The sequence below is a fragment of the Typha angustifolia genome, chromosome 11 (assembly GCF_048772165.1).
Source record: "Typha angustifolia cultivar Huaian chromosome 11, ASM4877216v1, whole genome shotgun sequence".
NCBI classification, from domain to species: Eukaryota; Viridiplantae; Streptophyta; class Magnoliopsida; order Poales; family Typhaceae; genus Typha; species Typha angustifolia.
Window position 1 is genome coordinate 26,363 of NC_133249.1, and position 479,502 is coordinate 505,864.

Sequence of the window (479,502 nt, forward strand, 5' to 3'; positions counted from 1 at the left end):
TATAATTCATTTTCTATATCAATCAAAACCACCGACATGGATGGAGTTCCAATCCAGTGGTATGGTGACGGTCACATACACTGGATTGATTAGTGACACTAGATACTAATACAGAAGAAGAAGAAAAAAAATCACTAGTTACTCTAAAAGGCCGTTTAAGGCATTAGATATATGTATATACTAGTAATGACCTGGTGGAAGAGGTGGGTTATTAAACGGCTCATGTCGGCCTCCAAGCGAGCCGCGTCCAACCCCAGCATCCACGCCGGCAGACCCGTCTTGACGGGCCGTCGCTTCTCTAAATTTCTTTTTGGTTTCCTAATTCACGTATTTTGCTCGATCCGTACTTCTGTTTGGCGGAGAGTATTTCTTTTGCGAGCTTCCATTTGGCTTCCCAATTTAAAGACGACGGTAACGCACGCAAGTGGAGTGAGCGCCACGCGACACACTACACACGAGTTATTACGTACCCTGATTAGTAGTACTATTAATTAATTAATTAATTAACTAATTAATTAGGCATGCATGCTCGCTCTCCTTCCTAAGTTATAAGTCAGGCCCCCTACATTTGGCTAGGGATAGATAGATAGATAGATAGATAGATAGATAGATAGATAGATAGATATATCCAGACATATATGGAGGGTGCGGAGGGGAAGGGAGCGTGCGTTGGGACACGGGATCGAGGTGAGTGCTTGGAATCTACCGGACCAGCCGCAGAGAGGTGTGTGCTTGGTACCACCAAACAACAGCAGGTCACCTCGCGTGCTTCTCTATCTGCCTTCCCAACCCTTTAAATCCCTCCTCCCTTTCTTTATCTTTACCCAGTAGTTTATTTCCAATGTTTGTCCCTCGATCTTTGAAGCTCGCCTGCACTTTCGCCGACCGCCGGTGCTTCTGTCAGTAGTTAATCTCCTCACCCCATTTTCTTTCCATTAAAAATTACCACCTTTTAATCATACAGTTGCCACATCTAAGGATACTTAATTACTCTTCAAATTTAAAGCTACATATAAAATTGGTAGGCCAAAGGAATAGAAAGGAAGGTAGCAATTTCGAGCAAGCAAGGCGAGAATTTCAGGGTGACACGATAACCCAGCACGAAATGCGATGTCACTGTATATATATATATCCCTGCTACAACCATCTCACTCGTTTTGCTCCATGCTCTACCCTCCTTATTTGTTTCTTCTTTTCTCTGATAAGATTCCAAATGTTTCCCTTCACAGCTCCCTCCTGAGTCAGGGGCTTCACTTCTATCCCCTCTGCCTCGAGCGGAAGTAGAACTTTCTTTAATCAAATCAAGATGGTTGGGAGAGAGGGAGAGAGGGAGAGAGGGAAAGAAAAAGGACGCGTTGGGCTGCTCGATGATGGCCCCACACGTTTTTATGCTTGTTATTATTTGCTCATTTCCTGGGCGTGCTCTGGTTCCGATCCCTACTTCATATGAAAAGGGAATTTTGTCTTTTCGTTGTTGGCTTAGCAGAACAGAGCAGACATATTAATTTCATGCTTGCCGATTCAATTCCTCCTCGACTTATCCTCCTTCCTGCATCTTACTAACTAGGAAATTGGCAATTTAATAGGCTGTAGGCTTCAGCTATGCTAATTGAGTGGGCATATCTGCCTATGGCTATATGTAAAGGCCTACAGCTAAGCCGCTGAACTGGGGCCACGAGATTTAGACCGAAAATGAGATACAATAATTATCGCTCCAATTCCAAGTACCATAGTAATGATCGCGAACTGTTTTTTAATTAATCTCGTTTGCTTTGAGTTTAGAAACCCTCAATTAATTCAGTAACTAAATATTTATTTTATTATTTATATATTTAATTAAATTTATATTTTTAAAAATTAAAATTAAAAAATGAGACTAATTAGCTCTGGGCTCACCCTCAAAGCAAAACAAGACCGGAATAGGCAGATTATTTCGCAGGAATAATCACTAATCAGACATGATCCTACCTCCCCAGATAATTTGCAGCGTATAGGCTGCCCATCGTTTCGGTGGACTCCATTGCCGTGCGCGGGCTGGGCCCGATAGCAAACGGGCGAGTTGGACCAATCCGTAATTAAGACGATGAGTCTGAAGCCCTCCATGCGTCCGTCGCGCTCATCCATGCTCACTCCCAAGTTTCAACACCTCCCCCATCGGAAACGCAAAGCTCCCTCCCTCCCTCCGCGAGCCATGCGTAGCAGTAGTAACAATCATAATAAGAAGAAGATGGGAGGAGAAGGGGGTGGCGGACATGGGGTTGGCGACGCCCTATCCATCGATGCAGGATTCATGGGTGTGGTGGTTGGTGCCCACTTTCGCCCTGTCCAACACCATAGCTTTTGCCTACACCATGTACGTCAACGACTGCCCCGCCGCTCCTTCCATCGTCATCCTCCCCTCCCTCGGCCGTTTCGCCATCGAGCCCTACTCCGTCAACCCTTTCGTTGGGCCCTCCATCCTTAAGTCAGCCCCTTCCGTCTCAATATTTTTAATTTACTCATCTTCTGAATTGTCAACTGTTGCGTTGATTTTATTTCCATATGCTTCCACAAGCAAATAAGATTAGAGGCCGACTAAAGTCTGATTGATTGAATACAGTTGAATAGAGTTTCATGTTTCAGTGAGATGGAACGATGGGAGGAAATGAATACATTTTTTTCCCATTTCCATCTCATGCACATAAACTCTGTAGTAACGTAGTGTCAAGCAATACTCTGTCAGTCTTTGTTCTTTCTAATCCAAAACTATCTGCAATTGCATTGTGCTTTGGACTATACGGTGCAGACGCACATCATGGAGGTTGCAAAGATAAAGACGCAAAATTAAATTTTAATAACCACTTCACTTACTTATCTTTTTTAAGAATCGTCTCATGGAAGATTTATCCTCGATATGGAATTGGTTACATACCTTATTCTACACTTTTAGTTGCATTGCTCCAAACCCCAGTAGTTAATTAGCTTGATCATCTTTTCTGTTCGCAAACACACCCTGCATTATGTAGTGTTAGCCACAAATACAATAACTTCTCCTCAATGGTAACTATTTGTCTGTTTCCATCTTCATTAATTAATCTAGAGAATTGCAGTATAGCATCAAAGACTATTTGCAGATGTTGTGGAAAAACTGCTGACTGTGGTTGTTATTTTTCTAGCTAAATTTTCATGAGTTCAGTTATGAGAAAATTTGATATGAACTTGGAAGTTAATTTGCTAATACATTTCTAAGAGTAAAGAATCACTACCGCACTTTCTTTTTCCCCTCATTGGTTCTAATTTATATGTGTATCTCATGCAGGCTTGACAGATTGGGAGCTCTTAATTACTCAAAAGTGGTAGAGGGGCATGAAGGATGGCGGCTCATTGCTTGTGTGTATGGTTACATGCAGGTGTTATTCACTTGCTTGCTAACATGATGAGCCTTTTGTTCCTTGGTGTTCGCCTTGAGCAGAAATTTGGATTTGGTGGATTTGGTAAGATTTCAAGATTGATTCGTTTAAAGTTAGCTTATTGTGCAATTGTTCAATTTTATTTTTCTGAAATTTTCAGATACTGTTGCAGCTAGGGAAACAATGGTGTAAGAAAGTAATGTCATGGTGCTTATATCAAATTGTGTGTTATTTAGGCTTTAAGCTTCAGAATCTTCCGGAAGATAATAATTCTGACGAGTCCTAAATGGACCAAATAAATATGCTTTGAAATTTATGCTCATATAACTACCCAGTACTTGATGTAAAGAAGCTAACATCTGGCATCGTACTTCTTGGGTTACTGTAATGAATGGCACACCATGCAAGCTTGCTATCTACACCTCTTGGTCTTTTTAATCTTTGTAGCCATATTTGTCCAAGAATTTTGAGACTCAGGTGGAAACATGATATTTTTCTTTTCTCTGAGCTGTTACTGTTTTTCCTTTTGGTGATCCTTGTGTGAATGGTTTATATGGTTTTTCTTTGCAGTAAAAATTGAAATATTGTATATGCTTTCCGGATTTGGAGGTAGCTTGATGTCTTGCTTGTCACTTCGGACAAAAACATCAGTAGGTACATCTGGTGCACTTTTCGGTTTGTTAGGCATTATGCTATCTGAGCTGATTACTAACTGGACAATCTATGCAAACAAGGTGCAAATGTTTTGTCAATTTTTTGCTATTTGGAAAGCTTGATAATGATCGAAAAGCTACTCTCACAGTGTGCAACACTTATGATTGGTCATATTTTTTTATCAATTTGGCCGTTGGAATTGTTCCCCATGTGGACAGTTCTGCACACATTGGTGGCTTCCTTTCTGGATTTCTTCTTGGGTTTATTCTTCTTATTCGTCCCTCAACTTGGTTGGATCAACCGTAAGCACATCCCCCCAGGTTATGCCATAAAACTTGCAAAACCAAAGCACAAAGCACAGCAGCATCTCTTGCAGTTTATAGCTCTTGTCCTCTTAATAACTGGATAACCCTTCCAATGTCATCTTTGTTATGTCCTAGAAGCTTTCTTTTCTACTATTGTCCAGCAGCTCTCATTCAAAAAATACTATTTTTTAAAGAAGTGTGTTAGGTTTTTTATTTATTGACAATTTTGTACAAAATATTCTTCTTTCATGTATTTGAGCTTTACACAAGTCTAGAATATCACTGGTGTGAAGAATTACAAGATCATTGGAGAAAAGCCTCGCGTTCTCATCGCGTTCACAAGCGTGTTCGAACGCGGGCACTGCGTTCACACAGACAGAGAGCCGTGTTCACAAGCGCATTCGAACGCGGGCACTGCATTCACACAGACAGAGAGCCGCGTTCACAAGCGCGTTCGAACGCGGGCACTGCGTTCACACAGACAGAGAGCCGCGTTCACAAACGCGTTCGAACGCGGGTACTGCGTTCACACAGACCGAGAGCAGCGTTCACAAACGCGTTCGAACGCAACCTGAAGAATTCAAGCTGTCGCGTTCGAACGCACTTGGGCCCGTTCGAACGCACCTGAGATTAAGTTAGGCTGTTCGAACGCACTCGGGCCGCGTTCGAACGCACATATGAAGTTTCAATTTATTGGATTTTCGTGAGTACGAATATGACTTGGATTTGGCTCTATCTTGGAGATCATATATAAGGATAGTGTTGCCCTAACCTAAGGGGGTTGAAGAAGATTATTCAAGGAGATTTTTTGGAGGCTACATCGGTTCTTCAACAAACAAGGCCCTTCGTATTTATAAATCTTAATCTTTCGTCTTAAGGGCTATCTAGACGAAAGATCAATCTCGAGGGTTACTAAGATTGGACTTCAATCACAAGAAGCAGTGAATCGTGGGTTCTAGCGATCAAGACTGAGAGGAACAAAGTCGTTTGGATCGACGGGTTGTTTTGTGAGTCAGTCTTGTAACTGCTACTATCATAGTGATTGGTTTTAATCCGAGTTTGGATCCGTGGTTTTTTTCCCGTTTGAGTTTTCCACGTTAAAATCTTGGCGTTCATCTCTACTTTCGTTTTTAATATTTCTTCCGACTTTTACTTAAGTGAACGAGAAGTATCATTGCCTAGAGGTTAGATACATACGTGTGTCTAGGGGTTTTTCAAAGTGTTCTGATACTCTTGCATTCATTTTTTCATTCATGGATATTTGTCAGATTCTTCTTTGATGGGAGCAGTTTACTGTGAGCTATTTCATCTGGTCAGCTGAACCAACAATGGAGATAAAAATTGATTCACTGCTCAACAGTAATAGCATTGATCCGACATTCTGACTTCAATTAGATCCTCCAATGGAGATTAAACTTGAACCTGCACTATATAATAGTAGAATAGTAGCATACAAGTGGTTTTTCATACAATTTACATGTTAGCTTTGGAATGCAAACATTAGAAGATAAAAAAGAGAACTTGATGTAATCCGAAAAGTAGATAATAGAGAAAATCTAGTAAACAGTTAATGGAATAGAAGGGGTTGTTTTATCACCAAAAAAAAAGGGGGTTTACCAAATTGTAAACCAATACTGCTGGAGGGGCTACTCCGCATGAAGAGAACAGTTCGATTGAAGTCTCATCCTATTTTTTGGCATTAATCTACTTCATTAGAGTGTCTTTTACGCCCACTGAAGTTATTCATTTTAAGGGAGTGAATCGGCAATGCTTTTGTCACAATTTTAGATTCTTTATAGACTGTTCTTTGAGTCATATTTGGTCTGTAACATCATGAGTGCAGTCGAGAGACTAGATTGACACATTCTCTTCTATAAAATCACCTAAAGGAGCTTCATTGTTCGTTGAAAAGGTTGTTTGCATCTAAATATTGTCCTGTGCTGAGTGATTCCCAAATTATCTTTTTTGTACTGTCTATTTGTTACGAGAACCTTTTCATCAGTCTTTGTCTTGTTGAAATTTGTTCCTCAAATCCCTATGAGCCTAAAACAACTTGGCACAAAGCAAGTGATTGTCTTTTAACTTGGCGTATAACTAGAAATTGGATGATAATTGTTGGTATTTCCCTTTCGCAGATTTTCTACCTAAGAGGCATGCATTTCATTTCATGTATGCTTTCCCTTATCTAAACATGTTTTACCTTAATACTTAGGGAGCATAATGGTAAGACCTTTTCTTCTTTTAAAATTTTGTTGACAGTTTTATTCATAAGTTTGCTCTGGAGCATCTCAACAATGAGGTATCTCAAGAGTGACTGAAGCAAAAGAAATGATCTTGCTTATAGGTTTTTAGATCCGTTATTTTTGGAGCATAATTCTTAGTTTGTAGCCTTTTCTCTATACTGACACTTGAATTTATTATTTTCAGATTTTTTTTTTAATTGGATTGATTCTGTTATTTTATATTGTCCCAAAGAGACACTGATTATGATGTGTCTTATACAAAACACTTTTCTGGAACTACTGCCATTTCTAAGATTTCAGACAATAACATCAGCCACTGCTTGTAAGATAGTTTGGGTTTATAGATGTTTATTAAAAATTGGCTCAAATTCAGTTTCAACAAAAAATTCAGCAAGTATCAGCATTTCTGTGTCGCACGTTCGAACAGGCCCTAGGAGTGTTCGAACGCGAGCTCCAGACAGAGAGCAGTCTGTGATGCAAGCGTTCGAACAGCCCCAGTTGCGTTCGAACGTGAGCCAACCCGAGAGCAGTTGTTTTTATAGGCATTCGAACGCCGGTCTGCATTTGCACTGGACGCGTTCGAACGTGCCCCCGAAGTGTTCGAACGCGCGGAAAAACCTAATTTGAACCAGCCCTATAAATATAAATGTTGAGTTTTAGAGTTTAGGGTGGGCATTTTGCGAGAGAGAAAAGTTTGTAGGGGAGAGCCACCTTTGTTTAGAAAGATATTAGAGTTGTAATCTCTTTATATTTAAAGATTTGCATAGTAGATTGAAGATTACTTCGCCCGTGGACGTAGGCACATCGTCGAACCACGTAAATCGTGTCTCTCCCTCTTTTCTCTTTATGGTTTGCATTGATTTGTTGTTCATGTTTGTGATTACTTTAGGATATTTGAAGTTCTCTACAATTAGCATCTTGTATTTAGAATTCTCATATTGATATTGATATTAACTTTGCTAATATTTGATTTGTCCCAAATTATTACTATTTCATTTGGATTTATTTGAGGGTGAAGAGTTTTGCTTCCGCTTCCCTCACTCATTTGAGTCATTTACACAACAATGTTACCTTCATTTTGTCTATGGCCATCTGAATGCTTCTTTTATTTGTAAAAATGGCAACGTCTTCAGCACTTCTAGGAGCGAAGAAAAATATGGGCTCGTAATTTCCTAATTTCATTTGCCATCTGGAAGCAAAGTTTATCACGAGAAATCATGTAGATCGCGAATGAGAATGGAAGTTGGCTGGCCTATACTGCCCCCAAAGCATCACAAGAATGAACATAGATTATGTGCACATGCAAGCAAGTGCTACTTAATTTATTTATTTTACTTCTATAATAAATTTACAGTAAATTATGAATGTGATGGTGCAAACAGTAGAAAATCATCTTACCGATTATTTTGTTAAAACTTTGGCATGAAAATATTTAATATGCCGTTCCAAATATATGCTTCGGGTTGGTTTCTTGAGTTTTTTTTCCTATAATAATAGCCAATTATTTTTATATTCGATTTTAGTTCTCTGCCTTCATATCTTGTTTATTTATATCACATTCTTATCGATAAAGGCTAGCGAAACGTGTCTTGTTTATTTATGCCATATTCTTATGGCTAGCTTTCGCGAAGGCTAAAAAATTTTGCTATTAATTTTGTAATCACTCCACCGATAGTAATTCTCTAGTTCAATCATGTTGTCTTCTTATTTATTTTTTTTTAATTATTCATAAGTCCAAGGGCTAGATATATGTTTGATAAAGTGTCAACTCTCTCTAGAGCAGAGTCACTTAAATTCCACTAAATTTTAATCAATATAATATATTACTTAATCTAACTTTCAAGATCGTCGAATAATTACTCCGAACTAAAAGTCTTAATTCTGAGGAAGGCTATTTACAAACTCTAGTAAAATTAGTTTTAGTGTCTTTTCCTATGCTTCGATATATTATTTCACCCTTAATCCTCTAACATACACTTGTCAATTCCTGGATATGATTCATTTTGGTTTTCTATCCTGATAAATTAATTACCTTATAATATGTGCTTTGAGATAGACGGACGCACTATGGTATAGTGGGGTGGCACATCAAATTAGCAATCAAGATTAATTAGGACATTCACTAAATCATGATTAGCCTTATTGTTTATCTGATAGGGAGGAGTCTGGCAGCCTATTGGAGATGCTACTTAATGGAAGTGCTTATCGCCTCTTTTGGGGGGTTGAAAAGAGATGGTGTTGGGAAAGGGAAGGATTGATGATAAGGACGCGTGCCCCAAGTTATATAGAAGTAATATATGAGTAAATGTATGTATTGTTTATGTGTTTGTATGTGGAGTGAGCACCAGCTGAGCTGAGGAGATCCAAAGGGTTCCTGCGATCGCGATAGCGATAGCGATAGCGATTGCGATTTTGCCGTTATGGTGGTGGGTGGGGCTGGGCAACGCAACGCAACGCAACGAGAGAACATGTGCACCTGCCTCCCTCATGGATCCTTCCTTATCAATCTCACCTCCACGTACAAACGAAGATGACCCCCCGAGAGGAAATTCTGTGCTGATGTATCAGAGCCTCATTGGTTTACGAGGTGAAGGTGGCCGGCTATACGAATCCACGTCGGCATGGACGACGGTTTATTAAGTTGGACGACAAATATTAATTATTCCCATGCCACCACTTCATCAGCTAACAGCCTACACATATAGCACACATATTCGCCTCCAACTCCCCGGCCCTACAAATTTATAGCGACATACTCTTTGTCTCTTTGATCACAAACAATTAGCTGACCCCCAACCTGATGCCTTTTACTCTTTTTTCCTTATTCTTTTTCTTTTTTTAACATTAACTTACCACCCCTTTTATTTTATACGCTAATCCTTTTTAGCGATGTTAATTACAGTTCATGGTCTTAAGATTGAGCGATGTTAATAAATTGTCCATGGTCTCTCTACACATTTGGGTCGCTAACTAATTTATCATTCCCGGCCGCAAGAGATAAATTTCTTGCCATGTAGGTAATAATGTAGTCTCATGAGTAAGAAGAAGATCTTCGGAACCCTGTGACGGTTCCGTCTGTCAGCATCAAAAAAGTTATAGTAAATTATGTAAGATCTATATATATATATATACACGATTAAACTCTATACTCATCAAATAAAGATACAGCATACTTCACAATTGACAGGAAAGTAAGTGGCTGGCGTTACTTCGAGTCATTCAGAAAAGTAATCTTTAATTCTAATGTACGTTGAGGGAGCCCTCGGAATATGATAGCACAATGCCATGATCTAATTTACTGCCTAATTGTTTCTGTTTCCCTCTGTTCCGAGGTACATTAGATTAACTTTCCCTTAAAAATTTCAGAAAGAAATAGCTAGGTACTGGATCTTCATCTTTTCCTAGAAAAGAAAAGCTGACTCTTCGCAAAAGCATAGAGATAAATAAATATGCAGAAACAACAACATAACATATTATAGTAATGATAGGCAAAAACAACAGGACAAGCAGCTAACTAAGATGCCTGTGACTGACTCGTACGTGCACAGAAACTAAACATATACTACTCCAATCTTAGTATGCCCGATATATATATCCTCTCGGATAGGAAAGAGCGAGCTACAGTGATTATAAAGAAGAACGAAACAAAGATAAGGATTGGATGGGGTCACTAGCACTTGTCATCCGGGGTTGAGTTGCTCTTTAGAATATTTCCTTGATCAGTAGGGGGTTGTGGTTTACTCCCAGCGGCACATAGAAGATAGACTCCCAGATTGATTGCGCTTAGTGCAGCGAGAAGACCGTAGAAGCAATCGAGTCTGCCTTCATTGATGTTGTCAGCCAGCCATCCCTTGCCATCCTTGGCGGCGGTGACGTTCTTGACAATGGAGACGAGGAAGCTACTAAGGAAGAAACCGAGGGAGAGAGTGGTGAGGAAAAGGCCGGTGCTCATGGTCTTCATGCCCTTCGGCGATCGTGTTATGAAGAAATCGAGCTGTCCCGTGTAGATGAACGCTTCTCCCGCACCCACCAGGAAGAACTGTGGAATCAATATAAACACAGAGATTGGTAGAGTAGTACTACTTGAAGCCACTTGTCCAACCCCAACTTGTCGTGCTACCGAGAGCCTCCTCATTTCTGTAAGTGCTGCTGCTGCCATTCCTATGACCGAGAAGGTCAGGCCGATGCCGATCCTCTGTAGGTTGCTAAACCCTGTAACATATAAGCAATCGAATTAATTATAAGTAGCGTAGTTAGTACGTACGCCATGCCAAATCTAGCTATTACGTACAAATAAATGTATGTATGATGCACGTCGTATTGTATAGTGCAGGCCACTTAAAGAGTATGTACCTTGACTCCCTTTCCATTTTCTGCACAAGGGCATGATCACACGGTCATAGACTGCTAGGCTGATGAGGATGGCTCCGACGAAGAAGACGGTGAGGGATCCCGCTGGAATTTGGAAGCTCCCGATCGATCTCTCCATGGTGGTCGCTTGCTCTACAGAGAAGGTGATCATCTGGGCATAGACGGTCCAGAACATTATCGTCGTAGCCCATACTGGCAGTAACCTTATCATCATCTTCACCTCCTCGATCCTGGTCACCGAGCACAATTTCCAGGGGTTTATTAGGTTATCCGTCTTTCCCTCGTTTATCTGGGTGTCGCCCTCCACCATGATGGCGGCCTTGTCGAGGAAACTGTCGATCGACATGCACAATATAAAAATTAAAATTCATAGATCTCCTATACATGTAGGCCATAAGTTGTATTGCCCTAGCTACCTACGTAGATAGCCCCTCGATGGCTCGCAAGTTCTTACCAGAATTGTTGCGTGTGATGGATTCTGGAGGCCTCCGGGCAGTCTTCATAGAAAAGAGTGACGGTGCTTGGGTAGTGGAGCTTCCTCTTTTTCACGGCAGCTACTAGGACTTGGAGGATATGGACAATGGGGCTGCCTGAGCTTTTCTTGTACCTGTAACTCCTCGTCCCGGAGAGGAAGACTAAGATGGCGATAAGCATGGAGATGCAGCAGATGCCATAGGCCCAGCTCCGGCCCACTTCGTCCTGTATGTAGACCAACACGGTGACAGCTAGGAGGGTGCCGGTGCTGATGAAGAAGAAGAACCTATTGAAGAAGAAGGCCATTTGGTTCTTCTCCTTCTCATCCTTGTCATCAAATTGGTCGGTTCCGAAACCCGACACGCTCGACTTGAGGCCTCCAGTCCCAAGTGCGATCAGGTACAGGCACAAGTATAGAATCCCTAATTGGAAACCACTCGCTCGTTCGCATCTACTGCTCGCACCGCCAGTACTGCATACTGGTGGCCGCAGTTGGGGCAATTTGGTGGATACAGAAAGCAGGCCTGTTCCCTATGTATATTAGAAAAATAAAAATAGATTAACATCAAGAAAATAGATTAACATCAAGAATATACATTATGTATGTATATATATATATATATATATATATATATTAGTACATATATATTAGTGATCATGCATCGCGATCGATGAATCGACTTACTAATGCTTGGACGACCGCGAAGATGGCGATGGTGAGGTATCTTCCTAAGAAGGAATCAGCAAGGAAGCCTCCAAGCAAGCAAAGCAGGAATGAAGTGCCCATGAAGTCCGTCACGATATTTGCCGACTCAGCGCTGGGAAGATGCATCGTGCCACCCAAATACGTCACTAAATTCACAGCGATTCCCATGGTTGACAGCCTCTCGCATATCTCGATCCCTGTGCGTGCTCATGCCCAAATTAATTAACTTAAGTCGATCAGTGCAGGAAATTATTTGAGAAGCAAAATTTAAGTCATACGATCGACAGCTTTCCTATTCTTTTATATTTGATACATGCCCGTGACGTCAAAGTGTCATATATATGTTACTCTATCTATATCTTCGAGGCAATGCATATGCAAGGGGGATAAAAAATCATCTAAGGTGAGCATGCACATTTGGTGGGACGATTGAGCGAGGCATGCATGCACGATCACTATAGTTCCTTGGTGATGATGGTTGCTTGCTTTTCTATTAATGGATCACATGACATAACAATTAAAGGTACTGCCAGATACCAGGTGGCTCCAAAAGCTTAAACTGTTAAAAGTGCAACTGAACTTATGGTTTGTGGTTTCAACACCTGTTACTGAAAAAGTTAAAAAGGTAAAATTTCAACAGTAGTCGATCCCCTACGCCCTCACTAATACGATCGTTGAAATTGATCAATTAACGCATGCATGCGCTGTGAAGCTAGCTAGTATACATGAACATAAACCAAGTTAATTTGAGTGGTCCAAATTAACTACAGAGCAAATTAAATGAAAGGGAGAGGTGAAACCAATAAAAAGACAAATAATCAAATAGCTAACTAGGAATAATATAAGGCATGTCATGCAGACCTAGAATAAGTGCTGCAGGTACCCATCCACCAGTCTTGGACTTGTCAGCAGGGAATCCCTTGTAATCAACTGCGTCTGCCATGGACCAGCTCATCTTCCCCTCCTATATATATATATATATATATATATATGAAAAACACGCATTAGAAAACAGAATATATAAAACTAAATTGGAATATATATAGGTTCAAACTAAGGAATATCCAGGCGATGGCTAGTGGATGATAAAGTTAGAAAATAATTAAGAGAGTGGCACAAACCATGCCGATAAGGGTGGGCTTCAATAGCAAGCTTAGAACCTTAGCAGATATCTAGAGACTGTCCCTGAGTTTGCTCTTCAGGTCACCAAATGCTTCTCCTTTATATAGGCAAATGTTGAGAGCAGTGATCGAACAGTGACCCGCACTACCGAGCAGAAATGTTCACAGCTAGTTAGTTTTGGGAAGATGGTGGAGTCAGTACGTTCGTTTTTTTTTTTCTTTTTTTCTTTCCGTTTTTCTGAAAAGGAAAGTTCAAGGAGTCCAAAATTTTGGGCCTTCTTGTGGGGTTTATTTTCTAAATATATATCTCTAGCTATAGGAGAAAGATATATATGATGGATGAGTTATTGGAGAGGGTGGTCTGGGAGAAAGAAAGAAAAGGAATCTTGGAACATGCCTTGCCCTTGACATATTACACTGTTTAGTTTGCAATGATCAATAGTTCATTATCCATAGGGGCTGTGTGAGCCATAACATGCCTTCGTCTCTTTAAGTGCTCTTGCAGCCCCACAATCAAAAGTATAACCTCCCTTTGCTTCTGCTCCTCATGTTTTACCCCTATCCTCTATTATTAGCTAAAACAACTCAATTGCTCTTCTTTTTTCTCCAGTAGAACTATTGCTTCTTGTCCTGCCTGCTGTGATGGAGAATTTATGGATAGATCCTGGAGTCCGCCATTAGTAGCCTAATTCCAAGTACCTGAAATGTCAAGTTTCAATTGCAGCTTGTTAGCAATACCCTCAGCTAGAATTATTATTTTCCTTCGGTACTTACCACTATGTCACGAATTTTTAGTGGCCTCAAATGGGATAAGATTCAACATTCCACAAATATGTATATATATATATATATATGAAATTCGTGACAATTACAGTTTTAGATTGCTAATGGAAGGTTGATGCATCTTCAGCATAATTTAGTTGCCTAACCTGATGGAACCTAAAATCTGAAAGTTAGAAACCAACCTAGAATATGATTTTACCATTCAAAACCAGTAGGATAATGCAAAAAAATACTACAAGCAAGTAAAACAGGCATACACACACACAGACACACACAAAAATACGTGGAAAAATCCCTTACCAAATAAAAACAATATAATCATGAATATTTTTTCTTTACGATCAAACTAATTATTATATAAGTTGTCAGTTATAAATTTATTAATAGACTGACTGTTGTTGTCCACAATCATATCTAAAGAAATAACTCTCCATCGATGCACCACTTTCTATGATTAGTTCACAACCTCAATTGTTCTTGATGTTAACTACTAGCGTATCTCTTGAAACTCATGAAGCTGAACTTCATTCACTTAATTAATCAAAACTCCTCTGTTGATCTTCACCGAAATGTATCTTGTTTCATGATCTTTCCTTTTTATAGATCCCAAAAGGAAAGCCAAAATTCCGATTCCGATTCCAATTCAACTTCGGACCAAAATAAGTCAAAAACATGCTAGTGTGTATCACGCATCAAACTCTTTTTAAACACAAGTATACTCGTAATTTATTTGAAATTCATTTAATACTCATTCGTATGAGTCTCAAACACCGGCAACTTTGCTTTTCGGGTGAAATATTCAAAAGTTCTTTTAAACAGACTCCGGACACTTTGGGCATTTTAGCTTCTTTTAAAAACATGTGAACACATCTAATATTCGTACAACCTTGCGAACGGTTAGTCTGAAGTTTGAATCCAGTTGCTTCTTTTTTGCTTCCTCATTTCATTTGTCAAGCATTGTACCACAGCTCTTCCCAATTAAAATTAGAAAAGAAAAAGAATATATATATATATATATATATCATGAATTACTCTGTTTTATCAAGCATTGTTGGCAGCCTTTATCCAACAAAGAACAGTTGCCAACTGAACTGACAAGAGAGTTTAGCCCCGTGCATTAGTTCAAATAGATAGATCTTGTATTCTCACTGGTTCATCTAGGGCGACGATCCATCTTGTATTCTCTAGCTCTGTCGATAATTATCTTCTTTCCCCTGAAAGTTCTGAGATCATAAACACCTGATGAGTAGGATGTAATGCACATACATCTATCTTACAGTTTGCGGATGGCCAGTGTACGTGACTGGGAATTTTTATGAGCTGTCGATTTGAGTTCCACAACGACCATATATATATATATATCCAGTGAACTTACTCCGTCTTCCTACCTCTATCTGTAGGAAAAATATTCTCGATAGAGAAAGGACGGCGTCTACAATCTACATCAAGCAACTATGTGATTAGACAAATTTTGAATTCTTGATCTGCAGCAAATTAAATTCAATGTATGCAAATTATAAGTGGCTCTCTGGAGATCTCATGAGGACACTAAAGTGGGTCATTTTCTGTCTCATTGGTGCTCCAAGATACAAAATATGTCAAGGAATCCAACTAAGTAAGTGGAGATTTTTGCCGAGAAAGATAACAGATGATTAAGGTCAACGAGAGACAAGATGGAGCAACAAGCATTATTATTATTTCAAGTGGGAACGAGGAGGTCTTGATCCTTTTCGTCTCCTCACTCAAGGGGATGAAAGGCATCACATTATTGAAGGCATCTCGTAAAGCTGGTCCACACCCATGTGTTTGCTGGTCGCTTCTACGTCTTGTAGGCCTCCAATGAAGACCCTGAGATTGAAAGGGCGAGCTTCTATGTTCCAGTAATATTTTTGTCAACTGCATAAAAGGGAATTTAATTGACAGGTTGACTTATGATGAGCATGACATCTCTGCTGAGGGAAATATTATTTCAGATATATATAGTAAAAAAAAAGGTTAATTACGTTAACAACTCTAAACTATATCTAGATTTTCACGAGAACCCTATAAGCTTTTTTAGATTATAATGTTACCTCTAAATGTTTTAAAAATTTCAATGTCATATTTCCGTTAGTGTATTATTAAAAAAAATTAGACAACTCAACTTACGTGATAGTCATATCGAATCTCATTAACCCGAAAATTACCTAAATGTCATTATAACCTTTATATGACCATTTAATTAAATTAGAATAAAAAGACATATATTAATATAATAGGAAGAGCTTGAGGCATCTTGAAGTCGACCAGGATCCCAAGGGGCAACCACGGGTAGGATCTTGAGGATAGGTAGCCACAGGCAGGAGCTTGAGGTATCGCACAGTCGGATAAGATCTTGAGGAGGAGCTTTCACCAGCGGTGGCCGAGGATGGCAAGGGCAGCCAAAGACATTGAGGATGAGGGTAGATCCCAAGGGGCAACCACGGGTAGGATCTTGAGGATAGGTAGCCACAGGCAGGAGCTTGAGGTATCGCACAGTCGGGTAAGATCTTGAGGAGGAGCTTTCACCAGCGGTGGCCGAGGATGGCAAGGGCAGCCAAAGACATTGAGGATGAGGGTAGATCCCAAGGGGCAACCACGGGTAAGATCTTGAGGAGAGGTAGCCACAGGCAGGAGCTTGAGGTATCGCACAGTCGGGTAAGATCTTGAGGAGGAGCTTTCACCAGCGGTGGCCGAGGATGGCAAGGGCAGCCAAAGACATTGAGGATGAGGGTAGCTAAGGCCGAGGGCGGTTAGGGGGAGGGTGGCCAAGGACGATGGAGCAAAGCAAGCAAGGTCACGCATGGTGGACAACTCGAATTGGACTGAGATTGCAACCGTGGCGATTAGGTGGTCGAGAGTCCTCACACTTATGATAGGGGTGAGGACAGCCAAGGACGACAGTGTGGAGCACTGGAGGTAACTCAGATTAGATCTCGAGGGAATGACGGTGGAAAAGAAGGGAGGGAGAGGAGTGAGGAAAGAGAAGGGAGAGGCACAAATCTCGAGAGAACAACGGTGGGAGTGGGAGGTTAAATTATTTTGAAGGCAATTATATTATTTACCTTTTTTAATTTATTTTTATTTAAAAATTAATAATATAATATAATATATTTATTAAAGGTATAATAGTTATTAAGTGTATACATGTTTGCCCTTATTTAGATCAAAAGTATATATATATATATATATATATATATATATATATATAGAGAGAGAGAGAGAGAGAGAGAGAGAGAGAGAGAGAGAGAGAGAGAGATGATGATGATGACGATGATGATGATGATGATGATGTTCACACTCACACATGCATCAGTGTTAAGACAGATGAAAAGAAAGATGCGATCAAATTAGTGAAGCAAATAGAGGGCGTAGGTAGAAGCTCCCCCAACGCATGCAGCTGCTCAAACAGAACATACCACATGATGAGGAAGTGAGTGGTCGATCCACTTGATCGTGTAACGTTTTATGTACAATAGATCTAGCTAGGGATATATATTCACCCAGCTATACATCACTACCTCCGTCAAATTAAATTAAAACTAGTTATGTATACAAGGATTGAAATCGAGATCAAATTAAATATTAATTCCGATCAACGTAATTGGCCATCACACTCGATTCTCACCGTCGCCACCACCACGGCCACCCAGCTGTCCCTAGACTTTTTAAGGTACATATGACTGCTTCTGTCGTATTCCATAATAATTTTTTGTGTTGTAAATAAGTTAAACGAGAATAACCGACAGACACAACTAATTAGATTACCGCCTTTTGTTATATATATATATATATATATATATGCATGCGTCGGCCTATATATTGCTAACATTGGACCACCAAAATAGAAATATTCTTCTTCCCTTCGATGCTTCCACATAAAAATATATATATATATTCTTATGACGGTAAAATGATAGCAACAAAGACACATTGATCATAACAACCAAAATTCAAATAGTTGAAACTAGCTAACTAGCTGAAAATATCATGCATCAAACCTTCCTTTCAGTCTGACCATAAATAAAAAAATAAAAAGAAGAATAAGAAGAAGAGGAACTACTCAGCATCACTTAATTCGATGATCTCTTTCTTTACCAAGATAGCAATTATGCGACATCAGATGTGTCATTTAATGGCCCAAGCCATTAAATAATTAATTAAGTTTCTCAAGTATGCATATATACCCACATGAAGTACGTGGCTTATCCAACAGTTGGATTTTTGTTTCTAAGCAATAAATATAATTTTATTTATGTAATATGTGTAAAATTTATGTATGAATTTTAGTACAAATTATGAGGTGTGGATGAAAAACATTACAGTGCCAACGAATAATGTCAGTGAACAATGCTTATGAATAATAGGATGTTTGAAAGGTGAACAGTGTGTTCGAATGTATTTAGTAGAGAAATTTTCTTGACAAGATGGTTTTGAACACATTTGGTAGCATTGGAAAGCGTATATAGAATAGAAGCACATAATTCTTCTTATAAGTTCATATTTGCGAACTTATCGAGGAGTGATATAAGAGCTTCAGACCTAATAGTACCCTTTTTTTATTTTTTATTTTTTTTGATAATTAGAGGCCTCACTTTGAAGTCTTGAAGCGGGCACGACTTGAAGAAAATCTACAACAGAAGGTGCTAAAACTAATTTCTGTTCATTCATTCTTCTCATTTTGCAAGATTTTGTCTAAGGGTTATTGAGATAGTAGTGTTGAAACTTAAGAATTGAGTTTAAGAATTGATCATTGGACGCAGTATATATATTATGAATTTGAGTGAGTAAGATCTTATAGATATAATTGTAGGGATCGATAGGCAACTTATAAATTCATTTTGTAATAGCAATGATTGATTTTTTATTTTAATTTTTTTTTTAAAAAAAATTGTGAATTTAGTATTGTCTTTTTTTAATAATAAAAAAAAATTTATCCTACTGATAGCATAGGGTACACATTTTATAAGTCTTTAATTTTCATGGTTGCAAGGATCAAGGCATAATTAAGTTGCCAATTTCTGTAATTTTCTTAAATTATTTCCCTGCTGGCTTCGTTTTCGTTGAGTGGTTAAAGGTCAGATGGCTCGCAGAAGAAACAACCACCGTTGTTTAATTCCATCCAGAGGAACATCAACATTAAGCCGCCATTACTAATTACACACCAAGGACGAGAAAAAAAAAAAAAAGGACGTCTAAATGCATGAACGATCGATATCTACTCTTACGTGCCTATTACTTTCTTCCTTTAATCTCATTCTTGTCCTCCATTATCTACCGTCTCATTCTTTGGAACACATTGGATTGTACAAGGACAGAAGTGGATTAAAAACTTCAGACATATTCAGAGCAATTAATAAAAGGCCAACCAAAAAATAAAGTTTGAAGATAATGACGTCGGTTATAATTTTCATTAGAGATACCTACCTATATAGATATATTCCTTGGAGTTATTGAGCAAAAATATGTCGATAAACTATAAAAGGAAGGAAGGAAGGAAGGAAAACACCACGAATTAGAATGAGTGGAAGTTTGAAGAAATGTGATTTTCAGTTTCAATAAGTGCCAACCAATAATGTCTCCAAACTAAAAGTGACTTTTCGAAAGCCCGTTTGCTGGCTTGACTAATCCCTGATCCAGCCCAAGCTGCAGACCCAACCCGTTTTACCGGCCCAACCCGACACAGAAAATCTAACTGAAGAAAGTGAGGAGCCCTTACTCGAAGATACGGCCCAATTCAGGCCGCAAAAGGCTACGAGTTATTAATCTATATAAATAAGTAATGAAGAACAACAGGTACGGCTGCGAGGGAATAAGAATTATTATATAAATAATTCTTCAATTACAACTAAATTACATGTTACATGCATATTCTTATATGTACTTCTGCCAAGCTGAGCTTATCAATTTGCAAATAAAACCCACTAAATAGGAAACCAACACAATGGGAAAACTCCACGAAGAAATAAAGAAATTGAAGGACCAAATTAAGGATGGAAATTAAACAAGATATATATATATATATATATATATATATATATATATATATATATATATATATATATATATATATATATAGCAGAAGGTAGCTAGTGCGGCAGTAGTCAGAGGCCTCTGGCAAGCATCTGTTGGTAATTCTCCATGGACTGCAGTCGCTGCAGCAGGAGCTGCTGCCTGAACCGCTTGATGAACGCATCCGCGCTCTCGTTAACATCGTCCTTTTTCTCCACCGCCCTCCTCGTCCTTGCCTTCATCTTGTCTCCATTATTGATCACTTCTTGTTCTCGTGTTACCGCCGACGATTGAAGAGGATACATCGTGGTGGTGGTGGTGGTGGTGGTGGTGGTGGTGCCGAGCTTCTCTTTTGCCATCTGATCAAATGTTGCGTCTCTTGCTAATTTGGTCAAGTTGCAATCAAAGGCCACCTAATTTAATTTGTCTTCTTAACCACTCTTTGGTTTTTGGAGGAGATCAAAGTTAGGAGTAAGGAAGGGTAGCAGATGCGTTGGAGAGTTAAAATGTACCTCAGAATGAATGGAGCATTTGGCCAACCATGTTTTGAACATATATACACAGATGATATGTGCGAATATGGATGAAATGGACGACACGACACCTAAGTAAGACTGGAGGGCGTGAGCTGGCGATGAGTTGTAAAGAAATTGTTGGAGACGTACGGGAGTCTCCACTCCATATCCCATGCCAAGTTGGCTGCCACGTAACCTGAAGAAGGAGATTAGTTCGATGGGGGGGGGGGGGGAGTGCGAGGAAGAAGGTGCGTATTGACCGAACCACGTGCCATGGTCGCCAAAAAAAAAAAAAAAAAAAAGTAGAAGTCAAAAGTAAAAGAGGGAGGGAAGCGTGCGGCGGACGTTACGCGGAGTCGGTGTGATTCCATTTCCATCCGCGAATATTGCAATCTTTCGGCAGCCCTGCCCTGCCCACCGAATAACAAACTTTTTATTTTTCCACCCTGTTTGTTGGTCGTCAGTCTAGTTTATTGCATACTTTCAATTCTTCAATATGCCGGCAATATGATAGACATTATTAAGTCATAATTGAGGGGCTGAAGTGTACAGGTTACTCTCCTGGCCATATTTTGGCAACAATAACATCAATTGGGCAAATGACTTACTTGTGAGATAAGAATCAGTACAGTGCTACTGCTGTGGGATCGATGAAATTAAATACCCCAAAATTCAACTATGGTTATTTCCCGTCATAAAATAATCAAATGCTGCAACCTTTATTCTAGCCATGAAGCTGTTGATCTTAAGGTGGTTTGCCTCAATCACAGGCTTGGTTCAAGACCTTAAAAAAGAACTAATAACTGACTTGATAAAAGTATTTATGATGTCCCATTTTGTCATACAAATGTCCAGATCGTCAAACAAACACACAGCATGCATATATATATATATATGGTATAATGTTGGAAACTTGGAACAAATTAGCTTAAATGTCCTTAAACATATCTAAACATAAGATTATATGTTATCGGGAACCATAATACTGTTTGCCGTGGTCCCCAGCACTTGAAAGGCAAGATGGTGGATAAACTAAACCAGAACTGTGTCCTGTCGCCTTCCAACAATAAGCAGCTACTGGGCCTCCAGATTCTAAGGATAAATAGATGTCTTTCAGAAATAATTTCTCACACGGAAAACTGTCGCTGCATGCAAATCTTATTGCATCTTTTGTGGCCGATGTTCCATTGATGCTAATGAAAGAAATATCATCCATTTTAACAGCCATTGTCTGCATTTGTTGATTACCGAAGCATTATAGAGGAAACACTTTGGAGGTGATAATACGTGAAAGTGTAAAGATTTTACCTGGTTTTCACATGGAGTAGTTGAGTCGCAATAATATTGATCAATTATTATCGGGTTTGAAACATTCTTCATCCAGATATTTTGGAAAACTATCTTCTGGGCATAACCACTACCACCCTGATGCAAATGTTACACATACTAAAACTTTCATTGACTAACTCCTTTTTGAACTTCATGATTCGATATAAAAGGGGGGAAATGGTTTACCTGCCACGACTTGATCCTTACACCATTTTGTGTATTGGTAATAAGACATTCATCCACTCGAATATTATGCACTTGATCATACGCTTGTGCTTTCCCCAAGCTTCCAATACTGTTGAGCAAAGAGCAACATAAGTCTATTAATTGAGCACAATACTTGTCTACCTAAAATAATTAAAACAAGTGACTACCTTATACCATGACCAGGTCCACACACAATGTGCCTTATTCGGATGTCCGAAGAATTAGCAACTATGGAGATGCAGTCATCCCCTGAAATAAAAGTAAATAAAAATCAGATAGTATAAAGATATACTTTATGCCTTTCAGAAAGTGAATAATCTGATAACAGAAATCTTGATAAGGTGAACAATAAGCTAAGTGGAAAAACACTATCAAGCAGTGAGGATTCAAAGCTTAATGTTATGCAGATTCAAGATTAAATTCATCATAAGCCAGCTAAATCTTGGTGAGATTTGCACTTGCTTATAAGTAGCAAGCTGGCTTGCAGCAAATTAGCTACAACATCAGTAAGAGCTGCAAGAATCGGTAAGCTCCACGTGCACTTCATTCATGGTTTTAGAAAGCAATTGTTTCAGCAGTCTGTTTGAGAGTTTCAAAAGAAAAAAAAAAATATTCTTTCACTTGGGTTTTATCCAATCCTGCTTCACTCCTTTAGCACGAGCATTAGTATATGGCAGTTTGGTGTGGATAAGCCATGCATTTGTCAAAAGTTTGTTGCAAGACCAATTTTACATTGACATCAATTGATATCTCCATGTGAGTTCTTAAAGATTCATCTACCATATTCCTGTAATTCCTTGATGCGGTAGAACAAGCATGGTATAACTGATGCAAAACAAGTTAACCACTTCATGCAAGATGGATAGCATCAGCTAACTAAGATCAGTATAGAAACCAAACATACGAACAGCAGAACAAGTATGAAAATCAATCACATTCAAAAGTTGAAAGGGAATAAAAACCTTAGCTTTTCCAAATATATGTCACATTTCCATTAAACAATAAAGAAATGTTAGGATCCAATAATAGTTTGAGCATTGAAACTTAAAGGCTAAAGAAGGATATTTCAAACTTAAATAGAAGCCATCATCTTGATGATACTACGGATAACCCTAGAATAAGGTAGAATTAGATAAAACAGAAAACTTTAAGTACTAGATCTGAGTAGAAATTAGCATAGTAGAATAGGTAGAAATGGCCCAAGACCAAAAGTAGACCTGTTCTTATTGTACTATCCTTGACCACAACAGAGACTGATTCATTTAAGTGAATTCCATCAGTGTTCGGGCTGTCAGCAGGCGCAATCACCGTCATATGAGATGCGCGAATGTGAGAAGATGAGAAAAATGCTATATGCATCTTTTGACTATTCGTTACGGTCAAGTTTCTCATAGTAAGATGTTTGCACTGATAGAAAGAAATTGCCTGCATCATAGATGTAACTTCACTTTCACGAGAAGAAGAATGGATCCTAGAAAGACGACATTAAAAAAAGAAATTAAAAATTATCATTTCCAAATAGCTTGAACTTTTAGACGAAACGATTAATAATCATGGTATCACAGCCGTCAGGCCAAGCTGTCATTTAAGATATAAAACCCACACATAATTAATTCAGAACTTCACTTTTTGGGGTGATTAAAATGTCCTAAACCCATGAGAGGGGGAATGCTTAGTTAACAAACAGAAAGACCGTATGATTGTTGCTTGCTATTCCTTTGCCTAAAGGAAATAGGCACTAACCATAGGAGCACTTCGGCATGGCTGCAAATAAAAAACAAAGGCAGCATTCAGAATTTGAAGTTCCACAAGAGCAATAATGCAAATATGCACCCACCCAACAGATAAGCAGATGCATAAAATTAAAAACTGCATTACATTAGTTTTATTTCTCTTGCATGACTGTGCCCACCATTCTTGTCCCATGCCATTGATTGTCCCTCCACCTTCCACCACCATCCAGTTCACCCCAAGGAAATAAATCCACTTTTCAGGGTCTAGCTTATCCCAGATACCAGGATCTGATGGAGCAACAATAGTTCCCCTAATCTATGCAAATGGCAGCTTGGTATAAATAAGCAAGCAAGCAAAAGCAAATGTACTTTGCATTTTCAGAAAAGCATGCAGAAAGGAAGAGTGAAAAATTAAAAAGAAAAAAAAAGGAAAATCTGAAATTACACATACAGAGAAAGCATACCACAAGTTTCATCTTTGCATTACAGGGGCCAGCAAAATTTACTGGCCTAACTAGATATACTTTTCCTGCTGGAATTTCAAGGACTGTTCTAGTTGGTGATGAACAGGAGACGTTCCAAGCATCTAAGAAAGCCTGAAAAAGACATTCATCCGAGATCTCATTTTACAGTATGAACAGGAAAAGTTCAGAAGTTTGAAAAACTAATAATTATGCTAAACATAAAATGGAAGTGTCATTTTGTTTGATGGTCAGGATGAACTGAAATCTCCCCACGGAAAAATTAAAAAATAAAGGCGCGTCTCATTTTAACAGTGGATAAATTTCGTGGTCATTTACTCAGGCTGCTAAATTTTCCTGGTTAACCTTAAATTTCTCTGCCTATAATTGATGTATGGTAGAGTTTGGGTTTAAATATAGGACCAAGAACCAGAATCACCTCACTAGACCATCACGATACAAGCAACATTTCAAAGAGAGGGGCAACAATCTGATCCTTATATTTGACAAGAGCATATGAGCTAGTGTTGAACATTTAGATCTGCCATAAAATGGAGATGTTTGGTTGTTTTGTTTTGTTTGTAAAACATGGATTCTTAGAGCTCGCCAAGTCACTAAAAATGCTGTATCACTTGAAGGAAGGAAGATTGGTGCATGTACCTGGGTGTCATCGGCCCTTCCATTCCCTACCGCCCCAAATTCATCGACCGAGAATGGGGAGGTCGTCCCACCCACGCCGACCAAGAAAGAGATGATGAGGAAGAGGAGGACAGAGAGAGATGGGGATGGGGATGGATTGTCGGATCCCATCTTCTTCTTGATCCAATTCGGTGGATGGACGATACTTGTGGCGGTGTGATCATTGCGGAGGCCCCCCTTAACTATTTATACAAATTATTGCTAGTCCGCGCATTTGGTATGAACCCCCCCGGATGACAGTTAATACGAATACGACATCGCGACTACAAATTGGAAGGAGGAGGAGGAGGAGAAGACGACGACGACGAAGAAGTAGAAGAAACCCCCGTTGTCTCCGACTGCTTGCCCTGCCGCCTACGCGACTGGCAAATAGACGCCACTCGGCTCGATCCAACTAGTCGGCTGCTTCATCTATGGCATGAAATGTTCGGCCTTGTGGACCTTTTCTAAACACGTCATAAAAGGGGGATCACATTTATCAATAGTTAAGGGGGAAGTGATTTTCTGATGCTTATCTACTTGCAACAAAAGGGGGATCACATTTATCAACCTATCAATGTCGAAATTATCACATAACAATATAACATATATTTGTCTTCGCTTCCCCCGTTTGAAAAAGTATAATGAAGTTCATTTTTTCCTTTCATAGAACTATCAGAGCTCTTCTCATTTAAAAATGTAGTAACTGTTACATCATAGAATACATCCTTGTCGTCTATGCATTAACATGAGTTGCATTTATACAGCAGTGATTCTTCAAGTGTAGACTATGGGTATCCTCTGCCATGTTGCAGTAGATAACCTTAAATGAACTCAAATATATCCTACCACGGCATTATGTGTCATACTGGAATTAGAGTACTGTTCGATTAAGAGCCCAGCACTTGACAAGCAAGAAGGTGGATTGACAAAACCTGAACTGAATCCTGATGCCTTCCAACAAGAAGCAGTCACTTCCCCACCAGATTCCGACGACAGGTTAATGTCTTTCAGAAATAAATTCTCACATGGAAAGCTGTCGCTGCACACGAATTTTACTGCATCTTTTGTAGCTGACGTTCCCTTGATGCCAATGAAAGAAATCGCATTCACCTTAACAGCTAATGTCTGCAATTGTTGATTACCAAAACCTTATAGAGAAAACAAGCATTTAAAGATGTAACATTATACATAGTGCCTGGAAGTAAGCCTTTCATACCTGGTTTTGGCATGGAATTGGTGAGTCACAATAGTACTGATCAATGATGATAGGGTTCGAAACATTCCTCATCAGGATGTTTTCAAAAACTATCCTGCGGGCATAACCACTGCCTCCCTGATACAGATGTGACATGTGTATCGAATTTTATTTGACATAATTGATACATTTTACTTTCAACTTCATGTTTTGAACTGATTGAGGGTACCATGTTACCTGCCATGTCTTGATCCTTACGCCATTTTCAGTGTTAGAAATAACACATCCATCCACTCTCACATTGTGCACTTGGTCATATGATTGTGATTTGCCCAAGCTTCCAATGCTGATGAGCAAAGAGAATGATAAGTCTACCAATAATAATATTTGCCCACGTGCGTAATTACGATTAAAGTGGCTACCTTATACCATGACCAGGTCCACACACAATGCGACTTATTTGAACATTTGAAGAATTAGAGACTATAGAGATGCAGTCATCTCCTGCAATGACGTAAATTAGACAATATTAACCATATTAATGATGCCTCCAAGAAAAGAATAATCTGATAGGGAAAGTATTACGTGAGCGGGAAAAGCATTTCTGCAACACTATCAATCATGCACTGTGGATTTTCACCTAGATGGCAATCTTCTTTTAAATGAGCATTCTTAAAGCCTACATCACAGATTCAAGAATAGTCTCATTACAAGTCAACCACTCGTTGTGAGAATTGCACTCGTTATTTAGAAGTGAACCGGCTTGTGGCACATTACCTAAAACTTAAGAGCTAAGAGGAGAGTGGGTCAGCTAGATGTGTACTTTGTTCATAGTGTTAGCATGCGATTTGTTTAGGCACATCCATTTCATATTCTTTAATAGCACACTTCTGTTCTCTCAGGTTTCATCAAATCCTGCTTTAATCTCACTTTTTTTTCATTAGAAGGAAATTCCATTTAGAAAAAAAATTAAACTTACATCCTACTCAAGCATTTAATTGGAACGTGTGCAAAGTCCCTACTCCCTACTAACAATGGTCAAGACTATGCAACCCATTCCAAGAAAGGAGATATTTCTAATCTAGCTCAATTAGCCAGCCAATTGGCAGCTCCTTGAACTTACAAATGTGAACAAGTTTAAACTCTTATAGGTAGTAAGTGAAAGCCTTGCAGCCTTCATATTTCTAATGAACCACAAGACTTCATCCCTCTTCATAGTTCTCTTTAGAACTTAGTGTCCCCTTTCCATTTCACTCCTTTAGCATGAGTACTTGCTGTTTGGTTTTTTTAACCTACATATATGTCAAAAATTTGTAACAAAACTGACTGTACCTTGAAAACAATTACCAATTCAAATTCTTCTATGTATATATATGTATGTATGTGTATGTATGTATGTATGTATGTATGTATGTATGTATGTATACCAAATATAAGCAAAGACTGAATAAGTACGAAAATCAATAGCATTCAAAAGTTATAAAGGAATTACAAGATTAACCTGTCCAAATACATGTCATTTCACTTAATGTTACCTTTCTAGCAAATGAGAATCCATAAGCTTATAATTCATGTAAGAGTACATGCCATCAATAAATGTTAGGATGCAACAACAATTGAATATTGATGTTATTAACTTATTAGCCTTATATTCAAATTTCTGTGCCTTGATGACAATGTCAATAACAGTAGAATAGGATACACAACCTAAAAAGAGCTGAAAAAAGTAACTCTTCAATATGGTGCTAGATGGGTCGCGTGAGTAGAAATCAGCTATTAGAATGGCAATGCTAAATGGTAGGACACAACAAACCTGTTCTTATTGTACTATCCTTCACCAAAACAGAGGTTGATTCACTTATGTGGATCCCATCAGTATTGGGGCTTTCAGCAGGTGCAATCACCTTCAGACGAGACACCCAAATGTGAGAACATGAGGAGAATGCCATATGCATCTGCTGACTGTTCCTTAGAGTCAACTCCTGGATAGTAAGATGTTTGCACTGATGGAAAGTAACAGCCTGCATCATACATGGACCTCAACTTCCACATGAAAAATAATGTATCATAGCAAGAGAGCAAACCACAAGGATGATTCTTGATATCCAATTGCCATTCAAGGAAAAAAAATGCACTAACCTTAGGAGCACGTCTACAGGGCTGCAAAATGGAAGACAAGGGGAGATTCAGATTTCAGTGCTCCATAAACAAAAATATGCAAACACCCATCCACCAAACAGATATCTAGATGCAGATTTATTTCAAAGTACTGAAACATTACATATGTTGCATTTCTCTTGCACGACCGTGCCCACCACTCATGACCCATGCCATCAATAGTCCCTCCACCTTCCACTACCAGCCCGTTCATCCCACGGAAATAAAGCCATTTATTAGGATCAAGCTCATCCCAGATACCAGGATCTGATGGAGCAATGATAGTTCCCCTGATCTATGCAAATGGTATCCTAATGTCAATAAGCAAACAAGCAAAAATAAATGTAGTTGGGGAAATTTGGAAGTTAAAAGGAAGATGAGAAACAAACGAAAAGGGGAACAAACAAAAAGAGGGAAGGCATACCGCAAGTTTCAGTCTTGCTTTACAGGGGCCAGCAAAATTTGTTGGCCTAACCAAATACACCTTTCCTGCTGGAACTTCAAGGATTGTTCTAGTTGGTGAAGAACAAGAGACGTTCCAAGCATCTAAGAAGGCCTGAAATAAGAAGAACCATCTGAAATCTCATTTTACTGCACAAATAGGGAAACTTCAGGAAAGTATGACAAGTATATATTACGTTAGGACGGAAGAGACAAGTGGTATGTACAACAAAACAGAACGCTGGAGTTACTTATATGGGAAATGGATATAACAAATCTACCTATCGAGAGTCGAATTGTAATTCTTCACTATGGATACAATTTTGAGAGAACAAATTTAATAGAATATAATAATGAGTTAATGACGCATTGGGCTCACCAAACACAAACATGAACAAGGAATTCAAATGGAAGCCACAATTAATTTTAATGTTCAAAAAACGAACTGAAAGCTACGGAGTAGTGCTAAGATCCCCTAATGTGAAATCAGGGATACACAGATGAAGAGTTGATCTTATAGTGAATGAATGATCTAATGCTAATGCAGCGGATTAGAGAATGCATTAGTATTTCAATACAGATTAGCCACCACCGCTCTTTTTTCTTCCTTGCAATCGCATGAATGAAATCCACCTTCTTCCTTGGTTATTCTATCCAGTACACTGGTGTTCATTGGTTACAAATATTTGGCTAAAAAGAATAAACCATTATCATTGTTCAAGCGTCTTGCAAATTTGATTATAGGTTGTGTAATAAGTAATGTCGAGTGAAAGCTTAGAGAGGACTGAGATCGACGTTCTTGTTGATGATGACAAGAAAGAAAGATACAAAGAAATGCGTAATCCCTACATTCTTATCGCAATAAACGTGAAGGAAGTTAGAATTGGTGTATGTACCTGGGTGTCGTCGGCACTACCATTGCCGACCGCTCCAAATTCATCCACCGAAAATCGAGAGGTGAATCCCGCGACGCCGGGGAAGAAGGGAGGGATGAGCAGAAAAAGGAGGAGAGATGGAAAAGATGAGGGGGCTAGCATGCCGGCGAGATCGATAGATGGCATCTTAATTCACCGTCTTGCTCAGAGTCGGGAAGGTGTGAGAAATGGGAAGGTTCCTGATGGAATGAAGACAAGACATAAATATGTATGTCCCTCGATGGACGATGGGCCGTACCGTGCAGGTGGAGCAACGGGTGTGAGATGATGGGGAGGGAGCACTAGTAAGTAAATACATTATAGTATAGTAGGATCCAAACCAATAGGATCCGATGATATGATCGATCAGACGACGGGGCACTCAAATTTGGTAAGTATCTTCCAAAGTTTTCCACAACCATGTCCTTTCACTTTGCGCCTGCGCCTGCGCCTGCGCCTCAGGACACATTATAGGGCAGGCAGGCAGGCAGGCAGGCAGCTTCTCGGTCACCCTCAATAATCTTCGTCATTCTTTGTGAGTCGTCCTCCTCTTCGATCCATTTGTGGCTTGTACGCACGCCATCCCGCTTTTCCTGTGGGGCTTCCGATTCTTTTCGGCTTCGGGAGTCCCACATTATTATTAGAGAATAGAGATTCCTTGAATTCTTAATAGTGAAAAATCAAATCAAACAACCTCCTTTTATTCGTCGTCACTTCTTCAAAAGTGAATTTGGTTACATAACGGCATATAATTGCAAGAAGCTCGATTTCTTGTAGATATTAAAATCTATACAAGTGTCTTAGTAAGTATCTAGATTTATATAATTGATTGGATTCTATATCTTCACTTGTCTTACTTATTGAATCCAAATTTATAATATTGTACGTTAGCTCCTCTAATCCTGCTAATTCTATTATAATATAATTAACTCGAGTACAAATTAAAGCTTTCATAATCTCAAGCTTTAAAATACATCTTTATTAGTTAAATACTCTACCACAAACGCTAAAGTATATACAGAAGCAACTCTAGAAATAATAATACTATATATATTATATGACATGAGAGAAAGATCTAAATATCAAAATTGATTGGATTTCTAGTATTATATAACCTATTTAATACGAAATTATAATACGATAGGAATAACAAAGTAATATTAACCTTCTATAAAAATTTAATATTTATTAATTTATTATACAAAAATGGTGCATTATATCATTAAAATGGCCTATTTCAACTCAAAAACTTATACAACATATAAATAACAATTCTAGTAATTCACCGTAACACACGAATCCATACAATAAACTTTGATACGACAAATTGTATTAAACAAAAGTTTAGAACAAATCCATACAACAAATTTTAGTTTTAACCCTCAAATATTATAATCCAATGATAATTAGAACAAAGTTTAAAATTTATAATCAATTATAAAAGTTTGAAATATGCAAAACAGTAATATTGAACCCTCTATTTTAGTCCCAATATCGTGACCCTGTCAAAAAGAACATAAGATAAAAGATAGAAAAAAAGACAAAGTTGAGATTCTCATACTAAACATCAATAAAATATATAAGATATAGACAGTGAAAAACATAATTATAAAAATATCTTGAAAATTTTGAGATACCTAGATTGTCTTGTATATAAGAATTTGAGAAACTATGATATCTCCCAAAAATGGCATAGAAATGTAAGAATATTTATTCTTCCTAGATATTAACATCTATACATGCGCATTATTAAGTATTTAGATTTATGTATTTGACTATTCATCAAAATTTGAAGCTTCACTTACATTAGTCATTGAATTTAAATATGTAATATCTTTCGTTAGCTCCTCTAATACTATCAAATTTTCTATCACAATATGAAAAAATAATTTACAAACTAATTTTTTTTTAATATTTATATAAAAACTAATAAAATATGATTACCTCTAGAAATAAGCAATCTCGAGTATAAATTAAAGCTTCCACGGTCATAATTCATACTTAACAATTATCATTGTTATCAATTCATAGTATTTCTCTTGATCAAATTTAGAAACTTGTAAAGACATGAATCTATCCGATTTGGCAAGACATAATTGACTTATATCTTTAGTTTTAAACTTTCGATATAAAATATATGATGTTTCATATTTTCAGTCATGTACTTACTATTTGATATGTATACAATACAACACAATTTATATTTAGCTTATTTTTGACCCATCTTCTCCAATTGGAATCTCTCTGTACACTTCTCAAACACTAGATTTTTGCTTTCTTTTATGTTTATTACGAGAGTTCACTCCACATATTATGGGAGAAGAAATGTCTTCAAAAATAGTTGTTCTATCTTTAGTGAATATCTCTGTACAATCATGCATAACTAAAATGAGGGTAAAGAAACAGTATTGTGACATAGAAATAAAAGCCACGAAACTAAGTTAAATTAAACTAAAACATTGCAAGAAAATCAATGCAGACAAATAATAGGACTACGGTATGAGAAAAATGTTGCAATAATTAAACAGATCTAAATAAGCAAACGGTAAACAAGTAGAACTAATTAAACAAATCAATACAGTAAAATAATAAATTTTGTGTCACCACCTTTTATGTTGACTCGACTCGGAGTGGTTAGAGAATCAGCAGCAAACCTTTCTTGGAGTTGAGGCGGTAGAAGGGCAGGTAATGTAATTAAACAAATCAAACACTTCAAACATTGTATTAAACAAATCAAACATATCTGACTAGTTCCACCAAGTTTGCTAAGCATAATTAACATTTAAATCAGTCACCACAATAGTGTAGACGACCTGATGCACAGCAATTTTTAGAAAGATGTAATAAAATGCATCACACATTTTGAGTAACATAACATTTGAAGCAACAAATAACTTAAGGAGATAGGACGAAAAGAAAGTCAACTCTTATAATATGAGATATATCCTTTTAACCCTTGGTTTGACAACTTCACAATTTGCTATAACAAGAGGAAGAGGGCAGGCAATGACAGTGGGGGCTCGATAGGCAGCGGCGATGGATGTGAGGAAGAGGGTTTTGATGTGGTGAGGAAGAAGGTTTTGATGTGAGGTGGAGGGTTTCAACAAGAGAGCTAAAGAAGAGGGTTTTTTATTCTAAAGAAAGATTAGAGCGGCAAACAAGCTGAGATAGGCAATGTGGGGGAGACGATGGAGAATGGAGATAGGGCTTTTGGCATGAGGAAGACTATGGTGAATATGAGAGGTAGAAGTGAGGAATTTATGGAGATAGGCGAATATCATAGGGCAATTGAGTGAGTCAATTTAAGGGTGGAATAGTGAGAGGTTGTATGAGAGTTAATTTATATAGTACGGGTTGACAAGTTTATTTAATCTATATATTTAAGCGAGTCAAAATTAGTTAGCTATATAAATCTGAATACGATCTTTATAAATCGGGTTAAATAAGCTAACCCGTTTTGACATAAATTCAATTAGACTGATCTAAACTTAATTAATAAGGAATTATCAGTATTCATACACAAAGGTTGAAGAGCAAGCAGGCAAGTAGCTAATGGTCATCACTCACCGGGCATGTGACGTGTCTCTTCAGTAGATAGATAATAGATAAAACGAGTTCTCCGGTTTTTAATCTATCGTAGAACGGGTTTGGTGATGACGTTTTCCAAATTGATGTAAAGGAATCTATATAATGTTTGAGTATGCGAGGAGATAAGCTTTAGCCGCCCATACAGAGCGATGACATGACATTAGAATGCCATCGTCTTTACTAATGTCTGACAAAGGCGTGACAATGATGAATACATGTATTATTGGGGGGGTGTGACTAGACTAATTATTTAAAGTTGGTTTCAACTAACGGTGGGCACGCGATTACGTAACGTAGTAAGAAAACCTTAAATCTATTTCCGTCTAGAGAGAGAGAGACCGTCCTACTTATTTTTCCTCCCAGTAAATACCAAAGAAGGTGAAAAAACTTCCTAGACTCGCTTGCAGCTATATCCACTCGTAATTAGCCAATCATGGAGAGATAAGACCAACTAAAATTTTAGCCTTACAGCAATGTAATCAGAAAGATAACGAACGTTTTGGCCATTTTTACGATCACATCATGAGTGTACGTAGAGAGATCGAAGAAAGAAACAAGAGGGAAAAAGAAAAAAAAAACAAAAAAAAAAAGGGAATATGAAGGTCGGCGTGCGCGATTGAAGCTTCCTCAATTCCCAAGAAGAAATTGAACAAGAAATTTAAGAGAGTATGTCCAGGATTATAATACAGTATTAAGGTCCGTCCACTCTTATACAAAACTATCTAATCATCTTTTAGAGACGCCATAGATAAGAAAATGAAGAAATCCATCCATCCATCCATAAAAAAGAGTAGAAAACGCGGTGGTCGATAGAAAGAAAACCAGGATCTGTCAGCGGCGCTTGTTGGTCTTTGGATTGGGTGGGTTGTTGTGGTTGGGCTTCCCAAAGAAACCGCAGAAGCCGCAGACAGAAACTCTTGGAGAGGGTGGGTCCAACGCAGGTGAGATCCGACCTACTGTTCGATACCCGCCGCGACCGCCGTTGGATCGGCTGCGCTCCATGGAGGACGCCACCGCACCACCACCTCCGCCCTCCTCCTCACTGCCCTTCTTCCCTTGATTGAGTTCCTCCGATAGAAACCGGTCCTCCCACACCAATCCTGATGAACCTGACCTCCGAAAGGTCTCGCTCGACCGCTGTAGACCTGCCATCTCTCTCTCTCTCTCTCTCTCTCTCTCTCTCTCTCTCTCTCTCTCTCGCTCGCTCTCGCTCTTTATGTGAAGGAGAGGAATTGAATTGGAATTTGGTTTCCTACCAACAGATGGGAATGTTCTGAAGAAGAGGATTGTTCTCTAGAGACGCCGATGAAGAAGATATATATTTGACCGCGTGTGAACAAGGAGAAGGAGAGGGTGGCTGTGGAGAGGCAGAAGGGGCAAGATATAGAGAGAGAGAGAGAGAGAGACATAGACAGAGAGGACTGGAATTGGTGGTCAACTTTTGAGGGTGGAGAGAGAGAGAGAGAGAGAGAGAAGCTTCAGAATTCAGAGGAAAGAAACAATTTATTTGATTGCAAATCATTTACCTGTTCAAACTCCCCCCCTTTCCGCAAATACCAAGCACCTCCTCCTGTCCCTGTCCATTCTTCATTTTTTTTCTTTTTAAAGTTTTCAATTTCTATCTTTTAAGTTATAAACTTCCGTTATCTTTTTGGACTGCCAAGAAGACCATGAACCCCTGACCGCCCTATTCAGCCTTCACAGCATATCTCCAAACCAAACTTTGGAAGGCCTTCTTCTACAGCAGTTATCTCCATATAGGAGAAATTTAATAAATGATCGCGCCTTCGAGTTATCCGCATCCAAGCTTCCAAAGCCCTTTATTAGGCATGCAAGGTCAACCAGCAAAAAATTATTAATTGCGCGCTTACTTGCTGGTTAAATGAGCAGTAGAACTTGCAACAAGCTGCCTTTTAGGTCTAGTCAAGCAAACAATGTTTCTTTTTACTAATTATACGCGATAGTCGACCCCATTAAATGATCTTGACTTTTCTCAATAACACCCATTAGCTGGCCTTGGATGACTCGACGTCACAAGTGGAGGCCACTAGATAAGTTGTTACATTCCTTCATGGTGTGAAAGCCACAAGTCCGCATGATCAAGTTGTTGATGATCAGAGAGGAAGTTGAGATGGAGCTTAAAATACTGGGGCCATGGATATTTGGATGTCTAGTTATTGGATATTTGGATGTCGGATTCGTTGATTTGATTCGACCTGAATCCAGTTCGTCGGTGCTCCAGGATTTGAGATTCTTTGCTAATAAAATATTAACGGGAAATTGATTCGCCCTGCAGCCTAAGTTGCTGTTAATGACTCGGTGGACTGGAATGTGTACGCGACTGAGCCCAACTGGAAAGTGGGTGCACTTACTTTAGGTAGGAACCAGGAAATGCATGCAGTTCCGTTATTTTAGTTAATTGAAGTGGTATAATCCCTAATAAGTTTAAGTACATGACGAAGAGATAGAAAGAAAGTAAGTCTTGATCATATCGCAAACCCGAAGATGGATTGAAACACGGTCGGGTCCTCTCGTCGATCGTCTGGAAAGGGTAGCAACTTCAGTGGCGGTCATATGGATTAATTTAGAGGGGGGGGATATAGAGTCGGGTGAAGCAGAAGTGCTTTGATGGGGATGCTGGGCATTGTGCAGTTCCCCTTCACCAAACTCCACTCCCACTCTTTCCCTTCTCCCCTTCCCCTCCACACCAACATCTCCGAACCCAATTCCCTGAACAAGTACACGCCCTCCTCACTCCCCGCGCACTTCGTGTTCCCCCACTTATAACTGCTCATCTCATCTTTACTACATGTACTCCCCCAAAACCTCCTCTCCATTTCCCTGGGCACCAGCCCCACCACCGCCCATTCGTCCTCCTCCCTGAGCTCCCACACGCGGGCCCTTCTGTCCGCTGCGCCGCCCACTAGGCTGAGCCGGCCGTTGCTCCGGCGGACGAGGGCGGCCCACTCGAGGCTGTCTGCCATGGGCACCTTCACCTCCCTCCACTCCCGCCGCTCCACATGGAAGCCCACCACACTGTACGCGCGCGCCGATGTCATCCAGTAGATGACGCCGTCAGCCGCGTGGACGCTCTCGTTGGGCGTCCACACCGTCAGGCGCACTGCGAACTCCACCGGCATGGATCCCGCCTCTCGCCATGCTCCTGATTGCCTTGAGTCGTACACCTCCATTGTCGGCTGGTACGACGCACCCGAGGCGCCTCCCGCGACGACGACGCAGAAGGAAATTAAAGAGGAGGAGGCGGTGGCGGGAAGGACGACGCCGACGGCGGGGTTGGATCTTGGGGCGAGGAGGTCGGGGAGGGGACGGAACTGGCGGGTGAAGGGGTTGCAAAGGGCGAGGCGGAGGGTCGTAGAGGCGGCGAATTTGCAGAGGAGGAGGCCGCCGCTGAGAGGCGCCACGAGACGGAGCGGCTCGATGGCGAAGTCGAGGGGGAGGGAGTGCCACCGGGCGAGGTCGGGGTCGTGGGCGTAGCAGAAAGAGGGGCCGAGGTTAGAGCGCGCGGCCATGGCCAAGAACCATGGTGGGCTGCGTGGGGGCGTGGGCGGGGGCGGGGGCGGGGCAGGGGAGAGGGCGCACAAGCGCCAGTGACGGCACGTGCACATGGCGCGAGCGAAGGAATCCGGCGGGAGGAAGGAGAAAAGACGGGAGAGGACATCCAGGGGGAGCTCTTCCCACATTGATGTAGAGATCGACTTGCTTCTCCTTGCGGTGACGAGACGAGACGAGACGATGATTTAGATGGTCTGGGAATGGAGAAGATTATTTAGTATATGGGGATTGGGGATTGGCTATTGGAGGTGAATGATTGGTTCCAATCGGGCGATGTGATAGCTGGATGCAGCGAACTTTTTCGATCGAGTGCATGTGGCCCACATGGGACCCTGATATATATATATATATATATATATTTTCATAAAAAGAAATTTTAAAATCTGTCAGAGCTATCATTTTCATTTAGATTAATATTATACTGCTTGATGCTCGCGGGTTACCAACTGTTAGCTAGTCTTTTGTAAAGCAAGATTAAGCCAAAGATCTCTGTGATCTGATCTCCCATTCCATTTGGATATTTCTTTCAATATATAAATATGGCGTCATCGTCAAATTAACAAATTAACATAGCATTTAGTCTCAATTAGTAATAAAATAAAATGGAGACAAGACATGACATCATCAGGTATCAAAAAGGCCATGGGAATGTGTGCCCGATGGATCCAAAGCAAGAACTGCGGTGCGGACTGTGGATAGACATAATTGGACTCGAGCTGCTCAGACCCTGCAAAATCCTGTCAGAACGCAATTTAGGTCAGACTCGACTCGAGTCCAAATAAACTGCACGACCTAAACTAAAAAGCCTAATTCACTATGTTTCTTTTTTTAACGTCTTATATCATATGCTTATTTTGTTAGATATTATTAATAAGTATGTTCCTATTATGAGCAATTTGGTTAGATTAGATCACATCATGAAAATATTAGATTCAATAAATTAAGTCTAGTTATCTTATTTGTTTATTTGATTTAGTTAGAGCTTTAGTAGGTTAGAATTGTATTTAATTAGCTAAATCTAATTTAGCGTGGTTTCGAAAAATATTCGTAAAATATTCTACAGATATCCGAATAATATCGAACTAGTTGAATAAGATCGTTAACCTCCAAATATACAACTTTGGTATTCATAACTTTTCTATATTCGTAATCTATTTGCAACAAAAATCTGAGAAAATAAGAAAGATCGATTTTATTAAATTTGTTTTAGACTTTTTTATTTAATCTCTTGGAATGAAAGATTAATTGACTTTTACCTTGACATCTCTATCAACTAGGCCGCCAACCTTTACATCTCCTTTCTCATCCTTTACAAACCAGCGTCACCTCTTCTATTAGCACGGTCTCATCTAGTTTCCAATCTTCCTCTTCTGTCGATCCCCTTAGTCTTGTTATGCAAGCCTACTTCTCCCCCTTCATCTTCCTATCATAACTGTCTCTATCTCCCGCATAATTTTTACCACAATTATAGACCAATCATAGCATTTAACCATCTATCGCATTTGCATCCGTAAGCCACCGCCACCATCATCTATTGCTGAGCCACCTCCATCTAGACATGATCATCGAGCAGGTCGGGCCAGGTTTGAGCCGGACTTTTCAGATCAACCGGACTTAAATATTTGTTCACGGCCCGACCCACTAATTATTCGGGCCAAGCCGGGTTTGGGACGGACTAAAATAGTCTAATCCGTAACCGTCTGTCAACCCATCAGAGATCGGGTCGAGCTCCGTCTCAATATAGGGAGGGGATTTGGCGGCTCTAGCCTGAGTCATGCATCAATAACTCAAATGTCTATAAACGTTAAAATTTACTAGCTGATCACTTGTCACAAATGCATATTACAGCAAGACCCATAGCCTCACCTTCACCAACTAAACAAGATAAGCATAAGAAAATGGGTCCTTCTACAGAAACAATCCTAAAAATTTTTTATGGATAAATGGGCCTGTCGGCATTCTTTAGCGACGTTGTGATCTCATAATAGATGGATCAGCAAAGGGACCATTAAGCCAACCTTTGGCTATGAATTCATAAGCAGCTTCAGTTAAGTGAATCCCATCCCAACTCCAATGTTTTGTTGGGTCCTCACATGCTGCGGGAACCTGGGTCACTACATTTGTATGTAAGGTTGAAGTTGTATATGCCTTTACCTCCTGCACCACAGGAAGCTTTTGGTAGCTGCTTGTGAAATCCCGCAAATGTAGAGGAGAATGAGTCATTTCCCTGCAAGATACTCATGCCAACTGTAAGTATAAATTAGTGCTCTTAGTTTTCCTACTTTTTAAAGATTTTGATTTAGCCTCCCGATTTGAGCTACTGATATTTTCTTCTTTTAATTATCTGAGAGTGAGTGAGAGACAGAGTTTCGTTGACCAATATACTGTACGTACTACTAGAGAAGATGATTAAAGAACGACCAAGTGGGATCTTTTTTATGATAAAACAAACAAGTTAAATGGAATTGCAACTACTTAGAGGGCTGATCGTTTACCGGGCTCAATGGGTGGGTTGAACTGGCAAGCTTCTGTGCCGGGTCAGACGAACAAAGGGTTAGCTCGTGCCGTCTATTGGTAGTTTTGGCTCGGGCCAGGCTGGATCCAAGTCGGGCTTAGCTTGATTCAAATCAGGCTGGGCCGTTTGATCAGGTCTACCTCCATCAACTACTCGGCCTTCACTCCATCATCACCTCCATCCTATATTTAGAAATTCGTGCCTCCACTCACGGATCTCAAATCCCGTGCAGACTTAAATCCCAACCACTACGAATCGAATCAAGCCGGTTCGTAACATATTAAAATTAGGGTTAATTACTCTAACACTCCCTGAAGTATACTCGATTTTCACAGAGTAAACGTTTTTAAGTTTCAATGTCATTCCTAAACTTTGGGACGAATAAAATAAATAATGACAATGACGAAAAATGCATAATGACCAACTATACCACTAATAAATTAACGATTTTATTAATTTAGAAAAAAATAGTAAATTACCTAAATAATCTCAAACCACGTGTCTCCTTCATCTAACCCACACCAATCACCTCGTCGGAGTATATGGGACGACGCCATTGGGCTCGAGGAAGGCTTGGATGAGGTCAAAGAGCACGGCCTCTTGCTCGGTGTCGTTGCCGGCATAGCTCCCGAATCTAGAATTTAATGAGGTTACTCGACTCCTCGCCGGCATAGATGCGCAAGAGGCCAATCAAGAAGTTGGCGAAGAAGACGAACCCAAACAACTCGGCCACGTCAACCCTTACCCTTGCCCTTAGTGCAAGTGAAAGGTCCTCATCAAGGTTGGTGGACGGATCCGCCGGCATTGCCCCTCGCCGATACTGCTGATAATAAGACATGGGAAGGGGGAGGAGGGCAAGGTGGGGGATCAGCTGTCTTGGTCAGCTGGTGCTTGGCTATCGCAAGCCGACAGCGGGGAGGCGATGTTGGCAGGATGGCAATGGTGAAGAGGCGGTCGGCAATTGTGAAGAACAGAAGTTGGTGATGGTGGATGGGTGAGGAAGATGGTTATTTTTATGATAAGTTAAATTTAATTATATATATATATATATATATATCCTAATTTAGTTAAAGGGTTTATGAGAGTATCTAGGTTATTTTGGGGTTAATTAATTGTCATGTAGACTAACAGAAGAGTCGCATTGAAACTTTCTAAAAATTTAGAGGTGATATTATAATCTAAAAAAATTTAGGAGGTCTTTATACAGAAACTATTAGCGGAATTAACTCTTAAAATTATTTAAAAATTTTACATAGGATACCTATGTACCAGCGGAACTTTTGAAAAGCTATTTTTAAGTTTGCTTTTGCTAAAATGACAGGTCACATGGTAAACTGTTATTGTAGATAAGAAAAACAGCACAGGCCCAAGTGCAGATATATAGAAGTGCAGATATATAGACTATGATAATTTGTAATACTTGCCTTGCCCACTAAACTTTTTGAATTGTAATACGTACTACTACACGAATTACAAAAAATATGTAAAAATGGTAAGGTACATATGTGCATAAGTTTTAAATAAATATAAGACAAACATACGACCAAATACTAAGGACAATGGACATAATAAATATTAACATATATCTAAATATGGTTCTATAATGAGTTGGAAATTAAATAACTTCTTAGAGGATTAGAATTAACTTTGGCACCAAAATAAAATACTTAGATCAATGGCATAATTGTAGCTCCATATCTACTTCTAATTCAGACCTGCAACAATGCTCAGTATAGGTATAGGGCTTGAAAACAAAAGGTGGCAAGTGAAGTCTCTAGCTATCCATCTTAAACTACTCATAGCTAATCTCATCTGATCCCGAGCATTTCCTTCTAATGTGCTATAGCATATGAAACAGAAACTGTGCTTCGAGAATAAAAAATCGAAGTCCTAGATCTTAAGCATAAATCTACTACATATTTTCAGTATTTTGTCTAACAATCAATTTGCATCACTTACACCATGTCATATGAAACTAGATATCCAAATCAGAATTAAAAAGTCAAAATCTTATAACTCCAAACATAAGAAGGAGAAACACAGACAAGCTGACAAACATCAGATTCGCTTGAATAACACAAGCATCATGCATCTTAAGATAGATGACCATTTTAATATGTTCACTTTCTTCTAACTAAGACTTCAAATCTTGGAATTTTAGAAGAACTCATCGAACATGAGAAGAGATATACTTAGAATATGATAAATTTGGATTTCATTTAATGCAGGAAAGCGATTCCCATGTAAAAAGATAGAAAGTTGACAACAAGGTTTCCAAGCCTGAAGAAGAAGAGGGTAAAAGGCCCAATTTTAGAACATGTCCAAACAAACTTGGAAAATCTCCCTGGCTATCTCTATCGGTGGGATACTAATCAAACACATCTATATGCATGAGTTAGAAAATTCTATTCAACTAGACAACGAGATTAATATATACTAAAATTTCTTTTTTGTTAAAAAAAAAAATTATACATATATATATAAGAACCAATATGTGACATAGCTGCTTACCTAGTTAGTTTGCATGTGATAATTTATAGACGAAAAAATAATAAAAACCTAACAAAATTAATACTTAAAATATTTTTAATAATTTAGATAATCTACGTATCCCCCCCAAAAAAAGAGAGAGAATGTGAGTAAAGTTTTTAGATGATACTTACTTTTTTAGTATTTCTGTAAATTTTGAATGTTTTTCTTTTCTATAATTTAAATAATTTTAATTAATTAAAAAATATTTCGGCCGTAGAAACGATCTCGTTTGGTAATATCATTCTAGTACGGTTCACCTCGGAAAGATGTCGATCAATTACACAGCTCTTTCCAGTTTCCAATTTCCAATTTCCATCCTCTCAGGCTCTTTAATTAAGAGGATGAAGTAATTAAGAGATGGAGGAAAATGATAGTAATGAACGAGAGGAATCTTTGACGGTGGGTTAGTTCTTTTGTCTTCTTCCGTAGTTGGGTCGGTAGTAAGCGTGCTTTAATAAATTGCGTCTCTGTATTGTGGGTACGACTCTTTTGTTGAAGTTATGTTTGGGCCGGGGGATTTATGATTGGGAAAAACTTGTCGCAGAAGTGCGGATTGATGATAACGTGGTTTTTGCAACACCGGCAGATGCTAATAAAGTCAGTTTATTTGACGGTCACTCAAGAGATCGAATGTTCGATTGAGTGACCTCATGGTGTTTGATGAAATGGCCGAGAGAAGCCCAGTTGCATAGTCTACTAGCCTTTTAATTGGTTAAAGCTATTTGATTCTTCAAAAGCGTTCGTGGTGTGATCATCTGCTCCTTCCCATACTTAGTTAGCAACTGAAATTTGAAATAATTTTGAATTACATAGTTTAATTCAGTTGTTATGCATTGCAAGCTTCGTTACAACATCTCTGCTATAAATTTGCAACTAGATCTGCTACAAGCTTATCTATAGAGTGCCTGTAAGTTGTAATCTTGCAGCTTACCTGAGACAAACATCAATTTCAATTTTCCTCTCTCTGAGGAGCAGCTGGAAAAGTGGTATATTCATCTCGATTACAATCTTCCCTAATTTCTAATGCATGTTGTTAATTTTAGTCAATTATATCCATATGCCCCATGCTTTTAAGTAGGCTTGTAATGAAATTTGCTGGTCAGTCACTCAAGAAGATCAAATTAAAGCAAGACAGACAGCCTTTTTTTTTTTTTTTTTTTTAAATTTCCCTACATAATAATGTAATGGATGTAAATTGTGAGGAAGAGATTTCTTCTTGTTTTTATTAATAAGACATTTGAACTATGTTATCTTATTCCTTGTATGATAAACTTGATTGTTGCTTATTTATGGACATAGTTTGCCAATTATTCTGTGCATTGGATAAATGTATTGTTAAAAAATAAATGTAATTTGTTTCACGCTTTTAAAATGTTGAAATTGATCCGTCTCCAGAACTGTCATGGATACGGTGTGTTTAAGGGTGTCCACAGTATTTGACAGCATTTAAAAATGTTAGGTAGATGTATTCCTGGCATTTCTACTAAGTATTAGGAAATAAGTTTCTTTTCCAGCACTTCCTAAATATTGGCAAAATGAGCATTGTCTACACTTATAATATATGCCACAAAAAATTATTATATTAGGAAATAAGTCATGTTAATTAATTTGTTCAAAAGCTTGGTGTACTTATGTGTCATTAAATCTTCATTGAAATGATTCTTGATATTTAGAAATGGCAGCTCATGGTGTGTGTGGGCGTACGTACTATAATATATATATATATATATAGCAAGCACTATTCGAAAGAGGGAGAGAGGCGCGATCGAGGATGTACCCCACATGCATGCACGACGCCGCTCGAATCCCACTGGTCGGCCGGCCGGATAGCCTAGTCTGCCGTTAATGATTTAAGAATTTAATTAATGTACGTTCTTGCCGGTTATATTGTTTGCATGCTTGATTAGACTTAAGAGGGCCAGAGTAAAAAGAGTAGGAATCAATCGAACTCCACCTCCTTTATATATATATATATATATATATGCTTTTCTCTTTTAGCATTATCACAAGTAGTCCTCCTTTTTGGGTTGTGGTGCCTAGCTAGCTAGTGAAGTGATCAATATCGCCTTTCCAACCCAAGTCCCCTTCTTCGAATTAAAGCAACTTATAAGTGTTCCTCGAATTTCGAATCTTATCCATTATCTTGTCTCTCTAGCTTGGCGCTTTGGAGTGGTGAGTTGGATATAGTACTCCTCTCACCTCTCTCTCTTTTCTCTCTCCCTCTCCCTCTCCCTCTCCCTCTCCCTCTCCCCCCATTAATCGGTATTGGTAACTGCATTTCTTTCCAACACCCATGAACAGTGATTAATTAAGAGTCCAGACAGCCGCGTGTACGTAATTAAATAAATTACTCTCTAGTTATATCGATCTACATAAATACTGAGTCATAATTCATTAAAATGTTCATCACATATCCGTTTCCAATAACACCAGCTTTAATTTATTAGCTTTGCTGGTTACATAAATATATTCCATTAGACATAAACTCGTAATTAGCATCGCAGTACATGCATAGACCTGGATGCTTCAAAAATATTTAAAAAGGAAACAAAATGCTGAGAAACTAAACGATGCTTCCATTTAGGAATTCATTCATTTCCCTTTTTTCTGGTATCTTGGGCGGGTCTCACATGCATTGTTGGTTAATTTCCTGAAATATGAAGCCAGGTAACATGCATGAGAAGCATGCAAGTAATTAATTAAGGTGTACATGTAGATAGTTATTAAGAGCCAGCTAACTACAATAGAAGTTGTTTAAAAGAAAAGAAATGGTAAGTTACCGTAGTGTCGAGGTGCACTGCATCGAAAGCATTCCGTCCTGATTGCGTAGTTGTGTTCATTGCAACCAAGCCTGTGGAGACAGCATGTGTACATTAAGTAATAAATAGAATGAATGAATGAATGCGTGCATGCATGCTAAGTAGATCCAAAATAGTACGTAATTAAATTAAATTAACCTGGCGCAGATCCAATCCCCGGACTTCCATCCAGTTTGGTGAGCATTAAGGCCAAAACCCCAAGAGTGGGTGACAGTAGAGTTATCGTTCTTGGTGGCTCCACACTTGAAGCAGTTAGCTCGGCTGGCGTAGTTGTGGACGCCGCAGGAGCAGTACCAATCACCCGGCTTCACCTCCCACCCTCCTCCGCTGATGCTCGTGTAGTCCGTCCTCTCTATCCCAAACTTTGGATCTCCGCATCGCTGGCACGACTCACGCTTGCAGAAGTTGAGGTACTGACACGACCTGCAGTTCCAGTCTCCAGGCTTCCTGCTCATCTTCCTTCTATATACCAAACTTAATTACGTGAATGAGGATCGAGATGCTTGGGACGTCCTTGAAGCTAGCTAGCGGTAGTGTTGTGGTTTAGTATAATTTTCTGGGTTGGGTTGGGTTGGGATGAGTTTTTATATATAAGGCTGGCTATATATATATATATATATATATATATATATATATATATACACACACACACACACACACATGTAGACCCATCAAATTGTTCTGCATGGCCCGCCTGATGAGAACAATGAGGAGAAATTAAGTAGCGGATGTTATAGGCGTACTCACATACATATATCTCTTTCAGTGGGAAGCTAGCCATGGAATACATGATTGGAGGAAAGGAATTTTACGTTTTAGGAGTTGAGTTCCAGCCTGCATATTAACTTTATGTGATTCCCGAACATCTTTGTTCTAAAGCCAGCGAAATGTAAGGAAGGTAGTATTTGGGGATTGAATGTTCTACTAGATAGCTAGCTAAACTCATTGGTGTGGGGGCAGATGCTATATGTCCCCAAAAATAGAAGGTTTATGGCGGTCAAATTTAAGGAACTAAGAAGATAATATTGGTGATCAGCCATCTTTTAGTGTATATACATATGGTATAGCATTTTTGCGTTGTCCAAGGAATAAATTCTACGGCTAGCTAGCTAACTAGTTACTTAGTTGACTAAGCAACAAAACAACTTTCTACAAAGATTGGAAAGCAAATACAAGTTGGCACAGTACTCATTGATCATCTAACTTTATGTTAATAATTAAGAAAATGATATATATATATATATATAGGAACTTTCTAGCAATTAATTTAATTGTGGATTTATACTGATATGGACAGATCCATATTGGAATATTTTCTGCATGCTTTTTATAATAAAATATCAGAATTACTATCCTAAATAAATTAATTAAACTTGGCTGGAATGTAGGCCACACCAATTAACCTGATAAATTAATAAAGTTGGTTTTGTGTGTGTGTGTTTTACTCCGGTCCCTGTGTAAGTTGCTGGAGGGGAATCTAACATTAAATATTTAATATGATTATTAATTGGACGTACTATTGCTGATCATAAATATTCGCGCAATCACCCTGGAATATGTTACAGTAGTCCGAGTCACAATATTAGACAGCATGCATGCATGTCGCCATTTTGCCGCATCATTCCGTTCCAGTTGCACGCCCATATGTAGATAGAAAAGAAGATTCACCTCCCCGGAGGTCAACCAGATAATAATAATTGTAGTAATTAAAGATGAGTTAAATAATAATAATAATAATAATAATTGATGATACATGTGGTGCAGCAATTAACCTATCACATACATGCAAAATGCGATGGATGTTAATAAGTTTCAGACAACGTGGCACGTTAATAATGTTGAGATTCTGGCATATGAATTGAAGTCGAGTTGATCGAGACCAGGTGATGGAGCTAGCTTAATTCGTCACGGGCAATTATCGAAGGAGGGCATTTTGGCATCTTGAGCTTTAGAATTAGAACCCACTTGCCGATCGTGACTGCGACCTCAGACCTCAGAGTGGATACGCCTTCCCAAGTAGTTCGTTGGCTAGACACGGTAAAGGTTGACGTGGGGTCGACCCACATATATTTATAAAATTTTATATGGATATGTATGTATATATATAATACCACCTCACCTGCTACCTTATTCGATCTAAGATCGATCAATCACATTACATTTCACTTATTCCAATTTAATATCTCTCTCTCTCTCTCTCTCTCTCTCTCTCTCTCTCTCTCTATATATATATATATGTTACCAACTGCATGCAGTAACATAGGAGGAGGATATCCATCAGACCGATGACCGATAGCTGACCGATGGAAAGAAACGACACGACAAGAAGAAGAAGAAGAGGAAAAAAAAAAAAAAAGATAAGACATACACGTAAAAAGGAGAGAATAATGTTGAGAATAAAAAGAGAGTGGCTCAAATATTAGACGAAGTATGACGTACGTGCACACGAGATTGCATGGGATTAGGCTCAAATTCAATCGCGTTAATAGTTTGAAGCCCAATTGCCTGATTCGTTCGTAATAAGGGCGGGAGTGAATCAACATTGAATTGACATGATTCAACCTGCTAATTATAATATGCCATGATTAGGTAACGGAGGCTGGGTGCGTTCCTAATCTCCCACTCAATCCTATGTACGTGCACCAAAGTCCCAAACATATGTCTAACTAGTGCTATTTAATCTCTTCTATGCATTTCAACATGAGCGCTCGTGACGGTAAAGAAGAAAACGTTACCTATGGTAGCCTAGCAGAGTCGTATAATATTTCTTAGGCTCATTTATAGTGTATTAAGAGTAGGCTGATTTATGACTTTCATCAATTAGTCATTAATTTCACCGCATTCATTACTAGGGGCTGGCTTCATATCCCCCCTTCCGACTAGTATTGTCCGAGGTTTCACTCTTTTATAGAACATGGGAAACCTAAAATTTCGACAAAATTAAAACATACAAATTGTAGCTTGGCAAAATCAACCGTCTCTGATTTCTCTCAGGATTTATTTTCACCTATAAATGAAACTTGCTATATTAGTTTACACACACACACACACAGAGACACAGAGTGTGTGCTAGAGGCATGCATTGATATTGCACGAGTAGCAGCATCTTGCCTGCTTATAGAGATTGCCACAGGAACGTTGTCAAGTAGAAGCAATGTCATAATGAATTCGCATAACACCGCGTTTATTTTTATCAATCAGTACTCCTTACATAGTGCATCGGTATTAAAAGAAAGACACAGAAAGATCTCATCTCGGTCTACAGTAGATCAACAGCCTGGAATTAATTAAGCAGCATTAGGCTTGAATGAGTTCTTTCTTGCAAAAGCCAATATCGTCTTGTCCTGCAACTGTCACTATTCAAGCTTAATTAGGGAACTCCTATGGGATCGATCGAGGGCTTTTAGATTATGAGGTAGGGAGGGGGAGAGAGGTTGCAATTAATAAGCAGTGGGGGTGGGGGGAGTCGATGGTTTTTGGCTGACACTTTAGAGTTTTGATGGATGGATAGCCGCTTGTTTTCCTCTGAGAATTAGCAAGAACAGGAACTGATGATAAATACTATTTCTCCGAAATGCGATTTTCATGCAGCATATCCTTGGGCTTGCAAGTTTGAAATAGCAGTAGTAATAGTAATATAAATAAAATTTAATCTTTTTTGAATCGAAGACCTGCAAACTATTACTTAGTAAAGCATATTGTATCATAAAATAAAGCATAATTAATTAATTTTGGTTTTAATTAATCAATAAGCACCATCAAATAAATAAACGTGTTTACATGAGGTCCACCGTCCACAGAGAGAGAGAGAGAGAGGAGCACCCAAGGAGTTTGTTGGGAGTGGGAGGAATAGTAGGAAATGGTATGTTCCAATAGTAGCGCCTCTTCTCTTTTCTTTTCGGATCCACATTGTTGTTACAAAGTCATCAACAATATTGTTGTGATTTGATTAAGAAAGACTGTAGAGTTACGATGATATCTCGCTTAAAACCATCTCCAATCGATATTGAAAGCCCAGATAAATTGAACTACAACAGCAGGCTGAAAATGAAAAGAACCCAAGCCCAGCCCAAACATAACGTAGCTGCAGTTTTCTCAAAATCTCTGTGAATTATGGAATCCCAATCCCAATCGTCGTATAAATAAATTTGGGTTGGGCGGATGGCCTACGGATACGGATCGAAAATGAGATATGAGGATGCTTCACATAATGATGACACGATAACCCAACCTTTTCAGGTCTCCTACTCGAGCCTCAACGCTATTTACCAAACTAGTTCTTCTTTTCACCAAACCAGTTCGCACAAACTCGCAAGTTAAGTTAAGGAGCTGAACAACGATTAAAAAGATTTATCTATCGTGATTATGATAAAGAATAAAGCTCGCAGGGCAGATGTTTGTTTGTTTGTTTGTCAACAACTATATCATATTGGTATTTGTAATATTGTATACACAGGGTGTAATTGTGGGATAAAAATAAAATAATAATAATAATAATAAGATACACATCTACAAATAATAATAATAATAATAATAAAAGAATTTCCAGCTCCACAATTCCCAATTGGTGTTTTCTGACTCGTCCACCATATTCTTCCAAAGTTTTCTTTTCTTTTCCTTCCCTTTCTCTTCCTCCTCCGTCTTTTTCTTTTTCTCCTAGGGTTCCTCCCCACTCTTGCTGCTGGCTAGCCGCCCAGCACCGCACCCTCCCCCTACCTCACCACCCATCGGCTCCGGAAGCCACTCAGTCGCACGGATCGTTGACCAATACATGTAAGCGATCCTATCAGCTCCCTTCTTCTCCCTTCAATTTGATCTAGATTCGGGGAATTGGCGCCGCGTAAGTTTTACCGGATTAATGCTCTATCTATAGGAGTATTTCAAACTGTAATTGAGGAACTTTGGCGAGACGATTTTGATTATTTCCTTCTCGAGGGGTTTTGGAACATAGGTCCTACTCGGATTAGATATTTGGATTCTACTTTTGGCCGCTTTAATGGCTCGAGATTATGGTTCATCTGTACTTGATGCTTGCAACCATTTATAAGGCTTTTGGATTTGGAGAAGATCACGGATGACTCCCTTCAAGTCGACGTTTTTATGGGTCAAATTTTCTTCTTTTCATTATCCCCAATTATCAGCGGAGATATAGTTAGAATTACGGCAATGATCTCTGTTACTTCTTCTCCTTAAAGTGAAATTCCCTAATTTCCTAGGGTCTGGATCTCTTCTCTGTGGCATTAATTGGATTTTGCTTCTGTGAGAAGATTTTATTTTTTCTATCTGCTTGATGGGCTGATACAACAGTTGATTTGGAAACTTGATTACATAAATTATCTGTCTAACAAAAGTTTGCACTAACATCTCCAAATTCCTTCTTTGGCAATGCTAGCGTTTTGCCCAACCCAGTAGAATATGTCAAAAAAGACAAATCTCTTTATTGCTCTCTATTGGATTGAAGAGACCAATTTAATCCATGTCATCGGGTATCCTATGAATCTTACGGCCATAATGATGTCTTTCTTGTTCGGTAATGGGTAAGGTTCATTTTCTGAGATAATGGCTAATGAGTATCAGTTCTATGCATTTTACTATAGTCATGATCACTGGTCTTGGCTACTTGTTGATTTGTAGAGATTTCATTATATGGGTAAAAACATTTAGATGAAAATCTACTATGCTCCATCTTACTGTGACCGATTACCATAACAAACTCTGGTTGTTATTGTCTAATATTGAGATTCTTAGAAGCTTAGAATATTGTGTTTTATTTTCACTTTTTGTGAAGTTAACTTTACCGAAAATGTTGTCCTTATCTCACTGTCCTTTTTACTTATTCCTCTCCTATCTCAGAATTATAAGATGGCTATGGAAGTCACTCAGTTTCTCTTGAATGCACAATCAGTGGATGGTACTGTTAGGAAGCATGCAGAAGAATGTCTTAAGCAGTTTCAGGAACAAAGCTTTCCTTCTTTTATACTATCTCTCTCCAGTGAATTGGCAAACAATGAAAAACCTGTGGATAGTCGTAAATTAGCAGGCCTGGTTCTTAAGAATGCCTTGGATGCCAAGGAGCAGCACAGGAAAGACGAACTTGTCCAGAGATGGTTGTCATTGGATGTGACTGTGAAGGCTCAAGTCAAAGCATCCTTATTAGAGACCCTTTCTTCTCCAGTTCCTGATGCTAGGTCTACTGCATCCCAAGCCATTGCCAAGATTGCTGGCATCGAGTTGCCGCAGAAGCAGTGGCCTGAGCTTATAGGATCTTTACTCTCAAGCATACACCAGATCCAGCCTCATGTTAAGCAGGCAACACTTGAAACACTTGGTTATTTGTGCGAGGAAGTCTCGCCGCAAGTTCTTGACCAGGACCAAGTAAATAAAATTCTTACTTCTGTGGTTCAAGGCATGAATGCTTCTGAGGCAAGCACTGATGTCAGGCTTGCTGCTACAAGAGCATTATATAATGCGTTAGGATTTGCAGAGGCTAATTTTACAAATGACATGGAAAGAGACTACATCATGAGAGTTGTTTGTGAAGCAACTTTGTCGTCTGAGATGAAGATACGGCAGGCGGCGTTTGAGTGCTTGGTGGCCATCTCATCCGCCTACTATGAAAAACTTGAAACCTACATGCAGGATATATTCAATATAACAGCCAAAGCTGTGCGGGAAGATCAGGAGCCAGTTGCTCTTCAGGCTATTGAGTTTTGGAGTTCAATATGTGATGAGGAGATTGATATTTTAGATGAATATGGAGGTGATTTTACTGCAGATTCTGATATCCCTTGTTTCTATTTTATTAGGAAGGCTCTACCTGCTTTAGTTCCTATGCTGCTTGAGACTCTCCTCAAGCAGGAGGAGGACCAAGATCAGGATGAAGGGGCTTGGAATCTTTCAATGGCAGGAGGGACATGTTTGGGTCTTGTTGCACGGACTGTTGGGGATGACATTGTTCCTCTAGTGATGCCATTCATTGAGGAGAACATTACAAAACCAAATTGGAGGCAAAGAGAGGCGGCAACATATGCATTCGGTTCTGTTCTGGAGGGTCCATCTCCAGACAAGCTTACGCGTATTGTGAATGTTGCCTTGAACTTTATGCTCACTGCATTAACAACAGACCCGAATAACCATGTAAAAGATACTACTGCATGGACTCTCGGAAGAATCTTTGAATTTCTTCATGGATCGACTATGGTGGCACCTATAATAACACCTGCCAACTGTCAGCAGATCCTTACCGTCCTGCTTCACAGCATGAAAGATGTCCCTAATGTAGCTGAAAAGGCTTGTGGTGCTCTCTATTTCCTTGCTCAAGGTTATGAGGATGTTGGTTCAGCATCACCATTGTTTCCTTTCTTTCAGGACATAATTCAAGCTCTTCTCACTGTTACCCACAGGGAAGATGCTGGAGAATCTCGCCTGCGAACTGCAGCCTATGAAACTCTAAATGAAGTTGTGAGGTGCTCAAATGATGAGACAGCTCCTATCATATTGCAGTTGGTGCCAGTAATCATGCTGGAACTTCATCAAACCCTAGAGGCACAGAAGCTATCGTCTGATGAAAGGGAGAAGCAGAACGAGCTGCAGGGGCTTCTATGTGGATGCCTGCAGGTCGTTATCCAGAAATTGGGAGCAAGCGAAACATCAAAGTATGCTTTCATGCCATTTGCAGATCAGATAATGGATCTCTTTCTGAGGGTTTTTGCTTGCCGAAATGCTACGGTACATGAAGAGGCTATGCTTGCTATTGGTGCTTTGGCATATGTTTTAGGGCCAAATTTTGTGAAGTACATGCCAGGATTTTATCAGTATTTGGAGATGGGCCTTCAAAACTTTGAGGAGTATCAGGTCTGTGCTGTTACGGTAGGAGTTGTTGGAGATTTGTGCAGGGCTTTGGAGGACAAAATTTTGCCCTTCTGTGATGGAATCATGACACAACTCCTGAAGGATCTTTCCAGCAATCAGTTGCACAGATCTGTCAAACCACCAATTTTTTCGTGCTTTGGTGATATTGCTTTAGCAATAGGAGATAACTTTGAGAAGTATTTGATCTACGCGATGCCTATGCTTCAAAGTGCAGCAGAACTCTCTGCACATGCTGCGACTGCTGATGATGAAATGCTTGATTACACAAATCAGCTAAGGAATGGAATTTTGGAAGCTTACTCTGGTATATTACAAGGTTTTAAAAGCTCCCCGAAAACCCAGCTACTGATGCCTTATGCACCCCACATCCTTCAGTTTCTTGACACTCTTTATCATGAGAAGGACATGTAAGTCATATAGTAGCACCTTTTTCTTTCTCCATTCTCTTTACATTTTTTGGATGTATCATCAACGTAATATTATTCCTTTTACTGATTTCTCCTATTTCCTTTACCGTGCCAAACAGGGATGATGCAGTGATGAAGACTGCGGTAGGTGTCCTTGGAGATTTGGCTGATACCTTGGGCGGTCATGCTGGTCCTTTAATTAATCAGTCTGTTTCAGGCAAAGACTTTTTGAACGAATGCTTATCATCAGATGATCATTTGATTAAAGAGTCCGCTGATTGGGCTAAGTTAGCCATTACTCGTGCAATTTCTGGTTAATAATGATTTTGTTCCCTTTGGAGTCTGCATATGCATCCAAGTTGTGTCAAGTCAGGTCAGGAATTGCTTTGCATACATGTGTCGGTCATCACCAGTTCTGCACAACGGGTTCATTCTGAGTGCGCTAACTCATGCATCAGCACCTTGAAGTTGGTTTCCTTTCATTCCATGAAGAAGCGGGACAGTGATGGCCTGCCTCTGCTTACTTAGTTGAAGGTCTTTAAGACCTTCATTAATGAGAAAAGCTGGAGGGCCTCTGTATTGTAGGATACACAGCCTGAGGTCTCCCTTTTATGGTTACCTGTGGCCTTTGTACTGTTGTTTTGATGTCAAATCCGCTAAGCGCGGTTTACTGGAGACCTATGATTCCATCCTGTTCCTTCAGGCAGGATTACCTTGGCTGGCCCAGTTGAGTGATACTTGAAAAGCAACACAAGACTCGACTGCCCACTCAGAATCATGTTCATTTGTAGTGCCATGCTCTCTAATAGTTCCTAGCTGGAAACTACATTTCTTTGCCCTGGCACATTTGTTATTTTTTTATTCTCATTTGATACTTCATTTTGGAGTTTTGTCTTGGCTTCCATGGTCTTAAAGGTGGTCTTTATGCAACTCCTGTCTCTTTGTGTACTTCATAGGAGTCGTGATCTTGATTTCATTTATGTATCATCCATATTTAATCAGGTTCTTTTTTTTTTTTTTTTTGGTGTTCTTCAGTTGTCATTTCTAAAGTAAACATTCATATGAAATACAAGTAATTACCAAGAGTGTTGAGCATTCATATACAATAAAGTGCATTTGTGAGATTTTTTTTCCGGGTTACATACTTCTCTTTATTGTAGCTTCTCCTCTTGTATGTGAAAAACCAGAGACTTTAGCAGTCTTTATTCTGGGTGATACTAGTGTGAAAGACAATTGGAAATCTGTTTATTATCAGGTAGAATGTCTCTCTCCTTTCAACTCTATGGTTCAGTTTGCAACCTCACCCACCAGATGAGAATGGAGAATACCTCTTGTGGAATCATCTCTGTTCAGGTCCGTGCTACTGTGTAGTTAATCTATATCGCATAGTCATGCCTTATACTTGCATTTTGCTGCTTTCTTTCTTGGCTGTCGTTGAAGAAATCATTGCTTGCTATATGTATGATAGCCTTGTAAGTATAACCGAAGAAAAAGTTGACTCAGCTTTACCAGTAAACATAAGGGAAAGGTAGTTTGGCTTGTGGCTTATAGCAATGTGCGATTTCTGTTTAGCTGCAGTGCAAGAAGAAGGAATCTTGCACAATTTAATTCTATGTAACTGTGCTTATCTCCCTGATTTTCTCATGCAACTACAAAAGTGCAAGAAACCATCAATAGGAGGGAAGTGTCCAATTTTTAAATCTTGTATTATTTGATGCCCAGGAGTTTGGTCATTCCTTTTCATGTACTAAACTACTAATCACTACTAAACAAACTAATGTTCTTCAATTGCCATTTCATTCAAGCTTTCAAGCTAGAAACAGTGCTAAGTCAGAGCAGTGCAAGTAGACTTTTTTTCATTTTGTTTTTTATCATCCTATGAGGTAGCTTTTGGTTGGAGGAGGCAAGACTTCTCAAGTAATTGAAGCTAGTGCATGACATGGTAGTGGGCTAAGCAATTTCTGCAGGGGTATGATGAATTGTGGACCATGTCCAAGTCTCCAACTATTCTTCAGCTGCCATGACTCGGCATGAAAGGATCTGAAGCTCTTAGAGGACCAGCAAGCCTCCTGAAGAGAACCAGCAGCTGAGACATCTTTTTATTTTTTATTCTTCCACTGTTATTTCTTTTCTAACAAGCCAACAATGTCCAAATTTGTGCAGGGCAGATCCTAAGAGGTGAGGATGGATATAGACCTGTGTATATACCAAAGAAGGTATTAGCATATTATGATCATAAATCTTCACGGTGGTTACTTATACAAGGCCAGCACACCCTTTAGTACATGTTTTATACATTGACAATGTTAGTTTATAACTATGATATATGTTGATATTCATGATAGCTGCAATCCACAATATGGAGAACTGGTGAATTAGTAGATTGCTGAGACACAGTATTTTCTTCAATAATCTGTTCAGCCTTTGCCACTTTTTTGTTAAAGCTCTTCCTGTGTGTGACTTTCTTTCTGCAAATTCTTTCAGTTTAAAGGCAATTACTAGCTGTATAAGTTTTCCCTGTTATGATTTTCTTGATCCCATGTGTATGCATCTTACAAATGTCACTCCCCTATAGTTGAAAATGTTCCTTTTCTTTTGTTTCTCTGCAGTAGCATTTTCTTGTTAATCGATCCTCTTTATTTGTATGTTGTATCCTGCTGCGTGATGCTTGACGTGTCAATCTCATGCAGTGGACCACAGGTTTATGTCTATCACTACCAAGCCGAATGGGATAAGACAAGACATAATTTTTGTAACTCTCGGAAGCAAACAGGATAGGTGTATCCACCTGAAAGCAAACTGACTATGAGAGTGAGCTGAGCAGGGCTCGGTTATTAGAGGCACTCTGCCATTCGCAGACGCTCATGAGAAAAGCTGAGCTGGCATCCTAGAAAGCTAATGACGATAAGGAACACGTTGTCAAGCTCTTGTTTAGGCAGGCCTCACATCTATTTGCTTACAAGCAGTGGTTACAAATGTTGCAACTAGAGTCTGTCTCCAGTTGAAGATAAACAAACATCAGATTGCATCGCTCTTCCCAGTCCTTCCTTGGATGCCATTGATGGATAAATCATATGTTAGAGATGGGGGAAACCCAGTGAGGAGGAAAGGTAAGAAGAGCAGCATCCAGCATCGGCATGATATGCGGTTGGATTGGGGATTGCTGGTGCAGGGTTGCTTCTGAGCTGGTTGGTAGCCAAGTTATAGGTCTGAGTCTACGACTAAGATGGACGCTTTTGATTGATACGGCATGATATGCGAGTGGAATGAAAAGAAAAGATTCATGTTGTCCACTTTTGTTGTATATATGGAGCATCTGGTGTACAAAATTTTTTTGTATGTGTGCTTAGATTACTAGCTCCACATCGGTAACTATTTTACATCCAGGATGATACAACTTCTGATCATATTTTTCTCGTCTCTAGTGGATCCAGGATTGAAGACTGGGCTCGACTGTGAGTCCAAACTTTTGTTGATAGATCCGCGTTCACTATGATGGACTTAGAAGCGAGGTGAGGCCATAGCCCATTCTTTCTACAAACACGTGGTTGCATGCTTGCTTTCCTCTATAAATTATTCCTAAGGTAGTGCCTTAATTTGAGTAAATGAGAGTTTTAATATCCTGCATCCTGTTCTCAAGTATACCCAGAACTTATAGGAACAGCAACAATATTTTCAAGATCAATATTCATACTAAATGGTTCAAAACGAAAAGCTGCCGAGACTCGGAGCTGGCCCCGGGTGTTGTCGTCTCGTCCTTCGCACTTTTGCTTCGAAGCAGGCCATCAAATTAATCCAACTTCCGCAATTAATATGTTTTTTTCCACTCAGTTATTGATGTCTAATTTGCATGCATGTTCCTCCTCATCTCGCATACTGATTGATCTATGGATTATTTCCGTGTTTAAAACAACTTGTACTCTATAATTCACTATAAATTCCTCACAAATTTATTAATTTTCAGCTTCATACGTGTGATGTCGATGTACAAAAGATGCCACGAGAAAAAAAAAACAAAATTTGAGGGGGGGTAGGGGGTGGGGGGTGGAGAACAATAAGACGGGAAAAGGGGAAATGGTTACTTATTTGCAGAGCAACTGCTTCATTGGAACGGAAAACTGACTGGTTAATATAAATAGGAAAAAATGAAGCTACAGAACAGCGAATATCAGGATAGTAGTTTACAAGAGACACATGCAATCCTATCCCAATAACATGGCTTTTATGGTGTAAAAAACAAAAAGGGGGGCAACTTCGGGAGACAGGAAAAGCAATCTACAATATATATTACTAGAATCATTATGCTTTTGGTAGAAATCAAGAGGGCTTCCTTCTACTGCCTATACCCTTAGGACTTCTAGAACTACCTTGATCTGTTGAAACATGCGTGTCCTTTTGCAGTACACCACCATGGAAGCCCTGAGATGGCAACCGTCGAGGAGATTCCTTTTTCATCTCACCTACTCCGCTACGGACTTCAGATTCGAGTAGTTTGGCTTCCTCCATAAGCATGGCTAACTGTTTAATAAGAGTATAAGTATTAGAACCTGCGAAACGTACTCAAAATTATAAGGTACACACTAGCCCAATTACCCGAACTTCATTTTCCTTGAGACGGTCTTGAAGTGAAGCTACTGCAGGGCTTAAACTGGGAAATAAGTACAAAAGGTACTTTCAGAAAAAAAAAAAATCATTCATATTAAAGAAGACAGAGAAGATAGCCCGTCCTCACCAGTACTCCATTAACTTGCATAGAGAAGCCTGGTACATAGATGAGTGATGAATAAAGGTAAGGGGGTGAATCTTTCCATCACTGTCAAGAAAATGGCAAAACGGATTATTTGGAAAAACAAGCATGTGATTAAGTTACAAGCTCATTAATATGTAGCATATATAGCAAGTCCTGCTACCGCATATTCAGGTGCATGGCTTGGTTATATGCTGATCGCTCCTCTTCAAAAAGCACATGCTGCATGTCGGTGAAAGAAGTCAATGGAGATTCAAGCTTTAGCAAATATCTGGTCGGCAAAACATGAAGAGGCACCTCCTTTCTTACATACTCTGCGCCACTATCACCAAACTATAGTAGATAAGCATATAAGACCAACAAATTACTATGTGATTGTTCTCAAGTATTTGCAACAGATTTTGTATAAATATTAGCAGACAAAAAATAACTGGATGTAAAATAATAGTGCTAAAAAATTGGTAGTGGAGAGCTTTATGGTACCTCACTTCCATATTGGAACGGTGCAAGGCCTCCTGCATGCTTGGGGTCATATCGGCAGCATCCATATTAACAGCATTGTTATAGATGTTCTCAGGATTGTAAACAACAAGAGAGTTTTCTCCTGTTTGTTGCTTTCCCCTGTGACTGGCATCAGCATGAGAAAAGAACTCCTCCAAGTCTGAAGATCTCCCACCGAGCTAACAAAATATGGTTTGAGCCACATTAGCATAATACTTCTTAAACAGGGATTACATTATCTAAAGAAAAGGTATATCATCTAGTCTGCACCACAAAAAAAAAACTTAATACGCAAAATCCCGCAAAATTACATTGTTCTTTTCAATCTAAAATATCTGTCCTTCCCTGCGCCTCTGCAGTATAGCACTAACAAAAATTCTCCCAACTTAGCAAGCTTATTTCTGCCTTCTTGAAATTGTCTAAAGTTCAAAAAGATCTACACAAAATACAAGAAAGTATAAAGCCGTAAAGCACCTATAGAAGAAATATTTCAGAAGAAATATTTCAGAAGAACTACTCAAACAAACAATTACAATTTTACCCCCCAAAAAAATTGAATAAAAATTTTATCCACTGTAAATTTAGACAATCAAAAGAGCAAAATTCAAAGCTATTCAACAAGAAAATATGTGGCCCTGTCCAGCTGTTTGTGCTGATAGAAACTTAATTGAGATCATCACATGTTATCTAGATGTTGTCTCCAGGCGGATAAGCATGTAAGCTGTGAAACATCCGGATCATCAAAATAATGACAAAGTGTAGAAAAATCATAATACTGACTTTAAAATACCTAAGTATCAAAGGTTGAGTTGCTGCCTAATAGGCATAGAGAGGAGCTGAAGGATTTTATGAAAACAGATTCATGAAATGAATGATGACCTTACCTTCATAGGTCTGGTTGCTGTGTCCTGTTCATTGCTTTCAGTTAATGCAGATCCTGATGTTGACAACACATTTTCTGAGGAACTCCATGATGATTCAACCTCTATAATTGGATTATTACTGACAGGAGAAACAAGTCTCTGTTTCCCATCAAGAGATTGGAAAGCTATGACCTGAATTCTTCCAACCTGTAAGAACTCCAAAACTTCTATTCAGCTACAGAACATCTATTTGTTTTATGGCAATTGTTAGGAGTATAGGAAAAGAAAAACCTTCCGAGCATCTGCATTGAAACATGAAAAAATCAGCCCAATGAAGCCGGGATCCAATAGCTGATACATTGCCTGGGTACGAACATCTGCAAATTATAGGTCATTAAGGCCAAAGAGTAGTACCTCATTGAATTAAATAATGACCGTGTCTTATGGCATGATAAATAATCATGAACTGTAAACAGATATTAATACGCAGCCACTGCATGTAGGTAATCCACAATATGATTTTCAATAGATAGGTCAATGGCCCATGGAGATACTATTAGGGGTGTAAACGAGCTGAGCCTAAGTGAGTCGGCTCCAGCTTAGCACAGCTCAAAATTAATTTCGAGCTTTGTAACTTTGCTTAGGCTCGGCTCAGCTCAACTTGAGCCGGGCTAGGCAAAGCCCGAGCCGAGCTCGAGCCTGAATTGAGCAAATTATCAAGCCTTATTCAAGCCAAGCCAAACCAAGCTAGATCAAGCTCGAGCCCGAGCCGAGCCACAAATAAACTGTAAGAGGATGACAACAAGGCGGCGGCTTAAGGAAGAAGACGTGCACGGGGCGGTGGCTTGAGGAGGAGGAGGAGCCCAGCCAGCGGTGGAGAAGGACGTGGCGATTGGTTGAGGAGGACGAGGCGGCGGCTTGAGGAGGAAGACGAGCACGGGACGACAGCTTTGAGAAGGAGGTGGGCCAATGGTAGAGGAGGAGGCAACGGGCCGACGGTGGAGGAGGATCGAAGCGACCGAGAGAGTGAGGATTGAGGGAGAGCTAAGGAGATTTGAGCGGCTGCATTTGGTTATCGGGAATTGGGACTTGGGAGTTGAGGCTAAAGTTTATAATTTGATAATCCCTTATATATCGAGTCTATCGAGCCAAGCCTAAGCGAACCGACTCTAGCTTAGGCTCGGTTTAAAATTGATTTGAGCTTTCTAATCCAATTCGAGATCGGCTCAGCTTTAGCCAAGCCAAGCTGAATTCAAGCTTCAATCGAGCTAGCCCAAGCTGAGCCCAATCTGCTCATTTATTTTAACAGCCCTAGATACTATACTAATATCCAGTCACAAAAAGAAATAATGGGACAAACTATAATTTGCATAGATGTGATGGACACAGATAAGAGATATCTAAGCCCATCAAAAATTAAAAAATTGCCATATACCAAATTTTAGCAAATAAAAAAAAAACTGTCTTGTCATCTTACCTACATGAGAAGGAAGAACTGTAATATGAGGATGTGAGTGGTACCATCCGATAACCCTAGTTGTCCTCCCTGTGGTGAGTGTCATTCTGTGCTAATGCGTTAAGTTTGAGGTCCAAGTTTGAAACTACATTTTACTGTTATGATAAGAAATAGAAATTTCAAAAATCAAGATTATGGATATCTCTGCTTGTGCTGAAGCTGCAGCCAACAACTCCGGATTAGTCTCCACTCGATCTTTTCGACGATCAGACCGCATCTGAGGGGATGCTCCCCAGATTAGGGCAATTGAATTACCCCCATTGAGGTGCTGCAAGATTGACAATGTCATGATACAAGTTATTTTCAGTTTAGTCATCTTTGATTTTACAACACATATATTGAACAATAATGGTCTAAAGGAAAATAAACAATCAAGTATTAAATGAAAACCTTCACATTCACTAAGAATAGCCTAATGCAATATGACAGAAGTAAACCATGTGAGTATAACTTCAAGAAAAGGCAGTAAATATGAAAAAAAGAAGAAAAGAAAACAGTAGTTGCAATTATGCGACCAGAAAATCTCATATCATGAGTTTCAATAATTAAGCAGAAAATGTAAAAACTTCATCTGGAAAACTGGTAATCTTGTACACCAACTGAACAGTTCCTCTTCAATCAATAAACCTGACACTAAAATATTTGATGTTAGCACAGCCAGCTGCACACCATTTATTGTCTAGCAACTTTAATGACTTCACTCTACGTTGAATGTATTGAGGTATCCAATATGTTATTATTGTACCCTTGCATTCTATCTCATGCCTAGTTCTCATAAATTTGAGGAAATGCAAGCCAAAAATAGTAAACGCTCCTCGAGAACTTGAATATAACCAGGCAAACCCAATAAGTCCATCATTTTATTATCTTCTGCAGAACGAAATAAACATCAGAATTTGATCATAATATCAACCAAGCATCTTCATCAGATTCTTAAATATATAATCTCTACTCTGAATGAAATTGACTCCCAGCTGCTATTCGTGTGGCAACAATAAATTTTGGTGTGAGAAAGATGACTGGTGAAAGGATGCAAACAAGATGAACCAAGAGAAATACCAGAATGCTCAGGCTTGCTTCTAGAAATTAAAATTTCAAAACCAACCAGGTCAAGCTGGTATTTCAGTTCAACCTTTGCTTCTTCGCTGATCGACGAGTAAGTAATGGAAACTCTGTTCCTTTACATCGGACATCTTAGCTGAAGGCAATGTCCTGATGTTATCTCACATCCTTGTTCCCTTATCATCTACTCCCTCACCTATTCATCTCGATTGTTCTTTTGTCCTCCTACTTACCATGAATTAGAACTTCACAGGCAAAAAAAATAAAAAATAAATAAAATAAATAAAAACTAGAAAATAAAAGGCTAACCGGTGGAGAGCAATAGAAAAGACACTTGAATAACTAAGATTATTGACAACAGAAACCAAAATGAAAAATATTTGAATAGACAAAACTGGAAGAACGGACATTTAAAATGTAAAAAAAGAAAAAGAAGAAGAAGAAGAAGAAGAAAAAGGTCATCTTTCACTTATGAAAAGGAATTTACGGTGATCGTTTTACACAAGTTGTCTCGCTTACAAACTTTGTCCAGAATTAAATGGATAAATAGTGCCCAATTGCAACTTCTCTTACAGTAAGTTAATATAGTAAAAGAAACAGCCATTAGACTAACAATCACTGACGCGCAACCCTAGGAAAGAAGTCTTAGTTCTCCAGCAGCAACTCGAAATAAGCAACATTGAACTCCTCGAAACTCACCGGAATTAAAAATAAAAGAAGATCAAAGCAAAGACATCACTTAGAACCAAGTTCCGTGAACAACTCAATACAAACCAAGTACCATTCTTCCAGCTCCATTATTTGAAGGAAAAGAAAGAAAGAAAGACAGAAATTAAGGGAAATTCCCCAGCAGCAAAAACCCTCAGACAGCGTCAAAACCGGAAGATGATCCGAAAAAATAAATCGATCAACAACAAAATTCATGGCAAAATTCGATCTTTCGATGTCCAGAGAAGAAAGAAATAGTAATCCACCTGGATGTCACCGAGCAGAAGGCCCATGATCTCCTCCGTCTCCGTAGTCAAAGCATGGGCGAGGCATGTGAGCCAGACCTCCTCCGACATCTTCACCGACGTGAGAGACATCGCTCCTCCACTTTTCTCTCCTCCTTCCCAGACAATAGACCTCGAGATGAGATGGTCTTGGTATCCAAGCAAGAAGACGGTGGTGTGCGTTTGTCGACTCCGAGATGGCTCCGTTAGATCGTGTTGGTGAGAGAGAGGGGACGCTTTTGCGGCCTTTTCTACCGACCTCTACACAGTAAGTATCCACCAACATGTACCCAGCTATGATTAAGGGCTTAGATTGGACTCAGGCCTGAAAGCCCAACGCCCTCAAATTTATTTGCCTGATGCTCCACGGAGGCCCAAAAGGAACGAGAATATAAAACAACTCCACCCTTGCCTTGTATTCTAGTTATTGTTTTTTTTAAATAAAAAAATTAGGACCTAGTAGTATCCTAATAATATATTAAAAAATATATATTATATACGATATTATTCCAAATGTAAGTTTACAAAGCGCTTGGTTCACCCCCCATGGCTCCATTCGCATTTAATTTTGCATTGCCCTCATGTCATCACTCTTCGCACTCTTAAGGAAGAGGAGGTTGGTGTAGCTGTGCTGGCCAAGATAAATATAACCATGAATTAGTTTGGGTCTTAGGGGAGTAGTTTAGTTTACTTTACTTGTTGGGTTCTGTTCGAATAAATATAAACAACTTAAGAATAGTGCTTAAGTTGTTAGCATAAGTAGGTTAGTTATCCTTTATTTCAGGAAAACTGTTTATGTACCGGAAACTGAAAGGAAAAGGAGAAGAAATAATATGATGATTTCTATTTGAAAGGAGGCTATGACTACCTCGAATTAGTCAACACTATACACCGCAGGCCGGAATGCCTCGCACTCCATACGAAATAATGGAATTTGCTCGCTCGTTAGCTCTTGTTGTTGTCGTTCCTTGAGAAGATGTACGTAGCTTAGTTTGTTATATATATTGTCAGTTCTTAAAGAAGATGCAGCTTAGTTTTGTTATTGTCAATTCTTTAGATACAAGGAGGTCACAGTGCAGTGCACTACGATCTAGTTAAGATCACATTGTTGATCAGCAGAAAAAAAAAATCCGACCAAGTTCCCGCAACCGAATAGTATATCCATAAAAGAAACAAAGTTCTTCCTTACTATATTATGCAGGCAACCATCAAGATCCCTGTTTTATTAGACATGAAAGCTCCTCTGGAATTAAACTAAAAGCTAGGAGCTGAACTAACAGGACCGACAACAACAGATACGATGAAAAGAAACCCACACGAACACCAAACTGCAAGCAGATGTAGAAATTACTCTAGTACGCACGCATGCTAACAAATCAAATCCATGCATGGACTAGTAATAAAAGGACCACTCTACTGATCATCCTAGTCCCTTCCATAGCCAGTATCCTTGTTTTCCCCCATTCCAAAAGTGCTCTTAACAGCTTCCTTTGCTCCTTGCGCTGCACTCTTCACTTGCTCGCTAGCCTATAACGTGCATCAACATTTCAGTAAGTAAACAATTTGCTCCCAAGGATACAAAATAAAAGCATGCAAAGACATGCAAAAAAAAAAAAAAGAAATATAAAATCGACCGATCCATCACCATCGTGCATGCATGAAAAAAAGAAGAAGAAGAAAAGAATTAGACTCACCTGCTGCAAGACGGTGCCGGTCTTCTCTTTGCCGGCTTGAGCTGTTTCTTTGGTAGACTGCGTGGCCTGGGAGGCCTTGTCCTTGGCAGCCTCCGTTTTCTCACCGAGGAAGCTCCCGGTCTTCTCCTTCCCTTCCTGAGTTCGATCCTTTGCGGCTTGGCTTGTCTCCGAGGCCTTTTGCTTGGTGGCATCAGCTGCCTCTCTCCCTTTCCCCATCATCTGACCTGTCTTCTCCTGCATTATCAACATATACATTACACCGTCGATTATATACTACGATAAATGCACGCACGTACGGTAATCGATTAAGAGTCGATTAGAAACCAAGACAAAGGGAAAGTGAGAGTGACCTCAGCTCGTCCTTTGGTCTCGCCCCCCTCGTACCTAGCCTGATCGTGGGACGCCATCTCTTTTCCTTGTTAACTCTCTCTCTCTCTCTCTCTCTCTCTCTCTCTCTCTCTCTCTCTCTCTCTCTCTCTCTCTCTCTCTCGCTTTTAACTTCTTCTTTTCTAAGCTCCTCAGTCAACTTCAGTGCACTGCAAGAAGAACGAACCGGAGTAGGCTCTTTTTATAGACTTCAGCAGTGACCGGAACATTCGACGCGTGTCCACAGGCTCCTTGTGTTTGGTTGACACGTACGTGACGGGTGTCCTGACACATTTAGCGATCCAAGGTGTTGGTGTGCTCGTACCCATCCCGCCGATGAAACTATACTCTTGTGTCAAACTTAATATATACATTTGACATATAAGAAGATAAACTGGCTGTAATATATAAGATATGTGATTTTAGTCTATCTATATTTTTTTTCTTTTTATCTATTTTCTAACATTTAGATTGAGAACTTAACTCGATCTCTTCTTGATATTATATTTTTTTAAGAATAAAAAGTTTAAAAAATTGATTAGACTGCAAGCATTAACAAACGAATCGATCCGATTTTTCCACTCATAGATGGAAAAATGAGACCGAATTTTACGGCCTTCGTACTTCATGTTGGGCCACACTTTTGGGCCCGAGAGCCGACCCCTTTGAAAATTGAAACATGGATAGACACGAAATCTAGAAATAATAAATAAGACGAATAGGAGGGTTCCAGCTCATTCATTATCTGTTGTTACGTGTTAACAACTGGATCTGCGTGGAGTGGAGTGATGCATATATACCTCCATTTCTCCGCCACAAAAGCCCCTCCCCTCGTGGTTTCCGCCACAACCTGGCATGAGATGATCTCGCAGTCAGCGTGGCAGTTGGACACCCGTACACATGTCGTGGTGCCATGTAGTTGTAGTGAATTGTACATGAAAAGTATCAAACAGGTGCCCTTTGACCTTTGCCATGTTCATCAATGTACATATGCAATACTTTCATTTCTAGAAGGGAGGCCACCCTGTAGGCTGTAGCTCAGCGTGAATTCGAATTCAACGCCGCTTTGCAGACCCCCTCGATCGCTTTTATACCCATCTTTAATCTACCCTCTTCGTGCAACTCATTGCATAGGGATTTAATTAATAGGATTCTTTACGCCATCAAGAGGAAAATTAAACAGAGAGAGATGAGAAGTGGTGGAGCGGCGGTGGCTGCGGCGGCGTCTGCGGTTACGGTTACTGCTGCCGCTTCTTATACCACCGTGCTCGCAGACCCAAATCACCAGACCCAACACCACGTCCAGGTACAAGTTACTCTTGTATATTCAATCCTAGTTTTGAGAAACAAACTTCTTTTCTTTTGACTTGTATTCATTTCTCTCTTCTTTCTTTTTAACTTTGTTTTTAGGAGGGAGGGACTGCTGAACCCAAAAATAAGCAACGGCAGTCTTCTCAGGCGGATCGGTTCGCACCAAGATTCGACGGTTTGCGATTCATCCAGACCCTTGTCACTGCTCACCGATAGAGGAGGATGATGGATGTATACACATGGAGTTCGCTTCTTCTTCTTCTACTTCTACTCTCTCTCTCTCTCTCTCTCTCTCTCTCTCCCCCGGCCCCCTCCCTCACACACACACACACACACATGTACTATGATACCGATCTTGTGGGTGCGAGAAGAAGAGGGCTAGGCCGATATCCTGATGCACCGTCAAAATTTATTAGCCATCATTGTAACTATACTTGGTTTAATGCCAAATGAACAAGTAATTATATATTATTTGGTAAACGTTGTGCATACCTATGCTGTTGGATATGACATCGTTGTCATTTCTGAGTCGAATATATTTTGTCATTGTTTACTGGCTGGCAAAAACTGCGTGCTCTTGTTTTGTAACGTTTCCACATTGTTGTTACAAAATGTATCGATCGTCCAGGATGTTATTGTGATTTAGTTTAGAAAGAATGTTGAGTTACAATTATATCACTTATATTTAGAGGTGATCATGGTTCCGGCCGGCCATGTTAGAATAGTCTAACGTGTGTTACCGGGCGGACAAATGTTACCGTTCGTCAGCCCCATGCCCGTGAAAGAATGGGCTGGCTAGGCAGACCGTAATGGGTCAATAGCGATGGAAACCTTCCTTTTATGTTTTATTAAACCTTGTACTAATATTGTTGTAAATGGAAAGATATATATATATATATATATATATATATATATATATATATATATATAAACAAAATAAACAAAATGACTAAATTGGGTCAGCCAGGCATAAGTGGGTTGGGTCATATGATTACTAGTACCAGCATCTCTGGTGAAGCCATCTCCAATTAAGTTTAAAATATATAGAAAGCCCAAAATGTTAAGAATCCAAGCCCAAATATAACGTAGCCACGGTATTCTCGGATCCCATTAAATGCCCTGTAAATCATGAAAACCATGAGAATCCCATCGTCGTATAAATAATGATGAAGATGTCACATGCATGGGTTCGGCCGCTTACAGTTACAAAATCGGATATGACGACACATTACTCGCTCTTTTAAGTCCAATGGGTTTGATATTGGACGACCTAAATAAAGTCTCCTACTACTACTACTACTACTACTACTAGAGCCTCAAAGCTATTTACCAAAAAGTAGTACTCCAAATTGACCAGACTAGTTCGCACAAACTCTAAATATTCTAGTCAAGGAGCTCAACGACGATATTAACATTTCTCCTTATTATCATAATAATGAACTTATAGTACCGTTTTGGCAACCACAGCAGAGCGGATGTTATCCTCCTCTTCTTCTTCTTTTATAATTTTTATTTTTAAAATTCTTAAAACTTTAATAATAGTAAAATTGGGTACTTGAAATACGTTTATTTTTTTTATATTAAATAAATATATATTTATTTATAATAAAAATGTATATATATATATACAAATATGAATATGTACAAAATATTATTTTTTATATATAAAAAAAAATAGTGTAAATGATAAGATACGCATCCGCATATCGTAAAATACCATTTCGGGCTCCACTATTGGTATACTGCCGCGTCCACCATATTCTTCCGAGTTTCTTTTTTTTGTTTTTTAAAAAAATAATAATAATTTCCCTTTCTCTTCCTCCCCTGTCTTTGTGTGTGTGTGTTTTTTTTTTCACTCCTAGGGTTCCTCTACACTCTTGCTGCTGGCTAGCCGGTCAGCACCCTCCCTGACCGTCCATCGGCTCCGGACACCGCTCAGTCGCCCAGATCGTTGACAAATACATGTAAGCTATCCTTAAAGCTCCCTCTCTTTTTTTTTGTCTCCTCAATTTGGTCTAGCTTCGAGGAATTTAGCCGCCTTCTCTTACTGGGGCCACGAATGTTTTAGCGGATTAATGCTCTATGTCTAGGAGTTTCTCAATCAGTAAATTGACTATTTTGTTGATTTTTCTTCTGGAGGGGTTTTGGAACATAGGTACTAGTCGGATTAGCCATTTGGATTATTTGTGGCCGATTTAATGGCTCGAGATCATGGTTCATCTGTATTTGATGCTTTCAACCAGTTCTAAGGCTTTTGGATTTGGAGATGGTCATGTTCCCACGGATGACTCCCTTTAAGTCGACGTTTTTTGTGGGTCAAATTTTCTTCTTTCCATTATCCCCAATTTTCAGAAGAGATATAATTAGAATTACGACATTGATCTCTGTTCTCCTTAAAGTGAAATTTCGTAATTTCCTAATGCTGGATCTCTTCTCTGTCGCATTAATTGGATTTTGCTTCTGTGAGAATATTTATTTTTCAATCTGCTTGATGGGCGGATAGGATAGTTGATTTGGAAATCTGAATACATAAATAATCTGTCTAGCGAAAGGTTGCACTAACATCTCCAAATTCCTTCTTTGGCAATGTTAAAGTGTTGCCCAACCCAGCAGATTATGTCAAAAAAGACAAATCTCCTCATCGCTTTTTGTTCGATTGAAAGAGACCGATTAAATCCATGTCCTCAGGTATCCTATGAATCTTACAGCATAATGATGCCTTTCTTGTTCCTTAACGGACAAGGTTCATTTTGTGAGATAATGACTAATGAACAGTTCTATGCATTTTATTATAGTCATGATCACTGGTCTTGGCTACTTGTTGGCTTCATTGATTTGTGGAGATTCCGTTATATGGGTAAAAATGTACTATGATTTATCTTTACATAACAGATTACTGTAACAAACAACCACTATTGAGATTCTTAAGAGGCTTAGAATAATGTGTTATTTGATTATTTCACTTTTTAGGCACTTAGCTGCACCAAAGTTGTTATCCTTACCTCACTGTCCTTTCTTTATCTCAGAATTATAAGATAGCTATGGAAGTCACTCAGGTTCTCTTGAATGCACAATCATTGGATGGGACTGTTAGGAAGCACGCAGAAGAAAGTCTTAAGCAGTTTCAGGAACAAAGCTTTCCATCTTTTATACTCTCTCTCTCTGGTGAATTGGCGAACAATGAAAAACCTGCGGATAGTCGTAAATTAGCAGGCTTGGTTCTTAAGAACGCCTTGGTTGCTAAGGAGCAGCACAGGAAAGATGAACTTGTCCAGAGATGGTTGTCATTGGATGTGACTGTGAAGGCTCAAGTCAAAGCATCCTTATTGCAGACCCTTTCTTCTCCAGTTTCTGATGCTAGGTCTACTGCATCCCAAGCCATTGCCAAGATTGCTGGCATCGAGTTGCCGCAGAAGCAGTGGCCTGAACTTATAGGCTCTTTACTCTCAAGCATACACCAGATCCAGCCTCATGTTAAGCAGGCCACACTTGAAACACTTGGTTATTTGTGTGAGGAAGTCTCTCCGCAAGTTCTTGACCAGGACCAAGTAAATAAAATTCTTACAGCTGTAGTTCAAGGTATGAATGCTTCTGAGACAAGCACTGATGTCAGGCTTGCTGCTACACAAGCATTATATAATGCGTTAGGATTTGCAGAGGCCAATTTTTCAAATGATATGGAGAGAGACTACATCATGAGAGTTGTTTGCGAAGCAACTCTGTCGCCTGAGATGAAAATACGACAGGCAGCATTTGAGTGTTTGGTGGCCATCTCATCCACCTACTACGAGAAGCTTGAATCCTACATGCAGGATATATTCAATATAACAGCCAAAGCTGTGCGGGAAGATCAGGAGCCAGTTGCTCTTCAGGCTATCGAGTTTTGGAGTTCAATATGTGATGAGGAGATTGATACTTTAGATGAATATGGAGGTGATTTTACTGCAGATTCTGATGTCCCTTGTTTCTATTTTATTAAGAAGGCTCTTCCTGCTTTAGTTCCTATGCTGCTTGAGACTCTCCTCAAGCAGGAGGAGGACCAAGATCAGGATGAAGGGGCTTGGAATCTTTCAATGGCAGGAGGAACATGCTTGGGTCTTGTTGCACGAACTGTTGGGGATGACATTGTTCCTCTAGTGATGCCATTCATTGAGGAGAACATTACAAAACCAAATTGGAGGCAAAGAGAGGCGGCAACATATGCATTCGGTTCTGTTCTGGAGGGTCCATCTCCAGACAAGCTTACGCCTATTGTGAATGTTGCCTTGAACTTTATGCTCACTGCTTTAACAACAGACCCGAATAACCATGTAAAAGATACTACCGCATGGACTCTCGGAAGAATCTTTGAATTTCTTCATGGCTCGACTATGGTGGCACCTATAATAACACCTGCCAACTGTCAGCAGATCCTTACCGTCCTGCTTCACAGCATGAAAGATGTCCCTAATGTAGCTGAAAAGGCTTGTGGTGCTCTCTATTTCCTTGCTCAAGGTTATGAGGATGTTGGTTCAGCATCACCATTGTTTCCATTCTTTCAGGACATAATTCAAGCTCTTCTCACTGTTACCCACAGGGAAGATGCTGGAGAATCTCGCCTGCGAACTGCAGCCTATGAAACTCTAAATGAAGTTGTGAGGTGCTCAAATGATGAGACAGCTCCTATTATATTGCAGTTGGTGCCAGTAATCATGCTGGAACTTCATCAAACCCTAGAGGCACAGAAGCTATCGTCTGATGAAAGGGAGAAGCAGAACGAGCTGCAGGGGCTTCTATGTGGATGCCTGCAGGTCGTTATCCAGAAATTGGGAGCAAGCGAGACATCAAAGTATGCTTTCATGCCGTTTGCAGATCAGATAATGGATCTCTTTCTGAAAGTTTTTGCTTGCCGAAATGCTACGGTACATGAAGAGGCTATGCTTGCTATTGGCGCTTTGGCATATGTTTTAGGGCCAAATTTTGTGAAGTACATGCCAGGATTTTATCAATATTTGGAAATGGGCCTTCAAAACTTTGAGGAGTATCAGGTCTGTGCTGTTACGGTAGGAGTTGTTGGAGATTTGTGCAGGGCTTTGGAGGACAAAATTTTGCCCTTCTGTGATGGAATCATGACACAACTCCTGAAGGATCTTTCCAGCAATCAGTTGCACAGATCTGTCAAACCACCTATTTTTTCGTGCTTTGGTGATATTGCATTGGCAATAGGAGATAACTTTGAGAAGTATTTGATCTACGCGATGCCTATGCTTCAAAGTGCAGCAGAACTCTCTGCACATGCTGCGACTGCTGATGACGAAATGCTTGATTACACAAATCAGCTAAGGAATGGAATTTTGGAAGCTTACTCTGGTATTTTACAAGGTTTTAAAAGCTCCCCGAAAACCCAGCTACTGATGCCATATGCAACCCACATCCTTCAGTTTCTTGACACTCTTTATCATGAGAAGGACATGTAAATCATATACTCACACCTTTTTCTTTCTCCATTCTCTTTACATTTTTTGGATGTGTCATCAATGTAATATTACTCCTTTTACTGACTTCTTTTATTCCCTTTACCATGCCAAACAGGGATGATGCAGTGATGAAGACTGCGGTAGGTGTCCTTGGAGATTTGGCTGATACCTTGGGCGGTCATGTTGGTCCTTTAATTAATCAATCTGTTTCAAGCAAAGACTTTTTGGACCAATGCTTATCATCAGATGATCATTTGATTAAAGAGTCTGCTGATTGGGCTAAGTTAGCCATTACTCGTGCAATTTCTGGTTAATAATGATTCTTATCCCTTTGGAGTCTGCATATGCATCCAAGTTGTGTCAAGTCAGGTCAGGAATTGCTTTGCATACATGTGTCGGTCATCACAGTTGTGCACAAAGGGTTCATTCTGAGTGGGCTAAGTCATGCATCAGCACCTTGAAGTTGGTTTCCTTTCACTCTATGAAGAAGCGGGACAGTAATGGCCTGCCTTTGCTTACTTAGTTGAAGGTCTTTAAGACCTTCATTACTGAGAAAAGCTGGAGGGCCTCTGTATTGTAGGATACACAGCCTGAGGTCTCCCTTTTATGGTTACCTGTGGCTTTTGTACTGTTGTTTTGATGTCAGATCCGCTAAACGCGGTTTATTGGAGACCTATGATTCTATCCTGTTTCTTCAGGCAGGATTACCTTGGCTGTCCCTGTTGAGTGACACTTGAAATGCAGCACAAGACTCGATTGCCCACTCGGAATCATGTTCATTTCTAGTGCTATGCCCTCTAATAGTTCCTAGCTGGAAACTACATTTCTTTGCTGAGGCGCACTGATTATTTTTTTACTCTCATTTTGATATTTAATTTTGGGGTTTTGTCTTGTCTCCCATGGTCTTAAAGGTGGTCTTTATGCAACTCCTGCCGCTTCGTCTATTTCATAGGAGTCGTGATCTCACTTTCATTTATGTATCATCCATATGTAATCAGGTTCTATATTTTGCTTTATTCAGTTGTCATTTCTACGGTCGTAAGCAAGAATATGAAATATAAGTGCATTACCAAGAGCGTTGGGCATTCAAATATAATAAAGTGCATCTGTGAGAAATATTTTTTTTTTCTAGGTTACGTACTTCTCTTTATTGTAGCTTTCCCCTCTTGTATGTGAAAATCAGAGACTTTACCATTCTTTGTTCTGGGTGATACTAGTGTGAAAGTAGGAAGTCTGTTTATTATCAGGTAGGATGTCTTTGTATCTCCTTTCAACTTGATGGTTCAGTTTGCAACCTCACTTTCCAGACCTGAAATGAAGAGGAAGAATACCTCTTGTTGAATCATCTCTGTTCAGGTCCATGCTACTGCATAGTTAATCTATTATCTTTGTTGCATAGTCATGTACTTAATACTTGCATTTTGCTGCTTTTTTTTTTTTAATTTTAATTTTTTATCCTCGTGGCTGTCATTGAAGAAATTGTTGCTTGCTATATGTATGATAGCCTTGTAAGTTTAACCGAAGAAAAAGCTTTTAAGTCAGCTTTACCAGTAAGGAAAAGGGAAGAGTAGTTTGGCTTATGGCTTATAGCTTATAGCAATGTGCGGCATCTGTTTAGCCCGAGTGTAAGAGGAAGAAGAAGTCTTGCGCAGTGAACGGTTCTGTGATTTATCACGATGTGTTTTTGACTTTTCTTGCTGTGAATACAAATTTCAGGGTGTAATTTATAAATTCCTATTTATTTTATTTTTGATAAAGATTCCAATGGTACTGATTTTCTCCTCTGATTTAGAACAGAATATATATATATATATTTATTTAAAGAAAAAAAGAAAGAAATCTCGTGATCAAGCTCCATAGTCCCATGTTGGCTGAGTTTCAAATTTTAATTATTTTAAATGATAAATTTTATAGATTAACAACTGCGATTGTAAGTTAAAACTGTCTACTAGAATTGGAGACTAAAAACTGCATTAGAAAGCTTAAGTCATCCATCGCTCGGGTTTGAAAAGGAGGAAAGAAAAATTGCAGGACCATCACCAATTACTAGGCTTAGTTTTGAAATCCTGGGGTGACTAATCTGTCGCCGGGGACTGCTACCCTGACCACCAATACTAACAAGTTGCTGTAGGGTCGAGGTGAGTGGGGGTGGGTGTGGGGGCTTGTGATGTAGAGTAAGTATAATGAAGTAGGTAGGTATGCCTCCGGGGGGGGGGGGGGAGGAAGGGGGGGTGTTTTTGGTTTTGTTTTGGTTTGTTCTTTCTGTGTCATCCTCCATTCTTATTGTAGTTGGTATATGTCGATGATTCCTTTGTAATAGAAGATGATAGATGGTCTCCATTTGTGTGGAAAAAAAAAAAGAAAAAGAAAAATGGTCGCTACTGTTTGGTAGTAGGATTTGATGTCTGGGAAACACTCAAAACACCTCATACGTGAACGTGACCGACCTTTCCCCTTTCTTCTTTATAGATCTCTCTTCTCTCGGTAAAAATTGTGGGGTTGTTGTCAGTCTGCACTTCGTTTTCGTGCATCATGAGATTATGGTTTGCACCAAAGTGCAGATCAATATCCTTGCGGATATCATCACCATCTAAAAGCTTGTATTAGGATGTAATGGTAGAGACATATGTTTTAAATATACTTTTGACAAAGATGAAATGCTGTACGGCGTACGTCATCCGTACTTCTCCTCGGTCTCAACATGCGCTTAAGCGTGGCCGAGGAGTACTGCCGTGCATGATAAAAACTACCAATGATGTGAACTTTGAATTTGACATTCCACATCTCTGCTCCTTTTTTTTTTTTTTTTTTCAGTTGACTATTCAATATTTGCACACAGTCAGCAATGTAATTTGTCAACGGAGTTGGTGTTCTGGATTATGAGAGCCAGCCAAGTGGGTGGAATCATTAATTCCTAGGCCCTAATATGATTTGCCTACGTTTACCAAAATTCTGGGTTTCATTCATTGTCGTAAAAGCAGCTCTGTGATGCTGAAGTAATTAAAACAGATGAAGGTAAGAAAAGAGTCATGATGGCATACATACATGTTCCTCTCTCTTGCTGCTGTATACTGACCTAATAATGCTACTACAGCTGATCAAAGGCAGTCCGAAGTCCTTTCTTACATTGTTCATGGCAAGTGTAAATAGGAGGTCAACTTCATGAGGGCCGGGTGGTGCTGCGGTGGTTGCCACCATATATGAATGGTTCTGATTCTAGAAGCACTGCACACTGCAGTGGTGGCGAGTGGTCAGCTCCACAAATTTCCCTTTGAAAGAAACAGTGCGTGCAGCCACACCGGCCGGGAAGTAGTAAACAAAGATTAAAAAAAAAGAAAAAGAGGAAACGAATGGATATGAATAAAAAGGTATTAGACCGGAAGCTCTAAGAAGATATCAAACAGTATCCAGCACAAAACCATCTTCCAGTTAGTTGCCTTTGACTGGCATTGGGTGCACTGTTACATCCAGTTCTTTTTAAGACTGCCTTTTGCATTTCCAAAATTCCTTTTACCATGTAATAATTAGTGGATACACCACCGCTGCTAATAAACTTGCTCACGTATTACTCCATGTAGTTACTTCTTTCGTTATGTGAGAGAGAGTAACCATTATTAGGAGGGAAGTGTCCATTGTTTAAATCTTGTATTATTTGAAGCCTTGGGAGTTTGGCCATTCCTTTTCACATACTAAACTACTAATCACTACTAATTTTTCAAACTAATTATATTAATCGATTGTCATTTCATTCAAGTTTTTTTTTTTTTTTTTGCTAGAAACAGTGCTGAGTAAATTAGAGCAGTGCAAGAAGACTTTCTTCCTCTTTTTTCGTTTTGCTTTTATCATCTTATGAAGTAGCTTTTGGTTGGATAAGAGGCAAGTAAGACTTCTCTAGTAACTGAAGTTAGTGCATGAATGGTAGTGGGCTAAGCAATTTCTGAAGAGGCATGATGAATTGTGGACCATACCCAAGTCTCCAACTACGCTTCAGCTGCCATGACTCAACATAAAAGGATCCGAAGCTCTCAGAGGACCAGCAAGCCTCCTCAAGAGATCCAGCAGCAATAGCATCAACCATGAGAAGGCTTGCAGTCGCTCTTGGCATTATTCTCCTGATCCTTCTCTTTGAGACATCTTCATGTATGAGACATCTTTTCATTTTTATCCTTCCACTGTTATTTCTTTCCTAACAAGCCAACAATCTCCAAATTTGTGCAGGGCAGATCCTAAGAGGTGAGGATGGATATAGACCTGCATATATACCGAAGAAGGTACGTGCACATTATCATCATAAATCTTCACTGTGCTTACTTATATAGGGCGGCCAGCTCACCCTTCTTTTATGTTTATAATTCGTTGGTTCCTAAAAGATCGTTGAGATAATGCCTCATGTCTCATCATACCAAAGATTGGTTGAATTCTCTTACTTTTGGTCACCTTTAATGCTGGATGTTGATATTTAGTGGTTCCACTCCTCTAGTAACAATACTTTGTTAGTGAATTAGTAGAACAAACTAACAATTCCGTAGCTTTCTTGTTTTGTTTCTCTTTTGTGTGTGTGTGTGTGTGTGTGTTTATATATATTTTGTGTGAAGAAATCCTCTTCTTGACAGAAATAACGAATGTATATAGTACTCTGATATATCACGCATATTATATGCACTGCATTCTAAGGTGTTTTTCCCCTCGGTAAAATTCTGCTATTCATGATGTTTTGCATGCAGATCCTTAGCAGAAAGGCTTTGGTGGAGGTTCAGGACTACGACTATGGAGTATATAATAATAAACATGACCACCGAAAAGGAAAGCTAGGAATTGGTGGCAGGAAGTTATAGATCACCAGCCTTTTCTCCATACGTCTCTCAAAGGGAAAAGAGAGAGAGAGAGAGAGAGAGAGAGAGAGAGAGAGAGAGAGAGAGAGAGAGAGAGAGAGCATTTGAAGTTTGGAGGGGCCAGAGAGAGAGGCAAATAAGTCTCTTCCTAGTATCCATAACGTTATATTCCCATTTGGTTTAATAAACAAATCTTGTGTCTACATAGTGGGTTGTAATAGAATGCAGGGCAGAGGTTCTGATTCTAGAGTGATACCTACCTTTTATGAGCTTCAATATGTCTTTTGAGTCCACGGATATAGCATTCGCGTGCTTCTTAGAAAGCAAAACTAGTGCTTCGTCACAGATAATTTTGTACCTTTTCCTCTTTTTATAGATCATTTTGCACTTCCATGAAACCCTCTTTTCTTTCCTTGTTAAAGTTGAGAAGCGAAACCAGTCTGTCTGCCTATGTCAAAATATATTCTGTCAAATTATACTGTAGATATATATATATATATATATATATATTGCTTCAAATTCGCAGTAATTGCATGCACAGAAGATAGCGAATATAAAAGAAGATATAGACTTAGAAGGCTGGCACTTGAGCCTCCCAAGGATAATGGTCCAACAACTTTTACAAGGAAACTTATCCTCAGAAGTAGTGGCCTCCTTTATCAGGAATTCTATCAAATGGATGGTGGGATCAGTAAACCGCAGAGTAAGACTCCTTAGCGAGGAAGGAACTCAACTATGGATACTTTCCTAAGTAATTTTATTTTATCAGTAGAAACAAAGGACCAAAAAAAAAAGGGGTACATGGGAGTATTGACATCTTACAAGCTTATCTCATGCTAAAACCACTGAGCAGCTCGTTGGAGTGCACATCTCTTTCTTATATGCAAAATATGTAAAAACCTTATATAGAATTCAGTAGTTTTCCTCCAACACCTATTAGAATCAATTCATAGTCAATAATCAACTTAATCTAAGTAAAGCCACCATGCCGAATAAATTTGAATTAAGTTCAAAATCTTAAATGAAAAAAGAATCTCTGAAGGAGCCACATTTTCTGCCAATATTTACAGATTACAACCTATTAGTTGAGCTCTGAATCAGGCTTTAGATACATCCTGCATTAGCATCCATCTAATGCATCAGATGGAGCTTACAAAGCAAGACGTCTTCTTCCTGCCACCGATGACTAGCAAAACAAGAGATTGCTAACACACCCCTAAGGAGTAAGACCAAGTCCTATTTTTTTATTCATAACGAATCTAACAACAAGAAACAAAGATGCAGTGAAGGTTCATTTGTAAAATATGTTATCTTGAGTCAAACTCTAAGCTTGCCAAATATTTTGAAGCTCAAAAGCACAGGCAGATGTATCTAACTGCACCACTGACAAAGTGAAACTGAGATGAGTTATTCAGAACCCTTCTTTTAAATAATTAGGCCCAGGCTTAAAGGGATCAGGCTCCATGTAAGCTTCTGAGCGATGGAACCCAGCTTCATTCATGCGATTGCTGAGCACGTGTAGTATAGCTTTCTTTGACCCATACTCATCCCTGTTGTTCTCAATATACGAAGTGGCCTCTGCAGCCACCTCATTCACAAAAGCAAATCTATTCTCTTCGGATAGCATTAGCTTTTCGATGTCCATAGATATTATCTTTCCATTTTCCCTGATCTTTCTAACTTGTTCTTCCAGGAAAGGGATACGATCCATCTTATAACGTAATTTGTCATCCTTCTTTGTCTGGAAGAGAAAGTACAATAGTCAGATGGCGGTAAATGTATTTCTCACCTCCTCTTAATTGTAAGTCCAGTGAACTGGGCAATAAAATGGCATGGACTTCATTTACTAGATTTACAATTGAAGAAAAACAAAAAATCATCCCATGAAGGTAAGTTATATGGTAAATGAAAAACTGAACAATCTTCAGATGACACCTTTGCTTTATACTTAACTATCAGGCTCAACATATGTTATAACCCAAAGACAGAATTCTTAGAACCACCGCCCTCTCTCTTGAGCAATGGTTAATTGAGCAAGCGAGGGGCCTACTGGAACCTAAAGCTCGACTGGTGTGCAAGAAACTTGAGAAATTCAAACTTCATGTGAGAAAAAACAGCCCACCTAAGATATAACAAAACTACAAAAATCTACACATAAGGAACTTAGCTTCACAACTAAACATTTTGAGGCTCCTTTATAATCGAGAGTGTGGTTACATTTAACATGGACTGTGAACCAAATAACTGTGGATAATACTCTTTAAGTTCATCATTCGCAGCAACAAAAAAAAATGGAAGTAAATGGTGCAGGTTAATCACCTTGGATTTCATTATTAGAAGAAAACAATCAGGAAACCTAATGCAGATTGAACCAATTCATGTGAACTGTAAGGTACACCACTCTATAGAGAGAAAGGCTAGTGTGCGATGCAGCAACAGATGACGATAGGTATGCAACAGGTGATGAATTAGTCCAAAGAATATAATCCCCATTATGTTTAAGTGATTTCTAGGAGCTTTAAGTTAGTTATATCGTGCATTTAGATAACAACATTTAGTAAGTTAAACATTTATAGATTGAAAAGAGAGAACAGAAAAATTGAGGATGAGAAGCAGCAAATCAAATAAGTAATACCAGTCTCCTTCGACGCCATATCCGCCGCCCGCTCCCACCTTCTCCCTCCTGAAACCCCCCAAAAAAATTAGAGAATAGGAAAGAGAGAGAAAGGGAGGGAAAGAGCATCAATCGGCAAATTAACCTGAGACTTAGCGGAGATCCCACTCCTACTGCTGCTCCGACAGAGACGGCAGTTACTTGGCTCCACCTTCTGCAAGAAAGAAGATGAGGGCGGAAAAAATGGGTTAGTTTGCAAGGGCCGGGCGGAGGAAAAAGGTAGACAAGATAAAACGGAAGAGCTGGTTACCGCCGGCAGAGAGACAGAGTATCGGATAAGATGGTGCGCAGCGAGAGCCATTACGCTCACTTTTGATGACGACTCGGATTTTAGTAGAGAAAACTTGAAGTTGTTCTTCTTCTTTTGTGAATGAACTACGAGAGAAAATTCACAGAAAAATGGGCCTGCCCGCCAAGCCCGGCCCACTATTAGTAGTCTTGTGTATGCTAAATTTAATTAGAACCAAACAAATCTGGGTTAGTTCATCATGTTTCGCAAGGAGACGACACTTTTAAAACCTTTGGCTTCTTTCCCGCCAGTTTCATCAAAGCATTAGCACGTAAATAAGTCTTAAAATTTCCTCTTCGTCTTTTTCAGTGCTCTTCCTCTTGTTCTTGATTGCTTATTGCGGGCTCTTAGTCCGCACGTAAAGCTAATTGCTAATTGAATCGAACGCACTAGCAGTACACCATCAACTCTTCTTCCTTTTCAATGCTCTCGACAATATTGTTGTTTCTACTAGTAATGCGTGGGGCTATGGAGCTGACTGAATTTGAAATCAAGTTTACTGTCGGCACAACACGCTTTCTCTTTGAAGAAAGCCCAAAGACCACAGGTTTAGTGCCCCTAGGTTTTATGCTGCTTATATTATTATTATTGATTAAAAAAAAAAAAAACACTTACACTCTGATTTGGAGTTCAAAACTAAGTACTAAAAGAAAGAAAGAAAGAAAGGAAAAAAAAAAAAAAAGAGGAGAGAGAAAGAGAGGATAGATGAAGCTAGAAGTTAAAAGTGCCGTCACGGCTCTCTGATTATTTTTTTAATACCACGTTTACCACTGTCACATAATCTGATAGCCCCTCGGCACCTCGGAATGGATTAATAGATTGGAATGGGAGCAATGGGCTAACTGTTGGATCCGCCACATTAATTGGAAGAATTAATTAATAAATAAGTGAAGGAAGAAGAGGTCCACATCGTCACTATCTTAAAATTACCGACAGCCAGACACCTCATCCGGGTAGCTATCATTCGCCCACCGAAAGTTTACCACTCGATCACCAAACGTATAATATTAATACGCCATCTATCAAATTTTTTTTTTCTTAAATCAGTAATCACATGGATTTGTTATATTATCTATATAATAGTACTGGGATTCGAGCTACGTATAAAGTACTAGTGCCTGCGATTATTAATCCTCGAAACCATCTCGCTATCTATTGATTGATTACTGACCGTCTGATCTCCTCTGATTGGCCCATTTGCTTGATTTATATAAAGCTTAGGTTGGCTGTATATGTAGTCTGATGGATGACACGTGGGACCCCTGCGTTTGTCCTCATCTCCCGCCCAACGCAAGCAGCTCTCCCACTTCCTCGTTTCCCCACTTTCACGCAATTAACTAAACAATGAAGACAAAATAAGTGAATCGATTTTCTTTTTGAGTTATTCAGCATCCTAACTTATTCCTCGGATAACTTATCGAGTTATTCAGCATCTTATCCTCGCAAGTTGGTGAGTGTACCCCACATCTTGCACATAGAGCACGACAGATCGACGCGTGCACTTTTCGTGTATTGCCGCGATACGGATAAATGATTAAAAACCGTGATGTATTTTGTACATTTATCCGCTTACTTTTTCCTTGCCTCTTTTATCTAATCAAATAAAAATAGTAAAGATTTGGGAAACTCTCGTAAGACAGCGATCGATCTACCTTCATTCGTATCGTCTCTTTTACCTCCTCTTTCTCTCTTTCTTTCTCTTCCTCTCTCGGAATTAGATTTGGTCATCGATCTCATCTTCTAGAGGCACCGCTGATCCAAGGCGTCTCTCTTCGTTGCCTTTACCAGGTATATTTCTTTCCTCCGATCCAGATCACTCAATCTCTGGTTGGATTCGCATCTCTTCTTATCCTTGTGGTTTAGACTTTGAGATATCATTTCTTTTCCTATCTCTGTGCTGTCTTAGTTCAATTAGCGATTTCGTAGCTTATTTGGATCGGTAAACGGTTGTTCTGTTTGGATGCCTGAAATTGCAGTAGGAGCAGTTTGTTCTTATGTGCTATTATTTCTCACAGCAAGTGGGTTTCGATCCTTTGTGGGATGGGAATGTTTGCTTTTACGCAATCTCTTCGATGATAGTATCTTGTTGGTTAACCAGGAATGTTGAGACATATTTATTAGCACATGATACTGAGATGATTCTGAGAAGGGTGATTCTGATAAAGTGGATGCATCTTTGGTATGGGAGGAGAAGAGCAGCACTTTATACAAGTAGTTCAATTCTCTATGTATAATCCTTGGATTTGAATGCTATCTTGATGTTAGAGTTGTTGTTGTTCTCATGATTTATTTGTCGCGCAAATTTTTTGATTTAACATTGTAATTTGAACTTATTATATTTTTCAGATAAGCTTAATACGTAAAAGGACTTGATTGCTACCATCTATGTTCTTCAACTGATCTAATCATGGTTGGAAGTTTCAGTTTGGTTGGTTTCGATTTTGAACTCTGAAAGAGACAAAACATTTCAGTCAAATACATATGGGTTGCCCAGAGCAGTACGGAAACAAGCTTGAAAGTTGAAACAATAACCTTGCTGATTTCAGCCTTGAACAATGAGTTCCAGCCTTGTTTTTGGACTGTTCTCAATTGAAACCGATCTGTTTTAGGTGGAACTTGGAACCATGGTCTAGTGTATTTGACTGATTTAGGTCATATTTCAGAAACTTTCTTCATAGGTTATATTACATCTCTCTCCTACAAATTGTTACTTAATATTCTCTTGGCTTGTTAATTAATTACTATTTCTCGTGGATATTCTCTGATTTCCTTTCTGATTGACTACTTTGAACAGTTTTGGGAAATGAGGGAGTAATGGCTGCTGCAGAAGCCAGGGCTGCTTGGCAGCGTGCTGCTAATCGTTGCCTAGTTCAGGAAGATGCAAAGAGAGCTCCAAAGCTAGCTTGCTGTCCGTCATCATCTGCGCAACAACATGATATTAACAAAGGGAATGCTTCAAATGCTCAAGATCATCCTATCCCGAGTTTCATGCCTTTGAATTGGAAGCCTATGAATTCCAATTTGCCACCTGAGACAAAATGGTGGCTCCAATTGCAGCCCAATTTTAGATATCAGAAGGATTTTGTGTGTGAGCACCTGAATTTCTTGGATGACAAGGTTGATGATAAGGTGGAAAGTGCAGTATCAGAGTCTAAGCTTTCTGGGGAACCAATAAGCGAGGCCATTCTTGAGCAACCATGCACTGTGTCAACAGCTTTTATGAATCATTGTTCTGAAAAGAAAGTCGACAAATTGGAGACTATACCCAGTTATTCCCAGAATCCACAAATGCACAGGTTAGATATAAGAAATCATCATTACAAGGATGAGAAACCTATGGACCGGAATTCAATAAGTCCATTTATTTCAAATAAGACGGAGAAGGCTTCTGTGGAAATGGATTCACCTTGGACAAGATGTAATGGTTGTGAACCATGGTGGCGAATTGCTGACAAGAATGAGTTGGCTTCACTGGTAGCACAGAAATCACTGGAGCATATTGAGAATTGTGACCTCCCCCGACCTACCCAGACAATACATTTCCGTAGAGATCCATTGTCTGGTTTTGAGATGATTGATGCTGCTAACATGATATTCTCGTCATCCTTTAGTTTGCGTCCTGGATTCTGTGACCCCGTTGATTACCCAGAGGATGATTATAAATCTGGAAGTACAGATGAGAAAAAATGGTCTTCTGGAAGAGGAGATTGGTTGATGTATGATAATGAGATACTATACAGGTAATAATTATATAAAGTTAATTTATTACTTACCTTTGTGATCCTTGGATTTTGCACTTTTTTCAATCATTTTGCTGAGTAATCTGATCATGTGAAGTACTTCTTTTGTTTGAAATAATCAGTGCAGTGCTGCTCGATCTAAACATTTGGAGGATGCTACTTTAGTACATTGACAATGTAGTCTATAACTATGATATATGTTGATATTCATGATAGCTGCCATCCACAATATGGAGAACTGGTGAATTAGTAGATTGCTGATACTCAGTATTTTCTTCAATAATCTGTTCAGCCTTTGCCACTTTTTTTGTTAAAGCTCTTCCTGTGTGTGACTATTTGTTTCTGCAAATTCTTTCAGTTTAAAGGCCATTACTAGCTGTATAACTTTTCCCTGTTATGATTTTCTTGATCCCATGTGTATGCATCGTAAAAATGTCGCACTCCCCTATAGTTGAAAACGTTCTTTTTTCTTTTGTTTCTCTGCAGTAGCATCTTCTTGTTAATCAAACCTCTTTATTTGTATGTTGTATCCTGCTGCTTGATGCTTGACGTGGCAATCTCTTGCAGTGGACCACAGGTTTATGTCAATACCGGAAATGATCCACCTGAAAGCAAACTGACATATGAGAGTGAGCCAAGCAGGGATCGGTTATTAGAAGCACTCTGCCATTCGCAGACGCGTGCGAGAAAAGCTGAGATGGCAGCCCAGAAAGCTAATGATGAAAAGGAACACGTTGTCAAGCTCTTGTTTAGGCAGGCCTCACATCTATTTGCTTACAAGCAGTGGTTACAAATGTTGCAGCTAGAGAGTCTGTGTCTCCAGTTGAAGATAAACGAACATCAGATTGCATCGCTGTTCCCGGTCCTTCCTTGGATGCCATTGAAAGATAAATCATATGTTAGAGATGGGAGAAACCCAGTGAGGAGGAAAGGTAAGAAGCAGAAGAGCAGCATCAGCATCGGCATCGGCAAGTATGCTATGTTCTTTGCTGTTGGATTGGGGATTGCTGGTGCAGGGTTGCTTCTGGGCTGGACCCTGGGCTGGTTGCTAGCCAAGTTATAGGTCCGAGTCTACGACTAAGACCGACACTTTTGATTGATACGGCGTGGATGTCGTTAAGTGTTACTGATGCGAGTGGAAGGAAAAGAAAAGATTCAAGTTGTCCACTTTTGTTGTATATACGGAGCATCTGGTGTACAAAATTCTTTTTATGTGTGTGCTTAAGATTGCTAGCTCCACATCAGTAACTATTTTACATCCAGGACGATGCAGCTTCTGATCATTTCTTATCTCTAGTGGATCCAGGTTTGAATACTGGGCTCGATCCAGCCCAACTGAGAGTCCAAACTTTTGTTGATAGATCCGCCGTGTTCACTGTGGTGGACTTAGGGCCCAGGTGTGGCCATAGCCTATTCGTCTTGCGTGCTTGCTTTCCTCCTTGATTCATTCCTTAAAATAGTGCCTTTAATTAGACTAGCCCAGCAAAAATACGACCCGCCATTGGAGGTTGTCGTGGTTATCATAATTAACGATTGTCCTAGTAGACCGTGGGCCTTATGGTGCATAAAATAGCCTCGTGGAAAATGTGGACCAAATCGGATCAGGACCGCTTTTCTCTAATTATATTATGAACAAGTTAACAACACAATACTCTTTATCTACTTTCTTTGACACAGAAATAATAAAGAACCGACAATTTGGTTGTGTTTAGACTTTAGACCCACCGGATAATGATGGTTCTCTTGTTAGAGGGCCTGGAAGTATTGCTGCCTTCTAAATCTCCAATTTGGTTGACTAGCCACCTTTCGGTACGCAATAGCTAATTATATAGGGTTTGATCACATAGTATTATTGCAGAAAAATACTAAATGAAATTGATAAGATATATGTGACGACCCATTTGTCATCCATCCTATTAATTGTGGAGAGATGTCTGTAGCTAATTAATATTGAGATAATTCGTCTCCTCTGCAGTCCCCATATTTGATCCAATCCATCCAGAAGATGACGTGGATCATACCCACCCTACATCCATCCCCGTGTCCATCAGCATCCGCATCCACATCCACATCCACATCCACATCCACATCCACATTTCCCCGCATGCTTTTAAACAATTACACGCCGCGCGTCCTTTGCCTCAGATCAGAGACAAAGACGCACATCTTTTCTCATCTTTTGCCGTGTAAATGTAACGCGAATAGCCTTCCTTTCTCCTTATTAGTACTTTCCACTGCCTACCTCCATTTCCGCGCGGCGATCTCTCGACTCGATTTGCTATCTAGTAGAAGTCGGTGACTAATTCCCTGATATCAGGAAAATGCCTTTCTGCGATGTGAGCCAACGCGAGAAAAGTGGAGAGAAATCGGAAGGAGAAATCAATGAAATGAGGATTTTTTACAGGAGATATGGCCGTGGGAGCACCAAAGTCCTCCTCATAATAGGTATTAGGTAGATTTTGTTGTTTTAGGTTCAATTATCTGTGCTAGCTTTTTATTGTCTGTGGTTGTATAAGGATTGGATTTTTACTTGTGGGATACTTCGTTCTGGTGCAGGATTGGCGGGGACGCATGATTCTTGGGGTCCTCAGATAAAAGGTTTGACGGGAACGCTAGAGCCCAACGAGGAGGAATCGCCGGCATCCGTCGGTGGGGGAGTGGACGGCACCGATGAGGAGGACGACGGGATAGAAGTGTGTTGCTTTGATAATCGTGGAATGGGTCAGAGCACTGTGCCCACCAAGAAATCGGAGTACACGTGAGTCCTTTCTCTTATGTAGTTATGTTTCATCGATCGCGCGTTGTTCCTTTTCTTTTTCTGATCTTTTTTCCTAATATAAAAGCAACCCAATTTTAATAGAAATGCACTGTTTTTGTTTTGGATTTTTGAAAAAGAAAGTAACAATTCTTTGGTGGTTGTTGGATTCGGATTATATCCACTTCCACCAATTGATTTCCCTATTTTTCTCAAAAGATTTCATTCAAAACAAGTGGACCCAGATAAGCAGTTTCCGGAAGTTCTAATTTCGATAAATGAAATGGAGTTATCATGGTTATGTACACTTTTTTATGTAATGAATTATGCTTTGCAGAACAACAACCATGGCAAGGGATTCCTTGGCTCTGTTGAATCATCTAGGCTGGAAAAAAGCTCATGTCTTTGGTCACTCCATGGGTAAGTGGCATTCTTCCTCCCTCCATTTCTCGTGGGTTCCTTCCTTTCTACTTTTTTCTGATATTATTTTGGATGATAATTGAAGTGCCAGTAAGCTTAGTGATAATATTCTGTTGCTAAATGTGTTACCACTTGGAGTTCTTCTATATATATCTATACATAAGAATGGAACGATTCTCTGGATTTAAGAAAGTCTTTGGCATCTGTAATCCGATGTTAACTTGCTATCATATTTGTTGGAAGCAGGCGCAATGATAGCTTGCAAGTTGGCAGCAATGGCGCCTGACAGGTTATGCTCCTTGGCATTGCTTAATGTAACTGGAGGTGGCTTTGAGTGCTTCCCAAAGGTACTGTCTAAAGTTCTTTCTTACTTGCTTCTATGGTATGAATTACACCTGCTGAAATCCTGGAGCGCATATGCTTCAATGAAATTATTGCTCGTCCTTTTTACGCGCTGAGGGCAAGGATTTAGTCCTCGACTTCTGCTTACTTTATCACACTGTACATGTCCGGAAACAATGTGAATTGGTGTGGCAAATGTGAACTTTCGGCTTTTGAATAATATACTCGGCTAGTGGCAGTTGCCTTCCTAGACAGTGTAACATGCTCTTTAGCTTTATTTTCGTGCTTTCAGTTGGTGGTTGGCCCGGCCCTGCTCTTTGTTGAAAGCTAATGTAATGTGAAGGGAATTTAGTCTACTTGGAAGGGCTCCGCTATGAGTGGGACAAGGAATCTTGGTGAAGCATACATTGCTTTGGGCCTGTTTGTAGTAGTCAGTTGCTTTTTGCAATCCTCGATTGGAGATTCTTGCTGATGATTCCTTTTTGATAACTGAATGCCTGGAACTATTAGATTGCACTTCTGTATGGTGTTGCCTCATTCTATCCGTGTAAGTTCCATTGGATCTCATCGACCACCAAGTTTAGAAATCATTTTTAAGGTGGCCAGTTAGGACTAGTTCCATCAGAGTTACCAATAAAATATTGTCGCATGTACTGTGGACGGTTACAGCTATGAAAACCTGGATGTAGGGTCTGGCTGTCAAAGATTATGTGATTGTGTGGTTTAAGAATAGCCACATTTTCTAGTGGATATACAACATTACCCAATCATGTTTTTTATTCGATTCATAAATGTTGGATATGCTCAAGTATACTTGGATATTATTCATATAGTCGAGGGGGAGAGAGAAATATATTCGTGGCTCCCATATATTTGGACCACCACCATTCTATGAGTATCTTTCGAACAACATGATGAGTGCTGATACATTTCCTTCTTCTGATCGAATATATTCTTAATAAAAGGGCCCCTAGGGGACATTTTTATATGCAGAAAAGTACATCTAGTTATTGGAAATGTTAAGGTGAACTCAGAAGTGCATAGAACCATCATTTATTAAGGTTTTATCTCTGCGACTTGAATATCTTTTCTGGTTTAACTGTAAAAAATATTTTATCTCCACATTATTCTTCTTGCAGATTGATCGCCAGATGATATCTCTTGCATTTCGTTTCTTAAGGGCAAAGACTCCAGAAGAAAGAGCTATTGTTGACTTGGAAACCCACTACACAAAGGTTAGAAAGAAATCATAACTATTGACTTCTTTTGTAGGAGAATTAAGAAGTTAGTAATATCTAAATCACTCTTTTATTTTAGTTATTTAGAAGAAATTAATGCCAAGGTTTTCTACTATGTAACATATGCAGGAATATCTTGATGAATATGTTGGATCATGTACAAGAAGGAAGATCCTTTATCTAGTAAGTGACATTCTTTTTATGGTTTAACATTTTAAGCAAGTTGCTTGATTCCTACAGATGCTAAATTTTTCTCCCTCCCATTGTTACCATCTTCGTCTTCTGATATTGTGAATCTGGTTGTAACTAAGTTCTACTTTATATGAGATTAGTCTAGTTTGCACCAGTTGTCTTTTAAAAATAAGTTATGTTGCCTAATTTTACTGTAATTGCTGCCGAACCATGTTCTCAATCTTATATATAAGAACAATCCTTAGACAAAACAAATGGGCAAGATCAATAAAGTTCTGTAATTTTAGACTACAGTAAGTGTTTGGGGTAAAATTTAAATCTGATACACTGTTGCAGCTTTCTTCTAGAAGTCCTCTAATACTAAAAATCTAAAACAATAGGTTCGCGTAGGATGCTAGATTTATTCCTTCCATGACAGAAATTTAGATGTTTCAGCGTTCTCTCAAAAACCAATGCTGTGATAACTATGAAATAAATCTTGTGTCAAATGCTTTTCCAAGAGGACTAGCTTCATCTTGTTTAATTTCAATTTCTCTGTAAATTGCTTCATTTAATTATGTTATCCATGCTTCAGGAGTATGTAAAAGGCATATCAGCCTCTGGGATGCAATCTACCTGTGGTTTTGAAGGCCAAATTAGTGCGTGCTGGACGCACAGAATGACAAGTAAAGAACTTGAGGCCATTCGTTTAGCAGGCTTTCCAGTTTCAGTTATTCATGGAAGGTTAGCATTTATGCACTCTTTCTCAGGCATAGACACTACCTGAAACTTGATCAGATGGTGATAATTTAGAGATTTATTTAACAATTGACAGGTATGATATCATTGCTCAATTATGTCATGCAAGGAGACTTGCAGAGAAACTGCACCCTGTGGCGAGAATGGTAGAACTTCATGGTGCGCATTTAGTAAGCCATGAAAGGGCAGACGAGGTAAGAATGAATCAAATAATGAAATCATAGAGGAGTAAAATGAAAAAAAAAAATGTCTGCATTCAACTTATCTGTATGAATTTATTGGATAGTGTAATCAGTTCGTAACAGATATCCATGTTCATGGTCCATCTGGCCGGATCAAGAGATGGCTCATTGCCCTTTGCCTTCTCGACGAGAACCATTGCATTGGTGCAAAAGCAAGAAATGGAATGTTTAAGACATATTAGATCTTATACACAAGTTGTATGAAAAAAACAAGATTATTTGTTCATCCACATGCTTATTCCAGCAAATCTTTCATTGGAAGATAGGAACTTGTTATGATTTCATATTGGGGATTATAAACAAGAATGCTGTATCTGCAGGTTAATCTAGCTCTTCTAGAGTTAGTAAGGGCCTCAAGATCTGTGCATAAAGTAGAAGAGTGGTCACATTTGGCAGAGAGAGAAACTGGTAAGCAAATTGCACTGGTTCATTAATCCAATCCAGAATGTTGTTCTATTTGGTAGTATACGCGGTGGCATCGCTAGTTCTGCCCTAGAAATGACTCACCTATCATGTTAACCAGGGTGGCTCATTATGGGGATTTCAATGTTCCTAAGAAATAGGAACAGTGAGGGAGCAAGTGGCCTTGTAACTGCTTATAACTTATTAGGGAAGCTACAACTAAGCTTTATTTACTTCATAGGGGTATTTGTGTTGGGATTTGAGCAAGTGAGGAATATGATGAGAATCATGAAGCCGGTCAGAGTTGCAGCTGTCGATTCATAGAAGGTAAATCTTGTATATGTTTCTTTCTTTCTTTCTTTCTTTTTTTTTTTTTTTAAGTTGGCATTTACAGACTGTTGGATCTTGCAGGCGAACAATGCCTTGAGGTCATGATTTGCGTCCCTAATCCTCCTATTTGCCAAGGATCTCCTCTCCTCTCTTCTCCTCTCCGTAGAATAGCAAAGGAAAGAAACAAACATACCGCTGAATTGATAAAAGCATGTCCGGGCAAAAAATGTGCCCGAGACCACCATTGTGTTACTGTCAGGAGGACGTATCAATGGTCTAAGCCAACTAATTCTGTTGTATGGTTGATTGGTTGGTCGCTGTATGTTCCTGTGGAATGGAAGTTAAAGATTTGTCTTTGATCTGAATGCTCTGTCTCTTTCTCTCTGGAGTTAACTAGAATATTACCTAATAAGTTCACTGCTTTCAAGATGATGATGCACTAAGGGAATAATTTTAGGGCAACTAATGGGCTAGTGGTGAGTAAACCAAGAAACTAATATACACGTAACTGTTATCATCTGGCACGGAGTCGGTCGTTCCCTTGAAAAATTTCACCACATATTAATCTCTAGTAAGATAACGATAGCCGTCTTAACACGCCAAGGCAGGGGCATCTTACAACGCCCAAACGCCTTCAATTTATAAGTTGTAGTACAAGGTGCGCTCAGGAATCAGGATACCCCTGGCAATCTAACGGAAACTCTTTGCTAGTATAATTATTCAGTTGGATTGGATGTCTCTCTTCGATATTCTTGTCACAAGAGACGACGATTCCTAGTCTCAGAACAAGCTTAGAAAGAACCAGTTCCGTTGGGTTCTACGGAGCAGAATTTTCAACCGTAGAATACTATCAACCACAACTACAGGAAAGTAATTCATGAAGATCACCAATATGAAAGAAAATAAATAGAAGAAAAGCAAGGGAGGATTACAAAAATCAAACAGAGTAAGTCAGTTACCTGAGCCTCTTCTTTTCTTTTTCTTGCTTGTTTGTTTCTCTTCCTTGGGGAAAATTAATTAGTTTTGGAATTCTGGGAAGACGAAGCCCATGGGAGAAAGAAATAGGGAGCCAAGGAGAGAAGGCGTATAGATGTGTGCCTGTTGTTGTAAGAGTTGATCCCTTGTTCAAATAAATAATATTCCTGCTGATGGGATATTCTGCAAAATATTCTTCTGGTCCGCTGGCCCAAATTGAGGTTCTAAAACCTCTAAGCCCAGTGCGTTTTCGCCTTTGGCAATGGGCTGAGCCTAATCTGCACCGTTGATCATTTAATAAGGCGAGCGACGTAAATTAAACGAATGCCATCTGATTAGCTTCCGTTCTTCTACACGGACAAGAGAAGAGAAGAGAAGAGAAGAGGAGAGAAGAGAAGAGAAGGGGGATCGCCGGAGCTGAGATAGAGAGATCGAGATGGGCGTCATGGATAAGCTAAAGATATTCGTCGTCCAGGAGCCGGTCGTGGCCGCCTCTTGCCTCATCGCTGGTTTTGGTACTCTATTTCTTTCCTCCCATCTCACTCTTCTCGCTCGCCTCGCCCAAACCCTAATTTGCTTTCGTTATTTATTTATACAGTCTTTAAACACGTACTCCTTTTCCGATTGAAATCCCTAATTATTAGTTAGATTAGATCCAATGCGAATTTCGCCAGCCTTTATGCGCTCAGTAACTCTTATCTCTATGATACTTGCAATACGGTCTTACTTTCTTTCGCTCCTACATATCTTCTCTTTATGAATATTGAATTAATTCAAAGCTTAAATCTTTGGCCCTATGCATATTGTCCTTCTACTGAAAACGCTTTTCCTACGCCCTCTTTCTTCTCAAAGCGTTTGTCTGAGGAGGTAGTAGAAGGGATATTATAAGCTGTAAGCTCTCCCTCATAGCTTAATGTAGATTACTAGGTTTATATGAATGCTGACCATTGTTGTGGTATTCATATTTCATTCATAAACTCTTACTGTGATAGAAGATTTCTTATCTGCTCATTATATTATGTGGACTTATTTATAGGACATCAATTTCCATTTTTATACCATTCGTAAGCTGCAGGTTATATAATTATCTTTGAATAAGAAGCAAAAGGAAATTATTCTATCGTACCTGGAAGATCCTCTGTTTGCAAATATTGGGCATAAATATCTCGAATTAAAGAAGCTATCTCCTTTCTTTTTCTTCAACTATCTTCATTTTGCATTGACCATACATTAAAGTTACTAACTTACTGCGCTATGATTAATGTCAGACATATTGCACACTACATTCTCAGAATTTAAGCTTCTCATAAGATAGTAATTACCATCTAGACAAACGACCTATTTTTGAACTTCCTCTATTCCCTTATGGTTGTGTTCATGGAAGTTGGAACTTCTTGTACACATCAAAAGGCATCAAAAGGCAATATCTGCCAAAGTTTCTGCCTTGTACTCCAACAACTCTATTCTGTTAAATCTTTCAGTAACTCAAGAGTTTCAAGTTTTGAACTTTGTACGAATGGTTGCTTTGAAGTATTGATTGTTTGCATTTGTGTTATATTTCATAGTATATTATGATAGTACATAAAGATTTGTTTCTCAGAACTTCTTAAGAGGATTTCCGTTATATTGTATTTTTTGCGCAATCTCAGGTCTCTTCCTTCCAGCTGTTGTCAGGCCTATCTTGGATTCATTTGAAACAGCCAAGCAAGTTCCACAACCTGCTCTAAGTGATGTATGTATAATTTCTCAGTGTAATCCTTTTACAACATCAAGAATAGTCCATGTCCATGCTCTTTTCTCCTTTGGATTGTTTGCAATAACCTCCCACAAAAAACCAAAAAAAAAAAAAACTGCTCATCAGGGATGAAGCAGTCATTTCAACATCTTACATAATTCAACTGGCTTCCTGTTGAAAAGAAAAGGTTGAAATAACTCTAGATTTATAATTTGATAGTTGAGATAAATATGCGTGGTGAGTGATACCTATAGTTTTGTCAAGAAATAAGTGACTTGATTATCTCTATAATGTCATATTGGTTGATAGCAGTGTACATAAAGAAGTGTTTATCAAATATAAATTTGCATGGTGGCATGCCTGACCTTATATCGAGATGGTTTTGCTGACGTGATTGACTTCATTATTCTAAAATGTCTTTGTTCTATGAAGGTCTGGGAAAATAATATTGGTCTGGTGCTTGTTAATATGTGTCAATTTGCGCCTTCCCTGTACTGATAATCAATTACGGGACTAGATTTTGAAAGGCGATCCAAAGCTTATGTTCAATTTTCACCATTGTTGCAGGTAGTTGCTGGTGTGACTGGCAAGAAAAGGGAGTGATCTAGATTTGTGTTGGCATTCTGGTGGCACGTCATTTGTTTGCATCTTTTCTGTTTCCCTTCTGAGACATTATTGTCGCCAACATAATTTGGTCGTGCTATCTTGAAATCAGGTTTAGACAATGTGGTTCCCTTCCCGTCAATGATGACAAAGTTGTTGGCAAAAATAATTCCATAGTGTACCTGGTTCAGTTTAAGCAAAGAATTGACTGTAAAATAAGAGGATATATTCTGTTCATTTTCTTTTTACTGCATTTGATTAAGGGGGTAGAGGTTCTCTCCTCTGACCACTTAGCAATGCTACCAACTATTTATTACAGCTTTTTCAGTAGTAAAGACAAACCTTTACATTTGTGATGCTTCTTTGTGGCACTCAGAAAGTTCAATCAGAGATGGGCATACCTACTAGAGCACTTGTGAAATATTATACCAGGTTGGTTTTATTCATTAGTCGATATCTTAGTTCACATTACACTAGTAGAAAGCCCATTAAGCCCATTGGTGACAGACACAGTTTTCTCATAATGGCTTGGTGAGTCGGATAGATGGTTCGACTTTTTTTTTTGTTTTTGTACAAGAATACTTAAAAGGTGTTTCTTCTACAGTTTCTGACCATGTACGTATAAAGATATAATAAGCATACTGAAGTCTCATGTTACTAGCGGTGGCATACATCAAGTCCAACCATCGGTATTTTCATCAAGGTGGTCGTCGTTTCAAGAATCTTGAGTTTTGCGCTCCCTCCTCCATGGAACCACTTGCTTCATGCTTTCGCAGAGTCTTGCCTGTGACCAGACCAGAGGGACATGAGCTAGTTACGTTAATAATAGTTCACGACGAGCATCAACTTATACAAGTAATACTAATGTATCTAAGTAGTTCACTGTTTGCAAAGGCACAATAAAGAAGAGAACATCCGATAGCGTACGGCTTTGGCGTATTATTGAACACCACGGTTTTATGGATGATGGACGACAGCTAGTCAATGCTAGAAATATAATATATATATAGTTTGGTTTTAGCATTTAAATTCCTCACGTCTTCTCCGATCAAGAGTCAAGTCATTCATGATGCACAGGTTTTTGGTTGGTACAGCCTACAGCGTAAGTCAAATCTCTACGACTTTTCTTTCGAAATATCTTGTCATTTGAGAGATTGCAGTGGGATGTAATTGACTGTTAAGCCATATGACTAAGCAGTATATGAAAATAATTAATCTCGCAAATTAATTAAGAAAACCAGAGTCTGGATTTCATGCATGTAATATTGTCCGCATATTTTAGGTATACAGTGGCCAGTTGATTGGTAAAGGAATACATAATTATATGTCGATCGTGCGATAAGGTTGACTGATGAAAACATCCATAGTTGTATTCTATCTACTGAGAAGGAAGATGTGATCTCATCATGGAAGATAAAGTCATTGGTACCAATCTGGTTAACTTCCTTATAGGTAATTAATTAAGCAGGACATATCATTATCAACATCCTCTTATTCCAGAGTAATTTCTAACAACGTGCTTGACTAGTTAATAGGCCTATCGTATTCGTACTTCTATGGGAATTTATTAGAATAAAATTAACAAAACAAAACAAAAGCACTAGAAATGTCGTGCGGATTGCGGAGCAGAGAAGTTAAAGACTTACCCACAATTGAGAAGTGCCGTCGAGAGAGACACTTAATGCGAGGCTTCTACTGCTTCTAAACCTCTTGAGTCTCACTTTCCTCTCCTCTTCCTCACTCCTCCCCACGTCTCCATCACCACTATTATAACAAGAGTGAGAAGACACAGAGGAGGGATTAGGAAAAGAAGGCGAGGCACCATCCAAACTCGCCTCCCACTTCCCATCTCTCCTCACTTTCCTCCTCCGCCAAAACCACACCGCCTTCTCCTTCTTCCTTCCGCTCACTCCAACATGAGGCTCCTCCTCCGCATGGGCGAACGAGTAGCACCCAGATAAGGAGTAGGGCCCATCAAGGACGGTGGTGGGCGAGTCCACGTCGTCGGTCTTCCCCGCCATCCTAGGGGGCAGGTCCAAGACCCGGGAGCGGAACGGGCTCGGAGTACTGTGCCTGCGAACCAAGTCCTGCGCACGAATCCCAGACTCCTCCTTGGGTTTTCCTGGTGCCTCCTCCCACACGAAGGGGATGGAAACCGGAAGCCTTAGAGGTGGCGTCGCCAAACCAGGAGGATCCGGCCTCTGCCTTGGAAGAGAGTAGAAGGAGATCTTTGGGGGTGTAGCGTTTGTTTCCATGGAAGTCGTCGTTCTAAGTCACGCAATAGAAATAGTTGCTGTTGGGTTGTTCTTTAAATAGACCCAGAGAGAGAGAGAGAGAGAGAGAGAGAGAGAGAGAGAGAGATTTGACACTGGGACCCAATATATAAAGTAAAAGACCGAGAAAGGAGTTATACGCAAGACGTATGTACGCATGAACGGCGCTCCCTCTCTTCAACCAATCACTGGTGCTTACAATGTGACATTAATTTCTTAATGTCACTGCTCACGAGAAAGGCCGGCCCATGCTATTGCCTTTCTAATTACTCTAACCCACAAACTATGTGAAAGCCCTCGAGGAGCGTTTTAATTGGTCAGGTTTGATATGGGTAATATATGACAAACATTTTCATATATTAATTGAAATCATAACGAACTATGAACTATCTATCTATCTATCTACGATGAAAGTTGAGCTTTCTGTTATAGCAGGAGACAAGCCCAATTAGATAAGCCAAAAGACACAAATTTGCCATTTGCAGTGCTGCAACCAATGTGCTTGCTTTGGTGATGATGGTTGGCAAGAGCGCATCATAGCATGATGGGCTGCCTACTGGGGTTTGCATCAATGTTATGTGGCTGGCTGATCCCGTGATACTACTTTCTTTTTTTACATGCTCCTTAACGGATCCGGAGCCCGAAACAGAATCCCATACTTTATAAAAAGTTAGCTTGTGGTTTTATTAAATGTCGGAATTCGAATTCATTGGTTTTCGGTCGCTCGCTCGCTCCCGCGCCTTCCACTCCCAGTGTTGCTTCTTCTCCTTCTCCTCTTCTTTACATCGGCTTTCTAGGGTTTTCCACTGATCGGTCTCGTTCTGGGCTCCCGCCGACGGACTAATGGAAGATGAAAGCGATGCCCTTCCGAATCCTTGCATAATCAGGTAATCTTTGATTCAAAGTCGACTCCCCAAATCTCTCCTGTTTCATGTACTAAAGAATTATTTTCCTTTTTTTGTTAATAGGTCAACCCCTTCTTCTTTTTTCCTTATGCTGGTACTGGTCTTCTTGGGGAAATTTTCTAGTTATTTGAACAATTTTAGCCAGACTGCTTAGCGTCTCTCTATTTGAACAATTTCCTCAGAGGAGGGAACCGACTCTCTAATTATTCAAGTTAATCATTTGAGCAAGTGTGCTAGATATACTCCGTTCTGCCTACTAGTTCAGAGTCCAGGTGGGATGAGATAGACAGAAATGTCTGTATCATCTGTGATGGCTGCGGGTTGAAGACATCTAATTCAGTGGTCATTCTGGCGTTATTGAAGCCAAATGATGGCAGTCTAACTCCAACATACGTAGTATTGAAATCTCTCTGGATTTGGGAAGCATGCCAACGATTTTAGTTTAGATACATGTGCAATCTCTGCAAGACTAGCAAACACTTGATGCATTACTTAGAATGTTAAGGCTATGCTCCGACAATTGTATGTCTCCAACTCTCCCCACTCTTAACATATTTGGATTACTCTATGTCAAGATTGTGCTCTCTTCTTCTATGGGAGACTTAATGTTCAAGATTCAAAAAGGAAATATTACTCTTAAAATTTTAGTTTCATGAAAGATTGTACCTTTTTGTGACGCACTATTTTGTGATAAACTACAAATCCGTTGCAATACATATTATTTGTGACACACTTTTCTGCTTGGAGCTTGTTATCAGTTGAATTCTTAGAGTTACAAAAGGCAGATTGAGACCCCAAAATGGGCTTCTATGAATATTAAGTTTTGGCGTCACTGAGCATCATCGTGATGTTAATTTTTGGCTCAAATTCAAATTTCAGTATTTTTGCAGGCTTGATGTGCCAGTGCGTTCGAACAGGGTTTGGGGGCGTTCGAACGCAGTTTCCAGACAGAAACTGGGTGATGCAAGCGTTCGAACGCGAATCTGAACCCGAGAGCAAGCTTGATGCAGGCATTCGAACAGGGCTTTGGTATTCGAATGCTAGTCTGCATTTGTACTAGGTGCATTTAAATGCGCCCCGCAGGCGTTCAAACGCTCCGCGGAAATCTCTAACTTGAACCAGTCCTAGAAATAGAAATTTTGAGTTTTAGGGCTCAGTGTGAGCATTTTGTAAGAGAGAAAAACTTTTAGGGGAGAGCCACCGTTGTTTAGAGTGAAATAAGAGTTGTAAACTCTTTGTATTTAGTGATTTGCATAGTGGATTGAAGATTGTTTCGCCCGTGGATGTAGACATATCGCCGAACCACGTAAACCGTGTCTCTCCTTCTTTCTATTTATGGTTTGCATATATTTGGTGTTCATATTTATGATTACCTTGGATTTTTGAAGTTCTCTATAACTAGCATCTTGTATTTGGAGTTCTCATATTGATATTGATATTAGCTTTGCTAATATTTAGTTTACCCTAAATTATTACTATTCCATTTGGATTTATTTGAGGGTGAAAAGTTTTGCTTCCGCTTCCCTCACTCGTTTAGGTATTTGCACAACACATGATAGTTTGCTCGCTAACTATTCAACCGACAAAATCTGATCATGAAAAAGAAGAGAAAAACTTTGTAATGTGAAATAACGTAAATTTTAACATTAGGGAATTAACAAAAACGAAGATTGTCTTTCTGCTCAGGAAAAGAACAGTCTATAAAAATGACATCAGTCGGGAAGTTATTACCTTATTCAGACTCTTATGCAGCAGGATTTCTATGGATTTCACTTTTTGTTAATCTATAAGAAACAAACCTATCTGTTCCTTTTTTAATGACTTCACAATTTTTCCATACTTCCAGGTATCATAGTATCTTGGAGATTGACTGAAGGAATTTCACAGGATGACAAGATTCCGATTGTCAAGACAAGTCAGCCAATTCCATTTATGTAGATGGTACAAGTTCATTATTGAAGAACTAAGAATGGTTGTTTAATGTCGATGTTAGCATTTATTGCATTTTGTAATGTCAACTTTGCATAGCATGGTGATGCCTTTTCAATTTCACAGGAATGCTTTTCCCCTTGGAGGAGTTGGAATTTTTACCTGATGCGGCTAAGCATTTCTGAGCGAGGAGGGGAAGATACATTTGCAACTCACATGGTATATAAAAAAGGTATCTTTTACCGTAACTGTCTTACAGAGGCTTTCTGCATGTTTCATGGATGTGTTTTTTGATGCATAACTATTTTTATGATAATAAATTTATGGATCTCCTGGTGTTTGTTTCATGACCATCCCTCTTTTAAGTACTGTGAAGCGGGTGTGATCAAAAGCATGCTTGTAGGATATATGGTTCTGTAGTTTTTTTTTCTGAGAAAGCTATCTTAGGTTTCCAGCAGGGTTTAATATATTTTTGCCTCATTGGATCCAACTTGGTGTTCTTATGGAATTAAGCAGATCAAACAATAACTGATGTTTATCCAACTCATAGGTTAGGAGATATAGAAGGAGTATGAAGGAAATGTAGAGATAAAAGTTGAGAAGTAGTTAAACTTTTTTAAAGCCGACAATTTCTTCTGGATAGGATTGTCGTTGCCTTCCTCGGCATTTAGAAATGTCATATAGAAGCTTAGCCCGTAAAAATGATGAGTAATTTTATTATTCTTGATACAAGACTGATGAATGTATTCATTGGATGAGCAGCTTCGATTTGAGATACGATTAATATCACGTACAACAGAAAGAAGTTGACTGACAAATCCACCACTTTGATTATGAAGTTCATCATGCTTGTGGCACCAGATTTTCAATATTTATTTTTTCTGTTCTTCCTGTTGCACGTCAACTCTGTCTCATGTCTAAAAGCTTTACTCCCTAAAGTCCATTCTTTATATTTTATGATTTCCTCATTTCTTATCTCGCTAAAATGCCCAATCTCAGAATAGTAATATGCTCTGTATTCTTTCTGGATTTTCAACCACCCGATAAACGAATTGATGTCAAGATATGAAACGGATTTTCTATTTCTTTACACTATCATGCATTTGTCATTCACCTATTTTCACAATGTATGTGTTTAACATGCATGCTGAATAATCATTGAACGAGAGAGTCCACAAAGAGTAATTTTGTTTTCATCATAAGTTAGAATTGCCAGATGCAGTGATTTATTTTGTTTGATCATGCTTTTGCTTAGTGCATCTTGTTAAGTTAATTAAAAATGCATCTCTAGATTTTTATGCATATTAATTTATTTAAGTACATCTGCTAATTGATAGCTTTAACTTGGAAATAGTCTGTAATTCTTTTCCTGCTCCGTCGTATTCTTTAATCCACATTTGAACATTCTAACTTCATAAGCTTCTTCAGGGATAACTTTTAATCAGTCAGTTTCGTTGATCTTTGTTTTTAGAATTACAAGAAGTCAGTTTCAATCCTCGAGCCTACCAAATACACTCATAACTATGAGTTCCAATATCCAGTTAGCTTCGAGCCCAAGGTTGCTTGTCATTAACCTAAACAAACCCCAGACCGTGAACCGATCTCAAAATTCGCATTCGAGAGTTTTAACTCATAAGTTGCATTACTGAAGTGATTCATGACTACCGAGGGGTAAAAATTAGTCAGATTAATTCTGATTCGCTCCGCTATCCGATCTACTATTTGATTCTATTCGGATACGGATAGAATTTTTTTTAAAAAAAATTCGAATACGAATTTAGTTACGGGTGAGATATAATTTTTGAATCCGAATATGAATATTAAATATCCATTTATCCATATTTTTTTAATAGTTTATTATTTTTAGTTTACTTATTTAAATAGTGAATATTAATATTATTACTAATAATATATTATATATTATTTATAGATATTAATTCCTCTAAATTTATATTTATTTGATAAATAAAAAATTATTTTTTATAAAATTTTTATATTTTTATGTTAATTATGTTTAAATAAATAATCATAATTCGTTTAAAATTCGTAGTTTCATTTAGTTACGATATAATTTAAAATTGATCTATCTATTCGTCTAATATTAATATCGAAATTTATATTTAAATTAAAAATATAAATTCAGATACCGATGGAGTATTATCGGATATGTATCCTATCCGTCCTCACCCCTAAATCTAATGCGTCGTCCTTTTGGTACACTATCATCGAGAAGAACACTATACCAAGCCCACGCGATTGGAGACCAGTCTCATGGTTAGGTGGCCCAACGCAACGTGTCCCGCTTTTGAATATATATCATCAGAACATGAAGCCCATCTCTTCACTACCGGACAAGTCCAGACGCTGCAGTTGCTAGATACACGTCTAATGGGACCCACTCCACCTCCCGTGACACGGACCAACCAACAGCACTCCCCCACTGGGCCCACCCCCACCCAAACCAAAATATAACGAGCGCCTTTGCTCCGTCCATCAAGCCGAACCGGACACGTGTAAGCCAAGTGTCCAACACACCTCCAAGTGGTCCCACAGTGATGGAATCCATCCCGAGTCAAGTAGAACCAACCTTCTAGAAACAACCCCCTCCCCCCCGGTCCACCTCGCCCACTTCCCTCCCCACGAAGTAATCACTTTTATTTTTTCTCTCTAATCCGCACTATTCCTCACTCTCTTTTATACCTAATAATTATTCATTTATCCGGCCGTCGTTTTCTCCTCCATTATGGTCTCCGGTTACGACGCGTTCCTACCCTCCCTTGACATCTGCACGCGCTTTCTCTCTTGTGCACCTTCTCGGCCATTTCCTCACCTCGGCAGTTATATACCCCCCCACCTCTCCATCTTATTCGACATACATCATCTACATAGACAGTAACAGAGAGAGAGAGAGTCTGAAATCTTCACGAGAGGAAGAAATGGAGGGAATCTACAATAAGGAGCAATCATCTTTCTGGCAGTTCAGCGATCAGCTCCGTCTTCAGACCACCAACTTCTCCAACCTCTCTATCGGAGATAGCATCTGGAGCGACTCTTCAGTCAAAAAGAACGAGGAGCGCCGCAACTATGAGAACCCAATCTCCGCTCCGATTTCTGATCTCGGCGCCGGCTTCGGGTTGAAGACCGGATTCGGGCCTCAGAAGCTCGCCTTCGGCACCAGCAACAACGCCGACAGGTATAACACCAATTCCAAGAATATCGGTGTCGGTGGCGGAATAAAGAATGGGAATTATTTTAACAACAACAACAACAACAACAACTTCAACAACAACAATATTAATACTATCGATGGTAATGGAGAGATCAAAAATTACTTCAACAAGGCGATCAACAAGCCTGCCTATGGGAATAGTAAGAAGTACAGCAACGGAAATAACAACGATGGAAGCGGGAAGAAGAAGAATACCAGTAGCAGCAACAAGAATAACAGTAATGATAATAACAACGCGGCAGTAGATAAGAGGTTTAAGACGCTGCCGCCATCGGAGGCCCTGCCGAGGAATGAAATGGTGGGGGGTTACATCTTTGTATGTAACAACGACACCATGGAGGAGAATCTTAAAAGGCAGTTATTTGGTATGTCTTCATTTCTCTCTGCAGCTTCTCTTTTATTGAAACTAGATATTTTCTTTAATTCATTTTGTGGGCTTTACGTACCACACTGTTGAGATTTTCTCTATATTCTTTTGGTAGGGTATAGTTAAGGTAGAGATAAGAATTAGTGGGATCTAATAGGAGGAATATGGATTGAGTGTTGAAGTCATTTGAATACAAATCAGATAGCCTTGCTTTTTATTTTATTTGCAGTACAATCATTTCTACTCTAAAACAGAGTTAAGGATTTAGCTAAAATTTATCTTTTCTCTGCTCAAAAGTTTCTTCTTTCTTGTTCTTAACTGTGGAATTCTGGCCCGAAAACAACTTTAGGGATAAGGATATGATTTTCTCTTCTTCTTTTTTTCACTGATGAAATTTGAAGAGTTGCTACTGAAAACAATACTAGATTTAAGGATTATGCCCATATAATTACAGCTGCTACTCGTTGACACCGTCGATGTATATAGTGAGTACTGATCTTTTTAATTTATTTTTATCTTTAATTGATGTTAGGTCTGCCGCCAAGATACAGGGATTCTGTCCGAGCAATAACGCCTGGATTGCCCCTTTTCCTCTACAATTACTCTACACATCAGCTCCATGGAATTTTTGAGGTATGACATGCATCCTATTTCTGATCATTTCTTATAGATCTAGTTTCCAAAAATATCTGTGGTCTTTGCTGAGATAATTTACTTTGAAATGAAATAAATGTTTGATGTCATCTTGGTGTGCAGGCAGCTAGCTTTGGAGGAACCAACATCGATCCAACAGCTTGGGAGGACAAGAAATGCCCTGGCGAGTCCCGTTTCCCATCTCAGGTATGAATCCCTTCACATAATTTTTATTTTGTTCTTCAGGTTTGGCTGTCATATTGTTGAACTTGTCCAATATTTCTTGGCCTATTTGAATATGCTTAGCTTATCAGAGTAACTTGGTCGAAGTTTTGGTAGTTCTTTGGCCAACTTGAGTTTTAAGACCATGACTTGCTGATTAATTTGTTGGCAAAATTTACTGGTGTTCCTAACTTTGAAAATGTTCATACGCAACCTCAAAGACCTTCTGGATCATACCCGTGTAGGATTTGTTTATAGTTATCATCAGCATCGTCGACATTATTATTTGTTTTTATGTGCGGTTGTTGGATGAAGTCTTTCGTCGTTACTTTTAATGTAGCTCTCTGTGGATTTCTTGTCCTGGTGTGAAGCATGTATACACTACCTTCTAATTTCCCTTGGGTAGTAGGTTTTTATTTAGAGCTCCAAAGGGGATTCAAATATCTAAATTTAGAGCTCGGTCTGCTTTAATGGGGCTCCAAATTATATTGCTCTAAATTTGGAGTTTTAGAGGGACTTTTACAGCCCACCTCTATTTTTTTTTTGTTATCCCACCTCTAAATTACTGTTGTACTTTTTAAAATAAAAAATTACCCTTCAAATATATACATTTTTTTAGATTTGATCTATATCATTTTTTTTATTTACTAATTTTATAGTCTTAGTATATATTTAGTTTTACTAATTAAGTTTTAATAAAAAAAATATTACTATTGATAATGTCTTGTCAAGATTTTCAAAATAGATCTAATATTTACTTATTTTAAAAAAAAATTAAATTATTCGGAATGGTCTTTCCTACCTATCTTTCTTCGCAGCAAATTATCATCAATTGTTCTCTCTCTTTTGGCTTTACCTTATTTTAATTTTACGTATGTGCATAGTTTAAGTTTTCGCCTGATTCATAGAGGAATATTTTAGTTGCTTTTGGCGGATTGCTTTTAATTTTAAATTAAATAATAATTGATAGGTGTTCCAAAATATTAAATTATTATTCACTAATAGACAGTGCACCGGCTCTGAAAATGTGTCAATTGAGATGCTCTTTTGGCATTAGTTGAAATTAATTTGGAGGCGCCCAGCGGCCAGAGTTACCTAGTTGAAAGGCCTTGTATTAAGTATGGTTGGTTGAGATGATTGTCCTTGTTTATGACAAGTCAACCAGTACCTCCAACTTCCACCACTTGATGGTGGATTAATTACTCCGTTTTCTTATCTTTTTGATGGGGACTTGCAACAACCATGCATATTACCTTAAATTTATTGGCTTGCACGTTACATAAATATTGGTTCAGATTACCATCAGTCACTCTTGCTTATTTCATCTGCTTTTATTATTATCCTTGATTAGGTGAGAGTGGTGACCAGAAAGATCTGTGATCCTTTAGAGGAGGATGCTTTCCGCCCCATTCTTCATCACTATGATGGCCCAAAGTTCCGACTGGAGCTCAACGTTCCTGAGGTATATAGCTGAACACTTCCTGTCCATTTGGAGTTGGAATCTTTTACTAAGAAACCTTCATAGCTAATGGAGGATGTTTAATTTCTATCTGCAGGCTCTAGCACTTCTAGATATATTCGCAGAAAACAATGCTTGAGAAGGGGGCATAGTTGGAGTTGGATACTTAATTAGCTGCAGAACTACTTAATTGTCATCAAGATTACATAGGGAGAGAGAATATACGTGTATATATTCTTCACAGTAGTGTTGAATAAGTTGGGTTCTTTCTTTTTCTTTACCAGTTGAGTTGGGTTGGGTTGGGTTGGGTTTGACTGGGTGGTACAATGTTGCAGAACCCTAATGTTGGTGACCTGTGCGTGCATCAGTTTTTGAGGTGCTACTTTACTTACTTTGCTATATATATATATATATATTATTTGTATAAGCGGGGGGCCCGGGGGGTAGTTTACTTAGCCTTAAATTATGATGGAACTCGGATAACTCGGTTTTCTTACCGAGTCGTATGTATTTGTATTTGAATGAAAGTATCAAGTGCCACGAATTCACCAAACAGAGTTAGTTGAATTTCGATTCTTGGTCCTTTGTTGTGCAGCTAATATTAAAATAGAGTAAAGCTATTATGCTTATTTAACAAAATATTCTACAAACATTTATTTTATTTTTAAATTTTCTCCATCTGATGTGGCTATATATTATCCGGACGAAGAATGATTGTATAGCATTACTAAATTTATGGGCCAAAAAGGCCCGCCAGTAGTCGAAGCAGTTGATTAAATTAAAGCCCAAGGTGCTTCAAGCCCTGTGAGCATAAAACGTTGGGTCCAACTTTATTACAAGATCACGAGAAGATGTCGGATTCGCCTAAACGGAATTAGATTTGCCGTCAAATCACAACTGGACAAGTAAAGGAAGATTCATCTTGAGAATGTTTTATGAAACATTGAAACCTTAACTAACCAAACCATACCTAACCCCAGCCCCTCGTTTTGGAACAGTTTCCCAACCAAAGTGGTTTGTCCTTCTCCTTCGTGTTGTCCTCCTTTCCTTTTCTTCTCTGCCACGTTTCCCAATCTTTCTCCGTCCTGATTCCATAGCTAGGGGGGCCATTTCTCACTCTATGATTAAGATCTTTGAACACGCCATATGTGATAGAAAAGAGAAAACAAGACCCCCCTCGCCCCCCCCCCCCCCCCCCCCCCCCCCAAAAAAAAGTGTGTATATATATATCTGCGTGGAAAGCAAGACCCCCCTCCCCCCCCCCAAAAAAAGTGTGTATATATATATATATATAGTAATGAGACAAGCAAAGATATATTTAACGTTGCTAAACAGAAAGAAAGAAAGAAAAAAAGAAACAACAGTTCATTGTAAAAAAGTAATCTCGTTAACCAAATTAAGCAATGAGAAATTAAGGTTGGAGTGTTAGCCGTACGTCCTTCATATATACGAATTGGACATTGGGACGCCGGGTGTGGTGTCAGTTTAGCACGTTGAAGAAACACACACGAAGAAATCATTTTGTCGAATTAACCTTACGAAATGAAACCCCAAGTGGGATGTGGCCTTCATTTTTGCCTTTGCCTTTGCCTTTTTGCCTTTTTTGGTACGTAACTTAACGTAACGTAGCACTAGCACACTACTGATCGACTAGTGTTGGTGCCCCAGGCCCAGGCCCAGGGATCACGCACGCCCGCGACATAACTAAATTGAAACAGCTTCCTTTTTTGGGGGAGATTTTGGAGGTGACATTGTGACATCTCTCTCTCTCTTTCTCTCTCTCACCAACACAACACTACTACTAATGGATCCATCTATATCTCTTTCTACAGTTACTTTTCCCCCAAACAGCTCAAGGGCACATGTGATCGAGAGTTGGAATTTTAAGTCGTCCGTTACTTAATTAATATGAGTGCATGGCATGCGTACAAGTTGAGAAATTTTTTTTATCATTAAAAAAAATAAATCAGAGGAAAATCAAGTATCCTGCCATTAAAATGCTTACTTAGATAGGTCAACTAAAATTTGATCTCGAAATCTTCGAGGTGTGATCACGTGTCTCGTGGTGTATATAGCTGAACAGTTGAAAACAATTCCAAGACATTCATCCATCCATCCATCCATCCATCAGTCTCAATTAGTAGTGCTCACAGCTCACGCATGGCGCGTGGAAGGCGTGAGCATTGATTCCTGCTCTGCAGGATATAAGTCGAAAACGTGAATAGGGAAGACTACAGACCCTTAAATATTTATTAATCGATTGGGAGAGTAGTAGGATTATTAATTATTCCACTGTCTTCCATTAAATGGAGGCGGTCTCATCCACGTTCCTCCTCTCCCATTACAAGACTGCTCTGGACCAAACCGAATGCCAATGAAATATCTAAACAGATTCTTCCTTTATACATTATAATTATGACACGACCTTAGACCATAAACGTTAATATATCGATTGATAGGGTATCTAATGTGACATGGATAAAGCTTCAATTTGTAGAGCTAGCATGTACGTTACAGTTTAGGATTAATTTGAGGATAAAAAAGAATAGCAAGTCATGTATACGGAAGACATTTGTATATTAAGGAAGAAGCTATTCTCGTGTGGCGTTGAATAAGAAGTCGATTGTCTCCCTTTTAGTGGGAGCGGGAGCCGGAAGGGAAGAAATAAATGCGAACTACCCATTCACGTGCGTAGGAAGGTAAGAATTAATTAAAGATCAACAAGATTAGATATCTAACTTAAGAGAGACAATTGTGGCCGAATCGTGGGAGACGAACATTAAAGCAAACATTTAATTAATTGTACTAAATTGGACTGAAAAAGTAAGTAGTGTAACTTGCATTTTCTTATCATTTATTCTCTCACATACTAATAATGTTGTCACACGTTAGCCACAAAAGCAAAGTGACATAAGTTACATACATACCTTTCAGAAAATCAATAATGGTGTGGTGGTGCATGAACTAGGAAAAAGAGAAACGTGGTACAACATTTCGACTGTAGTCTGTGTCCATTGTCCTTGTTTTGGCTTCAAACTTTGATGCCAATGCCCAATAGCAATAAGCAATAGCCTTATAGCCCCCCGGTCCCGGAACATAAATCCCGTACTAACACACACCAAATAGGAGTCGAAGACAGCGAAAGTCCTACTTGCTTCCAAAAGCCCAAAGCCCAAAACCCCAAAGCCCATTCTATTTGACTCACTCCCTCCCTCCCTCCCTCCCTATCTCGAATCTCGATCCTCTCGTGAGCTCAGGTGGACCCGTACGCGTAGTCGTACTCGAACACGCGTTTATGGCACCAAATCGTGGCCGACTTCCTCCACCAACCCCTCAGGCCTTAGGCCCCCTTAGGGTTCGTTGGATCCCCCTCGTCTCAATCCGTACTTGATAACAAAACCACGAGGTTTCCTCTCTCCTCCCTCCCCTCAACCCTACACCAAAATTCTCGTAACTAATTGTGCCAAACTTTGATCCCGTTCGTTTGCGTATAAAATTTTGGGAAATGGGAGAGCTTTGAGTCCCGTTTCTATAGGGATGAGGACTTCGATTGGTCTAGACGAGTTCTGGTCGGAGGAGGAGCGAGCCATGGCGGTGGCCGTCCTCGGACCCCGCGCCTTTGACTACCTCTCCAACCGCCACGTGTCGTCCGAAGGCCTCGTCGCCGCCGGAGACGACGCCGACCTTCAGACCAAACTCCAGGACCTAGTGGAAAGGCCGGGCCTTTCCTGGACCTACGCCATCTTTTGGCAGATCTCGCGGTCCAAGTCGGGCGACGTCGTCCTCGGGTGGGGAGATGGCCACTGCCGCGAGCCTCTCGACGGCGACGAGTTTGATGATGGCGACGACGAAGTCCACCAGAGGATGAGGAAGAGGGTCCTTCAGAAGCTCCACCTGCTCTACGGCGGCGCCGACGAGGAGAACTACGCTTTGCGGCTCGACCGCGTCACGGATGCTGAGATGTACTTCTTGGCCTCCATGTACTTCTCATTCCCCAAAGGGTTGGGTGCTCCTGGGAAAGCGTTGGTTTCCGGGAAGCACATCTGGGTCTCGGAGGCCGCGACGTCGGAGTTCTGCGTCCGGGCTTACCTTGCGAGCTCCGCCGGCTTGCGCACGGTCGTGCTCGTGCCGTTGGAGCACGGGGTTCTCGAATTGGGATCGGTTGATCGGGTAGTCGAGGGTTTGGAATCTCTGCAGATGATCAGATCCGTCTTCTCCCACGGCGCGTGCGCAAAGATTTTTGGGAAGGAATTTAGCATTGGCATTCCGTCGAACACTTGGAAGGGTGTGAATTGGAATCATACCCACAACCCGAATACTCTCCAACATAAGTTTGGTGACGAATTGGTCAATGAGAAGCCTCGAATTAACCAGTTGGAGCCTCCGAAACCTCAAAAACCAGCTCCAGCACCAGCACCACCTAGGCACATAGATTTCACTGTAACTCCCATTGGTAGAATGGACGCAGAGCAGTTGGAGCCACAACAGCGCAAGGAAGAGAAGCCGGTTGCAGTGGTGGAGGAGCGGAAACCGAGGAAGAGGGGCCGGAAGCCCGCCAATGGGCGGGAGGAGCCCCTCAACCACGTCGAAGCGGAGCGGCAGAGGAGGGAGAAGCTCAACCAAAGGTTCTACGCCCTCAGGGCGGTGGTGCCGCACATCTCGAAGATGGACAAGGCGTCCCTTCTCGGAGACGCCATTACTTACATCGAAGAGCTACAGAACAAGATCAAGGAGATGGAATCAGAAAGGAAGCAGTGGGTGCCGGAATCTGCGATGGTGGATCGCAAGAGGCGGCTGCCGCAGTGCCCCGAAATCCATGTGCAAGCCATGCGAGACGACGAGGTGGTCGTTCGAGTTAATACTCCATTGGACACCCACCCTCTATTCAACGTTCTAAAGGCTTTCAAGGACTCACAAATCAATGTGGTGGATTCCAAGGTCTCGGCGAGCAATGGCACAGTCTTACAAACATTTGTTGTCAAGTCTATGATGGGATGCGAGCAGTTGTCGAGAGAGACGCTGCTCGCCGCAATCTCCCGAGAGATGAGCACGTCCCAATGATCAACTGAGGAGGTATAGGTCAAGTAGCTGAAGAGGTTAGAGATGGAAAATTTTCAGCAGCACTAGTTGTGAGTTTTTCGTTCTTTCTTTCTTTCTTTCTTCATGATGATAGTTCTAAAAATTATCATAAAATCTCTATGCTAAAAGTCTTATCCTCAAGTCTGATCTTTACTCAACGTGAGGAATTAAGGATTTTTGTTCCCCCCCCCCCCCCTGTTTCTTTTTTTATTTTATTTTATTTTAATCTTCCGTTCAAGGTATCCGATGACCAAATTGACGGGAGAAACTCTTCTATCGAATAGCAATATTCGCAGTCCTCTATCAGCTCCCTTAATGCTGGGTTATTACCTTAAAAGTTTCTAGTGTAAAGTTTGTTTCAACGATCGATTGATTAATTATTCCGTGCTTTCTTCTACAAATGGTGAGCTGTGTTGATGCATAGCAGAAAAAGTTGATTGCTTGTACCAATTTCATGTTATCCTTGCAACCGAAGTTATGAGTAGCAGGAGGTGTTAAATGGCAGTCCGATCCATGAGCAAGTGGGAGGAAATTTCTGGTCGCATAGGGGGAAATTGCCATAGTAATTACGTGTGGAAAACGACTAGAATTTTTTCTTTTTTCTTTTTTTTTTTAAAAAAAATTATTTTGCTGTTGTTGTTTCTTTGTCACGAAGGTTTCAGCTGCTTCTCTATCCTGAGGCATTTTAAGGCATCTGCACATGATTTCTTCCAGTCTTTGTGGACTTTTGTGTAGTTTGCCTTGACTTCAAGTCCTGCCACCTCACATAGATTCAGACATGCAATTAATTCACATGACATGAATGCGGAGAATTAATTATTGAACGAAATGAAAGCACCCGTGGCCTTCAACTTATCCAACTCTTGATCCTCCAAGCACGCAAGCATATAATAAAATAATTAATAAATAATTGAGGCACATCTCCATCCGTTAGTTTTTCAGAGAAGAAAGATTCCTGCTAAATTTCTATATCAATCAAGAGGCTATATACAAAGTACATCTGGCAGATGGACAGCTAGGAATGTCAAGTTGAACTTTGTTAAGCATAGAGAGTACAATCTATATACATCGTTCACTTTCTACAGCAACTGAGAATGTTTAAATCAATCTTTTTACCACATTCCTTTCACGACCAAGACCAAAAGCGCCCTATTTTGACAAAAGTAGCAAATCTCATCATCGATTCTATGATGACCACATTAAGTTCAAACATAGCGGCAAGCTCAATACTAGGACCAATAAAAGACAATATCCTCAAAAAAAAGTCAACTGTATACACTAGACCATTTTGTTACCTTTCACATTTGCTCAACCGCAGGAGAGCAGCAATTGACACTCCGATGTCGTCCAGATGGAATATCTTCCTAGGAAGATCAGTCAGAAATTCACAATCACGTACGCCCAAAAGATTTCACAATCGATTGTAACAGATTACAACTTGTCTTTCAGGTCAGGTCAATTCTGCCAACATTTCGATAACTCAATTGCCCAACATAAAGATAAGGCAGTTCATTAGTTGTAAGTGTTTACAATTCTATGGGTGGAAAAGAACAGAGCAAGATGTATGTATATCTACAAAAACTCCAGCAAGGCCATCATATAAGTAGCTAGCTCTTGATACAAAAATATCAACCAATCTGGAACGTGCTATAAAAACTTCTCCACAAGAAGAAGCTTTCAAAATGTGCCCAAGTAACACTACTTAGTCTGATCCTTCTAGTTTCTTAATTGCGTCTTCTATTGCGGGGACAGCATCCCGAAAGGCCTCCCACTGATCAACTGTCAGACTTATCCCTGCAGGTGGACGCCAAGTCACACAAAATAAGGAAAATTAGAAGAAAAAAGGAGAAATTAAGACAAGTGTAAGGTATGGCATCATGATGATGAAAGGTGCAAAAACATTGTGAACAGGCAACTGCAACTCAAATTAGGACAAGAGAATGCCAAAGAAGTCCAAAGCCCAACATTGCTTGCAAATGAATAAGATATAGCTCTTCTTCAAAAGAGCTACAGCAAGAACCAGCATTGCCATTCCACTGGATTCACCAAAACAAGAATTCAGCAACTGCAAATTAAATAATCCGGTTTCATCTTGAAATATAAAAACATAGGCATGAAAAAACAATAAGAAACCGAAAAAACTACTGCAATGAGTATGATTGATTATAATAATGCGCATCTTTACACAGCAAGAATCAAACAAAACTTGACCCAAAAACAAACGGATACGTTAATCTCCATGGAGGTCAAGTATATTTCAACAGTATGTAAAGATTACTGGCAAACAAGGATTTAGCAGATGAGCAGGACAGGATAAAAGTAGTTCAAGATTAAATGAAAGAAGGTTACAAATCAACAAGATTCTCAGTGAAGGAAAGTGCACCCATGCAGCAACCAATATCAAAGGGCTAGAAATGCAAGACTAGAATCCTGAACCTGGGTTTGTCATGTTGAGGAGGAAGAAGAGGGAAATATCTGCTGATGCGGCATTAAAATCTAAGCATTTCTACCAGAAGAGGACTGCATAGATATATTTCAGCCGCCATTTTTATGGTTTAAGATGAATAGAAAAAAAAAATCAAAGGCAAAAATTATAAGAGTAGAAAAGCTGAGAGAAAAAAAAGAAGGGGTAAAATTTGACAGTAATCTCACAAAAAGGACTGGCTTCCAGTAAGCTAATTATCTACTTGTTGTGAAAATATACTCAGAAGGCAATCAAACCTTTATTGATTTGCTCTTTCGGCATTACTCAATCCTTCTGTTGACACTTATTACTACCACGATACATGATCTCCAATCCTTCTGGTGACACCCTTTACTATGTAATCTATCACTAGAAATTTATGCAGTACTTTCATACAGCTTCCTGCTAGGTTTCAGTAGTTCTCATTCCTACTGTGTACCTTTGAACATACTCTGAGCACCAAACCTCACAGTTCTCCTCTGGTAACTGATCAAATGCGAATATATGTCCACTGCTTCCTTGTCACTTCTAGGAAGAGTGACAACTGATAACCTTTTTCATACTCTCATTGCAACTCCAAGTCCAGAATTTAGCACGCATGTGCCTCATAGCTCCAAATAAAATTTCCCATTTGTTAGTGCTCACTGCTCAGACAGGTCACAGGGAGAGAGACAACAATGTTGGATAGTATTCTGGAGATCAGATATTACAATTTAGATAATCTTAGTCCTTGGGTTGTGGTATTGCCCAAACTATAAGAAGCAGCTAGAACTGAACATCTGGATTTGGATTGATAACAATTCTGCTCACCTACCTATCAACTGCTTAAGCAATGTAATAAGCCAATTTCTTTGGTGGATTTCTTATCAAGTTTCAGTCGGGGGCACGATTTCTACTATAGCAATCTCAGACTATCACAAGTTTTGAAGAATCTTTGTAATCAAAAGGGGTAAAGGACTAGCATATCCAATAAGAGAATGGGAAGCCAAAATGGCATTGTATCTGGAATTAGCTATTGTATATCCCCAAAACAATATCCCAGAAAACCATATGACAAGAAATACATGTCCAAAGGACCAGAATATCTAAGGTCGTCTGAACAGTAAAGGGATCAGCAATTCGGAATCAGATGCAACCCAACAATGCAAAACAAACGATACGTGAAAAGTTAGAGATCAAACAGGGATTACCCTTAGAGGAAGGCAATTGCTTGCCGTCCTTCTCGTAGAACTCCCGAATCGAGACCAGCATCTTCCCCCTGAACTCTTGAAGGGTCACCCTCCTCTTATTCGACAGCTGCAACAACAGAAACGATGAAAAACCTAAAACCCTAAAATTACCAAACTAAACTAGGGTTTTAAAGGTCGGAATCCGTCACTGACACGGCAGATGATAAGATCGCCATCGTCATCGTACTCCTTCTTCCGCCCGCGGCCCCCTTTGGTGTTCTCCTCCTCTTCCTCTTCCTCTTCTTCCTCCTCTTTCTCCTCTTCCTCCCTTTCGTTTCCTTGCGGCTGTTCCTCTCGTCGTTCGACTTCTTCATTGGTCCTGGAGAGGAGGAAGGACTCGACGACGCCGCGCACGAAGCGCTTGCGTTCGGGGAGGGAGAGGTCGATGCCGAGCTTCTCGGCCGCCATGGTGCGGACCTTGTACTCGGTCGCCGCCTCCATGTCCGCCTCTTTAAGGATCTCCACCACCGTCGCCTCGATCCTTCTCTGCATCTCCGTATCCATTTCCAGGCCTTCCTCTTTCCCTAGATTCAGTATCCAAATTTGAGAGAAGTCGAGGGCGTCGCGACTGCTTTTACTTATTTTGTTCTCCTTTTTCTATACTTTGTACAGAAGTTGCACTACTTAGTTCGGAATATGACTTTGTAATGACAATTAAACTATAATATCTTCTGCATATAATATAAATATTATTTATTAAAATTATATCTTATAATATATACTAAATTAATTACTAATTTATTCTTAATATCTGTCATATTAACATACTTTATATAATTATAATAATATTTATTTTAAAGTACGAGCGAACATAAAAATAATAATTATAATTATTTTTTAAAAAAATAACTTTATTTTCATAATAATAATAAATAAATTTCCTTGTGGTTTTGAAAAAGGAAAAATTACACGGATTATGTGATAAGGCTCATAACTCATAACAGTAGATATGGGTCTAAATAGTGGTCACGTCTAAGTCTTACAGTTAAGGGGTGTCAAGCTTTCCAACATTTATGGCTCGTAGTATCCTGACTAGAACTATAATAATTTTTTTAAAATTGATTTAATATAGGTATTTTAAGTTTATTACACGTCCAAACCACATTAGAATAGGTCTTCTTTATATCTGGATCAAACGGGAACACACAGAAGAGCTTATTATGAAATTATAACAGAACAACTTTGGAACACACAGAACAGGAATGAATGAATGAATGAATACACATCAATCTCTAAAGACGTAGAGCGAGCCAATTCCATTGGTCGGGTTCCACCTCTTTTCCAATATTTAGCCAATCGCCACGTAGGTACACCGTATAGAAATACATGCATACATGTGGGCATGTATTTTGTACCCCACGGTGATGTGTGATGTGTGATGTGATGTGCTCTCGGCCCAGGTTGACTTGACTGGGCTAAATGGGCCCCCCCTGATAAAAGCATGCGGGCCTCCATCTGGCGTCGTGGTATCATCCTTTTCCAAAACTGCCCTCCATCAAATCGTCACGCTTCTTCAGGAGAAGTCCAGGAACAATCAGCCGCCGTATTGCTTTAAGGAAAGGACAGTTTCGTCATACTAAAAAGGGGCCGGTCCTCCTTATCTATTGTCATCTATCGTCGCCTTCTAGTTAATTTCTCATGGCAAGAAACCCAAAAGGTCGTCGCATCGGATCGCGCCACAGCGAAATTTCCAACCTCCGCTCCCCTCTTTCCTTCTCGTTTCATCCATCGAACAAGTTCACTATTATTTTAATCACATAGCGAGGAATTAGAAGATCTCGATCTATTGGTTGAATCGAATAGCAGGATGCATGCCAAGTCGAAGATCTCGGGGATGCTCCCCAAGGGCTTCAAGGCCGACAAATGGTAATAATTATCGATTCCTTTTTATTCTCTTAACCTCTGTTGGTTTGTTTCAGTCGATGATCGATGTCTTGATCCCTTTGATCGGGAATTTTTTTCACGTTTTTCTTTTGCCATTTGCCTTTCGAATTTGGTACATTTTTTTTAGCTGTTTGATTGTGGCAGCAAGACTTCTCTGAAGCTGGGGATGGCTCGTTTGAAGCTTATGAAGAATAAGAAAGACATCCAGGTAAAGCAGATGAGGCGGGAGGTGGCGCAGCTTCTGGAAACAGGGCAAGATCAAACCGCGCGGATCAGGGTTTGTATTAATATTTTGATCCTCTTGATGAAATAGAATGAAGTTATTTATCTACTTTATTAGTTCGTGATTGATATTTGAGTTTGGACAATTTCACATATTTTTGTTTGGTCCTTCAGGTATGATCGTTTTATTATCTTTTCCAATAAAGTTCTCAGGTTTGCATCTCCGCATTATAATAACTTCTTGACCATTAAATTATCATAGTATCTAAGGCTTTAGGTAAGTTTTCCGCTCTCGGGATATCAGAGGATCTATCACTGTAGCATCTTAAATTGGTCTTATAGTTGGTTAGTATTGTTAATATCTCTAAATTGACATTGAAAGTTCGGTACTTGATCAAGTCCTTCCTAGTATGTCGGAATGAGAAAACAGGAAAGTACTCATGATGATATTACATCAAAAAGGAATTATATGATTAGTTTCTACCAAGCCTTGGGAAAGCAGCACTCTCCGCATATCAAGTTCTGTGTCATTAAAAATATCATTCTGGATAAGAGTTTACTCTAGAAGATTTTAGCTGGAAAAGTATTTATGAGTATGTATGTTATAAAAAGAGATTTATCAGTATAGATTATAGAATATGTTTCTTATAAATAAAATTATAACCAATATCAATGAACTAAGATACAAACTAGTTATTCAGTTCATATTCATTTGAAACATATCATTTTCAGCATTTCTAGGATGTTAAGTACTCTTTTCAGAAGAACAAGGAAACCTAAATTCACACATAGTATGCTAGAAGTTATTGAAAATAAGAACCACATTAGAACTCTTAATTTGATGGGCTAACCTTTTGATTTTAGACTGCATTTTTCATGTGCTTGTATTATTGAGGTTATTCCTCTCCTTAGGTGACCTCACCTTGTTAGTCTTGTAAGTCTTAGTTATTCTCATACTTAAGAAATCATTTTCCCTTGTGCACATAATCATGTTAATTTGGGCACCTTCTACATTGATATTCGCTGGTTGTGTGTTTAATTTTCTGATAATCTTATACCATAGTTCTTTCTTATTTATCATGTATGACCAACAAGTTTGGTGCAATTTGGATCAGCATTGGATGATCGATCGCATTAATGATGTTCTCATTTGATTACTAGATGGAGTCTGTTACTATCACCCTTCAAGATCAGAAGGAAGAATCTATCAATATTTAGACTTGCTGTTTTTTTTACTATTGTTACTGTTTCTTTTCAGGTTGAACATGTTATCAGGGAAGAGAAGGTGATATCAGCCTACGAGTTGATTGAGTTATACAGTGAACTTATTGTGGCGCGCTTGCCCATAATTGCATCGCAGAAGTATGTAACACTTAAATTTCCAGTAGTATCATATTTTAATTACTTGTACTGCACTTCATCAATTGTTTTCTCTGGATGTTTATACAAAGACCAAATTTATGCTCTAATTTCTATACTAGCTTTGGGCATACAATACATTGACACAATATTGGGTGTTCTAGGCTATTTATATTTTAATATTTTTTTATATAAATACATATTTCTTATAATTCATCTATTTCATAACTTATTTTCTCAAGAAAATATTCTCTTAAGATACAATTGAAACTTGAAAGGGTCTGATTAGGTTAGCCCAGCAACCAAATAACTATAGGAAATTGTTTCTGTTCTTTTAAAAATATGCTTCAGCCCTCTTTATTCCGCCCCCTGCCTGCATCAAATATTGACAGGCTGTAACATCCGCCCTGCTAGGCTTGCGCAGGCCAAATAATTCTTAGTCTTCCTCTTCTGTTTTCTCATCTTATTTCTCATGTGCTGGATTCTTAGTTAAAGAACATTGGATTTATGGTTTACTTGTTTTTATTATGTGTTAGTGATGATTGAGTTATGATAAACAGGCAACCGGATATTTATTTGAGGGATGTGAAAGATATCTCTTTTCCTTCGTTGTAAGGCTTAGGTCAAAGAGTGACTGTGAAAATTTTATGAGTTCGTTAATGGGAATATAGTAAGGATAATTTCACTTAAGTCCCTACAATGCTGGAACGTGATCTATCTCCAGTCAATTACACGAGTGTTGTTCATTTGAGTTGTAATTTGGAATTTTAATATTCTACAAAGGATAGATTTATCTCTTAGTCTTAAGTTGTAACTGACCAAAAATTTTAGGAGATTACTAGCTTTGTCCATGATGTCACATCAGATAATCTTGATCTGGAAAAGGATATATGATGACAGTTTTGTCTTATTATTTGCTACTTTGCTACCAATAATTATGTTCAACTTTGTGAACTGCAAAAGACCAAGAACACAATAACAAGCTCCATGTACTGACTGAAGTACTGATCTTTAGTATATACTTCCCCAAATTTTTGGTACATAGTCTAATGGGGATGAGGGTTCTGAGATTCATGAAATTATGTGTATGTACATCGCTTCATTGTAGAAATATGTTTTCAGTTATTCTCACTTGAGTGTTGTATCAGCATAGTTGTTCATTTTGGCATGTTCCTCATATCTGTATATTTTATCTTCTCTAGATTCTTGTAAAAGATTCTTGATTCCTATAGTTTATTTATGACAATTTTCATATCTTTTAATCTGGCTTGTAGGAATTGCCCAATTGACCTGAAAGAAGCAATATGTAGTGTAATATTTGCATCTGCAAGATGTTCAGACATACCCGAACTTATGGATGTCCGCAAGCATTTTTCAGCCAAGTATGGAAAGGAATTCATGACTGCTGCTCTCGAAGTTCGGCCAGATTGTGGTGTCAGCCATATGGTAATATATTGCACATACAAAATCCTCTTCTTTGAGTATGAGGAAAAAAAAATTGTTACATTAATAATGAAAAATAGTTTGTAATTTCAGGTTTTCTGACATTGTCCTTTGTTTCATAATATTTGTTTATTGATAGATCATTGAGAAATTGTCAGCAAGAGCACCTGATCTCGAGACAAAATTTAAAATCTTGACTGCAATTGCTCAAGAGCATAATGTTGAATGGGATTCAAAAGCATTTGAGGAGCAAATTCGGAAGCCCAATGATGAGCTGCTGGTAATATTATAGATTTGTAAACTTTTCTGTTGTTTAGCAGCTTCAATCCCAACATGAAATGTGATCTAAGCTTATTGAATCTGTGATTAAGCAGAAAGGCCCTAGTACTTTTACTGGCACTGGAAAGATGACTATGGAACCCTTTACGTTTCAGACTTCACCTGCTCCTGCGAAGACTGAATGGACTGAGACAATCCCTCGGAATGAAGTGGCCTCAAAACCAACTTCTCAATATTCCTTTTCTGATGAAAAATTAAAAGCTCCTGAAACTTTACCTCACAATTTTTCATCTGATTCAAAATCCCCAGGTAACATGAAGTTGTGAAGTGCATTAATAATACTTAATATTCTTGAAGCTTAGTTTTGACTTTTGACATTATATATTCATAAGCAGAAATCAAGTCTGGAGAGGATGAGGTCAAGCTCTCACACTCTGAGGAAAGATTTTCATCAAATAGAACAACTTGGGATATGGAGTTCAAGGATGCAACTTCGGCTGCACAGGCAGCAGCAGAATCTGCAGAAAGGGCTAGCATGGCTGCCAGGGCTGCTGCTGAACTTGCAAGTCGTGGTAAATATTCTGAACAGCATTCTACTGGATCACAGAAACCATCTACATCTAGTTCTAGAAATGGACACGGGGATGAAAGTGAAAGGAAAAGCTCTGACATATCAAAGTTAGACATACATAATCCACAAGTGATACAAAGTAGCAATAGCAAAGATGCTGAAAGTACAGTTAGTGGTCATGCAAGCATTGGGAATTTATCACCCGCTAGGTCTCTTTCTCCAACTCATTCAAGAGGGTCTTCAACTGGTGATGATGTGTCAGAAGACAATTTTGAAGAACCTGTCAGCAAGACACATAATTTTGTTGAGAAGAGTTCCTCTGAGGCAGAGTTTGCAGTTAATAATTATAGAGATAGTTTTAGTGGTGCAGTGGGCATAAAGAACTATAACAACTCATTTACTTCCCATGATACCAGTAAACCTGATGAGGACATCATTTGGGATGATCATAAGGATACTACTTTAGATGATTATTCTACTGCAGCTTTTGATAGATATGATTATGATTCCGATGAACATTCATTGTTTGGAAGAAGTACCAAAATAAATTTATTTGATTCTTCTCCGCCAGCAGAAAGAGAACAACCTTCTGGTTTCGAAGACAATTCTAGTTTCCTAATGAGTAAGGATTGGAGTTCGAAACAGCTCAGAAGTGAATCTCTGGGTAAAGGCAGACCTTCATCTCCATTTTTGGCTAGAGAAACCCATCCATCTGAGGTTTCAGAACGAATCTCAGTCTCCTTACAGTCACAGCTTAATGATGCTCCACCAACCTATGACTCAGATGGTCTCAACTCTGAGAATGAGGACGAAATAGACAAAGCTATGCACGCAGAAGATATGACATCTAACAGTTTCCCGCAGATTCAGAGAAGCTCTTCTTCATCTGGACCCCATCATCTCTTTGATGAGAATAAAGAAATAAAAGAAGCTTGGGGAAATTATCCTTTTCCCTCTGATGTTAATGAAGAACTTACGGAAGCTGAATCAAGTTCTGCTGACAAATCTTGGAAAAGATCTTCTTTCAGTGTTCATAATACCCAACAATCTCAAAGAGATAGTATGGCTCTTAGAAGCCCGGACAATTCAGGCAGAGGGAAAATCTCAAGCTTCACAGAAGAAGATCCAGAGTCATGGCAATCAAAAGATTTGTCAGAGGAATCAGAAGCAAGGGACAAGTATGAAATGCAATCACTAGCATTTGGCAGTATAGTTTCTAGAAATTCTAATGATACAAATGAAAGTGAGCGTGGCTTGAACTTTGATAGATTAACCGGTGGTTTTAAAAGTCGAGGTTATGTCCGTCCACCTTATGTAAAGGGGCATTCTAATGATGCATTGTCTAAAGGAATATCAGATGATACTTTTGGCATCGAGAAACCAATTTCTTCAAATATGGATGAGGCCCATGTGGATGTTGGCCTAAATGAAGGAAAACTATATCAAGAACAGCATTTGGAATTTTCCACACCAAAATCAGAAACTTCAAGAAAAGATTTTGACAAGGCTGATGGGTTATTGTCACGCCGTACAGTGGGGAGTGGTATTTCCAGAGGTAAAGTTTCACTCCGTTCAAGTAGATCCAGAGAAGATAATCCCTCCATCATCCAGAATTCAGCTGTATCTCAGTACGATAAGACTTCAGAGAGTTCAGTTAGTCTAGCTCATGAATCATCGATCCAGAGGCAACATCGGAAAGATTATGAGTCTATTCCATTAGAACAAACTCGAGAATCTTCCACCTTTGCTGGAAAATCTACTGTTTCCTCCTTAACGGATAGTTCTAATAGTTATGTGAGTCAGAGGCAGGAGTTTCATGATGAGAAGCGAGGTGGAAAAGCAGCGAAGGAAACAAGCTCAAGAATGCCGAGGAGTAATGTCGATTTCGATGGCAATGAGGAAGAGGATTTGGAACCGCGCCATACCTTGGGAAGAAGAGGGGGTAGAGATACAAAACTTTCACGAAGGACAAAGGATGTGCCATCAGACGCCAGAAAAGGCAGTCTTCGTAGAAATATATATAGCTCTGAAATGGAAACTGCTGGAGAAATGGAAAGTAAGCCCAGCCAATCAAAGGATCCTTCAGTTGATTCCTCTTCTAGTAGAGAAGTCCGCCTTGCCAGAAATTTAGATAAGAAAGATATATCCATTCAATCCAACTTATCGACTGGACAACCTTTGGCAAAACCTTCAGAAAGTGAACCGTCAGCATTCAGCACAAGTTTGAAGTCACCAGAAGGTGGTACTACTCGGGTTCTCAATCGTGAAGATGATGGAAACTCAAAGACATCATCAAGCTCAATAGCAGGATCGACATCACGAGAAGGTTCCTTCAAAAGTGCCTCTCATGTTCACCCTAAACTTCCTGACTATGATTCCTTTGCTGCTCATTTCCAGTCGCTTCGAAAAAGTCGGGGCTGAGTATAGAGATCCGGTGGTTTGAATAGTGCACATAACTGCCACTTATATAAGTAAGTCATTTTTTTATTTGTATGTTACTTCCTAGTTATCATGCCTATATGTGCAATAGTATACTGTCTGTTCCAGATAATAGTTTAAACGATTAAATGTTCCATAGCACCTATATGTGCCTGCCACTAGTTCATACGTCTGTATTCTTGACATGTTTAAATCGAATAATCGTTCATATTTCTGTGTTCTTGACCTTTGTAAACCGAATAATTTGTCATACGATGGACAAGACATCTTTGTTAAATTTGCCATAACCGAACAAAACTTGTTATACAATGGACAAGAGATCTTTTCTGTGATTTGATGCGGTAAGCACGGAGGAAACAGTGAATCTGTGGATGTCAGCAATGCCCACTCAGTTACTGTGATCCAACACAACAAGCAAACTTGTAGCAAAGCCAAGTGAGTACATATTAATTTAAAGGTTGCGGTGGGTCGCAGTGGGATGGATGTGTTCTCCTCTCAGAGTGAAAGCTTAGGAGAAACCAGAGGTTTTATTCCTCTATATTTCTTTTACCCTTTACTCTCCATATTTCTTTTGATTTCTCGACGTTGTTGCAGCTGCGACCTGCGTCTGCGAGAGAATATAGAAGAACTCTCTCTCTCTCTCTCTCTTTCTCTATTCATATATCGTAGGGAAAAGGATATGAATCTTCAGCGAAGTACAGTATGTGGTTGGTCTGCAACTCGTATATGAAAAAAGTGGCTGCATGAAGTGAAGGTAGATGGTCTCCCTCAACTTTGGTTTCTCTAGGATTCTTGGTGTAACTTTATTTGTTTAACATGTTTTTTTTTTTAACTCCTACCCATTTATTTATATTTGGAAGAATCAATTTAAAGCGTCTTGGAAGTTTGAATCGCAACTGCCTCCTAAGATGCAAATCCCAGCCCAATTTCCAGAGGCAGAGCAGCAAGTGAAGTGCCCGCGATGCGAGTCCACCAACACAAAGTTCAGCTATTACAACAACTACAACCTCTCCCAACCCCGCCACTACTGCAAGAATTGCCGCCGTTACTGGACGAAAGGCGGCACCCTCCGCAACATCCCCATCCGCGGAGGCGTCCGCAAGAACTCGCGCCGCTCTTCTTCTTCTTCCTCCAATTCTACCAATCCTATACACCAAACTCCTAATTCCGCTTCCACGAACCCTGATAGTAAGAAAACTGGATCCTTGCAACTTTCTGAGGCTGAGACCGTCTCCTTCCTCTACCCCTGCGTCGACCAAGACGACCGCCTGCTTGATCTCACTGGTGGCTTTAGCTCACTGCTTGACTTGGGTGGGGTTGGGAGTTTTGGGGATTTATTCGATAGCGTCCGTTCCGGTGGATTGGAGAACCCGATACCAGAGTTGGAGAGCTTCGTGGGATTTCAAGGGGATTCCAGTTGTTGGATTACTGGACCTTTCAGTGGGAATTAAAAAAGAAAAAGAAAAAAGAAGCAGCTTCTGAGAACAATTACAAAGGTAAGATGACACATTTCCGAGTTTTTATTGGATAAGTTTCTGAATTGCTTTCCTCATGTGTGGAGGAAAAAGAGCAATTCTTCGGTAGTGATTTAGGAAGAAAAAGCGGACGTCATTTCTATTGTTGTAACAGTTGTCTGTACTCGAAAATCTCTGACCAATCTATTGGAGGAATGGGAATGGGAGTGCGCTCAGTGGACGGCGGTGAGTCACTGTAGTTTTTGACTACGGCGAGCAATTATTGGACAAGTGGCTACAATAGCATTATTGGACAAGTGGCTATAAAATGGCATACTGTCATTTCAACAATCGCATCAATGCTGCTATGACAACATCTACCGTAGATCAAGTTTTAAACTAACGACAAAGGTCCTGTTCATCCCACAAACCACGGGGAACGTTCTAAGGAATCATTTTAAGAGAAGCTGATATGACCAGCCAACCAGTAAGGAAGAAGTATCCCTGTACAGAAGAATGCACAAGAAGAATAAAGCGGGAACTTGAATATGAAAAGAAAAACCATAAGACCAGAGAACAGATTAATTAAAAACTATAGGTTAATTCATATATCCTGAAACATTTATCATGTTTGTAGATGCTCAGCCTACATAGAACATTTAGTGTAACACCAATCAACACATAAGCAATAAGAGTGAATATGATCATCCATCAACTACAGAAGCTAAAACAATATCTTCCAAGATGTCTGTCACTACCATCTAAGACTAGTAAGCCAAATCAGCAGTGCACCCTTCTGAATTCCTCAGGAACCTCCAAAATCTTTGCTCGGATCTTCAAGAAGGCACTGGGGCAAAACATCAAAGTATGCTGTCAGGATCCAAGAATATTGAATTGCAAGTACGCAAGAAAGAAGTAAAATAGGAAAAAACACGTAGCAGTAATAATACCTCTATAAAATAAATGCATTGATAGTAATAAATAATCCTATTCATCATAATAGGTCAATGCTGTGACAGAGGGGAACAATAGATTTTATGCCACAAGAATATCCGCTAACATGGCACGTGATAGTTGAACATAAATCCAGGCTAGTTTAGGTACAGTAGATTTATGGTCAGAATCTTAATCTTAATCTTGCAGCACCTATTGCTTACCAGTTCCTTCAACAGTTTTACACACCTCACACAGAATAGTCTTCATTTACACTGGTCACGAATCTCGAGGAAGATTATTATGAATCAAACAGATAGAATTATCTTTATCCAGGGATTCAAATAACTAACACAAATAGTTCAGTAACATGCAAGATGTTTACCGTAGTTTTGTTAGGACTGATTATTTAAGTCAAGCACTTATCAAACACATTGAGCACGTAATATCACAGTAACTTACTGTATGTAGAAGTATCAATTTGCTCTGGCAGCTCTTTTATGTCAACCTCAAACCTTTCTTGCACCTTTACACGTTGACAATATGCACATAAGACAATTGTCATAATTTTTTTTTTAAAAAAACAGACAGATACTACAATCAATAAAACATACCTGATTAAGGACGTCTGAATCAGACGCGGATGACACAAAAGTGATAGCAAGTCCCTTGGTTCCAAAGCGACCAGCCCGTCCAACCTGCAAATCAGTTATGGTAATGAAGCAGGTAAAGTGGCAGAATTTGATGAATTCCTAAATAAGATGAAATTGGAGGAGGAGCACAACCCTGTGCAAGTAGGTATCAGCAGAATCTGGCATATCATAATTTATTACAATGTTGACGCGCTCGATATCAATCCCCCGGCCAACCAAATCAGTAGCTACAAGGATTCTTTTGTGCCCTTCCTTGAAGTTTTTGTACCTTGTCAACCTGCAAGACAAAGAAAAGACAGCAAGATAAGTTAGTATGACTTAACAAGCAGGAATTTAGAAAACTAAGAATGAAATAACATACAAGTGGTTCAGAATTGCCTGATTTTACATGATAAATGCAGTTCGATACTTCAATATACACCATGATTCCAATAATTAGATACTACTTATATATAAGTTAAACTATGAATGCTCCGTCATATAATAACTGCTTCACAAGTGAGAAATCTATAAATTGCAAGAGCATAGGTAAATGATATACATATATAGAAAGCAAATGATTTTCAGGAAATAAGATTTAAACATTAATATCAGCATAATAATTGGCAAAGGTACATAGCCAAATCAATTCATAGGTTACATTACTCCAGAAATAAAAATTAAAGACAGCCTGATTATGAGAAAATTTTATCATGAGAGCAGCAAGGCCAAACAAGAAAATAGCAGTGGAGCATAGAAACTAGCACCGATGCTAAAAACAAGGATCAAGCCAATTCTGTTTCCAATTAGTGAAACACCGCATTAATTATATGTACATAATGGAAATGACAAAATTTTGAAAACAGGTTTAATTATATCAGACCCTTCAATAAAAATTGCAAAATAAATTAATGTATCCAGCAACTCTCAATAACTCAAAAAGACCGCACACACACACACACACACACACACAAAAAAAAGAGCCATAGTATCCAGTTCAACCAGAAGGTACCCAAGCAATGGATGACCATGGAATTAAATATTGTCAGATACAAACACATCACAAACCTTTCTTCTTGTGACATTCCAGAGTGAATGCAGATTGATGGAAAGTTGCACTCATAAAGTAACTTGTTAAGCTCCGCTGCTCTGTTGACACTTTTGACAAAAATCACAACTTGATTGAAGTCCAAAGCATCCAAAAGATCATTCAATTTCCGGTTCTTCTCCAACTCGCTCAATTTGATGTAGTGCTACAACCATGCGATCATAAGAAAGAACGCTAACCCATTCAGCCAGCAATAGACAGGACACACCAGAGCTTTACCTGAACTAGACCATGCAGGGTCAGCTTTGCCTCATCATCAACATAAATTTCCATTGGCTGAAAGGGAACAAATGTCAGATTAAAGAAGATTAGGGTCCTGCCTCCAAGCTAACCGTATCCAGTATCCAAAAATGATGCATGAACCCCACATCTTTTGATTGAAATTTATAGCCTCGTCAATGAACTTGAATTTTCCTCATTGACTTTTCACACTGATAAAACACCCTAGTCATAACTCATAACAACCTTTATGCAACAGTTCTGCCCACACTTGATTCCTGATTAAAGATTTCTACTTGATCATCATAACAATGAGGATGATGGAATGTAGAGCCAGAATCTCAACCAAGAATGACTACGGTCCACAAAAGCAGCAGAATATTTGATGAGAACATCAATGGTACACAAATCCCAGTACTAAAATAATTAAGTAGCTACTTAGTCCCCCACCCATTCCCCCAAACAGAAAAAAGAAGAAAAGCAAGCCTGAAACACATGCACATTCCCCACCACCCCCACACACAAAAAAAGAAAAAGAATAATCCTTCGGATATAAGACAGTAAGCCCAGATCACCACCCCCATCAATGCTTGCCCAGAAGAAAAAGGGAAAGAATAAAGAGAGAAGGGCCAGCAAACCCTTGACACCAAGGTTTGCTGGTATCAACCTGCACTGCTAGCTTAGATCATAAGCATCTCAGTTCAACAGATATTAGAATAGGATGGACTTCTAAATTTGAGCTAACAGCAGGACATTACATCTTGCATAAATCTCTTGCAAACAGGGCGAATCTCCTTGCTGAGTGTTGCTGAAAACATCATGACTTGCTTCTCATGAGGTGTCATTTTAAATATCTCCTGCACATCTCTCCGCATGTCTACAGAAATGACAAGAATGTGAAAATTCTTGAATAGATTAATAAGGGGAAAAAAGAATGAGACGAGTAAGAAGTAGAATAGAAACAAAAAGTGATACATAATCAGTGAGTTATAAAACAGCAAAATAAGAGCATACCAAGTGACTCGAGCATTTTATCACATTCATCAAGAATGAAGTGCCTCACATTCTTCAAGGAAAGATCTTTATCTCTAGCTAATGCTAGTATCCTTCCTGGAGTACCAACTACAATATGAGGGCACTCATTCTTCAGTATATCCTTATGCTTTGAAATGTGAACCCCCCCATAGAAGACAGCAATTTTAGTGTCTGGCAAGTATGTACTGAACCTCTCGAACTCATGGCATATCTACACAGTAATAAATAGATAAATATGAAAACTCTCGAGTAAGCTAACATCACGTTATAAAATTACATAGTACCAGAATATCCTTGAAGTAAGATAAAGATTCGAATAAAAGGCATACCTGGTAAGCTAATTCCCTAGTGTGGCATAAAACAAGTGCAGCAACTTGGCCAGCAAGAGGCTCAATCTGTTGAAGAGTTGAAAGAACAAATACAGCTGTTTTCCCCATTCCAGACTTTGCTTGGCAGATCACATCCATTCCAAGAATAGCTTGAGGGATGCATTCATGTTGTACTGATGTAGAACCAAACAAAATTGGAGTGGTACCCCCGGTAAGTAAAAAAGCTTCTGCGTCCTTTTAATTGAAAGGTTTACCATATTGTCCTCCAAAATCAGGAATGTGGAAGTAATGATTACCTGCATATTTACAGATGGTTTATCATTTTTGTCCAAATGAACTTCAATGATAACGAGACTGCTACTGCTAAAAATAAATGCTGAGTCACAAAGCAATCAACCTAACCAGAAAGGAAAGCATAAGATTTGAACTGAACATTTCTAGTTACATTGGAAAAGCATGGGATTAACATCTTCATAGGCTCAATCATTGCATGACAGATATGCAATGAGATAACATACCATATATACCAGATCATAAAATCAAATTGATATTTCATCTTGTCAGAGAAAGACATCTTCCTCATTGGAACAAATTCTAATGAATCTTATGTAGGGGTGAAAACGGGTCGGATTAAGTCCGACCCGACCCGCTATCCGATCCGGATCGGATCGGATACGGATAAAAAAATTCTATCTGATTCGGATCCGGATACAAATACGGATAGGGGTGTAATAAAATGTCCGGATCCGGATCCGAATACGGATAGTCTATTAGAAAAAATTCGGATTCGGATACGGATACGGATATAGCTAATGTTATCGGTTTCGGATCCGGATAACGGATATCCGTTTAACCGATTATATAAATACCCTAACCCTTCCCTCTCCATCTCTTATCCAATCGGTAGCCGCCTCCACCTCCACAACCCAAAATATCTCCTCGCCATCACCGATCACCATCTTCGTCGCCATCACCTCTCCGGCCTTCCCGTTGTCATCGCCACTCCGTCGCGGCGTCACCAAGCTCTGCCTCCTATGGCCCTCCCTCCTCGAGCTTGGCGTCACCAAGCTTCGCCTCCTGCAGTCCTCCCTCCTCGAGCTCGTCATCACCAAGGGTCCATTGCAGCACTATTGGCTTGGAACTCCATTGCGAGCAAGGGTCTGTTGCACTATTACTCTGGCTACTACAGTTTTCTAGCGATCTCCCATTACAATAGTTGCAATCTGCAATCTGTGTGCTAGAGATGGTATGAAAATTATTTCTCGTTATCTGATATACTCATATACTGCTTTATTACTGGATCAATGATTTACACTATTACTTGTTGATTGTTGAATTTGACGCGATCAAATTAGATTCTAGGAGAGATCTTAGAGAAGCAGGCTTGAGATGGCATCTGGAAGATATGAAATAATTTTCTGTCATGATAAATAGCATCTTTCTTAAGCTCAGACATTATAGATGTTATTGGGTATTACCTTTAAGTTCTAACCGGATATTCATGAAAACAAACAACAAAATATTCTTAAATTATATAAGCAATATTCCACCTTTTTGTGTGCTGTCAGGTGTGGCTGACATAGTGGGAAGACGATTTGGAAGGGAAAAGCTCCCATACAACCCTAATAAGTCCTATATCGACACCATAGCGATGTTACTTGCTGGTTTCATAGCATCAGTTGGGTAAGCAAACAGACTAAGCAGATCATTTATTTCACTGCAGCTGCTTTTAAGACCTGAGATTTCAACAACTGACATTTGATACATGGCTTCAAATTAGGAGAAAATGGCAGCTATGTAGCGCCCATACAAATGGCAGATTGACCTCAAGGGTTAAAAGAACTAGTGAGGCAAATCTCTCCAGATTGACTTTAGAAGATCGTCAATGTTTGTGTTTTCTACTTTGCCTCCAGATTCTCTTTGGAGGCTGTGCAGAAATGAAGAATATATATGTTAGAAGAACAAATTGCATGATTTCTTCTCTATTACGTCTTTTTAAAGAATTCATATATGTTGTTTTTGTCACAACCATTTATTTTCTTATTGTTCTTATCACTGTGTCCAGTAAACATTGCATTCTTTTCTATGGTTTAAAAGGGCATGTATCTTTAGCTTAGAAATCAAGTCTGAAGGGAAGTGTGCTTTGACTTGTTGTCAAAGTTTTCTTTGCTATTTTAGGTGCAAGGGAAGTGTGATTTGACTCTTTGTAATTGAAGCTTTCTCTTGTTATCAAAGTTTTCTTTTTGAAATAGTCTTTGTGTTAATTGTGTCCAAAATAAAGGTTATAATTTGTTTATGATCTCATTTATATCTATTTATGATCCGATTTGTATCCGTTTAAAATTCGATCCATATTAGGAAATTATCCGATCAAAATCCGAAAAATTATCCGATCCGTATCCGAAAATTATCCGTATCCGTTTAGTTAGGATACGGTTTTAAATTTTGCTATCCGTCTAATATCCGTATCTGAATCCGTATCCGAACAAAAAATATGGATTCGGATATGAGTTGAATACTATCCGGTCCGTATCCAATCCGTTTTCACCCCTAATCTTATGTGATCTCCCACTCAATAATGAGAGATCAACAGGGAAAAATGCCAAGAGAGACTAAACCATAGTAACATGATTCATTACAAGTCTCAGATGACCTACAAATGAAAGCAATGTAGCCAACCAAGTATATACTAAAACAATACTTCAATTTGCAAAACAATTTATATGGTTCATTCACCCAAAAGCAACAATAACTATTTAATATTTATTAGCCATGAATATTTACTCTCGTGATCATACTCAATATAATTATGTCCTTAAAAAATGCTTGCCTTCAGAAGGATGCTCAAACCCTGAATCAACGATTGCACGAAGTAGCTCTGGCTTTAATAGGAAGTCTCTGAAACCAGAACTGTGAATTCCGACATAGCCCCTGGCACAATAAATGAAGGTAGTTCAGATGGTTTCGTCAAACTGGAAAAATGATATGTCACAAAAACTTGCAGGACTTGCTGCATGCATGACATGCAAGTATATTGACAATTGAACCCATTAAGCAATTGCTCTAACCAAACAAACACTAATGAAATATAATACGGCAAAACATATCCATAACAAAAGAACTGTGCGAGGGCACCAAAAAAAAAAACACCTATGTTTACAAAGTAATAACATGTGTACAGGGAAGCAATACCAACAGTCTATAACGAATCAAACTAATACTATCCAAAAACAGTAGAACGGGGCAAAGATGGAACGCCTAGACACTCATATATATAGACCTTATTTGAATCTATAGATAACAAACTGCAACCTGAGCAATCAAACAGTGCTAAAAGGATCAAAGCAAATGAATCAAACAGGGGTAAAGGAGCAAATCAAATGAATCAAACAGGTAGAATCTTACTTTTTCGCGACTTCACCGCCAGTCTTGGCCGCGACACCGTCGGGAGCCTTCTCCTCGTCCTCTTCGTAGTCGAGAAGCTCCTCCTCGTAAGTTTCGTTGTCCTTTGCCTCTCCCATTCTACATCGCAGAAGAGAATTAGATCACAGTAAACATGCCAAAAAAAATGTTCTTCGAAAGAAGTAAAAAAAAAACTCAAACTCAAAAACGACAGACGAGAAGGAGATCACCGAGTGGTCACCTGTTAAGTCCGGATACCACAATTAAGGTCTGAAGGGTGATTCGAAGCGTCTGCAAGAAAAACTAATGGTAAAAGGCGGAGCCAAAACTAGGGTTTCAAGCAGAGATGGGAATGGAAGCAATAGAGGAGAGATCGGGGACCTTGGGCTAGAATTCGGACACGAAGCGAAAGGGCGGAAGGGATTGAAATTGGGGCTAGGGCTACAGATTATTATTTAAAGGCGAAATCTATAATTCAAACAAACGCGATCCCATCGATATAACTATGATCTTAATTCCGCCGTTGGATCGGTAGTCCTCACTGGATCGCAGTGTATAATCTTTGATTGTGATTGCCCGCCCACTTGTACCAATATGGCATCTCGTGCATCCATCTTTATTCGTATTGGCAAAATTACCGAGTCCATTTTTGCTTAAATCCTTGAATACATATAGTTATTATATCTACATCAATTCTATTACTATTATTCTATAAGATATAATAAATTTATAACATTCCAAAATCCTAGCTAAACAATGAGTAAATTATAAAATCAATCTTTATTTTGTTACAAATTTCACCAAAGATGAACTCTAACTTTGAATCCATTATCTTAGTCATAGACACCGCATCATCCTAAAAACATTCCTTTTCTTTATAAGTGCTGCATCATCCTAAAATTGGAACCTTGGTACTACGAGAAAAGCAAGTCATATTATTATGTTACTAACATACATGTTTCAGTCTTGAGTGCACACACATATATATATATATACACGTCAAATTGAAGTATATCCTATCAATTTATCCAACTTAGTAGCAGTGGAGGTATAATTATGGTTTCGATGTGGGCTAATCCTATGTAAGTTCGTAGCTTTCACTTGGTCGACAATGGCAGTATTATAGATAAAAAAAACTCAACAAAAAAGTTTGGAAGGCCAAAAGCTTTTTAATTGAGCTAACTATGGCAAAAACACAGACTCAATGGGGTCAGAGTCCAAATGGTTTCATTGGCACCGCGGGAAGGCCTAACACGTATAGATATACGAATCACTATAGCATAATAAAAAGAAAAAATAATAGTGACGGATCAAGAAAGTGACGACAACCACGACAACTAATGATACTGCGATGATCACACTTAAATAAATGAGATGGATTATATCTGATATGTGGCAATAAGATGTGAAGGGATTGAGTAGAAGTTATGCCGGAGGATAAGTTTGGCGAGATATTAGCATCATTAGGGAGGAGGAGGAGGTTGTGGAGGTCGTATATGGATGTGGATGGAGGAGAAGAGTGGGGCTAGATCCGATGGTGATGAGCATGACTTGGAGGCATAGCAACGACAGAGAAGATTAATGATGACAATTGCATCAGATGAGCAGTGATAAAAGGCTCAGATTCGTCGAAGACCTTAAAAAGAAGGATGAGACAATGACAACAATAATGGAGAAAAGGGGCAAAACCTCGTAGGGAATGGAAAAAGGCCATTGTCTCTTTCTCTCTGCTTAACAACTTGGTGGGGAAAGGGAGAAGGGCAAGCCAAGCCACCGACCATTTATGGGAAAGAGTAGGAGAGAGAAGATAGTTTTGGTAGAGCTGACTCCACTAAGATTTAAGGGTGTTTTGATGACGAGGAAAAGTCAAAGTATGCTTATTTTTTATATGTAATCCTAGAATGTGAGCACGATGGATATGTTAATGAGTTAATATATATATATTAAATATCGGAAACAGCGTTTGGATGGAGCGGCCCAAATTGTTCGGCCCACCGAATCCCTGCTCTCATCACTGTTGAATTGTGGATCCACAATGGTAGAAGACGAACACCAAATCCACCGCGGTAGATTGGGGCTGCATCGCTCGGTAGCGTCCTGCCTAATCGCTTCTTACCACAAACCCCACCAAGCCTACCTGCGCCTTTTTTGCTATCTTCCCCCATCACTTTCTCTCCCATTCGGATTCTGGAAGTGTACGATCTCCTCCTCCTCCTCCTCCCCCTCTAACTCGACGCTTTTGCCTTTCCCTAATTCCACCGTGAGCCCCCTTTTCTTCGATCCAATTTCTTGCCGCTAATCTTTAATTATAGCTTCGTCTGGGGTCTCTTGACCGTAGGAAGCTTTATTTTAGCCACTAGGAGATAGCTCAGCTCTGAAACAACAAGACGTTAGGTTGGCCGTGACGCAGATTGAAAGTCTAGGGCACGTTCTTTGATTACATAAGAGCGGTAAATTGTGTCTTTGGTGGGTTTGATGCTGATAAATCTATCTTTCGGCGCATGAAATGGTGTTCTTTCGTGTTCTATTTTGTGCAACTTGCACTCAGCACCGCAGATGACAGCCGTAGTGTGGGGTTTGTTCAAGCTTCTCGCTGGATTTGGTCTTGGGGGGTTCTCGTTGGGGCTCTGTTTCATTCAGTAGCATGGTTATCAAACTTGTATTTATTTCAGCTGAAGGAGATTGGAGGCCGTTCAGTTTGAAGGAAGCGTGAGAATCTTGCTGTGTGGTTGCATGTCTTAGTCTGGATGTTGGCATCAGGGAGGGGTATAGAGATGAACTCCACAATGGATGAGATTAATCTCCTTCGCCAGGCCCAGCGCCATCACTTGGTGGTTAGGGGGATAGGGGAAGAAATTGATTTGGAGATAGGGCCTGGGGATGATGACCCTTCATTTTCCAGCACCACCCTTGTCGGTGTACCTGCACAAGACTCTGGTGCTCCTGAAGAACAAGAAGACCATAAGCACCTTCTTTTAGCCTCACACACAGCTAATGAAGACCAACAAGACCTTTTGAAGCTGCCTCAGGCAAAGAAAAAGAAGAAAGTGGTGAAAAAGTGGCGAGAGGAGTGGGCGGACACTTACAAATGGGCTTATGTAGATGTACATGAAAACACAAGTAGGATATTTTGCTCAGTTTGTAAAGAATATGGCAGGAAGCATAGGAGAAATCCATATGGGAACGAGGGAAGTAGAAATATGCAGATGAGTGCGTTGGAAGAACACAACAATAGCTTGCTTCATAAGGAAGCCCTTAGGCTTCAGATGGCATCTAAGGACAAAAGTCAGCCCGTCATTGAGAGGCCTGTTTATGTAAAAGGTTAGTGTGTTGTCCTATGCATGGGACATGACTTCTTTCGCATTCTCTTGCTTGATGCCGCCATGGTGCCTCTGCATCTACTGACATATCATTTAGAAGGTTTTACAAGTTAAACAGTAATTTTGGTGAAAAATATTTTATTGCACTTCTGAGCACATATACAAGAAGGGTCAACTTTGCTTTTAAGTACACCAAGTCATTGAGAGAGGCATTTGATTAAGTTGTTGCTCTGCAGTTCATGAAGATAATTTTTAGAGCTTTGACTATGAGTTTTTTTTTCCCCAAATGATATGACTTGTCATCTTATGTACATGCTAGAGATGGAAAACTTCATTCCTTTAGTATTTGTCAAATTAATTTGGACCTAGTTTGCATCTTGTATAGTATCAACAGTCATGAGGTATACTCGTTCTTTATGAGTCCATCATCTTTTTGCATATATAAGTACATTCTACACAGATGGCACATATATTTTGTTTGATAGATGACTACCTTGACATACACAAACTGTTGATCAGATCTTGAGAATGAACCTATAAGTCATTCATTTAGGATGTTGAGCTATGGGTGAGGAATTATGATTGGACTCACACCAGATGCTCAATATTTGATGGAAGGAGGTAACTAGATATTCTCTAATTCATTTCTTACTATCTTTCAATCTCCCCAGGTTAAACCAAGAATCGGTGGATTTTGTTTAGAATTTAGACATTAATAGGAGACCTTTTGGGAACCTAGGAGGACACATAGAAATGTTCGAAACCTTTGTTATTTTGCACTTTCACATTCATCATTCATCATTGCTTGCATCTTATCAGGAATTAAAGAAAATATTGGATACTTGAAGTCTCCAACTTCAGTGCAACCGAAGTACTCAATCGTTCAGCACTGCTTATCAGGAATTAACAATGTTATGACTTAGTTTCTTTCATATTTCATCGTCAAAGATAATTTATCCTATAAGTATCCTGAACTTCCGGGTTTTAGTTGGTTTCAGAGTTGTTCTTATCAATTGATTTGCACAATTATTATGCCAATTGTTGTACTAAATTTTAATCTGTTGTTTTTTTTTGTTGTGACAAAACATTTAAGCATTAATGTCAAAAACTGCTGCTTCAATTCTTGAATCTGTTCTGAGGAGGGATCCTCATGAAGTTGAATTCATACAGTCTGTGCAAGAAGTGGTTCATTCATTAGAATCTGTGTTGGTGAAGAACAACCAGTAAGTTCTCTCTCCCTTGCTTCCACCCCCACCCCCCCCCCCCCAAAACCTAAATGATTTTTTGATACACTGTAGAAGTATAAAATTGATGGGATTTTTCCCATTTGAAGTAAAATATGTTTGTCATATCTCAAGTCAAATCAGTGTTTTGCCTAACTTTTCAGGTATATTCACATCTTGGAGCGGTTGTTAGAACCTGAGCGGTCAATTGTATTTAGAGTGCCATGGGTTGACGATCGGGGTGAAACACATGTAAACCGAGGCTTCCGTGTACAATTTAGCCAAGTGGTGGGTCCCTGTAGGGGTGGCCTTCGTTTTCATCCATCCATGAACTTAAGTATTGCCAAGTTTCTTGGTTTTGAGCAGGTACATTAACTTTTGCTTCATCCGTATATGCCCAGCATGCTGCTCTTTAGTATTGCAACTAGTGTTAAGCTTTGTGAAGAAATGGACAGATGCATAATCTAGAACAGAATTATCAGAAATATCTGATTCCTTGATGATTCTTTTCATAGGACTAAAGTAAAGGAACTTGGTTCATGCTTGTATATTTGTATGTTCTTCTGATTAAGCTTTCATTTAGACGACACTTTTGTTCTAGTACCATAGCTTATATTAAGTATTTAACAATTGGATTAATAGGTGAAATGCAATATCTCCCTCATCCCTTAAGTGATGACTTTACTATTTTGGTTGGCATATATTTCACTAGTTCCCTATTTGAAAGTCAATCAGGTTTCATTCTTTATATTCCATCTTCTTCTTCTTCAAGTTTTGTACTTCTAAAAAAGAACTTCTGGATCTTGCCTCCCTAGACCTCATGAGCCTAAATTGCAATTCTAAGTCTAGACATCAAAGACTCACAGAATTCATGATAATCCCCTCTCTTGCCTAGTGTGATATTATCCAAAAATTTGACCCCAGGGAGGTTCAACTGTTCAATGCCAGGTTGACAGTCAATTGCATGAAATTGCCACTTTTCGAGAAATCTTCTCACAGTTGTGGGGCCAGAATTTTTGGGAAGGGGCAAACTATAAAGTCATATTAACTCACTCAGATAAAAAATAGTTATATTTAAATTATTCAAAAACAGTAAAAAATATTATTATTGCAAACCAAGTTTAATGTTCAATAATAATTTTCAAGTATAAAAATGTAAAATAACTTATCTTTGTAATTTTTTCTAAATTTAGAGTTCTTTCTGCGATATTTTATTAAGTTTCACTAAATAGATATACTAATTTTCAATACAGGATCTGAAAGGTATAAATTTTATGTAATTTTCTTAATTTAACTATATAAATTAGTAATTCTAAGATTTAAATTTTTTATTAATAAGCATCTATTTGATTTTTATTTGTAGGTTGGTCCTTTAGGATTTGATTAAATTTAAAATTATGTTTGAATTGAACCCCACTTTTAAATACATTTAAAAATTTAAAGGAACCCACTTGGAGAGTTAGAACTTAGAAGAGTCATGTTATGCGACTTGCTTTTTTTTTTTTTTTTGTCTGTTGTAACTAATTATGCAACTAATTTAATTAAGATATATTGATAAGTAAAAATGGTAAAATTAGTATTTGCTTGAGCGAAAATACTATGGACTGAGTGGGGGCAATTGCACCCCTCCTTGAATCCCTCCCTTCGCCCCTGCCTTCTGAAACTTGAGTTGTGCTCTGGCCGGCTTATATATTTGGGAAAAGGCTTTGGGGAGGATGGTGATATATCCTCCTTTTGCTGTAAAATTATTGTTCTGATGAAAGTATCGGTATCTCCAATACTCTGCCCTTTTCTGTTGTTTTAGTTGGAGCCTAGGGAAAGAGAGTTAAGATGAAATTGGTAGCATAGGCAGAAGGATCATCAAATGCTCTTATTCTATTTCCAAGGCACTACTGATCCTTGATAATCATGTACAAGGTGCTTTTCAGCAATCTTGTATTTGCTGTTTCCATGACAACCTTTTGATGAGTGATACTTATACTTATTGTCCTCTATGTTGGCTTTTGTTTGTTATTTTCCTTTTTACGAGAGCCGTCTATTGTTGAATTCTTGCTTTACCAGACTTTGAAGAATGCTCTATCACTCTATAAACTTGGAGGTGCTGGGGGAGGAAGTGATTTTGATCCAAAGGGAAAAAGTGAAAATGAGGTATTGGCTATTAGCACGCCTTTTTTTCTTGGGACAAAATCACACCATTTATTTGGCAGGAAAATTTAACAAGGATATTAAATACTGCCAGATCATGCGCTTTTGTCAAAGTTTCATGGATGAGCTGTACAGATACTTGGGCCCTGATCAGGTATAGAATTATTTTGTTTTCATCTATGGGCTGTCAAATCATAGTCTATTCATTAATGCCTTTCTATGAAGTGGCCTACTTGTTAAACAATTTTGGAAATAAGGCTCTAATGTTCTGATGTCATGTTCATGCAGGATCTTCCTGCTGAGGATATAGGTGTTGGTCCTAGGGAAATGGGTTATCTTTTTGGACAATATAGACGCCTTGCTGGACATTTCCAGGTATATTGGCCATCACTGGGAGAAGCAATAAAACTATTAAACTCATATAGACCATTATTCTGAAGAAGTGCAGTACTTTCTTAGTAATTCTCACTTATGATTACCAGACCGTTGACAGATTAAGAAACTAACCAAGTAGTTCAATTTCTAGTAGCAAATTGGCAGAAAAAGAGGCAAGAATTAAAATTTTCTTCCAATGTATTCACTTATAAATGCATGTAACTACAAAGTATACCTATTGCTACTATTTATGTCTTATTACAAGTAAATAATTTTGTCTCTTATCTTCAGATTTTGTTTTTATGCTTATGCAGGGAAGTTTTACAGGACCAAAGATATTCTGGTCAGGTTCTAGCCTTCGGACTGAAGCTACTGGATATGGACTGGTATGTTACTTTTTGAACAATTGTAGAGTTCTGGATCTTTATACTTTAACTGACTCTTTTAGTCCTTTAGTTTTACTGACCCAGAAATTAAGGTTTCTGTTATTCTTCTCTGGTTAGGCTAATTGTCTGGATTGTAATAATAGTATAATACCTTTCAAAAATTTCTTATTTTTGTGTATACCTCAGTAAATATTTTTATTTTCTTTTATACACCTCAACCCGTTCTTTCTTGCATGATTGTCTCTCTAAATTTGTTATTTGTATGTATCTCCTCATAACAACTGTTTTTTGCATTGATATCCATGGGTGCATCATTTTTTTTAGTGGATACCTCTCAAATCAGGTTGTGCTAATCAACAATCAGATATTTGAATTATTTCAATTAAAAGGATTAAAATAGAAAAATGCATTGAAGGGTTTACAATACAAATACTGAATTAAACATCTTCCCTCTCATTTTGTCCTTTTACTTCCACAGGTATTTTTTGCACGTCTTATACTGGCAGAGATGAACAAGGAACTCAAAGGATTGAGGTTTATATATTCTGACACCTTACTTTTAGGAGATAAATATCAAATTGCATATCTATAACGTTGATTAGAGGCGTACATAATTATCTGTCATAATGAAGAGTTGGATAACAACGAACAACTATGTCCAATGAACCTTAGGGAATGATTATTCAAACATTGATAAGAGGCATACAATTAATACATAAATAGAGTAATAAGAATCTGACATATGCTATTTAGGCAACTTCACTACTTAGGTGTCTTGGTGACTCCTCCGGCTAGGCACCTAGGTGTCAACGTGTATACTAATTGCAAGCTTATATATCATTGTGTTTGATGTGGGTGTCTTTTCTTTTTTGATTGTTACGAACAATTTAGTAATAGTAATTTCATCTTCTAAAAACATCATCACAGTCAGTAAGTACTATTAATTTAAATGATGCATTAACCTATCATTATCCATCTCTTGCAAAATTAGGGTACTGGTACATCTTAATTTCAGATTTCTCTATTACTAGTTATTATTCTTCTTGTACAGATGTGTAGTAAGTGGTGCAGGGAAGATAGCAATGCATGTCTTGGAGAAGCTTCTTTCCTGCGGTGCCATCCCGGTGACTATATCAGGTAATACTTGTTGCTTGACAGTGGTTCCCTTGCTTGTGAAGAAAGTTTTCATGGACTTATGTGGATCTGCTAGCAATTCGAAGTGTTACCACTTGCCACTTCTAATCGGTTCATGAGAGCAATATTTTCTTAATTTGGTTGTGATCATTTAAGGCCTCGTATATTTCAAGAATAAGGTTAATTCTAGAATATATATTCCTCTTTATTATTCTCAAAATTTTTTTTTATTCTAGAAATAATTATTTGTGTTCACTTTTTTTTTTTTGGAATAAGAGTATAAGAATTATTTTTAATGTGATATAAAGTAAAGAAAAAGATGAGAAAACATATTTTATTTTATTTTTATAAAATTACCATAAATATTTTTTGATTTGATATAAAGTATTGATGTGATAGATATCAATGGTGAATTAGTAATTATGTTAGTGTGTAATATAAAATGTAATTTTGATGAATAGTGTTTGTATTTTATAATTGAATTATTCTGGTATTTAGCTGTTATTCTAGAATAAAGAGTTTTAGAAAGTTATTAGTATTTTCATTTTTGAAATTTGCGGTGTGCCTTTTGACAATGAGACTTGCTTATAAAGGTTAGAGACCTTTTGCATATCTTGTCTTCAGACTTCTGTCTTGGATTTAGCCTTCTGTTAGTTGTGAATCTGTGGGGCGCTCTATCTTCTTCGTAAGGTAGGGCTACCTTTCTCCTAAATCTGAGTTCAACAGCAATAAGAGAAGAGAAAAGATGCAGCCAGAATTAGAATAGAACTCTCTCTTCTATTCCCTAGCTACACAACTTTATTACAAGGTCCTAATACAGGGAAATCGGAGTCCTTTACAATGAGGGACATGTCTCTTTATATAGAGGTGAATGTGGTATATGTTGGAGGTGTGAAAAGGACGGGGGAGGGGGGATCAGAATTCTTTAAGTTATCCCCGAGTTTTGGGCCCAAAAGATTAGAGGGCTGCACTCATGGCTGCTGCAAGTGGCAAAGTGGCTCCTTCTTAAAGTCAAATACATTTGTTCCCCTCAATTCCTAGCTCAAAACAACCTAGCAAAGTCAAAGAAGGCTGTTATAAGTGGGTTTGTCCACCAACAGTCCAGCTAATTAGCCCAAGGCATGAGTGTCCCCTGGTCAACAAAAATTGCAAAGTTCTCAAGTTGTAAGCCAACAACCCTCAAGGCTGCTGCTAGTGTAGGATGGCATGGAGGTCAAGGAAAACTGCTCTCCACTCCTCAAATCTCAACTATTGTTCTGCTATGCTAGAGTACTTCAGCACATAAGCTGAAGTGTCCAGTACATAAAACGTGGTGTCGTTCCAAATTATATTGGCGTTCCTGATGTCCAATTTTGTCACAGCCAAGTTTGCCTCGGTACATCTTAAGACATTTTGGTCTAATTTTGAATGGGTTGTGATATTCTCTCCCATCTAAGGAACATCTTGGCTGCTAGGGGTGTGAGCTCAGATCAAGGTTGAATTGAAATTAATTTCAAGCCTAATTATAGAACAAGTTTTGTTTGAAATACTTACTCAAGCTTCCTTCGAGCCAATTTTAAGCTCGAGCCTAAAGAGCCAATCAATAAGCAAATTTTAAGCTTGAACCAATTCAAACTTATAGTGAGCCTAATGAGGCTTGATTTAGGCTTGAATCAAGGTTGAAATAAGGCGTGGTTCAATTGCGAAGGTATAAGATCCAATATAGTAACATTATGAGCCTTTAGATCTTAATCTAAAGGTTCATAACTTCATATTAGTCATATGCATTATATTAATCTCATGCATAAATGATTATTGGCCCGATCCTTGCTCGAACAAGTTGTAGTGCGTTGCTTTATTGCGCCTTTGGTGTGCAATTTCCAGCAGCGACTGTGTTTACTTTGGCCATAAATGTCTTGCCTTCTTGGCTTTGTGGCTGTCCTTCGTGAGGATCTTTTGCAAGCCACCCAACTAGAATAAATGACCACCGCCTATTGCCATAGATGATCAAAGCTTGGCTGGTTTTGAACCCGCACTATCGCTTGGTATTGTATCTTTGCTGGGAAGCACGGATACCCCATATGGGGTAACTAGCCATATTTGATACGTATCGAATATGAATACAGGCTAGATACGTATCCAATACGTTTTGAAAGTATCCTAAATTAAAATAATTAATTTTTATTTCGTATATGGGGTGGATACGGTGGGATACATTTTAGATACATTTTGGGATACGTTTTAGATACATTTTGGGTTTATTTGAGTAATTGCACGGGTTTAATTTTATAAGCCATTAAGCTATTAACTTACTCCCCTACCCCCTTTTGTTTTTCTTCTTGTCTCAAATATTTTGTGCCCTAGCCCACACCGTTCTCCCCCTCTCTTGACCACGATGACAATCCCTGTTTTCCCATCTCTCTCGACTAACCAATCGACGTTGACACCGTTCACTCAACACTCGACACTCAGCAACGACAATCTTCCTCTCACTCTCATGCCGGTATTTTTTTTTTCTTAATTTCTTCTCTAAATTTTTTTCATTTGATTTCTTCCACTTTTCCCTTCTCAAATTTTGTTTTTAGTTTCATTCCTAGTTTTTTTCTTCTTTTCTCAGTTTTTTCTCCCTTATTCTCTAAAATTGTGTAGATTTTCTTCTCTGGATTTTTCTTCTTTGTCTTATTTACAGTTTAATTAATTTTGATATTGTTACTGGAGTATTATACAATTAAGTATGGTTACTTAAGTATTACATGATTAAGTATGGTTACTTAATTTTGATATGGTTACTTAAATATTACAGTTTAATTAATTCTCTCTCACTCAGTTTTTTCAGATACTCATTTACTTTAGTATTACATGATTACTTTGTCTAATTGTCTTTGATATCTACTACTACTCATTTTTGTTATTAAATGCTTATGTAGATAAGAGGTTTATTGAAATATTGAATGCAATGTTATGCGTAGATTGTCATTAGAATATAAATTTCTTTTTGCACATACATATGTATAGGTTATTAGTAGGATATAATTTTTTATATATAATTTATTTATTATCGTATCCTAGACGTATCATATCCTTTATTTTGAAAATTTGCTGTATCCTCGTATACAGATCCTTATTTCATAGTGTCTTTAGTGGTTGATGAGGCTTGCATCCAATAGTGCTCTATACGTCCTCCATATCTCCTTGAACTTTGGAGGTGTTGTTTTATAAAGTGTCCTTGCTGTTGGTTGCTCACCGAGCTTTGCCTCGATGCCATGACTCCTTTGGCCCGTGTCCTTGAACTCTCTAAGGACATCGACATCTTTCACTGGGATAATCATCTTCTCAAGGCTTCTGTTTTTGAAGTTGTGGGTAGCAAGGTGCATGGCCTCACCTTGACTCGCCATCTTAGTTGTAGGGCTAACAACACCTTCGCCTTCATTTTGAGGAGATGAGTTTCGTTGGTTCGCATTATGCATGACGTGCATTATCCATGATATTTACTGCTCAAGGTGCACCATGAGCACAACTTTGGCAGCAATTGGGAATTCTAAGCTAAGGATCAACTAGAACTTGTTGAGGCTTTGCTGACTTCGACGTCTTTGGCCATGCTCACGACTAAACGAGCATCAGAGTTCACTGAATTCACACGGTTGTCCTTCTTATCTAGCTTGAGGCCAAGCCACTTGGTTTTTGTGTTGAACATGAAGTTGTGGGTTGCGGCGATGTCAATCATCTCTCGAGTGGCTACACCGTTTACTGTCATGCAGATGTACATAAGTCCCTTTCACTCAAAGTGCTTGCCATCGTAGGTTTGTCCCTAGATGGTGTTGACACATCGGATTTCTTCAACTGCCAACTCTTCTACGCTATCCTCATCCAAGATTTGGACAATGCTCAGCTTGTTGCGTCTTAGTCAACATGCCCATAATTTTTCCCACAAACATAATAAGAAATCTACTTGCTTTAGGGCCGATATGTTGACTCTCAGTTGCATCCCCTAAAGGTTTCATTGGCACTTTCCTTGCGGATATCTATACTACTGTTGCCATGGCTAAATTTTGACAATTTTGGTTTATTAAGGTGGTTGCTACTTCTCTCGTACTCGGGCAGCTTTTCAGCGGTGGGGATAGTAATGTTGAGATTGTTGATGCCTTGGGCTACCAACTCTTTATGCAACTACTTCTGCAGCCCATTGAGGAAGAACGCATGGTTGTCCTTCAACATGTAAGGGATTGATAAAATCAAATGAGTGAACTCTTTCACTTAGTTGGTGAGAGTCAAACTATGCTTCATTCTAAGAAATCGATGTTTCCAAGGAAAAATTGCATTTTGAGCTCACGCTTCAAGTTTTTCCCTAAGTTGATATGGCAAATACCTTTGATTTTCACTAATGCCACCACAGTATGGCAATCGCCAATGAAATATATGGATGCGGTCCGGACCTCCTTGCCCTCCTCAAACCGCAATGCCTTGAGGTATAGCTCCATGCTCCAAAAGAAGTTCTCAACCTTTTTTAGATCAAGACTCCTTTGAACCATTGCGGTTTGGGGTATGCGCCCTAGGTGCATCCTTTGTGACAACACCTCTATGCGTGACAACCCTTGCAAGGAGAGTAACTCTAACTTGAGAATGTCAACCTCGTCGACTTTGGGATTACAGCTCCTCAAAGTAAATTGCCTTAGCAATTGGTTCATCACTTCGTAAAGCAAGCTCTACCTTGATGTTGTGAAAAGAGGTGTTGAATGTGCCCATGGCAGCTTGGACACTTTCCTTCATAGCTCGCATGTGCTTTTCAAAGCTGATATAGCAGTCGTCCAGCAGCTTTAGCCAATTGTCCACACGTCCAAGGCTATTAGCAAGTGAGGACACACGAGTCTTTAGGAGCACAACATCTCTGTAGGGCCCTTGCTCTTGCCACACTTGGAAGAATTTCTTTGATTTATTTAGGAACAACATCAACAATGGCAGTTTCGAAGGACGGCAGCATCGCAACAACAGATCACAGCGACTCTGATACAACTTGTCGCAGACTTAGCAGCTGCGAGTCCGTGCAATGCTATACCTTCTTCTCAAAGTAAGGTTAGCCTTCTCCTAATTTTGAGTGCGACTACAAGAGAAGAGAAATATATAGCAGGAATTAGAATAGAACTCTCTCTTTAATCCTTTAGCTCTCAGCTTATACAAGTTTATTACAAAGCTCTAATACACAAAAATCAGAGTCCTATACAATGAGGCACACATGCTTTTACATAGAGGTGAAGGTGGAATATGTTGGAGGTGTGAAATTGACAAGGGAGGCTCAACACATGGTGGCTGTCCTGCTGTCTAGAATTCTGCATGCTGTCCCCTCAGTTCTGCGCCCAAAGGAGTACAGACTACACTCATGGCTGCTGCAAGTGGCAAGGTGGCTCCCTCTTAAAATCAAATATGGCTTCTCTCCTCAACTTCCAGCTCCGCAGCAACCTAGCAAAGTCAAAGAAGGCTGCTGCAAATGGCTATGTCCACCAGCAGTGCTGCAATAGTCCAGCAGCCAAACAGCCGAAGACATGAGTATCCCATGGTTAACAAAGGCTGTAAGATTCTCAAATTGTAAGCTGGCAAGGCCCTCAAGGCTACTGTTAGAATAGGATGGTTTGGAGTCAGGGAAAACTGCTCTCCACCCTCCAAATCCCAGCCGCTGTCTTGACGCACTCTAGAATATTTCAGCCCATAACTTGTAGTGTCCACTGCAGATAATGTGGTGTCCTTCCAAACTATTTTGGTGTCCTCCAATTTAATTATAACCAAGTTTAGGCCTTGGTGCATCTTAGACACTTGGCTTTTGGTTGAATTTTGAATGGGCTGTGATACCCGTCTAGCTTGGAACATGGACTCAGTCGATGTGCTTTATTAGTTATTATCTCTTCACAATGAAACTCTTGCTCATTTTGTTTAGGAATGGAGTCAGCAGGTTTTAGTGTCCAGTTGTTCACAGTGACAGGACGAAATATGAACGTGAGTATTGTTGGCTTATTTACAGAAGATGCTGGTTTAGTGTTCACATTTGAGATTGTAAATCCTGAACATGAGGATGCTTAAGTTGACAGCCAATTAAAGGTACTATAAAGAATCGTGGATGAGGATTAAAAAGACTAAAGGATATTGTGGGGATGTCTGTTCCCATATTTCTTCAGATCAAGTTAGTAGGATACATCACGGCTAGAAAGATCACTGATTTTAGAAAGGATGATCTAAGGTCTGAAGTTGTTTATTTGTTGCAATTTGGAATGGATTAAGATGTGCTGTTTGGAATTATTGCAAAGATCAGCAAGAGATGATGAGATAGGGAGAGGGAGAGGAGGAAGGGAGAGCAAATTTTCTACTAACTGCCTCATGACCTTCATCTTACACAAAGGAGAAAAAGAAGCTGTGACATGTTCATTATGCAATCTTTTCATACATCTGGAAAACCTATGGGGTCAGCATCAGTAAGTGGATCAATTTAATGGAAAAATCAATTGATATCTTTCTCACAAATTCAAGCATGTGCTACCCAATGGCACGACATGCCAATCAAATGCCTGTTTCCCAGGTGATGGGGACTCAATTTTGAATGATTAACTGTGAACTTTAGAGAAATTCATGTGACGTGCCCATGTTTTATACTTTTATCTTTAATGAGTAATGACAAAAAGAAAATTGTTATTGTATAACTTGTTTAACTTGGCTTTCTGAAAGTAAATAATTTATAGACTACTTCCTTCTGGGCAAGAAGAAATTGTGTCACATTTGATGCTATTAAATGTATTAGTAAGATGAATCTCATGCTTGTACAGATTCCAAGGGCTATTTATTTGACGAAGATGGATTTGATTATGTGAAACTTTCTCTTCTTAGGGACATAAAGATGCAACAAAAGAGCTTGAGGTGCATAAAATTTGTGTATCACATTTTTCCTACCATGTTCACTTGCAGAATTTAAAAACCATTTCATGTTGTTTACAGAGAATATTTAAAATCTTATACCCGGGCTAAGTATGCTGAGGATGCAAAACCTTGGAATGAACAGTGTGATATCGCATTCCCTTGTGCTTCGCAGAATGAGATCGACCAACCTGAGGCCCTTGCCCTTGTCAGTTCTGGTTGCCGTGTGCTGATAGAAGGTGTTTGTGCTAGATATTATTGTCTAAAGCATAATATATTTGGCTATCCATTAAGTATTTATTTTCAATGAGCAGGTTCAAATATGCCATGTACCCCTCAAGCAGTTGACGTTTTGAGAAAGGCCAAAGTATTGGTTGCTCCAGCTAAGGCAGCTACTGCTGGAGGGGTAATGTACTACTAATGCTTTCGTCATGTGATTACCTGTGAGCAATATATGATGCATGTATTGGGTTTCTTTGCAAAATGTGATACTATACTTGTGGAAAAGAACTTATGTTACCTTGATGCAATTGAGTGATATAAATGTCTTCATGCTTTATCTGACTAACAACACAACCTTTATGTCATGATGTGTTTCTTCTCATCCCAGCAGTGCATCCTGTCATTAAATTAAGAACTACCTTTCATCTAGATGAAGACTCGAGATATACTCGCTAGAGATTCTTATTACGTTTACATTCTATCTATGTATTGTCTTCTCTTTTAATTGGTGGCAGGTTGCAGTTGGGGAACTTGAACTCAACCATGAGTACAATTTGATGCAGTGGTCACCTGAGGATTTTGAGACCAAATTACAGGTAGCTTCTGTCTTATTCTTTTACCTTGTCTTTAGCTCTCCCTCAAAACTTAATATAGAAGGCTACATGAGAATATTTGTAATGGATGGATTTATCACAGTCCTGATAATAAATATGCTTTACTGGTTTGTATCAATTAGATTAGGGCTACACTTGACATAAAAAATATTAAGATACTATTTCTGCTACAGTTATGTTGACTTTACCTTAAATGAGTTTATTAGATTATATTGAGACCTTCTAATGCAAGTTCCATACTATTGAAGATGACTGCAACTTAAAGGTTAAAATGCCCTTTTTTCCCTTCTTTTTAGGATAAGGTAAAAAAGTTGCTACATAACAAAAGATAGGTACGATGGATCTTTACCATGCACCAAGTATTCCCAAGTTTAGCAATTTTTGTTACTAGTCTGGTACATACATATGTGATATGTCCTTTGGATCTATACTTCATAGTATATTGTAATTTGTCTATGTTTTTCAAAGCACCTAATTTGGTGTTACAGAGAGCTCAGCGGGCCTATATCTGCCATGGGTTTCTTAGCAGAGGCCGCACCACTGCACCGGTTGCCTTGAGCCTAAAGGCAGGCCTCTAGTGTATACTAGTATCTAATATTTATGCTGCTAAATGTCATATTCTACGAGCAGTTCACCTACTAGCTATTTGTGCTGATGGTTGCTTGCTGTAAAAGATTTTGGCTCATAGTGTCACCTGTAGTGAGATCAAACGTCATAAGTGGAGGCCAAGGCAACATTGTTGGTAAGAAAGGCCCTGATGTGTGGCCGCTACTATTGCAGCCACCATAAACTTATCTTAGAATACTAGATCCATGTTAAAACTTTGGTGTTTGGATTCTTGAGCAGAATGAGCTTCATTACTTTTTTCCCTTGTTCTCTTATATCGTATTCATATCAATCAAGGATGGTTGTGCCATAGGCATGGACCGTGCCGCAAGATAGGGAGAGAATAAAATAAGGGAGATTATTGACCTTCTACCCTTCACTGCTCGCCATCAACCTTACTGTTGATCTTGTCATCACCGCTCGTCGTCACCACGACACTAGACACCTCGCACCCATGTCACGGGCGGGTGCGAGTGGCGAGCAACAACGACGAGGTCGATAGCGAGTGGCGGAGTTGTTACGAGAGATGCCGTGCGGCACCCCTCATGCCACGTGTCTGTCGGCACGACCTTTGATATCAATAGTTTGAAGTTTTATTGTTAGTTTCATTGGTAGTGATTCTTTAGCATTATATTAGACTGTTATCTTCATTTATAACCTATTAAGCAGCCTCTTTAATTTCACATGTTCAATCAATTTAAGTTTCAAGGTAATTTCTCGTACTAATCATTTTCTTTTTTTCTATGATTGGGACAGGATACAATGAAACAAACTTATGAGAGATCACTTAAAGCTGCGAGTGACTATGGGTTTTTAAAAGATAATCCAGAGTAAGTTTTTGCCAGATTATAATATGTGATCGCTTCATACTTTTTCTGTGCCCCATTGTTTATAATCCCATAAGCTGTTCCCTCTGGATTAGCATAGAAATCATCTGCTTTTATTGCTTCAGCTGCTGCTCTTCCAATAGGTAGATCTTCATTACTGCTATTATTCATGCAAAACAACCGACCTTTGTGGATACTTGTTGAATTTTTTTTCCTCCGAAATTGTAAGATTATCTTGTTTCCTTTGTCTCAGTATTAAAAGCTAGTTCCTGGTGGTATTCGTGCAGAGCTTTGGTGCATGGTGGAAACATATGTGCTTTCCTTAATCTTGCGCAGGCTATGACTGATCAAGGATGTGTGTGACAAGACCAGCAAGATTACTTTAGAAATTAAAGTGGGATATACAGATGATTCAAATATGGAGCTGCAACTGGTGCTGCATGTCAAGTACACCTACGAATACTCGGCACCATTGGTCAAGTCCGAAGACATCCTTTGTGAAGAAACCATTTTGCAATGGAAAATATTACAGTGGAGTAGCTTTGATTTGTTGTAACATAGAAAATTAAGGCTTAAATATATATATATATATATATATATATATATATATGCTGCAGAAGCAAACTACTAATTATTCTGCTGTTGGTGGTGTAATTAGTTAGTTCTCTTGTTCATTATTGTGAAGAACATAGATGCGATTGAGAATAAAAATGTGTCATTCTTTATCCACGTATACAATTGCTTGGTCGACAGATTGCTCGATTCTTTTTCATCCTTTTTTGTGCTTTCCTTTTATTTTTTTAAAATTCGAAATACTTTCTCTTTGTGAGAAAAATAAAATCCCAAAGTAAATAAATTGGTAGCTTATCATTTCTTTCTGTTCCAATTCTCTCGTCTTTTTAGGAGTCCTTTGCATCTCGATAAAATGTAGACATTTGAAAGTCATCACTACTCACATGTTGAGTTGAACTGTTTCATCTGCGGTAAGGCAGATATAAACCAAAAGAAGGTGAAGGTGGACAGACACAAACAAAAGATTATAAAAACAAATCGCAAGATTTTACATCTCTCCGTCCCTTTTCCCCCTTTTTATTTTCCTATTCCTACCCCCTTCATCCATTTTTCTTCTACACTCTCTGTCTAAATATTTTCATGGACAATGGAGTCCATCCCACTCCTAACCCCCCCAACCAAGCCCGCCTTCTCTCTCTCACCTGCTTTGTTCCACGGGAGGCGCATATCTCTACTCTCTTCCACACGCTCGTATAGTCGTATCTCTCTCTAGTCTCTCCCCCTCCCCTTAAAATCTTTTTTTTTTTTTTAATAAAAAATTTATCGCTCAAGATTTAAGCTCGTTTCTCCGTAAGTTCATACTGTCCGTGCGTTTCCTTCTGTCATCACTAATTTGTGCGCCGATCTTTTCTACGAATTCTTTGAAGTCTCGCTTGAAACTTCACTCTTTCTTACTTGGATATCTTTGCTTTCTTGCGCACGGGAAGGCCAAGGCTTTATCCTCGAGCAGTTGGGGTGGGAAGTGGGAACCAGTAGTAGTTGATGGGTAGTTGTTGCGGAGACAGGGCTTGATGAGCATCGATGCGTCAGTTGGTAGATTGGTTTGGGTCCGCCGCCCGAATGGATCGTGGTGGCCCGGCAGGATACTTGGACCGGAGGAGATGTCAGCGAAACGTTCGAATAGCCGGAGAGTGGGGACTCCTGTTAAGCTTCTCGGAAGAGAAGATGGGAACATGTGAGTGTGCTCTCTTTCCCTTCAATATCGTCCTCATTTCCTCTATTCATACGTTCACTTGGTATGCTGTCAATGCTTAATTTTGAGGTTTTTATTGTTGCTCATAGTGTTGTTTCTAAGATAAATGCAAAGATGAGTTGATAATTTTTGTCCTGGGAAAAAAGATTGCTCTGTCAGAACAGTGAATTATATACATTGATTGATGAGATGGATCATACTACTGTCATTATGAGTTCCTTTTATTCACTTTGGTATCTTTACTAGGGTGGACATATCTTAGTAGCTTACTTTGAATCCTTTTATGTTGTTTGTTCTTTCAAATGGTTGGTGTTGTTGAGATGAAATGCGAGGACCCAAGGCGAGTTGTTTTTCTAGTTAGGGAGAGAGGCAGGGAGAAATGATTTTTTTCCTTTCTTTCCAATCTCACAATGTGAGCTTTCATTTGACCACCGCAATTCTTGAACAATGTGGTGGGTTAGTAGTCCCAGATAACAGGAAACCATCAAAATACCTGGGTCACCCAAATTATCTTGACAATTTCTATCCAGGACAAGTTCACAGGACAACTTGGAGAGTGTCCACAGAGAAATTATACAAGGCTCATGGTATTGTTCCCTTTAGGTGTCACTAATGAAATCTTTCAACATCTTATATTTAGGATGGTCTTAGAATTTAAAAAGCTTCCATCTAGAGATAATTTGTTAAAAGAATGTCAAAATTTTTTTTGCATAGGAAACAAAACTAGAACTTATTTTCTTGAAGTGAAATTTGCAATCTTTTAAAGTATTATTTCCTTTTGAAAAATAACAAGTACCTTGATTTAGTCTTTTTCTCTCTACTCTAAATAATGATAGTTTGTAAGCATTGGTCACCATGTCTATTTCCATATTAAGTAGTGAGGATGCATGGATCTTTGTTCGTCATTTCACATCTTTATCTTTTTTATTATCCTTAAATATTTGTATTGAATCTTTTGAAAGTTGCCACTTTTTTAATTTTCATCCTATTGCCTCCGACACAATATTAATATTTTAAGATGCCATGTCATGTCATGATGTCATTTACAATCTTGCTATTGGGTATCCTCACTCTGCTCTTTGTTTCAATTCCATGTAGTATGAGCTGTCTCATATTGTGCATATTTGTAGTGGAAACATGTAATTCGTTTTTTCTCCAATGGTCTACTTAACATGTAAATCATCTTTCAAAGAGTTACTCCCTTCCTATTAATTTTTGAGTTTGAACTGTCCACATGTTCTTGAACACTATTGGCTGCTCATAAGTTCTGCTCCGACTTTCATTTGCCCTCAAATCTTGTACTTTGATGCTGCATAGCCAGTAAAATTTCATCTGACTGCTGGTCTACTTACAATCAGTGATTGGTATAACCTTGAAAAGTCCAAGCGCATCAAAGCATTCCGCTGCGGTGAGTTTGATGAGTGCATAGAAAAGGCCAAGGCTTCTGCCATTCGTACAAATAAAAAATCATCCAATGAAGGGATATACGTTCACAAAGAAGACGCTATTCTTCATGCCCTTGAACTAGAAAAGGCTCATGTTTTCGAGGAGAATGAGATTGGTGTAGAGATGAACAATTTAAGGGGCACTTATTGCAGCGCGTTGTCCATGCGATTGAGAAACACGCGTGGGGCCAACAGAAAACCTGGTCATGCTGCCAGGAAGCTTAGCATACTTGAAGAGAACTCAGTTCAGGAGTTGTCTCAATCTGCGGTATCATTTGAACAACTGAATAATCCAACTACTACTGGCATGCATTTTATGTCAAAAAGGAGATTGAATAGCCAGAATGATTTTGAGGATGATGCAAGTCAGGGAATAAAGCATATGAAGGATCTTCAGGAAATAGAATCAGAGATGGTATCTAAAATGAAGAAAAGTATAGATGTCTGCAGACAAGAGTCTCAGGAGCCGACGCCATTTGATACAGCTCCACCCAGTGGGCTGAAAGTTGCTTGTGGTTTATCAAGCTCCAGTCGATTAAACAGCAGCAAACAGTTATGCTCATCTCTGAAAAGAAAACGATCTGATCTGACCCAAGCTTATGAGAATTTGAAAAGGAAGCACCATTGCCGCCCTCTAGCTGAGCTATGCAAGGGTACCAGAGTTATAATTCCATCATATGGTCATTGGACTGGTTCATTTTCAGGACAGAGTGCTGAACAAGATAGGGCATTCAAAACAACCTTCAAGAAGGCAGAGTATCCAACAGGCACTGTTACCAGTCCTGATTGTTCAGGCACTTCCTGGGAGGAGGCTTTATGTGGGAAGACCTGTACTGCTGTAAACCATGGCATCCATTCTCACTCTGAAATGGACTCTGAACTTTCTAGCATGTCTGAGTTTGTTGACAATGATTGTTCAGATAGCTTCTTTAACGTTCCTCTTGTTACGGGAGATATTATAGATGGAGGTAGGCTTGTAAACTTCTCTTTTATATGCTATATGATGTTCATTTTCCAAGTGAAGCTGCTTAATTGTCTCAAAGAAATTTAGTGTCGCGTAAATATATTTAAATAGTTTTGTTATGATCTTATATTCAATTGTAACATTAAATTTGTTCTCCTATTCTTACAACAGATTGATGTGTCCTTAGGTTTCGTATATCATATCTTGCTGATTTGCAGCTAATTTTTGCCAGATTTTACACACATGGTGGAAATTTATGCATCTAGAGAGCATCAGTCCTTTGCAGCTGAGAACAAATACAAGCATGGTAGCCAAGATGGAGTAAATTTACAGTATATTGAAGGGCTCGGTGAGAGTGGTTCCATTTGCTCTGCAGCTCTAGCTAATCAAGATGATCAGAGGATGAAGAGAAGTGCCTTGAAGCAGGAAAATAATATATCAACTACTATGATATCAATTAAAAATACTTCTTCAGAAAGCTTTCTTGTTGGGGGTGAGCGAACCAATGCATGCAGCTTTGACACTAAAATCTGTAATGGTCCTTTTGATGAGTCCCTGGAATGTGAGAAGCATAGTATTTTGGTAAAATCTAAGTCGCTATCAGAACTAGGCGACTTTTCCCAAGTGGCGACAAAGCCTACCGATTTGGCTTGTTCAAGTGTTGTTGGTCAGAGCTCTTCCAGTGAACTAGAACATGACGAGTCATCTGAAGCTGTAAACAAGCTATCTAACTCGTTATCACGATCAAAGGATAAGGGAGCATCATTTGCAGTAGAGTTGCCTATCAACAGTATGCTCAAGCGGTCACTGCCATACCAGCAAGTTCATCATACAATTTGTAGTAAATACCAGGTTTTGGAGCATCTGGATAGCATGTCTGTAGGTTCCACTTTCTATGATATTGATTTATGTGTGCAAGGGAGTTATCAGGGTCTGCATGTACCGCTTGTTTCTCTCATGAGTAAACTGAATGGTAAAGCCATTGTAGGTCATCCTGTTTCTGTTGAGGTTCTGTCGGATGGATTTTGTCATTCACTGGTGTGTAAAAATGATAATCAACCTGCTACCAGTAATTGTGGCCGAATGCTAAAAAGAATGGGTATGATATATAAGTGTCAGCCAACTGCAGCCCAATCAAACTTCAGTGTTAGAGGAAGCAACTCTGTTCAGAAAATTGCCAAAGCGTCTTTTAAAAAGAAATCTTCACAAGATAAGAAATCAGGTTCTTCTCCCAGAAAAATTCGAAGGTTATCGTCAATAACTGTTGATTGGAGAGAGAGGGAAGAAGATGGAAAACCAGTGGTGCAAAAGAAGGGTGGACCTGCTATTGCAAGTATCCCACTCAGACTTGTTTTCAGTAGAATCAACGAGGCATTAAGCTGTCCTGTCAAATGCTAGTGAACTTAAAGGATATTTAGGCAAAAAAATTCTTCAAAATTGTCTCAACTGATGTAGTGTCTCCCTTGGAATTTCGTAGTTGTTTGTGCTGTAAATCTTTCCCCGATGTTAATGATGGTATATTTTTATATCTTCTGTGTCAGCTTGTTTCCACCATTTGAAGTAGGGAATTGCTGTTCTTTTTACACCTTTCATTGCTTGGACGGAGAGCCTAGTTTGATGTCTTCCAAAAGCTTTTATGATGTGGAAGTAAGCTTTCCTGGCTAGGCGATATAAAAGTTTGATATATTAACAAGTACTAAAATCTCTCTTTTGTTCAGCTTAGATTTGTAAACTTACTCTATGTTCGTGATATATATAAAATTCCATTACATTTATTTACATAGTTTTGAGTGATATATAATAGAAAATTCCGTGAGTTTATTGATTTTGAATCTGCTAGCGGGACTGATGGATATGCTTTAAAAGGTGAGGAAAAAAATACTAAGCAAGATATTAGTAGTCCATATTTAAGCGTTTTCTATATCATATCATCATCGCCACATAAATATAGCTGAGAGCCCCCGGCCCAAATATCCAGTGGGCCTTTGGCCCATACCAGCTTGCCCAGGGTTATTCTCGTCATTCTACTCGATTAAGTAGTCTGGCAAATCTTTAGGGTTTTTTTTTCCTTTCAGCTGGGCTATAAAAAGAGGTGATCTGGTGTTCTTCGAGCCCTCGCACGCTGCCGGAGACGAGAAGAAAGGTGATCCTTTCGTCGCCTCCACTTCGGTAAAAGATCAAACTCTAGGTCTTCTTTTTTTCCCCCTCTTCTCTCTTCGTTTTTTAGGCGATATTAGTTGTGCTACCGGCTGTAGTAGTTCTTCAGCACTTTGAGTTGTTTCATTGATCTCCTCTGCTCGGTGTTTCGATCCGTTCTTGCTTGATCTGAGATCAAATCGATTGGAACACTCTCCTTTTACGTTTATTCGTGTCCGTTGTTGTGATGTATCCGTTCTCCTGTAATCTGATTGCTAACTTGCTGCAGTCGAGATGGCTACCGTCCCTAGCCCACTCATCTGGGAGATCGTGAAGAAGAATAACGCTTTCCTCGTCAAGCAGTTTGGTAACGGCAACGCCATGGTTCAGTTCAGCAAAGAGCCGAACAATCTCTATAATGTCAACTCGTACAAGTATTCTGGTAAAAGAATTTGAATTTTTTTTATTTAATCTTTGCCATGTTTGGTTCCAATTTTGTTGTATCAACGTTTCATGACGTCCAATCTGAAAAATCTATAGGTTTGGCGAACAAAAAGACGGTGACCATTCAGGCCGGAGGAAAAGACCTCTCTGTGGTTCTCGCCACAACTAAGACGAAGAAGCAGAACAAACCTTTTAGTCTGTATCACAAGTCCGTCATGAAGAAGGAATTCCGCAAAATGGCCAAGGCAGTGAAGAACCAGGTATCAGCATTGGAAACCTCAAAAATGTTAATTGTTGCTTTTCTTTGGGGTTTTCTGGATGGATGTCTATATTTTCTTGTGATGAGTCCGTGTTGATAAATTAGTTTTGAGCTGAACATTTCTGCTGTCGACAAATAAATGAACATTGGATGAAGCCAGCATATAGGGTGATGGCTGCTGGGTCAGAGTTTTTTTCCATTTCATATAAGTATTGGCACAATCAATATAGTATATACTGCATATATTGTGAAGGAATCTCATTAAATGGGGAAAGATGCCCGCTACTCTTATAGACTAAAAACTTAACATTTTAAATGCACCTTTGGTACTTCCCAATTGACCACCTGCCTAATTGGCCCATGTTATGTGACATGGGGATGCTCTCTCTTCTTGTTTTCCCTTTCCTTTCAGTAGATGCTGTTTATGTAATTCAATTCAGTATCGATCTTGTTGAAGTATTATTAGATGGGTTTCCTTTTCAAATATTTGCATGTGTTCAGAAAACCCTGCTATGATGAGCTGCTAACATGTAAGAAGATCCTTTCAACAGATGGGGTCTTCAATGAAATATGTTTTGTTACGCTTGGCTTCTGAGCTTTGTTTTCGGGCTTCAAAATATTATTGTTTAAACCTTCCTTCCTGCAAGGTTTTTTGATGAATATGAGTTTGTTTATAGTAACTTTTCATAGTTAAAGATTTATTGCAAGTGTACATTAATGTCCCATCTGTTTCCTCAAGTTTTATCATGCTATGATGAGCTGTTAACATGTAAGGAGATCCCTTCAGCTGATAGGATCTTCAGTGAAATACACTTGTTACGCTTGGCTTCTGAGCTGTGTTTTTGGAATTTAAAATATAATTGTTTAAACCTCTTTTTTCTTGCAAGGCTTTTGGATGAGTGTGAGTTTGTTTATAATTCATAGTTGAAGATTTGTTGCAAGTATACATTGATGTCCCATCTGCTTCCTCAAAAATGTTCATGCTATGATGAGCTGCTAACATATAAGAAGATCCTTTCAACAGATGGGTTCTTCAATGAAATATATTTTGTTACGCTTGGCTTCTGAGCTGTGTTTTTGGGTTTCAAAATATTATTGTTTAAACCTTTCTTCCTGCAAGGTTTTTGGATGAATATGAGTTTGTTTATAGTTACTTTTCATAGTCAAAGATTTGTTGCAAGTGTACATTAATGTCCCATCTGCTTCCTCAAGTTTTATCATGCTATGATGAGCTGTTAACATGTAAGGAGATCCCTTCAGCTGATAGGATCTTCAGTGAAATACACTTGTTACGCTTGGCTTCTGAGTCTGTGCTTTTGGAATTTAAATTATAATTGTTTAAACCTCACTTTTTCCTGCAAGGCTTTTGGATGAGTGCGAGAGTTAGTTTATAATTCTTTCCATAGTCGAAGATTTGTTGCAAGTATACATTAATGTCCCATCTGCTTCCTCAAATTTTATCATGCTATGATGAGCTGTTAACATGTAAGGAGATCCCTTCAGCTGATAGGATCTTCAGTGAAATACACTTGTTACGCTTGGCTTCTGAGTCTGCGCTTTTGGAATTTAAGATATAATTGTTTAAACCTCACTTTTTCCTGCACGGCTTTTGGATGAGTGCGAGAGTTAGTTTATAATTCTTTCCATAGTCGAAGATTTGTTGCAAGTATACATTAATGTCCCATCTGCTTCCTCAAGTTTTATCATGCTATGATGAGCTGTTAACATGTAAGAAGATCCCTTCAGCTGATAGGATCTTCAGTGAAATACACTTGTTACGCTTGGCTTCTGAGTCTGTGCTTTTGGAATTTAAGATATAATTGTTTAAACCTCACTTTTTCCTGCACGGCTTTTGGATGAGTGCGAGAGTTTGTTTATAATTCTTTCCATAGTCGAAGATTTGTTGCAAGTATACATTAATGTCCCATCTGCTTCCTCAAAAATGATCATGCTATGATGAGCTGTTAACATGTAAGGAGATACCTTCAGCTGATAGGGTCTTTGGTGAAATACACTTGTTACGCTTGGCTTCTGAGCTGTATCAGACGTCAAAATCTAATTATTTAAAACTATTTCTTCCTGCAAGTTTTTCAGATAAATACAAGTTTGTTTTTAATAACTGAAGATTTGGTGCAAATGTACATAAATGTCCCATCTGCTCCATCTGCTTTTCATATTTTATCATGCTACGATGAGTTGTTAACATGTAAGGAGATGCCTTCAGCTGATAGGATCTTGAATGAAATACACTTGTTACACTTGTCTTATGACCTGTGTTTTTGAAATTCTAAAAAGCATATTGGATGAATTTCAATTTGTTTGTATCACCTTTTGATAGGCAATTGTATTTTGCAAGTACTATACTTTCAAGGTTTTTGATCAATCTCCTCTCTGCTTCTTCAAATTCCTGCTTTTGCTAACCTCATCGATGGCACACTTAATCACAACTACTCAATGATTTTTCATATCTTCTGATCGGTGTAAATTTCACTTTGCATTTCTTTCCTGAGGTACTACCCCCCTTTGATTCCATTTGAACCACAACCAGAAGTTTTAACTGTTCTTTCTAGAATGTGTATTATGCATTAAAGAGTTGTTGCATGTTCATATTTGTATGCTGGAATTATCTAATGGTGTCATTTTTCTCACCTACAGGTTACCGACAACTACTACAGGCCAGATCTGACCAAAGCAGCTCTTGCAAGGCTAAGTGCTGTACATCGTAGCCTTAAGGTTTCCAAGTCTGGTGCGAAGAAGAGGAACAGGCAGGCTTAAACTATAATAGGACATAAGATTAGTCAATGGTGGTCTCCAGAAGTTTCTTTACTTTGTCTGTCATTTCATCCTAAGGCGATTTACTTGTGTCCCTGTGGAAGTTTAAGACTATTTTATTTTTTTAATATCCTTCCTGTGTTATTTTCAAAAGATTTTGATAATGTAGTTTTTATATAGTATTTTTGACAGATTAGTTGTTGAAGCGTAATGATGGGTAACTGTCTTATTCTCTTATCATGGAACCGAAAGATTGAAATATTATTTCAATTTTTAGTCTTAAAGGTTCGTTCACATTAAGTGAAAGTCTCCTCTCAGTTCGTCAGTGAATGTAGCACGACGATTGGGGCATGTATTTTACGTATGAAGGTGAGGCCGCATATGTTTTACAGTTCGGATAAGTTTTTCAGTAAACCATTGCATTGGCAACGTATTGTTACACCCTGGCTAGGTAATTTGAAGAATGCTACTGAATGGGACAAATGGCTACCATTTCGGATATTTCAATGTTCACCGGGGCAGGGAGGAAAAGGGCGCAGTATATATTCATAAAGCAACAGCTGCTTTCAGTACTGAAATTCAATAGGGAACAATAATTTCAGTTAAAGCAAATTGAATTTAAAAGAGCTATCATTCCACTAACAAAGATGGTATTGGTATTAATCATCACCTTCAGAGAATAAAATACTTCAGAGTGGACAACCTAATTGCATGACACAGTAATCAACTACGTCGTTTTCAATAACCTGTTAAACAACGATTCTTCTTGCCTTGCATTCAAACCAGTTGGCTTATATGTTTAAATCCACAGTAAATCCTGAATAGTCTAAAAGGTTTTAGTTTATACACAACGGATGCAATTGCTTTGAGCACCGAAAATTCCATGGAGCAACAGGAGCATTTCCACGGATTGACATGTGGCTCAGCAGAAGCTGTATCAAGAGCAGCAGCTGCTTTTCTGTGCAACTGGTTGACCTCGCATCTGCACGGTGGCAGGTCTGTTGGTATTCATGGCTGGTTGACTCGCCATCCTACAACCATGTTCATCACGGTGTTCAGTTGAAAAGGTAACAAGAATGTAAAACGAGCATGACAATTCACAAATGACTACATATCCGGTTATATCTTTGACATGCTTCTAAGACAGTACAACTGTACAACAACCAAAGATATATTAAAAAAAACTAGGAAGCATGTCCTTTGGATTCTACCCTGACAAATCTAAAAGCAAATGGCAGCTTACCTGTTCTTTATCTCTGCTGCCATGGTCATGAATGCCTTCTCCACGTTGGTAGAATCCTTGGCACTGGTCTCCAAGAACGGTATCCCAATCTCATCAGCAAATGCCTGTTAAGAGTCAAATTTGAGTAATGTTACCTAAGAGAATCTTAGAGAAGTCAACATAGTGTATATTGATATTTCCAGCAAGCATAAGTAAAACAACGAAAGTTGCGAACAAATTACCTTGCCAGTTTCATAGGAGACTGCTCTATTAGCAGACAGATCACATTTATTTCCGACCAAAAGCTTGTTCACATTTTCACTAGCATACCTATCAATCTCATTCAGCCATTGCTTGACATTGTTGAAACTTTCCTGATCCGTAACATCATAAACAACCTACAACAAAGATGGACTATCAAGTCAGAATGCATACAATTAACAAAAAATAGAACTAGATAACAAAGTCCATGTTGAGAGCTCACAATTATGCCATGGGCACCACGATAGTAGCTACTTGTGATTGTCCTAAAACGCTCTTGTCCAGCAGTATCCCACTGCAAAGAAAAGAAAAGTGAACATCACATTTTAACATTACATATAACTTGATCATAATCTTAAGCAAAGATGTGACTTACAATTTGAAGCTTTATAGTTTTTCCGTCCTGTTCCACTGTGCGAATTTTCTATAAGATGAAAGAAAATGAGAGAGAGAGAGAGAGAGAGAGAGAGAGAGAGAGAGAGGGAGAGAGAGAGAGAGAGAGACAATGTCGGGATTGCTGATATACTTACAAAGTCAACACCAATGGTACTGATATAGCTCTCTAGATATGAATCATCCTACACATAGAGTGAGAACATAAGCCTCCACCACATATATCTCATGTAGAGGAACACATAGAGATCAACAAATTAAATAACTAGACAAGATCCTGATATAAGCACTGCAAAACAGAACCCAAATTCCATTATCACCAAGTGATTGTTCCTGTTACTGAGGTTCTATAAGTCCATTATTGGAGCTTTTCTTTCAAGGATTTTTTCTAAAAAATTCAGTTACTGATATCTAGGTGTTCCAGGTAAGAAATGGCATGAATGCAAGGTGAGGCAAAGCATCTTAAAATGCAATATTATTTCCTGCAAATGGGAACTTGTCAATACATCACCATCATTTCAAAGAACTAGCAATAAGATATTATTATCCAATTGAGGTGTTGTCACTTCAGAGTATTCCCACAGGAGAATGTTTCTGCCTGCTAAGCTGGATGGTAGCAACTAGCAAGTCTAACAAATCAGTAATAAAAATGATACCCCAATCCAATTACGTAGATCTAAAGGTTAGATGACCAACAGGTCATTTTGAGCCCTTATTTACTTATATGCAAGTACGAAAATAAATGCCACATTCCCTGATTTTCTTCCACCAATATATATATATATATATATATATATATATATTTCCATAGCCAATAAGATTTCAAAAGGAAGAAAAAACTAAAGTATAAAAAGTCTCCATGAATGAATTAAAATGAAGAACGATATTTCTTAGACTAAGGGTGCCTGGACTGAAATGCCACAATATGCACTCAAAAAATTTCCATCTTACCACAGAATGATCTGCAAATAAGAGCTTCAAATGTAAATCAACAGAAAAGAACTATAAGAAATTATTCCCATTATGTCCCAACCTTCTTGGTTGATGTTTCACAAAATGATTGCTTATAAATGTTTGTGAATGTGTTAGAAGTAGATCAATTATACTAAACAAAAGGATAGGGAGCTGAAATGTTCTTAAGACAATAAAATGTGAAAACAGAAAGAGTTCTTGGGAAATTGAAGTGACAGTAAGGAGGAGGGGTTTGCACCGCAAATCTTAATAGAAGACATGACTTTCCAACTCCAGAATCTCCAATAAGTAGCAACTTGAAAAGGTAGTCACTACAAGAAACAAAAAATTGTCAGAGGTGTGAGCAAAAAACTTAAATTATTACAAAAATATTAACATAAAATGCCATAGAATATCCCCGATACGAAAATTAAATAAAGAATTATATTGGAGTATTTCAAGTACTTTGTGAAAAAACACATAATTAAGCAAGAGTATACCGGAAAAATAATCACAGATTTATCAAGGCAAAGTATGAAAAGATATTCACATCAGCATAGCAAATCAAAAGGAAAACAAAAGAATCGACTAAAATAGAGCAACATAGAGCATAGAAAACAGAACCATCCATAGACAAGACGAATATCCTGACAACATTTTAGTTGCAGAATGTCCAAAAAACATGATTAAGAAATGCTCTAAAGTGCATTTTCCTAAAACTCACAAAGAGAAAATTGAAATTGCATAATATATTTTCATTCTTGTGTCTCTAAAGCTACTTATGATACGAACTTTCAAGGCTCATACGAGGAATTGCAATCATGATGACAAAGTTGTTTGCCTTAAAGATATACTTGTTTGATAATCAAACATAATAAACAAGTTCAATCATCCAGGTACTGGAATCATACTAGTTTTGTGCTAATCAATTACTGGCCTCAAAGGAAATAAAGTTCATCTATGGCAAGGTACTGTTGTAGACAAGAAGGTGATTAGAATTATAACTTGAATACAGAAGGACTCTCATAGTGATTTGAGCTCTCATACTATTCCCCAAGTCCTAGAATCTTTAACATGTGAAATGCATAACTGATATACTTTGTAAAGTTAAAAAAAACAACCTAGAACTAATCGTTAGGCTCATGAACAAGTGATAATAAGTTGCCACAATGGGCCTACACTGTGATTTACCAAAAAAAAAGCATCAAGATAGCTCGGGAAATGATCCTACAATCACTTCAGCACTTCATAATTTTCTCAGGTAAAAGACGTAAACAGATGACCAAATTGCTGGCTATACTCGTACAGTAAGAAACTAAGAATAGCATCTGCATCGACTTTAAGTTTACAGATCTACTTTGAACCATGCATCTTCTAGGTAGTAAAAGATAATGCTATGCTCCTCGAAACGCTACAATCAAATTACTTCAAGCCATCAGAAAATAGTCAAGAATATCGCAATCGCATCAAGCTCTTATAGAGAGTAACTAGTCGACTCACAATCGCAGGAACCCCCATAAGAGCAAACAAAGAATGGCAACATAGAAAAATTTGGGGAAAACGAGGGAAAGTGATAGCAAGATCTAGAGAAACGATCGGATGGGAAAAAACAAACAAACAAACATGCAGCTACAAATCGATCAAAGACGAGACGAATCGGGCAAATAACAGCTAGCAAATGAAAACCCTAGGTGATCGAAAGCGATCGGAGATGTAATAAGAAGAGGAAAGGAAGCTCACTATTCTGGATTCATGGCGGGGGCGAAGCTGGATTAGAAGAATTGTTCGAACCCTCACGATTAGCGAGCGAGAAGGATGGAGAATCCGAACAAGGGCAGAGGAGAGGAGAGGAGAGGAGAAGAGATGTCTGGCCTTTTTTATATAAAAGAGGGAGGGTCTGGTCTCACTATAACAATTAAATATTCAATAAATAGGTCAAGTCTCCTCGAATGCTTCGTCACCGGACACGATTGAGGGAGAGTCCCGGTGGAGTCATCTTTTGGTTGTTCCACTATCACACGCGTTATCTTTTATTTTTTCTAGCACAATTATACTAAATAATATATCATATAAATGATTCATACAGTCGTACAAATCACAGTGTGAAGTATAAATACAGATAAGAATCCGGATTGCTCAGAATAATAACACCCAAACCGTATGACTTATCCGTCCCATTTCACCCTTGTTATCGAGAAGGCTGAATAGTTATAGACGACGGACCGACGATTACTTGGAAACGAAGCCTCGGAGACGTTCTAAGAAACATAGCTAATCCATGCGTGCGGATAACCTCCTCTTATCAGCGTAATAAGTACTCAAGTCAAACTATTCCCCCCCCCCCCCCCCCCCCCCCCCCCCCCCCTCCTTGGAATGGAATTGTACGCAGTTAGAACAGTTTTTAACCTCGTCGTCCAGTTTCGTAACTAATCTCACAACCGACCGACCACGCTGCCCAAGGAGATTAGCTCGATCATGTCAGATGAGAACAAGCTTGCACGGCCGCCGCCGGACGACACCGTGGACGAGACAGCTCGCTTCAACCGATGCTTTTCAGGCCTCAACTTCACCATGGAATCCCGTCAGTTGAAGGATCTGGACCCGGAGAAGCTAAAGAAGGAGATCAAGAGGTGGGCAAAGGCCGTCGTCGCCTTCACCGCTCGCCAGCTCAGCTTCGGCTCGAGGGAGAAGGGCGCGCGGGGCGCCGAGTCCAGCAGCAGAGGAGGAACCGACGGACGGAAAGAATAAGCTGGACGACATTTTTTTCGCCTCCTTCCAACAAACTACGTATTATTCATTTGTTCCACAATTTATGTAAATAATGAGTTCGTTGCCATTGTTGATATGTATACTTCACATTTGCGTTACCGCTGTACCTTATACAACACTATTTGCGCAACAAAACGAAAACGAACGTCCACAGGAAGAACAAACTATGCTGGCTCTACGACTACTCTACAAAACTGCCAAACCCAACTGTACCCCCATCATCAGAACTACGCCTAGTGATAGAACTATCATAGGAACATTATATGATACATATATATCTCTCTCTCTCTATAGTCTAATCCCATTTCCTGTCCAAACTGGATATACTTTTCAAGAGTTGCTTAGAACACACGTCCCGCGCCTGAGCTACGTTCCTCACTCGATTTGCTCTGACCCATGCAGGCTCCTGCCGATGAATCAATCGTGAATCAGATTAATTTCTTTCAAGAAAAGAAACAATAACAGATGCAATAAAAACTTTTATCTTGAGTCACCTCAGGTACAAAATGAGAGAATCCAAATTTGATGAGGAGGAGAACGTGTTCCATTATAAGGATTGCTGCAAGCCCAGGCTCAATTCTCCACTTTCCCTCTTGATCGTACAAGCAAACGAGCAGTATGCAGTTGGTGCAGATTGCCATTACGATAAGAAACTGATGCACAGACATATTAAAGTTCATCAGATATATGCATCACATGGAGTAGTTATCAGTTAGTATTTGCCATACACATAGCAGACTGACTTGTAAAAGTGGAACTTAGATGATGCACAATATCTATATTTACATCATAAGCAACAATGCACCTTCCGACTATTTTGAAGTGCATTTAGCACACAAATAAAAGGAACTTCACAACTTATATTATTTGTTTCCTATTGCATGCAAACATTACTGCATATTGGATTAATTGGAAAGTGTATAGCTGCTATATCAATATACATGTATCGCTTCCATAAGAAACACATGATGGAACAATCAAATCATGTGAGTCCGAAAGACTAATGTAGTACTTCGACAACTACTTTGGTTCCAATCATCTGACGAACTCTAATGGCAGCAGGAACAGGAGCAGGAGCATATGGCACCAAATTACAAGTAAATGTTTAAGTTCTCTATATGCTGTGTTGAGTCATCCTATTTTTCTCCCAAAAATATCTCTGTATTAAGTTCTGAAACTTCTCAGATGTAGAATTTAGATATTCCAAGAAAATCAAATTAACCTGAAATATGTTCAACCAAGCTCCAATGGTGGCAGCAGCACGCGGAACAGGCCTCCGCAACATAACAAGAAGCTTTAGTGCATCCGTTCTTATTTCAGTGACATTGTTCTGGCATGATAACAAGGGCAATATATTTATACAGGAAATAACTCATTCAAAGTAGTAAGTAAACATTCACATTTATGAGAACAACAACTAAAGAAATTGATACCAGAGCAGCAAAGCAGAATATGAGAGGGAATGCACAAGCGAACATCATAATCATTCCAAACTGAAGAGCCAACTCCAGAAAGTCTGTACCACACGCAATACTTAACATAGTTTAGACCACTCATATGTACAATCAATGGGAGTATATGGATTATAGACAATTTGATTCTAGTTATAATTAGGGAGCATTCATAAAAGTACATATCAAGAGTCGTTACCGTCAAATAAACCATCGTCAAGCTCCTCTCCAATACTTGCAGCGTAAGAAGGTTTCAAATACTCTTTCTCCACTCTAGTAGACAAGCGGACTGGCTTTCCTACTGATGATCCTCTCTCATGCTTTTTCTTGCTAGATGCAAAACATAGATTAGATTTCTCCCCCTATTCTGAGAAGAACATAATAAATCCAAAACACAAAACTTACTGAACAGCTTTGTATTTCTTATAGCTGTACTTGAGATAGGGGATGGAATTTTCTATCAGATTTTCCAATACCTAAGGACTAAGATATCTATTAGAGAATAAAGTTCGGAAAAGGCCATAATATATAATCAAAGAAACTCTTTTTACATGCCTGAGAAACAATAAGACGCTGAATCAGGACTTGACGAAGAGTTGAAAAGTTACGGTGCAACAGTGCATGATAAAACAACCCAATGTATGACTGCATGAAATAAAGACCGAAGACCTACAAAAAGATAATGATATTTAGCCAGGTATATACAACCAAAAACATGGTTTCATGACAGTAAACAGAGTTCACCTTGTAAACCAAGCTAGCAGCACTAGATTCCTCGCCTTGGTTGTTTTCATATTTAATAAGAGTGACAGATAATTTGCCACCAATCCTTGTGTAGTATTGAATTGCAAAAAGATAACCTGCTGTCAGGACGTACCTGTAACACAACGTAAAAGCTCAAAATACCAAACTGCATGTTGTGTTGACAAAAATGAGAACTCCTGGGGAACTATAGGTCCTATGAACCAATTGACCAGATGATTAATCAAAATAATAATCAGAGTTAGATTGCAGAACCATTAGGGAGTTCTGTGATCTCAACATCTCAAGATAACACAGATTCAAGCAAGATTCTTACCTCAACACCTCTGTCTCTGTGATCTCATATAAATGAGCATAAGCCAATTCAAATGGCAATTGGAGGCAAATGATAGCCAGCACAACAATCACATTGTTTCTGATTCTGAGTAGTAGTCCGAGCCACTCGTCTCTCTGTAATTTACTTTTCTCTATCATCTTATATATGTCAAATTTCTTTTCCACATCTGTGTCCATACGAGTAAAAGAACTCATTTCAGTGCCTATAGCTTTGTATTCTGAGAGAGTATAGTTTATACCCCATCTGCCCAAAAAAAAAAAAGGAAAGGAGAAAATACATATACACAAGTTATTTTAGATCAGAAAACTCATTATTCCTACATCAGAATCTAATAAATGGAGTATAATGCTACCTGGCTAGAAGTGCTGAATTCTTTCGCTTCCAAAATTGGAAAAAGAACACAGCCCATGAGATAATAAAGATAAAGAAAGCAGGAAGAACGAATAACTGCAAGGGTCTGAACCACAAAACAGGCCATAGAATGCATTAGTCCCAATAAATTTCATTCACATAAAAATAACTAAGTCGTTCAAAAAAATGATCGAGCAGTATATGTCTCACCCAAAATCAATAAGCTGCATAGCAAGTCCAAATGCAGCTGGAAAAAACAGCCAACGAGTGTACATTCCAAGAAAAGAAAAGTACGTTGCAATCTGCAGGATTCAAGCAAAGAAGAAAATTGGATGGACATAAGAGGGTAACAATAGCAATATAAATTAAGACAAACTACTGAAACTAAGGTTGCATAAATTAAGACAAACCTTTGTCCCAAAGTATGAGTAAATTTCGTCTATTGGCTGCCATGTGAAGTCCAAATAGTTAAAAGCCCAATTTCTCAGAAGTTGCTTCCTCTTGACTTCATCTGCATGACCGAGTCTTTGTAACAGACTGCGAAAACAATTACATAGATAGTGGGGAGCTACAAGTTAATATACCATGCAGTGGAAAGACTTCTTTCACAAATCCTTCAGCTTCCATCCTTCTTAATACAGACTCATTTCTTTCCACTTGAAACTCTTCACCGTCGAACTTTAACATTAATTCAGAATCTGTCTTATTCACCTGCATAACTCCATGTACAGTTCTTGTTATTAAAGCATTGAAATCAACAATTTATGCACTCATTTATTTTCAGTAACTTAGCAAATTGTATAAGCCTTCATACTAGCACGCAGTTGGAACACTCTCTAATCTAAACATGTCACTCCAAATGAAGCAACATATTTGTGCCCTGCCCATGGAATGAGCTCCACCACTTTACTTCTACTTATACTTTTTTCCCTTCAAACTAATATTTAAGTAACCAGATACTGAAGCATTTTTGACAATGTCCAATCAAATCCAGGCAAAAAATAGGAGAGCATTTATTGCAAATCTTTATATCTAAATGTCCTCCAACAAATCCTATTTCAAATCAGGTGAGATCCAAAATTTAGGCTGATAGCGTAGAAGTTCACAAATCATGGTCTTGAAAGATCAAGATGTTATTACTTAAAAAGGCACATTAGTGATTTCTATAGGTCAGACTAAACTGGTACTTTGTGCAAAAAATAGTGTACAAGTGTAAATGCATATAATCTTGCAATGTAGATATTCTACAGAATATGAAATACAAGGGGTGAATTTTTCACCAAGGACACATTAGAGGGGGAAATCTTAATTTCATATGCTGATTCTTCTAAACTGTACCAAAGCTAATTATAGAACTTACTATCAATCATCATCAAGTCTGTGCGTGTCAATGATGGTTTAATATTTTCATGACAGGCCATAAAAGAAACTAAGATGTATAACCTACGAATTAAGTGCACTGCCCAATGTATTTCTTCAGCACAAAAAGAGCAGCAGGGACCAGTAACTTACAATCCCATATATCAAGTAGTGGAATAAATTAAACCGCTCACACCAGCTAAACAGGGATCCATCTGGCTGTCTCACAAATGCTGCAACCTGATCCCACTCGAACTGTAACTCCATACCTAAGGTATAATCAAGAGAAGTACATAAATGAAAAGGTGATATTGAATTTTTTTTTTCCTCCAAAAAAGGAAGATCTAGGCAATTACCAATGTAGGTCAATTTCTTCATTTGCAACTCCGCAGCAGCTCTTCCTAGAGTTTCTATAGGTGCTGCCAGCTGAAAAAAATAATAATAGCAAGTGAATAAATGGAGATAATAAGAGGAGTCTACAAACTAAAATGGTTCAGCCTGCAGATACTTATTGTTCCTGATAAGTGAGATCTTCCAATATCTCAGCATTCATCAAAAGAGCAACTTATCAAATTCTTCCCACAACATGGGCAAGCTACAGCAACCATAATGACTACAAACCAGCACACTGACGGCAGGGCCCACAACAACCAAGATAAGAAAAGAAAAAGTTTCAACTGGTTATGCTTCAACAAATTACAGCCAACTATCCTTATTAGTAAGTTCCTTGCAAATGTAAGGGTTACTGCATCCTTTTCTATGCTCCACCAATTTTCTTTATTTGTTAAGGTGATCATATAAGTCTCCCAACAGCAATGTTGGACCCTCTATATCCTAGTCAAAGAGCCCATGTGGAGAACTGGACTTTCCAATTTAAAATTTTGGGTAAAGATTGACAACCCAACTTGCCATATTTAAAGATAATCTTCAAATTGGAGAAGGAAATGAAAACAAAAAAGGTTTCCAGGACATAGGACTAACAATAAACTGAGTATAATTTCATCAATGTTTTATCAAGACTATCTACAACCTAATTTTGCAATTCAGCAAAATCAAACATTTGAGCAAATTGAAATGTTTGCCTCTAGGGTGAAGCAGAAAAGTGAGTATCCAATTGAAGAAAGGAATTAAACTTCAAAAAAGAATCAACAATCAATTTTTCTGCTTAAACAAAAGAAGTCATTACAAAGAATTAAAGCAATTAAAATTTAAAACCTTTATAAATTCAGCTGGAACTCCAATTACTCTTTCAACTATTAGTCCAGCCTTCTTTAAATCCTGAACCAGGAACTCCACACAGTCATCACAGCTCCTATACCCCTCGTCCCTCCTCTTGGGAACAACTATGACCACCTCGAAACTGGTCTTCTCTACTTGCTCATTCATTTCAACCCAGATTGTCAAACAAACCAAAGAATCAGAAAAGGTGGCTTTAATAGCAAGAAATGAGTATCATCCTACAGGATAAAAAAAAAAATTCAATGGTGGACAGAAGAGAGAATCGGTTGTTACAGCAGCTCAAGAAAAAAGGGGAAAGAAGCCCCCTTCTAGGAAAGCCGAGAGCTGGAGAAGAGAAAAGAAATGAGGCATAAGGTTGGAAAGGAGAACATTAAAACTGAAAGATAGGGTGTTTCTGCTTTTGAATAATGCATGCAAATAAATACACCTTTTAGGAAATACTCAATAAGAACCACAGATTAAAATAAAATCTGCTGCACTTTTGACAGCTAAAAAAAATGCCTTGTGGAAGGCCATTACTCATTGTGGAAGACCTCACAAAACAAACTTCAAATTACATGTTTAATATTTTTTAACATAGCTTTCCATTTTGTAACACGGTAACTGTTGGTGATGAACGAACCTGGCAACGTTCATCAAAATAGTTACACCCAGAATAAAGAAATAATGGTAATGAACTTGGTGCAAGTACAGCTGTACCTTTTTTTAAGTCTTATCCACGACCTAATTTTGTAAACCCACAAGATCAGAAATTTGAAGAAATCCAAATGGTTGCCTATCGGCCGATGCAGAGATCTCAGCATGACATTTTTAATAACTACATCATTTAGTCAAAACTAACGAATAAGATATTTCTTCGAGGACATAAAATTGATGGCAGAGGGAAATTTCACAAGCACTCAACACCAATTTTCTTCTAAATCAACAGAAACAATTAAAAGAATAAAAAAAGTTCAAACCTTTATGAACTCAGCCGGTACCCCGACTACCCTTTCGACTATCAATCCAGCCTTTTCCAACTCCCGAACAAGGAAATCGACGCAGTCATTACAGCCTCCATATCCCTCCTTCTCCTTCCTCTTCGGGACGACTATCGCCATCTCGAAGCCGGTCTCCTCCCCTCGCTCACTCATCTCAACTCTCAGATCAACGAAGAAGCCGGCGAACCAAAGTGCAGCTTTGACTGGTACCCGCTCGATCGCGAATCGGACAGTATATCGCCAGTTACGGAGTCGAGAGGATGGAAAGATGCCTCCTTTCTGGAAAGCACAGAAGTAGGAAAGGGGAAACGGAACGGAGAAATGGGAATAGATGGAACCGTGCCCCGCCGAGAGGGATGAGAGAAGGGAGAAGGGAGGAGTGGAGAAAGCAACGAGAGCGGTCGTAAGAGGCGTGGATTTCGACACATGGGGGCAAGAGCCACCTGTCGGGCGTTCGGATCTCCTCGCGAGGGAACAAAATTTTCAATTTAGCTAGAGACCAAGGCAGTTGGGTTTATCCAGAGCCAGAGCCAGAGTCCGAGTCAGTTGCTCCTCAGAGAAACTTGGACCGTATTACATTGCCAACTTAACTAGTCCATATCCTCTTCACATTATCCTTACGATTTATTTAATTCACATTTAAAATACTATTACTGTTCGTCGTGCAGACCCAGACCCATCCTTTTCATATATATTGTTGTGATTTTGCTGGCCGAAAGAAAGAATTGAAAGCCTCGAAGGTGATCTTCTTTTCTGTCTACACGTTCGCTTCTCAATTGTGCATCTTTTTAAATCGCTTTTCAGGTCGAGAGGGAATACAATCTATAGAATAAAAAAAGTTTTTCGTCTATCCTCATTGTTTCCATGAGTCGCATCGAAGATGTAAGAAACCAACCCTTCTATTATGTACCATGAGAGAAGACATACTTTTTTTTGTCTACTATAACCATCATAAGTTTCAATCTATCTTAGATGTTCTTCACGCATGCTAAGGTTTCCGCAGTCTCCAAAGCTGACTTTACTTCAAGGCTCCGACGAGTCTGAGTAACTGCTCGACCTGGGTTGTGACTCCGACTCAGTCCCCCCAAGCATATTATATGACATTATTTATGTCATGATAAGGACTTCCACTTCAAGTTTTTGGGTTAGTTCCCACTTTTAAAGGGAGGAAGGAGGAATGGATTTGAGGATCTTGGTTTTCCTAACCAAAGCGTTGTTGCATTTCTATGTGAACTGGGATAATCCTATTTACTAGAAAATTAAGGATGTGTATAGAATTCTATTAATTTTATCGAGTAGAAGCCAAGGGGAGTTAACGAATAGACTGCTTCCATCTCAGTTGCATTATTAATCGGGTTAACAATTGGTTGGCAAATCACGATCACGATGTCTTTGTGACATTGTTATGGGATGTGACAGGATAACAAAACCATGGTTTTAATATAAATACATTTTCTAAAAATCAAAAGAAAAAAGAAAATTTCACCCTCGGATCTCGGCAAGAGTAATAGTCCGACGTGTCACGACTCTCGTCCTGGCAACTCGGCTGGTGATTGGCTCCGTCCACGTGAGCGGGTCCCGCAGAGCAGGGTGGACCGCGGGCGGGCGGGCGGAGGCAGCTCCGCAACCAACTATCCAAAGCCCTAAGCTCATACTCCCACTACGGAGTTTAAGTAAGTAATTAAAAAAAAATAAAAAAAGACGAAGAGGAAAAAGGAAAGTACACTATGAAGACGGCCTTCAAAGGAGACGAGACGACCTCCCGTTTAACACTTTGCGGTCGCCTGGCCACTAAAAGAAAACCCCACTATCTTCCAAAAAGAGCAAGAGAAGGAAAAACTTAAAAGTGAAAAGAAAAGAAAGAAAAAAAAGAAGAGGACGGAAAGAGTAAGGTGGAGTAAATTGTAAAAATTTGGGAGCGATCTCGGAGAGGAGAGGAGAGGAGAGAGGGGAGGAGTTCGCGATGGATTTATTGCCGACGTCGGAGAGCCCAACGCTGGGTCGGCGCGTGGGGTTCCGATCGCTGAAGCTTGTGAGTGTGGCAATGGAGGAGCCGCTTCCCGAGGAGCCCGTAGGAGTTGCCTATGGCGTCCTCGAGAATGGCTTAACCTACTACGTCCGTACTAACCCTAAGCCTCGGATGCGGGCTGCCCTTGCCCTTGCCGTCAAGGTCGGGTGAGTCCACCCACATCTCTCTCTCTCTCTCCCCCCTGATCTCGTGCCTTTCATTACCGAGTAATTTGGAATTTGGCCCTTCGGCTAAAAATTAGGGAAATTTGAGCTCGATTTAGTCGATTTCTAAACTATTATACTGTTTTATCGAAGATTTCTGTGATGAGACTGTCTGCTGTTATGTAGTGTCAATGAATTGGATCTCTCATGGCTTGGAGACTTCGTGAGGTCTTCGTGATTTTTTTTCTATTGAAAGAGTTAGGCTTAAAGAATTATCTAGATAAGTACTCGACTGACGTATTGAGTGACCACGGCTATCTTTAGGATGGTCATGTGCAGTTCTTAACTGGAATCTCAATAAGATGTTATTGCTAAAGAAGTTAGTTTGCTTGAGCAACTATTTAGAATCGTGCCGATTATACTTATTATCTATCCAAATTTGTACGAAATCACAACAGCATCTGTAGTTAGTAGAAGCAGCTACATAGGTTACACCTCGTAAAGCTAAAAGCCTAAAAGGTGACAAATAAGGGAAGAGAGGGACATTAGGAAGCTACATCTGTGCTATTGGAAAATCTTATATTCTAATGAAATTGTCCTGGTCGAACTGAACCTAATCCAATTTCATTATTTTGCAAAATATGAGAATCTGAAACTAGGTTATCTTTCTCTATCAGACTATTAGTAATCAGGCTTGCTATTGGCACAATCTTTTCCTTACCTGTATGTTGTAATCTTCTAGCAGTACTGCAGTAGTGTAGTGCAGAACACTATGATTGAGTCAATTTTACAACCCCTAGCAAGAGTTGCATTCTGTCATCAATCCTACTGTAGGATTCACTGTCTGCTTTCTGGATGTGCTAAAGAAATCATTTGGATGTCGTTTTGACAGCTCAGTTTTAGAAGAGGAGGAGGAGCGTGGGGTTGCTCACATTGTTGAGCACCTTGCTTTTAGTGCTACAAAGAAATATACGAATCATGATATTGTTAAGTTTCTCGAAAGCATCGGGGCTGAGTTTGGTGCCTGCCAGAATGCACTAACTTCTTCTGATGAGACCATTTATGAATTGCTTGTTCCTGTGGACAAGCCTGACCTCTTATCACAGGCCATATCCATTCTGGCCGAGTTCAGCTCTGAGGTAGAGTATCTCCCTGGGTCAATCTATCCGTTCCACAATTTCACTTGTACTTCTCCAGTCTAATAGATTTTTTGCATGATCTAGGTCCGAGTCTCAGCAGAAGATATAGAAAAAGAGCGTGGAGCTGTTCTGGAAGAATACAGAGGTGGTCGTACTGCTGCAGGGCGAATGCAGGATGCTCACTGGGTTCTAATGTTTGAAGGTTCAAAGGTACTGTTGAGTGTTGATCTTGCTCATTATATTAATACCGGTAATTTGGTTGGTTCATAGAATTCTGTTTTTGCAAATAAGGAATGGCTATGACTGAATTTGTGGCATACTTTTCCACTGCTTTGTAACTTCCCATCCAGTTCTTGTTCCTAGTAGCTTTCTGTGGGTTCTTTCCAACTTATATTTCCTTATCACCTAGTTTACAGGAACCGTCAATCCTATCTTCTCATCTACCTGTTTGGCTTTGTGGATCTGGACTATGAACTATTTGTTTTGAATGTTCTGTGACCGGATGGATGGGTGTGCATGAGTGTTACTTTCATACATGCATCCAAATTCCTCTATGCACATCAAACTCTGTACACACAGATTTACACATGTGAACCATGGTTTTAAGTTTCAATTTTGACCCCTAGAAAAGATGAATATTTTAGGCCAAAAGAGAATGGTTTTAGCCTATTATAGTCCAAAATCCAAATTAAATATCCAAATCAGGAATCTTGATAGTTTTGGCTTTATTTAATATTTTTTAACTTTAGTTTTCATTAAATATTAACCATTATTGTTCTGTGTCTCAAGTGAAACTTTAAACCATGATGCAAACATGTAGGCACATTCAAGTTCATGCTCACATATATGCTGTCGTGCAGATATACATGTACATGCTTTCGTACTACTATATGCATGTAGGTGGGTAGTAGAGATATGTGCAACCACCCTGTTCCCATGCATGCTTGCATGCAAATGCACATGTGTGCAACACTTTCATATAGAGAAGCAACAATGGACTTGTCGATCCCTGGCCGGCACGACACTCTTTTGACACATTTTTAATAAAAAATTTAGTATATTTAGAGATACTTTTGGGTCTTTGACATGCCAATCCTTAGTTTTCAGTTTGAATATATGTATTAAAGCATATTTAGATTATTTTTGTAGTTGACATATTTTATTAAAAATATAGTAATAGTTAAATAGAAATATTATTCAACACATAATATGATTAAGTACATTAATTAATTAATAATTGTTTAATAAGTAAAACTAATACGTAATGGAATGAACAATAATGGAGAGGATCAAAGATTTTATTTGTTTTCAAAAGAAAAACATGAGAATATTATGTCAAATATTGTCGATGACACTGTTTTTAAAGGTGGTCGGGTCGGCGAGGCTTGCTAATGGTGGGCAAGTTGCCATTCCTTTTCCTCTTTTTCTTCTTTTCTCTCTTTCTATCTTAGGAATCCATTTCTTTATTTTTCTCTCTCTACTTTGGGAACTCACCATTTTTTTTCAAAGCATTGTGGATTCCCAACGTAGAGAAGAATCTATTTCTGCCTTAGAAACCCATTTATCATTTTCTCTCTCTCTCTTCTTTGGAAACTCACCACTTCATTTTCCAAAGCATTGTGGGTTCCCAATGTATAGATGAGAAATGATGAGATAAATTGTTGTGTGTGTGTGTGCGTGCATGCAAACACACGACTGTGTGTACATATACATATAGTTAATTTGTGATATTTTATTGTTATAGTTGTAAATTACTCTTAAAAATATTATATATGCTATATTAATATATAATATATACCATATATAATTATCTTTTATATTTAGTCTTTTTAAAAGTGCTAGACCGTCTTGGCGCCCGCCTCATGTGTCGCTCCAATCATTTCAGCAATAAATTTGTATTGTCGAGGAGGATCTATTACGATCCTACCACGAGAGTCGAATCAGTTAGTTTGAGTTGAGTTTAGTTAGTTGATTTTGTTTATTACTTTTAAATTTAAATTAAAGCGAATAATCCGCGGATGTAAGTCCAATAAGGCAAATTGAATTCGACCCGCTATGAATTTATTCTTATAAATTAGAGTGTCATGAGTTATTTATCATCGTGAAATGAATATCGAGTTAAGTTATTTTTAATTGTTATCCGTTTATTTTCCTAGGAGTAGATTTAACTTAGAATTCTAATTCTTCTTCCAAACTCTAGCCACTATCTACCTCCATAAGCCACTCACCTCTACGGCCGACCTCTACTATCCACAGTTGTCTGCCACCTTTCGACAATTGCTGGAATGTCGGTATTCTTTTTTTTTTTTCTGTTCAGTTTGATCTTTCTCTACTGTTTCATTAATATCTTTTCACCCCGACTTTAGAATCATTTTATTTAGAAATTATTAGTTCCGTGACTTCTGAGGTTATCACTCATAAAAATTTTAGAATTTTCTTATAGATGGATCTTTTTAGATTTAGTTTGTAATATCTCTCTCCTTATCAAGCAATGAGTCATACTAATTTTTAATAGTATGTATCCACTTCATTATTGATTTTCTCATATTGAAAAAAAACTTGTCCGTGGGTCAAAATTCTCCCTCATTTCTCTCATAATTCTCAGTTATCTATTGTAAACATAACCTCATATTATAGTAGACATGTACTAATTTCTCCAAGCATGCATATGAAAGATTATTTTTGGTTTTGGTATGAACCAGTGCAAAAAGTAACCAATTATGCTCACATCCACTAGATGAGATCATCTAGCATAAGATACGAACAATAAACTTCTTAAGATTGGGAGCTCAATGTGATATATCATGTTTGTCATATGATAAAAAAGGGTCTCATAGAATATTTTAGGTTTACCACTCTAATAAATTCATTTCGTATTAATAAAATATTTTCAGATTAATAAAATCTATTTTAGACCTCATGCGAAACCAACATGGGTAGGCATGGAGGTGTGCCACTGGCACGTCCCATGTCAAGTGCCATGTCACCATCCACATAGGGTGTGCTTGTTGACACGACCTTCCTTATGCAGAAGCACCATAGGATGCCGGGAACCCGAGTGTTGTTTTATTCTGACCAATTAGTCAGACTTAAACTATCAATGGTGACTCCATTTGGCATGTAAATGATTACTTTCATGCTAAATTTTTGTTGTTTGAATGGAGTGCATATGTGTGTGGCCATGTTGCTCCTTTGGGGACTGCTTTTTTCGATCTTGTGAGTTTTGGAGTTAGCATAGCATTTCTATTTTCTGCAGAAACTAATTAGTGATAAGATAATTACTGTGTAAACTTTAACTGTTTGCTCTGCTCCAGTATGCAGAACGCCTGCCAATTGGGTTGGAGAAGGTGATAAGAACAGTTACTCATGAAACTGTTAAGCAATTTTACCAGAAGTGGTATTCTTTGAGCAACATGGCAGTCGTTGCAGTGGGGGATTTTTCTGACGTGCAGGTTATTTTGTAGACAGTGATGCTATTCAAACATTATTCCTTTCTTTTCTTTAGGCAATTTTCCTTTCAAGATGGAACTCAGTAAAACAGCTATATAGTGTTGTATTCATTATCATTGCTGTTATTGCACCTACTTTTATTTTTTAACCTATTACTCAATGTTGCCTGCAGAGTGTTGTTGAGTTAATAAGGTCTCATTTTGGGCGGAAAGTTCCACTTAGCGCCTCTCCCCTTGTAATGCCAGATTTTCCTGTTCCATCACACGAAGAACCTCGCTTCTCCTGCTTTGTTGAATCTGAAGCTGCTGGGGTAGGTTTCCCCTGGATTGGTATCTTTATTGATGGTTGTTAGCATTAAATAACAAACATCCTTAGGGCCTTAGGCACTGAAAGCATGCTCCAATAAATATACGTGTAGGCAACTTACAAGCATGTATCAGTCCATATACATTAAGCAAATGTACACAGAACTGGATGACACATAGATTTTATTTATATTTACATCTCTGTGTTGCTAAAAACAGTCTGCCGTCATGGTTAGCTGCAAGATGCCTGTGAGCGAAATGAGAACAGTGAGAGATTACAGGGATTCACTAGCAGAGGCAATGTTCCATTGCGCTTTAAACCAAAGGTTCTTCAAAATTTCTCGCAGAAAAGACCCCCCATACTTTTCTTGCTCGTCAGCCGCAGATACTCTTGTTCGCCCTGTAAAGGCTTATATCATGACCTCAAGTTGCAGAGAAAGAGGGACAGTTGAGGCCCTTGAGTCAATGCTGATGGAGGTACTCTCAAACTTTGACATCTTTTATGAAATAAAGATCCTTTTTCCAGAATTCCAGCTTAAGTTCTGGGTGACTATTTATGATTCATGAGTAATTTGATTTCTTCCCATCTGTAGATGTCGGCTTTCTCCTTGCCAATTGACTGTGTAGCTTTTCAGGTTGCCAGGGTTAGGCTTCATGGTTTCTCAGACCGTGAAGTATCCATTGTACGTGCTTTGATGATGTCAGAGATTGAATCTGCATATTTAGAGCGTGACCAAATGCAGTCGACAAATCTGCGAGATGAGTATCTTCAGGTACTTCAGAATCTTGTACTGCATAACCTTCCTTTCAAGTGCTATATGTCAGTTATTTTTTAATATAATTTTTCCATCTGGCAGATGTTATTTTTTTTTTTCAGTTTAGCATGTGCTGCGTGAAGTCTCTGTGAATTGTCTGGTCTTGATACTAACTGTTTCTTGTCGAGATTCAATCTGGTTTATTTGTAAACAATGTTTGTTTGCACCTTTAGCTATACAATTGTTTTTCGTGATGATTTTCTATTGAACTATTGACTGCCACTTAACTGCTGGGAGACATAAAGTGATTTAGCTAGGGGAGAAGGTAGTATAATATTTCCGTAATGGAGGAAATGTTTTATATATCTTAGTTAATTGGTCAATATTTCCAGTGAGCTTTTCTATTCACTTGTATAATTTGTTGAACCATTGGAAATGACTTCAAGTCTTGAAAGAGATTATGTAGGTCTGATAGATCTCAATTCCATGTATATGTAAATTCCATTTTCATTTTACACTAGATAAGCCTGGTGTTCGTAAAACAGTTTTATCTAGCTTTGCCTCGAGTTTCCTACTACAGGCATTCATCTTGAATAATATTTGTTCTTTTTTTTTTGTAGCATTTTTTTCGTAAGGAACCCATTGTCGGCATCGAGTATGAAGCACAGATACAAAAAACACTCCTGCCTCGTAAGTTCTAATATGCAATTTTAATGAGCTTCTTGCTTCAATGTAATTCATGCAATATTAATACTTAATAGATGAAGATATCGTTTCCTAGTAAATCACATTATTTATATTCTGCCTTGATGGGCTCTTCTTTTTGTATCTTTAGACAAAGATAATTTCCTATTTCATGTGGTTACTGCCTTATCATCATGAAGTTACATTTAATGTCTAAAAGAATTGACAGGCTTAACAAAATAACATGTTGCTGAACTGTAAATGTGCTTATTGTACTTTTATTTGCATGATATGATACATTTCTTCAAACACTTGATGCATATACACTTTCTTCTGTTTTCTGTTCTTTCTACTTTTCCTATCAAAGATTGATGCTTTGACAATCCTGGCTGATATTTATATTATATAAATATGGCGGTACTGCCACTATCTTCTCATTTATGTTGATTTTCTCTGTTTTATAGCTTAAATTGGCTGTATTCTACATTTTCTTCTTTTGTCCTGTATCTGATTCTTGGGTTTGATGTATACAGAAATTTCTCCAGCAGAGTTGTCAGAATTTGCTGCAAATTTCTGTACAACATGCAGCTGTGTAATAAAGATAGTTGAACCTCGAGCTCGTGCTACCTTAGAGGATCTAAAAGCTGTCGTATCAAAAGTCAATGCCCTGGAGGAGGACAGAAGGATTCCTCCTTGGGATGATGAACATGTACCTGAGGAAATTGTTGGGGACAAGCCAAATCTAGGGTAATTGTTGACTGTAGCTGTTTCATTTGTCATGACATTCTTTTCCCTTCTCTTTGTCCTCTTCCTCTGTTGACTCTATTTTTTGGCCCTTCATTAGTTTTGTCACTTTACTCAAGCTCTTGGGTTTATGGATCCCTCCGCAGATATCCACATTGCTTTACTGTTCCATGCAACATATCTTGTTTTCTTTCTTTATTTGTTCTCTTATAATAGGGTTTTCACACTGTTCCATTGCATATTTGCTTTATGAGTTGCCAAGCTAGTGGTTTAGTAGCTTGACTTTGTTCCTGACTCCCTGTTCAACTATTACTTCATCTTAGATCTGAACTGTAAATATATGATTTGTTTATTTGCAATGAGTTATATAACTCTTTCCTTTCATAATTATTTATTTTACATTGAACCTGTGACTATAATTTCCATTCCACATCTTTGATTGGGCATCTCGATTCAATTCAGAGCTACTTTAGAAGGGAAGCTTCAGATCAGCTATAATATACGTAATTGTTTATCCAGGATCATCGTACAACAGGATGAATACCCAAGTATTGGCGCCACTGAGTTGGTTCTGTCCAATGGCATGAGGATCTGCTATAAATCAACGGACTTCCTTGATGATCAGGTAGTTTGATTAATTTTAACTGAGAATAGAGTATGTTTAGGCTCTTCTAGTTTTTACAAATGATCTTTGGGTCATAAATTAGATATTGCGTCACTTTATTGCACATAATATTTGTTGCATAACTAGTGATGGTTGTGCCAAGGTATATTTATTCTAGAAGTCAATATTGGCCAAATTTTTTAATGTATCTATCCATACTCAAATTCTGGTTACTGTACGACAGACAAGAAGACAATGATCATGGATAGAATCAAAAGACAACTGCAAGAAATAGATTGCTGGATTATGAGAATCAATAAAACCTTAATTGGTTGTCTCTTGTTGTGGCTGCTATTAATTGCAGATATAAATTTTGGAATGAATTTTCTGTTGTAATTCATGGATAAAAAGAACTATTTTACTTGGTTCAAATGCATGTAATTATTCCATTGAAATCTGCAAACTGAAAGAAAATGTTGATTTGTTTGTAGATACCATGTTATAATTAAGAGAATTATGAGCATCTAGAAATATTAGTGGCACTAATGTGGCTGTCAGGAGCCATCAATAGAAAATAAAAGGCTATCGTATCCCCTTTATAGAAATTTGCCTCTTATGGAGAAATAGAAAATGGTGTTTGGCTCATAAATTGTTTGGATAACCACTTATGTGGATTCCTTCCCTTAAAACTACCTGTAAGATTCAAGGTTGCATGCTTTGATAGTTCAACCTTTTATAATCACATCTTTTTTAATCCTAGTATCTTACAGAAATGACCAAAGTGTCTGAAACTCTTCTGTTAGTTTTTGAGTAGTTTTCATGTAGTATCAGTTTTTGTTGCATTGGAGCAAATATGGATTGTGGGTACATCCTTTTTCTTTCTCTTTTCATGATGTAATAGATTGCCATATCGCTCTGTGCTTTAGTTGACAAATGATGGTTCCAAGAATGTCCTGTCATCTAGATGTGTAAATCACTTAAATCTACTATGTTGCTCATAAATTTCAAGAACTTGTTCATATTCTTTTAGAATCTGTATTGAAATTTTGGACCTATATATCCAGTCTACTTAAGTTCTCCTGACTTTTGACAGGTGATCTTTACTGGGTATGCTTATGGTGGATTATCTGAATTGTCAGAAGATGAATATATTTCATGCTCCATGGGATCAACCATATCTTCAGAAATTGGTGTATTTGGATATAAACCTTCTGTTCTCATGGATATGCTTGCTGGCAAGAGAGCTGAGGTCAGTACAAAAGTTGGGGCCTACATGAGGACCTTTTCTGGTGATTGCTCACCTTCTGATCTGGAAACTGCCCTCCAGGTTCGTCTTGCACAAAATTTCCAATCTAATGACGTCAGGGAAAGCAAAAAAAAACAAAAAACAAAAAACAAAAAACTCACTAGTTAGCATTGTAGCAGTAATTTGTCTTAAAGATAGTACCATCTTGTAGAAGCAAAGTGGATGCGATATGCTTTTGTAGTTTAGAAAATTGCTATAAATAATCAAAAGATTAATAGGTAATCACCAAAAAAATTCTTCTTTTCATACATATCTGTAAGTTATTTTTGAATGGACATAGTCAAATATCGGTGTCAGGATTAAGAATGAACTGACTAGATAATCACTAAAATCTTTTCATATATATATATATATCTGTAAGGATATCTTTGAATGGACATAGTCATGTATCAGTGTCAGGATTAAGAATGAATTGACTAGATAATCACTATTATTGCAAAAGGCATGACAATGAAATCACATTATTGCTGGAAACAACTTAATTAGTGTAAATGCAGATTTATATATGCTGATCTTCATTATATATGAAAACATGCAGCTAGTTTACCAACTATTTACTACAAATGTGGAACCAAGGGATGAAGAAGTGAAGATAGTAATGCAAATGGCAGAGGAAGCAATTTGTGCACAAGAAAGGGACCCATACACAGCATTTGCAAATCGTGTACGAGAACTCAATTATGGGAACTCTTATTTTTTCAGGGTATGCTTGGTTATTTTACTTTTCTTTTTCTTTCTAGTACAAAGTATTATTCATTCTGACAACTTCCATGATGCAGCCAATCCGAATCAGTGACCTGAAGAAGGTGGATCCAATCCAGGCATGTGAATATTTTAACAAATGCTTCAAGGATCCTTCCACCTTCACTGTGGTGATAGTTGGGAATATTGATCCAACTGTATCACTTCCTCTGATTCAACAATACTTGGTAAGGTTTCTATCACTTAGCCTTCCTCACATGGAGTACCTTATACTTTCTGACCTGATTTTCCCTGTGCAGGGTGGCATACCAAGGCCCACAGAATCAGTTCTACAGTTTAATCGCGATGATCTAAAAGGCTTGCCATTCAAGTTTCCAGCAACTATTGTTAGGTTGATGCTCCAATAATTGATTCTCAGATTTTTATGGTGCTATGATTTGCCTTTGCACTTCTATACATGCTAGTGTGAATGTGCTTGTTTACATGTTTGCTCAGTGTATGGTCATTCCAATAGGCAATAATGCAATTGTTTTCCCTTTTGATCTTTCCTGCATGTTTATAGGCAAGTTTAGATTATCCTCATGAAATAGTTTTTTTATGTGCAGAGAAGTTGTCCGCAGCCCTATGGTTGAAGCTCAGTGCTCTGTCCAACTAGCCTTTCCTGTTATGTTGAAGAATACATCAATGGTGTGTATTTGTTGCATGAAAATGCGTATTTTAGTCAATATGGTTTCATCAGTTTGACGTGTTCCTTGTTATGCTTAAAAAATTGCAAGATGGAAGAGATTCACTATGTTGGATTTCTCAGTAAACTTTTGGAGACAAAAATTATGCAAGTTCTTCGCTTCAAACATGGGCAGGTGAACCTCTTGCTGTTGGCTACTTGACTTCCTCTATTCATCTGAGCATAACTTGAAGTTGCAATACTTATTAGTTATTACATTGACTCTATTTTTTATACTTTTAACTTTGTGAACTTAATGAACACTTCAGATATATTCAGTTAATGTTTCTGTTTTCCTGGGTGGGAACAAACCTTCAAGAAGTGGAGATGTCCGTGGGGACATAAGTGTAAATTTCTCATGCGATCCTGACATTTCGTCTAAACTTGTAAGTTCTCTATTTACATCTACCAATTAAATCATTACTTCATTAGCAAACTCATTTTCTAGATATTGCATCCTACAGTGTTTCCTTTGTACTCTTATGATATAAGAAACTCCTTCAGGTTGATATTGCATTGGAAGAAATATCATATCTTCAAGATCAAGGTCCATCTAATCAGGATGTCTTGAGTATTTTGGAAATTGAACAACGAGCACATGAAAATGGATTGCAGGTTTATTTTTGTAACTTTGTGATGACAAAGTTATCTGGATATTTGTACGTCATAGTTTATTAACTGAGAAAATTCATAGCATTGACATTCTTGAGGTCTTGCAGGAAAACTACTACTGGTTAGATAGGATTTTGCGCAGCTATCAGTCAAGAGCTTATAATGGAGATGTTAGCGTCTCCTTCAAGGTATATATATTATTTTATTATGTGATACAGTGATAGTGATGCATAAAATTTGCCTATGACTGCACCACTTGTAGTCTTATTTAGTAGTAACATCATGACCTTCCTAGATGGCCTTGGATTTAGTTAGTTGTGCTGGACTTTCCGCACTTTGATAGCAGTGGTGAATATTTATTTCTAGATCTAATTATAGTTCTTTTTTAAAACTTTTCCCTCTTTTCTCATGCAGATTCAAGATGAAGGGCGGTCTAAAGTTAGGAAAGATTTGACACCACAGGCGATGCAACAGGCTTTACAAAGAGTATTGCCTGCTCCATGCAGAAAGCAATATACTGTAGTCATTCTTATGCCGCAGTTATCCTACCTAAAGTTCGTGAAGTCCTTGTTTCTGTCGAGGTCCAGTGGAATTAGCCGAGATGCAAAGGTCAGATATTCTTTTTTTTTCAATCGTCATATCCTTTCCCCCTTATTTGTACACTGTGTGCTATTGCAGACTTATTTAAATTTTCTTACAATGTGAAGCTTTTAGTTTTTACCATTTTCATCAACATACATGATTATTCTTTTATTGCTTTAAAAAATGGGTGGATAGTTATGTCTGGTCTGCAAGTGAAAAATAATAAACATATATTAGAAATCAAGAGAAAAAGTAGATCATAAGACTCTCTGATTCGAATATTCCACCAGAAATATAAATTCCATGTCAGTAAGTAGGGATAACTAATGACTAGCATCCAAGCTCCTTTATATGAAACTAAAATTTCATCTTCTTAAGCATTGTAGCTTAAACCATGTAAGTCCTTTCATCACTAAAATGAATAAAGTAGCATTTACCATGTAGATGCACCTGACTCTGTTTTATCATGGCTCTCTGTTCTGTCTGTTAAGATGTGGTACAGCCTTGAGGCTAATAATATATGCCTCCATCAGCTGCTAGCGATCCATGCGTCACTTCCAGTACCGTCATGATCATCCAATGCTAGATTGATGGAACAAATTGATGTATCTTGCAAGCCCTGCTGTTTTGGCTATCAGGCCAGCGTGGTAGCCCCGTATCTTTGTAGTATGTCATTATGAAGATAGCAAGCCACACCTTATATCATTCAGTATTTGGGTCATCCTTCATCCTTCCTAGCTGTAAACAATAAGTACAAAATAAATATGATTTTGGGCAGCTATTAAGATAGCGGCTTCTAATATCTTGGAAACCTGACTCACAAATCGCTGAAAATTATGTACCTATTTTATGTTTCTAGCTTGTTGTTTCTCAACCTTTGATGTGGTGTTTTAGATTTTGGCCGGAGCAGCAGGAGCAGTTGTTTTAGCAGTCACTTTATGGAGATATTCACGAAGTACTCTGACATCATAAGGCATCATTCTACTTGTGAATTTTGAGAAGCATTTTTTAAGAGCTCTTTGAAGATTTGACTGATTAGCAGTATATTGAGAATGGAGATTCAAGGTGATTGATTCAGCCCTGTTTCTGAGACAAGCTGTACTCATCTTGATCACTTAACATGATCCTATCATCGAAAGGAAATATAGCTGCAAGTTGATATTCACCGACTCAAAGAATTTGAATATGTATATTTTATTCTGGATATACAAAATTATCATGTATAATGTGGTCAGATTTGTTTTTTGACCTTGTTTGTAATATGAAGCACTAAACAGAGTTGAGTACCGGTTTGATGGCCTAGAGGTTAGTACCGCAAGCCAGTGTCGCTTGAAGAGTTACAGTGTACGTAACCTTACTTTGTAGAACTTTACTTACAATGAATGGATAGAAATGATTAACAGTTATAAATGTCTTATTTTTCAGACCTCTCTCAGACCAGTGATGACACATCCTTGGTTACTTGTTGCGAGTTAAATCATTCGAAATTACCATTGCAATACAGGGGCTGGGCTCTTCACAATGTGGGTTTGAACAGGACCTGTAGTTTTATATGCTTTCTCTGATGAATCGATTATATATTGCTAAAATCCTGGCAAAACAAAACAACAACAACAACAACAACAACGATTAGATAAAACGTCTCCTATCTTCTTGCAGTATATGCTTCGCAATTTGCCATTTGTCATTCGCTGTTTGCAGACAACCATCGTGTCTCATGCAGAGTAGTTTCGTGCTTCCACTTCCAAAGTGGATTTTCGACACTCAAGATTGCATTGCATCGATGTGTAATTTTAGCATGTTCACAATTAATTTTAGGTACAACTACAACTAAGCAATCCAAAAGTAAATGAGCTCAGTAATAATAACAGTCGTGCTCAAAATGGCGTTACAACAAAAAGCTCATTTCACATTCCTTGACTTCTTCTACCCTATTATTATTATTATTATTATTATTATTATTATTATTTATGGATCGGGATAACCCCCCGGCGGCCACCAACTAGGATTAGGGATCACGATACCTCTCATGGCGAGTACCTCCAATATATCCATATCAACCAACTTATCATCGCGCTTCTCAGAGTCAGAGAGCATCTCGACGGCATCGCCAAGAGTAGCCGGGTAGGCTCCAGCATTGGCCTCAGATCCCGACCTCGCATTCACACCCTCCGGTAGCAACTTACTTGGGATCGAAGCCGCCAGCTTTCTAGTCCCTGAAGCAGATCCGGAAGCAGCAGCCCTCGAATTCCCAAGGATATCTTGAAGCATCTCTAGAGATTGATCTGGCTTCCGTCGTTGGCTAATGTCGCCCAACCCTAATATCTCGTCACTTCTCGGTCTCTTCCTAGAATCACCAGGAGGAGCATCGTCGTCGTCGTCGTCGGAGGAGGAGGATGAGAGTAGGGGAGCGGCAGGGGGGTGGGGGTTAGGGTCGAGGAAGGGGGCATTGAGAAGGATTTGCTCTTGGGAGGCGGTAATCTCACCGCATTCGTCGTCTTCCATAGCGAAGGGGTCGCTCATCTCGCACAGGATGACGACTTATGCAAACGATTGATTGCCTCTTAGGCCCATTACTGGTCCTAAATCCCGCCCATCTTCTCAGCCATTATATGAGCTATTCTTCCATGGATATAATGGTTGATATACTTACTATAATTTTATTTTAAAATATATAACATCTTTTTACATGTATATAATATATTCTTCTAAAAATCTTATTTTATATAATATATATATATATATATATATATATATATATATATATATACCCTTCTAAGTAAGTGATTATTTAACGAATTCTTTTGCAAGTAGAATCTCAAATTTTTATTTATTTACGTGTGTATCGTTTTAGATTTCATATATACCTAATATATATATTATAATAAAGTTATTAATATCTTTTTACAGTTAAATTAAATTATATCTCCTCGATTGTGTTTTAATTACTTACATACATCTCTCATTAGTTTAAAATTAATTTAAACTAAAGTTTAATAACACATAGAGATATAAAGAATAAAATTAAAATTATCTAGTATTAAATGATATTACTTATAATTAAGGCCTAATTATATCTATCATGTTTAAAGTCTAATAGAGAAAATTTTTAGAGAAAAGAATCACGTTGGCTCATGCGTGTATCATCATTTGCTATCATCCATTTGCTTTATTCGCCGTTTGCTTTGATTTTCGTGCTTTCCGGAGCATCTTTTTTTTTTTGTTCCTGCCTCCCAAGTCTCGATTCTCTCTGTGACTTACAATTAAATTCCTTTTGACGATATTATTCTGTAGCTTACTTGATCGTGAATTTATTCCTTTTGAAAAAGGGATATAAAGTCTATGGAGAATGTACAAATTATCCAAGATAATAAGTTAAACATCAAATTACATACTTTAAACACGCAAGCAGATACGCATAACAAACGCTACTAAAAGGAATAAATTCACATACCAATCCATCCATCACTCCCAGAGACAAAGGCACGCACAAACCTCTCTGACAAACTTTTTCTTACATCCAGAGGCATATTAACCAAATGAGTAAATGACACACACCATAATATATATTTCCCTAGAAACAAGCACAAAACTCAGTCCTCTTGGTTTTCCTAGAAGCAAAATCCACAATAATATCTTCTTACGTCCTATTTAAGAGCCCTCTTCGAATAGTCCCCTGCTGGTTGCTCTTGAAAGTAAGCGAACGGATAACATGCAAACCACCGCGATACTACGGGGGCACAGTGCACACTTCTACGGTGGTCAAGAACTCATTTGGGCATTTCAGTTGGATCTACGAAGAACAGAATGACATCAATGCTTCAAACTACAAGCATGATTTAAATACAAAGTAGTGCATAATAAGGCAGATCTGATATCTCACATTCCCCCCCAACTAATAATTAGTATGCTATAGGAAACTAACACATTTTCCTATAGGAAATTAACAATAGTAATGCTGATAATGATAACAGTATGTAACAGTACTACAAGCAGCATTAGCAGCAGTAGTAAGTAGTTTCTTACCGCTCCATCTATTTACAAGATGCTTCTGGTGCACATTTTTCTAATGCAGCGGAACATATTTCATTACATTGAGTTCAAACTTGTGTTTAAGATTAAGCAAAGGGAAAGATGATGCTAAATTGCTCATAATAAGATCCAAAGAGTGCAACCTCTTCAATGAAAGCAAAGGCATGCCTACCTTGATAGTTTCGTCGCCCTTAATATCTGTAAGCGTTTTGGTAACCGGCTTTCCATTCTCGTGATACTTAATCACAATTGAGTCGATGCACTTACCATATGTCGTAGTTATCTCTCGAACTCCATTATGGCTACCATCATCCCAAGCGCTTCCTCTATTGCCTCCCCGTGAACGTACCGTCACTATTTTGCTTGATGCAATAATCAACTTCTGAGATTGCTGTACCAAAATAAAGAAAAGAAAGAGAGATCATGAAATCACAATAATCATGACTTCTCTTTTCTGAGCCAAAAGACACTATTATTCTTTTAAAAGTTACTATCAAACCCTTCCCCCATACCATAATAGCAGTAGGCAGACTCCACAAGAAGATGGGTAGAATAGGAGAGGAATGGAGAAAGAAATCAGAACCCAGGAATTATATAGGCACGATGAGCATAAAAGTGGATAAGGGAATCAAACACTCAACCCCATAGACAAGAAGACATATGTGCCTTCCGGCTTTTCCAAGAGCAAGAATATATTCTACTCCTGTTCTTTGGAATAACTGGCCACAGGTAACTATTGGCTTTTAAAAAAGACAAACATCTAAATGCTAGAAAAGCTTTCCTTCCCATGGATTGAGCTTTTGCAATTGATGAAATATGGTGACCTGATCGTTCAAAGTACTTAGATTCGTCCATTACTTAAAAAAAAAATCTAGTTACAAGAAAATTGAAGAAAAATGCTAAAATTCCTAGTACTCACTTTGAAGGATTATTTCCTTATTCCTTGGCTTATAGGTTTCGTCGATATCATTTTCAGCTTAGATTAGATTTCTGCTATGACCTGTTTTGGACCGAAAGAGATGCGGATTTTCAGAAGCAAATTCCTTGAGAATGAGTCCACACAGTAGTGAATAGCCTTGCCCTGACATCCATTCTAGTAATTGCAAAAGAAGCTCCTTCATGGCGAGTACCTCCAATAAATCCATATCAGCCAACGTATCGTCGAGTTTCTCAGAGTCAGAGAGCATCTCGACGGCATCGCCAAGATTAGCCGGGAAGGCTCCAGCATTGGCCTCAGATCCCGACCTCGCATTCACACCCTCCGATGGCAACTTACTTGGGATCGAAGACGCCAGCTTTGTAGTCCCTGGAGCAGACCCGGAAGCAGCAGTGTTGGAATTCCCAAAGATATCTCGAAGCATCTCTAGAGATTGATCTGGCTACCGTCGTTGGCTACTGTCGCCAAACCCTAATCTCCCGTCACGTCTCGGTCTCTTCGTAGATTCTCCAGGAGCATCATCATAATCATCGTCGCCGGAGGAGGAGAAGGGTAGGGAAGCGGCAGGGGGTAAGAAGAGCCATTCGCTTTATTCGCTTTGCTCTGAGTTTGGTGATTTCCCGGAGCATCTCTTTTATTCTCTCTGTGACCTACTACTACTAGTAAATTCCTTTTGAAAATATTATGCTGTAAGCTTTAAGGAGAATGTACAAATCATCCATCCTTCTTGATCGACCAAAGATAGATGGCTTTCTATTACTTTACTCTGACAAGATAATAAGTTAGTTAAATATCGAATAACATTCTTTAAACACGCAATCAGATATGCCCACAGCAAACACTACTAAAAGGAATAAATTCACATATCAATCCATCACTCGGAAGCATTTCCTAGCTTAAAGTAACTCTCTCCCAGAGCCCAGAGAGGCAAAGGCATGCACAAAACTCTCTTGACAAACTTTATCTTACATCCAGAAGCATATTAACCAAATGAGTAAATGACATCCACCATAATCTTTCCCTTGCTCAGTCCTCTTGGTTTTCCTAGAAGCAAAATTCACAAAATATCTTACAAAGTCCTATCAAAGAGCCTTCTGAGTCTTAGCATCGACAGGAGATTCATGTTGCCCATATCGACGGCCTAGTGACTTGTACGCCATACTCCCTAACTTGTGAAGCTTATATTGCACTGTATCATAGATATTTGCCGTTCGTAGAGGTGACAAGTGCAAGCCGATAGCATCTAGGTACCAGCCACTTCTCCCGCAGAAGCCAACGATTGTTCCACCATCCATGGGAAATGAGAATGGTGTGCCCTCTTCCGTTCCAAAAGGCCCAAAAATCCCCTGGTTGCTCTTGAAAGTAAGCGAACGGATAACAGGCGAACCACCACGTACTACGGGGGCGTAGTGGCCACTGATGGTGGTCAAGAACTCATCTGGGTACTTCAGTTCGATCTACGAAGAACAGAATGATATCATTGCTTCAAACTACAACCTAGAGTAATGCATAACAAGGCAGATATGATATCTCATATTTCTCCAGCTACTAATTAGTATACTATAGTAAACTAGCATTAAACAATATTGACAAATGTTGTGTCATATCTCACTTAATAACAGTACTTAGTCTTAACAATAGTAATGCTGATAATGATAACAGTATGTAACAGTACTACAAGCAGCTTTAGCAGCAGTAATAAGTGATTTCTTACCGCTTGATCTATTTACAAGATGTTTCTGGTGCACATTTTTCTAAAGCAGCGGAACAAATTTCATTACATTGAGTTCAAACTTGTGTTTAAGATTAAGCAAAGGGAGAGATGATGCTAAATTGCTCATAAAAATATCCAAAGAGTGCAACCTCTTCAATGGAAAGCATGCTTACCTGGATAGTATGGTTGCCCCCAATGCCCCCATGCTTTTCGGCCAAAACCGGCTTCCCATTCTTGTCATACTCAATCATAATTGAGTCGATGCACTTACCATAAGTCATAGTTATCTTTCGAACGCCATTATAGCTACCATCATCCCAAGTGCTTCCTCCATTGCCTCCCCATGGACCTACCTTCACTGTTTTGCTTGATGCAATAATCTTCTTCTGAGATTGCTGTACCAAAAAAAGAAAAGAGAGATCATGAAATTACAATTATAACTGACTTCTTTTTTCTGAGCCAAAAGACAATTTCTCTTTAACAGTTACTATCAAACCTTCCATACCATAATAGCAGTAAGCAGCCTCCACAAGAAAATCGGTATAATAGGCGAGGAATGGAGAAAGAAATCAAAATCTAGGAATTATATAGGCATGATGAGCATACAAGCGGATAAGGGAATCAAACACTCAACCCCATTGACAACAAGACATGTGCCTTCCGGCTTTTCCAAAAGCAAGAATATATTCTACTCCTGTGCTTTTGCAATTGATTGGCTTTTAAACAAGAAAAATATCTAAAAGCTAGAAAAGCTTTCCTTCCTACGGATTGAGCTTTCGCAATTGATGAAATCTGGTGACCTGATTGTTCAAATGGCTTAAATTCATCCATTACAAAAAAAAAAAAAAAAAAAAAATCCAGTTACAAGAAAAATGGTGAAACATGCTAAAATTCCAAGTACTCACTTTGAAGGATTATTTCCTTATTCCTTGGCTTATAGGTTTCCTCGATATCATTTTCTGCTTAGATAAGATTTCTGCTATGAGCTGTTTTGGACCAAAGAGATGCGAATTTTTCAGAAGCAAATTCCTTGACAATGAGTCCACACAATAGCCCTGCCCTGACATCCACTCTAGTAATTGCAAGAGGAGCTCCTTCTTATCAGGCTTCCTTATGTACCTTGAAATTGCTGTACGGAATATATCCTGCAAAGAGGGAGGAGTTTGTAAGCACAAGGAAAAGGACTTAGCTTGCAAGCAACGAGATATTATGGGTATACACAATCCTAAAAGATGTACACTACAGTAAGATTGTGGTTGAAGGGGGAGGAGAGATTGACAGGAGTGGGAGTCAGACAAATGGAAAATCAGGGACCATCATCACTTTGCAAATATGATACTGGGTATTATCAGCAATATTTCAACAAGTCACTTGAACCTTACACTTAAAAGTTACAAACAGATTTGCTTCCAAAATGTCCTGCTCTTTTTTTTTTTTTTTTTGGTTAGATAAGAACTAATATATTTAGATACTACAGCTGACAATTAAACCAGTCAGAAGAGAGCAAAAACAAGGAAACTTTGGCCTCCTACATATATTGAAACATCCTCTGCACAGGAGAAGAGGGATTTAAAAAAAAAAAGCAAAACATGCCATAGATTAAGCAGATGATCTGTGGCGAGATGCATCCATAAAATATAGAAGACATCAAATGCAAGGCCTTGCAGATCCAATTGGCTTCCCCACTTATTGAACTTCAGCTACATGACTTAACCGAAATAACCTAATAAATTGGCTATTTAAATTTAAATAAAAAAAGGACGAAGAAGCTAAATACGGCATCTTAGCTCAGTTCAATAAAAGAACTTATTTATGAAGCATATATATCTAGTTGCAGGTCAATGGCTGAACCATCAATAAACTGTCTGGGACTAATTAAAATACCACATTTCAAACATGATTCTGAAAATGCTCTATAAAATGTCCCTAAGTTCTTCAAAAGCTAGAGGGCTTATTAAGTGCTACTAAAAGAAGCATACATGATACATGACTAAGTTGGCTACACATTATAGGTCTGAGAAGATGAACCATCAAAGTAACTTCCTTTTGTATTCATGTTGTAAAAGAGTAACTAGAATTTAGAAGAAACATCTAAAGCAAACAGTATTCAGATCAAGTACCAATATTTGACTTGTAATTTGTTTACTGAAATTTGAAAGGCCACTCAAAACAATATTACCACTTTAAAACTGGTAAGTGAATAAAGAGAAAACTTGAGCGTGAAATAGTCATACCGAGTCAATTTTATGTCCAGAACGGTGAAATGCTTTCAAAACATCGTTTATCATATTTATGTTGCCAGATTTCATAAATGAGATACAGAACTTCTCCAAAGAGTGCATCGAGATGACCTCCATGTTATCCTGTAGCATTAATAGTGCCTGACTGTAACACAAATGAATTTGAAGTAAAAAGTATTTGCAGGCAGGATGACGTACCTTCATCACTACATAAGCATCTTTGAGAAATCCCGCTGCAACTAGGATTTCTAGCATCCTTTCATGAAGGGATTTACATATGGTCCTCTTACTATATCTCAACATATTGTAAACAGAAAATGCTTCTGATGTAAAACCAGCTTCTCCTAATTGTAAGATTAACGAAGAGCATAGATCCTGCAGATAAATAGTAATGTAAACTTTGTTACATGGTACCAGGTAATATAGATGATACTAATACTTGGCTGATGGAGGATAACCAAATAAAATAGGTTCAAAATTGCCCATGCCAACCTGATGATAATATGACAAACTAACACATGCTATTTAACATGGGGGCATGAAGCTCTATGCCCACCATGTTGATCGACGCATATCATGTTAATGGCAAACATACACTTCCAGTTCAAGTTGTATGAAAATCATTCTTCAAAACAAAAACCCTTAACTCTAATCTTTTAATTTATCTGGCACTAAGCAAATGATATGATCATCGTAAGCTCTTAACAATCATACCCCTTCACTAGCAAATATAGAAACAGTGATCCTATCAAGTTTGACCTGTCATAAGAAGTTCATCTTCCCACCTAAGAGAAGTACTACTAATGTAAATTTTCTCCATGTGATGATAGGTGACAAGTATAACAAGGAGCTAATGGAATTCTGCAGACGAAGTCTCATTATACTTTACATTTTGCCAAATATTGCATGAGCAAGGACATGAGGCTTGGAAAATTTCTCATGTTTGACAACAGTAAACACTTTCATGTTAGAGAAATTAGACAGATAGATAAACCTTCTTAGGTACCTACATCTTAACTAGCATGCTGCAACATTTATTATCATGATTCCATGACCAACTGAACCATGATATTTTAATTCAGAATTGCCAGCATGTGGTGCTAACTGCTAAGAGAAATCAAAGCTTACCTCATTCAGTTGATGGCCATTACTATGCATATCTTCAGTTGTTTTATATGCAAGGTGGTACAGCTTCTCTTTACAGAAATACTTAATTAGTATATGAAATGTGTTCCAATCTGGAGAAATGGTCAGCTCATCCATTTTTCTTAACATTTTCATCACATTTTCCATATCCCCTGCATTGCAGTAAGCCCTAAGCAAGGTATTTAGCATAACCAAATCATATTTCCCATAGCTGGCTTCAAATTCCTGCGCAAGTTGCTTTGCTTCTTGAAGTGAGCCACTTCGACATAATGCTGAAATCATGATACTGTAGGAATATCCATCTGCAAAAACCATGAACATATAAAATTAACTCTTGTTATATCTTTATATGTCCAACATGAATCATTAAGAAGCAACAAATGATTGCCATTTTAACAGCCACTGTAAGGGAAACCAATGACTAGACAAACTATAACTGCTAGTATGTATATTTTTCAGAGGGATGGTTCACTAGGCAAGATACTACAAATTCTTTTCAAGGTTCTTGTTCTCCTCCATCAGCTGATCTTTCTCATATTGTAGATAATTCTTTTCCTTAAGAAATCTCCTAATTCTTATCATTTTTAGCATGATTTGATGCTATAAATCCTTTTTAAGGATTACAAACTTTAATTGATTATTAAAGTGGTCAGCTACAGTTTAATTAAGCATCATTGAGAGTGCACATGCAGTTTTCAATGGTAGGCAAGTTTGGGAGGATGGAAGGGAGGGAGCAACCAAAGAAAGGTTGACATGTATAACTTCATAAGCTTCAACTGAGTTTGCAATAACTAAATGAATTTAGATGGATTTAAGATATCTAGAAGATAGCTCACCAGACTTTACACCTTTTTCCTTCATGTCAGTAAATAATAACTTCGCATCCCGTATATGCCCTGCCTTAGCAAGACTGTCTATCAATAAACAATATGGCATCTACAGAGACAATTGCATTCTGTTAGAAGAAAAGAAGAAAGGAAGTAAATAAACAAAAAAAAGACATGCCTAAGCACATCAAAAATCTGTTCAGAGGTAAAAAAATCAAAAAGAAGAGATGATGCATCCAGGCCAATGAAATATATGTTGATATGATTTAAGGAAGATATATAAGAGAATCGATGATGCCATTTATGGAAACTCGCAATCAGATCCATGTCGACTGCAGGTTGGACTTTGTTCAGCTGCATGTGTGCAGGTCATATCTAGGCATTGTTGGACCTTGGAAGGTCAACAATGTCTCTCTCAAAAGCAGGAGAAAAGAAAAAACACTATTTCTGAGAACCAATGACTAGAATTGAGATACTATTGCTGATGTCTGATATACCTCATCTTCAGCATATCCCAAAGCCTCTAATTCAGCAAAGAGTTCCTTTGACTTTTCAAACAGGCCACCTCTAGCATACACTTTCAGTAAAGTTGTCAAGATAACCTGCAGATATGTGCAGTTTAATCTATAAAGATATATGATAATATTCCATGTTGTCCTCTAAACAGAAGAATTGCATAAAAACAGTCATGGAAATATTTGGATGAAATATCAGCAAGAGAAGTTAGTTCTAACTTCTAGTAATTCCTTATCCTGCTAAATTGTAGAGCAATTAATATATCTGTTTTGAAAGGCAATGATTAGTCATAGTCTTTTTGCATACAAATGCCAAAGTTTTGGCAGCAAGAATTGAGGAAGAGAATGAAAGTTTAGTCACACTCATAAGTCATAACATATACATGAGATACTGCTTGTAGATAAGATCAGAAAACACATTTTGTAGTCAATGATCATTATTCCTTCTATTACAAGCATTATTCTGGTGTTGATTCTATTAATCAAATTGCCTTTCTGGAAAAATAAAATCGACTTCTATTGTCGTAAATCATAATACCACATAAAAAAATATATAGATTAAAAAAAAAACAAATGTAACATAAGAATAACTAGAATGGGAGTATTATCACTCAAGTCAAGAGGAACAACCAGCAGGATTCATTCTAAAGATAATAGTAGAAATTAGGAAAAAAAAACCTAAAAAGCTCAGAGATATATTTTGTTCTAAAAAACTAGTAGAAAAATTCATGTTGAAAAATGCTTCAAATTATAGAACCACGGAATCAGAGATTCTAAAGATAAGGACCTCAAACAGGAAAGTTACTTTAGCCCCTAAAACATTTTGAAATTGTTGATATACTCTAAAATGTGAAGGTTGCACTTAAGCCAGCTCCTTTAAGGTTTTTTGTAATAATTCTAGTTTAGACACATGGAAAGAAAGCTCCATAGACAAACCAAAATGAACCACATATCAAATACATTTCCCCAAAGCTGATTTTGCGAGGATGGACCTTTTAAAAGTAAAGACTGCATAGGTAAAAGAGGATTTTTTGTTTTGATATAAAGAAATATCAGTGTTTCACATTTAGTTGATAGAAACAAATCATAAACCAAATCAAGGGATGACTGACAGGTAAGATAAAACAAACCTTATTGGGTACTAAGCCTGAAGATTGCATATCGTCTACCAACTTCTCAGCCTTCAAATGATTCCTTTCTATTGCATATACATTTAGCAGAGAGCTGTAGTGAAACAAATTAGGACTGTAACCTTCATTCTTCATTTGCTGGAAATACATCTCTGCCTCTTCAGATAAGTTATTAGATGCACAGATGGCCAGCAGATTGCCATAGATTACGCTATCCATGCGCAATCCTTTACTCTTAATTTCCTGCACCAACTCCATTGCCCTAGAGTAGCCACACTTCAGCTTATTGCAACCTGCTAAAAGCTAAAGTACAAAGAGGAGGAAAAGAAAAAAAGAAGAAGATGCAAATTAGGATGCACATGGAGTTTGGAACTTCGACCAACAAATGTACAAATCATGAAAGCAAGAAACATACAGTACTATAAGTAACCAAATCTGGTGATAGACCATCATCTTTCATCTGATCAAAAAACTGGTAACTGCTTTCATGCCTTCCATTTCTCACCATACAACCCAAGAAAGAATTACAAACAGAGACATTAACTTTCATCGACCTATCAGGGATACTCTCGTACACTTGTAAAGCCTTTTTAGGATTTCGGCTGATACCGATATATTTGAAGAAAGAGCTATAAGATACAAAATTAAGGTTCTCATTCCGTTGCATCCATTCGAATAGCTGAAACAGAGAAGATACAAATGATATTAGAATTCACATAGTAAATGCCTAATTAAGTAGTATCTAATTCCATCAAAAAATCTCAAAGGATAAATGTGCATTATAGTGGGTTCAGTCATGAGAATATTTGATTATTGACATATTGATCATATGTCTACCAATGAATCCAAAGAGTGAATTTACTGTAAAAGGTTTTATCTTAGCAACAGTTAATATATTCAAATAATACGGCTTAGCATACTAATTGATTTAATATTCACCCTCTAAGATATTGTTTGGTTGAGATGCAGATCTTCATCCGATCAACTAGAAAGTATGACAAAATTTACAGTCAAGTCTAGCTCAAAGTACAAAAATCTAGTTTCCGCTTCAGTCCCAGGAATCCCAACACAAATCAAATGTTCCAGAGCTCTTGGCAACTTCTACTTTCTGCGTTTTCAGATCTGATATTCAATGTAAAAGAAAAACAATAAAAATAAATATAAAATCTGAAAGACTAATATACTAAAAGTACAAAATAGATGACAGAACTAAAATTATCCTCAAACATCATCCTATATAGCATCTTCCTCAAACATCATCACAATTAAACTTACAAACTAAAATTATTCACAGAATTTCAGAATTAGGTTACACTATAGCATCTTCCTCAAACATCATCACAGTTAAAATTACTAACTTAAATTATTCTGTCCTCATATCGCAAAGAAAGGTAACAGCAATTGACTCACTCCATTCCAAACTGCATAAACTACGATTTCCACTTTACAAACCTGAGACATTTCACTCCATCTCCTTGACTCCCCAAAATGGCGTAAGATTATATTATAATCTTCCAATTGCAATATTCCTTCTACTCTGCATGCATACCAAAAAAGACGTTAACTCATGGACATCGATCTATTCATTTTAGCGCAGCAGCAATCCAGCAAAATGGAAGGCAAGTTCGTGAAACGAGCCTGGAGAGAGCAGAATACAAGTCGGTCGAAGCTTCTTTGACTTTGACAATGGCGGCTCTCCTCGCAGAGAGTTTGAAAGATTTGGAGGAGGAGGAAGAGGATAGGTGAGATTTTTCTAGGGTTTCGGAGAGGGACGAGACACGAAAGCTGTTCTTGTGAGGTCTCCGGTCTCCTAAGCCGGCGCCAATGGAGGAAGAGGGAGTGAGACCTGTAGAAGGAAGCGAGAAAAAGGCGGAGCTGGCGGCGGAGTACGAGACCGCGAGAGACTCCATCTTCGCGTTTGGAAACCGTTATCCGGTGGCGCTCCTGCTTATAAAATCGGGATTGGGTCGAGTTGGTGTTACCTCTGGTGAGATGACCGATTTGTGGGCTGGACTGGGCTTTTTCAGAGCCCTTTTAGGCTGATCCAGAACCGTTTATTGCTACGTTTGGTCCGCCGCTGTAGCTTTAACCCAACGTCCATTCATACCTACCCGCTTACATAAATAAACGCAAAAGAATATATAAAGCCGTCCTCTTTCCTCTCCGCCTCGTTTCTCCCCCCACCTGAGCTCGCGTCCCCGTAACGGAGCTCGTTATCTACAGCTCGCCGATCCGATTCGATTCGGAAGCATGGCCCATTTGCACGGCGGCGCGATTCTTCTCCTTCTCCTCCTGATCTTAATCGCCGAGTCCCGCCTAGATCCCACCATCCGGCTGCCGTCCGATCGCGAGGTCCCGCGGATCAACCGCGATGATGACGATGCCGTGGGGACACGATGGGCTGTTCTCATCGCCGGGTCGTCCGGATATGGAAATTACCGGCATCAGGTAATTTACTCTCTCGTCTATTTTTAATTTGTTTAAGCTTTACGTTAGATTCGTTTTAGGCGTTGCTATTTTACCTTCCCCTTTCTATTTGTTCATCGAAGTTCTTGTAGCATCGATTAAAGGAGTTTGAAATTTATGTTGTTAATATGTGATCTTGCTTCTTTGTTCATGTGTACGTGCTTACTCTTTCCCATGTTTTGTTATTTTTAAATTAATTCTGCCTCGCAAGCTCAAAGTGCCATTTGATGCATTATATATGTATGAGACTGCACCTTCTCCAGATCCCGTTATGTATGTTATATCAAGTCTTTGATGGTCGAACTTCATTGTGTCGAGATGGGTTGGTTTCTACGTGAACTTAACAAGTGCTCATTGTATTGCTTTCCTTTCTCAAATGTTTTCTCCAGGCCACAAAAGGAAAAGAAACAAAAGCCCTTGCCTTCTAATTGTTACTGCTGAAGTAGAACTCATATTCTATTATAGCTAATTCAAAAAAAAAAAAAATCGTCCTGAGCTGATTTAAAGTTTGAGTTTTTATCTCTCTCCATCTTGTGAGGACCGTTTTTGTAACTGCAGATGTACTCAGTGGCTGTAGAATTATCAATTTCCTTTCAAGTTTTAACATAAAGTTTGTAGTGCTACTATTACTCTCTTATGTAGATTGATAATCTTTTTTCATGTGGAACATCTGTAGGCCGATGTTTGTCATGCATATCAAGTCATGAAGAATGGTGGTTTGAAAGACCAGAATATCATTGTTTTCATGTATGATGATATTGCTTATAATGAAGACAATCCTAGACCTGGAGTCATCATCAATCATCCACATGGTGAAAATGTCTACACAGGAGTTCCCAAGGTTTTCTCCTCACCCAATATTTGGAGCAATTGTCTTTTAGCATTATTGTCTCTTCACCCATGGTTTGGTGGCTCTTCGCAGGATTATGTTGGAGAGGATGTTAATGTTAACAACTTTTTTGCTGTTCTCCTTGGGAATAAGACTGCTCTTACTGGAGGAAGTGGAAAGGTTGTTGATAGTGGTCCAGATGACCATATCTTTATATTCTACTCCGATCATGGTGGACCTGGGGTTCTCGGTTAGTGGTTAATTTTCCAATTGCAGTTGTTCATTTGTAATTCGAATAAGTTCTTACATCATCATAATAGAACAAAACTTTCCTTCTAGAGTTTCTTATCAGTTTGGTATTTGGAATCATTAGTTCAAATCCTATAAGAGAACTTATTTGGTACCAAAGTCAATCCAATGGTATCTAATAAGTTTTTCTACCCATCTCCTTTTTTCATTGTATAAGATTAAACTTGATTGTCTACCATTGGCAGAATCAAAATCTGGTGTATATAAATAACTTCTACATTATGAGCTTGCTGATGTTTCAATTCTCAATCTTTCATTTTTCTTTTGGACTTATATTGCACTTATGCTCGACTAAAGTGTTTTCTTTGAAATATGACCCTGAGTGTTTGATCCTTTGCATCTTAAATCTTTGCTAGGTATGCCGACCTTTCCTTACCTTTATGCTAATGACCTGATCGCGGTTCTAAAGAAGAAACATGCTTCTGGAACCTATAAAAGCATGGTACTGCCTATTTGTATTATTAGTTGCTATTGTGCTCTTGCAGGTTTTTAAGGTAATAATTTAACAATTTAATATACTTTTTTTTCAGGTTTTCTATCTTGAGGCTTGCGAATCTGGCAGTATATTTGAAGGTCTTCTCCCAGAAGATATAAATATTTATGCAACCACAGCATCAAATGCTGTGGAGAGCAGTTGGGGAACTTATTGTCCTGGGGAATACCCAAGCCCTCCTCGTGAGTACTATACCTGTTTGGGGGATTTGTATAGTGTTTCTTGGATGGAAGACAGGTACAAGTTTCTCAAGTTTGATAAGAAAAGACTCATAATTTCATGCTACCATATTACAAAGAGTGAAGTTCACAATATTTTTAAATGGATTTTGCAATAGTATAGTACATCACTTAATTTCAAGAGAGAACAAGTTTATTATCTTGGATTTTGTTTGAAATGTTGTATTGATATATATATTATTATGTTTGCCATGATGAGATGATCATTTATTGTTGTCGGCGGGTACACAGACATGCACATGATGGATGTTTGAGTACATACTTACATAGAGACACACATGCTTGTATGGAAGTATATATTTGTATCTTTGATAGATTGTCAATAAACTATCTAGTTTTATTTTGGACAAATTGGGACAGTATTGAGTAGAGACTGAAGCAGCGGAAGTAAGAGAACAAGTTGAGCTGCAAGAAATTCATTTTCAAATAGTAATATCTTGTTCCATTAGTCAGTTTAATGAGGTTTCAAACCAACTTACCTTTTCAGTTGTTTGTCTATTATTAAACATATTTTTAGGATTCTTCATGGTTCAATCTGTTGCATGAGTTCATGATACATATTTTTAGTTATATCATGGTCCCATTGATGTACTTTTCAGCACATTACCCTTTTGGAGTTATGCATATGAATAATTATATAGATGTACCATAAATTCTTGAATTTTTGGTCTGTAGATTAATATATTTTTGTGGACAGTGATGTACACAATATGCGGACTGAGAGTCTAAATCAGCAGTACCAATTAGTAAGTGTTCCATACTGTGAATTTCTCCTTGTTTCTTCTGCAATCTGCATGGATTGATTTGTGGATCTTAACTTTTCTAATGGTTTTTTCAGGTCAAAAGCAGGACAGAAATTCATTATCCAGATATTGTTGGTTCACATGTTATGCAGTATGGGGATCTAGATCTCAACACCCAACATCTATTCTTGTACATTGGTTCAAATCCAGCTAATGATAATGCTACTTCCGTTGATGGCAACTCATTGCCATCATTTTCAAGAGCTGTTAACCAACGGGATGCAGATCTAATTTACTTGTGGCAAAAGGTTAATCCTAAGTCCTCTGCTAAGTTGTGTTCACAATTGAGGTTTTACTATTGTCTTGTGCATTAGTATTTTTCCCCGTTTGTTTCTTGATAAATAATCTGTTCAAATATACCCTTCTAGTTTGTTTGAATATATCCCTTCTGTTTTTGTGCTGCATTTGATCCTCCACAACTGATCTTTACCTTTCATACAAGTTCCGGAGATCACCTGAAGGTTCTTCGAAGAAACTTGATGCTCAGAAGCAATTGCTTGAAGTTATGGCTCATAGGTCGCATGTAGACAGTAGCATTGAACTCATCGGAAATCTTCTATTTGGTTCTGAGAAAGGCTCAGAGGTGCTAAGCACTATTCGACCAGCTGGCCAACCTTTGGTTGATGATTGGGATTGCCTTAAATCAATGGTAAGCAACTAAGGACCTCTACTGGGTTGTGTTTCTCTTTTTTGAGTCCTTTTCTCCTTTGTACTTTGTGTTATCATATTTTTTACTTCTTACATATTTTTTATAATAGTGACAAGATCTCGATGCCCTAATTTTCTGTTAATATGTCTTGTTAGAAGACATTTCTGCCAGCCATGCTGTGCTGGTTGCCTGCTTGTAGAGGCCTGTGCCACAGATTCAGCAACCTTTACCTTCAAAATCTACGTTTTTGAATTTGCTGCATCGTGTGATCAAGGTTGATATTTGATCAACATCTAGTTGTTGCAAGAGGTTTGAACTGTAAATGAGTCGTCAGATTATTGTGTCTATGGTGGTAATAGCCGTAAGTGAATCATAATCTTACTTTTCACATATTAGAGCATCTTTTATTCATCACAAAATTACAAGTGACGGTCAAAATATCAGCACCTTGTGATAGACATTTAACTTTTTCTTCACCCATCACAACAACCGGTTCATTCTACATAAAACTTCCTACTTTCTAGTCTTCCCAAGAAAGTCTCTGTGAATATTCTAATTCAGTCTTTGTTTGCATACTCCTGATGTTTGACATGCTACTATTTCCTGCTACTGCCCTTTATTATTCAACTCTCCACATATACCTTGTCTTTCTGTGCAGGTACGGAGTTTTGAAACACGGTGTGGATCATTGGCACAGTATGGCATGAAACACATGCGATCCATTGCAAATATCTGCAATGCAGGTGTTCGAGAAGAGACCATGGCTGGGGTCTCTGCTCAAGCTTGCATGAGTTTCCCTTCTAACCGCTGGAGTTCTCTCCATAAGGGCTTTAGTGCCTGAAGCTACCATGAAACAACTGTATCATCTCAGCATTTCTGACCAGTATATGTTGGAGCTGCCTACCTGTGCTCTGCTGAATGTAGATATAATAGCCAAAGAGCTTGAAAAATATCCATTATCAGATTTGCCCATTTCACGATATGAATCTTGTAAATAATTAACACCATCGGTGGCCATTTGTTGCTGAATCTATCATGATGTGTAATGTAATTCTATGTTATATCGTTCCTTGTCAACATAGTTGAGCTGGAGCTAACATTAGAATGTGCTCCAAGATGTTAATGACTATGATTTCCTATGTGCTCTAAATGTAAAACTATATAGATATGGGTGTAAATGAGCTGAGCCTGGGCAAGCCGGCACCAGTCAACCTTTTCATTTAGGCTCGTGGAGCTGAGTTAAGTTTGACCCAAGTCAAACTGTGCATGGGCCTAAATAGAATTTATTTTCAAATCAAACTCAAGCCGAACTGGGCAAAGTCAGAGTCAAGTCTAAAATTAGACTAATTCTTTAAATCGAGCATAGATCATAGTTATATATACTTACTTATATATAATATTAATAAGTAATTCTCAGTGCTTGCTCAGTCTTAGTTTCGACTCTTAATTTAATTTAACACTATAAATTTATTTAGGCCCGAGTAGCTAGTTTATTTTGACACCCCTACATATATAGCTCCTTCAAGTGGATGCATTCCTCAAATTTGAGTGGTGAAAATTTTATTGTCTGAAGATTGAGATAAAATTAGCAGCTGATTGAGGACTGCAATTTGATATGATATTAAAGCAACTCAGAATTAGGAATTGGAGGAATGTTTGTACTTTAACTTGGGTCGTCTCCTTAGAGGATTGCAAATTATGTGGGGGTAGCTATTAGCTAGCTTTGTGATTTGTGATTGCAGCAAGTATACCACCGCATGCACCAAGCCAGGAAAGACAGCTATGCTGAGTCTTCATGTGCCCAAAACAAGACAACCCACATCGATACAGGTCATTCATTTCAACCCCTTTGTCTAAAATTATTTCGGCAGTTGGCTCACACATGTGATGCACACTCCATGAGTGAGGTGCACAAAAAGATCTAAAGATATAAGAAATACAGACAGTAATCCCTTTTCTCTTTTATCTCGGGAGTAATCCAAACAACTTAGGAGCAAGCACATATGCAAGTCTTGCTTCCACTGAGACAAGAGCAGACAGTGACATCAGAATACTCTAATCCCCGTCTCTTTAATTGCAAAAAGGTAGTTGTATTGTTAAGCTAAGTTTGACAGCTCTTTGTGACCCCAGGTGCAACTAACTACTCTTTTGTTTCTTCTTTGTGATGATTAAAGCATATTGGATAAGACGTTTTTTTTTTTTTTTTTTTCCCTTGGACATCCTAACTTCTAATAGTCTGGCCCCTGCCTGTGCTTTGCTGTGAGATTCTTAAATTCTTGGTTTCTTTTTAGCAAAGAGCTTTTGACATAATAGCAATGCACAGGTTGGGTATTTCTTATGAACAGATGTAATGTTATAGCATGTTACTTAACTTCAACGGAGTAAGCAAGTATTTGGTTTACTAATTAATACAGAGTAACGTTCACACGTGGCGTATCCTTGTGTTGAATAAATGACCAATTGACCTCGTCGTTCGTCTCTTTGGTGCTGCCTCCTCTTCTTCCGCGTGTCGAAACGTCGCTGACGACGGTTCCAACTAATCGAGACAAGGATACGCCAGCCGATGCAAAGTGGACTACGGCGCCAGGATCGCCACTATACTTGCCAACCATTACTTGTACACGATATTTCCAGGAAGGCACGGTGCGAAACGTCTGGCTCTCGTCTTTCGCTGGCACGTGAGGGTAAATCGGGAATTTCACACAGCAAGAACCAATTCAATTTCGGCAACGCGTGCACCGTAATATATACATAAATAATATTTTCTTTCTTTCTTGTTCTCATATCAACATCTCCACCAGTCATATTGAGAAGAAGATGTCAAACATCTAGATATCTTCTTCACATCGAGTTAGAAATGCACTATTTACAAAATATATATATATATATATATATATATATATATTTTTTTTTTTTTTTTCGAGTCAAAGAGTCTTTTTAATTTTTCAGTCTTATTAATTTTTTTTTCTTCTTTGCAATGATTCATGAAGTGAGGTTCAATTAAAAGAATAGAAGATACTAACTAATACAGTATATGAACGCCGCGCTTCGTTCCACATCCAGCTGTCGCGGGAGCCTACCAGCTGTCATCCCGGGCAGCTGCCCGTTCTCCCATCCCTGCCCGACTATTCCTTCTCCTATAAATACATCTACTCCTACTATGTTCGGCCCACCTCGCCATCTCTCTCTCTCTGTACATCTCTCTCTCTCTCTCTCTCTCTTCCAAGCTCGCACGAACCAACAACAGCAATGGCCGGCTACGGAAGAAAGGCTCTAGCGATCTGCGCCGTGGCGGCCGTGGCCGTCGCCTCCCTAGTCGAGGTAGCCTCCGCAGCGGACGCCCCAGCCCCCAGCCCCACCTCTGCAGCCGGAGTCTCCTCTCCTCCTCTCGCCGCCGCCCTCCTCGCCTCCGCCGCTGCTCTCTTTCTCGGATCTCTCCGCCACTGATGGATCTGACGGTCCCGAGCGTTTCTGCTCCCGATTTGGTTGTACACCTTAGTATATGCGCTTCTTTTTAGTTCCCTATTTGTTCTTTTACAGCATTGTTTGAGATCGGATCTCGGGTGGGGCTCTTAGTGCCTCGATTGGGGATAGATCTGGATCTGTGTCTTCGAAAAAATAAAGATGTGTACATCTGGTCCGTTTGAGTATGTAGATATGGTATTTCTACTTCATCGATTCACATTGTTTGGTACTATTTTTTAACTGCATCTTTTGTCTTCTCTTTTTCTTCTATTTTGCCTCTATTTTGTTCTCCTTATCGTGTCGTTGAATGATCTTGTGATAAATGTTTGCAAGATAGTTTTGAGAGCTATGGACTAGCGGATGATTAATCTGGTAACCGCTACGATGTAGCGCCGTAAAGATGGGTACTCTAACCAACTACTAACCTCGAAATATTTAGATCGCCTTGATCTAATCCAATTAACCTTTAAAGAATATTCTGCTACACAATTGAGATTCTGTTAAAGAAGAATGAGAAGCTCTTTAAATTTCAGTTGACGAGACCTGCAACTTCACATGAATAAAGGAGTAATTCCAGACTCCCCGGTTCCATCAACTTTCATAGTTGGTGGTGCAGCTTCCTTAACAATAATTATGTCGTTGTTTAATTGCGAGATCTCGTCCTGCTTCGTTGCCAATAGCAACCCGTCGTTCCTAGTGGGACCTATCATTGCTTTATCTCATCTGTAACAGACTGTCAATTATGCTCATTATTTGAGAAAGGTTTGGACGAAAATGCTGCATGTTGGGCCGTTCTGCTCCTCTCAAATATGTTCATCAACAGACGGAACTTCTTATCTCAAGCCTAAGTTCAAAGCCCACAGCTCTCAGCTTGATTAAAATCACTATACTATACAATGTGCTACATGTTCCTTTATAATTCATAATCAAGTCATGAATGAAATATTGAACCAACAATCGAACTGAAACCATAGTATCAGACGTGGTTTTTTACATCCCTATTACTGGTTCGTAGATCATGCAAGCAAGCAAGAAACAGAGACGTGAGGGAGAGTAAAAAAACCAATCACATGATTCCATGGACCACATTAAGTTCGCTGTGGCCTGTGGGGGAGATAGATTATAGATATGAAGCAGGAGCATGTGTTGTGGTCTCTGTTGCTCGTTTCGGTTTCTAATTAAAATAAACCAACTCTTGGTTGGCAATTTGTTAGTAATATCTTAGCCTTCCTCTCCAATAGCAAGTTGAAGTTGAATTGAATCAAACATTCCCTTTCTATGAAAGCTTCGGAAGTCGGAACATACACGCACACACACAGCGTGTCATATAAAATTTATATAAATTTAATGTAGTGGGGGATATTTGGCAGCCTTAATTAGCTGTCAGATGCGATGTTTCAACAGCTAGCCAATTGCCAATTGCCAAATATATTGACTTCATTCATATTTCATAGGCATTACAATTACATTAACCAGGACTTTAAAAGCAGAAGACTTTACATATTAATAACAAGAATGTAAAAAGGTGTTACTCTCATGACAGATGTGAATAAAGAACCTCTTATTATACATAGATTTATCCTTGTTGAGTAGAGGGACGACCATCCAATTACTGTTCATCAAACCTATAAAATATTAAAAAGAAAATAAAAAAAGAAAAGGGATTACTCCTCAAGCGTTTTTCCATGAATTAATAATAATTAATATCTGTCGCCAAATAATCGCCAGACTGTTAATTACCGCCAGCTGTCGGTCCAACAACAAAACCAGCCAGTCCTCTCCATCTTTTCTCCTCTCTTCTCCTCTATATATAAACCACCTTCTCCTCCTCTCCTATTAAGCTCCTCTCTTTCGCCCAAATCCTTCCGAAACCTAGTGAGAGAGAGAGAGAGAGAGAGAGTAAAATGGCCGCATTCGATTCCAGGGCTTTCTCCGTCCTCCTCATGGCTGTCCTCTCCGTCGCTTCTCTTTCCAACGGAGCCTTCGCCGCCGACGCTCCAGCTCCGAGCCCCACCTCTGGGGCGATGTCTCTATCCTCTCCCATCTACAGCGCTCTAATCTGCTCCGCCGTGGCGCTCCTCTTCGCGTCGCTTCGCCGGCACTGATGGATCCGACGCCTCCGGTCGCAGATCTCATCCTTCGCTCTCGGATCCGACGGCGTGTGTTCATCTTCCCCCTAGGCGTTACCTATATACTATTCCCGAGTGCGTGCATTGTTTGGATCTTTTCTTTATGATCGTATAATATTATTTGGTTTGTACGAGATCTTTTTTTTTTACATGCCATTCTATTGTTTCTGCTTCTTTTGATTAATTGGTTCTTATAATTTTGGTGCCAAGTTCTTCTATCCGTTTGTGATGGCCATCTTCTTAGTAAGAGATTTAATGGCAGTTTGGTAATTTGATGATGTTAGTGTGGTGGGGACACTGACATGTCACGTGCATGGTTGGACATGGTCCCACACATGTACTAAAAGCTACAATCTGATCCCAATAATATCCCATGTTCATGTTCTGGTTGGTTACAACTATACATACATACATACCCAATAATATTCTGCAACTTTAGTTAGTACTTGGTTCTGGCTCTCATGCTTTTGTGGATTGATAATGGCATCTGATCATGATCACAAATATATATATTTAGTATATATATATATATATATATCCACCTCTCTCATTTTTCTGCGCAATTATCTGGGTTATTGCCCCTGGAATGAATGACAGTGTGAATACCAATACATAAAAATCATGGTAGGTCGTGTGTATCATTTCCAGTTTGCGGAACCCAAAGTAAATTAATTAACATTCTCATATGTAAATTATGCAGAGTTAATAATTGTCTAATATGTTTGAAAGTTATATTTAATATGTGATGGGAAACTAAGCTCGCTCAGGTCCACAAAAGATTACTTTTTATCATGGGCATCATGATGGTGATATTATGAGGTTTATATATATATTTATCAAAATGGGTCTTCTTATAAACTTATTTACCATACGTCTTTTACGTATGGAAGTAAAAGGCGGCCAAAAAGCTCTCAGCAATACGTTGAATAGACCTTTTACAGAGATTGCTTCCATGTTCATCTCATGATCAACAACTATACACTGACAAGCCTCGTCGCGATAGCTTATCAACATAAATATACACACCATTGAAACAAAATGGCTAAATGTTTAACAGATCAGAAGAGGCCCTCAATGGCAACCTGAAAGATCTACCCAAAGAGAAAGATGCTTTCTTAGAATGAATGCCAGAATCGACTAACCAGAGCTTGCTTCTCATGTTACTAGAATATACAGTAAATAAGGCTTCCTGATGACCAACTCAAAGACACAGCAGAAGCAATCTCAACGTAGCCTTTAAATTCATTTGAAACTCCATCCATTGGTTCACCAGAAAATTTTCTCTGAAAGGAAAAAGAAAATTCTAGAGTTCATCATGGGTATTCTCCTTGGAAGAAGGAGAATAGTGTTCAAGAAGATATTGCATGGCCAGAGATGCATGAAGGGCTGCACCATAGGGGAGCGCTTCTTCGTTGACTGTGAAATATGGGGAATGTGAAGGACGCAGAGGTCCGCGGGTCTCATTTTTCATCCCCACGAAGTAGTAGTATGCAGATGGGACAACTTCAGAGAAGAAAGCAAAGTCTTCCGCTCCCATAGTCGGCTTCCTATCTCTGATGTTTTCAGACCCCAGCATTTCTCCTGCAACCTTCTGGAAGTATTCATGGAGATCTTTGTTATTGATCGTTGCAGGGAAGAAAGGCCGCTCCTTGGTGAGGAAGTCCACAATAGCATTGCACCTCTGCACGTATGCTTGTGCGAGAATAACCTGTCATAGTCAGAGAACAAGTATCAGTATGTGCACATGGAATAACACAAACACCAACCTAGCTTTTTTCTCATTTTCTCTCAAAACATGGGAATACCGAGTGAAAAGGACATTTTCGTCAACAAGATAGAAAATTTTGAGCATACTCTTTATGATTTAACATGAGGTAGCTTTTTGCAAATGTACCTAAAGGTCCTAAACAAGGAGTAGTCCATTTGCAAATATTAAGAGAGAAAACATTTCAAATATTAGGTAGTGATATGGAAAAAAAAATGTCATAACCGACAGTCAATTTGATTTTTGGGGAGAACCTTCATGCGTTAACTTGTCATACAGTCATACGATAGAGTACAACATGATCAAGGTGCAAACTCATAGATTTTGCATGTCAAAGTTGATAAGTAGTCTTCATTAATTAACAGATTTAGTCATTCACTTTGTTAATTCTCTTCAGCTGGTTGACAATGCAAATCACTGCACACTCAAACTGGCCAAACTATCTGATGGTTAGAACAAAGCCCTGTAGAAATGAACCCACATTCAACATGTTGCATGAATTGTATGCCACAACATCATACCTCCTCAATTCGTTGCTTTAGTTGAGAAAAGCTTTCTTTTGAGAAGGCTCGGAAAGTGCCACCAATAGTAACAGAATCAGGAATTACATTAAATGCTCCACCTCCTTGAAATTTTGCTACTGTTACTACCTGCAATAAAACCATGATACCACTTTCTCTAACCATATAGTGTGAACAAAGAGACAACTCAAAATTTGTAAACATTCCTCAAAAAGCAGACAGATTTTACAACCGACTTTTAGCATGATAACAGCCCTCTAGATAACAGTAATAATGCTGTGCGACCAGAAATTGATCCCTATGATTGAAAAATAAGATTAAATCAAGAAACACAGTACAATTTGCACTACTTTTATGTTTCGCTAAATCAGAGATCAAGTAGGAACAATTCAATTTCTAACTAGAGCTCTTGATACACATGCTGCTCTGAAGACAAGCTAAATGGATGCTAAAAGAGAAACAGAGATGCATTAAGGTAATCTTTGCTGGTGGACAGACTTATCCTATCATTCAGTCTTCTGGTGATGCAGTACACACTCAGCTCTGACTTTCGTTTTTTGTTCATTTGGCCTTTTTCACATCATTTAGTACAAGCAGATCAGATGAAATGACAACCTTATCAGCAGTAATGATAGAGATGTCTCCTAGATAAGATACGCATGTGCTGATTTCCAGAAGATATGAATTTCTAAAAGTGAGAAGTGCACAGTGTTCCACAGTATGAAAATAACAAAAAGAAAATAATAAAATAAAATACCTGAGAATCTAGTGGGTCAGCTTCACGGGAAACAAGATGCTGCAAGCTTACAATCACATTAGATGCAGCTATGATTGGATCTATAGTGTGCTGAGGAATAGCAGCATGACCTCCCTTTCCACTTATTACTGCCTCAAAGAACCCACTCGCAGCCATAATAGGACCTGGTCTCGATGCCACCATACCAGTAGGTAAATCACCAGTTATATGAAACCCAAAAATAGCATCGACTTTCTCAACAACTCCACTTTCTACCATTTTCTTTGCCCCACCACCTCCTTCCTCAGCTGGTTGGAAAAGAAGGAGCACTGTTCCCTATTTAGATCATTAAAAGAGAAACAATTTTAGGGCAAATCAGAAGAACAGTGAAATACTCTATTAGAAGATTAAAGTGGAGGATAAATCACATTCAAATAAAAAGTATATCTTAGAAGCTAGAATGACGAATGATAAATAGATAATTCCTACTCTAAAAGTAGCATATCTTTGCAAGACAACACATGAAAAAGGAGATCATTATATTTGTGCAATTCTTTCATAAGAGAAGACTATTTAACTGTAGAAAAGGTAAAACTTTATCTATTATAGTGATCCAAAACACAAAAACTAAAGGTTATGTTATTGGCAGAGTCTCAGCAAGAGAGGCCAGTGGAAAAGGCAACAGAGGTGAATAGGGAAACACGGGGCATTCATTAAAATATTCATGGGGCAATGGGTGAGAGACAAAGACAGAGAGAGAGTTATTGATTGTTTGTACAGATGAGATAATTTTGGAGAGTTAAAATGGATATATAGGAAGTGTACCTACATTACTGTCATTTGCAATCTAAAGCCCTAATGCAACATAATATATCACTCGGTAATGCCTCAAACTCCATAATATATATTTAGAGAATAGCATGCCCATTATGAATAAAGAATTTCAAAAAAAGAAACAACAATCTTTATCTGCTGTAAGTTGATTGATTTTAATGTCATTTCCCAAGTTGGACATGCGGAGATGGCACCATCACAATACCAAAATATTTTCACAGACAAGCAACTTAATTGCCCTTGTTATAACCCAATTGAAATTTACTGTAATCTTCTCATTTCTTTCTCCATACTCCACAGTTGATAGTTATGTCAACTGTAGATACTTTGATAGCAGATAAGATCCAACCTTGGTCATTTTATAGTTTATAACATGTGTACAGAGAAAAGGAACAAGGGAGATAATTCATTTATTTTTTGTATTTCACACAACACTACTTAGTTTATTAATCCCATTGCTGTTTTGGTTAATTCACCATTTTCTTTTGCTCATTTTATTTTTCTCTGATTCATCTCTTCATTTCATTTTATCTAATTTTTAAATGTTTCTTCATGCAAATTTCATTTCCACTTTATTTTAGCTTCTATATAAATCTATCATCACAAAAAAGAGATTCTAGAAAGGTGATAATAGTTTACTTTTCCCACTATGGAACTCCAATGCTAGCGATACAGACTTCCAAGAAATAAAGTAGTCTGTTTGGTACAATAATCTCGACAAATCACTTATCTTCAATCAGCCAATAATTGGATCAAGCCAATATATGAGCATTCTACTGAATGGATGAATACTCTATGCAGAAATTTGCATGTGGAGAAGGATTCATGAACTGTTAGCACTTGACTGCCTAGTTATTTTTACTAAAGAGACCCTATGCAATTGCAGGAATTGCTGTGGAACAATAGTAAAATAATCTGCAGGCAGGACGATACATTTTATCAATAAATCATGGAAAATAGTTTTTAGTCTATGAATAAATTGAAATTTGCTTCTTAGAAATAAATTACACTTCAATTGCCATGTCCTTCTCAACAAATAAGTTGAAGATAAGATTGTGGCAAGGAGAAAAGCAAAAAGGTGGAAATTGTTCAAAATGATATGTAGCATTAGTTTCCATCAGAGTTCAATACTAATATTATGCATGTAGAAATCTTCAGTGAACAAACAATGCATTTGATCTCAATACAAATTAAACCCAAAGCAAGTCCTAATCCTTACCTTTTCTCCTTACACCATAGAACCTTTCTTTTTTAACGTATCTTAAAACAGACAGGCTAACGACCATGAACAAGAAACGTGATAAGATTTCTGGCTGTGAGAGGAAGGAATTATCAGTAGCCAGGGCTAGGAAGTTCCATTAAGCACTGTTATACGGGTGATGATGGATATCGAGCTACTTGCATAAAAGTAAAGGGAAACAGGTTCATTCACAGGACGTGTCTTTAGGATGTTGCATCATGAAAACACTCATCATTACAGATCAATCAGATAAAGATCATGAAATTTATGCTAATTTATGCAAGTGGGTAGCTCACATTCTTGAAAGCTGACAATATTGCAACATTTTACAAAATTCAGAAACCATCAAAACGAAATTGAATGAGATCCCAATATTTACAAAATTCAGAAACGGCTAAAGAATACCAGACCTGCAGCTCATCATGATGCTCCTGAAGAATCTTAGCAGCACCTAACAACATTGCAACATGAGCATCATGGCCACATGCATGCATCTTTCCAGGGACTTTGCTCTTGTGCTCCCACTCCACATTCTCCTATCCATTGCAGCAAAGTCGGAACTTAATAATGAACATGACCAAGAATGTAATATTCAGAACAAAAAGTGCTCAAATTGTGGCAAAGTTCTTAGTCCATAATAAATTTGAACAATAAATCAACCAAACAAATTTTAGGAGAAGCAAGAGGAAAGTTAATTGACCAAACAATAAAATTAAAAATCTATGATAGATGACCAGAACCACTTTGAGTGGGCAAAAATTCAGACAACGTCGTACTAGGTTTCAGACCAAAACTGTGATCAAAATCCATCTAAGACAGACTTAAAACCCACTCCTTCGAAAAAGAAGAAGAAGAAGAAATAAGTCTTATAGCAAAATCCATCGTAAATAACTTTTTTTTAATTTTTTATTAAATTTCCTTGGAAAGTCTGACCTGCATCGCGAGGGCATCCATATCAGCCCTCAAAGCAACAAAGGGTGGCTTCCCGGATCCGATAATCCCCACGACACCTGTGACGGCGACCGGGTACTCATAAGCGATGCCCATCGCATCCAACTCCTTCCTTATAAGCTCGCTCGTCTGGAATTCCTCGTAACCCAGCTCGGGATTCTCGTGGATCCTTCTCCTTATGCCCACCATCCAATCGAAGAGCTCTGATTCCTTAGCCCGTTGGAGCAATCCACCGGAATTCAGCATCGATGAGCGAGATATGGGAAGGGAGAGTAATAGGTGAAGAAGAACGAGAAGCGAAGCTACCCATTTGGAAAAACCCATGGGGGATCTCAGAATTGGATCCCTCCTCTCTTGTGGCATTCTTTCTTCGAAGAGGGAAGAAGAGAGTGGATTTAGAGGACTTCTTATATCCGAAAAATTACATTTTACCCCCGATTTCATTTGTGTCTCTTGTGGTTATATTTACATTAAATTTTATTTATTTTATTATATTTAATAAGTAGAATTTGAAGATATTTATTAGAGATAAGATTATAAATAATTAAATAAATACATATCTAAGATAATTTAATTTATAATATTTTTAAATAATAAAAATATTATAAAATATATAGATTTGTTATTATATAATTAAAAATAATAATTTTAGTTTAGATATAATTATGGGGGAGTAAAATTGAATAAAATTATAAAAGGTGAAATGAATTTAAAAGATAGTGAGTGTCCTTATATATATTTGTGTGGATTTTGGCGAGGACCGGACATCCGACACGAAGGCAGTGACGGCGTGCCGCACGTGACAGAATGCAACTATTCATTCATTTCTCTTTTACTTTAGAAAAAAGTAATATAACCTTTCAATAATAATTTGGAACACGGGTCGGGTCGGGTCGGGTCAGCGAACGTGTAGAGAGGGGAGGACACTCCGATATCTCTCCGTTATATTTCTGGCTTCTCCGTTTCTTCGTCGTCCTCAAAAGCTTTCCTTTCGTTGTTCGCTACCTGGTGCCGTAATCGTAAGAATCGGATCCTTTAGATGTCGATTTCGTTCTACTTGTTCGATTATTTCACGAATTTTTCTTTGATTTCTCTAATTTAATTTGATTTCTTTGAACGAATTGTTGCTTTAGTTGAGATGTTTATGCCGTCCCCGTAATTGAGATCCGTTGCGTGTAATTAGGGCTTACCTGAGATCGTTGATCTCTAGGTTTAGGTTTTGGAAGCGGAATTCGTTGGAGAAGTATCCGATTTCCCTCTTCTCCCTGCAGAGGTGCTGATTTCCTCCATATTCTTGAGTTTAATTCGAAATCGTTGGAGAGACACGATGAGCGAAGTTTTTGAAGGGTACGAGCGCCAGTACTGTGAGATCTCCGCATCTCTCTCGCGGAAATGCTCATCAGCGGCAGTTTCTGAGGGAGGTGAGATGATTTTGTTCTACACGTGCTTTTATCTAATTTTTCATGCCGTCAATCTAATACAGATCTATCAATCTTTTTTTCTTTTTCTTTTTTCTCTCAGAGCAAAGGAAGCAGAAGGTTTCTGCAATCAAATCCGGATTAGAGGATGCGGAAGCTCTGGTAGAATTAACTTGACAATTTTATAGCGAGCATTGGTTAGGTTAGGTTAGGTAGGATGATCTTTACGTGATTTTTGTGTGTCATTTCTAGATTCGCAAGATGGATCTCGAGGCTAGAAGCTTGCAACCTAGCGTGAAGGCTGGATTGCTGGCGAAGTTGAGGGAGTATAAGTCTGATCTGAACAACTTGAAGAGTGAGCTTAAAAGGATTACAACTACTAATCCTAACCAGGCGACAAGAGAGGAGTTGTTGGAATCGGGAATGGCAGATACACTGGCGGTAAGCTGAGGCCCTCTTTTCTCCCATGGCACAGATATACCTATAATTGTCTTCTTCTTTGCTTGCAGTTGTCCGAAATGTTTTGGGAACCTCTCATAATACATAATCAGATCTAGTGCTGACATGTTGTATCCTACCCTTTGTAATAGTTGCATTGAGCAGTAGAGAGGATTGATGGACAATATCATATAAGTTTATCTCTTGAAAGCTAACTAAGCTAGTGATTCTCCTCCTCGTGGTCCATCCTTTGAAAGCTAATTAAGCTAGTCATTAGGTACATTTGTTCTGCTAATGTTTGAGCATTTTAAATACTCCTTCACAGTATAGTCTTCATTTCCATTACATGGGTTGTCTGAAGTGGTTTACCTGTTAGCGAGATCCTTTGGCTGTCTTAGATAATGTGTACTCATAAGTCTCTACTAAAATCGTATATTGAATACTGCGAGAAATATTTTTCTTTGCCGGACCACGTAGTGCAATGACTCTCCTCTTACTTTTGCATTGAGAAATTCATGTGGAATAATTTACATCCTCCTCACACGGCAACCTAGTCTAGTAATGTGGATATTCTAGTTTCAGTTGTTTCTTCAGATACAAATGGAATTTATGACAACCAAGAACATTTTTTGTCCTATATACTAAGATATGTTGCCATCATCTCAAATATTGTCTACCCTATGTCTTCTCTGTCCTTGCTAACAGTGGTAATTTTACATACTCCTAATAGCAGCAATGCTGTAGAAGGATTTTTCAAGGTGCTGTCTCATCCTCCTATAGTACTTTCTGACGTAATATAGATGCTTGCTAATGCTTTACTGCTGAGTTGGGAACTTATTCCTTTTCCTTATTTGTTTCATGCTATTGGTCATTGTATGGTGCAGGTGACTACTGATCAAAGGGGAAGATTGCTAATGTCAACAGAAAGATTGAATCAATCAACTGATAGAATTAAAGAGTCTCGAAGAACTATATTGGAGACAGAAGAACTTGGTGTATCAATTCTTCAGGACCTGCATCAACAACGGCAGTCGCTCTTACATGCTCATAATACAGTATATTCATTTCTTTTCCTTAGTAGTAGTTAGTTGTTTACACTAGGCCGCAAGCTTTTTGAGTTTCCTGATATTCCATTTTGGATATTTGACACTGTGGGAAAGGTGTCATTGGAGAATTAGCTTTGTAAACTAGAGTTTGGGGTTATGTTAAGCATTGATAGAATCGATCTTAGTTGATCTGGTTAAAAAAGGATGAAGAGTTTTAGTAAATCAATCATAGCCCACATCTCAGTCTTATTTGACGAGATGAGCATGGAAGCTTCATCCAAAAAGTATAGTTTGAAAATAGTGATTTTCTATTTGAAGTTGGTTGAACTAGAAATGTGTGATTTAATAATATTAATAATAGGTGCTTCCAGGTTACAAGTTTCAAAGGTCCACAGCTCCTAGTGCAGAATCATTAGTCTAACATGATATCCTGACATTGGTCTGATTGTTTGATATTATGTTCTTATTGGTTGCATGTGTCGTTAATTGCTTCTCTTTTTAATTTTCAGCTACATGGGGTGGACGATAACATCGGCAAGAGCAAAAGAATCCTATCAGCCATGTCAAGAAGAATGGACAGGAACAAGTGGATTATTGGGAGTGTAATCGTGGCCCTGGTATTGGCCATTTTTCTGATACTGTACTATAAGCTTGCTCATTAAGCACTGGTGCAGAAGAGACGCAAGTCACAAGTATATCTATTTCTCTATTTTGTGGATTGAATGTCAATGAATGCTGTATGTTTTGACCTTAAATTTTTCTTTCTTATCATCTTTTCATTTCTTTTGCTGCAAGTAAGACCATTTGTTATTTTGAAAGAAACAACTGCGTGCTTGACTCATAGCCTGGAAGGCTGGAACGGATGTTCTGTAGCCCCCTGTTTCATTGCAAAAAAATTGCGCCTACTGTTGTTAAAATAGTTTTGCAGATGAACCATTTGGAACCCAATTCTCTCATTAACTTCACAAAATGGCTCACTAAGCGCACTAACTTTTTTAACGACATAATATCGACTGTCACCTAGTAAGCTAACAGAATTTGCCAGATATTTATTTAGTGTTTTTCCGATCTTTCACTTCACCTTTGAAAGTGCTCATCTCCAGCTAGAAGTCCCCCCTTGCCTGCTTTGATTCTGTCTTAATAACCTTTTTAATCAAATATTAAGCAAAAGCAACCGATGGTAATAAAATTCATGCCCATGTAAGCATGGATTGCTTACTCCACGATAATTACAATACCCAAAACTTACGTTTATCATTATTAAAGAGAAAGGAAGAGTAACTGCCCAGACGAGTTGGGCTCCTTTTCTTTCCGGATTCGAAAAAGAAAAATTGGGCTTTTAGCAAAGGTGATGGTAGTACTACTACAGGCCTTCAAATTATTGGGCTTCACCAATCAGGCTGGCCCATTTACAGCTGCACAAGTATTAATTGTGTTGCGCCGGAACGCAGGCTAGGAGAAAAAACGCTTGGATGCGTGTGTAAGTTTCTTTCCGCGAGCTCTTCGACAACGCCTCCTTCTCCTCCTCCTCCCTTCTCCCCCTCGTTTCATCCGATCTCCGCAGCGCAAGCTCGTCAGGGTTTAGGGTGCGTATCAGGCACCTCCGTCGCCAGATCTTTGTTTCTCTCCTTTGATCGGCACTTGATCTGTGTTTCCGTTGCCTTTTTCTCCCAAGAATTTTATGATCATTTATTTAAAGAGATCCGCAATTTTCTTCTATTAGTGATTCTTCCAGATTTTTTTTTTTTTTTGAAAAAAAAATTATGCGATCGGTTTACTTTGTTTGTGTATCATTCTTGTTTCTCCCGATTATGTGCATTGTACTGTTTAGATTACTAGATTCCGTGCTGCTTATTTTCGATTGGTTCCTCCGCAAAAGATGGATCTGTATGTTATAGAGGCGCGTTTGTTGGAAAATTTTACCTGAGGACGAAATTCTAAAAAAGCTTTTGCTACGGTGATTTGTATGAAACATGAAATATTCCGACCAAAGCATGGCAGCGCTCAAATCATGCTGGTGATGAGATGCTCGAATTTCATAGCTAAATCATGATTAGTGCGCATGTGTGTTCTTTTGAGGAAGATGCAGATTATCTATAGTTGAATATCTAGAATTTCTGTCCTTGTGTCAAACATAGGTTTGATCTAATGCTACGAGCATGTAGAGAGTCTCCAATTTGCTAATTACAACAAAGAAAGCATTGCCGTATATCCACTCTTTCTATTGATAGCGAGCTTGTTACGTTTAGAATTACCGTTAGATGATATGTCATCCTTTAGAGTTGGCTTAGGCGTATGCCTTCTTTATCTGCTCATGTTAACATTCGAGATAATTTAATGGCTGTCATGCCTTCCATGGTGAAAAGTTTCATGCTTTCTCTCTACAGACGATTGAAGCAAAGATGGTGGCGAATGGCGATTTACCACCGAGGGGAAGTGCGGCAGCTGCTGCAGGCCTGCGGAGGCGGAGGACGACTGGTGGCAGCGGTGCGGCGGCAGGTGCAAACACGATGCTCCAGTTCTACACCGACGAGACTGCGGGGCGCAAGATGTCCCCCAACACAGTCCTCATAATGAGCATAGGCTTCATTGCCGTTGTCGCAGTTTTGCACGTCTTTGGTAAGCTCTACCGAGGCCCTCAGTAGGTGGTCGGAGATTCCGATGGTAGAGCTGCAAGACTTACTTTGATTTTCTCTCATATTCACTCAAATCAGTTCAAACTTCAAACCGCAGGGTGTAAACTGATGGAATTTTTTTTGGTTCCGGTTGTTAACAGCTAAATTATCCCCTTTTGGCTGAACTATATAGTAGCAATCTACTAGTTCTTTTTCTCTGTGTCGGTTTATGTGTTGCTTAGTATCAAATTCGCTATTATGGCTGCAGGTGTTTTGCTAGGATAAAAATTCCTAAATGCCGTTCAAGTCCGTCATCTCCAGTCTCTGGTGCAGCACAGTCGTTATCCAACAGTTCCACGTATTGTCAGAGTCTGTGGAAAAGGTAAAGTTCTTGACAAATGGAACGCCAATCGTTGATTTGGTATGAGTCATTTTCTTCACACAGAAGCCAGAAAAAGCTAAGACAGCATAGCACGCATCGTATCCCGATCCCACAGAAGATGACCTGAGAAGAACAGCCGAATTCCGAGTAAAGTATAAGAACAATGGTTCATCTGCCCCTCTATAAAACATGCAAAGGTACAATACATTCTATGTTATCATGCCTGGACCTCATTTCTATGACTAGAGTCGTCCTGAGAGTGAATAAAAGGAAGAGATTGAATTGTAGTGCAAAGGTAAAGAGCAATTGAAAGTATATGGGCAAGAGAAAAGCATTTACATAAAAAATTTGGGTTAGTTTTTTCTCCATATACAGAGACATGTGAATATTTACTGCAACAACTCCTGAACAACAAGTCACTGGAACAATCTCAAATCTTACTTGTGTAAGTTTTTCCTGTACATCATGGCCATTCCCAGCTTGCGTATGCAAGTTTTCCTGTATATCATGGCCATAACCCAAACAACATTCTTCAATTTGTATATAAGATTGCTTCTATATGGCAGGGAAAAGCATACATAATTCTTCTCAGCATATAGAGAAAAAAAAAGCTACATAATATCACATCCATACATTTCAAATGATATATTTACAAATAAGTGGCATAAGTTCAGTAGACTTACCTATCTATACTACTAAGGAACCGGAGAAGGGTCAGGAACTCGAGCTGGCATTTGCTTGCTTCAGCTAAGCTGATGGCTGGCTCTAACCGCGTAAGATTAAACAGCCACATGCCAAGTGAAATTTGAATCACAAGTCATGTTGTTGCCTTTCTCTCTGTATTGACCGGAAGATCCTAGCTGCCGACTCTGTGGCAGACCTCGCATTATGAGGAACAACCTTAATCACGCGAGTCTGGTTGTCTCTGTCGCTATCCAGAGGGTGAGTTGAGCCATCTGTAGCTGGGGCCACAGGAAAGAGGGACAGTGAATCTCTCCCTTCAACTTGTGGCTTCTCTGAAGGACTACTTGCAGTGCTTCCTTGTATCTCACTTTCTCTTAATGCCTGAGACCTCTGAGGATGTCCTGAGAATGCATCCTTCTTTGGACGCGACATGTTACATGAGCTCCAAGAGTGCTGCTTGGCTTGCCCACTAGGCCGCGAACCACCCAGCCAGCACATTTCTTCAACTGCTGAGGCTGAGATAACTGGGTTCGATGGAATACCATAAGGGGGAAAATAGTTTGGAGCCATTCCAGGCGTACTAGGAAGAACACCCATATTTTGTGGCTGAGATGACACACTGTAAGCTGAATTTGTGAAGTCTCCAGCTGCTGGAGGTAGACTTATACAACCTCCATAAAAAGGAGACAGAAAACTACCATTTGGAGGACAAGAACCAGTATACGGCTTGTAGACAAGTCCTTCAGAAGGTGACAAAACAGGCATCAACCACTGGTTTGCAGCTGGTTGGAGACACCAAGAACCTTGTGTGTTCTCGGAAGCCATAGGAACAGGTGGTGGTGGGTTTCCGGAATAGGATCCATTTGTTCTAACATTATTATGACGACTTTGTTTGAGTCCATCCTCACAAGAGGGGAGAGGTCTGCTTCCTTCCGTGTGATCCTTTGGCCATTCTGTTTTCTGCTTGGGTTTCTGGGCATCATCTTCCTGTTGAATCTGTGGCTGAGATTCAAGATTACATTCAGGTGGAGGGTTCTTAGCTAGGGTTGAAGATTCCTTAAGATAAGGATTGCCTTCGAGGAGTAGATCTGGTGATGCTGCAATCAACTTCTGAACCTGTTAAAAGGAAAAAAACAGAGAAGCTTAAGTAGGCAATATAGCCTATGCACATGAAATAGCATTTGCCAGCAACACAACCACACTTCTGACATCTTTGAATCACCTTAATTAATCTATGCAGCTCGAACACTTGTAATGCAAAAACCCTCTGTTGGCTGCATGAGAGAGAAATTTAAAACTCTAAGATATAAATAAGAAAATGTGGCAAAGAACCACCACAAAAGAAAGCAGAGTAAGAACTAAAAGAAACTGAATCAAAATGAGTCATTATCAACAATATCATCACAATTTATACATTCTCCAGAAATATGGATAGCTAGAATACTGCTCAATGTATGACTCAACCAAATCATAAAATATCTCATATTTATGACTCATTACAACAGACGGTGGCAGTCTATAATAAAATAAAATATATCAGACAAGATAGGGAAAGCTTTACATGAAATGTGGAAAGACAAAATATCCTTAACAGAAAACAGATCAGTCATCAGAGGTGTTGAATAAACAGAGCAAAATGCAGGAAAAGTGCAGCTAAAGGAAGGATCAGAAGGAATGAAAAACAGCTCAACAAACAAATGTTCAATATATGGATACAAGATATCAGTACATTTTGAGAGTTACTACTCCACTGCTAGAAGTTCAACTACTACTTAATCAGCAAAAACAACATATAACAAAATCAAGAGAAGCAAATGCTGTTGATGTTACTGTTTATACAGCAGAAAATGCAAGAAATGAACATTAGCATTGCACTTACTTGACAATAGCTCTCCTTGCTTTCCAGAATTGTTTTGGACCAATTACTCCAACAATATCGTCTGGAGATATCTCCGACCCTGTTACTGAGTCCACCATCAAGGAGTCAGATGATTCATCCTTTTGTTCTTCATCTCCCAAATCATGCCGGCGAATTTCTTTATCATCACCTCCTCGGCAGCAGCTATCAGCAAAAAACAGAGTTTTATCACTTCTCTTGATAGATGCCTTCAAACATGACTCATTTCTCATCCTTGCAGCACTGCAATCTGTTCCAGCAATTATGTCGTTTGAATTGTTTGGTTCACTTAGACCACCATTAGCACGATATTCTTGATACAGCCCTAAAGCTCCATCCCCTGATATTTCGGAAGCATCTCTAGTACTTGCATACTCTCTATCTAAAGAAACTTTATGAAGGCCTGACTGTTTTTGCAACTTTTCCCCAGGTTCTGTATTCAATACAGACTTCTCTATAGCTTCTTTAATTCCTGAACTTTCTGCAGGCTCTTTTTCCCCATCCTTTGTATGAGAATTTCTAGACTTTACAACCGAAGGATTAATTCCTACCAACAAGTTCTCATTAGAATCTGAGCACTGGATTGAAGATTTAACTATGGTGGAGCAACCTTTCTGAGAACTCTTGGTAGATACTGAAGTTAATTTTTCTTGCCCCACAACAGGTAAATCTTTATTGGATTGAGAAGAATCTCTTGGTTGAGCGAATGTAGGAACCCTAAAGTCATCCTCATCACCGAACTTTTTCACAGAAGAGTTCTTTAAGTTGGAAACCTGGGGTGGTCGGGAACTGCAGTCACTAACTGATCCTGCAATGGTCCTTCTATCACTGATATACTTAATGGGTCTTCTTTCAAACTCCATTCTTGATGCACTGAGATTCACCCCATCAGAGGAACAACTATTATTCTTCTCAGAAGCATGAATAGAAGTGTGATGAGTCACAAAAAATGGAGAAAGAGCAGTCCTCTCATGCCCACAACCCTAAAGCCAGACAATTTGTCAAACCAGAGAATATTAAACCTAATAAATGTTTGTATGTCCTATGTATTCAGGGACTCCCACAAAAAAAATCATATTTACTGAAACTGTAACTACAAGATATCAGGATACATAATGTCTGTGATAAGAAAGTGTAGTTAAAATAAGAAAATAGTTGAAACTCGGATTCATAGGCTGATTACTGAAAAGCGATATATCAACTATATATGCCGCAACCTAACGGAAAGAAACATGTTACCGTTAAAAAGTAACAAGGAACATCCAAAATCAAGCTTTTGGAATAATCCAACCCTTGCTAAGATTCTATTATATACGAACAACTCCCATAAGCAGCAAGATTCCCTCACAATCTCTCAAACAAAATAGACCAAGCATAATATTTTATTATAGAAGCAGAAATAAGCTGCTTGTGATTCTAAATTCATGGAGAATTGGGCAAAGAAGAAGAATTCAAACGACAACCTGACCCGAAGATGTGGAAGGGACCGAGTTGCTGGCGTTGGGCAGAGGAAGAGGCAACATAGAAGAAGCCTTGGAATTCAACCTCTGAGAAGGGATGCTGAACTGCTCATAGAGAGCCATCTTGTTCCGGGGAGGAGGTCGAGGACCTCCTTTATCAGCATCGTTCACATGGAGCCGCGGAAACAGAGGGCCTATCATCGTATCCTCCTCTTTTACCCCTTGCATCTCGCTAAGCTTTCACAAATCTTACTACAAAACCGGACTAGGAAATCCCAAAAGTGGAATAAGCTCAACTTAGAACTCATTCATTCCCGTACCACAACAGCGAACTCCCAACTCCGATAATCTCACCAAAAGCTTATCCACTCATATATTCTAATTACAGGCAAATCCAATTACTCCTTTCCGAGTACTATAAAGAAATAACAGCAGTGATGGAAGATTAAAAAAAAAAAACCCCCCCACACAAAAGAGTCAAAGTTTCACGCTCTTGCGCCAATACCCACCTCGAAAAATCCAAGCTTTCGCCCGAAAGCACCACGAAATCCCGATAACAACCAAAACCCAGTAACCAAAAGTCTGATCCTTCTATGCAATCGAGGATCTAATTGGATACGAGAGAGAAGAGAGAGGAGAGAGGGTGCGGGGAATCGAAGGGTAAAGGACCAAGGGTGGACATATGACGAAGCCCCCTCTGGGATTTTGAGAAGATGGGAGAGATTCGGGAAAGGGGGAAAAAGGCAAGCCTTTGGCCTTTAGGATCCTATCATCAGGGAATCCTCATCGGCTGAGGAAATAAAGAGCAAAAAAGTGCCATGGAGGAGTGGGCCATGGAAGACCACAAAAGAGTGCCATTAGGATTAGGGTTTCTTGTCTTAATTAAAATTGTCTGACCTATTGGATAATCTTTCTTATCAATTTAATCTCACCTTGAAATTGCTTACGTTAAGCCACAAATTGGTTTTTTCTTTTGTATGTAATAGCTTAAACATCAAGCTTTGTCTCAAATTATTTTAACCGAAATAAATCACTTTTTAAATTTGTAAATCTATTCCACTGTAGCTTATTTTATTTTTAGATAAAAACATCAGCAAGTTTATTGCTTATATCTACAAAGTTATAAGATAAAATATTAATATTATTAGTTGTTTATATATATCAAATGCTGATCATATTAGTGTTTTACGTCTAACAAAAAAAAATGTTGAATTTATCAATATTTTTTTTGATAAATTTATTATTTTAATGATAGCTATAGAATGATAGTTTTTGGTTTTAAAATATATATATATACATATATATTTGGAAGAAACTAGTTTGGTCAAAAACTCACATCTGGGCTAGGGCTACTATCCCTGTCAATAATTCAATATTTGGATCCTACAGCTTCACCACTGTGCAACATAGGAGTCATAAATTAGTGGTAATTTGGTTCAAGCTAATATTGTTAAATACGTGTGATTAGAGAGAAAAAACTTAACAAATGAGGCAGATATAACGTTAGGTGAGATCTGATATATCTTGTGGTAGTTAAGGTATGTCACCAAGATATTTTCTTTTAGGGCCTAACGAAGATTGAACTCAAAACACACTGAAACAACGTGTTCGATCGACTGGAGAAAGCAATAATGTGATAGATTCAAACTGCAAAAGAAACTAAACTTTGGCATGATGCATGGAGGAGTGATGGTGTCAATCAAGATATGAAAAGATGGGCTCAAAGTAAGGGTGCAGAAAAGAAGCCCAATAAGACTTCACACACAGAGAGTAAAACTAGCATGTGCATACTAGCTAGTAGTGGTGGATTTAGGCCCACATAACGATCACTGTCACGGTAGTTGGAAGTGATCGATCCTTACACAAGCCTACTAACTGCTTCTATATCAAGTTGTACCTCTCCAATCCTAACACAAGCCCACCAAAACAAACTGCCTCTTTCTTCTTCCTTTTCTGTTAATCGTACTTCATCTTTTGTTTTGTATTTCTCAGTACACATACGGTGGCGTATATTTTGGGTATAGGTAAGGAGCCTCATGCAATCGAACAAGCTTGGAGTAAAGATTGTGCCCAAGGAACCAGCTTGGAGTTCATTGGAGCATAAGCTTTTTATATATATATATATAGAGAGAGAGAGAGAGAGAGAGTAAAGGAAAAAGAAATATTAAAAAAAAAAGTAGGCACATCACACATGACATATAAGAAAGAGGTAAGAAGATAAGAGGGCCTCGGCCACTTGGCCAATCCACTACTACTACTACTACTACTACTACTACTACTACTACTATTACTACTACATCATCATCATCATCATCATCATCATCATCAAACAAGCAAGTCAGTTACATCTATCTATCCACATCCTCGAAAATTTCTATTCTATTTCTTTAACCTTTCTTAATGACAAAAAAAGTTTGTTACATAGTGAGGTTGAGATGAAAGTGTACTAGAGAGTTGCCTTGCCTGCCTCTCTTTCCTGCTTTCCTCCATGTGGTATGTGGTGGTGGCTTACTTCATCTCTTGGTGGTCTTCTCAAGGGCACGCTTTGGCTCGAATTAAGGGGACATTGCTCTCTGCCACACATGGGTCAGGCCCAAAGGGAATGTCTTTGGCATTGGGCAACCCAAAGTGGTGCCCTTTAACTAAAGGAAAGCACCCTTGGTTTTTGAGGTCCCTGCACAAGATGCTGCACCACCCAAGGAAAAGAGAGCCTGCACAAGAAAAGGAGCTTTGAGGTAGTGTGATCTCTTCCAAAAGCCACTCCAAAGCCTCGGGCTCTTAATCATATGTGACATGATTCCCCCTTGCTCATTCTTGGTTAAAGGGCCTTGTTATGCTCCCTATGACCCCTAAAGGGACTCATCATGAAGCCTATGATATGGTCTCTCTATCTCTCTCTCTCTCTCTCTTTTTTCCTTTTTTTGGGGGTTACGAACTTACGATTCTTGCATGGCAAAGGACATAAAAGCTAGCGAGAAAATAAAAAGAAGAAGAAGAAGAAGAAGAAGAGGAGGAGGAGGGGTTCGGATTATGGTTTAAAGTCTTAATGATGAAGGAGATGATGATAGTACTGTTGGAAGAAAGGTTTTGCTTTATGAACATGAAAAGGAACTCTTTGCATTGTGAAAAGGTGGATAAGATTTTTTTAAAAAAAAAAGGAGGAGGAACACTACCATTTGATCAAAAGGTTAAACCTTTTTCTTTCCTCTCTCTCTCTATTCTAGTCTTTGGAATTAGGGTTTTGGGTTATCTAAAAGTATGCCATGTGGGTGCCCCTAAAAACCCAACCTAATGATGCTTTGAATGATATGGCCTGTGGGTTTTTCAGGGGACTTAGTAATACCAATTCCCCTTTTGGTGTTAGGGTTTTCGGTGAAGGGTCTGCATGGGAAAAGTTTGGCTAAAAGATGTTGGAAATGGAGGTGTGGCAGTACTGCTCATGGAGTGAAGCCTGCTTCCTAGGGTTTCCAAGGCCCTGACCTGTGACTTGAGGAACCTGAGATAGTTGGCAGCCTCATCTAGCATGGACGCAGTGTCCATGTTTTTCCCTCCAGGGACCAGCCTTTGTAGAACCCTCAACCTCTCGCTTATCCTTTCCCTCCTATGCCTTGCAGCCACAGTCTGTGGGTCACTTGATATCTTCACATTCTTTCTCTTTGGCTTCTCCACTGCCTCCTCCTTCCCAAGATTCACTGGCCTCAGAGCTGCAGCCCTGTAGATCATCTCCTTCACCTGTGCGATGGCCTCCATGTCGGGCTCATAGTTGCTCTCTTGACAGAAGTCGATGCTCGAACAACAACCCGAATCCTTTTCAGCTGTTTTGAACCTCTTCGGCTTCGACGTGCTACCGAAAACGATCTGGAATCCTCCATCCATTGTCGAAGAACTCGATTGAGCAAGACTGCTGCATGCTTGGGTGATCTTATCTCCTGTGCATGCATGCTCCTCCTCCTCCTCCTCCTCCTCCTCCTCCTCCACCACCACCTTCCTCTTAGAACTGAGCCTTGTGCTTGAGTACTCAAGCTGTGGAGGTTCTGGGTTTGAAGAGCTTTGTGAGGCTACCTCGTCACGATTCAACTGATTTAATTGATCAAAAGAGCTATGGTTGTCGGATTCCCCCGAAGAGATATTACCGCTGTAACTAATCAATTTACACAAGTTTTCACTGCTCTCAAAGATAGTCGAGGTGCCGTCTTCGTTGCCAGCCATGCCCTTGACAATCTGCGGCACCTCCTTTGATATGCTAGAATTATCGAGTAGAACGCCATGTGGGTTCATGACCATGGGTCTGCTGATACATGGAAGCGAAGAGCATAATTGAGAAGAAAGAGAATCCCCTAGTGTGGTGCCTGTTCCTGGTCTCATCATAACTACTGAATCAGCTGCCAACTTTATTGCTTCCTGGTACTGCAAGAAATCCAGATCCAGGATGTTGCTTATTGAATCCAAAGCAGGAGCAAGCATTTCCTCCATCTGACAAACTGTATCAAAATCTGGACTTGTCTTGCATGCCTGAATGTCTTGGACATCGAAGCTTTTGGTGGAGAAAGCTTCGTCAACCTTCCCGCTTATGCCGCCGTAATATTCGTTGGATTCCAGCATATTGTCGTATTGGCCGCTCCATATACATGGTGGAAATGGCATAGAACTTTCAGTTTGGACGACTGTTGGATAATTCCAACCCAGACTATCCATTGCAGCTTGTTCTTTTATGGCTGCATGTCAAATTCGAACAATGAAAACAAGTAGAAAACTCACTATGTGAACTTTTTAACATTTGCTTTAATCGATATCATAGTATTGGACACAAAAAAAAAAGAAAAAGAAAAAAACTCAAGAGAAATATTTATCATTAATAAAACCCGTAGGAAATTAAGTTATATTGAATCATCTATTTTCCTGAGAGAGAAGTTGTAGTATCTGAGCATATAATACAAGTTAGGGTCATACCTTCTGCAACCAGCTGAGGAGAAGCTAAAGCACCCAATCAAAGGTATCCTCTTCAAAGTATCTCAACCCCCTCCAGCAGAGTTATTGACAATGGCCACTAATGCATTGATATCATTCCTCAGAGTACACCACGGAATTTACCGCAAAGAGGAGGAAAACTGCCGTCACTAATGCGTGTTTAGCAACAGTTCCTTTGCAACACTGTAACAAGAGACAAGCCATTGAGATTTCATGACAACAAATCACTTGCCTATAGATAGATAAGTCACAATATGTAGGAAAAGAAAGAAGAGTTCATGAGAGGTGTAAGAATACCTTTGGTTTGTGAAGGTAGAAGTGATGCTTTCTGATCACTGGGTTCTTCCTAGAAAGTGAGCTTATAAAGAGGAGGGAAGAAGAGATGGTCCTTACTGATAGTTGTACATGGGCTCTTTTTAAAATGGCTAGCCGTGTTGGAATTTAAATGATAAGGCTTTTTTAAATCAACTGGTGGGGTAGGGGAGGAGACTTGAGCAGATGGGCAGCATATGAGACTTCTGAAGGGGATTTGCAATAAAATAAGGTGGGAAAAGGCTCTGCAACTCTTTTGGTTTCTTCTGCTTATTCCATGCGCCCTGCCAACTTTCCTTAGGCTGCAGTCAGAAAAGATAGGTGAGAGCTTGAGCACCACCCTCTCTTGTCTATAATTATGTTGTTAATCATAGCTTAATCCCTAGCTACAATTTGTCTCCATGGTGGTGCTGCCAGATGTGAGGACAGTTGGTATTTGACAGTCCTAGATCTCTGTAACCCCATCTAAGTTTGCTTGTTCTAATCTTGCTACCGACAACTTCATACAGTAATAATGAGATGATGTGAGACTTCAAACAGTTTTCTTTGCATGCATGCACTTATGCATACTTGCATACAATGAACTGATGCACATTTATGCTGCTTGCATGCACATTCATACACACCAACAGTAGAGAGAGAGAGAGAGAGAGAGAGAGTTTGGATTATGTTGAATAGCATAGAAACTTTAGTGGTTTTCTTCAGAATAATATAACAATAAAGCAACAAAAAATTACTGAAAAAGATGGGGATGCGCCAGTGGGCCAAACAAGCTAGTTTGGACTTTGGACTATTGTGTTAAATAGTAACAAAAGTTGGTGTCATATGGTTAAATACGATGGAACAATACTATGGAACAACTGAGCATGTGAGATTTTGTGCACATGGACATATTAATATATGTGCTCTTTGGTGTATATATATTCCAACAAAGAATAATATATCTGCTAAAAAATACTCTGAAGATTGGGGATTGTGATATTAAGGAACGGTCTACAGTGATAAGCTACAAATATTGGTATACTAATGGTCCGGAGCTTTTAAAATTCTAGAGAGAGATCAAGAGAGCAAGTTGTTCCAGAATATTTGCATTTTCCCTGTTTCTTTAATTTAAATATTTATGGCTGGCTACATGGATAACTGGGGCTTTCACATGCTTACCACCATCACAGCTCACTGTAATGGTTGCAAACCCAACTGCTTGAAAGGAGGCAGACTGGTTCCTTCTCATCCATAAATCTATGCTAGAAAGTAAAAAAAATATATTCAGTTTGTTGCATACTACTTTTTTTTTTTTCCTTTTCTCCATCTTATCTCTTGCTACTTGTAGAGCTTTGGAACCAAGTTGGTGTATCATACCTCACTTTGTCGAATGGCTCCATATATCAAGCATCCAAAGGTCGACATTTAACTTCAACCAACTGCTTGAAAGCCTAGAGAAGACAAACAGGTCAGAAAAAAAACAAGAAAAGAAAAGAAATTTAGTGTGAACACTGTTATGCCCTTACCTCATCATCTTATCTTGCATGCTCTATATAGTGTATAACATTGTCAAACTTTAAAAAAACAAGAAGTCCAATACCTTTACCACCAACATAACCAAAACTCACCAAGTTGCACCGAGTATGACTCACGCCTTACTTGACATTCAATTCTTTTTTTTTTTTTAAAAAAAAATTAAATTAAATTTGAGATTCCATTCAATTTCATTAGGGCAGGGCAGAGCAGGCCATTGTGACTGGTCACTTACCTCCCGGTGAGACGGTGACCCCACCGTGGATAAGGGTAAGAGCCGTATTCCCGTGTGAGGACGCCAAGTACCAACCAGATTTGGGGACCACAAGTGGCCGCGCCCGTGTAGGCCGTGGGCCCCAGTCAAAATTCAATCATTGGGCAGTCCAGAATTGGGTTTAAATCTAGAGGTGGCTTTCTCACACTTCTGTTGGAGAAGTTTTAGCTGTTATCTCTTAACCGGGTCGGATCGGCTCGTGGTCCCGAACCGGATCGTCGAAACGGGTAGTGGGTCCGACGCTTTGGCTCCATTATTTGGGGGGCCCCGGGTGCCTCGTCGTCTCGTGGGCTTGGGTCCTTTGGGTATCGCGGTGGCCGACGTGTCGACATCCCATTGGAGAAGGGAGTGAGCAGAGACATCCTTCCACGTGGGGCAAGGACCTGATCCGGGACCAATCGGATATTTTCCTTCGCTGAGAGTGGAGCTTTGTGATCGACTACTTTCTCTGCATACAATTCATTCAGGGAATTTAAATTCCAAAAAGTTGGTGAATGGGTGATACGCATAATAAAAGCTTGGAGGTCAAGATGTCAATAATAATAGATGTTAAGTGGGGACCTAACAATTATTCCAAGGAGTAGGAGCTCCCTATTAGCAGTATCGTATTCCAGATGTATGACAATAAAAAGAAACAGAAACAGCTCAAGGAATGGGAAATTGTTATATATGCTGCATTGCATATATATATATATATATATATATATATATAGAAGTCTAATGTTATGAATTCATGTGAAATTATCATGTTCTATAGAAGAATTTAAGCTGAAATAGAATGATAGAACTAAATCTTATATACTTCTTGTTTTTTTTTTTTAAATAAAAAAAAAATATATATATATACAAAATCTGACATGTTCCAACAATTATCATTATTACTTTTACACTAAAACACCTACTATCCATGTTTATTCTATCAGCATTATAGTAAGTAAAATTTAAGACATGTAATCATGAAATATACCGTGGCCGTTTCTAATAATTGAATGGCCAATTGTGTTGATTTTGAGATCTACTTGTAAGACTCAATACTGAAAAGTTGGAGACACGTATGCATATTTTTTAACCATAAACTTAATAACACTGACTGTAAGTGGCATGAACAAGTCTAGCGAAATCAATCAACATTGGATGGAAAAACGACACCTTCGTGTTGCGACATGTTCATAACAGTCCAGATAGAGATAGAGAGATTGAGACAGAAGTAATTGCTTACATTTAAAAATTTGGCATTACCCTGCATATTTGGCTGGTTGTGACAGCTATGTATACCATTTGTTTTGGTGGTAAATCTCTGCTTTGTTTTCCTCTCAGCCTTGGAAAATTTGAGGGAATAACATTGTAGAGTCCATTTTCAATTGTTCCTAGGATGACTTATTCGTACATATCACATTTGTGGAGTACTCTTCTCTTAACATCCAACTGGAATGACATCGATTTCCCAAATTTCTGTTTCACCATGGGGACACCCCAAGACCTCACAGAGCTTTCGGCAGATCACCAGCAACCATCGCCATCGCCATCACATGGCAATCGCTTTCGCCATCTAGCCCCCAGTCTATCAATGCTGAGCCACTTGTTCATGCATTTTTTTCCACTTTGTAGCATTTTGTCACATTCAACTACACCAGCTCCTACAGAGGGAGGGGAGGAGAGAGGGGTCCATCTCTCTTTTATCTCTCATTCTAATCCATAGTCTGAATTGATCCACCAACCTCCAACCTATTGATGTGATAAGTACAATGGCTTGGTCCTAGGAATGAAAAGCATATGCATCCCACCGATGTTTTCTCAATTCCAAAACAAGAAAGTGCAGAGCGGAGGTTTACCACCAAATAGATACTGATAGAACTGTCACTCCTAGTAAAAGCGAAAAAAGGGAAGGAAAAAAAAAGAGAGATATATATATATATATGCTTATAATCTTCAGCAGGTATAAAAAAAAAAGGAATCATATGCAGAACTGGCAGGCAATTAAAAGTATTCAAGGTAGGAAAGCAGGAAGTAAACAGTAAACAGTAACGCCATAAATAGCTTGCACCTTTCATTATAGTTTTGCAGAGGGAATTGGAATTGCAATTGCAGCAACAGATTGACGCAATAAGAGGAGAGATCCATCAGTGAGTGAGATTGGTGGTCCATCCGGGGAATGCATCACATCACACGATGGGGGGCCACATTACTGGCACCAAGTCTTGAGATTTGGAATGCAACCCAATCAGTGAATGGTGGGTCCTCTTCTCTTTAATGCCCTGTGGCAGCAGAGCAGATTCAAGCAAAACAGATCATTCGCATCCATCAGGACCCAACATTTAGAGTCGGTACGTATTATTATTCCTCTAACTACGTTTTTTTTTACCAACCAATCCCTGATTACTTCAAACAAACAGGAACAGTTCAGTACATAGTAGTTACTTTCCAGTCTAGATTTTACACCTGCATGAGGACAAAAATGTAGCTAGTCTTACTATAGAAGTTGAGCTTGTATGCTTGTCCACAAAAGATTGATCAATCTGTGTTACTCCATTCTCATGGTATTTTCCAGTAACTAAGTGTAAACAATATCTGCATACAAATGTACCTTATAGTTCCAAATTAACTATCAACCATGACCTATTGGCAAGCATGCAGACTTCTCTACAATATCTGCATACAAATGTACCTTATAGTTCCAAATTAACTATCAACCATGACCTATTGGCAAGCATGCAGACTTCTCTATGAGAAACGTCCGACTTTATCAACATAGGAGAATCACTTACAAGAGTTGAGGAGCCATGTCAAACTTTCTGGAAAGCTATTATTTTTTGTCCATCAGTTCAAGATATCCCATAGAAGGCATGCAAGGAGAACTAGAGCATTGGATCTGGTGCTTGGTTCAAAATAATGGTGACTAAGATTCTTATATAGCAAGGATTGTCTGAACACCCAGCAATTTTCATCTAAGATTGTCAGTTACAGGTCCAATGATGAAGCCTACAAGTGAAGGCAAATGATGACAGGAAGTGAGTGTAAGCATATGGAATTTACAGTATATGTCTCCTTATTTTGTTGAATAAGATCCCATCTTCTGATAAATTCAACAATTCTAGTCCTTCTACCTTCCTTACTACCTACCTGTTACAGATGGAACTCATGGACAAGCAATCAGTGTAATAACTATAAATAATAACTATAAATATTGTAAAGATGCTATGGGGAACAACACTTCCAAGTTCAGCTTTAGTCATCTTATGTTCCAGTTCACTTACTTGATACCAAGTGACATATGATGGCAATAGTCTATAACCCAGGAATGAAGAGCAATGAGGCCTGCTAGACTTTTATTTTCATTTGCAACAAGTTCACATAAAAGACCAAAAGAAGTACCTTTTATATATCACCTTCCTATTTGCAAGAAGGTACATATATAGTTAAAGGGTTTAACATTATGCTAGAGCTACCAAAATTTGAATGAGCTTTTGGATTGATGTACATCCCACACATTGTAAAAGACACGCTTATAGAAGCTCGTACAACATATACTTACATTCCCATCTTGAATAAACTAGTGGGGACCATCTGTAATATGAACAAGGAGAAAGGACAAACGTCAATAGTACTATATGTTTCCTAGTTATCATGTCTCAGAAAAGTATGAATAGACCATAATTTATTACCAAGTATTCATCCTCTTTAAAGCAATAGGCATCGATACAAGAACTATATGACATAGAGTTCCTAAATGCAAATGAACGCATATAGCAGTAACAAAGGGTGAACAACATGATGAACAAAATGGCAAAAATACAAGGATCAGTGCGATTGTGTATGAAAAATTAATCCACAATTGACAAATAGCAATGCTATAAAAAGCTCGTGTTGTACAGATTGTATTGACCAGCTATCAAGACTGTGAGCAGGATTGAATACAACATGATACTAGAAACAGTGAACTTCTCTTCGTCTTGCAAAAGTTGATAAGAAATATTTCATTGTAACACAACTGATATGTATGATCAGAATGAGGACTAAAGTGATATACATAAAATGCTCCCTTAGTATTCTCCACAAAGCACACAAAACATGTGTCATTGGATTATATTATTTTAAGAAGAAAGCAAAGTGCCACTGTAGAACATCCTCAAATCAAGGCCGTGATTTATGTAGTAGCTCAGTGATACATTACAACATTGATAGTAACCAAAGCCAGTGTGTTAGCCAACTTGATCAACTTCCACTAATGTTTGATGACAATGGTAGCTTCTCAGAAATCATGCCACATATTGGTCATGAACAGGAATAGCAATGATCAGCTGTTCAACATTGATATGGGTTTTGCTGCGGTTATAGATGCAAACTGAATCATTTTTCATCACTAAATTGCTACAAGAAATTAGTTTAATCTTTTGCCTTATTATTCTGTAAACCCTGTGTTCAAATCATTATGAAAAACACTGACATCTTATCTAAATGAAATCCTATCGATAATTTCATATTTTTAATTCAACTTAGTACAAGACAATAAGCATCAACTTGCTTCAAGATTCACAGAGTAAACATCAGTCAAGCGTATTTATGTACATATACATAAACTTGTATGCTCAAACATTATACTTTGTAATAAACTAATAATATTCATATAAAGGCATCTAAAGGAAGTTGTTGATACATACATTTTTATTTCTGCTATAAGTACTATGTAAGTATCTATGTACATATACATGTATATTCTTTTGTCGGTGTCATGCATACTTTGTGTGGTCACATACTCTGGACGAGGACTTGATGGGCATTCCGAGTTTTTCAATGATGCTGGGATACAGGCATGCAACCATCTGTTGCTAAGTGCTAATGACAACAAGCCGACTACACGAGCAAGATGATTAAGAAAGATACCATTTGCAATTGTTGGATTATGGTCCATTCTCCAAATTTCTTCTTATTAAACTTGTAAAGGTTTCTTTAATGAGTATAGAAACTCCAAATAGTTTTCATAGCGGCTTGTAAGCATACACATAATTATTCAACTTTATTTAGTCGAAAAGATCCAAGACAATATGAGTCGTTCTATAAGATCCTAACTAGATAGGAATATTGAAACATGGGATGACAGCAAACTATCAGTAACAAGAGTAATACTTAGAAAATGCAGTACGCAATCCTCACGTTAGAAGAAAATCAATGAAACAATCAGTTTACCTGCACGATATGAAAAGCACCATATACTACATGGGAGGTCGATATCATCACAGTCAATCAACTACTAACTACATATCAACTGAGAGTCCGTCCACAAGGAACAAGCTGGAACTTGGGATGACAAAGGATGCATTTGATACGGAATACATTTGCACTAGAGAAAATACGAAACAACCATATTAAGAACTAATAAAGTTTTGCTGCAATAAGATAATTAAAAGCAGAACGACGACTATTTGCAAACCTTTATAACTTCACATAGATGCCCTAATTTACTTTTCTGATAGTTATCTCTCTCTTTGATGCAACAGTTGGGAAGACAAACAAGAACAATAAAGATGTTATTGCTGTTTTTTATTGATGCAGATGACAATCTAATGTAATTTTGCAACTCATGGTCAGTTCAAGATCAATGGGAGAACAAAACTAATCCACAATTGGGAGCAAGATTAGAATGAAAGCGGCAATCCTTCGTGCAATTGAGAAATTGGAGTTAGAAAGCAATGAAAAAGGAAAAGAAAAATAATAAGAAATAAAAACCAGAGGAGGGAGGAGGAGGAGGAGGAGAAATGGTGAGCACCTGAAAACATCGGCAAATAAGTGCGAGTCAGGCGAAGTGGATTGGAATCTTTAAACAATTGGGTCATGTTGGGCCCATTCGATCAAGCCCAATGGGCTCAGGTTGGGTTATGATCGGCATACAAGTTAGACACGTGTCTTCTCGTTTGTAGGCTTACAACAACAAACTGTATGCTACACCATGCAGCAGATCCGTTCTCCGGCACTAAAAGCTTTTAAACTATTGGGGGCGGCCAGAGCCAGAGGGAAGTAAAAGCTCGCCTCCTCCGCCTCTCAACTCTTCGTCTTCTTCTTCCCTCTCCAAAACCTTAATCTACGATCCTTGGAGTATTCCTTTTCGATTCGTCTCCTAGATTCGATATCTTTGCGTCTTACCCTCTCCTCCATGGCCTCTTCCCCTCCTGGATCCCCCACCGACGACGAAAACCCTAAACCCGATTCGAATCACACGGATCCGAATCCGACTGCGATCGATGCCCTGGCTCGCCAGATCCAAGAGAGCCTCGCCGTCGGCAATCGCCACCGCTTCTGGGAGACCCAACCCGTGGGCCAATTCAAGGATCTCGGCGACTCCTCCCTTCCCGAAGGCCCCATCGAAGCCCCCACCCCTCTCTCCGAGGTTAAACCCGAACCGTACAACCTCCCGTCGCTCTACGAGTGGTCCACGTGCGACATGGACGACGAGGGCACGTGCGCCGAGGTCTACGCCCTCCTCACCAACAACTACGTCGAGGACGACGAGAACATGTTCCGGTTCAACTACTCCAAGGAGTTCCTCCGCTGGGCGCTTCGCCCTCCTGGCTACTTCAGATCTTGGCACATCGGTGTGCGTGTGAAGGCTTCGAGAAAGCTCGTAGCTTTCATCACCGGCGTGCCGGCGAGGATCCGGGTGAGGGAAGACGTCGTCTTGATGGCGGAGATCAACTTCCTTTGCGTCCACAAGAAGTTGCGATCGAAGCGGCTAGCCCCAGTAATGATCAAGGAGGTCACCAGGAGGGTACATTTGGAGAACATTTGGCAGGCGGCGTACACGGCGGGGATCGTCCTCCCGACTCCAGTCGCCACCTGCCGTTATTGGCACCGGTCGTTGAACCCCAAGAAGCTGATCGACGTTGGATTCTCCCGGCTCGGGCCGCGCATGACGATGAGTCGCACGATCCGGCTCTACAAGCTGCCGGACTCGACCACCACACCTGGATTCAGGAAAATGGAGGCTAATGATGTGGCGGCAGTAACCCGGCTGCTGAGGGAGTATTTGGGCCAGTTCGCGGTGGCGCCGGACTTCGACGAGCATGACGTCGAGCATTGGCTTCTGCCGCAGGAGAATGTGATCGATAGCTTCTTGGTGGAGAGCCCCGAGACCCACGAGATCACTGATTTCTGCAGCTTTTATACTCTTCCTTCTTCCATTCTGAATAACCCGAACTACTCACTTCTGAAGGCCGCCTACTCTTACTACAACGTGTCGATGAAGACTCCTCTTCTCCAGCTGATGAACGACATGCTAATAGTAGCGAAACAGAAGGATTACGATGTCTTCAATGCGCTTGACGTCATGCAGAATGAGTCCTTCCTGAAAGAATTGAAGTTTGGCCCTGGAGATGGGCAGCTACATTATTACTTGTACAACTATCGGATCAGGAACGCCTTGAAACCGGCAGAGCTTGGTCTGGTGCTCCTTTAGGTTGCTCTTCCGGTTACAGTTTCCTCTTTTTTGTGTGAGCTTCTTGCTTGGTCAGTTTTGTCAGTTGGGTTTTTAATTTTTATTGCAGTAGCTCAGATTTCATGTTCGTCTTGCAGTTTGTGGAAGTTCTCATTCTTGTTGGCACCCATTGGAACCAGCATGATAGGGGTCTCTTGATTTTGTAGCAAGTTCTGGTCTAGGATCTGTTCTCGAAAATTACGATTTTGACGGAGGACTAGTGTAATTTGTGCTGCGATAAAGCCGTGAACTTTTTCATTGCCGCTGCTAATTTCAAATTAGATGCAACACTTTCTTTGTCTGATGCAATCTTTGGTTACTATAATATCTCCCGGCTGTTCCTGCTTTCTTTTCTGTCTTCTTGATTACTTTCCTATATGCAGAACATAAGCCGTTGATGTATGATCACAACATACAAATTGTTGTTTTGGGCTTTTCTTTTTATTTGCTTCAATTAACAGTTTTTTCTGTAAGAGAATTCAGCAAACATATCAGTGTTTGGATGAATGTTGATCTCCATCGAAGTTCTGCAATGTTTAGGAGTGCTGTGGATAATGTTGAATTTATTTGGAATGGCTTCAAGCCGAATGATGTAAGCTTTGATTTGATATTATCTCGTTGATCTATGTTCCTTTTGTTTTGTCACTTAGCTTGCATGCGAGTAAATGAATCTAACATCTTATGTTGATTTCTAACGCGGATCATGCGCTACCAAGAGAACACAATGACCAACTTTATGTTGACGAAGCTCCAGTTCTCATTGTTCTATAAGATGTATGTTTTGTTAAAATTTCCTTCACATTTTCATTTCATGGCTGTCTCTTACAATCTTCTTCATCTCCTTTTTACTGCTGGTTTATATTAAGTATTTAATTAGTTAGTCTTATTTTTTAGCTTTAAGCTTTGGAAGAGTAAATTTGATTCGATATGAAAAAAAATAAGAAGTTATTTAGTTATTAAACTAATTTAGAGATCTCTGAACCAATTCAAAGAGGTTCCCAAAATTCAAAAGAGTGCTTAGGAGTACTGTGGATCGGATCGCTTTTATTTGGCCATTTTGGTAGCATGCAATTAATGGATTGTTATTCGTGACATGTTCTCGTGTCGGTTTTCAGTGTGGGTATTGCCAGTTCTTATTATGGATATTCCTGCTAAGTTTGTAACAAGAGTAATGAAATTTATACATATATAAATCCTGGCTTTGTAAATTGTAATCTCTGCCGTTGTTTATTTCATCATTGTGTAAACATCAACGAGAGGTTAAGTACTATAATCAGTATACCAATAACTAAATTAATACATTAAACTACAGGGGCTTTAGAACCTACTGACCCATGCTTAAGCTACCATTGATCTCAAACAGTTAGGTCCGCAACCAGCTAATCAGCTATACTTAATTCAAAACGTACAATACATAGTTTATAATTGACAAATCGGGTCATTTAATATCTGAGAAGTAACTAGTAAGAATGTAAATACTCCATTAATGGAGATGCAGAAATTAGCCAACAGATATACAACAGCATTAGCAGATGTCTACACAACTGCAGATTGAATACAATTCGAACAAAAAATGATATGATTGCCTTTTCCTCTTCTAAATTAATTCAGCCTTCTAAAATGTAGGTATAAGCTAAGGAGCAAGAGAGAACCACCACCAGACAAAAGCTTGAACACCAGACATGGTAAAGCTCGCTCCCTGTTATTGAATCATCAAGACATAAGTTAGCATAGAAGGTTTACTCTTTGTCACCAAACAAAGGTCAGGGAATGTGCCATTCTTCCAAGATCAACATATTTGTCAACAAAGCTATTTGAGACTTGAGAAAGATTAATAACAACTTAACAAGCACATAGGAGGGAAAAAAGAAACACAAGGAGCGATGACGGACCAAGATTCTCTTTTATCAAAGGCTGATTACTACAGCTGATAACTCATTTTTGTACAATGTTTTCTGAAATAAAACTTCAATAACAAAGCGAAGGATATATAAGAGATAAAGATTGTCTTTTGGTTTACTGAAAGCAACCATTCCGACTTCTAATTATAGACTTTCCTGTTGCCCCGATGCCTTTATAGAAGGCACAACACAAAGCTACCACTAGCACCTAAAAAGAATTAATATTGCAAAATGAGATCCACAGAAATTTTAATCAGGCATTATTGCTATGCCTATTGTTTCCATCAGTTAAACCACTGAGCAAATAAAAGAGGACCACCCCCAAGTTAAAGTAATAGTGAAAAGGAAGCACTTCAAAGGAATGTTACATTAAGAATGTATAAATTTCAGCATTATCATCTAGAATGTATAAATTTCAGCATTATCATCTAAGAATTTTCCTAATAATATAGGATTAAGTGGAGCACAACTAAAAGATGGGAATACCACAAAAGATCTGACCGATTTTACTTCTGCAATCAGTGGCTTTAATATTCTAAAGTCAAGCCCCTACTAAGACAAATCAGGAAAGAGGACATCCCATGGAGGATATATTGTCAGTTGGTGGGCAAAGTAATCCAACATAAGAGATTACAGTTCTATTAAAAAATAGAGAGACTGTAAAACACCAGGGTGGAGCCACCATCTCTGTCAGTATAAAGTATTTGATACTTCAAGAGCTTGTGGGTCTTCAACATCACCAACTATACCATTTTGACGAAAATACAACTTTTAAATTCACAATACCACAACTGACCGTTTGGAATGAGAAGCTTTACAAAAAAAAAGTTTCATAATAACACAGAAGAGTGACTAAATTTACCCATCAAATTATGCAAGAAGCATGTCGCCTTCAAAAATTACAGAAAGGAGCATCTTGTAATCTTGAAGCTTTGAAGTTGATAGCACGTTAAACCACAGATTGATGAGATAATGAAGTAAAATGGCAGAACATAGCCTTTGTATACTGATGAAATAGTATGAGTAAAAAGAATGACCTACATGATTAAATGAAAATGGAGAATTATGTTACCGAGGGTAAAAGTGTATGACAGCTTGGATTTACTGGACTAATCACCATGGTATATCTTAGCATGCCCACGGAAAAAGGTTGTCTTTCCAATATAATCGCACTGATTGTAGTCAATCTGCCTTATTACATCACTTTATTAGACAAACTTCTCCTTTTCTGATTATTTAAGAACGGAAGGGATCAACGAGAATGACAGATATGCAGTACAGCAGAAAAAAGAACTCTATTGATTGCTTAATGCATATCAGGTAGCAACTTGATCAAATGATTGTTCCAAACACAGATTTGACACCATACAGATAAATATTTAAAATACTGAAACCAGGCGAACAAACTGGTATAATACAATCTCTATGATATCTATTAACCAACAATAACATTCTTAACTATAAGGAAAAGGAACAGATGAATACAAACAAGAAACTGAGAGAATGGAACAAATTACACCAAGGAAATATCAGAGTTGGAAGATACTTGATCAAATCGATCAAAAACCAGAAGAAAGTCCACAACCTCGATAACGTGATCGGTTAAGAGAGATGCGTGCGAAGAACCCAAATATCTGATCAAATCAATCAAATCTCCCAAAAAGGTAATCTAATTGAGATCAAACAAAATAAGTATCAGTTCCAATACCATCAGAAATCGGCGAGAGCGATCACCACCAGCCATAGACGACATCGTAGTACCTATCCTTGAGCCATCTAAAGCTCTTCCGGAACGATCCCTTCACCTTCCCCTCCACGGAATAGGCTTTGTAAGACGCAACCCTCTTCTTCCTCTGAAACTCTGCGTCGCCCAAGACCCAACCTTTCTTCGAAGACTTCGCCTTCTTGACCTCTCTTGGGACGTAGTCCGAGTACTCGTAGGAGGACGAGGAGGTATAGGATGTGCTATAAGACCTCAGAGGAGGAGGAGGAGGATGGGTAGCCGTGCGGCCGTATACCTCGATCTGCATGCGGTCATCCGCATATGATCTCGATCTGAATCCGTCCATAGATAAACAAAAGGCGAAAATCTTTGCGTCTCTTCTTCTCTTCTCTTCTCTCCTCTCGCTTTTGGTCGTTTGATTTTGGGGAAAGGAAAGAGAGAGGGAGAGACGGGTGGACTTGGAACAGGACAAGGGAGTTTCTCGAGATAGGATTAGTGGAGGAGGACTAGGACGCGTACATTGGACATTGCTACGTACGGAGGAAAATACACAGAATGTTTGCATATAACCCCCTTCATTAAACAAAATTTACTATCTAAAATATCACAGCAAATTCGTTTTACACCTCTATTTTGTTCGGCTCCAATATATATAATAGCACAGTTTTGTTTTGGCCTCTTTGGTTATATATAATAATCGTTTGCTCGAATAATTTTTTTATTTTATTTTTTAAAGTGTGTTGAATGAATAATATATTTGGGTATTAGTTGATTTTATGTTGGTTGAATAGAATAAATTATGTATACTTTGGTCTCAGATTAATTAGAATGGTTTCATATGGACCAAACACGGAGAGAAGTTTTGGTCCTTACACAAGTAAAAGTCGTAGGATTGTCTATCATGGGTTGCAATCAATAATCAAGTAGCTTAAAATCAGATTCTGATGCCGCTGATTTAAATTTCAAAAAACGTCTGAGTATAATCAAGCATTTAATTTTAGCCATTTAATGACAAAATAAATTAATTCCATTATGTACTCTCTCTCTCTCTCTCTCTCCCTCTCCCCCTGGTTGGTTTGTTGGAATTGGAATTAGTCAATTAATTCCACCAACCGAAGTAGTTTAATTTGGAGGGGAATAGTCCAAAACAAAACAAAAAAAATTCCAATGATACTACTTTATAGGGTGTGAAATATAAATTTGCCTTAATTTTTCATCCAAATCCGAGAAACATGATGTATGCCAAAACGGGTAGTGGGTGTTGGGATCCATATCCACCCAAATTTCACCCGCTCCGACAGCAGTTGGTGATGGAGACGTGGACAGCCAGCGTAGTTATTAGATACGTATTGGAGAGGGACGGAAATCAAATTCCCAAATTTTTTAAAGCGTGAGGGCCAAAAATTAGAACAAAAGGCCATTGATAAATAAGTGATAACCATCAAAGCTAAAAATAAAAAATTAAAAAATAAAAATAAAAGCTCTCGCCTTTACCACCACCACCACCCCCCTCCCCCCACTAACCTCTTAAAAATACGCAAGCTTTGGAGAAGAAAGCGAACGCAAGAAAGTAGGAATAGAAGAGGAGAAGAGGGGAATATAGGAAGGAATCGGGGAAGAGGAGGTGCGCGATGTGGGAATCGATTTGTTTGACTCTGTTAGCCACCGCGGGAAACAACATCGGCAAGGTTTTACAGAAGAAGGGAACCATCATCCTCCCTCCCCTCTCCTTCAAGCTAAAGGTCTCACCTTTCTCTCTTCGATTCCTTTAGATTTATTCGATGCTGATCGATTCTTTGTTGATCCGATGATGTGTGGTTACTTCTGTGTTGGGGATTGACATTTGACAATTTTAGAGCATTGATTATAGATCCGATAATATATTAGTACTATGAAAGAATTACGATATTTATGTTACTGCATGACACCTAATGTTAGAAGTTTTTTTGATTGTAGATTCCATGTTAATCTGGAGGCTTGTGATGATTTAGTCATTCCATGAGAGCTCACTACTTGTTTAAAATATCTCAAAAAATTCGTCTTCTTATTCTTAGCAATTTTTGACACCATAACACTTTCCTTTCTGAAATTTCTCTTCTTTTCTACTGGCCTAATTTGTAGGAAAAAAAAATTATTCATGAGAATTACAATGGTTCTTTCTTCGTAATAAAGACCTAATCTTAGATTTTAGAATGATATGGTGCAATGCTACTTAAAAGATTTATCAAGTTCCTTCTTTTCAAGCTGTTGCGTGAATGCAATTAATGATTTATTAATGGGATTAACTACTTGAAGGTCCTACAATGTCCATACTTTGCAACATGTTTATGAGAAGTACTGCTGATTCAAATTCATTATTCGATGTTCAGGTAGTCAGAGCATATGCTTTCAACAAATTGTGGATCGTAGGTTTCCTTTTGGATATATCTGGTGCTGTATTGATGTTGAGGGCATTATCTCTAGCTCCGGTGAGTAAGCTTGGTATTTACTTAAGTAGATATCTTAAGTTTGGCATCTTCTTTTGTGGTTGTGTACCAAGTAACTAGTTTCTCCTAGATGTAAGTTGTATTGCATGCTTTCCACATCACATCTTGTTTCTCTTACACATTTTGACAGGTCTCTGTTATACAACCCGTTTCTGGTTGTGGGCTTGCTATACTCTCCGTGTTCTCACATTTTTATCTTAGGGAGGTAATGAATGCTGTTGATTGGGTGGCCATCACATTAGCTGGTATTGGAACAATAGGTAATGTGTGTGAATTATATTTTATTCCTTTGCTTTTAACTTTTGCTGATTTCTAATCTAGTATGGTTATATTACTGCATTTTGGCAATTATATTGTATTAAATAGAGGTTCTTTATTCTTATTACAGGAGTCGGTGTTGGAGGCGAGGAACAAAATGCTTCTGAAATTTCTCTTTTCTGCATACCTTGGCTAGTTTTTTCAGTTGCCATCTTGTTTGTAGGTACCATGCTCTGTGCTGCATTTGACAATTGTTGGTCTGTTTCCTAATTAGTAAGAGCAAAGTATCTTTGTCCTTATTTTATTACCTAGAGTCCTTCCAATTTCTAATGGAGTTCATTGGCTGTCATATGTGGATTTCCAACCTTATGACTTACTTGTAGCAATGTTCATCATGCCTCCTTGATTACTGTGTTGATCACTTAAGCCTTGTTCATAAGTGGAATATGGTTGAAATAGGAATAATAAATTATATTTGTTATTACCAAAATAAGAAATTTATTCTATGAATAATAATTCCTATGTTTATTTGTATTATGAAATAAGAGTGTAATAATTATTTTTGATGTGATATAAACTGATTAAAAAGATGAAAAATATATATATATATATATATTATTATTTTTTTTTTTTTAATAAATTTATAATAAATACCCTTTGATTTGATATAAGTAAATTGATGAGATGAATATCACGAATATATTGGTAATTATTTTAATATGTGGTATAAGATGTAATTTTAAGTAATAGTATTTGTATTCTAGAATGTAATTATTAAGATGTTTAATTGTTATTCTAGAATAAATAGTTATATTCTAAAATAAAGAAAAAATTATTCCTAAAGTGAACGAGAGCTTACTTCCTTGCCCCTATTTAGAATGAGACAGACTCAGATGGTATCCTTGGATATATCTTTTTATTGGTGCTCCAAGAATATGGTCTTTATTGAGTATTTATACTAACTGTGTCCTTGCATTAATTAACTCTTGCCCTGAGAGTCTAAGACAAATAATAGATGATAATTAAGTTATTTTAGATGAAATTTCACATCACTCTCTTTGTTTATATTTCTAAGATAGATTAGAGACTAGATTATGCAGGTCTACTTATATATTGCCGCTATTGAAGCATTATCAAATAATACAACAGGCTTGTAATATCTCTTCTTCTTTTTTTCTTAATGGTTTGAACTGGCTCTGTGTTTTCCGATGGATCCCCTAATAGAAGTTCTAACAAGGGATAAATCAAGTTGGGAACACATGGACTTATATCTTTGAATTGTGGCTTCAGTGTGTTTTACTTTGAATCTGATATCTAATGATAATTTCTGGTGATGCATGTGGCAATTCAGGCTCTCTTGAATGTTTGGCTACATATTTATAAAGGTCAAAGGCGTGAACAAGAGCTGGTGAGTGTTGTCATGCTATTAAATATATTAATATATTCTGTAACATTTCCTGCATGTTGCAACTCTTGACAGAAATATCCTATATAGGTGAATTCTGAAGTTGTTGAGGAGCTTATATTTGGTTTGGAATCAGGCATTTTATTTGGGTAAATTTATACTGATCCTAACTGTTTGCCATATATCACTATTTGGGTCACTTAGCATTAAAAATATATCTCTCTATCTCTTAATTTTCTTTTTCATTGATCCTATTCGGCTCATGTCAAATGCGTTTTTTTTTTTTTATAATTGAAGAAATGATCACTTTTCTTAGTCCTATTTTCTACCTAATAGGAAGAGCTGTATACATCAAAGCTTCTGCATCTCCTTGTGTTGGACAAGCTTGTATGAATCCAATGATATATTCTCACTTTAAATATGAATTAGTAACAAATTAGTATTTATGTAAATTTGCTAGGCAACAAGACAATATTCTAACTGAACTTGTGAGATATTGCTATCCATAATGGAACAGATTCTTTGCCATTTTTGTTATAAATTCAACTAGAATAGACATTTACCTAGCAAATTTGAACAAATTAGTATTTATGTAAATTTGCTAGGCAACAAGACAATATTCTAACTGAACTTGTGAGATATTGCTATCCATAATGGAACAGATTCTTTGCCATTTTTGTTATAAATTCAACTAGAATAGACATTTACCAGCTCTGATGTCAAGCATCTATTGATTTATAATACCTGCTAAGAAGGTATTCTTATGCTTTCCCCTCTCTGATAGAAGTAGGACTGATAAGGAGGTGTTAGATGTTCATGACTTCATGTGTATCTGCTTTTGATTACAGGATGGCATCTGTAATATCAAAGATGGGCTTTTTATTCTCAGAGAAGGGCTTCTCGAAGCTTGTGGTTCCTGTATGCATCTCAATTAGCATATGCTGTAGTGCCACAGGATTTGTTTATCAGGTACTTCGATATATTGGTCTCTTTAGTTCTGTAGACTCTCATGCCTGTAAAAAGTTGTGTACTATTTAACTTATTTCAACATTTGATATCAGTCAAAAACATTACTAAAATAGTCGCATGATATTGCTCCAAAATGCTAAGATTACTGTTGATGTTGTTCAAAGCACCATGAAGTGTAAATTGTCACTGCAGAATAGGAGATAGTAGTTCAAGGAAAAAAAGAGTTGATAAAATAATCTCTTTGGGTCGACTGCTATTGTAATTATCTAGGAGAAGAGAGTGATTCTAAAAATTTAGATTACACATTTTAGCCTATGAGGCTAGTTAGCACAGATAGGTTATAGTTGTTGGTATGGTGCAATAGGTTGGGTGAAGTTGGCTTTAAGCTGGTTCAAGAAGACTCTCAGCAAAAACCTGATCCATTTATGATTGTGTATCAGAAGAACTAAGTTGGACAAATTTATTTAAATGCAATAAGAGTGAAAAAGAGAGAACATTGTTCACCTCTCAATTGACCATGTGGTGGTTGGGAAACCTGCGTCAATCTGTTTATGGTCAAGTTAGTATAAATGCACATAACTGACCCATCTCCATTTCCATTTCTGACAGTGCTTTGGGAGTTGGTCAATCCAGGTTTGAGATTGACAAACATAATTGTTGGCTAAGTGAAGATTCGTGATCCTTATATTTTCTTTATGCATGGAATGTTATACTAAGAATTCTTCTACTGAATTTACAATCCAAAAAGGTCTTGAGCAACAATTTTTCTAAAATACTTACCTTTTAGGAACTATCTTTCTTCTCAAACTCATCCTGATCATTTTGTAATTCACATGTGGTTCATATGTTAAATGAGCAAAGCATATGGTAGTATTATGTGCATAAGTTGGCATTGGTTGCATTGTTAGTTAGATTTCAGAAAACCACAACAACCAGCCTGAAGGGATCTTTTAGTGAAGGACAGTTCAGCATGAGACTTCAAATAAGTAGTCGTTCTATCATTCCCTTGTCAGTTTAGTGTTTTTAAATCTTCCAAGTTTTCTTAATTGAAAAATTGGAAGTTAAATACTTGTTCATGTATTAGATCAATATAAGAATGTTGCACATCAACTTGGATTTTCAATTTAAATTTTGATCTTAGCTGAAATATTGAAGCATTTGGATTCTTTTGGCAGACTCGGGGCCTGAAGCATGGAAGAGCTATTGTGGTATCAACATGCGCGGCTGTGGCATCTATCATCACTGGTGTTCTAGCTGGTATGCTTGCACTTGGTGAACGTATGCCTTCAGCTCCTACAGCTCGGTTTTCCCTCCTGCTTGGATGGTAATATCGCCAATTCAGTTAGTTTATTCTGATTCACAGTACTTTTTCTTAGGGAGCTCTCTTTTAACCTTGCTCATTTTTTACAAGTCTTCTGTCAGATATTCAGAGTTCACATCTGTTGCCATAATTAAATGATATAATGGTAGCTAGTACCCACAAGCATGACTAATTGCTATTTGTGCACGTAGTTTGCAGGCTCAGATGCCAAAACTGCATGACCCATTCTGTATGTGACTCAGGCTTCTGCTGCATACAACAGTAGGACACACAAGTTTGGTTTCTATAGAATGTAGCCTATCCATGTTTTAAAATCCTCATTTTCTTAATTATCTGACTGTTGCACGTGTGATCAAGACATTGGTTCTTTTGGTTTTTAATTTTTTTGCTTACAGTGGTTGTAGGTTTTGTCCAATGATGGACGTCAGAAACCCTCCTTGAAGTATGCTGTTGAGTGGAAATAAAATGCATAACTTCATCTGTTATCTGCAGGTTCTTCATCATTGTTGGTGTAGTTCTTCTTGTTAGTTCTGGTCGATTGATTGCACTTCTACCTAGACCTTTGCAGCGATTGGTAAGAAGCAACATCAGCAACATTGAGAGAACTCACAACATTCGGCGGTCTGGCTCAGTCCGCGTAAAGGATTCTAGCCCAAGCACAATAGTCCATGCATCAACATTGCATCATCTTATTACATCTTCATCAAAAGAGAAGGCATAGAGAAACCATAACAAGATCTTTGTCTCTAGAAATATGCTGAGATGCAACCCATTGCAGCACGTTAGACATGCTGGCAATCCAGATTGATAGAGATTAAAATTTTACTCGGTTCAACTATTCAGATAGTGCTGTAACTTAATGTCCCTCATTCTTTACAAGATCGTGTCCAGACTGGTTTGATAAGGAGAGATCCATTTTCTTACATCTCTATACCAGTTTCTTGAGACATGCAAGATTTTCTGCACTGCTGACCAAAGTCTTGCGACAGACAATTTCCTATTCCTTCAGCGGCCCAAGATTTCATTGCTATGTACAAAATTCAGCATTGTCTGAATGTTGATTGAAACTTTGCTTTGGGAGGCAGCATTAAGTTTCATTATCAAGTTATGTTGGGCATCTTCTTTATACCATTTACAGGATCATTCTGCTCTTATTTTGGCACCTGGTGTGTATTGGATGTTTGAATTGTTAATGAATACTTCGTGCTTGTCATTTTAGGATCAATTCACATTGAGTTATCCTGCATTCTTTTTGGAAACACAGTTGAATAAATCTATTTCAAGTTGTAGTTTAAATGCAGTGGGTTATATACAAAGTCTTCTAGGATTAAACCATCGAACGACCAATCGGATGTTATCTTGTCTGTGAGAATCTTGGTCTATCTTGCAAAGATATTCTTCTAGATGGAGAGATGCAATTTATCTCCACCTCCTGCTGATTTGTTTGATAAGATATCGGCCTAATCCTCATCACTATTAGCTGGTCATAAAAGTCAACTCCCCCCTCAAAAAAAAATCCATGGATCAAACTTTTTCCTTTATATTTATCCTGGTACATGCTGGCTATATTTCTGCCATATGTTCAAGCTCAAAATTATACGTCAATCAAAGTAAAAGAATTATGTTATCCAGCAATCTGTCCTTCAAACAGTAAACGGAGAAAAAGTCAACGCTCACGTAGAAAAGTTTCCAAAGACATTGACTAGTTCTACAGATAAAGAAGAAACAGCACATGACTCTCTTCTTGCTGTGAAGGCAATTAAAAATGTTTATTACTAGAATATCTTATTAGAGATAGATCCCTCCCCCACCCCCCCAAAAAAAAGTCTATTAGGTAGTATAAAATAGTATACGAGTTTCATATGAGCTGGTTTATGTTGTAAATACGCGTTTATCCATTGATTCCGGCAGTCTTTTGCAAATCTACTTGCAGAAAGGAGTTAATTTGCAATTTCGTTCAGCAGAGGAGGTTTACGTAATAAAATAAAGTAAAGGTAGTAATATGTAAAAGAGTTACAAAATTAATTAATTAATTATTATTATTATTATTTTTCCGTAAAGTAGCTTTCAGCTAATTGGATATTCTAGAGAGAGAGAGAGAGAGAGAGTTCGGATTGAGTGGGCGGGATAAGTTCCCGCTCTCACCTCGTGACATCTCTCTATCTAACCTAATCTAGAGAGAGATTGATTAAAGAAATGGAACTTTTCATTCTACACCCTATGTGGTGCGAAGTGAAAAATAAAATGTGTAGATAATAAAACTAGAGAGAGAAAGAGAGAGAGAGGGGGCAAGTAAAGAAGAGCGTTGTGTGCTATCGAAACCGCTGTTTTAAGTTTGGATTGAAGCGTGTGTCAATAGATATCGTGGCCTCTTCCTCCTCTTCTCTTGTTCTTTTTCCATTTCTTTTTTCTTTTCTTCGTTGGAGTCCTCTAGAGGAGTAGGAGGAAAATTCTCCCTTTTTTCGTTTTCTCGAAACCCTGCATTCCGATCTCTGTTCCTCCTCGGATTCGTCTCAGTTATTTAATCGATCTCCTTTTGCTCTGGTCTGTGGTGAATAGTGGGGGCCTCGTGAGATCGGAGTGGGTTTTGGATTTTTTAAAAGTCTTCGATTCTGATTGCCGTGATGGAGCCTCGCGTGGGCAACAAGTTCCGGCTCGGTCGCAAGATCGGGAGCGGCTCTTTTGGGGAGATCTATCTAGGTTTGTGCTGATTTTAGTGATAATTTTATTTGGTAAGTGAAAGCTTCGATTTTTTTGAGGGGTTTTAACAGTGGTTGGCTGTCGTTTCCTCTAGGTACTAATATTCAGACAAATGAAGAGGTCGCGATTAAACTTGTAAGTATCATTACCTTAGGAGATATGATATGGCTGTGCTATAGCCTATTCATTTAGGCATTGATTGCTTTAGGTAATTTGGCTAATTATGGTTCCGCAGGTATGGTCGTTTACCTTTGTGTTAAATGTGTCAACTAACTTTGTGCTGTTATCATCTTTACTTCTTTTTCTTGTTATTGGATTATTCTTGAGATTGAGATGCTTATCTTTAGGTCATGGTTAAGTTAAATTTGTTACTTAAGGGAAGTTATGTTGTTTCGTTATACAGGAAGGAACTGGTCTAATCGCCCCCTAGGTTTTATTTAGTATACTGTGGTAGATCTTGATCCTTTTTCTTTTCTTGGCTCCCTGTCATACTTACACATCTGTGTAGAAATGTATGATCCGTTAGTTAGCGAGGAAAATGCTTTTAGTAGGAGGGATTCTGGTGCAGCAGGTTTTTGTTTTAAAGTTTTAACTTTTAAGATTCTGTTCTGAGTCTGTGAGAGGCTACATTTCCATAGACTTTTATTTGTGAATGTTTTGATCTGTGTATGGCTGTGTTATTGGTATGGATTAATGATAAGCTTTGCTGTTTCTCTGTCTGTGCAATATGCTTGGACATGTGTCTGTTATTTCTTGAAATTTGCGTACATTTGCTTCTGCATGAGCCTGCATTTTCAAGATCCTGTGTTCCTTGTGGATGCTTTAATCTGGGAATGGCTCTGCTATGCATTTTCTGATATTACTATAATAAGTTTGATGCCTATCTGCTTGTTTAGAAGAGTAATGCGCTGCTTCTCTCTTTCAGGAAAATGTGAAGACAAAGCATCCTCAGCTGCTATATGAATCAAAGCTGTACAGGATTCTACAAGGAGGAAGTAAGAAAGTCTTTCCTCCCCTTTATGTCATGGCAAAGAAGATCTATTATTAGATGCTTACCCTATCTTTTTCTTTTCCTTGTTTTGGCAGCTGGAATTCCAAATGTGAGATGGTTTGGTGTTGAAGGGGACTATAATGTCCTAGTGATGGATTTGTTGGGGCCAAGTCTTGAAGATCTTTTCAACTTTTGTAACAGAAAGCTGTCTTTAAAGACTGTTCTGATGCTTGCTGATCAGATGGTATGATGTTACATATGATGTACTTGATGTGGCTTACTATGAACTTACAGAAAGGGTCTTTACAGCACATGAGATTTCTGCCAAAGCAGGGTCTAGGGAAGGAGGATGTCTTAGCTTTACCCTTATTTCTTAGGCTGTCATGCATCCACCTTAGCATTTGTTCTTTGAGTTTTCATCTTGAGTTTGGTTGTTATGATAGTTTTCTGCACTGATTTTCCGTCCTTTACTAGATCAACCGAGTGGAGTTTGTTCATTCTAAGTCCTTTCTTCACCGAGATATCAAGCCAGATAATTTTCTTATGGGTCTTGGAAGGCGAGCTAATCAGGTTACCATCAAGATTTCCTTAATATATTTCTTCTATGTGCTCTCATATTTCGTCAAGTCTAAATTTGGCTTCTGTTTGTTATTTTTGAACTTTTTTCTAGGTTTACATCATAGATTTTGGCCTTGCCAAGAAGTATAGGGATACTTCAACACACCAGCACATTCCATATAGGTAACTTCGGGTTATGTCCATAATTATGAACTGTCTTCTTTGGCTTGTGTCCTGAACATGTGAAACGGATGATGAATTTACATTGATTTGATGTTATCTTTCGATGCAATACTAAACAATAGGATGCTAGTGCATGGTGCAGACTTTTAAGCATATAATTGAAAAAAGAACGTCTATCAAGATTTGCCTTTTATAATTCTATTTCCTTGGAGGCTCAAGGAGTCTTTAGTTGTGCCATGCCATTACCTTCTTTTTAAAGTGTATTGCTTCCAGGAAGTGAAAAATGAACCTCTTTTGCAATATCTTCTTTTTTGCAACTTAGGGATTAAAAGAATTCAAATTTAAACCTTTTGTGCAGTATTGTTTGGTTGTCTTTTTTCCTCTTTCACCTTCCATGAAGTATATCCTGAACCGAGGAGGACATATGAAGGTTCAATATCTATCACAAGTCTCAAGTCAAAGGCTTGTTCATTAGAGCATTTATTGTATAGACGAGCTATAGGTAGACTAGCAAACTTGCTGAAGTGGTTTAACTAATATGCAGAATGGTAAATTCGTTATGCTTATAATTCTAGTATCAGGGTTTGCATTCTCTTGCGCTACCAACAGGACACTTTGTTTCGGAGTTAATATTTTGCAAAACATTGTTAGAATTCATGTATCTTTGTAATTATGATAGTTCAATATGTATTGCCTGCCTTCTTGTGGAATCTACTTCATAAGCACTATGTAAATAGTGAATTCATGCCAATACTTTATCAGTTGAAATTATCCTACTTAGGACAATCATAAATTCAGTAGTTCATAAACTGACTGTTTGATGCATACACATCTTTGGGACCTCTTTTTCAGTCATTCATGGATCATTAGTCTAATTCAGTTGAAACCAGCTAGTTGATTTCTACTTTGATTGTTGGTGTCCTATAATACTTGCTTGGACAAAATAACAGAAATTATTGTACTAAGACCCAGTCATGCTATTGAATAAACAAGTTTTTTTTTTTTTGTTTCTTGTGCCTTCGGTGATGTGTTTTGCAATGGAAGTACTAGTTTGGCAGAGGATTGATGAATCTTTGTGCATCTTCTAACATCTTCACCAACCTAATGCAGAGAAAACAAAAATTTGACTGGCACAGCAAGATATGCAAGTGTCAACACCCATCTTGGCATCGGTAAGTGAAAAAAAAACATCAATATGCAATTTCTGAATCAATTTTCTTGAATATTTGTCAAACTAAAGTCATCAAATCACTATGTTCTTGTTTGTTTTTCACTATCTGCTTTGTGTGTTCTGATGCTTTTACTAGATCCTTGGTTTTCTTATTCAGTTTTGACTTTATTTTATTTTGGGTGCTAAGAACAAAGCAGGAGGGATGATTTAGAATCTCTTGGATATGTACTCATGTACTTCTTAAGAGGAAGGTTTGTATCTCATTTGACTCTTTTTTTCCTCCTGAGTCCTATGCCTTAGGCCAAGTTACGTGTTTGTTGTTATCAGCCTTCCATGGCAGGGTCTAAAAGCTGGAACAAAGAAACAGAAGTATGAAAAAATTAGTGAAAGAAAAGTTGCAACATCTATTGAGGTAATCTTTTAGTGTTCCAAGGATAAGGCTTCGTATATCTTTCCAATTTCATGTCTGATATGGAAAGTTCTATATAATTTGTGCTTTCATTTCATATAATTTTCAGGCTTTATGTCGTGGATATCCCGTTGAATTTGCTTCATACTTCCATTACTGTCGTTCTCTGCGATTTGATGATAAGCCAGATTATCAATACCTTAAAAGATTGTTTCGAGATCTTTTCATCCGTGAGGGTCGGTTTTCTATCTATATTTCACTTTGAAAGTTGTACAGGATGTTCAGATTATTGACTGTCGTAACCGTTGTATTTCTGATTGCAGGATTTCAGTTTGATTATGTGTTTGACTGGACTATTTTGAAGTATCAGCAGTCACAAATTGCTAATGTTCCTCCACGTGGCCTTGTTAGTCAATAATTTCTACTCTTTTTTTTTATCATTTTACTGAATATAGTTGCACTTGAAGCTGCTAACATCCCCTTATTGCAGGGTCATGGTGCTGGCACAAGCTCTGGCTTGGCTCCTGCTATGGTGAATGAGAGACAATCGGGTACCGATTCACACTTTTCTGGCAATTGTCATATTGCTTTTTAAATTTTTATTTGGTTTATGCTCTAGGCAATCGTTTTAGTTTTTCTAATGGAAGACAGATCAAACTTCTAATGCAAGATTTCTTTATGTCCTTCAATAATTATGCATAATTTTCTGATTAGTTACTGGATACATGGCCTTAAGGCTGTTGACGACTTATATGGCCCTTGGCTGTTAGACATTGGCGTCATGTTCTGTTATGGGATTTCTGTTTTTTCCCATGTGATGATTTGTGCTGCTGAATAAATTGTTTTAGGTGGTGAGGAAGCAAGGATGAGTGGTTGGTCAGCAACGGACCCTTCCTATCGACGATTACCACCTCAAGCTGTAAATTCAAGCAGTTTGCCGAGGCAGAAGACTCCCATAGGGAATGATTCCTCTGTTGCTAAAGATGCTATGGTGAGTCTTTAGGTCAATTCTGCCTGTACTCAGCCTCCCATTTCTGGATTATTGATCACATATTTTGATCTATTATTGAGGTTCTTTATTTGAAGCATTTTCCTTCCAAAGGAAGTTTGTACGTTATCTATCAGTGAAAAGTGCATTTCAAATGAGAATAATATAATTTAGATCTAGTTCAAGCCTGATATAGACTGTTGAGCGCAGCACTTGCGTACCTTCTTCGAAGTATTCTATATTTTGGACCTTTTGATTCTTCTCTTGCCATCTTCGAATTTTGACTTGTGGTGTGACACATGCTTTTAGGTCTAGGTTCTATGTTTATGCTGATACTAAAATTTTCAGTTTTTTACCTTCAGTGATGATTTCTCATACTTGAGTGATGGCTATTTTGTTAATTTTTTTAATTGTTCGTATGAAGGGTAGAGAGTACAGAGCAATTAAGGCCTTTGCTTTATCAAACTAAGATTTTAGGATCCTACATATTGTCTCGTACCAGTCATTTCTTTTGTTCAAGGCTTCAAGCTGGCCTGCTGGTTTTCTTGTAGTTTGTGAAATTTATTGCACATTTGATCCATCATCTGTATTTCTGTTTCTTTGCCAATTAGTGTGCATGAACGTAATAGAAAAGCATCTCTGAAATTGTGATGAAAGTTATGATTCAGCGAAACTAAAGCTAGCATTTGATATTTGATGTAATGCATATGGCGCTTTATAAAAAAAGCCAGTATCTGTTAGCATGAAAATTCCTGACTCTGTAAGCTTTTATCATGTAGTTATCCAGTTCAACGTTTTTGGGACGGTCAAGTGGATCCTCAAGGCGAGCTGTAGTTTCTAGCAGCCGAGACATCACAGGCAGTGAGTTAGACGCATCACGTACTCGTACAACAGATGCAAGTCCTGGGACGCTTCGCAAAGTTTCAGGTCCTCAGAGAAGCTCACCAGCTGGTTATCCTGAGCCGAAGCAATCCTCTTCTGGCAGGCATTCATCTAACATCAAGAACTACGAGTCAACTCTTAAAGGTATTGAAGGCCTTAGCTTTGACACGGATGAGAGAAATCAATACTAGCTTAAGTGAGCAGTTGAAATATGTGCTATTTGCACTATGTATAAAAGAAATGTAAGTTGGAGGCTGAGTTTGCTTAGGCTATCTTTCCCCATGACTTGAATCACCGAAGATTCTGAACTGGAGAGAGGTGAAGCACTGGTTTGCTGAAGGTAATCAGCACGGTAAGATAAGGGTGGGTCTGAGGAGCCTCTACTTTTTTTGAACTCTCATGGCTATTATAAGGCTGTTTGTACATGTGATTGTAGCCATGTTCGAGGCTCCTCTTTCGTGTCCTCGGTGTCTGCTATTCAATTATATTTCTTGGATGTTCTTTTGGCTCCACATTTACATCGAATGTTATCTTGATGATGAGACCAGCTCACTGAATCCATTTGGTTTGTATTTAACAAATGATTAGGATCTTTGTACTCGTGAGCTTGACTGCGTTTACTGAGCAATTCACTTTTGCCTATCTACAAAGGAAGCACTTATGTCGAGCTCCATCCTAATGCAACTTCCTGCTCTTAGTGCAATTTATAGGTTTGTTTTGGCTGGGAACGACTTTCTTATTTCAGTCCATAGCATGGCAACATTAATATGTTCCCTTCATGGTTAAATGTGTAAGAAATGCAAGAAATTTCCAGCCATTCTTATTCCAGTCCATAGCAGGATTGTGAACAGGCTCAATGAGTTTCTCAGCCATGCAAGAAAATGTGGAAGAAAGACGTGATGTTGATGTCAACTCTAGCAGTTGTGCACTTGCTCTAATCTACTCAATCTCAAATATTTTCATGTGATTGTGATTGTCCAATTTGATACTTATCTGACACACAAAGAAAGACCCAAACCAAACTCAGTAAGATGGATGAAGATATAAATTCTTTGCTCATATATATATATATAAAAGATGGTTAAAAGGGTTTATAAATATACTTGAATTCAGATTCCAACAGCATTAGTTTAATTGAAATATTCTTAAATTCTCGCTTCTTTTAAAAAATTATATATATATAATTAATAACTTAGCCAAATTCAAGCAGCTTGTTAGATATCCACTCTTACCTATCATCAACTTGACCTAACATGACATGCTCAACAACTCCTCGCCTTCTTTTTTTTTTTTATTCTTTCCCCTTCCTTGACGTAAGGTAGCATGCCAAAGACCGACTTTATTCAGTTCATATCTCCAACTTCACCTATTTTTCTGTAGGCAATTGCATTAGTTAATTTAGGATGGCTATCAAATCCTACTCACCCACTCTATAAAGCAATCCATCCACATTATATTATGCTCTTCTTTTGCAAAACTTTTATAATGAAACCTAATTTTTCTAACTCTATTATTTAGTTTCCATCACTTTCTTTGATGACAATGATCTCTATCGGCCTTTGTCTTATATAATTTTAAACAAAAGAATATATCCACATCTGCCTATCATCATAGTTACGCTGTCCATAGTTAACCAATATCAACAAACTGGAGGCCATTTGATCTCCTAATGACTCGTTCTTTATCATCCACCAGCAGTTCAGACTAACATAATAATACTCACCAATTTGTTCATCTTATTCTACTATTTTTGGAGAAAAAATAAAATAAAAATTAGTGGGTACAGCAGAAAAATACTGGATGCAAATGATCATTACTCATCTAGTTACAACAAATTTATGGCATATGGGCACAGCTACGAATTGACAACTTGGCTTCAGCTACTTGCTATTTCATTTAACCAGTGCCTGTTAGATAGCATGCTAATAATTCCAGATTTCATACAGAAATATTCATTTAAAGGAATACAATACTTTAATCCCATTTAGAACATTCATCAAAATAATCATGCATAGAAGAAGGAAAAAAAAAAAGATCATGAGAACTGTCGGCATACAAAGGTTGGCAACCTCACCACAAGAATGGCATCTTCTGTTCTTATAATTTAACAGCACTCTCAAATCGCCAACTACTTGCCTTTGCACTGTAAATAATGTTCTTATATGCTCATAATTGATGCATCACATGACTCATCACCCTATATATCAATGCAAACTGATGTATACATTGAATCCCTTCCAAGCACCATTTGACTGACTGATAGAGATACTTCCCTCAAAGAAAGGTATTCTCATACTTAAGGTCATCTGAATCTCTCAATTTAATATCGCAGTTTGTCATAAACTAAGGCTTCATGAATTAATATTAATTATGCAACTTAACAAAGGTTCATGAACATGCTCTTCTGAGGCTCAAATGTTATGAACATGAAACTATTCATAGGCTGACAAGAAAGCAATCTTCTATTTATCTTGATATCATTAGGTAGTTGTCACATCTAATTGTGTGTCCCTGCAATACATAACAGAGTTTCTAGCTAACTGCTAGAGATTGAGTTCATGCAAAAAGGTTCAAACAATACTATATGATATACAAACACGGATTAAACTGTATTCACATCCTGTTCATGGCATTATCAACAAAAAGTACGCCAAGAATTCTTAGTTCTTCACAAAATGTGCACTGTGATTTTTATTAAGAGATATGAACTGATAGAAGAAAAGACACCCTGCAAACAATTAAGGCAAATTGCACAGATTCCTGCAAAGGGAAAAGAAGAATCAAAGTAACAATGTCAGCGAGGAACTTTATGTCAGGATGAACTTGGTGATTTTGTGTAACCAAGATGTGCAATCTCCCAGTTCTTGCGTGGAGCAACCTCTTTGTGCGCTGGAGTGAATTGCTGAAGCTCAAACAAAAGAATGAGAAAAGTTAATGAAACAAGAATGTAATTTATCTACTGCTACAATTCTGAGATCTAAGATAAGCAAGGAAAAAGTCATGATAGAGATAATAGATGAGGTTCACATCATATAATTAACAATAAATTGGATAGGTAACCTCCATCTTTATTAGCAAATCTCTTGCATTTGGGGCTGAAACCACTATGTCTCTACAAGCAGGCTTTATAAAACCTTCCGCCACACCATTATCGAATAGCGCAAGCAAAGAATTGTAGTAACCATCAATATTTAGCAACCCAACCTGTGCAGAAATGAGCAACATTATTCAATTTTTTTTTGTTAGGAGATCCATATTTCTCATGAAAATTAAATCGTTACTGACTGGTTTGTCATGAATTCCCAGTTGTGACCATGTTATCATCTCCAGCAACTCTTCCATTGTTCCATATCCTCCTAAAGTAATTCAAAACTGGAAAAGTAAGTTTCGTTGCATCGAACTAGATGCATGTGATGGGAGAGCAATAAATTTACCAGGAAGAGCAATGAAAGCATCCGCCTGCCGTGCCATTTCAGCTTTTCGCTCATGCATGTCAGAAACAGCCTTTACTTCGCCCACACTTTCACCTGATATCTGAAAAACATACCCTAACATTATTTATGTGGACAACTATATGACAGAAAAGAAGTCCAATCACCGATAAAGAATTTGCTCTTCCCACTACAAGCAATCCACAAACTGTGTGTAAGTATGGTCTATAATCCCTCTTGTAATTTGTTAGTACGAAGCAAAGGATACAACATATAGCATAAACTTAGAATATACAAAAATAAAAAGGTACAGAAAGAAGATATATAAGGTCCCAACTTAGACCTACTACAAATTGTAAACACAAGAGGTGACCTCCTATAGAAGAGATCACAATAGTTCAGATGTTACCATATCTTAGCATTTAAAAGAGTAATGTGTTTGTGCTCAGACATTCTTTTGCCTTTTCATGGTACTTAAGGATACAGAACGAGATGTAATCCATCTTCTACCAAGCTCCAGTAATAAGATTATTACAAGTTACAACCTTCAACTTTGTGGCAAAGATATTTATGGCATAATCAAGCCTTGAATATCAATAAGACTAGGAAAAGGTGATACAACTCTAAAAACTTTAATCGACAAGGATATATGACTATGTCAAGCACGAACAAAATCAATTAGAAGGAAAAGAAGAAAAGGATCAGACATAATTGCATACCTCAAGAGGCATGAGAGCTGTGGGAATCACCCTACAGGAGATTGGTAAGAAAATTCATTAGAGAAGACAAACAGAGAAAAGAGAATTATAAGACATGCAGAGAGAAGAACGAGTTTAGGTCTAGTGCCTACCCAAGAACATGACACCCTCCATCATGAACTGTTTGGGAGATCAAGCCCATCAATCCTACGCTCCCGCCACCGTAAACCAAATCTATTTTTCTCCTCACCTGCAGAATCCATTCAAACATGCAGCAATGCTACCGTATAAATAAATATTCTCTTCTTCTTTTTCTTGTTCTTGTTCTTCTTTTATTTTTTATTTTAAAAGAAAGAAGAAAACCACTTCTATATCCACTATCCAATCTATCCACCAGAGCACGGCAAACCAAAATTTTCGAAATCCAGGTCCTAGTACATAGTTGCATTCTCTCCGAGATAAGATTTTTAAGGGAACCCAACTCTGAAAACTCAAAAAAATTTGACACCCAGATGGAGAAAGATGTGAGAAACGCACCAGTTCGTGACCCAAATCAAAAGCTGCATCACTGAAGACCTTTCGATAACCCGAGTTGCTTCCACAAAAGACGCAGATCCTCTTGAACTTGCTCGAAGTCACGCCGTCCATCGTTTCCTCCCTCCAAGATCACGCCTTTAGTTTTACGAACTAAGACGCGAGGAAGAAAGAAGCCAATTTCGTACCCTTTTCTACTTCTCTTGTTCGAATCAAGATAGAATCAAATGAATCCAGAACTTTAGTAGAAGGCCAACATCTCTCTTTCTCCCAGTCTCATAAAAAATCTATTCTTTAATGTGCAATCTCTTTCAGAGCAGGAGAAAGAAACAAAAAGTTATCAGAAAGGAAGACCACCGAAAGAAGAATGAAGCCTCACCCACGCTGCCTCTTTTTCCACTCGGCAGCCAATTCCATTTATTTATCCAACCCTGGTGACCACTATCTGCGCCGTACGATGCGCAATCCCACCCTATCTTGGTCTCCATTTAGACTATTTATAGATAGGTAGGCCTTCTATGAACGTTTCGATCAAATCTTATGCATGTATTATGAAAGAAGAATAATTTGATGTGTTATTAGCCAATTACTGTTTAAAAGATTCGTTGCCTAATATTCTTCTTGGTTGGTTTATCCATACTGGAATCACTTGTAGTGCAAATTTTGTGAAACTAAAAATAATCTTTAGAAGGTGGTAGTATAGTAGTAGCGAGGGGACCCATCTGCTCCAAGTCCATCCAGCCTCCCTCCTAAGAACTTTTCTTAAAACATATTGTTGTAATGATTCCACAAACATTAAGCCATCACTACCTGTAAATATACCAAACATATCATGAATAGCTCAGAGGACAAGAATAGATGTTGCAAAGCTTACAATCGGATAAGAGTCTAGAGCAAAGCAAAATGACCTTCTGCCGACACTGTTCAGAAATTGGCGTTAATTTTTGAGGTTAATAATGTTCTACTTCACAAGCATTGTTGTTTAATGTTTATGGCTGGATAGAGAAGCATCATCATCATCATCTGGCATAGAACAAAATGTGAATTGTTGCAGAAGCAATTCTTGTGAATGGATGCAGATTAAAAAAGAAGAAGTTTTGCAACAAACCCAAAAGCTGACAGACAATAGGATTCTATCCCTTTCCCTTATTTTGTCCTTGGGTCCTTCATATATTTTACTCATAGGTATATTTTCTTTCTTTTTTTTGTTTCGTTTGTTGTCATAGAATGTGATCGCGGATGTAAACGTGAAATTAACCACAGTAGGCGGCAATCAGAATTCACACATTTTGATTAAAACAAACAACTCTGTATATGATACAACAAGCAGAATGGTTAAAAGCTAAGATGTACTGTTGACACGAATCACGCATTAGGTTACAACCTCAACAACAAGACGTTGGGCAAGACATACAGAACAGAGAGAACTCACACACTGCAAATTAAGTTTCATACCACCAAACTGCAACATGCCTTCTTGCTTTTAGAACAAAGAAGATGATCTCTCATCGTAGTAACAGTTCTCCTTGTCCAAACTTCTCGTCAAGCTCTTAGAAACGGCGTTTGATCTTTTAGAAGAAACTAAATGATTTGAACCAGCAGCACTGCTCTTCTTGTAGTACTGCATATCACCAGATGCCTGTCTTTGAATTGCTGCCTTCTGCCTTGCCTTGACCGATTTCGTCAAGTTCATATAATTGGGCCCATTGTGACAGCCGTCAGCAGTTCGTTCTAATGCGAAAAGAGTGGAGCCAGATAAGGGAGTCGACGTGCAGACAGAGGGCGAAGAAGGAGAGGTCTCATCGTACTGAAACTCAGAAGAGGAAGGTGATTGAATTCCGCATCGGTTTCGATTAAGCACAAGAGGAGGTTTTGCTGAAACCCGAGTGGTAACATGGTTTCTTCGAACTTTTACTGAGCTGACATAAGAGTGTTTGGAGCTCGTCTCATGGAGGTCTTCGCAGCTCTTTGCATAATGGGTGTCAGGAGATTCATCAGTCTGGCTTTGTTCCATAAGCCTGTTCTCCCAAGGTTTCGTTGCCATCCAGCGTTCCAGCCAACTCGAGTTCAAATTGCTCGCGTGGATATCGTGATGCTTATTAAAAGGAGAACTGGATCTTGAGTTCTGAGCTGATCTCCATTGCTTAAACAAGCATTGAAAAGGAGAAAGTTTATCAATACTAAGGAAAAGAAGAAGAAAAAACTATGTACTTAGTTCTAGCATACGACTAGACCCCCATACCTGCTGAGAAAGAGAGTAAGCAATTGCCCTTTCTCTCTTTATAGCACCCTCTTGTCTCATTTGTAACTTTGCTTTCACTTCGCCAAGAGTACCCTGACGATCGCACCAACCTTCCTGGAAAAAACCAACCACTCGTTCAATTTATTAACGCAGTCAGCCAGATGCAAACCAAAATCAATGTTTGTTGTCAAGGGATATCAATCTAAAATTTTCAAGTTCTTTGTTCCCATGGTTTTTAACGAGTTCTATTCCAAATTGTCTTCTGCAAAGCAACATCAGCTATATGAATTATTAGACTCCAGGAAATAAATCTATCACGGCGAACAAGTTCTGCTTCAAAGCTTAAGAAAGAATTGTCTAGAAAAAAAAAAATCTAAGCTTTTGTCCTTTGTAATTAGTTCATCTCTTTTGAAACTATGATTCATGATGTAAAAGTGATCTCAGTCTTCCAAGGCAGGCATGCATAGCCTCCTAACATACTAGCTCTGTATTTATAATTAATAAGCAAGCAGGATGGGATAGGATAAGATAGGATACCTCTGCTTCCTTCACAGGATCCATGTTGCTGCGCCGGTCTTCGAGCATTCTCTGCACAGCTTGCCCCTCGGTGGACAATCTCACACGCCGCGCCCGCACACGCGCCTGCACCCGGACTAGCGCCTGCATGCATTTGAGCGTGACCGCCGCCTGCTTCCGCACCTGCCGGCCTCGCACTAAAGCCTGAAGCCTCACAATTCCTCTTAGAGCCCTTAGAGCTCTCCTTGCCTAAATGTTACAAAATTCACAATTTCTTTGAAACATCCAGACAACCAAATTCAAAGGAAAAGGAAAAGAAAAAGGATGTGTGTATACATTACAAACAAATGTAGCTAGCTAGTAGAAGAGAAAGAATTTGTACCAAGAAGCCCCGGAAGGCTGTTTGTATACGGATAGCAGCCCATTCCTGCCTCACCACCTTAAAATTCTTTGGGGGAGCACGGACGACGGTAGCCATTGCCGCGTTGAAGGCATCAGCCGACACCGAGGAAGTATCAGAAGCCTCCGACGCCGACTTGTAGCTTCCTCCACCTCTAGATCCCGAGGAGCTCAACCATAGCTTCCACTTCCGACTCTTGCTATTTCCACTACTACCACCACTTACCCTCTCCTTCTAGTAAAAAAAAGAAGAAGAACATTGAAGGCACGGAGAAGGTAAGAAACTGGAAATTAGTGAGAGAAATGAATTGGGTTGATTACTTGATCGTCCTTCTCGGATTTTTTGAGGCCTATGAGTGACTTAATCCACTTCCCTGATCCGCCCATCTCGCCAAAAACGCCTGTTTGTTTTATGACAGATCCAAACCTTGGGCTCTCTTTCTGGTGCTCGGGAAGAGATGGGGGGCCTCTCAAAATCGGAAAAAAACACACAATGGGAGGAGAGATTTCTCAGAGCAAAAGAACAAGCTTTGATGTGACTGCAATTCGAAGGGAGACAAAGAAGAGTTTTTTGAGGTAGTTGAGCAGTGGAGAGAGAAAGAGAGATGCGTTAATAGGAGGAAGTGGCGCAGTACTGCACGACGCTTGTAGCCGTTCGAGATTTGAATTTTGAAAGGGAGAGAGGGGCAACGGGCAAGGAAAAGGCCACGTCCCGCTCACCCTCTCCTCGCTTTGTTGGATATCGTGTTCGGCATCTGTCCCTGGTTTTTTGTAAAATCTCGATTCTACCCCACTGAAAGTGCCAGGAGGAGTGGAGTGGAGTAGTGATTAACAAATAGTTTGGTTGGTTACATGCACGCCGTCTCGTTGCCCACCAAAGAGTATCACCGTTCTGATACGCCATCAGATCAGATGTTCCCCACTCTTGCTCCACCTTTTATGGCATGTGTGTTTCTGTAGCTCTCTCTCTCTCATATTCTGCAATTAATTTGTTTAAGAAGGGAGACGAAGTCTTTTACCTACATAGAAACTTCTACAGTAGTTAACACAAAATTAATGATGTGGCAATCTGCTGTGTTTCTGCATGATGATTCATCTATTGGTTATGTACATGATGAACATGTGACACAAAATTTATCCTACAGATAAGAATATAGCATAATTTCATTTTCTTTTATTTAAATGATCGCCGTTCATTACATTATTGTTATATCCACATAAAAAGAATGGCTGCATTCCATACATTACCATGCATTTAGTGGTATCTAAACAAAAGAAATGAACGATGTTTAAGATCCTTCAACAGATTACTAACAAAATAAATCAATAAATGAGACAAAAGAAAAGGTTGGATGAAATGGTGAATCTTGTGTTTCTTCCCGTAGCTTCCCCAACCGAAGAGTGATTTGCTATATTGGTTGCAGTCTTTGGTTTCAGAGGTCAGAAGTCACCCGTTTCTGCTGCTATGTCTCGATTAAGAAAGGTTTTCGGGCATGAGAAATGCCCTCTGATTCAGATATGCCCTCAAATCACCACCTCTTTTTGGTATTGGGAAGAGTAAGAGAGACAGTTGGGGTAGGAATACCCATGTACTGGAGCCTGGGCGATAGCCTAACTTTGGGGCTTGGGCGCGGAGATGGGATCGGAACTTTGGTTCCCCTTGGTGAAGGAACAACCCTGGGCGAGAGGTTGACTTGTTCGAGAGCTTTGAATTGGAGATCGGGCGGGTAATCCCGGACGCATCCAATGCGAGCCCCAATTCCACTAGTCCATTTGCATGATAGGCGTCTACCCATTGCAAGTCTTGCTGCATTCTCCAAGCTGCTATTAATAGCAATATCTTGCTCTGCAATGACCTCAGTAGGTGCTTCGGCTTCTCCAATCTCGAGCACAGTTTCAACCTTTGGAGCCTCAGTCACCTTCTCTATCTCCACTGCTGGCTCACTCTGTTTCTTCTTGAATGATGGGTATTCATCATCATCAACTGAACATCTCTGGAAGAAAAATAGCTAAATGTTGGTCAGGAAGGTCATGCCTTGGTGGCAAACCACAGCATGGTATTTAGCTACTTAACGGAGATTAATAGGAACATGGTCAGCGAGATAAGAACTATAAATCTGGGATGTTAAACATGATCCTTAGTCAAGCAACTGAATGACTCTAAGAAAGAACAAATTTACCTTCACATTGCTGAGGTCTACATTGTAGTCCTCAAGGAAGCTAATGAATTCCCTGAAGTTCTCTTCAGTTGGGAGATAATGACCACTATATGGCCATATAGCCTACAAAAATAAGCAAATAAGTGAATAACTACCGTTATGGACAAAAGAAGCACGCACCCCGGAGACAGAAAATAATAAGATGATACAAAAATTTACTCTATATTGCAGGTGATATGCATTCATATATACCTTGAGAACACCTTCATTAGCAACCAATCTTCCAGCAGCTGTTGTTGCTCCACCAGCCAGGAAACTTGAGTGCTGAAATCTTCCTTTATTTTTCTGCTCATAAGAAAAGAAACACTTAAGATGCATTTTGGACATTAGATTACAACACTGCAACAGTAACATTGTGGATAAATGTGGACCTGCCCCACGTATAATGTTCTTGATGTGCTGAGAACAAATATCCACTTAGACTCTTGAGTAGTATTCACAAGAGTATCACTTTGTTTATATACAAGTTTCCCATTCTCTACAATTACTTCATAGGCCTCTCTTTCTTTCTGCAGCGAAGGAAAAGAAAACATACATCAGAACTAATCACTTCAATGAAACCCATGATACAAAAGATTTCATATTTGAATGCCAATGTGTTTTGTACTATGGAACTAATATTAACTCAGGAAACTGGAAATTTTATCGGGAAAGGTGCCTACCGGTCCAAGATATTTGATGAATTGGTGCTGAAGTTTGCTTCTTGGGCACTTTTCAAGGTTTATTTCTCTGCCATCTCCGACATCCAACCTTCATATCCACCATAGGAGAAGATAAACAACACGCACTTAAATATGTAGTTGTTTGACATAGAAGGAAAACAACAGTTTTAAAGTTATTTACCAGTAGAAGAATGGTTCTGTGCTTTTGCTATCAGACCAGATATCATAATAGAAATGTAAATTGTGTCCATAGCGATGGCGTGGATCAATCTGTATAGCATAACAAAGAGAGGAAAAAAGGACAACGATCAGAGAATTCTGTCTCATAAACTGGTTGCATGCAATAGCCACTCTTTTCATGATAAACTCCTGAGCTGTAAGCTTTCTAACTATCAGCATAGGCAAGAAATAAAACAAAGTCGAAGAGAGACAACTTACAGCTTCGAGCCAGTGCTGGAGTGCTAGTTTTTGAGCCTTTTCATCTTTGGACAAACCTTTACCAACCTAGAAAAAAGAAGAAAACAGGCATTATTGACCAAAGGCAGAGACAAATTCTATAGCCTATACAGTTGGAGATTTACTCTGTACATACCTTGGCTGCCTTGGTCCTTGCCCTTGACCAACGAGAAACTGCAGTCTCTGGTTTCTCAACATCAAAAAATGATACAGAGCTAAGCTTTAGAGATGCAAAATCCAATGCTTTCCACCTAAAAGATTGGTGCCACAAAGTCTATTAGTTAAGCTTAAGTCTTTTAAATACAAATGGAACTGGTGGTTAAGTTTGAGACGAACCAAAGTTCCTCAACCACGACAGCACAATCTGCCAGATTTCTTCGGGTCCGATAACTCTTGTAGACCTTCTGCAGCTTAGTGGCTGCTGCATCAAGCACAGGCCTAGGTGAAGAATACTCGAGAAGGCGCTGTGAAGGACTCAGATCAGACATAGTCTCGTTCACTGTCATTTTGAGAGCAAGTGGATCTGACGTAGTATCATCCATTACTTGACTCCCCGACAAATCATTAGTTTCATGCATAATAGGTCCTGGTTGCCAGTTTTTGAAGCTTATTGACCTCCCGATGACTGCGCCATCAGACCCAACCATCTTTGGTGGTGAATTATTTGTCTCCAGGCTAAGTGCTTGGAACGCCATATTAACATCTTTCTCACCAGAGGTAACTGTTTCCCTTAACATACCATCAACTAGGGTCAAACCAAAAACTCTTCTTCTCATGGATTCAACGAGGCCTATGAGAGCAAGGGGAACCACAACCAAAAAAATGAGATTATTTTCCAATTGTGAATTGTAAAGAAGTATAGTCTGCGAGAAAGATTCATAAGACCAAAGATAAAATAAGGCCATGATGCCGTGGATAAGGAACAAATTGTATGAATCTCCTTTTATAAAGATAGCAAGCTACAACCAGAAATCAGATGCTGCAAGGATAAGATCTCTAATAGTAAGATATAATTAACTGTTTTGCACCTCTAATATGGCAGCTGCTATTCACTGTTTGATCATTCTATCCAGCTGGAGAAAATGGAGGAAAGGGACGGTAGGTATTTAAAGCAATGTGGCACAAAGGATATGATTAAATAAATCAGAGTGCACTAAAACTTTCGAATATATTCGGTCTTCTATATTGAGTTGAATGCAACCTTAGAGTTTATTGGTCAACTATGTGAATCCTCCAATCCAATTTAGTCTCGACTACTCAAGTTAACTCAAAAGTTGACCCCCCTTAAAAAAATCTTATTAAGATCTTCATTGATTGGTTTATATAGATTAATTCTTGACTTACAAATGAAGATAAAGAAGACTAATTCAAAGCAATTCAAGGTACATCTATGCATTCAAAAAACTAAACCCACAACTACTTATATCCTCATGATTAAAGCCAAGCAAAGACAAGTAAAACCCCAATGGAACGAAGCAAAAGAAGAAATCTATCTAGTCAGTACATAATCAATCCAAGAAAGAACCCCAAGAGCTCTGGGTAAGAGAAAAGCTTCAAACTGGCTTCCAAAATCCAGCAAACATCTTACAGCCACCACAAAATCCAGAAACTACTACAAAAGAAGAGCTTTCTTATCAGTACCTAAATCAATCCAAGGAAGAAACTCAAGAGATCGGGCAGATAGAAAAGCTTCAAACTGGCTTCAGAAATCTACCAGACAACACAACTACCACAAAATCCAGAAACCACTTCTCCGGCTTTATAGACTCGCTTTGGTTGTCCTTTCCGGATATCAATCGGATGGAAGCTGCAATTTTAGGGGAAAAAATGAGCTTTTTGGTCTTCTGGCAGGCGGTATGGATTTGGAGGTTTCCCAAAGCCACCACGAGCCGTCGTCCTTCTCCCAACGACCAAGACTGAGGATAGATTGGAACAGCACCTTCCCGGAAACCAGTCACTGGTCAGCAGTAATGGCGCTAGATTTATTTATTTTACACTGGAGACTCCAAGTTGACCAATTTAATTATAGGCAACGGCCACAAGATTTTCATAAAAGCCCCCCGATGATTATTATTTTGTAACTACCATATATGTAAAACTAAATTACATATCCAGCTAAACCGAGCCAGGCTAAATCTCGCGCAGCTCTAGCTCTAGCTAGACCTTCTCTAGAACTTTATTTAAAATTAAACCCTAGTCGAGCTCGAGCTCGAGCGGTTTTCTTCTGAATTTGTATTAGGTTCTTTCTCTTCTATTCTTAGAATAATAATATGGTGGATGAGACGAGGGCAGATATCGAATATGAGGTGGTAGTGCAGCCACATGTTCTATATGTACGTAAGCAATCTGAGTTGGTGGAAGGAATGGATTGGATTGAAAGAGACGATCGAAGACTCAGAGGTTTGCTGAGATCAAAGAGGGGGCCGGTCAAAGATACAAAGAGAGAGCTGCGGATTAGAGCAAACAAAACCGCTTTCAAAGTAGCCGAGATAGTTTATGTCGTGGTCTGTTTCCATGGGTAAGCGTATCAACGCTGTGGATGAAAAAGATCAGGAGGAGTAAAACAAATAAGAGCGCTTCCATTCGTACCAATCGGATATAATAAAAATAAAATATATTATCTAATAATTAAATATATTATCTTGTATATTATTTTTTATCTTAATATTTTATCAAGTAAAAAATTTATTTATCCTTACATTTTATCTCTTTGATTATTTTTATTTTTTAAATATATCTCTAGTTAGTTTAAGATTGATTTAAATTAAATTTTAATAGATAGATATAGAGAATTATATTTAAATTAGAATTTATCTCCAAACAGTTAAATTTAAATTATTTAATATTAAATAATATCTTATGTAATTAAGGTATGATTATATTTAAGAGAGAAAGATTAATGAAAGAAAAGAATGCGTAATTACAAAGTTAGATACACGTAATTAAATATATATTTTTTTTAAGTAATGTAGTTTTGATACCAGAAAATTTATACCGAATATGAAAACGAGTTATTATAGCCGTTGGATTAAGATTATAATTTTTAAAGAGGTATTAAAATATTTGTTAATAAATAAATATTTCTCTTTCATTTGGTTAAATGTAATAGAGTACTAATTAAAATGTAGCAGGTGGGCTTTGGGACTCAGGTAAAGGTTTCTTCCTTCCCAGTCCGAATAAAGCTACAGGATTAGCACGAATATCTTTACGGCAATCTAATTAGTTTATCGTAACAAATATGAAAATAGTTGATATCACGTATCAAATACGCACCGAATAAGTTGTTCCGAACAATTTTGAAGGGATATTCTTATTCCAGTCCTAGTGGCGTAAAAGACAAATTAGGAGCAGAAATGTTCCTCTACGGCTGTCCGCAGAAATTAATAGCTGCCGGCCGCCAACGATGATATTACACGTCCCGGCGAATCCGATGGAAGCGGAGCATCAGAAATTGAGAATTCTGGGAGATTATTTTATGCGAGCTTTCCGCATAATGTTTTTCAAAGTAGCTCCATCTTACACGCTTGCTCTTTTAAATGCGGGAGAGAGAGAGAGAGAGGATTCGAGGAAGAAGAGTGGAGAGACGAACTCAAAGGGAAGCCGTCAAAAGAGGCGGAAGAAGAGGAGGCAGCAAATATTCGAGACGAAATCATCAACTAATCCTTCTTCTCTTCGCTGACGCGCGCTTTCCTCTTGTTGATTTGTCTTCGATCTCTTCTTACCTTTGCTCTCTTTTACGGCTTAATCCCATATGGTTATCGGTGGAATCGTGGTGGATCCATGGGAATGATCGAAATTTCTAGTCTATCCGGGTTGTTCTGATCACTTGACGCGGATCTCTGCCTCTGTTTGATGTATCTTCTCCTCTCCGGGGTCGATTCGGATACGAAGAAGGCCCCCCACACTCTTGGGATCCAGCCCTCGCTGGAATTCTCTTTCTTCCACCGAAAAGGCCTCGCCGTTTGCCTTCCCATAGATAGATGGGATAAGGAGTTTGCCAAATTGCTCGCGGAGTGACTAGGATTCCGTTTTGGAAGGCCTACCTGTGCTCCGTTCCGGTGTTGGATTGTTTATTGCTAGTGTAAAATATAAAGGTTCAAAATTCAGATTTTTAGTGGATTTGGAGAGATGGTTTCTTCGCAAGGATCGACGCTGACTTCAGCAGCGGATGTTAATGTTTGCGTGGTGGATGTGTTGCCCGTATACGTTAAGGAATTGATTGCTGGAGGAGCTGCGGGAGCATTTTCTAAGACGGCCGTGGCGCCATTAGAACGGGTTAAGATACTATTGCAGGTTTGTGTTTAGTAGTCGTTGTTTTGTTTTGTTTTTTATTTTTTATTTTTGCCAAGTTCTTTATCCGTGATTTCTTTTCTTATTAATTGAAAGTAATGATTCTAAGTATTTCCGCATTACAACACAATTACTGCATCGAATTTATGTCAGCTCACGTTCTCTGTTTTGTAAGGCTAAGAAGATACTTCTTTTCTTGTATTATTTTAGACAAAACCTGAAGGGTTTAAGTCTCTTGGAATTCTCCAATCCTTGAAGAAGCTGAAACAACGTGATGGCATTTTGGGCTTCTACAAGTAAGTTATGGCTAATGAATGCACAAAGTTAGCATAACAAACCATGCAATATTTATTATTGACCTCTATTTCTTTCTTCTTTTAGAGGAAATGGCGCTAGTGTACTTCGGATTGTTCCTTATGCAGCATTACACTTCATGACATATGAGAGGTATAGATGTTGGATCTTGAATAATTATACTTCCTTGGGGACTGGAGCTATTGTAGATCTTTTAGCTGGCTCAGCTGCTGGTGGGACTGCTGTTTTATGTACATATCCCTTGGATTTGGCTCGGACAAAGCTTGCATACCAGGTATATACTTCTCTCTTAACATATATTTCTTATTTGGGCAGTCTCAGCTTGTTCCTCAGGTTATGTTGTCGCATTGGAGCTCAACCTTTTGTCTTGCATCATCATGTGCAGTTAAGATTATTGTCTGTTTCAGTAGCTGATATAATGGCCAGATATGGACTTCCTATACTGAGTGAGTGGTAGGGCACATTGACATTTGATGCATTGAATAGAGTGGTAGAGTGATGTGCGTCGATCATTTCCTCTTTTCAAGATATTTATCTTTGTATTTTCCATTTCAATCATTTAATTGTAGTCATTTACTTAGATGATGAAAATTCTTCTTGACTCTTGCTCACAGGTTAGAAGCCCTGGCCAACTTGGTAGTGGGTTGAGTTTTGAAGTTCAGCCAGCATATGGTGGGATAAAAGATGTTTTTCGGTCAGTTTATCTGCAAGGTGGTGTACGTTCTCTATATCGTGGAGTAGGTATGGTTCCTTCTCCTGTCATACATTTTTTCCTCTATAAAATAAAACTAATTGCTATAAAATTTTCTTTCTCTTGTTCTAGCACTAAGAGAATCTCTGTAATTTTCACATTTTTTTTGTTGTTCCGTGAGCATCAATTTCACTTAGCACTTTGTATTATCTGCTTACTAAGTGTAGGAAATGTTTGGCCTATTCCGGATCAACCTTTGAGCAGATTCGTTTGCCCTAAGTTGTGATGTAATATGCTTTGTTTCAAGGCAATGGCCCTCAACTATGACATTGCTAACCAACGAATATATTTTGTGGTTGTTTGAGAATGAAGGCATCTGGTTATTACAATTTGTCAAGTTATCACATCTATACAATCAAAAGGTTGTCCATATTATTTAGGTAGGGGTGGGAGTGGGGGAGCTTTGGGAGTATGGTATGCTTGCGGTAGAATATGAATAGTTGAGAAGAATTCAGAGGAAGACGGATCTTTTCCTGAAAACTGATGTAGGACGTTTGTTTTCATCTGGTACCAGAAGTTGGCATGACTTGCTCATTATTTCACATCTTTCCAGTTTCTTTAGTTTCTTGTAAGTCATACCAGCAAAACGATGTACATGATCTCTAGTAGCTTTCTGTCTCCTGCATTGCAATCTTGTCATTGTGATTCATTAATCACACAGCATGATCTTTTACTCTACAGAGGGTGGAGGATATAGTATCTGATGCAACTGAATTTGAAGCACATGCAGTCGTTACATTTCATACGGTTTAGATTTCTCATCTTATGCTGCCCATTCAGGCCCAACACTTATTGGCATCCTTCCTTATGCTGGTCTGAAGTTTTACATATATGAAGAGCTGAAGACCCAAGTACCTGAAGAGTACAAGAAATCTGTCATATTGCGTCTCTCTTGTGGGGCTTTAGCTGGTCTTTTTGGGCAGACTCTCACTTACCCATTGGATGTTGTCAGGAGACAGATGCAGGTATTTTAGCTCTTCTCTATATCTATTTTGTTTGGTTAATCGATGCCGCTGGCAATACTGTTGTACTTGTTGGATCACTCAACTGAATTTAATTAAGTTTTGGACTTATTAGGTTCAAAGTCAGCAAGCTCTAAATCAACTCAGTGGTCCTCACATCACTGGAACAGCGCAAGGGCTCTCTACCATCATCCACACACAGGGATGGAGGCAACTCTTTGCTGGCCTGAGCCTCAACTATGTCAAGGTAATGTTGTACAATAACTGACATAATTGGAGAAATATTGAACAAGCCAATGTGATAATAAGTGTAATAAGCTTGAAATTATTTCAAGCAGCAAGGCATGGCGGTGTTTCATAAAATTTCTTGATATTTGCAGGTGATTCCTTCAGTGGCCATTGGTTTTACAGCATATGACACGATGAAGTCTTTGCTGCAGGTACCTCCTCGAGAGAAGACTGCTTCAGCCCCTGCTACCGTTGCATGAAATCAATGTATAGCTAGCTAACTTTCTACAGAAAGGATTCTCCTATAACACTTTGTTTCTTTTCTGGAATGGAATGGATAATTCTCATTGCTCTGTCATTTAAGACAAGCATTATTCCATTGGTTGTTTCGAGACCCAGTTTTTTGAGAAAATTTGTTTCGAGACCCAGTCGATTGTGAGGATTGGTAGATTGTTTCCAGCTTTTGGATATTTCATGGTACTTCATGATCTTGGCAGGCACTTTTCCATCGTAAATCTATACTATGTGAGTATTGCCAACTTTTTAAGTATAGAAAGAAATGCTGAAACTTTGGAGGTCTTTAGTGGTTGCGACTGCCATTTAAGAAAAACATATAATTATAAATAGTTTAAACTCAATATTAAAAATAAATATGTTTATCAAAATAAGATTAAATCTAAAAATATATAATTATAAATAGCTTAAGTTCAACTCGAGCCGAGCCAAACCGAGCCCGAGCCTAAAATAAACCTATTATCGAGCTTTATGCAAGCCAAGACGAATCGAGTCCAACCCAAGCCACAACAATGACAACATATTATGCTGAAGTTTGACATGTTAATCCATGTAAGTAGAACAAAAGCTAATTTAATTAAGGGTCCCAACGGAGGAGGCCTGCTGACAGTTGGAGGAGGAGGACTGAAGGCCAAGCTTGCCGAGCTTGCTAAGTTGATGATGGAGAAGGAGAAGGACTGAAGGCCAAGCTTGCTGAGCTTGCCGACTGTTGGAGGAAGAGGAGGAGGCGAGCTTGCTGACAATGGAGGATTAAGGAGGAGGAGAACCGAAGGAGGCCTAGCCTGTTGATGGTGGAGGAGGAGGCTTGCTGATAGTCAAAGAAAGTCGACAAAGGAGGAGGATCGGAGGAGGCCGCCAAAGGGGACCGGAGGAGGCTTGCCGATGATTTAAGAAGAGCGACCATGAGAAATTGAGATTTGAGAATTTCAGAGAAGGTTTAAGGATTTACACTAGTTTTATATTGAGCTTATCAAGCCCAGTTTGAGCGAGCCGGCTCAGATTAGGCTCGACTCGGCTCGAAATAAATTTCAAGTAAAAAATTTAGGCTTAAGGCTTGACTTAAGACAAGCCGCTCAGTAAGTCTACAACTATGTAAATCTAAGAAAAGAGTAAACTACTTTCTTATAAGACTTAAAATAATAATATATCCTAAAAAAAAACACACACACACACACAACAGTATATAACCTTAATATTTGTGGGCTTGTAAGTTTTTTCTAAAAGAAATTAACTATTATTCAAAGCAAAATTTTAATAATAATATTTTAATATTAATATACTTCAAAATTAAAAGTTAAAAGATTAGTTTTATTAATATATCATTAATTCTCTCCAAAACTATATATTATACTCTTCTTTTTCTATCGCATCAAAAGATTATATAATCACACTCTAATCTAGTTTATAATTAAATACCTAAATATTTTAGACTAATTTGAGCTAGTTAAAATGAGGCTAAGAAATGAGTCTATAGGTCGGCTAAAGGAATAAATCCGACTCGTTTTCACTTTCACCTCGATCTCTTTCCCCTGCTAGTGATCTAGGTAAGGTTTTCTTCCTCGAAATCAATACCTTAGGGTTACTCCGGTTTAGTGCATTCCAACCATGTCGGTGTCCGCCGGCGTTAGCGACGCGGCGATCGCCGTCCGCGACAAGCTCCGGGGCAAGATCGGGCAGACCAAGGTCAAGCGTTATTGGCCTGGAAAAGCTCCCGAGTGGGCCGAGGACGCCGACGAGGACGGCGACATCCGCACCGCACGTGCTGCCGCCCTCGAGAAGGCCTTCCCTTCGGGCAACGACTCAGGTGGCCTCCCCCCTAAGGACGACCGCCGCCTCCGCCGGCTAGCGGAGACCCGGGCAGAGAACAAGGAGGAGCTGCGCGCCGATCACCGTCGTATCCGACAGGCCGAGATCATCTCCGCCGAAGAAGATGAGAGCAACAACAGGCTGGAAGGCCTCGAATTGGAGGAGGAGGATGAGGAAGCGTTGGAGGAGCGGAGGAGGAGGATTCGAGAGAAACTGCTTCAGAAAGAGCAAGAAGAGGCCGCTCTATTCCCGGAGGTGGAGGAGGAGGAGGAGGCCGAGGAGGAGGAAGAGGAAGAATCGGAATACGAAACGGATTCCGAGGAGGAGCAGATGGGAATTGCCATGGTGAAGCCGGTCTTTATCCCTAAATCACAGCGGGATACAATTGCGGAGCGCGAGCGGTTAGAGGAGGAGGAACGGCAGCTTGAAGAGCTAGTGAAGAGGCGGATGGAGGAGCGCAAGGTCGAGACAAAGCAGATCGTGGTGGAGGAGATCCGGAAGGACGAGGAAATCATGAAGAATCTGGAGGCGGAGGCGAATATTGCGGATGTTGACACAGATGATGAGCTGAATGAGGCGGAGGAGTATGAGGCATGGAAGGTTCGAGAGATTGCGAGGATTAAGAGGGATAGAGAGGACAGGGAGGCAAGGTTGAAGGAGAAGGAGGAGATCGAGAAGGTTAGGAATATGACAGAGGAGGAGAGGAGAGAATGGGAGAGGAAGAATCCGAAGCCGCTCCCTGCTCCTAAGCAAAAGTGGAGGTTTATGCAGAAGTATTATCATAAAGGTGCATTCTTTCAGTCGGAGTCTGATGACCATGCGGCAACTGCTGGTTCAGATGACATTTACCATCGTGATTTCTCAGCACCAACCGGGGAAGATAACATGGATAAGACTATCTTGCCTAAGGTCATGCAAGTCAAGCACTTTGGTCGCAGTGGAAGGACCAAGTGGACTCATCTTGTTAATGAGGATACGACCGATTGGAACACACCGTATGTTTACCTCGATCCTTTTATGATGCATTTGCACTCATTTGGTGGCGATAAGCATTCGCATATGTTCCATGGTTCTTTTTCAGCAGCACTTGCATTCTTTAACATCATCTGAAAATTTTTGAATACTCATTCTTATAGTAACTTATTCTGAGGATGCATATTAAGGCAATTGTCCAGAATAAAATAACTTGTAACCACCAAGGAGAAAAAGGTTTCAGATCTAATTATGTAAATTTATCTCTTAATAGTTGCAAAAATCATATTGATGATTCTTTTCTTTTTTCCCAAGTTCAAATGTAGTTCAACAAAAGCTTTAGACTTTCTCCTAATCTTGCTGTTATTGCACAGTTGGACGATGAATGGTCCCCTTCGAGCAAAGTACAATGCGAAGATGGCAGGCATGAATGCACCGATAGCAAAACCAAAAGGAAGCAAGAAGTTGAAGGATTGGGAGACGAAGTAACTTGGTTTCAAACTTTTTATTGCGCGTCCTATTCTCTGGTTGAGTTGTGCTTATCCAACTCTGAGATGCTTCTCCAGAATGCTTGGCAGCATCACAACTCTTAGTTGCATAAAATATGCATATGCAGGATGTTAGAACAGTATTCACATGATATGTAATCTGTATTATGCTATATTTGCTGTTATGTTTTGATATCTCTGCGGTTAAGACTGTATCAATCAACATGGTAGTGATTACCCGCCTGTTACAGTGTCATGCAAATAATATGGACAATGAATTTGAGATTTTTTGGATTACTGTATCAGGAAATTTCTTATATTTGGTCTCTGTTGAAGCATCAGATAATTTAGTACCACCAATTCAAATCATAACTCTCCACTATCATTTATTTCTTTGTTTCAGTTTGGCATTGTTTCTGGTCTAATCCTCTATAATTCAGACTATAACTACTTCAATTTGTTATAATAAAATGTTTTATGTGCTACATTCACATTATAATTTTAGATGTACTGGTCTTTGTACTTTGTTGTCGTTGCATTCATACCTTACAATCCTCTGTATGATGTCTCCTATCTCTTTGTTTCCTACCTTTTAATTACATATTCTCTATTGCTGGGGAAATCTGAACTCTTCTGATCACTGGTTCTCTTTTTCTAGTACTATTATAGGTTGTTAATGCTAGTTCCTTATAATACTCCTTTTAGTTTTCTTGTGCCTCGCCCTCGAATGGGCTCTGGGAAAGGCAACTACTTGATTGAGCTTGTAGCTATTAGGCCATTTGCCTTCCCATAGATAGATGGATAAGTAGTTTGCCAAATTGCTCACAGAGTGACTATCATTCCGTTTTGGATGGCCTAGTTTAGCTCATTTCTGTGTTCAATTGTTATTGGTAGTATAAAATATAAAGGTTCAAACGTCAGATTTTTACTGAATTTGGAGATATCGACAATGACATCAGCAGTGGCGGCAGAGGATGTCAGTGTTTGCATGGTTGATGTGTTGCTCGTGTACGTTAAGAAATTGATTGCTGGAGGAGCTGCGATAGTGTTCTCTAAGACAGCCATGGCGCCATCTGAATGGGTCAAGATAATATTGCAGGTTTATGTTTAGTATTCATAGTTTTGTTTTTTTGCCACATTTCTTTGTCTGTTATTTCTTTTCTCATTGATTAAAAGTGATGATTCTAATTTTTCACATTACAACGCACATTATTGCATCGAATTGATGTCAGCACAAAGGCCTTAGGAATTTGACTTACATTAAGTATTTATGCTTTCGTCTGTTCAATATACGTTCTTTGTTTTGTAAGGGCTAAGAAGATCATCCTTTTCTTGTATTATTTTAGATAAAACTCAAAGGGTTTGAATCCCTTGGAATTCTCCAATCCTTGAAGAAGCTGAACAACGTGAGGGTATTTTGATTTTCTACAAGTAAGTTATGGCTAATGAATGTACAGTGTTAGCATAACAAGCCATGCAATATTTAGTATTGACTTCTATTTTCTTCTTTTCTTTGTTTCTTTCTTTATTCTGTTAATGGAAATGGTGCTAGTGTGCTTTGGATTGTTCCTTATGCAGCACTAAACTACATGACGTATGAGAGGTAGAGATTTTGGATCTTGAATAACTATACTTCATTGGGGACTGGGCCTATTGTAGATCTTTTAGCTGGCTCAGCTGCTGGTGGAACTGCTGTTATGTACATTTCCCTTGGATTTGGCTCAGACAAAGCTTGCTTACCTGGTATATACTTCTACCTTACATAGCAGTCTTATCATGTTATGTTTTAGCATTGGCCTTCGACCTTTGTCTTGCATCTTGTTCAGTTAAGATCATTATGTTTAAGTAGGTGATATAATTGCTAGACATGGGCTTCATATACTGATAGAGATAGGGCACATATGCATTTTATGCATTTATTAGGTGACATGCGTTGGTCTTCTCCTCTTTTCAAGATATTTATCTTTGTACTTATTGTTTTAATGCTTTCAATTTAGGCATTTACTTAGAGGATGAAAATTCTTCTTGACTCTTTGATCACAGGTTAGAAACCCTGGCCAACTTGATAGTGGGTTGAGTTTTGAAGTCCAGACAGCATATGGTGGGATAAAACATGGTTTTAGGTCAGTTTATCTCGAAGGTGGAATACATTTTCTATATCATGGTTTTAGGTCAGTGTTTGCCCTAAGTTGTGATGTAATATTCTTTTTAGGCAATGATATCCTTCAGCTATGACATTGCTCACCAATGAACATATTTTGTGCTTTGAAGGCATCTGGTCATTACAATTAGCCAAGTGCCACATCTATACAAACAAAAGGTTGCCTATATTATTTGGGTAGGGTTTGGAGTTGGAGGGCTTTGGGAGTATGCTATGCTTGCAGTAGAATATGAATTGTTGAAAAGGATTCCAAGGAAGATGGATCTTCCTCTGAAAACTGATGTAAGCCATTTTCTTCCATCTGTTATCAGAAGTTGACACGACTTGCTCATTATTTCAAATCTTTCCAGTTCCTGAGTTTCTTGCAAGACATACCAACAGAACGATGTAGATGATCTCTAGTAGCTTCCTTGTCCTGCATTGCAGTCTCATCTTTTGGCATCATCACTAATAACATGATCTTTCACAGAATGTGGAGCATATAGTATTTGATGTGATTGTAGTTGCAGCACATGCAGCCCATACGTTTCATATTGCTTAAATTTCTCATCTAATGCTGCCCGTTCCAGTCCAACACTTGTTTACCTGAATACTACAAGACATCTGTTTGGACAGACTCACTTATCCATTGGATGTTGTCAGGAGACATATGCAGGTAAATAAGCTCTTCCCTATACCTCTTGTGTTTGGTTAATGCCGCTGGCAGTACTGTTGTACTAGTCAAACCACGAACTTATCAGGTTCAATTTCAGCAAGCTCTAAATCAATGCAGTGATCCTATACTTCAAGGTAATGTTGTAACATAACTGTTATTAGACATGTGCAATTAGAGAAATACTGAACAAGCCAATGTGAAAATAAGTGTAATAAGCTTGTAATTATTTCAAGCAGCAGGCGTGGAGGAGTTTTATAATTTCTCGATATATGCAAGTGGTTCCTTCAGTGGCCGTTGGTTTTACAGCATATGGCATGATGGAGTCTTTGTTGCTGAGCACCACCTCGAAAAAAATACTGTTTCAGCCCCTGCTGCTGCATAAAGCAGTGATCATTGAGCAAAATATATATAGCTAATATTCCACGGAAAGGATTCTTCTATTATTATTCTTTTTTCTTTTTTGTAATGGATTATTTTCATTGCTGTCATTTTAAGACATTGGTTTTTTTTTTGTGAGGATCTGAAAATTGTTTCCAGCTTTGGATATTTCTTGGTACTTAATGATCTTGGTAGGCACTATTCCATCATAAATCCATACTATGTGATATGGAGGTTATTGTGGCCTCCTGTTGCTTAATTGATTCAATATTAGACACCTTTTTAAGGAGAAAGCGGCATACTACTTTATGGTCACCCTTTGTGCTAGAACTTCTCAGCTCAGATTCTGGTAGTATTGTCTCAGTTTTGCCGTGTGCTTGCTTGCTTTGCTTGTCCAGCTTATTGAACAGCTTAGTGTATATATAGAGAGAACTTTGATGATTGAACTTAAGAACAGCCATGATAAGAGGGAGATGGTAGAGAGAAGATAAACTTTTCAAGGTAAAATATTGGGTCAGATCTAGTTTATTGTGGAAATATAGATTAAATGGAACCGAAAATTTCATCCAAAAAAAAAAAAATTGTAACCGAAAATCCAAAATCAAAAGGAAAAATAAAACTGAAACAAGGATATAGTTAACTTTCATATTATGCCAATTGAGTTGAAAAAGACCTCATTCAACTAATACTTCGTAGTTCTTATTATTCCTATGACATTCGCATACCAAACTTTTTCTGAGATTCGTATGTCACTAATTATGGTCTAATATAGTTGGACAGAGAGAGAGAGAGAGAGAGAGAGAGGGGATAAAAGAAACCCAACTGACTATTTCAACAACCCCAACCTTTTTTTTAGGATTAGCTAGTAAAAAAGTACATCCTTATATAGCTCTAAGGCAGGAATTAGTTTCCAAACTTAGCAGAAACCAACCTTCCATCCTCTTTACTTCCCTATAAATCGAACTCCAACGTTTAGGTAAATACAGCACCTAAATCTAAGACAAGGGAGGAGGCACCACAAGAAGAGAGATGGTCCACGGGAGGGTAGCAATAGCCTTTGTCTTCCTAGTTTCGATTCTCTCCTCTGCAGAACGCATGGAGGTTCGTCAAAACTGCTTCTGTGAGTGCATGAAGAGTTGCATTCCTCTCGTCATCGCAACCGAGGAGCAATGCACGACGGAGTGCGACACAGCTTGCGCGGAAGCAGGATTTCCTGGGAAACCCCAAGGAGGACTAGAGTTCTGTAAGAAGCTAGAGAGCTAGCAAGAAGAACATCTTTGCTTTGATTCGTTATTCTAGTTCTCTGACATCACAATTTTGAAATGTATTCCAACACCATAGAATCTTACCTGTTACTAGACATATTTGCAAGTCAGACTCCTACATTTTCATGAACATATTTACCACAAAAAAAAATCATATACTTCACAAAGAATTGCTGATCCTGCAAAGCTGCCATGCAAAAGTTGGAGATATACCTTGTGCCATGGCAATTGCATGAATTAACAAACAACACTGGCAATTTCCAACATAAAGAGCAATAGCTGCTTAAATTTCGATGCGAAGAAAATCACATACAGAGATCAACAAGTCAAGAAAGAGAGTACAGTTCTAGCAAAGCAATATTAACTGTTAAAGAGCACAAATTAGATTTTTATACATCGGAATCTTTTCGTCTATAATAGAGTAACAATCTGAGTCCCAATGAGTCTCGTAAGACAAAATGTTTTGCAATCAGACAACAAACTCATTCCACAAATAGCAAGTAATTCCATCAGAAATTAATCTCTTCCCATTCATGACGGAGCAGAAGCTGTTAAAAATTTCTTGCAGAAAATCCCTGAAATCCCATTATCTCTTTGACTATGGCTAATGATCAGGCCCTTTTTTCGGATGAATCGCTTCCACAAGGGCTTCGATCTCTTCCTTGGCTCTTTCAAACATGTTTGGACCTTTAACTTTGTCAACAGGTGTATTCTCATCGATGTCATCGCTTGTGCCATGAGTTTCCCTCTCATGGATCTTCTCCTCTGCAATGCAATCCATAAGCAGTCAAATAAAGGATTGAAAAATCCATAAACTAATGAGGAAGATTGTCAGACTACCATCTCATGAATTAAAAAAGGCACTACCAAAATATTCAGAACCTGATTGCAGATCATCTGTAGTAACATGTAAAAGAAAATTGAAATTAGAATTAGAGACCTAGGCCATCCAAGTTTTCCAATATGTTGCAAGGGAATTGAAACTGGAACAAGCTTGTAGATGAAAACTAGGACTAACAACCTATTGTGTATTCTCATTAGTAAGTGCCAAACTTGATGTTACTAAGTTCTACTACCTAAGCACACACAACTCTCATACATTTACTAGAGAGTAAAGAAGAATGGATCACTGTAAAAATTGGAATACGCTTTCAAATCTCATTAGAACAGAGAAAATTACCATCTTTCTTTTCATGATTGTGCTCTTTCTTTGAGTGGAAAGTCTCGACAAGAGCCTCGATCTCTTCCTTGGCTCTTTCAAATACGTTTGGGGCTTTTACTTGATCGGTCGGTGTGCTCTCATCAATGTCATCACTCCTACCATGAGTCTCCCTATCATGAGTTTGCTCCTGATTCATAATTGCTTCAGTTTCTTCTTTCGCCCTCATTCACTTCGCTATCTGACAGACAAACAACTGAAGGAATCTAGTCTATCGGAAATGAAGATTTGAAGAAAGTACGAAAAAGAAACGGAAATCCACCGCACTCATGTAATCGTTCTTCGAAAAACCCAATAACGATTATTACCATGAGATATTGAGAAAAAGACAGAGATCATTCGAAGAAAGAGTAGTATGGGGTTCTAATTCTTTTGGACAGCGATGGAGAAAGAAATAGTTCCGGATGAGGATAAGCTTACCTTGTTCCAATTCGTTTTCTAGTAGCGAGAGAGGGTGGCAATTACCAAAAAGGGGATCTAACTAGTAAATAGAGATTTTTTAAATTAAATTAAATTAAATTAACGCAAACAAAAGCTTAAATACGGGGGGGGGGGGCTTGGCCACGTAAGCTCGTAGAAGGGCCCGATAAGGCCCAATTAGAGCATAATGGATCACTATTCGGCCTTGGAGGTAATATAATCCGCACGGCCCATTAACGCACTAACCTACTCCTTGGAGAGTAATCGGTATCTACTTTAATAATTTTGAGATAGAGAGAGAGGGAAGCACGTCCTCAACTTGTGAGTGGTATTTGCTGACATGGTTGGGACCCAATGCCAATATAATTTATATTATAGGATCAAGGTTTGGCCCATTCAAAGAAAGTCTAAGTCTCATAGCAATCTAAGTTGCCATGCTTTGAGAAACCATTACTTAGTTCGACGTGATCATTGAAATGACTTTAACACAATCATTACTTTCTTTGTTAGAAGGAGAGATCGAATTAAGCAAAACACAGGGTGTTAAATCTAATTATCCTTACCCCCCCTTTTCTCTATTAATAATGGTTGCAAAGTTAATCGCTTTGCGTTTGCTACCCCATATTATTATACTTGGGTGAAAGAAATCCATCAGCTGAATAAAAATAAAAATAAATCAATCTTATACTAAATCTCTCTTGACTCTCTCCCTCTCCTCTTTATTATTCTCTCTCGCGGTTGCTTCCTCTCCTCTTCTCCTTCGCATTCCTTTGTGATTTTGCCTGTGATGACGACGAGTTCGGATTCGAAAGAGAGCAAGAAATTGCCCCCTTCCCTCGTCGCCAATCTCCAGACCGTCTTGATCGGAAGAAGAGGCGGCGCGGAAGCAGATGAGAAGGAGGAGGCCGGCGATCCTAAGCCATTCGAGGAGGAGGACGCCCAGGTTTCCTCTTCCTCCGCTGACTCCACTGAGCTCGACTCCAAGAAGCCCGTAGTTCTTGTTACCAATGGCGACGGGATAGGATCGCCGGGGCTGACCTCGCTCGTCGAGGCCCTTGTCCGCGGTGGGCAGTGCGATGTCAACGTTTGCGCTCCCGAATCGTGAGGGCTCTTCTCTTTAACGGAAAAAATCTTCCATTTACTTGTATTAGTTTTCTTTTTTTTCGTCTTCTGTTATGTTTTTAATCGAAGTCTGGGATCTTGGTTTCTTTCTACTGCTGGACAATGGACTTTGTGATCTGAGTTTCTTCTGTTTGATTCTGCGGAGAAGGGGTTGAAGTTTGAGTTTGTCCCCTTGCCTTCTTCCCTCCTTTTCGTGTGGGATTTGTTGCTTATTTATGTTGTGGTTCATTGTAGTTTGAGTTATGCTTAACGATGTTATAGGATATTAGTGGTTGTTTCTCATTTATTGTTTTAATTGAAAGGAACAAGTCTACTTCTGGTCATTCCGTGACAGCTTATCAGACCGTTGCAGTGACCTCTGCAGAGATTGCTGGTGCTAGAGCTTTTGAGGTGTCTGGTAAGATCCATTTTGGTGTCTGTAGGTTTTATTTGTCATGCTTGTTTCTCTCATTCATATTTATCTTCTGTTGTCTGTACTTATAAGACGATTTTATCTAGCCAAAATGGTTCTTCTTATTGATGGCCGTTACAAATTCTTTTGTATAAACAGGAACTCCTGCTGACTGTGTTTCATTAGCGTTATCTGGGGCATTGTTTTCTTGGTCCAGGCCAGCTCTGGTATGTTCTCGGCCTCGAATTACTATAGAGGTTGGAGTTAATTACTACATTCTGTTTTTGTGATCTACAGTTCTTTTAATCTTGGCTTCAGGTCATTAGTGGAGTAAACAAGGGAGCAAATTGTGGTCGTCAGATGTATGTGCTCAGTAATTTTACCGTCATGTTCATGGCTTTAGTCCATTAACTATGTTTCGTCTTTTATTTAGTTGATCAGAGGTGCTAAATGGTCTGCACTCTTATTAATATGCATGCTTAATTCATATTTGGCTTTAAATATCTTGAAGTATAATTGTGTTGTCTTTTGTGTTATTAAAATCTGCACCTTCTCATGTATATTATATAGCTTCTATTCGGGGGCTATAGCTGGTGCTAGAGAGGCTTTAATGCATGGCATACCTTCACTTACAATCTCTTTGAATTGGTAAATCATACTGGTCAACCCTTTGTATTGGTCAATTCTCATAATCTTTCCTTGTTCAAATGATGCCGATATTTATTGATGGTGGAAACTAGGAAGAAGGATGAAAGCCAAGAAAGCAATTTTGAGGATGCAGTCAATGCTTGTATACCATTAATACATGCAGCAATTAGGGATATTGAAAAAGGACTTTTCCCTAAAAGCTGCTTGCTGAACATTGGAATTCCTTGCTCCCCTTCATCAAATAAGGTTTGCATCTTCATTATAGATTCATCGAGTTCTAATTCTAGGAACTTAGCGTTTTCATCATTGTGCGAATTAGTGATTTGACTGTGTTTTTTGTCAGCAAATTTTATGACATTACTCTTCTTTTTCTTCTTGTGATGCATCCTTTTGCGTGTAAGAATATTCGGTTATCAGGACAGTAAGTGTAACCACTCATTCAGATGCACATGGATATAGGCTTTTCACATATGTATCACATCTGTAGATATTATAGAAATAGTATGTTTTGCCAAACAACGATAGCACCAGGCCCTATAGCTACATAATTATGTTTCCTCTGAGTTTTTTTTTTTTTAAAAAATTGTCATAACGTTGAAAGTTGGTTAATGTTGGGCGCATAGATATCTTGGATTGCTTAGTATTGATCTGACAAGCGATGCTTGTATTCCTACGAATTTATTAAGTTAGCATGACATCTCTCCATGCAATGTGCAAATCTCTTGATCCTCCTTTTGTGTTATCTTAATTAGCCAATTTAGTTTTATTGTTGATTTAGATTTATTTTTTTATCCTCTTTGGCAGGGCTTCAAGTTGACCAGACAGAGCCTGTGGAGATCTCCTCCATGCTGGCAAGCTGTATCAGCAAACAGGCATCCTTCTGCTGGTCAGTTCATGTCTATGCATCAAAGCCTAGGTGTTCAGCTTGCACAGCTTGGTCGGGATGCATCTGCAGCTGTTAGTATCCTACCATACTCTATGGCTTGTATGCACATTTTAAGTTAGGTTATTGAGCTTTCATAAGCAGTTCAGTTCTGAAGTTGAAATTTTCCTTTCAGGGAGCAGCACGTCGTATTAATGCTCAAAAGAAACTTGTTGAAATTGAATCAGTTGCAGCAGCTGGAAAACAAGAGACCCGAGAAGTGGTGAAGAAGTTCTTTCGTCTAGAGGTACTTACTATTTCAAACTTGTTGATTTAAATGATACATTAGTATGTTAATAGGCTTTGCTGTGAGGGAAAGCTGATCAAGAATTTATAGGTCATATTTAGGTTTTTTATTCAATAATGCATATATCACCTATAACTTGTATATGGCTTTGTTTTTCCCTTGGAGAATATACACATTGACTGATGGTGTCAATTCACTATGTTGTCTTTTAAAGCTTCCTCTTATGGGATCAAGTTTATGAAATTATTTTGAATTCTTCTGTTTACATTTTACACATCAATTAGATTTTGATTGTCTGGACTTCATTTTTTTCCCCTTTTATTTTGATCTGTAGTTTCTTGAAAAGGAGCATGAAAATTTAGATGAGGATCATGACTTTAGAGCTTTGCAGGACGGCTTTGTAAGCTCTCCCATCCTTTCCCTGCCTCCTCCTGGGTTTTTTATGCTTCTAGCCAGCTGAATATTCTTTTCTTTGATGCTTTGCAGATATCTGTCACTCCTCTAAATTTGCAATTACATGAGGAGTCTGACATCCAAGCCTCGGCCTCGGGTTGGCTTTGCTCAGTGTTAACAGGAGGTGAAGAAGCTCCATGAAGTTGACTAACATTGTTGTTTTAACATGTATACTTTGATAGGTGGGGTGTTTTTCATTTATTTATTTTTTTTCTTTTCCCCAGTTTGGGTTGTTCTCTCCATTCTGTTTGTTAATTGTTGACTGTTCTTTGTACCAAAAGAAACCCATGCTTGGCCCCCCTTTTTAATCTTATCGGCGGCAGCATGTGGCGAAAGTATGCAGCCACCCTGCCCCTTGGTTGTGATTTCTTGTTTGAATAAACATCCTCAATGTGAAATTCGATTTGCAAGGGACCTGTGCTTTATTTGATTGTTTTATAGTTTGAGATGGTGGTTTCATGATAACTTATCCTTGGTTCTGATAAGTTGTCCTGACTTTAAATTTCTGGAGAGTGAAACTGCATCCTCACGGGCAGCCGCTTAGTTTCCTCGCATTGTAAAGATTTGTTTTTCTTCTGTCCTTGCAATACTATTATTATTATTATGAGTAAATTCCTGTTCCTCTTAATCTGATAAATTACTTCTAGGCTTGCAGTTTAGCTTTTCCATGAATTAGAATGATTGTTAGCTTCATTCCTCAGGGATATATTTTTCTATTTGATTGAGAGAAAACTCGGGCAAAAGCTACTCTTTGAACTCCATGGAGTAAAACAAAGGCCTTTTTTGTCTTCAGGTACATCACTCACTTTTTAACCCTCTTTTGCCATACCTAGTTTTACTTTTCTCAGATGTCTCCTCTATCTTATATCTTAACACTATTTCTTGTTAAATATGTCTACTGATTGCTATGGTTTAGCTTCCCTTATTGTTTCATGAACCAAGTGAAGTTGTCAACGGCGGTCTTTAGTCCTCTCATTGTCTTTTAGTTTTTTTCCTTTTCTGAGTAATTACGCTATTGTCTTTTAATTGGACTTTGGCATATTATGTTTAGCTCCCATTATTGTTCATGAACAGTAAATAAACTAAACATGATTGGCATTGTTTATGTTTCTTTGCATTAAACATGTGTTAAGGCAGAAAAAGAAACCGTATCTTACAAAAGGCATGTAATATAATTTAGGGACTTTTAATATAATTGTCAGCCAACTTTGAAAAATAATATTTAGTTAGTTAAATCTAACTAATCATGATTAAAACACACTTCATCCAAATAAGACTATATTCCATTTGCTTAAATTATGAAAATGTGTTTAAAAGCTATCCTAACATTATACACAATATATCATAGGTGAAAATATATATCCTATTTTATGTGAAATAAAAATTGTTGATAAATGTTTTACACTCTAAAAAAAAGTTTAGTCATTTTATATATATTTATAAACTGTAATGATAATTTTTAGGAACTATTGAAAATTAATCATACCGGTGGTAGTTCTAAAAGAATCAGAGAATTTTAGTGTCAATTCTGAATATTTTAGAGAAAATTATAGTAGATTATGCTAATTTGAAAATTTTCAGTGATAATTATGTAATTTTGTTTATAATTTAATTTCCTGATAAGGTAAATACACAGGTAATCCGTTTTCACAGTAATACGCTTATATATGTGTTAACTTTTCTCTCACATAGGCTCATAATTTAATGTTCGTAAATAATAACATGTTAAATTGTCACATATCGAAACTGTATGTCGAAATTAAATGCATAGAATTATCTAATATTGTATGTTATCTTTGAGCGTCGTATTTGCACCGATGTATTTATTGTGTCAATTGGACGGCCGGGTTAGGATTATGGCCAAAAAGGAATGCATTTCTCTTGCAGCAGTAGGGGACAAAACTATTTATATTATGGTTACATGTTACACTGACAGCATACTGAACTCTCCTTCTCTCTCTAGAGTAGTAGTTCTTTCCTCGGTAGTAGGATGGGAGGAGTGGCCTTTTCCCTCACTCACCACTACCACTAGGAGTGAAAATAGATCGGATGATTTTTTGATCCGGACATATTATGATATTTTTTTAAAAATAATTATATAAAATATAAGAGTTTAAAAAGATAATATTTTTACATTTTAAATACATATAAATTACAAAATCAACCTCTACCAACAATACAAAATACATCATTAGTAATAATATTAATATTCAACATTAAATAAGCAAACTAAAATGATAAATCATTCAAATAAATATATGATATTTGTATTCGTATCCAAATATTATATCCAATTTGTATCTAGATCTGTACCAGAGTTTTTACTCAGTACCTAAATTCGTATCAGGGTCTTTTTCGAAAAGTTTACTCGAATCTAGATCTGTACTCTGAGTCAAATAGAAACTTTTTTCTCCAAATTTGATCTGAATCTGTACTCAGAGTCAAATAAATGTTGTCCTCTCCCTTTCCATCTACTTCCTCCGGTTCATCTTCCACAGGTTCCTATGAGTTTCTTACACTTCCTTGCTGTCAGTCAAGCCTGCCCATAGTGTTTAGTTTTATTCCTTCCTTCTCGCCATGGCTCCTCCTTCGTTGCCATATGCGATAGAGGTGGTGTTGGGTCCAAGCAAGAGTGGGTTTTTGGCAATGGGTTATAGGCACTGCATGTCCCACTTTCATATGGTTTTTATTGAAACCACAAGGCTTTGACCCTTATATATAATTGTGTTTGCTTTTATTGAGTTTGTTGAAGATCTTTTAGCTGGTTGAGTATCTCATCGTGCTTCTTCTGTAGTGATGCCGATGATGATCAACTGGGAACCTCGTCTCCAAGATAATTTTCTTCTCCTGGTGATTTTGGTTGTCATTTATCTGATACTTCACTTTATTATCGTTGTGTTTAACTAAGTGTTGTGAGCTTGTGTCCAGGATAGACGACCTATCTACCCTCCAATTTGTATATCAAATTATAATGGAAAGTTGAAGATTAATGCATTGATCAATGCACAGACCTTCCCTCTCTCTCTCTAAAAAATAAAAAATAAAAAATAAAAAATAAAAAATAAAAAATAAAAAATACTTTCATTTGAAAGTAAAAGCCTAGAATTATCTCATACTGCTTTTAATTTAGTTTTTAAACTCGAGAGCATGGGTCTGTTCAGGCGCGTTGTTGTACGGTCCAAATTGTGCTAGAGAAAAGGAAAACAAAGAATCTTAGAATTTCAAATGACAATCAATGTATGCATTGGCAGTTTGACACGCATCTGATGATGTACTACTACTTTACTACACTGCATAGAATCATCCCAAGAGCCGAGCCCGAGCCGGCAAGGCAAACAATTAACATTTTAAAAATTAAAAAATTAAAAAGAAGAAATTATTGATTTGGGAAATATGCGTTTATATAAAATTGTAATGGGTTGCGATGAGTGTGGATCAGCTTGTCTGCTGTTTTGTCCATATCCTACTCGGCGGTAGAATAACAGCAGAAGATGACAGACAGTCACAGATGCAATTCTAAAACTATTAAAAACCTATACTTTATTTTTTTAATCTCTCCCAGCCCCCACAAACTCTCATCAACAACATGATGGCTTCAAAAAGCTGCAATCCTTCCCCCAGTTCCTCACTACTTCTTTACCCATTATGTTTCTATTCTATGCCTGCCCTGCCTGCCTGCCTTCCTTCCTCTAATCTACTCTAAATTTTAATCTTATTATCACCTCCTCCTGTTATTCTATTGCTATTTCCATGTAGTACTATTTGATATCCCGGGAGTACTTTGGGATAAACAAAGTTATTCGGTCGTACTACTTTATCCTTGGATAAGTAGAGCAATCAAACCGACCATATGCTTATCCTGAAAAAAACTCCATTGTATTTGAATGACCAATTACGGATCAGATAAAAATCTTATTCTACTCTTCAAGCTTATACTATTATTATGGGATAGCGAAATAAACGGGGCCCTTAGATGTGACATATTCTAAATAGAATTATGGATTGAGATTGGGATTGAGAACAACTGCGCAATGTAGTTGCACAATCCACGTCGTAATCAACTTTAAATAAAAGTAAACAATGAGAAGAAGAAGAAAAAAATAAAGCATTCAATTATTCAATGCAATGGAGTAGTATTTGTATACAAGAGTTGGTATGCAAACTACATTAAAGAACTGGTGAAATCTAACACTCTGGCAATCGTCTGTATATATATATATATATATATATTGGGTTGGCGGAAAAAGAAGATAAATGAATAAAAAAAAATTGATACCTTTTCAAATTGGCTTCAAAAAGAAGAGCATGAACACGTCAGATGTTGAGTTCAATCAATGAACCAATCATGTCTATGAAGACATGATTGTGGAAAGCTGAGTAGCAGAAGTGATATCTTTTTGCCATTTCTCCCTCTCAAGAATTCACCACTCCTTTTCTTTTCTGTAACTGTTCTTTTTCTTTTTCAATTTACCCCTTGCAGGACAGAGTCACCTTCAATTAAACAACAGTTTCATCACAGTGTACGAACTCATTATACTATTTACCAACTCGGAGCATTAAAGTTGTCTCTTTGTAGACATTACAGTAGCTTGGATTAGATACCCCTTGTAAAACGAGAGAGAGAGAGAGAGAGAGAGAGAGAGGGGTGGGGAGAAATGTAAATTTCCAAATATGATATAGAACAGAGGAAAAGACAGAAAGTGCAACATGAGAGATAGTGTGGGTATTGAATATGAGTGGACAATTGCACACTTGCAAGCTTCCCTCATCCACAGACACCCCTCTCTCTCTCATCCTTTTTCTTTCCTTTTTTTTTTTTTTTACTTATAAATGCTATGTTATTTTATCCTATTTTGTCTTGGTTGGCTTCTTTTATCCTCACTGGTGATGTGAGCTCTATTGCCATTCGGTTCTTCTTTTGTTCTCTTCTTTTCTTTACCTTCTCATATGGGTCTCAGGTTGAACCTATGGAGAATGGAAAGGCACTTGTCTTATAACAAGTTGCTGTAGGTTTTGAAGTAGTTCCACTTGCTGCTAGTCTTATTGGGTTTCAACTTGATATACAACTTTTTTTTTTTTTACTTTCCACTTATCAGCGGTGAGATGATCAAACTGTGTGTTCTTGTATTAACCTTTGAGTAGAATTGTGGGCTCCCATCATGATAGATGCATGGTGTTGTTAGGTAGTGCTTCCAGAGTCAAGCTTTTGATATAGTTTGGTTCTTTTCCATCAGTTTCTCCCCTTTGTTCCATTCATTAGTAGTCTTGTGGAAGGGGTTGGGAATTCAACACCACCAAGTTGTGGAAGAGATAGAGAGAGAGAGAGAGAGAGAGCATGTCTAACCTCACTTCAGCATCTGGTATTTCCACTCTCTCTTCAAACCCACAAGCCTCTTTTGCCTCTCCAAATCCAGTTCCAGCTAAGAAGAAGAGGAACCTCCCAGGGAACCCAGGTCCCAAGAAATGTTAAATTTCTCTTATTATAATTTTTTTTTCTATACCTAAAGTTCGTTGTTATTTTGGTTTGTTTAATTTTTGGTTTTGGAACACAGACCCAGATGCAGAAGTGATAGCACTTTCCCCTAAGACTCTCATGGCAACCAACAGGTTTGTGTGTGAGATCTGCAACAAAGGGTTTCAGAGGGATCAGAACCTGCAGCTCCATAGGAGGGGCCACAACCTGCCATGGAAGCTGAAGCAGAGGACAAACAAGGAGGTGAGGAAGAAGGTGTACATCTGCCCAGAGGTGTCTTGTGTGCACCATGAGCCCTCTAGAGCACTTGGAGACCTCACTGGGATCAAGAAGCACTTCTCGAGGAAGCATGGGGAGAAGAAGTGGAAGTGTGACAAGTGCTCCAAGAAGTATGCTGTCCAATCTGATTGGAAAGCCCACACCAAGATTTGTGGCACAAGGGAGTATAGGTGTGATTGTGGAACTCTTTTCTCAAGGTAATAATTTATCTTAAAACATCTTCCCACAAATTTCAAATTTAAAGAAGAAGCTTGAGAACAAACAACAAATACACCATGTGACTGCAGATAAAGTATTTAAGTTTCCTTTTTATTATCCTTTTGGACTGTTGTGAGCTTTTTGAGAGGGATATCCTCATATCCTCTCCTTATTGCTGCTGCTTTACTCTCTTTTTTTTTTTTTTATAAATATTTATATATGTTTCAAGTTTTCTTCATCTTCTTCTTCTTCTTCTTCTGTTGTTCATTGTGTTGTCTTTGCTGGGTATTGCAGGAGGGACAGCTTTATCACCCACAGAGCTTTCTGTGATGCATTGGCAGAAGAGAGTGCAAAGACTACTACTATGTCAGAAGCAGCAGCTATTGGAAACCCAAATCCTCTCCCCTTCTCTCAGCCCACACAATCACATGACTTCTCCTTACAACCACAGTACTCTAACTTGGTGACCACTACTGAGGCTACTAATAATACCACCAACAACACAAGCAACAGCCATGGCCTTCAAGAGCAGCAGCAGCAGTACTTGCCCATGAAACCAGAAGTCCCTTCAATATCCACCTCTCTCAACCACGCAGACATGTCTCTTCTCTCCATCTACTCCACAAGGTTGAACCCTGACCACTTCCCACCACTAGAGCACGGCCAGTCTCCACATGCCTCTTCCCACTTGTCAGCCACCGCATTGCTCCAGAAGGCAGCTCTGATGGGTGCAACTATGAGTAGGGCACCATACCATAGCCAGATGGTAGGAGCTCATACTAGCTCAAGTGCTACTGGTGGGTTTGGGTTAGGATTGAGTTCAGATCGTGAGGTTGGTGGTGGGAGTGCCCTTGGATTCCCGGACATGATGGTGTCACCTCTCTCTTCAGCTTCTTGTATCGAGAGGTCACTGGAAGGGGAGGTGAATGGAGTAGGGAACATGACAAGAAGCCATGGGAGGAATGAGGAGAGAGGAGGTGGGGGTGATGATTTGACAAGAGATTTCTTGGGTCTAAGAGCCTTCTCACACAGGGAGATTCTTAACATGGCAGGGTTGGATTCTTGCATGAATCCCTCTACCTGTGACCAGCCTTAAACAAAAGGAGGAACTACTGTTCCATGGGTGCTTTACTCCATGGCAACAGGTATGAATGGCCTTTCCTTTTTGGACTTCTTATACAAAAACCAAAAAGAGGTTCATTGTTCATTGTGCCTCTCTCTCTCTCTCTCTCCAGAAGGGACGGTAGTATCTTTCCACACCTCCAATAATTTATATGTAGAGTAGCAATAAATTGCAAATAAATTTTATTGGCACTTGTATATTCTAATAATCTGGCAACTTTCTTTTGGTTGAAGATAGGAATTTTTTATATGTCATAAAGTCAATAATAGCTAGCTCAAATTGTCCTTCAAGCTACTTAACTTAGAAGGGTTTTAGGTTAATATTAGTGTTTTATTATGCTTAATTAATTCTTACTTTGTCTTAGCTTGCTATAAAATGGTGTGCTGTTGAGATCATTATCCATTCCCAGTTTCTTATTTTCAAATCATATGAGATGAATCCGTAAACTAATTTGTCTAGCTTCTTGCTCCACTATTTAATACATAAGCTACTGACACTAATCTTCCAATTGCCTAAATTAATAACTGGAAATTATTCAATGCCGGTATGTTTTTAATTCTTGGTTAAATAAAATATGGTCTTCTTGTATTCACATTTATTCTAAGAAATATACTAGTCTCGTTTATTTAGATGAAGCATTCTTGTCTTTAACTTGGGACCATTTATCTCGGATATGGTGCAACAACTATAATCTAAATGTTTCATCTTTTTTGTTGCGAGTGGAATGTATTCATTATCTACTATAAAAATCCAGCTGCTATAATAGAGAAATCCAACATCTAATATTTATGTTCTTTATTCCTCCCAAGCATGATTTGTTGAAGAAATTATTACTGATGCCAATTGAGTTTTTGCTTTCCTCGTCTCCATTTATAGCTGAAAAATAAAATCATGGTTGAGGTTCAAGTTGCAATCTACAAAAAGCTTTAAGAAAGCTTTGAGTCATTCCCACATGCAGATGTCCAATGTGTATCCTGGAGGAGATTACTTGCATTCCTGGACTACTTCTTTTAGGTATTTTCTAGGTAGGTCTTACTCCATCACATCCCTTAAAAGCACTTCAAATCTTTTTGTATTCAGTTCTCTGTCGATTTAATGTTTATAATATGGTTTCTTTTAAGTCTTTAGAGATTTTAGATAGTCTTCCTTTTTGTTCGGATTACTTAGTATTAATATAACTTATATACTCTATGATCAACATTTGAGGTGTTCATTGGTATGGCCTGCTCTGGTCCTTACTACAAATAGTGATCAAACAGACTGTGAAAGGAGTCTTTGTATAGGGATCTGAAAAGGAGCAGGACCACGAACTTGCATTCAGAAGTTAATGAGAGAAGAGAGAGAGAGAGAGAGAAAACTAGATAAGTTTAACCTATTGTTGCTGTGCTTGTATTCAACCTGACTTAAGTAGATGGAAGATATGTCAGCAACTAATAATGGTCAAAATCCTGGCTCCTATTCAAAAGCCTTTTTGTTATGTATTGGATCATAGGGACACAAACAATGCATGACAACATTGACAAGGGGATTGTAGATGAGGAAGGTGGACTGAGAGATGAATCACAAGGTGCAAATGGTCAAACCCAATTCTGGATACAAAATTCATGGTGTTCACACCAGAAGGATCTAAAATTCGTTAGACTTAAATGAGTAGTTACTATCATCGTAGCTCGGAATTGACTACCGTTAGGATGCAATGCTTTCAAGCAAACAATAATGCTGAGGGACACAAACAATAATGTACCTTAAATAGTATTTCCTAGATGCATTAATATGATACAAGTTAAAGTGGTGGGTATTAATCAAGCTATGTATGCAATAGTAATTCGTTGATCTATGATAAGAGAGATAATAGACAATTAGAAATTCCAACTTGGATAGACACATAGTACTGTTGGCATAGTGTTTAAAGGAGGATTTGGTCCAGGCCTTGTAGACCTAACATGTCTCCAATTTCAAAAGCCTTAGCTAGCTAGCCAGCACTATCCAATTCCCCAACTCTTGAATATTCCCTTGGTGGGGGTGGGGGTGGGGGTGGGGGTGGGCCTTTGGACAAGGAAAGTTTAACAAGAATGTTGCTGCTTGTTTAAGAATGTAATTTTCACATTTAAGATCTTTCTAAAACCTTAAAATTAATTTCATCAGGTTAAGATATATTTATGTGTACGTACAAGGAAAATAATAGGTTTAAGCCCATCAATTTATAGCATGAATTGCTGCAATGAATACAAAACAGCTAGCCAATGTAAATTTATCTTTGATGCAGTGACCTTATATTTGAGGAATAAAAGGAGCCTAGGATTCTCTCTGGTCTGAGGGACCCCTTTTTGTTTTGTCTCATGCTACCTAATCCCATCTCCTCCTGACGAGCTTACATGGAAAAGCTGCTAAGGCTTTTAGCCAATTATTTATGCCATTCTTCTTGTGTGGGGTTATACTTGGGAGAGATTCTACTTCATCCGAGCTGTAAAGCCTTCTGCGCGTATTGGTGATGGGGAATTAGAGCTGTGGATGTTTTGACTCTCCAAAAGCTTTGTCGGACTGCAATCACTGCTACCTCTCGAATTTCAAATCTCTGTATAAAAAAAAGTCAACAGCAAGGGCAAAGTCATCATCAAAGAGGAGACGGGTCTTTCTCAAATGTTTCTAAACAAGGAATAAAAGAGGTGCAAAATAAGTGTATGATGCAATTTTCTTTTATGTATTATTAAGTGGTCCTAATCAACTTAGCAGTAATATTATCATTGCGTTGATATACAAGTTTAATATTACCTGCTTACTACCTTGATACATCTCCCATGGTTGTGCCCATGGTCTTCCTCCTCCTCCTTCCATGTCTCCAATCCTGGATTGAAGAGGAGGATGAGTAAGTAGTAAGTAAGACGCACGTAGAACGCTGCATGGTCGTCATCAGTAATACGAGCGCGCGTGGATGGATATCATTATGAGGACGAGTACAAACTAATTGGATATCTTGTCCGGTAGTAGTTGATCGGATAAAAGACATGCGACGTGGATAAGACTAAGCATCGATATATAGTATGGCCATGCATAAGAGCTTGAACAAGTAGATGATAACAAGAGAGAAGATGACTTTGATACGCAGTTATCCGATAATTAATAATTTCATTGATTTATAAGATATGTAACCCGGTTTGGTTGTGGAACGAGTATTTAACTTATTCCAGAATAGAGAGGTTTATCCTAGTACGCCAACCAAACATTAATTTATCTTCCATACTAGTTAATTAATACTCATCTCCTCTTCCATCCAATATTTTATATTTACTTACAAAATCTAATTACTATCATATCTTTAGAAAATATTACTTTAATCAACTATAATTTCATTCAGATTGACATTTTATCCATACATTATAAAAGATATTTCAGTCATTTATTAAAATATCTCTACTTTAATAATTAGAGCATGATAACCAAACACTATAATAATTTGTACTAATATAAACTTTGTTAAGCATATTTAAAATTTGAGCATTCCTAAACTAGTTTGAAATCCTTCCACAATCAAACACCTCCTAAAAGAATTAGGAGTGATTTGGGTGAGCTCTAGATTTCATGAGCAGAGGACGTTCAGTTTGAGAGTCATGCAAGCTTAAAAAGCAAGTGGCCCCAAATAGTGCTCGACTTTGGAAAGCGAGATGGCAATGGTACAATCAGTGAGAACTGAAAGGTCTATGATGACAGCCAAGTAGGAAAAGGAGACGGGACGAATAATTTGATAGACAAGACGATGATGATATCCTCAGGATAAATGTTCAACTAAGAACAGAGAAAATTCTAAATACCGAGCAAATAAAACAACACTATGATAACTGATCACGTTAAATGACAAATTGCAAATCCAAAATACGTTAGTTTAATAAGATAAATTAAACAACTCCTCTTACAACAAAATATGAAGAAACCAAAACCATTACAGAATTATACAAATGAAGTCGTATAATTACCCATCCAGAATAGTGTACATATGTGCAATCAGCAGGTGATCCTCTCAGTACTCAATGAGTAAAAGAAGGTAATTTAACATGTGACTACCAACTGAAAACTGGAAGTAATTGGCTGATGGAATTTGGAGCGACAGAATTTTTGGCCTGTCAAGGAGAAATTGTGCATCTTAAAATCAAACTTCATAGAATTAACAGCAGTCATCAAAAGTTCAACAGTAAATGACTGGATAAAATAAAATAAGAGAATCTCACCTTGCTTAATTAGGTGAAGGTTAAAATAGCCAACAGACTTTTTAATTGCCTATGATGCAGAAATCATTAAAAAGAATGTGTGCCTCTATCTGTGATGTTCTTATCCTCCTACCTGCGAGCAATGGATTTCCAGTAATAATGCATGCAAAAGCAACTCTTTTTCCCCCAAAACGACATCAGCTGAAAAGTTCACCTAAGCATATTAACGGAATTCATCGTGAAAATAATCATCATCTTCTTCTTCTTCGCTGAAAATTGTGCTATAAAATGCATACGGGTGATCGATCATCTCCTTCAAGCTTAAGCGCCCATCTTTATCTGAATCAGCCTGCAGTAATGTGAAAGGCTCTTTGAATCATTCAAAAAAGATAATAAAGCTTCATACCTAGGATATAACAGATGGGTACATTCTCTGTCATACTTATCTAGTCTACAAGTAGAGGATATGGGAAACTAGCTTAGAGGATGCCTAAATACACGTCTCAGTTTCTATGCTCATCCCAAGTGTACTTCTATTATATTTGAGAGCACTAATTATCCTAAAGGTAAGAAAATAAAACACAAAAGAATAAAAAGGTAAAGTTTTTCATGTATATAAAATGTATCCAAACTTTTGCGAGAAATGATGGTTACCTTATTCTCCTAGCTAAAATAGGTTAAAAAAGTGAAGGCGTGCATCTGAGTGTGAAAGCTTTATATTATTAATAAGCCTCAAACCACATGCTCTTTGTTAACAACTAACTGATTACAAGTACCATGACTTCCATAATGCGGAGGATAAATTAAGAAAAGGAGACGTTTAATTGCTACTGATTTCAGACTCAAGATAAAAAAAAAAAATTGTAGCATTTGGAACTAATAAATGGAAAAGACATAATGAAAGACATGCTATGATTAATATAAAATAAGACAAATATAAAAAGATTCTCCATGTAGCACATTTGATATTTGACTTTTGAGTGAAGAGTAATTACTTACGCTTTGAGAAAGAAGGAAATGTGTGATGACATACATAATGCTAAAGCCACATAGTTTATAATGTTGCAAAGAATCTACAATTATTATGAGCAAAGTTATAGAAAAGTTAATTTACTCATACCACTGAGATTACGTAATCAGCTTGCTGCTTCGCATAAGTGCGCTCTGTTGGATGAAGTTTGTCAATTACAGGTTTGAGTTCATCTTCTGATATAAATCTGAAAGACAAAGGAACCAATAATAAATGCTCAATATAAGTTTCTTCAGTTGAGCTTGATGAAGCAGCTCTAGATGTATACCCGTCATTGTCCAGGTCAAGTTGTGTAAATAACTTCTTTCCATGTACCACTGTTGCAGCATCGGAATAATTGAAAACTTCATTATAATCCCGCATGGAGTCATACAATCCACTAAGGTATTCTTGGAAATTTAGCTTGCCATCTCCATCCTTATCCCTTTCCCTAAATGAAAAGTATAAAACACAGTAAATAATTACACTTGAGTGTTCCTTTTAGAATTACCAAAAGGCACATAACCCTAAAGAAAAAGATCATGATAATAGTATATTTCGTCATTGAAAGAATCGAGCCCTAACAAGGGTTTCAACATTATAACATGTTCGATAGAAAAAGTTATATACACTGTGCACAAATTCTTTTAATTGTACTCAGTCCCCTATCTCTCTACCTAGTGGATAGAGGTATATGACAGAAGTAATAATTTGGTGAGAAGAGTGTTACTAGCAATGAAACTTTACTATGAAGTTAAACTCCAGTCTACCTTATAGCAAGAGTAAACTATCCATTTGTATGACACAACTAAGTACCTTGTAAGTAAGGGATATTGAAGCCACAGAGGACACAACATTACCATATATAGTAACAGCCAGGGCAATCTTTCTTTCTTTAAAAATATGGCAGAACATCTTGAACTGTCTCATCTTTCACAACATAGCCAAGAGCCCAAGAGCTCTACCTCTTAGATTTCCTTATTTTAAATATCTAGAGAAAGTACTAAAAGTTCTGGCCATAAACAAGCCACAAGTGAGAAATCAGTGGTCCAACTTTGCAAATTCCCTGCATCATCTTTGAATGAACTCCTAATACCGATCTTACAATGACAAAAATATATTGGCAACGCACAAATATATTCTGTGTTGGTAAGTACTTGTAGAATCTTTTGTGTGAGGAAATGTTTGAAGATACAGCATTCTTAAGTACAATGATTAGTTATACAAAACATGTCAAAATCAGAAATTAAAAGTTGTCCAAGATCAAACATGAAAAGAAAGAGAAAAAGAAAATGATAGCTAGAAACCAATGGTGGATAATTGAAATGTGCATCTTTCCCTATCTGTGCAAAGACAAATTACCAGAAGATGCATATATGTTTCCTTTCAGCTTTATCCAGCAAAGGTCAAACAAGTAACAGTTCAGTGAGATTACATGTAATGCATTGTTATATAGTTCTGAGACAGGAATAAGCAACTGACTGCTCCAAAATAAGCATCGCTATTTTGGTGGATCTTTATACTATATTCCAGCAAGATGTGGGATAAATGGATAATGATACTTGACAAAGAGGCAGGCCAACATTTTAACATTTTAGATGTATCAATTTAGAAAATAAGTAACAGGATCCTAAAAGATGACAAAAATCTCCAAATGTTCCAAGCAGGATTTGAATAATAAACCCAATGTAGTTAGATAACATGCTGCGGCGCTGGAAAAGATATAGATTTAATATGCCAGTCAAATAAGAAAAATCAAAATATTGAAATAAAAGGAAGAATAGAAAAGAAGCGAATGCACCTTATTTCTACTTTACACAACCATTGGATCAGCTTCAGGTTACCACTCTCTGCTGGATGAAGGAAGCTGGAGATACGTCACCAAATAATTAGTGGACAAGACAAAGATGAGATTTTGATATCTATAAAGTAAATACCTACTCGTTAAATTCTGTTATATTCAGGCGACCATTCCCATCGATATCTGAAGCATTGAAATGGTCCTCCATCCACCAACCCAATTTATCAGAATTGCCTGGTGAAACATTAAAGCTCAAGACTAAGATATGTTTTTCAGGCACATAAAAAAAAAGTATACAAGTATACTTAACACTTAACAACAGGATTACAATATCCTATCGGACCCCAAACATTGTAACTCCAATCAATTCATGCTAAAGAGGTGCCTTTGCAACCCCCCCAACCCCCACCCCCCAACCCCAGCTGAACAAAAGAGTTCTTGTAAAGAAACAAGAAATTTAACTCTAGATTAACGTTATATATATAACGAGCTAAGCTAAGCATAATTTAAAATGTAAGCAAAAGTTATAAAAGAGCTCCATTAATTTACTCCGGATTACAGCAAGAAAGCATCATTTCTAGAGAAAATTCCTCAACTTAAATTGCCCGCTGCTATCAATACATTAATTAAGGAATTCCTAAAGAAAATATGCCAAAAGATCTAGATCTCACCGACCGTGCGATCCAAGAGCCCAGCTTGGGGGCTCGTACTCCTGGAAGGAAACGAATCCATCCCTATCCTTATCATAGAGCTCCATTTCGCGCTGGGTCCGATGCATCGATTCCCTCGCCGCCTGATGGAGATTCCACTCGGTCAACTCCTCGGAGGAGATAAATCCATCGGCCGGGGAAACATCGATCTTAGGAAAGAGCAGGATCACGCGGCCTGTGACGTTGAATCGCTCCTCGTCGTTGATGTAATCCTCCGCCTCCACGAAATCCTCCCATTCGGTCAAGTTCGGCTTCCTCTCGCCGGAATTAGGGAGGTTGAAGTGCTCCGTCTCCCACGCTTTGTCCTCTAAACGGCGCTCGAGGTCAGCGATGAGAGGGTCGAAGGGGATCGAGGAGGAGGGAGAAGAGGAGAAGTTGGAGCGGAGCTTTAGGCGGCGGGGGCTGCGGTTGCGGTGGTGGGGAGTTCTAGGTGAGAAGGAGGAGAGGAGAAGGAGGAGGAGGAGAGCTAAGGTTACGCAGACGAGAAGGGTGAAGGTTGACGAGGACTGCGCCATCTCGAGCTCGAGCTCGAGCAGGGAGAGAGACACAGAGAGAGAGAGAACCCGGAGGACGCGGAGTAGAATATCACAATCTCACCGCGGAGGATCTGAATAGGTAGAGAGGAGCGAGGTTACCGTGACGTGTGGGGGTTCTCTATAGCCAATTGGGAGAGACCACGTCATCCTTTTAAGTTCTAACGAGGATGGCAATATTGGTCCTCTCGGCGCACGTCGTTCGATCTTCCCCTTTGACTTTTCTTTTAGATACAAATATATAATACGTTTATTATAAATTTCTAAATAAGAACATGCTTCTTCGTTTATTAAATAGGGTACAGACTCATGAATGAGTGCGAGAAGCACAAGTTATTATAACTTATACGAGTTATTCACATTATATATTTTTTATATTATAAACAAATTAGTTAGATCATAAATAAATTATTATGTAACCGGTTACGATATAAATGGATTAAATATAACTAATTTAATAATTGGGTTTATACGAGTGACTCAATTCACAATCCGAAATCAATTAAATTAAACTCAGATCTATTTAAAAGTTAAATCATCAGATCGAACCAATTTTTATCACTCGCAGCTAAATAGCTTAGTTTTATAATAAAACAAACTGAAAATATATTTACCTTTCTTTCTGTCTTAGTAGACAGAAAGATCATTGTATGATCAAAATGCATACCCCACTACAGTAACCGTGTATAGATTGCACGTAGTTCCTTCTCTTCTGATCAAAACATAGTGGATTATGGTGGCGGAGCATAACAATTTTCACAAAAAACTTTCATCATCGTAGCTCTCTTAATGACAATTAAACTTATAGGACACCACTGACTGAGCTCAATTGAGCAACGAATTAGAGTAAAAAAAAAACTCTATCCGATACTGTCATGCGCTCCTTCATAGTATCTCTACTCCTTTGAATAATAGTTTGGATGTGAAAAACATCAAAAGAGATTCGGATTTAAAGAAGTGGTGGAGCCATAATACCAGTCTAATAAGTGCATAAAAATTACCCTTCATGATATTAAAATGCTAACTAAATAAGTATATTACTTTTATTTTAAAAAGTTAAATAAAAATAATAAGCATACATTGTTATATTACTTTAAATTGACGCAAGCATTGACGTCAAGCGGCGATTGGATCCAACGTTTTACATGTTGCGTGAAATTAGTGCAACCGATCTGAATGGAGATGGGCCTAGGCCGGTTAGCTGATGGGATTTGGTGCAGGAGCGGATATGAATTTGATGTTATTAACTCTTGAAAACTTAGGTTTTCATAATTTCTACCACACACGCAAGCTTGACAATTTTTCTAAACTTCATTCTAGCAATAAAATATAATTTTGATCGATAGTTTATCATTTTATAAAGTCAAATATTAATTTAAAATAACCTATCTATACAACTAAAAATATATTTATCTTTTAATAATTAAATTAATAGTTTTAATATTATAAGAGCATTTTTATGTGCGTTACATATCACATTGTTATGCTTTAGAAGAGGAACCATTGAGTTCTAATCGAATTAGGAACATCATCCTTATATCCTTATTTGGAGTTTCCAAGTTAGAGAATTTGAATTGTTTTAAAATTCTATTTGGATTTACATGCCACCCTTTATTTAGATGTTTGGGAATGAATGACTATTAATTTAATTTATTTAATCAATATATTACTTGATTTCTGCCATATATATATATATATATATATATCAATTGTAAAGGACACTATAGAAAAATAGGAAATAAACTTCTACATATATCTCAACAACAAAGTCAGATAAAATTCATTTTAAATTCTATTAATTTGTGAAATAGTGAAATTCATTTCTAAATAAAATTAATCAAATATGTATCCAATAAAATCAATTGATATCTATTTTGAGTTTTGTTCCAGACAGCCTGTTTCCTAGCATTGCAGGTTAAAAATATTGTCCTCCCCAGTCCCTCCCCATACATATTGACTCTCTCCACGTGGACGGAAGATGGTACTGCCACGTTTTAATCATGCATATTTAACAAAATAGGTAATCTAAGCACTTCACGCATGTATATGCATGGTATTTGTCACTCATCCTAGATTAAAATAATGCATCAAATATATAGATAACAGACTAATAGCAGTGTCATTATAATTATGGCATGTTGAATTAATCAGACACATTACAAATACATACTCATCATCATAAGCAGCAGATATTATCATTTTAGACTACCATAAGCTGTCTAAATTATTGGTCTTTCAGGATAATTCATAGACAATACAAAACAATAGTATAAGCTTTTATATGTAGTTCCTTCTCTCTTGATCAAAATTTGCTTGAGCTAAACCATGAGGTATTTGACTTCAGCTCCCCAGGATGTCTATCCGCTGCTTGTTCAAGATTTTGTCCAACAGAGTGGAGGGACAGAGATCAGCACTAGATTTCAACACTGCAATCACACTTGGAGATGCAAGATATCATGTTTTCAGAGGAGCCTTCTTCTCTCTGTCAGATATACGGGCCGGCGCATTCGAATGCGACTTGAACCGACCTCTTCCCCCATCCTCCTTTTCCTGAGAGGATGTAGAACACAGTTAGTTTCTCTAACGCAACTAAGCATTCAGTCAACACAAAAGTTCCAGAGCCTCAGTGACTGAGAGATGTGGACTAAAGAGGGCTGTAAAAGGTCTTCAGCATCTAACAGAAATTATTAAGCTGTATAGTTCTCACATGAATATATGGTAAATTACAAATGATTCAAAGGGTTATCAGAAAAGGTTAAGCACATGAGGCGAAGAAAATCACCTTTTTCTTTACTATCTGAACGACATCCTCATCGTGAAGAACATGTTGAAGACCACAATGTTGTGGGTAGTGCCTTGCACTAGTTCCCCATACAAGTACATATTTCACATCTTTAACTAAGCTCCTGTGTATATGATTACAGAAGTCTTCCACTGAGCAGCCACCCCTATCCTGATAAGATCACAAAAACAAAATGCCAATCAGCAATAATAAAGCAAGAAAGAGTTCCATTCATATTCCACAGAGAACAAGTATTAAAAATAAAAGAACACAACTTACAGTAGAAAGAACTACTGGATCTGTAAAATCAGGTTGTTGGCCCTGAGGCTTTGTATAAACTCTAACAAGCCCCATCTCCTCCCACATTTTCGCTAGTAATCTGTCTAAATTCAACTGTAACATAGCAATAAAAATAAATACTTCCAGCTCCAATTAGACAAAAGGAAAAAAAAAATCTGTGTAGAAAGTAGAAACCAGTGGATTGGTAATCAGATCCAGTTACTAAGATATTTTTTGCTTTTGTCTGTTTACAAATTATGGGCTTTTGCCTGTGTAATTAATAAAGGTAGGCAAATCCCAGTGATAAGATATAACTACTAGAAGAGGTACAGGATAAAAGAAATAGAAAATTCTCAAAACTTGCCTTCAAATTGCAGCTGATGACAACTGAATTGGGCTGACGGGCAAGTTTGTCCACATCATCAATACCAATGACATCAATCTTGTTATAAACATAAATGCACTTCATGTACTTGCGGTTCCCCTCAATGACATCAATGAGATCATCCACAGTAGCATCCTCACGAAATAGAACCTACAAGCATGGGAATAATAAGTTCAGAAACAATAACAGTGTTGAGACATTATCAGAGTACATGAATATTATTACCATTCCAACAAAAACACGCATATTCAGAGTAGACACCAGATTACCAGTCTTACTTAAGCAACAGGGCAGGTGCAATAGACAATAACTTTGTATAAGGGAAAGATCATCCACCAATTATTGTGTATAAATATTACCATAAAGATGGCCTGATCCACCAATAGTATGCTCAAATTAATTTCTCATTCTTTCTTAACGGAGAATACATTGCTGCAAACTCTTGAGACAAATGACATGACAAAATCAATGACAAGGATACCTCTGCATTGTGTATCTTGTACTCATGCAATATCTGGTAGCAAAGCTTCTCATCAACATGTGTCAGAGTAAGTGTGCTGTTAAAGGAAATCCCTCCAGTCTTTTTCTTTTTGAAATATATCTGCAGGTAAAAATGAACATATATGATACAAAAAAGGACTTTCAAAATTATCAAAACAATCCGAGTATAATATACCAAAAATGAAACAAGTAAGCAAGAGACAAATCCAATTAAAAAAAATGACAATGTAAAACAATGATAGCAAATAATGAAGATAACAATACATAATGCTACAAGGAACCACAAACAGTTTCAACACAATTATTTCCAGAAGGGTGAGAAGTTGGGTTCAACCCATGAGTTAGTTCTAAGTACTTCACAATTCTCAGGAGAAGGGCTCAAATATCTGTTTAAAATTGTCTTTGGCATTAGGTAAACAAAAGACGTGTAAAGTATTAAAATTAATATTTACTTGCAAGAAATTGGGTAGTCCATGTTGAATACAATCATAAAATTATAACAAATCTAGCTACCAAAACTGAAGTTGTGAAGGCATTTGAAATACAGTAAACAGATAACCATACCTGGGGTGGCCTCTTGTTCAGACGCAATCCAACTGCTTCCAGTTCTTTTGTTAGTATTTGGCGATGTCCCTCACTCTGAAAACATCTCAGAATGTCAAGCGTGTATAAGATAGAGAAACTAGAAAGTATATAATGAGAATCCACAAAGAGCATACTCAAAAAACATGTATTTAGCAGCTAAACCCTTGGGCTATAGGCCATCAAGCAATTACAAAATATGTATAAGGAACTGAATAGTAGAACAAAGAATTTGAGTCTATACTATGTGTAGCTTTTCTTGACTAGAACATTTGATTTATATTGCACGGCCCTCGTATTACCATTCAGATCCTATCCCAGCATTGTGGCCATACAAATGAAAATTGCACAGCCCTCGTATTACTACTGTCAGACTTTGAATCACAGTGCACCCGAAAAGATGTGTCATGGGCAATTGTGCACTCTGCTAATAGGGTGTCAAACTTTCCATAGATATTAATTGGTGTGACCAATACAATAAGGACCAAGCAATATAAAAAAAGACAATCAATTGCACAAGTACTAAAGGAAAAGGAGCATGGCAACACAGATTAAACTTACTTTTGAGGCATCAAGAACCATCAACACAATATCTGATGACTTCGAAACAGCAATAACCTGAAAAGAGAGCAGTTATTAGACTCAATAGAAGAAGACAAAAACACTTAGATCACTACTAGTGAATTTGTGATCATCCTCTACTTTGTCTTCAATAATAAGGGCTTCATTAGTCAACTACAGGGTATGAGCCTACAACATCATGAACAAATACTTCAATGATCGATTATCACCATTTTCACTAATCTAGGCCTAATTTTTTGAATTATCTTTAATTTTGGATTATCACTCCTCTCCTCGTGTTATTTGGTATATTATTTAAACTAACTCAAGGGGTTGAAAAAAAAAAACCTACATCGGTTAATCTGTCAATGTCATGATACTTTATCAGCACAGCAATTCATGCTAAAGAGTTAATTCATAAAGATCCCAAAACAAATTACAGAGAACAGTAACAGCCATTATTCCCATCAAAATGAATCATGGGACTAAGACAAAATGGCACATTGTACTATACCTGTCTACCACGACCCTTGCCTTCAGAAGCTCCTTCAATAATTCCAGGAAGATCGAGAAGTTGGATTTTAGTGTCATTGTAGTTAATAATGCCAGGAATGCAGGTAAGTGTTGTGAACTCATATGATGCAGCTTCAGAGTGTGTTCCTGTTAATAAAGTAAGAAGTGTTGACTTCCCCACACTGTCAAAAGAAAGAAACATAACCAGCTTAGTGAGAACAAGATCTCAGTGCATGGAAATAGAAAGTTACCTAATAAACCCATTAAGAAGTTGGCAATGATTGACATTTACCCTAAATATTATACAAGCATTCCATTCAAGTTGACCATTTGTTAATTAATAAATTCTAACAATGAGCTTACATGTCAAGCATCATTTTACAGAATGTCTAAGAAATCCAATTTCTCGGAGATAACCTCATGTTCATGGATCTACAAAGTACTAGAATTTCTATCAGGAAACTTTATCCTCTCTAATTAGATAGGTAAGAGATTGTGACAAACCTAGGAAATCCAATTAATGCAACCCGGCCATGACCAAACTTTGTAACTTCAAAACCCTCTCCAGCTCCACTAGAACCCTGAATAACAACAACAAGGTTCACCATTAGATCAGTGCTTTAAGATCACTGTGGTATTTTCAACAAAAAAGAATTCATCATCATAACTGTTAATGCCCACTTATACTCCCACCATAAATATATTTATGCATGAATTTTCATATATATATATATATATATATATATATATATGAGAAGGCTCGGCAATTGTGCAAGTACCTTTGGAGGCTCTAATAATTGTGTTCTCAGCTTTGCTATTTTTGCCTTCAGTTGTCCAAGATGGTACTCTGTATGACAATTAAAAATAGAAGGGAAAGTAATTTCAACAAACAATTTTTACAGACAGTCAAGGAGAACCCAAGAAGGATATAAGAATCTTCATGGAAGGAACAATGAACAGAGATTAAAAAAATTAAAAATTAAAAAGATGAAAATGACCTGTGGCTTTATTCTTCTGAGTTCGAGCCATCTCAGCTTCAATCTCTTTAATCTTCTCAATGATACCCATCTTTATTTTGTATTAAATACAACTGACTGGACAAATGAAAGAAGTTAGTTTACAAATTGGCCTATCTCATATTGAAAAGCCTAAAGGGAGTCACTGTTAGAACAAAAATAAATGCAGAACACATATAAGAAAGATAGGAACCTGTAAAGGTTATAGAAAAGGTAAAATCTTGAAAAACCAAATGAATGGAGTCAATGGACTCTGTAGCAACAATATTATGTTATCAAGTATTTAAATGCTTAACTTGACACCCACATGTCATGCTAACTAGAATCTCTACTTCCTAACATAAGAAATTCCATCAAAACCCATCAAGTTGTAAGACTTGCAAGAACCATACTTAGAAGATTAACAAGTATTAAATTTGCAGGACAATACTGCATTTTATTCCTTTGTTGATGCTCTATAGATGTTCAAAAATAGTCAACTTCTGTCCTTGACATAACTTTTACAAAAATTACCTTATAACTTAACTTTAATATAGGCATACAGAACTAAAGCATGTCACTGATGTTCAAAGAGATCTCTCTTCTTTTTCTTTTTTTTTTTACTTTGCAGACTAATTTTTTAAGGAGTATCTTCCTCAAAAACAACTACAGCGTATAATATAGCATCTTATGCCATTTAGAATTTATAGTCTCGGCGATCACCAAACCAATGTGTTTTCTTTCTTCGTGATCCCCTGATCAGTGATCCCAAATGGAATCCTATCTTCCTTCATGAGACAACTATTAAATCTTCTCTACAACCACTATAACTAAATAAACTCTAAAAATTTGAAGGAAAAGGGAATAAACCAATCAAAATCCTTTCTTTTCCATTCTCTTTACAGAGCCCAATTCTGACCTCTCGCAGCCTTACTTATCCAATCTTCTTATCCCCGCTCACTTGATGACTAATCTGATTAACATACCTTCTACTATTCATAGAATTTGCTACCAACGAGCAATTTTAGACAGATCAGTTCTTCTCCCCCATCAAAAGAGTTAAGAGAGAAAATAAAAAGGACGAAATCAAGCACATCCTCCTCATCCGAATGCAGGAGGATAACAAATCAGGAACAGGATCGAAAGCAGTAAAAGACGATAAAAGAGGGAGAGACAGATCCTAGGATTTCGCACTTACTTAAAAAGTAGCAAGACAAAAGAGAGATCGCCGCCGGGTAGTGAGAGTAATCGAGGGAAACGAGAGCGGAGACGGCAGCACAAGCCGTAAGCCGCAGACTAGCGTGGAGAGATCGGGGATGACGACCCGAGGCTTTTTAACTTTACCACTTAAAGGCGGCCCAACTAGAACCAAACTCTGGGCCTATCGGGCTCCTATCGGCACTTTATTCTTGGATAGAATGTTTGGACCCGTCTCCATTGGTTATTTCTGGGCCTATCTTAATTTTATATAAGGGTATATATGCAAATAAGATATATTAGAAAAGTATACATATAGATATATACTAAGGTTGGAATAAAAAATGGACCATCGCTGTAGCCCAATAATCTATCTGTTCGATTCTCATGTCAACAACTGTTGTTGGTATTTAAGCGCTAGGGGGGGAAACGGTCAAACGGAGCATTTAACATGATTTATGTTAAACAACTTGGACAGCAATGACAGTTCTCAAGTACATAGCCACCAAAATGATAAAGAGAAGAAACGAAGAAAAATTGCATTGCAATCACCAAGGTAAGTAACTGAGAAATTGCAACAGATTCTGAAGGAAAAACTTTTCTCATTTGAGCAAAAAATAAGGTTACAGGACTTCTATGAAGTCGAGGAAAGGATAACTGCACAAACCATTAGCACATTCTAAATACAAAGTCAGTAGTGGTAGGGATCAAAAGAAAAACGACTTGATTAAGTATCAGCTTCTATTCAGTTCCAACTATATCTAAGCAGCTAAAGAATCAAGCTCCAGCAATGGTGTTATCTGAATCCAATCGAACTCGGTCTTCCAATATTCGACCTTTGCTTGCTCTGAAGCCAATTTGAAGGAAAATCAAAGTCCTACAAAGAAATATCATCCACTACCACTAAAACCTGTTTCAAATCTTTGTTCAGCTCCACGTTCACTCGAGCTTCCTGTTGACAAGCCTCTCCCTCTATCCCAAAATTGCTCACCTCTACCTGTTCTCAGAGGGCCCGAGCTTGAATACCTTCGGAAAGAACCAGAGACATCCCTCGTAAATCTTGCTGATGCACTGAGCATATCGGACACAGATAGCACCCTACCTAGCTCTCCATCCAAACCTGTACTGATCCTTATCTCCATGTCCTCTCGATGTGACTCTTCTCGGCTGCCACTTTCTGATCCTTTATTCTCGTTGCCCTCATTGCACACCAGTTTTAAGGCTTGAACAACCTCACCCATAAATGGGCGTTGATCAACTTCAGGCTGAACACACATAGAAGCAATGGCTGCCACTTTAGCCACGCTGTCAAATGGAACAGCAGTGCCGAAAGATGGATCTATAATCATCTCCAAATCATCCTTATTTGTGAGAAATGAACGAGCCCAAGTGACTAGAATTTCTTGCCCTGGAGGCCGCAACATATCTACTGGTTTCCGCCCGGTGAGGAGCTCGAGAAGGACAACACCATAACTGTAAACATCGCTCTTGACAAGAAGATGCCCTGTCATTGCATATTCAGGAGCAACATAGCTAAGAAAAGAAAAGTGTGACTAGGTCAGTCAAAACATCAAAATAATCAATAAGGAGCAAGAGAAGAATCATGTTTTGAATACATACCCAAAAGTCCCCATAACACGGGTTGAAATGTGCTCATTTCCCTCTCCAAGAGCTGCTCTGGCAAGGCCAAAATCAGAAACTTTAGGAGTGAAGTCATGCTCCAACAAGATGTTGCTGGACTTGAAATCACGATGTATAACACGAGGACTCGAGTCTTCGTGCAGATAAGCTAGAGCCCGAGCTGCACCAAGTGCAATCTTAAGCCTGGCATCCCAATCAAGTGGAGCAGTTTCCTTGTCAGGTCCTGATAAGAAATCACTATCAAATTAGCTTGGAGAAGAAGCTGGCAATTAGCAAAATATTTATAACAAAAAAGATGTGAAGTCCACAGCCAGAAATTGGTGAATTAAACCACTGATGACCTACAGTCCAAACACCAAAAGTTCCCAAAACTAAAAGATTTTGACTTACTGAAAACATGGATAGAATGACAAATTTTTATGACGAAAACCAAGCCCATTGAAAAGAAGTTGATCTATCGTTTTTACTTCAGGACCAAGGAGAATCCAGCTTGCAGTTGAGTGCTCTCTTAAATGGAAGCATTTTTTAGCAGCAGTCAAAAAGGAATTATTGTATTATAAACAAAAGTTTTAATGGCAATAAAGTACCAGGGTCTAGTTCCTACCATACAGATGAGATTCCACGCTGCCGTTTGGAACAAGTTCATAGACCAGACAGCGGATATGTTCCTCTGTGCATATACCTATCAACTTAACCAAGTTTCTGTGATGCAAACGGCTCAGCATCTCAACCTCTGCCAAGAATTCTCGGCCACCCTGCCGATCATCCCTTTTAAGAACCTTTATTGCCACCTGTTTTCCGTGCTCAAGAATACCTTCATACACACGTCCAAAACCACCTTCACCAATTACTTTGGAATCATCAAATTTGTTTGTAGCTCTTTCCATTTCAGTCAGGCTAAATGTTTTTGCTGTTCCTGTATATGTTGCAATGCTTGAATTGAAGGATGCTGATGCTGAACTAGGCCTGCTTCCAGAAACCACGGCTGCAGCGCCTGTAAATTTTGTGACAGAATTAGAAAAAAAATTGTCATCAAAGAGTTCAGCAATTTAAGGGTTGGTAATGCAGCTCATGCTGTGCTTTCTATTATGTTATCAAACAAGACATTGAGACCCTGAAACCGTAGCTGGAAAAGAAATTTACTGCAAAGAGTTCAAACACCACTTTTTACAATATCTCTAATGGCACTTTAAGATCTAGCATCGATAAGCAGATAATATTTCCTTTTTGCATGGAAAAGAAAAGGAAGACCAAATGGACTCCATGTGTCTGTGGAATCTCCACATTTATGCAAGATTAAATATAGCCAACGCATGATTAGAATATCTCTACCTGATGCCTTCGCCAATGGTAGAGCTGGTGAAGGCAGTTTGGAATGATTTCTAAAATTCACCAGTATAAACCATGCAGCTCCAACTGACAGAACCAATGCAAAAATTGCTGACAGAAGAATAATTACTACTATGCCACTCTGTTTTTCTTTTCCTTTTCTCACGTCAGCAGCAAAAGGATGCAAGGATGAGTTGTTACCAAATGCCCCATCATCGCCAGTTAGGTATCCGGGTGGTGTAGGTGGTGAAGGCGGAAGGCCTGCATAGTTGACAATATTCAGGAATTGACAAGAAAAATAGGAATTTTGTACTTTTGTAAATGTTTTCTCAAAAGATTAGTACAGAACTTCCTCTCTGACCTGGGTAGAGAACATATAGTACATCACAATCCCCAAAATATAAGGGGTTTATGAAAACCTGTTTGTGCCAAAACTTCTGATAAACCAAAATTGCCATGGTAGGGGCAAACTCTTTTTCTAGTGGCACGAGATCAATGAGGACAATTGTCTTCTCAGGCTCCTCATTGGCAGAATTTGCTCCCATTATGCGGACCTGACTCTGTTTCATGAGTACTCCAGATGCAATTTCTCGGGCAAGCTCAGAGACTAAAGGAAAGAACGTGTACAGTGCAACACTTAGACGAAGCCCAACTTTTATTGGCCGCACACAAGTACACGTTGATCCTGGAAGGCTATTTGTCAGAGGATCTGTGCACGGTAATTGCATACAATCTGCACATAAACCAAAACTATATAGAGAGAGCACTTATATAATGAGAAATAGACTTGAAGAATGAAATCAATTTTTCGGTATTCCCATATTTTTGCTATTTATAATCAGAATATTCAAAATTTAAGGGGAAAAGAAAAAAAGACATGCTACTCCCTTCATACCGAGATTAGGAGGTGGTGGTGGTAATCCAAGAATTGCTTTTGGTGATGGTGCTCTGGCCTTATTTGAGGCAGACCCATAGGGAGGGAGCACAGGTGATAGAATGGGCCCTGTCAACATGAGAATGATGTATCAGGAATTAAGATGAATACCTCCACAAAACATTATAAAATAAGGAAAGCTTTAGAGTTTATACGCTTATTTTGTGTTGATGGCAATGACATTGATGGAGAAGGAGAATGGACTCCTTTAGTATTTCCTGAATGAGATGGAGCCTGGGAAACTGAAGGGCCTATTAAGAGGAGACGTTCAGAATTTAGAAAGAATATATTTGTAAATTGTTTTACAAGTTACTACCTTGAACATAGGGTGGCAGAGCATCACGCTTTTGCCTGTTCTTAGGAGACACTCCTGGAGCTTGTGATGAAGCTAGAGACAGTAATACAACCTTTGATTAACTCATAAAAGGGAGCTAGAACTTATCACAAACTGTCAATGAGATATCTAAGTATCTAACCAGGAGAAAATGACGGTAAAGGAGATGGATCGGATGGAGCATAAGCAGGGCTTCTTTTTCCTTTTCCCCCTTTCGTCCGGTGAAATGAAACTGCTGGAGCAGGTGAAGGTGTACGAAGTGTTCTTGCAGGAGATAAGCGGGGTGAACTGAAAGGCACTCGTGTAGCTTCTGCCGGATTCTGAGCTTTATGTGGAGCAGGGCTTACCACAGGGAAAGAACCTGCATGGAAACACAGTTTGCCTATCACTACTGCTGATTTCTCATCATAATGTTTTGACTGACAATAACATACCTGTCACATGTGAAGAATTTGCAGGAGATAAATGGCTGGGCATTTCCTTTGGAGATGACGGTGCAGCAACTGGAGCGTTAGATGTCTTCACATGGATGACAGGAGAAATAGTTGGTGGTTTAGAAGGCCCTGCATATCATATATTATTATCATGACAGCATTATCAACACAAAGGAAGTAAGTCAAGATTTCTCAGAAAGAAGCATACCTTCAAAAGATGATTCGTAAGCTGGAGATAAATGGGAAGAATGTTTGTCTGGAGGCGCAGCATCTGGTATCCCAAACCTATCCCCATTGATTGCAGGAGAAGTATTTGATGTTGGAGAGATAGCAGGCGCTGCCATTTTATGTTACGAGATCTGCACAGTCAGAAAAGAAGAGGAAGCCATAGACTTGGTCTGCTGAAGTTTAATACCTTTTGGATGTGCATTTTCCTTTGGAGATAATGCTTGGTGCAACTTCTTTGGAGATGCAGCAATTGGCATCCCATACTTATGCCTATCAATAGCTGGAGAAATGTCTGATGTTGGAGAAAGAGCATCGCCTGCAATGGTCCTATCAAACCATCAAGTAGGCTATTCAACTTCTTCTACTATGATGTACTAAGGAGAAGAGTACCTCTTGGCTTTGAATTATTTACTGGGAATAAATGGCTAGGGGATTCATTTGGAGATGTAGCAGCTGGTGCACCATCACTATTAATTGGAGAACTAATGGGTATCGGAGGAAATGCTCTACCTGCGACAGCCTTGAGCAATTAAACTTTGAAAGCAGTGGAACTTAGCATGACTGTCAATATTATAGGGCACAAGCATATTGCTGCTGAAATGCTTACTCTGGAAATTGCTACTATCCTGAGCAAATGGTGTCATAGGTGGAGCGGTAACAGAAACAGCTGGAAGAGTTGCAGGAGGCTGAAGTGGAAGAGATGGTGAAACTGGTGAAGAAATCAAAATGAGATAAGGCAATTGTTGACAGATGATCAAATGATTATATTATTACTAGTCATGCCTTTTGTATGCGGTGTTATGACTGAAGGATTACTATGAGGTGCTTCCCCATGAGAAGAGCCAGGCACTCTGTTTCCAGTCCGTGCAGATGGAGAAATCATATAGGAAGGAGAAACATCACGGCCTGCAACATTGATCAAATTCATTCTGAACTTATTGAATTGACATTTAAGATTACCAAGTAATAGAGGAAAAGAATTTACCTATCCAACTAGGAACGCTTGGCACTGGACTTTGCACAGATGGAGATACTATTCTTGCTGGTTTCTTTTTAATACGATCAGGTGGAGCAGCAGGCAGCATTGATGGTATTACAGCTTGGACACTTGGCGATAGTTCAGCACTGGGAGCCAATCCAGTAGGAGGATAATGAACAGGTCCTAATATATAGCATTAAACTTAATCCAGTTCTCCTAGATTTCAAGGAAATTTTTTTCTGCATCACAAAATTAACTAAGATTACCTTTAGAGTTCATTATTGGACTAGGTGCATATCCATCTTGTGGTTTTGTAAGATATGTTGGACTGGATGCTCTCCCTTTGATATGAGGAAGTACAGGGGATATGTCCGGAGAAGGCAATATATCAAACCCTGCATGGGATCCCAAAATATTATATCGTCCCTCTACAAGGAGCCCGAAATAAGTGGAGAACTGATTTTAAGGACAAACCAAAGATCCTTGCTGGTGGAAGAAATGATGGAGCCAGAATTTTTGATTGATGGAATATCATATTCATGTCATTTGTTGGAGTCCCAGATGTTACAGATAGCAGAGTTCTTCGAGGAAACGAAGGTAAATGTGTTGTTTTCTGAGACGCTGCTGGAGAACATGAAAAGTTATTAGTACTATTATAATCTCAGTTCATATTATACCACACAAAAAAAAAAAAAACTGAGCCTGGGCATGATTTTTAACCAGTGCCAAAACAGGGATACTGAATCAACCATTTCTCACTACTTAATGGAGTTGAGAGTACATAATATAGCCTAGCTCGGATGTATCACAGCCTAGTTACAGTGAATAATATCTTATCCCTGTCCGTAGTTGTAGCTCATGAAATCAAAAGATAAATACAAAAAATTTCTACTATACATGGAGAAAATTTGTAGGTAATTGTGCACTCTTAGTGATAGAAATTAGAAGGTGAAGTTGAGGCATTTAATATAACCTTAACTACCATGAATTTCATTTTCTAATCAAATAACAATGTCAACGGATCAATCACATATAACGAAATTATCCACATTGGTTTCGCAAGCTTAAATATGGTAGGTGAGGCTTGCTCCTCTGATCCAAGAGATCATGGGTTCAATTGCTTCCTTGGACACCACGTAGGCTTGAGCCTTATGCGAACAAACAACAAAAGCATTCATCTATATCACTTAGAAATGAAATTATCAGAAGGTTCGTGCTTATCATTGAGATCGCAATCTGAACTAATTTCTTTCAAAAACAAATGAGACGAGGCATACAATATGATTCTCAATTCTAACATCTACCCAAACAGTCATCAATAGTCAACAATCTTAGCATGTAATTGCATAGCAAACACGAAGCGAGTTGAACAAAATCAAGCTATCAACTTTTGCCTACCTTTAGGATGACGGATCGTCAAAAGGAGCAGCAAGATGCCAAGAACACATAGGCAAGGAATCTTCCACCCCCGCCGCCCCATCTTACTGACTTCCTCTCGCTAAGAGAAACCAAGAGGCGAGTATTTTACTACCTATTCATGAAATCCACCCTCTATCCTTTCCTCCACCCCAACTTAACCGTATCAGATGAGCCAAAGAACCCGGAAAAGATGGCAAACGACGCACCCACAAAGAATAAGACATGGGCAAGCGCTAAAGGAGACAAATTTAAGCAAATCCATGTCCGCAAAGATCGATTGATGTCCAGAAACAGAAGCGAACAACCAACAGATCATCAAAACTGGTGAAAATAAGAGTACCCATAAGAGCTACCATGGTGATGAAGCTCTCAAGGGGGAGAGAGAGAGAGAGAGAGAGAGAGAGAGGTTGGCAGAGAGACGGGGACAGTAGTATAGGTAGCGTTTCACTGCAGTATTTTGATTAGGAAGAAAAGATTCGTAGAGGAATAAATAAATGGAGGTGTGAAGTGCAAAAGAAATTAAATAGAGACTAGTTGTTGGGATTTGCGAGGTTTAATTTGCAACTATTCTGACATTGGTTTCTTTCGTTTGCGTGCAACTTGGGCTGAGTTTGAAAACGGAAAGTGATGTTTGGTTAGAGGCCAATACAGCGTAGTATAAGTATTACGACGAATATATATATATATTTTTAAAATCCCTCCTAGTTCTAACTAGTTTTTTTTTTAAAAAAAATAAATAAATAAATTAAAACTCGATCCTTATTTTCTGAAATATTTAATTTCAAATCGCACCCATGTAGTATATCCTAATAATAATAATAAATCACTCCTTCCAGGTGGTAATAGAAAACATACTTAAATAATTCTACCTACTTAAACAGGCCCAACTCCCAAGATCCAAGGACAGGATGGTTCATCAGTTATGTGTTCGGTGGAGTTACATAAAAGTTTGAGGTGGACGGTTAACAGTACACAAAGCTCACAAGATTACCCTCTCAATAATCCCTCTTATCTATCTACTAACCTTTTAAAGATCCGATCCTTCATCGTGTGGTTGGTGGATTTGAGTTCTTTTTTTAACTCTTTTTTTCTCTCCTCAACTTTCTAGTGCGTTCTAATCGTGAGTCAGCGTGTAAATCACGTGGCGGATGAGCTCTAGTAAAAATAAAAATATATTTCACTTTTTATTACACACCTGTAACCGACGCGTGCGTTGATATAAATATTTTAATCCGACGCTCGTAAAAAAATCCAATTCCACCACCTCTGATCTTATCTTTAACACGATGAGGATGAAAAATATATATAAATTCTTCGGTCAGAATGGGGTTGGTCTCTCCCCCCCCTCATTATGAGTGTGCGAAATAATGTGGGCCACCGTCGGTGAGCTTTCGAGCACTCACTCATACCATGCTTTGTGTCACTATCGAAAGTACCCGAAAAGGCCTACCTCCTGCTTTCCTAATTAGTAGTGCGATCAAACCACTAACAAATTGCACTATTGGTACCGGCATTCTGACTCGAACTCCTTAATCCTAAGCTCCCCAATTATTTATTTATTTTATTTATTTTTATTGAGAAATCTTTCACTGTCTCCGAATCCAGTTAAACTCATCCGACCATTGTTATGTATTGTTCTTGATTTTGACGGACACTGGGATTGGTTTCCAAAAATATTTTGGCGTCCTCTTCATCTGAGGAAGTAGGAATAATTTATGTACTAGACGAATTATATAAAGTAGAGATTCTGATGCTCTTTTCGTGTGGACCATTTCTTTGTTTTGACTTGCAAGGGAGGGAACAAAGAGGACGAGTGTTCCTTATCAAATTGCATTGGAGATCACGCCCACTAATGAGCAAGTGGAAACTTGAGGTATCCATGTGTACCTGCACCTAATCCTATGATTAGCTAACAAATTTAGGTTCCAGTTCCCATGACATAGCTCGCATTATAAAAGCTTATGTTTTACTCTCAAAATAGCGCTAAGCTAATCTAAGGTTAATACAGTGATTAAGATCTCATGGGCTCGGATGCAGAGAGAGTTCGATTCGGGCCAGGCTTTGAGTTTAATATTGGGTTAGGCCCAGGAGTCCGATAATATTAATAGCGGGTGCGGAGGTAACATTATTTTAACCCTCATTGAACCCGACCCGTTACCAGCCCTAGACTTCGGAGTGAAGAGTGGCAGACGCGTCGCTCTACTTCGTCTCCCGCCCATGGCTTCTCCTCCTCCTCCTCCTCGAATCCTCCTCTGCGGCGATGTCGTTGGCCGTCTCCGCCACCTATTCAAACGAGTCAACGCGGTCTCTCTTCTCTCTCTCTTTATATATCTATTGGGATTTTTAGTCTAATGGAGTCGGAACCCTAATCGTTCTTCCTAAATCTGTTCTTCTTCAGGTGAACCAATCTACCGGACCATTCGATGCGCTACTCTGCGTCGGGCAGTTCTTCCCTGACACTTCGGACCGCCTCGACGAGCTCTCCGAGTTCCTCGAGGGACGCGCGGCCGTTCCGATTCCGACTTACTTCACCGGCGACTACGGCATCGGCGCACCGCGCTTCCTCTCCCCGGCCGCCAAGCTCGCCGCCTCCCGCGGATTCAAGACCGATGGGATCGAGGTCTGCCCTAATCTCTATTGGTTGAAGGGCAGCGGCAAGTTCGCACTGAAAGGTCTTCCTCTCTACCTCATTATGCGTCTTGGGTAGCCTAATTTACTAAATAGTCCGTTCTTTTGTCATATTTAGTCTTAGGATTCGATCATTGCAGGGTTGTCGGTGGTGTATTTATCCGGGAAGAGTTCGAGTGGATTGGATGGGAGTGGTGGGTACAATGTGGATGATGTAGACGCTCTGCGAGCTCTCGCAGAAGAGCCGGGGATAGTAGATTTGTTCTTGAGATATCCTTTTGCATCAACCCTCGAAGGGGGGGGAAAAAGAAAGAAATAATTTTGATCATTGTTATTACTGTTGTTTTTTGTTTCCTTGACTAATTGCTACTAATGAATGGCCACTTGGGTTGGCAAATGGAGCTAATACTTCTGAAGCTCCGGCTGAAGTTATGGATCCTTCAGGGTGTAATCCTATCATAGCAGAGTTAGCTGCAGAGATTAAGCCCCGGTGAGCTGTTCAAACTTTCATGTCAATGTATCTTTTTCCCATGTTATTCCCCTGAGCAATAGTTTTGGTTATGATTAGTATTTTCTATATCCAACAATGGTCTTAACTGACTAAATTTCTTAATGAAATAAAATTGAAGCTCATAAATTTGGAGAGATTTATTCTTATCTGAATTCTTGGGTCATTGCTATGACCCCTTTGGCCAACAATGGAGGACGTATGGAGCGATGAATATTAGATAAAGGGTTTCACTGCAATGAGGAGGCAGGCATAGAATTGTGAGAAGGAGAAGGATGTCGATATGATCCAATTCTGTGTCATTCAGACTGTGCCAGTTGGCACAGCATTTCATGCCCATCTGGGTTTGTTCTTTTGATTATATTTACAGAGACATCTTTACTAGATATCCATGTACTGCTACTTGCTCTCCTCATATGCCATATATAATCACCTATATCTGATAGGAGGACAGTGGATGACAATGTTGAAATGATATGCGGTTGTTCTTCTGCACAGGTATCACATAGCAGGTACCAAAGGCATATTTTATGCACGTGAACCTTATTCTAACAGCGAGGCTGCACATGTAACCCGTTTTATTGGACTGGCTACAGTAGGAAACAAAGATAAGCAGGTGCATCTTATTTATTTATTTACACAAGTAAATATTCGTATAGGTTTGTTATTTTGTGTATATACACATAGATCCGCACGAAAAACTGTTTGTATCTGTACTCATGCATGCATGTCAATTCTTCTGCTTTGTGTATTATCCTTTGATGGCCATAGCTGTTGATGCAAAAGAGTACCTATGTGTTACAATTACTTGAACAACTTATCATGTGGCATAAGTATAAAATAAGTTTTAAATGTAACTTTGTTTTGGTAATCATGTTCCGAGATTCTCTTTTGCTTGATATTGCTTAGGCATTAATATGACTATTGCTGTATCTTACATGCTTCCCAGAGATTTATTCATGCCCTTTCTCCTACTCCAGCATCTACAATGTCAACATCAGAGATTTGCACAAGGCCACCAAACACCACCTTGTCACCATATAAGGATTTAGCAAAAATGGCTCATGTCGGGGAAGCCACCAAAAGATCGGCCACTGGTGATGACGCACAGTATTGGCGTTACGATGTTTCACAAAAACGACAAAGGCAAGGTGGAGCAGATGGGCAAAAATTGTGCTTCAGTTTTACCTCCTCAGGATCTTGTTCTCGAGGGGATAAGTGCCACTTTAGACATGAGGCTGATGCTAGGGAGCATTATCTAAAAAATGTTTGTTTCGATTTTCTCAACAAAGGAAAATGTGAAAGGGGTCCTGATTGCAAATTTGTTCACAGCCTTTCTGAGGATGGAGCTAGTTTATCAAGGGATTCAAGATCTCAAAGGCTAGTAGAGTACTCTGTGATCTCTATTTTTCTCTTCACTTGTTTTGCACCTGACGCTTTGGTACTTTATTTTGCACAATTTTAAGCATGTATATTGGTAACATGGTTCTTCTCATGAATTTAGATTATACCTTTATTGGTGATGCTCTTTCAGAGATTGATTTAATCATATTTTCATATTGTTCAGTGATCAAAGGCGTTCTGGAAGAAATTGTTGGTTCTGCTTATCAAGCCCAAATGTTGAGTCACATCTCATACTCAGTATAGGAGAAAGTTACTATTGTGCACTTGCTAAGGGTCCACTTGTCCAAAACCATGTATTGTTGCTGCCAATTGAGCACTGTCCAAATACCCTTATGATGTCCTCTGAATCAGAAGCAGAACTTGGAATGTACAAACAGGCTCTTAGTACATATTTCAAGAACCAAAGTAAAGCAGTTGTATACTTTGAGTGGGTTTTTCAACACAGTCCTCATGCTAACCTTCAGGTAGGAATGATTTTGCCTTGTTGAAATTAGGACTTTATATTGACATATCATATGTAATCTATTTATATATTTTCCTGTTTACTCTTATATCATTTAACACAGGTTCCTGACCATTGTGTGTGTCTGTGTGTCTGTGTGTCTGTGTCTGTGTCTGTGTCTGTGTCTGTGTCTGTGTCTGCGTGTGTTATACATGTGCTTTCAACAGTTTCAAAAGTTCAAGGCTGATATGTGTGAACGCACTTTGTATTTATGTATGTCTATAGTGCTAAGATTCTCTTCATTCTTACATGTGAATACTGAGCATGATCTAAGTCGATTGCTGAGTTTATAATTCGGTTGGTATTGCTGGTGTATGTTGCAAAATTTCCCTCTCTTTGAACAGTATTCTTATTTACTGTTGTTCAGGTTATTCCTATTCCATCATCTAAAGCATCCAGTGTCCAAAAGATTTTCAATTTAGCTGCCAAGAGATTAGGATTTGAATTTTCCGTGCTGAACGCAGGTTAGCTTTTCACAATATCAATAATACTTGACAAAATGTTGTTTTTTAATTTGCAATAACTAATGATCCTTTTATTCACAGATGAAGATTCTACTCAAGGTAGAAAACTGTTGAGATCTCAGTACAATGGCAAATCAAATTTGTTTTATGTCGAAGTTCCTGAAGGTAAAATACTCCTGCATACTGTTGATGACAACGAGAAGTTTCCAGTCCAATTTGGGCGCGAGGTATGTTATAGATCCGCTCTTGTTTCTCATTGTATTTAATTGTCATAGAAACCATCAACTTGTTTGTAATTTTTAGGTGCAATGTGTGTTCTTGCTTTTGTGCTTAACTCTTGCTGCCTGGTTTGAAAACTTGCAGGTCTTGGCGGGCTTGTCAAATATGCCAGATCGAGCTGATTGGAGAAATTGCAAGGTTAGCAAGGAAGAAGAAGTTCAAATGGTGGAAGCTTTCAAGCAAGGATTTGGGGAATTTGATCCAGCTCGATAATCACAGACAAGCATTGCTTTCTTACTGATGGTTTATGTGATGATACTCTCGGGGACACTAATTAAGCATAATGATGCATCAGTATCAATGTTCTTACACACGAGAAACTCTGCATCTGGGGTCAGACATGCTGCTGTAGCATGGGCCGGTAATTATTATAGCTGGTTGTTTTGATTGATGAGTAATTATTTTCATGATCTGTACTGTGTATTGACTGCTGATGCAGATGCTGCAGCAAGCTCCAATCCCTGGTATGACCGGATTAAAGGGATAGTTGTATATTTTTGTAGTCCAATATTGAAAGATGGAGTTAATTAGAATGTTATTGACCAACAGATGGAGTTAATAAATTCTTTCCATTAGTAAAAATTTATCTTTTGGACGGTGTGATGGTTTGTATGCTAAATCTGAATCCAAAATGACAAATTTAATCAAACGATCAATTATTCACTAGCAAACTGATGCAGCTCGTCATCTAACAACAATAAACCTATAAACGTGTTGAATATTACTGCATGTCTGGCGTACGTTGGTTATATAGGGATAGGGTAGGGGAGACAAACAAAAACTAGGCATGCATGGGATAATTCCACGGGTGCTCTGGAATTTGAAATTTTGACTCTTTCCGCCATCGCACGACAGTAACAGACCACAACATGCAATCCACACACGTGTGATAACAGTCCCAACAACCCAAGAAAGGAAATAGAAATAGGAAGAGAAAAAAGAAATGGAAGAGAAAAAGAAACATACCCCTCTCCCTCTCTCCTCCGACGAATCCGTAATGCCACGATCTCACGTATGACTGTTTCCTTTATCGGATCCGGATCTTCTTTAATCGTCTATCTCTCTCCCCCTTCCTCTTTTAGCTCGTCCCCCTTCCTACGAGCCAGCCGAGCGCGCAGCGATCGATAACTCCCCCCAACGAAGGCCCGCCGGAACCGCAGGCCCACCAACCTCGCCCCATCGCCCAATCAAACATGAACTCAAGCATGGCCACTACAACTACCACCACCTCCTCCTCCTCCTCCCCTCATATCATTTCCACCACCACCACCACCACCATTTCCCCCTCCAATCCAGTTCCTCGAAGGTCTTCCTCTTCCAATTCCTCCTCCTCGTCTTCCTCCTCGACATCCCAGACTACGACCCAGGCTTGTGCCGTGTGCAAGTACCAACGCCGCAAGTGCAACCCGGATTGCCCACTCGCCCCTTACTTCCCCGCCGACCAGCAGCGCCAGTTCCTCAATGCGCACCGTCTCTTCGGCGTCCGAAACATCCTCAACATCATCAAGCCCCTTGAGCCCGTGCAGCGCGCCGAAGCCATGCGGTCCATCATCTTCCAGTCTAACGCCCGCGCGTATGACCCCGTTGGTGGATGCTATCGTATCATCCTCGAGCTCGAGCGACAGCTAGAACTCGGCTACGCCGAACTGGCATACGTGCAGCACCAGCTCTCCATCTGTCGTGCACAGGCGCATGCAGCATTGAATCCCGGTGGTGCATCGGATCTTGACAGCACCAGCTCCGCTCTCCTCCTTGCGAGCAGTGATGATGTCGTCGTCGATGCCATGTACAGCGACCAGCAAACCAATTCCGTTCTTCCATTGCATGACAACCCGCAGCAACACCAGCAATACTATGACTATTTCTATTATCAAGGCACAGACGGCGATGACGCGAACAATAACAACAACAACAACAATTGCAACAGCGATAACAACAGCATTAACAACAACAACAATGACAATTGCAATAATATTGGGATGGATATTGAGGCGTCCGACTCGTCCATGTTAGGTCTCCAACTGCAACAACACTGCAAGGTGGAAGAGGAGGATGACATGAAGCCTCTCGTCGATGTATTCGAAGTGAGGCAGGCTCTTGAGATGGGAGACGACGACGACGACGAACAGTCGAAGAATGCCGGAGCTCCGGTAGAATCTTTGCATTGCAGGTTAGGTTTAGGGTTCTCTTCCTTCTGATGTGGTTATTATTTAATCATCCATTAATATAGAATTTAGGACTGCCATGGGACTTCTTATTGTTTTTGTACAACGAGGTTGGAGATGATCATTCTGTTGATCGATCATAAATGGAGTTATTGTACTATAACTGGTATCTTAAATCATAAGATTGCCTGCAAATTATTCAACAATCCTTTTATTTGTTATTCATTTATTAGTGTTATTTGCAAACCTGATTTCAGTTTCGGATTTTTTGAATTCTTTTAAGTATGATTTCATTTTTATCCTCGGACTATGTAATGGCACAAGAATTACTAAAAAAACCTCATGCCATAGATGAAATCGAGAAAATGACTAAATTACCCCTTAATTTGAAAAGATGGGATAATTAAGTGGCTTAGATAATATAATATACATTTTTTCAAATTACTTCATTGCACTCCTCTCTTCCCTCTATCCCGTGTACCTCGCCATCAAACTATCGTCCACCTTCGCCGCCCCCACCCTTGCTTCTTCTGCACCCCTTCGCCTCTCTTTCTCTCCTCTCTATGCTTCTTTTGTTTCTTTTGAGAGGTAGTGGTACAAGTAGTGCGGGATTTGGAGTTAATTTACAAGCAGGATTTGGTGGCGGCGGCGGAGAAGGAGTCAGTGGTGGAAGTGGTCATGGATGAGAATTTGGAGGTGGAGGTGGTGTAGGTAGAGTTTAGAGTTAGGGGTGGTGGATGTTTCCATGGTGGTGGACTCGGAGGTGGAGATGGAAGTGGTGGAGGATTTAGCGCTAGTGAAGGAATAGGTGGTGTTGGTGCTGTAGGAGGGGAGTAAGAGGAGGATTGGTGGCGATGGTAGAGGAGTAGATGGTGTAAGGTGGTCATGAAGGAGGGTATGGTGGTGGGCTCGAGGTGGAGGTGGAAGTAGTGGAGGATTTGGAGCTGGTGGCGGTGGTGGTGTTATAGGAGGAAGAGTAGGAGGAGGAGGATTTGGTGATGGCGGTGCCAGTTGGTGGTCGAAGGTGGTTATGGAAGAGGGTTCAAAGCAAGAGGTGGTATAGGTAGGGGGTGGAGTTGGGGGTGGTGTTGGTAGACTCAGAGATGGTGTAGGAAGGAGGATTTGATGGTGGCGATGGAGGAGTAGTCGGTGGTGGAAGTGGTGTAGGTAGGGGGTGGAGTTGGAAGTGGTGGTGGTGGTGGTGGTGGTGGACTCAGAGGTGGAGGTGGACTCAGAGGTGGAGGTGGAAGTGGTGGAAGATTTGGAGCTGGTGGAGGAGTATGCGATGGTGGTGCTACAGAAGGAGGAGTAGTATGAGGAGGATGATCTGGTGGTGGCGATGGTAGAGGAGTCGACGGTGGAAGTGGTCATGGAGGAGGGTTTGGAACTGGAGGTGATGTTGGGGGTTGTGGAGGTTTCGGTTGTGGCGACGGAGAAGTCAATGGTGGAAGGGGTCATGGAGGAGGATGTGGTGTCAGTGGAGTTGGTGGTGGTGGTGCAAGAGGGGATGGAGGAAGAGGAAAATGATCTAGCAGCTACGGCAATGGTGGTGGAAGTGGGCAGGGTTGAGGGTTTAATGGCGAAGGCGGTGTAGGAGGAAGTGTGGACGATGGTGGTCTGGGTGGAGGGGTCAGTGACGGTGTTAGAAGAGAATTTGGTGTTTGATAAAGAGTATTTTTATTATCTTGACTTAGCTAAGAGGCATTTTTATTATATTACATGACAACTTATTGTCGGAATATGTAACAGAACTCTACAGAAGGAATTTAAAGAGTCACAATTATGTACCAAAATAAAATTTAAAGGGTCATTAAAAAAATAATAGTTTAAGAAGTGAAAAATAGAATTATAATTTTTTAATTGTTAAGCTATAAGTAACTTATAGAGTGAGAATAATTTTAGTAGGATCACTGTCTTCTTGATATGCTAATGTTAATTTTGTTATTCCTATCACATTTTGAGGATATCGAGTCTGCCTAATAAAAGTTGGATATCTTTCCCATTATTTTATTTCCTTTTTCGCTTATTTATTTAAACAAATCACAGATTGGGAAGACATACATAGCAGAACTAATTATGCTTTTCCTACTAAGCAAGTTTAAATCCTGTTGCATAATCCAAGATTGGGAAGACCAAATTAGCACCAGAATTAAGGCTTGCTCAGCATCAGCTCAAAGCATAAATATAACATTTGATAATATTTATATATGTATTAATATACATTATATATAAATATATCTATGATATGATTGAATTAGTTATCTCGTTGGCCCACATAAATTTCAAAGTAAGAAATAATAAATTTAGATATATTAATTATAATAATCTTAATTACTCAAAAAAATTTATTTTTTATTTTCTATATTTTATATTTGTTAAATGATTGGTGTATTTAAAAAATTATATTTTTTATTTTTCTTATTAAACACTTTTATATAACTTATTCTATTATTTTGTTTTTTTTTAAATTTTGATTATTTTAAATTGAACATGATATAATTTAAGTTTGCAATGATTAATAATAATTTAAAACAGTAATTGACCTTACTATTTTTCTTTACTAAGGATAATAATGTAATTTATTTAGTCATCACATATATAATTTTGTATAAATCAAATAATATATTAAAATTATAATATAAGATAAATTCTCTCTTGAAATAAGCCTAGGGATGACTTATTCCTCTTATTTGATAGTATAAGTATCCTAAGTTTAATAAAATTCTCTCCAACAAACTGAGCATCCTCCTCTTGCTCTTTATCCTTTGACCTCTGATGGCCCCTCCTCCTTCTCCACTAACATCAGTCTCGTGATCCTTTTCCTCATTCAACTCCTCGTCCTCGTCCTTCTTCGTCTCCTCCTCTTTCATCAGCAAGTCGCCTCCATTTCCTCCTCTTTCTTCGATAAGTTGTCGCCTCCTACTTTTTTTTTTGGTAAGTTGCTATCTCCTAATGCGCTTTCTTTTCCTCCGATTAAGCTCTAACTAAACTTGAGTTGAATTGAGTCAAATCCAAATATTAAACTCAACTAGTTTAATATTAAAATTAATTTCAAGCTAAGCTCAACTAGTTTACACCCCTAAGGCTGACCATCGATTAAATCTAATCAGTGCTATCTCCGTCAAGCATTGAGTGGTCATATTTTTAGAAATTTCTTAAAAATTTATGTAGCACAGTAAGTGATTTACACCCCTATAATAACACAAGGCAAATTATAACTATTTTACCTCTCACCAAGTTTAATTAAAAAAATATATTTTTATAGAATTAGCATTGATAATTTTTAAACTATCATAATTATCATTACATTTTTTAAAAATATTAGAACTGCTATTAGATATTTTTTTGACTCGTTTAAAATTGTCATTTAGTTATTTTTTATAAAATATTTCTAATAGATTCTTATTAAATTTAGCAAACATATCTAAATGACTAGCATAGCCTCCATTATAAAGTAATTTTTTTTAATAATGTTTATATCACATAAAATAAAATATGTTTCATTGTATTGGGTATGATATTGGATAACTCGTAAACTATTTAAAATAATTTAGGCAAGAGTAAAATATTCTTTTTAATTTCTTTCGTTGTATTGCAGTCGTGATTAATTAAATTTAACTAAATGATTTGATGATAATTATGATATTTAGAAGAATGAAGTGGCAATTATGAAATTTAAAGAATTTAGGTGGCAATTATGTAAAAGTCTTCAAATGTGATCGATTAAAATCAGTAGAAAAGAAAAAGAAAAAGAAAAAGAAAAGAGAAAAAGGAGAGACTGATGAATGATGATTACAAGGGCCCTAGAAGTGAGTTATTTAGTTGGGCCATTGAATGGCCCATTAATAAACCCATTACGTAGGTAATTTAACGCACAAAAAGCTTCCTAGTCCTGGCCCAGTAAACCGACACCTGCCTGTAGTGTACGTCCATTATACTGCAGTCTGTCTAGTCCAAGTTCAAAAAGTTGGGAAGTCCCGACTCGGTAGTTCCTCCGCAAGGCAAGCTTAAGCTAGCCGAGTAGAGAGAGCGAGAGAGAGGAGAGATGAGGGAGAGAGGTGGGAGAACGACGGTGGACGAGAGGTACACGCAGTGGAAATCCCTCGTTCCCGTCCTCTACGACTGGCTCGCGAATCACAACCTCGTCTGGCCTTCTCTCTCTTGCCGGTAACTCTTCTGCCTCCTCCTCGTCCTTTCTAGGGTTTTAGCCACGGTTCCATCGGAAGTAAGCAAGCATTTCTACGGTTTTTGGCGATGCTAGCTTCGCCTTTGTCCAAAAGGGAGCTCACCCTGGTGTTCGCTTACTCGATTTCTAGGGTTTTAGCCAGGATTTTTGTTTTTGTCGGTCGATAAGTTTTTAGGGTTTTAGTGCTTGATATGCATTTGGTTTACTTGTTGTTGCTTTTGGAAAAGGTGGGGTCCGCAGCTTGAGCAGGCGACGTACAAGAATCGCCAGCGTCTGTACCTCTCAGAGCAGGTAACCCACCTTACTCTTCAGGATCCTCCACTGTTGTTTGTTGAGAAAACTTTGGCTTAGAAGACTGCTTAGTATGAAATGATTCGGTTTGCTTGTAGAAATGTACGGAAATCTAAGTTTTTTGTTGTTGTTGTTGGAAAAAAGGAAAAGGTAAAGTCGTCCGTGATGACACGGCGGTTTAATTTGTCCGTGAAGGGGGAAGACCCTTCCATAATTCACAGACCACGTGACTTGTTCCGTGCACCAAAATTTGATGGATATTTGTTAAGGAAAATTAAATAGAGATGCATTTGTGGAAATACATTTTATACATAACTTGCTCATGATTTTGGACAAGATACATTTATTTTATACAGGGCTTCACTGATATTTTTCTTTTTACATAACCATGCTATCTCCAATAATTTGAATCCCTCCACTCCTATTGGGTTTGGAACCGGACTAAATTATTGCCATTGTGAATGGTTTTAAGAATTATTTACATGTTCTGCTCTCATATGTGTCTTGATCATCTCTTCTATAAATTTCTTCACTTTTGATGGTAGATGTGACCTTCAAAATGAGATAATTTTTGGTTGCATTATACCTACTTAAGAAACACTTGATCCACTAACAGATGTGTCTTATGCACATATTTGATATTCATCATGCTGCTACAACCTTTTAAAGTTTCTTATTGTTAAATTTGAAAGGCAACTAACCTCGGAATAACTCCATTTTTTTTTTTTGGGGTACTCTCTCCAGACTGATGGTAGTGTTCCCAATACTCTTGTTATAGCAAATTGTGAAGTTGTCAAACCAAGAGTTGCAGCTGCAGAGCATATATCTCAGGTTATAAAAATTAACTACCTTTTTGTCCTATCTCCTGAGTTATCTTTTGCTTCAAACATCATGTTACTCAAAATCTGTGATGCATTTTATTACATCTTTCTGGAAATTGCTGTCTATTAGGATATCTACACTATTGTGGTGGACTGATTAGATGTTAATTGTATTTAGCAAACTTGGTGGAACTAGTCAGATGTTACTTTTTCTTTTTGAGCTTCCTGAAACTAGTTCAGTGTTGAGTTTTTCTTAGTGAATTTGCTGTGTATGGTGACATCTAAATATCATGGTGGTAACATAAAACTTGGTTTAATATATTGCAGTTCAATGAAGAAGCACGATCTCCTTTTGTGAAGAAGTACAAAACTATTATACATCCTGGAGAGGTATGGCATTATAATTTCTTCATTTTCCTTCTTGTTGTAGGTGTTGTTCCCTCCCCCCACTAAAAGCTATCTGTTCAATTGCAAGACTGTTCTAATCCCTTAATGACTGATGGCGGGCTGTCACTAATTAAGAAAATAAAGTGCCTGCCCAGCTGTTTATGCTCTAGGATATTTTTTCATTATGAAACCTGATCTATGGGCAGATGTAGCTTATGCAGACATTTTATCTGGTTGGAGGTAAATCTATAATTTATTTGGCTAAGTTTATTCTGGGGCCCTGATGGTATTATACATGGCTGTTGGCTGATTAAATGTTTCTTTCTTCTTTAGTTGTGTACTCCTTAGTTCCTCTTTTGGTTTGTAAGTTTTGTCTACTTTCACAAGTTGACTCGGTCACTTGCTCGGTACTCTTTTATTTGCTAATAAAAGAACTCGTAGTGAAGTTTGAGGTAGATTTCTTGTGGTAAAGTTTGCAAGTTTCTGATATCTTATGCACTATTTATTTCTTATACTATGCAGGTCAACAGAATCAGGGAGCTTCCTCAAAATAGTAAAATAGTGGCAACACATACTGACAGTCCTGATGTATATCTCTGGCATTTTGCTATTAGTTTTAGCTGCTTGTTTATGTTGAGGATTTGAATAAGGTAGTGATACCTGGTTCATATGGCTGGTATGCAGGTACTTATTTGGGATGTTGAGGCGCAACCCAATCGGCATGCTGTGCTTGGAGCTGCAGAGTCTCGTCCAGATCTGGTTCTTTGCTCCTAAATTACTTCGACTATGCATTTCTGGATGTTATTTGATAAGAATACGATAGTTAATGCTTGTTGCACACAATTTCTTTGTGGAGAATCCGTGCATGAAATAAGATCTTAGTGCCTGATAGTATATATCAAAAGTTTTGGTTAAAATTTTCAATATGAGCCCTGTTACAAAGCTTAAGAATGTTTAATTTATTGCAGATATTGACAGGCCATCAAGAAAATGCAGAGTTTGCTCTTGCCATGTGTCCGACAGAACCATTTGTACTTTCTGGAGGTTCGAAAATTGCATGACAACAAAATACACATCTGTGTATTTATGCTCTCTCCAGTCTTTTCCTGTCTGAGACTTGTCTCTTTTGTTATGTTTGCCTTTTGGATGGAGTATTTAGTGCCATAACATGAATTGTGCTGCTCCAGTGTCAAGGTGTTGATGTGTCAGTTTAGTGAACTATATTGTTTTACTGCAATAATTTAATTGAAATCTTAGATCAGAACACTTTATCTAGGGACTGGCTGATTTTGTGATAAGGTGCTCTAATAATATGCAAAACTAATTTTAGATAGAGCAACATTTTATGCATCCATGTCAAGAGTTGCTATTACATTTTCCGCATGCTTGATTTCTCTGCAAAAGCTCGCCACCATTTGTTATGGATGGTTTATTTGCTGAAAACTTGAACTTCACTATTTAGATTGTAATTTTCTTTCGTCTTTGTAGGTAAGGACAAATCAGTCGTCTTGTGGAGCATACAGGATCATATTTCTTCGATAATGGACTCAGCCTCCAAATCTCCCGGGTCACCTGGGAGCTCAGGCAGTAAGGCTGCTGCAAAATCTGGTAATGAAAAAAGTTCAGACAGTCCTACAATTGGACCTCGAGGTGTGTATCATGGGCATGAGGATACCGTTGAAGATGTGCAATTCTGTCCTTCTAGGTGACTAAGTTGTTACAGTTTTGACTGATCATGTTCTTCAAATAACTATGGATACAGTGCTAGTATTTACTTGATTCCTTGCAATGTGTCCTTTTCTATCATTGTTATATTGTACCTCATTGGATATTTTCCTTGTGGCATCTGCAAGATTATTATTAGTTAGTTTGTCATGAAAAGTTCTTGACTTTGGTCAGTCGTTATCATAATTTGTGATGCACCTTTGCGTTTCAAATTCTGTTTCTGATATTCTGTTCATTGTGTTGTTGTGTAGTCCACAGGAATTCTGTAGCGTGGGTGATGATTCCTGCCTCATTCTTTGGGATGCCCGAGTTGGTACTAGTCCTGTTGTCAAGGTTTTGTTCTTCACATACATACTGATTCATGAAAATTATAATTTATCTAATTGTATAAAGAGCGATATCGTGAATTTTTGGTTAATGTGATTTTATGGCAACAATCATTGTCTCTGTTTCTATTAGAATTATTATGCATTTATTGGCTTCTTTCTTTCTTTAATTCATTCTATTTCTGCACTTTTTAAGCTTTTAAAGTACTGCTTTCTTTGTATCTTCAGGTTGAGAAGGCTCACAGTGCTGATCTTCACTGTGTTGACTGGAATCCCCATGATGATAACCTTATTTTGACTGGGTATTTGATTTGACATTTATTTGTTCTATGATTAGTTGGTCTGGCTGCTCATGAGATTCTATTATCTTCAGGCATTTTGTACTTTTATCCAAAGTGATTTTCATATGGCCTGCTTTCTTGGAAAAAGGGACCTAAATTATACTTATCCTGTTTTCTTATCTTGTCATTGCATCTTCATTCAGATCTGCAGATAATTCTGTCCGTATGTTTGACCGCCGAAATCTAACTACTGATGGTGTTGGATCCCCCATTTTTAAATTTGAAGGCCACAAAGCTGCTGTTCTGTGTGTGCAGGCATGTTAGATACTAAATCTTATAATTTTACCATACTCTTTTAGCTTTTTTTTTAACAAATTCCATATCAGCTGAATAATCAACATTTTTCCCTCTGTAACAATTTCAATATTTCTTCCAGTGGTCTCCTGACAAAACTTCTGTTTTTGGAAGTGCTGCTGAAGATGGTTTTCTAAACGTTTGGGATCATGAAAAGGTATGAGCTTGTCTCACTGGTACATTACAGCAGTCTTGTTAAGGAGTAAACTTATGAACCTCTGTGCACCTGCTGATTAAGAAATCATGCTTATTTGTGTGCGTCCTGGATGAGATTTTAATGAACTATTCTAGATATATCTTGACTAATATGATATATGAATTCATAATAGAATAATTTTCTGAATGAGATTCCAGTTGTGATTCTCTGTGCTGCCCAAGCCTAGATGGCTAACTCTGATTTTTTCTATGTTATTCACTCCGAAACTTCTTTTGGTAGGAGCATGTGTTACATCGAACAGTGGGTCACAAAGACTTTCTATAAATTACTTTTGTGTGAAGTTGGAACATATTCACGTGCGGTCTCTCGTTTCCAGCTTAGTGTTTTTTTTTTTGAATTGCTACATCAAATATGCAATATTCATTGTTCTAAGTTAAGCTCATCTAAATTAGGTGGGGAAGAAGAAGGAACACGTTGGAACAAGGATGCCCAATTCACCGCCAGGTTTATTCTTTCAGCATGCAGGCCACAGGTTTGTGTTATGTTTACATGTGGAAGCTGAGATTTGCATTATGTAAACTGTTTAGCTGCTATCTTTATTTCTTGTTATTCTACGTTGCTGACTGCTCTTCAAGAGCAGGCTATAAAGTATGGGATACTTGTTAGGTCAATTTTGGAAGCAAAGTGAGATCAGCTATCAAATTGTTCCAATTCATTTCGCTTCTTAGATCTGCATAAATTAAATCAGCCAATTCAAGCAGTTTTATTTTCTTTCTTTAGTACTTCCTCTATTTCAATCTTCCTCGATATCATATCTGAACTGTTTTAAGATTGCATTCACCTTAGTTAGAAACATCTGGTATAGTTTTGAACTTTTGATACATCCATCTAGCTATACTCCACTAGAGGAGAATCCAATCAGATTTGTTGATCCAACCAGTCTTTTAGTTCAAAATTTAGTGGCTGATAGGATAATTTTCATATATGTTGAGGCAGTGGGCCAGTTGGTATGAGTAAATAACTTCAACATCTTTTCATGGAATTGTTGGTATCTTTTGTAGACCAGATCAACAGGTCACAATTTTAGATGAAGGGATGATCCTCTTTATGTGACGACATATTTGACTTAATTCATAAGCTATTGCTTATAACCATGTTAATCTTGGTCTTTACATGCTCATGCAGAGATAAAGTTGTAGACTTCCACTGGAATTCATCTGATCCATGGACTATTGTTAGTGTATCTGATGATGGTGAGAGTACTGGCGGCGGCGGCACATTGCAGGTAAATGTTCTTAGATTGATTACTCTACACCTCCCATCCCCACCCCAAATTCTCTGGCATGTACTTTTCTATTAGTTTTGACTTTTTGAATAAGTGAATGTTGCTTTAAACTTTTGGAATTCACTGGAAGAACCCACACTCGAGGGCAGGCTTCCAATTAAAGGGGCCAAAGAAAGGTGGAGAGTGTTAGAAGGCCCAATCTTCTGCCATAATCTAGAGAAGCACATTCTCCCTCAAAATGCATGCTTTTACTATGTTTATTATGTCTCTGTCTGTGTGGACTCATGTTAGCTACTAGATTAAAAGGAGTCCAGACAGAGAACCAATAGATCCAAAACTGCTTTATAGAGTTGGAAAGTATTTTCGTTATTGTGAAATAATCGTTCAGTTAATTCATTTTCTGTTAATTAATGCAGATATGGCGAATGAGCGATTTAATCTATAGACCAGAAGAAGAGGTCATAGCGGAGCTGGAGAAGTTCAAATCCCACTTGACTACATGCGCCCCCAAGACTTAAAATCTTTGCTAGTTCATGGTCTTTGTAAACCTCTATCAGCCTAAGCAGCTGTCAAAACTGTGTGGTGTTCCACCTCCTTTAGAGCTTGCAGATACCTTCAGAGAACCGTGTTTGTGATAGACGGGGTGTTTGCCCCTTGCTTATTAGCTAAATCATTGTTAGTATTTTGACCTTCTAACCACCCACGATTGCTGCTTATTAGCCTGGGTTGATGTTGGAATTATGGCGAAGAAAACCTACTTCAGGTATTTGATCATTAGGTTGTTTCCCTGCTTTAATGATCTCGTCCACGATATCGATCTTCCAATGCTTATTCACGCTTATTCTACGACTGCCATCTCTCTTAGTCTTAGCATAGCATATTTTTGACATTAAGATTATATGAGAGCTATATGAGTGCATTATGGTTCTTGATTCTTTAGTGGCATTTACAATCACGCAATTTACCTGCTGACTGACTCTTCCTGACAGAGATTGATTGATGTGGCAGCCGACGAGTAAAAAGCTTAATCGAGCTGCTAGGAGGAAAGCTGCCTTTACGTTATACAATCACGACCTTCACCTTGATTTAAGCACACAGAGAAGGTATAGTAGATGAAAAGCTATCTAAATATCAAACAATATTGTTAGTTGTTACATGCGGAAGAACTCAATTTTCTATTCTAATCCCAATGTTAACTGGCCAAACGAAGACAACAAAATTTAAATCGTCAACTTCCAAATCTTAACCCTAAGCTTCCCGTTGCACTTGGCATCTTTAGAGGAATCTACGGCCGTCCCATTACCGACAGCCGCATCGAATCCGCTGCAAGAAACCCTGATCCCGAGCCGGATCGACTTGAACCCTCCCATCTTTACCCCGGCCTTTGTGTCGATCACGATCTCCAAGGGGAATCTCTTCCTCTTCCTGAGAGTCGACGCCTCCCCGGAATCCAAGCTCTTCCCCGAGCTCGAAATCGCCCCCTCGATCACCGTAGTGTCCTCAGCTTCGTGGACGAATCCGGGAATAGATCCCTCCCCGATCCCGACCCCGTCGGCGAAGGCCGAGACCGCGATGTCGCCGTAGACGAACGCGATCTTGCGGTTAGGGTTTCGGGACGTGATGTTGAAGTCGAGGCGCGAGGTGAGGAGATCGGTGGCGGTGAGATTGAGAGCGGAGAGGCGGAGGGAGGTGACGGTGAAGGTGGGAAGCTTGGGGTGGAAGATCATGTAGATGACCCCGGCGGCGATAGCGGCGAGGAAGACGAGGAGGACGAAGAAAAAGGTGACCCAGAGGCAGCATATGCAGCAGCAGCTGCGGCGGCGGCGCCTGCGGGGGGGAGGTAGAGGATACCGGCGTCCGCCGCCGCCGTTTACGGCTGGCGGAGGAGGATTATTAGGGTTAGGGATTGGCTTAGAAGAAGAGGGGTAAGCTCGATCTCCCATTTCTCTCACTTTACTTTCTCTCTGACTTCACGAAGGAGACGGTAAGAAGAATCTAGTAGGCATTTATCTCGCGTTAATTATTGAGGAAGAGCCACTAATAGCGCGAAAGAAATATTCCTTTCGAAATCGAGTTACTGGTGTGAGTGTAGAGACTAGAGACTGATGGTGCGGATGGCGGGCGATCCATCGTCAGAGTCACATCCAGCGGACGGGAGGAATAGATTAGATTTTGAGATTCCAGCGTACAGTTGAGATCGATCTGTCGAGGAGAACTTTAGCGGTCCCGAGTTAAAGCCGTCAATAATTGATTACGTGATGTGACATTCACGAGAGTAATTTGGAATCAATTATTGAATCGATACGTATAACTACTTTTTCTTTTTCTTTTCTCTTAATGGACCGATGCGATCTAAACCATCTCAGTTATTTCTGGCACTATCTTATTCTCCTTGGAGCTTTATCTCAGCATATGGGATAAATAATCGCTGTAGCAAAGAAAGGTTTTTTTTAGTCCCTCTTCAGCTCTCTCTCTCTCTCTCTCTCTCTCTCTAAATTGGGTGATTGACCAAATTAATCTATATTCTAAATTTAATTTACCAAGATTGATCTGTCTCTTAAACTTATCACCAAAAGCAGTCTATTTTACTATAATAATAACTAAAACACTAAACTCACAAAAGTTTATATTTTGAATTTACTAATTTAGCGTTTTTACTAAATTATTTGTAGGAATACGTTTAGGTTATTTTTTTAACTGCTTAAATTAAAATTTTACTTTTATATAAAAATAATTAATTCATTAGTGTTTCTATTCTAAAAAGTAAAACGCTTGTGAGTTTAAATTTGGAAAATAATATACATTAATAATTAAAATTTTGAAACTCCTCTAAATTTGTACATATGTGAGAAGAGGACTCTGTTCGGATTTGCTCCGTTCCTGTCGGTTCACAACTCCAAATCATGTAGAATTAGTATTTCCCGTCCACCAAAATGTACATCACCATGTTTGTCACTTGCAGGAAATTGTGGAGTTTAACTACTTTCAAGTGGGGTCTCATCCAATCGCTCGCCTGTCTTGTTTGCTGGCTTCAAATGTCCTACTAGACTAGGATACACTTGGCCTCCTCTGGCGTAAGTTGAAGTTTCTTTGACATAATAATTCGGCAAGTTGACTAAAACCACCAAATGCCATTACAGCATTACTTAAGCTTATTCAAAACGACGATCGGATTCCACTCTCTCGAATTATAATAAAACAGGTAGAATTGACGACAACTTTCATACAAAGGTCTACGTGTGAAGAGAACAGTTTCGTTCTTTTCACTTGCGCGACACGAGATCCATTGGACCCATGCATTGGCCACACAAGATACAAAAGATAAGAGAAATGCTACACGGCTTTGTAGGAAGCTTCACTGCACATCACATCAACTAAACAAATCAAATTTATATATATATATAAAGTCACCTAACATAGTAACATGGAGGGAAAATTCACTCATCTTTAGTACCTGCTGAATTAAGTATTATTTAAAAAATAAAATGATACTATATACGTCGAGGTACAGAATCTTACTACTACATGTTCAGGTGACTGTGGTGATGTCATATCTAAGTGTTAGACAATCCAAGAAAGCTGTTCCTGGAGCTAGCTAAATGACACGTTTTCCATGCCTGCACCTACGAGAGACTCCCAAGGCATGGGCATCCACACTTCCAGCTTTCACAGCAGTTGTTGACTATATAAAAGAAAAAAACTAAAAAGAAGAAGAAGAAAAGAAGAGATTAGGCAGGCAACAGAGAGAAGTAGAAGTTCGTACAGCAATCATCATAAATGGTGGCTAATTACTTTCCTAGCGTTGTAAACACATATTAATTATATCTACTCCTCTTACATAAACAGTAAAGACTAAAGCTATATAAATGTGAACGCTCGACTTCCAAGACGCTGCACTAGTCATCCAAGTCAACAAACCCATAGACGTATGTTACTTGAACGCTAACCTTGCATCATTGATGATATACGTTAAATTAGAGATAAGGTTAACGACTCTAATCCTGCCAACTAATTAAATTTTTTATTTTTAATTTTTTAAATTAGACGCCGTCCAGAGAAAACGTAAAATGTTTAAAGTTTTTTTTTTGTTTTTAATTTAATTTTATGGGAAAAATGTAAGCTTAGCATGTGATGCTGCATTGACAGGTGGTCCACGAATAGAAGATGTATTAAAATATAGTCTTACATCAGCTGCGCCATCCCCCTGCCCATTTTGTCGCATGTCACATGGTGCTGCCACGTCATGGTATGAACCCCACTGGAGCACCTGTTCAGTTATATAATCACCGCATGCCAATATCCTTTCGTTCCTCCTTCCCCAATCCAGGCCCTTCCCTTATTTCATCTCTTCTCTGCTCTTCTCTTTTCGCTTCTGCGACTCCACGGAAGGCGAGATGCTGGAGGACACGTGGCAGACGATCTGGGAGTTTGCGCGGGGCTGGCTTACCCCGACCGTCCTTTTCGTGGTCCTCAACATCGTGATCGGGACCATCGCGCTTAGTTCTCGGGGGGATCGCGCGCATCACGGCCAGCACGATCTTCGAGACGACCGTGGAGCGGAGGAGCACCGTCCGATAGCTCCCGCCTCCTCCTCCGTCCTCGAGCGCCTCCGGTCTGTAAGCCTCTACCGCTTCCGATCCGGTGACTACCCCTTCGTAGCTGCAGATCCGATCCCGGAGACCGTCGCCGACAAGCACGAGCCCAACGGTGCCGGTGAGGCGGAGGAGCACCGCCCGATGCCTCGCACCTCCTCATCCATCCTCGAGCGCCTCCGCTCTGCAAGCCTCTACCGCTTCCGGTCCGGCGATTATCCCTTCGAAGCTGCAGATCCGATCCCGGAGACCGTCGCCGACACGCACGAGCCCGACGGTGCCGGTGAGGCGGAGGAGCACCACCCGATGCCTCGCACCTCCTCATCCGTCCTCGAGCGCCTCCGCTCTGCAACCCTCTACCGCTTCCGATCCGGCGACTACCTCTCTGATGCCGCCGCAGTCGACGATCAGATACCGGAGCCCGCCGACTCCGTCCAGGCCAAGGAGCACCGTCCGTTGCCTCGCACCTCCTCCTCCGTCTTCGAGCGGCTCCGCTCTTTCAACCTCTACAGATTCCGATCCGGCGACTACCTCTCGGATGATCCGACACCGGAGACCGACCCCGCAGCCGGTGGGGTCAAGGAGCACCACTATGGGCGGAGCAAATCAGAGTCCCAGCCGACGCCGCCCGTGGCGGACGGGAGGATTAAGAAGACGGCGAGCAGTAGCTCGGCGTTCGTGGGGGAGGACGAGGAGGTGGACGCAAGGGCGGATGACTTCATAAATAGGTTTAAGCAGCAGCTTAAGCTGCAAAGGCTTAACTCCCTCTTGAATTATACGGAGATGCTTAACCGTGGGAAATGAGCTATTTTATTGTAACTCTCCTTTAATTACTCTCTTTATTATTATTATTATTATTATTATTAATTTTTCTTTCTGTTCTTCTTCTTTGAATGCTAAATTATGTTGGTGTAGTTTTCTCAATAATTCCCTTCAAAAGAAAATTAAGAATAAAAATAAAAGAAGAAGAAGAAGATCATTTAGCGACTCACCGAAACTTATGTGGCTGGAAGTACACTTTGTTTATGCCGAGGTCGGTAGTAATGATAGGAGAGATATGATTGAGATGCTAACTTCAATTTATGACCGGAACTTTGCTCGGAAAGTTTTGCTTTCTTGAAGCGATCAAAGGTGGTGCTGCTTTAGTGCTTTTACATGTGAGAAAGCCACGTGGCGCAGTTTAAGTTGCTCATAGGTAGTACTATAACTAATATATACATAATTTCATTAATACTCCTATTTCTTCAATCTTTTTTTAATCCTATACACGTACCTCTGAAATAAAAGGATTTTGGATTTAGAGGACCATATAGTTTCTATTCGGATTTTTTTTAAAGAAAAATTCAGAGAGACTCGTATGTGGTAGTAAAAATATTTAAAGAGTGCGTATTAAAAACAATATTAATTTATGAGTCTAAATGAAAATGTCCTGCTTGCTAATATACTATGGAACGTCGGGCCAGATCGAGTTCGCTCTAGTGAGAAGCTTTTGGGCTTGTCTCGGCCCAATAGCCAATCCAATAGAACACTCGAATCTCGAACCGTCTATATATAGAGAGTAAGAGAGACACCGGGAGAGACGTAAACGTTACGGCCCCGAGAGCGATGGATCGCTCATCGGCTGCAGGTCTTCTCCGAGCGAGTTGGTGAGTATTGCCTGGAAGTCGTTTGATTCAATTTCTGAGAGGAACTCTTCTCATGCTACCCTAGAATGGAGGTCTTTTTTAGCCTTTTCATTTTGGTAGCAGAATTAGGGGAAGTAAATGCTAATTTCTAGTCGTTTGTTTTGTGTGAGATATCGATGCATCGTGTGTGGTCTGAATCAGTGATAGTCTAACCATGCAATTGCTGGAGGAATGCAAGTATTTATAATATTATGCCGTTGGAGTTGCCATCTTAACCATGTTGCTTGATTTGTTATAATTTCAAGTTCGGATACTTGTTAAGCTATTATTGAAATTTTATGCGCTATAATTTACTGGTATCTTGCTATGAACTACACGTGACCTCCTGATTGTAATCTTTTACTGATCTATTTAAATGAGGATAAATTTCGAAGACCATGGTGGATAATCTCTTCTGCTATAGGGGCATATCGAGTTGAATTATCAAGTTGTATGTATGAAAGCGCTCACTTCGAGTTTGATTCATCATCCAAGCATAGCGTAAAGAAATGAAAGATGAGTTTAAACCCTTCCTTGTTTATAAGTTTCATTTTAACCACCAAAACTGACTGAAACCATAGCGTAATTGTACATATTTGCTCTGAAATAAAAAATTGTTGGACTAATGAAATGCTAATGGCTGATGAGAAATTTCAGATTGGTTGGTTAAAAACTCGAAATTGATCTGCTGTAGCTGAAATGAAAATATTTTGATCAAAAGTGCTGACCTTGTTCCTAGGTTAGGGGTAGGTCATATGTAATGTTAAAGTGATCACAAGTGATGCACTGACGGGTAACACCTTTGGTTTAGCTTTTGCTTCTTCTAACTTTCTGTTTCTTACTTTAATACAGAAATGTTCTATTTTTCCTCGATGTATGCTTGCAAGAAGATAATCTATTGCATCAAGGCACTACTACTAACAAGTAATAAAACTTAACCGGTCCTGTTTATTGTTTTATACTTACACAAATTATAATTTAGTTTGTCTAGACTTCTATGTGATTAGAAAAGTGCTTCGCCAGGTTCAATTGGCCATTATGGGTCATGCTTTTAATTAGTAAGAACTGGGATCAGTTTGAGGATTCGGATGGTTAAAGTTTTTTAAAAGAGACTTTGCTTAACCTGTGAGATTAGCCTGAGAATGAAACAAATATAGCACACTGCTATCAATACCCGCTAAGATGCTTTACACCCTTTATAAATATTACCCTAGCTGGTACAGAGAAATTGATCTTTATTGTGGTATTAACATGATTCTCTGCTTATTTTTCAGGCAGTTTATTTCTATTAGATATTTCCAGATTATGAGGCATGTCTTGTGATGGGCATGAGTTGAGTGCTATGACCAAGATTGTGCAAGCAATGTGCAATGCCATATTATACGAACCCAGTATAAGGAGGTGTTCCTTTCATAAGAACTACTATATGACATTACAAGTACTTTCATCTTCTAAAATCTTTTCTGAATCATACCTTTACTGCATATATTTTAGCAAGTACTTATTTTTTGCATATGACAAGAATGAAAAGGAAGAAAGTGATCTTGCTCTTCAGGATTACTATTGCATTTGATATCCGGAAGAATCAAAGTGTACTTTTAGACATTTGTATCATGTGTCATTGACACATCGTTAAGTTTTGGATAAAGGTAATGGTGATTTAAGGCGTATTCCTCTTTGAAAATAGTAGATACTTAATATCTTTAGTTGCATTGCTTAGGAACTTATTTAGTTGTATTGGTCAGGAAATGTTAATTTCACACTATGTATATCTGTTGGTTGGAGGATAAGTTGCGGCTGAAGGTGCTGAGAGGATATTTGGAACTTGTTAGATAAACCTGAAAAAGATGATACAATTGAAATGATGTGTTGGTAAGCGAAATGTTTCTGTTAAATGTTGGCGATTTATGCCAAATTACATGCATTTGCATATTTTAGAAATTATGATCCTTTGCATCCAGGATATGTTTCACGGAAATGTTCTATGTTGGTTTGTTATTATTCTGTTGCATATCTATGAACACTTGCAGACATAGCATGTTGATGTCGCCGTACTGGTATTGTAGTCTTAGGCTCTTAGTAATCTGTGTATTAATTCGCAGTAGGTCTGATTAGAGGTGACAGATGATCAGTCATCTTGACAATATTGCAGATGGGCACCACAATAGATGTAGTTATTTGGAGGTGGTTTTGTCAATTGGCAGGAGAATTCTAGACTCAGTAAGGATCTTCTTTAGGTCCGTATCTGATTAACATACATTGACTCAATGTCCTTTATAACATGGTAATATAGTGGTCAAAGATATTTATTCTTTCTTAGAGGCAAGCTCATAGTCAGACAACAGTGGGAAAGATATATTTTTATTGAGCTAGTGCCTAGTGTCCATAAAACACTGTTACAAAGAATGCTGTTAATACGAGAGGCAAACGTTTTCTTCTTTATTGATAGTTTTATTACACACTTCATTGGCAATGCCCAAAATAGTGAAATACTGTTTAGAATAAGTGATCCAAGTCCTAGATAATTTAGACATAAATGTCCTGCGGGTAGCAACATGTAGGAGAATATCTTCTGGGATTCATTAATGCTCTCTAGTACAGAATCAGAAATGTTTTCTATACTTATTAGCTAGGTTGCCATTTTTACATTATGCTTTTTATGACTGCAGCTTCTTGGTATCCACCTTCAGAGAATAGTTCAATATATCCAATGCAGCACTGGATTCTTTTGGCAGTGGTGTACACGTCAAAACGTACAAGACTGCACACTCGATTCTGATTTTGTTTGGGCTAATTTCAAGTAAGTACACGACAATTCATCTGGTGCCCTATTATCCTATATGACATTGTCATTTAGTGGCCAAGATATTTTATCCTTTGTGTAGAGACGGACACATAAGCAAAGATAGGCAAAGATATGATTCTCGTAGAACAGTGTCCAACGCAATCTGCTTATATATGTAGCTAATGTCCAAGAGGTGGACGTAGTTTTCATTCGTCAATTTTAATTTGGACCAAATAACGTACGCTAATCTTTTTTTTTTTTTTTTTTAACATCTTCCTTTGTCGAATCAATAATTTTCTCCTCTATACCTCAACATCCTCATTAATTTGATTAAGGCTTTCTATTTTCTCTCTCCCACTTCTGTGTGTGTGTGTGTGTGTGTGTGTGTGTGTGTCTGATAACGACGCTAACCAAAGTGACAGAAAGAAGGACATCATAACAAAGTAATAAAGATCATGTCTCTCCTTTGCTGTGAGACATCTTTCCTTGCTTTCCTTGTCCCGATATTATTGACATGACAGTAAATCTATCTATATATATAGAATATTATGACAAAATATTTAGAAATAAGGGTAGGGTGGCACACATCATTTATCACATGTATCTTCTAATTTTCTCGGCATGCTTAGACGTCAAGATGAACCGGTGAGATGTTGATGCATCACCTCTCTTGTAATTTCTTTTTAAAAAGTTAACCGACATATCTCTTCTCTTGAGCAGTTAAAAGGAGTGATACAGCAGAGTACTTCGGTTCAACTTTTAGAGTCATCATTTCCCTTCCTATCGATCCTCTGTAAAAGTAAAACCATTCCTTTTTCTCTGCTGTACAGTTGTCTGAGTCATTGCTTCTTGATTCGTTCTCCAAAGAAGTGGCAAGAACTCCATCTTGGAAACAGGCAGCATAATTTTTCTAAACAGTTTCATACTATTCTGCAACACATACTCGACGGAGGCCTAATCAAACTGGTGGTCATTTGGTGGGGGCATTCCAATCTCCGACAATATGATGCTTTGATTGAGCTTTAGAATGCTTTGCTCTATATAAATTTCGGCGTCCCGAATCTTCTCACTTCCCATAATGATAGGAATCTTTAGCTTTTCTACGCATACATCCGACATGCGATATATTTCGGCGCTCCAAATCTTCCTCTCTCTCTCTTTTTTTCTTTTTCCTCCTTTAATGACTGGAATCTTTAGCTTTCTCACTAGAACAAACATATAATACAATGCAATCATAATAATGCATACAATGTCACACCAAGTGTCACATTTGATACCAAAGTGCATACCTCTCCCATAACTGAGGGCCCAAAAGTTGTAATCCTAATTGACAAAGTATTCTCTTGGATGTCAAGTTTGATCCGGTGATGCATGCCACCTTTGTATATGTGTCACTAGGGTAGTAGCTTGAGATGCCATATATATATTATAGGCTCTGGAATCTATGCCAGTAGACAGGATTGGATTGGAAAGGGTTTGGGCGAAGGGAGATGGCAGACCTGTTCAGATTTGGGCCATCACTTGTATTGCTTTTGGCACACTTTTTACAGCTGTGAAGTGTTTAGTGTTGATTGGTTTGCTAAACTGTGAGCCAGCTTAATAAATAGTAGGATCCTTTCTAGAGCTTATAGGTTGCAGGAATTTGCTGCACTCTGGTGACGTGGTTAGACACGTTGATAAACGAAAGGTCCTCTTCATTTTTTTTTAAGAATTGGAGCAACCAATAGGGTTCCTCCACTTTTTCTAAACCCTACTGTACCCACTGCCGGCCTTTATAATGTTTTCTCTCGTTAAGTACCTTAGATTTTCCTACATGGGCACGTAAGTACGTTTGACACTTGGATGCTTATATGGAACATATCATATATAGTCAATGGTGGCAAGTAGACAAATTAAAAGAATTGGTGTATATATATATATATATATATATATATATATATACATATGTAAATCGATGGATTTATTTATAAAATTCTCTTTATGATTGGCCCGTTTAAATCTTGCCTGATCTCAGCGTGTTGTAGGTTGTGGCTGCCCCCACATCACGTGGCTGATGGCAAGTAAAGCTAAACTACAATAATGGAGGGCTGGGCTTCATGGATCCATTGCTTATGTCAGATTGATCGATCATGCCTATAAACAACCAAAACAAGCGGCGCTATCTATATTAACCAACCGGTAGGAGTAGTAGGAGTAGTAGGCGTAGTAGTAGGATTTAGGAAGAAGAAAGAATATCATCTCATATCAACCAAAAGATTGGTATGCAGAAAAAGAAAAAGAAAGAAGTTTGATGACCATTTACCCTTTATCTTTTAACTTAATAGTTCTGATGAAAAAGAAGCCATGCGACTCAGAGTCCATCCCTTCAGTCATACAATGGATGGTGAAACTGACAATGTTATATGTGTGGTATTACTTTATACCCTGTGTGATAGGATTGGCCAGATATATAACGTCAAATGAGTTCAAAGCATGGACAACAAATATAGATCATTTATGTAAGCAAATATTTGGGAATCTGAGCAGAGATACCAAGGCTGTAAGAAGCCGGTTAATGCGGGATCTGCGGTGTACTATAATCTAATATTCTATATAGTTAGATTAGATAGGAGTGGGCATGTGTACAAGATGCGGTTTTAAAGTAATGGCAAACGTGCATGTCTAGTAATCAACGGAGGTAATACAAAATCATTTGAGCAGTAGAGTAGGCTATTATCTTAAGCTTACTACCGAGAAAAACAATATTATCACTGTTGGGCGTTGGCACACAGGACGAGGAAGTCGGAAGAAATCACAGAAGCAAGGGGCTGTCGTGCCTACAGCAAACAAGATATGATGGCAGGAAGAAGATTTAAACTTAAACAAAATGACCCCAATATTTTAAAAGATAGAATAGAGTAATTCGTGAAAGCAAATTATCCCCTTGTATTCTCTCCCCTACCCTCCCCTTCACTTCCCCCACAACCTCACTCACAACATCACTGGTAAAAATTCGCAACACGTGGAGACTAGGAGTTGCTGCCGTTGCTGTTGCTGTTACTGTTACTGTTGCTGTTGCCGTTGCTAATAGTGCAGCCATAGTATTGGAGCAGCCTATTGGCCTCCCTGATCCCGCTAAAATACGCCCCGTGTGTCGTCGAGTAATGCGTCCGGTGTGTCGCCTCCCCAGCAAATAGTATCTGCAAAGGAGCCACGCCATCTTCTTTGCCGCCACGTGGGAGGGGCTCGGCCATCAGATCGAGATCGTCCCCGCTTGATCCGACGGCCACGTAGCTGTAGGAACCTAAGAAGAGCGGGTCCGTCCCCCACTGGCTCCTCTTCACCCTCGCGATTTTCCCGCCCCACTTCGCACCGGTCCCGCCTCCGTTGCACCGTTGATCCGGCTTTGCGATTCGCGCTGGAACCGACGGCGGTAGGAAGGCGTCGATCGTGGCGTGGACCCCCCGGATGACCTCCTCGTCGTCGTCCAACGCCTCGAGCTGCATCGCCTCCTTTCCCACAAACCAGGCGAGCAGCACGCGCGAGCCGCCGTAGATGGGGCAGATCGACTGCGTCCTCCTGATCCACCGCGGTATCTTCGCCACGTGTCCCTCCTTCCCGAACGCCATCTGCAGGAAGGGGAACTCCTCCGCCTCTGCCTCTGCCTCCATCTCCATGAAGAGTTTATTGACGAGACCGAACCCGAGCCTCCCGATGGCGTCGAGCTTGAAGGCCGGGAGAGCGGGATAGAACTCGATCCCCCCGGCCTTGAGCACCCCGAGCGACACCGTCAGGATCACGTGATCCGCCGCCACGTCCTCTCCGCCAACGAAGTGGAGCCGGACGGGGCCGCCCCCATCGGGGAGCCACTCGATGCGGCGGAGACGCTGCCCGAGACGGATAATCCCGGCCGGGAGGGCGGCGGCGAGGTGCTCGACGATGCGCGAGTAGCCCTTTGCGATCGTGATCTGGTCGCCAGGGAAGTCTCGGTACTCGCTCTCGGCAGCGAGGTCGAGGTCCGCGAGGTCATCCGCCGATGTGCACGTGCGCTCCTGGCACTCGTGCATCGCGAACACCGCCTCCTCTAACGCCTCGAGATTCCATGGATCGCCGGCGCCGTTTATGTCCCCTCCGCTGGCTCGGGAGGCGCGATACTCTTGTAGGCCTCGGCGGAGGAAAGGGCCGACGCCGAGTCTACCGTCAGTGGCGGTCTCGGCCTCGCCGGATCTCGCGGCGTCCATGAGGCGGCGGTAGAGGGAGGTGACGGGATCCACGACGGCAGCCGGATCGACGACCCCACCGCCCTCGGCGACAGTGACCGGATCCGACGGGAATCCGTCCATCCGCTCCCACGGACGCGAGTCCTCGACCAGAGCACCGATCTCCCCCGCGAGGGCGTAGACCGGGCTGCCTTCGATGCCATGGATCCACGTGGCGCCCATCTCTACGCGGTCTCCAGCAAAATCAGCTGTCAGGATCCGTCCCCCGATCCGCTCACCAGCATCCACGACGCTTAGGTCGAAGAGCCCTCCTGCCGACGAGGTGAAGAGGCGGTGCGCCGCGGTAAGTCCCGCCATTCCCGCCCCCACTATTACGATTCTAGGCTTCTTTACCACCATATCTAAACTCTTAGAGAAGAAGAAGAAGAAGAGAGAGATTACTAGATTAGTATTGGGGGTGGGGGTTGGGGGGGGGGGAGGGGGGATTATAAAGAGGAGGGAAGGGAAGGAAGGGAAGGGAAGGGAAGGGAAGGGAAGGGGGTTAGCAGAGAGAGTAGCAATGGAGAAGAATAGCAATAGTGGGTAGCTAGGAAATAATACTGGAAATCGAATAAGGACGAGGCTCTCCTTTTCCTAGGCTCTCCTTTTTTTCGAGCTCCACAAACTATGTGATAGCGTACGTATTACTACGTCTATTAGCTGACTACTTATCTTGGCTTATCTTTTAGATTCTTAGTAGCATTAGCATTTGTATTAATAAATGGCGATGCAGACAGATATATTTGTGTATATGAATTATATCTGCTCTTTCTCGTGCTTAGTTGCTTCGCTGTCGATTCATGACGCGAAGTGGACCCATCTGTCTGATTTCCTTCTCACTTCCATATCACTACTCAATAATGCTCACATGCGTATCTGCCCTTCTCAAATCTGTACAAGAGAGAGAGATAGATAGATAGATAGATTGAGAGAAGCTGTGCCTTGATATGTCATGAAGAGTATATGTCATCCAAGGTTACAATCCTACTATTGGTTTGCTTCTCTTTTTTACTCTTATTTGTTTTTTTGGCTTCCTCTGCTCTAATAATGCTAACACAAGCGCCATCTTAACCAGCTAAAGCGATATCACACGTTTGTCTCTCTCTGTTTTTGAGATTATAGTTCAGTTTGTTTTATACTTTGCATTAGATAAAGGATACTTTCAACTTTTTCCCTTTTTCTTTTTTAAAAAAAAGAAATAATAATAAAACACAGATAAGATGGCCTTATTGGGCATGCGAAAGAAGATGGTACATTGAGAGCAGTAGCTGTCTTTCTGAATTACTCTTCGCTTTGATAGATCAGCAAGTGCATTACTAAGAAAGTATGGCATTAATGAGTCGACTTAGGAGTCTAATTTCTTTTATCCGGAAATGAAATGTGGTATTCTTTCCTTTTATTGCGCGATCGTACACTCAACAATCTTGTCTAGGTGTCTAAAGGAATCTCACAGTACTTTACCCCTTAAATTAACTTATCTTGTACACTATTTTTTGCAACTTGTTAGTCTCACTAAGAAGTTTTAAATTGTTACCTAATTGTTGCTATATGAATCAGTCAAAGTATCATGTCATTATCATTGATGAGCTTGTACCTAAACAATGCCAGTCATCTATTTTGGGTCTATCAGTCTGTTTCCTCTAGATCTTCAATATACGGTTTACCTGTTTTGCAATTCTGTGGGTAGAAGTATCGAAATAACTTCATTCTTCTTGTATAGAGTTTCTCCTTAACATACGTGCTTTTGATATACTAGGCATTGGTTTAACAAATTGAGCAGGTTTAACTCCTGGATCCTTACATCCAGCCAGGCAATATTAACTTACTAAATTAAACTCTACTCTGCCCCTAGATTCTGCAATTGTTGCACTACTCACATTTGTGTTTGAACACACTTACTTAATTCATGTTTCATTTTCTCCTTACTTAGACTTGAAAACCAGATTATCTTCAGCAGGAACTAAATGCTAAAAGTGCAATATTTTACAGGGAGAGCAGTAGTAGAAAACAAGGAAGAAGAGGGAAACAAGGGCCCAGATCATCCTGACATATGATTGCAGAGGTCCAGATCCTGACTCATACTGGATATTTTGAATCCATGGGTCCAACCATAATCCTGAGCTCCTTTGATGCCACGTCAGTCACAGCTGCGACTGGCAACCACCACCACCAATTTGCACATTGATACTTCTCCAATCACTTCATGACTTGGATTTCCAAGTTATTAGAGGTATCGTCAACTACACTTGTCCTCTCATATTCCAAAAGAATTTGCATTGTCGTAGCCAAACTATATGATCACAATGGGCCCGGCTACTGCGAAGGCATTAGGACCAATCTACTAATTTTTGTTCTTGTGAATTAATTTAATTTAGGACCAATCTATTGAGATTTGAGAACCTTAGGCCACTTACTCCTGCTATGCCCACTTGTGGATCTGGAACTGGATTCACATGCATGTAACACTGATTCCGATCCAGAGACTCGTAAGAGAAAAAAGAGTAAAGAGTCTTCTTCCATAGTCGAACGGTGCCTTGTCTGCTGTAGATAACTCTAATTATCTCATCCATCTTTCACAATTTTTGTGTTGAATGGATTTTTATCTGTAAAATGTTAATCGCATCATCTGCAACTATTTGAATGAATGATCAGTGGACTGTGGATGATTCAAGTGCAGAATATTTTGAGCCAATAAACATTTTTTAAAACCATTCTATTTTCTCTTGCATGGCTCCATCTTTTCAGGAAATATTATCTTTGGAAAGAACTCTTCGTCTTCTTCGAGACCAGAGCTGGCCCTTGGAGCAGGCGCCGAGCCTATCAGATGCCAACAATGAAGCAAGTTAATAATATATGGTGATCACTCTCTCTCTCTCTCTCTTTCATAAACTCCCTTTGGGTTATATAAGAAATATTTAGCAACAGTGGGCTGCTCTTTGCAAACCTGGACTGGAATATAGCTTTGGTTCATCGAAGAATCAAGAGTGCCAGCTAGGCATGCATTTATGCTCAAAAGCCCTCCTCACATACCCACGTCAGCAAGTAAGTAAAAAAAAGAAGAAACAAAGAAAGAAATAACGTACGTGGATCCGGTATGAGTCTTTACACATGCAGCAAAGTAAGAAAAGTAAAATAGTACGTCCACAGTACCAAAAGGATCGTATGGTGGGCCAGGGAGCACAGTTGGCGGATTCCTATTTAAATGCTGGGGCCCATAAGGATTTTATTAGCAGCTGTCACCCCCCGTGTACTCACTGTCTCACACGAACACACGTGAGGCAAGGAGGAGGTTTAATCTACTTAATAGTTAAGTGGCACGTACTGTTAAACCTTTGGCCTGGCCTGCCCTTGCTTGATGACTTTAGGCTTCCTTAATCGAGGCTCTTTGATCTGTATGCAATAAAAAATAAAGACAAATTGCCTGTTGTTTAACCACCCATGGTTTGAGTAGTCTCTTTCCCACCTTGTGTTGGGCTTTTCATATGGAAGCATTTATATGTGATTAGAGCAGTCCAATGGTGTGGTGCAGCAATAATTTATATGACACAAGGACTTCCTTCCATCAGAGCAAGGACTGGTCCTCCTGCAAACTTGCTCTATTTTCTAACGATTACGAATTACCCCAATATTATGATGCTGTAGACTACCATAAGTGTGGAAAAAGAAAAGAAAATACTCCTATTGCTGGAGCATTGGGAGTTGGATGGGGCCCCATTTTATTCTGTTAATGGGCTCGAACATTGTAGGCCGAGTTTTGGGTGTAATTAATTCCGAGGAGTTTTGTCATGATAAAAGGATGACACTTGGAACTTGTGTGCACTGACTTAATTGCAAAGATTTGCATATCATTATTTCAATTTAAGTCGATGATGTAGATTAATGATATAACCAAAATTAACAATACTTTTAACATAACGAATAAGGGCAAGAGGTGCTGCTGCTGTACTTTATAACTAAAGTACAAACTTTGTGTGGCTGCATCGATCGTGTCTTAAGGTTTTCCTATCAGTATAGTGAGACCACTGTGCCGGTAAACTATCAGAATAGTATAAAAGTTATTCCACCAGTTATCCCATGATTGCCGAATTAGTTAAGCCCTCTCTCTACTGAACGTTATCCATGTGAGATAATAAAAGGTAGGATGGCAGCAGCAGTGGATGTTTGGGCGGTGGATCCGTAGACAATCGAGTTGTCCCTCTGGCTAACTTTCGGCTACAATTGCATTATGTATAAAGCACTTCCTTTTTGGACTGCTGAATAAGACCAAAGTTGTTGGCCACCGTCGCGTCACCTAATTGGAAAAAATATTAAATATTAATGCTGTGAAATTTAATATCTTTGGTCTACTTTGGAAAAAAATATTAACGAAATTGAAAAGAATTGACACATAAGATTAGTGACTCCCTTTGACCATATAAACTATACCGGATAACCGTGCGGATAATCGAACGGATCTTATCCCCGTTATATCGACTATCGTCGAATTGCGCCCTCCCGAGTCCCAAATTATAGGAGAATAAAAGAGGTGAGGCGAATAATGAGAATAAGCGAGACAAATATGGAATAAGTCAGGAGTCAGGACAGGTGGGCGGTTCGTGGGTCCCGCCTCCGGTGGCTCGGTCGGTGCGGCTGTAGGTCCTACTCCTCTCTCCTTTTTTCGAAAAGAGAAAATGAAAGAGTTAAATAGGAGGGCCTACCTACGTAGAGCAATACGTATTTTCACCCCCCTCCTCCCCACCCCCTAACTTTCTTTAATATTTATTATTATTATTACCTTTTCTGTTTACTTGTTTATTTTTATTTTTATTTTTTACGGCTTGGTATTTGATTTGTATTAGTTTAAAGTTGGGGAACGATGGCGATCCTGGATCGGTCCTTCTCGCTTTCCCCTATCGCTCTCTCCTCCTTCCGCTGCCATTAGAAGAATTCCAAGCGAGAGGGCTCCCGTCGACGATCTCTCCACTCTACCAATCGATTCAGTTCTCTGCCCCTGTCCTCGGTACGTCTTCGATTTTCGATCCTTTCTGGTACCTAGATTGCTGTTTTTTTTTGGATAGCTTTGAAGTTGGATTGAGGCACGATTCTTTAGTTTTTGCATCGATCGGATGGTCAGGAACTCGGTTTTTCTCCAGGTTGATGAGATTCCTTATGGTTTGCATTAGGTTTATAGGTTAATCGTATATGATTTGTTTGTTATGTTGATCTTGAACTGGCTGGTTAATTAGATACGACCAGAGGATCCGCGGGAGAAGTTTCTGGTTATGGGGATCAGAATAACCCTAGAAATGCATGCTTAAGTTGCATTTTTAGTTGAGTAGTTTTATTTAATTTTCTCCTTGGATAGAAAAGGCACTTAAAAAATCAGAGGAATAGCGCATGCATGTATTGACAGAGATCTTGTTGATCTTTAGAGTCTCAGTGTTGTTATACCTCTGTAGAGAAGGATGTCCTGGCCTCCGCAAAGGTGTTTGACCTAATTCATATGGATTCAAGTTCATAAGCATGCGACTTATAGTTCAGAGGGTTTGATTCTTACAGAAATGGGTGATGGTGTTTGCTCTACCCAACTCATTGATGGAGATGGTGTATTCAATGTTGCGGGCATTGAGGACTTCATGAAGGCTGTGAAATTGGCAGAATGTGGGCTCTCCTATGCAGTTGTCTCTATAATGGGGCCACAAAGTAGCGGTATGCATTTTAACTCTTGAGTCATATTTGTGTTCAATCATTTGCTATTTCCTTTTTCCACCCTGTTGTCTTTTCTCCTTTTGATCCTACAATTTGGTTACTTGGATTAACGTGATCAATCCATCTGTAACTGCACTCTTGCTTAGAATTGTGAGGTATGATGAAAACAAATAAACAATTCAGACTTGACAAAACCAAGGGAAAGTTCATATTCTTTTGTTAGTATCATTGTAGTAGTTTTTTTGTTTATTTATGTAACTCTAAAGAAGGTTTGGTATGTTGTATAACGTTGTAGGCTTGTAACTAAACTACTAGTGGCTTAGATGCTCGTTCCGTTACAGAAGGGAAGATTCCAACCAACTATTGTCTTTACCTAGAATTATATTGGCCAAATTGCTTCTGCTCTTCATTCCACATTTGCTTTTACACCGAGAACATGTGAAAATCGACATTTTGCTTTAGTAATATTTCATTTCCTTAACAGGAAAGAGCACTCTTTTGAATCATCTTTTTGGTACAAACTTTAGGGAGATGGATGCTTTCAGGGGAAGGCAAGTTATGACTTTGGATTTAGATTATATTCGATGAACATTGTCAAATTACTCCATTCATGTTGATTACTTCTATGATATTGAGTCTTTTTCTTTAGATCGCAAACTACCAAAGGAATCTGGTTGGCAAAGTGCAATGGTATTGACCCATCTACACTTGTGATGGATTTGGAGGGTACTGATGGAAGAGAACGAGGAGAGGTAATCCTTTCTCACAGCATGCTGTCTTGTTTTAAATTACCTCTAGAAAGTTGCAGTTAGGCTTTTTATTTGAGCATCATTTCTTATGTTTATCACAGCATGCTATCTCCCTTTTCTTCTCCTGTTGAATCTCTAGAACTATCTTCATTGATGCTCTTGAACCTTCCTGCACATTCTTTATTTGTCGTCAGGATGATACAGCCTTTGAGAAACAGAGCGCTCTTTTTGCTTTAGCAGTTTCGGACATTGTTCTGATAAATATGTAAGTATGTTTTCTGTTGACGTAGGATTTTTTTTTTCTTTCCATATTATAGATATATCTGGTTTGTGGATATTTTACTTGTGTAATTGGGCAATTTGTTCCTTGATATAGGTGGTGTCATGATATTGGCAGAGAACAGGCTGCAAACAAGCCTCTTCTGAAGACGGTATTTCAGGTTAGTCAGAGTAGGTGTGCCTGCAACTGCATAAGAAAGTGGTCCCCACCTTTTACTCTAATCTGTTACTTTGTTTATCATAAACAGGTCATGATGCGCTTGTTTAGTCCTCGCAAAACAACATTGTTATTTGTCATACGTGATAAAACCAAGGTAATATCTCTTCCATCCTTACAGCTCAATCTAATTTAAGAAGCTTGATCTCCTACTACTGAAGTAACTGAACCACCATCATCACCACCTGAGAAGTTCCTTGATCTAATGGTCTACCTTGAATGCTACTTATTAACAATTATTTATTACTTTTCTTTCCTATGTAGACACCTTTGGAAAATCTGGAACCTGTTCTCAGGGAAGATATTCAAAAGGTAAATGTTCTCTAATGATTTCTTGCTCATTATGTCTTGCATTGTTCTTTTTCCTTTTCAAGCTGGATTTGTTTGTGTTTGGCAGATATGGAATGGGGTGCCTAAGCCAGAAGCTCACAAAGAAACTCCACTTAGTGAATTTTTCAATGTAATGCTATCATACACCAGAAATTCAATATTATATTTAGTTTTATTTCATTGTGCTTGAAAAGTATTATTTATTTTTCGGATGATATTAATGACAGGTAGATGTCGTTGCTCTCTCAAGTTACGAAGAGAAAGAAGAGCTATTTAAAGAACAGGTCTGTAACTCTGTATGGTAAATGTGGAAATAAAGATACTGTGATCTGAACAGAAGAAAAGGCGACTTACAACTGACTGTAGTTACTAGAAAATAAGTCCAAACTAAACAACCTCAGAAATTCTCCAGTTAGAAATATGATCATGCAAATTAATCCATGTTATTTGGTATCATGTGCATCACATCGTGTGCATTTTGGAGCCGTTGAAATTTTCCAACAAGTTCACCTCATATCTCAATATATATTTCAACAAATCTCAGGTCTCAAGATCTTAATCAATCTTTGTCATACGACCTTTTCTTCTAGCTCTTAGGGCTTGAGCTTGTTATTATTATAACTAAATTACTTGATCTGTTCTACTTTTACTGAAGGTTGCAAGCTTAAGACAAAGATTTTTTCATTCCATCGCTCCTGGCGGCCTTGCCGGAGATCGGCGGGGGGTTGTTCCTGCTTCAGGGTTTTCATTTAGTGGACAACAAATTTGGAAGATTATCAAGGAGAATAAGGATCTTGATCTACCTGCACACAAGGTGAGTTAACTTTTAGATTTTACTTCATTATTGTAATCTGCAATTGATGCTGGGAATCTTTTTTATTCTTACTAAATACTAATCACAGGTTATGGTTGCAACTGTACGTTGTGAAGAAATTGCTAATGAAAAATTTGCTAATTTAAGTGTTGATGAGGTAATTAAAGTCCATCCTTTAATCTCTTGTATAGTTTACCATTGTACTTGTGACCTTATTAATTCTCTGTAAGTCTTTCTACATTGATAGGATTGGCGACAACTTGAAGAGGATGTTCAACATGATATAGTACCAGGATTTGGAAAGAAGCTTAGCATCATTTTGGACAAATGCTTATCTGGGTAAATTATCAAGGATAAAAAATATGTAGGATGCAGTGATAAGAGTGCTTTTCTTGACCCTTATAGTTCGGTTTTTAGCTTGTAGTCATGTGTCTATGCTAATTTGAATTTACTAGAGAATACATTTAAAGAATTTTTTTGTACTCTATAATATCATGAAATAGAAGTTTCTCTATATATTGTTTGGCTTGCCAATAAGATCTTAAATTTTACTCCTTTTGCAGGTATGATATGGAAGCTATTTATTTTGATGAAGGTGTTAGAACTTCAAAGAGGCAACAACTTGAGTCCAAACTTCTGCAGGTTTACCATATTCCATTTGAGATTTTTTTGCCTTTACACTGGATGGATAGCATTAATGTTACTTAAAGCATGAAGTTCTTTGAGATTGAAACTAGATGTGCTATCTAGAGTATGAAGCATTGCTTCTTTGTGCACCATGTAAGCATATCATCCCATTGAATTGTAGAAAGAATAAATTTTTTTATAGCTTTATTGAAAGTGTGATGCTTGTGATCTCGTATAATGACTATAGTCTGTAAGCTATATAGGTTTACAGAAATTTCTTGTACAACTAATTTTAATACTTCTTTTTATTCTCCATCAAGTTCTAGCCTCTCCCTTGAGATCCAGTGGAATTGTCACATTGCAAGTGCCATATAGGAGCTACTTAAAAAGTTTATAGTTTAAATTCTCCTGTTGCATCTCACATCATTGCATCATGTGGTTCAGAAATATAAGGGCTCATGCATTATAAGACCTAAATTTTGTTAGTTCTCTTGTTGACTGCATTTACTCTGTTCCTAGATGGTGAATCCTGCTTATCAATCCTTGTTGGGACATTTGCGGACCAAAACTCTGGATGATTTTAAGGAAGCTTTTGATAAAGCTCTCAGCAGAGGAGAAGGGTTTGCAGTTTCTGCTCTTGATTGCACTCAGTTTTTCATGTCAAAATTTGACAACAGCTGTAAAGGTATATCGTTAGTACTATATCCCTCCTTCCACAGAATGAAGTAAAACAATTTGATTATCACCATTATCTTTGTGATTAGTTGATTAAGATCTATGGTGTTTATCTTTATGTTTATGGTGTTACTTTTGACATAATCTTATACCATCATCTTTCAATCAGGTAATGAAGCATGCATAGCCATAAAATGGCTGACATGTGTTCATGCTCCTTGTAGCTAAAAACTTCTCTCAGCAATCCCTTTTCCAGGACAGTTTGCATTTTTGTTTCTATTTCATATTCCAGTTGCTGCTGTATTGGCAGCCTTCGCTAAAACAATCTAATCAACTTTTTCTCTCTGAAAGGACTATCCTGCTCAGGTTCTTATAATGTGAGTACTTAATTCTTGATCTTATGGTATACGTGAACAATCATTTGACTAAGCTAGGGTATGAAACCTTTATGGATTGATGAAAATAACATGTGATCAATTCTGGAGGAAATCTACTCCTTTTTACTGTTCTTGTTTGAAGGACTTTTTTTTTGGTGTGTTTTTGTCTTATTGTTTTGACATATCTTCGATCCCTCTATTGCTGCTCTTTTAAGGCCATTTGCCACAAGAATTGTTGCTGAATTTGCTGATGCTTCTGTTAACAGATGCAGCTATTCAACAAGCAAATTGGGACCCCTCCAAATTTAGGGATAAGCTTCGGCGTGATATAGATGGACATATAACAGCAGTTCGTGCCACAAAACTTTCTGAACTTACCGCCCAATATGAGGTCTGCTAGTATTCTCTCATCATTAATGTTTTTAAATTGATGATGGTACAAATTAATTCAAGCAGGAAGCTATCTTAGTATGTGTAGATTGTTTATCATCCTGCTGCATCTCTTTTAATGCTATCAATAGTTGGGAATTAATGGTATGCACTTCCAGGGACAACTGAATAAAGCTCTTGCTGAGCCCGTGGAAGCTCTTTTAGATTCAGCAGGAGATGATACCTGGCCTGCAATAAGGAAACTTCTTCAGCGGGAGACTAGAGTATCTGTCTCTGGACTTGCTTCAGCCCTTGTAGCTTTTGAACTTGATCAGACAACTGTTGATAAAATGCTCGCAAAATTAGAGGAGTATGCTAAAAGTGTTGTTGAATCAAAGGCAAAAGAAGAAGCTGGTAGGGTTTTAATCCGTATGAAGGACAGGTACTGCATGCTGGAGATAGTTTTTGGATAATTATGTTCCTCTACTTAGAACTAGACTAAATGTATGAATTAATACAGGTTTGCGACATTGTTTAGCCGTGACTCTGACTCCATGCCAAGAGTCTGGACAGGAAAGGAAGATATAAGATCAATTACAAAAACTGCTCGTTCTTCTGTATGCCATGATAATTGACCTTTTTCTTTTGATAATATGATGTTGATTCTGTTAATACTCGAGATATTCAAGTACAAATCTTCTTTTGTTCCAGTCATTGAAGCTGTTATCTGTAATGGCTGCAATTCGTTTGGATGATGATAGTGACAATATTGAGAACACTCTCTCACTTGCTTTGGTGGATAATGCAAATGTTGGCGCTTCAAATAAGAGCATCCAATCATTTGACCCTCTGGCTTCAAGCTCGTGGGAGGAGGTGATTGTTCTGAAAATCTGCTTTGATAGAATTCAGGCATTTATTCTCAAAAATCTTTATCAGTAATTTAATCTTGAAAGCAAGCAACCGATGAAAGTTCTATAACTAGTAACAAAGCTTAGATATTAAATTTATATGACAAGAACAATCAAGTCCTTAGTCCCATCTATTTTGGGTGCTGATATCATTCAGGTTGTGTTCTTGCATAGACAATGTAATGTATTGATTTTTGCAACTCACCTACTTCTTATGCTTTTGTTGCTCATAACTGTTGGACAGTGGGCTGGTTGAGTTTTATAATAATAACTAGCTGGTTTAATTTCAATCATAGTTATTCATATGGAAGCAATGGATGCTCTCTTCTTTTGGAACACATCATTAATTATTTTCTCAGATAGTTTTTTTTGTATAAATATTGTATACAGGTTTCTGCAACAAAAACTTTAATTACACCAGTCCAGTGCAAATCATTGTGGAGGCAATTTAAGTCAGAAACTGAGTACACTGTCAGTCAGGCAATTGCTGCTCAGGCATGTTAACTTTCACTCTTTAACACCATTTATAGAGATTGAATAGAATACTTTGCATGCTAGAGTAGTTTGAGATTACATCTCTTAGCATTTTTTATGAGAACCTGGCCTTACCTAGATTGTTGGATGAAGTATCAGCAAAACATGACCATACCATGTACTTTTGTCTTTCTCAGGAGGCCCACAAGCGGAACAACAACTGGTTGCCCCCTCCATGGGCAATTGCTGCTATTCTTGTCCTGGGTTTCAATGAATTCATGACGCTGCTAAGGTAATTTACTCAATACATAGCTGCATTTATGCAAATGCGAATTTACTGTCTGACTTAAACCTGTGTTTGCCCTCATGTAACAGGAACCCGTTTTACCTTGCTGTCATATTTGTTACTTTTCTTGTGGGCAAAGCCCTTTGGGTACAATTGGACATCTCCGGAGAATTCCAGAACGGCGCTGTGAGTGCAAAGCTACAGAATTTTAATTCTGTTCTTTCTCGAATTATAGCAGAAAATTCTTTTAGGCCTGATATCTTAATTCCTTAATTACCATCAATTCAGCTTCCTGGGCTCCTCTCCTTGTCCACGAAGTTTCTCCCAACAGTAATGAATATCCTCAAGAAGTTAGCAGACGAAGGACAACGGCCTGCAGCTCCAGAGCCCCAGAGGAACCCAGAATTGGATTCTAAAAGCTTCAGAAATGGTGTATATAGCAGTGCAACGTCAAATGCTTCATCGAATATGTCCTCCTCAGAGAGTGGGGTTGAGTATTCAAGCCCGTCAACACAATGAGGAGCATGAAGAGTAGTTCTCTTATAGATATCCAATTTGTTATACATGGGTTTTGGTCAGCTCTGATCAAATCCAATATCAAATGCCTTTGTTTAGTGAGATGCCCATTAGCCTTCGCAGGACTGAACCTAAGGATGTAACTGTATAATGTGATTCAGCATACGGTTCACCTGCTTGTATGAGAGATTTCGGATTTCGAGCTAGCTTGACCTTTTCTTATTTATAGAGTTTGCCAGAGGTTTGGGAATAATGACTTTTGTTTCACAATTTGTATTATTATTATTTTTTTCACTCTTTCCATTCTTCTCTTTGGCTGTTTCACTTGTTTACCTCTTTGGTAATGGATGTATAGCAGACTGATTTGAAAATTTCAAGCAGCATATATATCGTTTACTTCCATTTATTTGAACTTAGCTTCGACTCCATTTATTCTTTTATTAATATCTGATCCACTCCAGATTCCTGCAAAACTAAGAAGATTGTGGACTAAAATTTGCTATACAGCTCCCAAAATCCGAATCCGTTGACCTCCTCCTGTGTCTGGAGACGTCGTTGACATGTATACAACCATTAAAAAAGGTCAACAAAGTAAACAAAAGGGGCCTTTTTGGACACTTGGCAGACTATGATAAGCTACGAAGTTGGTTAAATAGCTTCAAACTTCTACTTTAACTGCTTCTATTGCAGCCAATCAGAGGCATTTGATCGCAGCAAGTTCCTACGATCTCCCGAGTCCAGTATCAAATCTCTCGTACTTAAATCCAGCAAAATGGTCCATTCGTGACAGTTGTCGACGTGTTGTAAGTTTTAACCCGAGCCGCTCCGTTTTGGATATTTTATGATTTTATCGAGTTTTTGACAAACTAGACCTCCATTTTTTGTTTTTATCAGAATAGATTATTTTTCAAATATATTTTAATTTACAGTCGCGCTAATAAAAATATTAAATTAATTAGTATTTTTAAAAATATTAATTAGCTAAGTATTTTTATCTTCAGATATTTTTTTTTTCTTTACTACTGAAAAATTAAGTTACAAAAATTTATAATCATTTTATGACCGGATAAAAATATTAAACTGATTAATATTTTTACTTTAAAATAAAATTATTAATTAGTTTAATAATTTTATTAGGGCTATAGTAAATTAAATCTTATTTAGTAATAAATTTGAGAATTAATCTATTTAGGTAAAAATAAATTGGACGAGAGCTAGTTTTTTCAAAACCTCTATTTTATCAAAAAAAAAAAAAAATGGTTAACCATCAATCAAGGCCGTCCGTTGTGTAGACCAACTACGATTCACCAAATGAGCGGATGAGATTACTCTCTCTCTGTTGAGCGGTGATCGGAGTTTGTAAATAAATGAACATGTAAGGTAATTTATAAAAGGGCGCGATTAGTTTCGATTTTTCCATCTGTCGCCTCCCTCGTCGATCTCTGATCCCTTTCACTCAGATAGAATCCAAGGCAAGCTTTTTCCCGGCGCCTTCCTCTCCGTGGAGCTCTCTCCTGCTTCGATTTGGTACGCTGTGCATCTTAAGCGACGTAATCTATCATTTGCTTGCGAGATTGCTTTTGTCTCGATTTGTTTGATTTATATATGAGAGTGATCAGAGAAGATCGCTTGATTCTTTGCTAGATCATTTGATCAAAAGGTAGGAGAGAAATGTATACTAGGGAAGGGAAGCTGCTATTGATCTAGCATTTATTTCCGGTATTAGATTATTATTTCCTTCTCAGGTCCAGATCGTTAAGAAGATAGCTCATCTATTCGATCTTTAGACGACATTTATGATCCTTATTGTTATTGGTTCGTCCTGGTGTTTCTATATTAGATTCATTTCGTAGATCTGTGTGCATTTTGGAAATGATGGATTTTTAGGTCCCTTCTATTGATTGTACTTTGTATCATAACTTCTCTTCCATCTTGTGAAAGACTTTGATCACTGTAAGCACTAAAATTTTAAGTTGGGCTTTCTCTCCGGTTCTTATTCGCTTATCTTATTAATTAGATTTGATATTTGTGTATTAGTTTATATATGATGTAATGATTTGCTATTAGCTGTTGTTTTGTTGCCCTTATCTTAGGCTTTTATTGAGTATGGTTGTGGAAAAGAGTAGTTCTGACATGGAGGAAGGATCGCTGGAGATTGGCATGGGTACGTAGTTCCATTACCAACATGACATAGTTATCTATGTTGTTCTTGTCTCTCATCTTGTGATAATATTTTCAGATTCATCTTTGCAATGCTTAATACTTGGGAAGGAGAATTCAGTGTTGCTAGCTTCCATGAGCATTTATAAATTTCAGCTCAAAGATGATCGCTTGAAATTTCATTGATCTTCTAGATTTTATCTATTTTTCCTTTGTCTCATTCTATTGGATACTATGTGTTTTGTTGCTAGTGGTTCTGCTTGGTGAACAGTGATATTGCTCTGTAGTTCAGAAATAGCTTATTTAGGGTACATTGAGAAATATCATTTTTCCTTTTCTTCTTTAGCAGTTAGCTCTTCTTTGGAAGGCATTGAGACTTCTGTGTGCTCTGCTGTATTTCTCACGATTAAGTTATATCTGGCTCCAAATTTCTCAGCATCTTTCTTCGTTTTCAATGCCAATATTATCTATCAAGCTTTGTAGCTTTTCCCTTTAATTGTGTGCAATATGTACAATATGTGCTACATTCCATACTTCCATTTTTCGTTGCACGTTGTACTGTATAATTTGATCTATTTAGGACCAATCTTTTGTGATAGTAGTGTAGAGTCGTAAAAGTATGTTGGTTTGAAATTTTGGTCCTTTTCTTTCATATCTTGCAGAATATAGGACCGTTTCTGGTGTTGCTGGCCCTCTGGTCATCTTGGAAAAAGTGAAGGTATGTGACCTTATAATCAACCATCTTTGCAACAATGTTGGTTATACTTTTACATCTTACTAATGATTTGACTTAAAAAAATGCATTTTCAGGGTCCTAAATATCAAGAAATTGTCAATATAAGACTAGGAGATGGCACAACTAGGCGTGGTCAAGTGCTGGAAGTTGATGGGGAGAAAGCTGTTGTTCAAGTAATTAGTCGTTTCTCCGTTATGCTAGCTTTTATTAATGAAGCAAATGTTTCTATTATTTTTTCTACCTCCATTTCAATTCTGCAATTTGGTTTCTACATAGACAATGTTGTCTTGGGGCATAACACTTGCTCCTTTTTGTCGAACGACAAATCTCTGAATTGTCTGGGTATTATCTTCTCTTCTTAATTCGATGCATGCGATAGATCTAGTGCGTCCTCTTTTTGTCTTTCTTTTTGCATCACCTGGAATGAAGACTTAGATTCTGTAATCAGATAATTTGATGTTTGGACTTGAGATTATGAATCACAGGATTCATTTTAGTCCATGATGTCTATAGCTGTATCAAGCACTTAATTTTCATATTGGTAATAGTGCATCAATGATAAGTGTCTCTATATCTTTAATTCATTTAGTTCCTCGTAATTTTTTAAAAATTTTGCTCTCTTTCATGCTTGGTCTGACATGCCTCCCGGATGTCTGCAATTTTCTCCCATAAATTTATGTTCTTGACTTACACATTTCACTTCTGTCATCTTTCATCAATAATAATTCTTTTTATATCCGTTCTCGATTGAGTCATTTCTATCTCGATTGAGTCATTTCTATCTTTAATTCATTCAGTTTCTTGTAATTTTGTAAAGTTCACGTTTAGTCTGACATGCCTGTCAAATTTTTGCATTTCTCCCCATAGGATTTATGTCCTTGACTTCCATGTTTCATTGCTGTCATCTTATTATGTATAATTTGGGTATGGTCTATTGTTTGTTGGCAGGTTTTTGAAGGAACATCAGGTATTGATAACAAATATACAACAGTGCAATTCACTGGGGAGGTAATCGGTCTACTCTTTGACAATATTGTTGCTAATTTACAGTCGTGTCTGCTCTCATATTTAAGCATGTGCTCACTCTCTTCTAGGTAGTTGTGTTTCACTTTCTTTGGATAATTTTCTTTTCAACTCAAGCAATTTATTTTTGTCACAGAAAGATTATGTCCTTCAAGCCATTGGCGAAGTTTGAATAGAAAAAAAAAATGGTTTAGTTTAGAAGGAAAGATAATGAAAGCTGCCTCTTTATTGCTAGGGAACCGAAGATGGGAATCTAGACTAGAAGCAACAGTTTATTCTATAGATTTAGGATAAAAAAAGACAATTTGAGTTCTTGCTTTAGTGGAAAGTTTCAGTAATTTTTGTGACCTGAAGTTGAAAATTGGTGTCTTTCAAATATAGTGTCTTTTTCTTGCTATTAATGATTTTGTAATGCTTATATGCAGGTTCTGAAAACCCCTGTTTCATTGGATATGCTTGGACGCATTTTTAATGGTTCTGGGAAACCTATAGACAATGGGCCACCTATACTGCCCGAGGCATACTTGGATATTTCTGGTGTGTTAGGAACTGAAGATGCTTATGTGCCAATAGTGTTGTTATTTTTTGACCCAGAGTACATAATTGTGATGTATGTGACTGGTTCTTATGATTCTGTTGCAGGAAGTTCTATCAATCCCAGTGAGAGGACTTATCCTGAAGAGATGATTCAGACGGGGATATCTACCATTGATGTTATGAACTCTATTGCTCGAGGGCAGAAGATTCCTCTTTTTTCAGCTGCTGGGCTTCCACATAATGAAATTGCCGCTCAGATTTGCCGTCAGGCTGGTCTTGTGAAGCGATTAGAGAAGTCTGACAATCTCTTGGGGGTATATGAACCTACCTTTTTTGTTTTTAATATTTTGTTATGGCTGATTCTAGCTTCTTATCATTTTGTTGCTTCTGGGTATGTTGAACATGAGGAATTTCTTGGTACTCTATGCTGCATTATCTACTTAGCATCAAATTACTATGCACCCAGGACTTTTTTGGTCATGTTGTTCTTCCGTTTTCCTTTTTTGTTTCTTTGCATTAATTTGCATCAAATCTACTTTGTAGTTTCTCAAAATTTTTGTATGGCAGTTGTTTAGTAAAATTTCTTACCGTAAACTTGAATAGGTAGTCTAATATGCTTTTCACTTTTCCTTTTTCTTTATGAAATGTTACTATTTTTAGTTGTGCTTAACCTGGTCCATGACACACCCTCACATGTAGTTGCTTACCAAATACATGTTAAGCCACACTCTGCCTGCCTGCAATACTATGTACTATGTCCCCTTCTGGAAATTTAGTTCAAGCAAATTATTCATATCAGGAGTAGAACCAGTAGTATTTTCCTTACATCCCTTGATAATTTATTTGGTCTTATTTGCACTTAAATGGAATTACAATTTGATTTTAGGGTCAATGAGAATGCTAGATTTCTCCTAATTGATAGTCCATGTCAATGCCTTATATATCATCTAGGTAAGCTGTCTGGGAGAACCAGATGAGCATCTGCCTTGATCTGGATATTGTTCGTAATGCTATGCTCCACTTGCAAATCTTGACCGATATCTTAGGGCTAATTCTTCAGTGTGTTTCATTATATCCACTTCATGCATACATTTCATAATTCAAGACCACATTTTAGTCTACTGCATTTGCACTTTGCAGGTGACTTCATGTAATTTTTAATTTTCTTAGAAGTGTCATATTTGACAAGTTATGGTTTGGACCATGTGCATTGCTTGTTTCTTAGTCTAGGAAAGGGACCGAGGGAAAGCAAGGGCCCTACTATTGACTCCTAAATCCTCAGTTCAAGCTGACTATCCTATTTGAATCAGCAGGACAGGGAAGAGGACAATTTTGCTATTGTTTTTGCAGCTATGGGAGTAAACATGGAAACAGCTCAGTTTTTTAAACGTGATTTTGAAGAAAATGGTTCTATGGAGAGAGTGACACTATTTCTGAATCTGGTATTTTACTAGACCTGCCCTTTGTCATTTGATTATTTTCTAAAGTCATGCCATTTATTTGTCTGTTTATTAGGAATCTGGATTCATGGTTGAAAATAAATGAGCATTTAAAGTTATGTATGTTCCATTGATTTTTCTATTCCTCTTTCTTGCAGGCAAATGACCCTACTATTGAGCGTATCATCACCCCTCGAATTGCTCTCACTACCGCAGAGTACTTAGCTTATGAATGTGGGAAGCATGTTCTTGTCATCCTAACTGATATGAGCTCATATGCTGATGCACTTCGTGAAGTAAGGACTTTTTCTTTTTCTTAGTTGGACGTACTTTATGAGATGTTGTAATATATGTGAGTACAGTAGTGGTAGGTCTGTCTTGACAAGCTATCAGTTATAACTTCCTCTGCCACTTAATTGATTCTCACATTATTATGCTCACTGCCTATGCGGATGCTTGAACTTAAAATAAAATTCAGCTAAACCTGAAGGATTTCAGATAATGTGACAATGCTTTCTGTGGCTGCACTTGCTAATCTAAGGAGTACATCATCTTTATAGGAGACCTGTGGTATGTGTAGCCAAGTGCTGCTTGAAATGGATTTGGGCCTCACTTCTACAATCAAGCTCGGTCATGCAGGAGCAATAATTGGCTGGAACAAAGCTTGTTCTCAAGCCAGCCCAAGCTCTATCTTGATCTTATCTCAATTGCATTTCAGAAAAAGAAAAATCAAATTTGGCCTTTTTTTTAGCTATATTAACTCTGACTCATGTTTAATTGAAGCTTGAATCAAGCAGATATAACTACATTTGCCTAAATACTTGATATTAGTATAGGACTTGAAATTGAAATATTACCATAATTAACATATATACACATAAATTTTCAAGTTGGTCATAGTGTCATACATCATATATCAAGTACTACATATTAAATTTAAAATTTGAATAATATAACTTTATGGAGATTAAAAATATGCATTTTCAGTGTTGTCTAGCTGAGCTTGATTACAGTTAGGTCTTCTTGAGTTTATCACATCTATTCTCCTTTCAGGTTTCGGCTGCTCGAGAAGAAGTGCCAGGTAGGCGTGGTTATCCTGGCTACATGTATACTGATCTGGCAACAATATATGAACGAGCTGGTCGTATAGAAGGAAGAAAAGGATCAATCACTCAGATACCTATTTTAACTATGCCAAACGACGGTAAGTTTTAATGTTCTCTTTGCAAAATATTAATGTACTGTAGCCTGTTTCCAACAGATAGTATGTTCATCAAAATACTGACTGATGCTTTTTTTGTTTATGAAATTGTTATTTTGTCGATATTCAGTGAAATATCAATTAGTGGATGTTTGAGACATTTCTTATTGCTGATAAGTTTTTGCCGGGGCATGTTTTTATGATGGGGTAGTTATCTGAGATTCCGAACCTCTCAATGCCATTTTTGTCCTTCTACATATCTTTCTATTGTATTTGAGTAAGCGTAAGGTCCTTAATTTCATTTCTTTTTTACTCAATTGTCTTACGCTGCCGAACAGATATTACACATCCCACTCCAGATCTTACCGGTTATATCACTGAGGGTCAAATATACATTGACAGGCAACTCCACAATCGACAGGTAATGCATAATTTGTTTTTTAGTATTATCATTAATGCTCAAAGAAGTTGCAAATTGCAAATAAATATGCTAGTTTTCCAAACTTTTTACCATTTTGTTCTCTTAGCAGTGCATATATAAAGAGTAGCTTCAGAATTGACAATACATTTTACTTTATGCTTTGTAGCTATTATGTTTGTTTGTACTTTTTTCTTGTGAATTCTGAACCTTAAATATATCTAAACAGATCTACCCACCCATCAATGTCCTTCCATCACTCTCACGACTTATGAAGGTGAGTTTCTCAATTTCAAGGGCTTATTTTTTTTTTCCCCTCAATTTAAGAAGTTCCTTTCCCAGACAAAGTGGATGGCTGTTTAAAGGTATAAGCATATAGATCATTCTCTTCACTGGTTAATTCCTTGCAGAGCGCTATAGGAGAGGGCATGACTCGCCGTGATCATGCTGATGTGTCTAACCAGGTCAGTTGCTGTATATAGTCTCTGCTACAAGTAACAGAGATCTGTTCTTGAGACGATGAACTTGTTCTGTTTGTGCTTCAGCTTTATGCCAATTATGCTATCGGGAAGGATGTTCAGGCAATGAAAGCAGTTGTTGGCGAGGAAGCACTTTCATCCGAAGATTTGGTCTCTTTACTCTCTCTCTCTCTCTCTCTCTCTCTCATTCATACAGTATGCATATACTGATATACATGAACGTGCACATGCAAATGGTTTATTATGAATAGACATGCACTAACCTCTCTCAATGCCTCCCAAGCATTTTTTTTAGCTTTTTTTGTTTTTTCCTTCTCTTTAACTGAAGTTGTTTAAATGACAGCTCTACCTGGAGTTCTTGGACAAGTTCGAAAGGAAGTTTGTCACTCAAGGAGCATACGATACACGCAACATCTTCCAATCGCTCGATCTTGCATGGACATTGCTTCGCATCTTTCCACGCGAGCTTCTTCATCGTATTCCTGCAAAGACTCTAGATCAGTACTACAGTCGAGATGCATCCCATTAAGATGCCAATGAAGCACCCTGTTGCAAAGTCCATGGGAGGGAGCCAAAGCGAATAAAGTGATGGTTATTTATCAAACCCAGAGTCGAGTTGAGTTGAGTTTTTCTTTTCTTTTCTTTTTCAATTGAGGTTATCTATCCCTCTTGCTGGGCGAATTTGGTTACATGATCTCTTTGGCTCTTGTTATATCTGTAATTTTAGACATCATTGTCTACAAAAGTTGGTTGGTCATTACGTAGTAGACATTCTTATGGATTCATTCTTGTGGACAAATAAGTCAAGGGAAGACTCTTTTATTTGTTCATCCTTGATAAAATTTTGGTCTGTTTCTCCCCCATGGACAAAAAATTACTCTTCTTTGTTCTCAGGAATACACTTTAATTTTTGTCCGACAGGCGACGGGCAAGAAAAAAAGAAGCCAGAGAGTCTCATCGCGTCACATTAAAATCCCATGATTTGATCATGTTAAATGTTTAACAGCACTTTAGTATAGTTTAATATGATATGGTATTGATATTTCCAATTAGGGTTCTGCCATTTAATGTTAGACCAGACCACCATAGCCTCCTTGCTTAACACCAGCATAAGAAGAAGAAGTAGAAGACGAAGCGAGAGAACGAAGAACGAATCCGCGATGCTTCACGTCGCTCGGAAGCTATCACTTCCGAGATCAACTAATAAGCTCTACCGCCTCCCTCTTTACTTATCTACTTCTCCACCACCATCACCACCCCCATATCTTCCACCTCCTACTTCTCCATCCCCACTTCCTCTCCTCCGTCCCTTCTCTTCTCATTCACCTTCCTCTCCTCCTCCTCCTCCTCCTCCTCTCTCTCTTCTCCGCGGCGGATGCTATGACTCCTCTGATTCCAACCTCCCTTCTCTTCCCCTCTGCCCCGGCTGCGGCGTCCACATGCAAGACTCTGACCCCACACTTCCCGGTTTCTTCTCCCCTCCTTCTCCCAAATCACCCGACTACCGTGCCCGTCTCGACCTCATCGACGACGACGACGATGCTCACCTCTCCCTCTCCCTCAAATCTGGTCTCTTTCCCCTCCAAAAGCCAGAACAGGACGACTCCAAACCTTCTCGTCCTCCTTTAGTTTGCGCTCGCTGCCACTCTCTTCGCCACTACGGCCAAGTAAAGAACCCCTCCGCCGAGAACCTCCTCCCAGATTTCGACTTCGACCGCGCCGTCGCACCCAAAATGGCCTCCCCATCCGGACCCCGCAACGTCGTCCTTATGGTCGTCGACGCCGCCGACTTCGACGGCTCCTTCCCCCGCAAGGTCGCTCGCCTCGTCTCCGCATCCATCGACGCCCACTCCGCCAATTGGAAACGAAACGAGCCGGCGAACGTCCCCCGAGTCGTCCTCGTCGTTTCCAAAGTCGACCTCCTCCCGCCGTCCTCCATCTCGCCGGATTGGCTCGAGGAGTGGGCGAGGAAGCGGGCGCGGGTCGGTGGGGTGATTAAAATCGCCGGGGTGCACCTGGTGAGCGCGGCGAAGAATTGGGGCGTGAGGGAGCTGGTGGAGCACGTGAGGGAGCTCGCAGGAGCGAGGGGAAACGTGTGGGCGGTTGGAGCGCAGAATGCGGGGAAGTCGACGTTGATTAACGCAATGGGGAGGTGCTCAGTGGGGAATGTGAGCCACTTGACTGAGGCGCCGGTGCCGGGAACGACATTAGGGATTGTAAGGGTGGAGGGCGTCCTTGGTGGGCAGGTGAAGCTGTTCGATACGCCGGGGATTCTGCATCCTTACCAGATCACGACGAGGTTGACGAGGGAGGAGCAGAAGCTGGTGAATATGAGCAAGGAATTGAGGCCGAGAACTTACAGGATCAAGGTTGGTTTTACTAATTGCTTTTGTTATGCTTTCAGTTCATATTTTTCTATGTTTATTTGTAAAACACCAAGTAGTTTGCAGCCTAAGGTTACACATTGAAGGTTCATCTCTGTCTGCCTGTAACATGTATTACTCCTCTCATAGTTGTTTACTGCTTACATATTTTAATTCGTCAACTCTGCCTTTTCTTTCATAAGCATATATCTTTGAGTTGCAGTCAGATGTGCTTAGATAAATAGAGGGGTTTATCATAGAGGTTATGTTCTTGGAGGATTTGGTGTTATCATGCATGATCTAGAAGAGCAATTTAAATACACAGAAGGAAAAATATGTTATGTCATGCATCTTTGGTGTTTCTGAGGAGAGTTTAAAGTACTTTTTATGGACTACTAGATGGGAAGAGGGTCCAAAAATATGTAGACATGGGCCACTCGATGGGGATATCATGATATGAGCTTAAAATTGATTATGTGGGGAACGCCGGAGTAGCCATCTAGTTCAAGCGAAGTTCTTGCTTATGTGATTCTGGATTACTTGATTGGGGTGAACTTGGTGTCATGCAGCAAAAATGCTGATTAGGGAATTCGGCTTCCGTATAGTAATTGGTAAAAAAAATTCCATTCCATTATATTAATGAACATTCCCAAGTGTCCCATCATCTTAAAGAACATCCTTGTATGATGCGGAATAAGCAGAGAAAAGTGTTAAATATCTGCTTTCATGTTGTATGCTCTGTTTTGCTGATTTTGTCAGGGAATAATACCTGTAGATAAGTTGAGAATAGGTTGGAAGTTGGAACATGCCTTCTATGACACAATCAAGGCATGAACAATGAGAGACTAGGTTCTATGCAACTCATTGAATTGAGTCCATAAATTTCTGCAGCTATGAAACAAAATTTTCTTTTTCCATCACGAGGTGATTTCTTAGTACCCCACTTACGACAGGTTAATTTCCTGAAGGGAAAATATGGGGACATGTCCAGTGCACCTCTAGACTCCTCTGCAGAATTTCCTTCCCATATTCCTCCTTTGGCTTCCTTACCAAAATCTTGAGCAAGAGAGCAGCTTGTTGCATATGGACCTTCTGTTATTGTAGAGTTCCTTCGAGATAACCATCTCAAATATTTTGCATGACTGCAACACAATCTATTATCAGAAAGCAACTTAAAATCATGTAGAACAAAGAATTTGCTTGTTGTTTTTTTTTCTAGATGTGCTCACATGTATCAACTCACTTGTTCACAGGTGGGACATTCTGTTCATATTGGTGGTCTGATGAGGCTAGATGTCGAGGAATCATCGGCAGATACAATCTACGTTACAGTATGGGCATCACCGCTTCTTCCGCTTCACATGGGGAAGGCAGAAAATGCCTCCTCAATGATAGAAAAACATTTTGGCTTGCAGCTGCAGGTATCCTTTCTTTTCTTGCTCGACTTCACAAACTTTTCCATATTCATTTTGCCAGATTATATATTTCTTTATTATGCTGGGTGGAGCTTATGCATTTACTATGACATATACTGCAGCCACCTATTGGTGAAAACCGGGTCAATGAGCTTGGCAAATGGGTAAGAAGGGAATTTACTGTTACTGGGAACAGTTGGGATGCAAGTTCTGTTGATATAGCAGCTGCAGGTCTTGGGTGGTTTGCCATTGGGCTAAAGGGAGATGCTGTTTTAGGTATTTGGACATATGACTGTGTCGATGTTGTACTACGGAACTCTCTCATCCCTAAAAGAGCATCGATATTTGAAGAAGCAGGATTCACCGTGTCAAAGATAGTCTCACAAGCCGATAGATCATCAAGTAAGCTGAAATGCGGTAAAAACGAGAAGAAAAAGGTTGTTAGCAATTCATGATCAGCTTCCCCACCTTCAATTAAAGATGATGTAGTTATGGGTGCTTAATTATCCAGTTTGGAGTCTAAAAATTGATGTTGCGTGGAGCAGCTATTCTGCTACTTCTCAGAAGTGATTGATTACTATCCTGAATCAAATTGTGAGATTGGAGGGCCACAGACACTAGATAAATCTCGGTGTTGGTTATTTAGATACTTCTCAATGGAAGAGACTTGAGCAGTTGACAAACTCCCGGGTACTAAAACCCTAGAGTATATATGGTAGGCATCTTTAAGCATGCCTTCTCTTTGTTTATAGAAGAATTTTGATTCATCGGAGACTGTTTGGACATAACAATAAATTTAGTTTCTTATTTCTAAGAGATTTTCTTTGTAAGAGAAGCTAATGAATGATAAGTTTTAGATTACTCATATAATTATTTTTGACCAGGACTAAGGACAAGTCTGTATGGATTTTACCCTCTGGAACTTTTTATTGAAAGAGAAAAGAAGAATTAAATTCAAAAGAGGAAGGCTTCAACTGTTATCTAATTGGGGGCACGCATATAAAATTATAAATCCAAACCCATTTCTATTGGGGATCCTTCTTCACTAATAATAAAATAGGCATTTTGTAGAGTATGACGGCGGCCTGTATGTGATGGATTAGCTAACTCTAATTTTAATTAACTATAAAGCGTTTTTTAATAATAGATTTCTTACAAAGAAAGCCAAGGGGGGTCAACATGACCTGGCACTACTCTTTTTACTTGGTCGTAGTAGATAATCCACGAGTGCTAATTTTATTTTACCCATAGATTCAGAAACTAAGGAACAATAAATTAGACCATAAACTGTCCATTTTGTTCGTTGTTGTTTACTTCATCTATTTCTGGTTTAATAAGGAAAACTAACGAGTAATAATTTGTGAATTCACCCATATGCCAATAGAAAAGAGTAAACCTAATCTTTTATTATACTTCAATACTTTCTCCCTCTCCCTACTTTTATAAGATTCCAATTGATCCAACCAAATCTGAAACTTCCAAAACATACGAGAAATTACTCGTCCCATGTCCATATCTACATCACAAAAAGAGAAAAAGAGAAGATAACCCGACAGAATCCAAAGGTTTTTTTGGAGCTCTTCGATCTTTCAAACTCGCTTTTGCTCTTTTGTCGGTCCGACCGGTCCAAAATCAAAGTACATTAGAGCAGAAAAAAAAATAAAAAAATTATATATATATATACGTGATATTTGAGCTCAAATCATATGCATATATAACGCTCTAGTAAACAAAATGATTAGCTAGATCTATTTATCTTGAACCGAAATTAGTATTCCTTAAGAAACATCATTATCCATCCATTAGCATTAGGGACCTCAAATTTGTTGGTTACTTTATGCCTCCGCGTTTGACTGTTCAAACTGCTCATGTGCGTCCAACTTTGACCAACCATCTATTTCTATGGCTACTAACCCACCACTGTTCCATTCATTGTACTCCCCACTTGCAGTACAATTAAGCAGAAGAACAAGTAAGCACGCCATTATATTAACCAAACTCCACCGCATCTTATTACTTATCACTTAAAAACCTCTCCCCCTCCAACTATAGTGGCGTCTCTTTCTCTTGTCTCTTATCCCCAGTGCTTACGGTCGCATATTCTATAATCTGTGTCTTGCTCCTTTATGTTTGATCACTTGGCACAACCAGTTGTTCGTTTTAATCCTCATGGATGGATGGTATTACTTCAATGAAAGTGAGAAAGATTGCGCTCAGAGACCGTTCGAATGCGACTGGGGAAACTTGTATAGCATGGATAATGAGTATGTGATGTATGAATTTTGAATTAATTGGGAGAGAGAGAGAGAGTGTGTGTGTGTTTTTATTGACTGGCTTTGGTTTCATTTCCAACTTGTAGCTCTGGATCTGCATATGGCCAAGGCTACACACGCTTTGAGCTTGGAGATGCTAATCTCATGAATCCAGCTGCAAATCCAATGGAGCAGCAGTTCTATCAGGTGATGATGAGTAGAAGTGATTTTCAATAAATTTATGTTGGATTTGATTTTGTTATTGCAGGAAGCTGGAATTCAGATTGATGAATAGTAATATTCAGTTATATCTTTTAGTGTAACTGATCAATGGTGAGCTTTCTGTGTTTCAGAAAGAAGTACAGACCAAAGGATGCAATAGTACTGGATCAATCGGATTTAGGACGCCAATGACAACTAATGTAATTCACTATGGCTGTCGATAGTTTCACTTCCTTATTAGCTCAATTATGCTTTTGATCTCTTTCTGAATATATTGCTGAATTATTACAGCAGATGGTTGCACAAAAGATTTCTCAACCTTCGTCTTCGTTGTCTTCGATCCAATCGCTTTCGGATGGTAGTTCAGACTATTCATCTAAGCTTGGTAATATCAAAGCAAATTCTTATATGGAGCTCAACAATTTGAAGAAGACTACTTCAAAAGCAGTGACTCAACACCTGGACGCTGTCCACAAAGTAAACCACAATGTCTTTCAATTACCTTCTCTGGAGAGCGATAGCGATGTGGCAATCACAAGAGCGATGATGGCCGTCATCTCATCGACTTCATCTTCTTCCTCTTCTTCCCCTTCTGTGGTCTCAAATCCAAACAATGAGGCTCAAGTCCATGGAGCTCAGGCATTTCGTCGAGCAGTAGCATTCGGACCTTATACCTCATCCTTCGTCGCGAAATTTGAACCTAAGAAGGACTTGTGTAGCCAGAAGATGATGAAAATGTCGATCGCCATGTTGAGAAGAATCGATTCATTATCTTCTGAGACAAGAATGCAGGAAAGACAACCAGCTAACAACCAGTTGCACCATGTTATATCTGAACGCAGACGGCGACAGAAGCTTAATGCAAGTTTTCAGGAACTGAGGATGCTACTCCCCCATGGATCTAAGGTATGAAATTGGTAGAAAAACTCACCTTTCTTATCTGAAACAGTAAACAGTAAGGATCAAGGCAGTCCTTCTGTTATGTTGTTAAGCAATTCAACTAGTTAGCTCCATGAAAATTAGTTGATCAATCTACATTTACTTTGCTGATCTTTTGTTGTTCTCTCTTTTCTTCTTAACTTACTTCAGAAAGACAAGACTTCAGTGCTCATCAATGCAAAGAACTACTTAAGTACTCTGGAAGCACAAATCTATGAGCTCCAAGAGAAGAACAGCAAGCTAGAGAAACTTCTGCATCCTTCAAACCAAATTAAGGATGCCAATGGCACAAGCGGAGGCATACAACTTCAAATACTCAAAGCCTCTGCACCGTCGCCAGAATTGCAACACATTAATGTGAGAATAACAGTCAGAGTAGAATGTGATATCATTGAATTGATTCTCCACATACTTGAATGCCTTCAGAGGATCACAGCTCTTAGCTTATTATCAGTAGAAGCTCAAACATATTCTCCTCAGATGAGCTTATTTGCAAGAGCAAGCATAAAGATACAAATTAAGGTATGTATACTACACATATTCATACTAAGCAAATATACTCTTTCCTGTTTGTACTTGATTTGTGACCAACTATATTTTCAATATAGAAACTAGTTATATTTTCTCCTCTCCTTATCCCTTGCTCAATCCAAACATCTCAACCTCTTGACAAGATATTTTTTTTTTATAGTAGAGACTAATTCATGGCAGTTATCTCCTCCGAGAAGGATATAATGTAATTAAAATGATAGCTGACGACTGGTTCAGCTGATCAGCCATGCGGTCACTATTGACCTTGCCCTTGTAGAATTATTTTGAATTATTTAACAAGAACAGCAAATTAAAGCAAAGTCTAGAGCATGCTCAAGAAATTAGCTCTATTCTGATGCAATGCCTGCAAACTAGAAAACCTATTCAGCCACCAAAGATGACTTGTTCCACAATATATTCCATGCTATGAAGTCCCTTGACTAACAAAAGTAAATAATCTATTGTGGTAGATGAACTTTTCAAAATAAAAGAAGAGAAGGTGTTCTTTTCTTGGATTTGAAGTGTAAAATTAATCTATTGTATTGCTGTTGATGACCAGGACTGCGATTGGAATGAGGCTCTATTCGAAGAAGCAATGAACAGCGCAATTGATGGCATGAATCTTAACTCTCCCTTAAGCTCAGGGATAAGCCATCCATTCTGACTACTTCAAATGCTTGAAGAGAGTAGGTGTACAACTACATAGCCGCATTTGATCCATTGCCTTCAAAGATAGTGAAAGCTTGAGAAGAAGACAATATCCTGAGAATCTTAAACAGACACATCTGGAATGAGTTGGGGGTTGTTCAGTTGTTCTGAACCATTTGCTTCAACTATATTGGATGGGTATTAATGGTGGCTGGTAGTTGTTTAAGCCCACAGACATTCCCATATCAGTGTAAAGATAAGAGATGTATTTAGATGCAGTAATGTATTATACTTTACAGAATTGCAGTAGATATAGTAGGTATAATGCTCTTCTCCTTGTCAAAATTTGATACAGCCATCATGGTTGATGCTGAAATTCCTATAAAATCTCAAACTCTATAAAGCAAGATAATTGGAAGCATAATAACAAGGTACGCATCGCCAACAAATTCTTCAAAAGTGACAGAAAAAAGAAGCAGGACGCATGTTTATCAAAATGTCAAATGCTTGTTGACAATACCAATACAACACCAGCCAACTATCAAAGAGTGGCTTCTATGAGAAAAATAGACATACATAAAGCCGAAGACTTTTAGAACTTCATAACTACATGATGTCCACCATTCTTTTCCATATTAACAAGAGCAGAAGTCAGAAGCCTTCCATGAACTTCAACAACCCTATGAGACCTATCACTTTTCAGGAGGAAGCGCGTCTCCATTCATCACCCTCCAAGGGCCCCAATAGAATTTGGGCCTCATGAGAGGCACTGCTTCACCTGGATGATCTTCCCAGTATTTTTCCTGTTCAACAATGATCATCAAGGTTAGGGCCTCATTGTACCTGAAACATTTGTTTTGTCCCCAAATTCTTGAGAATAGTTGGTAAGAATCCACTAAGAGATGAAACATTTGTTAAATATTGTACTTATTGCTCCATAAAAAGCTGAAAAATGAAACAAAAGACGAGTAAAACAAGATCAGTAGGCTTCCATCAAATAGCAGTCAATTTAATTAGGATGAAGTATTGGAGCCTTAGTCTCGACCAAATGAACACAAAATGCACATTCTAAGCTACTTACAAGGAGAAAAATGGAGGAATATAAATTTCATAGCAAAGGCATTCCATTAGTTGCTTATCCCTTCTTAAGGTTATTCTAGCTTGCCATAATTCTTTCAATGATTTTGCATCTGCTTTAGAAACTGACCAATAAGAAAACTCATCCCTTACAATAAGAGAATAGGCTGAGTCATAAATATAAGCCTATCATGAGTAGTTACTCAAAACTTGGACACGGTGTGGGGGCATAAGTTGGTTGACAGGCATAAAAGTTATACCTAGAGAATATCAGAGCCCTTAGCATTAGATCAAACCATGACATCTGTTTTCTATACTCGGAACTTATGAGCCACAAGCATGTCATCACCTTGAATTCTTGACCTCCTAACTTCAAAGCCATGTCCTACTAAGAGTTAGTTACCAAAATTCTCCATGAAGGGTATAAGCAAGCGAATCACAATCCATGCCAATCTCTCCAATAACAACTCAATCATCTCCATCCAGAACTTATATCTGCTCTTTATATACACTAAACCACCATAATCATTTCAAAAAATATCACAAGCATTTCTTTAGCTTTAGGTTCACAAGTATAAGCCAGCTGTTCCTTCAAACTTCCACTTAGCCACCCTCAATCCACACAATTGATTGCTACAACATTCATTACTGTACAAAAAGAGTGTGCTCTTACAAACACACAAATGTTTTATCTCTCACTTCAAATAGATTTAAAAATAAAATAGTTAAAATCGTCCCTACTGTCAAAATTTATACTTTTTTTGTGTGAAAATCTTGTACTCTCAGTACTTCAAAATATCGAAATGAAGAATCTTAGGCATTATGTCAAACATCCGAGAGGCGGAAAGACTTAAAAGTGAAAAAGAAGCCAACGTTCCAGTTAAAGCGGATCAAAGACAAGCATCGTTAAGATTGAATAGAAATCCTAATTGAGGAAGAATAGGATTAGAGCAAGAGAAGTGAGGCCAACGAGTGATTACTTTATAGAGTTGCTCGGTTACTGCAGATCCCACGACCCCAGTGTAGAAGGCGGCGACGTATATGGATATGAGAGGCGTGAAAGATTTGGGGCGGCGATAGGGCTCAACCATATCCCAGAGAACGGTCTTCTCCCACTTGTAGAACTGTCGATCCGCGTACCATCTCCAGAATCTACTCGTCATCCCTTCCAAATCGAACACAGACTCAATTTTCCTACACAACCTCCTCCCCAAGAGGATTTGAGAGATTTACCGATGGATACACAGCAAATAGGCGGTCTTGCGATATAGTTCAAAGACGCGTCAGCGAGAGAGCGGGCGAGAGGGTTTTGGTGGCCCTGGGTGTTGCATAGACACTGTGATTGTTTATTAATTAGCCTCAATTCACCATAATAATTGGGCCGTGGTCCATCCAATATGGGAAAAAGAAAGCAGGCCATGGGCTAAAGATAAAAATATTTTATAAATTACCCAAAATTAAAAAAAAAAGTGACAATTGTGCGTTTGTAGTTCTCAGATTAAGGCATATAAGGATGGGAGATTAATACTAAATTTTGTTTTCTTTCTCTTATCCAATCTCCCGTGGATGAGAACCTACAATTTTTAAGAGATGCTTATTCTTTTTTCAGAAAAAAGGAAAAAGAAAGAAAGAAAAAAGAGATGCTTACTTAGTATATGTTTAGCTAAATTTGAAGCTCTGGTTTCAGCTTTTGAAAGCTGTTACGCATTTCTACAGTCATTTGGCAGGCAGGCATTCATTCTCTACGTCGAATTGCAAATTTGCAACAGAAAAGACAAAAGTGAAAAGACGACGGCAATCCATCATCCATTCTCCATCAACAAGGCAACAATGGTGCTTCCCACTGCGGCTCAAGAGACGCCGTCCTCACCAAACTCGACATACCACTCTCTGCTTCCGTCTCCTTCCTCTGCCCCCGGGACCACCTCATCTGCCCTCCTCATCGCCGCGTGTGCCAGGACTGCCGCCGCACTAATGGCGCTGGCCACGACGAACTCCACTACGGCACCTGCGAAGAGTAGCCCGATAAGCGTGGAGACGCTTAGCGCGAAGACCGGGATCCAGCCGTCGCCGTCGCCGTCCTCGTCGCGGTAGAGATAAAGAAGAATCCACGACACCGCCATGCATAAGAACAAGGCAAGGTAAGAGGGCTTCCACCACACGAGGTGGAAGAGGACGGTGAGGAGGAAGACAACGGCGTAATTGACGGCGAAGTAGCCGACGTTGATCCTGACCCGGAGGAGCGTGTCGGCGAGGTTGGCTGGTAGGGCGAAGGCGCGAAGGCGGAGCATTTCGAGCCATGGGCGTGTAGCGGCGAGGGTAGATCTCGCGCGTCGCTCGGCTTGAAAGAAGCAATCCAGGGCGGTCGAGCCAAAGATCGCGTTCCAGAACGTCGCCATGGTCGTCGAGAGGTTTGATGGTGGAAGGAGGAGGGGGAAGCAAAGCGGAAGAATTAGAAGTGAGAGAGAAGATCCCCGATTTACCGTAGCAAAGAACATCCTGCTGCTTTAAGATTCGAGAATTTGATGATTGACGCGTAACGTAAGGCGTCGTCTCTTCTGACATAAAATTAACACGATGTTAATCAAACCTATACATTTGCAATAAAAACAGTGTCCAAAATGGTCAGAAAAAAAGCCAGGAATTTACCAATGGCTGGAAAAGAAGACGGGGATTAAAGTTACAAACTATTACAGAAAACGGAAGATTAACTTGGAGAGATAACATAAAGAGCTCAAGCCCACTCGAAGTTAACAGAATACAACTTGGTTAGCTATCAACGAACTGAGCATAAATAATATTACAGAATGAGGGAACCACATACACTGCCATCTTTCCTAGCAGAAGGCAAACTTTCCATGTCTGAGAACCTCAGATGGAACAATTATCATCCAGAGGAATGCGATTTGAATGTTCTAGGATTTGTATCCTTCTGCTCGCTGTCTTCCACCTTTCAATGCTTTACTCTATTTATCCCAATCATCTTCCCTACTGCTAAACTGAGACTGCTGGGGGAGGGGACCGTAAATTGAAGCAAACTTCGACAAACACTTTGTCCTGATGGCGTAATGGTGTTGAGTATTTCTGCTAATAGCAGCGGTTGACAGCTTAGATGTGTCGATAGCCCAGGCAGGATGGACATACTCGACAGTCCTATCTGAACTTGAATTTGCATATAGAAAGTTCATCAGCAAGTCCTCACAATTGAAGGACTGGTGCACAAAGTCTCTCCCTTCTCTTGCCTCTTCACTCCAGTATTTGTTGAATGCAAATTCACTGTCCATGAAAGCAGCACCTGTGAGTATGACGTTATACCCGTTCTTCCCCCTGGCATATTTCTCATTCCTGTACTTCAAAGGACTTCCGTCTATCAAACGTGGATAGAAGCCTACAATGCGCTCAGGATGCTCACGCCAGACCCTAAAACCTTTCTCAATGTCATTGCAAGTCATCATAATATCGTCATCCAGTTCAAGAACAGCTCTGGTCTTAATCAAAGGATCCACCTTGAATCGATTATTTAGAGAGTTAACCTCCTCCACACGTATCCTTACCGGCACAGCAGAATCAAACTCATCCAGATTTGGAGGGTTACCTTTGTTCCAAACAACAACAATCTCTCTTACAGACTCACATCGAGAGTAGTGCTTGATATATAGTTTCAGATTCCAAAGTCTGGCTTCATATGTCATTGTAACCATTGTAAATTGAGAATATTGCCCCCTATATGCATATGCCTCTTCAGCACCATTCCCTCCAAATAGGAAATGTACAGCCATGCAGATACTAACAACGCTTATAAAAGCAAGAAAGCACAAGACCAGCACTCCCGAGCAATTTTTAGGATTTATCCTGCTTCTGATGGAAGAACCATATCTATTCATGCCAGACAAATATCTTCGGACTTTCCAGTTAAAGTGGGGATGAGACCGAAACCATGGTGATTCATTTCTCCTAGTCGGAGTAACACAAAATCTTGGAGTAAGAAAACAGTTCAAGGCACCAATGACAAATCCCAGGAACATGATCAGCAAAATGACCAGCAGGAAGTTTGTGCAAGCAAAGAGGAGACGCCTTGACGAGTCACCAGAAAAAACACGATCCCCATCCATTACTGCAATCCAATCACCAGATGAGAGTTGCTGTGTATCCAAGTGATGATATCTGATGCCATTCCAAGCATTTCGGCCTTTCTTGGACTTTACAATCCCAAGATCAACCGGAACCTCTATGTACTCTTCCTTGTTTAGCTTTTCAACTTTGTACATTTTGATCCTTCTGCCATAAGTACCACTACAGTCCTGGCCTGGACGATAGAGCGACCCTCCATATATAAAAAGTCTTCCACCACTTCGAGCTCCTAAGCTTTTATCAGATCTATATATTGGGTTTCCTTTATGCTGATTCCAGGGGCCAAGAGGTGAACGACTATACCATATTTCAAGCTCCGCATTCTTCTCGGAACCAAACTGGCTAAAATCTGATGCGAACAGCCAGTAGTAGCCTTCGTATTGGATTAGGGATGCATCAACAAGTGGTTTCTTTATAAGAACATTCTCCAAAGTCCACTCAAGAGGAAATTTAGTTGCTCGATACAGTCGAAGCTCTCCCTTTTTACTGCCCTCTGGCATCATATAAATCTAAGAGAAAAAAAAAGAGTAAAAGTATGATGATTCCAATTTTCTGAATATATTATGGCCATTTTAATAGTGAAATTTAAGCTAAATAGACCAGTTCCTCTTTCTTACCTGATTCTGGTAATTAAAGACAAATGGATAAGACAAGTGCCATTGCTCGTCTAAAGCAATACCAAGAAATTCCCATGTGGCACCTTGATCAACGCTTCTTGCAACACCAATATCACCTTGCATTGAAGTAGTACTTTTTGTCTCAAAGAATAGGTACATATTGTAGTCCTAAAAAAAATTCACAATATTGGATTTATCTGGTGTTCACGTGACATGGAAAATTTTAAATTCAAGCATGTGGCTATTAGAAAAGGTCAAGGAATATAAAAATAGCATACAAGAGGAAACAAATTACTCTGCGATATCTGCAACTTATAGTTTATGCATAAATAAAGCATGTTGATGTACGAATCCTTGTTTGTTGAACATATATTACTATTCTCAAGTTCTTTCTTATATTGGTTTTTCAATTTCCAAATACTTTAACGAATTAATTTGCTACTGTAAGCTTGACCAAATTCGACTTGCATTTGATGGTGTAAATACAGCCGACAACTTTGCATTATTTCACATTAAGAATGCATTTATTCTCCAATAAACAGAAAAAGGTAGTTGGTGTAGCTAATGGAGGATATGCAAGAAAGAAGATAAGTAGGCGGCTATCTAAGTTCCATAAATCTTCTTCTCCTAACAATATGAGTTCGGCTAGAGCACAACTCAAATATGAGAAGGTGCCAAGAGATAACCATACGCAAAGATAAGAACACACCAAAAGATGGCCACAACTCAGAGATGAGCAAGCCAACTAGTGTGATACCGACTCTGAAAGAACATATGAGTAAGGAATTTACAAGGAAGAAACCATTGAAACATAAATACAATTGTTTTCCATCTTATCTAGTAAATTTTTGCATTGGCTAACCAATTCTAGGCATAATTCTGACTTTCTTAGTGATCACCTTATGAACTAGAACTAGACCGAGATAAATTTTAACGATTCTAAACTTCAGTAACACCACTGTGTCTGCAGTATGCTTCAGAAGTACTGAGCTGAAAAATAACTTGAATTTGTAGTTTTGTGCTTGCTCTTAAAGAGCAATATGGATGAATCAGACAGGCATATAGAGATTTTCATTCTTTTGTTGCCTCAAACCATTAGTTGCTGTGTGCCTAAGCAAGCTTGATGTTAAGATGACCTATTTTGTAACATTTTTTACTGTACACTGAAAATAAAAATTTACAGTGTCTTAGTACAAATTTGAACCATATTCTTTCATTTGAGTTTACTTTCATGTATCACAGTGTTGAAATCAAAACCAACTAACTAAAAACCTCTTCAAGGCCAAGCAACCTTTTAGAGCTGGCTAACAATAAATTACCTATACTATGACTGCTATCAATGTATGGCATTATGTGTAACCAAACTCCACTGCACAAGAACAAACAGTTTCTTGACGGTCCCCATTAGTTCTCCTTGACTGAATATAGATAAGTACTCACATAGATGTTTCAGTCTTCCAGACACAGTTCAGAAACTAAATAATCTCTCCAAGTAAGCTACCAGTCAAGCATCCAAACCAAACGATAGAAACAAGAAAGTTTTCTCTAACACACCCAATCTAGCACTTAATTGGAAAACAAAACAAGGCATCACTTTCACTCGATAAAGAAAGAGACTGAGAGGGCTAAAAAGCAGCAGAACCAACCTGAATATAAAGAAATGGATCCGCCACGAAATTGCTCGGATAACCAGCCTTCGATGGAGACGCACAAGTTAGCACAGGATTAGCCACCGGCCACGCCGAACTGTTCCCGTTACTCCTATTCTCCTGCCGCCTCAACGAATCACGCACGCACGCAAACATATAAATTGGTTCCAGATAGCTAAAACTCAAATTCAAAATTCGATTTTGACGACTAATCTTACCAATTCAATGGGAGAAAGCGAGAAGGGACTCTTCCCGTAGTATATCCCGATCGACCAAGACCCCTCGCTATCCGGCCGGCACCCGAAGATGGGCGAATCGGAGTGGCGAAAGGCCGAGACAACGACCCAGAAGTACGCTAATCCGACGAGGGACGAGACGACCAAGGATCCGAGAAGAAACGATAGGAAGGAAGGGGATCGAGCCAACATTCTCAAGGGACCCCACCTCCACCGCGATCGGCACCAGTGAGCCATAGCGGTGCATCCCAAAACCCTAGACCCGAAGGGCTTCACACCCTTCTCCCCCATCTCGGAGGAGGTAGCTTCGCATCCGCCTCCGGTTTGCCCCTTGTCCGGATCTAGGAGAGGCGTCAATGGGGAGTTCCTCGAATAGAATATCCCAAAGAAATCATATGCTGGATAAAAATATATATAAGCGATGGAAGATGCGACGACGGAGAAGATCACGCCTTCCTTAGATGCGGCCGGTCGATGTGGGATTTAATCTACGCTTTAAGAAATGAGAGCGGATTCCGATGGAGATGGCCGCCGATTTTTTTAATATATCCCTTCGATTCTCGCAGTGGTGGTAGTAGTACGCAAAAAGAGGTTAGAGTTAAAAAGGGTAACTAATAACTAATAAAATAGATTCTTTTCCATTAGTGATAACTTGTGATGCTAAGTAGAGACCTATTCTTTAATCGAGATCGCGAAGAGGGTTAGAAATTGGTTTTTAATTCAGCGAAATTTATAAGAACATATATAACGAATATTAGAATTTAGTTAAGCAATTTCTATTGTTACATTGACCCTGACATGAAAAAAAATATAGCTTATCCGGAATGAGTATAAGTTTCCTTTTATAATAATAGAGCACTGTTCTCAACAACCCGCATCGTGTTATTTATTGCGCTCTCTCTCTCTCTCTCTCTCTCTCTCTCTCTCTCGGAGGGGGGGGGGGGGGGGGGGGGGGGGGGGGAAGGCAACAGCTACTTCTCATGGCTTCTCCTTCTGCTCCTTTCCTAACTCCTCCTTATATCTCCCGTACATCATTACAAGCATCTAATGCCGCTCCGCTTCCCCTCCGCTTCCCCAGGATTACCATCCTCTTCTTCTGCTCCCTCGTCCTCTTCACCTGCCTCTCCCTCGCCTTCGCGTTCACCTTCGCCTTCCTCTTCTTCTCCAACCTGTCCTCCATTTCTACTGCGAACCCACTTCTCCCTTCCTCTCGACCTCTCTCCAATCTCTCTCGCCCCGTCGTGCTCTTGATCTCATCCGATGGATTCCGATTTGGGTACCAATTTAAAGCACCAACCCCCAATATCCGCCGTCTGATCTCTAATGGCACCGAAGCCGAGGAGGGTCTCATTCCGGTCTTCCCCACCTCCACTTTCCCTAACCATTACTCCATTGTCACAGGTCTGTACCCTTCTTACCACGGCATTATTTACAATTACTTCGTTGATCCGGTTTCGGGAGAGCAATTCACGACGCGGAGCCACGAGCCCAAGTGGTGGCTCGGCGAGCCCCTCTGGGAGACGGTCGTCGCCCAAGGATTCAATGCCGCCGCTTACTTCTGGCCGGGCTCTGAGGTAATTAAAGGTCCCTGGACTTGCCCACCTAATGTTTGTCCAAAATACAATTTCTCGGTTCCGTTCGAGGAGCGAGTCGATACAGTTTTGGGGTACTTTGATCTCCCTAAGGATGAGATCCCTGTTTTTATTGCCCTCTACTTTGAGGACCCAGATAGCCAGGGACATGTAGTTGGTCCTGATGATCCCAAAATTACTGATGCAGTAGTGAGAATTGATAAAATGATTGGGAGATTAATTGATGGGCTGGAAGAAAGAGGGATTTTTGAGGATGTTAGCATTATTCTATTGGGTGATCATGGAATGGTTGGGACGTGTGATAAAAAGTTGATCTTTCTTGATGATTTATCTCCGTGGATACAAATTCCATCGAGTTGGGTCCGATCTTACAGTCCTTTGCTTTCCATTCAGCCACCTCCTGATATGTCTTTGTCAGAGGTTGTGGCTAAAATGAACGAAGGGCTGACTTCAGGCAAAGTCAATAATGGAGAATATCTGAAAATATTCCTTAAGGAGGATTTGCCAGACCGGCTACATTATTCTGATAGCTACCGAATTCCATCAATTATCGGTTTGGTTGGTGAAGGGTACACCGTGGAGCAGAGAAGAACAGAGAGGAAGGAGTGTGGAGGAGCCCATGGTTATGATAATGCATTCTTTTCAATGAGGACCATATTTGTGGCTCATGGGCCTCAATTTGACAGGGGCCGGAAAATCCCATCTTTTGAGAATGTTGAGATTTACAACCTGATCACTTCCGTTTTGAAGTTAAAGGGAGCTCCAAATAATGGGTCAGCATCATTTCCAAATTCTATTCTTCTACCAAGTGCTTAATACGTGGTCAGTCTTCTGAAGGAAAGTATGAGACCTTGGCAGGTGAATTTCTATATATTAGAAGCTTATGATCCTTCAGTTATCTTTTATTGTATAAATAAGTAATTCTTCATTTTACCTGATTATAGTTGAAAATATTTCCAAACTGTCAGTTTGCCAATATTTTTAATCAGTTATAAACTATTTGATCCCCACCTAGTGCTATGTACATGTACTAATAGTAATGAATGTGATGAACAAGTTCACCTTTCTTTTTCTTTTTTTTTCTCCTTTCTATTTTGATATGGTTTTGAAGATTTAAGGGATGAAGCAACATAGGTGATACGAATTGGGTTAGATCAGATTGCATAATGAGACATTGAGCTCGATGGATCGATCCTATTTATTTTTTAATTAATTCATGCTTATGTAAGCCCCTAGTACAAATCTAGTTAAGTCCTGTAAGTTACTAAAACAAGTTCAGTTAAGTTATGTAAGTTATAAGGCAATTCGAGTTGTATAAACCTTTAGAGCTAGTTTAAGACAAATTCTAATTCGAGTTGTATAAGCTTTTAGAGCTAGTTTAAGGTAAATCCTAGTTCGAGCCATATAAGCTTTTAGAGCTAGTTTGAGTATGACTCATTATATCCGACCTCTCTATATAAAAATATTGGCCTTCTTTGTTAGGCATCCAAGTATTTAAGTATTGAGAAATAATTGAGTTTAATTATTTTATTATTATCGTATTTTCTGTTTTATCGTAGCCGTTAGATTGTTTTTATTTTTCTATGAGTTGTAGTTTAAGTCATAGTGTGAGTTATCTAAGTTTCTAGGACTAGTCTGAGTATGATTCATTATGCCCAACCTTTACATATATAAGGACTGAGCGTTTTTTAGGCATTCTGATCTCCCCCCAGATGAACCATATAGCCAAGAGAAACCATGAACTAGAATCGAAGAGCTTGCCCCATCCATGAGTAAATATGTCATAGTAGCCTCATTAGACAAGTATCCAAGCATTGAAATAATTGAATTTAGTTATTTTATTATTATTGTATTTTTTATTTTACCGTAGTCATTAGATCATTTTTATATTTATAGGAGTGGATTATAACTGTAGAACCCCTCTAAATTTTCAAACTCTAGCTACTAGTTTTCTCCAATAGTCATTCCACCTTATGACCGTCAATCAACACCATTGGTTGTCCGCCACCCTCCAACAACTGTCGCAACGTTAGATATTTACCAATATGTCCTATTTAGATCTTCCTCTACTATTTCATTTATATCTTATCATCTCGATCTCCGATTCATGTGAAACTAGATCCATTATAATCCTAATTTCTAAGGCTGCCACCATATAAATTTTCATAATTTTTTTTTATCCAGATTGGTCCAGGCCTGGTTCGTAACAATGCAAGTATGCCAAATGATTTCTAATCAATAGAGATAGGCCAACTTTATCATGTATTTTTGTTGACTATCTATCATGCTGAGTAATGATAGCATAGACTTCTTTTGTAGACATTGCCTCTTGGTCTCTTCACTGGTCTAGTAATTCTTCATTCCTTGTTGATTGTTCTGCCCCAATAACATTTGCATGCCAAAATTGAAGTACATCCTCAAAGATCGTAATCAATTATGTCATTTAATAGTAGAGTATTTTTTATTTGGTGATCAGATGGTGAGTGTCTGCACTGTCATTAAGCCTTCTTGTATATCAGCATTTATTAGGATGTCTTAGATTTCCCTAACACAGCCCAATAAGCTAGTTTTGCCTAGAAAAGATTAAAGAGCTCCATTCTTATCTCTTCTTCTTCCATACATATACACATACACATGATAATTATTCTAATATTTTCCAGAATGTTAGATCAGAAGATATGTTCTAGACTTCTAGTCTTAACTGATATAATATACATATAAAGTGTAGCACTTCTAGATTCTTGATCCTGATATTAAATAGGATTATCTAAACCAATATCTTGAGTTATTATTGATTTCCAACAGAATAAAAAGCTGTTGAAGTCAAGTTATTACTTGATGTATGTGTCAGTTAATGAAATAACATTTTTTCTCCATTAATATCATTAAAATTATGTGTATCCTTACATTTCTCATGTGCATCCACCTGGCAAATTGCATCCAAAAACTATCGCAAAGTAGTTTGACTCCATCTTTGTTTAACTCATACCTCGGCAACTTTTCTTCAAGCCATATCTCTGGCTGTTTTGAGAACCTTCCCTTTGGCAACTACAGTTTAAGTTTGCATTAAATATTGCAACCTTTCTGAGTCAAATTTTGATCTACCAATCCTTTTCTTATATAATTATGATGATTTCTTCGGTTCACTTGTTATACATGGATGTTATTGTAGAGTAGGAGAAAGTCTATGGTTATGAAGTTTGAGACACACAATGGATAATTAGTATTATTTTTTTGGATGTCTTATTATTTCTATGAATTAGTTAATTTTGGTTGCTTTTTAAAGTAGTGTTCATGAACTATAAAACTACTAATATTAATCTCCCGAATCATTTATGCTGTTATGATCTTTCTGGTGCATGACATAATAATATTTTTAGTAAGTTACATCATACAGCATTCAAGTCTGCCATGCACTTTCCTGTTGTGCATCTAGTATCTCAAAACTCGCATTACTTATTTAGTTCTTGAAACTGTTAATGCAGTTTTTAAAGCTCCCTGGCTAATACTATTCTTGACACGCACTTTCTATTGCACAGAAAATATTGGGCTTCTTTATTATGATGGATAACATGGTAGCTATTGGATATACAACCGTCCATTTTGATTGTGATACAATAAAAGTATGCAACTCTTTTCGAGCTTTCACTGGCTGCATCTGCCTGTTTTTCGTAACTCCTGCTTATAGATTGTGTTGCATAGATTACTTAGCTATGCAATTTATCATCCAATTACTGATAACTATGAAAAAAATTTATATAGCTCTTGTCCAGTCCATATTTCCCCATCTGCTCATCATGTGAATGTACTTTTCCTGTTAAACGTGGATCAGACTTATTACATCATGGGTTACTTAATTCTCTGTCGCAGGTGGTGTTCTTGGACGTGTACCTAAGAAAGTTATTGAGAAGAAATCTCCCAACCAAAGAGAACTCCTCAGGCTTGTCATTCTCAGATGGTTGGTGAGGTTGGACTAAGATCTCTTTCCTACTCTGTTTTGATAAGAGATTGAAGAACTCCTTCCAACTCTTCAAGTAGAAGATTGTTGGAGTTGAACTGATGCAAACTTGAAGGTTAGGTTGTGAATCCTACTCCCGACTGTTACACAATTGGGCAGTGATTTGTGAGTGGGATCATCTTTTCTCTATTGTTATTCTACTAGATCTTTTCAACTTCCACGATATTTCTCTTGGTATTTGAATCTAAAAGTTAATGTCACGGTGACAGTGGAAGAATAAATTAATATCAAGTAAATTGTGACTAAATAACAGAGTAGCCTTCATTCACGTAGTGATCGAAATTAATAATGCAAGAATACCACCTCCTGCTAGGAAATCTCCAACTTGACGGCCTTGTTACGTAGTAAAAGAAGTCCATTAGACTAATCACGTAGTCAAACGACGGAATTAATTGTATGTGGAATATCTAAGCACGGTTAGATGGAATCCGGCCACGGGGAATACCCACGTGACTACCCTTAATGAGGATAAATCTAAACGACTCGTTCGAAGTTGCCACTTGATTGTTAATCTAAAAATGAACGTATGGATTACATTTTGAGGTGGGTGGAACAGCGATTCGGACATCCACAGATTCCCAGAGATTCTGGTTGGGTAGATGAAGTGAACCTACCGCAGTGGGCAGTTGTTTTCGATGGCCCACCACTCGGATCTGCTCGAGATTAACTTGTCTGAGGATTTTTTCTCGTCCTCCAAAAATTCCTGAGGCCTGAGATACCGATAAGCCGACGAGTCCAATCCCGGCCTTCCCTTCCTCCCAACGCTCTCGCTGTCTCACTCCCTCCACTTAAAATTTAGAATTTTTCTTTCTATTTTTCTTTCTTTCAAGAAGCTCTTCTCCTCCGTCCAAACTCCATCCTCTGCCTCAGTAGACGACATTCTGGATTTGTATCACGGAGAGCTCTCCTAAAATCCACTCTCTCACTGATGACTGCATCACCTCCAAGTGTCTAACTTCTCCCCCAGTGGTTTGTGCTTGCTTTAAAGTTCGTGCATCCCATCTCACCCACCCACCCACCCACCCACCAACCCATTGTTTAAGTACGTTCTACGAATATATTGTAATATATATATACTAGCAGGAGTAATCTCTCTACTCTCGCTCATAACCCAAATATAGCATTTGCCGCAAACAAAGGAGGAGGAGGAGGAGAGAGAGAGAGAGAGAGAGAGAGAGGGGTAGGAGTTAGTATCTCCCTCTTCTTCCTTTCTTTCGAATCCTTCTCCCTCGTGAGACCGGAGCAATGGAGCGAGCTCGACGCCTCGCCAGCCGCGCTATCCTCCGCCGCCTGATATCCGAGTCCAAGCAATCCCAACCCCTCCCCGCCGTCTCCCGCCAAATCACCACCCTCGCCTCCTCCTCCCTCTTCCACCACCGCCCCCCTTCTCCTCCCTCTTCCTCCACCCAGACCCGCTCTATCTCAGTCTCCTCCCTCCTCCCCTCCGACACCTTCCCCCGCCGCCACAACTCTGCCACCCCCTCCGACCAATCCGACATGGCCACCGCCTGCGGGTTCCCCTCCCTCGACTCCCTCATCGACGCCACCGTCCCCAAATCTATCCGCATCCCTTCCATGACCTTCTCCGACGCCTTCGACTCCGGCTTCACCGAATCCCAGATGATCGCCCACATGCAACGACTCGCCTCCATGAACAAGCTATTCAAGTCCTTCATCGGCATGGGCTACTACGACACCCACGTCCCCGCCGTCATCCTCCGCAACATCATGGAGAATCCCGGGTGGTACACCCAGTACACCCCTTACCAAGCCGAGATCGCCCAGGGCCGCCTCGAATCCCTCCTTAACTTCCAGACCATGATCACCGACCTCACCGCTCTCCCCATGTCCAACGCCTCCCTCCTCGACGAAGGCACCGCCGCCGCCGAGGCCATGGCCATGTGCAACAACATCCACAAATCCAAGAAAAAGACCTTCTTGATCGCCTCCAACTGCCATCCCCAAACCATTGACATCTGCAAGACCCGCGCCGATGGGTTCGACCTCCAGGTCGTCGTCGCCGACTTGAAGGACTTCAATTACAAATCCGGCGATGTGTGCGGTGTCCTGGTCCAGTATCCCGGGACCGAAGGCGAGGTCTTGGATTACGAGGAATTCGTTAAGAACGCGCATGCCCACGGGGTCAAGGTCGTCATGGCGACGGATCTGTTGGCTTTGACGGTGCTCAAGCCGCCAGGAGAGATCGGGGCCGACATAGTCGTCGGATCGGCGCAGCGGTTCGGGGTGCCGATGGGGTACGGAGGACCCCACGCCGCGTTCCTCGCCACTTCGCAAGAGTACAAGAGGATGATGCCGGGGAGAATTATCGGGTTAAGTGTCGATTCCACCGGGAAGCCTGCGCTTCGGATGGCGATGCAGACGAGGGAGCAGCACATCAGGAGGGACAAGGCCACCAGCAACATCTGCACAGCTCAGGTATGGAATTTGTTTGCTGAATTGCCCGATTGATTTCTCACCAGATGCAATTCGATTGAATGAGCCCAAGGATTGTACTTTTTTACCTTCTTAGGCGTTGCTTGCGAATATGGCGGGGATGTTTGCAGTGTACCATGGCCCTGAAGGCCTCAAGGCCATTGCCGATCGTGTTCACGGTCTCGCTGGTACTTTTGCTCACGGGTTGAAGAAGCTAGGAACGGTGACCGTACAAGAACTTCCTTTCTTTGATACCGTGAAGGTGAAGTGTGCTGACTCAAAGGCAATTGCGGAAGAGGCTTACAAAAATGAAATGAATCTGCGAGTTGTTGACTCAAACACCGTAAGTAATTTTTGCCTTGTAACATTCTTATTGGAACTCTTTTGAGTCGTATTAAAGTATGATTCTTTCAAGTTATATCTTTCAGATAACTGTTGCTTTTGATGAGACTACGACCTTGGAAGATGTTGATAAGCTGTTCAAAGTGTTCGCTGGTGGTAAGCCTGTAAGTGTCTGATGTTGAAAATTCTCTGCTTTGGAACACAATTGTACTCGCCACTTACCTGCTGTTTTGAGCAAAGCTTACATTCTGCCTGAATCGATTTTGAAACTTTCAGGTTGCCTTCACAGCTGAATCTCTAGCACCGGAGGTTCAGAGCACAATCCCCAGTGGACTTGTCAGAGAGAGCCCATATTTGACTCATTCAATCTTCAACTCGTAAGACCATTCTGCTTAACCTGATGAAGGTCAGTCTCAATCGTAGGAGCACTTACAACTGCGTTTTCTACTTTCCAGGTACCACACTGAGCATGAACTGCTCCGCTATCTTCACAAATTACAAGCCAAAGATCTTTCACTATGTCACAGTATGATTCCTCTGGGATCTTGTACAATGAAATTGAATGCTACTGTCGAAATGATGCCTGTAACTTGGCCCAACTTTGCTGGTTTACACCCATTTGCCCCTACTGAACAGACTCAGGGTTATCAGGTTAGAGGAGTCCTCTTTTCTTAAGCATGAACACATTTAGTCTCTTTAGTTCGAAGATTTGGGCACTCAAACAGGCCACCTTTTGTGTTCTTCTTTAAGGAAATGTTCAACAACTTGGGCGACCTCCTGTGCGAAATCACAGGATTTGATTCTTTCTCATTGCAACCAAATGCTGGTGCTGCTGGAGAGTATGCAGGGCTCATGGTTATCCGTGCTTACCATATGGTAGGTCTTGTGAAAGTTCAGTTCCTTTCAAGATTCAAGTGTTTCTATATCTTGTCGGGGATACTTACAAATCTATTTTGAGAGGAATTGTAGGCAAGAGGAGACAACCACCGGAATGTCTGCATCATACCTGTCTCGGCTCATGGGACAAACCCTGCAAGTGCAGCTATGTGCGGAATGAAAATTGTTGCTGTAGGAACTGATTCAAAGGGGAACATTAACATTGAAGAGTTAAGAAAAGCTGCTGAAGCAAATAAGGACAGCTTATCTGCTCTCATGGTATATATGTCTGCACTTTGAGAGTTTATGCTATTCCTATCCATCATCATACATTACAATTTTCCATAAGCACCATGTCCCATGGGAAAGTCCCAGGCTATTTTTACCACATGAAATTATTGAATATTGATTAATTACTTATTGCCCAGGTCACTTACCCTTCAACCCATGGAGTATATGAAGAAGGGATTGATGAAATATGCAAAATTATTCATGACAATGGTGGGCAAGTCTACATGGATGGAGCTAACATGAATGCTCAGGTCAGTGCCATGAAAATATCAAGTGGTTTTGGTAATTTTTATCTCATGCATGTATAGGAAATAACTCATCAGCCATTTGCAAGATGTAGGAAAGTAAATTGCTTCGTAACCCATGCTTCTAATAGTTCATATTGTGGAAGATACCCCAGATGTTATTATCATGAAATTGTTCAAGTAGTTGATCTGCTATGTTGTCCAATGAAAATATGCTGACTTGAGTTTTCTGATTGGTCCTTCAGAATCCCTCTTTGCCACTGGTTATTTTTTCATACATCAAGAAAATTCTTGTTATTTTATTGATGAAGTACTCATGTTATCTATTGACAATATATCTTGTAATTTTTTTCATTTAATCTACAAAGCCTCCTCTTTTGATGTACCGATGTGTGGTAATGATATTGAGATGACATAGATTATATGAGGTTTTTTTTTTTCCCAATGAAGAATGTATTATGCTGTATCCATGTCATGGCACATTGTAGTGTAGTACCATTATTCATGAGACTGAACCTGTGAATTAGATCTTGCAACTTTCTTTATTTTTCCCTCCTTTTTTTATGCTAACAAGAATTTCATCTCATCTTATATACAGGTTGGGTTAACCAGCCCTGGCTTTATTGGAGCAGATGTTTGCCATCTTAATCTCCATAAGACATTTTGCATTCCACATGGTGGAGGTGGTCCAGGCATGGGTCCTATTGGTGTTAAGAAGCATTTGGCACCATTTTTACCATCTCATCCAGTGGTAAGAAACCCACTAATGACTAACATAAGGAAAAGGCATTAACATTTGCAGTTTCCAGTTTTAAGCAAACTAATTCCCATTCTCTTAGGTGTCTACTGGTGGGATACCTGCCCCTGAGAAAAGCCAGCCGCTTGGTACTATATCTGCGGCACCTTGGGGTTCTGCACTGATTTTGCCAATTTCATACACATACATTGCTATGATGGGTTCTAAAGGGCTAACAGAAGCTTCAAAGATAGCTATCTTGAATGCGAATTATATGGCAAAGCGTCTAGAGGTACTTGTGCAGTTGTCCTTCTCTTCTTTTTTTCGTGCTCATTTGCCCTGCTCTGCCTTGTTGATGATGTGCTATTGTACTAAAGTTGCATGGACTCTGCCAACTAGATTTTTGTTGAGGACTGAGAAATATTAATATCGATTGATTGCAAACCATATCTGTCTGCCATCATCAAAATAGCAATCCCTGTACCTCGACAGAACCATTTTTCAGCCTGGGATTAAGACACTAGGATAAACAAGGCTTTAAAATGAAATATTTATCTGTCTGCATCTTAGATAACTAGAGAGGTAACCAAGGTCTTTTTGTACAAACTAGAGGGAAGAGATACTACCTTATATTTAAATGGAGGATTATCATTACCCAAAAAAATAGGGCCACTCCATTAAATCCATGCACTTCAATGAGAATTGATCAGTTCATTATAATTGAAAGTTCATATCTGGACTCTGGTTAGTGGATATACTAGTATTTCCTTTTAACTTTCCTGTGGTTTTGCAGAATCATTATCCTGTTCTTTTCCGTGGAGTCAATGGAACTGTCGCCCATGAGTTCATCATCGACTTAAGAGGGTTTAAGGTGCTTCATATGCAAAATTTTGCTGCCCTTTTTTCTTTCTTTTTCCTTCATTTGCTAGCTGTTAGACTAATTGTGCTCATTTATTCCCTCATTTCTTCCTTCACTTAGCAGTCATCATATTGGCTTATCTTCTATTTTACTGCAGACTACAGCTGGTATAGAACCTGAAGATGTTGCGAAGCGTCTCATGGATTATGGATTCCATGCACCAACAATGTCATGGCCAGTGCCAGGCACACTCATGATTGAACCCACAGAAAGTGAAAGCAAAGTATTGTCACTAAGCATATTCTGTCATCTCCCATTCAGCCATTCCACAAATTTAAAAAGTTAACATCATTTCCCCTCTACAGGCTGAACTAGATAGGTTTTGTGATGCCCTCATCTCTATCAGGGAAGAAATCGCACAGATTGAGAACGGTAAAGCAGATATTCATAATAATGTCCTCAAGGTAAATAAGACCATGATGGTTTGCCTCACCATAGTCCATTACTTTCCCCAACAAATATCTCTTCATTGATAGCATAGCTAATTCTCAAACTATAAGATATGTGTTTACTTTTTCATGAACTAGAGAGGTTAAACATATGGAAACTTTTATGCAGGGCGCTCCTCATCCACCATCTTTGGTGATGAGTGATTCATGGACAAAACCATATTCCAGGGAGTATGCTGCATTCCCTGCAGCGTGGCTCCGAGGCTCCAAGTTCTGGCCAACCACAGGTATTACATGCCACTTACTTTATAATGTCATAATCTCTCTAGGAAATCTTTGCAAGCAGATTTCTTAGGAATCTAAACTCCTTTGGGATTTATGTTATCAGGCCGTGTGGACAATGTGTACGGGGATCGCAATCTCATCTGCACTCTTCTCCCTGTGTCACAAATGGCTGAAGAAGCTGCAGCTGCTACAGCATAGACTGTCCTAATGCAAACATCAGCGATATTTACAGCTTGTTACTTGGCAAAGCATTCTCTCATCTTTCTTTAAAACTGTATATAACACAACCTTTGGCAGCTCTCTCTCTCTCTCTCCCCCTAATTATTCAAGTAGCTGCCGGCACTCTGCTGTATTGTTACACTGTTGCTTATTGCAACTATGTGAAATCCGTAATTATCCAACATATTTCCTGCTTAACTTTTATTATACAGCAATCTTATATGTTTGTATGATTCCCATTTATTCCTCACGAATCAACCATATTGAACTTGGGATATTTCGAATAAGGGCCCGTTTTGGTTGTTTAAAATTGGAATAGGAGATTTATTCGAGGTTAAAGAAAATAATTCTTTTAAATTCTAATGTAGTGTTTGATACCAAAAAGACGGATAAGTGTGATAATAAAAATATGGGATAAGATGATGTTTTATAATAACAAAAATAAATGATAAAAACTATTAATTTAATTTTATTGCTACTTCTCTTGTTTAATGAAAATAGATTTCTATTAGTTTTTCATAGAGAAAGATAAGAAATAGGTTTATATTTAATGTACATGATAATAACTATTATACATTTTATAATTCTTGGCCAAAAAAATAGTTTAACTTAATTTATCATAATTTATACAATATAAATACTTTTACAAGTAGCACCACAAATAGAGATAAGATATCTCGTATTAAAATATTTTTCACGTAAACATCTTTGAATATATTGCTAAGCATATCATAGTTATATTAAATTACTCAATTTGAATCTAAATTACAATATGTTACCCGTCACAGTGCATAAATAAATGAGAGCAAATTGGTTATCTATATTTTAAAATAAGTGGTTGAGTTATTTAAAAAGAAATATTCTCAATTAAAACATGAAATAGAGATATATAGAATTCTCGTTTCTAAAATCTCAACTCATTCATTAGGCATATTTATGATTAACATCCTACAATTTCACGATTTTATGAATCGATCCCTTCCTTTTTGCAACTATGACCTGAAATGTCGATTATCTCGACTTTATTTTATGAATGATTAACCGATCAATAACGTCTCAAATATTAAATCGTTTAAAAAATTTGCAAGCTTACCTCATAACATGTATGTATAGCATAGCGTATTAAACAAGGATTAGATCATGGATTATTAAATCGTTAAAATAACATGTGTGTAGTATAGAGTAGCATATATAAGTATGCTTAGATTTTGGATTGGTATGAGTTATGATTACAGAGTAGCTTTCTAAAAGACGTGGAGAACTTTTTAAGACCGTGGAAGGGTGCGGGTGCGGGTGGGGGTGGGGGGGAATAAGGAAAAAGGTAGCGATATTTTTGTTTCTGTGGGAAGGTGGGCGATGGGAATTTCGCCGTCTTCTTCGTATTCCATCGTAAGTTTATTCCCACTCCTTCCTATTCGCGGTATTATTACTGGTTCGGATTCTAATTTATTCGCAAATGTTTGTCCTCTTCTCCGGTGAAGAGTTCGAGTACGAGCTCTCTGACGGCGGGGGAGAGGCTGTGCGCGGTGTGCTTACCGCTGGTTGCGGTCGTCGAGGCGCTCGTGTTCGCCGTGGCGAATTGCTGCGAGCGCCGCCCGCCACGTGTACTTCGCCCACGCAAGAAGACGTTCCTCGAGCTCGCCAGGCTCGCCGACGACTCCAAATGCTGTAATTGCTTCCCCTTTCGGCCTTTATCCTCCTCGTGATCTGGTATCCCTCTTCTACAAAATTTGGTTAGATTTATGATGGTGTTATTTTTTTCGATTTGGGGGAAGTCACTGTGAACGAGGTGGAGGCGCTCTACGAGCTCTACAAGAAGCTGAGTTGCTCCGTCGTTGATGATGGTCTCATCCACAAGGTATTGGCGGCTGTGCATCTATCTCTTACATCTGTGGTCCCCGTGCTATTATTAGAATTGAATGAAGCCTAAAAAGACGTCACATTTTCTTTTCTTTTCTACTTTGGTGGTTTTGTTGGGCATAAAAGATTCTTAATATTATTTTGTTGTGTACTCAATTTGAAATCTTCGATAGCAATTATAATAGCAAGTGAAGAATTTTGTACCTTTGAACATTCTTGAGTTGCATGGAGCGAGGCCGGATCCATTTTTCCCTTCTTCTTATTTTCTGCCACACTCTTTGGTCACTGCGTGTTCATTTTCAAAATTACAGTAGCTCACATAGCCAATGTCGGATTCATCGTATTCTGGGCAAGATTAAGCAATTGAAGTAGCAATTCATGCAAAGATTTGGCTCTCAGTTTTCTGAACTTATGATCTCTTGCTATTTGTCACGATGTTGGCTGGCTTTTCTTGTTTATTTTTTTGGTTTGACCCATGCGTCACTGTTTAGGGACTGCTTGGTACCTGCAATATGAAATGCAGCATCTTGATAGCTGTTTCCTATCCAAGGTGTTTGCTGATAATATACTTTACAAGTATATGACAGAAATATTCAGAAGGGAACTAGAGCTTCGCTTGTGTGCTACTAGTATATTTGTTTATTGTAGTGACCATGGTTCAAATTTTTTTCTATCTTTTTAGGAAGAGCTTCAATTGGCACTGTTCAAGGCCCCAAATGGAAAGAATCTTTTTCTTGATAGAGTAAGTCCAAAACTATGGTTTCTAAATTAAATGTTTGTCACAGTTATTCTCTAAGAAAAAGAAGGAAACAGTTTTTGGTTTGATCATCAATTTTTGTTTTGTTGTGTTTGTACTTGGTAGATGCTTTACTATTCTGTAACTTTTGTGCTTGAAACATGCCATATACCTTTTAATAAAGCAGCAATATTATTTCCTGACAAACATGGCATCATATGTTGCTCCTACAGTAAGTGTATGCAAATATTGCAGACACACACGCCTAAACTCTTATTTTTCCTAATGCTATTGTTCTTTACATTATTGCCCCAGAATCTTGCTAGTTTCCCTCTATATGATGCATATGATGTTGCCTTTTGTAGTTTTTTCTTCTTTTTGATCACAAGAAGAATGGTGTTATTGAATTTGAAGAGTTTATACTTGCATTGAGCGTCTTCCATCCATATGCTCCCTTGGAGGATAAAATCAATTGTAAGTACTTATGGCATTTGAAACCGATTTGGTATGAATTCACCTTTGATATACAATATTTTATTCCCTTTTGGATTTCTTTCAGTTGCATTCAGGTTGTATGATTTGAGGCAAACTGGGTACATTGAGCGTGAAGAAGTAAGTTGTTAATTATTTTCTGCAGATATTATTTTTTACATATATTTGTTGATCATACAAATAATTCTGATGTATGATTTTATTTTTGATACTGATGTGAGTTCTTTCTTTATATAAATAGGAATATTAAGAGTCATGCCTGGTTAATTTGTATCTTATTGTTATTCATGGTTCTTAGAGTGCTAGCTAGCACAGCTTCTTACCCTGATGTTTCTTCTATAATTTACTTTTTCTCTGCAGGTAACTCATCTGATTTTTGCAGTCAAATTTCAAGCTTTCTCATTCTGTATTCGTTTTCTTTCTTAGGTTAAGCAAATGGTGACTGTTTCAGACGTGAAACTGTCAGATGACATTCTTGAAGCCATAATAGACAAGGCTTGCTCTTTTTCTGTTCTCACTGCTCTTCATCTCATTTTTTCCCATATTTTCTGAAAGTCTGTATGGTTTTATTCATTCTATTGCAGACATTTAGAGAAGCTGATGTCGACAATGATGGAAAAATAAACAAAAAAGAATGGAAACATTTTGTATTGAGGAACCCTTCTCTTCTAAAGAATATGACAATACCTTATCTGAAGTAAGAAGCTGTTTTATCCTTCTTGAATCTATTTATGCTTGCTGTTAAACCTCCAGAACTAACACACACAACACTTTTACTGAATGATGATCAACTGGTATAGCTTATGATGCTCTATGCTCTATAATATTCCTTCAGACTTCACTAGTTAGCGGAAAAGTGTATATTAGTCATCCATTATAAGAGATACTAATGGGTCTGCTAACAGAATACTCCTTGTTCTAGAAGGTCCTTGTCACTTATGTAGAAACAATGTCACTAACTTCCCTGTTGCCCGATTTCACCTCACAGGGATGTCACGACAGCATTCCCTAGTTTTGTTTTCAACACGGAGGTCGAAGACTAAAAAAAGAAGGTGTCACATTCTTGGATGACAGTGGAATTGTCAACCATGCAGGAAACAACTAGAGAAGCAAAACTATGATGTTTCCTCCACAATGGAAAGCTATTTATTGAATTCAGACTGCTGCCATGCCCATATCTCTCCTCAAAATCTACTTCCTCTGTGAACTACAAGTGAGAACAGTTTGGCACTGAATTGGTTCCTTGACTACGTATTAGCTTTGCCATCACATCCGTTGTAATCTTCAACTGAAATATTCTTTTGAGTTTGCCACTTATATCAGTAAGGAACTGAAAAAATTGTATTTAGACTCCACTTTCATATGACCATACTGCTCTAAGATTTCTCAGAATCTTGAACCTTGAGAATTCTAAAGGTGTCACTGGTGATATTGGTTTACCTTTTTAAGGCTATGTTGAGAGCTGTGGTGAAAAAGGAGAAACAATGTACCGTGTATTTAAACTTATTCGTCTGCAAAGGGCGTAGAATAAAGAAGCAAAGACAGCTCCTTTATTTCTTCAACTCTTTGTGAAACTTCTTATTAGTTCATTATATATTATTAGTAGCTGTAGTTAAGTAATTTCATTGTTGTCAGTAAATTTGAAGCTGCAAAAGATGGCTCATGCACTGTAACCTTTAACCACGAAAAGATGCGATCTTAGGATCATCATCTTTTATCCCTGTGTCATACAACATTACTAGTATACAAGCAAGCCAGATATTGATTTTAAAACCTCTAATTTATCATTTCAGGGATTATATCTCAGGTTTGCAGCACTTCTGCAGGGTTATCTATTAGCCAAAGAGGAAAAGGAGAAAAAAAAAAAAAGAACCTCAGAGTTGAGGTGCTAAATTATTATTTAAAAAAACTACTTTTTTTATGCATAAGAATGAACTGCTTATTTCATTGAACAATGTATTTGTATGAATCTGCATTGGTTGAAGAGAGCTCAATAAGAAGTTGTATTCAAGTGTTCAGAAATATACCCCACCTCAATATAAATTGGTACGGTAGCTACTACAAATTCCCTTTAAAAGCTACTTGATGAAGTCCAACAACACCAAGACCAAATCGAAGCTAACTCATATCTTCTCCACCATTGCTCTTCCCAATTTACCTTTCAGCATTTATTAGAACAGCTCTAATAGCCAGATACACCAACATCATTAAAGTTGGCTACATCAAAAACTATTTTTTGGAAACTTTTAAGTCGATCAGGTAACACAGTCAATCTTTTAACACATGAAGGATGATATCTTAACATCTCCACACAATTATAATCCACGGTGAAGACAGCATAATGGAAACTAGAGTATGATAATGCAGGTATATGCCCTTTAATGTATCTCCATATCTTACAATGGGCTGATATATATCCATATCTTACAATGGGCATCACAAAACTCTGTTAGTTAAGCAGGAATCATGGGAAAAAGATAAATTTATCCTGAAACCTTTAACTCTCTCACAGAGAGAGAGAGAGAGAGTGAGAGAGAAAGAGAGAGACAGATGCTGTTAGTAAGTCTTGTGAATGTGGAACAGATGTACAGAGGATGGGCATGATCTGAATTTGGGCAGATATAAGATGGATCTAGTTGGTTTTACATAGCACAAGCCTCTTTTGGAGAAATAATGGGCCCCTGTTACATGGAGAACGGTGTCTTGTAGCCAGAGCCAGGAGACACTCACAAAAGCTTCATCTTTTCTGGACTGGCTCAATCATTGATCATTGCACCTTGCAGATTGTAAGATACAAAATCTTTATTTTTTAAATCATCATGCTAATCATTATCATCATCATCTTCGTCTTCTTCTTCTTCTTCTTCTTCCTCTCTCTCTCTCTCTCTCTCTCTCTCTCTCTCTCTCTCTCTCTCTCTCTCTCTTCTCAGAGCATGGAGAGGATTATACACAGAATCTGTGCTTCTAATTACAAATTTAGTTTTCTTCCATAATAAAATTTCATCTTCTGATAAACAGCTGAATGAGAATTAATCCTAATTCAATCATTTAACGCGCATTTCTTCGTTTTGTTCTTCAAGCTAAGGACAGCGAAAGATTCGACGCATTATCGTAATGTTTAAAACGTAACGTTGTTTTTATCTAGTAAAGACAACACCTTTTGCTTTCATATATTCCTCATCTTGTCTCAATAAATACGCATACACATTCACGAAGAGTCAAAATGTGTAACTATGTCAGCATGAAAAGATTTTCCACAAGTATACTAATATTCAAGTGGGTTATATCTAAAACCCCACAAAAATAAACAAAAAATTCGGTTTTTGTAATTAAAGTCTTTTGCCCCTTCCAGATCTGAAACTGTTTATGTTATGCAACTTGCTCACGTTAGTCCTGGTTGAATAATACATACTATGCACCACCATTTGCTGAAAAAGTTGTCTCTCTTCTAACATTTCTTATCGACCATATCATGACAAGTGATCAGTTATAGAGAATTATAAATTGCTAAAAAGATGCTACAAAACGAACGACACGGAGAAGATAAAAGAAGAGAGATATGGACACTGTTAAAATTTCTTACTGCAAAGTTGTTTGATTGGGCTATAGTTTACAGAGCTCACGAGTAGAGTCATTTAACTAATTTGGCTATATGCACTTGGAGCTACATGGACCTCTCTTTAACGTCACTTCCCTTTCAAACAGTGAGAGCTTCTATTTCCTGCATAGCAAAAGCAAAAGCTAGGAGGGGATGCCAAGGAAGACAAACCAAACTAGTTTTGGATTGGTAAATGGATAACTGAGGATCTTATTCTTCCAATGAATTTTTGGTGTCAATGGAAGATGTTATCATGGTTTGGTTAATTTCTATGCACAGATCAAGTGGGAGGCTGTTCATGAATTAAGTGTAACTAAGCAGGTGAATTAAATAAAAGATTACATGCATGGAAGGACCACTCTCTCCTGTAATTTTGACTGTAGAGGTTACTACTGGTCAGCTCGGGAAGCTCAGAGTCAAGGGGACTGTTACTGTTCACTTGCCTGCTTAAAAGCTAAACAGTGATTTCCCTCAAACAGAGAGAGAGAGAGAGAGAGAGAGAGAGAGATAGAGAGATAGAGAGAGGGCTGCATGGAAGATATGCATATAAATATATAGGCAGTGTCCACATCTCAATAGATATTGTTTACTTTTTGCAATAATTAAAGATTTGTACATTGAGCCGTTTGGCATCAAAGTCCCTTTGCTTTGCTTGTTAGCCATCCAATTGTTGTTATGTGATCTCTCTCTCTCTCTCCCTCTCTCTCCCTCTCTCTCCATGTGTTATAGAAGCATGTGAATGCCTTGCAAAGCCTTTCTAGTTTTCTTGTTTCCACATACCACTTTGCACAGCATGGTCCATGATAGTTGGAGTCTTTAGCATTTTCTCTCCCCTTTCCCCTCCCTATCCCTATATCTATTGGTCCTTACTTTGTTTGATAGGGCTGGTCTCTCTCTCTCTCTCTCTCTTTCCTACACAAACACAACCACTCTCTTTTCCCCCATGACTCCAACTACTGAATACCAATTCTTCCTTCAAGATCAAAATCATATAGCAATCTCCACTCCACAGACTGAAGCTTATTCTTTCTCACTCCCTTTTAACATTCGACATGATCGAGATGGGAATGCTACACCTCAACATGATCATGTTCATGATCAACAACATCAGCAGCAGCAGAAGAATAAGGTGAGGAATATGGCAGACCATATTTGATTCATGTTCAACTAGTCATGTGTCGCTGATTCTTAATTCTATCCTCTTCTTTTTATGAAGCCTGACGACACCTCGCCGTCGAGTGTTATCTTAGATGATCACTGCATCAGAAAAGATGTGAACGTATCGCGTAAATGGGTGTCTTCGAAGATGCGGTGGATGAGGAAGAGGATGATTTCTGATGAACTCGTCACGAGTAGAACAAGACGAAGTGGGCAAGCTCTTCAAGATCAACAACAGCAAAGCAAAGACAGCAGTGGAAACTCCCTCAATGGTATCATTCGAGTCTGCTCAGATTGCAATACAACAAGGACTCCGTTATGGAGGAGCGGTCCTCGAGGACCCAAGGTACTCACTCATCTACTATATATGAGTTGCTACATATAATAAATAGATCATAACTAAACTCTACTTACACTCTACATCTCACCTTCTTCGTTGTGCTTATGGTGCAGTCACTATGTAATGCATGTGGGATAAGGCAAAGAAAAGCGAGACGAGCAATGGCAGCAGCGGCGGCGGCGGCGGCGGCGGCGGCGGTAAGCGGTTCGCTGATCTCATCAGAAGCACCTAGAGATGCAAAAATGGAGAGAAGAGAAGAGACTAATGATGTCCTTCCGTTTAAGAAGAGGTGCAAAATAACCATGGCTAAGAGTGCTCAAAAGAAGGTTCCATCCAAAGATACTGTTATAAGTATGAGTAACCACTCTGCCTGTCATCAAGTATTCCCACAGGATGAGAAGAATGCAGCAATCTTGCTAATGGCTCTATCTTGTGGATCATGGTTAAGCACTTTGGTATGAACAAGCTTAGCCAATTGTACTGTTATGAGTGCTAGCAATTAGTCTTCGAAGCGAAGAAACGAGTAATGAATAATCAAGAGAGGCAATCTCTCTGAGTAATAAAATATCCTTGCATGCAAGTAACTTTTACTTTGTTGTTCCAATAAATGTCACATTCCTTAATTAACTCTTGGATTTCTTCGATGATATACATATTTTCTGACGCATAACCACCAAAGCATTCTTGATCTCACAAAGGTTTATCATACTTCAAACTGATAGTTTTCCTCTATTTACTGCTCTTGATCGTGAGTTGCTAATTGCAGAAGAAGCTGAGGCATATCGCAACAAAGCGTGAGCTAAGCTCTCCTAATTGTGATCAGCATATCTCACCAACCAACAAGACATGTCCAAAGAAGACCTAATAAAAAATCTGGGGTATTCTTGTTTACATATACAAGATTAATCGAATTCCAAGTGAAGAAAGTAACAAAGGATATATATATATATATATATATATATATATATATATATATATATATATATATAGTTGTACTTGTAATTTTTTAAATAAGAAGTAACATTTGGTAAATAGGAAGCCCATTATCTGCCCCTGTGGCTGTAGTTGCAGATAGCGTTGTCGAGAAGCTGCAAGAGATGAATGGACTAGGTAATCTGCTACTCCAAATGTCAAACACATTTAGAGTTGCTAATAAATGTTAATGAGGATCCACATAGCTATCATAGACCACTGGATCTTAATCTCCTAATCATCTCCTTCAATCACAAAATACAGACAGTTAGATGAACAAGTGGATGTTGCAAAACTCAAAATCATGAACAAGAATAGGATTCCTATGCCAAATGATAATAGGCTCATTTTCCACCTTAAGATGGCCATCACCAGTCACAATCATCATAAATGTATGGTGTCCATAGAGTACCTCATTTATCACCACTGGTTGGCTACCAAGAGTGACACAACAAATGGGTGCAAAAACGTTCGTCTTCCGGCTGTCACAAAGGTAGGCACCAGGGCAGTACTCAATTATCCTATTATTGTTATCTGAATTTGGTGAGATGAATTTATATGAAAAAAAAAAAATCCCTCTGATGTAGAAAGGACTTCTAGCTGACCTCTTAGTTTACTCTTATTATCTTCATGCTGTAGCTTGTACGGATTTGCAACAAGTGAAGCACCTCAGCATTGAACACATGCAATCAAGAAGGTCTATGAGTTCTCAAAAAACAAGCTAAAAGGAACGAAACCAAAATTTAAGTATGAGAGTGCCAATTAACCCTCTGACGAAGACTCCTTTGCTGAAATTGCAAAAAAGATGTCCCTCGTCTGCTTGTTTGTCAGTGGAAGAAGAGCTTCAGATTGAAAATATATTGCTCCAGAGAGCACACATGAAAGAGGCTGCTGGCGAGTCACGAGCATCATAAAGTAGACTCATCCCAAGCTGCAAAATTGTTGACAAAAAGAGGCTACAAATGTAAAAGAGCAAGAAATTGACTCTCTTTGTATACAAGCATGCGAGTTTGTATTGCATGCAACCAACAGCCCAGTTCTATGTGAAAAATTGAGACTCTAAAATAATACTGCAGCTAGTAGGAGCAACATGAAGGGCCTTTCAATTCTTCAAATGATGTCTTGCACTGGAAGAGTCAATCATAGAACTAGATGGAGTGCGCATTGCTCTACCATGTAAATGTTATTGTAGTGCACCTGTAAGGTTATTCAAGATAAAATACATCATTTTTCTACCCTTCATATACATACATATAGACTGTACTCAGGAAAAGAAATCCAACTCTCGAAGTAAGAGGTCTAAATGTTATTGCTGGTCTCATGTCCTGACATGTAAAGCTATTTAAGTGTATAGCCAAAGCTGTTCGAAGCATTTCCTTTCATTTCTTACAAATTATTCATGCTGGTAAAGAAAATGGTCGGGCTTGTTAAGGTAAACATCTATAAGATAAGAAAAGAAAAGAAAAACATAAAAAGCGGATACCTTCCTTCATATGTTCATGGCTTCTAGCCATCCTTTTATCTTGTATTGATCATGAACTGATTAGAAATAATAGCAGTAGTAATAATTATACTACCACTACTATATAACTGATAGGGAATCACGTTGGTGTCTTAGAACCAATAAATTAAGTTATTTCTGGAATTGCCAGGATATCAGATTTCTACTGCAAAAATTCAGGGCAAAGGTCATTTAAAACTTAGAAGTATGTACTGGAACATAGGTACAATATCATGATCAACCTCTCAACAACGTTAACCCTTTCTAAAATTGTGGTCCAACATAGCATTTTTAATGCATGGGTCTTTTATCTTGTGGTCCCTAAAATAAAAGGATGCGTCTAAAAGTTCTGATTCAAGAAAACAATAAAATTCCACATTATTGTAGTGCAGATGTAAAATTGTAGAGGAAGATTATGCACAGGATTAGGTCGAGTATTTGTTTAGAGATCATGAGTGAATTTCCGGCCTGAGGAAGTTTTTAAGAGTGTCATCCAGGTGGAAAATCCTTGAAAAAAATGTGCCGTTGAATGTCTACTTCTGCTTCATATGGATTTTATACTAACAACTAGAGAGAGAAGGATAATGAAAATTATGAGCTAATATAAGTGGGCCTCTCTGTAATCACAGCTGTGATGTGGAAATAATGAAGGCAGAGCAGCAGAAGTAAAGACGAGCATAAGAAATTAAGAATTTGTCTGTATAGCTTACTCCAAATGGCATGTCACATGCTTCACCCTCTCACTTGGGTAAGAAGGGTCATGGACCTCATACAATGCTACCTGGGACCACAGGTGCATGCCTTTATATCCATGAATGCAACTTGTACTTGGTAATAATTTAACTCCTGCTGGGAACTTGCAATATCTATTCACCATTATACCTGTGGATATGTGAAGCCACACTTACTGGAAAGAGGAGTTAGCTAGGAATCAAATGTCACTAAGCTGCAGAGAAACCCTTAAAAATGAATCTCTCATTAGCTAATAAAATATTGTTGCATGTAGCCAAATCACAAACGTGATGAATCTCTCACCACTCAATAAAATATTGCTGCATGTAGACAAAACCACAAAAGTGGGCATAGCAGTGACTCCCAAGCCTGGAAGGGCTCCCAACCTAAATTTGCAATCCCTATTTAATACATAAAGGCAGCAAGCTGCCATTTGGAAATAGCATCTGACTCCCGGATATCCAGTGGCAAATAAAATGGTCCGAAGCATGAATTATTATTACTAGTGGTTATAGAAGAACAATTACAGTAAATGATTCTGCATATCTAACAAATGGTGCAAGCCAATTCAACATAGAGCGTGACAATCCACCAGGACTACATTGCCATTATCACATTTGCAAGCAAGACTCAGGAGAGTGAGCCTGTGACAAGATATATATATATATATATATATATATATATATATACATACAAATATACAGTAAACAAATATCATTGCATGAGAATGGCAGAACATACAAGGAACAATCAACTAGAATTGCCAAAATTCTTCGACTTTTAAAGAATTTATATAGATATTGTAGATATATGTCAAACAAGTAAGACATTTCCCTGTACAATGGTATGTATGTACAACATTGTAATAAACTATTGCCCACTGGAAGTACCTTATAGGACTTCATAATCTGGGAGCATGAATTTACAAAGATAAGGTGACCTGAAGAACAAAAGAGTAACTGATGATTGCTAAATGCATGTTTGAAAAGAAATACCTGCTTCCTGTTTCTTTAAGTAGTTAATTAAGGAATGGAAAGTTTAAATTTCTCCTCAATGGTTTATGACAAATCAGGTTCACCACAGAAAGCATCAGGCTCAAATGACCTTGCTGAGGCATCACTGTACACTCCAGCTACAGCTCGTTCCCTGACATCCTCTGGCGAATCCCTTGGGCTCTCAGTGTTGACAAAAAGGAGAACACAAACCACCAAGGATACAGCCAGACCTACTAATGTGAGCTTGACTCTGTTTAGCACAGGCTTTACCTGAGGTATAAGAAACAAATAAGGCACAACAGGATGCTGGAAAATTGAATAAACAGATACATATTATTAAGACATTCATTTAGATCTACATAATACATGATGTAACATCTTTTATTAATGCTAGGTTTCAGAATACTGAAAATAAAAATTAGCTACCGTATAGTGCAGGATTCTACTTTACCCATCTACATATATAAGAAAAAGTGTTTGGTAATATAAAAGAATCATTTATCCTACATTGTAATGGAAAAACTTACAGAAAACGAACCCAGAAGCCGATCGCGGGCTAGAACTTCAGGGGTTTTCACCCATATCTGTCACGAATAAAGCACCATGTCAATGTCCAATGATTATGTTTTTTCCCAAGATTTATACATTATATCCCAGTTTGTACTGCAAAAACACAATATATCTCTTCTCTGAGAATATCTTTGGCTCTAATGAGAATATGTCAACTTATAGGACTCGAGGACCATTAGGGAAAGAAAAGCATTTTTCTCTCAGTAGTTAGACCAGCTATGGGTGGGTTGGTTATATACTGCGAACCTTTTGGTATATATTGCCTCCTAATTATAGATCAGATCAATCGGACGAGAAACTCAATTCCACACTGCTGCTGAGTCGAGGAGCTAATTAACAAATTAAATTATACAAATCAACAGACCGAACAACAATACATGTGAAACTTGCACTCATGACCGACTGGAACTCTAAGGAATTCAGCTGATTCTTAAGCTGTGGGATGAGGAAGGTTCAAGTTGAATAAAAGGATAACAAAGTCAAAAGGTAGAAACCAGGATGAGAATGCAATATCAAAAATATGTTGGGTATGGTTGATTTTTTTTATTTTTTTGAGTGAATAAAAGTTTACACTCTCAATCATGGATACTATGCCGACTAGCACGAATCGATACATATTGTGCTAGTGAATTATCGGCACCGATATAGATGGAGTACCTTGATACTCCATGGCTACTCAAGTTGATGTGTGCCACTACAAATTGAGTATATATTATTTTAAGAAAACCAAATTTGGAGTTTCTTTCATTCACTGTTAGCCCTTGTTAACTTGTGGAATAGGAATAACCTTATTCAAAAATAAAACTCATTATTCTAGTGTAGTAATTAAACAACTTAACTAAACTTCTTATGGTATATTAATTCATCGTTCTTTCTCATCTTATTCCATACAACTTTTAAAAAATAATTTAATAATAACCATAATTACTATTTTATCCTTAGATTAGACATCACTTAATTACATATCACATCAGTTATAGTTGAAATTCTTTCACTCTTTCCTCTTTCTCTTGTCTTGAAAAACAGTTAGGTCACATAAATATACGATTATATTCGTACTATAAAGCAGTACAAAGAACATAAGTTCACATTGCTATGCACTATATAGTTATATGCTTGCACTGTCATACATTATATGACTATATGTCTTCATTGCCACGTACTACATAATTATATATCTACACTGTTACACACTACATGATTACATCCACACTACCACGCACTACATGACTATATGTCTATATTACCATACATTATATAACTATATGTTTGCACTACCACGTATTTATAACTCTGCATTTGTAATAAAGCATACTAGCTCGACATGACTCTCACTAGTGATATGTACCATGCTGAGATAAGGGTGGCACACCCTATGTCACTAGCATGACAATCTTTTCTCTTAGCACCTATTTGCAAATTAAAACATTTGATATGTTGATCCATTTTTTCTAGAGTTAGCAAATGGAAGGTGATTAATGGAAGATTCTTGACAATCTTTAGGTTCTGATGAGAATTAAACAAATTAATTGCATAGAAAAAAAGGATGACCAATTTATATCAAATTTCATAAGTATTAGTCATTCAATGAATACTTTAATTCAACTGACCCTCAAATTATTCCCACTGTATTATGCTCAGGCAACTAGCTTAAATGAGTGTGCTGAAGAGAACAACCCTGGTACAGGTTAACTCAGTACAGGATATAATACAATTGGAGAGAAAATGACCTTGTGAATTTAACAAGCCTATATTGAAATTCTACTTTATTACTCATCTTCCTATTTTATCTATATTATCTGCCAAATTCTAAGCTCAGCATCCATCTGATTGGAGATGAGTTGATAGTAGTCGTACTTTACTTATGCCGGCTATAGGGTCTTATTGGCACTATTTTAGATGATGGAATAGAAGAATGCCTCACCATCTTAGTGAGCAAGCAGCACATGTGTCTGGCAAATCATGCTTAATCACCCATTTACTCATCCAGAAGCTCAGCTCATGTGGACTAATACATAGTACCTTGGTGCATAAAGGCTAAAAGGATCTTTAGTTGGTATGGAATATTGTTAACAAGAATGACCAAATGGTTTAATTGCTCATTTGTGTTACAACATCTCCATCTCCATGGCAAGTTCGCAACCAATCATATCCCAATCGTTTAGTCATTTCACGAATAAAATTTAAGCTGATACATTTGACTTCCTGCTACTTTAGAAATCGAAATTAATAGCGGGAATTTATCAAATTATACTGGAGCAGATCATAACATGAAAAGAAAGTGCAGGAGAATCTTACTTGGCCATCGTACCATCCCGTCTCCTCATCTGCAACAAGCAAAAACAACTATAAATTAACCAAATAATTTAAAAGAAAAAGATTACACATGTTGATATCATACACTCCACCGTGGCACTGAGCAAACGATTGCCAACGTAGGCCCACCCGAGGTACATCCGCAGCACAACGAGCGTGACGGCAACGAGCCCGGTGGACACGGAGCCCAGGCTTAACCGGAGGCCATCTGCCTGTGGATCGGCGATGACTCTGGTGCCGAAGGCAGCGACGGGGAATCCGACGAAGAGGGCGAAGGCTGCGCCGGTGGCGACGAGGCGAGAACTATAAAGCCGGATGTCGGCGGCGGCCCAGGAGAATGGGACGGAGGTGGAAAGAGATTGGTATTCGTTTATGGGCTGCTGCTCCGACGGAACCGGGCACTCCGTCTCCGGCGGGCTACCGTTGCGGAAGGAGGATGAGGAAGCAGAGAAGGGAGAGAGGGACTTCTTCTTTGTCGTCGACGATCTAGGATTAGGGTTAAGAGAGAGGAGTTTAGTGGTCGGGAGAGGGGAGAGGAAGAGAGAGGAGAAGGAAGAAGCCATGGAAGGAAGGAGGAGCAGAGAATCCGATCCAACGGACAACCTATATATAAGGTTCCATTTTGTTCACTCTTTTTACTCTCCGATGAATCTACCGAGGCAAATACCACTCTAAAGAGTTCCAACTCTACGGCCCAAAACGGCCCAAATGATTAGAAGATCAAGCTTAGTACTATTATCTCACTCGTACGGCTGAGATATATTGTCTAACAGAATCGACGGCTGATCACTCTACTTCTAGAGGTGGGACCCACGGAGCAGTAGTTGATTGAATTTAAAACTGCCGAAGCGTGGATTGGTGTGTCCACTGTACCAGGTTCATGCATCTTCCCCTCTTTTTCTCTTCCCTCTCGTCTCCTCCACCGTCACCATTGCCTCTGTTGCTGTCTTCGATGGCAAAGCCCTAATGGAATTGATGTGACTCTATCAGCTTATACGAAGGTTACTAGGTTACTTCTCAAATTGGTCGTTTGATATGGTGCTTGTTGGTATATGTAGCTTTTGGGTGGATTAGATGGTACGTGTTTTTATTTGTTTAGGAAGCGTGGTTGGATCGGAGGAAGGGGGCATAGTTGCGGTTCTTTGGTAAGTAGTGAATCGGAAGTTTTTATCTGTCGTGAGGTGTTTGATTTTATCTCTTAAAGAGGCTTTTCCATGTTTCTGGACCATATGACTGTGGATTCATTGTGAACAAATTGGTTTGGTAATGTTGGTATTCGATGTTCTTGGTTGCTTTAGTTCTCATTTACTAGGATACCTTTCCTTGTGCTTGTGGCGGCATTGGAGTCTAAATAGTGTTGTCAAATCCCTACAAATTGGTAATAGTACTAAAATTGAGTTGAGATTCCTGATAGACATGCTGCACTGTAATCTTGTTTATGTTAGAATCTATTTTTATTTTCTATTAAAGATGCTTTTTTTAAAAAGACTTTTGTCCCTTACATGAGTTGAATCATGGGCAACGTTCAAATTCATTTGTTTTCTCCATCGAAGTTCGTCAACTGACCCAAAATCTCTAGTCTTATTTGAACGGCTTCCTATTATGAGAACTGTTTGATGAAATACTAAAACCTGCAAATTATCTACAAAAGGCTCCATCCTTCAAATTGATAACTGCTTCCTATCTGCTGATTTCTGGATTTTGTTTCATTTGTGTGGATTCTTTTCTCTTGTGGATATAGAAGCACAACTTTTGGAGTTTAGGAAAATTTGACAGAAATGTTTCTTCTGTCAGAAGAAGTCTGTTTGATGTCGTATAGCTCAATGGTATTAAATGGAACAATCTGAAGAAAGGTAGATGTCCCTAAGAGTACTTACTCTGATGGAGCTTGAAGCTGCTGTTGATAGCAGAGATGCCAATTCTGATCAAGGGATGCACGGGAATCTCTGGCCACTTGATGAAGTAGATCCAAAGAGGGCAAAATACCCTTGCTGCATAGTGTGGACTCCTCTTCCGGTAGTTTCATGGTTGGCTCCTTATATAGGCCATGTTGGAATTTGCCGGGAGGATGGAACAGTTCTGGATTTTGCAGGTTCAAATTTTGTGAACATAGATAGTTTTGCATATGGTGCAGTTGCCAGATATCTTCAACTTGACAGGAAGAAGGTATAAGTCATTTCAAAGTTTACAATTTTATAGGAAATCAAAATAATTCGTGCTTTATTCAAATTTAGAGTTTCTTTATTATACCTTCTCCTATACTGTGCATGTTTGCAAAATAGTCAAAAAGAAAAAAAAAATCTGTAGTCTGCAAGAAATCATTTAGCAAATCAACTTTACTCCATTGCAGAAGTCAAGTAACAGATTCTCTCTCTCTCTCTCTCTCTCTCTCTCTCTCTCTCTCTCTCTCTCTCTCTCTCTCTCTATATATATATATATATATATATATATAAATGGATGTATGCATTTAAGTCGTCTGTTTATGGGTGCTTATACATGTTTATATGTTTGGCTTGATATATTCTCTTCTGGATGCAGAAGGCTGTATAACAATTCTTTTTTTTTTTCTTCCTTGTCAAATAAAAGTTTTCTTTCCCTTATTAAAATGATTGGAATGTTTTCTTTTAGAAATTTGCTTTTCTCTTTATGTTAATCTTTGAAGTCTGGAGCTTCTTTGATTTTTGTTAGCAATAAGGGGATATCTCTATTTATTCTTAAAAACCTTTTGTTGGATGTCTGCACAGTGCTGCTTTCCTCCAAATCTAGGTGCGCATGTCTGTGAACAATCCTACAAGCATGCAGAACAAGGGACAGCGATTTCATGGGATGATGCTCTGCGATCGAGCATGCAGCATTTCCAGCACAAGTACTACAACCTCTTCACCTGTAACTGCCACTCGTTCGTCGCCAACTGCCTGAACCAGCTTGCGTACGACAGATCTCTAGGATGGAATATGGTGAATTTGGCCCCTCTCATCCTGTGGAGGGGGAAATGGGTGGATTGGATGTCGGTTTTTCGAGCATTCTCTCCTTTCGTCACAGTGCTATGTATTGGAATTCTGATGGCTGGTTGGCCTTTCCTAATTGGAATGGCAGTATTCTCCTTTCTTTTGCTCGGTTGGTTTCTTTGTGGGATATATTGTGTTAAAGGTCTGATCGTTTGACTCCAAGGTCAGTCCGAAGTTTGCTTTTATATGCAAGAATTATGGATGAAATCGTGGTGCTCAGTACTTTGGTATTCTGTATATTGTTTGATTTCAATCTGGCAAATTCTTATTATGTTCTGAGCTTGATGTTTGTATAAGACTTTCATCTTTAGGAACAATGTGAGTCTTCTTGTAGCATACTAGTATCCGATTTCTGAACTTTACTCAGTAGTGTTAAACAAGTTATATTATTGACACTGCTGCAGTGGTGCCCCATTGGGCCATTCCAGACCAGCATCCGCAATATCGAACATAAAACATTTTCCTGCCACTTTTATAGAACAAGAGCTTTTTTCTTTGGTAGAAAAAGCAAAAGTATTACCTCAAAAGAGAGCACCAAAGTATGGTAGGTATTCGAAAGGATGCTCTCAGTGTCCCTATACAAAATGCTATGTAAAGAACTGAGAAAATAGTCAACCTAAAAGGATGAAAAACTTTGAACTCTGCCCAGATCTTTGAACCAATTTGTAGCCTGATTAGTCTCTCTAAAGCAGTAGAGAATGGTTAGATGCTGGAAATTAGACATAGGACATTGGTAAGGTACTTGGAGTCAACCTCAAATGAGATTTTTTGAAAGCCAAGCTAGTTGGCTTTGAGGAGAGCTAAGGATCTGAGACACGGATGCTAGTAGCAGCAGGAACAGCAGGCAACCTGCCCTATCCTTGCCGATAAACCCAACCCCTGCCTTTAGATCACGATAGGAGGACCGATAGGAGTTTACCTTGATATCCTCTCCTTCACGCGGCTTCCAATGAGTTGCAAAACCAAGAGACGTTTTCAAGAAAGAGTATCATGTACATCATCTATCTGTTAGTAAATGGAAGGGGGAAAAAATCGAATCTTCTGTTACAAAATGATTCAGCCGTATCCTGTACCTTGGGACTAGCTCTCTGTAGGGTCAAATTGTTATAACCGCAGAATCCATCCCAGTTAATGAGCATTTCCACCTAATCTTACAGAATGATCCTGCTGTATCCTGTACCATGAAGCCTAGCTCCTTATGAGTTCAAAATGTGGTAAAAAAGAACTTTCTGTTAGAATCCACCCCAGTCCATGAGCTTTTTCACCTCATCATACAAAACCAATATAGCCGCTGCTCCAGTACCTCTAAGCATATTAGATACCGCCCCACGGTAGAATGAAGTCATCCCCTCCATCCTATATATCTTCTTCCAGCAATCTAAGGTGCTACCGTAAACCGGCTTCTCCATTCCAGATTGCATCATCATCCTCCTCCGCACTGTATCCAGTGGATAAGAAACAAATCCTGCCATAGTGGTGACTGCCTGTGCTGCCATCCACCGCTTCCACAACGCTGAGTCCTCTGATATCAGAACATCTTTAACAGTGTCAAAACCTCCAAAATACAAGCCACGATGGACAACCATCCCATGGAGCGACGCAGGTAAACCTCTATAGATACCCTGAATGCCATCTGTCCTGTAGATTGTTCGGAGGAAGTGGTTAATGCCCCTGAATTGGCGGGAGTCAGTCCTGCCGATGTCAGCTGCTAGGCGAGTATGAGCGATGTCAAGTGGGTAAATGATGACTAGAGTCGTACAACCTGCTGCAGCCCCTGCCATGAAGTTGGTGGCTGCAACTGACGTGAATCCATTGCCTGCCGATGTCTCTCCACCTTTTAACATGGTCCTGTACAGATCCTGCAAGAACAATGCAATGTACTTACAGCTTATAGGCAATGACAGCTTGCAGTATACACCAAGATATCTAATTAATTTTCTTTGTGATAAGTTGGATCCACTAGATAGTCCCATTAGTTAACATCAGAAGTTCACACATATAAGATGAACCTTGAGACATGACAAGAGTCTAAGCCAAAACAAAATGTGAAGCCACAGCAACAAACATGCTTAGTTCATAGTTGGGCTTCATCATGCATCATACATTTCCTGTCACCGAGCCTTCTAATAGGATGTGGGATGAGTAAAATGTTGATAACTTGCTAAAATTTGTACCATACATTTGGGAAGAAACCTTAGAATAACATCAATCATAAAAAAATAAAATGTGAAGATCGTTTTCTAAAGCATGACATATATACCTATATAATCTGTGATCCTATTTATTTCATTGTTAAAAAATCAAATGATGGGCTTCCAATATATAAACTAAACGAATTTTTTAGAGATCTGGGTACCTCCTGAAAATAATACCATATCTCATTCCAAAACTTTCCAGACATTTCCAATTACATCTAATGCATATACTTGACCAAAGAGTTCAATAAAATTGTTTTTGAGCTAAGGAATTTTTACATGACCAAAGTTGTTAATCTTCTGATTTCACACATTTCCTCAGTAGGCAACTTCAACTAACAATTCCTTCCACTTTAAGTTTCTGAAGTAAAACAGGGAAGTCTCCAGTTGAATGACTTGGTGAATCTTTTTCAACCCACTGATACATCACTGAAGCAGCCACCTTATTAAGAACTCTAATAGCAATCAAAACATTCAGAGGATTAGGCATGCAAGTATCTTTTCTCCTTACCAGCATATACATACTTTTGGTACAAAGGACAGGAAAATGAAAGGTATCAAATTAAGAGAAGGATTTTATAAAGTTCCTAAATTTAAAAAAGACCAAGGGGCTGTAATATATTGCAGTTCCGAATAGGGCCTCAAAAGAATCAGATACACATAAAAAACCTCTGTAGAATAGAAGATATGTCATCTGCAGCAGCCTCTACAGGAAAAAATACCCGATTTTCCACCTTGAATCATGCAAGTTCTTTTAGTAAAGACAACCTCGTACTCCAAAATAAATGAATATGCGGGACAAAGAGAGCGGGATAACAAATAAACATAGGAACAATTAAATGAATATCAAAATCCCAGACAAAAAGGAACTGCCAATACAAGGTCTCCATATAAATGCACTATGCTGCTAAGTTCAAACTTCCTAAATATGAACACAGTATAGTTTCAAACTTTCAATAATTAAACCTGGCAAAAGCATTGGTGTATCTCTAACACCAAAAACAAAACATCAACTGTAGAACACAACCCTAATCAAAATACCAGTAGTCATCCTAAATGACCTGAACAACCTATCGACCTTGTTCCCAACTTGCTTTGTAGTACTTCAATTTTATACTCACTATTATAATGAACAAGAATCTTTATTTTATTCTTTCAAAGACATAACAGATTTTCATAATGTAGCTAAAACAAAAAAATATTTCCCCGATCCAAATCAGCGATCTAAGAAGGCAATAAACAAATAGAGAATCTCTTCTAATTATAGTAGGTCAACCAGAACACCACTTACAAAGTGAATGGATGTCTGGCATGTTTCTTATTGGTGCTAAAGCATCATACTGTTTTGCTTAAAGAAATATAAATATGTGATTACCAACATTAAGTTCATGATGAGAACTCATTTTTAGAGCAGTGACCGTAGACAAATTGTGGATAACTTAGGCCATGAACTTTCACACATATCAAACTCGCATGGAAAACCCTCCATTAAATGCCAAAATATTGTCAGTCAAGTTGGATTCTTGAGCTGTTTAAGTTTGTGCAAGATCTAACAGCATCGCATACATCTTAACCGAAACAATAGAAAACTAATCTGAAAATACGACATTCTACTTTCCCTTCCGCTTATCGTCTACAATTTACATACCGATCCAATCCAACTTATTAAGGAAACCACATCCAAACGAAAATTTCGTCAAACATAGCGCATCATTAGCAAGAACCGAAACAAGAAAGTGGCCGTTAGGGCATTAATCGCAAGCAAGCATCACCTTAAGGGAGAAGTTGAGCGCGACTGAGGGGTAGTAACGGAGGACGCTGGTTCCATTCCCGCGCCACAGAGAGAGCACGCCCTCGTCCCGAACGGTGCGGGCAACGCAGTCGATGAACCCCCGGAAGCGGCGGCGGCGGCCGAGGAGCGCGGCGTTTCCTTCCTGCGTCTGGAGGAGGAGCTTCGCCCTCTCGATCGGCGCCACCACCGTGTGTACAATCCCTCCCATCACCGCTCCCGCCACTAGATCCCTCTCGAACTCCCCCAACAACCACTTCTTCCCTCCTGCGCCGCCTGTCCTACTACTCATTTCCTCCATTCTTTCCGCTCTTCTTGGATTTCTTCTTTCCGCTCTTCTCTCGCTAAGGAAAGGGAAGCAGGGAAGAAATAAAGTGAGATTTCCAAGTATGGGCGGGGGTTTATTGCAATTTGGGTGTAACGAATCGAGCGGCACGCGACTCGGGGATGGCGGTCCGCCAGCCAGTGCTCAGTTACTGCTTACCCATATACGAATCACACTTGCCACTCGCGAAGACGAACTTACAACTTTAAGATTCGGGGATTGGGCTCTTTGGACTTCGGACTTCGGACTCATCATCACCAATATATATATATATATATATATATATATATAGATACTAGTAAATGAGCAGACATGTGAGTAGACATAAGTTGTCAGTATCTTACGTCTATTGGTACGAATGGCTCTGGATGGGTTTCAAGTGAGGAAAGGATTTATCCCATGCTTAGGCAAGTACAAAAAGTTAGCAAGGAAGGGATAAAGTACAGCAACCCAAAACAGAAGAAAAGTGGAGAGAAGCTTTTTAGTTTCAATCTTGTGCCAGCTACTAGTTTGGATGAGGTACGTCTCTTATTCGTTGCGTCCAAGATATAAATGAGAGAAAAAACTTGGTATTGTAACACAGCAGTGGCCGTGGTCCTGTCTATACGTATGCCCATGGCTTGTAAAGTCCTCTCTTCCTATCCTATCTGTGCATTCAATATCTCCCTCGAAATTGAAATTCGACGTGGATGCTTCAACTAATCTGAACCATTTATTTTAACACTGAAATGACGAAAATACTAATTAAGACTACTAAATATAAAGGATGGCTTGTCATATCAAAACATTATCCATAAGCAAGTTAATCTTGTCATTCACAATTCGTTCAGATTTACACCAAGTTGTTTTCACATATGTTGGGAAACTAAGTTCAATCTTTATCTGGTAAAAGTCTTGCTCACACTTTGAAAATGCATCATCAACTCTAATTCTGCCATAACAAGAACAATGAGCAAACCCTACATATATTTGGCCCTTCACAGGGGAAGCTGCTTTTATCCAGGAATCTCAACCAGAACATGACCTAATATCATTGTACATAAAAGTAGCTGGTTAAGTAAAATAAACGCTAAGAAAAACAAGCGCCTGTTAGGATGTAATCTGGCATGTACTAATAATCTTCCTCCCATTAAGTTGTACATTATAAAAGGTGCTTAATGTTTGAATTCGATATGAGGCCTATAACAGTGCTGAGCAACCTTTTCTGCTCAGAAAAGCACATGCAATCAATATGGGTGAAACCTGCGCCCACGGCTAGTGTCATTGCCTCTCCGTCCCCCACTGGAGCTGCCGCCCCGATTACCACCTTGCTGCGATGCGCCTATGGTTGCCCCAGGTTGCTGCCTGCAAATTTTATAAGTTTATGTAAATGTTATGGAAGTGGTAACTTTCTGTTTTCCACCAATAATACAAATTATAAGACTGGAGCTACTGTACACTGTCAAGTGCAAACAACAGCAGTACTCCATAAACAACTGGATCAAAACAAAGTTTGCATTTAACAGAAGCTGAGAAGAAATGTGTTTGATAGATCCAGCAAATAAAGGAATAAAAAACCAATAGCATTTCAAAAGTCACCAGAACCGACTATAAGTACCGCTCTGTAACCATTGACTAGTATTTGCACCGTTGCGTAGGTGACTTTGAGGTATCGTTCTTGTTTAATACAAATTCCACATATCAAATTGTTCAGTTTTATTTAATGCAAAATCCACATTCAAAATTTTCAGGATAGCTAATAGCTTAGAGGCCTTAAACATTCCCTGAACATGTTTTTTGGGCTTTTTGCCCATTTTCTGTATGTTGAACTAATATAATCTCGTCGCACATCTTTCTTAGTTTATCTTAATAGGGTTTAATCAATATAACAAAAATAAATATGTTCTATCATACTTACAGTACATAACCAAGTCTTCCATCAGGTAATATCATCGGCACCATTGCCATGGCAGCAGGACTCTGGCCCCTTCCATAGATCATGGGCTGCAAGAATCAATATAATAATAGAACAAAAAAGTGATAAGCAATTTGCCAAGAACAAGTATTAGCATTGGACTAAAACAAAGCAATAATCTGAGTTTATAAGCAAGAAGAAGAAACTACTATACTTGTCCAAGTCCTGGAGCTAGGGCACCATAACCACCTCCCATTACACCATATCCAATACTAGTTGGATAATTTGGCAGCAAAGGGCCTTTTTGAGCATTAGACCCTGATTCAACCTTCTTATCTGATGGAGGCTTTGCCAGAGAACAATCAAGAACATCGCCTATCCAGAAATATGGAGCCAAGATTAGGATGTGCTATAAAAAATCTAGAGCCAAACAAAACAAAGGATGTAGAATAGCAAGCACTAAAACTCACCATCAATTTCATATCTCTCAGTGTCCTTAATTGCTTTCATAGCCATTGAGCGCTCCTTAAAATGCACAAAACCATACCTCTTCTGATGTCCAGACTTCGCAGGTGGCAACACCACCTTAGTGATTTCTCCATGGTGTTCGAACAGCTTTTCCAGCTGATCTTCAGTCACATTCTGAGGCAGATTCTTCACATAAATTGCCTTTACCTAGAATATGTTGATCAGCAGAAGGGCATGTCACAAGGTGCTTAAGTGAGGTACAATGTCATACAAACAAAGGTATTAACTAAAACCTGAGAACTCGAAGAAGAATCGTCATTCCTGGGGTCAGCCCAGCTCACTGTGGGGGAATTAGAATCAAGCTTGAATTTTGGCATAGACATCTTCTTTCTTGAGTATTCAGCACATGATTGGTTGTAATATTCAATAAATGCATAGCCACGATTCCGGCTAGAATTTTTTGGATCCTGTAGTTATAAGCAAGAATCATATAGCAGAACACTTACAGGAAAGTATACGCATGCGTTAACAGAAAGTATATGCATGCGTTAACAATTTAATGTGATACCAACATAACAACTATCATCAACAACTTACATGTTTGTGAATCAGGTTTTAGTAACAAAAATAGTACATAAGAAACAGAAATAAAGCAGATTCTAAAATACCTTCATCAAGTGCACATTGGTAACTCCTGGACCAACCTTCATCACAGCCTTCTTCAAATCATCCTCCATCCAATTTTTAGGAATATTACCAATGAATAGTCGATGTTTTGCTTGAGATGATGAGCACTTAATCTTCTTCCTCTGCCAAACATTGCCCACGCATAATGAAATTCAGCATAAGAAATCCCAAGATAAAAAGTGAACTTAAGAACATCAAAGTAAATATATAATTTTTCAGAAAAGAAGCAACTATTACAGTTATTACCATAAATTCAGTATTATTCAAATCTTCAATAGCCTTGGCAGCCAGATCTTTAGTTCTGAAAGTAACAAAGGCATAACATTTGTTGTCCGATGAATCCTTACTTTTCATCATCCTAACCTGTCATTTTCAATAGCTATTAAATAGTTTATCCAAACCGCAGAAACAATCTATGGCATGAGAAGAGGGCCAACTCACCTCAGTTACCTCACCAACAGACTCGCAGAAACATTTTAAGTCTTCTGCCAATGCATCACGAGGAAGGCCGCCGATATAAACTTCTGAACCATGAGGAGGAAGAGCAAGGAGTTCAGCATGCTTTTTCCTTTCATCCTCATCCATTTCATCATCTTTCATCAGATCATCTTTGACATTAGCAATTCCATCAACATCAGCGGCAGTCTCTTCTTCCTCCTCATGCTCCTCTTCTTCCTCCTCTTCAATGACTTCCTCTTCTTCCTCTTCTATTTCCTCGACTTCTTCCTCAACTTCTTCATACTCAACCTCTTCTTCCATCATCTCCTCATGTTCATCATTAGGGACTTGGTCCTCAGGCACAAAAGGCTTTACAGGTTCAGCTGGCTTTGCAGCTGCTGCAGTTGCTCTCGTCCTCGGCATTTTATGAATCTAAAAGAAGCTTGCAAGGCAACTGTGTTCAAAGCACAGCAGCCAGAAGCAATTCGAGAGGAACCATGAAATAAAGAAAGGGGGAAAAAACAGAAAGGCCAAAAGGAGTTGAAAAGTAAGAATCTCAATTCAAGCCAAGCCATGGTATGGCAACGGAGTTTCAACGTGGAATGGGAAACAATAGTATTAATAAAAAAAAGAGACAAGCAAGAGAAAGTATCTCAACTCAAAATGACATCAAGAGGATGATGCAAAAGTCATGAAGAATTTCCTGATATTAGATACCAAACTGAAGTCCGACATGTAACTGCTGGTTTAATTGCAAAACTACTTATGTTCCCAATCAATGAATCAGAGAAGAAAAGAAGACAAACAGAGAAAAATGTCAATGTGAGATGCAAGCAAAGCACACTAGCTAGAAGAAAGAATAAATTCTGCAACCAAATCTGCAATTTGGCAGGATAAAATAATTGGTTCACTTCCATCAAAAAACAATGTTAACTTGCTAAATTAAATAATGATGTAAAATTAGCATAATATTCTTACAGAATGATACTTCCATAGCAAGGGAATGTCAATGAATAGGATTACACGCACAATACTGGTAGAAAGAGAAATTTTTAATTAATCACAGTTATGTGCTTTCAGACAAATCAAAATAACAACATATCCATCACATAAAATACTAAGAGTTTCAAAAAAAGTGTCACCCTCTGCTTATAAGTTATCAGAAGTTCAATATATAACTGAAATATAAACTAGGATGTTTTCAAAAGCACTGAAACTATTTTAAAGTGGATCAATAGTTCCATCTTAGTACATGTTGAACAAAATTAAGATGGATCAATAGTTTTGTCTCAGTAAGTACTGAATAAAGTTCAGATAATTATTTTAACCTCAAGATTGATCAAAGCCTGAAGTCAATTAGCTAATTTATAACTGATGACCTTAGTTATAAACTAGACATTGCTGACATTAAGACCAAAATCAAGATAATTTAACTTAAATCAAGATAGTAATTTATAGTTATAAAAAGCAACTCATCTTTAATCCATTGAAGCAAGGAATTCTAAACTGGGTAACCGATAACAACCATGTCCCATCAGTAAAAACCCATGTCCAAACATTTTGGGTACGATCATCTAATTTCCTACAGTAACTGACCCAAAGCCCTTCAACAACTTCTTTACTCTACTTAAGGTGAATCAGAAATATTAGCAGCCTTCACCTTCTGAAGAATCACATACATTTCCAGTTACTTTGGCTATACACCAGGTTTCTTAAAATCCACGGGTGAAAGAAACAATGCCATTTGGCTACCATTATAATTAAGCATACAAAATGCATGTTCCTGCTTTGTAGTTGCAAGCAAACGAGAAGTATCCTATAACTTTAACAACTAGATCATCGAGAACTTGAATAGTAGATGATTCGAAGTCTATACGATGAATCCTCCGAAAATAAGAGGTGTTGTGGTGTAATACCTTCCTATCGTTACCGGTGAGGTTGGTGACGAAGAGGTCGAGGAGGAAGGAGGCGGGGCTTGGTGATGATGGCGGAGAGGCGATGGCGGCGGAGGGCCGGAGAGGTGATGGCGGATGGAATGGTTTTTCACTTTTTAGTGGAGGCAGCGGATGAAATGCGAATTGGGGAAAGAGAAGGGGTAGATATGGGTAGGGTTAGTGTTAGTGGGTTGGGTTGAGTTGGGTTGGGCTGTGCAATGTTATGCAGTAAAACGGATGTCCGTTTATCCGGATCCGGATCCGACAGAATTAATAGTACAATGAATTTTTATTAAAATACTATCCTCGGATTCAAATTTGGATCCGAACTTTTCTAAGAACATATCTGTATTCAAATTGGATAGGACTTTTTTTATTCGTATCCGATCTAGATCGAATAGTAAGTTGGGTTAAACTTAATCCGACTCATTTTCACCCTATTTAAAAGTAATTATATAACTATCATTCCTTATAACTTCCATCCTTAAAAAAATAAACCTCTATTAAGAATTTTGTTAAAAAAATTAAAAAAAGTTAACTAACCAATTAGATGGATAAAATGCTTTTACTATTTATTTTTCTCTCCTATTAGAGTGGATTTTTGAAGAATTAGAGATAATTAGTTTAGAGTTTTATTATCCTAGACCACTAGAGAAGAAGAAAAAGGGATGCATTTTTATCTATCGATTAAGTAAGTCAAAATTTTAAAATTATTTATATAAAAATTTCTAAATAAATATTTATTTGAAGGGCGTCAAGATATAAATAACCCTTATTTAATATCAAAATATCGAGTGGATCTTTTTGCAAGAAAAACTTTGATTTTGGGCATACTTAGATTTAATATGTTATCACGTAGCAGGAAAGGTCGAGTAACATGCTGGTTAAATAGTCTCATAGTCGTTTATTAGACTAATTCAGCGATAACCATACTACGAGTTGACCCACGTCAAGAAAAATATTGCAGCAATCTTGTTTTAATAGTAAGGCAAGACTTCCCTTACGTGGAGACGCTGCTTGTCTCATATAATAACTCTTTGCCTTCAAATGGGTATGGTTCTCATGAAATCAACGGCGAGCATTGAACATCACAAGGACAGGCTCGTTGTAAGTGCAAACTGCAATGGCTGCCTTGAAACTTAATAGTTCAAGTATAAACAATGGTGGAAACTACTAGGAAGCAATCTACCAGATGATTTTTCTTGCTCCGATGAGACAAGAGTTTGAAAGAAAAGTTAACAAAGATATGGTACTTCCCTAGAAACTACTTGCCAGCATCAATAGGATTGATATTGCCTCGATTGCAGGTGAAAACAAAGAGTTATACATTATGATTGAAGTAATAATAGTAATCCAAGCTAGTACAATACGTACGTATCCCAATTACGGAAGACATCATTTCTTAGCGTAAACTTCAATAGAAATTTATTCTTCTCCCATTGAAGAGGCATCTCCCACCTGTGGTAATTACACTACTTGTCATAACAAGGAATGCTCGAGAAGAATAATAAATTGGTTCAGATACATTTTTTGCCATTTGAATAAGGATTGAGGATATGAAGTGTTTCAACAACAAGCTTTCTCTACTTGATTTTCTGTATAGTGAAAAGGGGGGGAAAAAGGAGGACTAGTGACGAGGTTTAACGTTATGGAACTAATGATGGCAATAATATGTTATTCACAGAAAACTGACCAGCGACAACTGAGAATGTTAACTTATAGATGACAAAGAACACGATCTACATGTCACCAAGAAACTCATAATCTCGAAAACAACTTTTCAACTTTGCGTCTAGGTGATAATACCTGATTAGATTTTAAGAAGTCCAGCACTAGTGAAGCCATTTCTTGCTGATGTGCAGTATAGCAATGGTTGGCACCCTCAACAATATGCAATTTGTGGTTAGGTATGAGCTTGGCAAACTCCAAGGCATCTTGTACTGGTATAATTTCATCTTCTGAGCCATGAACTGTTAAGACCCTATGAGGTATGGAGTGACTGATGTAATAAGTAAAACAGTCTTAAAGATATAGAAAATACATCAAACTATGATTACAAATGAAGGAAACAGAAAAAAAAGAAATCAGATGAGAAACTGAAGCGGGAGGTGCAAACTTAGCTCACTTATCAGGAGTAGAATAATAAATAGTTGCCAGATTGACTTTGCACTTGCATGATCGTAATCATCATATATTGAGGTTCTACCAGTTTATTAATTAATAAGAAAATCAATGAAGGTTGGTTCAACTTTATTGTTTCAAAAACCATACCAACCTACGATGTTTGCTTGACCAAAGACCAAAGCCGTCGAGCCTGTACTACAGGTGATATAATTGGACAAGGTACAGTAATCTGTCCATAAGAGATCGACACTTAAAGCAACAAATAGAAGAGTGATTTTCAGGCTTGAAACTCATAAAATGCCTGGATGCAGAAAATGAGAAAAAAAAAACCAGAATCTAGTGAGTTGTCAGCTTAAACATATACTATAAATTTACTATGCATGCTATCTGTACCAAAATGATCATGAGATCTTCTATTTAACTGAAAGGGAGAGATCACAATGTAAGCTGTCATGCCATGTAGGCAATGTTGTTCAAATATGTCAGGCAAAGAAGTACGGCTTAACACCAAGGTATAACAATTTATGGAGATTACTAGATAATAGCTCTTTACATTGACTATGGAAATACAGGAATAATCGCACCAGCATGAAAGGATGAAACTTGGTTCACAGCAGTATTTAAATGTACTTAACCTGCATTCTTTGTTAATAGAAAGGCTTGCCGCATGCATATCCGTGTTCAATCGATCCATTAAACTATCTTCTGTCACCCGGTATTCAGTTTTTCCTGGGATATAGACTTGTAGTTAAATATTATTCAATATGTGCAATAAACCTAACCTTACGGCTGCATCAGGCATGATTAGTGAAATGAAATCTCAATCATCAAGATTATGAACTAATTGTTTACCTTCAAATGACTATTCAATCCCTGTCTGATATTAACAAAAGACAAGTACTTTAACCAACAAAACTATATAATATAAGGCATCTTAATATACCTATAGCTTACACTTCCCATTTATTAAACCATATCCGCCCAGAAGACTCAAATTAAGAAACTAAATATCATCAAATTATTGAGAAGTAGAAGGCTTTAAAATAGTATATAGATAACATCTGTACTTCCAAATCCACTAAAAGGTTAATTTACCATTTATAGCTTATACCTGTTTTGTCTTTGACATCAATAAAACCATCTCTTTTTATTCTCTGCATAAACTCCTTCCCTAAGCGACCTTCAATACCTCCATCTAAGGCAAAGCGACCAGAAAGATTGATGACAATAGGTACATCATGGTACATGGATGCATATAGGAGCACCACATTCCCTCCTAGAAAAAGACTTGCTTAGTAAGATCCCTCAGAACTTTCAAATATCCAATACAGATATATAACAGATAACAGGTCAAATGTCTAAAAAATTTCACCAAGAACTAAGCAGAAGACAATTATAACAGAAACTAAATCGTCTACCTTTGCTGTGTCCAACAATAGCAGTTATTTCATATTTCTGCTCAGAGAAATGTGAGATCACAGAACGCAAGTCATCAGCCTCTCTACGGTAGTTGCCATATTGGAATTCACCCTCACTTTCCCTGGAAAATCAAATTATCACTAGTACACTCAGATATCACCACAGTAGCATGTGCAGTACCTCTCTGGAACATAGCATCTGAGTACATTCAATGTGGAAAGCATATTAAGTTGTACAAGAAAAGCCAGCATAAACAACGTGAATATATATATATATATATATATATATATATATATATATATATATATTTCCATAATTACATGTTGAATCATAGATACTACATCTCAGACTCAGAAATTGACAAAATAAGAAAAAAAAAATTGGCAAGCACAGAAACTTGTACATGACAATCAAGAGAAACACTTTGAGGTTAGAACGGACAAAATTTTAGGTCACGTGTAGCAATGGTCCTAGATAAAGTGTAACAAAAGTCTGAGTAATATGACGATTCAATATAAAGCATAATTACTGACGAATATTAATGGTAAACTTCAATGAACAAGACTTTCGAGAGTTCGCTCACCCATTTCCGGCAAAATCAAATCGAAAGACGCTGATCCCTTCTCTTGTTAATGCAGCAGTAAGATTAAGCATGATGTTATCATCCTGGATATAGCAGTATTCACAAATGCAAGATGGTTATTGAGAAGTATCCAACTTCACATTAAATGGAACATATTCAGCTTCTTAATAGTTAATACAAATGAAAGGTCAGAGTTATTTGTGAGGATAAAAGTGATAGATTCAGCCTAAACACCTGCCTAACAAGAGTCTCAATTAGAAAAACATGGAAGTTCCTAAACACCTGCCTAACAAGAGTCTCAATTAGAAAAATATGGAAGTTCATGCGATTTTGACTGACAATAGTCCATGGAAAGAAAAGCTATTTTGATTTAGATAAGGCATAACATAATACGTTAAACTAACATCTAAGTTATTACTGGAAAATAGTTAACATCTGAAGCTATTACTGGAAAATAGTTAAATAAGGTTACCTTGGAAGCTCGGAATCCATGGCATATGATCACAAGCTTCTTTGAACCAACTTGATGTAACATACCAGCAAGTTTTTCTCCATACTTATTAACTATTTGAATTCTTTCCTCAGAAACAACTGAAAGACGCATTCATGATGTTACATGGAAAAAGATAGATGAAAGATAGAATCTGTGAAGAGGACATTGAGAAATAATGATTGGATGCAGAACTACTCTGAAAGACTTTGCATATTTGTAGATCCATAAAATAACTGTATTATTGGATATTCGGCATGATTACATAACATAAAAAAAATATGGACAAATATTTTGATGCATCAAACAACTAGCAGTAAATATGAACAAAATAAGCAATTCCCAACCTTCTCCCATTGTTGAGGATACGTCCAATTCTATAATGCTCAAATATATTTGAAATCAGTGTTGTGCAAATTAAATCTCTAAGCAGACTAAGCTCCATTAAAAGGATAATTCACTTAGCATTTAGCAGTCACTATGGTGAATATCAAAAATACAATAGAAAATTTTGGCCACATAAAGCAGACAACCATAACAGCATTTGAGAGAATGAAATAAGTGATGCCATGAAACAATAAGTAATTCCACTACGCACACACAAGGAATGAAGATATTGAGAATAAGAAAATAACATATTCCAGTATAGCCCGAATTTTATGCCATAACAAAAGCACAGCAATATGCCTCTTGGATGATGGAAGACATTAACGATCAAGGCATTCCAATTTGCAACTTACTCAAATAAGGGCAAAATTTAAGACATCTTCCAGAATTTTCTTAATCCACATATCTGGTAACACTTACATATATCTATAAACCTACTACATCTCCCACCAACAGTTCATTATTTGAAGTACCTACCGCGGACTATGTCGATCAACAAAAGTTAGAGGGAAGCAAGCATCCTCGTGGTTTAAACCTATCGACATGAAGAGTAAATCCTTCCTAAATTCCATTTAGACTAACCCTGATAAATCCCACCCCGGATCATTCTTACTACTCATATACCGAATCCGTCGAATAGTGATATCATCGAATAATTTTACATGCAAAAACCTAGAAATTGCGACAAAAATATATTAATTCCATGATTACTAGCCAAAAAAAAAGAAGAAGAGCAGATCAAATGTAATCAAAAGAAGGATAGCAAAGATAGAAAACTTACCCGGAACTCCTGCGGATTTCTCGGACGTAAGGGGTTGCGCCATTGCCAGCCGAAAGGAAGTTCTCGATCGCTGCTCTGCACTTCACTTCCGTCTTCTCTCTCGACTCGACTCGACTCCGCTCTGCTATCCCTCTTTTATATCCACGGTCCAACCGTAACGGAGTTGGCTTCATTTGGAATGGGTTATTTTTGTTTGGAGTCCGATAAGCATAGTCTGATCAGTAGGAGGAGGAAGGGGGGGGGGGTCTAATCGAGCCAATCTTGGACGTGCATAGGTCTAAGTAATCTCACTAATTCAAGTCTAGATCAAACTTTGAATTATATCATACTTAATTTAAACTTAAATCAAACATAAAATAAAATAAAAAATATATAAAATGATAAAATTATCTATTATTTTATGATAGAATCGTAATTTAAAACTAAACTATACGAAATCAAAATATATAATAACCCACTTAAGTAAATTTTTTATATATCTTTTCTTTTAATGCGATTGTTTAGCATGACATAGACAGTTGGTTGTTGATGGATCTAAGTGTATAAAAAATATTTTGTATTAATTATCTATTAAATCGATTAAAGAGATATGAATATATTTAAATTAAAATCTCAATTTATTTGGAATTCTATTTTTCAACAAAACAAAAAAAAAGAATAAATTTGGATTTTTAATATATTATAGACAAAATATATTTATATATTCATTATAATTTGAGAGAAATGTTTGAAGTAGTTATCTTATCAAATTTGAAACATATATAGATTGGAATCTAATGGAGAAAAGATACGTGCTCATGTAATTACTTCTCAATGACTTTTGTTCTTAAATTGGTCATTAAAGTGGCACTAGAAATAGATTAAAGAAAAAAAAATAAAAGAGAGATAGAAACCTTTCTCTAATATCAAAGGATTTATTTTTATTATCAAAGGACAATTTTATTTGCAGATAAAACTTTTGTGAGCTTGCTGTCCATGAATCAAAACCAAATAAATAATTAAATTTTCCATCCGTAAGTTTTGGATGAATTCTGCACGCTTAGCTCTGGCACTGCTCTTAGCCGTCGGCCGCGATTCCCGAGCACAATTTTGTACGCTCTGACATCCAGAAATGCCATTTTAGATTCCAGGAGAAGCGAAGCGTACGGACTACGGAGGCGACGGGTCCGAAGAAGCCGGATGGCGCCGGAAAGAAGCTGCGAGGCCCTTCTCTTCCTCCTTACACTAGTCGCTCTCATCTCCTACTCCGCCTCCTTCTCCTTCCATCGCGGCCATGGCTCCTCGGTACGCTCCTCGCAACTACTCTTGTCTTTTCCATAGATCTTCACATGCGGCAGCTTAAGCACCTCTAGATCTTAGCTCGTTGTTCACTTTAGCTTGAGCTGGTTGGTGAATGCTACTTATCTTGTTATGCGAAGGATCAGGTCAGCAGCGATCGGAGGTTCTGGATCGCGGATGACAAGTTTTGGAAGGATGGACACCCATTTCAGATCATTGGGGGTGATATGCACTATTTCCGAATTGTTCCTGAGGTATTGCGTTTGATCGTATATTTAAAAGAGTTCTTGTCGCTTCTGCATTAGTAGCCAATTTATTCAATCCATTTGTTATGTTTGACTTTTTTGTTTTAAAAAAAACACTCGCCAGTATTGGAGAGATCGGCTTTTAAGAGCCAAGGCACTGGGATTGAACACTATCCAAACGTATGTACCTTGGAATTTACACGAGCCACAGCCACAGAGTTGGGATTTTGAGGGTATTGCTGATATTGAATCATATCTGAAGCTTGCGCAGGAATTAGGTTTCCTTGTTATGCTCCGCGCAGGCCCTTACATATGTGCAGGTGATTCATACCTCTCTCAAGTATCATTTGTGATTAGCATCGGCAGTTACGTATTTCCTACATTTTATGGTCTCTTTGTAGCAGAAATTAAAGTCGAGAAGGTCGTAAGGAAGAATCACATAAATCTTTTTCACTAGTTCTTCATCTGACACTCTTTACATATTTTCTTGCCAATCAAATCTAGTTAGGCTTGCAATTGAAACCTTCAAACTAATGATATGATAGGAAGATCTACCTTATATGTTGCAATCCGCACTAGGCAGTGAGCTTCCATACACATGAAAGTATCTAGACAAAGAGGGAAGTTGTCTTTCTACCCAAGGGGTAGGAAAGCAGAATGTCAACTGAATCTTAGTTCCATGATAATGTTTACTAATGAGCTTTTGATTGTTATTCCCGTCAATTTCTGTAATTTTTTCTTATATAAAAAGTCTATTAAGAAGTGAGAACTATCATGCAAGGTATCTATCTACTGATTCTTGCATGTTTGGTAGTTGATTCTCTTTTAGTTACTGATTTTTGTTAATTTTAACCTACCTCATCTATCTCTTATTTTGTTATATTCCAAATTATCATGTCACTTGGATGAAGAATGGGACTTGGGAGGGTTTCCTGCTTGGTTACTTGCTGTACAGCCAGCTCTTAGACTACGATCATCAGATTCTACCTTCCTTTCCCTGGTAGGTTCTTCTTTATTAGATAACAAATTTATGCTTTCCTGCATGAGTATTCAAACTACGTTGGCTCTGACATATGGCCTTTATTCCAAACCAAACATGCAATAACTTATGCTCTCCGGGTTCTAAATTAATTCTGGATATGGTTCTTGTTAGGATAAGGTCAGCCTGCAATAGGTTGACCCCTGGTCCCTGTTCTCCTCTTTAGCTCATGTAGTGCAAGGATGTTTCATTCCTCATTTTCTCTATATGTTTTTCAGTAGGGATAGATTTGGTCCTTAATTCTTTCAATATATCACTTGCTAGGAAAAAGAACAAAAAGGGCAGATGGTTCACCTACTAGTCATGCCATTTAATCATTACTTATTTTGATCGGTGCATACTAGTAAAATTATGGGAGAATGAAAGTGTGGACTTCTTCTCTTTGGTAACTATAGGAGCACTCTGTGATTCAACTTTATTGAGCTCTACAGGTAGAAAGATGGTGGGATGTATTACTTCCTAAAGTAGCACCCCTGTTATATGAGAATGGCGGTCCTATCATTATGGTTCAGGCAAGTTGATTTACTGTTTTTTTTTTCTATTGGCTGCTGCCTCCATTCTTTGCTTTTAATACTTAATTCTGTACATCTACCCATATAATGGTTCACTGTTTCTCATTTCTAGACCATCTATGTGAAGAGATATAATCTTGGATAAACTTTTGTAGGTTGAAAATGAGTTTGGATCTTATGGAGATGACAAGAATTATCTTCATTTCCTAGTGCAATTGGCTAGAAGGCACCTTGGAAATAACACAATCCTGTATGTTGTTTCTTATATAGTTTTACCTGCAAAAATTCATCTTGCATTTGCATGAAATGTTAATTATGCTGGTTTAGTTTCTCTTGAGCTACCTCCACCATATATCATCCTTTCTGATGTCGTAGTGAATTAAATTGGTTCCCGGTTTGATTGCTCTTCTTTATGTTACCTTGCGACTCTGTTCACCAGTTGGCCATCTGCTTCGATCTCATGTTGCAGGTATACTACTGATGGCGGCTCTCAAGATACTTTAGAAAAAGGAACTATTCCTGAAGAGGGTGTTTTCTCAGGTGATGATTCTGGTGGGAAGACATACAGAATTTCATAAAACATATTATAAAAAAAGTCAAAAATAAACAATGTTACTTATGTAGTCAGATGCAAATTTTGGTTTCTAACCCTCTCAAGTTCTTGATTTATATGATAATTGAGATATGTTGAAGCATTTTCCTCAACCACGATACATGGTAAAGGAATAAATTCAAGTACTGCAAAGTGGGACGAGGGAGTATAATACTTCTTTTTTTCAATATTCTAGAGTACCCCAATCCCTAGGAAACTTTACTAGCTATCTGTAAGGCATTGTTACAACTTACAAACTTGTGACTTATAAGAAGTTCGAAAGAGTTACATGCTTCACTGCTGAGAACAATTTCATCAGCTTAAACAATATGTAGGCCAAGTTGGATTTCAACACTTTTAATTGTGTTCAAGTAAATAATCAATATCTGAATTGGTGTTGTTTCAAGAAAGATTGCCTTTGTTGGTTCAAGCTACCCTTTCAAGGCATCAGGTGAGGATTATAGTATGGACCCTACTTGGAAGAATTCGTGCTCCAATTTGCCATCTAATTTGTTCACGTCTGAAGAATTTAGGTACAGATACGTAATAAATGAAATCTGAACACATGCGAGATTGAAACTTAAAGCACTGACGGAGTTCCCATCCGAACACTTCTAGATAATCTGGAAAGTCCGAATTGAAGCTTACAAACTTTTAAGCTTCTCTTGGCTTCTTTTTCCCTTGGTGTCATTAGCGTAGTCTGGTTATTGTACAAAATTTTATTCTGATCTGAACCACATCAGTGATGCAATAGTTTGGCAGAAGTGGGGCAATTATTGCCTTTCTGGACATGTGCTGATCATCAAGCATTAATTGTTGACTGGGGTTAACAGTTTTAAGATATGCCACTATGATATATATGAAAATTTGATGATACATATAACAAAATAATAATAATAATAATATGCATTAAGAATCACATGTGCCATTATGAACATGTATTCACCAATTTGCCTTTCTCCTTAGACAACCGTTATGGCTCATATGCAGCTGTTGATTTTTCAACTGGTGATGATCCATGGCCTATATTTGAGTTACAGAAGAGTTATAACTTGCCAGGAAAATCACCTCCTCTATCAGCGTCAGTAGACTATTCCTTTTCCTTTGACATGATACTCTAGAGTCTATACTTGTGCTAACTGTAATTCCTTTGCAGAGAATTTTACACTGGATGGCTTACACACTGGGGAGAACAGATCGCACATACTGATGGCAATTATACAGCTGAAGCTCTTAGAAAGATTTTGTCTCGAAATGGTTCTGCTGTACTCTATGTCTGTTTTCATCGAAGTTCTGAAACTGCATTTCATTAGTTATATATATTTTCTATCTCAATTAGGGGTTATATCTTCAGATGGCTCATGGAGGGACCAACTTTGGCTTTTTCAATGGAGCAAACACTGGTCAATTTGAATCTGATTACAAAGCTGATCTTACTTCTTACGATTACGTGAGTAATGCCTATCATATTTTTCTTTGCTTTTCCAAATTCTAACTTAAGTAACTGTGTTATATTGAGTTATTCTTTTGCAACCAGGATGCACCAATTAAGGAGTTTGGTGATGTGGATAATACAAAATTTAAAGGCATGTTCGTACCAATTTTTTAACTCTCATCCTTCATATGCATGTGATTAATTACTCCATCTCTATGAAAAGAACAATTTGAAGCTAGATGGGGATAGGAACATCCGGACATGTCCATCACGTCAGGGGGTTTCTTCTTTGTTAGTTTTCTTTTCCTTTCTTTGGGAATTCTTTGTTAGCTGTTAAATGACATGGGAAGTTGGTTAACCTGTCCACTCTAATCATTTCTCTTGATCACATGAGGTAGTATGGTCTAGTCTGATCTTCATGACATTGTATGAGCAACATATAAATATGCGATCAGTATCTGAGATTAACTATTCTTGGAAATTTTCATCTTGAAGATAAAAATCAGGTCATTTGTAATTGATAAAATACATTGTTATGCAGCTCTAAGAAGAGTAATTCATGAACATTCTGGGGTTTCTCTTCATCCAGTTCCTTCCAAAATCAAAAGAGCAAGATATGGACCTGTGAAGGTAAACAGGATTGCCTCATTGTTTGAGGTCCTTAATTTCCTATGTGATCCGATAAAGGTGGTTGAAACTGAACAGCCTATTGCAATGGAGTTAGTGGGCCAGGTAGAACCAACTCTCCATGTAGTTTAGTCACATTTTAACTGCCATTAGTTGTTTCTTCTCTTCTAGTTCTTGACCAGTTGGTGTGTTTAATATTTTCCAGTAACTGCTGCTTTTCTTGTAGTTCAGATGTTTGGATTTTTATTGTATGCCTCAGAATACCCAGAAAAGAAAGACAAAAGTATTATTTCCATTCCAAAGGTCTGGTTTGCAGTTTCATGTTGTTAGTTGTTACTTCCTAATCTGTAGTTTAATAACTGATTTAAATGTGAACTCTATTGAAGGTACATGATAGAGCTCAAGTGTTTGTATCTTGTTCGCTTGATGGTAACAGAAGTCCCAGATATGTTGGCATCATAGAGAGATGGTCACCTAAATCACTAGAAATCCCTAATTTAGCTTGTTCATCTAATGTCAGCTTATTTATTCTGGTAATAACGTCTTTCCTCTACTGCTGATGACTTACTTAGTTGACCTCTATTTCTTCTAAATTTAACATAAATAGTCCAATATATGCTTATAAACTTTTCTCTTCCTGTACAGGTGGAAAATTTGGGCCGTGTTAATTATGGGCCATATACATATGATAGGAAGGTAATCCCACAAGTAACACGAACTTTGCTGACATTCTAAGAGTCATTGATTCTTCTAAAGCATTATGCATCCCCAAATTACAACTTGTCTGATTTTCTAAGCCTGGAAATTTTGCATAATGCTGATATCGCAGATTTGATTCTTTATTTCCAGTTTCGTTCTATAATTAATGATATATATGAATTTTGTAATTCATGCACTAGTCTTCAATATTCAGGGAATACTATCTTCTGTTACAGTGGACAATATTATCCTCTACCGCTGGAAATTGTATCCAATTTCATTTCATGGATTGGACAATCTTTTGAAATTCAGTCTAATTAGGCAACTTCCTAATGCTAGAGCCAATAAGATGTCCATTCCTATTGGTCTGCAAAATCAACTTGGAAGGTTCAGATATTCTTCGAAAGGTAAGTCACAGAGCAATCACCTTTTATTTGAATATGTTGATAAGTAGTTGGAAAAAGAAAAGGCCCTCATGCAGTTGAGCTAGATAATACTTCTTTCCTCTGTTTTGTTTCTCATGCAATTGAGCTAGATAAATCTGATCTATATATGCATAAAGAGATGTTGAATTTCATGTGTGGTACTGCATGACTTTCTAGAGACTTTATAGTCATACAGATATCAGACCTGTCGGTGTTTTGTGCAATAACTGAACAGGTATGTAACAACTTTTTTTAATTTTTGGCAAAAATATGACATCTAGCCACCAAAAGAACTTTCAGCAAAGCTTCCTTAATGTTATGGAAAAGTTAATCCAGAAAGGCAAAGTGGTCGATTTTTTATCCATATAAATATGTTTAGTGGTAAATCCTCTCCTATAGCTCATCATTTTGTCGGACTATTAGCAGGTAAGGGCAAAGTTGACATCTTCAAAAGGAGAGTAAACGTTTTGAAATACTCAATAATGGAATAGTAATTTCTCAAGGGATATTGCTGTGATCTTCCAAATATTAGGATAGTGACTTTGGATACACTTATGATAGTTGGCAACTTCACTTCCAATTTCATATCTCGCTATAGAGAGTGCATTTCCCTCAGCCGTGACAATATCACATCACAACATGCTAAGAGCCTACATGAATGATAACATATCAGTTCCTGTAGACGAAACCTTCTTAAACACTGTTCTGAGTAGTGTCCATGTGCTTGTTTATGTGCCCGCATAAAATTTCATAAGATTTGTTTTGACCCTCATAGTTATCATCTGACTTAGATAATAGCTTACATGTATCATTTTAGAAAATGATGTTTTTTTCACACAATAAACAGTTAGAAATCTTGTGGTTCTGCTTGATTGCCATAAAAGCATATGACGCTCAGTTTTGATTCTAGATTCATCTTTCAACAAGACGCTTACGATAATAACTATATTATTGCAGAGAGCATCTCAGATCAACCAGTAATTTATGAAGGCCATTTCCATATTGACTCAGCGAATGACATTAAGGACACATTCATGTCCTTCCGTGGTTGGACTAAAGGGGTCGCTTTTGTGAACAACTTCAATATTGGAAGATTCTGGCCGGTACAATGCTAACTTGATTGATGAAAACATTTACTTATAATTTATGTTTCTTCTTTCTTTCTGGAGAAGCAATACCTTTTTCCTTTTCTGCATTAATTTCAATAAGAACCGGATGAATTTGCAGCTCATCGGACCACAATGCACTCTCTATGTTCCCGCACCAATCCTTCGGAATGGGGAAAATGTTATTGTATGTACAGCATCTCTGCGTACTTATAAAGAAATTTTTTTCTCTGTACATAATTTTACTAGCATCTTTTCAGCTGGGTTCGTTAGAGTTGTAGTCATCTTGTACTTTATTATCTTCTTTTACCTAATTCAGAAACAACCTTACCATGCCCCCAGGTCATACTGGAGTTGCATTCCCCCAATCCTGAGCTCACAATCAGCTTGGTAGAGGATCCAGACTTCACTTGCGGCAAAAAACAACATTGAAAACGATCTCATTGCACTTCATTCAGAGACAACTGTGCTGCAAGGTATGCTTGGCAAGCTTAAAACATTCAAATATGTTCTTCAAGTATGCAAGGCGTGCTTCTCAATGAAGTCAAGCGATGTAAATTTCTAGGCACCTATTTGAAAACAGGGATAATATTTTGCACGCAAAGATAGTTAAACTGTCAGAATGTGTAACATTAAGAGGACATCTTGAAAAGGGCATTGTAAGGAAAATACATTTGTTAGTTTGGTTTAGTGATCATATATCTTCTACGAGTCTATATTTCAGTAGTGACCATGCGAATTTCCCTAGAAGCTGACATGTTTTTTTTTACTTCTTCGGCCTTACGACAACATTTATCCATTTCTGCCAGAGCTTTGCCACTCGCTAGCTACTTACTCTGAACGAAATTTACCTTACGAGTGTTGCAGCTTGCAAAAATTCTTTCTTGAGTTTTAAGACTAATAATATCAAAATGTCATCAGTGGATGAAGTATCTTTGGTTCTATATAAAAGTGGATAAAGCCTAAGGTTTTCATGTGTAAGAAGGGCCAGCATAGTCACCACGCGGAATCCAAATGCACCTGCATGGCTCCATTCTAGTTTAAGGAGATCCATTCTAGTTTAAGGAGATCCATCGTAGTGGATGGCTTCGATACGCCAGAAACTAATACGAATGCGACGATAAAAGAAAAAAAAAAGAAACATGATACCCAGTAACCGTAACTTCTAGCCCTACAATTTTGAGATGGAGGGTGTGCCGGCTTTAGCTCGCAAGGATATATTGACCTGCTCGGAGACTACATCACGAGAGGTGGCTCAAAACTTGACGAGAGATAAAGATATATTGATGAACTATACAAAATACAAGGACTGTTATTATAGGACGGACCTTCCTATATAAAAGTTTTCCCCGTGGCCAGAAATGGATATAACACATTCTTAAATTAGCAATATGCAGAAAAATGACATGCTTCACGTAAAATATCAAAATAAAAAGAAAGGTTTAGTATGCTCCTCTGCGACTTCTCACCCTCACCGCAATCTTTTTTTTACACAAAATTTCATACTTATGCAGTCATCTGCTTTCTGGCGTATACAACATACATCGGGTCAGAGCGGCCAGGATTTGGAGATATGTCGACAGACTGCAAGAAAATTTAACAACCAGCCAGTTACAAAAACATTACGTCCTGTTGATTAATTACTTTGGTTTCATGCTCAAACAAGAAACTGATAAAGCATACCACAGGTGGTTCAAAACCTCCAGCATAATGGAAGTATGAACCCACGATCAAAGCATGATCAGTGTCACCAGTTGATGTCCAGATAGATATGGCCTTTGTGAAAAAGCAGCGATTTGAGAAACTATTAAGAACAAAAGACACAGAAAGTTAGAATATCTAATGCTTTTTTAAGGAGGCCTTGTGACAGCACTATGTCAACCCAAAAATAACAAAAAAAATGAGCACAGAAAAACAAGAGGAACTGGATTTCTTCTTGCTTCTCACAATAATAATAATCTTAGACATTGGCATCAAAGAAACCAACCAAGTACTCATCCTGCTGCAAGCTGGTCGAGTTTACTATTATGCATTTTCACATTGAACTGTTTTTGGTGCATAAACTTACCTAGCGAATTAACAAATCCATCCGCTGGTTCAGAATTTCATCTACTTTCTCTTGCAAGGGAGCTCATAAAATAGGGCAAAATAAATTCAAAACTAACAAGACTACAAGCTACTCCACTTGAACTCAAACAATTGCAATAGTAAACATGGCTTGAGAACCATAAGAGTAACTTCTCCAGTTTAATGGGCCTACAAGATATCTATGCAGTTGACAAAAACCCTTGTATAAAATCTTAGAAGGTAACAACAGTTACAGTGTTGCATAGGAAAAATATGGTTCTGAAGACAAATGATGACTAAATTTAATAGGACATGCAACTCATATTGTCCTCTCCACTTAAAGTGCTTTCCATTGATAATAAAATATCAAGTTCAGTCAATAAGAGTATAACTGTCTGCTGAATTTTCTCAAGTTCAGGTAGAGCAAGAAATGTATTAATCACCTCTTACGTCAGGATAACATTATTCAAGATAAAGAAATAATGCGCACTTACGAGGAAAGATATGAGAAGAGAAAAGATGCTCACAAGGAAGAGAAAAGAAAGAAATGAACACCATACCTCATTATAGCTACACCTGCTGGTTTAAGTATTCGTTGCATCTCCTTGAAAACGTCAATTGGCTTGGTCAAGTAATCTACACTGACCTACAAAAACCATTTGACAATCCAAATACTGTAGAGCTGAAAAGGGACTTTGTATATACTAAGTACAAATAGGAGTCACAGTACATACCACATTAGTAATTACATCAAAACTATTATCATCAAATGGAAGTTTGGGGTTCACATTTAGATCTTGCACGACATACTCTGTCAAAACCTGAAAATATACATTGTAATAACATCATAACCATTTTCATAATTACTAAGAAAAGAAAAGTACAAACATCGTCATCTCATAACATATGGTATGGTACAAGAAAATATCAGATAGTAGATCATTATTAGTAATGCTGACACATCTTGTAAAGTTGCAATAACACCTAAGCTCTGAAATAAAAATATATATTTGCAAATTCAGTGACAATGCACTTCAAGACAAGTAAACTGCTCTCAGAATGAAGGGCTACTAGATTTGCACCTAATATTAGCCTAGCAGGCAAGAAATTGATTATGAAAAAAAAACTACAATCAGGGATGCTCCCTAATCTATTTCTAAAAAGAAGGATGCATCCACAATACCGGGTTTCGCTTGAGTTCTTCTTCGTTCATACCCATCCCTACAATTCTCTCCTGTTTGTATCCTGCTGGAAAATGGCTCACCTGCACATAGTAGACAGAACAGAACACTTCACCAATCAACGTTGGAAAATAAGGACTGCTTGTGAGAGAAAACAACTACAAGACAACAACAACATAAAGCAGCATACCCAACTGCTACATAGATCCAGTAGAGACACCCCTGGAGAATTGCTGGGAGGAAAAACGTTCGAATAATATTGGGTAAGTGCTCTAATTGCAGGATCATCTATATGTGTAACAAAACGAGGTTCTGAGTAGAAGTATGTATCTGGCGATCTGTCAAACAAGCAAAATCATGACGGTTTAGTTCTATCTTTCTCCAATAAAACACTGAAATATAACTTTGATGAATACTTGCAATTTAAAAAGTGAGAAATAACGCATCACAAAATGGAACTCGAGCCAACATATTGTGATGATCACATGCGAGAAAGAAACTAAGAAATCGAGACAGCGTCCGAGAAGGGAAAGCGTGAATACTCATCGAAGCGGCTGAAATCCTCGTCCTTGAACGGAAACTTCTCCGGCCACTGCACATTCTTCAATACCTAAACCAACAACCACCAACTTCGCCAGAAATCCTTAACAAATTTTGAGAAGCAAGAAGAAGAGTTCTCGCACGCAACCTGTTCGACGGGAGAAACCCCCTGCTGCGGCCGAGCGGAAGCAACGAAAGAACGACCCCCGCCGCTTCCGGAAGCCATCCGAGCGAAGTTCTCGAGGAGAGAGGCGCCGAGGCCGAGGAATATTCGCCGAGGCGCCGCCCGAGATCCACCGGCGGAGGATAGAGAGAGTATTCTACGGCGCGTCCTCTGCAGGCTAATAAGAAGTGGCGGTGGAGCGAGGGCGGTCATGGCGATGGCGGTGGTGGGAACCGATCGGAATCGGAGGGGATAGAGAAAGGATCATCCTTTCTAGGTTTCTCTATTTCTTTTTTTTTGGCGGGATCAAGAGAGTCGTGGCGATTCGCGCGTCACAAGAAAAGGAGATCCGCGTTAATGGATTTAAGATGAGGCCCAAAACTGATCCATTCTGGATCCAAAACCCAATAAGCCAACGTCGGTTTATTGGGCTTCATGGGCTTTACTAATTTTATACAATCTTAATAATATAAATTTGTATGATATATATATATAGATGAACAAAGAATAAGTGGATCTTTTAGTTGCAAGAGAATATAGTTCTTTTTTGGTGTAGTAGTTGTAGTGTTTCTGTCAGTTTGAATCGTTTCTTTTTGGAGCACCAAATTCCACATGAATCTCGTGCGTTCCGTATGTACTCTCATCTACCACTGTGTTAATTATATAGATTAGGATTGGAGTGGGCATGTTAATAAATTGCTTTCAGAGTTCCTAACCGACCTAATTTGGTAGCGATGCTTGCAATCACTTCTGGCCGTAAAATAATATGTATATATTGCTTTCAGGGCTTCCAAATTATTGCTTCTTAATATCAATCAAGGTAATGACTGGAAACTTGAGAAGGATCCCCACCGAGTGCTTCCCATGGAATTGAAAGTGTTGAATTAAAATAAGGAGACAAAGCATGTGGGCTACTGCTTTCTAAATTATAATGGATCCAAAACACCACTACTAAAATATATATTTGTTGGTAGCCATAACTAAGCTGCACCGTCGTTATGACAGTGATGTAGATTTGATTGACTTGGTAACGATGATAAGATGCGTGAGTATGTTAACATAGAATCAAGTCATATATAAATTAGAGAGATGTATTTGGAAAAGTCATGCGGAATAAAAACACATCAAATAAACTACTTATCCAGCAGCTAATAATTCAATACTTTCTATGGGCAAAGCTTATATTTTTCACAGGTGCACAACTTGAAAGTTGAAAATATTATTCAGAGAATAATTTAAGAGAGCGATTTCTGATAGAAACTACTCAGCCATGAGAAAGACATGAGGTGAGGTATCGTATCTTCATCCAAAATTTTCAGCCATGAGAAGTTGAAGCCCACAAGCTAAAACTCTTCTTAACTTAACTAGGTCGAGTCACAATAATGGTGGCGGATTCTCATCAGTGTCTTTGTGCCATTAGACTGTAGTTCTTATTATTTTAGAGAAGTTAACAAACATACTGAGTAGTAAGCTTTTCTTAGAAGGAAGCAAGGTTTATCCTTAATAATTTGAAGCTTTTTTAAGCTTAATTTCTCGCTATTTTTTCCTTTAAAAAAAAAAAAAAAAAAGAAGATAAAATGCAAGTTGAGATTAAAGTATTATTTGGATCACCAGCAGCAGGCAGAAGTCCAACTACCACATAAATCGCAGAATTTTATTTAACAGCATCGATAACATTATCCATGGCTCCGTGGAGATCTTATCCCAGCCGTCCATTCTCGATTCATAATTTATACCACGTCCGACGGACGGTAGCGATACACACTCAGATGGGCCCCGGGGGCCACGGCGGCCAAGAAGATCCTGGCCGTCGATTCGTGTGACACGATCGCCTTGTCCTTCTCCACCAGCGCCGCCGCCACCACCTCCTCCTCTCCCCCGGCCGCAACCATCGCCACCATCGCTGCCTGCACCGGCGATAAGCTAGGGTTGTACGCAGCCGACTCGGCGTACGACCCTGCGTATACCCTCCCTTTCCTGTCCCCGACGGCGAACCCCGCCGCGCACGCGCTGTACGGCGCGTGCGCGGCCCTCGCAGCAGCCTCCGCCGCCGTCCTCAGGCGCCGGTCCATCCCCACCGCCTCGCCCCCGTTGCACTTGGCATCTCCGCCGTTCGCCTCAGGGATCGCGCCGAGGTCGTTGTCGTGGATCTCGAGGAGGAGGGGGACGCCCTTGTGGAGGAGGTCTGGGGGGCCGAAGGGGCGGGGGAGGAGGGATGAGATGGTGCGGAACGCGGCGTTGGGGCCGTCGGCTGTGACCAGAATCCGGATCTCCGGGGCACCACGGACTTCCTGGAGGAACTGGCGGCAGTGACCGCAGGGGACGGAGGACACCGCGATGCACCGCATCCCGGCCTCGCCGGCGGCAGCGGCGTTGCTTATAAGGAACTGCTCCGCGTGGACCGAGTGGTTCAAAGGGAGCCCCTCGAATTCGAGATTCACGCCGACGTAGATCCGGCCGCTGAGTCCCAATCCGACGGCTCCCACGGGGAACCTCGAGATCGGCGCCCTCACCAATCTCATCGCCGCCGGGACGAGGGAGGGCAACAGATCCTCCACCGTCGCCGCTCCGGATTCCCTCGCCATCTTCTCCGCATCCTCCGCTTCGATCACGAAGCCGGAAAGCGATATCTCGGCCGTCGATTTGGTAACCTTCTCTTCTCCCATATCGTATCCTATCTCTCGTTTTGTATCCGTAATTATTCCTCAAAGCGTGGAAGCAGGGGTGTGGGGGGGTTGATTTGGAGGCGTGAGGGGATATTTAAAGGTTTCGAAAGGTGAGACCTTTTATTTAAATATGAATAAATAAATTATTATTATTTTTTAAATAATAAAAAAAGGAGCTATTTAAAGGTTTCGAAAGGTGAGACCTTTTATTTCATTTAAATATGAATAAATAAATTATTATTATTTTTAAATAAATAATAAAAAAAGGAGCTTCTTTTTCTTTGATCCTTCCTCATCCTCTCCAACTGTGGGAGAGGATGGCAAATAATTGAATTGTTTGTCACGTTGATGTCTATAAATAATCCCAAATTGGACATGCATACAAGAGAGTGCTCATAATATCTTTTTTTTTTTTTTTGAATAGCTAGCTATATTAGGTTGACCTATCCGCCTGCCGGGATAACGACCTCCTTCAAAACAAGGTTACATAATTCAATGGGGAGAGGGTCCGTCGGCCCAAGCCGAACAGCCCCCAAACCCCGCTTACCACATTTGGTCGCCCAGTCGGCCACTTTATTCCGCTCTCGCCTTACATGACTCAGGCGATAATTTACAAAAGAGCTAAGTAAAGCGATACACTCAGCAACTAATCCCCTAATTTCCCACGGACAGCTGACTCTTTTCTGCATGATCCGAACTAACTCCAATGAGTCGGATTCAACTTCCACCTTGGTGTAGCTCGCCGCAAACCGCAGTCCCAACCGGAGGGCGTGCCCCTCGGTTCGTAGCGACGACTCGTCGGCGGACGATTCCCACGCTGCCGCTACCAGGGTACCGTCCGCAGCCCTTATTATAGCTCCTACCCCACCAAGACGATCCACCCCGGAGAACACACCGTCCACGTTGACCTTGATCCACCCCTCCGCTGGGTGTGTCCACCTTGTCACCTACGGCCTCTCCAGAGTGGACCGTGGCCGACCTTGCTTTGCATAGTCCTTAGCAAGTTGGACAGCTCGCCGGACTAGCATGTCAACATGCATCTCAGTGTCGCCAAAAACCCTAGCGTTACGCAGCTTCCAAAGCATCCACAACGTGGACGCTATTATTGCCTTGCAGTCCAGGGTCTCCTCTGGGTCAGCGTTCCAGGACGTGGTGATCCAGTCTTCTGTCATCATGGCTGGCCACTCGTCACCCCATCCTTGGCTTGTTGCCAGCGCTCACCAGATCTCTTTCGCAACCCTGCATGTGAAGAAAAGGTGCGCTATACTTTCTCGATGTATCTCACACATGGCGCAATTCTCGTCTGGGCCGACTTGCATCGCGTAGGCGCGCCCGCATTGTCAGCCTCCCCCATAACAGCTTCCATGCAAACAGGCGAACTCTCGGGGCCACCCGCAGTCGCCAAAAGTCAATCCATCCTGCCCAACTGTCTTGACCCCTCGAGTTGATGAAGGCGTAGATGGATTTGGCCTTGGGCTCTCCCGCTCGCTCCAGCCACCAGATCCACCTATTCGGCCCGGCCGCCTCCGTCAGCTCCGTGGTGCCAATCTAGAAAGCCAGGACAAGTCCGGCTTCCCCCACAGTGCTCATAATATCTTTTTTTTAATGGTTGTCTATATTAGGCTGGCCTATCCTCCTGCGGGGATAACGGCCTCCTCCAAAACGAGGTTACATAAATCCACGGGGAGAGGGTTCGTCGGCCCCAGCCGGACAGCCCCCAGACCCCGCTTACCACATTTGGCCGCCCAGTCGGCCACTTTATTCGCCTCTCGCCTTACATGACTCAGGCGACAACTTACAAAAGAGCTGAGTAAAGCGATGCACTCAACAACTAGACCCCTAATTTCCCACGGGCAGCTGACTCTTTTCTGCATGATCCGAACTAACTCCAAAGAGTCGGATTCAACTTCCACCTTGGCCTAGCCTGCCGCAAGTCGCAGTCCCAACCGGAGGGCGTGCCCCTCGGTTCGTAGCGACGACTCACCCGCAGACGGTTCCCACGCTACTGCAACCAGGGTACCGTCCGCAGCCCTTATTACAGCTCCTGCTCCTCCAAGACGATCCCTCCCGGAGAACGCACCGTCCACATTGACCTTTATCCACCCCTCCGCTGGGTGTGTCCACCTTGCCACCTGTTGCCTCTCCAGAGTGGGCCTTGGCAGACCTTGCGTTGCATAGTCCTTAGCAAGTTGGACAGCTCGCCGGACCAGCATGTCAGCATGCATCCCCGCGCCTCCAAAGACCCTAGCGTTACGCAGCTTCCAAAGCAACCACAGTGTGGACGCTATTTTTGCCTTACAGTCCTGGTTTCCCTCCTGGTCAGCGTTCCATGACGTGGTGATCCAGTCTACTGTCAGCTTGGATGGCCACTCGTCACCCCATCCTTGGTTTGTTGCCAGCGCTTGCGAGATTTCTTTTGCAACCCTACACCTGAAGAAAAAGTGCTCTATACTCTCTCGATGTATCCCACACATGGCGCAGTTCTCGTCCGGGCCAACACGCATCGCATAGAGACGCTCACGCGTCGTCAGCCTCCCCCATAGCAGCTTCCATGCAAATAGGCGAACTCTCGGAGCCACTCGCAGTCGCCAGAGTTCAGTCCATCCTGCCCAACTGTCTTGACTCCTCGGGTTGATGAAGGCGTAGATGGATTTGGCCTTGGGTTCTCCAGCTCGCTCCGGCCACCAGATCCACCTATCCGACCCAGTCTTCTCCGTCAGCTCCGTGGTGCCAATCTGGAAAGCCAGGTCCATTCCAGCTTCCCCCACCAGCCGGTCCGCCTGTCCCCTAGAGATCGCTGACAAGCAATTCTTTGTTCATCAACCTCGGGTGTATTTGCCGTGGCTGACGGTTCCATGGTACCTCAGTTAGCCAAGGTTCACTAGCCGCCTTGGTCGTTCTTCCGTTGCCTATCAGCTTGCGACACCCGCCTCGAATAGTGACCGCTGTGCTAACCAACGCTCACCACACCCATGATGCCCTAGCTGGAACGCTAGGGCTCCAGGGGTTAAGCTCCCCGTACTTGGCTCTCAGTAGCTTCACCCACGGGCTTTCCTGCCGATTCAAGACTTTGAATACGAGTTTCGCGAGGAGCGCTGCCCTTGCCTCCTTCAACTTCCTTATCGCCAAGCCCCCTTCCGCCTTCGAGCTCGTCACCGTGTTCCAGTTCTGGAGGTGGATACCTCTGCTTGCCCCGCTCTCCCATAGGAAGGACCAGGCTTTCTTTTCTATCGCCTGGAGGATAGTATCCGACAGCCACGTGCATCCCAACCAGTACGTCGGGATAGCCATGATCGTGGCGTTTATCAGGGTTAGCTTTCCTGCAGTGGAGAGAACCCCTCGTTTCCACCCGGCAAGTTTCTTGCCCACTCGGTCCACCAGCGCCTGATGTTCCCGGACTCTTACCCGGCGGTCCGAGATGAGCACACCCAGGTAGGTAAACGGCATGGTCGCCGGTTGGATTCCCAGGCAGTTGTAGAGCAGCCTCTCCCTCTCCTTATCAATCCACCGGGGGAGGAGAAGCTGTGACTTCTCTAGGTTCACCTTTTGGTTGGTTAACTTGGTGTAGTCCGCAAGACACTCTTGGATACTTAGCGCATTCGACTCAGTCGCTTGTACCGTGATGAGGAGGTCGTCGGCATACAACAGGTGAGTGAGCTGGGCCTTTCCTTCCCGGTATCCCGTTAGCTAACCACGCTCCACTCTATCGTTAATCAGGCTGGATAGGTTCTGAGATATCAAGATGAACAGGTACGGGGAGAGGGGGTCTCCTTGTCGGAGCCTTTTAAAAGGTTGAAGCCACTGAGTCGGGGTTCCATTAATAAGGAAAGCAAAAGCCGGGGAGGAGATACAGGCCTCTATCCACGCGCACCACCGAGACGGAAACCCCATTCTCTAGAGCGTCTCCATTACCGCCTCCCAGGAAACCCTGTTATACGCCTTCTCCATATCTAACTTGAGCATCATGATCGGCGCCGAGGTTCTGTTGGTGGTCATCGAATGCACCACTTCTTGCGTTGCCAGGGTGTTGTCAACTATGTTCCTTCCCGCCACGAAAGCCGCCTGCTCCGATCCCACCAGCTTGGGGAGGAGGCTCTTCATCCGGTCAACCAGTAGCTTCGCGATGATCTTGTAGCTGACGTTACACAACGATATTGGCCAGAAGTCCTTCACTCTGGTAGGGTTTGCTGTCTTCGAAACCAGCGTGATGTAGGTTCTGCCCCATTGTGGCGGCATGCTGGCTTGGGAGAAGAAATGATTGACGGCGTCACAAAGGCCTTCCCCGATCTCCTCCCACCGCTTGACGTACACCTCTGCTGGAATGCCGTCAGGTCCCGGCGCCTTCCCCCTAGGCAGACTCCACAGCGCGCTTTTGATTTCCTCCCTAGAGATGGGCCTGACTAGATGTTCGGCCTCCTCTTCCGAGATCCTCTTAACCTGTGGTCAAGGCCGATTGATGTCCATCTGCTCAGTGTATTCCCCCCCCCCCCCCCCCCCCATAACTGGTTGTATGAGGTTCTGAAGGCTTCTGCCACCTCCGCCTCGCTACTGACCCACCTCCTGTCCTCACTGAAAATGCCAGTGATACGGTTGCGATGCTGGCGGATGGTAGCTGTGAGGTGGAAAAATTTAGTGTTCCTGTCGTCGTTTTGCACCCACTTAAGTCACGCCCTTTGCAGCCATTTGATGTTTATTTGTCTTCTAAGCGCAGACTTGAGGTTATAGAGGCATCGCAGGCGGCACAGCCCGGGCTCGTCCAGTCCCACCTCCGCATCAATCTTCTCGAGATCCTCCAGCTCTTCTTTGGCTTCCTTTAGTCTGGCTTCGATATCTCCCACCTTTTTCTTCTTCCACCTCCTCATTGCATTCTGCAGCAAATCCAGATTATGGGAGAAGAGCTGCATGGGGTCCTCTCTCCTCCGGTTCCTCCAGACCTCGGCGGCGATGGTCGCGTTGGCTTCGTACTCAAGCCAGTAGAGCTCGTACCGGAAGGGTTGAGCCTGATGAGGTCGCTCTGAGAGGAGGGATAGTAAGAGAGGCGCGTGGTTCGAAGCAGAGCGATCGAGGTGCTTGACCTGGCTTGAAGGGTGCAGTTTGAGCCACCTGGAGTTGGCCAGCACCCGGTCTAACCGGACCCATATACGTCGGCTGTCTACTTGGTTATTGCACCAGGTGTATGGTAGTCCTGAGAACCCAAGATCACATAGCCCTGCCGAGTCGACGAAGGTCGCGAATGCCTGCGTCTTAGGACCCAGCTCCACCATTCCGAAACTCTTTTTCTCGTTCGCATGGAGGTATGCATTGAAATCGCCAGCCACCACCCAAGGGCTGCCGATGCTAGAGAGCTGTAATAGCTCCTCCCACAGGCTCTACTGCTCCGCTAGGTGATTACTGGCATAGACCGCTGTCAGCCTCCAAGTTTCTCCGGTCACCGGGGTGATTATGAAGTGAGCTGCGTAGCGAGACAATGCCACAACATCCACGCAACCTAGTTTGGCCTTCCAAAGAAGAATAAGTCCTCCAGATACTCCCACCACCGGAACTGCGAACCAGGACCAGCAGCGTACTAGAGCTTTTGCCACTATCGTCACCTTATCCCAATCAACATGAGACTCGAGTAGCACCATAACCTCTGGTTGGTGTTCTCTGTTTAGATCTCTACATCTGTCAAGGACTTCCTTCCTCATTGCTCCTCTACAATTCCAGATAAGGGCCTTGTTCATTGGGTAACTTGTGGGTTGGGAGCGATACGTGCTCAGTTCGCCCTCCCCCGTTTGGAGGAGGGTAGCTGGTCGACACCTTCCGCGTTGGCTTCACTGGTTCCTTCCACCTCCATGTCCTTGGTGCCCCAACGCTGAGAGTTGCGTGGGTAGACGGCAACCATCTGTAAGTTGGTCTCTTTTGTCTCCATGTGCTGTATCAGCTCTCCTCCCTGGGCAGCCATTAAAGTGTGCCTGACAGCCCGGACTACACCTGCATGGCTCTTCGCCTGTTGAGTGTCGCAGGCGCTAGTTATCCTAGTACCCGATGCTGCCAGCCCTCCCTGGAAGATTTCAGCTGGGTACAGGTTGCTGGGCTTGCCTTTTGCACCATTGCTTTTTAGCGTTCGCACATACGCCGAGCGGGGCGTCCCATCCCTTTCGGACCCGAGTTTGATGGTGAGCCCGTTGATGTTTGCCGTGGCTGTCGAGGTCGCGGTTCCTTCCCCAGAGCTGACACTTGCTGCGCCTTGTGCCTCTCCCTCTTGTTGCATTAAAACCTCCATTGACGTGTCGGGTTGTGGTTGGCTCGCCTCTCCCCTCGTTACTACGTTTGCATGGCCGCCTGACTTGTCAGCTGCTAGCGTGTCCACTTGGTGTTGGGCCGGCCCGCTACCACTCCCCGTGACTTGATCCCTCTTGTCTTCCGTACCCCCTGCTTTAGCTTTCCCTTTAGTATTGATAGGTAGCCTGGCACCCTGGTGCTGTGGGTCCCGCGGATCAGTCGGGGTACGTCGTTGGTTCTCATTCCCTCCAGTCCATGCATGGGTTTTTCCTACGTTAGTGGTGGTGTACTTCGCCGCCTTCTGGTGGTGGTTTTGTCGTTGGCCACCGTGTGCTCCGCCCACTCCGGGCGTCTGCTTAGGTCCGTCGGTTTGCGAAGGTGGCCTCTGAGCTTTCCAGTCCGGGACTTTGGCCTGCCCTATAGCACGGTTTGGTGTCGCCGGAGTGTGGTGTACCTGCCTCCTTGGTTTACGTTGGACCTTGACCCACGGCCCATAGATGGGCCCTTCCTCGGGGTCTGCTTCCATAGCCCGAGCCTCACCGGCTGCCTTCTCCTGCTTATCTTCCTCTTCTGGGCTCTTGGGACATCTCGAGCCCTCTTGTCTAGGGGTAAGGCATGCTTCCTCCATGTGCCCAATCCTACCGCACCGGTAGCATAATGTCGGGATATCCTCATAGATCGCTACTTGCTCCAGTTCATCCTCCTTCGGGCCAAGCCATACCACCGTTTTGAGCGGATTGGCCAGATCTATCTCGACGCAGACTCGGGCGAAGCGGCTACGAGTGTGGTCTAAGGTGGTTTCATCGACCCTTAAAGGCTTCCCGAAATACGCAGCCACCGGGATGAGGGCTTCCAGCTCCCAGTACTCCTCCTTTGGGAGGTTGGGCAGTTGGAGCCAGATTGGCGCAGTCATAAACGCCTCAGCGGTCGGCCGGAAGTTGTTTCGCCACGGGATTAAGTTGAGCACCCTTCCCGTGATCGTCCAAGGCCCATTGCTCAGGGCATACATTATGTCCTCCTCGTTATCAAACCTGAAGACGTAGTAGCCCTCCTCCATGTCTGAAACGGAGAACCCGTTAATCCCCCTCCATAGCATGGCAAGGGTTCCCTTAAGCCTATCCAGAGATATGCCTCTGCCTAAAAACCTCCCGAATAAGGTCCTCCGCCACTTTCCCCGGCACCGCTCCAACACCTCCGGGCCGATGATGACACAGTCGTTGGCCTGCTTTTTGAGCTTGGCCAGAACCTCCTCAGGTATTCGCCCTTTGCCGTCCCGGGTGCTGCCTAGTCCAGCAGCTACCGATGCCCGGGATCGCATTAGAGGTTCCCCTCGATTTTTTGCTGGTTTCGACGCCGTGGCTCTTCGCAGTAGAACGTCCTCCTCCCCCCCCCCCCCCCCGCGCTGGGGAAGGAGGCTGCAACTAGACTCCTTCGCAAGCGCTCATGAGCACGAACTCAAGCTTTTGGATGTGGATTCAGTGCTCATAATATCTTTGTTTTTTTTTTTTTGACTGCAAAGAGCTGAGGTCAGCTATTTATTGATATTCTGCCGCCACGTTTCTGCGTCGACAGTTAAAAGCTTACATATTTCCGGAGGAGCGTTGGCTTAGTCGCTCCACCTGGCAGTAACCCGAGGCCACGCTGGCCCTCGCTGCTGCCCAGTCAGCGACCGAGTTGGCTTCTCTCCCCACATGGGATAACCTGACCTCACCAAAGCCATTGGCTAGCTTCGCACATTCGCGCGCCAGGTTATGGATGCGCCATGGGTTACTTTGGTACTCCAGTCCTTTGTTTGCCAAAGATGATTGATCAGAACCAATAAAGTTTGTACAAACTATTGTGCAACCTAGTTGACTGCACGAAAGCTGTCGAAAAGTGGATTAGAGTTGAAAGTTCTTTCTAGGATATGGTTGATATGTTTGATTAGATAATGATGATAGAAAGTTTTGTACATTAGGATTGTGTGTGCTTTCCAACTAAGATGGCTGAAAAAGGACTCCTCATCATTCAAATTGTGGTTTACATGGGATTTGCACTAAGCTTGGAAAAAAGAAGTCCATGCCATGCAAGCAAGCACATTGTATGGTTGCTTGTCCAAGTAGGAAAAGGAACTAGATTCTCTGGTACCATTATTGGGGGATTCTTGAGGTTGTTGAGCTACTTTGTGTGGTGAATGGAGGGATCAGAACAACTCATCTTTCCCTCATCTAAACTTCAATTGGGGAGCAATACCTACCGTATTATGTACTACCAGCTATAAATCTAATATTGTTTGGATGAAGTACATCTTGAATCTATGTGTTCTTCTCGTATGATCTCTGCATGTGAACAAGTTTGACTTATCTCTTTGATTCTATTATGTAACAGGGATGCATTGCTGTGTAGAAAATTCTCTTTCTGTTAATTTGCATAAGGTAGCTAAGAATCTAGTTAATATATATATTGCTTTCAACCTTTGCATCTAAACTTTGGTGGGGAACAGTAAGCCATGAAAGTTTGTGATCTCTATTTGATTTGGTGACTCTTAGGACTTGAAGTATCTAATTCTGTTTATGTGCTCTTAAAATGTCATCCATGAAAAGTAATACCCTGTAACAGTGAAGATATAGCGATGCTGATTAACATCAGATCAACTTGCAGTATGCTTGATACGAGGTTTCTCTGTACATGAGTTGCACTCATCTCTATTGTCTCCAGAGCCATTATGATTAGGGGGGCCAGCAAGGAATTATTGAAGTAGGGAGATGGATTGTTATAGAAAATATGGCCTGTGTCCAGCTATAAACCAGTTTCCTCATTATAGATTTATAGTAGAGGTGACAACGACGTTGTCATTTGTGTGCTTCTAGCTAAATGTCTCATGAACCTTTTGAGTAAGTCATCTGAAATAAGCATTATATTAATATCACAATTGAGAGCAAACGTACACAGATAATAGCTTGACAGGGTAGGGTGTTTCTTTGATTGAAGAGATATTATCATATATTTTATTTGATAGAAGGATTTCTCTGTTTGAATGTTTACCTTGAATACTATGTGTCCAGTTCTATACAATTAGCAATGAGAATATGTGAGGTGAAATATTGTTTACTCTAACCATGCAGTTACTGGCACATTTATGCCTAATATTCAGCTAAAATTTTGATTCTACAGCCCTGTAGGGACTTACACAATATATACATTTGAGTCATTTTCTGTTTGTGCTTCTAGATTGTACTTCCATCAGATATGTACTGGAGCCACTTTGATTTAGGTAAACCCACTGATTTTCCACTTGCAAGTGCTGAATCAAAAGGGTGGTTTTGTAGGAAGGGGCCACATTAAAGAATGTATAGTCTTTTATAAAGTAAAGCTACGTTTGACAGGAAGTGGATGGATTGGTTCTTGATGATTGTAAAGAAGTATGAAGAAATTAAGGTGAGTCAGATATGATCGTGAAACGAGCATACATTTTTAATAGATCTGTGAATAATAAAGAGGTTAATGTGAAGGACTTTTCTGATGACAGTTCTCCCATTATTAGTGTTGCTGAATTACTTTTCTGATGAAAATAGTTTGAGAAAATGGCAAGGTAGGTTGCATTCAATAATTTGTCATATTGATCATGAGTTCATGACTGTTCTTAGGTCAATAACAAGGTCAAGTCGGCAAGTTCCAGTGTTTCCAACAGTTCTCGCACTATTAGTGTCGTAAAAGTGATGGATGGGATACAGTAATCCTTCTCCAGCTAGAGTGTGGAATTGAAGAAAGTATGTTTCCCATTATTAGATTGCTGATAATATGATCAGCAAACTGGCAATTCAAATTGATTTTTAGGACTGATTCCAGCGAGCTTAAATTGGCACTTGGTGCCGGTTTTTGGTGGAAGGAAATCTATCATTAGTTTCAGTTCTCCTGAAACAACCAATTACCTGCATCTGCTGCAAATTGCCCATTTTCTGAGAAATTATACCCAGCTTACAGTTATTATTCTGCATATCAAACGTGCTGATTTCCTTTCGTGCACTGTTCGTCGGTCGTTCATTATCGATATTCTAGTTCCAGGTGCTTACTCTTGATCTGCTGGAAGCCTTGGGGACCATATCAAAGATATCCATTAGACTGCTGGCAGAAGGATGAGAACTCACAGAGGGCAATAAAGAGTTGTTTTTAGGCCTGTTGATCACAGGATATGCTTGGCTAAAGTGTAGCTAGTTTACCTTTATCACATTGCGATTAATTTCCCAGAAAGTAAAGTGAGATCCAGTTTTCCCCACAAGCAAGTTCATTAATCAGATGGTACTAAAAGTTTACCTTCATTGATTTGGTATTCATAGATTATACTCTCTTAACTTTGTGAATGTTACTTTTTCTAAGTCGTATCTGACTTCTGCCATAGCAGTAATATGTGTATCAGTGCTCACGTTTATATACAAGGAAAAGGCAATTCTTGTACTGCATTCAAGGCGATAGTATCCCTTGATACCCCCCTTTCTCTTTATAGGAGGCCTTGTATTCATAGTGGAAAGATGAGACCACATATTGTAAAGCCCAGTGTGGTAGTAGTCACCTTGTCTTGCCAATTTGCCATAACATGTTCAATAGCAGGCCTGCAGTTTGAATGGGATTTATAAACACAGTAACCCAACAGAAAGATAAACAAAAATAAAGAAAAAGCTCACTAAAATCCATAATTCTTTATTTATGTATTTATTATTTTGTATGGCAAGTGTTATCTTTGCAAACAATCTGGAAAATTTTGAAAAATATCAAGGGGAAAAAAAAAAACATTCGAGTGTATAGAAAATTTATGATGCCAAGACCATGGAGCAACGGGTCCGGATCTCCCCGGCCGACCCGGTAAGTGGCGAGAGCCCGGAAAGTTTAACCATGGCGCGCCCGAAGTCGTCACGAAAATTCCGCTCTCCGTCTTTCGGCGCCGAGTACTCCCGCACCCATTTCACCGTGCGGCCGGCCGTAAGCTGCTGATCCGCTCGCATTATTCCTCTCCCTCCTAGTAGACTCCAGTAGTAATGGCTCCCGAATCCCATTTCCTGCTTCCAACCTCTATAGTACCCCGTTTCTATCCCAGCTTCTTCCCCTCCGCCGCACACCGCTCTCATCTCCGCCACCATATCCAGATCGATCGACCCGTCCGGTTGACCCGTGCCGTCGTAGTCGTAGAGCCGGTCGCGGAAGAAGCGGCAGTGGACTTTTCCTATGCTGTGAGCCCCTGTGGATGATGGATGAAGGTGAGATCTTGGAGACTGGAGGAGTGAGAATGGAGTGTAAAGGTGGGATCGTGGAGGGGTTTCTGCGTTGGGTCTCGGTGGATGTACCTAAGAGGGCGACGGTTAGTTTATCGTTGAAGCCGCGCGTGGCGAAGTTGGAGAGAGTCTTGGCGTAGGAGTCGTTCGGTGCGGGGATTTGGATCTGGGCGTCGTGGTAGAAGCTTTGGGTGCTATCTCTTCTTCCCGTGAGAACTGGGTAGTACGGGCCTCCCGCCTTAATCCAAAGGTAATAAAATACCTAATGAAGAAGGGAGGGATGAGATAGATATAGAATAGGGTTTTGGATTGGTACCAGGAGGAGGGCTTCTCTTGCTGCGATGACCAAGATATCGGCACAAGAAACGGTGGCGTGGCAAGCGGCCTCGACCCTGGACTTGATCTCTTCGATGGCATCGAACCCCCTCAGGGTTTGGTTCGGAATCGCGTCTTTCTCGGACATGGAGCCATTGATCCGATCCAAGAGCACCGACGCATCGCATCCCTTCCAAAGATAACACCAAACCCATTGCATCTCAGATCAAGAAAACGGAGGAGAAAGCTCAAAAGGTCGAGAATTTAGTACGTGAACGAAGCAGTCGTGGAAGAGGAGGCGGATGACGGCAGGGGCGACGGTTGAGTTGCGGAGGTGTAGATCTCTCATGGCGTACTTAACGACCAATTCCACCCGAGGGCACGTATCCCGGTAGAAATCGTACACCAACCCCGGCCCCGGGCCCGGGCCCGGCCCCGAAGTCGATGAGTAAGAGAAGTTGGAGGACATTTTCCCGTCTTCTTCTTGGAGTCGCCGTGGCGTCTCGATTCGAAAATCCGAAGAGGAAGCGGAAGTCTTCTTGGTGGTCCCTTCTCCGCCAAGATCGACGAATGAAACGAGCAAGGAGACAGCGAGAAGCGTCGCCCCCCATCTCAAAACCCCATCCATAGCTTCTTCTTATTCTTCTTCTTGGAGCTCTCTAAGAACAGTGGGGGTTTTTTAAATGGAAAGAAGCGGCAACTCGAGTCGAGGCACTTGGCGCGCGCTTTCTACCTAGATTCTGGAAGTCACTTTCTTGGGCTAAAATTCTGAGCCCAGTAACTCTTTTCATGGACCAGAGCAATCATAATTCTTTTTTTTTTTTCATTTTTTCTTATGTAGATATATATACAAAAGCAAAAAAAACAAAAAAAAAGTTAAAAAAACAAAAGTAAATAGAAAAGGCGTTTCTAGAAATGAAACTGACTAAATCCCGTAACGACAATTTGGGGAACCAATTTATCCACCTTTTTAACTGCAGGTGGCGTGAAGTAGGTGAGTGTGCTCGTGTGACAAATGTGAACATGCTAAATGCTAATGCATGCAAACTTTCTACGTGCCATCGGGCTCTCAATTAAAGGAGATACCGTGCGTTACGATATCCATATCTGCACTCCGATACCCATCCGGACGGTGCATTTACGCCGTTATCCTCTCTTACGTAACGGACTGGTCGGTTACTGGTTGAGCAGTTGGACTGTTCCGCGCACGAACCACCGTGCTCGGCGTTTGCTCGTCCGCCACGTCGCCCGTTCGTGCGTGTAGCTCCCGTCGCGCGTTTACGAGAGGCCAACACCGGATCGGCGTCGCGCGAAACAAGATGCTTCGTGGCTGCGATTGGCGTAGCTCCCTGGTCGAGTGGCTCGGGAAAGGAAGCCATCCAAAGAGGAGGCGTAGAGCTTTCAACGGCCTAGATGCTTCCACGTGTGGGCGTTACACCGACCCTTTTTTGATTTGCATGGAACCGGCGGTGACCCGAACGAGGCCAAAGGAAAAAAAAGAAAAAAGAAAGAAACGCAGCAACCAGCAAACGACGCCGTGGCGAGCTTGGAAAAGACTCTTTTGACCTTTCATCTCTCACTCCTTCACTTACCAGTCCTCGTCCGGCCAAAAGCTGAAGTTACTCGCGGTAAGCTCACCACACCGATAGAGTGATGGCGCAACATCCCATATCCTTTTAGTTATATAAGAGCTCATATATAAGAAATATCTGTAAGTATGAATATATTAACTCAGTAGTTCAGACTAACATAGAATACTCTTAACATTGATAATCAACTCTCCCTTTTTTTTAGTATACAAGTAAAATTAATAAAGGTCTTTATACAATATTACTATTTATTGTTTGTCATTCTTTTCTAATATGTCGGTTCTATTTATCATATGTTTTATCGTGAGTACTTGATAAAATGCATAGCACAATTATTTTTGAATAAAAATTCTACAGTTACGTGTCTTTGATCAAGAATTTAATTGCCACGTAGAGAAACGTTTTGCTACGTGGAACGATCATTACACCTGATATAAAAAATGACGAACTTTATAAGAAGAGGTAGAAAGAGAGAGAGAGAGAGAGAATAGAGAGAGAATGTTTGAATATGCCATTACTTGAAAATACTATTATATTTCTCTACTTCTTCTTCCCTCGTAATAAGAGAGTTCAGTGCTCGACGCTACTTCCCACCTCTCTCTCGATTCTTTTTCTATTCTCCTCACCGTCAATCTCTATTTTCTTCTTTAGCAACTACAAATGAAGCTCTTGCCAACCACTAATTGATCAAGTTAAGACGTGTTACTCAGCATACACGGTATCACAATTTTATACTTAAACCTCGTTTTAAATTGTCAATATTTAATAGAATTAGCCTTCATTATCATAGTCATGCAATTATTTTTTCTTTCCTTACTATATATCATTATTTAATTTTTATTCCCTCTCATAACAAATCAGCTCTCATTATTCATCAACACTTAAATTTCTTTTCATACAAATATCTCTCTTACTCTATCTATACAAATACACACAATCTATAATGTCACTCTTCATTTTCTTTCCTAAGATATAATTTATCAATAATTAAACATAAATTCTACCCTGTTGCATTCAACATTAAACTTCAATCCTCCTACCTTACTAATTTGTTATAAAACTAGACCACAATTGACAATTGTTCATGACTTCCAATACTCCCTTACATGAATCTTATTCTTAATATATATATACTGTGGATACGGTGACCACACCCACACCCATATTTTGTTCCAGTTAACTCTCAGAAGGGACTCTCCCGGCATAATACCAAACCTTCTACCCCTCCTCTTCTTCCCGGCTTTTATTCCTATAAACCAAACCCCCCCCCCCCCTCTCACTCACTGGCGATGAGGATAGAGAGAGAAAGTAGAGAGAGAGAGAGAGAGAGATAGAATCACTCACTCACTCACTTCACTCACTCGCTCACTGACTCTCGTAGTTGAGATAGAAAAAAAGAGGCCATTGATTCCCGGGGCAGCGAAGTCAGAGCCCTTTCAACACCTGGCGGCTCCCTCCTCGCATAACTCCACCACTCCCACAACGGCCTCTACCTCACTCTCTTTATCGCTCACCCCCCCAATGCTCTATATATACTCCTCCTCCCTCCTCGTAGAACTCGCTCCAATTCCTAACCCTTACCCCCCTCAACTCCCCCTACCATGGCCGGAATGAGCAAAAGCGCTGCTTCTTCTTCTTCCTCCTCCTCCTCCTCCGCAGCCGCCGGAGACCTTCGCGTCGCAGCTGGCTTTCCCGCCAGCCGCAAGCGCAGGTCCTCCGTGAGGTCCCGCCGCCACAAGCCGCGCGTGAGCACTCGCCGCCGATTCCTTTTTCGTTTCTTTCCTCTTTGGTTTACTTCATTCGATTCGTGACCTAAATTGGATGCACCCGAGCGATTTCTAGATGGTGCTCTGGTGATCGAGAGGGTGGAAAGATTATTCGTTCAGGTTGATGGGCCGTAAGAGCGACGGGCTTGTCGATCTGATGGCCGTTGGATCGTGTTTGGCTCGTCGATCTGGACCATCCGATCGATCGGGCCATACCGTGAATTTTGCCTAATCCTTGGGCAGAATTGGTAGCTAGCTGAATATTCGATTGTTGCGTTGTTTGATTGCATATTTAAGCTCTCCACTTGTTTCTTTAACATTTTAAGCCCGTTCCTTCACCAATTGTAGTTGATGGGCTTCCACAGGAACTATATAGTATGTTCGCTTAGATTTCTTCTGATTCTGTGACTATATCTGCTTTAGAGGTCGAATTATTGCTATGACTTGAGTAATCTAGCTTGTTATGATTGCTTAATCCTGTCTAGAATTAATAGATTTGTTGTTCATGTGCTGATAAGTTGGATTTGTGGATTGCAAGATTTGCAGTAAAAAGGAGAATCGAGCAGTTGGATTTTTGATCATATTGTCATCATGGTGGCAGCTTGACCTTATCGCTGTCGTTATCGGCGAAATACATTCTTTTTTTACGTCGAATGGTTCAGATTACAGCTTAGCTATTTTTAGTAATCATGAGGGTGTAGAGTTTTGGTAAACAGTCAGAACTCTACTTTGGTAGTTGAATTCAATGTTCTGACATTTTAAGGTAGCTCTTTTTTATGGCTTTGTTGTCTCAAATTAACAGGTTGGTTGGATTTTCATGCTGCCATCATGGTGGCAGCTTGCTATCTATCGGATAACGGTTTAACGGTTTAGAACTGGGTTTGTCGTTATCGTTATTGGACACATTTATCTAATATCAAATAATTGCATCCAAGAATTTCACATCAGAAAGCAGTATAGTGAGATTAATCAACCACTTATTTTATTGCTGACTGATTCTGAATCTTCTGTTAGCAGGAAACTGCTCTGGATTTAAGTAGGCCTGCCCCTGATCCTGATGTAAGGTTTATTTGCCAAAGGTCCACATTAAATTAATTTCATGCACCAATGTTACTTGATATATTCTTGCGATATTTATTGCAGCAAGCTGTGGATGGCTTGAGGTTTATCCTTCAGAAGGAGCTCAGGAACAGTGATGTCAGTGCACTCGGTCGGATCGTTCTTCCAAAGGTCAGCTCTGTAAACTTTTAACTCTTAAATCAAAAGCTCTGCAAGCCTGCAATTTTTTCCATCTTCATAACTTCCAGCATTAGTTGTGCAATTTCTGATTATTTGCTTTTTGAGCATTTATATTTTCAGAAGGAGGCTGAGGCCCAACTTCCAGGCCTTACAACTAGGGATGGTATAAACATAACCATGCATGATTTGGTGAACTGCCAAGTCTGGACTTTTAAGTACAGGTTTTGCTGCCTATAACCTCTGCATAATGTCTTGTTACATATAACTTGCAGAATTATTTATCTGACTTCACACATTTCTTTGCCTATGAGTTTCTAACTTTATACTCTAGTTTTTGTAAAAATATTAGAAAACTGAAAGCACCCGAAGCTAGCAAACTGATACATGGATCATTTTCCGATTATTAAAGAGTGTTCACATGAAATAATCCTGTAACTCTGATATAGGATAAGTTAATTGTAACTTCCAAGTTAGTGTCTTTCTCTTAAATTTTGGAAATTATGATATCTTTCTATTATTTTTATTTTTGCTATCATGTGAGAAAAGACTTATTCCTGGCACCATCTGTAATGCAATCTCCAACTTCTTTCTTTTGCCAATAACAGATACTGGCCTAACAACAAGAGCAGGATGTACATACTTGAGAATACTGGTGAGAGCACTTGCCTGTGAAAAAATTGTCAATGCTAGATCGATGCTCTTCTTAATCTTGCTTTATGTCTAACTGTCTCAGGGGACTATGTCAAGGCTCATGGTCTTCAACTTGGCGATTTTATCATGATATACAAGGATGACAATAAGGACCAATTTGTATGCCTTCTCCTTTAGTCTATTTATACTTTATACTCGGTCATATTGTTCAATTAACTCTCGGTTTAATTCTTGTCGACAATCTGATAAATAGTTAATTCGCGCAAAGAAGACAACTAATGAGGAAGCGACCGCTGCCTCAGCGGATGACGATGGGATCTTCGACTCCATTGTGCCCGATATTGTAGTAGGCAGCGCGAGGTACTCTGAACTCTTTCTGCCATTGGCAGATTGTATGAACACCGCATACGGTCTCAGCTTCGCCTTCGCTGCAGACCTCTGCATGAATTCCCCGGATGACAACCTGGAGGAACCCCCCCTTTGCTGGAGCGTGTCAATTGACAATCTCTAGTGACAGCCATGGAATAGGCTCTCTATCATATACAAGCTGTTGTTGTTGTTATTGTTGTTGTTGTTGTTGTTGTTGTTGTGCCGTCGAATAATTCCAGCTGAGAGATAATATACATAGAACTATGTATATTTATAAGTGAACTTTGTATATGTGAAATGCAAGGCAACTATGTTCTAATTTAATGGAATTTTAGTTCTTGGATGTTAATATTGTGTGCACCTCCTTCTACTACTCCCCATCAATTAGGTTCGCACATTGAACAAAATGGATGAAGAAGAAGCATTGGATGCTAATATAGCACGTGAAAGTCACTGGGCTGGCTGAAAACAATGACTACTTCCCCTTTGCTAGGGATTATGTGAAAGCTTATAAATTTCAGGATGAATTTAGTTTTGATAAGGCTAATAAATTTTCATGTCGGTTAATCATAGGATCTACTCTAATTAATTATTATAAGAATAATAATATTTATGCAAAATTCTGGAGCCCAATTCGGAAGTCAAAACTATGTAATTTGGGGTATAAATTTTGGTGCAATTAGCGGTGCCATTTCCTTTCTCTAACAGCAAACAGCAAATACCTCGTGTAACCAAAGGTGTACCCAAAGCGCCTTCTTTCCCAACGTCCTCTCTATTACGAAGAGGAATCCCATAGCAAAGCGAGTCTTTTACCTTCATAATCTCCATCGCCATCTCGAAATCGTGGTGGCAATTAAGGAATAATAAAAATCCCCACCTTTTCCCCGATCGGAGATCTCTCGCATCTCCCCCATGGCGACCAGATACTTGATCGTATGCCTCCCCGCCCAGAGCTCCGCCTCCGCTCTCTGGAACCGTCTCCGCGAATCCATGTCCAAGAGCGCCTTCGATACCGCCCTCTACCGAGTAATTCACCGCAATCGAATCCTCTTTTCCCTTCTTTGATTTCTAGTCTCTCGAGCTCTGATCCGATCTAGGGCTTTGGTTTCTGCAGTTCAATATTCCCGATCTGCGAGTCGGAACCCTCGATTCTCTGCTCGCGCTCAGTGATGATCTCGTCAAGGTGCGATTTTGATCTAATTTTGCGCTTCGATCGTTTGAATTATTTCGATTTGGTGTTGATTTTTCGGTGGGGAAATCGCAGTCCAATGCGTTTATCGAAGGAGTGTCGCATAAGATTCGGCGGCAGATTGAGGAGCTCGAGAGGGCTTCGGGTGTTGAAGGAGGCGCGTTGACGGTGGATGGAGTTCCTGTGGAAACCTACATCACGAGGTAATAATTACTAGATAGCGACTTTTGATTCCTTGTGATGCTTCTAGTGGTTAGTAGATAAATATTTTGCTTACACGAGTGGATGGGTTGTTTGATGGGGTTGCAGGTTTGTGTGGGATGAAGCCAAGTACCCGACCATGTCGTCTCTGAGGGAGATCGCTGACAACATTCATGTCCAAGTAGCAAAAATCGAGGATGACATGAAGGTCAGTGTACTAGTTCTCCTGTAATTCTCCATCTTTGTGAATCTATAGAGGTGTGTGAAATTTGTGTGATCTGATTGCTGCTGTTGCATCAATCACTGAATAGATAGCATGCAAATACTTCACGAAAATCAAAACAAATACAGTAGTGAGATTCATTGTGGTAACATGGATTGCTTGCACATTTGCTGGCTCGATTGGTACTGAGTGGCTCGCTTAGACTTGGTACCCATAGGGAGCTGTTTGACTTCTAATTTGAACTTTACGTTAGTCCTCTAGTTAAATGTAAGAGATTCAATGCAATACATAAGCAATTCTCTGTGGAAGATTTGGATTAAGCATTGTTTTAATCCTACCAATAATCAACTTTATAGCACCATGCATAACAGATGTCAAAGCTAACCATGTTCCATTCTTAGATGGATGCAACTAAAAGAGGCAAAGTGACTGAGAATGTTGTAGACAGTGGTGATGTACATGTAATAAAGCAGTGGAATCAACAGAATCGTCTTTTAGAATTTGTAATGTTGAGCATGGTTCGTTAGTTGCCATTCTCGACATTAAGTAATCAAGATATTTCACAATCATAAAAACATATATGGGAAAAGTTCATATTTATGGGAGTTTTATATGTTAACCATGTCAGGACATGAAACTTTGCAAAATTTTGATTGCCATTTAAATAATTCTTATGCAGGTTCGTGTTGCAGAGTATAACAACGTTCGAAGTCAGCTTAATATAATAAATAGAAAGCAAACTGGAAGGTATGATTTGCAGATTGGTCTTTTTAAATGTCTCTTACATATTTGCGTTTATGGGTAAATGGATCAGATCTGCCAAAGTATTTGGTACAAATTACCATTTTTTTTCCTTATTGTTTTTCTTTTTTTGGTTGTTCCCCATTCTCTTTCCTTTGAGAACACTTCCTTTTGTAACTGAGTTATAAGTTCCTTTTTAACTGTAACAGCTTAGCTGTACGCGACCTTTCCAACTTGGTCAATCCAGAGGATATCGTGACGTCAGAACATCTAGTGACCCTTCTTGCCATTGTTCCCAAATACTCTCAGAAAGACTGGTTATCAAGCTATGAAACACTGACAACCTATGTGGTAAAGTATTCTGCTGCTTATGGCTTTGTAGTATGTGCAAATTTCTAGCTATGGAATCGTGAATGTTTTTCACTGTCTTCTTTTACTAGACTCTGCTCTTCTGTTGGTAACTTCATTTCTTCTTCCAGAAGTGCCATCAAGTACATATATTAATCAAATGATAGATTATTTTAATCTTATTTATGAGATACTGAACACATCCAGGTGCTTTTATGAGCAGTCATGACCAGTAAGTTACCTCTTATCTGATCTTCCCTGAGCGTCTTCTAGCACTAAAAGTTTCCTCCCTTTTATACTACCACTGTTCGCTCTTTAAGCATTGGAGGCCACAGTAATGGTAGATATGCAATGGATTCAAGTATTCAACATACTTTGAAATTGCAAGTTCAGAATAGAATTGCCTGTATCTGTCAAGTGGAGCTTTCCCAAGATCATTTTTCTTACTGCATGTATGCTGAAATGTGGAAAGGTGTGCTTATGGTTAACATTAAGATGATTCTTTCATCAGTTATGTCCTAAATTTGTATGCATGGTTATCAAGATATACTCATTAAATTGTGTCTGGAATACTGATAGCTCATTGTTGCTTTTAATGTTTCTTAGCGCTGAATCTTAAGATGCACTTGTGTAGGTACCTAGGTCAACAAAAAAGCTATACGAGGACAATGAGTATGCTCTTTACACTGTAACACTCTTTGCTAGAGTTGCTGACAACTTCAAGATGAGTGCACATGAAAAGGGATTTCAGGTAAAATTCTTTTGTGTTGTATGTCATAATATGAATTCCTTGTTGGCATTTTCCTTATGTATACCAAGGTTGTGTCTCACAAGCTTTTGTTCTTGCCTACTCTGTAACAGATAACTTTTTATTGATGGATCTTACACAATGTTTCTGTTCTTCAGATTCGTGAGTTTGAATATAGCCCAGAAGGGCAAGAAAGTCGAAAACAAGAGATGGAGAAGCTAATGCAAGACCAGGAAAATATGAGGACCTCCCTTCTACAGTGGTGTTATGCTAGTTATGGGGAGGTATATTACTTATGATATTCTTAGTGAAACATAATATGTCAGATGCTTAATATTACTTTTTTATTTTACCTCGCTTTTGCAAATTACAATTTGTTGGGTGGAGGAAATGTGTCGGAAGTTGGAACATGGTGTAAAAATTAATTGAGCATAAGGGATATCGATCATTTTGTGGAAGCAGTTCATACTTGCAAACCACTGAGCCATGGAACCAATGGATCAGATAAAAAGGGTTTATTATAGATTTGACAACTACTTAGAAATTAAATTCTTAAAGAATGTAAGGAGAATTGACTAGGAGTTGGATAGTCAGAAGTTGGAACGGACTTCAGTACAATCTCCTCTGATTTTTGGATGATTCACAAGTTGTACACTTGGAGAGAGTTCGCCAAAAGACAACTTTCAGTAGCACTAGGTCTATAATTTGCAGGCTTATAGTTGTGGAAAAAGCTGATGCAAAATTGCCTTTCACTCCAGGGCATAGCTTATATAAATGTTCTGTAGCTGAAGATTAGCTCATTTTGTTTTCATCTACAATGCAGGTTTTCAGTTCCTGGATGCACTTCTGTGCTATACGTGTCTTTACAGAAAGCATTCTCAGATATGGTTTGCCGCCATCATTCTTGGTATTAAGACTTCTCCATGCCTTTCTGATGATCACCTTGTTGTGCACAGTGACAGAATGCATTATTCTATTTAAATTACTTTCAGGCTGCCGTCTTAGCACCTGCAGTTAAGAGTGAGAAGAAAGTACGGGCTATTCTTGAAGAGTTTTGTGGCAATGCTAATAGGTAATGATCTGGTTCAGTAATAACTTTCGTTAGCTCTGCAAACTGGGATTATCCTCAATGTTAAATTCACCCTCTCCTATCATGTGCCTTGTTCCCCTGGCATTTAACGTTATCTTTAGAATATCATTGTGACATTGGAGATTACTGATGTACTATTTTAGTGGTTTTACTTGTTTTGCTTTCTATTATGACTGTGATATACTCATTGAATATCCTGTACTTTCAGCACTTTCTGGAAATCTGAAGATGAGGTAGGCATCGCTGGTCTAGGTGGAGAAACTGAGAATTATCCCTATGTGTCGTTCACAATAAATATCGTTTGATATCGTTATGATCGATTTACTTGTGCTCAACAAAGGCTTTTGGGTAATTCATAGCCTGCAATACCATCCAGAGATTCCTGGTGTATATTAGATCACATGTCCAATTCTTTTTTATGTATGTTATAAATTCAGAATTTTGTTTCCCTATCTCATGATCAATAATGTACTCTTTTGAAATTGGATGTCATACTCTATCCTTTGAGGAAACAATTGGACCTCTTTCTCGTGATACCTCCGAACTTATTATGCTTTCTTGTGGATTGCTTGAAGTAAGTTTGGTAATTTGAGAATTTTCTTCTGACAATTTAGTCCCTCTATAGGGTCGTGCATTTTACCCCTCTTGAGTTCCTGGGGTTCAGACTTTCTTCATTAAAGAGGCAATCTTTTTAACTTTATTCTTCTAAAATGAATTCAAGAGAAACATCGTTGTTGTAGAGGAATTGTGAAATTATTATTTTCATTGAAAAATTCTGGGAACCGTAGCCTTGCTTTTTTTCCTGAACTACAGGCAAATATTGGAGGTTTTTGAATAGATAAATAAATTTTGGATCTGTTTATTTATCTTTAATGGGAGGATGAGATGTTGAGAACTATATGAGAGTGACTTCTAAATTCCATTCTTCGAAAGATTAGGCATTAACATCAACAGAAATAACAAGCGAAAATGAGCAACCTTGTCAACACAATGTAGTCTTAAACCATGTAGATTTCCAGATATACCACAGTATGAACTAGAGAAAGCCACACTTCATTTATTTAGAGAGATATGTCCAGTAACATAAAACCAAAATTATCTTCATGTTATGTGTTAATGGAGCATTCCAGGCTGGTGATCTCACTGGCTCTCTTGGGGTCATTGCAGTAGTTGTAAGTTATGTAATTATTCTGCACCAATGCTATCTCATTCTTCTCCTCATTGCTGAGTACATGGTTCATCCAAGAAGAACTATCACTGCCACAAGATGTAGCTGAGATATTTCCAAGCCAAACACAAGCCTCAGCCTTATAATCGCGGTAATGCGTAATAAATGGTGCTTTGTTCCAATCAACTTTGCCAATCCAGTTTGATCCATCCCACAGGCTTGCTTGGATCTTCATGAGCTGATTCTGTGGATAATCAAAAGAAGAACTATTCGGTTTCTTGAAAACCCTAATCGGTGAGCCATCGACGTACCATCTTCAAAGAAAAATGAACAAAATTTTTTTCTTTAGCTTCTCTTTTCTTGATTTATAAGTGATCAGATTGAAATTAAGGAAGTAGTGTGTGTAAAGAAGCTCACATTACTTGTTGTGGATTCCACAAGAAAGAGTATGTATGGAAGTCTGCAGTAGGATCGAACCAGAAGTGAAATTGTTTCTCTCTGCCACCTTCTCCATTAATGTAAATGTTGGTGTGCAGTTTGTATAATTCTGCACTCGTGCTACCCAAGAACTCAAAGTCTATCTCATCCCTATTCTGCAATTGAGACGAGAGCTGCAGGGAGAGAATACATAGAACATTTCTATTAGTCCTCTCTATAGTATGAGAACAAACATGAATTAGTCCGTTACTGGAGAGGTTGTTTCTATTTCTTAAAAAAAAAAAAAAAAAAAACTTGACGTACGTAAAAGGATGTGATTGTGCCTGCGGAGTTTCCAGGTATAAGTTTGATCTGCACATCAAATCTACCGAAAAGAAAGTCGCTCTTCGATTCGACTCCTGAGCCAGAGAATTTATCCATCATAAACTGGAGTTCTTCTCCACCCCCAAGTATCGTCGCATGCCCCCCGCCCCAGGTGACTGTGAAATCAGAGCTAAAATTTGCTGCAGTCAATAGAACAGTATCAAATAGAGCAAGAAGCATTAGTGACAGTGATGCTACTAGTCTCAGAGACATATTTGAGGACTATTAATAAGCTCTATTTGAATTGATATGAAACAATTGTTCTGGTTTACAACTGAGATGGTAGACTTTTTTATAACTGAACTGAATGGAATGTGGGCCTCTATTGTCAAAGGGCAGATACCATTTGGTTTTCTAATCTTAGGAAAGAAACATTGAAGGGAGATGGAGGTCAACTTAATTTTAGGAAAAAGAGAAAGGTGGTGGCTAATTCTCTTTGTTCATAATTATCAATTGTAATGTTCTCATTCTGAAAGGGCCCTGATTCGAGAAGCAACTCTCTTTTTTCAGTAAATAATTACGCTATGAAATTGATTCAGAAAAAAGGAGTGCCTCTTTTTCCATGAAAAGTACATGATATGAGAATGCAATGCTTTGTTAGTATGTCATTTACCACAGATAATATATTCTGCTGACTCTAACAGACGTATAATATTCCGCAATGCGAAGAATGGAATTTTTTTTTTCTCACCCTGTTTATTTTTAATCTTGACATAGTTGAAGTAAGAGTATAACCCTTCCTAATAAAGTAATTTATATGCGACAACTTTGGAGATCGATATGACATTTCTAAGCAGATATTTCACTTTTTTGCAAGAAATAAATCAATCTAACAACTTAGGAAGAAGGTGGTTGATGTGCCTATCGGAAATATTATGCTGACTGCATTGCAAATTGAGGCCTGAATCACTGGCAACTTACTGTGCTGATACATAATGGATATATAACTAGGTGCTGATACATGTAATTGCTGGACTAAAACAGTACAGAATTCAGAGGCAAATATAATTGGTTATGATCAAAACCACCAACATAAGAAGCAGGACACGGTACAAAGCATATAGAATCCATTACAGAAAAGGAGTCCAAATATATATACAGTGCATGAGAAGGTATATTCTTTTGAAGCAATAGAATATAGATACATTAGGTGCAAGAACACCGGCCAAACAAGTTACAACAAATGCCAACACAATCTCAAGTTTATGCAAGGTAAAGAGATATGTGCTTCTTGTTGAATTCTATGTGCTTTCCTGAATCTGTGAGTGAAAAAGAAGAAGAAATTCAGCAAACATTTCATTCCAAATTTAAGATATTAGAGATATTGTATCTGAGACCTCACTTTTTCTCATTCATACATCTGGCAAAAGGAAATGAACTACAGGCGATTCGAAGATCTCCAATGGCACCATGCATGATCTCGACGAACCTGCAGTACTATCCCAGTAGGCAAAATTGTCAAACCTTATCTTGTAATCTGTTAAAAAGATCACATAGCATCTCAAAAATAGTTACAATATTCTTTATTTGAGATTAAACATTCTATACATCAATCTTACAAGAAATATAAACAATTTAATTTCAGAAAACAACTACTAATTCAACTGCTGAATACACAAGACTTACATACACACTTGATAGAGAGTAGGTATATAATCAATCCTACACTATATAAAAGGGAGCAATTAATACATGGATTTAATAGAGAAAGAGAGAGAGAGAGAGAGAGAGAGCTTGTGGTGGCTGACAGAGAGAGAAGTGAGCACACATAGCTTCAAGCATGGACTGTCCTCCTCATGCAAGAAAACCACCATGGGTGCTCACTCTCTTCTGTCAACATCCATTCTTACTTCAACTTCTTCAACTCCGCAAATCTTTTCTCCAAACTAAGGAAACTTATGCTTAGATCTCTGAAGCCATATAGAAATTAAAGCCCAAGTGATGTTCAAAGTGCTTGTCTTGTGAGAAATGGAGAGGGATGGATGGCTTATATAGCAGCAGGGGGAAATGAATTAACGTGAGGGGGAGTTCTGGTTTTTCACATAGTTGCCACTGAAAACTTTCAAAATATCATTATATATATATATATATAATAATAATAATCCCCACTAGAATTTTTTTACTGTTTCAAAATTGTCATTATAATTAGTTTCTATTTTCTATATATATATATATATGTGTGATTGTATATATTATACCACTAAAATTTCTTCTCTGTTAAAAATGTCCTCTAGAACTGGTAATTTATGCCTTATATTTGGCCAATAACCATTCTATATTCTCTTCATATATAAAAGAGATATGGTCGACAACGGCTTCCACTTCATCAAATAATAATGTCGTAAGTGTTCATTATTTTGCTATATTAAATTGCGAGATAAATCATAGTAGAATATAATGAGAGGAAAGAGAAAGGAATTGTTGACGAGAACAATCGGTGCCCCGCTTAGATTAGCAAGGCCTCAAAGTGGATTAAAGGATATCACCTTTACATTAAAATATAAAACCATAAAGCTAAACGAAAGATAATTCTCAACACATATGCTTCCAAAAAGAAGTTAAAAATGCTAACAAGAGAACAAACCAACGCTAAAGGAGGGAGAATAACATCACCTCTTACGTGGGCATCTTGTTCATAGTGGTTAATTAATCAAATAAGGAAGAAGAGTTGAAATATGTCGGCTTGTGGTTTGGTGCCATGCTTGCGATCTGCGCAGTGTGAGGAGATATGGTTGACTTTCCTTTTATGGGCATCTCTGGTTGAGTTTTAAATTTAGGGATGAAAAGTTTCCACTTATTGTCAGAGATTATTTGGGAAAGGTGGAGAATTAGCCCTTTTGGGAGTGGACAATGAGGAGACGGAGATCTGATTCCGGGGTATTAGAAATGGAGGTGAAAATGAGTCAAAAGAACGATTAGCCATAACATAAATTTGGTTGCCACTCATGTTCATCTTTTGCAAGGTGCACCTATGAAGTTTGCCATTAACTTTTATATGGTTTAGTTACAAATTATGGATGCGAAATTACAAAAAGATTCTACATCACAAGGGATATGATCGCATTTTTTCTACATTTGTCTAGCGACAAAAGAATAGCACTGAAACATCTCTTCGGCAAATCAAAGCAATGTATTATCCAGCGTTCGAAGTGGAGGTCTCGAGGGATGTTGTAGTTGTCGATGACTTGCGAATTGAGATTCACTTTGAGATTCACTGAGTACATATATCTCCAGCATTCTGGTTATGTAGCATATGCGAATGATCCAGCGAGGCCAAGATTCTTTATCATCATACCTGTCGTAAGTTTAATCCGACTAAGATGAGAACATTTTGGAACAAAGACAACCGACAAAGACATTTGCTTAACTAGGTAAGCTACTCGTTGGATTCAGCAATGAGAACGAAATCAGCTCAATATACCCTCAAATTAAAAAACTAAGACCAGAGTTTCTTACCTCATATTAGTACATGTCCTGTTCTTTCATGATGTTAAGCATCCACACACCAGCAACATGCCTTTAATTACAGTACTGCAAGATCATTCATTACCACACCAAAGGAAACCTTGTCATCAACTATCAGCCAGAGTCTGTTGGTGGATATCAGGATGCTCAAAGTTACAGAATGTACCACGAATCCAGCGCCTGACATGGCATCATGAAATTGCATAATATGCTGAAGTGTAGGTCTATTAACTGATTAAAAGAGAGTGGGCAAGATTCTCATGTAATGTTACATAAAATTTCCCATACCGATTCATGACTACGTTCCTCAAGTGATTCACAATCTGCTTGCAGTATACATTGATTTCAACAGTCTTGAAGCCATTTCTTTCAAACAATGTTGATAGCAAATCATTGGAGAAGTAGAAAGCACACTGGAACCACCATATTGAAGCATTAAAAAAGGAATGCAGCTGCAATATATTTAGGAAAAAAAGCCAGATCAAGTAAGATCACCCACAGTGCCATCACCCCTTGCATAGAAGTTTTCGCTAATAATCTGATTTTTTTCAGCAAGTTTCTCCTGTAAATTTGATTAGCACTTTGTTTCATGCTAAGAGCACAGAGAGAATAGCCTATCCTTACATTCTTACATGAGCAAAATATAAATTAATATGCAGAAAGGAATTGCTTTAGAAATACAATAAAGCACATCAACCAATTATGCTAATTCATGGGCATTTGCCAAGCAGTTGTCAAAGTACTTACCTGAGCAAAGTCTCCCATTGCATAATCCCGAAAAAGCAGATAACCATTAGGCTGTAAACTGACAAAATCCATGAGATTGTATTTTTGTAATGAATAAATATGTGAAATGAACTTTTCTGTCGCAATAACACAGGAGATTCACCTTAAGAACTTTTTTAATGTTTTGTAATACCAAAGGCATCTTTACTGGGGGAACTGCAGATAACATAAAAATCTGGTGAAATGTCAAATGGTCATCCCATACACAACAGACATCAAGCCAAATAAAGTCTTAAGGAAAAGGAGAACTATTTAGAATAGGAGCAACATATGGACAGACATATATTCAGACAAGCAGAAGAAATGTATGGAACTTGTGGACCGTTAAATTACCATTGTGACAACATCCACTGACGCCGGCTTTATATGCTCACAAAGGTTGTCCATTGTAACATCACAAACGAAAGCGTTCACCTGATCAGATCTTAAATTTCCATTCTCCTATGGGATTTTAAGAAAGTGCAGGATTGCATCAATATATTATCTACCAGGCTATATCAGATATATAAACTAGATAACTCATATTTTCTTGTTAATTCCTTAGTCAATAGAATGATGTTCTTCTGTAGAAGAGAGAATGACAGATTTTCTAACAAATAAATACAACATAGATGATCACATCAACTCCTAGTTACTTCTATTGTCTCAATTAAATAATCAGGTCAGAAATTTGGAGATCTTAACATCTCAAGAGATTGGGCAGGCAATGAATTGTGGATTATATAGCTTAAATTAGTTATTGACACAAAGGTGGAGAATCAATTCGAAGTAGCTAGGACTTGTCTTTTCTAGGGCTCAGCTGGATTGTAGCATCCACATGCTTTAGGTTACCTAATATGTTGATACACAATACAAAAGTTACATCCAAATCCAAAAAAAGAACCAATTGATTTCTGATCCCAAGTAACCAAAGTTATGAGGAAATAGTAGAAGTACATTAGGAGATACCTTAAGAAGCTCAATTGCATGTGGCGAGAAATCACAAGCATGAACAAGGATTTCGGGAAATGCAACCAGAAGTGGGAAAAGAGTGTTGCCTGCTCCACAGCCAACCTGGGAACAAATTAACTAATAAAATCGAGGACGAGCCTAACTCAATAGTGATGAAAATTCTGCAAACACTTGCACTTTACTGTTTTTCAATCAATAATTCTCTCCTGATCTAGAAACATATTTGTTGCCAAAGCTCTTTGGCAATTTGTTATGCTGCATTTAGAAATACCAGGCTAATTAACGCTATCACCAATATCACATTAAAATGGACCAAAAAAGACACTTTTATAACCGCATGTTTCAAAGACTGTTGGTATTTCTGGATCTACTCAAAATAGGTTGAAACTATTAGAAATATAGATATAAGAAACAAAGATCAATTTCCCTATATATATAAGCAAAAAAATTTATATCATTTTCCATCACTGACCTCCAATACAATCTTCGGACCAAGAGGAGCTTCTCTATTCTCACTGGGCGACTGGAATTAACAGTGAAATAGAAAAGAAAATTTTGGTAAAACCTCACCTCAAAACACAACAATCTAAAAACTAACAAAAAAATTTGATCATTTTGGGAGAAGAGCTACACTCACAGAGAAGTAGCGACCCCAGTCCTTCTCCAGGTAGTGCCGATCCTTGAAGAACTGGAACCAGAGATTTCTTTATCAAATAAAGAGATGAGAAGAAAAAAGCGGGAGACGAAGAGGCGAACCTTGTTGTGGTGGCGCTTGTAGAAGTCGTTCCAATACTTGCTAGGGTTTCTCTCGTACTTACGGAGCTCTGGTCTTCGGGGAAGAGAGGAATGGCTCGAAGAAGAGAGGAAGAGAGACTGAGGTCGGGACGTGATGCCACTGATATGGAGAGGAGGTCGCATAAGATGGAAGCAACGGCGGTGGAGGAGGAGGGAAGAGGAAATCATGAGGAAGGGGGGGGTTCGGAATTGAAGAGAGAAGAGAAGATGGGGTTCGGAATTCGGATACAATAAGGCGTGCGACATATATAATAAATCACTTCGACAGGGGTGCAAATGAAAAATGTTGGCATGAATTGATATTAAACTAATCACAAACTCTTAATAAGAAGAACTAATCTGACGCAGTGGAGTAGAATCATGGACGATGAATACGACCATTCTTAACTTCAAAAGGAAATAAAAACGGAATTGTAATCGCTGTTTGACTTGTCCAAAATTGTGTGCATTTCTGAATTAACTTGCTCCGTTGACTAATTTTGTTAGAAGATTTTTTTTTCTTTTTTTAGCTCTTAATTTTCGGATACTTTCTTTTAGGTTTTGTTGTCCAAGAATACTGAATCGGATAATTGGGCATAAATCCTGTCTAATTTTTATACCTGTGCTTGAATTAAAGGAAGACAGAACAAGGTTCATTTAAGCATCCATCATCCAACATCCATTATCAATTTAACACCGATATCAACAAAAGAATATAAAAAATTCTTGAGTAAATTGTTCTCACAAATCAACAACAAATACAAAACTACAAGGAGATGTAACCAATATGAAGTTGAGTGTAACTAATAACCTAACAAAAATCTCTTGGATCCTCTAATTAACTATCAAATATATCTATATTTTCTTCCCTCTTTTTTCTTTTTTTGTTTCTATACAGATGAAAGACTATTTCAATCCCATTACCGATCGATGAGAGTTTAGAAGAAGGTTGTTCCGGCTAATCCATGGTGTAACAAATTGTGCGCAATGTTATCCCTTGCTTGCTTGGCAGTCGCAGAGAGCACGCTGTTTTCAAGCATCACCTCGTCGTCCACCAACTCATTCCGCCACTCAGGATCGAACTCCTCCTTCCTCATCTCGCAGATGTTGTGCAGCACGCAGCAGGCTCCGAGCACCACCGGTAAGTCTTGCAGCTTCACCTCCGTCCTCCTCTGCAAGCAGCTCCACCTCCCCTTCAACCGCGCGAACGCCTCCTTCGCGATCCCCCTCACCTCGCCGACCTTCTCGTTGAACGCGTGCTGCGTCCAAGTCAGATTCTGCCGGCTGTACGGCACCAGAACCCAGTCCAGCAACGGGTAGCTCCATCCGCCGACGACCCACGAGTTCTTGAGCATCCCGGCTTCGGCCCGCTGGTGCAGCGCCGACTTCTCGAGCACCTGGTGGTCGTTCATCGATCCGGGCCACCCGATGCAGACGTCGGTGAAGACGCCCTCAGGATCCACGACGCCCTGGACGGTGATGGAGTAGGAGGTCTTCTGGTTGCGCTCGGTGTGGCGGCGGTTGAAGTAGGCCGCGACGCTAATCTTAGGGGCGATGATGGGGATGTGGGTAGTGTACATCGATCCGATCACGTTGGGGATACCGGATATGGCCTCGAATTGGGATTTGACGGCGTTAGGGTTTGGCGGCCATTGGAGGAATTTGGGCATGAGACGGGTTTTGATGGCGAGGCAGACCTCGAGGACGAGCTTGTGGCAGGTGGAGATCCCGAGGCCGAAACGCTTCGAGACGACCCGGAGGGGCTCGCCGGTGGCCAGCCGCCACAGGCAGACGGCGACTCGCTGCCGCACCGGCACAGCGGCGCGGAGCATCGTGTCCTCCTTCGCCACGGCGGACCCGAGCTCGTCGCAGATCATATCGAAGGTCGCGCGGCCCATCCGGAAAGCTCGCCGGAACTCGTGATCCGGGAAATCCGGGTGGTTGTACTGGTCCCACCAGTCACGCGAACGGTCCTTCACCCAGAGCCGCCGTTGGTGCTGCGGCGCCGCAACGGCGCCGCCGGTCGGGGATGTCTCAGCAGCTGCGGCCGCGGCCGAGGACATGGCGGCTGTTGCGGCGACTCGCGCGCGCTTGGATCGGAGCGTGTCGGACTCGTCGAGCTCGTCGAAGTGGTCCTCGAGGCGGGAATAGTAACCGAGCATCTCCTCCGTCTTATGCTGGTGGTTGGCTTCCAGAAGGGAGAGCTCGTGGCGCGCGGAATCGTCCGAGTCACGCCGATCCGACTCTGCCTGGGCGTCGATGGCGGCGAGCGAGGTGAGTAACCTCGCAATCGATCGCTTCTTATTCCGCTTCTTATTCTCGTCACTAATCTTATCCTCGCCGCCCTGGACCTTTATCCTCCTCTTGGGCATGATATCCGAGGAGGAATCTAACGGGGGAGAGGAGGAATGGAGGGAGTCGGCCGGGGCGTCTTGGAAGAAGGTGTAATAGTAGGAGAAATCGTCTTCGAGGGGGTTGTTGACGGAGATATCGGAAGGGGATTTCATTCATATAATACGGAATAAAATGGCAAGTTATTATTCAACACTTATTCGACAGTGCGTTGAGAAATAGAAAATAGAGTTGGGGGGTTGGTATGGATAGTGAGAGCGTAGAGGAGAGGAGGGATTATGGGGGGGGGGGGGAGGAAGGTGACGACTAATGTGAAATGGGGATAAGGGATGGGGGTTTTATACGTGGGGCGAATAGCGCATGTGAACGCGGTTTCGAAGAAGGGAGATTTCGAAGAAAGGGGGAGGACCGCCATAGGAAGAACTTAGAAGTCGAGCGTACCGCGGCGGACGCGGTTACGAAAGGGGAGGGATAGCGCGGAATAGGATAAGACGGAGGAGTGGTCGGATAATGGGACAAGCGATTTGGGATGTAAGGATGACGTCAATCGTGATCTTTTGGTGCTGGGATAGGATAAGGAATGGGGGAACGGGAGTCCATGGTGAACTTGTCACGCGTTTGGGTGGTGGTTAGTAGTTCGCCAGTTGGGCATTGGAAGGGAGGATTGGGATTGGTTTGACATTCCGGTCAAAGGGCGTAAGAGGGAGACTGGTGCTCATGACGGCTGCGGGCAACATGAAAAATAACAACCTTTTGGAATCAGATAATTTAAAACATGTGCTGGATTATAGCTATAATTATCTTATTTATCCTCTCTTTCCAAGCTTTCATTTGATTTAAAATAAGTAAAACATAATTATCACCGGGCTAAGTTAGTCCTATTCTTACCGAGGAAGAACATTTGATGGTTTATATATTTCTGTCCTTTGACTCCTCTTGAATACTTCTCTTTGCATATTTTGTTGACTATACTTCTTCCTGTTTGGTTGTGCTTTTTTTTTTCCTTGGTGGTACCATTTGTAGTACTTCTTTATCTCAGTTGCTTGATTGCAGATTCTTTTCTATGCCCTAGCGCCAATTCTTTAGCAGTTGTATATTCATAGCATCGAACGAATGAATTTTTCTTAAAAAATCTTTTCAAATGTGCTTGCCACTTTTCCTTTTTCATTCTTCTGCGTACTCTCAAGTGCTTTGATTTTATGAGGATATGTGTGGCAGATGTCGTAAAAACTTGTTTGGAAGTCAAATTCGAAGTCTTTGACCAAACTAGCTCTATTCTAATTTTTTTAAGATTAAAATAGATTGCTTATCGAACTTATTACTAAATAGGGTCAAATTTACTACAACCCTAACAAAAATGCTAAACTAATCAGCATTTTATCCTTAAGTGAAAACGCTGATCAGTTCAGCATTTTATATATATAAATTACTTTAACTTAATCTTTTAACAGTTAAGGAAAAAATTACATGGCGATAAAAACGCTGAACTAATTAGTGTTTTTAAAAATACTAATTAGTTTAATATTTTTGTTAGGGCTACAGTGAATTAGATCCTATTTAGTAATAAGTTTGATGGACGGTTCATTTCAATAAAAACAGAAAGAAAGAAATAGGTCTTGGCCAAAAATTCGTCAAATTTGATAG

General features: G+C 39.0%; 80 protein-coding genes, 6 long non-coding RNA genes and 8 other non-coding genes across 153 annotated transcripts in view; 51 read left to right on the forward strand and 43 right to left on the reverse strand.

The window, feature by feature from the left end:
• The window catches only part of LOC140769702 (pseudo histidine-containing phosphotransfer protein 6), a 1,847-nt gene extending 1,341 nt beyond the window's left edge, over positions 1 to 506 (reverse strand). Inside the window, exon 1 of the mRNA XM_073110529.1 lies at positions 192 to 506. Coding sequence (XP_072966630.1) covers positions 192 to 260 — 69 coding nt within the window. The 5' untranslated portion in view covers positions 261 to 506. The remainder of the gene's footprint in view (positions 1 to 191) is intronic.
• A 1,475-nt stretch (positions 507 to 1,981) lies between these two features.
• LOC140769703 (uncharacterized) lies at positions 1,982 to 4,505 on the forward strand. Its single transcript, XR_012105947.1, has 3 exons — positions 1,982 to 2,464; positions 3,299 to 3,473; positions 3,960 to 4,505. It is a non-coding gene; the product is annotated as an uncharacterized lncRNA (long non-coding RNA).
• A 5,536-nt stretch (positions 4,506 to 10,041) lies between these two features.
• On the reverse strand, positions 10,042 to 13,397 carry LOC140771284 (protein NRT1/ PTR FAMILY 6.2). Its single transcript, XM_073112766.1, has 6 exons — positions 13,264 to 13,397; positions 13,004 to 13,106; positions 12,122 to 12,339; positions 11,417 to 11,967; positions 10,945 to 11,294; positions 10,042 to 10,803 (listed from the first exon to the last, which is right to left on the reverse strand). Exons 1-6 carry the CDS (start codon positions 13,264 to 13,266, stop codon positions 10,262 to 10,264), a joined length of 1,767 nt encoding a protein of 588 aa, XP_072968867.1. The 5' UTR covers positions 13,267 to 13,397; the 3' UTR covers positions 10,042 to 10,261.
• An 8,053-nt stretch (positions 13,398 to 21,450) lies between these two features.
• Positions 21,451 to 25,514, reverse strand: LOC140769963 (probable polygalacturonase At1g80170). The gene is made up of 9 exons (XM_073110887.1): positions 24,982 to 25,514; positions 24,325 to 24,456; positions 24,006 to 24,176; positions 23,871 to 23,891; positions 23,345 to 23,552; positions 22,295 to 22,376; positions 22,107 to 22,215; positions 21,900 to 22,016; positions 21,451 to 21,822 (listed from the first exon to the last, which is right to left on the reverse strand). Exons 1-9 carry the CDS (start codon positions 25,129 to 25,131, stop codon positions 21,559 to 21,561), a joined length of 1,254 nt encoding a protein of 417 aa, XP_072966988.1. The 5' UTR covers positions 25,132 to 25,514; the 3' UTR covers positions 21,451 to 21,558.
• A 145-nt stretch (positions 25,515 to 25,659) lies between these two features.
• On the reverse strand, positions 25,660 to 34,123 carry LOC140769962 (probable polygalacturonase At1g80170). Its single transcript, XM_073110886.1, has 9 exons — positions 29,692 to 34,123; positions 28,779 to 28,910; positions 28,479 to 28,649; positions 28,337 to 28,357; positions 28,011 to 28,218; positions 26,620 to 26,701; positions 26,435 to 26,543; positions 26,219 to 26,335; positions 25,660 to 26,127 (listed from the first exon to the last, which is right to left on the reverse strand). Exons 1-9 carry the CDS (start codon positions 29,854 to 29,856, stop codon positions 25,834 to 25,836), a joined length of 1,299 nt encoding a protein of 432 aa, XP_072966987.1. The 5' UTR covers positions 29,857 to 34,123; the 3' UTR covers positions 25,660 to 25,833.
• Positions 34,124 to 34,128: 5 nt separating this feature from the next.
• LOC140769744 (uncharacterized protein At1g15400-like) lies at positions 34,129 to 34,449 on the reverse strand. Its single transcript, XM_073110603.1, has one exon. The coding sequence runs from the start codon at positions 34,447 to 34,449 to the stop codon at positions 34,129 to 34,131; it is 321 nt and encodes a 106-aa protein (XP_072966704.1).
• A 1,427-nt stretch (positions 34,450 to 35,876) lies between these two features.
• Positions 35,877 to 36,998, reverse strand: LOC140769745 (protein UNUSUAL FLORAL ORGANS-like). The gene has a single exon (XM_073110604.1). It carries the CDS (start codon positions 36,996 to 36,998, stop codon positions 35,877 to 35,879), a length of 1,122 nt encoding a protein of 373 aa, XP_072966705.1.
• A 7,303-nt stretch (positions 36,999 to 44,301) lies between these two features.
• Positions 44,302 to 45,327, reverse strand: LOC140770965 (RNA-binding protein involved in heterochromatin assembly dri1-like). Its single transcript, XM_073112304.1, has 3 exons — positions 44,875 to 45,327; positions 44,698 to 44,768; positions 44,302 to 44,567 (listed from the first exon to the last, which is right to left on the reverse strand). The coding sequence occupies exons 1-3, from the start codon at positions 45,189 to 45,191 to the stop codon at positions 44,560 to 44,562; spliced, it is 396 nt and encodes a 131-aa protein (XP_072968405.1). The 5' UTR covers positions 45,192 to 45,327; the 3' UTR covers positions 44,302 to 44,559.
• A 4,008-nt stretch (positions 45,328 to 49,335) lies between these two features.
• Positions 49,336 to 56,422, forward strand: LOC140770132 (importin subunit beta-1-like). Of its 4 annotated transcripts, XM_073111149.1 has the most exons (6): positions 49,336 to 49,509; positions 50,590 to 53,015; positions 53,135 to 53,232; positions 54,271 to 54,368; positions 55,179 to 55,231; positions 55,706 to 56,422. In XM_073111149.1, exons 2-5 carry the CDS (start codon positions 50,599 to 50,601, stop codon positions 55,188 to 55,190), a joined length of 2,625 nt encoding a protein of 874 aa, XP_072967250.1. In that variant the 5' UTR covers positions 49,336 to 49,509; positions 50,590 to 50,598; the 3' UTR covers positions 55,191 to 55,231; positions 55,706 to 56,422. The 4 variants fall into 4 exon arrangements, 3 of the variants coding, with proteins under 3 accessions (XP_072967250.1, XP_072967248.1, XP_072967247.1); XR_012106006.1 differs by having other exon boundaries at positions 54,271 to 55,231; XM_073111147.1 differs by having other exon boundaries at positions 55,179 to 56,422.
• A 698-nt stretch (positions 56,423 to 57,120) lies between these two features.
• Positions 57,121 to 62,950, reverse strand: LOC140770133 (uncharacterized). The gene is made up of 10 exons (XM_073111150.1): positions 62,679 to 62,950; positions 60,784 to 60,910; positions 60,604 to 60,690; positions 59,418 to 59,503; positions 59,148 to 59,333; positions 58,246 to 58,442; positions 57,926 to 58,084; positions 57,748 to 57,828; positions 57,609 to 57,663; positions 57,121 to 57,533 (listed from the first exon to the last, which is right to left on the reverse strand). The coding sequence occupies exons 1-10, from the start codon at positions 62,787 to 62,789 to the stop codon at positions 57,333 to 57,335; spliced, it is 1,290 nt and encodes a 429-aa protein (XP_072967251.1). The 5' UTR covers positions 62,790 to 62,950; the 3' UTR covers positions 57,121 to 57,332.
• A 935-nt stretch (positions 62,951 to 63,885) lies between these two features.
• LOC140771098 (uncharacterized) lies at positions 63,886 to 64,873 on the reverse strand. 2 transcript variants are annotated; one of them, XM_073112495.1, is made up of 3 exons: positions 64,741 to 64,873; positions 64,391 to 64,624; positions 63,886 to 64,223 (listed from the first exon to the last, which is right to left on the reverse strand). In XM_073112495.1, exons 1-3 carry the CDS (start codon positions 64,795 to 64,797, stop codon positions 64,122 to 64,124), a joined length of 393 nt encoding a protein of 130 aa, XP_072968596.1. In that variant the 5' UTR covers positions 64,798 to 64,873; the 3' UTR covers positions 63,886 to 64,121. The 2 variants fall into 2 exon arrangements, with proteins under 2 accessions (XP_072968596.1, XP_072968597.1); XM_073112496.1 differs by having other exon boundaries at positions 64,775 to 64,810.
• A 3,015-nt stretch (positions 64,874 to 67,888) lies between these two features.
• On the forward strand, positions 67,889 to 72,556 carry LOC140770093 (importin subunit beta-1-like). Its single transcript, XM_073111086.1, has 3 exons — positions 67,889 to 68,031; positions 69,094 to 71,519; positions 71,639 to 72,556. The coding sequence occupies exons 2-3, from the start codon at positions 69,109 to 69,111 to the stop codon at positions 71,835 to 71,837; spliced, it is 2,610 nt and encodes an 869-aa protein (XP_072967187.1). The 5' UTR covers positions 67,889 to 68,031; positions 69,094 to 69,108; the 3' UTR covers positions 71,838 to 72,556.
• A 3,018-nt stretch (positions 72,557 to 75,574) lies between these two features.
• LOC140771304 (uncharacterized) lies at positions 75,575 to 76,627 on the forward strand. The gene is made up of 3 exons (XR_012106136.1): positions 75,575 to 75,663; positions 75,742 to 75,794; positions 76,248 to 76,627. It is a non-coding gene; the product is annotated as an uncharacterized lncRNA (long non-coding RNA).
• Positions 76,628 to 77,377: 750 nt separating this feature from the next.
• Positions 77,378 to 79,422, reverse strand: LOC140770258 (protein PLASTID TRANSCRIPTIONALLY ACTIVE 7). Its single transcript, XM_073111353.1, has 4 exons — positions 79,280 to 79,422; positions 79,115 to 79,183; positions 78,991 to 79,038; positions 77,378 to 78,096 (listed from the first exon to the last, which is right to left on the reverse strand). Exons 1-4 carry the CDS (start codon positions 79,328 to 79,330, stop codon positions 77,767 to 77,769), a joined length of 498 nt encoding a protein of 165 aa, XP_072967454.1. The 5' UTR covers positions 79,331 to 79,422; the 3' UTR covers positions 77,378 to 77,766.
• A 1,509-nt stretch (positions 79,423 to 80,931) lies between these two features.
• LOC140769832 (uncharacterized) lies at positions 80,932 to 84,471 on the forward strand. 2 transcript variants are annotated; one of them, XM_073110713.1, is made up of 3 exons: positions 80,932 to 81,106; positions 82,113 to 83,058; positions 83,626 to 84,471. In XM_073110713.1, exons 2-3 carry the CDS (start codon positions 82,133 to 82,135, stop codon positions 84,119 to 84,121), a joined length of 1,422 nt encoding a protein of 473 aa, XP_072966814.1. In that variant the 5' UTR covers positions 80,932 to 81,106; positions 82,113 to 82,132; the 3' UTR covers positions 84,122 to 84,471. The 2 variants fall into 2 exon arrangements, with proteins under 2 accessions (XP_072966814.1, XP_072966815.1); XM_073110714.1 differs by lacking the exon at positions 80,932 to 81,106 and adding an exon at positions 81,665 to 81,996.
• Positions 84,472 to 85,190: 719 nt separating this feature from the next.
• On the forward strand, positions 85,191 to 90,082 carry LOC140769834 (uncharacterized). 2 transcript variants are annotated; one of them, XM_073110717.1, is made up of 11 exons: positions 85,191 to 85,503; positions 85,615 to 85,816; positions 86,151 to 86,233; positions 86,480 to 86,580; positions 87,715 to 87,810; positions 87,943 to 87,996; positions 88,580 to 88,728; positions 88,820 to 88,937; positions 89,306 to 89,393; positions 89,509 to 89,714; positions 89,799 to 90,082. In XM_073110717.1, the coding sequence occupies exons 1-10, from the start codon at positions 85,380 to 85,382 to the stop codon at positions 89,709 to 89,711; spliced, it is 1,218 nt and encodes a 405-aa protein (XP_072966818.1). In that variant the 5' UTR covers positions 85,191 to 85,379; the 3' UTR covers positions 89,712 to 89,714; positions 89,799 to 90,082. The 2 variants fall into 2 exon arrangements, with proteins under 2 accessions (XP_072966818.1, XP_072966819.1); XM_073110718.1 differs by having other exon boundaries at positions 85,193 to 85,503; positions 89,629 to 89,714.
• Positions 90,083 to 91,026: 944 nt separating this feature from the next.
• LOC140769841 (uncharacterized) lies at positions 91,027 to 93,390 on the forward strand. The gene is made up of 3 exons (XM_073110726.1): positions 91,027 to 91,207; positions 92,342 to 92,424; positions 92,995 to 93,390. The coding sequence occupies exons 1-3, from the start codon at positions 91,129 to 91,131 to the stop codon at positions 93,028 to 93,030; spliced, it is 198 nt and encodes a 65-aa protein (XP_072966827.1). The 5' UTR covers positions 91,027 to 91,128; the 3' UTR covers positions 93,031 to 93,390.
• A 69-nt stretch (positions 93,391 to 93,459) lies between these two features.
• LOC140769838 (uncharacterized protein At4g00950-like) lies at positions 93,460 to 95,431 on the reverse strand. Its single transcript, XM_073110721.1, has 2 exons — positions 94,677 to 95,431; positions 93,460 to 93,814 (listed from the first exon to the last, which is right to left on the reverse strand). Exons 1-2 carry the CDS (start codon positions 95,283 to 95,285, stop codon positions 93,746 to 93,748), a joined length of 678 nt encoding a protein of 225 aa, XP_072966822.1. The 5' UTR covers positions 95,286 to 95,431; the 3' UTR covers positions 93,460 to 93,745.
• A 196-nt stretch (positions 95,432 to 95,627) lies between these two features.
• LOC140769842 (uncharacterized) lies at positions 95,628 to 99,959 on the forward strand. Of its 2 annotated transcripts, XR_012105959.1 has the most exons (4): positions 95,628 to 96,190; positions 98,055 to 98,149; positions 98,264 to 98,369; positions 99,609 to 99,959. It is a non-coding gene; the product is annotated as an uncharacterized lncRNA (long non-coding RNA). The 2 variants fall into 2 exon arrangements; XR_012105958.1 differs by having other exon boundaries at positions 98,264 to 99,959.
• Positions 99,960 to 100,975: 1,016 nt separating this feature from the next.
• LOC140769836 (DCD domain-containing protein NRP-B-like) lies at positions 100,976 to 104,614 on the forward strand. The gene is made up of 5 exons (XM_073110720.1): positions 100,976 to 101,731; positions 102,266 to 102,366; positions 102,490 to 102,573; positions 103,940 to 104,050; positions 104,145 to 104,614. The coding sequence occupies exons 1-5, from the start codon at positions 101,074 to 101,076 to the stop codon at positions 104,184 to 104,186; spliced, it is 996 nt and encodes a 331-aa protein (XP_072966821.1). The 5' UTR covers positions 100,976 to 101,073; the 3' UTR covers positions 104,187 to 104,614.
• Positions 104,615 to 107,395: 2,781 nt separating this feature from the next.
• Positions 107,396 to 109,425, forward strand: LOC140769831 (transcription factor MTB1-like). The gene has a single exon (XM_073110710.1). It carries the CDS (start codon positions 107,585 to 107,587, stop codon positions 109,106 to 109,108), a length of 1,524 nt encoding a protein of 507 aa, XP_072966811.1. The 5' UTR covers positions 107,396 to 107,584; the 3' UTR covers positions 109,109 to 109,425.
• Positions 109,426 to 110,602: 1,177 nt separating this feature from the next.
• Positions 110,603 to 113,430, reverse strand: LOC140769839 (RNA polymerase II transcriptional coactivator KELP-like). The gene is made up of 3 exons (XM_073110722.1): positions 112,973 to 113,430; positions 112,781 to 112,886; positions 110,603 to 110,920 (listed from the first exon to the last, which is right to left on the reverse strand). The coding sequence occupies exons 1-3, from the start codon at positions 113,321 to 113,323 to the stop codon at positions 110,829 to 110,831; spliced, it is 549 nt and encodes a 182-aa protein (XP_072966823.1). The 5' UTR covers positions 113,324 to 113,430; the 3' UTR covers positions 110,603 to 110,828.
• Positions 113,431 to 114,445: 1,015 nt separating this feature from the next.
• On the forward strand, positions 114,446 to 122,740 carry LOC140769827 (uncharacterized). Of its 3 annotated transcripts, XM_073110703.1 has the most exons (9): positions 114,446 to 114,685; positions 114,848 to 114,980; positions 116,184 to 116,287; positions 117,559 to 117,730; positions 117,867 to 118,007; positions 118,102 to 118,315; positions 118,402 to 121,540; positions 121,611 to 121,770; positions 121,877 to 122,740. In XM_073110703.1, the coding sequence occupies exons 1-7, from the start codon at positions 114,627 to 114,629 to the stop codon at positions 120,996 to 120,998; spliced, it is 3,420 nt and encodes a 1,139-aa protein (XP_072966804.1). In that variant the 5' UTR covers positions 114,446 to 114,626; the 3' UTR covers positions 120,999 to 121,540; positions 121,611 to 121,770; positions 121,877 to 122,740. The 3 variants fall into 3 exon arrangements, with proteins under 3 accessions (XP_072966804.1, XP_072966803.1, XP_072966805.1); XM_073110702.1 differs by having other exon boundaries at positions 118,402 to 121,770; XM_073110704.1 differs by having other exon boundaries at positions 118,162 to 118,315; positions 118,402 to 121,770.
• LOC140769746 (dof zinc finger protein DOF5.8-like) lies at positions 121,925 to 122,467 on the forward strand. Its single transcript, XM_073110605.1, has one exon. The coding sequence runs from the start codon at positions 121,925 to 121,927 to the stop codon at positions 122,465 to 122,467; it is 543 nt and encodes a 180-aa protein (XP_072966706.1).
• Positions 122,741 to 123,034: 294 nt separating the features above from the next.
• On the reverse strand, positions 123,035 to 130,611 carry LOC140769833 (DEAD-box ATP-dependent RNA helicase 15). Of its 2 annotated transcripts, XM_073110715.1 has the most exons (13): positions 130,510 to 130,611; positions 130,370 to 130,419; positions 130,132 to 130,248; positions 129,557 to 129,657; positions 126,727 to 126,899; positions 126,377 to 126,608; positions 126,121 to 126,239; positions 125,363 to 125,419; positions 125,104 to 125,288; positions 124,189 to 124,333; positions 124,018 to 124,101; positions 123,866 to 123,929; positions 123,035 to 123,317 (listed from the first exon to the last, which is right to left on the reverse strand). In XM_073110715.1, the coding sequence occupies exons 3-13, from the start codon at positions 130,245 to 130,247 to the stop codon at positions 123,307 to 123,309; spliced, it is 1,287 nt and encodes a 428-aa protein (XP_072966816.1). In that variant the 5' UTR covers position 130,248; positions 130,370 to 130,419; positions 130,510 to 130,611; the 3' UTR covers positions 123,035 to 123,306. The 2 variants fall into 2 exon arrangements, with proteins under 2 accessions (XP_072966816.1, XP_072966817.1); XM_073110716.1 differs by lacking the exons at positions 130,370 to 130,419; positions 130,510 to 130,611 and having other exon boundaries at positions 126,727 to 127,022; positions 130,132 to 130,170.
• Positions 127,337 to 129,005, forward strand: LOC140769843 (uncharacterized). 2 transcript variants are annotated; one of them, XR_012105960.1, is made up of 3 exons: positions 127,337 to 127,972; positions 128,295 to 128,409; positions 128,507 to 129,005. It is a non-coding gene; the product is annotated as an uncharacterized lncRNA (long non-coding RNA). The 2 variants fall into 2 exon arrangements; XR_012105961.1 differs by having other exon boundaries at positions 127,337 to 127,884.
• A 1,557-nt stretch (positions 130,612 to 132,168) lies between the features above and the next one.
• LOC140769830 (uncharacterized) lies at positions 132,169 to 148,586 on the forward strand. Of its 2 annotated transcripts, none has more exons than XM_073110709.1 (15): positions 132,169 to 133,449; positions 134,542 to 134,671; positions 134,836 to 135,037; positions 136,733 to 136,819; positions 136,911 to 136,970; positions 137,105 to 137,191; positions 137,506 to 137,577; positions 138,056 to 138,111; positions 138,629 to 138,714; positions 145,497 to 145,587; positions 145,666 to 145,823; positions 145,899 to 145,990; positions 146,322 to 146,402; positions 147,783 to 147,856; positions 148,107 to 148,586. In XM_073110709.1, the coding sequence occupies exons 1-15, from the start codon at positions 132,876 to 132,878 to the stop codon at positions 148,117 to 148,119; spliced, it is 1,863 nt and encodes a 620-aa protein (XP_072966810.1). In that variant the 5' UTR covers positions 132,169 to 132,875; the 3' UTR covers positions 148,120 to 148,586. The 2 variants fall into 2 exon arrangements, with proteins under 2 accessions (XP_072966810.1, XP_072966809.1); XM_073110708.1 differs by having other exon boundaries at positions 132,172 to 133,449; positions 148,141 to 148,586.
• A 363-nt stretch (positions 148,587 to 148,949) lies between these two features.
• LOC140769828 (uncharacterized protein At1g51745-like) lies at positions 148,950 to 153,705 on the forward strand. Of its 3 annotated transcripts, none has more exons than XM_073110705.1 (4): positions 148,950 to 149,215; positions 149,353 to 149,600; positions 150,977 to 152,031; positions 152,260 to 153,705. In XM_073110705.1, exons 2-4 carry the CDS (start codon positions 149,437 to 149,439, stop codon positions 153,423 to 153,425), a joined length of 2,385 nt encoding a protein of 794 aa, XP_072966806.1. In that variant the 5' UTR covers positions 148,950 to 149,215; positions 149,353 to 149,436; the 3' UTR covers positions 153,426 to 153,705. The 3 variants fall into 3 exon arrangements, with proteins under 3 accessions (XP_072966806.1, XP_072966807.1, XP_072966808.1); XM_073110706.1 differs by having other exon boundaries at positions 148,950 to 149,116; XM_073110707.1 differs by lacking the exon at positions 148,950 to 149,215 and having other exon boundaries at positions 149,463 to 149,600; positions 150,884 to 152,031.
• A 394-nt stretch (positions 153,706 to 154,099) lies between these two features.
• LOC140769840 (large ribosomal subunit protein eL28y-like) lies at positions 154,100 to 157,829 on the forward strand. Of its 2 annotated transcripts, none has more exons than XM_073110723.1 (4): positions 154,100 to 154,196; positions 154,453 to 154,605; positions 154,704 to 154,867; positions 157,522 to 157,829. In XM_073110723.1, the coding sequence occupies exons 2-4, from the start codon at positions 154,458 to 154,460 to the stop codon at positions 157,639 to 157,641; spliced, it is 432 nt and encodes a 143-aa protein (XP_072966824.1). In that variant the 5' UTR covers positions 154,100 to 154,196; positions 154,453 to 154,457; the 3' UTR covers positions 157,642 to 157,829. The 2 variants fall into 2 exon arrangements, with proteins under 2 accessions (XP_072966824.1, XP_072966826.1); XM_073110725.1 differs by having other exon boundaries at positions 154,111 to 154,215.
• On the forward strand, positions 155,373 to 155,466 carry LOC140771542 (small nucleolar RNA R24). Its single transcript, XR_012106196.1, has one exon. It is a non-coding gene; the product is annotated as a small nucleolar RNA R24 (small nucleolar RNA).
• On the forward strand, positions 155,612 to 155,704 carry LOC140771517 (small nucleolar RNA R24). The gene has a single exon (XR_012106171.1). It is a non-coding gene; the product is annotated as a small nucleolar RNA R24 (small nucleolar RNA).
• On the forward strand, positions 155,846 to 155,939 carry LOC140771541 (small nucleolar RNA R24). The gene has a single exon (XR_012106195.1). It is a non-coding gene; the product is annotated as a small nucleolar RNA R24 (small nucleolar RNA).
• LOC140771520 (small nucleolar RNA R24) lies at positions 156,085 to 156,177 on the forward strand. Its single transcript, XR_012106174.1, has one exon. It is a non-coding gene; the product is annotated as a small nucleolar RNA R24 (small nucleolar RNA).
• On the forward strand, positions 156,328 to 156,420 carry LOC140771521 (small nucleolar RNA R24). The gene has a single exon (XR_012106176.1). It is a non-coding gene; the product is annotated as a small nucleolar RNA R24 (small nucleolar RNA).
• On the forward strand, positions 156,571 to 156,663 carry LOC140771518 (small nucleolar RNA R24). Its single transcript, XR_012106172.1, has one exon. It is a non-coding gene; the product is annotated as a small nucleolar RNA R24 (small nucleolar RNA).
• Positions 156,814 to 156,906, forward strand: LOC140771519 (small nucleolar RNA R24). The gene has a single exon (XR_012106173.1). It is a non-coding gene; the product is annotated as a small nucleolar RNA R24 (small nucleolar RNA).
• On the forward strand, positions 157,049 to 157,141 carry LOC140771523 (small nucleolar RNA R24). Its single transcript, XR_012106177.1, has one exon. It is a non-coding gene; the product is annotated as a small nucleolar RNA R24 (small nucleolar RNA).
• Positions 157,830 to 158,271: 442 nt separating the features above from the next.
• On the reverse strand, positions 158,272 to 162,386 carry LOC140769711 (ras-related protein RIC1). Its single transcript, XM_073110541.1, has 8 exons — positions 162,206 to 162,386; positions 160,725 to 160,797; positions 159,652 to 159,699; positions 159,498 to 159,545; positions 159,345 to 159,416; positions 159,103 to 159,258; positions 158,882 to 158,985; positions 158,272 to 158,669 (listed from the first exon to the last, which is right to left on the reverse strand). Exons 1-8 carry the CDS (start codon positions 162,217 to 162,219, stop codon positions 158,576 to 158,578), a joined length of 609 nt encoding a protein of 202 aa, XP_072966642.1. The 5' UTR covers positions 162,220 to 162,386; the 3' UTR covers positions 158,272 to 158,575.
• A 449-nt stretch (positions 162,387 to 162,835) lies between these two features.
• On the reverse strand, positions 162,836 to 170,191 carry LOC140769710 (anoctamin-like protein Os01g0706700). The gene is made up of 16 exons (XM_073110540.1): positions 169,693 to 170,191; positions 167,851 to 167,920; positions 167,648 to 167,763; positions 166,720 to 166,846; positions 166,546 to 166,646; positions 166,346 to 166,437; positions 166,137 to 166,241; positions 165,764 to 166,027; positions 165,430 to 165,562; positions 165,241 to 165,354; positions 165,091 to 165,161; positions 164,885 to 165,015; positions 164,668 to 164,750; positions 164,457 to 164,564; positions 163,729 to 163,887; positions 162,836 to 163,640 (listed from the first exon to the last, which is right to left on the reverse strand). Exons 1-16 carry the CDS (start codon positions 169,864 to 169,866, stop codon positions 163,530 to 163,532), a joined length of 1,959 nt encoding a protein of 652 aa, XP_072966641.1. The 5' UTR covers positions 169,867 to 170,191; the 3' UTR covers positions 162,836 to 163,529.
• A 1,312-nt stretch (positions 170,192 to 171,503) lies between these two features.
• Positions 171,504 to 185,052, forward strand: LOC140770239 (zinc protease PQQL-like). Of its 3 annotated transcripts, none has more exons than XR_012106010.1 (21): positions 171,504 to 171,888; positions 172,778 to 173,024; positions 173,109 to 173,234; positions 176,339 to 176,476; positions 176,647 to 176,784; positions 176,999 to 177,256; positions 177,415 to 177,552; positions 178,155 to 178,224; positions 178,752 to 178,965; positions 179,482 to 179,587; positions 180,660 to 180,893; positions 181,411 to 181,575; positions 181,652 to 181,965; positions 182,180 to 182,261; positions 182,351 to 182,434; positions 182,568 to 182,684; positions 182,803 to 182,913; positions 183,018 to 183,098; positions 183,325 to 183,519; positions 184,387 to 184,836; positions 184,918 to 185,052. XR_012106010.1 is itself a non-coding variant. In XM_073111319.1 (21 exons), exons 1-21 carry the CDS (start codon positions 171,677 to 171,679, stop codon positions 184,462 to 184,464), a joined length of 3,036 nt encoding a protein of 1,011 aa, XP_072967420.1. In that variant the 5' UTR covers positions 171,507 to 171,676; the 3' UTR covers positions 184,465 to 184,910. The 3 variants fall into 3 exon arrangements, 2 of the variants coding, with proteins under 2 accessions (XP_072967419.1, XP_072967420.1); XM_073111319.1 differs by lacking the exon at positions 184,918 to 185,052 and having other exon boundaries at positions 171,507 to 171,888; positions 181,652 to 181,801; positions 181,874 to 181,965; positions 184,387 to 184,910; XM_073111318.1 differs by lacking the exon at positions 184,918 to 185,052 and having other exon boundaries at positions 184,387 to 184,910.
• A 1,815-nt stretch (positions 185,053 to 186,867) lies between these two features.
• Positions 186,868 to 189,168, reverse strand: LOC140770102 (uncharacterized). 3 transcript variants are annotated; one of them, XM_073111100.1, is made up of 3 exons: positions 188,655 to 189,168; positions 187,792 to 187,915; positions 186,868 to 187,285 (listed from the first exon to the last, which is right to left on the reverse strand). In XM_073111100.1, exons 1-3 carry the CDS (start codon positions 188,883 to 188,885, stop codon positions 187,263 to 187,265), a joined length of 378 nt encoding a protein of 125 aa, XP_072967201.1. In that variant the 5' UTR covers positions 188,886 to 189,168; the 3' UTR covers positions 186,868 to 187,262. The 3 variants fall into 3 exon arrangements, with proteins under 3 accessions (XP_072967201.1, XP_072967200.1, XP_072967199.1); XM_073111099.1 differs by having other exon boundaries at positions 187,697 to 187,915; XM_073111098.1 differs by having other exon boundaries at positions 186,868 to 187,915.
• Positions 189,169 to 189,303: 135 nt separating this feature from the next.
• On the reverse strand, positions 189,304 to 190,769 carry LOC140770101 (jacalin-related lectin 19). Its single transcript, XM_073111096.1, has 3 exons — positions 190,681 to 190,769; positions 190,349 to 190,570; positions 189,304 to 189,918 (listed from the first exon to the last, which is right to left on the reverse strand). Exons 1-3 carry the CDS (start codon positions 190,681 to 190,683, stop codon positions 189,544 to 189,546), a joined length of 600 nt encoding a protein of 199 aa, XP_072967197.1. The 5' UTR covers positions 190,684 to 190,769; the 3' UTR covers positions 189,304 to 189,543.
• On the reverse strand, positions 190,431 to 197,962 carry LOC140770100 (pentatricopeptide repeat-containing protein At1g10910, chloroplastic). Its single transcript, XM_073111095.1, has 11 exons — positions 197,672 to 197,962; positions 197,486 to 197,570; positions 196,449 to 196,712; positions 196,034 to 196,336; positions 194,886 to 194,990; positions 194,398 to 194,497; positions 193,544 to 193,863; positions 192,614 to 192,790; positions 192,410 to 192,538; positions 191,081 to 191,320; positions 190,431 to 190,570 (listed from the first exon to the last, which is right to left on the reverse strand). Exons 1-10 carry the CDS (start codon positions 197,941 to 197,943, stop codon positions 191,090 to 191,092), a joined length of 1,986 nt encoding a protein of 661 aa, XP_072967196.1. The 5' UTR covers positions 197,944 to 197,962; the 3' UTR covers positions 190,431 to 190,570; positions 191,081 to 191,089.
• Positions 197,963 to 198,171: 209 nt separating this feature from the next.
• Positions 198,172 to 202,971, forward strand: LOC140771100 (vacuolar-processing enzyme-like). Its single transcript, XM_073112499.1, has 9 exons — positions 198,172 to 198,481; positions 199,176 to 199,340; positions 199,422 to 199,578; positions 199,994 to 200,079; positions 200,168 to 200,367; positions 201,067 to 201,115; positions 201,208 to 201,420; positions 201,615 to 201,821; positions 202,480 to 202,971. The coding sequence occupies exons 1-9, from the start codon at positions 198,284 to 198,286 to the stop codon at positions 202,660 to 202,662; spliced, it is 1,458 nt and encodes a 485-aa protein (XP_072968600.1). The 5' UTR covers positions 198,172 to 198,283; the 3' UTR covers positions 202,663 to 202,971.
• Positions 202,972 to 208,632: 5,661 nt separating this feature from the next.
• On the reverse strand, positions 208,633 to 213,856 carry LOC140770269 (IAA-amino acid hydrolase ILR1-like 1). The gene is made up of 5 exons (XM_073111366.1): positions 213,445 to 213,856; positions 212,922 to 213,047; positions 210,459 to 210,773; positions 209,702 to 209,830; positions 208,633 to 209,123 (listed from the first exon to the last, which is right to left on the reverse strand). The coding sequence occupies exons 1-5, from the start codon at positions 213,823 to 213,825 to the stop codon at positions 208,719 to 208,721; spliced, it is 1,356 nt and encodes a 451-aa protein (XP_072967467.1). The 5' UTR covers positions 213,826 to 213,856; the 3' UTR covers positions 208,633 to 208,718.
• Positions 213,857 to 214,354: 498 nt separating this feature from the next.
• LOC140771248 (vesicle transport v-SNARE 11-like) lies at positions 214,355 to 217,143 on the forward strand. Of its 2 annotated transcripts, none has more exons than XM_073112707.1 (6): positions 214,355 to 214,481; positions 214,646 to 214,883; positions 214,984 to 215,042; positions 215,133 to 215,321; positions 216,203 to 216,373; positions 216,874 to 217,143. In XM_073112707.1, the coding sequence occupies exons 2-6, from the start codon at positions 214,790 to 214,792 to the stop codon at positions 217,024 to 217,026; spliced, it is 666 nt and encodes a 221-aa protein (XP_072968808.1). In that variant the 5' UTR covers positions 214,355 to 214,481; positions 214,646 to 214,789; the 3' UTR covers positions 217,027 to 217,143. The 2 variants fall into 2 exon arrangements, with proteins under 2 accessions (XP_072968808.1, XP_072968809.1); XM_073112708.1 differs by having other exon boundaries at positions 214,381 to 214,481; positions 214,673 to 214,883.
• A 672-nt stretch (positions 217,144 to 217,815) lies between these two features.
• On the forward strand, positions 217,816 to 219,180 carry LOC140769657 (protein transport protein Sec61 subunit beta-like). The gene is made up of 2 exons (XM_073110458.1): positions 217,816 to 217,950; positions 218,752 to 219,180. Exon 2 carries the CDS (start codon positions 218,767 to 218,769, stop codon positions 219,007 to 219,009), a length of 243 nt encoding a protein of 80 aa, XP_072966559.1. The 5' UTR covers positions 217,816 to 217,950; positions 218,752 to 218,766; the 3' UTR covers positions 219,010 to 219,180.
• Positions 219,181 to 219,325: 145 nt separating this feature from the next.
• Positions 219,326 to 224,189, reverse strand: LOC140769656 (protein HEADING DATE 3B-like). Of its 7 annotated transcripts, XR_012105941.1 has the most exons (6): positions 223,406 to 224,189; positions 221,925 to 222,925; positions 221,268 to 221,319; positions 220,045 to 221,161; positions 219,803 to 219,859; positions 219,326 to 219,484 (listed from the first exon to the last, which is right to left on the reverse strand). XR_012105941.1 is itself a non-coding variant. In XM_073110457.1 (4 exons), exons 2-4 carry the CDS (start codon positions 222,803 to 222,805, stop codon positions 220,172 to 220,174), a joined length of 1,923 nt encoding a protein of 640 aa, XP_072966558.1. In that variant the 5' UTR covers positions 222,806 to 222,925; positions 223,912 to 224,189; the 3' UTR covers positions 219,326 to 220,171. The 7 variants fall into 7 exon arrangements, 3 of the variants coding, with proteins under 3 accessions (XP_072966558.1, XP_072966555.1, XP_072966556.1); XR_012105940.1 differs by lacking the exon at positions 219,803 to 219,859; XR_012105938.1 differs by having other exon boundaries at positions 219,326 to 219,859.
• A 1,415-nt stretch (positions 224,190 to 225,604) lies between these two features.
• Positions 225,605 to 230,228, reverse strand: LOC140769587 (uncharacterized). Its single transcript, XM_073110337.1, has 4 exons — positions 230,042 to 230,228; positions 228,668 to 228,984; positions 228,353 to 228,553; positions 225,605 to 228,117 (listed from the first exon to the last, which is right to left on the reverse strand). The coding sequence occupies exon 4, from the start codon at positions 228,095 to 228,097 to the stop codon at positions 226,763 to 226,765; it is 1,335 nt and encodes a 444-aa protein (XP_072966438.1). The 5' UTR covers positions 228,098 to 228,117; positions 228,353 to 228,553; positions 228,668 to 228,984; positions 230,042 to 230,228; the 3' UTR covers positions 225,605 to 226,762.
• A 6,243-nt stretch (positions 230,229 to 236,471) lies between these two features.
• On the forward strand, positions 236,472 to 238,581 carry LOC140771237 (glycylpeptide N-tetradecanoyltransferase 1-like). The gene is made up of 2 exons (XM_073112690.1): positions 236,472 to 237,952; positions 238,035 to 238,581. The coding sequence occupies exon 1, from the start codon at positions 236,620 to 236,622 to the stop codon at positions 237,916 to 237,918; it is 1,299 nt and encodes a 432-aa protein (XP_072968791.1). The 5' UTR covers positions 236,472 to 236,619; the 3' UTR covers positions 237,919 to 237,952; positions 238,035 to 238,581.
• A 773-nt stretch (positions 238,582 to 239,354) lies between these two features.
• Positions 239,355 to 241,568, reverse strand: LOC140771126 (uncharacterized). Its single transcript, XR_012106108.1, has 2 exons — positions 240,910 to 241,568; positions 239,355 to 239,635 (listed from the first exon to the last, which is right to left on the reverse strand). It is a non-coding gene; the product is annotated as an uncharacterized lncRNA (long non-coding RNA).
• LOC140769747 (uncharacterized) lies at positions 241,568 to 241,906 on the reverse strand. The gene has a single exon (XM_073110606.1). It carries the CDS (start codon positions 241,904 to 241,906, stop codon positions 241,568 to 241,570), a length of 339 nt encoding a protein of 112 aa, XP_072966707.1.
• Positions 241,907 to 243,052: 1,146 nt separating this feature from the next.
• Positions 243,053 to 249,249, forward strand: LOC140771297 (probable magnesium transporter NIPA9). Its single transcript, XM_073112779.1, has 9 exons — positions 243,053 to 243,302; positions 243,930 to 244,028; positions 244,177 to 244,306; positions 244,435 to 244,523; positions 245,656 to 245,712; positions 245,800 to 245,858; positions 246,558 to 246,678; positions 247,854 to 248,002; positions 248,492 to 249,249. Exons 1-9 carry the CDS (start codon positions 243,192 to 243,194, stop codon positions 248,718 to 248,720), a joined length of 1,044 nt encoding a protein of 347 aa, XP_072968880.1. The 5' UTR covers positions 243,053 to 243,191; the 3' UTR covers positions 248,721 to 249,249.
• A 1,046-nt stretch (positions 249,250 to 250,295) lies between these two features.
• On the forward strand, positions 250,296 to 256,483 carry LOC140770541 (casein kinase 1-like protein 2). The gene is made up of 14 exons (XM_073111772.1): positions 250,296 to 250,699; positions 250,794 to 250,834; positions 251,625 to 251,694; positions 251,786 to 251,934; positions 252,165 to 252,260; positions 252,361 to 252,431; positions 253,542 to 253,603; positions 253,790 to 253,853; positions 253,930 to 254,014; positions 254,121 to 254,247; positions 254,335 to 254,417; positions 254,502 to 254,562; positions 254,860 to 255,002; positions 255,779 to 256,483. Exons 1-14 carry the CDS (start codon positions 250,624 to 250,626, stop codon positions 256,070 to 256,072), a joined length of 1,422 nt encoding a protein of 473 aa, XP_072967873.1. The 5' UTR covers positions 250,296 to 250,623; the 3' UTR covers positions 256,073 to 256,483.
• Positions 256,484 to 258,466: 1,983 nt separating this feature from the next.
• On the reverse strand, positions 258,467 to 260,925 carry LOC140769663 (probable cytokinin riboside 5'-monophosphate phosphoribohydrolase LOGL1). Its single transcript, XM_073110465.1, has 7 exons — positions 260,548 to 260,925; positions 260,163 to 260,260; positions 260,032 to 260,062; positions 259,316 to 259,415; positions 259,167 to 259,237; positions 258,942 to 259,085; positions 258,467 to 258,783 (listed from the first exon to the last, which is right to left on the reverse strand). The coding sequence occupies exons 1-7, from the start codon at positions 260,656 to 260,658 to the stop codon at positions 258,694 to 258,696; spliced, it is 645 nt and encodes a 214-aa protein (XP_072966566.1). The 5' UTR covers positions 260,659 to 260,925; the 3' UTR covers positions 258,467 to 258,693.
• An 891-nt stretch (positions 260,926 to 261,816) lies between these two features.
• LOC140769659 (protein IQ-DOMAIN 6-like) lies at positions 261,817 to 264,765 on the reverse strand. 2 transcript variants are annotated; one of them, XM_073110462.1, is made up of 5 exons: positions 264,023 to 264,765; positions 263,685 to 263,933; positions 263,324 to 263,551; positions 262,787 to 262,900; positions 261,817 to 262,687 (listed from the first exon to the last, which is right to left on the reverse strand). In XM_073110462.1, the coding sequence occupies exons 1-5, from the start codon at positions 264,086 to 264,088 to the stop codon at positions 262,028 to 262,030; spliced, it is 1,317 nt and encodes a 438-aa protein (XP_072966563.1). In that variant the 5' UTR covers positions 264,089 to 264,765; the 3' UTR covers positions 261,817 to 262,027. The 2 variants fall into 2 exon arrangements, with proteins under 2 accessions (XP_072966563.1, XP_072966562.1); XM_073110461.1 differs by having other exon boundaries at positions 263,685 to 263,936.
• Positions 264,766 to 264,855: 90 nt separating this feature from the next.
• Positions 264,856 to 269,013, reverse strand: LOC140769658 (IQ domain-containing protein IQM1-like). 2 transcript variants are annotated; one of them, XM_073110460.1, is made up of 10 exons: positions 268,680 to 269,009; positions 267,375 to 267,828; positions 267,175 to 267,289; positions 267,021 to 267,086; positions 266,764 to 266,852; positions 266,583 to 266,670; positions 266,292 to 266,429; positions 266,113 to 266,205; positions 265,882 to 265,983; positions 264,856 to 265,695 (listed from the first exon to the last, which is right to left on the reverse strand). In XM_073110460.1, the coding sequence occupies exons 2-10, from the start codon at positions 267,812 to 267,814 to the stop codon at positions 265,231 to 265,233; spliced, it is 1,596 nt and encodes a 531-aa protein (XP_072966561.1). In that variant the 5' UTR covers positions 267,815 to 267,828; positions 268,680 to 269,009; the 3' UTR covers positions 264,856 to 265,230. The 2 variants fall into 2 exon arrangements, with proteins under 2 accessions (XP_072966561.1, XP_072966560.1); XM_073110459.1 differs by having other exon boundaries at positions 266,764 to 267,086; positions 268,680 to 269,013.
• Positions 269,014 to 270,539: 1,526 nt separating this feature from the next.
• On the forward strand, positions 270,540 to 274,026 carry LOC140769661 (mitochondrial carrier protein CoAc1-like). Its single transcript, XM_073110464.1, has 7 exons — positions 270,540 to 271,331; positions 271,539 to 271,624; positions 271,710 to 271,917; positions 272,258 to 272,384; positions 273,175 to 273,359; positions 273,472 to 273,603; positions 273,737 to 274,026. Exons 1-7 carry the CDS (start codon positions 271,167 to 271,169, stop codon positions 273,842 to 273,844), a joined length of 1,011 nt encoding a protein of 336 aa, XP_072966565.1. The 5' UTR covers positions 270,540 to 271,166; the 3' UTR covers positions 273,845 to 274,026.
• A 1,343-nt stretch (positions 274,027 to 275,369) lies between these two features.
• Positions 275,370 to 277,446, forward strand: LOC140769660 (uncharacterized). The gene is made up of 2 exons (XM_073110463.1): positions 275,370 to 276,679; positions 277,031 to 277,446. Exons 1-2 carry the CDS (start codon positions 275,484 to 275,486, stop codon positions 277,143 to 277,145), a joined length of 1,311 nt encoding a protein of 436 aa, XP_072966564.1. The 5' UTR covers positions 275,370 to 275,483; the 3' UTR covers positions 277,146 to 277,446.
• A 4,483-nt stretch (positions 277,447 to 281,929) lies between these two features.
• Positions 281,930 to 283,302, reverse strand: LOC140770524 (uncharacterized). 2 transcript variants are annotated; one of them, XM_073111748.1, is made up of 3 exons: positions 283,243 to 283,302; positions 282,784 to 283,003; positions 281,930 to 282,368 (listed from the first exon to the last, which is right to left on the reverse strand). In XM_073111748.1, exons 2-3 carry the CDS (start codon positions 282,989 to 282,991, stop codon positions 282,208 to 282,210), a joined length of 369 nt encoding a protein of 122 aa, XP_072967849.1. In that variant the 5' UTR covers positions 282,992 to 283,003; positions 283,243 to 283,302; the 3' UTR covers positions 281,930 to 282,207. The 2 variants fall into 2 exon arrangements, with proteins under 2 accessions (XP_072967849.1, XP_072967850.1); XM_073111749.1 differs by lacking the exon at positions 283,243 to 283,302 and adding an exon at positions 283,131 to 283,238.
• A 609-nt stretch (positions 283,303 to 283,911) lies between these two features.
• Positions 283,912 to 287,461, forward strand: LOC140770222 (uncharacterized). The gene is made up of 10 exons (XM_073111287.1): positions 283,912 to 284,343; positions 284,667 to 284,761; positions 284,915 to 284,982; positions 285,074 to 285,117; positions 285,326 to 285,403; positions 285,496 to 285,649; positions 286,208 to 286,360; positions 286,462 to 286,572; positions 286,907 to 286,972; positions 287,059 to 287,461. Exons 1-10 carry the CDS (start codon positions 284,030 to 284,032, stop codon positions 287,164 to 287,166), a joined length of 1,191 nt encoding a protein of 396 aa, XP_072967388.1. The 5' UTR covers positions 283,912 to 284,029; the 3' UTR covers positions 287,167 to 287,461.
• A 4,448-nt stretch (positions 287,462 to 291,909) lies between these two features.
• On the forward strand, positions 291,910 to 296,834 carry LOC140770479 (zinc finger protein GAI-ASSOCIATED FACTOR 1-like). 3 transcript variants are annotated; one of them, XR_012106035.1, is made up of 5 exons: positions 291,911 to 292,478; positions 292,578 to 292,974; positions 293,270 to 294,120; positions 294,975 to 295,123; positions 296,365 to 296,834. XR_012106035.1 is itself a non-coding variant. In XM_073111690.1 (4 exons), the coding sequence occupies exons 1-3, from the start codon at positions 292,361 to 292,363 to the stop codon at positions 294,069 to 294,071; spliced, it is 1,317 nt and encodes a 438-aa protein (XP_072967791.1). In that variant the 5' UTR covers positions 291,910 to 292,360; the 3' UTR covers positions 294,072 to 294,120; positions 296,365 to 296,834. The 3 variants fall into 3 exon arrangements, 2 of the variants coding, with proteins under 2 accessions (XP_072967791.1, XP_072967790.1); XM_073111690.1 differs by lacking the exon at positions 294,975 to 295,123 and having other exon boundaries at positions 291,910 to 292,478; XM_073111689.1 differs by lacking the exons at positions 294,975 to 295,123; positions 296,365 to 296,834 and having other exon boundaries at positions 293,270 to 294,388.
• A 1,114-nt stretch (positions 296,835 to 297,948) lies between these two features.
• LOC140769855 (developmentally-regulated G-protein 2) lies at positions 297,949 to 310,304 on the reverse strand. The gene is made up of 20 exons (XM_073110740.1): positions 310,150 to 310,304; positions 308,955 to 309,050; positions 308,736 to 308,803; positions 308,461 to 308,537; positions 307,958 to 308,138; positions 307,444 to 307,500; positions 306,865 to 306,939; positions 306,281 to 306,400; positions 305,779 to 305,949; positions 305,415 to 305,528; positions 305,136 to 305,306; positions 304,826 to 304,903; positions 301,786 to 302,125; positions 301,251 to 301,344; positions 301,111 to 301,176; positions 299,599 to 299,760; positions 299,421 to 299,517; positions 298,515 to 298,649; positions 298,322 to 298,433; positions 297,949 to 298,213 (listed from the first exon to the last, which is right to left on the reverse strand). The coding sequence occupies exons 2-18, from the start codon at positions 309,022 to 309,024 to the stop codon at positions 298,524 to 298,526; spliced, it is 2,067 nt and encodes a 688-aa protein (XP_072966841.1). The 5' UTR covers positions 309,025 to 309,050; positions 310,150 to 310,304; the 3' UTR covers positions 297,949 to 298,213; positions 298,322 to 298,433; positions 298,515 to 298,523.
• A 541-nt stretch (positions 310,305 to 310,845) lies between these two features.
• On the reverse strand, positions 310,846 to 317,893 carry LOC140770087 (receptor-like serine/threonine-protein kinase ALE2). Of its 3 annotated transcripts, none has more exons than XM_073111075.1 (19): positions 317,426 to 317,893; positions 316,502 to 316,648; positions 316,294 to 316,422; positions 316,034 to 316,210; positions 315,832 to 315,954; positions 315,656 to 315,757; positions 315,439 to 315,558; positions 315,236 to 315,364; positions 315,029 to 315,157; positions 314,821 to 314,949; positions 314,529 to 314,747; positions 314,369 to 314,440; positions 314,208 to 314,303; positions 314,014 to 314,121; positions 313,480 to 313,851; positions 313,122 to 313,379; positions 312,394 to 312,783; positions 311,769 to 312,012; positions 310,846 to 311,681 (listed from the first exon to the last, which is right to left on the reverse strand). In XM_073111075.1, the coding sequence occupies exons 1-19, from the start codon at positions 317,505 to 317,507 to the stop codon at positions 311,039 to 311,041; spliced, it is 3,669 nt and encodes a 1,222-aa protein (XP_072967176.1). In that variant the 5' UTR covers positions 317,508 to 317,893; the 3' UTR covers positions 310,846 to 311,038. The 3 variants fall into 3 exon arrangements, with proteins under 3 accessions (XP_072967176.1, XP_072967175.1, XP_072967177.1); XM_073111074.1 differs by having other exon boundaries at positions 316,502 to 316,651; XM_073111076.1 differs by lacking the exons at positions 316,034 to 316,210; positions 316,294 to 316,422; positions 316,502 to 316,648; positions 317,426 to 317,893 and having other exon boundaries at positions 315,656 to 315,734; positions 315,832 to 315,934.
• Positions 317,894 to 319,496: 1,603 nt separating this feature from the next.
• Positions 319,497 to 323,822, forward strand: LOC140771391 (zinc finger CCCH domain-containing protein 59). The gene is made up of 10 exons (XM_073112915.1): positions 319,497 to 319,750; positions 319,845 to 320,118; positions 320,215 to 320,344; positions 320,445 to 320,564; positions 321,081 to 321,198; positions 321,532 to 321,962; positions 322,150 to 322,450; positions 322,856 to 322,952; positions 323,034 to 323,179; positions 323,316 to 323,822. The coding sequence occupies exons 1-10, from the start codon at positions 319,664 to 319,666 to the stop codon at positions 323,442 to 323,444; spliced, it is 1,833 nt and encodes a 610-aa protein (XP_072969016.1). The 5' UTR covers positions 319,497 to 319,663; the 3' UTR covers positions 323,445 to 323,822.
• A 419-nt stretch (positions 323,823 to 324,241) lies between these two features.
• On the forward strand, positions 324,242 to 325,594 carry LOC140771074 (uncharacterized). Its single transcript, XM_073112453.1, has one exon. It carries the CDS (start codon positions 324,425 to 324,427, stop codon positions 325,427 to 325,429), a length of 1,005 nt encoding a protein of 334 aa, XP_072968554.1. The 5' UTR covers positions 324,242 to 324,424; the 3' UTR covers positions 325,430 to 325,594.
• A 3,767-nt stretch (positions 325,595 to 329,361) lies between these two features.
• Positions 329,362 to 335,905, forward strand: LOC140770196 (WD-40 repeat-containing protein MSI4). The gene is made up of 15 exons (XM_073111251.1): positions 329,362 to 329,563; positions 329,810 to 329,873; positions 330,618 to 330,704; positions 331,022 to 331,084; positions 331,604 to 331,669; positions 331,766 to 331,840; positions 332,050 to 332,125; positions 332,570 to 332,786; positions 333,058 to 333,139; positions 333,361 to 333,434; positions 333,617 to 333,728; positions 333,850 to 333,924; positions 334,377 to 334,456; positions 335,110 to 335,209; positions 335,626 to 335,905. Exons 1-15 carry the CDS (start codon positions 329,442 to 329,444, stop codon positions 335,725 to 335,727), a joined length of 1,395 nt encoding a protein of 464 aa, XP_072967352.1. The 5' UTR covers positions 329,362 to 329,441; the 3' UTR covers positions 335,728 to 335,905.
• Positions 335,906 to 336,319: 414 nt separating this feature from the next.
• LOC140770197 (NDR1/HIN1-like protein 13) lies at positions 336,320 to 337,221 on the reverse strand. Its single transcript, XM_073111252.1, has one exon. The coding sequence runs from the start codon at positions 337,150 to 337,152 to the stop codon at positions 336,430 to 336,432; it is 723 nt and encodes a 240-aa protein (XP_072967353.1). The 5' UTR covers positions 337,153 to 337,221; the 3' UTR covers positions 336,320 to 336,429.
• A 2,282-nt stretch (positions 337,222 to 339,503) lies between these two features.
• Positions 339,504 to 340,678, forward strand: LOC140770140 (pathogen-associated molecular patterns-induced protein A70-like). The gene has a single exon (XM_073111160.1). The coding sequence runs from the start codon at positions 339,604 to 339,606 to the stop codon at positions 340,603 to 340,605; it is 1,002 nt and encodes a 333-aa protein (XP_072967261.1). The 5' UTR covers positions 339,504 to 339,603; the 3' UTR covers positions 340,606 to 340,678.
• A 727-nt stretch (positions 340,679 to 341,405) lies between these two features.
• Positions 341,406 to 361,103, forward strand: LOC140770548 (protein ROOT HAIR DEFECTIVE 3-like). 3 transcript variants are annotated; one of them, XM_073111781.1, is made up of 30 exons: positions 341,406 to 341,447; positions 342,740 to 342,903; positions 343,021 to 343,114; positions 343,211 to 343,337; positions 344,135 to 344,265; positions 350,478 to 350,718; positions 351,234 to 351,344; positions 353,327 to 353,487; positions 354,027 to 354,176; positions 354,661 to 354,727; positions 354,826 to 354,928; positions 355,120 to 355,190; positions 355,302 to 355,365; positions 355,453 to 355,518; positions 355,686 to 355,733; positions 355,819 to 355,881; positions 355,979 to 356,035; positions 356,407 to 356,565; positions 356,654 to 356,722; positions 356,813 to 356,904; positions 357,129 to 357,207; positions 357,712 to 357,877; positions 358,511 to 358,635; positions 358,793 to 359,055; positions 359,134 to 359,230; positions 359,325 to 359,486; positions 359,912 to 360,016; positions 360,193 to 360,287; positions 360,371 to 360,467; positions 360,570 to 361,103. In XM_073111781.1, the coding sequence occupies exons 7-30, from the start codon at positions 351,313 to 351,315 to the stop codon at positions 360,798 to 360,800; spliced, it is 2,622 nt and encodes an 873-aa protein (XP_072967882.1). In that variant the 5' UTR covers positions 341,406 to 341,447; positions 342,740 to 342,903; positions 343,021 to 343,114; positions 343,211 to 343,337; positions 344,135 to 344,265; positions 350,478 to 350,718; positions 351,234 to 351,312; the 3' UTR covers positions 360,801 to 361,103. The 3 variants fall into 3 exon arrangements, with proteins under 3 accessions (XP_072967882.1, XP_072967883.1, XP_072967884.1); XM_073111782.1 differs by lacking the exons at positions 343,021 to 343,114; positions 343,211 to 343,337; XM_073111783.1 differs by lacking the exons at positions 343,021 to 343,114; positions 343,211 to 343,337 and having other exon boundaries at positions 342,740 to 342,866.
• LOC140770549 (polyamine oxidase 1) lies at positions 347,009 to 348,918 on the reverse strand. The gene has a single exon (XM_073111785.1). It carries the CDS (start codon positions 348,846 to 348,848, stop codon positions 347,259 to 347,261), a length of 1,590 nt encoding a protein of 529 aa, XP_072967886.1. The 5' UTR covers positions 348,849 to 348,918; the 3' UTR covers positions 347,009 to 347,258.
• A 1,100-nt stretch (positions 361,104 to 362,203) lies between the features above and the next one.
• Positions 362,204 to 369,658, forward strand: LOC140770048 (V-type proton ATPase subunit B 2-like). 3 transcript variants are annotated; one of them, XM_073111026.1, is made up of 15 exons: positions 362,204 to 362,324; positions 362,891 to 362,961; positions 363,620 to 363,675; positions 363,768 to 363,866; positions 364,642 to 364,701; positions 365,142 to 365,253; positions 365,359 to 365,567; positions 366,564 to 366,695; positions 366,851 to 366,988; positions 367,746 to 367,896; positions 368,232 to 368,314; positions 368,541 to 368,588; positions 368,722 to 368,775; positions 368,857 to 368,940; positions 369,134 to 369,657. In XM_073111026.1, the coding sequence occupies exons 2-15, from the start codon at positions 362,904 to 362,906 to the stop codon at positions 369,317 to 369,319; spliced, it is 1,470 nt and encodes a 489-aa protein (XP_072967127.1). In that variant the 5' UTR covers positions 362,204 to 362,324; positions 362,891 to 362,903; the 3' UTR covers positions 369,320 to 369,657. The 3 variants fall into 3 exon arrangements, with proteins under 3 accessions (XP_072967127.1, XP_072967129.1, XP_072967128.1); XM_073111028.1 differs by having other exon boundaries at positions 366,567 to 366,695; XM_073111027.1 differs by lacking the exon at positions 362,204 to 362,324 and adding an exon at positions 362,330 to 362,457 and having other exon boundaries at positions 369,134 to 369,658.
• Positions 369,659 to 369,788: 130 nt separating this feature from the next.
• On the forward strand, positions 369,789 to 373,335 carry LOC140770047 (GTP-binding protein BRASSINAZOLE INSENSITIVE PALE GREEN 2, chloroplastic). The gene is made up of 3 exons (XM_073111025.1): positions 369,789 to 371,159; positions 372,407 to 372,574; positions 372,691 to 373,335. Exons 1-3 carry the CDS (start codon positions 369,858 to 369,860, stop codon positions 373,021 to 373,023), a joined length of 1,803 nt encoding a protein of 600 aa, XP_072967126.1. The 5' UTR covers positions 369,789 to 369,857; the 3' UTR covers positions 373,024 to 373,335.
• Positions 373,336 to 374,567: 1,232 nt separating this feature from the next.
• LOC140771326 (uncharacterized) lies at positions 374,568 to 377,471 on the forward strand. 2 transcript variants are annotated; one of them, XM_073112815.1, is made up of 6 exons: positions 374,568 to 374,832; positions 374,928 to 375,027; positions 375,174 to 375,242; positions 375,337 to 375,948; positions 376,132 to 376,503; positions 377,072 to 377,471. In XM_073112815.1, the coding sequence occupies exons 1-6, from the start codon at positions 374,738 to 374,740 to the stop codon at positions 377,174 to 377,176; spliced, it is 1,353 nt and encodes a 450-aa protein (XP_072968916.1). In that variant the 5' UTR covers positions 374,568 to 374,737; the 3' UTR covers positions 377,177 to 377,471. The 2 variants fall into 2 exon arrangements, with proteins under 2 accessions (XP_072968916.1, XP_072968914.1); XM_073112813.1 differs by having other exon boundaries at positions 374,571 to 374,832; positions 375,334 to 375,948.
• A 149-nt stretch (positions 377,472 to 377,620) lies between these two features.
• LOC140771327 (uncharacterized protein At4g29660) lies at positions 377,621 to 379,460 on the reverse strand. Its single transcript, XM_073112816.1, has 2 exons — positions 379,218 to 379,460; positions 377,621 to 377,963 (listed from the first exon to the last, which is right to left on the reverse strand). Exons 1-2 carry the CDS (start codon positions 379,398 to 379,400, stop codon positions 377,853 to 377,855), a joined length of 294 nt encoding a protein of 97 aa, XP_072968917.1. The 5' UTR covers positions 379,401 to 379,460; the 3' UTR covers positions 377,621 to 377,852.
• Positions 379,461 to 379,878: 418 nt separating this feature from the next.
• LOC140771324 (glucosamine inositolphosphorylceramide transferase 1-like) lies at positions 379,879 to 385,436 on the reverse strand. Of its 5 annotated transcripts, none has more exons than XR_012106148.1 (5): positions 384,853 to 385,436; positions 384,632 to 384,757; positions 382,986 to 383,153; positions 381,062 to 382,877; positions 379,879 to 380,792 (listed from the first exon to the last, which is right to left on the reverse strand). XR_012106148.1 is itself a non-coding variant. In XM_073112810.1 (4 exons), the coding sequence occupies exons 1-4, from the start codon at positions 385,159 to 385,161 to the stop codon at positions 381,204 to 381,206; spliced, it is 2,277 nt and encodes a 758-aa protein (XP_072968911.1). In that variant the 5' UTR covers positions 385,162 to 385,436; the 3' UTR covers positions 380,894 to 381,203. The 5 variants fall into 5 exon arrangements, 3 of the variants coding, with proteins under 3 accessions (XP_072968911.1, XP_072968912.1, XP_072968913.1); XR_012106147.1 differs by having other exon boundaries at positions 379,879 to 380,795; XM_073112810.1 differs by lacking the exon at positions 379,879 to 380,792 and having other exon boundaries at positions 380,894 to 382,877.
• Positions 380,088 to 380,636, reverse strand: LOC140769748 (PRA1 family protein F1-like). The gene has a single exon (XM_073110607.1). The coding sequence runs from the start codon at positions 380,634 to 380,636 to the stop codon at positions 380,088 to 380,090; it is 549 nt and encodes a 182-aa protein (XP_072966708.1).
• A 380-nt stretch (positions 385,437 to 385,816) lies between the features above and the next one.
• Positions 385,817 to 390,643, forward strand: LOC140769799 (uncharacterized). Of its 2 annotated transcripts, XR_012105956.1 has the most exons (3): positions 385,817 to 387,320; positions 390,002 to 390,085; positions 390,333 to 390,643. XR_012105956.1 is itself a non-coding variant. In XM_073110668.1 (2 exons), the coding sequence occupies exon 1, from the start codon at positions 385,851 to 385,853 to the stop codon at positions 387,276 to 387,278; it is 1,428 nt and encodes a 475-aa protein (XP_072966769.1). In that variant the 5' UTR covers positions 385,817 to 385,850; the 3' UTR covers positions 387,279 to 387,320; positions 390,333 to 390,643. The 2 variants fall into 2 exon arrangements, 1 of the variants encoding a protein (XP_072966769.1); XM_073110668.1 differs by lacking the exon at positions 390,002 to 390,085.
• Positions 390,644 to 391,554: 911 nt separating this feature from the next.
• LOC140769798 (glycine dehydrogenase (decarboxylating), mitochondrial-like) lies at positions 391,555 to 397,413 on the forward strand. The gene is made up of 15 exons (XM_073110667.1): positions 391,555 to 392,916; positions 393,011 to 393,256; positions 393,342 to 393,419; positions 393,532 to 393,632; positions 393,711 to 393,906; positions 394,006 to 394,131; positions 394,225 to 394,410; positions 394,560 to 394,673; positions 395,266 to 395,418; positions 395,507 to 395,695; positions 396,197 to 396,274; positions 396,420 to 396,545; positions 396,628 to 396,726; positions 396,881 to 396,998; positions 397,100 to 397,413. Exons 1-15 carry the CDS (start codon positions 391,726 to 391,728, stop codon positions 397,192 to 397,194), a joined length of 3,096 nt encoding a protein of 1,031 aa, XP_072966768.1. The 5' UTR covers positions 391,555 to 391,725; the 3' UTR covers positions 397,195 to 397,413.
• Positions 397,414 to 398,474: 1,061 nt separating this feature from the next.
• On the forward strand, positions 398,475 to 401,865 carry LOC140771262 (calcineurin B-like protein 9). Of its 2 annotated transcripts, XM_073112726.1 has the most exons (9): positions 398,475 to 398,604; positions 398,697 to 398,883; positions 398,991 to 399,073; positions 399,758 to 399,817; positions 400,177 to 400,285; positions 400,371 to 400,423; positions 400,730 to 400,798; positions 400,888 to 401,000; positions 401,292 to 401,865. In XM_073112726.1, exons 1-9 carry the CDS (start codon positions 398,572 to 398,574, stop codon positions 401,344 to 401,346), a joined length of 762 nt encoding a protein of 253 aa, XP_072968827.1. In that variant the 5' UTR covers positions 398,475 to 398,571; the 3' UTR covers positions 401,347 to 401,865. The 2 variants fall into 2 exon arrangements, with proteins under 2 accessions (XP_072968827.1, XP_072968828.1); XM_073112727.1 differs by lacking the exon at positions 399,758 to 399,817.
• Positions 401,866 to 404,582: 2,717 nt separating this feature from the next.
• Positions 404,583 to 406,007, forward strand: LOC140771016 (uncharacterized). The gene is made up of 3 exons (XM_073112367.1): positions 404,583 to 405,030; positions 405,118 to 405,405; positions 405,513 to 406,007. Exons 1-3 carry the CDS (start codon positions 404,845 to 404,847, stop codon positions 405,858 to 405,860), a joined length of 822 nt encoding a protein of 273 aa, XP_072968468.1. The 5' UTR covers positions 404,583 to 404,844; the 3' UTR covers positions 405,861 to 406,007.
• A 197-nt stretch (positions 406,008 to 406,204) lies between these two features.
• LOC140771018 (uncharacterized) lies at positions 406,205 to 409,285 on the reverse strand. Its single transcript, XR_012106089.1, has 4 exons — positions 408,583 to 409,285; positions 406,977 to 407,568; positions 406,784 to 406,892; positions 406,205 to 406,616 (listed from the first exon to the last, which is right to left on the reverse strand). It is a non-coding gene; the product is annotated as an uncharacterized lncRNA (long non-coding RNA).
• Positions 409,286 to 409,346: 61 nt separating this feature from the next.
• LOC140771017 (uncharacterized protein ycf36) lies at positions 409,347 to 413,104 on the reverse strand. The gene is made up of 4 exons (XM_073112368.1): positions 412,571 to 413,104; positions 412,468 to 412,496; positions 410,127 to 410,183; positions 409,347 to 409,869 (listed from the first exon to the last, which is right to left on the reverse strand). The coding sequence occupies exons 1-4, from the start codon at positions 413,046 to 413,048 to the stop codon at positions 409,663 to 409,665; spliced, it is 771 nt and encodes a 256-aa protein (XP_072968469.1). The 5' UTR covers positions 413,049 to 413,104; the 3' UTR covers positions 409,347 to 409,662.
• Positions 413,105 to 413,351: 247 nt separating this feature from the next.
• On the forward strand, positions 413,352 to 415,764 carry LOC140770419 (protein REVERSION-TO-ETHYLENE SENSITIVITY1). 6 transcript variants are annotated; one of them, XM_073111611.1, is made up of 4 exons: positions 413,352 to 413,486; positions 413,585 to 413,630; positions 414,280 to 414,651; positions 415,230 to 415,764. In XM_073111611.1, the coding sequence occupies exons 3-4, from the start codon at positions 414,343 to 414,345 to the stop codon at positions 415,647 to 415,649; spliced, it is 729 nt and encodes a 242-aa protein (XP_072967712.1). In that variant the 5' UTR covers positions 413,352 to 413,486; positions 413,585 to 413,630; positions 414,280 to 414,342; the 3' UTR covers positions 415,650 to 415,764. The 6 variants fall into 6 exon arrangements, with proteins under 6 accessions (XP_072967712.1, XP_072967714.1, XP_072967713.1 ...); XM_073111613.1 differs by having other exon boundaries at positions 414,283 to 414,651; XM_073111612.1 differs by having other exon boundaries at positions 413,359 to 413,494.
• Positions 415,765 to 415,869: 105 nt separating this feature from the next.
• LOC140770418 (probable ADP,ATP carrier protein At5g56450) lies at positions 415,870 to 420,068 on the reverse strand. 2 transcript variants are annotated; one of them, XM_073111609.1, is made up of 3 exons: positions 419,962 to 420,043; positions 419,461 to 419,821; positions 415,870 to 417,352 (listed from the first exon to the last, which is right to left on the reverse strand). In XM_073111609.1, the coding sequence occupies exons 2-3, from the start codon at positions 419,776 to 419,778 to the stop codon at positions 416,726 to 416,728; spliced, it is 945 nt and encodes a 314-aa protein (XP_072967710.1). In that variant the 5' UTR covers positions 419,779 to 419,821; positions 419,962 to 420,043; the 3' UTR covers positions 415,870 to 416,725. The 2 variants fall into 2 exon arrangements, with proteins under 2 accessions (XP_072967710.1, XP_072967709.1); XM_073111608.1 differs by having other exon boundaries at positions 419,461 to 420,068.
• Positions 420,069 to 420,751: 683 nt separating this feature from the next.
• LOC140770224 (heterogeneous nuclear ribonucleoprotein Q) lies at positions 420,752 to 425,371 on the reverse strand. 6 transcript variants are annotated; one of them, XM_073111293.1, is made up of 10 exons: positions 425,206 to 425,371; positions 423,948 to 424,048; positions 423,293 to 423,743; positions 423,098 to 423,214; positions 422,833 to 422,973; positions 422,458 to 422,631; positions 422,167 to 422,371; positions 421,911 to 422,071; positions 421,700 to 421,785; positions 420,752 to 421,146 (listed from the first exon to the last, which is right to left on the reverse strand). In XM_073111293.1, exons 3-10 carry the CDS (start codon positions 423,710 to 423,712, stop codon positions 421,029 to 421,031), a joined length of 1,422 nt encoding a protein of 473 aa, XP_072967394.1. In that variant the 5' UTR covers positions 423,713 to 423,743; positions 423,948 to 424,048; positions 425,206 to 425,371; the 3' UTR covers positions 420,752 to 421,028. The 6 variants fall into 6 exon arrangements, with proteins under 6 accessions (XP_072967394.1, XP_072967393.1, XP_072967395.1 ...); XM_073111292.1 differs by having other exon boundaries at positions 423,948 to 424,051; XM_073111294.1 differs by lacking the exon at positions 423,948 to 424,048 and having other exon boundaries at positions 423,293 to 423,721.
• A 1,133-nt stretch (positions 425,372 to 426,504) lies between these two features.
• Positions 426,505 to 431,164, reverse strand: LOC140769627 (putative uncharacterized protein YDL057W). 2 transcript variants are annotated; one of them, XM_073110409.1, is made up of 8 exons: positions 431,008 to 431,164; positions 429,822 to 429,940; positions 429,350 to 429,432; positions 428,766 to 428,887; positions 428,459 to 428,623; positions 427,983 to 428,076; positions 427,030 to 427,204; positions 426,505 to 426,681 (listed from the first exon to the last, which is right to left on the reverse strand). In XM_073110409.1, the coding sequence occupies exons 1-8, from the start codon at positions 431,048 to 431,050 to the stop codon at positions 426,649 to 426,651; spliced, it is 834 nt and encodes a 277-aa protein (XP_072966510.1). In that variant the 5' UTR covers positions 431,051 to 431,164; the 3' UTR covers positions 426,505 to 426,648. The 2 variants fall into 2 exon arrangements, with proteins under 2 accessions (XP_072966510.1, XP_072966511.1); XM_073110410.1 differs by having other exon boundaries at positions 429,822 to 429,993; positions 431,008 to 431,088.
• An 846-nt stretch (positions 431,165 to 432,010) lies between these two features.
• LOC140769626 (beta-galactosidase 8) lies at positions 432,011 to 439,681 on the forward strand. Of its 2 annotated transcripts, none has more exons than XM_073110407.1 (19): positions 432,011 to 432,291; positions 432,426 to 432,539; positions 432,655 to 432,850; positions 433,442 to 433,530; positions 434,001 to 434,081; positions 434,237 to 434,331; positions 434,551 to 434,621; positions 435,664 to 435,754; positions 435,830 to 435,947; positions 436,028 to 436,123; positions 436,211 to 436,259; positions 436,650 to 436,840; positions 436,967 to 437,038; positions 437,122 to 437,268; positions 437,381 to 437,431; positions 437,649 to 437,841; positions 438,817 to 438,962; positions 439,087 to 439,152; positions 439,308 to 439,681. In XM_073110407.1, the coding sequence occupies exons 1-19, from the start codon at positions 432,187 to 432,189 to the stop codon at positions 439,395 to 439,397; spliced, it is 2,061 nt and encodes a 686-aa protein (XP_072966508.1). In that variant the 5' UTR covers positions 432,011 to 432,186; the 3' UTR covers positions 439,398 to 439,681. The 2 variants fall into 2 exon arrangements, with proteins under 2 accessions (XP_072966508.1, XP_072966509.1); XM_073110408.1 differs by having other exon boundaries at positions 432,012 to 432,291; positions 432,432 to 432,539.
• A 535-nt stretch (positions 439,682 to 440,216) lies between these two features.
• Positions 440,217 to 443,221, reverse strand: LOC140770376 (uncharacterized). Its single transcript, XM_073111548.1, has 8 exons — positions 442,902 to 443,221; positions 442,756 to 442,823; positions 442,404 to 442,551; positions 442,216 to 442,296; positions 441,767 to 441,853; positions 441,593 to 441,678; positions 440,649 to 440,769; positions 440,217 to 440,549 (listed from the first exon to the last, which is right to left on the reverse strand). The coding sequence occupies exons 1-8, from the start codon at positions 443,127 to 443,129 to the stop codon at positions 440,472 to 440,474; spliced, it is 897 nt and encodes a 298-aa protein (XP_072967649.1). The 5' UTR covers positions 443,130 to 443,221; the 3' UTR covers positions 440,217 to 440,471.
• A 1,328-nt stretch (positions 443,222 to 444,549) lies between these two features.
• LOC140770155 (cytidine deaminase 1-like) lies at positions 444,550 to 445,664 on the reverse strand. Its single transcript, XM_073111185.1, has one exon. The coding sequence runs from the start codon at positions 445,580 to 445,582 to the stop codon at positions 444,647 to 444,649; it is 936 nt and encodes a 311-aa protein (XP_072967286.1). The 5' UTR covers positions 445,583 to 445,664; the 3' UTR covers positions 444,550 to 444,646.
• A 7,762-nt stretch (positions 445,665 to 453,426) lies between these two features.
• Positions 453,427 to 458,035, reverse strand: LOC140769749 (peroxidase 57-like). The gene is made up of 7 exons (XM_073110609.1): positions 457,679 to 458,035; positions 457,409 to 457,597; positions 457,165 to 457,330; positions 456,649 to 457,058; positions 455,899 to 456,036; positions 455,758 to 455,784; positions 453,427 to 453,711 (listed from the first exon to the last, which is right to left on the reverse strand). Exons 1-7 carry the CDS (start codon positions 458,033 to 458,035, stop codon positions 453,427 to 453,429), a joined length of 1,572 nt encoding a protein of 523 aa, XP_072966710.1.
• A 2,562-nt stretch (positions 458,036 to 460,597) lies between these two features.
• On the forward strand, positions 460,598 to 463,163 carry LOC140769750 (B3 domain-containing protein LFL1-like). The gene is made up of 7 exons (XM_073110610.1): positions 460,598 to 460,741; positions 461,780 to 461,821; positions 461,906 to 461,992; positions 462,122 to 462,222; positions 462,607 to 462,653; positions 462,735 to 462,811; positions 462,906 to 463,163. The coding sequence occupies exons 1-7, from the start codon at positions 460,598 to 460,600 to the stop codon at positions 463,161 to 463,163; spliced, it is 756 nt and encodes a 251-aa protein (XP_072966711.1).
• A 625-nt stretch (positions 463,164 to 463,788) lies between these two features.
• Positions 463,789 to 468,097, forward strand: LOC140771254 (V-type proton ATPase subunit C). The gene is made up of 11 exons (XM_073112713.1): positions 463,789 to 464,047; positions 464,136 to 464,204; positions 464,286 to 464,413; positions 464,520 to 464,619; positions 465,314 to 465,381; positions 465,585 to 465,726; positions 466,358 to 466,474; positions 466,630 to 466,755; positions 467,295 to 467,378; positions 467,464 to 467,543; positions 467,770 to 468,097. The coding sequence occupies exons 1-11, from the start codon at positions 463,934 to 463,936 to the stop codon at positions 467,864 to 467,866; spliced, it is 1,125 nt and encodes a 374-aa protein (XP_072968814.1). The 5' UTR covers positions 463,789 to 463,933; the 3' UTR covers positions 467,867 to 468,097.
• Positions 468,098 to 472,482: 4,385 nt separating this feature from the next.
• On the reverse strand, positions 472,483 to 475,847 carry LOC140771426 (tRNA N(3)-methylcytidine methyltransferase trm141-like). Of its 3 annotated transcripts, XM_073112977.1 has the most exons (11): positions 475,489 to 475,838; positions 475,370 to 475,420; positions 475,205 to 475,255; positions 474,730 to 474,834; positions 474,115 to 474,222; positions 473,885 to 473,956; positions 473,743 to 473,793; positions 473,495 to 473,557; positions 473,284 to 473,408; positions 472,987 to 473,175; positions 472,483 to 472,825 (listed from the first exon to the last, which is right to left on the reverse strand). In XM_073112977.1, exons 1-10 carry the CDS (start codon positions 475,771 to 475,773, stop codon positions 473,103 to 473,105), a joined length of 984 nt encoding a protein of 327 aa, XP_072969078.1. In that variant the 5' UTR covers positions 475,774 to 475,838; the 3' UTR covers positions 472,483 to 472,825; positions 472,987 to 473,102. The 3 variants fall into 3 exon arrangements, with proteins under 3 accessions (XP_072969078.1, XP_072969079.1, XP_072969081.1); XM_073112978.1 differs by lacking the exon at positions 473,495 to 473,557 and having other exon boundaries at positions 473,284 to 473,447; positions 475,489 to 475,847; XM_073112980.1 differs by lacking the exon at positions 474,115 to 474,222 and having other exon boundaries at positions 475,489 to 475,836.
• Positions 475,848 to 479,502: the final 3,655 nt, after the last annotated feature.

Bases quoted from the DNA above. Each gene is read 5' to 3' on its own strand.
- LOC140771284 (XM_073112766.1), bottom strand. The intron at 11,968-12,121 runs GTAAGTCGATTC...TAATATACATAG, and splicing joins TCGCGGTCGTCCAAGCATTA to GGAACAGGCCTGCTTTCTGT. The intron at 11,295-11,416 runs GTAAGAACTTGC...GTCGATCGACAG, and splicing joins CATCACACGCAACAATTCTG to TTTCCTCGACAAGGCCGCCA.
- LOC140769963 (XM_073110887.1), bottom strand. From the start codon at position 25,131: ATGGGATCCGACAATCCATCCCCATCCCCATCTCTCTCTGTCCTCCTC. The intron at 23,553-23,870 runs GTTAGTGCCTAT...TCTATGATGCAG, and splicing joins CATGCCGAAGTGCTCCTATG to GCAATTTCTTTCTATCAGTG. The intron at 22,017-22,106 runs GTAAACCATTTC...CATTTGCATCAG, and splicing joins TAAGGATCAAGTCGTGGCAG to GGTGGTAGTGGTTATGCCCA.
- LOC140769962 (XM_073110886.1), bottom strand. From the start codon at position 29,856: ATGCCATCTATCGATCTCGCCGGCATGCTAGCCCCCTCATCTTTTCCA. The intron at 28,219-28,336 runs GTTAGTGCATTT...TGTATGATGCAG, and splicing joins CCTGTAGACGTGCTCCTAAG to GCTGTTACTTTCCATCAGTG. The intron at 26,702-28,010 runs GTTTGTTGTGTC...ACGTCATTGCAG, and splicing joins GGATAGTACAATAAGAACAG to GAGATGACTGCATCTCTATA.
- LOC140769744 (XM_073110603.1), bottom strand. From the start codon at position 34,449: ATGGCAGGTCTACAGCGGTCGAGCGAGACCTTTCGGAGGTCAGGTTCA.
- LOC140769745 (XM_073110604.1), bottom strand. From the start codon at position 36,998: ATGTGGGAAGAGCTCCCCCTGGATGTCCTCTCCCGTCTTTTCTCCTTC.
- LOC140770965 (XM_073112304.1), bottom strand. From the start codon at position 45,191: ATGAGCAGGAAGCCTGGAGACTGGAACTGCAGGTCGTGTCAGTACCTC. The intron at 44,769-44,874 runs GTTAATTTAATT...CTGTCTCCACAG, and splicing joins GGGGATTGGATCTGCGCCAG to GCTTGGTTGCAATGAACACA.
- LOC140770132 (XM_073111146.1), top strand. From the start codon at position 50,599: ATGGCTATGGAAGTCACTCAGTTTCTCTTGAATGCACAATCAGTGGAT. The intron at 53,016-53,134 runs GTAAGTCATATA...CGTGCCAAACAG, and splicing joins CTTTATCATGAGAAGGACAT to GGATGATGCAGTGATGAAGA. The intron at 53,233-54,270 runs GCAAAGACTTTT...GTTTATTATCAG, and splicing joins AATTAATCAGTCTGTTTCAG to GTAGAATGTCTCTCTCCTTT.
- LOC140770133 (XM_073111150.1), bottom strand. From the start codon at position 62,789: ATGTCTCTCACGTCGGTGAAGATGTCGGAGGAGGTCTGGCTCACATGC. The intron at 60,691-60,783 runs TATCCATAATCT...CGCATTAGCACA, and splicing joins AGCTTCAGCACAAGCAGAGA to GAATGACACTCACCACAGGG. The intron at 59,504-60,603 runs GTAAGATGACAA...TATAATTTGCAG, and splicing joins AGTTCTTCCTTCTCATGTAG to ATGTTCGTACCCAGGCAATG.
- LOC140771098 (XM_073112495.1), bottom strand. From the start codon at position 64,797: ATGGCGTCCCACGATCAGGCTAGGTACGAGGGGGGCGAGACCAAAGGA. The intron at 64,625-64,740 runs GTCACTCTCACT...TTGATAATGCAG, and splicing joins AGACCAAAGGACGAGCTGAG to GAGAAGACAGGTCAGATGAT. The intron at 64,224-64,390 runs GTGAGTCTAATT...TGCACGTTATAG, and splicing joins CCGGCACCGTCTTGCAGCAG to GCTAGCGAGCAAGTGAAGAG.
- LOC140770093 (XM_073111086.1), top strand. From the start codon at position 69,109: ATGGAAGTCACTCAGGTTCTCTTGAATGCACAATCATTGGATGGGACT. The intron at 71,520-71,638 runs GTAAATCATATA...CATGCCAAACAG, and splicing joins CTTTATCATGAGAAGGACAT to GGATGATGCAGTGATGAAGA.
- LOC140770258 (XM_073111353.1), bottom strand. From the start codon at position 79,330: ATGGCTCTCGCTGCGCACCATCTTATCCGATACTCTGTCTCTCTGCCG. The intron at 79,184-79,279 runs GTAACCAGCTCT...TCTTTCTTGCAG, and splicing joins ACTCTGTCTCTCTGCCGGCG to AAGGTGGAGCCAAGTAACTG. The intron at 79,039-79,114 runs GTTAATTTGCCG...GGGGGGTTTCAG, and splicing joins GGATCTCCGCTAAGTCTCAG to GAGGGAGAAGGTGGGAGCGG.
- LOC140769832 (XM_073110713.1), top strand. From the start codon at position 82,133: ATGGCTGCTGCAGAAGCCAGGGCTGCTTGGCAGCGTGCTGCTAATCGT. The intron at 83,059-83,625 runs GTAATAATTATA...AATCTCTTGCAG, and splicing joins GATAATGAGATACTATACAG to TGGACCACAGGTTTATGTCA.
- LOC140769834 (XM_073110717.1), top strand. From the start codon at position 85,380: ATGCCTTTCTGCGATGTGAGCCAACGCGAGAAAAGTGGAGAGAAATCG. The intron at 86,581-87,714 runs GTACTGTCTAAA...TTCTTCTTGCAG, and splicing joins GCTTTGAGTGCTTCCCAAAG to ATTGATCGCCAGATGATATC. The intron at 88,729-88,819 runs GTTAGCATTTAT...AACAATTGACAG, and splicing joins GTTTCAGTTATTCATGGAAG to GTATGATATCATTGCTCAAT.
- LOC140769841 (XM_073110726.1), top strand. From the start codon at position 91,129: ATGGGCGTCATGGATAAGCTAAAGATATTCGTCGTCCAGGAGCCGGTC. The intron at 91,208-92,341 runs GTACTCTATTTC...GCGCAATCTCAG, and splicing joins TTGCCTCATCGCTGGTTTTG to GTCTCTTCCTTCCAGCTGTT. The intron at 92,425-92,994 runs GTATGTATAATT...CCATTGTTGCAG, and splicing joins CACAACCTGCTCTAAGTGAT to GTAGTTGCTGGTGTGACTGG.
- LOC140769838 (XM_073110721.1), bottom strand. From the start codon at position 95,285: ATGGAAACAAACGCTACACCCCCAAAGATCTCCTTCTACTCTCTTCCA. The intron at 93,815-94,676 runs GTAAGTCTTTAA...GTCTGGTCACAG, and splicing joins ACGGCACTTCTCAATTGTGG to GCAAGACTCTGCGAAAGCAT.
- LOC140769836 (XM_073110720.1), top strand. From the start codon at position 101,074: ATGGAGGGAATCTACAATAAGGAGCAATCATCTTTCTGGCAGTTCAGC. The intron at 101,732-102,265 runs GTATGTCTTCAT...AATTGATGTTAG, and splicing joins TCTTAAAAGGCAGTTATTTG to GTCTGCCGCCAAGATACAGG. The intron at 104,051-104,144 runs GTATATAGCTGA...TTCTATCTGCAG, and splicing joins TGGAGCTCAACGTTCCTGAG to GCTCTAGCACTTCTAGATAT.
- LOC140769831 (XM_073110710.1), top strand. From the start codon at position 107,585: ATGAGGACTTCGATTGGTCTAGACGAGTTCTGGTCGGAGGAGGAGCGA.
- LOC140769839 (XM_073110722.1), bottom strand. From the start codon at position 113,323: ATGGATACGGAGATGCAGAGAAGGATCGAGGCGACGGTGGTGGAGATC. The intron at 112,887-112,972 runs GTCAGTGACGGA...CTGTTGTTGCAG, and splicing joins GCGATCTTATCATCTGCCGT to CTGTCGAATAAGAGGAGGGT. The intron at 110,921-112,780 runs GTAATCCCTGTT...GTCCACCTGCAG, and splicing joins GCAATTGCCTTCCTCTAAGG to GGATAAGTCTGACAGTTGAT.
- LOC140769827 (XM_073110702.1), top strand. From the start codon at position 114,627: ATGCATGCCAAGTCGAAGATCTCGGGGATGCTCCCCAAGGGCTTCAAG. The intron at 114,686-114,847 runs GTAATAATTATC...TGATTGTGGCAG, and splicing joins GGCTTCAAGGCCGACAAATG to CAAGACTTCTCTGAAGCTGG. The intron at 114,981-116,183 runs GTTTGTATTAAT...GTTTCTTTTCAG, and splicing joins ATCAAACCGCGCGGATCAGG to GTTGAACATGTTATCAGGGA.
- LOC140769746 (XM_073110605.1), top strand. From the start codon at position 121,925: ATGCAAATCCCAGCCCAATTTCCAGAGGCAGAGCAGCAAGTGAAGTGC.
- LOC140769833 (XM_073110715.1), bottom strand. From the start codon at position 130,247: ATGGGAGAGGCAAAGGACAACGAAACTTACGAGGAGGAGCTTCTCGAC. The intron at 126,609-126,726 runs GTATGCCTTTTA...ATTACTGTGTAG, and splicing joins CTAGGGAATTAGCTTACCAG to ATATGCCATGAGTTCGAGAG. The intron at 124,334-125,103 runs GTTTGTGATGTG...TTTGTCTTGCAG, and splicing joins GGAATGTCACAAGAAGAAAG to GTTGACAAGGTACAAAAACT.
- LOC140769830 (XM_073110708.1), top strand. From the start codon at position 132,876: ATGTTGGCATCAGGGAGGGGTATAGAGATGAACTCCACAATGGATGAG. The intron at 137,192-137,505 runs GTATATTGGCCA...ATGCTTATGCAG, and splicing joins GCCTTGCTGGACATTTCCAG to GGAAGTTTTACAGGACCAAA. The intron at 145,991-146,321 runs GTAATGTACTAC...AATTGGTGGCAG, and splicing joins AGGCAGCTACTGCTGGAGGG to GTTGCAGTTGGGGAACTTGA.
- LOC140769828 (XM_073110705.1), top strand. From the start codon at position 149,437: ATGAGCATCGATGCGTCAGTTGGTAGATTGGTTTGGGTCCGCCGCCCG. The intron at 149,601-150,976 runs GTGAGTGTGCTC...ACTTACAATCAG, and splicing joins GGAAGAGAAGATGGGAACAT to TGATTGGTATAACCTTGAAA. The intron at 152,032-152,259 runs GTAGGCTTGTAA...AATTTTTGCCAG, and splicing joins GGGAGATATTATAGATGGAG to ATTTTACACACATGGTGGAA.
- LOC140769840 (XM_073110723.1), top strand. From the start codon at position 154,458: ATGGCTACCGTCCCTAGCCCACTCATCTGGGAGATCGTGAAGAAGAAT. The intron at 154,606-154,703 runs GTAAAAGAATTT...AAAAATCTATAG, and splicing joins CAACTCGTACAAGTATTCTG to GTTTGGCGAACAAAAAGACG. The intron at 154,868-157,521 runs GTATCAGCATTG...TCTCACCTACAG, and splicing joins CCAAGGCAGTGAAGAACCAG to GTTACCGACAACTACTACAG.
- LOC140769711 (XM_073110541.1), bottom strand. The intron at 159,417-159,497 runs GTAAGTCACATC...TTTTCTTTGCAG, and splicing joins AAACTATAAAGCTTCAAATT to TGGGATACTGCTGGACAAGA. The intron at 158,986-159,102 runs GTAATTTGTTCG...GACTCTTAACAG, and splicing joins TCTCCTATGAAACTGGCAAG to GCATTTGCTGATGAGATTGG.
- LOC140769710 (XM_073110540.1), bottom strand. From the start codon at position 169,866: ATGAGTGAGCGAGGGGAGGAGACCGGCTTCGAGATGGCGATAGTCGTC. The intron at 165,162-165,240 runs GCATGTAAAAAG...CTTAGTCCTTAG, and splicing joins AGCGTCTTATTGTTTCTCAG to GTATTGGAAAATCTGATAGA. The intron at 165,016-165,090 runs GTAAGTTTTGTG...TTTTGCATCTAG, and splicing joins AAGAAATACAAAGCTGTTCA to CAAGAAAAAGCATGAGAGAG.
- LOC140770239 (XM_073111318.1), top strand. From the start codon at position 171,677: ATGGATTTATTGCCGACGTCGGAGAGCCCAACGCTGGGTCGGCGCGTG. The intron at 173,025-173,108 runs GTAGAGTATCTC...TGCATGATCTAG, and splicing joins TGGCCGAGTTCAGCTCTGAG to GTCCGAGTCTCAGCAGAAGA. The intron at 180,894-181,410 runs GTTCGTCTTGCA...GAAAACATGCAG, and splicing joins ATCTGGAAACTGCCCTCCAG to CTAGTTTACCAACTATTTAC.
- LOC140770102 (XM_073111098.1), bottom strand. From the start codon at position 188,885: ATGCTTCGAGATATCTTTGGGAATTCCAACACTGCTGCTTCCGGGTCT. The intron at 187,916-188,654 runs GTACTCGCCATG...ATTTTGGTACAG, and splicing joins CTGATATGGATTTATTGGAG to CAATCTCAGAAGTTGATTAT.
- LOC140770101 (XM_073111096.1), bottom strand. The intron at 189,919-190,348 runs GTAAGCATGCTT...TGTTCTTCGTAG, and splicing joins GGGGCAACCATACTATCCAG to ATCGAACTGAAGTACCCAGA.
- LOC140770100 (XM_073111095.1), bottom strand. From the start codon at position 197,943: ATGGAGTCTCTCGCGGTCTCGTACTCCGCCGCCAGCTCCGCCTTTTTC. The intron at 196,337-196,448 runs GTATGTTTCTTG...TTTGTACTTTAG, and splicing joins ATTTGGTTACTTATAGTACT to CTTTTAGCAGGTTGCAATAA. The intron at 191,321-192,409 runs GTATGACTATTT...CCCTCTTTGCAG, and splicing joins CTGGACATAAAATTGACTCG to GATATATTCCGTACAGCAAT.
- LOC140771100 (XM_073112499.1), top strand. From the start codon at position 198,284: ATGGCCCATTTGCACGGCGGCGCGATTCTTCTCCTTCTCCTCCTGATC. The intron at 198,482-199,175 runs GTAATTTACTCT...GAACATCTGTAG, and splicing joins ATGGAAATTACCGGCATCAG to GCCGATGTTTGTCATGCATA. The intron at 201,116-201,207 runs GTAAGTGTTCCA...TGGTTTTTTCAG, and splicing joins TAAATCAGCAGTACCAATTA to GTCAAAAGCAGGACAGAAAT.
- LOC140770269 (XM_073111366.1), bottom strand. From the start codon at position 213,825: ATGCCACAAGAGAGGAGGGATCCAATTCTGAGATCCCCCATGGGTTTT. The intron at 213,048-213,444 runs GTCAGACTTTCC...TGCAATGGATAG, and splicing joins TGGATGCCCTCGCGATGCAG to GAGAATGTGGAGTGGGAGCA. The intron at 209,124-209,701 runs GTATGATGTTGT...TGACTATGACAG, and splicing joins TAAAGCAACGAATTGAGGAG to GTTATTCTCGCACAAGCATA.
- LOC140771248 (XM_073112707.1), top strand. From the start codon at position 214,790: ATGAGCGAAGTTTTTGAAGGGTACGAGCGCCAGTACTGTGAGATCTCC. The intron at 215,043-215,132 runs GTAGAATTAACT...TGTCATTTCTAG, and splicing joins TAGAGGATGCGGAAGCTCTG to ATTCGCAAGATGGATCTCGA. The intron at 215,322-216,202 runs GTAAGCTGAGGC...TGTATGGTGCAG, and splicing joins GAATGGCAGATACACTGGCG to GTGACTACTGATCAAAGGGG.
- LOC140769657 (XM_073110458.1), top strand. From the start codon at position 218,767: ATGGTGGCGAATGGCGATTTACCACCGAGGGGAAGTGCGGCAGCTGCT.
- LOC140769656 (XM_073110454.1), bottom strand. From the start codon at position 223,630: ATGCAAGGGGTAAAAGAGGAGGATACGATGATAGGCCCTCTGTTTCCG. The intron at 222,926-223,405 runs GTTGTCGTTTGA...GTCTGGCTTTAG, and splicing joins CTTCCACATCTTCGGGTCAG to GGTTGTGGGCATGAGAGGAC. The intron at 221,320-221,924 runs GTAAGTGCAATG...TCTCTCATGCAG, and splicing joins GCAAGGAGAGCTATTGTCAA to CCAACAGAGGGTTTTTGCAT.
- LOC140769587 (XM_073110337.1), bottom strand. From the start codon at position 228,097: ATGGATAGTCTGGGTTGGAATTATCCAACAGTCGTCCAAACTGAAAGT.
- LOC140771237 (XM_073112690.1), top strand. From the start codon at position 236,620: ATGGCCTCTTCCCCTCCTGGATCCCCCACCGACGACGAAAACCCTAAA.
- LOC140769747 (XM_073110606.1), bottom strand. From the start codon at position 241,906: ATGGACGGATTCAGATCGAGATCATATGCGGATGACCGCATGCAGATC.
- LOC140771297 (XM_073112779.1), top strand. From the start codon at position 243,192: ATGTGGGAATCGATTTGTTTGACTCTGTTAGCCACCGCGGGAAACAAC. The intron at 243,303-243,929 runs GTCTCACCTTTC...TTCGATGTTCAG, and splicing joins CCCTCTCCTTCAAGCTAAAG to GTAGTCAGAGCATATGCTTT. The intron at 246,679-247,853 runs GTACTTCGATAT...TTCTTTTGGCAG, and splicing joins CCACAGGATTTGTTTATCAG to ACTCGGGGCCTGAAGCATGG.
- LOC140770541 (XM_073111772.1), top strand. From the start codon at position 250,624: ATGGAGCCTCGCGTGGGCAACAAGTTCCGGCTCGGTCGCAAGATCGGG. The intron at 251,695-251,785 runs GTAAGAAAGTCT...TTGTTTTGGCAG, and splicing joins CAGGATTCTACAAGGAGGAA to CTGGAATTCCAAATGTGAGA. The intron at 251,935-252,164 runs GTATGATGTTAC...GTCCTTTACTAG, and splicing joins TGATGCTTGCTGATCAGATG to ATCAACCGAGTGGAGTTTGT.
- LOC140769663 (XM_073110465.1), bottom strand. From the start codon at position 260,658: ATGGACGGCGTGACTTCGAGCAAGTTCAAGAGGATCTGCGTCTTTTGT. The intron at 260,063-260,162 runs GTAGGCACTAGA...AATCTCCTGTAG, and splicing joins GGAGGGTGTCATGTTCTTGG to GGTGATTCCCACAGCTCTCA. The intron at 259,086-259,166 runs GTCAGTAACGAT...ATTTCTGCACAG, and splicing joins TGGGAATTCATGACAAACCA to GTTGGGTTGCTAAATATTGA.
- LOC140769659 (XM_073110461.1), bottom strand. From the start codon at position 264,088: ATGGGCGGATCAGGGAAGTGGATTAAGTCACTCATAGGCCTCAAAAAA. The intron at 262,901-263,323 runs GTATCCTATCTT...GGTTTTTTCCAG, and splicing joins ATCCTGTGAAGGAAGCAGAG to GAAGGTTGGTGCGATCGTCA. The intron at 262,688-262,786 runs GTATGGGGGTCT...TGCTTGTTTAAG, and splicing joins CTTACTCTCTTTCTCAGCAG to CAATGGAGATCAGCTCAGAA.
- LOC140769658 (XM_073110459.1), bottom strand. From the start codon at position 267,814: ATGAGAAGAAGAGTTTTTGGTTTGACCCTAGTTGATGGTATGTTAAGG. The intron at 267,087-267,174 runs GTATGTACAGAG...TCTTTTTTCTAG, and splicing joins CAAGGACCAAGGCAGCCAAG to GTTGGTAAAGGTTTGTCCAA. The intron at 266,206-266,291 runs GTCCACATTTAT...TCTTATGAGCAG, and splicing joins GAACATTATACGTGGGGCAG to AAAAATAAAGGAAGATTTCA.
- LOC140769661 (XM_073110464.1), top strand. From the start codon at position 271,167: ATGGTTTCTTCGCAAGGATCGACGCTGACTTCAGCAGCGGATGTTAAT. The intron at 271,625-271,709 runs GTAAGTTATGGC...TTCTTCTTTTAG, and splicing joins GGCATTTTGGGCTTCTACAA to AGGAAATGGCGCTAGTGTAC. The intron at 272,385-273,174 runs GTATGGTTCCTT...CTGCCCATTCAG, and splicing joins TTCTCTATATCGTGGAGTAG to GCCCAACACTTATTGGCATC.
- LOC140769660 (XM_073110463.1), top strand. From the start codon at position 275,484: ATGTCGGTGTCCGCCGGCGTTAGCGACGCGGCGATCGCCGTCCGCGAC. The intron at 276,680-277,030 runs GTATGTTTACCT...GTTATTGCACAG, and splicing joins ACGACCGATTGGAACACACC to TTGGACGATGAATGGTCCCC.
- LOC140770524 (XM_073111748.1), bottom strand. From the start codon at position 282,991: ATGAGGGCGAAAGAAGAAACTGAAGCAATTATGAATCAGGAGCAAACT. The intron at 282,369-282,783 runs GTAATTTTCTCT...ATTGCATTGCAG, and splicing joins CAATCATGAAAAGAAAGATG to AGGAGAAGATCCATGAGAGG.
- LOC140770222 (XM_073111287.1), top strand. From the start codon at position 284,030: ATGACGACGAGTTCGGATTCGAAAGAGAGCAAGAAATTGCCCCCTTCC. The intron at 284,762-284,914 runs GTAAGATCCATT...TTGTATAAACAG, and splicing joins TAGAGCTTTTGAGGTGTCTG to GAACTCCTGCTGACTGTGTT. The intron at 285,118-285,325 runs GTATGTGCTCAG...TATATTATATAG, and splicing joins GCAAATTGTGGTCGTCAGAT to CTTCTATTCGGGGGCTATAG.
- LOC140770479 (XM_073111690.1), top strand. From the start codon at position 292,361: ATGTCTAACCTCACTTCAGCATCTGGTATTTCCACTCTCTCTTCAAAC. The intron at 292,479-292,577 runs GTCCCAAGAAAT...TTTGGAACACAG, and splicing joins GAACCTCCCAGGGAACCCAG to ACCCAGATGCAGAAGTGATA. The intron at 292,975-293,269 runs GTAATAATTTAT...TGGGTATTGCAG, and splicing joins TGTGGAACTCTTTTCTCAAG to GAGGGACAGCTTTATCACCC.
- LOC140769855 (XM_073110740.1), bottom strand. From the start codon at position 309,024: ATGGGTATCATTGAGAAGATTAAAGAGATTGAAGCTGAGATGGCTCGA. The intron at 301,177-301,250 runs GTAGGTATTTAC...ACGTATCTCCAG, and splicing joins AATATAACAGAATTTAACGA to CTTCCTTCATCCAGCAGAGA. The intron at 299,518-299,598 runs GTATACATCTAG...TTTGTCTTTCAG, and splicing joins CTTGACCTGGACAATGACGG to ATTTATATCAGAAGATGAAC.
- LOC140770087 (XM_073111074.1), bottom strand. From the start codon at position 317,507: ATGGGGCGGCGGGGGTGGAAGATTCCTTGCCTATGTGTTCTTGGCATC. The intron at 314,122-314,207 runs GTATAAACTCTA...TCATGTTGACAG, and splicing joins GCCATCAACACAAAATAAGC to GGCCCATTCTATCACCTGTG. The intron at 313,380-313,479 runs GTCAGAGAGGAA...TCAACTATGCAG, and splicing joins ACTATATGTTCTCTACCCAG to GCCTTCCGCCTTCACCACCT.
- LOC140771391 (XM_073112915.1), top strand. From the start codon at position 319,664: ATGGCTTCTCCTCCTCCTCCTCCTCGAATCCTCCTCTGCGGCGATGTC. The intron at 320,345-320,444 runs ATATCCTTTTGC...ACTAATTGCTAC, and splicing joins ATAGTAGATTTGTTCTTGAG to TAATGAATGGCCACTTGGGT. The intron at 322,451-322,855 runs GTAGGAATGATT...ACTGTTGTTCAG, and splicing joins GTCCTCATGCTAACCTTCAG to GTTATTCCTATTCCATCATC.
- LOC140771074 (XM_073112453.1), top strand. From the start codon at position 324,425: ATGAACTCAAGCATGGCCACTACAACTACCACCACCTCCTCCTCCTCC.
- LOC140770196 (XM_073111251.1), top strand. From the start codon at position 329,442: ATGAGGGAGAGAGGTGGGAGAACGACGGTGGACGAGAGGTACACGCAG. The intron at 332,126-332,569 runs GTTCGAAAATTG...TCGTCTTTGTAG, and splicing joins ACCATTTGTACTTTCTGGAG to GTAAGGACAAATCAGTCGTC. The intron at 334,457-335,109 runs GTTTGTGTTATG...ATGCTCATGCAG, and splicing joins TTTCAGCATGCAGGCCACAG to AGATAAAGTTGTAGACTTCC.
- LOC140770197 (XM_073111252.1), bottom strand. From the start codon at position 337,152: ATGGGAGATCGAGCTTACCCCTCTTCTTCTAAGCCAATCCCTAACCCT.
- LOC140770140 (XM_073111160.1), top strand. From the start codon at position 339,604: ATGCTGGAGGACACGTGGCAGACGATCTGGGAGTTTGCGCGGGGCTGG.
- LOC140770549 (XM_073111785.1), bottom strand. From the start codon at position 348,848: ATGGTGGTAAAGAAGCCTAGAATCGTAATAGTGGGGGCGGGAATGGCG.
- LOC140770548 (XM_073111781.1), top strand. From the start codon at position 351,313: ATGCCAACAATGAAGCAAGTTAATAATATATG. The intron at 360,288-360,370 runs GTAATTTACTCA...CTCATGTAACAG, and splicing joins GAATTCATGACGCTGCTAAG to GAACCCGTTTTACCTTGCTG. The intron at 360,468-360,569 runs GTGAGTGCAAAG...CCATCAATTCAG, and splicing joins GAGAATTCCAGAACGGCGCT to CTTCCTGGGCTCCTCTCCTT.
- LOC140770048 (XM_073111026.1), top strand. From the start codon at position 362,904: ATGGTTGTGGAAAAGAGTAGTTCTGACATGGAGGAAGGATCGCTGGAG. The intron at 368,589-368,721 runs GTGAGTTTCTCA...AATTCCTTGCAG, and splicing joins CACTCTCACGACTTATGAAG to AGCGCTATAGGAGAGGGCAT. The intron at 368,941-369,133 runs GTCTCTTTACTC...TTTAAATGACAG, and splicing joins CACTTTCATCCGAAGATTTG to CTCTACCTGGAGTTCTTGGA.
- LOC140770047 (XM_073111025.1), top strand. From the start codon at position 369,858: ATGTTAGACCAGACCACCATAGCCTCCTTGCTTAACACCAGCATAAGA. The intron at 371,160-372,406 runs GTTGGTTTTACT...ACTTGTTCACAG, and splicing joins CGAGAACTTACAGGATCAAG to GTGGGACATTCTGTTCATAT. The intron at 372,575-372,690 runs GTATCCTTTCTT...CATATACTGCAG, and splicing joins ATTTTGGCTTGCAGCTGCAG to CCACCTATTGGTGAAAACCG.
- LOC140771326 (XM_073112813.1), top strand. From the start codon at position 374,738: ATGGATGGATGGTATTACTTCAATGAAAGTGAGAAAGATTGCGCTCAG. The intron at 375,028-375,173 runs GTGATGATGAGT...TCTGTGTTTCAG, and splicing joins TGGAGCAGCAGTTCTATCAG to AAAGAAGTACAGACCAAAGG. The intron at 375,243-375,333 runs GTAATTCACTAT...GAATTATTACAG, and splicing joins GGACGCCAATGACAACTAAT to CAGATGGTTGCACAAAAGAT.
- LOC140771327 (XM_073112816.1), bottom strand. From the start codon at position 379,400: ATGACGAGTAGATTCTGGAGATGGTACGCGGATCGACAGTTCTACAAG. The intron at 377,964-379,217 runs GTAATCACTCGT...ATTGTTGAACAG, and splicing joins TAACCGAGCAACTCTATAAA to GAAAAATACTGGGAAGATCA.
- LOC140769748 (XM_073110607.1), bottom strand. From the start codon at position 380,636: ATGGCGACGTTCTGGAACGCGATCTTTGGCTCGACCGCCCTGGATTGC.
- LOC140771324 (XM_073112810.1), bottom strand. From the start codon at position 385,161: ATGGGGGAGAAGGGTGTGAAGCCCTTCGGGTCTAGGGTTTTGGGATGC. The intron at 384,758-384,852 runs GTAAGATTAGTC...TCGTTGAGGCGG, and splicing joins CGCTTTCTCCCATTGAATTG to CAGGAGAATAGGAGTAACGG. The intron at 382,878-382,985 runs GTAAGAAAGAGG...TTTTTCTCTTAG, and splicing joins TCTTTAATTACCAGAATCAG to ATTTATATGATGCCAGAGGG.
- LOC140769799 (XM_073110668.1), top strand. From the start codon at position 385,851: ATGGCTTCTCCTTCTGCTCCTTTCCTAACTCCTCCTTATATCTCCCGT.
- LOC140769798 (XM_073110667.1), top strand. From the start codon at position 391,726: ATGGAGCGAGCTCGACGCCTCGCCAGCCGCGCTATCCTCCGCCGCCTG. The intron at 393,257-393,341 runs GTAAGTAATTTT...TATATCTTTCAG, and splicing joins GAGTTGTTGACTCAAACACC to ATAACTGTTGCTTTTGATGA. The intron at 394,132-394,224 runs GTAGGTCTTGTG...GAGGAATTGTAG, and splicing joins TTATCCGTGCTTACCATATG to GCAAGAGGAGACAACCACCG.
- LOC140771262 (XM_073112726.1), top strand. From the start codon at position 398,572: ATGGGAATTTCGCCGTCTTCTTCGTATTCCATC. The intron at 399,074-399,757 runs GTATTGGCGGCT...CTATCTTTTTAG, and splicing joins ATGATGGTCTCATCCACAAG to GAAGAGCTTCAATTGGCACT. The intron at 400,799-400,887 runs GCTTGCTCTTTT...ATTCTATTGCAG, and splicing joins TTGAAGCCATAATAGACAAG to ACATTTAGAGAAGCTGATGT.
- LOC140771016 (XM_073112367.1), top strand. From the start codon at position 404,845: ATGACTCCAACTACTGAATACCAATTCTTCCTTCAAGATCAAAATCAT. The intron at 405,031-405,117 runs GTGAGGAATATG...CTTTTTATGAAG, and splicing joins AGCAGCAGCAGAAGAATAAG to CCTGACGACACCTCGCCGTC. The intron at 405,406-405,512 runs GTACTCACTCAT...CTTATGGTGCAG, and splicing joins GCGGTCCTCGAGGACCCAAG to TCACTATGTAATGCATGTGG.
- LOC140771017 (XM_073112368.1), bottom strand. From the start codon at position 413,048: ATGGCTTCTTCCTTCTCCTCTCTCTTCCTCTCCCCTCTCCCGACCACT. The intron at 410,184-412,467 runs GTAAGATTCTCC...TATTCGTGACAG, and splicing joins CGGGATGGTACGATGGCCAA to ATATGGGTGAAAACCCCTGA. The intron at 409,870-410,126 runs GTAAGTTTTTCC...CTTATACCTCAG, and splicing joins GGCTTCTGGGTTCGTTTTCT to GTAAAGCCTGTGCTAAACAG.
- LOC140770419 (XM_073111611.1), top strand. From the start codon at position 414,343: ATGTCCCTAAGAGTACTTACTCTGATGGAGCTTGAAGCTGCTGTTGAT. The intron at 414,652-415,229 runs GTATAAGTCATT...ATGTCTGCACAG, and splicing joins TTCAACTTGACAGGAAGAAG to TGCTGCTTTCCTCCAAATCT.
- LOC140770418 (XM_073111608.1), bottom strand. From the start codon at position 419,778: ATGGAGGAAATGAGTAGTAGGACAGGCGGCGCAGGAGGGAAGAAGTGG. The intron at 417,353-419,460 runs GTGATGCTTGCT...TTGTTCTTGCAG, and splicing joins CGCTCAACTTCTCCCTTAAG to GATCTGTACAGGACCATGTT.
- LOC140770224 (XM_073111294.1), bottom strand. From the start codon at position 423,712: ATGCCGAGGACGAGAGCAACTGCAGCAGCTGCAAAGCCAGCTGAACCT. The intron at 423,215-423,292 runs GTGAGTTGGCCC...TGAAAATGACAG, and splicing joins CTGTTGGTGAGGTAACTGAG to GTTAGGATGATGAAAAGTAA. The intron at 422,372-422,457 runs GTTTTAGTTAAT...AACATATTCTAG, and splicing joins ATTCTTCTTCGAGTTCTCAG to GTAAAGGCAATTTATGTGAA.
- LOC140769627 (XM_073110409.1), bottom strand. From the start codon at position 431,050: ATGGCGCAACCCCTTACGTCCGAGAAATCCGCAGGAGTTCCGG. The intron at 428,077-428,458 runs GTATAAGCTATA...TCTATATCCCAG, and splicing joins TGATGTCAAAGACAAAACAG to GAAAAACTGAATACCGGGTG. The intron at 427,205-427,982 runs GTTAAGTACATT...CATACCTCATAG, and splicing joins TCTATTAACAAAGAATGCAG to GGTCTTAACAGTTCATGGCT.
- LOC140769626 (XM_073110407.1), top strand. From the start codon at position 432,187: ATGGCGCCGGAAAGAAGCTGCGAGGCCCTTCTCTTCCTCCTTACACTA. The intron at 436,841-436,966 runs GTAGAACCAACT...CTTGTAGTTCAG, and splicing joins CAATGGAGTTAGTGGGCCAG to ATGTTTGGATTTTTATTGTA. The intron at 437,269-437,380 runs GTAATAACGTCT...CTTCCTGTACAG, and splicing joins ATGTCAGCTTATTTATTCTG to GTGGAAAATTTGGGCCGTGT.
- LOC140770376 (XM_073111548.1), bottom strand. From the start codon at position 443,129: ATGACCGCCCTCGCTCCACCGCCACTTCTTATTAGCCTGCAGAGGACG. The intron at 442,552-442,755 runs GTATTCACGCTT...CTTGTTTGACAG, and splicing joins GATTTCAGCCGCTTCGATGA to ATCGCCAGATACATACTTCT. The intron at 442,297-442,403 runs GTATGCTGCTTT...TACTATGTGCAG, and splicing joins TGGATCTATGTAGCAGTTGG to GTGAGCCATTTTCCAGCAGG.
- LOC140770155 (XM_073111185.1), bottom strand. From the start codon at position 445,582: ATGGGAGAAGAGAAGGTTACCAAATCGACGGCCGAGATATCGCTTTCC.
- LOC140769749 (XM_073110609.1), bottom strand. From the start codon at position 458,035: ATGGATGGGGTTTTGAGATGGGGGGCGACGCTTCTCGCTGTCTCCTTG. The intron at 457,059-457,164 runs GTACATCCACCG...CATCATCCACAG, and splicing joins ACTAACCGTCGCCCTCTTAG to GGGCTCACAGCATAGGAAAA. The intron at 456,037-456,648 runs GTCTTGGCATCA...AAGGTAAACTAG, and splicing joins TCCGGACCCGTTGCTCCATG to CTACACTTTAGCCAAGCATA.
- LOC140769750 (XM_073110610.1), top strand. From the start codon at position 460,598: ATGGCCGGAATGAGCAAAAGCGCTGCTTCTTCTTCTTCCTCCTCCTCC. The intron at 462,654-462,734 runs GTGAGAGCACTT...TAACTGTCTCAG, and splicing joins GTACATACTTGAGAATACTG to GGGACTATGTCAAGGCTCAT. The intron at 462,812-462,905 runs GTATGCCTTCTC...TCTGATAAATAG, and splicing joins ATGACAATAAGGACCAATTT to TTAATTCGCGCAAAGAAGAC.
- LOC140771254 (XM_073112713.1), top strand. From the start codon at position 463,934: ATGGCGACCAGATACTTGATCGTATGCCTCCCCGCCCAGAGCTCCGCC. The intron at 464,048-464,135 runs GTAATTCACCGC...TGGTTTCTGCAG, and splicing joins TCGATACCGCCCTCTACCGA to TTCAATATTCCCGATCTGCG. The intron at 464,205-464,285 runs GTGCGATTTTGA...GGGAAATCGCAG, and splicing joins TCAGTGATGATCTCGTCAAG to TCCAATGCGTTTATCGAAGG.
- LOC140771426 (XM_073112977.1), bottom strand. From the start codon at position 475,773: ATGTCGCACGCCTTATTGTATCCGAATTCCGAACCCCATCTTCTCTTC. The intron at 475,421-475,488 runs GTTCGCCTCTTC...CTCTGGTTCCAG, and splicing joins ACAAGCGCCACCACAACAAG to TTCTTCAAGGATCGGCACTA. The intron at 473,558-473,742 runs GTAAGTACTTTG...TCAAATTTACAG, and splicing joins CAATGGGAGACTTTGCTCAG to GAGAAACTTGCTGAAAAAAA.